The sequence below is a fragment of the Balaenoptera ricei genome, chromosome 2, assembly GCF_028023285.1.
Source record: "Balaenoptera ricei isolate mBalRic1 chromosome 2, mBalRic1.hap2, whole genome shotgun sequence".
In the NCBI taxonomy this organism is placed as follows: domain Eukaryota; kingdom Metazoa; phylum Chordata; class Mammalia; order Artiodactyla; family Balaenopteridae; genus Balaenoptera; species Balaenoptera ricei.
This window is the reverse complement of record NC_082640.1, coordinates 72,044,020-72,467,108: the sequence shown is the minus strand read 5'-3', so window position 1 is coordinate 72,467,108 and position 423,089 is coordinate 72,044,020. Positions and strand designations below refer to the sequence as shown.

Sequence of the window (423,089 nt, the reverse complement as noted above, 5' to 3'; positions counted from 1 at the left end):
TTTCAGTCACTGGAAATGTTCCATTCGCCTCAGGGCACACTGTGGTCTCTTGAAGTGTCAGCTGGTCAACACAGCCTTCTTCAGAACTAACCCAGAACACCTAGTTCCCCTGGGCCAGCTGTTCCACCCCTCCTCACACCTGGAGGGCACCAGCCATCTGCCAGCCGAGAGGCCACAGGGACTGGGGCCCTGTATGGGATTGGCACAGATGCTTGGCTTCGGGCTGCTAGGTGTCAAAGTCATCCTCAAAGGATGAACATCTTCAAAGGCTCCTCTCTGCCCACTGCCTGGCCCTGTGCTTCCTGAGGGATTTGGGAACCCCAGTGGGTGCCTTCAAACCCCAGAGAGATGGGCTGAAGGGGGACCCAGTCAACAGGGCTTTATATAATCTGGATGAGAAGGAGGGGGGAGGAGCAGCCTATAAGTAGGATGGAGTCCTGGATTCCCAGGACTTTACAGAACGTAGACCCCTGTAGGGGAAGTATCATGTCTGTCCTGTTCATTGTTCTAACCCTGGCATCTAGAACAGTCCTAGGCATATAGTGGGAGCCCAATAAATATCGGTTCACTGACCGACTTGCAGCCCATGGAGGTTGGCTGCCGAGCTATCCCCACTCAGGGGCAGTGCCCTTTGCAAAGATGGAAAGAAGCAAGTGTGACCATTTCTTACATTTCCAGAAATGAAGGACAAGGCAGGCAACAGTACAGGACAGATGAGAGCATGTTTAAAATGACGCAAAGCAAAGTTTCCATCCATTTCCTGAAAGGTCTCCCACAGTTATCAAGCTGAAGAAATGAGCACTAGGAGTCAGGAAGTCTGGGCTTTCATCAGACATTTTCGCAAATTTGCTGTGTGAAGCAGAACTAGTCACTTCCTCTCTCTCGGCTTCAATTTCCTCTTCAGTACAATGCAGTGGTTGGGCCAGACAAGTTCCAAAAGGCTTACCCTTTGGTCAAGATTGGAAACGCAAGGCTGGGTTTGTCAAAGCCATTCACTGCCCTCTTTCCTAGCAGGAGGGCAGCCGCTTACTTGCTACCACATTTTACTTCCTCGGAGCGCCCAGGAGCCCTTGTTCTAGAACATTCCCTGCTGATCTATGTGACCAGCCACAGCCATGACCCAGGGGCCCTGAACGCAGTTAGCAGTTCTCAGCCTCGGCTATCCTCCAGAGGCTGGAGGGTGGCACGGAGCTGGATCCTCCTGAGAACTGGGACGTCCAAGAACTACAAGGCAACGGCAGAGCTTTCTTCAACAAGCTTGCAGGCCGCTCCATTTCTGGCTGGAAGCTTTTCTGAAACTGGACTGCCTTTCTGTTTCTGTGGGGCCATTTTGCCCTGGATCATTCACTGGATGAGGGCCGCTGGGCCCACTCTCTCACACAATGTGCTTAAAACTTGCTGCTGACAAAGGGAAAGAATGCCTCCCCTTCTCCCCGTACCCTTTCCTTTCCACCCTTACTTTCTTCCCCTCTTTCCTTCCTGGCACACTTTCCCTCACTCACCTTCCAAAACTGCTCTCCCTTTCTTCCCACCTCTTCCCATGTACTTTCTCAGCCTTGGTGCCTCACCCTGACCCTTTTTACTTCTGGCTTCCAAGGGTCTTCTCTTGGGTTTCTGATCAGCACCACCATTCTTTTGGCCTGGAAAGCAGGGCCCAGATTTCTATGTTGTCAAAGTTCTCTTGCCATCTTCACTCAAGGGTCCAGGTAATCCATCTTTTTTTTCCTCTCCTTTCTCCCTGTGGGTCCCTCTTTGACCTTCTCCAACCACATTTTCATAAAGCCCCCTGCCCATATCTTGGCCATCGTTGGCAGGTGTATTAGTTCTCTAGAGATGCCTCAACAAAGAAGCACAGTCTGGGTGGCTTAAACAACAGAGATTTATTTTCTCATAGTTCTGGAGGCCAGAAGTCTGAGATTGAGTCTTGGCAGGGTTGGCTTCTTCTGAGGCCTCTTTCTTTAGCTTGTAGATGGTCGCTTTCTCACTGTCTCTTCATATGGTCCTGTGTGTCCCATCTCTCTTCTTATAAGGACACCAGTCATACTGGATTAGGGTCCACCTCAGTGACCTCATTTTACCTTAATTACCTCTTTAAAGACCTGTCTCCAAGTACTCAGTGGTACCAGAGGTTGGGAGACACAACTCAGTCCACACCAGCAGGGGTGACTGTTGTCGTAGCGGAGGGAGCACAGGCATTATATGCTGGTATCTGGGCTGATTTTCTTGGGCTGCACTCCTTTAGGGAAGGATGTAGGCACCCTGCAGTCCAGAGGGGGGTGGTTCAGTATGACCCTCGGAGGTGCAATCCACTCAGCACCCCAGGTGCTACCCGACAGTCACAGGCACCTGAGCTAAAGAAAATCAGATCAGGAGAGTCCTAAAAGAAGCCGAGCATCAGGTAAACCAGAAGTTTAATAAAAGTGAAAAAAATTACAACACAGTTGGCTGAAAATGGGCTGCTTTGGAAGGTTTGATATGTTGGCCAGCATGACACGTGGACTCCATGTGGGTTCTGGGAGGTCACAGGATTGGTCCCTCACACCCCAAGATTCACTTCACTCCTTATCTTGTTCCCACGGGCGAGGCCTCTGTCTTCCTGGTGTAAGTTTTGACCAGGCTGGTTCTGAACTCCCTCGTCCTGTGAGGAAAGCTGCCTGAATCTGATCTTCACCCATGATGATGATGGTCATCTGCATCATTTTCTTACGTCCACATCCCCATCCCAGGTTCTGAGGTTGGCAGCAGGTGAAAGCCCATTTTGTGGAGGATTAAGAGCTTTGGGAATGCTGGCGTCCCCTGCATGCCCAGGAGGTGACAGCCACAGCTCCCAGGGTCTCCTCGCTCCGCCGCAAATGCTTCTGAATCCTGCATGCCCATCTCTCTTGCAAAGTGCTCAGGGATGCAGAATGCCTGGGTGCTGGCGACAAGCGGGGTCCAAGAGTCTGCACAGAAAGGAGCCCTGCGGGGCCCAGGCCTCCCTGGTGGCCACCTTGAGCCTGGCCGGTTAGGAGGTACTGCTCCTCCTCCGGGGGTGGAGGGCTTTCCTTTTGGCGATGTCCTCCTCCGTGTCACTCTCACAATTCCTCTGGAAGAGAGAAAAAAAGAGAGACCCAGGGCAAGAGGGTCAGAAGGTGCCAGGAATGGGGTCGTGCTGGGCAACCTGAGCTGATACACCTGGGTCACGGGCCTGTAAACCAGGGAGACGGACATTGAGGGGAAGCCTGTTGCTCTGTCCGGAGACCAGGGGTGGGTGGGATGGGGGTGGGGAGGGACCTGAAATGGGGTCAGACCAACTGCCTTGAGGCCGCCTTCCCAGGAGGAAGGAATACAGCCAGAGAAGAGCATCTAGGGGAAATCGGGTACCAGAAGAGGCCAAATTATAATAATAATGAAAATTGTATCTGGTGTCCTTTGTGGCCGCCACATAGTCAAGACAACTTGGATAGCTGGTCTGTGGGCTGGTGGGTCTCCTGAACTCAGCCTAGAGGGAATGGGGGAGGGATAGCCACAGGGATCTCCCCAAACTCTGACGGCCACCTCACCCCCTCTTCTTTGACTGGCTTAAGCTGCACCTTTAGCCAGCCCTGCCATGTAGTCTTTCCAGGGAAATGGCTTCCGTGCTGCATTTTTATGAAAGAGAAAAAGAGTAAAGTGCAGTCCATCAGCTCCTACATGGTTAAGCCAGAGTGGAGCAGCTACCCTGGTGGTCACCGTGCCTTTTTCATTCACGCCACATGCATCTAATTAAATTATTAAAACTATTAAACAAAGTCCTAATTCAGAAAGACTTAATGCAAGTCATAAAAAAAAAATCTATTGTCAGATGTTCAATTTTAATGCTTCCTAAACAAAAGGACGTATCTTCTTTCCTTTTCTTTTCTTTTCTTTTTTTTTTTTTAGGGAAAATGCCTTTTGGAAAACTGAATAATAGATGTCTGGAACCCATTCCTTTTTTTTTTTTTTTTTAATTCTTTGGCCACGCCATGGAGCACGGAGGGATCTTAATTCCCTGACCAGGGATCGAACCCGGGCCCCCTGCAGTGGAAGCGCACAGTCCTAACCACGGGACCACCAGGGAAGTCCCCTGGGACTCATTCCTTTTCCACATGTAGGGTGAGCCATTGAGCTGATATCAGGTGCTGACTGTTTGAGTAAAAAGAGGACTATTTTAAATGTTTGCACAAGGACAAAAATTAGGAAAGAGTTTTATACGCTTTTTAATTACTCTCTCTTCCTCTTTCCCAATGGCCAGCACTGTATCAGGGCAACTCGGCCTGAAAGGCATGCCCGCTGTCAGCCATGTGCCTATCCAGGGCCCTCTCTCCTTCCTCTGGCCTGACCCAGCTGGAAATGCAAGGTCAAGATCAACTTTAGCCAAATACATCCTGGACCAAGCCCAGCTATAACAATAAAAATAACTCAAGCTCTGCTGAATAGAAACTTTTTAGCATGAGTCAGAGCCATACAATACAAAACAAAGCTGGAGAACAGTCTGCTTGTGATTAACAGGGATTTTCAGAGGGAGCAAGTCCAGTCCCCTTTTACGGCAGATGAGGAAGGCAGCCAGAGAAGGGACATGGCTTGGCCAAAGCCACACAGTTGTTTTGGGTCTCTGGAGCCATAAATCCTCAAGTTCCGGACAAGAGTGAGAATCAAGAAGAGCTCAGGCTGGTGGAGGGAGCACAGGGGCTGTGCCAGGTCCTGCGATGCAGCCTAAGTGCTGTGCGCCCCGAGGCTGCCCAGGGCTGACAGCCCATTCACCTCAGGCTGCCACCTTCCAGCCTCTTCCTGAGCAGGCAGTCACCTTCTGTCCTGACCTGTGCCATCCTAGACACTCCTGGGGCCCTCACCACACTCAGTGAGCAGTGCGGAGGGTCTGTCAGGGAACCTCGACCAGCTGCAATACTAACACTGCATTTCGTAGCACCAGCGCTGCATTTTACAGTCTACAAGAGGATTTTAAACAACAATAATAGCTGCTAATAAATATTGAGCACTTAAAATGCCAGGCTCTAAGAATATGTCATCATTTAATCCTCATGACTACCTTGTGAGGTAGGAACTATTGTTAACCCCATTTTACAAATGATGACATTTTGGCACAGAGAGGTTAAGTAATTTCCTCAAGGTCACACAGTAAGTGGAAGATTTGAATCCTAGCAGTCTGCCTCCAGAGGCCATGCTCTTGACTACTATATTACATTGTAAGTCTCTCATTTTAGATGTACGTAAAACTGCAACAAGCTAATCAAATATAAGATATCATCTAAATATTATTGTTTTTATTATTATTGGCAATCTAAAGCAAAACAGAAACGGAAAAATCGGCAAATGAATGTAAAGCTTTCATTCTAAAGCAGATCATTGGGTTGTCAGGAATTGATTTTGGATTGCCCCCGGTAGTCTCATTGTCCAGTGTTCCCACGGTCCCTGGCAGGCTACAGGTCCTCAGGGGAAGCCTGGGGCTGTGGAGTGGCAACAGCAGTCCCTTTGAAAGCCCACCAGGAAAGGATTCAAGGTCCTCCAGAGGCTCATGCTGCCCCCTTGGAGCGCCCCCTCCCAGCACTACCCCAGTGGTCCCCCCTAACACAGATCACAGTGCAGAGCCTGCCAGAAACAGTTAAGCCCCACCTCCTCTCCCCGCCCCCCTCCCCCCAGCTCCAGGCCACACCCAGAATTCCACCCAATCAGGGCACTGCATTTACCCACCAGGTCCTCGTTCTGCCTCATCTGCACCTTCTTCATCAGGGAGCGGGTGAGGTGGTTACAGAAGGAGACGATGCTGAAGGAGAGCTGAGGGAGGGAGAGGAGAGGAGAGGAACCGCCAGGTGAGAATGTGCACCGAGACCCTGGAGGGAAGCAGGAGCCCACCTGGGCCCCCCGCCCCCACCCCTAAGCCCTGACCCACCTTCCACCGCCTGCGGACATACTGCTTCTTGAAGTTCTCCAGGTTGACCAGGGACTCCCTGCGCACCAGGGCTTGCTGGTTGTCCACAGGCTGGGAGACAAAGCAGAGCATGGCGGCTGACGCTGGGCTTCGGACGGCAGCAGGACCCCTGACCACACGCCATCCTTAGCCTGACCCCGGGACCTCGCTGCTGGGCAGGGCATGCAGAGGAACCTCACGCTGAGGGCAACGGCTCCAGAAGTCTCAGCTGTTCCGGAGGTGCCCCCGGCACCCCTGCGCTATTATTACCGCAGGCAGATGTGCACGCTGGCTGGGCTGGACGCTCAGCCCCTACCTCTCCGAAGGGGAAGAGCAGGAGGCAGGCAGGTCCTTCAACCATGGGTCACTCTGGGGAAGGGTTATCGTACAGCAGCCCAGGATGCCCACTGTGCACTGGGCCAGTTCTGGGCCTAGCAAAACGGATGCCTCAGACGGGGCATTAGTACTCCATTCAAAAATAAATGTAAGGAAATAGGGGCTTTGATGGGGGTCGAGAGGAGATGGGATGTGTAGTTGCCTTTCACTGCTTGGCAGTCAAGGCTTAGCTTAAACCCTAACTTCTCCAAGAAACCTGGCATGGCTTCTCTGAGCCTCAGTTTTCTCATCTGTAATATGGGGATAATAAATAACATTGTGTCACAGGGTTGTTTAGGATTAAGTAAATGTGGGATGTAAAGTGCTTAGCTTAGAGCTGCTCAATAAATAGTAATATATTATTGATAGCCTTCCTGTCTTCTCCATTCCATCTTTTTATAAATTATTTTATTTTTATAATAGCTTTATTGCGATGTAATTGATATACAAAACAAACTGGACGTATTTAATGGACTCCAATGTGAGGAGTCCATTCCCTCATGAATTCCTGCCTCTTCATAAAACAAGGTTTTCCTAGATTGAGAAATCAAGAGATGGGTTTCAGGGGTTCTGTGAACCTCCTGAAATGGTCTGCAAATTTTAGTGCATAAACTTGTACATGAATGTTCATAGCAGCATTATTCATAATAGACAAAAAGTGGACAGGACCTAAATGCGCATCAACTGATGAATGGACAAACAAAATGTGGTATATCCATTCAATGGAAGAACTGAATGGAAAATCCATTCATGGAAAGAATGAAGTACTAATACATAGTACAACATGGATAAACCTTGAAAACAGTATAATAAGTGAAAGATGCCAGACACAAGAGGCCACATATTGTATGATTCTAATTACATAAAATGTCCAGAATAGGCAAATCCACAGAGACAGAAAGATTAGTAGTTGCCAGGGCTGGAAAGAGGGGAGAATGGGGAATGACTATCTATGAAAGGGTGTGAAGTTTCTTTCTGGGGTGATGAAAATGTCCTGGAATTAGATAGTAATGATGGTTGTATAACCTTGTGAATATACTGAAAAGCACTGAATTGTACATTTTCAAATGGTGAATTTTATAGTATGTGAATTATAGCTCAATAAAAAAAAAAACTTAGTGTATAGGTACAGACATACATTTCCTCTGAGAAGAGTCAATAGCTTCCAACGATTCTTAAAGGACTCCGTGACCTCAAGGGAATGAACTGCCCGGGGCGATCCCCACCCAGCTCTATTTTTCTCTCTGCTCTGACAGCCTCCTCACAGCAGTGCCTCCTCTGGCACCTCAGTGACCGCTGAGTGAGGTCACTCATTGATTCCTGATGCTGGCCCTGTCTCCTAACCACACTGCAAGCACACCTCCATCCATGCCTGTTTATTTTTCATCATGGCGCCAGGTGCCAGTGGAAGCCAGTGCATATGGCCGGCCCACACTGCTCTGGACCTGCCATCTTCTGGCAGGAGGCCCTTTCCCTGTTTACCCAATCTCCCTCCTCCAGGACGGCCTCTGTGTGTTTCAAAGCCCAATTCAAACATGACCTCTTCCAGGATAACTTCCAAGAAACACTGTCTCTCCCTCCCAGCATGACCAAAACATGTGTGCTCCTTTATTACACTTAGCACCTCTCTCGGGCAGCTCTGCAGTGGAGTGAGCCCACCAGTGAACAACAGCAGGAAGAATTTCCTTCATGTTTTTGTCAATGTTTCCTCACTACCCACTCCTGATCCAGAGCACGAGACAGTGGGCGCTGAAGAGCTGTACGGATACACTGTTCCCCTGAGCTGCTGCAGAATCAAACCAGAACGAAGTCCCAGGACCTACCCATTCCCACCGGTGAGAGGCCCAGGCACCTGGATCAGCCCAGCCGTGAGACCACAGAAGGGTGTCATGACCCCATGACTCCCCACAGCTCTGCCTGGGAATCAGCAAGGTGAGAGGCAGAGTCCTGGGGAGGTCAGGGAGCAGGGAGGAGAGTGCACGCAACCTTGACACAGAGGGGAGACGAGAGAGCCAGGGGCTACTATTCACTCCCCCAAAATGGGACACGGTGGTTTGGGCCAAAGAGTGCAGGAGGGGAGAGAGGAGGAAAAGGAGGAAGGCAGAGAGGAGAGAGAAGAGAAAAGGATGGGGGCTCTGAGGGGACCATCAGGCCATGCCCTGCTCTCCCAGCTCTTTCCTTAACCACCTCTCATCTCCTCCGCAAGCCCAGCCCTGGGTTTAGGTCCCACCTGGAAGAGAGATGCAAAAGAGGGCAGAGGGCAACTGATCTGTGCTGAGCCGGCCTTTTCCTGGCATCAAAACCTTCCAGCAGGGCTTCCCTGGTGGCGCAGTGGTTGAGAATCTGCCTGCTAATGCAGGGGACAAGGGTTCGAGCCCTGGTCTGGGAGGATCCCACATGCCGCGGAGCAACTGGGCCCGTGCGCCGCAACTACTGAGCCTGCGCTCCGCAACAAGAGAGGCCACGATAGTGAGAGGCCCGTGCACCCCGATGAAGAGTGGCCCCCGCTTGCCGCAGCTAGAGAAAGCCCTCGCGCAGAAACGAAGACCCAACACAGCCATAAATAAATAAATAAATTGAAAAGCAGGATTTGATAAAATATAATGTAATTTAGAAAAAAAAATAAAATAAAAAAATAAAACGTTCCAGCAGCTTCTGGGCACTCTCAATAGAACCCAACAAGCTCACCAAGAACCCCAAGGCCTGTATCACCTGGGTCCTTCTGTAACCTGACTTTCTCCCCATCTCCTTCCTGTCCCTGTGGCTTTCATTGCATGGGTCTGCTTGCTGGTCCAGGAACCCAAGGTCTCCGGGTCTTACTGTATTTACTTTGTCATTTTGTTCAGGTCTTCGCTCAAATGTCACCTCCTCAGGAGGCCTTCCTTGACCACCCTATATAAAATAGCACCCAGCTGCCCCATGCAACTCACTGTGCCTCTGCCCCAGTTCTTCATAGCACCTGTCACTACCTGACATTTTATTCCATATTTATTCATTTGTTGTTAATTCCACTTCCCCATACCTCTCAGCAACTAGTTTCTCCTTCCCAAGGTGACTGGCATCCTGCCTTCCCAGCCCACAGAACATTTCTACCTCTAACTTCACAAATGTCTGCAATTCACCTTCGAGTCGAACCCTTGCAAGGGACACTCTTGCACTTCACTTGGAGAGTTTGATGAGCTGGAATTAGTAGACTTTGGGAGTGAAGGGACCTCTTTTTGTCTACTTACTGATTGGCACCCTTGCGAGGAGAGAGATGGCTAAACCCCACGTATGGAAGGTTGACAGGCAGGCTAGGGGAATCCTGTGAGAATCCCATCTTCCAACTGGTCCAGCAGTGCCAGCCACTGAGCAGAGATGCCCAACTAAAATATCACATCGGACCATTCCCAGAGGCCGTTCATGGGAGGTGATGCAGTTACTTCTAGGGCCCTGTCTATATGCTACACAAAACAGCATGAACTCTGAGGAAGAGGCCATAAACCTGTCAGGCTGGCCTTTCCCAATCAATGGGCCTTGTTGGTTGCTAAGAGGCTCACCAAGCACTGACACTGTCATCTAGGCATGAAGGCAGAGAGACATAAATTCTGCAGTGAAATCAGTTCCCAGAAGGAATGTGGCACCAACACTTTGGATTAAATTCAGGGTGTGAGGGGCAACAGAGTTTGTTCCGCCTTCTCCTGACCCTCCCCTTTCTGCAAACAAACAATGCCCACCTTCTAGCCTTGTGGTCCTTCAGTGATACCAGAGACTGTGGGCGATTTTGACCAGGCTCCTAGGAGCACGTTTGGTGTCTCAGAAAAATGTTGGGAAGGGAGAAAAGAAGACAGAACGCTGTGGCTAAAGTCAGGTTTTGTTCACGCAGATGCAAGTGTCTTTGAAAAAGTCCATCGGGGAGAGCGAGGCAGCACCAACATCCACAGAGCAGGGAGATGAAGCAGCAGCCATCCTCCCAGGCATAAAGACAGACCCTGGCTTTCCAGAAGAGGCACTCCAAAGACTTTGTCTAAATACCAGGCCTCCATAAAAAGAAACGAAATTGAGTTATTTGTAGTGAGGTGGATGGACCTAGAGTCTGTCATACAGAGTGAAGTAAGTCAGAAAGAGGAAAACAAATACCGTATGCTAACGCATATATATGGAATCTAAAAAAAAATGGTACTGATGAACCTAGTTGCAGGGCAGGAATAAAGAGGTAGACATAGAAAATGGACTTGAGGACATGGGGTGGGAGGGCGAAGCTGGGGTGAAGTGAGAGTAGCATCGACATATATACACTACCGAATGTAAAATAGTTGGCTGGTGGGAAGCAGCAGCACAGCACAGGGAGATGGGCTCGGTGCTATGCGGTGACCCAGAGGGGTGGGATAGGGAGGATGGGAGGGAGACGCAAGAGGGAGGGGGTATGCCGACATGTGTATGCATATGGCTGATTCACTTTGTTGGGCAACAGAAACTAACACAGTATTGTGAAGCAATTATACTCCAATAAAGATCTATTAAAAAAATAAAATAAAATCATAAATAAATGAATACCAGGCCTCCTCTACAAACTGCCAACAGTTTGCAACTTTTCGAACCTCCATCTGAGTCACTACTCCAGCCCCATCCTCCACTGAATGCCATGGACACCTGAGCACCCACTTTCCTCTCCTGCCCAGGAGTGTCTCTCTGAGCCTCGCTCCTTCATCTCCCTTAGTGGCATCTCTCTGTAGGTGGCATCTCCACTTCTTCCTTTTGCTGGCTGTTTTGCTGGCTGGAGCCTGGGCCCTGCTGGCCTTACCTCCCTGTTTAACCAGGAAAGGAGCACGTGAGGCTTATAGGGGCCTGAGTCTCCACCTCCTTATGCATGGGTGGGGAGAGCTGCAGAGAGGCTGTGTTCCTGCAGGTTGTCCCTACATTGAACAAGCCAATGGAAAGAGGTAAGAATGTCCCTTTCCTTGCCTGACCCGGCCTTACTTTTCTGAGTTAGGTCTCAGCATGCATACACTCTTCACTTTTAATCTTCTCTCCGGGACCTTCAGTTTTCTGAGCAAGTTTTCATCCCCAGGAAAAGCTTCAAAAGCTCTCCCTCCTGTACTGAAGAGACTTGAGAGACATAACATCCCACTGCCACGTGTGGTCTGTGTTTGGATCCTGATTTGAACAAACCGAGTATAACAGGACACCCTTAAGAAAAGCAGGGGCATGTGACTCCAGAATGTGTATCCAGATGATAATAAGTAATTATTCTTGATTTTGTCAGGTGTGATAATGGCACAGTGGTCATAGTAAAAAGAAACTCCCTATCAGAGATTCCTGCTGAAGAATTTATGAGGTAAGTCAGTCTGAAGTTTGCTTTAAATTACTTCAAAGCTGGGTAATAGGTATGTGGAATTCACTCTGCCATTCTCAATATTTTGTGCAAGTTTTGAAAATCCCCCATAATAAAAAGTTAAAAACAGAAAGTCTCCCTCTTTTAAATCTCTGTAATCTCTTCACCTTTAATCTCCATTTGACAGCTCCAGGTTCCTGACACCAAGCTGGGCTCATCCCCAGCCCTCCAAATTCTGCCTGGTACCTTCCCCACAAGGCTACAGCTTGGAGGGGAGTGTTGGGGGCAAGACCTCCCCCCCGAGAATGTTTCTGCCCTCTGCCACCCCTCTTACCCTTCCTCAGTCAGAGTTCGTCTCCCTCCTGTTTTCTGGAATATTAGGTACCCCTGTTTTCTCACTCACCATGGCCTTCCTCACCTCCCAGTTGGTTGGGGCCCCATCTGTCCCAGACACTGAGTCTTTTATTCAGGGGTTGTCTTGTCCTTATCTGTCACCTCCCTCCAGAGCCAGAGCACAGTCAGTGTTTGTTCAATGAACTGGCCTCTTCTGCTCCTCAAATATGCCCACTGCTGGGTCTCCTCTCCAGGCAAAGAATCTTCTCCACCGGCCAAGAGTTTCACAGACAAAGCAGAAAAGGCCATTCAGTTCCACAGACATGTACAGAGGCTGCCAGTGGAGGTGGGACCTGAGCACCCAGCCCCCTCCCACCAGGGCCCACAGCACCGCCTGATGGAGTGAGGTGGGAAGTCGCCACCTTCAAGATCACCTGGAGAGGTGGGTGGGTGGTACGGGGAAGGGGTTCACAGAGGAGACTCCGGCTTCTCCTACCATTATTACTCTGCTCCATCCCTTCACTGCCAGCATTCTGCATCTGCAGAATCACCGGTTACCACGTTATCACGCCATCTCCACCCTTCCCCACGCAAAAGGGTAATCGTGTGCAGCATGCCTCTGCCTCAGAGCAGGGACAGACTGCTGCCTTCTCCAGGCGCCGACTCTCCAGCCTCCTTGGGAATCGCTATTCAGGAAGATGTCACACGCTCACCCTGCCCTCCCCAGGATGGCATTTGCCCAGAGCACAGAGGCTGACCTTTCATTCACAGCCTGGTGAATGAAAGGATCCTCTGTGACGGTAGATGGGCCGGCCCACAGAGCGGCGCCCCCCAGGTCTTCGTCCGTCTAGGTACCAACGAAACACCCCATCCCGTCACCATCGGCCCTGCCCTGCCCTGTCCTTGATGTCTCTGTTAAAATGCCAGCTGTGGGCGTGTGGGGAGGAATCCAGCAGGTCCTCTGGCTGGGCATTCCACAGGCTTCCTTGGGCTCCCCTTGGCATCAGGTTCTGCTGCCAAAGGGTGATGGGAGTTGGACCAGCCAGGTGACAGAGGAAGGTCACAATCTCCTCTGATTTCCCTGAAAGACTTGGGGGGCATTTTTCACTTCACTTCACTTTGTCTTTGGAAACTCTTAGTACATAAAAGAGTCTGTTCATAAAACATCTAAATGACAAGTCGTTACCCACGACTGGACGTGAACACAGAGAAGATGATTCCACTACTGTGAGGAAAACCACTTAGGGTTCTGACCCCAGCTCTGGGGCTGACTAGCTGGGGGACTCTAGACAAATCCTGTCCTGTAAAATCCTATAAAAAGAGGGTGTCAGGTAGCTCACGTCTGAGGACCCCCCAGTATGGACAGTGTGAAGCTGATGCCAGGATTCTAAAATAACCACTTCTCTCTCCCTTTTCCCAGTCTCCCTAATTCAAATCATCATCCACATCTTACTACTTTATTGCATTTTATTTCGACCTTCACAAGAAAGTTTGCCCTGAGTTGCTCAATCAGGGGCTTCCTTTCCTTAGGAAACCTGTTGACTTGTCCAAAGGGACCTTTAATCTTTGCAGTGCCTTATGCCAAATGGGTACATCATGTCCTATAACAGGGCAGGAAAGTTCTTGGAGAGCTCGTAGATGGGTCTTTTGTATCAGTTCTTCCAGACAGGGTTTAGGGAACAGGGCTTTGCCATCTTCCATGGATTCCAAGATGCACATTTTTGGATCTCTGAAATCAGGACTTAACTCCCAAACAATGGCATCGTATCCTTACTGTCGGTCTGAAGTGAAGGCAGGTGTTCCGGAAGATGACCACACTGATTCTGCCAGCCATTGGGGCCACCCAGCCTCAAACCGTTTGACGTTAGATTCTCTGCTCGAGGTTCTTTTTCTTTGTTGTTGTTGTTGTTTTGTTTATTCACTTGTTTTGAGGTTCTTTTGGATCCCACTGATCGTGCAAATGCAGAAAGCAAACCTGCACGAGTACCACGGACCTGGGACTCCTATTCTCAGTGGAGGATTTTTCCATCCCTCTACCCAGTGTCAAGGTTGAGACACACACGTTCCCTTGCCTCCCCTTCCTGCCTGGTGGCTTTATTTCCCATCTACCCTTTCCGTGAGGGTGTCCCAGCTTTGTATGTGGAGTCTCCTATTGGACTTCCCGTCTTGGGCTTTTTTTTTCTTTATTTTGGGGTCATAAAATAATGATGCATTTACATTTGATGAAAATATGCTTTCTTAGAGTTGATGAAAAAAGTTTCTGTTACAAATATTATATATGATATTTGAAGTGATCCAGCATGCAAATAGAATTAGAGGTAGGATTTTAAAGAAATGGGATCACAGTCTCATGCCTCATCCTAAACCACTCCCCATCTGTGCTGCTCACTGGGCGTCCCTGCCCCCGCCAGCACATCGGGCCGTTGATTGCCTGGCACCCATCATGGCTCCCCATGACTCTTGGGATGAAGGCAGAGCTCTTTAATACGGCAAAGCCCTGCTGGTCCTGTCTTAGCTCCAGCCACATCCACACCATACTCTATTCTCTCCCCTCCAGCTTTCTTTCTGTCTGAGCAATTTCAGCTCCCAGGCCCCCTCCCAGCACAGAGCCCTGGCATGACAGCTCTGTGGGAGCACTACCTTCTCCCTGGTTTGCTTAGCTGATCTCAGCTCCAGCATCACCACCTCAGGGATGCCTTCCCTGCCTAGATCATCCCCCACTGCAGGCTCCTGCAGTGCTGCATCCTTCTCTCTCATTGCATAGGTCCCAGCTGCAGTTCTACCTTTGTAGAATGTTCTTGATGAATGTTCGAATCCGTTACTGGACTGCAAACTTCGTGAAGGCAGGAAACATGCCTGTTTTCACTCAACATTGTATCCCTGGGGCCAGGCTGAATACCTGGCAGTAGATAGGTGCTTAAAAATTCTTTGTGAGCGCATAGATGGAAGCGTCTAGGTGTAACCTGCCCCACAGCAGAGAGTAAACTCTTGGAGACTAGGGCAGTTAGGGGAAGCAGAAGGAGCAACAGACATCATCAGAAGGTCTCCACTTTGGCCACTATTGTGACCTTGGGCAAATCACATCCTCTCTGTTTCCTCAGCTCCAAATTGGGAATAACACCTACCCCACCTATCTGACAGGGGGGTTTTGTGAGTCTGTGAAGGCACTTTGAAATGATATGATCTGTTCCCTCACCCCCAAGCTTCTAGCACAGCACTGGGCCCACACTCCACACTCTTTCTCTGTGACTAGTTGGCTGGCCCCTCCTCCGGGAAAAGGGAGACAAGATGATCCAGTCCTCAGGGAGGGGTGCGCATGGCTTGAGGTCAGGAAGGGAGCACTGAGCCTTGGGCTCCCCAATCTTAATGTCCACCCTCTTCAGACCTTAGGGACATGAGAAAAGGAACCTGCTTGTTGAGTCCTTTCTGGCCTTCATTCCCAACACGAGATTGGAGCCCTTAGCCAGAGGCGGGAAGTGGAGAAGGGCGAGATGCTGCCCCTTCCCTCCTATTCTGCAGGTGATCTTCAGACAGGGACACAGCTGGATGGGAACGATAAACTGCGCGCCTTCTAGGACACACTTCTTAGGACAATTGCCTGAAGGTATAAGGCTTCCACCTGACTTGGCAAAATACATGAAAATGCTTACTTTACCGCTGGGATCTGAACTTTAATATTAACGTGGATTTTTACAGTAAAGCCTATTTCTTCCCATATACTTCATCTTAGAGTCGGGCATCCTGGGTTTCTGTTTCATCTGTACCAACTAGCTATGAATGAACCTAAGTCATTTTCCCTCTCGAGGTCAATTTCCTCTTCAGTTACATGGAAATGACAGTAACAACAATCATAATACCACCTATCTTCCTGTCTCACAGGTTCCTTTAAGGATCAAAGCCATAAATGCTTGGTAAGTGAAAAGTCAATATAAATGAAAAGTAATCTTTTCTCTGTGCATTCAGAATCCCTCCTTCAGCAGCAGGAAAGCACCAAGCCAATTGACTATTATCCCTAGTTAACTAGAATGTTACCCAAGACCTGCAATCTATAAGGCGGGAAGCAAGATGTGAACAAATCCATTATCACGAATCAGTTATCAAGTATCTCTCCAGGGCCAGCCGTCCTCCCTCTGTAGGAGGGTACACTGAGGGGTGTTCATCCTCAATCGTTTTAACAGCTTAGCTGCCCTGCCAGCCACCCTCCCAGAAAACCAGGCTGGTGAGAGGAGGTACAGAACGGATAACTAGCTAGCCCCTCCGTGATTCTGGATTGTGGGAAGGGGGTGGAAGGCTATGCTACAGACACACACCCCTGCAGGAGAATTCTAGTCGATGCCCCGGCAGGGCAGTTGGGAACGGGCTTCAGCAAACCATCCAGGATGCATTACTGACTCGATTCTGGTGCTCAGAGCTTCAAGCTGGCCTAGACATCCTTACTGCGTGATCTGTTGAGCAGCTCCCCTAGGCACTCACTGGAGTCCTGGCAACACACGGAGCTGGGGCTGTCCACGCTCCCACTCTCCAGCTGGAAGCCGCCCACCAGTTCCTGGAGCCACTGTAAGTCTGCCAAGAGCTCCTGCCCCAGGGCTTCAAACTGTGCTTGCAGATGGTCCAGTTTCCTGGCTGTGCTCCTGAGGCGGGACCCCGTGGCCCGGATGTCCTCTCGCAGGAGCTTCTTCGAGGACTGTACTTTGCGGAACTCGTACCTGAGCTGGGACAGGTCGTGCTGGGCTCTCTCACTCTCCTCCCGGTACCAAGCCTCCTTCTCATTGTAGATGGAGACCAAGGTCTCCACATCGTCCTGGATGGTGTCACGGGCCCCCGCCAGGGCCCGGCATCCCTGGTCCATCCGAGCCACGTCCTCAACCACACAGGCAAAACGCTCGAAGTTGACATAGGTGTTGTCGGGGGGCATGCTTGAGTGGCATTTGAGGGTGTACTCTCTCAGGCGCTCAGTCTTCAGCTGGGCGGGCTCTGCCTTGCGCTGTTCAGGGGTTCTGATCACTCCTTTGGACTAGGGGGTGTTTAGACAGAAGGGCCAGAGTTACTTGGACGTCTGCTCCAAGGGCAGGTCCAAGGTGCAGGCAGACGGCACACAAGCAGCCTCTTTGCATTCACTGCATGCGCCAGGCTACGGGCGGACCAGGGCGGAACGATCACCCACACAGACCGTAAGAAAGGTCAGGTCGAGGAGGACGGGCGCTGCCTGCACACTCATTTCAGGGCAGGGTGGTCCACGGCCATTAGAGAGGGTCTCCACACGCATAGCATTTAAGGGTGCTCGCACAGACAAGCAGGCTAGAGCCAGGATTCTGCAGGCATCCACTCAAGGGCGGAAGCATACAAGGCCATGGCTGATGGGGGGAAGCTGGGGGCTTCTCTCCCTCATGGCCAGTGGGCTCCCTGGGCCTTGGCAACACTCGGCAAGCTGAGCTAGGAGGCAGCCCACCAGACTCCCTAGCTCTGTGGTCTGGGCCCAAACCTGGAGGGCCCCTGGCCTTCCCCATCCTTCAACAAGCAGATGAACCTGGCCTTCTCCAGAGCGCTCCAGCCCTCCCTGCCCTCCATCTCCCGTGGGCCTCTGCCCCTTCTCATCTGCACCCTCAGATCATCCTCGCCAGCTCTCCCATTTAACAATTTCAGTGAATGGGAAGTCTGGTGACATCCCTGGGAGCACACATCTCATCAGTCAGCAGAACTAGGGCCAGAATCCCACTCTCCTGATTCCTATCCTGCCAAAGTGCTTTTCACTGGCACTTTACTGTGCCTAGACTGCAAGGCCCTCTGAAAACCCAGCAGCTGGAAGCCCAGTTACAAGGCGGGTTAGGCAGGGAGTCACCTTTGTGTCCCCACCCTCCCCAGAGAGAATGGAACCGCCCTGAGGAGTGGCTACCTCTCTCTCCCAGCAGGCCTCCCCCTCAGAGCCCCACTCCCTGAAGTCTCCAGGGGCCTGAGGAAGCCAGTGACCTGTTTGAGTGTCACCCTTTACTCAGAACTTCAAAAGTCAGAAACAAGGACCCCTGGTTACAAAGTTGAGGTTTTTTAACTGTCATTGATCTCTCTCTACAACTGAGGAGTCCTGATTTCTGCCTTGAGAATGACAGTGACATGTCCTCTGACAAAGAACCCTTTGTAAGATGGGCCCAAAGAACAAGGAGTTCAACTGACATTTGTGAAGGTTTCATTTCATAAGTCACCTGAACACGTGAAATAGAAACTTAAACTTGTAGACCTATTTGAACAAGCCCAGACCCTTGGAAGCCCCCCAACTAGCTTTTGTCCGTGCTTGAGGGTCAGTGTTTCAAGCAAAGGCCTTTCCATAGGTCTCCTGCATCTGGCCGCCCCAGGCAGCCCTGGCGACAGAGCAGGGACCTGCTCACTGGAACTCATCACTGTGCCCTTACCGTGATCCAGGGGTGTCTGAGAGCCTCTTGGATCGTGAGCCGTTTCCTGCAACGAGGATCAGAAAACAGTGACGATTCATGAGAAGCTGAGGGCAACAGTCTCCATTCTCACTCTTCTTAGACCTCCTTTTTGGCATTCTTCAACCACTGCCATCAAACTAGAATAATAAGGGATGCAGAGGTGGCTGCATTCTCTGCATTCCAGAGTAAGTGGTCCAGGAAGACACCTCAATAAAATGACATCACATAAACCCTCATCTTTGGTCCCAGAGTTGAAGGGGCCAACACCACACAATGGAAGAGTCACAAATGCTCTCCACTGCAAAACCTTTGGTCTCTGTTTTTCTGTTTGCCTCCCAGATCCACTCTGCCCTTCCCTGCTCTGTACCCACGTACGGTGATCCCACCTAGCACTGATCTTCAATAGGGAAATCGGGCCCCTGCACTTTAGAGGACCCCGCTCTGCCTCTCTCTAAAATCTGTGGGACCAAGAGGATATGGTCTTCTAAAGTCTGTGGACCTTACCCCTGCCTCATCTAGGCCGTGCTCTGGGCACCCAGCACCCTACAAGTCCTTGCCCATCTCCTTCTTTGATCGCACAGCCACGGGGCTCACCCTGGGCCCTGCAGAAGGTGTGGCATTAGCAGGTCTCCTATTTTCCCACTGTTCTGACCCCTCTGGGCCCACTTCCGCCCACTCCCATCCTGAACTGACTTGAAAACCCTGCCACTTTCCTTTTTGAATCCTAGTTCCAGGTGGCTTTGGGACAGACTGCAAAAGATAATGAGCCCTAGAGAAACCCAGGCTGACTTATACACACACACACACACACACACACACACAGAGTTATTTGCATTTCAGCAGGAAAAGAAACCAGAAGGACTTGAGGAAACAAGATGAATGCCAAGTCTTGACCAGTCCACACTCCTCAGCACCTGCCCAGATTAGACCACAATGGTCGATGATAGCCCATGGCAAAGCAGGGACAGACGGACACGTCTTTGGGAGAGGTGGCAGGAGAGGGTCAGTATCTGAGAAGCCAGTGCCCTTCTCTGTCCTCTTACCGGGTCTCTTTAACCAGAAGCTTCCGAATGAAGTCCTTGGCCAGCTCGCTGGTCTGGCTGAAGAACTCCTCATCAAAGTTGTAACTCACTGCTGTGATATTTGCCAGTGTGTCCTGCTTCGTGTCTCCCAGAAAAGGGGATGCTCCACTGAGGCTGGGCACACAGAGAGGAAGTAGATGAAAGCGGGGGTGACGGACTCAGGGAACCCTGACTCGTACCGCTGCGTGGGCATGGGAGGCTCCCCGCAACGCTGCTGCCCCCTCTGGGGGGGGCCAGTGAGCAACTTTTCAAATGAGTCCAATTCAATACACTTTATGGAGCCCCTGTGACAGAGGGAAGTACCTGTGATACAGAGAAACCGTGTCTTCAAGGGACTCGAAAGAGGAGGGGAGACAAACAGAGAGCCCTGGCTCTTCATAATCCCCAGCAGAGCACAGAATAAAATAGAAGGCCAGACAAAGGGCTGGGGGAGCACAGGACAGAGGGGAGGTCCAGAGCAGGCTTCATGGGAGAGCTGACATTTGCATCAGTTGTGTCCTGAAGAATGAAGAGTTTGTCAGCAGTCACAGAAGGAGTTGGAGGGTCTTCTAGGCTAAGGGAGCAGCTTGAGCAAAGCCTGAGAGGTGTGGCAATAGATGGGCCGTTGGGGACCGGAAGGGTGAGTGATGTTCCCCTGCAGGGTTTGTGGGGAATGTGTTGTTCAAATAGTGACTCCTGAATCTACTGTCTCCTGACGCATATTCCAGATGTGCCATTGTCCCAGAGGTCCCTGTGCCCTACCCTAACCCTCCACGCGCTCCCTGCCTTGATTAATGATGTCACTTCATGAACGTACCCAAGCTAGAAACACAGCAGTCATCTTTGACTCTTCCTCCCATTCCCTCACCACTTCTATTGGTTCCATTTCCTAAATATCTCTTAAAGGTCATCCCTACCTCCACTGACACTTCCTTGGGATAGTGAAAGCAAGGTACCCTGGAAAAAAATCTGATATTTCAATCCTGGATTTGAATCCCAGCTCTGCCACTCATGTATGAACCTAGGAAAGTTACTCAACCTCTCTGAGCTGCAGTTTCCTCATCTGTAAACTGAAGAAAATAAAAGTCTCCACCTCACATGACTGTTGTGAATAAATATATATAAAATGTTGAAGAATAAATATATATAGACTGTTCCGTGCAATCCTGGCCCATACTAAGAACTCTGGAATTTATGGCCATTATTATTGTCATTGTTAGCACACAAAGAACCCTCTATGACTCCCTGTTTTCTATAGAATCACATCTAAACTGCTGAGCAAGGCATCAGAAGTTGGTCCACACGCTCCATATATTTCACCACACTTACCAAGCTCACTGCTCCCTTCCTCGGCTGGGACAGCCCTTCCTTCCCTTTCCACCAGGAGAATTCACCTCATTCCTTCTAGCCCAGTTCAAATCAATCTCTCTCACTTCTCTGTCTCCCCCTCCCCCTCTCCCATTCAACCTTCTGCAGGCCCAGCAAACCAGTGGCTCTTCCATCTGTGTCTCACAAAGCCATGTTCATACCTAAAGGATAACCTTGGTCCCACTGGGTAAGAGTTCGCCATCCGGTGTCTCCCACACACACAGGGAGCTCCAGGCAAGTGGGACAGATTCTCCTTCACGTAGTATCCTGAGTGCCTGGCACAGTGCCCGCCATGGAGCAGGCAGTCAATAACCTGTACGGAATTCAATGAGCTCCAAGAAGATTGTGTGCCCTGGAGACACTGGAATTCCATACTCTTTTAATATGGAAACCAGAGTTCTGAAGATATCAAGGTGTCAAGAGTCAACATCTGAATACTCTGGCTCTAATCTGGAACTATACAGCAATGCAGCAAATTCTCTCTCTCTGCAAATTCCTCCTTCAGATTCCTCCAGGGCTTTTAAAAAATACTGATGCCCAGACCCCACTCCTAGCGATTCTGATTTCATAGATCTGGAGGGGGGTCTGGGCCACAGTAGATATTGAAAGGTCTGATGTGCAGCCAGGGTTGAGACCCTCTGCTGCAGCTCGGGGGACAGGATGGGCGGGGCGGGGGGGGTTGTCTACCACATCGCACAGAGCTCCCAGTCCAAGGGGAGTCAGAGGGATGCTTTACAGGGAGGTTGAGAGAATTGAGTGCTGGTGCCCCATCCTTCATCCCCTCTGGCTGTGGGCTGCCTCTTACCCAGAGTGCCATAAAAATACCATTTTCCAGGAGTGCTGTGAGAGGAAACAGTTGGGAAGTACTGATGAAATGAACACCAACTGATCAGCCGTGTCTGTGTCTGAGCAGTGCCGGGAAGTTTGCACGTCGGCTTATTTAACCCTCACAACACACCCGTGGCAGGAAGTTTGTGATTCCTACTTTTCTGATGAGAAAAACAGGCCCAGAGATTAAGTCTCTGACCCAGGCCACAGAGATGGAAAGTGACAGGTCCACTACCGGATGCAGGAAATCTCTGCTTAAGCACTTAATACTTCAGAGACAGGAAAGAGAGACTCTGGGGAAAAGGGAAGAGAGAGAATGTGAGAGCAAAAGGGATCTCGAGAGAGGCAGGGGAAAAGGCAGAGAAAGAAGAGGCAGGGTCAGGAAGGGCATGGCAGCTTGAGGGCTGTCCCCAAGGCTTCGGAGTGAAAACTGACATTTTCACAGGAAACCTGGGTCTGGGGGAGGCTGAGCGGTGGATCCCCGACCACAGGAGGGATGCAGACACAGGATGGAGGGCTGCAGGCTGCTCTCCTGGGTTCCTGCCCAACCCCAAGCCCAGGGTCAAATGTATGAAATGGAGCTGAGAGCACTTAGCCTCAGGTTTGCTGTGTGGCTCTAACACATCTGGTCACGGTGGGCACTCAGGAAATGTCAGTCTGTCTGTCTGCCTGCCCCCTCTCATCCCTCCCGCTCCCCCTGGATCTGAGCCGGGTCAGAGCCCCGGGATCAGTAATACTCACAGGATGTAGGTGATGACGCCGATGCTCCTGTAAAACAAAGGTCAGGTCAGGGCTGCGTGGCTGTCGGCGCAGACCAGCGAAGGACTCCCCACACAGTTCTGAGGGCGCTTGCACAGCAGCCCCTGGATGCCATCTCAAGTCCCACGCCCCTCCCCACTCCGCTCTTCAGCAGCAGCCTGGGACTTGTTTGGAGTCATCAAGCTCTGGACGTTGAGCCCAAGGACCCAGGTTCAAGATCAGACCCCTGCACATGCAGGCTGCGATGATCACCTCTGAGCCTCTTTCTCCTCTTAAAATGAGGATAATGATAACTACCTCACAGGACCACTGGGAGGATTTTAGAAAACCATGTGATCAAGCTGCTTAGCCAACTGTAAAGCATGGTTCACATGAAATAAGCCCCATCTGTGCAGAGAATCCATCACTGCAGTTATCCCCCCGGCCCAGCACAGCACCTAGAACATAAGAGGCTCCCGGTGATCACTTGCTTGACTGATGGAATGAGCTACTGTCACTACCATCTTTATCGTGGCTGCAGCAGGCCTCGGGTGAGCCTACACCTCCAGCCTCACCTCTCCCCTTGTTCTCTGCCTCGGCCGTGTGCTAACTGGCCGCAGGTCCAGCACACCCAGAGCAGCCAGAGGCTCTGAAAGGTCAGTGTGAAGGAAGAGGTTTTCACGGTCAAGGGGGATGTCAGCCAGAGCCGTGGTCTGGGCCACCTGGGCGGCCTGTACAACTTACCACATGTCAGCCTCCAGGCCCAGGGGCTCATAGTTCACAATTTCTGGAGCTGAAAGAAACCATGTTGAAGAATCAGCAGGGGTATGAAAATGAGAAGAGATGATCGTAAGGAATTTTAGGGAATTGGGTGCCAAATGTCTCCATCCTGAATCCTCACTAAGGAAAATCAGAGAGGCAGATGGGGTTAATCTGGGTCTAAGGATTTTGAGGAAGGGAGTTGCCTTTTATCCTGATAGTGAGGAAGACGGGACAAAGGGACTCCTGGAAAAGGAAGAGGAGGGTGGGGAGAGGAAGATGCGGGAGGGGACAATGGGGCCTAGAACAAAGCCTGCTTTAGAACTCTCTGCTGGAAACCAGTCAGGTCAGCGCTGGAAGGTGATGGAGGAGAAAAGGAGGCAGAGAGGGAATCCACACTCCTCTGAGTCTGTCTGAAAGAGGGCAACTCCCACCTGAGGAGCAGGAGGACATTCTGGTGGCCACTGAGGTGAGGAGCCTGAGGTGCCCGAGGGGCATCCAGAGGAAGATGTCCAGGAACAGGCTGGGAATTGCAGGTGGGGGTGGGGTGGACCAGAGCCATCACACAGGCGGAAACAGGAGCCGTGCGAATGCTGCCATGACCAGGAGAAGGTGCAGAGTCTAGGAAAGAAGACTCTACCTGGGACAGAAGAGGACCAAATGGTGCCTGGTGATCAAGCCCATAAGCCCCGGAAAGCAAGTGTTGAATTTCACACTCACTGCAGTGCCCAGAGAGTGCTGAGTGTGGGCAGTGGAGATAAGGGTGCAGACGTCTCTTTAAAAAAGCTTGGTGATGAACTAGAGAAGAAAGAGAGGATGATAACTAGAGAAGGGAGAGGGATTGAGACTTTTTAACCACGAATGGAAAAAGGTGGGGAGGGGCTTCCCTGGTGGCGCAGTGGTTGAGAGTCTGCCTGCTAATGCGGGGGACACGGGTTCGAGCCCTGGTCTGGGAGGTTCCCACATGCCGCAGAGCAACTGGGCCCGTGAGCCACAACTGCTGAGCCTGCGCGTCTGGAGCCTGTGCTCCGCAACGGGAGAGGCCGCGATAGTGAGAGGCCTGCGCACCGCAATGAAGAGTGGCCCCCACTTGCCGCAACTGGAGAAAGCCCTCGCACAGAAACGAAGACCCAACACAGCCGAAAATAAATAAATAATAATTAAAAAAAAAAGAAAGAAAGAAAAAGGTGGGGAGTGGGAAAGGCTAAGTTTGTTCATCTAGAATAATATCAAAACCTCTGCATCTATAGGATGTGCCCCCCATCCCACCCTCCCAGATGCAGGGAACCACTCTCCTGGCTTACTTTTCAGCTTCCTAAAAATGATGCCATACTGCATGTGATCCCCACTCAACATGATGCTTCTAGCATTCACTGAATGTTCATCCATGGTTTTTCATCTTCACTGCTATATAATAGTCCATTGTGTGACTATAGATCATCTTCTAGTCATTCTCTTGGTGATCATTTGGATGGTTTCCACTTCTTTTATTCTTTTATTATATTATTATCTTTTATTGGAAAAACATTGTTATGAAATTTTTTGTACCTGTCTCCTGAGACCCACATGAAAGACTTTCTCTAGGACAGTGATATTCAAAGTGCAGTCTGCAGGCAAACAGTCTGCAGACTGTCACTGGTCCTGACAAGATATGTACAGAAATTGACAGTAAGCATTTAGAGACTTGCATAGCAATTTGACATTGCTGGGACACTCAAACTGTGATCACTTTTCTAGGAATTTATTTTTATTGTATCTTACTGAACAAGCAGTCCAGGATAGACTTTTTTTTCAAGTGGTTCACCATAGAGAGTTTGAGGAGCACAACTCACTTTCTTTTTTTTTTTTTTTTTTAAATGGTTTGTGAAGTTTTGTGCTGGAGATTTTTCTTTTTTTTTTTTTAATTTTATTTATTTATTTATTTATTTATGGCTGTGTTGGGTCTTCGTTTCTGTGCGAGGGCTTTCTCTAGTTGCAGCAAGTGGGGGCCACTCTTCATCGCGGTGCGCGGGCCTCTCACTATCGCAGCCTCTCTTGTTGCGGAGCACAAGCTCCAGATGCGCAGGCTCAGTAATTGTGGCTCACGGGCCCAGTTGCTCCGCAGCATGTGGGATCTTCCTAGACCAGGGCTCGAACCCGTGTCCCCTGCATTGGCAGGCAGATTCTCAACCACTGCGTCACCAGGGAAGCCCACAACTCACTTTCTAGTGCTCATCTGCTCGATATACATACACACTCATTTCTGTCCTTCAGGTGCTTTTGTTTGTCCATTTTCATCTGTGTTTTTCATCTTTTCTTGTCTTTTTTTTTAAATCGCTTTTTGTTAGTGTTCTTGTTTTTTTCCCCAACTTCTATTTTTGTAATGGCTACCCCTGAGACTTTACTATGAATATCAAATAAATTCTAACATAAATCAATATTTTGACCCTCCTCTAACAATACAAGAAACTTAGAACACTAATTTCAAGTACTCTGTCCTAGCTAACATTATTTTCTTCAGTTTCTAGTTCTTTTTTTCAATCCTACAATTAAAGCTTCATCATTACCATCATCATTATCATTATTTAGGAAAGAAAATAATTATATTTGCCTAATGTTTTACTGATTTCTTTGCTCCTATTACTGCTTGCATTGAGAACTCCCTTCAGAGTCATCTTCCTTAATTCAGAAATACATCTTTTAGCAGTTCCACTAATGAAGGTCTACTGGAGGTTAACTGTTTTTATTGTTTTGTCTTTTTTGTTGTTGTTCTTTTTTGTTTTTGCTTTTTTTCTGAATCTCTTACCTTCATTCTTGAAATATAGTTTCTCCACAGTTATGGGGTTTTTATTTTTCCTCAGCTCTTTGGAGATTATATTCTATTGGACATTGGTTTCCATTGTTGTTTTGAGAAGTATGCTGTCAGTCCAGTTATTGATTTTTGTTTTTTGTAGGTAACCTGTCTTTTCTCTCTGGCTGATTTTTAAGATCGTCTCTTTGTATCTGGTGCCCTGTACTTTAACTATAATGTGTCTAGGTATAGAGTTTTTTTCTGATTGATATACATTGTCCTTTCTGTATCTGGGGATGCATGTTTTTACATTAGTTCTGAAAATCCTCAGCCGTTCTATTCAGATATTGCTCCTGTATTGTCTTTATTCCCTCACCCAGGAATCCAAATAGACCTATGTTAGGCTTCTTATTTTAAACTTATTTCACTTATCCTCTCTTTAATATTTCTATATCTTTGTCATTCTGTGGTATTCTAGCTGATTTTTTCCAGCTCAGTCTTCCAATTCTTTAATTCTCTCCTCAGCTGTGTATAACCTGCTGTTTGCCCCATCCACTGAGTTTTAAATCTCAATAAGTATATACTGAATTTCTTAAAGTTCTATCTGGTTCTTTTAAAAATTTGCCTGGTCATTTTTGAGTCTCTTGTTGCCTGCTCATTCTTATGAGTCTACCTGTTATTTCTATATACATTCCATTTATTTTATAGTCAACATCTGATAATTTTAATATCCTACATCCTTGAACATCTAAATCTTGCTAGTCTCTGATAAATGCTGATATGTATACTTGCCTTTAGGAGAGGTCCTCCTATTGAATATTCTTATTGCTCACAGCTCCAGCTCTATGTTCATTTCACTCGATTTTCAAGGTAGGACAGGTGATGCTGAAGGAGTTACTACACTTAAAGATTTATCTTACTTCCTATGAGTCCAGAATTGCATGAAAAATAATATTTTTCTCAAGCATCCAGTTTTATAGTGAGAGGACCTTTTGGAAGACCTGGTCCACCACACTCCCAGAAGCTGACACTTCTTAACCCTGGTCTCAGGTTAAAATTTCAAAGAATGGTGGGAATAGGGAAGAGTGGCTATAACCTGTGTTCAGAGATCTTGGGAAAAGGAAGTCATCATAATTTGGTCAGGGGCTTAGAGAAACCACCCTATATATCTGTAAGGTGCAAATAAGACCAGTTCTGGGCTGGAGCTGTGTCACACTGGCTCACAAGAGTCAACTGTGTGCATCTTTGCCCAACTCTGAATTCAGTGACAACATGTTGGTAGGTTGAAATTGGCAGATGCTATTCAACCTAATTAGAGTTGTATTCTGTTTTGTGTTGAGACCTGGTTGTTAGACATTTACCAGTATACCACTGGGAAAAACCCTCCACAGTCTGGCTCCGCCCATCAATATCCCACTGACACTGCCAGCCCGTGTAAACCCTCTGATCCATCTAGAGTGGGCAGTGAATGGTCCCTGATAAATGCACTCATTCTGGCCCTTCACCCCTGCTGTGGTACCTCTGAACCCAGGACGTGCACCTCCTCTACCCTGGTTCCTTCCCGACCCCCCTTAGATCCTCCCACATCCACAGCGCCAGCACTTTGTCCCTCACTGACTCAAGGCCAGGACTGATCCTACTGACCTTGTGAGAGTGGATATCTTGTCTGAACAGTCTTTCAGAGCTGTCTATATCACTCCCTTTACACTTAACCACATCCTGTCTCGTGTCACCTTTTCCAGGACTGCCCTGAATTTCTACTTGAACCATTTATTATCATTCAACACTTGCTATGAACTTAAATAAACATGCATTTTTACCACATATGTGAATGGCGGGCAGCAACTGCTATCTTGGATGAAGTTTGAGACTAGACACCTGCACCCCAGGTTCAAGTTGGCCCTGCCACCAACTCACTGTGTGACCCTGGGTGTGCCAGTCTGAGTGTGGCTTCTTACCGTCACTGTGTCCCCAGTACCTAATATCTGTCATTTAGTAAGTGGAGAATAACCATTGGTTGACCTTAAGTCAAATCCCCTAGCTCTCCGAGTCCACATTTAAACTAGATCAGGTGATCTGAAAACATCCTTTCAGCACTCTTATTTGATGGTTTGATGTCTTGTTTCCAAAACTAAATTGTACGCTCCTTGAAGGCAAGGTCTTCTTATAGATACAACGTGGTCTAATGGAAAGAGCACAGGCTTTGATGTTGGATGTATCTGTTTTTGAATCTCTGCTCTACCACCTACCGGTTGTTTTGCCTTAAACAAGGCACTTGATGGAGAAGACATTTTAAGCCTGCTTCATTAGATCCTATAAGGATTAATTTAGACAATGTCTGTAGAGCACCAGGCATAGTGCCTGGCACACAGCAAGGTTTCCCTGTCAGGGGGTCTGTGGGGCCTCTGCAGTTTCATTCCACAGTGGCTGCAGAGCTGGTATGTGTGGCCTGAAAATCTATCAGGGTGGATGTTCTGACGCATCCCGTCTTCCTTTTTGATTAGACTGTGGTCAGAAGTTTGAGCTCCCAGGCTTTGAGGAGACCATTCCCTCCCTCCATCTCTAAGACCACTCCAACTCCCAAAGCAGAGAGGTGTTGGTTCTGAACTCTCATTCCTTTCCCCTCTGCAAAGCTGTTTCTTTATGACCATCCCCCCTCCCCCCAACCTGTGGTGCAAGTCCCACCAGGCCTGGGCCAAGGCTGAGAGCCACAGAGGGAAGACAGAGCCACCAGGGCTCTGCTGGAGCTGGGCCTCCTGTGCGTGAATGAAGGCCAGGCACACAGGAGAGGCAAGCAGGTGAATCTGGCATCTGGCAGATGATTTCCCTTCTGTTTTTCAGGAAATCAAAAGCTACTCCAGAAAAGGTTGAGTTTGTGGGAATGCAAGAGGGCGAGGTAATTTTAAATGTTCATAATCTCTTCTAAGAGCAGGCAGTGGAGCCAGCTCTGGGAGGATTTAACTCTGCAAAGGCCTCTAGCCCCACCTGGCCTCTCACTGCCCCACTGGGCGCTCAAAGCCAGCACCTGGACCCTCATCCAGAGGCCAATGAGACATTTCCTTCTCCACCCATTAGATTTCTAGGGGGTCTCCAAGGCATCATCTCTCAGCCCACAGGCCACAGCCCCAGACGCAGGGTTTGCTACTGGGATTTCTCTACCTCTTGATCCCAGATTCTCAGTTGGGAGAGAAACAGGCCTAAAACTCACCAACAAATTCTGGCGTCCCAAAAATGTTCTTAAATTCAACTCCATCTTCTATTTCATGAGCCAGGCCAAAGTCAATCAGCTTGATGTGTGGAATGGGAATATTCTTGTCCAACAACATAATGTTTTCTGGCTGGAGAACAAAAAAAGAGAAGAAAAGGGATAAAAGAAAAGATGGTAATTAAAGCCCTATTTTATGTTTTTGCTTTGGTTTTGGGGTGGGGTTTGGTGTTCTTTTTTGGGACACCAAAACCGCGTAAACACTTTCTTGTTTTTGTGTCCTCAGTCTTCTCCTGTGAACTCAAAAACAGCCACAACGCCAAGGGCAAGGCCTGGGTTTTACCAAACCTGCTGCTGACAGCAGAACCAGACTCTGGCTTTAATCCTGTTTCTGTCTCTGAACGGCAGATCCCTTTAATGCAGTGCCTCTGTTTCCCCATCTGTCAAATGGGGCCAGGGAGATACTTGCAGCGTTTCCTGTAAACAAAACCACTGCCTCTCTGGGTGTATGTGGGTGGGGAGGGGCACTGCAACGTAGCCTCACTTTACACATGGCTTACTGACCTCCATCTTCCTGACCACCTCTTTCCCCCGGCCAGTCAGCTTCCTGTGGACAACACCCCCCTCCTCTAGACTAACAGTGTGGCTCACACTTCTCTACGATTAACTAACATTGGCCCTCGGTGGGACACAGGAAAAAAACACCTAATTTCCAGGGAAAATACCAGCTGCCCAGACGATTCCCAGCCCAGTAAAACAGCTGCCAGATCTAACACAATAATGGGGGGGTGTGTAGGTGGGGGGACAGCCCTGCCCTGGCCTCACTCAGCCCAGGCTCCCAGTGACGCTAGAACAGGATCCTGAGCCCAGCCTTCTCACTCCCACCCAACCACTCAGGGCACTCAGTGGGTGAGCAGTCCCTCTGATTCATCTTCTTTCCTCTTGCTCCTCACCAGGACCATCCTAGATCCCATTCGAAATGGAATGCCTTGAAAACACACATCTACACAAAAACCGGTACACAAATGTTCACAGTAGCATATTCATAATAGTCCCAAAGTGGAAGCAACGCAAATATCCATCAACTGATGAGTAGGTAAACAAAATGTGGTACATCCATACAGTGGAATACTATTCAGCCATAAAAAGGAATGAAGGCGGAGAAAAAAATAAAAAGGAATGACGTACTGATACATGCTACACCGTGGATGAACCTTGAAAACATGGTGCTAAGTGAAAGATCAGTCACCAAAAACTGCAGATTATACGATTGCATTTATATAAGATATCCAGAATAGGCAAATCCACAGAAACAGAGTAGATAAGGAGTTGCCTAGGACTAGGGGATTGGGGAGTGACTGCTAATAGGTACGGGGTTTCTTTTGGGGGTGATGAAAATGTTTTAAAATTGATTGCAGTGTTAGTTGTACAACTTTGTAAATTGTAGACTTTAAATGGGTGAATTACATGCTAGGTGACATATAAATCTCAATAAGCGGTTTTAAATCAATAGATAAGTAAATAAATAAGTGTTTAAGAAAACTGAATGTCCCTGTTTCTCAAAGTACTGGAGAATTTCCCACCTTGCACTTTTGCTCTCATCATCTGCTCTACCTGGAAAGCCTCTGCTCAATCTCTGCCCACTGAAATCCTAGCCAGGCTTCAAAGGCTAACTCAGTCCACCTCTTCCTTGAAACCTTTCCTCAGCAGCACTGAGTCTTCTCCCCCCACCCACAGACGTGAACCCTCCCTCCCCCGGGGCCCCTTCATGCTCATTGGAACCTTTCTGCTATGACAGTTGTCACACTCTCTCTTGTCCGACAGTCCTCGATGTCTGTCCTCGATGCCCTACTGGACCCTCAGCTGGAGGGAGGATTCAGGTCTTTGCATCTCCGCCCCCGCAGCGCAGAGCTCAGAGGCGGGCAGGTGGAGGGTGGCCCTAAAAGTTGGCTGAACTGATTCTGAATCTGCGTTGAAGACACCCCAGGTGTCCCCATCCCGAACTTCCCGGCTCCCTGGTCTCTGTGACCTCACTTCACAGTGGCTGGAAACTTTCACTCAAGTGAGTTGGATGAGGAATCCCTCCTTTTTTTTTCCTTTTTTAAAAAAACAATATAATATGTTTCCTTTTGCATTTTAAAAGTGTGTTTATTCTTTTCCCCCTCTGGAGATTTCTCTCAGCTTATTTTGAAAATGTGTCAAAGTCCTTTCCCAAGGCAGGGCAACTCCTTACACTCTGCAGAAAGGAGAGTGAGGGCAGGGGGAGGTCAGGACACAGGATGCAGGCTGGGGGCCCCCTCCAGTGCCCTGACCCGGCCCTCCGGTGGCTGCCCAGGGACCCCAAGCATCCTGGCACCCCGTGTGGTGAGCTGCACCCTCCCCACTGCCCACCATCTCCTGAGCAGGGGGCTTCTCCTCCCTCCATTCCACCATGTTCCTCAGCCACCTTTTGGGAACTTCTCTCTTCCTGGGAACGGCCCTGAGGCTTCTCCCTGGGGCTGAGGGGCCCGGCCCGGGTCCTCCTGACCACCACCCAAAACCTGCTGAACAGGGCTGGGAGCTGCAGTGGACAGAGGCAGACACACTAGCCCTGGTGGTCCCCAGGACTGGGGGGCAGTAGGGACGGGGGGCAGGGACCCCACAGGAAGGAAGGAGGAACAATTGGAGGCAGGATTCTCCCAGGCATTCCTGGAGAATCCCTGGGAGAATCCCAGGAGATTCTCCCTAAGAAGTGAGAAACGTCCTTGCCTCGCATCCTCTCACCTCGGTGGCCCACAGTCCAGGGGAAACAGCCTCTCCACTGGCTTGTGAGAACCTCCGTGCAAGGCCACGTTTTCTCACCTGAGTCTCATCTGTCCCCTGCCCCGCCCCAAGAACCTATCACACAGCAGGTGACTGCTCCCCTGCGTGGGCCACTCTCCCTGCACTGTCCCTACCCCCAACCTGGCTAATTCCTATTCACATTTCAGCAAAAATAGTACCTCCTCCAGAAAGCCACCCCTGCTCCCCACACCCGCCACTTCCCCAGTTCCCATCAAACCTTGCACTTCCCCTATTTCAGTGCTTTTCCCACTGCCTCGAGCTTGTCAGTTTACTGACCTGTCTGCCCCACCGGGCTAAGAGCTTCCTGAGGGTTTAACTCCTATCAACTACCCAAAGGTTAGCATAGAGCCTGACATCCACCAGGTGCTCAGTAAATGTTCCCCGAGTGAAGACAGGCGCCATTTAGTAAATCCCTACAATGTGCAGGTCCAGTGCTAACCAGGCACATGACATACTTTATACCTCACTGACCCTCTCACTACCTTATACGGTGGGTGTTTATCATTCCTCTTTCTTAGGAAAAGAAACCAAAACTGAGAAAATACTGACTCATGGACCAGGGAGTTTAACCTCTACTTGTCCGACTCCAAAGCCTGTGCTCCTAACCACTAGACTAAATGGTCCCCCTTCCCTGCTTCTCGAGGGTCCTGGGACTCTATCCCAGGAAGAAGTGGGAATGCAGCTTGGGCCTAGCAGCCTGGGGCAAATTCGCACCCTGGCTCAGGCACAGCTATTTTCTTGCCCCGACACCTGTTTCCCATCCCAGGATGCCTTTCTTCCTGTGATGCTTTCACCCTGGTGAGCAGCCCAAGCCCCGCCCTTGGCCTGGCCCTTGTGCTGTGTCCAGAGACCCAGAAAGAAGTGTCAGGACCTCCTGGGCTGAACCTCCTCATTTCAGTGAGGAAACAGAGGTCCTGTCAAAGAGAGTCCCAAGATAGGTCTGCATAAAGTGATGGGGGTCTAGGGGTTTCAGGCTGGGAGGTGGCCCCAGTACAGCAGGAATGCTCTGCTAGGTGGCGGAGACCTGGGTCCTTGTCCCCACCTCACTCACTACTCGCAAGTTGGATCATTTGGACCAGATGCACCTTCAGCTCAGACCAGCCCTGACTGGGAGTACACAGAGGTCACAGGCTCCCTGCCACCAATGCTTCCTACTCCCTGCCCAGGCTACCAAGGAGATTCTAGGCTGGCCAGGGGATCTGGACCCCATATCTGCAGCTTCTCCGACTTTCAGCAAGGCTTCCTTCTTGCTATCCCAACCTCCAGTAATAATCTGATGAGGCAAGGAAGCAAGGCAGGGACTGACATTTACTGTACATCTACCAAGGCAGGCATTGCGCTAGTGCTCTACGTCATCCTTGCAGCCACCCTGAGTGGTAGGTACTATTATCAACCCCATTCCACAGATGAGGAAACAGAGGCCTAGAATGATAAAGCATGTACCCAAGGTCCAACAGCTCATAATGGCAGAGTCAGGATGAGCTTCCCGGGAAGTCCAGCTCCTGCTCTCTCCACCACAGCACCCTATTTGGTTAAATATCTTCAGTGGTCCTCCTGACAACCAGAGAAAGTCCAAATGCCCTGCCTGATAGTTGAGGCATCTGAGCCTCTGCACTTTCCAGCCTCACTGCCCATCACTTGCCTGCACCTGTCCTATATCCCCTCAGGATGAGCATTACCAGGCCCAGGACGACATCTCTATTCCATCCTTTACTCTGGCTCTTCCTCTTGCCTAGAATGCCCTTCCTACTCTTTCTCACACTTTCAGAGCCTATCCCCTATCTCTGCCTCCTTTTATTCCCTTGCTTTTCAATGAAGCAGCCCCTGACCTTGTGCTCTAACCCCCTCAGCACCGAACATGCTTACGAGTGAGTGGTCCTAGTTGCAGGCTGTCTCTCGTATCGTGATGCAGCTTTCCGGGGTGGTAGCCTCCTTGGGAAAATTTCTATCAGTTTTAAGGTTCCTGGCATCCCCTATGGTGTCTTGCATCCTGCATGTTTCATAACAATTTGCCGATGTGAACTGAAGGAATTGGGGGCTAGTGGCTCTTCCGTTTCTGCACCATGGAGGCCCTTGACCACTAGGGGCGCCCGAGAGCACGCCTCCCCACAGCGCTGGTATAGGGCTGCCATCAGGAGGGAAAAGGGACTCAGGGAGGGTCTGAAGGGTGGTCTGAGGGCAGCAAAGAGGCAGTTCCCCCAAGGGTTTGGTCTAAGCTTCTTTGCTTTCCCGCTCCCCAAACAGGGTAGGGTGGTGGAAAAGAGCCCAGGCCTGGGTATTGGGAAATTCCAATTTCAACTCCACCACCCAAGGCTGTGTGAGCTTAAGCAGGCTACTTCCTCTCTCTGGGCCTCTGTCTCCCAACTCCAAAATAGACCCTGGATGATAGCCAAAGCCTCTTCAATCTCTAGGCCCTGTAGCTGCCAGGTGGCCCATCCTCCAAGCTGGCTGGGCCAATTCCCACTCCTCTGGGCCCCAAGGCAGGACCCGCAAAGCCTCAGGTCTCCTGGTTCCAGGGCAGGAAGGAAAAGCAGACTGCCAAGCCAGACTGCCCTTGGGATAGTGCGAGCCCATCCACACTCCCTCACTCCTGTCATTCTCCTCCAGCTTTATTTACTTCAACCAAATACTTCACCCACACACCTGACGTCACCTCCAAAGCACGGCTGGAGGAAGGGATCACGTTTCCATAGATGCTGCCACTGCCGAGCCCAGGGCCCAGGGCGTAGCCACCAGGAGGTGAAATTTTCCCCACCTGTTAAAATAAAGCCACCAGCTCAGCCCATCAGGCAGACAGCTGTGGGCCAATGTGCCCTTTAGCAGCCCAGTGGATCTGGCCTGAGGCACCTACTATGGTGCCATCTGGAAGCTGATCCTCCAGGGGGGACCCTTGTCGGGTGATCCCTACTGGCCTGGTACAGCATGTCTAAGAGTCTCTGCAGGACGAAGGCAGCCTCAGGGGATCTATCAAGTAAGGTGCCAAAGACCAGAGCTTAGAGTCAGGCCTGGGTTCAAATTCCACCTCTACCTCTCACAGTGAAACCTGGGCAAAGTCATTGGACCTCTTGGAGGCTTGGTTTCCCCATCTGCAAAATGGGAACACCTACCAAGGCATACAGTGTTCTGAGAATTCAGGGAGATGGTCCATGTAAGGAGCGGTGCCCAAGGAGATTTCAGAGCAGGGTGGCTATGTTTGCTCTCTCCTTTCAGGGATGCAGCAGTGACAACAGTCATTCCTGGGAACTTTACTGAATCCCTGCTGAATCTGAAGAACATGCCCTTCGCAGACCTGCCTCCTCCCCCACTCATCTTCTGCTTCCCTCCCCCCATCCTGTTTCACCCCCAGACTCACAATGTTGGGGCTGCAAGGGACCTCAGAGACCGTTTAGTCCCTTCATGCTGCAGAGCTGCCCAGAGAAGTCAAGAAACTGCCAAGGATACCAAGCAAAGAGCAGAGCCCAAGTCTGCTGACCCTCAGCCCAGTGCCCTCTCCAGGTGCCTGCATGGCCTGCCCATCACCAGGTGAGGCTGCTCAGCTCAGCAGAGCTGGGGCCCAGCCAGGTCTGTGCTATGGGGACAAGGAAGCTGTCTAAGAACCTTCCCTGGAAATGTCAAGCACAGTCCCAGGTTATTCAGCAAGTGCTGGGCAACCTGAGAAAGCAGGGCTGCATGCTGCCAGGCCTCTGTGGGTAGGTTTCCATGGTGCTGCAGCAAATTCCCCCTCGCCACCCCCCAGCACACTGTAGATGAGACCACAGGCAGCCCTTCCCCACCAGGCTCCAGTGTGGCCCGGGCCCAACATCCACCTTCATCGACATTCAAGGCCCTCCCACCTCTGGACAGCACACCCTCTGCTACATGCCAGCGGACCTTCATCACCCCCACCCCAACCTGCAGTTCACTCTGCTGGAATGCCTTCCTGACAAGCTTCCTCCCCTCTCACCACCCAGCTCCAACACTTCCCCACTGGAACATCTTCTGTGACGCCCCCTCCCTGCCAATACACACAGCTAGTTGTTTCTACCCAAGGGCCTGCAAGGTACACGGACATACCTCTGACAGAGAATCAACTGCACTACAACTACTCCCTTACATGTCCTCTCCCCACTAAGCTGAGGCCCCACAGAGGAGGACAGGGGCTTTGCCTCTCTTTTCCATCCCTCGCACCCAAGAGGGGCTGCAATGTAGTAGGTGCTCAGGAATGGTTTACCAGGTAAAGGAATGAAAGAATCGGTGCAGTCATATGTGCGTCTCTTGCACAACCTGCTTTTAGGGAGTCAACATAGATAATGACTAAGAGCCTTAGAACCTGGGTTCGAATCCCAGTTTTGCCATTTACCAGCAGTCTGACACCAGGCAAGTTACTTAACCTCTCTCAGCCACAGGCTTCTCACTTGTAAATTAGGAGTAACAATAAAACCTACCTCAAGAGCGTTACTAAGAGGATCAAACAAGGCATATAAAGTGGCCTGTAGCCGTTGTCATCATCTCCGTGCTTATTTTCCTGATCTTGCCGCTCCTTTCCAGAGGTCTTATCATCTGCGTATTGAACTCTTACCCATCTTTCCAGGCCCAGTCAAAATGCTATCTTCTCCAGGAAGCATCATCTGAATACCCAGCCCAGCCCTCCTTCCTTCTCCCAGCTCCACACTCGTGCAGCAATCTTGACCTGCAGCACCAAGCACTGCCAAGACCTTTATGTGTTAGTCTTGCCTCCCCCACTAGACTGCACACTTGCTGAGGGCAGGGCCTGCTCTTCCTGTGATCCCAAAGGCACCCAATCTGAAGTTTCATGCATAGCAAAACCTACAGCACTCAGTTTACGAAGCGTTTACACACCTCTTATTTGATTCTCACTGAGGCAGGTACTGTCATCACCCCATTTTACAGATGAAGAAGTCAAGGCTCAGAGAGGTTAAACGCTTGCCCAAGATGCCTTAAATGCTTGCCCAAGATGCCTGTGTGCTCTCCCCTCTCCCATGTTGCCTCGCTTCCTCTAGCTGATGTAAGGGTGCCCACTTAGATCACCCCTGCCGGCTGGCAAAGTTGGCATTTCCATCTCGGCTCTGGTAACTCACCAGCTTGCTGATCCAGTTCCATGTTTTTTTTTTCTTTTTTTTTTTTTTTTTTTAACTGATGCGTTCCTCTTTTTTTTTTTGGCTGCATCAGGTCTTAGTTGTGGCACATGGGATCTTCGTTGCGGTGCGCAAGCTCCAGAATGCTTGGGCTCTTCGTTGCGGCGTGGGTTTCTCTCTAGTTTCAGCACTCTGTAGTTGTGGCGCACCAGCTCCACAGCACGTGGGCTCTGTAGTTTGCGGCATGCAGGCTCTCTAGTTGAGGCGCACAGGCTTAGTTGCCCCGCAGCATGTGGGATCTTAGTTCCCTGACCAGGGATCGAACCCTTGTAACCTGCATTGGAAGGTGGATTCTTAACCACTGGACCACCAGGGAAGTCCCTCCAGCTCCATGTTTTTCCTAGAAAACACACATCTTAGGGAAGGGCCCCAACCCAGTTGCACTGAATTTGTTAAACCACAGCTTCTGGACATTCACTCGCGGCCTGCTCCTCTATGGGAGGCTGCTGCATGGTTCTAGAAGCCCTGCCTGGTAAAGTCAGAGAAAACCACTACCTACTGTCTCTGTGCTCTTATTGGGTAGAGGGAGGGAAGTAAAAATTCACTTACAAGGCCATTCTAGGACCACTGGATTTCAGCCTTGGGCCAATCAGCAATGCTGGCTCTCTGGTCTGTGCCACACGACAACCAGCATTTGCCTTGCGCTCTCCCCACACATCACCTTATTCTTCACAGCTGCCACGCTGTGGATGGCCGGAGCCTCCATTTAACCAGTGAGGAACCTGGGCCTGAATCCAGGCATTCTGAGCCCCAAGCTGTGCTTTGGGGCCCATCTGAGCTAGTTACCCATTGGAATCCCCTGGGGACTGTGTTAAAAATACCAAAGCAATTAAATCAACCCACCAGGAGTGAGGCTCCAGAATTGGTTTTCTAAAGCAAGCTCTGCAAGAAAGTCAAAATCATACAGTGCCCAGTGTTTGGGGAACCAGCACTAAAGAGGGCCCTCTCATTGGACAGACTTGAGTTTTTTTAATAAATAAATTAACTTATTTATTTATTTGTTTATTTATTTACTTTTGGCTGAGTTGGGTCTTCCTTGCTGCGCGCAGGCTTTCTCTAGTTGCAGTGAGCGGGGGCTACTCTTCGTTGTGGTGCTCAGGCTTCTCATCGCGGTGGCTTCTCTTGTTGTGGAGCACGGGCTCTAGGCGCGCGGGATTCAGTAGTTGTGGCGTGTGGGCTCAGTAGTTGTGGCACGTGGGCTCAGTAGTTGTGGCACACGGGATTAGTTGCTCCGCAGCATGTGGGATCTTCCTGGACCAGGGCTCGAACCTGTGTTCCCTGCATTGGCAGGTGGATTCTTAACCACTGCGCCACCAGGGAAGTCCCCAGACTTGGGCTGAACCCTACTTCTGCCCCAGGCTAGCTGTGTGACCTCGGCAAGTCATTCACCTCTCTGATCCTTGGCCCCTCATCTACAAAACGGGAATGTTAACATGGCAAAGGGTCTGAGGAGGCACAAGAAAACCTAGGAGCCTTTGAGCAACCTCCCCTTTCTATAAAATGGCCATGACCATGGAACCTCCCTCATAGGGTCGTCATGTGGATAAAAGGAGTAAACACATGCAGAGCACTCAGAGAAGAGCCTGCACATTTACTACAGCCCTCAATAAATGTTGGCTGCCATTATTATTGTTACACCACTGCTGCCACCACCACAGCCGGCCTGCAGGTAGCACTGTCCTGAAATGCTTTCACCAACAGAGTCTCAGAGAGCCGGGGGTGGGCTAACGTTGATGTCTACCGGCTCATGAGAGCCTGCTGTTAAACTTGCAGGAATGTTGTAAGCCAGTTGTTAAACTGAGCTATGTAAGAATATTATTTTAATATTAAAAATTAAATTATAGAAACTTATATTCAATTAAATTATATTTAAAATACTTAAAACTTACTACTTCCAGGACTTCCTTGGTGGCACAGTGGATAAGACTACACGCTCCCAATGCAGGGGGCCTGGGGTTCGATCCCTGGTCAGGGAACTAGATCCCACATGTATGCCACAACTAAGGAGCCTGCCTGCCGCAACTAAGACCCCACGCAACCAAATAAATAAATAATTTTTAAAAAACTTATTACTTCCTAATTTTTATTAGGAAGTATAAATTTTTATTTCTATTACATTTTATTTCTTTATTTCTATTATATTTTATTATCTTCTATGTTCTTGAGGTTACTTAATGCCTTTTATCTCTGCATGGGGGACATACTTCATCATGGTATGTTACTGCACCCCTCTTCCTAGCTCTAGTCAGTGTCATCAAGTTGGTGCCTTGAAATTGGCCACAGTGGGTGTATTTACACCACAGAAATCAGCAGACACTACAAATCAGGACTTGATTTCTTGATCCTAGACTTAGGAAGTTCTACAGAAAATCACTTAACAGAGATTAAACTTATAAGGGTGTCGTGTCTACAGCCATTATTTTGTGCTAGCAGAGAAAATTGAAGAAATATCTTCCAATATTCAGAAACCATTATCCAGTTCAGCAAAGAAGTCACTCATGTCATTGGCAAACGAGTAAAGTTTCAACACACGTCTTCATTGCTTCATTTTCACCTTACTTGTTAACATAAACAAAAATATCAATGAACAATCCTGTTGCAACTACACTCATTTGTCTATTGCATCCATAGGTTGGCTATTGATACAAGAGGTCAGCAAAAAACAAGGAAAGTGTTCTATGAGAATCAATTTATTTTTGTGAAATTTACAAAATAAAAGTATTATATATTTTATTACTTGTAAATTATGTTATAAGCCTTAATATCAGTAGACTTTATAATAATTTAGTGTGTGTGTACATATATTTGTTTATTGGAGATCCAGCTACTACCAGAACACCACTGCACAGAATCTGAGTAGACTAAGTTACTGTCTGTGCTTCCCAGATGAGGAAACTGAGGATCAGAGAAGTTAAGTAACTTATTCAAGGCCACATGACTAAGAAGTGGTGCAGCTAGGTTTTCACCCAGGTTTTTTCATGCCAAGATACCTTTCCACCACCCTTTACCACTTCCAGAATCAGGTTCTTTCACTTCTACTGAGATCAGCTGCATGGGGAGGGCTAATGGTAGAGAAGTGAATGGAACCTAAAAGGTACTATTTGAACACATGATACTTCAGTGGAGTCCAGGCCTGGGCAGGGGTCCAGAGTGGAGGACTGTGGGCAGCTGGAAGTAGCAAAGAGACTCTGAGCACCTAATGGTGATGGCAAAGGTAATAAGGACAAAAGAGGAGGAGGGAACTGCTTTTTTGTCTGTGTTTCCTCATCTGTAAAATAGGGATCATGATATTTACTCCAAGCCATATCAACCTCACACAGCGTCCTGCCACGTTGGGAATCTGCCCAGCCTGCTGGTAGGAAAGCACCACCTTATTCATTACCCCTTTGGGTGCTTCCTTGCCCACCTCCCTTTCTGAATCACTTTGGAGGAAAGAGAGGAATAGGGAGAAATATGGCCTCATAGGGAGGCTAGTTAAAATTCAGCCAGCACTTGTAAGGAGTCTTAGAGTTTACAGGGACCTTTCAGAAACACTGATCTCTCCCTGGCCCCTCACTCCATTCCTGGGTGAGGAAGTGAGGGGCAATATTATCTCCACTTTCAAGGCCAGGAAAGGTCAGAGCCATGACCTCCCCAACCTTACCTAGCAGAGGTGAGACTTCAATGCAGGCTTGACCCACAATCTTCTCCTCTTTCCACTTCCCATGTGGCCTCCTGCTGTATCTCATAAAAAGCAGCTTGTTGGTTTAATGCTCCCCATTTACACATTTACTGTTATATTTCAACTCTTTCAATTATGGCTCTCCATAGTTTAGTTTTTGCCACATTTTGTTCCTTCCCTCAACCATTTAGGAGCTCTGTGTCCTCATTTCACTTCTCCTCGGGTCACCCTAGGGTGGCCCTGCAGTAGTTGATGAAGCAGCCAGGATGCATCCCTAGGGCTCTGGGCCCCCACGCTGATGCACGGGGCTGAGATGAAGAGCCCACGGGGCACATACTGAGGCTGGGGCACAAGCTAAGCTTTGGGTATGAGGAACAGGAAACAGGGTCCACCCTCAGAACATGCCAAGAGGGTAAGGAAATCAGAAAGACTTGTATAAAAGCCTCAACAGCAAAGTAAATCACTACAGAGCCCATGTGGCCTGCTTGGGTTAGAATGTAGAGTGAAAAAAGCAGGAAAGAAAACTGTAGAAGTAGTATAGTTATAACACCTTAACACACACACACGCACGCACGCACACACATACACACACACCCTGTTTATAAAAAGCTGGAGAAAATATAACAAATGTTAATAATGATTATTTTGCAGTAGAGAGTCTATACATAACTTCTTTGTATGTTTCTGTATTTTGTTACTTTTTATAATAGCATAAAAGACCATTGACTTCATTTTTTAAGAAAAGTTTAAGGGGTACCTTCGGTTCATCTCTTTCCCACAGTCTTATCATTACCTCCAACTGGCCTACTCTCTCCCATCCACTCTCTCTCCACTGCCAGAAGAATTTTCTTTCTAAATAAGAAATAGAATAATGTTTCTCTACCAGTTAAAGGTCTTCCACAAATTACTGTTAATTTTCTTAAGTGTGATAATGGTACTGTGGGTTGGTAGGAGACTGAACTTAATCTTGAGAGATGCTTATTGAAGTGTTTAGAGTGAAGTGTCACGATAGCTACAATTTTCTTTCCAATTATACCATAATTTTAATAAATACATACACTTTAATACTTATTTTTAAATTTTTATTAGATACTATTTTTAATTTTAAAAATCACACATATGCACATGTGTGTGTGTGTGTGTGTGTATATATATAAAATGCTTTTTATATAAATGTAAATTTTTTTTTTCTTTTTTAAAGACAGAAAGAGGTAAAGAAAATGTGGCCAAATGTTGAATGCAGGAGGAGGGCATAATGGTGTTCATTGTATTGTTCTTCTAATTTTTTCAGACATTTTGAAATGTTTTCATAATAAAAAATGTTGAGGGGTAAAAGTCTTCTATGGCTCTGACTGCCTATACAAACTTCTGCCCTAAACTTTTACAATCTCACCCGAACCTATCTTGACAGTCAAAACTACCAAGTCTCACCTCTATTACATGCTCCAAGGTTTTAGTATGGAAATCATCTCATTCTTATAAGATCTACTTTCAAATGCATGCACATTTTATAGCAATTAATAGAATACAAATTAATTTTTTAAGTATGAGGAATAACCTATTAGAAAGAAAAACTAAGGTAACCAGATGAGAAATTAACTGTGCAAAGGATAAATTTATGGCACAGTATAAACCTTCGGATTAACTATGCCTAAAAGGCATGATGCAAGCAAGTAAGAAATCCATACTGTTAGAATCTGGTGAAATAAAAACTGGTGATACTCAGCTGTGCTTAGTGTCTCCTCACTGGCTAAGTTCAAGTACCAGCCCTATCATTTAGTACCTGTGTGGTCTTGGACAAGTAATTTAACCTCTCTGAATCTCAATTGCTTTATGTGTAAAAAAGTGACAATACCTTGTACCTCAGTGGGTGGCTGTGAGGATCAAATGAGAGAAGAGATGTATAAGCATGCTGTATTCTAGAAAGTACAATGTACATTTAAAGTATTATTAGTATCATTCTTATGAAAGCTTGATGAGCAGACCCCATCGCATCATGAACATACAAACAACTCAAAGGATGATCAGGACACAGAGGAATTTGGATTTTTGGAGTATCTTGCTCAGGAATTCACTCTTCTTAACACTGTTTACATAAAAGTCCCTTCAGAGTTCCGGGTTCCTGGCTTGCATACAGTTTCATTCAATTCTCATGGTGTGTTCTTTTTGCTTAAAATACCAGTCAGACGTGAGGGTCACCTTCCATTTCTGAATTCTCAAGTTGGATTTGGGGAAGGTAGGGGAGACACACCCATACTCAGAGGGGAAACTCCCAAATCCAAAACAAACAGAAAACCACAAAAAAACACCCTCTACAAGGCCTTTGTGTGGGATCACGTACTAGGGTAAGGTCCCTGGGTGGTGCTGAGCCCCATTTCCTGGTATCCATCCTCCAGATGGCACACTGAATGATACCCAGGATGAGGGGCAGTCAGTCGCAGTGTCACGTCCATTTATGTAAACACAGGGCAACATCATCTACCTGCACCCCCTCTACCTACCCACACCAGCGGGCCTGTCTGTGGTGAATTTACACCACACACTAGGATGGTATTCATTTTGCTGAGGCAGAGAGGTTACCCCTTGGAAGTGAGTGTTTCTTAATGAGAGTCATGGGTAGGTTTTATTTTAGATGGCCTCGGCACCAGTCTCACTGCGGCCATCTCCCCATAGATGGTGGACCCTTGGAAGGCAGGTACCATACCTTATTGATGCTTGTCACTCTACCCCCTGGTGTACAATAGTCCCTCAATAAATGCCACATCACTGAATTGAAATCTGCCTGCCACCTCTTTTGCATTTTCCAGATGATATCCATGCATGCATTTGTCTTACTAAGCCATTCATTCCTTCATTCACTCATTCATTCAACAATGAGTAACTCATGTGTCAGGCACTGCGCTAGAGACAAGAGCAGAAAGTGATGCCCGGTGATAAATGCTGTCAGTGGAAGTCTATACAAGGGGCAAGATAAGCAGGGAAGCAGGTTGGTTCTCAGTTATGCTTTGGCAGGCATGGGAGAGGCTTGCTTACCCGAGGAAATAGCATTTCTGCTGGGCCTGGAGGATGAGCAGGAAGTCCATAGGCAGAGAAAAGGAAGACTAGCAGCTTCCTGGATTTGAACAGCATGAACACAGAGAAGAGGGGCCAGGACATGTATCTCTCATCCTGGTGCCTGGGGCTAGTGTTTTGGAGTGGGGAAAGGTAGATGAGGCCAGAATCAGGGCTCAGGCAGTTTAAGAAAGACCTGAATGCCATGCTGAGATGGGGTTCTTTTATCCTATGGGTGACAAGGATCTGTCACAGATTTCTGGGCAACAGCATGCCGTGATCTGTTTTAACCAAGGCTGCTTATTGTACATTAATTTTTCCATTCATCTGCTCTCTGCCACAAGGTTGGGAGTGTGTCATAAGCAGGGATAGAGCCTTACCATTCCAGCACAATGGCTGACACAGGAGGAGAGGTCATTCCTATTCCAAAGGCAGGCCAGAGAACTGATCCTCCTCCAACACCTGCTCCTTCCAGCTGGAAGGTGAGCATGGAGAACAGGTCATGAGCAGAGGCGTGGAGATAACAATGGTGGCTGTGCTCATGGGGCAGCCAAGCGAGCCTGACTCACTTGGCAAGGAGTAACAGAATACAAGAGGAGGGGGAAGCAGAGGTCCCTCGTGGAGAAGGAAAATCAGGAAGAGAAATGTTATTCATATAAAATGAATTTTATATGGTGGGAAACAACATGGAACCAAGAAGTCCCCTCTAAGCTACCAGCTGGACCTTCTGCATGATCCCTCCAGCTGGCAGGAAGTTCCAGCCAAGGGGAACACATACCCACATTCTGGCTCCAGGAAGCGTCTAGTCAATCATGAGGTAATCCAACTGAGTTCCAGCTACTCATCACTTCTGAAGTTGCCCAGCTGGGCCTGGGCCAAGGGACCCACGGGTAGGGGAGTCAGCGGGCTTCTTGCCCATGCCCCTCTAAGGATACAAGGCAGGGCAGGGGTCAGCAGTATCCTCAACCTACCTGCATCCAGGGGAAACCCAGACTGTCTCCAGGTTGTGCAAAATGTCCAGATTGAGCCCAGGAGCCAGACAAGATCGCCCACCAGCAGGCCCACCTAGCAACCAATCTCAGTTCTCTGCTGGGCAATTTAGAATTGCACTAGCAGACTTCGTTTTCCTAGTCTATCAGGGCCCAAAACACTGTAACAGGAGGTGTGTTTTCTTTTCCTCTGTTCTGGGAAGGGAAATAACAATACCAGCTACTATTACAGAGGACTTATCTGGTATCCAGAACTTAATGCTGCTTCTCTCTCATTTTTACAACTCTAACAGGTAAGCATTATCATTTGTGTTAAAGCTGAAAAACGGAGGTTCAGTTGTTTCCTGGTACACGGTAGAGTGAGGGTGAAACCCTGACCGGGCTATAACTCCCCCACCTCAGCAAGCTGCCAGAGAAGCCAACCGTACAGCATGAACGTGCTCTAGTCATCGGGGCCTGTGGACTCCACACGCCTGCCTCTACCAGCCCCATGAGAGAAAAGACAAAGGAGGCCATTCTGAGGCCAGCCTCCTGGAGCCAGCAAAGGCATAGAAAATAAGTCAACTACCCATAGCATTATCAGGAAGGAGGCACACGTGCGATCCAGGTAGCCCGTTTCCTGCTTGGTGTATTAATACCCTGAGGTCCAAAGCCCTGCCCAGGCCACACACTCCTCAGTGACCCTGACTTTCACCCCGTGACACCTGAGCGAGACTCTGCAAGATGTCTCCTATTGGAGGAATTCAAAATACTGTGACAATCTGGCCTAAGGAGGGGAGACTCACAGCAGGTCGCCCCACGGGGCACAGTAAGAGCTGGGGTGGGATCCCTGTACGGGACGTGAGCCCACACCTTGATGCAGCCTCTGAGACCACAAGACACCATACCCTCTCTGGGCCAGCCCTGCCAGCCAGAGCTTGGGTGTCGTCCTGGACTCTGCCCTCCCCCTCATCTCCCCCATCTAATTAGGCACCTGATCAATCCTCAGAGCAACCTCTATAGAAGGTCTTGACTCCACCCCCTCCTCAAATTAGTTTGGCACTTGCCACATCCCACCCAGATTACCGTCCCCATGTCCCCATGCTATCCGTGCTCCCAGCCGGAGAGCTCTTTCTGAAAGACACATCTGCTCGCCTCACCTCCCTGCTCATCTGGCCCATATCTCTCAGTGTAAAGTTCAACCGCCTTGGCTTAGCTCCCATGGCCCGTGTCTGCCTCCTGCTCTCCTCCTGGCTTCTCCATTCAGCACATTCACCCTTTGCCTGTACTATCCTGAACGCACTGTGCTATTTCAGGACCATGTACCTGCTGGCCTCACTTCCTTAGAAGGCTCTTCCCCTCTGATAACTCCTGGCAGTCCTTCAAAACTCAATCCAAATACCACCTCTTCCAGGAAGCCCCCTCTCGGATACCCCAGTCTGGCTTAGATGGCTTCTCATTTAGACTCCCAGCCCCCCAGTACTTCCCTCTATCACAGCACTTAAGAGTTGTTGATCTCTCTTTTATGATTCCTGCACAAGTTCCTGGAAAAGAGGAACTAAGCTCAAACAAGGCCTCAGTTGATTTTGTACCTGTAGCAACACGCAGGCACCCAGCACAATGCTTGAAACACAACAGGAATTTCTGGATAGAAAAATCAGTGGGTCGGACTTCCCTGGTGGCGCAGTGGTTAGGAATGCGCCTGTCAATACAGGGGACACGGGCTCGATCCCTGTTCTGGGAAGATCCCACATGCCGCGGAGCAACTAAGCCCGTGCGCCACAACTACTGAGCCTGCGCTCTAGAGCCCGCGAGCCACAACTACTGAAGCCTGCGCACCTAGAGCCTGTGCTCCGCAACAAGAAAAGCCACCGCAATGAGAAGCCCGCGCACCACAACGAAGAGTAGCCCCCGCTCACTGCGACTAGAGAAAGCCCGCAAGCAGCAACAAAGACCCAATGCAGCCAAAAAAAGAAAGAAAAAAAAAAAATCAGTGGGTCTCCTCCTCAATAAACGGGTCCCTCTGATTACAGGTTGGGGGATCTTGATGCTTCAGGTGACTGTAAAGGCTCATCAGCCTACGCAGCTGAGCTCAGCTACTATGGGAACTGATCCTTCTACTCTGACCACACTCTTCCTGTGTGCAGTCCTGTGTGGTCACAGTGAACTTTCTCGACCCTGAATACCAGTTACCACAAACGATCAATGGCCCCTGGAATCAGTTTTATGGCCACAGTAAGGGGCGGGTGGGGGAGTGCAGCCAGTGGTCACTGGGCTCTAAGATTTATAACCTCTGGTCAAAGGATGCTGGACGCTGTGCTGGGTCCAGAGAGCCAGGCAACCTCAGCAGTATTCATCTGAATGCGTCTAGCTCTGCCCGCTCAGGAGTTAGCTCTTGGTTACTGAAAAGTTCAGTCTTGTGAAATGGGTTTGGTTTCAAGTTTCCTGTCATTGGCTTACTTATTTAAAAACTACACCCTATGTATTCCCTGAAAGAGATAAGGTGTCAGTGGTCTGATTCAGAAGCTTCTTGCCATCAGCCCCTATGTGAAGAAAACCTTACCTGAGAAATGAAACTCAGGAGGGGGACACTCCCGTGGCATCATTTCCTTCCCAGGAGCTCAGAGTTTTCAACTGTAAGATGAGGGAGGAAGGCCTAGTGGGCGCTGACCCCTCCTGGCAATGACATTGGGAGAGACTGGGCCCATTCTTCCTAACCTGATTCTTTTCCCTTTCCCCCCCACCCCACTGACCTTGAGATCAAAGTGAGCAATTTTCTTGGCATGAAGGTAGTTCACCCCTTCCAGGATCTGCTTAATGAAGCTGGTGGCCTCCTCCTCACTCAGGGACTCCTTCTGGGCCAGGAAGTCGAAGAGTTCTCCTCCGGACACTCTGCAAGACACCAGTAAGGAGGGCCCAGGCCCAGTCAGCCCTGTGTGTCCTGAGCCCAAGCCCATGCGTGCAACCCCTGACCCTGTCCCCAGGCACCGTGCTTAGCAGAATCCCCTCACTCATCTCTGGGGCTCTATCCAGTCAGCACAGGGACTGACTTTCCTTCTATTTCTACTTGCTGTGTTCCTCCCTTTGGATCACAAGGGCAGGAACCACCCTTAGGGTGTCACCAGAAGGGTCTCTGCTCACACTCTAGGCCCAGGTCCCTTGTTACCCTAGGTGCTACCCCTCCCCAACACATGACTCAAGTGACAGAGGACAGAAACAAGTGCTGTGGGATGACAAAGAGGAACATATGCTGGGCCAGAAGCTGGAGACTTAGGTTCCAGTCCGGCCCTGCTACTGGCTTTGGACAGCTCACTCCCCTGCCCCCTCCAGGCAGGCCTCAGTTTCCTCACCTGCAAAATGAGCAGACTGATCAAGATGGCTCCCAAAGCCCCTTTCTTTCATCTTATAAAAGATGACCTCTTCAAAGACATGTCCCTAACTTAAACATCAAGACCCATTAATTATATTCATCTCTAAAAACTCTAAAATACTGCTTTTGTCCTCACATTCTACCCTCCTGCACCCTATGGTTGATGTGGCAGGAATAGAGAGACCCATGGAGCAAAAAGACTAGTTTCCAGTTTTATCTGAATTGGGGATTTATGGTTGCCAGATAAAATGGGAGATTTTTGTTTGCTAAATCTGGCAGTCCTACTGGGCTTGTTTGGCCTCTGACAGATGCTGGAGTATCCAGCCGACACGTGCTTCTCTGGAGCTGCAACAGAGCCAAGGGTCACCCCAGGAAAAGATCTCAGGAAGGGATCTGGGCCAGAGAGTCCAGGAACTCAGGACCACCTGGAAAACTTGTTTAAAATGCAGGTTTCCGGGTCCTACCACAGACCCTACCAAATTAGATTCTCTAGCAGCAAGGCCTCAGAACCTGTATTTTTGTAATAACAGCAACATAGTAATGGTAATTAATATTCACTGAATACTTACTCTGTGCATAATGTATACTTTTTGTACATTATCTCATTTAATCATCACAATACCCTATGAGCTAAAGTACAATACTATTAGTTTCCTATTTCACAGTTGAAGAGACAGAGGCTCAGAGAGGTTAAGTCACTTGCCCAAGGTCAAACAGCCTGTAAGTGGTAGAATCAGGATTCAAACCCAGGCAGAATGACTCTCAACCACTATATCACAGAGTGTCCTCAGATGATTTTCATATGGCCAGAATGGCTTCTGTCCCAGTTTTGGGACTCATTCACTCCCTGCCACCTAATCCATCCTAAATAAAGAGCCTCAAAATCTTTTTTCCTTTCTTTAAAAGTGTCCAGAAGCATACATGGACCCACTCATCAATCTTAGCATCATGAAAAACAGAACAACTGAACACAATGTCATACAATAGGAAGTACACAGCAACACCTACAAAGTACTGCAACTTAAAAAACTGAACCTAAATCTGCTTAAGCCTCTTGTTCAGTGCTATTGACAGAACTCTGCAGTGATGGAAATATTCTCTCTATATGCTGTCCAATATAGCAGCCACTAGTCACATATGGCTAGTGAGGATTTGAAATACAGCTAGTGCAACTGAGGAACTGACTTTTAAATTTTAATTCATTTTAATTCAAAAACTGAAGTGGTGTAAAATATTCTCCTTTAAATACAACTTTATTTTTTTGGCAGGATTGCACTCTAACCATTGCATTGCAAATGAACTGAAATGTGCTGTAAGTGTAAGATACACACTGGGTTTTGAAGACATAGGATGAGAAAAAGAATGTAAACTATCTCATTAATGAGTTTTACAGTGATCACATGTTCAAATGATAATATTTTGTATATATTGAGTTAAATAAAAAATATTATTAAAACTAATTTACCTAGTTCTTTTTACTTCTTATTCAATACGGCTGCTGGAAAATCTGGCATTTCCATTACATATGTGGTTTGCACTATATTTCTACTGAACATCACCAATAGGAAGGGTATCTTGTTTAGGTCTAACTATAGGTTTCAGGAAATACAGGACATAGAGGAACAAGTTAACCAACACCATGAGGAAGGGATAACCAGACTGTGAGACAATCAACAGAAACCAGACTATGAGACAATCAACAGGACAAATGACCTAGTCCTCTCAACAAATCAATGGCATCAAAAAAGGGAGGGAGGGCTTCCCTGGTGGCACAGTGGTTAAGAATCCGCCTGCCAATGCAGGGGACATGGGTTCGATCCCTGATCCGGGAAGATCCTACATGCCATGGAGCAACTAAGCCCATGCGCCACAACTACTGAGCCTGCACTCTAGAGCCCGCGAGCCACAACTACTGAAACCCGCAAGCCTAGAGCCCGTGCTCCGCAACAAGAGAAGCCACCGCAATAAGAAGCCTGTGCACTGCAACGAAGAGTAGCCTCCGCTCGCCACAACTAGAGAAAGCCTGTGCGCAGCAACAAAGACACAACTCAGCCAAAAATAAATAAATAAATAAATAAATAAATAAATAAATAAATAATTTTAAAAGGGAGGGAAGGAGAACTGCCATAGAATAAGATACATGGGAGACAAAAGAACCAGACACAGCATGTGGACTTCCCTCATTTGGATGCTAATTCAAATAAAACAACCGTAAGAAGGTATCTTTGGGTCCATCAGGAATATCACTATGGACTGGAGTGTAGACAGCCTCGGTGGTCTGGGGCCTGGCTGGCTGGATAATTCTGTCAGGTGTGATAAGTCCATGGTGGCTGCATTTTAAAAACTGCAGTCAATGAGAGATGCATACTAAAGTGTTTGTATGTAAAATGACACGATGTCTGAGGTTTGCTTTAAAGTACTGCAGCAAACAAACAGATGGAGTGGGGGAAGTAGGATTTGATGTAAAACAAGACTGGCAAAATGGTGATAATGTGAAGCTGGGGGATGTGCCTATGAGGGTTCTTACATCCTTCTCTCTACTTCTGTATATGTTTGAAATCCTCCATAATAAGAGGCTAACAGTAAACTTCTAGGGAAGCAAACTCCTCGCTCTCCCTCAGTGACCCCTGCACAGAAACCATCATCACTTGGAAGTTCTTCCCTAACAGATGAGGAAACCAAGCCCAGAGGAGGGGAAGTGGCCATGCAAGGTCTCCTAGCAAGAGAGTGCATGGTCAAGACCATGACCAAGTCCCAGACCCCAGTCCAATACCATGCACCATATCACTGTTGGGGGTGGTAGTGTTGGAAGAGGGCTTGGTTTTGAGTTTATTTAGAGTTCGCCACCTGTGTGATGTGCTTCCCCAAGCATTCTCTCACTTGAGACTCACATCCGTCCTGAGGGGTAGATGGAACTTCTGTCCTGGTTTCCCAGACAAGGAAACTGGGGCCCCAAGAGAGCAGTGACTTGCCCAAGGTGACACAGCTAGTAAGTGGCAGAACCAGGATTTAGATCCAGATCTTCTCAATCCCGGTGCACCACGTGTTCCTCTCACCACACTCTACCCATACTATAAAGCTCGAGTTGCTGATGCAAAAAAGAAAACCCAAAGCCACCCCAAGCCCTAGGCTGTCATCTGCCATCCCTGTCCAGCTGCATCCGTGCCCTCACACACTGGGCTGTCACTGTCTGGCTGGCTCTCTCCCCAGCTAGATTACCTTTGCTTCCACAGCACCTTGTGCAAGACATTCAAGAGAAGGTGGGCGAATAAAAAAAAACAAAGGAAAGAAGTAAGACATTTAAAATATCAACATGGCACAGAATATTCTGTATCATACAGAAGTGAAGTCTTGGCATTTGCAAGAGACCTGTCGGGAGCCTTCTGCAAATGTTCAAATCCACAGTGTCGGGCTTCCCTGGTGGCGCAGTGGTTGAGAATCTGCCTGCCAATGCAGGGCACACGGGTTCGAGCCCTGGTCTGGGAAGATCCCACATGCCGCGGAGCAACTAGGCCCGTGAGCCACAACTACTGAGCCTGCGCGTCTGGAGCCTGTGCTCCGCAACGAGAGAGGCCGCGATAGTGAGAGGCCCGCGCGCCGCGATGAAGAGTGGCCCCCACTCGCCGCAACTGGAGAAAGCCCTCGCACAGAAACGAAGACCCAACACAGCCATAAATAAATAAATAATTTAAAAAATAATAATAATTAAAAAAAAAAAAAAAATCCACAGTGTCACTCAGGAACACAAGGACCTAGCCCAGTCCTTGTTTTTATACTTCCAGCCTTGCTGGGTCGTGCAAGGCTGTGACCTCGGGCATATCCTGCCCTTCCTACCTTAAACAGAACGCTGAGTAAATGTAAAAGAACTTCATGATAATGTGGATGTGTTCTGTCACCCAAAATTACTGATGTAAAGGCCCAGGCAGGGTGAGGACTTTGGGAGACAGTAATCAGCTGTTCTGTTTGAAGGTGTGATCTGGGCAGGAGACGGAGTGAGACATGATCTCCTTTGGATGAAGAGGGGAACAGCCATGGTGACCCTTAGAATCGTCCCCAAAGACTTGGAAAGGTGGGAGGCTGATGAGCCTGCCGGGTATCTGTCCCAGCCCTGGACCCCCAGGCCAGGGACCCTCACATCAATCCTCAGGCACCTGTTCTCAAGGCCATCAAGGAGCCTGGGTTTTGTTTCTACCCCCAAACCTAGTTTCTCCCAAGGGCTTCTCAGCCCCAAGATCTCTGCCATGAAGTCATCCCCACTCCACCCAAGTTTCTCTCCTCTCACACCCCTAAACAATTTGACTTAAAGAGGAAAAGCAAAACCTAACAGCCAGCCTCTGCCCTCCTCCAGCGTCCCCAGGACCAGTCACCTTCCTGCTAATCTGACCCTTGCCTCCTTCCTCCTTGCAGTTTGATCTGGCTGCTAGAAACGCTTTTCAGAACTCTTTCAAAAGCAACCAACCATTTTTGGGAGTTGAGTGCTCAAATGACCTGTGTAGGCAGTGATTTGGGAAGGATGCTGCCAGAGCTGTTGGGGCCCAGAAAGCTGGACTCAATTCAAGGCCTGGGAAGCATTGCCGCCACCTTGGAGCGCTCTGTCAGGCCCTGCTCTGGTATGCTCCCGCCGCTGTATTGCTTTCCACAGCTTGGAGTCAGGGAGGCCCCAGAGAGGTCAGGGGCCTGGGATGGGAGGGCTGCCCAACCCTCCCAGGGCAGACCTACATTTTTCAGAGCCAGCTCCACATGTGGCATGAGTTAATCCATTGAGAGTTTGAAAATATTCGTTACCCCCTACAGAAGTCAACTTACATGGACAACTATATCCTTCCCAACCCTGCCATCACCAGTCCTGACGAGAGGCAGCTGCTGCATAGGCGATCATGGACAGGGTAGTAACAGCTGAAGGGGACTTAAATCAGGGTTGGGAATGTCCTCTGAGCACTGGCTACTTCAGCTGAAGCAGGAGGAAGCCCTGCCCTAGACAACAGTGCTGAGAGGTAGATCCATCCACAAACACTGCAAATATCAACTGAGCAGGTGGGCTCTGACACCCGTGTTTAAGTACCAGGCAAACCCACTAGCCTAGTAGGGCACAGTGAGGACCAGGAGGCCAAAGGCTCCTAAGCAGCCCAACAGAGGTCACCAAGTCCAAACATAAAAGCCCATGAAAAGCCCTTCTCTCCTGGAAGGTCCTCCTCTCAGACCCTGGTCACACAAGATTGAGGCACTGTCTTAGCAATCCCTAGCTCCATAGCCAGGCACCTTGAGACAATGAGGCAGCTTGAAAGTAAAGGAGGAGACAGAGAAACTACGAACAGACAGAACTTCACAAACACAGCAGCTCACAGGAGCACCAGTGTGACAACTGATGTCATGGGCGGTGACAGCTCACAAGAAGAGGGCATGTAACTCTTGGTTAGCCATGAAGCCTGAGGGGAGAAACAGGGACATCTCAAGAGCATCCCAGACCCCAACTCCTGGGGTTCTACAAACAGGGAGTAACAGACAACTTCCCCAGCAATGACAGAAATGCCAATTAAAATGACAGAAAAGTATCATAACTGTAAAAGACAATAATGAACACTGCTTTAAAACAAATGACCCAGGGCTGGCAAGGGTGCAGGCAGAAAGAAACACTCCCATGTTGCACGTGGTACTGGTTAACCTGTCCTATGAAAGTGAGGATACCAAGAGCCCTAAAAATGTCAGCCCGATTGCCCCATTCCTGAGGATCTGTCTAAAAAAATTAATCCAAAAGAAAAGGGGAAAAACACAGGAAGAAAGTTGTTTTATGGCAGTAAAATATGCAATGGTTAAAAGCTGGAAATTAAAACACCAAATGTCCAACAACAGGGAGACACGGGTATGTAATTTAATGAAACATGATATAGTCAGTTAAAAGGGAAAGAGCTATTCATGGCATTATGTTAACTGGGGGAAAAGTAGAGCAGGAAATTGTACAAGTACAATGATTGTATGCAAATCGATAAAGACTGAGAGGAACCACAGGGAAACAAATAGCTGTGTTTGGGTGGTAGGCATATGAATGTAATTTCTTTTCAGTTGCTGTAAAGTTTTGACAACAGACTTTTAAAGAACTGGCCTGGCTTTCCCAGCAAAGGTGGGCTTGTCACTCTCTGCTGGAAACCAGTGCTAACCCTTAGCCTTGGGGCTTGCCACACCTCGGGCCATCCACATGGCTGGCTACATCTGTGGGAACCCACCAGGCTTGTCTGAGTGAGGCAGGTGTATACACTGACTGGTCCAACTGGCTAAGAGGTCCCTGGGAGAAACACAGAGGACACAGGGAGTTAGAGGAGAGGAGAGCATGGGTAATTCTATGCACTTAAACATTGAGATGGATAATTTAAGAATCCAATGCAAAAGTATGCAAATGCCCATCTGCTACATAAATCTATAGGCTGACAACACCAGAGCATAGTTCTCAAATTAGAATGGTCTCAAATGTCAGGTGGTCCACCCAACCCACAGGCAGGTTAAGGATGGCTGCCTGCTTTGTAGATGAGAGCTGAAGCTCAGAGGGGTGAGGTGACTTGCCCCAAGTCACAAAGTCAGGGATTGCTGAGACAAATGCTGCCACTCCTCTGCTAACTGGCAGATGCCTCACGCCTCTGAGGCTCAGAACATTCTTGACACCCGGTCTTGCTGCTTGACTAGACACAGCCATTTCAACTTGTGCCACAGCCCAACTCAAACTCTACTAACCGCCGGAGGCCCACCTCCACCTCCCCAATCCATGGGGGGCATCTCCAGGAGGGACACGAGTTGGCCAACCAACTCCTGGAGTCGTGGTGTCACCCATCCAAATTCCACCAGACTGTGAAGGATTCCCCTGCAGGGCCAGCCCAAGGCCATCCCACCTCAAGCTCATAGCTATCTGCACAAGCAGCGTGGACCCAGTCCTGGCCCCGCCACTTCCTGGTTGTAGGATCTTGTAAATGACCCGGCCTCTCAGTGTTCTTGTCTGTAACATGGAGGTAATAAGAGTCTCCATGGGATAGGATTGTTAAGAGGATTAAATGAGGTAACAGGCATTCTCAGCAAAGTGAATACAAAGTCCTCTTGGCGGAAGTGGGACACTACCCTCAACACAGCTTCTGTGAAGACTGAACAAGAAAACACGAAGGACCTAGCAAACGCTTGGCTTACAGCAGAGCTCTCTAAGTAATAGGTACTATGATAATAATAAAGGCATCAAACACAGCACAAAGGCAGGGAGGTTGTCCCAGGAAAGGGCTGAGAAGGGCTTTGCAGAGCCTGGAGGATGTTTGTTCTTCCCTTCCTCGTCGAACAGACTCTCCCTGACAGCCCCCTGCTCCCCCTTCCACCCTCTGCCCCCTCATCCTCCCACGTGCTCACCAGCCAGGAAGGGACCCCAGCGCTCCCCACTTCTTCCCTCTGATCCCCAGGGTCCAGTGAAAGTCAGACCTAGACCCTCGCCCTCAGTCCCTGCTGCACAGCAAGCCCGGGTTCAGGAGGTGGATGGGGTAAATGAGGGAAACCACTTCCCACTGACTTCATCTCCTCCAGGTCGGGCTTCTGTCAGGTTGTTGCTCCCTCTGGGGCCTGCGGCTGGAGCTCCGCCCCACCCCCCACCCCCGCCCTGCTGCCCCGCCCCCCCAGTCCCAGGCACCCACTCACAGCTCGAGGATGAGCACCACGTCGGTGCGGTTCTCGAAGACGTCGTGCAGCGTGATGACGTTGGGATGCAGCACCTGCCGCAGGATGCTCACCTCCCGCTCGATCTCCTCCCGGCACACACCCCGCCGGCTGGCTTGTCTCTGCCGCTTCTTGATGAACTTGGCTGCGTACTCCAGCCCCGTGCTCTTCTCTCGGCACTTCTTCACGATGGCGAACTGGCCGCTGTGGGGACACAGACCCACACAAAGAGGGCATCACTGTGGTTACTGGGGAAGTGACCTGCTTGTCACCCCTAGGCCACAGTAACTCAGAGTCATTCTTCCAGGGCAGGACAAATCATGCCACCAGCCAGCATCCCCACCTGGCCATCAACCAGTGACTGAGACAGAGTAAGTACTGGGCTTCCCTTCTGCTCATATGAACCCTCTACCTTTTACTAGGAAGGAATGTTGGTATTGTCATTCCCAGTGTACAGAGGGGAACACTGAGGCCCTGAAAGGCTATTGGTTTGATCTGGATGACACAGCCTCATCGTTCCAAAGCCTCAGCTAGAACCCCTGTCTTGTATCTACCGGATGAAATCACGATGTCCAGAGGTTTATACTACTTAATGAAAAGATTTTTAAGGAAAAGCAGGACTTTCCTGGCGGTCCAGTGGTTAAGACTCCACGCTCCCACTGCAGGGGGCACAGGTTTGGCCGGGGAACTAAGATCCCACATGCTGTGAGGTGTGGCATAAATAAATAAATAATAAATAAAATAAAAAGCAAAAATGGTCAGCATGGTCAAAATACTAACAGTAACAATCATCTGTTTGGGCCTCTCTTATCTGGAAGCAAGTACAAATTCATCTATTTGGAATTGTGAGGGGACAAAGCACCTCTATAGTCTCATGTTTGTACCTTTGTTTCCAACCCCTCCCAACAAATAAAAATCTCAATTACCTGACATGAGCCAGGTAGTCAGACAATCAGGGGACAGAGCTAATATGAGGATGATGCCCTTAAAGACGAGGCCAGAGGCTATGCCAGCCGGGTTCAGGGGGATCCTGGTGGAGGTGAGGGTGGGGCGGAGGCAGCCTAACGTTGTTAGTAAGCAGAGTGGGTGTTCGTCACGGTGAGAAGACTGATAGGACCACAGAATTGTAAAACGTTAGGAAACTGAGGCACAGGAGACATCAAGTGACTCACCTGAGGTCATCACACAGTTAATGGCAAAGCCAGGCCCCAGGGCCGAGTGCCCAGCCCACTGTTCACAAAGCCGCTAAGATAGTTAAAGGAGTCAAGATGATGCTTAGTGCCCTTCAGGGCTGGGCCTGAAAATCCTTCACTCCAGGGACCTAGACAACAATCATGAAATGCTGTCCTTGCCAGAGTGGCAGGTGGCCCTAGGCCAGCATCCCTGAGTGCTCCAGGGGCAGCCCCCCCAACACACACACACACACACACACACACACACACACACACACAGGGAAGGGCAGCGGCCTCCTGTTTCACCATCTCAGTCCAGGCAATCGGTGGGGGCCACTCGAAGTCCCTGGTGACTGCCCGGTGGCCACCTTCCTGTGGGCCTTCCCACTCCCCTTCCACCAGTGCCCCATGTTTTCTTGCCAACCACAATACCCACTGCTTGAGACAGAACTCAGAAAATTTTAAGGTTCAGCTTAATGGCTAAACAAGGGGCCATGAGACTCCACACTTGGGAGGTACTCTCTTAGTGGCTCTGGGGTAAAAGTTACACACAAGTGCTCTGGATATTTGCCTCAGCCTCAGAAAACAGCATCACATCTGAACCACTCCATTACTAGAATAATCCTTAGTGAGACAGCCTTCAAAATAAACCCAAGTGATTAAAAAAAAAAAGTCAAGTAGAGCAAGTAAGGAATAGATATGCCAACACTTAAATAGCATTCTATGGCAACCACCTTAGAGATGTTGCCAACCACATGTTCATGTATCTCTCCATCCCCTCATCCCCCAATCACCCAGTGCTACCTGAGCATCTACTCTGTGCCAGGCTCTGAGCTGCACAGTTAAGGGGCAGGGACCAAAGGCACAGACATCAGACACAGATGGAGCTCTGGGGAGGGAGAGGGCCCTGGCTGCTGGGCTGGGCTGGGAAGCCTTTGTGGAGCCAAATGTCTATCACACTGTCTGCTAACTCTAAACTATTAGAGTTAACTCAGCTTTTTATGCCCCAAATATTGGCTCTGGGCTGTCTACACACTAGGGGTTGACACAGGTGGAGTGAAGCCAAGCTTCCCAAAGTCAGAGGGAACACATTCAGTGAGATCTCTGGTCACTGGGAGCTGCTTTGGGCCTTGGGACATCAGGTTGCTTAGTGAGTGCCACCAAACACTGGACAAAGCCTCCAGTCCCAGGCAGCTGTAAGTCTCTGGTTCAGGATGGCCACACTCCTTTCTTCTCTCTCTGATACCTCAAGGGGCCTGGCGTTGGCAGCCCTGAGGGATGGGAAAACCAAAGCTTAAGGATTTTAAGCGATTTGTTTAAGTTTACAGAGCACAGAGGTGGAGGCACAGGGATTTTATAAGGCAGAGCTAAATATTTCAGGTTACCTTGACAAAGCTTTCCCTTTTCCTGTGAGGGAAACGGAGGCATTTTTCTGTATCACATGCCTGAAAAATTCCTCAAACTCTCAAAAAGCAAATGAGTGTTTGCTCTTCCTGGTTGAGTGTTCTCTCTGTGAGAGCAGCTGCGGCGATGAGAGGTGACCGGGGGGTCAGGCCTAACACGAGCAGGCGTCTTCCTCCAGCCAAAAGGAAGTATTCTGAGAGTGCATGACTAACACAGAGCCAAACACCAAGTAACGTCACTCATCTTCCCTCTCTTCACGGGACAGCGGTCCTCTACTCAACCTGCCCTGGGGAGCCTCAAGGAGAGCCAAGGCCACTTGCTGGTTTTCCCCTCTCCTTGAGCTGGTACTGGGAAGTGTGCAGAATATGCTCCACGAGGCCAGCCCTGGGGCAGGGAGGCCTTGGGCAGGGATAGCAGCCTTCCGGGTCAGACAGGCCTGGCCTCAGGAAACTTACGCTGCCTGGCTATCTGCTCTGAGCAGCAGTTTCCTCATCTGTAAAATGGGAACTGTGATTCCCTACCAGGGAATTGTGAAGACTGGAAATATGTCATGCCGACCCACAGGCAGCTCCAGTAAACAGTGACTATTACGTCTTATTAGTTAGTTGCTCATATGAAGGCAGAAGTCACTGATCTACATGGTCTGCAATGTGTGGCCAGGGCATCAGTGTGATTTTAACACATCCCCACCCCACCCCCTGACGATTCCAGTGCACAACCAGATATGGGGATATCTTTGTTCTAAGCAATTAACCAACTCTTTTCATCCTTAGAGCAGTGGTTCTCAACCCTGGCTGCATGCTGGAATCACCAGGGGAATTTTTTTTTTGGCCACACTGCACGGCATGTGGGATCTCAGTTCCCCAACCAGAGATCGAACCCGCGCCCCCGGAAGTGGAAGCGCAGAGTCTTAACCACTGGGCCACCAGGGAAGTCCCGGGGAATTTTAAAATTACTGCTGCCTGGGTCCTACCTCCAGAGATTCTGATCTCCAGGGTCTGGGTTGCAGCCTGGGAATCAAGATATTTAAAAGCTTTCCGGGTGACCGTGATGTGCAGTCCAAGCTGAGAAACACCAACTTACAACAGTCTTCTGATTATCTCCATTTTCTAGATGAAAAAAGTACACCACTGTTACTCATATTATTCCTTGCCCTCTTCAGTACTGATATATTACCCTCTCCCTTAGTTCTTTGATCTGACCATTAGAAGGAGGATGGGAGGGGAGAAAAGGATGGGAGGGGAGAAAAGTAAGCTGGGGGAGTATCATCTCTTCCACCAGGACAGTTTTTGCTTGATTTGCAAATCAAGGCAGAAGACCACCCCGGGCTCTGGGAAATAACAGGAATGGAAGTTTGCAGTTGGGCACCCCCTGGTCACTGTACCCACAGCAGATGCACGAAAGCCAGACCTGAGGTGGCTTCGGCACGCCCCCCAGAAGACCCAAGGGCAGGTGGAAGCGGTGATGGTGATGAGCCCTTGTCTGCCCATCAGGAAGGCTCTGAAGCCAGAAATTCAGGCCCTGGGATGCAGAAGTCGCTCAGCTAGGCTACGGGGCAAGGGGTGGACAGCGAAAGCCCCTCTAGGTTAGGACGGAGCCACCCAGGGTATATCCCGGGAGGGAGCAGAGAGGAGCCATCCGACCATAAGGGAAGTGATTGCCAACACTAATTCAAAAATTATGGGAATGCCGAAACACTGATGTACATAGGCAGAGCACGCATATTCCTATTCCCGCCTCCCTAGCAAGAGTCAGTTCCTAACCTGAATGCAGCAAAGGGAGGGTAGTCCGGAGGTCCAATTCCTGGTCCCCGTGACCTGCCACCAAAGCTTCGTGGGCTTGGACAAGGAGCTGCCTTCTCAGTTGTTTCCCTCCAGCTGCCACCGGAGGTCTCACCTCAGAAAGCTTCCTGTCAGAAAGCTCCTAAGAGCCCATGACAACTCCGAACAGAAATGAAGCTTTCCCTTCACTCTCCAAATTCCATCTCTGGGTTGATGTCTGGAGACTTGGGTTCTGGTCAGGGCCCGTCCACTAACTGGTCATAACCCTGGGCAGCCTGTTCAACTCCCTGGGCCTCAGGGTCCTCCTTTGTCAAATGTGGATGTCCACCTCACAGGGCTGTTGGGGAAATCATGAGATAACACCTGACAAAGGACTTAACTATCCAGCACAGTAGAAAAGCAGGAGGCGGGGGTGGGTGCAATGCTGAGCCCGAGGCTGGCTTGCAAAAGTCACGTAGGAGAGTTTCCAAGAAGGACAGTGAATCCGCAAGACACAGAAACTACCTTCCCTGATCCTGCCAGCTGCTCTCCTGCAAGTATGTCAGGAACACGCCCCTCTTCCCAGGCAGAGGGCCCAGCCCCTCACTCACTCAGTGCCCCGGGAGAACAAAGCAGGCTGCGTGAAGATCAGCGTCACAGTCACAGACAGAACTCGGCAGGGCCCAGGGTGGCACCCCATGAGGGTCTCCTGTTGTCTGCCCAGGAATCAGATGAGCAGTAAACCTAGACTGGCTTCTCAGAACTCAAAAATAGTGTTGCTGTCTCCAACACCAGCTCCTAAGCTTCATGGAAGAGCCTGGCTCAATTACCATTGAATTCTTCACCGCCAAAGAAGAATAATCTGGGCGTGACCCAAATCTCACACCCTGAGATAGATTTTGTATAGCAATGTGGACATCCCAGCATTTACATCCAGCTTTTCTCTCTGCAAGCTAACTGTATTTTTATTCTCTCTTTTAATATTTGCAGGTACCATTCTTAGCTCCATTTTACAGATCAGAAAATGGAGGCTTAGGGAGGTTAAGTGACTAGGTAGTTGGGCCAGGTAGCAGGCCCTGATAGCAGGGTTAGAACATAGAGTCAGGTCAACTGACTCTAGCTTCAGTGAGACTCTCAAGGTAACTAGCCAGCAGTGATGTACCAAACAGTGAGGAGGGGGCCCACCCCAGAATGGCGGAGCATTTTATCACTGACAGTATTGAGAATTGCCAGTGCATGATGATAATAAAAAGTAGACTAATTTTTATTCAGTTTTATCATTGGTTTTGAATTCTCCAAAGACAATGCACCCCTCATGGCCGGCATTGAGGCAAGACCACTCCCACTGCCCACCCACTCCCACCAGGTTGGCTATGGCCAACTAGACTTGTTCTGGCAACTCCCAGGGGCTGACTGCCAAAGGTGTTTTGTAAGGGTTACGGATAGAGTGGGTCTAACTCATTCTCATCCTCAGTCAACTCTGAAGTGTCCATGAACTTAGTAACTTGCCCCAAAGTCCCCAGTTGGTCAAGGCTGAGATGAGGCAGAGCTGTACTGAACGCAGATCCCCCCAGGGAGGAGATGCCATGGGAGGTAAAAGGTAACAAATGGGAAGTGCTCCAAGTCAGAGGGATGTGGGGACCAGGGTCCTCCTCCCGCTTCCCCCAAGCAATCACTGCAGTTCCTCTTCCCACACTCCAGAACAATGAGCCACGATTCCTCTGGAATTAGCCTGCAAGTTTGCAGGACCACTGGGCGGGGACGATGCTTAGAAGCTTCCAGTCATGGCCACCCCAGCTGCAGCCCAGCAGGCGGGGGAATGGGACATTCGGCCAACATGTGTCAAATGTGTGGGCAAGAGGAGCTCAAATCTACAGTCCGCAGGAACCACATCAGCCTGATCCCAGAGGACCCACACCCCAATCCCAGGGCAATAGCCTGTCTGAGGATGGTGTCGCTGGCCCCCTTCCCATTCCTCTGCCTGGTCAGGCTTGACTGACCCTGCCTCTTAACCCCCTCCCCCTTCCAACACATCCCATATCTAGCCAGCCACTTCTGATTCCCATGAACAAGATCTTTCTCCCACTGCCTTAGTAACCAACTTGCTTCTGGTCTCCTATACCCAAGTCCAAGATTTACAGTCAAAAGACCCAGGTTTTATCTCCAGCTCTGTAACTGTGACTCTGAGCCTCAGTTTCCTTGTGTGTAACACAGACGTAAGAATATCCCAATCTTACCAGGTTATAATGAGAAAGAAATGAGACAAGTACGTAAAAGCACTAAGTAAACTATAATTCTCTGTGAATGTGAATTATTCTTTCTTTCCATCCACTGGATCGCCATATCTGGATCCTGGTCTCCGTTTTCCAGTCCCAGCCTTGAACCTGATTCAGCCCCTGTGAACCCCATCCACAGATCCCAGCTTAAAAACAGATAGTGCTAGAGAGAACTGGGGCCGCTGAAAGGCAGGGTCCCCAGGTGGTGCCAGGATCCAGGAAGACAGAAAACACTTCGGGACGCAGTCACCCAAGGTCAGGGCAAACAAGGGACCAGACATCCAGGAAGCCAAAAAAGGGTGAAGAAATACAAGGGTGCCAGAAGTGGGAAGTAGCAAGTCAAGATTCCAGGCCAGAGAGATGAGGGTAAGGAGCAAAAATTTACCAAAAGCCAGGTGGGCAGTACTTCAGGAGCTAGGTGGGCAAGCGAGGAGCGAGAGGCACGTGGGATCAGCAGGTAGCACGTGGAGACTGGAGCAGACAGAAACATCAGCACAAGACCTGCAAACACAAGAGCGCCCAGAGCCGTTCACATGGCCTTTTCTCCCAGCTAGTGAGCCAAACCCACTGTCTAACGAACCCACTTCTCCTCTCTGACCGTGTTGCCCATACCTTTCTAGTCTCCTGATTATGATTTTAAAATTTATTTGAGGTATGGAACCTTCTCTCCAATAAATCTTGCACAGAAGCCCAATATGCAAAACAGATAAAAAGCAGTACTTCTGGGACTTCCCTGGTGGGGCAGTGGTTAAGAATCCACCTGCCAATGCAGGAGACATGAGTTTGAGCCCTGGTCCGGGAAGATCCCACATGCCGCAGAGCAACTAAGGCCATGCGCCACAACTACTGAGCCTGCTCCCTAGAGCCCATGAGCCACAACTACTGAAGCCCACGTGACTACAGCCCGTGCTCCGCAACAAGAGAAGCCACCTCAATGAGAAGCCCACGCACCGCAATGAAGAGTAGCTCCTGCTTACCGCAACTAGAGTAAAGCCAGCACACAGCAACAAAGACCCAACGCAGCCAAAAATAGATATAAAAAATAAATAAATAAATTTATTTTTTAAAAAAATGGGGGCTTCCCTGGTGGCGCAGTTGTTGAGAATCTGCCTGCCAATGCAGAGGACACGGGTTCGAGCCCTGGTCTGGGAAGATCCCACATGCCACGGAGCAACTAGGCCCGTGAGCCACAATTACTGAGCCTGCGCGTCTGGAGCCTGTGCTCCGCAACAAGAGAGGCCGCGATAATGAGAGGCCAGCGCACCGCGATGAAGAGTGGCCCCCACTTGCCACAACTAGAGAAAGCCCTCGCACAGAAACGAAGACCCAACACAACCATAAATAAATAAATAAATTAATTAATTAATTAAAAAAAAAAAAAGGAGTACTTCTTTTTGGGGGAGAGGCACTCAGAAGTCACCTACTCAGAGCCCACCCACATGATGCCTAAAGGGGCTTCATGGAACCCCTAGGGCTCCAGGGAACACAACTTGAGAAGTACACTCTACAGCATGGAAGCATGCTCACTGATAATCCCAAAGCAATTGCAAACTGTAAGAAAAAAGAAAAAGAAAAGGAGAAATAGAAAACACTGATGAAATAATTCTCAAAATTATTATCTAGTCTTTTAAGAAGTTACTCTGACCAAGGCAAACTCAGGGTCACCAGTAAGCAATACATGTAGGATAAGCATCAGGAACCAGAAGTTTCCAGGGAGCTGAACCCTGACCTACAAATGGCCCCTGTCCAAGCAGTCACAGGTGTCTGCCTGTGCTGGCCAGTGGCAGCTGCTTTCACATCTTAGCTCATTCAATTCCCTGTCCCTCAGACTAACTTCCTTCCTCTGACACTTTTTTGGGGGGAGGGGGGGCAGAAAAAATTCCTAAAGCACAAAAAGGGAGGACTCGTTGAGCAGAGCCAAGTCAGGCTATGATTACCTTTTGGAATCTATTTTTAAGTCTAAGCACACTTTGATGCTGTTGTCAAATGAACATGAGCCCACAAGTCCAAGGCCTGAAATAAATTAGGCTCAGTTTAAGTTGGACTTGGCTATTCAGAGAAAGGTTTTCACTGAAAATACAGCTCAGTGTCCTCTGGTATTTCCCTTTGTTTAGAGTCTAGATTCTAGACACTGACATGAGGTAGGTTACTATGGTTTGAAGTGTTAGCCTTGGAGGGTACTACCCACCACTCACCATCCACCCACCTGTCATCTCATCCCCTAACTACCCACCCACCCATCCACCTAACTGTCCATTCACCAATCCATCCATTCACTAATGTACTCCTCCATCCCTCATGTATGGATCAGTGTCCTAAGTGCTACAAACAAGACGTACCCCACAACTTGAAGGGCTCACAGTCAACTGGGGAGATCAAACACTCATGGAAAAAGAAATATGGCATGGATGTGTAGAAATAGCTGTCTCAGAGTCAACTGCGTGGGAAACAGTAAGTGCTGCAGCAGTTCAACAGAGGGAGAAAGTATCAGCCAAGGGGAGTCAGGGGAAGCCTTAAGGAGCAGGTGGGATTTGAACCAGGGGCAACAGTGTACTATCAGGCCATTCAAGATGGCTGTTCTCTTGCTCTCTGGACATCCCCTGCTCGACCAGTCCCTGCCTCACTGCACCTACTCACATAACTGACCTTCCCTCTTAATCATAGAGCCTAATCAATCAATGCCTACATACTTGCCCCCGGCCCCAGCTGGTGATTGTTCTAATCTTTAGATCAGAACATCTTGACCAAGATAGCTTATGAAAGGGGCAATGAGGGGCATGCGCCTCTCTTGGTTTCCCTGATAACCGATGAGCCAACCTGATGTCAATTCCCTCTATAACTGTAACCTCACTCTCCACCCAGGAGTGAAGACTTGCTGCCCTGTCCTGCCCGCCATCTGCTGCACATGGTGAAGTGTCGCTCCAGGACCTTGCTTCAGACACGTAAGATCCCCCCAACCATTAAACCACTGATGTCTCTGTTGCTGACTCCGGGCTCTTTCTTCGGTCTGGAGGCTGGGCAAGTACAGGGCCTGCAGGCCCGCGGGGTATAGCCCAACAGGCAGAAAAAGCTGGATGCAGACAGGCAAAGGGGAGTCAGCTAGCCACAGCTGGAGAAGCAGGGAGTGATACACAGATGCTTTATTCTGGGCAGGCCCCAACTCACCACCTCTCTACCTCACTTCCTCCCCGTCAAGTGGCCACTTTCTTGAGGAAGTACATCAAGAAGCTGAACTTGCCCTTTCCTCTCCTCTTTGTGCGGGTGGAGGGAAAGGAAGACAAGTGGCCGGCAGCCAATGATGTTCGCCTGTAGGGCTCCCTTCTCATCACCCAAGTTCCTGACAATCAGATGTACCTTTGATTAATGAAAGAACTTCAGCAGAACAGGTCAACTTGCTTGATCCCAGAAATGCCAGCCAGTTGGCCTTCACAGCCTGGGTGGAGCCCAGGAGGCTGGACCATAACAGATGTGACCTTTTGCATGAGCTCATGCTACAGAGCAAGAAAGGGACTACAACAGGAAGACAGAAAAATCCAGGCTGGTCGAGGTTCTGTTATTACTGTGTGGGGACAGAGTCCTCCCTCATAAAATGGTGAAGTGAACAGTTTATCTTCTATAAAACCTCCCTCCCAACTTGCCAGACCACTCTAGTGCCAAGAGTTCTGTACCCAGCCTCTCTCCTGTGAACTCTGGACCTCCCCATGGTCCACATCCCCTGGGATCCTTTCCATAATTTACCCATAATTCACACTGAGTGATATGGGATGCAAAGGGTTAACCTGCCCTCAGTGCAAAGTAACACATTCACATTTTAGCAGCATCCTTGACCAAGAGGGGCTTTAACAGTGGCACGTTTAGGCACACGTTGGGCAAGTGAAGGAACTAACTGGAGATAAAAAGGTCTTTCCTGGGCTTCCCTGGTGGCGCAGTGGTTAAGAATCTGCCTGCCAATGCAGGGGACACGGGTTCAAGCCCTGGTCCGGGAAGATCCCACATGCCGCAGAGCAACTGAGCCTGTGCGCCCCAACTACTGAGCCTGTGTGCTCTACAGCCCGCAAGCCACAACTACTGAGCCTGCGTACCACAACTACTGAAGTCCGTGTGCCACAACTACTGAAGCCCGCGTGCCTAGAGCCCATGCTCCGCAACAAGAGGAGCCACCCCAGCGAGAAGCCTGTGCACCGCAACAAAGAGTAGCCCCTGCTCATCGCAACTAGAGAAAGGCCACGCGCAGCAACGAAGATCCAACACAGCCAAAAATAAATAAACAAAATAAATAAATTTATTTTAAAAAAAAAAGGTCTTTCCTAAAATTCATGCCAAAAAGGTGGCCCTGAAGAGGACTGACTACATGTATCTGCATATGTGAATGCGGATGTGCAAAAATCGCAACCAATTATTTCTTGTCAATTCTCTTCTGTCCACCTGGATCTTAATGTTCAAGGGATTCTTGCTGCAACATCTTCACTGATATACACAACTCTTAGCCATCTAGGGTGGATGCTCTCTGTTCCTCGGGATTTCTGTGAGTTTTTGATCCCAGGTTTGCTTCCTCACCATTACTTGACAATGCCTCAGATCACCTCTCCCAAACTCAGGGCTGGGGATGGGGAAAACCACGTTGTGGGCAGAGCACAGGGTTTGGACTCCCGGCTCTATCACCAATTTCCAAGTCCCCTTCTCTCTCATGGCCTCAGTTTACTCATCAGAAAAATGGTGAGTTGGACCAAGATGTCTCTCTCAGGTCCCCACCCCCATCCCAGCTCACCCTCTTAGGATTCCCTGATGCAGGTCAGTGTGTCACATGCATCTATCAGTCTGAGACACACAGGATGATTTCTGGGTTTCCTGCTGCACAGGGTCCAGCCACAGGTTCAAGCTACTGAGATTTGTCAGTCCCATTTTAACCAACTAAATTTCCAAAGAGAGAGTGGGATCAGGGCTTTAGGCAAGAAGAACAGATCTCAGGCACTCTCAGAAAGATGCCTCTGTACCATCTTCACATCCAGCAAAATGCTGAACACACCAAATGGCAGAGATACCTCCATGACAAATGACCGAGGCATTCACCTTAACCAGCAACCAGCCCATAAGAGCCTGGGGAGAAAGAACTGTCCTACTCATCTCACAGGGCCCACTGAACACTGAGAACAAAGCAGGTATTCCGTCAGTGTAGAAAGGAAGAGCTAAACTGAGGCAGCAGGGGGACTTCCCTGGTGGTCCAGTGGTAAAGAATCTGCCTTCCAATGCAGGGGATGAGGTTTCGATCCCTGGTCAGGAACTAAGATCCCACATGCCGCGGGGCAACTAAGCCCACACGCCACAACTACTGAGCTCGTGCGCCTCAGTGAGAAAGCCCACGTGACGCAAACTACAGAGCCCATGCGCCCTGGTGCCCGAGCGCCACAACTAGAGAGAAGCCCATGCGCCACAACGAAGAGCCTGCACCGCAACGAAAGATCCGACGTGCCGCAACTGAGAGACCTGATGCAGCCAAAAAAATAAAATAAAATAAAATAAAATAAACTGAGGCAGCAGGAAGTGAGGTGCAGACCTGTCACTCACAGCCAGCTCTCCATGCAGCTGGAGCACGTCACTGGCAGACTCTCTGGGAAAAGAACACGTTCTTGATATTTGTTTATTACAAAAGGAGCATGTTCATTATTTTTAAAAAGCACAAAGAGGAAGCTTCCTGAGATAACCATTGTTATCATTTTGGTGGCTGCTCTCTTGGACTTTTTTTCAGCACATATTACAGTCCTTTTTAAAAAAGACTGTTCATTTTTTTAATGGAACTGGGATGATACCATATGTACTATTTTGGAAACTGCTTTAAAATTTTTTTCTACTTAATAATAGATCATGAACATTTACTCACGTCATTAAAAATTATTTTACTACCTGATTTTAAATAATATGCCACCATACAAATAAAGCATGGTTTTTAGAGCAAACTCTTAATTTTGGACATTTATATTACTTCTAATTGTTAATATAATTAATAAGACTGTTTCAGATACCCTTATATATAAGTCTTTGTGTACATCCCTGATTATTTTTTCTGAAGGTAAATTCCAGAGAGTAGAACCCTTAGTCAAACGTTATGTACATTTTTAAGGTTTTTGATAACTTGACAAATTATCTTCTGGAAAGAATGTCCCAGTAATACTCCCAGCAGCCCTAAATATCAAAATCCCCTGCTCCTCACCCCACACACATTTCACCAAATACTGGCTCACTGTGTTTTTCAGCTTTACCATTTTCCTACTTGAAAGATGATATCTCATTGTTTTCACTTGAATTAAATTTATTAACTTGTAGTCGATTACAAGTAAGAATGAACATCTTTTCCTGTGTTTGTTGGTAAGCTGAACTGCCTTATATATGCCTCGCTTATTTTTCCACTGGGATGTTTGCCTTTTTCTTATTGCTTGTAAAAGCTCTTTACATATTTGTGACATGAACCCTTTGCCGTGTATGTTGCAAATATTTGCCCTAATTGTATCGTCCACAAAGGAGCTTTAGGTCTTCTGTAGCATCCGATGGTGTTAACCAGTTTTTTTCTTACCTCTCTCTCCTTCTGCCTGTTACTAAGCTGTGACTTCGGGGCACACTGAAGGGAAGTGCCTTATGCCTTGTAACCTTGTTGGTCACCTAGGCACTCAATCCAAGCGATACCTTCAAACTCACCGCACAGGCAACCTCTCATCCCCCACACCTGGCTCTTTCCTCAGAGTTAGCCCACTCTTCCTCCTGGCGATGTCCCTCCTACTGGTTGATTGCAGAAAAGGATGGCATCAGAGGGTGAGCAGGTCCTGCTACAGAGTGGGCCTGGTGTCCCCAAGGTGGGCCACAGCTGCTGGAGTGACTGGCACAACAAACCCCCTTTAGGGATGCAGCGTATCTCCCCTGCCCCCAAATTATCCATGATGTTGTTTAGTGTCCTTTGTAACAGGCTGCAGCAGGAAATGGCTTTCTTTCAGAAATTAGTACCATGAAGATGTCTGTCTACCCTGAAAAACTGATACCCTTGTTCATTTCAGATAATGAAAATGACGTAATCTATCTTATTTCCCTTTCGTCGTCTTGGTGGTCAGTGACAATAGCGATAGTGGCCCAGATCTCGGGTGTATTTCCTTCCTCCTTCCTTCGCACCAGTGGTTCTCAAATTTGAGGGTGTAACAGAATCAGCTGGGGAGATTGGTAAAAATGCAGGCACTCACGCGATAGTGAGAGGCCCGCGCACCGCGATGAAGAGTGGCCCCTGCTTGCCGCAACTGGAGAAAGCCCTCGCACAGAAACTAAGACCCAACACAGCCATTAATTAATTAATTAATTAATTAATTAAAAAAAAAAAAAGCACATGGCTTTAAAAAAAAAAAAAAATGCAGGCACTCAGGCCTTACCACAGAATTGATAAATCACAATCTTTCAGAAGTCAAGCGTCTTTTGATGTTCCACCTTTATTTTCAAATTCTGTGTGCCTCACGCTGTACGTTGCCTCAGGTTCTTGTCATACACGGGCAGGAGGAAATAACTGTAAGTTGTTCTGTGTTGCCGTCACTGTGGCACGGAGAAAGATAGGGAGCTGCTGAGCACGCCTGCAAAGGCAGAACCTGGTCCATTTCACAGATGGCTAGTGGAGGCCCCAAACGGTTAAAGGGCCAAGGCGGGACCACCCACATAGCCATTTACAGTCCATCCCAATGGACAAGTTGATCGACTGCAGAGCAGAAGGCATTTCCCATAGGAATAAAATGGTGCCACTCCCATCCCCCACGGGCCCCATGCTCACAGGCAGCCCATTCCCTCATCCCCACCCTCAAAGGGATCTGACTTTAGGGCTTCCCTGGTGGCGCAGTGGTTGAGAATATGCCTGCCAATGCAGAGGACACGGGTTCGAGCCCTGGTCTGGGAAGATCCCACGTGCCACGGTGCAACTGGGCCCGTGAGCCACAACTACTGAGCCTGCGCGTCTGGAGCCTGTGCTCCGCAACAAGAGAGGCCGCGATGGTGAGAGGCCCGCGCACCGCGATGAAGAGTGGCCCCCGCTTGCCGCGACTGGAGAAAGCCCTCGCACAGAAACGAAGACCCAACACAGCCAAAAATAAAAATAAATAAATAAATAAAAATTTTAAAAAAAGGATCTGACTTTAGATCCACATCCATCCTCCCTATGCCCACAACCCTAGAGGGTGGGGCAAGGTAGAGGGAACAGGTCCAAGTCCTCTTAGAAGCAGCTTTCTGTTCAAAATCTCCCCCCACCCAGCCCTGTCTCCCCAGCAGAAGCCAGAGCCTCTGTTGGGCAGGCGGCTCTGAGTTGCAGCCGTGCCATCTCCGCTGTCATCACCAGCCCCAATTAGCAGCTACCAGGCGCCCTCGGGGCTGCCACTCCTTCCAGGTTCCTCTAACTCTGCCCTAAGTCATTACAGGATCTGACATGTTTCTTTCAAGCCTAACTGTCAGGACACCGGGAAGGTTATGTGTCACATCCAACATGATCTGTTTTTCCTCTGTCTACCCAAACTGCAAGTCTAGAATAGAGCCCGGCCTCTAACATGGCCTCTTCCCTCTAGAAGCCCACCTGCCAGGCCTCCCTCACCAGCTGCCTCAGGGTGGCCTTGACCTCGCCCACATGGCCCATGCTGGAGTCACAGAGGGGCAGAGGTTAACCAGAAGAGCTCTGAAGGTGCAGGGGGCTCGGATCTGGGAGAGACGCCAGGATAACACCAACCCAGTTCTGTTACTAGCAGGCTCTGGACACTTGGGTGAGTTTCTTAACTTTTCTGTGCCTCTGTTCCTTCATCAGCACATGGGGATGACAACCACCTCATAGGTTGTGATGCACATTAACTGCACTGATAAACATGATTTTAGTTTTAGCTCCCCGGGCTTCAGTTTCCTCACCTGTAAAATGAAAATAATACACTTAACTTGCAGGACTGTTGAGAAATTTTAATTAGAGAAATGTGAGAACACAGCACAAAGCCCAGGATATCCTTGGTGCTCATTGAATGGTTTCTGAAAAGTGGAGGAGGAATAAATCAGACGGTGAATATCACGGTTCAGAGCAGATGTTTTCACCCTGGCTTGCAGGCTGCCCCTTCTTGCCCTTCAGTATCCCAGAAATCACCTCCTCCCTCAACAAAACAGGGGCCACCCGGGGCCCAGACTGGCCAGAGAGGCACACTCCTGCCTCGTCTCGAGAGCTGGCAGGTCCCGGCCTTCCCTCCAGAGCAGAGTGTCTCAACACATCAGGGCCCAGGACAGCCAGGGGACGGACTGTGTCCCTCGGCCCTCCCGTCACCCCACCGTGCCCTCCAGGGCAGGGACACTGCAGGGTCTCCTGCCAGAGGCTGGCTCTGGATGGCAAGGCTCATTTACACACAGAGAAGGGTCCCCACATACGCTGAGCTCTCTGCCTGGGTCCCTGGGTCTCTTCTGGGTGGGCCACTGCTGGAGCGGACCCAGCGGAAGTGTGAGGAAGCCCAGCCGCGAGCAGCTGAGGTTGCCTTGACCGTAACAGGCGTCCTCCGTGTGCATGACTTGGCGTCCGGCACAGCCCTTACTGCCCGGGGGAATTCTGTCTACTTGCCTGAATCCCACGCTCCACCCTCTCCACCCTCAGCGCCCCAGGGCTGTAAACACCTGAGAGGCAGGGATGGCTCTGTCTTGCCCACTGCTGTGCTTTTGGCACCTAGAAGCGCTCAGTAAGTATGAGCTGAATACAGGAGTCTTTCGTGTAGTGTAGGCACTGGGAACACAAAGACGAACAAGATGCAGTTCCTCATTCACATAAGAACCAGCAAGTATTTGCAGAAGGCACCCCCAGAAACCTCTTTTCTAAACTAAACATTCGGTATATCTTCTCTCCCATGCTCTTTGAAGGCAGAGCTGCTTTGTGGAACCTCTCTTTACCCGTAGGACACCCAAGCTGTCACAGAGTACACAGTAGGCACTTTGACACAGACTAAACTCAGCTCGGGAGCGCTGCCCGTCCACTCTGCTGGAAACCTGCCCAGTCACTCTCTGTTCTGTAAGGAATTTTCCCTTGGATCCCAGAGGCGAGTAAGACACAGAGTAACTTGGTCACAGTTTCCCTTCCCCTAGAGCCCAGAAATTACCTGCCCAAGCTGGGGCTGGGAGTTAGGACGACCCACAGGCTGGGTGTCAGACCCAAGCTTTTCTAGGGCACAGTGGGGACTGGGAAGGACGGTGCTGCCCCACAGCTTCCACCAGCTGCTTCTCACAGAACAGTGGGGTCAAACCGCAGGGGAGAGGAAGGACCCTTTTCACAGTTGAGAAAACACGCAGAGCTTGCCCAGGGTCACAGAGCAGCTTACAGCACAGCAGCCAGAGACCCCAGGTCTCTCAACACCTATTCTGTGTCTTTCTACTACGGCAAGGAGTTCCAAATTTTTTCTAGCAGTAAAACTCTTTTTCTTTTCATTATTTATTTATTTATTTATATTAATTAATTAATTAATTAATTTTATTTTTGGCTGCGTTGGGTCCTCGTTGCTGTGTGTGGGCTTTCTCTAGTTGCGGCAAGCGGGGGCTACTCTTCGTTGTGGTGCGTGGGCTTCTCATCGCAGTGGCTTCTCTTTGTTGGGGAGCACAGGCTCTAGGCGCACGGGCTTCAGTGGTTGTGGCACTCAGGCTCAGTAGTTGTGGCACACGGGCTGTAGAGCGCAGGCTTCAGTAGTTGTGGCCCACGGGCTTAGTTGCTCCGTGGCATGTGGGATCTTCCCGGACCAGGGCTCGAACCCGTGTCCCCTGAATTGGCAGGCGGATTCTTAACCACCACGCCACCAGGGAAGCCCTCATTATTTATTCTTAAAAATCTTCAACAAAGGACTACACACAAACATGGATAAATAAAAATGAAGTTGCACAGAAGGCCGTAGAGTGGAATCAAGAGCCCCCTGCCCCATTCCTCTCGTGCCCCAGCTCTGCTCACCCGAGGCAATCGCTTTTAAGCCTTCTCATGTTTAAGATCACTGTTTTTCAAATAAATCTTACACAGAAGTTTAAAGTACAAAACAGATCAAAGGGGAACAACGCAAAGCACTGCTTGATTACTATATACACACACAGACATGCGTGACAGCCCCTAAGTCTGCACCACAGGACTCGATGTGAAAACCACACCACTACAAACTTCCCCTTACGTCACAGCCTCCTGCTTTTACTGGCAGCCTGCTGTGGAGGTAGAGGGAAGCTTTCCCCCTGAACGGACACACCTATACCAGGTACACCTAGATTTTGTCCCCATAGCTCTTCCCACACCCAGATTCATGAGGTATCACCACCTACAGCAAAAGAGACCTCTACAAAGCCTCAGGTCTCCCTAGGGCTTAGGCTCTGTCCGCCTGGAGAGGGAGAAGTGGGGAGAAATCCATGTGTGTCACAGCTCACAAAAACTCAAAAAACTTATGGATAGTTGGATTAGCAGTCATGTATACCTTAATAGGAATTAGTCGGATTAGACTGCTTTCCTACCAAGTGGCAGAATTCAACTATGCCTGGGTGGTGGGGGGATTTCCCTGGTGGTCCAGTGGTTAAGAATCCGCGTTCCAGTGCCGGGGAGGTGGGTTCGATCCCTGATTGGGGAACTAAGATCCTACATGCCACGGGGCAACTAAGCCCGCGCGCCACAACTAGACAGCCCACACGTTGCAACTAAAGCCCGCACACCGCAACGAAGACCCAGCATAGCCAAAACAAAAAACAAACCAACAAAAAAACTATGCTGGGGGGAAAAAGAAAATTTTGATGTAGTAGAAGAAGAGATAATGTTGGGGTGAGGAGAACTGAGGTACTTAGATGCAGAACAAGACGGGCCCTGCAGGGGAGGTCTTTGGGGCGCTAGAGGGCAGCAGGAGGGCACCCAGCATCGGTAAGCTGGCAAAAAAGGGGGTGGGAGCACCCTCTGACTGCTTACTCCTCAGTCCTTCCCTTCTTCGAAACACTTAAGTCAACACTCTTCAACCACCTCCACTACTGGCAAAAAAAAAAAGTTCTGGTCTGCACTGGATTCTGCTGTGCTGTCCCATCAGACGCTGGAGGTGGGAACTGGCTCATTCTGCTGTCTCTAGATCACGGGGAAATGCAGCTTGCCACCGAGAGAGGACAGTTACTATACATGATGGGGCAATCTCCTTCCTTCCTCTTCCTCCCTGCAAGCACTCACAATGCACGTTTCCTCCCTCCAAAATTCAGAGCAAATGCACAGCCCAGGAAAATAATAGCCTCTTCCAGGTGGGGATGGGAAGGAAGTGGGGGCACTGAGTTGCAACCACAGCTCCCAACACAACCTTCCTGGAACTCTCCCTCCTGGGGCCCAGGGCTGCACCTCCTCTCCTCTCTTCATCTCTGGACCTTGTACCCCCAAGAACATTGCCCCTCCAAGTGTGGGCCTTGGACCAGCAGCATTGATTTCACCTGGGAGTTTGGCAGAAAAGCAGAAGCTCAGATCCCACCCCAGCACTACTGATTCAGAATCTACCTGTGAACATGACTCCCTGGTGATTCATGTACATATTAGTTTGAGAAGTGCTGTTTAAGAAAATACTACAGCAAACCACTACTTAATGGAATCCTGGGTACCCCAAAATTCCCTCCAAATCCTCTTTGGTCCTGGTCCTTCTTGCTGGAAGTCTGGACCTATGGGACTGTTTTCATACCTTGGAAAAGGCAATATAACGAGCAGACACAAATGAATAAAAATATGTTGAACGACTCCTTCCGTGAATAATAAGTTACGCTTGAAGTAGCATTATGACTTACAAAGTGGTTTTATGTGAGTTCTCTTATTTCATGCTCACCAAATCCCTAGGAGGCCCTTGGGGACAGGTATTACTGACCTCCTGTTACAGAGGAGAAGCCAAGCTCAGGGGCCTCGGAGAGATTGGCACAAACAGCCTCCAACGTGGCACTTAGGGTCCACATCTTGGGGACACGTTGCAGCTCGACATGGATTAACCACAGTGTTTGGAGAAAAGGATAATCTGATTTTTTAAATGTTTAGTAACAGAGTTCATCAGAAATACCTTTTTAATTTCGGCCTTCTTGTCGGAAACATGAATCAGCTTTACCTCCCCTAAAAGTGAACAATATCCTGTATATGTGCTTTGATCAAATATGTTTTTGAAGATTAACAGATCTTTAAAGGTCTTAAAGTTCTCTTATTTATCACTGTGTCTTCCAGAGCATCTACCACAGTAATTTGTACATAACTGTCAACAAATGTTTTTGAATGAATGAACTGACAGATGACCAACTGGCAGATTTATCAGAACACATCTTCTCTCTCACTGGAGAGGCCTGGAAACTGAGCTGTGGGTATGAGAAATTGGGGTTCTACATCTAAAAAACAAACTAGACTCCTGATGTCATCTTGTTTTGTTTTAATCTGCCTACTGAAAAGGTCACGCATACACACATACACAATTCCATTCAACAGAGGATTAGAGTTAACCGAAGTTTCATAGAGTGAGACCACAATCTGTCTGATTGTCTCACATGGTTCACAGTCTGGCAAAGAAGGCAATTCCAAGGAAGGAGTTTCAGAGCTCTTTCCAGAATTGACAGGATCCTTGGAAGATTCTCCAAGTTATTTAAAAAGAACAGCAACAAATCACTCATTATTTTGTAGTCATATCTTGGTCTACTTACAAAGAGTTTTCACTATTTTTTTAATCAAAGTATAATTAATTTACGATGCTGTCTTAGTTTCAAGTGTACAGCAAAGTGATTCAGTTATACATATATATACATATATACTCTTTTTCAGATTCTTTTCCATTATAGGCTTTTATAAGATATTGAGTATAGTTCCCTGTGCTATACAGTAGGTCCTTGTTGTTTACCTATTCATTTTTTATTTCTTTATAAAGTATGTGTTTTGGGGTTTTAAAAAATTTATTATATTATTTATTTATTTACTTTATTTATTTTTGGCTGCGTCGGGTCTTAGTTGCGGCACGTAGGATCTTCGTTGAGGCATGCGGGATATTTCGTTGCGGCGCGTGGGCTCTTCGTTGTGGTGTGCAGGCTTCTCACTAGTTGTAGCTTGCGGGTTTTCTCTTCCCTAGTTGTGGCACACAGGCTGCAGGGTGCGTGGGCTCTGTAGGTTTGCAGCACGTGGGCTCTAGTTGAGGCGCGTGAGCTCAGTAGTTGTGGTGCATGGGCTTAGTTGCCCTGCGGCATGTGGGGTCTTAGTTCCCTGACCAGGGATCGAACCCACATTCCCTGCATTGTAAGGCGGATTCTTTACCACTGGACCACCAGGGAATTTCCTACCTATTTTATATATAGTAGTGTGTATATATATTAATCCCAAACTATTAATTTATAACCCCCCCTTCCGCTATCCTCTTTGGTAACCATAAGTTTGTTTTCTATGTCTGTGAGTCTATTTCTGTTTTGTAAATAAGTTCATTTGTATCATTTTTTAGATTCCACATAGAAGTGATATCATATGGTATTTGTCTTTGTCTGGCTTACTTCACTTAGCATGATAATCTCTAGGTCCATCCATGTTGCTGCAAATGGCATTATTTCATTCTTTTTGATGGCTGAGTAATATTCCACTGTATATATATCTACCACATCTTCTTTATCCATTCATCTGTCGATGGACATTTAGGTTGCTTCCATGTCTTGGCTGTTGTAAATAGTGCTGCTATGAACACTTGGGTGCATGTATCTTTTCAAATTAGAGTTTTCTCCAGATATATACCCAGGAGTGGGATTGCAGGATCATATGGTAACTCTATTCTTAGTTTTTTAAGAATTTTCACTATTTTAAAAAATAATAATTTCTTTCTATATTCTAGGCACAATTCTAAGATGCATTAATGTGCTCAGTACTCTTACCAACCCTATAAGGGAGGTATTATTACTGCCCCCTGTTTACAGATGAAGCTACTGGAACACAGAGAGGAGAAACAATTTTCCAATCATACAGCCAGAAAGGGGCAAAGCTGGAATTTGAACCCAAGGGGACTGGCTCCAGAGCTTTACTCTTAACCTTGACCGCCTCATCAAGAGTGGAGTGAAACTGGTGGGAGACTGATTCAGGGGCCTGGGGAGAGATGATGAGATAGAAAGTCAGGATCTTGTTTACTTATAAAGTCAAGCAGGGTCAAGTTTGACCCATCGTTGAACATCACCAGAGTTTGCTGGGAACTTGGCCATGAGAGAGAAATCAACCTGAGTTTCTACTTACTATTTGTTCCATCCAAAGCAAGGTCATCAGCTGACACCTGGATGCTCCTTCCTCCCTCAGTCACAGGTGGTTGTTGACTTTTAAGATAGGCCTGCACAGGCAGGGCCCCCATCCTGGGCCCCTGGAGTCACTCATCTACTGCTAGGATGTGTGATCTCAGGAGTCAGATGACCTGGGATCAGTACCAACTCCCTCAAAATAGCTGTCATGTTTGGATAAGTCATAAACTCTCCCAGCCTCAGCTTCCTCTCTGTTAAATGAGGGTAATCCCTGCCTATGTGAGGCTACTGTGAGGCCCAAAGTTGATGATGAAAGTGAACACACTTTGTAAACTGCAAAAAGCCACACAAACACAGGGACTAGGTATGAGCTCCATCGGTCGCACACATATACATAGGAGGCAGCTATTTAGTAAGAGTTGAGGGGACCTTTGTCCCTTCCCACGTCATATCTCTAAAGTGTCATTCCTGGGACTTCCCGGCTGGCGCAGTGGTTAAAAATCCACCTGCCAATGCAGGGGACATGGGTTCGATCCCTGCTCCGGGAAGACCCCACATGCCACGGAGCAACTAAGCCCATGAGCCACAACTACCGAGCCTGCGCTCTAGAGCCCGCGACCCACAACTACTGCACCCACATGCCACAACTACTGAAGCCCATGAGCCTAGAGCCCGTGCTCCGGAACAAGAGAAGCCACCGCAATGAGAAGCCCGTGCACCGCAACGAAGAGTAGCCCCTGCTGGCCACAACTAGAGAAAGCCCGTGTGCAGCAACGAAGATCCAACACAGTCAAAAATAAATTAAAAAAAAAAAATTAAAGGGTTTCCCTGGTGGCGCAGTGGTTAAGAATCCGCCTGCCAAGGCAGGGGACACGGTTCGAGCCCTGGTCCAGGAAGATCCCACATGCCGCGGAGCAACTAAGCCCACACGCCACAACTGCTGAGCGAGCCTGTGCTCTGGAGCCCACAAGGCACAACTACTGAAGCCCGTGCGCCCAGAGTCCATGCTCCGCAACAAGAGAAGCCACCGCAATGAGAAGCCCACGCACCACAACGAAGAGTAGCCCCCGCTCTCCGCAACTAGAGAAAGCCTACATGCAGCAACGAACACCCAATGCAGCCAAAAATAAATTTAAAAAAATATAAATTATATTAAATTTAAAAAAATAAAAGACAAGGACTCTTTTTTAAAAACTATAGCCATAGTATTTATTGTGCTTTAAAAAAATAAAAATAATTCTTTAATATCATCATCTAGTTGGTGCTAATATTTCCCCTATTGTGTCATAAAGGTTGTTTACAGTTTGTTTCACCAAATCAAAATCCAAATAAGGCCCATACATTGCAATTGATTGATAATGTTTCTTAAGTCTGTTTTAATCTATAGGTTCCTCTCCTTCTCTCCCTCTCTCTCTTTTTCTCACAATTCATTTATTGAAAATAATAGAGAGATCTTTTGACCTAGAGTTTCCCACAGAGGGGAATTTGCTGATTGCGTCCCCCATAGTGTTGTTTAACATGTTCTGTTGTGCCCTGTATATCCTGTAAATATATAGTTGGATGGAGAGGCTTAATCAGATTCAAGTTTGAGTTTCTGGCAAAACTCCTCAGGTGGTGCTTCCATCAGGAGGTACACGCACTCTGGCTGCCTCTCTCTTGGTGATATTAGCAGCTTCTAATGATCAATGCCTAGATTCATTAATTCAATAGGGGGTTCTTTTTTTTTTTAAATTATCATCATCAAACATGACTTGCCTCATGCTGATACCTTTGCCTGGATGGGACAACTTTGTTTAGACCAGTAGAGTGTTGAGGATTTTGATCTCCTTAGTGGGAAACAGACTTTCCAAGCTGTTACTGCTGCATGTGCATGGGGTGGGGGGGTGGGGGTCTCTGCTAGGCCTCACTAGAATCTGCTGCCTGGTTTGGCAGTGGGCTTTCTCACAGGCCCTGGGACCCACACGCAAGTGCACTGAGCACGTGCACAACCGCCTCCTGAGTCAGCCAGGGACATGACCCAAGGATCCCTGACTCTGAGAGCCGCACCCTCCCTCCCACCCTCCAAGCAGCCACAGGTTGTTATTCGGCCTCACATTCCTGGCTTCAGGGCCCAAATCAGTGACGACTTCTCTTTCCTTCCTCATTTGAAACATTAATTCCATCTCCTCCCATAGCTCCTTTTAGATTAGCTCTTCAAAACACTCTTACCTAATCCTCTAGCACTTAGGTGAGTAAGGAGAGAGACTAGCAGAGCCCCGCCCTCCAGGCTGGGAAACTGAGCCCAGAGAGCTCGGCTGGTCTACCTGCTGTCCTGCTCTGGCCCAAAGCCTGCACTTAGGGGTGCAAGATCTTGCCTTTCATGGGACAGACACATCTTCTAAGTCCAATACCCACCGCTGAGGGATCTTCCTACCTGTGGTGCTAGAGAAGCCAGGAGGCTCTGAACAAGGCAGGTATCCAGCCAGCTCATAGCAAATCATCCTGCCTAGATTTTAGCAGCAATTGCAAACATTTTGTTCTGTTCTCAGGCTATAGTGTATGAGGCCATATGTTTTGATCATGGGGTTTGTAAATACAGTCACCACAGATATTGGAAACAAGAACAGAAACATTATCCTCCCTTGACCTAAATCCTAGCTGCCGGCCCAGGAATACAAGTGCAGCTCAGGGAAGATGTGCAGGTGCTGGAGAAGATGGAGAAAGGGAAGCCTGGAACAACCCAGAAGGTGGGAGGACAGCCGTGTGCCCTCCCAAGACGGGAACGTGCGTGAACCAACGTGCCCAGAGTATCTCATGCTCGAGGCCAACAGAAAACACTGGGAGACAGGTGGCCAAGGTGGGGGAGGGAGGGGAAAAAAATAAGAAACCATCTAATCCACAAAAGAGGGAAATGAACACAAGCACTGGGTGCAGGAGTAGAACAAGACCCAACACACGTAAATCTCAGCCGCACGGGCAGAACCAGCCTGCCCAGCACTGCTCTGCTCGTGCCGTCTCCTGGCACCCCATCATGCCCACGAGGGCTTCAGGACCAACCTGCACCGAGTGGTCCCACCCCAGCACACCGGTCTCCCAGCTTCCCCAGGCCAGCCCTGACTCCTCTGCTGCCACAGTGGCACCTGCCACCAAGGTCTGTCCCCACTTGAATCTGACACACGTAGCTTTTGCCTGTTTACCAAAAAATAGGCCAGAGTCAGAGAATCAGCCCTTGCCATCAGAGGACACAGCCCTCCAGGCTGACTGGTCAGACAGCAGGAGACACCAAAATAATCTCTCCTCCTATTATATCCTGGACTTTACAATATCTGTCAGCCCCTGTCTCCCCCCCGCCCAACTAAAGATGCACAGTTCCAGCACCTGTATCAGGACCCTCAAGAGAAGCCACAAGCCCCCCAGAGCATGACAGAGCCAACCACAGAAAGTTGTCTGAGATCCCCAGCACACAATAAAACTCGGCAAAGCTCGTGGAACTGTGGAAATAAAGGGAACTTCTCACCATCACCCTCACTTTACAGATGGGGAAGGCGAGGTCCAGCCAAGGGAATGGACCTGCCTGAGTCCTCTACTCTCCCAGGCAGTGACAGAGCCAGGGCCAGACAGGTTTCCTGACAGGCATCCCTATTCTCTCTCCCCTCCCCTCCACCCCACCTCATATTTCAGACAGCTCAGCCTTGGCGCCTACATGGCAGCTGGGAGAGGAGAGAGCCAAGTCCAGATTACATCAATCTCGCAGGGAGCCAAGAAGGAAGTGGCGACTATTCTTCCCTCCCGCCCACAGGTAGCTCAGCTCCAGAAAGCCACTGAATATGCAGGGAGGCTTGAACCTCACTCAGAAAAACCTCCACCAGCTACAGAGAAGGGGGAAAGTTACAAGACAGTAGCGGGTCCAACCTCACTTCACCATGCTCGCCCCCACACAACCCTTTCTGTATAAGATCCTCTCAGCCTGTAATCTGGCCCCCTCAGTTTCCAGTGCCCCTAAATCTTCCCTCCACTCTCCTATCACGGCAACCTGTCCCCTGCCCAAGATGTCCATCTCCTCCTACTCCAGCCAGGCTTTCCATCCTTGAAGGCCCCCTCCTCCAGGAAGCCTTCTCTGCCTCCTGAAGGGGCTGCCTCCTCTGATCTCCCAGCCCTGGAGTAAGTTAGCATCAGGAAGGAAGGCAAAGGTACCTTCCTAAAGGGTGTGGGCTTACTCAGCACGGGGTTTCTTCGTAACTCAGGGGGGCAGCTCTCCGACAGTTCTCCCAGCAGTTACCTAATTTCTGTAGTTTGACTGCTACGATGAAAAAGGGACCAAGAGTCCTATATTTTGGCACATCAAACAACTTGGGGCATGCAACAGTGTTTGATAGATGTCAGTTAGCACTGCATATCAAGAACCACACAACGTAAGGGATTTCCCTGATGGCGCAGTGGTTAAGAATCCACCTGCCAATGCAGGGGACACGGGTTCGATCCCTGCTCTGGGAAGATCCCACATGCCATGGAGCAACTAAGCCCGTGTGCCACAACTACTGAGCCTGCGCTCTAGAGCCGGAGCACCAAAACTACTGAGACTGCGCACCACAACTACTGAAGCCTGCGCACCTAGAGCCCATGCTCTGCAACAAGAGAAGCCACCGCAATGAGAATCCCACGCACCGCAACGAAGAGTATCCCCCGCTCGCCGCAACTAGAGAAAGCCTGCGCACAGCAACGAAGACTCAACGCAGCCAAAAATAAATAAATAAATTAATTAATTAATTTTTAAAATGTTTAAAGAACCACACAACCTAAATGTCCATCAACTGATACATGGATAAATAAAAGGTGCTATATCCATACAATGGAATATTATTTGGCGACTCAAAGGAATGAAGTAGATACATGTTACAACACAGAGCCTTGAAAACATTATGCTAAATGAAAGAAGCCAGTTGTAAAATACCACATAAATATAATTCCATTCATATAAAATGACCAGAATAGGCAAACCCATAAAGACAAAATTCACAAACTAGTGGTTACCTAGGGTTGGGGGGTGTTGGGGGAAACGGGGAATGACTGTTAGTGGGCATGGGGTTTCTTCTTGGCGGTAATGAAATGTTCTTAAATTGACGGTGGTGATGATGAACAACTCTGGGAATAGAGTAAAAGCCATTGAATTGTACACTATAAATGGATGAATTGCATGGTCAGTGAATTATATCTCTACGTAGAGAGGTAAAAAGAGAACCATAAACATACTCACTCACGTGCTTCTACTGGGTCATATCAACTGTGCCTAACTGTGTAGGTCCTTTATGAAAGGTCCTTTATGGGCCCTGAGTCATATCTCAACACCCTGCACAGTCAGTATTATCACAGAGCAGAAAGTTGAGCCTCAGGGAGTTGAAGCCACACAGCTAACTAGCCACAGATCTGGAACTTAAAATCAGATTATTCTGAGTCCAAGTGCAGGGTTCTTTGGGAATGTAGCCAATGGAGAGACTTCAAAAGAGAGAGCACAGCTCCATAGACAAGGAAAAGCTGGAAACAAGCTAAAAATCTTCCACTAAGGAACTGGGTGGTAATTAGCTGTTCCGGTTGCAATGGAAGATGACACAAACATTAAGATGATAAACAGGAGAATCAGGTGGGACATGTTTATAAAATAATGATACGGGAACATACGCAGATGGTATACGTACAGTTTGATTACAGTTTTCATTTTGTTTAAACACACTTGTGTGGCCAAAAAATAGTAGAGAACACAGAGGCAAAAATGTGCTAGGATGATGAATAGTTAAGTGAAAACCTCCCTTTCAAAACTTCCTGTGTTGTTTAACAGTAGAAGAGAGAGAGAGAGAAAATAAACACTCAAATGGACACCCCCAACCAGCGCAGCAGAACACTGTGTGAAATAAAATTCATATTTTATGGCAAGACAAGAAAACTTAAAGCATAAAAAATTTTCTCTGCCCTTTGGCCCCTCTCTCCCCTCTAGTGTGCAGTGTGTATCCGCATTATGCATTGACCAAACCTCCCCCATCAACAGGAATACCTGCTCAACCATAAAGAGCAACATTCTCCCAGCAACAAGACAACTCCTTAAAAGATAACATTCCTTCTTGATCTTATAAGGGGCCACACTGACACTTAGATCTGGATTGTGTGAACTGTCAATAATACGTCATTGATGTACAGCTCTCTGTCTCAAAAAACTTATGTAACTGTATTTTGATTTCTAATGGGTGCAAGAGTTCTTAGAGCTTTCTGAGATGCTCTTCCCAGGTTATAATCCTCAATCTGGCTCAAATAAAATTTTCCATTTCTTTCTTAGATCCACTGATTACTTTTTCATCAACAACTGTAATTATCCAATCAGGGGTGAACTGGGAGGCGGGTTGGTCAGCAGTTTCTACCACACGTCACTGGGCTACAGGGTCACCAAGAACATGACAGGCAACGGTGAGGAAAGGGCAGGAACCTCTTCTTAGTCTGCAAACGTAAGACCTCCTCTTTGTCAAAAGGAGCACAGGAAAGTCGGCCAGAATTTATTGTCACTCCTGATCTTTCCTTAGAAATGTTCTTCAAACGTATGGACACCAAGGGGGGAAAGCAGTGAGAGGTGGTGGTGGTGGGATGAATTGGGAGATTGGAATTGACATATATACACTAATATGTATAAAATAGATAACTAATGAGAACCTGCTGGGGCATCCCTGGTGGCACAGTGGTTAAGAATCCACCTGCCAGTGCAGGGGACATGGGTTCGAGCCCTGGTCCGGGAAGATCCCACATGCCGCGGAGCAACTAAGCCTGCGAGCCACAACTACTGAGCCCAAGTGCCACAACTACTGAAGCCTGCACACCTAGAGCCCATGCTCCACAACAAGAGAAGCCACCGCAGTGAGAAGTCCACGCACTGCAACAAAGAGCAGCCCCTGCTCACCGCAACTAGAAGAAAGCCCGCGCGCAGCAACAAAAACTCAACGCAGCCAAAAATAAATAAATAGAATAAAATAAAATGAAACATTATGAAAAATTTTAAAAAAGGAACCTGCTGTATAAAAATAAGTAATATAAAATTCAAAAAAAAAAAAAAGAAATGTTCTTTGTGTCCTGGACATGAGGCTTTCCTCTGTTTCCACCTCTGGTGCACACCTCCATCATAGCATTCAGCACATTTTACTGAAATTCTCTCTTTGTATATTCCTCTTCCTCACTAAACCGTGAGATCCTCCAGCAGAGCCTGTAATCACCCATCCTTGTACCCCCAGGTACCTAATACAATGCTGGACCCCCTGTAGGGCTGCAGTACATATTTTGTGAATGAAATTGACTAGACTCTCTTCATACCCACCCCCCTCTAGAGCTAGGCTTTTACAGATGAATACACTTAGCACAACCTCCTGGTCAGCATTCGTGCCCACAGTCCTCCACCTACATTCCCAGTCGACCCCACACATCCCCGAGTCCATCTTCCTGAAACACTTATATCATCACATTCTCTTCTGCTCAAGACCTGTCTTCCCTTCCTGTCAAGGCTGGGCGCCTTGGCCAGGTCCCAGGGCCCTTGTACTCTGGCTTCCCAGCAGGGACAACCCAACACACACATTCCCACCTCGGGGCTTCTCCTGTTTGCCCGTTTGCCTATTCTGAGATACCTTCTGCCTACTCAAATCCTACCTCTGCTTAAGTTCAAGTTCTAACTCCTCCTGGAAGCTTCCCTGACCATGCCAACCCCCAGGGATCCTCGCCTCTGAATGTGTCAGCTTACAAAGTTGAGTACACAAAAAGACAGTTATCTCTTTGTACCCTTTTCTTTCCAGTGTTTGTGCTTTTCTCACCCGCAAACTAGATTAATCTTCTTAAGGGCAGGGCAATATCTTACACTTCATCAGTGTGACCCACCACACCCACTGTAAAACCGGCACATTGTAGAAGCTCAAGACTTACTGGTGGTTAGGTCTGAAAATCTGAAACACAGACATGGTTAGTAATGACAAAACTGTTTTCCGAGTGGTACAGAGGCTGGTTCTAGGTGGGGCACAGTTGGGGCATAGGTAGGAGGGTCTGTAAAAGGGGGTTAGAAATGTAAATCTGTGCCACTGAAAATTAAGCTGAGTTCTCTTTAGCACCTAAAGGTATAGACCAGTGCTTTTCAAAGTATGCCCCCCAAACCAGCAGCATAAGCATCATCCGGGAACTTGTTAGAAATGCAAATTCTCAGGCCCTACCCCAGATTTCCTGAATCAAAACGCTGGGGATGGGGTCCAACATCTATGGTTTAACAAGCCCTCTAGGGGAACTCCAATATCCACTAACATTTGAGAATCACTAGCATAAACACACAAGAGTATTATCTTGGTATACCAGAAAGTTCCCTCCACCTTTAAGGACTGCCTATGGACATAATTTTTAACTCGTGTCTTCCTGTTTATTATTACTACTACTACTACTACTACTACTACTACTACTACTACTACTACTACTACTACTACCACCACCAAAATTAAAAAGTGTAGTTAGGAAAATTGGCAGAGTACTAAGCAGTTGGCAACTGTTGTGTTATTAGTATTACTACTAGTACTAACAACAGTTATCAACTGCTTAGTACTCTCTGCTCATCTTCCTAACTACAGTTTTCAGGAGCCAGAGGTTGAGTGGAGGATAAAATCTATGAGTCATGGGGTACAGGCATTCTTGACCCTTTCAGTATGACAATGTTCCCCACTTGGCTCTCAGTCTTAAACCAGTGGTTTCTCATCACTCCTAACCACAGAGGCCACCTTCAGGCAAAGGCTCTGCCTGCCTGCCTTCTCAATCATCTTTATTTTCAGTTTGTACTTTAAGCATTCTCATCTCCTACAGGAGGTCTCTAATATGTATAAAATAGATAACTAGTGAAAACCTGCTGTATAGCACAGGGAACTCCATTTCGCTGTACCGTAGAAACTAACACAACATTGTAAAACAACTATACCCCAGTTAAAAAAAGAAAGAAAAGAAAGTGTCCTCAGGATAAATGAGGCAGGTTGAAGTGGAAGAAACATAGGAGGAGGTCTGGTTCTAATTATAGCTTTGCACCCTCAGCTGTGTGACCATGGGCAGCTAGTCACCTCCCATCTGTGCACCCCCTTTTCCCTACCTGTAAAGTTAGAGAGTGAAGATGATCTCAAAAATTCCACCTACAAACATTCAAGTGTTTAGGAGAAAAATAACATTACAGCCTTATGGACACTTGAAGTCAGGGCTGTGGATGATGGAAATATCCAGTGAGCACTGTCCAATGCAGTAGCCACTAGTCACATGTGAATCCTGAGCACTTGAAAGGTGGCTACCATGACTGAGCAACCTATTGTAACTTTATTTAATTTTAATTACTTTACGTTTAAACTTAAGTAGTCCCACGTGGCCGCTGGCTACTGCATTGCACAGAGCAGCTCTAAGTGAATTCATGAAATGCAAGCCCTTTAGAACGAAGTGAAAAGAAAAACACTAACTTCATCTTCCAGCTTTAAAACGCTTGCATTTTTTTAAAATTTAATTTTTTTTAATACAGCAGGTTCTTATTATTTATCTATTTTATACATATTAGTGCATATATGTCAATCCCAATCTCCCAATTCATCCCACCACCCCCCGGCTTTACCCCCTTGGTGTCCATACGTTTGTTCTCTACATCTGTGTCTCTATTTCTGCCTTGCAAACAGGTTCATCTGTACCATTTTTCTAGATTCCACATATATGCATTAATATACGATATTTGTTTTTCTCTCTCTGACTTACTTCACGTTGTATGACAATCTCTAGGTCCATCCACGTCTCTAGAAATGACCCAATTTCGTTCCTTTTTATGGCTGAGTAATATTCCATTGTATATATGTACCACATCTTCTTTATCCATTCGTCTGTCAATGGACATTTAGGTTGCTTCCATGTCCTGGCTATTGTAAACAGTGCTGCAATGAACATTGGGGTGCATGTGTCTCTTTGAATTATGGTTTTCTCTGGGTATATGCCCAGGAGTGGGATTGCTGGGTCACATGGTAATTCTATCTTTAGTTTTTTAAAGCATCTCCATACTGTTCTCCATAGTGGCTGTATCAATTTACATTCCCACCAACAGTGCAAGAGGGTTCCCTTTTCTCCACACCATCTCCAGCATTTGTTGTTTGTAGATTTTTTGATGATGGATAGTCTGACTGGTGTCAGGTGATACCTCATTGTAGTCTTGATTTGCATTTCTCTAATAATTAGTGATGTTGAGCATCTTTTCATGTGCCTCTTGGTCATTTGTATGTCTTCCTTAGAGAAATGTCTATTTAGGTCTTCTGCCCATTTTTTGATTGGGTTGTTTGTAAAATACTTTCATTTAAATGGCAGGAACTCTGAGCACTCCTTGAAGTAGTCCCAGGAAGCAGAGTCCCTCTTCCTGAGTCCTCATCCCAGCCTTGCTACCAGCCAGCTTTGTGGGGAGCTGGGACTCCCTTCATCAACCTTAGCTCAGTCTTACCTCTCTGTGCCCCAGTTCCTTCTGTAAAGTGCAAACCAGCCACTCTGACTTCCTCACGCAATTGTGAGGACACATGGCAAAGCTGTACCTCAAGGAACTTAAAAGTGCCAGCCTTTTTCACAGCAAAGGTAACCATCAACAAAACAAAAAGCCTACGGAATGGGAGAAAATACCTGCAAATGATTTGACTGATAAGGAGTTAACATCCAAAATACATAAAAAGCTCATACAACTCTCTCTCTCTCTCTCTATATATATATATATACACCTATTAAAAATGGGCAAAAGGCCTGAATAGACATTTTTCAGTTGGCCAACAGGTAAATGAAAAGATGCTCAACACTGCTAATCACCAAAGAAATGCAAATCAAAGCCACAGTGAGATATCACCTCACACCTGTCAGAATGACTAGCATCAAAAAGTCTATAAATAACAAATGTTGGTGAGGATGTGGAGAAAAGGGAACGCTCATATACTGTTGGTGGGAATGTAAACTGGTGCGGCCACTATGGAGAACAGTATGGAGGGTCTTCAAAAAACTAAAAACAGAACTACAGATCCAGCAATTCTACTCCTAGGTATATATACAATGAAAACAGAAACACTAATTCGAAAAGTTACATGCACCCCAAAGTTCATAGCAGCATTATTTATAATAGCCAATACATAGAAGCAACCTATGTGTCCATTGACAGATGAACAGATAAAGAAGATGTGGTACATATATACAATGGAATATTACTCAGCCATAAAAAAGAATGAAATAATACCATTTGTAGCAACATGGATGGACCTAGAGATTATCATATTAATTGAAGTCAGACAGAGGAATACAAATATCATATGATATCACTTATATGTGGAATCTTAAAAAATGATACAAAGGAACTTATTTACAAAACAGAAACAAACTTACAGACATAGAAAACAAATTTATGGTTACCAAAGGGGAAGGTGGGGAGGGATAAATTAGGAGTTTGGAATTAACAGATATACAAACTACTATATATAAAATAGATAAACAAGAAGGTTCTACTGCATAGCACAAGGAACTATATTCAATATCCTGTAATAAACTATAATGGAAAAGAATTTGAAAAAGAATATATATATACACACACACATATATATAACTGAATCATTTTGCTGCACACCAGAAACTAACACAACATTGTAAGTCAACTATACTTCAATAAAATAAAATAAAATACAAAAAAAATGAAATTTTGCCATTTGCAAAAACATGGATGGACTTGGAGGGTATTAATGCTTAGTGAAATAAGTCAGACAGAGAAAGACAAATATTGTATGCTATCACTTATATATGGAATCTAAAAAATAAAACAAACAAGTGAATATAACGAAACAGAAAGAGACTCACAGACATAGAGAACAAACTAGTGGTCACCACTGAGGAGAGGGAAGGGAGAAGGGATAAAATAGGAATAGGGGATTAAGAGGTACAAACTACTATGTATAAAAGAAATAAGCTACAAGAATATATTGTACAGCACAGGGAATATAGCCAATATTTATAATAACTTTAAATTGAGTATAATCTAAAAAATATTGAATCACTATGTTATACACCTGAAACTAATATAGTACTATAAATCAACTATACGTCAGTTAAGAAAGAAAAATGTCAGCAAACACATGTTACTGTCATCACCCAGCACTGCTGTAGTGACCTTCCTGAAGCCTCAGTAAATGGCCCTTTAACCACTGGGAGGCTGAGGAGAGGGTACTGATACCGTGGTCGGGGGCAAGTGTAAGGGAGAAAGTTTCAGGCAGCCAAAAATTCAAACACTCATCAAACATTCGACAAAATATTCTACATGGCTTACGTGCATTCATTAAATGTGAATTCCACTTTCCAGAATTTATCTAACAATTATACTGGTATGAGTGTGGCACTGGAGTTTGTCTTTTTTACTGCAGAATCCTCAGTGTCTAGAACCATACTTGGCAGATAGAAGGTGAGTAAATGAGGTATGCAGATGTATATACAAGGATGCGCATTGTAGTAACAACCTCAATGTCACCGGTTAAATTCATTATGGTCCATCCATAGTTGGTCTATACAGCTGTTAAAAGGAACATCTCACACACACACATACACACACACACACACGGATCTGGGAAAATGCACAAGATTAAAAAATCAAATTGCAGAACAACATCCTGATCCCATCTACATGTACAGTCTGATCCAATCTACATTTAAAAAAATACAGAACGTGCATATGTATGGCTGTGTATGCACAGACAGTTTCTGGAAGGATATATGGAAACTTAATAATGGTCCCTTCTGAGGCCTGGGGCTAGAAAGATTCAGGAGGATGGGGGAGGAAACTTTTCAGTGCACTATTTGATTTTTTTTTTTATCCACTAGTTTTCTTTTTCAACTATTAAAGTTAACCTGATCATGTCACCTGGCCGATAAATATATTCCCCAAGGAAATGAGAGGGCAGTGTTTACAGTGCAGTGTAATTGGGGAAAACAGGATATAAATTATATCTCCGGTGTCATCATAATGGCAAACAGACAAAAAGAAAGCACGGAAGCAAAACCATTTTTAGACCCTATAAGGCCTGAGGCCCCTGCCACCCCTACCCCCAGACGATCCACAAGGTGGCAACCAAATCACTGAGGAGCCAAATCACTTCCACGGCCAGAGTGCAGGAAGCAGTCACAGTGACACTGCAAACGTCCTGCAGAGTGAGACAGGTCCTACCCTTCATTCTGAGGGAATACAGAGTGGAGTGAGCCCGCCTTAACTCTGCCTCAGGGCTGAGACCTTGTTCTTCCTTGTTCTTCCTTGCCGAGATTTTAGCCATTAAGTGAGTCTGTGTGATCTTGAAAGGCAGAAACTGGCAGCTTAAAGGACACTAGGTGCCTTTAAGACTTAGTAATTGGGAAGAAACGTGAAACCAGGCATAGGGCTTCCCAGCAGCTGAGATGTCTCTGATTTCCTTGCAGCAGCTCTATGGAAGCATATCCCTTAAGAAAACAGAAGTGTCCGCTGGGAAAAGGGGCAAGAAAAAGTAAAGAACCTAAGGGCTGGAAGGCCTTGAGATAGCAGCTAGCCCAGCGCCTGCATTGCTAGGAAAGGAACTGAGGCCCAGATAAGGATGCATTCCTTCCAAAACAACTGCAGACCCAGGAAGGGGGGCGCTGTTGAGTGACCAGAGTTATAAGTTTCCTGGCGGCAGCTGGGAAAGCAAGCTAGGTTTGAGAAATAATCCATTCTGGAAAAATACAGTTGGCTGCACATGACATGGAAGCCACAGGAAACAAAGGTCCAGTCCCTGTAAGTGTTCCAACCTCACATGAATAAATCATGATACCATCGTGAGCGGGTAGAGATCTCCCGCCTCAGGACTAATTAGTCATTGCACTTAACAAATCCCAGCCTTCTTTGGGTGTGACTGGCAGCTTTGCCAGAAAGAAAGACCTTCCAGCCAGGGTTCTGAGCCGGAGGCTTGGCTGCCTGAGTCCTCCCTGGAGGTGCAGTGACTCCGGTCAAGTGTTCATTTACTTCATTTTCCTCTAACCAAGGGCTCCAAGATGGCCTTCCCGCATCCCAGAGCACCTGACCCTTGGGAAGTGGGGTTATCTTCAAGACTGCTTACAGAGAAAAGTGTGATCCATCCTGCAGTCTGGTGTTCTAGTACTACCTGAGGAGACAGCAGTGCTGCGGGCAGAGGTGGAGGAATGAGTATCTCCGACCCTCCCTCAGGCATGGGGAAAAACTTCCTGCCGTATCACACACCATCCTTCAGAGACCTGAGGGCTGTTGGGACAATCATCCAATGTTCAACCTAAAAGGGAGCTTTGAGAGTACTTAACAGTCCAACACTCTGGTTTCCAGAGGAAGAAATGAAAACACAGGAAGTGAGTGACTTGTTCAAAGCCACCAGATAATTTAGGAACAAATCACCCCCTCCTGGGTTTTCATTTCTTCTTCTGGAAAACCCGTGTTGGATTATTAAATACTCTCGAAGGTCCCTTTCAGGTTGAACACTGTGTGATTGTCCCAACAGCTCTCAGGTCTCTGAAGGAGACTTCAGGTCCTGGGTGAGGCCAGGAGCCCAAAACACTTTCCTACGCCAGGTGAGCAGCCAATGGTATTTACCAATAGGTACTGAATATTTACCAAAGACCACAGGCAAGGTACCACGGGGGAGCTGACGTCTAACTGAAAAAACAGATCTGATCCCTCAGAAAAGTCAATACCATTAAATAAAAACAAGATGTGCCACCTTTGAGGAAGGAGAGAGAAATTACCAGACAAGCAAGGGCATGGAGAAAAGAAACGTCCTAAGAGGAGGTAGGCAGGAAAGGATGAGGTGATGTGGGCAGAAGAGCAGAGCAGGTCCCTGCAGGGTGGTGAGGTGGCAAGAGGGGGCACCACATGGTCAGGGACCTGTGCCAGCTGCGGTCTGGCAGGAGACCATAGCCTGGCTGACCCATGGGGCCCTGCCCTGCCAAGGACACCCTCTCGCCTGCCTGTGCCATGCAGGACAAGGACAGCACGTCCCAGGTGGGAATTACCACTCCGAAGTTCAAAAGCAGCTAACCCCAGGGCTCTATGAGCTCTTTTTTTTTTTTTCCCAAGTTAAATGCATTTTATCTTTAAAAAGTCCATTCGCAAAATTGAATGATTATTTCAAGCTGCACAGCAGCTAATGACTACTGCATGGCAGTGAAAATGAAGTGCACAGTAGCTCAGATAAAGGTCCTCATAAGGATGCTCCTTTTAGCCATGAGCTTGAACTGGAATTTTGTTTTTTAAGAGTTGATAAGCCTGTAGTAGCACACTACTCCCTGGCAGTAATCAAAACCTTCTGCCACTGCCATAGCTACTGCTGCTGCTGGAACCACCATTGCCACCTTGGTTTCGGGGCTTGGCAAAGTATGGGCCTCCACCACCATAGGGGCCAGAACTTCTGCCTCCAAAGTTTCCTCCTTTCATGGGTTCAAAATTTGAAGATTGATTGTTGTAACTGCCACCACTTCAAGTGTAGCTTCCACCACTTCCAAAATTGCTTCCATCATTACCAAATCCATTATAGCCATCCCCACTGCCACCATAGCCACCACCACCATGGCTGCCACCAAAGCCACCTCGACCACTGAAGTCTCCTCCACGACCAAAGCTGTCACTCCCACCAAAACCACCTCCGTGACCACCACCAAAGTTTCCAGAACCACTTCGACCTCTTTGGCTGGATGAAGCACTAGCCATCTCTTGCTGAGATAGGGCTTTCCTTACTTCACAGTTGTGGCCATTCACAGTGTGGTATTTCAGAATGACAATCTTGTCTACAGAGTCATGGTCATCAAAGGTTACGAAAGCAAAGTCTCTCTTTTTGCCACTGCCTCGGTCAGTCATGATTTCAATCACTTCAATTTTCCCGTACTGTTCAAAATAATCTCTTAGGTGATGTTCTTCAGTGTCTCCTTTAATGCCACCAACAAAAATCTTTTTCACCGTTAAGTGGGCACCAGGTCTTTGAGAATCTTCTCTTGAGACGGCCCTCTTTGGTTCCACAACTCTCCCATCCGCCTTGTGTGGCCCTGCATTCATGGCCACATCCACCTCCTCCACAGTGGCATACGTGACAAACCCGAAGCCTCTGGAGCGCTTGGTGTTTGGATCCCTCGTTACCACACAATCTGTGAGCGTTCCCCACTGCTCAGAACGGCTCCTCAGACTCTCATCGGTTGTTTCAAAGCTCAAACCTCCAAGGAAGAGCTTCCGCAGCTGTTCAGGCTCTTTGGGTGACTCTGACTTAGACATGACGGCAGTGGAGGTGGGGGAGACGTCAATGATGCTTACTCAGTGGCGTCCATGGGCAGAAAGGCTCTATGAGCTCTTAATAGGGGGTCCTCCCACTGCTGGTCCACGGGGGACCAAGACCCACTTGACCATAAGGCCCAGGGGGCTGCTTGAGGAGGAATGGCAGCTGCATTGGCACAGGGCCCAGCCTTCAGTGATGGCACTGACCCCAGAGGTCTCAGGCAGCTCCAGGAGGAAAAAGGGGTGGCAGGTGTCACAGGTCAAAGAGTGGCCCCTCAAAAAAGATATGTCCATGTCCTAATCCCCAGAACCTGTGAATGTGACCTTCTGTGGAAAAGGGGTCTTTGGGGATGTCATGTACTTAGGATCTTGAGATGAGATCACCCTGGATTACCTGAGAGGGCCCTAAATCCAATAACAGTTTTCCTTATAAGAATGAGGCAAAGGGGGCTTCCCTGGTGGTGCAATGGTTAAGAATCCACCTGCCAATGCAGGGGACATGGGTTCAAGCCCTGGTCTGGGAAGATCCCACATGCCGCGAAGCAACTAAGCCCATGCGCCACAACTACTGAGCCTGCGCTCTAGAGCCCGTGAACCACAACTACCGAAGCCCATGCACCTAGAGCCCTTGCTCTGCAACAAGAGAAGCCACTGCAATGAGAAGCCTGTGTGTAGCAACGAAGACCCAAAACAGCCAAAAATAAATAAATAAATTAATTTAATTAATTAAAAAAAAAGAATGAGGCAGAGGGAGATTAGACAGAAGAGGAGGACACACAGAGACACACGGGGGAGAAGGGAATGTGAAGACAGAGGGAGAGATTGGAGTGATGCATCTACAAGCCAAGGAATGCCAAGGACAAGCAGGAACCACCAGAATCTAGGTGAGAGGCAAGGAACCCATCCTCCCTCACAGCCTCCAGAAGGAACCAACTCTATCAACACCTTGATTTCAGACTTTTGGTCTCCACATCTGTGAGAGAATATATGTCTGTTGTTTTAAATCACCTGGTTTGAGGTAATTTATTATGGCAGCCCTGGGAAATTAATACAGTAGGGAAGAGGGATGGGGAAGCAGGCTGGCGGTTTCAGGAGTTCTGGGAAAAGATGTCACTCATCTTTGTGTAACAGGGTCGTAAGACCTGTGGCAGTGGGACCTTCCCAGCAGTGTATCCGAGGGGGACAAAACAACCTCTGGCTTCTGAGGACTTCAAGCCAGCTGGATGGAGGAGCCATGAAGAGGATGCCTACCCCACCTTGCCCCGTCCTGCTCTCCCATCAGGCACAGCTGCCACCAGCGGGGCTCACAGCCTCTTAAAGATTCTCTAACCAGAGCTGTGGTCCTGTCTGCCCACCCAAGGCCCCTCCACACCTCACCCTCTTTATCCATGAGTTTCCCAAAAGTAACAGGCACCATCCTTCTCCAGCAAGCTTCTCACAGCTCATTTTCATAGAGAGGCAGAGTAGTTCAGGGGAAAGTGTGCTGGCTTTGGAGTCAAACAGACCTGACTTTTAATCCCAGGGTGACTTGGGATAAAGTCACTGACCTCTCTGAGTCTCAGTTTTCCCATCTGTAAAGTGGGGTAACTAGGACAATTAGATATAGTGCAGGTAAAATGTCTATGATCTGCTACACAACAGGAGCACAATAAATGATAGCAATTGTCATCACCATTATTTACATGACTAACAGAGTTTTTCTGGAACATTGGCCTGAGCCTGCCTTGTCCTCATTGCTGTGGTGGATACAAAGAGATCTACAACCTGGGGGCTGTCCTCCAGGGCCCTCACTCAGCAGAGAGTTGCTGAGTACCTGCTGTGTTCCCGCTTCTTACTCGCCTTCATATCCTTCCTTCACCAGTCACTAGCTGTGACCTCAGTCCCCTATGTACCTCCCATAGGGATGCAATACATATTTGTTTTGTGAATAAGGAATAAATGGTGTTGAGTGAGTCACCCAACCTCTTGAAATGTCAGTTTTCTCATCTGTAAAATGGGGCTAACAGCAGCTACCCACCCTGCTGCCTCACAGGGCAACTGTACAGACCAAATAGAAACAGCAGCCATAGAAGGCCACAGAGGCAAAGCCTACACAAAGCCCCAAATTGCACCTTGAAGGTTGTCTCATCTTCTACAGCGGCTGGCTCTGCTGGGCCCGGGACAGTCTTGGGTTGCTTGCATCTCCCTGTGCCCAGGGAGCCTGCATTCCAGCACAATGGCAGGTCCACATCATAAACTGGATGCAAACCTCCCTGCCTTTCCTGGTCTGGAGTCAGAAAACCTTGGTTCAACTTCTGATGCTGCCTCTTCCTAGCTGTGTGACCAGGTCACTTAACGTCTCTGAGTCCTCATTTTCTCTTCTGTAAAATAGGGTTAATTGTCCCTGCCTATCTAGAAATGTAGCCACAAGAATTGAATGAGATAATGTATGTGAATGTTCTTCATAAACTGTAAAGTTCTATACAAATGTAGGTGATTATTACAATTATCATTATTATGTCAAAAAACAGATACTCACATTGGTGTGAGCCTCAGAGAAACCCAGACTCCTGGGCCAGAAGGAGAATACAGATGCCACTGCTCCTTTCAATTTTGGTAACTTTGAAGCCTTCTCCATCAAATTTCAAAATCCTATATGGTTTTGCCAGGAAACCAAATATGTTCTAGCCACAACTCTGGAGAACCACAAGATAAGCCATTTCCATAACGGGTGCTGCTGGGCTTCAATCAACTCAGCTGCTTGGGACAAAAACATAGTTTTTTAAAAACACCACATACCACAATTCAGTCCCTCCCCCAAAACTCACATCCTTTCTCCTAAGAAAACAAAATAAGTGGAAACCAACTTTAACCGATGAACTCCAACTCTGAGGCATTCATTCTCAGAAGGCAAGCCTTCCCGGGTGAAGGGGGCAGACGAAGCATTCTCCAGGTAGGTTACAGTAGCGAGATTTCCAGAGGAGCTGGGCGAGGAAGTGAGGCTCTTGGCCAGTCCCAAGGGCTGTGAGGACAGGATCTTTGGGCCCAAAGAGGCCATTGGTCAGACTCAGAAATTAGCTCTAGCAAGCCAGCTAAAAAGCTAAACCACCATGAGACTCTTTTACTGGTTGTTTTAATTAACCAGGTACAAAGTAGGCCTACAGATCAATTTCTCCTCCTCCACAGGCCCTGACTGTGCAGCCCCAAACTCCAACTGCCCAGCCCCAAACTCCAACTGCCCCCCAACAAATGACCTCCCCCATCACACAAGGGATGATGAGGATGAAGGGCCCTTTGGACTGGCCAGAAGGAACCTCAAAGAAGGCTCACCTGTCCCATGGTCCTTGTGGCCCCAATGGCCCCACTGGGTGGCCCCAGGGCCAAGGAGGGCAGATGGACCCAGTCCTGGGGTCAGGGCTGGCACACAAGGATGCTACCTGTAGCTACTCGCCGATGATTTACGCTTGGGACTGCGTCTTCCTCCAAAGACCCTCAGTCCTGGATGGAGACTGCATGCATCTTGTTAGCTCAGGCTCCCTTTGCAGGTGTCTGTGCTCTCCTGTAAAACCCTAAATTGCTCGAGAGGCAGCCTGGCAGGGTGGGACGAGCAAATGCTTTGCAGTCAGGCAGATGTGGGTTTGAATCCAGAGCCTGCCGCTGATGGACTCTGAAGTTTTGGGAGGTGACTCTCCTAGCCTTGCTTTCCTCATCCCTAAAAGGTAGCCAATGCCTATCACACAAAGTTTTGTAAGGATTAGTAATATGTGGAAGGTTCCTGGCATATGGTTGGTGCTTAATCAGTGATAATTATTATTATTAATATAATGGCACTCCCACCCCTGCCCTCCAAATTCTAAGGCCTAGTCCCTCCTCCATACCTGGCTCCTGCTACCTTACCAGAACCACTGGAACCACTTACCAGAGTGCCCTGTGCTCAGACCTGCCCAGCTCTGGGCCAAGCCGGGCCTGGTCACTGTACAATACAGGGCTGGCAAACAGAAAGCACTCAAAGCAGTGTTTGTTTACATAGAAAAAAAAAAATCCTGCTATCTCAAGTGATTGGAATTTTTTCCCACCACATTCTGCTTTCATGGGTACAAATCAATACATAAACATGCTTAGATCAGGGTTTATTCTGAAGAGTACCTTCTCTCATATGGACTTTTCTCGTTTTTTGAGAGCTACGTTACCCTACAACGTCCAGTAGGCAAAACACAAAGATCTGAGGTACTTAGAAGATTCTGAAAGTTCCTTCAGACTCTTCAAAGAAGGGTATTTTATTTCTAATACATTACCTTTTTCTGATTGTAAGTAATGTGATTGTTGCAGACAGTGTGAAAAATAGGTTTTAATTACGGGCAATTTCACCATCTCTAGAGAATGTCACAGTGAATGTTTTGGTGTATTTCCTTACAGTCTTTTTTCTCTATCCTTCAAGAATGTAAGTATCCATTCATTTAAAAATGAACGATGAACCAGCAGGCCAGCCTATGCCAACGGGACAGCAGCTGTGGATCAGCCGTGAAGGTTCCCCTGTCCTATTTTCAGCTCTCCCCAATCCTAAACAACGTATTTGTCAATGATACGCCCACAGATTGCGTAACTACGTCTTGTCTTATCAGGGCTTGGTGAACTTCTGCCCCTTGAGTGAGTTAACACAGTCATCTCTGCTTTCCATTTTCGTGCCACAGAGTCAATATTTACTAGCCGTGTTGCTAAAACAGGCCTTGGGCACAGCCTCGATGCCAAGCATCCCTGTCTAATCTCAGCAACAGCAGTCTCAGTGGCACCGGAGGCTTTACTGTGCCATGGCCCTTGGTGACTCCTGCCCTGGGGAGTAGGTGGCCTCTGACCCAGCGAGGATGCTTCACATGATCATAAAGTCACAGGAGGCTAGTGCTGGAAGCCACTTAAACATTAGAGATGGGAAACCGAGATCCCCTGGGGAGGGAAAGGATTTGCCTAAGCACATGCAGCTGCAGAACCAAAGCCAGGACGCCTTTACTCCCACTCCAGCTCTCGCTGCACGGTCTTGCTGAATGCATCGACATGGAGAAAGAGCTGGGGTGGCAGTGGGGGACAGAACCCATTTCATCAGGACTGGAAACTGGGCAAGTGCTGCTCTAAGATGGTCAGTTTCACGGAGGGGTCTTCCCAAGACTGCCCTGGTCTCTTACAGTGATGATTCAGGTGATCCCATGGCCTCATCGATTCTCTTGCCTCTTGCTAGAATTCACTCATTCATTCACTCGTTCATCTGTTCGTATGACAAAGCTTTATGGAGCCCAGTCATGGGACGGCCTTACTTGCTTCAACAAAGCAGTGTCACTTGGCCCACCTTTTCTGGAAGGATCTCTCTGCAGCTGTCAAAAGAGACAGACACTAAATAACAAGGTCAGGTCCTACTGTATAGCATAGGGAACTATATTCAATATCCTGTAATAAACCATAATGCAAAAGAATAAGAAAAAGAATATGTTATATATATATGTATAACTGAATCAGTTTCCTGTACACCAGAAACTAACACAACATTATAAATCAACTATACTTTAATTTAAAAGAAGAGAAACAGACAGACCCATCACGTAGCCCCAAGGAAGTCTGAGGCTTAAAGGAGTGAAATGTAGGAGAATCACGTTTTGGGGGTAGATCTCTGACAGCAGGCCTCTGAAGAAAGTCCCTACTCTTAAGAGTACCTCAGGTACTAACAGGAACAAGTCAAAAGCGAAAGGGTAGGTGACTTGGTGTGATATCAAATACCTGTAGTGTTTCTGTGGAGTAGTAGAAAGAGGAAGCACCAGGAGCGAGGAGACCTGCAATCAGGTTCCACTTGCACCACCAAAATGCTCCATGACCCAGAAAGGGAAAGTGTCTTGCCCAAAGTCACAAAGCATATTGACAGCTAAAGTGGGACTTGAATCAAGTTCTTTAAGTCCATGGCTGATGGCTCAGATGCCACAGATGAATCTTTGCATTTCTCTTATCCTCAGACAGCCCCAAGAAAGCCAAAATCATGACCTGGAACTTCCACGGCATCTCCTCAGTTGAGATTGGTCGTTGCCCACAAGGGGAAGCTCTGGCATCTTCTCTATCTGGGACTAGATACCCCTTTGGGGTTCGCAGAACCAGGCTCAGCCAATTCCTGGAAAAGCAGGAGCAGGACAGAGGCCACTAGGCTAACACCAGTGCAGGAAGAAGCTGTGATGTGCGGCAATTCTGGCACATGGAAGGGGAGAACAAGTGAGCATTCTGTACAGCTGCTGGGATGTCAAACAGCTCTGCACACTTGGCCTGTTCCCCTGCTCCACCCCCTCCAGGCAAGGAAACAAAGAAGGTCGTGTGAACAGGGCTGTGATGAAAATAATGCCACTGCATTTCTACCTTCTCCTGGTCTTAGAAACACAAACTCAAGCCCTCGGGGGCTCAGTGCTGGCTGAGTACAATTTATGGTTACACCAGCCCCTGTGTTTGTTGAGCACCTACTATGGATCCAGCTCTATGCTAGAGGTGGTGGGAACACTAAGAATGGTAAACCTTGGCCTCTGCCTACAAGGGGCTCACAGTTTGACTCAGAATACAGAATGAACCTCCAGGAAACCTTCTGCTTCAGAACAATTATGTATGAGGCAGAGATTGTAAGGGCTATGGATGCTGGAAGCTGGATAGATGGCTGAAGCTGGGGGAAATACCCACGGGAAGGCTTCAGAAGGATAGGAGGGATTTTCACTGGACTTGAGGGCTGAGTACAACTAGTAGAAGAAAGGAAGGAAGATGAGAGAGAAGGTGCTCAGAAGGAGGAAAAGAACATGTCATGAAAAGGCTTGGATGTGGAATCTAAAAAATGACACAAATGAACTTATTTACAAAACAGAAACAGACTCACAGACTTAGAAAACAAACTTATGGTTACCAAAGGGGAAAGGTGGAGGTTGGGATTAACATAAACACACTACTAAACATAAAAGAGATAACTAATAAGGACCTGTTGTATAGCACAGGGAACTCTACTCAATACTCTGCAATGACCTATATGGGAAAAGAATCTAAAAAAGAGTGGATATATGTATATGTAAAACTGATTCACTTTTCTGTACACCTGAAACTAACACAACATTGTAAATCAACTATACTCCAATAAAATTTTTTTTTAAAAAGGGTTGGACAGTGCAGCTGGAGTGAGAAAGGTTAGGAAGTATAGAGAGGTAAGTTTGGACAGGTAGAGTGGGCAAAGTAATGGGCTAAGTTAGCCACATTCTTCAGTTTAATCTGCCAGCCACTTATTCCTGACTCTGTATCAGACAAACTATAGGGAAGATGTGGCTTAGACAGTAGCCTTGAAGCACCTACCCTGCAAAGAGGAAACTAAGGTGGCAACAAAAAGGGAAGGTAAACACATTAGAGACATACTCCTATGGGCCTAGAGTACACCATCCAAATGCTGGTTAACATCAGCAAGGGTCAGCTAATCTTGGCAATGCTATAGGCTTTTGGGCAATCTCGCAGAGAGAAAAGAAGTGTACAACACTGTTATTGTTAAATGAGCACCTGCAGTTATTAACATTTGAATAGTTTTAAGTTTTGAGAAGCCCGCGCACCGAAGAGTAGCCCCCGCTCGCTGCAACTAGAGAAAGCAACGAAGACCCAACGCAGCCAAAAATAAATAAATTAATTAATTAACAATAAATTAATAAATGTAATCTAAAAAAAAAGAAAAGGGTCATGGGAGGTGGCCCAGTGAGGACAATGACCATGACAAATGACTCTTTCCAAACCCCCCGGGGTATCTGCCAGAATTTTTCTGGCAAAGAGATGGGAGACTCACTGCAGGAACCAGTGTGAGTCCTCACCATCAGTTTACCTTCCCTCTTAGGGGCTGCCATCCTGACTTGCTAATCTTTCTACAAGGGTTTACTGAGACCTTTCTTTCTGTGTGAGGGATACAAGTCAGTGAAGCCTCCATCCCTCCCTTGAGAAGCTTCCAGGTCCTCATCCCCTCACATTCTTTACAGCGATTCACTCCTCACTGGGCCACCTCCCATGACCCTTTCCTTTTTTTAAAAAATTAATTAATTAATTATTTTTTGGCTGCATTGGGTCTTCGTTGCTGCGCATGGGCTTTCTCTAGTTGCGGCGAGCAGGGGCTACTCTTCGTTGTGGTGCACGGGCTTCTCATTGCGGTGGCTTCTCTTGTTGTGGAGCATAGGCTCTAGGCATGCGGGCTTCAGTAGTTGTGGCATGTGGGCTCGGTAGTTGTGGCTTGTGGGCTCTAGAGCGCAGGCTCAGTAGTTGTGGCACACAGGCTTAGTTGCTCCATGTGCCACCAGGGAAGTCCCCCATGAGCTTTTCCCCATTCAATCCCATTAACCTTTCTTCCAGCTTAAAACCAGTATGAAGTCCAAACTCCTGAGCATGAAATACTTAAAAAGCAATTTGTTCTATATGACATAAGAAATACATGTTTAAAGTTTTTTTTTAGAAAATACAGAGAGTATAAGTAAAAGACAATTAAATCAACCATAGTCCTAACTTCCCCTCATCCTTCCCACCTCCCCTCACTGTGATCAATACCAACACTAGTAAAACTTTAATGGCAGCTTAGACTTTTGTCCATCCCCTCCTTGCTACTCCAGGCTCACGCACTGCTTCCCTATCAGAACACGTCATCCAGTTTCTGGGGGACCCGCCCTCACAAACACACCTTCCATTTTCCTGTCTATTTGGGAGGCTCAAGTCCATCTATTCCTAGAATGCCCACACTCACTGCTCAGCCTATTCAAATCCCACCCATCCTTCAGTGCCTCACTTAGCTTTCACCTCCCAAAACCTTTTCTGACTGTGCCAGTCCATGGAGGTAGCCACGTTCTGAACCAGTATCACATAGATTGTCTGGAATGTTCTTTTGGCTGCACTATGTTCTGACAGCTCTTGAATTGCTGCCGAGCATGATACTCTCAATGGGCTGTTTTGGTTATTTGTTTGTTTGTTTATGTGCCCCTGCAACTTCTCTATAAGCTCCTAGAAGGTATAAACTATATCTCTGCACTCACTCCCCTCTCCACCCCTCCCTATGCCCATCAAAGCATCTCCTACCCAATAGATGTTTGATGGGTATTTCATAGAATCATGACATTTTAGAGCTGAGGGGGGAAATGGGACTGAGAACCAGAGAGGAAGAGAAACTTGATTAAGGTCACAGTGCAAAGCCAGAATAGAGACCCTGGGAGCCAACTGAAACCAGAACTCATTCGAGCATTTACTGTGTACCTACTATGTGCCTATCACTGGGTAAGGCACTGGGAGATAAAAGAGAATGACCTCCAGATCCTATGATCGGAAAGCTCACTGGACTGCAAGCTGCTTTAGGGTAGCTTTTTGTTAAGGGGCGATGCCAGAGACGGCGGGAACAGACTCAAAGGCAAATAATGATGACTAGGGAATCCACAACATGCTGTAGGAATGTAGAACAGGTGCACCCAACCCTGCCTGCAGTCAACATGCCTGCAGTAGTCAGGACAGGCCTCTGTAAGGAAGCAGAACTTGGGCATGGGTAGAACTGGAGCAGGGCTCCAGGCATGGGTGAGACACAGATAACACAGGGAAGGCATGCTACCTAGGCTCTTTGGGGAAAAGGCGATCACTGGAAGGATACACACAGGAAGAGAAAGCCGCAAAGGAATTAGCTCGTGGAATCACTGCATCTTCTGTGGCAGCCCCATTCCCTCCTCACTGTGAATCAAGTCTCAGAGAGAGGCCATCTAATTGGCTTTTAGCTAATATATCACTGGTCCTAGTGGGCAGAGCTTTTTCAGCCCAGCCATCTCATAGGATACCAAATAGCCAATGAATGGGTCACTCTTGGGTCAAGTGACCATCCCTGTTCCAATCAGGGGCCACCCCTGCACAAGAGCCAGCCCAGCTCCACTCTATGGGGCAGGGGGCTGTGAGGGGCTCAGGGCGGAAGAGGAAAGAGGGTAGTTTTAGCAAGAAAGGAATACTGGGTATGACAGACACCATGCACAAGTGGAGGGTTAGGTGGGAATCCCGTCAGGGGTCTTTGTGAGCGAAGACAAAGAGGTAAAATTAACATGGCCCACTGCGATAGAGGATAATAAAGAGATTTGCTCAATCAGGGAAGGAAGGAGTAAACCAACAGCTCTGGGAGCTTACTTTGTGTCTCAAGTACCATTTTGAAGAAGTGATCTTGGATCCAGGTGTATAGTCTACACAAATTGGGACACTTTAAAAAATATGGATGCCAGAGCCCCACCCCAGACCTTGTAAATCTGAATCCCTGGCATGTATACATGTGTGTTTGTTTTAAACCTCCTCTGTGATTCATATGTACTACCCAAGATGACAATCACTGTGCTACATGTTTCGGTCATAATCTCACTCAATCCTCTAGAGTCAGGAGAGATGGAGGATCAAATCTTGGCCTGATAAGGTAGGTGGTATGTTCTCAATTTCACAGATGAGAAAACCAAGGCTCAGAGAGGTGAAGTAACTTACCCAAGGTAACACAGGCAGTGAGTAGTAAAACTGGGATTCGTACCTAGGTTTAATACCTGAGCCTGAGAGACAAATTCTTGACTGTGTATTGGAGAGGGGTGGATCAGCTGCCCCAGAGATGGTCCAGCCGCAGAACTTCCTGGATGGTAACAACACTGGGAACCAGGGGGATTGGGGTGGCGGTTGGCGGAGCCAAACAGGCTTAGCCAGGGCCTGGCAGCGCTTCCTGGCCAGCAGAAAGCTGAAATCTCAGAGGCATGTGTGGACCCCAGGAAGGCTCTTACATCAGGGCTCAGCTGAAACGTCAGAAAGAATTTCACAATTCCAAACTCTGGAAACACTGCTGACTTAGCTGGGTCCAAAGGTGTCTTATACAATCTCTTTCTCTAAGAAATCTTTTCAAGATTGCTACTTGGACCTGTGTTTACAAACCCCTGTGGACACACAGCCTTATCTCCACTCCATCTGGCCGCCCTGCTCTCAAGAGTAGGGCTGGGTCATTGTGCCTCTGTTTCCGTATCTGTAAAATGGGGACGGTGACTTCCTACCTGCCCACCTACCCCAATGTGGAGGCTCATGATCAAATGAGGTAACAGAGGAGAAGCAGCCCAACCCGCTCCTCCTTATGAGCTCTTCAAAACAACTGACCGCTGGGCTTTTAGCATCACCTTGTCCATATCTGCAACCGTTTGCTGGGTACTTCCCACATGCCAGGCTACGCCCCTTACATCTGTGCTAGGAATGGGAAAAGAATCACTTTGAAAGCTGCTCAGAACTGTTACTGGTAATAAGGAAGGCAAAAGACTCCGAAATGGGGTGGAGGTGGGGTGGGGGAATGGTCAGAGACGGCTTTTTGCATGGGAAAAACTTTAAAGGACCTTTGGTTCTGGAAAAGAGAGGCCCAGGGTCCTTTCAGGGAGAGGCTGTAACAAGGACCTAAACTTCCTATATGTGAAAGAATAGGGCGTCTCTTTGGGGAGGTAAGTGTAAGGATGGTAGCAGATCTCGGGCCTGGGGAGGGGTCCTGGAAGGCCCCAGCATCATGGCAGATGGCAGGAGTCAGAGGAGTGGAGGTATCTATTACCCCACTTTAAGTTGTTTCCTTCTCTGTGCAGAAATTCCTCTCACTACCCGAAACTCAGTTTATCCTGCAAGCAGCCTCAGTGGCAAGGGAGGCACTCAGAAACGGGCCTGAGTCCGTGCCTGAGACAGGGTCACAAGAGGGTGTGCTGCCTTGTCTCGAAGGAGAAAGAGGTCCTTGAGTCCAAGGACCTAAGACATCAAGGAGGATGTGAGCACTCCCTGGGGAGACCCAGAAATGCTCAGTCAGGAACAGGACTTCCTGTTGCCCTGGAATGGAATGCTCATTATTCTTATTCGGACATTAAAGGAGGGGACCCCAGAAGGCTGGAAAACAACCCTGTGAGAAATGGGACCATCTTAGCACAAAGAAACAGAGCCTGTGAGCGTGAAGCTGCCCCAGGTCCAGCGGCTCACAGTAGCAGAGCCAGGATCACACCTGGGCCCGGTGGCTGCAGCACCCAGAGCAGTCACCACCAGGCTAGGGCTCATCAGCCTGCTGCCCCGAGCCCGTCCTCCTGCTGGGGCCCTCGGCTGCCTTTCCCCCTCTGCCCTGTCTCCTCCAAAACACCAGTAGGAGCGTTTGCCTCCCAGGACCGTACTGCAGCCCCTGAGCAGCCAAGTTCTCCTCTTCAGCTGGTGGGCCCTGGGCCCAGGGTGCCAAATAAACCTCACCCCCAGGAGGGAAAGATAATTCATCACCCTCCAGGCCCTGTGGCCAGGCCACCAAAGACCAGCAGCTCAGGATTCAAGATGAGGGTTCTGAGGTCTCAGGCTTAGATGCAGGCAGCCAGGGGGTGGGCGTGGGCAGGGGAGCAGTGTCAGCCGTGGAAATGGATTAGACAAGGACAACCGGGCTCTCAGCAGATTCCTCAATAAACCACTAAACAGTAGTATCCACCTCCTCCCCTGTTCTCTGGAGGGGAGCCCAGGGTCACAGGCAGAAAGAAAAATCTTGGGCAGCTTGGTGCCCCCCACCCCCCACGAAGAGCACTGGACCAGGGGTCAGAAGTCATGGGTTTAAATCCCGGCTCTGACACTTCCCTCGGCAAGTTAGTTAAGTTCTCCAAGCTTCAGCTTCCTTATCTGCAAAGTGGGAGAAACACCGGCCACCCCGTAGGGCTGCAAGAGGACTAAACTAGGTAGCAGCCCGTGACCAATGCAGGGCCAGGTTTAGAGAGGATGCACAATCCCTAATACCCAGACCTCCCTTCCCGTCTTCCACCCCAGCACTCCCTGCAGGACAGGACAGACTGACATGGACAGTGGTTCTGAAACTGGGCTTCTCGGAGGTTCCTCACAGGCTGTGAGACGGAGGGCAGGGAAGGAGCGCAGCTGGACCGCTGCTCACCTCTTCTTCCTCCTTTTCCATAACTGCACCTCACTTTGATCTGTTTCTACCCTGTCCCCCACCCCAGAATAAGTCACTTTTTTAAAGTTTTGCTGCTTAACTAGTAAACCATACTGGAGTAGACACACTTTTTCCACAAAGAGTCGGATGGTAAATATTTTAGGCATTGAGAGCCAAGAAGTAAAATCCAGGATATTATTATTTATTATTATTATTATTATTATTATTATTATTATTTTTGGCCCTGCACCATGTGGAATCCCAGTTCCCCGACCCAGGATCGAACCCGAACCTCCTGCACCGGAAGCGCAGAGTAGGTACTTACATAACAAAGGAGAAAACTAAATTTCCACAAAATTTTAACTGATGAAGCTCAAAATATAATAAGAATTGCATTTGTCTTATTCTGCTTTGTTTGTTTTTTGTAATACAGGTCTGCCATAAGAAGAATGGAATTGCAGGGACAGGTAACAGTTTGCTTAATTGGGGTCCAAAGTTAGTGTTCCAACCATCTAATCTATTGCAACTGGTCATCTATAAAACCCATTCCTTCGGTGTTTGTGACCACCTAGAGGGGTGGGAAAAGGAGGATGGGAGGGAGGCTCAAGAGGGAGGGGATATGGGGATATATGTATACGTATAGCTGATTCACTTTGTTATACAGTAGAAACTAACACAACATTGTAAAGCAATTATACTCCAATAAAGTTAAAAAAAACACACACACACACACTTTGTAAAAAAAAAAAAAAAAAAAAAAATTCTTAGCTCCAGGGCCATTGAAAGTAGGTGGCAGGCTGGATTTGACTGTAGGGCTATAGTTTCCCATCCCTTGCACTAGACAATGTCGGAGCCCTTGCAGGTTAAAGTTCTTGGGCTTTAAAGCCTGTTGAAGGCTGCTCTGGGGGCTAGAGCAATCTCCAGGAGAGAGACTCTGAAGGCTGCAGCAACTCCTCTGTGGGAGGCTCTGGAGGGCCTCACATGACCTCCCACCTGCACTGCCAGAGCCCTGGTGCTTTACTGCAGCTGAGGTGATGGGCACCTAAGGTCCTAACTCCTACCACTGGCCGCGGCTCTTAACCCTCACCTTGGTCTTCCCAGCAAGGGAGAATACAGGGAAACCAAGCTCTCTCCTTCGCCCTCAAAACACACTTCTCCTCAAGCACCCCCTCTCCCAATAGCACCTCACAGAAAATTTACAGAACCATTCCAAGGAATTCCCTGGTGGTCCAGTGGTTAGGACTCTGGGCTTTCACTGCTGAGGGCCCAGGTTCAATCCCTGGTCTGGGAACTAAAATCCCACAAGCCACATGTGGCGTGGCCAAAAAAAAAAAAACAAAACACTCCAGCCAGCTTCTAAAAGTAGAGACAAAGAAGTGGAACCCTTTGCTGGAATTCTGGGGCCCCCCAAAGACCTTGAATCCCCTCTACCTCTCGGGGGAGGAAGGCAACACCATCAGTCTACAGGAAGACCTCTGCCTCTAGTCCTGACGGGGCCTCATTTTCATCACTTATAAAATGGGAATGATTATACTTGCCTTACCTGCCTGTGTTGCTATCAGAACTTCAAAATATCTATGAAAATGAAATAGAAACACCATGAAAAAAGGTAAAGTAGCACAGAGAACAAGATTTGGAATTAAGGGAGAAGCACAGAAGACTTCAACCACTTTAAATTTCTCCACAGTGAAAACATTAAGGTATCTTTACAAAACTCTTAAACTACACAAAAATACACAAAAATAACGAAAGGGTATTGGCAAAGCCATAAGGAAATAAGCACATGCTGGTGACCTGGTAAACTGGTTCAGTATTTCCAGTTTCAACCATTACACAAATCAGCCATAACCTCTGACCTTGTATTCCACCTCTGGGAATACACTGGCAGAAATAATGCAGAGAGAGGAAATTAACAAATACGTTCACAGAAACACTTATTTTTAGTAGTGAGAAACAATAGGGAAAGTTTAGTAAATTGGGGATGTTTATATAGCAGATTATTATGAAGTTAATGAAAACATATGGAGTGTATCTATTTGTTTTAAAAGGCCAGTATTCTTCAAAAATATCTTGTCATGAAAGTCAAAGGAAGGCTGAGGAACTGTTTCAGATTAAAGGAGACTAAAGATACATGACAAGGAGATGCAATATATGATCTTCACTGGATCCTGTTTAGCAGGGAGAAAAACTGCTAGTTGGCGGACTTCCCTGGTGGCGCAGTGGTTAAGACTCCAAGCTCCCAATGCAGGGGGCCCAGGTTCAATCCCTGGTCAGGGAAGTAGATCCCACATGCATGCTGCAACTAAGAGTTCGCGTGCTGCAACTAAGGAGCCCGCCTGCTGCAACTAAGACCTGGCACAACTAAATAAATAAATAAAATATTTTAAATAAATATATAAATAAAAAACACTAGCTGGGGAGTGGGAGGTACAAACAGTTGGGTGTAAGATAGGCTACAACGATGTATTATACAACACGGGGAACATATCCAATATTTTGTAATAACTGTAAATGGAGTTTAACCTTTTAAAATTGTATAAAATTAAAAAAAAATTTTTTTTAAAGAACACTAATGGGAAAATTGACAAAATTGGAACAAGAATGATAGCTTAGATAAAAATATTGTATCACAGATTGCCAACAGACACATGAAAGAATGCTCAACATCATTAATCATTAGAGAAATGCAAATCAAAATTACAATGAGGTATCATCTCACACGGGTCAGAATGGCCATCATCAAAAAATCTAGAAACAATAAATGCTGGAGAGGGTGTGGAGAAAAGGCAACACTCTTGCACTGTTGGTGGGAATGTAAATTGATACAGCCACTATGGAGAACAGTATGGAGGTTCCTTAAAAAACTAAAAATAGAACTACCATACGACCCAGCAATCCCACTACTGGGCATATACCCTGAGAAAACCATAATACAAAAAGAGTCATGTACCACAATGTTCATTGCAGCTCTATTTACAATAGCCAGGACATGAAAGCAACCTAAGTGTCCATCATCGGATGAATGGATAAAGAAGATGTGGCACATATATACAATGGAATATTACTCAGCCATAAAAAGAAATGAAATGGAGGTATTTGTAATGAGGTGGATGGAGTTAGAGTCTGTCATACAGAGTGAAGTAAGTCAGAAAGAGAAAAACAAATACAGTATGCTAACACATATATGTGGAATCTAAGGAAAAAAAAAAAAAAGGTCATGAAGAACCTAGTGGCAAGATGGGAATAAAGACACAGACCTACTAGAGAATGGACTTGAGGATATGGGGAGGGGGAGGGGTGAGATGTGACAGGGTGAGAGAGTGTCATGGACATATATACACTACCAAACGTAAAATAGACAGCTAGTGGGAAGCAGCCGCATAGCACAGGGAGATCAGCTCGGTGCTTTGTGACCACCTAGAGGGGTGGGATAGGGAGGGTGGGAGGGAGGGAGATGCAAGAGGGAAGAGATATGGGAACATATGTATATGTATAACTGATTCACTTCGTCATAGAGCAGAAACTGACACACCATTGTAAAGCAATTATACTTCAATAAAGATGTTTAAAAAAAAATATTGTATCAGAGTGAAAGGTCCTGAATTTGAAAGTTGTACTGTGGTTATGAAAGAGAACGCCCGTGTCCCTAGGAGATGCATAATGAAGCATTGAGGATAAAGAGGCATAATGTCCGCAACCAACTCCCAAATGGCTCGGAAACAATAATAGGTAAGTAGGTAGGTAGATAGGTAGATAGACAGACTAAAAGAAAGAAGGGAAGGAAAGGAGAAACTGAAGGAAGGAAAAAGAGGGAAGAAAGGCAGGAGGAGAAGGAGACAGCGGGGAAGGAGGGAGAGAGCAAGAGATGAGGTGACAAAATGTTAAAACCTGGTATGTGGATAAAGGATATACAGGAATTCTGTTATTCTGAAAATGTTTCTATTAAATTTGAAATTATTTTGAAACAAAAATATTTTTAGGTTATACGGACTCTGGATACATGGAAAGGTATACATAAAACAATGTTGAGTCAAAAAACAACACAATGCAAAATGTACACGCTGGCGATATATAAGTAGAAAGGAAAGTGTGTCCCGTAGATACAGGTATATAATGGTTTCAGTTATCCTCACATAGGACCTCCCTCTCGCTCTTACAATTTTCATAATGCAAACTGAGCTCAATGAGACCGCTACCTCGGGGCAAGCGGTTTGCACCATGTGCCAGCTTCTGACTGAAGCACGTGCAATGAAGCCACTTTGTTTGAGTGGCTTTGTGCTTTGTTTGCCTGACAATGGGTGATAAAGGCGCCTCCCTCCTTCCTCCAGGGCCTCTGTCATCCAGGGCCCCTGCAGTCGCCTGTCCTGCTGGCAGCCCCCTCCCTTCAACCCTCTCCACGCTCCCTCTTGCCCGAGCCCGGGCCTGCTGCTTCTCAGTCTTTGGCAGAGCCCTGACCTTGAGGTGGGAATGTGCCATCTCCAGGATTAGACCGCAAGGAGCCGCCCCACACAGCTTCCTCCACTGAACGACTGGCACATGTTTGGGGGTCCCCCTATTAGCTTGTGGCCTGTTCCAACATCTCATTTCATTAGCTTTCGAGGAGAGTACCCCTGTGCCACAACTGAGCCCTAATATCTTCTAGGGTAAGGCCTGAGCCCTAAGTCTCCTCTATCCATCACAGTGCCCAGCACACAGTGGGTGCCTGGGAAGAGTCTCTGGAATGTGACAATGAGTACAGACGTGCACTTACACATCCACACGTGCTCACTCACATTTTGGAAACCACTGGCTTGTCTGGGGCGCAGCTGTGGCCCAAAAGACTTCCTTGCCACTAACACCAAGCTGAGGGCTTCCTGGGCCCAGCACAGACAAGCTCGGTGTTAGTGGTAAGAAAGCTTTTTTGGCATGAGTGACCAGCCGCCACTGTAGAACTTCTCTGAGCCTCAGTTTTCACAACTGTGAAGTGGGAATGTGATCCAGCTCATATTGTTCTGGAAGATGGGAAGTCCTCGGCACAGATACTGACATGAGGGCGGAAGATTCTTAACTTAGGTCGGTCACTTTCACTTTCCCAGCAGCAGGAAATATAAGGCATGTGTGTGATCAGACAAGCACAAGAATCCCAGCCCAGGGAGGCAAACAGGGCTCTGGCTAGAGAAGTTTCTGGCTTTTATTTCTGACTTTCTCTGAGATTTGCTGTGTTGCATGAAGTGGAATTTCCCACTTGCCTTCTCCTTGATAAGGTAGGTGGTCTGTATTTCTTGAGCCAGTTACCTAACATTTTGGAGACTGAATTTCTTCATGTGTAAAATGGGAATAGCAGCTGCTTCACAAGGTGCTACCAGGATTAAATACAATAATGTGTGTCCACTATTATATATAAAATAAACAACAAGGACCTACTGTATAGCACAGGGAACTATATTCAATATCTTATAATAACCTATAATGGAAAAGAATCTGAAAAAGTATATACATATATATATATAACTAAAATCACTTTCCTGTATACCTGAAACTAACACAACATTATAAATCAACTATACTTCAATAAAAAAAAAAAAAAAAAGAGTAATGGGGACTTCCCTGGCGGTCCAGTGGTTAAGACTCCGCATTTCCACTGCAGGGAGCCTGGGTTCGATCCCTGGTTGGGGAACTAAGATCCTGCATGCTGCGTGGAGCAGCCAAAAAGAAAAAAAAAAAAGAGTAAGAAGAAAAAAATAATATGTGTCCAGGAAATGGAGTGTGTTTTGTTTCTCACTTTGTGTTTGGGGAATCCTGGACCTTCGTGCATTCCAAGGCCTATGGGAGCTGGGGGCGTGGCTGAGCTTTTGGAACCAAGGCAGGTTCCAAACAGCTCTGCAGTTAACTGTGGTGTCTGTGGGAGTTGAGCGCTTATCAAGCGTAAAAGGCCTGGGCTGGACGCTATAGGGGTTGTGGCAGGGTGGAGGGTGTGGGGGGGAGGCGGATAGGGGCAGAAAATGAATGGATAAAAGATAAAGTATGCAGGATCCCAGCATGGAGGACCCTGGGTGCAGCAGGGAAGATGACCAGGTTAACCTTCTGTGTAACATGAGGTATGATGACATTAGCACTTAACAGAGGTGTGGGTCCAGAATAAGAGGTAATACAGTCCATAGAGGGGGTGTGGTAGAGGGGGTAGGTGTAGAGGGAGTGGATCATGGCAGGCTTTGCCAGGAGAGATGGCATTTGATCCTGACCTTGAGGGAAAAGTTTAATTTTTCCAAGAGTGAGAGAAGAGAGAGAGCAAAGAGAAGTCACAGAAGATTTGGAGACCTCTGGCCTCTGTCCCAGTGCTGCCGTGATGCTCAAAATAGGAGAGCAGTTGCGGACCTGCCTTCAAAGAGTTGACAGCCCAGCACAAACCAACGTGAGATAGGCCTAATCTCATCACCGGTCATCCCAGGGCCTGGGCATTGCTCCTGCTCCCCTTGGTCTATGCAACCTGCCCCCAGGAGCTTAGCACTTGGGGGAATGTTAACTCTGAGCACATGCAGGCCTCAACCAGACACAAAAGAGGAGAGGATGTGTGGGCGTGAGAAACAGCCATGTACAGATTAGAAGGTAAGGCTCAGAAATAAAAACAGTTGCTGGGTTAAAGCTGCTAATCTTTTGTTGGCTTAAACTGTCTTCTTAAATGTTTTATTTAAAAAAAAAAACAAAAAACTTTCATCCAAAGTAAGTCTCATAGATCTATATACTGTAAAAAGATATTCAGTGTATTTCATTAAGTGAGAAAATCAAGTTGTAGATTGTTCTGGTCGTATGATCCCATCTGGGTCTACATTCACACTTGCTTTACTTAGACTAAGTTCTGAAAGGCAACAGAAGACAATTATCATCAAAGTCTACCTGTGGATGTGAGACTTAGAGGGAGGACAGAGGGAGTTCTACTCTAACTTTTCATTAAGTTTATGATATATGCCATGCATTACTTGCACAATAAAAAAAATTTTTTTAATTTAAAAAGAAATAATAAAACCCCTTTCGCCTCCGAGTTCATCTTGGAAACGCTTTTTCCCAAGGACAGAGACAGGTAAATCCAAACACCTATTATTATTGTTTTCTATAGAGCTTTGTGGCTAGACTGGGCTATAGAACCCAGCCTGGGTACACCTGAGCTCTACACATTTCCTGGAGGTTTTTGTTTCTCTCCCAAAAGAAGTTGCTCTGGCTAAGTTGCATGTGTGGTGGGTGATCTTAACCACAGAGGACCCCATTGGGAGACTCAGGTCTGGCAGGCAGCTGTCCCAAGGAATTCCTCAGCCTGTTTAGGAAGGGTGAGGCTTGAGAGCAGTGGCTCCTTCCACGGCCCAAGGCTCCTGTCCCTATAAAAGGGGATTCTGCAGGTTAAGTGCCTAGCAGTGTGCCTTGCACATGAGAGCCTCCTGTACGTAGCAGGGCTTCTGGCCGCTGTCTTCACCAGGGGAGCTGGGGAGGTTATGATGGGATGTGTGGGGTAATGAATGGTGAGATAGGCTCCCTGAGAGAGGTGAGGGCTGTGGATAAAAGTTGAATTTACATATAGAGAGGTTTTCCTCTGTTTGTTTAAACCAGCACAGTGTAGTTGAAAAGCTTCTTTAAGTTTCAGCTCCTGTATTGCTGGCTCTGTGACTTTGGACAAATCACCTCCCCTCTCTGGGCCTCACTTTTCTTGTCTATAAAATGGAGATCTGGACTAAATTCTTGTTGAGATCCAGTTCAACCGTAACATTTTATGATTTTATGTTCATCTAATAATTTAAAAATCTAAGTGAAGTAATGTAAGTATAGGAAAGAAGAAACCACTGATCATTATACGCTGCTTACACGGGTTCGAGCCCTGGTCTGGGAGGATCCCACATGCCGCGGAGCAACTGGGCCCGTGAGCCACAACTACTGAGCCTGCGCGTCTGGAGCCTGTGCTCCGCAACAAGGGGGGCCGCGGTAGTGAGGGGCCTGCGCACCGCGATGAGGAGTGGCCCCCGCTTGCCGCAACTGGAGAAGGCCCTCGCACGGAAACGGGGACCCAACGCAGCCAAAAATAAATAAATAAATAAATTATTATACGCTGCTTACATTAAATTACCTTGTACCCTTAGACATACAGTAGTCATCATTGGGCCTATCCACCAACACCCTTCCCCAGGGAACATCTATCCTTCCCAAATGCTCACCTTTCTGACTCTGACCCTGCTACCCTACCATCAAGGTCAAAGAAAAAAGACTACCCTACCATATATTCTCCCCCACTCCCCAAAAGCAGTCAAATTAAAGAGAAAAATAAGTTTGTGCTTTGTGGGTCCTTATGGTGTGGTGGCCGGAGCCCTAGAGTAGGAGTCAGACCACCAGTGTCCATCCTGGTCTAGCACCTGTTCACCGTGTGACCTTGGACAAGCCACTTCCCCTCTCTGGTCTTAGCCTCATCTATAAAAGGAGGGGTTAGATGGGTTTCTCTTTATGAGCCTTGCTCTGCCCTACAGTGGCTACCCAGGCTGGGAGGGGCCAGAAGCGGCAGGCCAGCATTTCTCCAACTGTTCCCAGAAACAGCCGATAACCTCCAGCATCCCCAGCAGGCTGGTGCCGAAATGTGAGCCAGAAAATCAGGTGAGATGCGCAGGGCCAGGTGGGCCCCAGGTGGGCCCCAGCCGTGCCCAAGACTCTCAGGCCAGGGCATGATGTCCACATGCAAAGCTGGATTCTGCAGCTTTTCTCACAGATGTTCTCTTATTTGTAGGATAAGGACATACAAGGCCTCCAAAGGCATCAGAAACATGCCCTTCAGGGACCAGACCAGGGCAGGGAGTAGACTTAAAGATTCCTTGTTTGTTAATGTATAGTTTTAGTTCAGATACAATATACCTGCAAGAAAATGTACATATACAAGTATGGCTTAATGTATTTTCAGGAAATGAACACATCAGTGAAACAGGCATCCAGATCAAGAAACAGAATACCTGTCCCCCAGAAATCCCTCTCATGCCCCCTTTCAGTCACTAGTCCCTCAAGAATAACCACTATTCTGATTTCTAGCACCAGGGATTCATTTTGCCTGTCTTGAATTTGACACAAATGGAATTATACCATATGGGCTCTTTTGAATCTGGCTTCCTTCGTTCAGCATGATGTTTGCGTGAGCTCCATCTGTCATTACAGGTAAAAAAATGAAAAGTGACTCTCACTCATTTTCATTTTTGCATAGTAAGGACTTAATGAGGAGCTAAAGTCAATGAGACAGCCCTGAGTCTAGGTGAGGGTGCTCACAGAGAGCCGAGGAAGCGGGTTTACGTAAAGCTCCTCCCAGACATAAGAACAACCCCTCCTGCTGTTCCTCCTGCAGAGACCCACACTGTCCTCCTGGGAGGCTCTAGAAGTGGGAGACGGGGCCTTGACACCCAAACTTACTTCAAAGGCCAGAAGCTCTTGTTCACTGAACACTTGCCCTGCGCCCAGCTCTGTGAGGGACTCAGACTCAGCATCCCATTTAATCCCCACAACCACGAGGTAGCTACTGTTATTATTCCTATCTTACAGGTAAAAAAAAAAAACTCAGGCTCAGAGAGGTCAAGTAAGTTGTCCTAAGGTTGCACAGCTAGGAAAGGGACCCAGACCTCAAACTGTGTGTCCCCAAAAGCCAAATCTCTCCACCAGTCTGTGTTGGCAGAGATCTCGCAGGCTGGGTCTGGCCTCTAGCTATATATCCCACCTCATCTAGCACTGCTTGCCCCCAGCTCACGTTCCACGGCCACACTGGCCTCCTGCCAGCAGCTCAGGTCCCAGGGTCTCCCCACCTCGGGGCCCGCATCCATGCTGCTTCCCCTGCCTGCGCATTTACCCTCAGCCACTTCCTCGGAGCAGCTCCCCCAGCCACCCAGGGCAAACTACATCCCCTATTCTCTCTAAGAGCATCCCGCTCCCTCCTTTCACAGCCCATCACACACTCTATAGTGACTTGTCCTTTTGTGATCCCTCAATCACTTGTTCCGTGTCTTTCTCCACCAATGGAACACAAGCTGCAAGAGGACAGGAACGTCGATTTTGTTCGTCGCTGCCTCGGACAACGCCTGGCACGAGGTACACCCGCAATAGTGTGTTACGTGTAGAAGAGAGGAGGAGAGACAGATATCACTGCCCCTTCTGAAGCCCAGCAGTCATCTGAAGGCAGCTCTAGTTCCAGCCTGTTTATGGCCCCTGGCAAGACCCTTCCCCTCTCTGAGCCTCAGTTTCCTCAACTGTCCGACGAGGGTCTTGGAAGAAAGACCTCTAAAGGCCTTCCAGCTCACCGGACCTCTAGACCAGCGGTCCCCAACTTTTTGGCACCAGGGACCGTTTTCGTGGAAGACGATTTTTCCACGGACGGGGAGGGGGGATGGCTCAGGCAGTAATGAGAGCGATGGGGGGGCAGCAGATGAAGCTTCGCTCTCTTGCCTGCTGCTCACCTCCTGCTGTGCGGCCCGGTTCCTAACAGGCTGTGGACCAGTACCAGGGGTTGGGGACCCCTGCTCTAGACCACAAATCCTAGGATGACAAGCCATTCCCAAGGCCTCAGGCCTTTGCTGCCTCTTACTCGCCCTATGTCCAGCCAGCACCTTAGAACCTTAGAAAAGTTGCAGGTGCCGGGGGGCGGGCGGGAGGTTCCTCCAAGGCTCCCCAGGCTGTGAGGCACCTGGGGCCTTCACACCCTGTTGTAGATGGAGGACCCCAGAGCATGAGGTCTCTGCCGGTTCTAATAGCTCTGAGATATGGAATGGGGGAGAGACAGGACTAAGAAGGAATAACAGATGAATTCCACGGGAAACGACTACTTCCTTCTTCAGAGCCCAACCCCCCCCATTCCTGACTTCTCAGCTCTCAGCCCACCCGACAGAGTCCATTCCAACGCTGCCCTCGTTATGCGCACAGCTGCCCCTACAGCCAAGCTGGAGCTCCAGGAGGGCAAAGACTCCCCGTGTCATGCTCACCTCTGTACCCAGAGCACTTAGCACAGACCCTTACACACAGGACATGGCCAACATGGGCCCATCGAATTAAAAGTCACTGGCAGGGCCTGCCAAGGTCTGTGGCTAAGGGTGCCACTTTGCCCCCGGCATCACCAAGTTCAGGAGAAGCACCGGAGGCGAAGAGAACCTCGCACTCAGAGGCAGAGTCCAGCTGACCACCCTCCAGCCTCTTCCCAGCCCTTCCCAGGCCCCGGACTGCCAGTGGCAATGGCCCAGACAGAAGGCTGAGGAATCTCCCCCTCTGGGACACTCTGGGACTCTGCAGACACTTGCTTCTTGACCCATCCAGTCAAGCAGGACAAGCACTCCCCAAACTTGAAGAAACTGCACTTTCTTTTTTCTGGCCTCACCACGTGGCTTGCAGGATCTTAGTTCTTAGTTCCCTGACCAGGGATTGAACCCGGCCCGGCAGTGAAAGCACCGAGTCCTAACCACTGGACCACCAGGGAATTCCCATAACTGCACTTGCCATTCTTCTCTGAGTAAGGCTCCTCTGGCTTTGAAGTTCTTTCTAGTTTTTCTTTAAAAATAAAAGTACCCAGTGACCCAACTTCTAGTTATCTATCTTAAGGAAACAATCAAAAACAGGATCAGAAATTTCTGTTAAGGGATGTTCACTATAGCTTTAGCAATGAAAATTTTAAAAAATAAATGGAAACTGCATATTTTTAACAGTAGGGGAAATGGCTGAATAATTGAGGCATGCATATACAAGGGAATATAAAATTGCATTTAAAATATTTAATGACATGAGCAAACCTGTATGATACATTAAGATGTAATATTTAAAACTGTATTAAAACACTAACCTATAAATTCAGTGTGCTTAAAATAAAAGGAAATAAATATATACATATATTTGCAAAAAATAAACAAAAGAGAAGAAAAGAAAGTAAGAGAATCAGTCCTGACACAGGAGCTCTTTAAAGGGAAAGGCTCCCATTGTGCATCATGGATACAGTGAAGGCCCTGAACCCCCAGATTTTTATTCTGCTGGGTGTGTGGAGGGGTTGGGCTGGGTGTACTGCAAGTATGTGTGAGTGTGCAAGAACCGTGTGCACCGGAGAGAGCATGACAGGTGTGCAGGTACAGACTGGACTGGCCAGACGTTGGCCATGTCACTTGCTGGCTGAGCAACTTAGGGCAACTTGCTTAAACTCTCTGGACCACAGTTTCCTCAAGAAAAATAAGAGTAAAAATAATTCCCATTTCATGAATTGCTGTGAGACTCAAACTCCAAGACTGGTGTTCTGTAATCATTAAAATACCACCTAGATACTAGCAGTTGTTACAAATGAGAAGCAAGAAGAGAGCTTCAGAAAATCTTCATTTCTCTCCAGACAGTAACTATTTTCAGATCTGAGTTTACTCCTGTCTGTGTTGTGGGTTTAGCAAACCTGAAAATGCACCCAATAACTCAGATCGGAGGAACCTTCACAACTAGGCTCGTGTGGCTTGTCACTCAATCTAAAGCCATTTTCAGGAGGATGATTTCACCTCCCACTCAGGCTCTGAGCTTACAGAACAAAATCCTGAGAGCTGTGGAGGGACTTCCCTGGTGGTCCAGTAGTTAAGACTCCATGCTCCCAATGCAGGGGGCCCGGGTTCCATCCCTGGTCAGGGAACTAGATCCCACATGCTGCAACTAAGAGCCCACGTGCCGCAACTAAGACCTGGCACAGTTAAATAAATAAATAAACATTAAAAAAAAAAAACCTGGGAGCCGTGGAGAATCCCAAGTGGGATTCGGAGAAGAAAACCAACAGGTCATATCTCAGTCCAGAGCCTGGGGAGGATTTTGGGAGCAAAGGAACAGATATGACAAGAATCATTGAGATTCGCCGTTAACTGTCAGCCAGGTTATACTGAAAACACGGAACTCAGCAATTCTAGTCCCTTCTGCTGGCAAGTCTTCATTTCCAGAGAGATGATTACTTGCAGAGGCACCCGTGAAGATGAATAAACCTCAGGACTGTTTTTAAAGCTTCCCACGAGTGCTGTGACAAGCCCATGACCTACAAGATCTACTGACCAGCACACCTCTCACAGCCACTTACCTCCCCAGCTCCTCCCCGATGTCATAGAAGTCCTCCACCTTCTGCTGCTTGAATGTCTCCATGTTTGGGCTCCTCATTGAGGCCTGGAGCGTACAGCCCTGAAACATGAAAAAACCTGAGCTTAGGACAGACGTGTCAATTGGTAGCAGCCTGAATCTAGGCCCAAAAGTAATTGGCTGCGTGGGAGCTAATAACTTAAGGATAACCCACAGCCCTCGTTCCTCAAGAACAGCCTTGATCAAGCCTTTCCTCACCTGTGACCAATGATGTACGATTCTTATTTGATTTATATTAATCACGTTTGTTAAGGAGAGAAAAATAGCCCTCCTCACTTCTTCAGATCTGCTCTGAACAAGTTCAGAGAAACAGGGCCATGGGCAACTTCGGCAATTTGTTCTCATGAAATTCAGGTCTACTGAGAAAAGAGGGAGCTGTGATGCAGGAAAAACAGAACTCGTTTTTGAGTCAGAAGTTCCAGGTTCAAGTCCCACAGTTGCCTACGTCATTTAAACTGCAGAGTCTTAACTTCCTCATCTGTAAAAGGGATTAGTACTGTAAACACCACTGCAAATCAGGATATTAATTTTATAAACTACAAAATGCAGTAGAGAGGTAAGGGATGTGCATGACCTCAGCTCCTACAGGCGCTGTGCCACCCAATTTGGAGTCTGAACTGATTTCAAACTCTCTCACTCATCACCCTAAGGGAAAGATGGCTGGGAGTGGTGTGACAAATTACAGTAGGCACCAGGAGTTAGGAGCCTGAGGTTCTAGTTGCAATTTTGCCCACAACTAGCTCTATGGCCTCATCTCTTGTCAGAGGAAGGAGGCTGTTTCCTCATCTGTAAAATGGAGCTAACTCTGCCTACCCAGGGCACCTTAGTGAGAACCACAGGACTATTCTGAACCACGCAGAGCACTCACCACTCCACCAGAAGAGACTGTCTGCATCCTCCCTTGGGATCCTCCTGCCCTAAGGAGCTCACCCATTCCTGGGACAGCCACATGCCACCCTGGACAGCACCCCGAAGGCAGGGCCCAGGACACAGCCTGCACATCACAAAGATAAAACCAGCTACCTGTGGATGCATCTTTCAAGAGTCATTAGCAAAAGCCTCTCAGAGCTCATTTTGGCTAGTGCTGGCAGCTTTTCTTCTGCCTGGCAATCAGATACCAACCACGGCCGGGCCCCATGAGCCCCAAAAGACTGTTTTCACCAGGCTGGGTGGAGGCACCATTACATAAGGGCACGTCTCATCAGTGCCAAGTGGCTGAAGCTGTTCTAACTCTCAGGTGATGTATACATTTCACCCTCTTTCCTCCACCTCTGCCCCCTACAAACCAGAGCTCTGGTACCAACATGCCACCTGCCTCCCTCCCTTCCATCGAGTCACACACATCCCTGAAGACCTCCAGGCAGAGCTGGCCTGGCTGGCTCACAGGCCTTACTCTCAGGGCCGCCTGCCAACCTCCTGCCTGTGCATCACACATCCTCCTCCCTGCTTGGTCCTCACTCCATGCTCAGCCAGGGCCTGGCAAGCATGGAATCCTGAGAAAAGCAGGCTCCAGGGTCCCCGGTTCTAGGCTAATCTGGGTGTATATTAGCCATGTGACCCATAGCACATTGGCACCCTCTCTGGGATTCAATCCCCCTCCTCTGTAAACTGGGGTGATCACGTCTATATCACATACTTCACACATCCATGTGAGGACCCATTGTGATAAGGACATAAACTGCTGGGCAAATAAGAACGATGATTATTATTGTTACTTGACTCACTCCAGCCCATTGTTTGTGTTTCTGCTTCCCACAGCCATTGAGACACCAAGTCTGTTCCCTTCTGAGGAAAAGGTACTGGGATCCTCCTGGCAAGTTTGCCTTGATCAGAATCAGAAGTTTGGCCCCCTTCGCCCCCACCCCCCCCATTCCTGGCAAACCTCCCGAGACTAGCACTGAGGGGGGCAGGACTGCTATCTATCATCTTCTTTTTGCTGAAAAAATACTTCCAAATAAACCATTTGGGTCAGATCCTGGGGGTGGAGGTGAGAGTAGCTACTAATTTCCCACAGCTAGATGGAAGCAGAAAACTCCAAAAAAATTCTGTTGGCAGATACCCTGAGAATGGTCCCAGGAACAGCTATGATCCTCCATTCGGCAAGAGGCCCGCTGCATTCGCTATCAGGAGCTGAGCTGGATTTGAAGAAGCCCCACCTCCCCAGAAAACAATGAGCCCCCGCCTTGTGCTCCACATCCTGAGTGACCAGAACTTGGGGGCCAGGGGAGCCCCCTAAGCTCAAACTAGGCCCACCAGTTTGGCCCCAACTCACCATTTCAGCATAGCCCCCTCCCCCATAAATCCTATATTACAGGCGAAAGTAGACCTTTCCCATTCCCCCAAAACTTTCACCCCTGCCACGCCCCAGCTCAAGTTGGGCCCTCTTCAGGGGGTTAGGGGGGGCACCTGGAGAGCCCTCCTAGCAAAACTGTTCCCTTCCCACAAAGCCAGGCTCAAATGCTACCATCTCTATGAGCCTCCATGACCCTTTTTCTTGCCAAAACAGAATAAAACTCTCTACCTCTTTAAATTCCCAAAGAGGGCTCTTCACACATTTTTAGGGTTAGAGCTTATCACGTTCTGCCTTATTTCATAATCTATGTCAATGTGTAACCCAGAGGGAGAGAGTGCAGGTTCCACAGGCACACAGGCCTGGGTTCATATCCCAGCTCTGCTACTTACTAGCAAACAGCACAAGACAACTTTTCTGAGCTTCAAATTACTTACATAGAAAATGAGTCTAGACAATGCCTAGTGTTAGTGAATATTTGGAGAACTCTCAAAACTGCTAGGGAGAGTATTCACTGGGACTACTTTGGAAAACTATTGGGCAGTTTCTATGGACATACCTAAGAGAAACGCATGCAGATGTTTTCCAAAATGGTCCACATTAGAACGTTCACAGCAGCACTATCAGTAATAACTAAAAATTGGAAACAACCAAATGGCCATCAACAGAAGAATGGATAAATACATTGAGTTATACCCATACAATGAAATTATTATACAACAATGAGAAAAAGTGAACTACTGCTCCCTGCAACAATGTGGATGAAACTCACAAACATAATGTTGAATGAAAAAAACCAGACACAAAAGACTATAGACTGTGTGATTCCCTTTAGGTAAAACAAATCTGTGGTGCTAGAAGTCATAATAGTGGTTACGCCTGGGTCAGGGGTTGTACCTGGAAGGGGACACAAGGAGGTTTCTGGGTGCTGGCAATGCTGTTTCTTGATGGTATGTACACTTATTTTGTATGCAATCAAAATTTTACAAAATTAAACCATGAGTCTAATATCTACTGGACAAATGAGATAACATATGTAAAGTGTTTTTAATAGTCCTTGGATGGTTCCAACAAATGTGAGTTCCTTCCCTCCTGCCTATTGTCTTGGAGCCTCACGAGGGCAGGAGCTGTGACATTCTCACCTCTGTCCCCTTGTGGTAGCTGGTACACAGCAGGCACTCCATGAATGTTGGCTGATTTAAATTTAGTGCCCCAGCTGTCTTTCTCAAGGCTGCTGCTCAGAAAGCTCATCAGGTAAAAGCAGTTGATAACAACTCAAAGCCCCTTCATAACATCTCTCCCGAAGATGAATTTGCATTTTACCAGTTTAGAAACATGAAACTAAAGGGAAGACATTCTGAGGTGGAATTACAGTCACCAACTAGGACCCAGAGAAGGACCCAGAGATACAGGCACCTTTCTGGCCCTGAAAAGATGAAACCACATGGCAGAGGGCACAGCTACAACTTTTGGCCAGGGGCACAGGCCATCGGCTCCAGACATTCCATGGTTGAGGCCCATCTTAATGCGTACATTTCTCTTAATGGAATCTCTAGAATTCACATTCCTGCCCCCAACCCTAATACTAGGCAACACTTCTGAAAGGTTAACACAGATTTCCTAAAACCTCACAAAAAGTGATCTCTAAGAACATCTAGGGGATTTTTAGACTCTGCTCAGGAGCCGCCAGCATGAGGAAGGGGAGCCAGAGAAGTTCCACTTTATCTACACTATATGTTGGGGTTCTGTGTAAGAATTCATGGGTGGGAGGAGTCTGAAAACCACTGCTGTCTGGTCAAACCCACTTGTTTTACAAGAGGAGGAAACTGAGGTCCAGATGGGGGAAAGGACTTACTAAAAGTCACACAGCTAGCCCACTCCAGCTGCTCTTCCCCCAGCTTCCACTGACAGTACCCTCAACCCTCCAATGGTGGCACGAGGGTTATGAAGTCGGTGGCCTCCTGAGGGACAACCTGGGAAGAGGCCTCCAGGGCTGGAGAATCATCCCATAAGGAACTTTCAACCCTACTAAGCCCCTCCCCCATGGGCCCCAGCTCACCCTGCTGAACTCTCAGAGATCCTCACCCAGTGCAAGTCTGTGAAATGGGACCATGATTGCCCCCTTACACCCCACCCCCATCACATTCAGGAGGAGGCTGCCAACAGAAGGGAGGGGCATCCAGCATTACAGTGTCCCTCCATGCATTGGAGGCTTTGACCCACCCTGATCTCTGATGAGGAAGCTGGGCTCAGAGAAGATCAGCCACCTGCCTAAGCTGACATGAGAAAACTGTCTTCCTGGTAAAGGACCAGCTCCCCTGGGCAGCCTGCTTGGTCATCCCCCACATCTAACAACTAGGGAGGCCCTAGGGAGAGGGTCAGGGTCAGTTCAGGTCTTCTTCCTGCCAGTGGGAAACTCATCCCAGGCCAGCACACACCCACTCAAATCCACACACCCCTGCACCCCCTGCCCAAGCCTCTCCCAAAGCTGCCGAACGGGGCCACTTCAGGTGCTAAAAACACATCTTGGGAGATGGGTGGTTTGGGGAAGAACAGGACTCCGGAGGAAATCGTGAAGAGGCCAACGTACCAGTACCCCTCAGTCACCAGGGCTCTCCCAGGAATACCTTACCCAGAGGCAGCTGAGAAATACAATGTCAGAAACCACAGCAGCGGCCCCCAGCTGCCCCCCACCGGATTCTTGAGTACAAGGTGTCGGGGGCCACCCGCCCCCAGCAACCTTCCCACCTGCCAGTGAGGCAGCAGCTATGCGTCCTCTCTTCCAGTGTACACTCCTAACCTACCACCTGCCTGGCCTCAGCGCTTACGGCTCTGGGCCTCCTCTCCCTCCCAAAGTGAGAAGACTAATTTCCACCTTGCAGAGTTACAGTGAGGCTCAGGCAGACCCACACATGCCATGAAACATCCACAATGCCTGAACCATAGTCGGGTAAACCGTTGACAACATCCTCCTATGCTGGGGTCGAAACCCCAGCCTGCCGCAGAGCAACTGGCTGCCCCGCTGCCCACCCTAACTCTGCCCCAGCCCAGGCTCGCGACTGGGACCACAGCTTCATTCTGCCACAGAGAAAGCCGACGCGGTACGCAGCAGCCTCCTCTCCTCGCATCACCTCTTCGCACGAGGGCGAGAAGGAGGTATGCGAAGCAGATGATGCTGAAAAGGTCTGGGCCCTCTCCTCCCGTAAATCTGGGGCCCTCCCCCGCGTCAAGGGGTCCTAACCTGAGGGAAGTCTGTCTCCCATATTCCCTAGGCGCCAGGTCTGCCCGCCGCTCCCAGCCGGTTCCTCGGGTCAAAGTGCCAGACTTCGGAGCGAGCCCTAGGGGCCCAGCGGGCAGTCCCTGAGGTCCAGGGCCGGCCAGAGCACCCAAGGCGAAGACCGGCCATACCCGGGGGCGGCGTCAGGGACCGGGCCGCTGACTTGCCCCGGAGCAATTTGCCCCCGCTAGCCCCAGCCCCGAGCCGCGCGCCCTGTCCCGCCCGTCGAGCCCGCAGACGGGCGCTACTCACGGCGGGAGGCTGCGCGGCGCCGGGCGTGGAGGCGCGGTAGGCACGGGGAGCGCAGCCGGCCGCGCTGCTGTCTGCTCGGCTCGGCTCCCTGCGCGGTGGGCGCCCGCCTGCCCGCAGAGCCGCGGAGGAGCCGAGAGGGCGGGGCGGCCGGTCCCGTCCCAGGCGCCGGCTGGAGGCGCACCCGGAGGCCCGAGACGGCGCTCGGAGCGCCCCCTACCGGGAGTCCCCTCAGGACAGCCCCCGGGTGAGGGCCGAGACTGCCAGGTCGGAGCGGGCACCTCCTGGGCCCTGAGGTTCCCAGGAGAGGGGGCGAGAGCCAGTGGAAAGACCTGGCGTCTTCACGGGCTCTGCCGCTTACATGATGTGGGGCCTTGGACAAGTCTGCTAACCTCTCCAAGCCTAATCTGGAAACTGATTTAAACGAGCTGATACGCTTGATATAGCCTGGCATGATCACTCAGAAAGTGGTATCTCCTTGTCCCCCGCTTCCACTGTGAAAGAGGAAGTCCCACCAGGGAATATGCCCCTTCCTCCCTCCCAGAGTGCTCCGACAACGGACAGATTCTTCTGGAAACTTCACCATCCACGGTTCACAGTTTTGTTTTTCGGTTTTTGGTTTTTTTGGCAGCGCCACGCGGCATGTGGGATCTTAGTTCCCTGACCAGGGATTGAACCCGCACCCCCTGCAGTGGAAGTGCGGAGTCTTAACCACTGGACTTCCGGGGAAGTCCCCCAGGGAACCATCCTGATCTCTCTGTGCCTCATTATCCCCATGGATTGTTGTGAGGGGTAGGGACACTCCCCTCCTCACCACCCCACCCCATCCCCATATCCCCACCCGCACTTGGGAGCAGCCTGGCTTGCGTGCCCCCAGCCCTGCCTGGCACGTTGGTGAAGACTCACATCACCATCAAGGCTTCCCTAATGAAAGACTTAGGAGTGGAGCGCTCCTCTCTTCCTTCTGCCAAAAATCCCGGGAGGAAAAAGGAATGAGAGTGGAGGGGGTGGTGGAAGGACATGGAAACAGAATGTAAGTCAAGTTCAGTGGTCTTATTTCAAGACAAGAGGCTGTTTAGGGAGAATAAATGAAGGCCCCTTCCCAGAGCCTCCATCCCTAATTCATCCAGGGCACTCCTCAAGACAGTCCGAGAGGAAAGGGTGATAGGTTCAGAGTCCTACATTTGGTTCAAAGCTCTGCTCTGCCGTTCCCGGTGTGGGTATAGTCTTGAGCATGGCATCTGACCTTATTCTTCATCAGTAAAGTAGGTAAACACTCCTTACAACATCTAATGGAGCTATTGTGGGACTAAAATGAGACAGAATGTGTAAGATGCACCTGGAGGACCTCTACCTGTGTGAGCAACCCCCCGTCCCCTCTTTAGCCTTTCCCGACACTGGGGTACTGAAATGTACAGGTCAACCAGCCCTCTCCCACTCCCCAGCTGACTGGTGCTTCAGAGTCTGTGACAGCCTCTAGAAAGATCCCGGTGCTTCCTTGTTCATAAACTTGACAACATTCCAGGGCAGTGCAGGCTTTGAGCCACCTCTCCCAAGAGCACCAGGCTACCTTGAGTAGAGTAATATCCAAGACCAGAGGTGGCTCTCCAAGTCAGTGGCCACAGGAGGACAACCACTGGTGAGGTTTCACCAGCATAAGGAGGCCCTTCATCCTCAGACCATCCTCAAACCTCCTCCCCCATTTCTAGTTATCTATTGCTGTGTAACAAACCACCCCAGCCTTGTGGCATGAAACAATTTTGTTAGGCTCATGCCTTGAGGGTCAGAAACACAGAGAGTGCACGGCACGTATGGCTTATCTCTGCTCCACGATGTCTGGGGCTTCAAATGGGGAGACTTCAGTGGGTGGGAGTGACTTGAATGGCTGGGGGGCTGGAATCATCTGAAGCCTTCTTCCTTCACACGGCCGGTGCCTGTGCTATGATGAATCCAAGGCTGGGCTCAGGCGAGACTGCGGAGCACCTACATGTAGCCTCTCCATCCCTTCCCCCTCTGAGTCTCATGCTTAGTACCTAATTTGCCCAAGGCAAAAAGGACGTTCTTGAATTTGACACATGGCAAACTAGTCAGAGAATGTCTCAGCTGGAAGTTGTACTGTCAGTCATCCCATCCAGCCTGGTTATTTTTCAGATAAGGAAACTGAGGCTCAAAGAAGAGAAGTGACTTGCTCAAGGTCACACATCTGGTGAGGGGCAGAGCTAGGATTAGAGCCAGGCCCCCTCCCCATTTGCAGTTTGGTGCTCTTTCCACTCTACTTGCCAAATGCAATGCCTAGGGAGGTACCATCTGGAAATGCATTTTATGCTTGGGGTGGAGTGAGTTCATCAGAACCTCACCTGAGAGCAGTAACAGGCTACTGAGCACTGAACATGGGACCAAGGTGGCAGTGGGCAGGGAAGGGAAAACCCTGAGGGTGGTGGCAGCAAGGACACCTACTCCAGAATGAAGTCAGGAGGAGGTCCAGGTATTAAGAGCTAAGAATTATCTCAGCCTCAGTTCCTGCGTGGTTCCAAATGCCTCACCTGGCATTTAAGGCTCCGACCTGCATTTCCCCACTGTGTACGCACATCCTCTTCCCTCTTGTGTGTGCACATCCAGCTCTCTTGCCAGCTTGGATTATTGGCTGTTCCTGCCTCCATACTTTTGTTTAAGCCATTCCATCACCACCCCCTCATCCCATCCTACAAAATCCAAACCATCCCTCAAGGGCCCTCTCAGGTGACATATCTTCCATGGAAATTTCCCCGATCTGCCCTCTGGATGCCTTTCTCCCCTGAACCCTACCACTCTTGGTTTGTACCTAATTGGCATTCCCCTTCCTCTATTTTAGTTGTAATTAGTGTCCAGTTCTCTTTTCCTCAAGGGCAAGGACAACGCTTTGTTCATCTTTGTGCCCATACAATGCCTGACATCCCCAACCCAGTAAAGCCTGTTAAATTGAATTACTAGAATGTAAATGTCACAAGGTAAGGGACCATAACTGTCTTGTTTTCTATTGTCCCCCAAGGGCACCCAAGTCCCTGGCACTTAATCATATGTCGGATGGAGAGATGTATAATTAAAGTTAATAACTGCCACATATTACCTTCCAGGAGTTCTCAGCCCTGAATGCACATCAGAATCACACTGGGAGTGTTTTAAAATCCTAATGCTCAGACTGCACCCCACACCAATTACATCAGAGCCTCTGGGAGTGGGAGCTGGGCTTCAGCAGTGGTTAAAACTCCCCAGGTGGTTCCAATGTATAGGCTGAGAACCACTTTGTTCATGTCCCAGAGACCTGGGGAAACGAAAGCCTCCTCCATCAACCCACCAAACCACAGATACATCTGAGCACCTGCTTTGTGCAAGACACTCCCCCGGCCTGTGAGACTGGTGAGTCACAGGAGCCTGAAGCTTCCACAGGATGAGAAGACAAGCCCACGGGGAAGATGTAACCATGGGGGGCACTAAAGGGCAATGAAAGTGATGATATCCTAAGGCACACTTTGGTGCCTGGCAAGTTTACAGAGCCTACCAACCTGCTGATGAGGAGACAGAGCCAGGACTGAGATGCTGCCTGTGTGGGCTGGGGCAACCGCCACTGGGGTTGGCATAGCGGATGCACGGTGCGAGGACTAAATGCAGGGACTCCGATGCCGGATGCCTACGGTAGATCCCAACGAGCAACCTACTGTGTGATCCCGGGCAACCTTCTCGGGTTTTCGTTGTTTTGTTTTTCGGTTTTTGGGTTTTTTTGGCAGCGCCACGCGGCATGTGGGATCTTAGTTCCCTGACCAGGGATTGAACTGGCACCCCCTGCAGTGGAAGTGTGGAGTCTTAACCACTGGACTGCCGGGGAAGTCCCCCAGGGAACCATCTTGACCTCTCTGTGCCTCATTATCCCCATGGGTTGTTGTGACCATTCCATTAGTTACGGATATGTGTGCACTTGGATCAGTGTCTGGCCCATAAGTGCTCAATGAGTATTGCTATGTTTATTGTTCCTTAAATGTCTGGTGTGAGCTCCCCTAGAGAAGGAAATGGATCTTACTCATCTTTACACACCACCCATCCCCAGCCTGGCCCTGAGCAGGTCCAGAACAAGTCGAATGAAGACTGGACTGCCGGCTGCTTGACAGTGGGTCCAGTGCTGACAGCTTTCTTATGCTATCAGGACAGGCTAGGAGAGGACACAGCCGGTTCCTCCCCAGCTGGCTAGCCCCCTGGGTAGAAGGCAGGCAGAAAGCCTCCTCCTCCCAATGGTGGCCAGTGGCCTGGTTCCTCAGTCCTTCCCAGCCCTATGCACCCTGCCCTGTGCCCTCTGCTCTCCCACGCCGAGCCAGGCAGGGTCAGGGTGTGGGGCAGACTTGGCCGCCCTTCCTGCTTCCTCCCTCAGGAGGCCCGCTGGCTCTTGCAAACAGAGGTGGCTGCTTCCACCTCTAGCCTGGCTGGACTCAGCAAGGCCTTGACCCCACCATAAGGATAAGGCAGGGGAGGGGAGGAGAGATTGAAATGGGCTGCGGCATGGGAGGCCTTGCCTTTCCCTGGAAGCCCTGGACAATGGGGATTTCCTGGGCACAAGCGCGCACCCATTGATTCTGCAAACATTCAAGGGCACCCCCTGGGGCTAGGTGCTGGTAGAGGGAGAATAGGCTTAATGCCTGGTCAAGTGTCAGGTCTACTCCAGCAGGCATCATGAGGCGCCTAAGGGAAGGAGAGCCTTGACTCAAACGTGAAAGAAGAGGACCAGGAGAGTAGGAGGTGGGGCGAGGGAAGGACGGCACATTAGGTGGGAGCAGCTGTGTGTACAAAGGGCTTAAGGTATGAAACCACCTACCATTTACTGCCTCAACTCCCACCTGAGCCAGAGCAGGGGTCACGTGGTGGGATCATGATCCAGGCACATGCTGTCTCCTTCTGTTTAGGCAGAGGTTGGTGACACGGGCACTGGGTGCTTGGCCAGGGACCCCAAACAATGCCCACTTTTAGGGCTATGAATTCCACTATCTCCTTCTCTAAGCTCAGGAATGAGACAGGCCTATTTATATTCCTGTTCAGCCACTTTCTGGGCAAGTCACTTTTCCCTCTGAGCCTCAGTTACCTCATCTGTAAAATGGGAATAATTACACCTTTCTCTCAGGACCAGACAAAATACTTGAGAAAGCACTGGCACAAATGGCAGCTTCCCTCCCAAAACAGATGGTTGCCAGGACTTCCCTGGTGGTCCAGTGGTTAAGACTCCGCGCTTCCACTGCAGGGGGCGCAGGTTCTATCCCTGGTCAGGAAACTAAGATCCCACATGCTGCGCAGTGTGGCCAAAACAAAACAGATGGTTCCCTCTCTCAAGACAGTCTGTCACCTGTGTCCTATCTCTCCAGCCACGTTGTTCCTGCTTCTGTCTCTGAAATACTTTCTTCCTTTCCCCTCCATTTATCCAAGGCTCAGCTCAATTCCAGCCTCATTCATTTTTCAAACATTTCCTGGTGCACATCCTGGGCCAGGCCCTGAGAGAAATGAGGCACAGGCCCTGCCCTCCAGGGGCCTCAAAGCCAAGTAGAGGAGATATCCTGGGAATAAATGCCAGAATCCCATGTTCTGGGGCAAGCCAGACAGAGCCCCAAGGGTGCCCAGAGGTGCCTGAATGCCTGGGGGGCAGGGTAGAGAGGCCTCTCTAAGGAGAGAACTCTTCCTAGACGGCACAGTCACATCTGCTGAGCTGAAGCTAGGATTTCACTTCCCTGTGTTTGTTAACAAGCCCTGCCCTCCTTCTCCACATCCTTCTCCTGTCATCCTTCTCTTTGCTGGTAATGTGGTCGGACCCATCAGAGGCCTGTGGTAGATCCATGAGTGACGAATGGGAGGAAAGCATTTCTTCCCCACCTTCCTCTGAAGAGGAACTTCAGGGCCAGACCTGGTCAGTCCGCCGGTGTCTCCTTCCACACATCTGGCGGATCCCTGACCTCCGTGTAGCTGGCCTTCCTACCCCGCGGCACGTCATTGGATATTAAAACCATTGAGTGGGACTTCCCTGGTGGCCTGGTGGTTAAGACTCTGTGCTTCCACTGCAGGGGGCACAGGTTTTACCCCTGGTCAGGGAACTAAAATCCCAAAAGCCACATGGCATGGCCAAAAAAAAAAAAAAACCAAACAAACAAAACCCTCCCAAAAAACAAAAAGGAAAACAAAAGCACTGATTGAAACATTGTTGGAGAACAGGATGCTCACAGGGTCTCTAAGTATCTCCTCACAGACTTACTCATTAATGACAAAGAGGAAAGGGTACTTTCACAACAGAGGAATCTGGCAGATAGCACCTTAATAAAAAGTCCACATTTAACATCAGTAAAAATGGAACAAGAAAGATATAACATCATCTATGTGGTACTCCTGCCAAAAATGTAGAGGCTGAAACTAATCATGAGGAAACAATCAGACAAATCCAGACTGAGAGACATTCTGCAAAACAACTCACCTGGACTCTTTAAAAATATCAGCGCCATGAAAAAAAAACAGGACTGTTCTACATTAAAGGGGGCTGAAGAGACATAGCAACTCAGGGCAATGTGTGATGAGTGATTGGATCCTGGATTTTAAAAACGTTAAAAGGGACATGATTGGACAATTGTGGAAATCTGAATATGTTTGTTTTATTACATAATCATATCAGCGCTACGTTTTCTGAGTGGGAGGATTATATTGTGGTTATGCAGGAGAATGTCCTTCCTCTTGGGTCATGCATGTTGAGGTGTTTTGGGGAGAAATAGCATTATGTTTGTAACTGTTCTTCAAATGGTTCAGCAAAAAGAGTACGTATATGTGTAGAGTGGGGGAAAGCTGAACAGTTGATAAATCTAGGTGAATTCTTCTTGCAACTTCTCTGTAAGTTTGAAATTTTTCAAAATCAAAAGTTGGGGAAAGTAAAACATAATATTTATTATGGTAATTAGCAGAAAAACTAAAACTAAAAATTGTTCAGAGTAGTTGTCATTGGGGAGTAACTCTGGAGTGGGTGGAAAGGGAGACTTCTAGTTTTCATTTTATATTTTTTGAACTTTTTTTTGGTTTTGCTGTTTCTATATTGCTTCTATGATCAAAGAAAACTAGGTTAATCGACAAAATATGTACAACAGAGGCTGCTCTGAGAATAGCATGCTTGTATCCGTGGAGGTCTCTTCATTCCAGAGAAGAATTAATAAATATTGTGTTTAGTACCCATTAATGTTCATTAAGCCTTTAGACCTACTAATGAGTGCTGAGGTTCTTAGAACTCAGTCAGTCTTCCTCAGCCTCATTTCTACTCAGCAATAGCACTTATTAAAGGGCATTGTATTCTTTTCTTAAATCTTGCTAAAAGAAAAAAATATTGAAAGACAACCCACAGAATGGGAGAAAATATTTGCAAATGAAGTGACCAACAAGAGATTAATCTCCAAAATGTACAAACAACTCATCCAGCTGTATATCAAAAAAACAAACAACCCAATCAAAAAATGGGCAGGGAACTTCCCTGGTGGTCCAGTGGGTAAGACTCCACGCTTCCAATGCAGGGGGCCTGGGTTCGACCCCTGGTCAGGGAACTAGATCCCAAATGCATGCCGTAACTAAGACCTGGTGCAACCTAAATAAATAAATAATAAATAAATAAGTAAATAAGTAAATAAATAAATAAATAAATTTTTTTTTAAAAAGGGGCAGAAGATCTAAATAGACATTTCTCCAAAGACATACAGATGGCTAAAAAGCACATGACAAGATGCTCAACATCGCTAATTATTAGGAAAATGCAAATCAAAACTACAATGAGGTACCAACCTCACACCGGTCAGAATGGCCATTGTTAAAAAGTCTACAAATAACAAATGCTGGAGAGGGTGTGGAGAAAAGGGAACCCTCTTACACTGTTGGTGGGAAAGTAAGTTGGTGCAGCCACTATGGAAAACCAAATGGAATAGCCTCAGAAAACTAAAATAGAACTACCGTATGATCCAGCAATCCCACTCCTGGGCATATACCCAGAGAAAACCATAATTCGAAAAGTTGCATGCACCCCAATGTTCATTGCAGCACTATTTACAATAGCCAAGACATGGAAGCAACCTAAATGTCCATCGACAGAGGAATGGATAAAGAAGATGTGGTACAGGGGGCTTCCCTGGTGGCACAGTGGTTGAGAATCTGCCTGCTAATGCAGGGGATGCGGGTTCGAGCCCTGGTCTGGGAAGATCCCACATGCCGCAGAGCAACTAGACCCGTGAGCCACAACTACTGAGCCTGTGCGTCTGGAGCTTGTGCTCCGCAACAAGAGAGGCCACGATAGTGAGAGGCCCGTGCACCGCGATGAAGAATGGCCCCCGCTTGCCACAACTAGAGAAAGCCCTCGCACAGAAACGAAGACCTGACACAGCCAAAAATAAATAAATTAATTAATTTTTAAAATAAATAAATAAATAAATAAATAAAAAAGAAGATGTGCTATATATATACAATGGAATATTACTCAGCAATAAAAGAGAATGAAATAATACCATTTGCAGCAACATTGATGGACTTAGAGATTATCATACTAAGTGAAGTAAGTCAGACAGAGAAAGACAAATATTACATGATATCACTTATATGTGGACTCTTAAAAAAAAGATACAAATGAACTTATTTACAAAACAGAAACAGACTTCGAAAACAAACTTATGGTTACCAAAGGGGAAATGTTAGGGGGAGGGATAAATTAGGAGTTTAGGATTAACATATACACACTACTATGTATAAAATATGTAATCAACAAGGACCAACTGTATAGTACAGGGAACTCCACTCAATATTCTGCAATAACCTATATGGGAAAAGAATCTGAAAAAGAATGGATATATGTGTATGTATAACTGAACCACTTTGCCGTACACCTGAAACTAACACAACATTGTAAATCAACTATACTCCAATATAAAATAAAATAATTACATTTTACAAAAGAAAAAATTTTGCTGAGAGTAAACATCACTAATGTGGAGACATATGAAGATGTAAATATCCTTCAGAAAAGGATGAAAATGACAAAATGAATAGAATCATACCTTGATTTTTATGTCCTATTTTTTTTTTTTTACCAGTTCTTTGTCAATCTACCCAGCCCCTATTTTAGTCTACAAAATATTTAAGGAACCTAGGAAGTTTCACATTCTATTCTATCTTTCAATTCATTTAAATCAGTGCAGAGAAATGACTTGGCTGAATCAAACGCTGACTATCGGTCAACCTTAATTGGAAACCAGGCCACTTTTCATATATCCTAACCACATAGTCTTGATTCTGATTCTCCCATGCTATGTGAGTGTGGACAGGTCACTCAACATCTCCTGGCCTCCATTTTCTTACCTATAAAATCGGATAGTAGGATTAGATTAACACGGAATTGGCCCCCATGATCCCTGATAGTAGCCATGTATTCCACTTGGAGAAATGAAGGTCCAGCAAAGCTCTGCAACTTGGTAAGATTCACCCTTTGAGGCAACCTTGAGCTTGGCACACGTATTCATTTTATATTCTGACTCATCTGAACAGACCTCACCTTAATGTAGCCAAGGAACACAATGTGACAGCTTCAGGAATCCAGCAACAAGGAAACTCAGCTGATGTGACGCAGTTTAGTTCAATTAGCTTAATCAGAACAACAATGACAAAGACCTAAGAACCATAACATTCCTTTAAAAAAAGAGAACAACTAATAAGCTTTCCTAAAGGGTCATAATCATTTTTAATTCTGCATGAATCAACGGATTAGCGACTGTGGACCAAGCTCAATATTAATCACTCCTGTGGTCGTTAATGATGTAAATGAATCCTTGGAAGCTCCAGAAAGCCAGCATCCACTGTGGTGGGTGGAAATTTAAAACCAGAAGGTACCTTAGAGATTATCTAACACCTCATTTAATAGAAGGAAGAAGGAGGCCAAAAGAGGGGAAGTGACTTTTACCCAAGTTTACACTTGTTCGGGGCGGGGCCAGGATTAAAGTTCAGGCCTCCTGACCCCTAGGCCGGTGGGCATTCCTCATAGGAAATGCCAAAGACCGAGGCCCTTGGTAAAGCTGAATCCCCTCATTATGACCAAGGTGAGCCTGAAATAATTCAACAAGAAAACACTGTGGGAGATAAAGGGAGCATCTAAAGAAGATACAAAATATTAGAAAACACATTCATGACAACCAAGAATATGAACAGTGTGCTACAGAACTAGCCCCCAGGAGTTTGGATAAAATCAAAGGAAACTTCCCCAAAGGGGAAAATACATTTTTATTTTATTTATCTCCCACCTTAATATATATATATATTTTTTCAGACTTCCCTGGTGTGCAGTGGTTAAGAATCCACCTGCCAATGCAGGAGACATGGGTTCGAGCCCTGGTCCGGGAAGATCCCACATGCTGCGGAGCAACTAGGCAGAAATTGAGACACAGATGTAGAGAACAAACGTATGGACACCAAGGGGGGAAAGTGGCGGGGGGGTGGGGATGGTGGTGTGATGAATTGGGAGATTGGGATTGACATGTATTCACTGATGTGTATAAAATGGATGACTAATGAAAAAAAACCGCAAACCATATATGGTTTTTATACAATTTAATAAATAAAAACTCTGATTTGTAAAGGAAGATTATACAGCTTTTGAGGACATGGGTTGGAATACTTTTTAAATGTAATTAATCTAAAATAAGCCAGGCAGAAGAAGACAAATACTGCATAGAATCACTTATACGTGAAATCTGGAAAAAAAAAAAAGTCGAAGGCTAGAAACAGAGCAGAAAAGTGGTTGCCAGGGCAGGGGGTGGGGGAAATAAGGAGAGGTTGGTAACAGGGTACAAAGTTTCAGTTATAAGATGAATAAGGTCTGAGGATCTAACGAAAAACATGGTGACTGTAGTGATAACACTGTATTGTATAATTGAAATTTGCTGAAAGAGTAGAACTTAAACGTTCTTACCTCCCCCCAAAAAGGATAAATACGTGAGGTGATGGATGTGTTAATTAACGAGATGGGTGGGATCCTTTCACAATGTACACATACATCAAATCACCACGATGTACGTTTTAAACGTCTTGTAATTTTATGTCAATTATACCTCAATAAAGCTGAAATAATAGGTCAAAAAATAATAATAATACCCAATATTAATTAGTGCAGGACAGGGACACAAACCCCCGTTCTTGGTGAGATATTAATTGGTACAATTTCTTCAGAAGGCAATTCAGCAACCAATATGTGTCAAAAGTGTCAAAATTACCATAACCTTTGGCATAGTAATTCCACATCCGAGAAAGGCTTCTGTGATCATCACCCGTCAGAACAAAGGCGCAGACTGCAATGCCCCCAGTGTGATGCAGCTCAGTCAGAGTGGTGGTGAGTGTGCCCTGAGGGCGCCCCTAGGCAGATCCCTGGCGGGGGCAGAGAACACCCAGGACAGCTGACATCAGGGCTCTTCAAGAATTCTCGCTCTTCAACGACCAACCGGAAACCTGGAAGCCCATGCTTTGCTGCCATCTAGTGCTTCCCAAGTAACTGTACCCAGCCAGGGAGGAAAATTGTCGCCTCCATCAAGTAACTTAGCACCAAGGGGCTTTCTCTTCTTTTTTTGTGGCCTGCGGGATCTTAGCTCCCCAACCAGGAATTGAACCCGGGCCACGGTAGTGAAAGTGTCGAGTCCTAACCACTGGACCACCAGGGAATTCTCTCTCTCCTCTATTTTTATTTAACAAACACTAATAAAGCATTTACTGTGTTCCAGGCATTGTGCTCAGAACTTACAAGCATTCCCTCTTAATCCTCACACCAGTCCTATGAAATATCATCCTCATTTTACAGATGAGGTAACTAAGGTACAGAGAGGTTAGGTAACTGGGCCAAGGTCACACAGTGGCTAAGTTCACGATTAGAACAAGGTGGCATGTTGGCAGCAGGGCCTGTGCTCTGAACCACCTCCATTGTGAGGGTCAAAGCTCTGTGTGATACTAATAGCCCTTAGAGAGAACTTTATAGCCCACACAGCAACTGCTATCCTCCCCCTTCCCCTAGCTCATCTCTCCCAAACAAGTTCACACAGGGACTGAGTTCACCTCTGCCCTATAGGCAGCCTAACCTGAGTCAAAGACAACCACTGGCCCAGGCGAGATCCAGTGGGTTTTTTAACATTTTAATTATAAAATATTTTATATATTAAAAAAGATGTAAAAAATAACAGATATTCAGCACCCACCTGCAGCTTAAAAAATAGTGTTTCTAGTAGTGCTGTGTCAGTGATGAGGTTCATCCCTCACGGTTCACTGGCTTGTTTTCTGTCGTTGTATCAACACATGAGAGACACCAACTGGGCTATGAATGCAAGGCCACTATTACAGCAATCCTTCCCCTTCCTAATAGATAGTCCTCCCCTAATTACAGTTAACTGTATCCTGCTGGAGACATCTGCGGTTTGTGTCACACAGCAGTTGCTCCACAGTGGAGCTGAGAAAGCTTCTGATTGCTTAAGTACATAGTGACTCCCAACCAAGGCTGTGAACCCCTGGGCTCTGAGGAGTTCTTAAAGGAATGGGAGCCCAAGGGTTCAGCTAGCATGATTTAGAGACCAGGATTACTTACTCCTTAGCAAATCCATGAAAGTGCTGGAATCACTTGCAAAGTTTCATGTGAGTGCCTTTTTCCTCTAGCAAAAGGGTCCATTCCATGTCTTTTATAAAATTTTTAAAGAGGTCTGAGACCTTCCAAAAAGGTTAAGAATCATTCCTACAGATCAGGAGCTGGCAAATGACCCACAGGCCAAATTCAGCCCAATGCTTGCTTTTGTACAACCCACAAGCTAAGGATGGTTTTTATATTTTTAAGTGATTGAAAAAAATCAAAAGAAGAATATTTCACGACGTAAAAATTATAAGAAATTCAACTCTGTGTCCATAAATAAAGTTTTATTGGAACACAGCTATACTCATTTACATATTGTCATGGCTGCTTTTTGTGCTACAAAAGCAGGGTTGAATAGTTGCAACAGAGATGCAACGCTTGAAATTTTACTATCTGGCCCTTCTCTGAAAAAATTTGCTGACCCTGCCAGCAAACACATTTTGTGAATTTATGGATCTCTAGTTTTCACTTGTATGTAGATGCTGTTGTGTACAAATTTGTACAAAGTACAAATTCATTTAAATATAATATTAATGTAGTGGACATTAGTCATCAGACTACATTAACCCTCTTGATGTATTTGAGCAATTCCTACCATGTAAGTCTTGCTGGGAGATAGACGGACTCCTCATACAGGCCAGATACTCCTTTCTCCTGCCTCCCTGGCAGCCAGGACATGGACATGGGACTTGGGATCAGTCCATTAGAGACCCCATCTAGGACTTTGCAGCTGGAGTGAGTCACACAAAATAGCAGGGATAGAAGAGATATCATTCTGACAGTAGCAGAGAGTACAGTAGTTACAGCTAACTTCGAAGAGCAGCAGGGCCAGCAGGATGGGGGTGCCTGCAGCAGTGACCCATTTCTGGTTGTACCATCACTGCTTTCCTCACCAGACAGTCCCTTAAGGGACGATTTTGTCTTTGGTTCTGGTTGACCAGCCTCCACGTCTGCCTGGCTAGGACAAACTCAGACACTAGATGGGACAGCCTGCATCACTCACTGCCTGCAGGGACGAGGGGGCTGAAGGCAGAGGTTCGTAAGCGTGAACTGAAGGAGGACAGACAGTGGCTGATCCATCTTTGTATCCTTAGCACCTAAGTGCCTGATATTTAAAAAGTGCTCACTAGGACTTCCCTGGTGCAGTGGTTAAGAATCCGCCTGCCAATGCAGGGGACACGGGTTCAATCCCTGGTCTGGGAAGATCCCACATGCCACGGAGCAACTAAGCCCATGCGCTTCAACTCCTGAGCCTGCTCTCTAGAGCCCACGAGCCACAACTATTGAGCCCATGTGCCGCAACTACTGAAGCCCGTGTGCTTAGAGCCCGTGCCCTGCAACAAGAGAAGCCACCACAATGAGAAGCCCGTGCACCACAATGAAGAATAGCCCCTGCTCGCCGCAACTAGAGGAAGCCCGTGTGCAGCAACAAAGACCCAACGCAGCCATAAATAAATAAATAAACAAAAAAAAACAAACAAAAAAGTGCTCACTAAATATCTGTTGGTGAGAGCGCCAGTGAGTAAGTGCTTGAGTTGGTAAGAGCATACACTAGGGACCTCTGACTTCAGTCAACTCCAGCCACCTGAAACTGGCAATGAGAGTTTCATGTATCAGGGTCTCATTAGAAGATATAAAGACAGCCCTACTCTTTAAGCCCTAGATAAGGCTCCAGGGATGAGAAACGGTCAGTACTTGGGGATCAATGTGTATTTGACCCTGGTTTGTGAGCCTCAGAGCCCACTCAGATGATGCTTGTCATATCTTTTAGAGGCAGACAGCTGGTCAAAAAGCATTTGCGTGTGCGCGTGTGCACGTGTGCACTGGGTGGGAGAATATGGGACAGAGTGTTCACCAGGTACTATTAGCTCTTGCCCTGGATGGCAGACTTCCATGAAGCAGGAAACTTAGGGCTGGTCCTAAGGACCTTTCCAGTGGATTTGTAATTTAGAAAGAAGTGATTACAATGATGACTAAAAATCGGCAATATTTTATTACTTCTGGATCTATTTATGTACGCTAGATAACCAATTTTTAAAGATCTGGGAAGAAAGAGAGGAGCCATTGAGAACTTTCACAGCAAAAGATTGAGAATCGACAGTGACACTGCCACAAAGCTGATGCTCCGATGCCACAATGTTAGTGGTTTTTCTCAAGAGAGGAAGATCACGGGGATGAAGCTCTGCTGGGATATTCCCACAGTGCAGAGCCTCAGCAGAAGCCAAGATGGTTTTGGGTTTTTTAAAATTTATTTATTTTTGGCTGTGTTGGGTCTTCGTTGCTGCGCGTGGGCTTTCTCTAGTTGCGGCAAGCGGGGGCTTCTCTTCGTTGTGGTGCGCAGGCTTCTCATTGTGGTGGCTTCTCTTGTTGTGGAGCACGGGCTCTGGGTGCGTGGGCTTCAGTAGTTGTGGCACGTCGGCTTAGTAGTTGTGGTACGCGGGCTCTAGAGGGCAGGCTCAGTAGTTGTGGCACCCGGGCTCAGCTGCTCCGCGGCATGTGGGATCTTCCTGGACCAGGGCTTGAACCCATGTTCCCTGCATTGGCAGGAGGATTCTTAACCACTGCGCCACCAGGGAAGCCCCCAAGATGGTTTTAATAGGACTTCTATAACCAGTATGTTGTGTAAGAATTGATTTTATTTTTGTCCCCCACTAATCCTTCGAAACTTTGTTGAGAAGGCATGATCTTCCTCTGCCCATGGGTGAAGACTTGGGCAGACACATGATTTCTGTCAGATTAAGTCATCTTGTCACTTTTAACCATACAATCTCATTGCACTGAATTATCTAGTCACATCTAATAGTTAGAACTACAAACTTGGCATCAACTCTTTCCTAACTTGAGCTTGCTTCAGGCTTGAAACCTCCAGCGGAGCCATGGGATGGGGTCCTCTGCTCTCTCTTCTTTCCCCCTCTTCAACTTCGCCACTGTGGGAGCTGAGGGAGGGAGGAGCACCAGAGATGGGACAGTTCTTACTTAGCTGCTTGGCTTTGTGCTCTCTCTGCCTGACGATTAGAGCTGTCTCTTTCTCTTAGGTTGGCACTTTCGTACGCTTACCAGGCGTTCCCGCTGTGCCCCTTGACCCTGGGAGAAGCATCTCCATCCTGGCTGCTCACTTGCTGTCTTCTCTGCTCAGTCCCTGGGTACCAGGCAGTACACCTCCAGACCCTTTCTCTGAGGTCTCCTTGGCCCTGCTGATGGTTTGTTGAACAATGTCAAATATGACCCCACAGCATGGTCCACGAGAAACATTTGTGCATCCCAGGGCTCTGTCATCAAGGTAGTTAGCCTTGCCTTTCTCTCACCCTCTAGACTTCCTGGACAGGAGTCAGGCCCCAGCCTTCAGCCCACTTCTGCTTGCTTTCTCAGGCCTGAGTCAGGCACCACTTTTCTGGGTCTCCCAACTGCAGAGGACACATTTCCAAACTCTCTGAGTTGTCCCCTTGAAATTCCCCTCAGCAGATAGTGGTAGGAGGTGTCATTTCCTCACCCTTTCACCAAGATGGGGGTTGGAACTCAGCATAGCAACAGTTTTAACCAAAGAAATCTCTTCATCAATCTTCTTACCAAATCCTCTCTGTTCTCTCAAAACTCATATTCTTGAAGTGGATAAAGGGGTTCAAGAGCCATGGAACAAGTTCTCATGTTTTCCCCCTAGAATCCTCAATTAAATTTGAGGCAGAAGAGTGCTATTCTAACAACTTGTGTATTAGTTACTTACTGCTACATGGCAAATTACATCAAAACTTAGTGGTGTAAACAATAAACATTTATTATCACTCACAGCTTCTCTGCATCAGGAATTAGGGAGTGGCTTCTGGCTCAGGGTCTAGTGAGGTTCCAGTCAAGATGTCAGCCTGACTGAGGCTGCAGAATGGCTTCCAACGTGGTTCCCTCACATGGTATGCAAGTTGGTTCTCGTTGTTGGTGGAAGGCCTCAATTCCTCTCCATGTGGAATTGTCCACAGGGCTGTCTGAGTGTTCTTAGGACATGGCAGCTGGATTCCTGCAGAACGAGCAACTCAAGTGATCACAAGGTGAAAGCAGTAACAACTCTTACGATCTAGCCTCAGAAATCACACACTGTCACCTCTGATTCTTTTTTAGTCATGGCAACTAGTTCTGGTTCGATATGGAAGGAAACTACAAGGGCACGAATATCAGGAATCAAGGATCATTGGGGGGGGGGGCACCTCGGAAGCTTCCTAACATACCCTGTTACACTTCAAATGACCACTGTCCCCTAAAACAAACTGAACAAAGTACAAGTAAAGAAGAACCCATTAATTTAGATGGTTTAATCAAAATTTCTTTGGGGACTTCTTGATCTTCAAAACTATATATGTCACCTGGCCCTCTTCACATTTGTTCCTTATCTATAAATGGGTCCAGGACTCTTCTTGAAGGAAGTCGGGGCCCAGGCCTGATATTAAGGGTTCTTTTTGGTTCTCCTATCTCTGATTCTACATGATAATCAGAAAATAAAGCTTTGGACATATCTTTTAGTGTTAACATTTACACTAAAATTTACAATTAAATAAAAACATTCTAAGGTGTGTACAAGAATCACCTCTGTTTTATTTATTTACAGAGTAATGATTTAAACTGAATATATTTGGGCACAGTAAGTATTTGATGTGAAAAGCAGTTGTATCAGAATGGGCATCAGAAAAATAGCAACTCATCTGACACATAATTACTAGAAAATATTTTTCTGTCTGATCATTTAAGTGTTACAAATCCTGAGAATGTTAAACACTGAACAAACTAGGTACTACCTTATAATTAAATCTTGCTTGGAAATCATCCTTTAAAAAAATGCACTGAGGTACAAATCACCTACGTATTAAACATGAGTCTTTTACATTTTACAAAGAGTTTAAACAAATATATCAAATGATTCCAGTTCAGTGGCTCTTAAAACAGCTATTAGTCAGGTTCAAGGACACACTGTTCCACGATTTCCCGTAAGTTGGGGTTCTCCATCGCAGCTGCCACTCGCTCTTTGTCATTTATCTGCTTGTTGACTGCAAGACACACAGGCAAAAGTTAGCAGGACTACGTCAATACACAGCAACAGACAGTATTTTTATTAGCTTGTTAAAATAGAATTTAACTCCTTGAGAACTTAACGCAGGTTTTGGCTAATTATTCATAAGTTTCGAAAGGGAGACTTAAAGAGAAAAAAATCCCCTGTAATCCCACTTTTGCTTTTCCTAAATCCCACCTCCATTATTTTTAAGTGGCTGCCACTTTATTTCTCTCTGTAGGCTAGAGATCCTTTATACAAAAAAGCTTCTCTACTCCCATTTTAATACATTAACCCAGGAAGACAACACCTACCCCAAGATTCCCTAAAGCTTTACTTGCTGGACCTTTGATTTCAATTTCAAGTACACAGCTCTCTATCCTGCCACCAAAGAAAAGAATCAAGCTCTCTTTAGAGCTTATAATTCAAAGTTCCTAGAGCTGGATATTCTTCACAGATGTGTGGCCATTGGCCTAAACCAGTCAATATCCACAGGGCTTAACTCTAGTTCACCCAGAGTCCCACTAAAAAATTATTTTCTTCTCAAGGAAAAGCTAAGAGCTGATTTTGTTCTTTTTTGAAAATGACCCAATAGATACTTGGCTGGCAGAATAACATAATACCCAAGATAAAGTACTACATGAAGCTGTTTTCTAATAATGGTTCAAAATTCACTTACTATCTTCCTCTGTTGAGTGGGTTCCTTCAGAAATGTAGATTTCCAACTAGGAAAAAAATACATTAAAAGCAAAACATTTAGAGCATTCTAAGATAAGTGAGGTGGAATGTACAATGGACTCAAGAGTCTAGGGATGAAAGCCCAAATCCTGTTTCCAACATCAAAGACTTGGGACAAATCTTCACATTCTTCTCTAAAATGAAGGCTGAAGTTAGTAGGATTTTTTATTTTGGTCATATGGGGAAGGCCCGCAGTGGGTATTCCCATTCATTATTTTTTTATGAATACAAACCTACAATTTTATACAAGTGAGATCTCATACATGTTTTACTCAACAATATCTATCCCCTGCACTCTACCTCTTCCTCCCAAATCAGTATCTAAACTTTCTCCCTGCCCCACCCTACAAGAAAGCCACATTAATAATCTAGTGTACTTTCTTCCATATTTTTCTCTATACCCACATAATTTAACCGATTTCACACACACACACACACACACACACACACACACACACACACACACCCCAAGGCTGGAAGTTTCTTTTTATTGTGTACTTTACAAAAATGGGATCACAAAATATAGTTTTCAGTATCCTCCTTTTCTCATCTACTATTATCTTGATAAATTTATTCTCAAGTACAATACTGGTTAAGCTATCTCTCCTGGTCCTGCTGCACTCACTCCCTTAAACTAGCTAACCTCCAAGAACCAGAGCTTTTGAGGCAAACCCACAAAATTATTGCAAATCTTGTGGTAAATAAATCATGCTATATGATAAAGATATGTCTATTTTTCAGGGAACATTGGAGCATGTGATCTAATTCGCATATACTTATTTACTACTGAGATAAATGTTTTCATGAGGGGGAAAAATCATCACCTATTATGGCTATAAGAGACCCTAGAGACCATTTAGTCCAGTCTTCTTTAAAAGACAAAATACCATATACATTCCCCCAGTGGCATAACACTAACTCTTATTCTAAACAACAAAGGAAGTGGTATAAAATCACTCTATACTCATTTACTTTGGCTTAAAATTATGCACGACTCATTATTCTGAAAAATGGTAAATAAAGGGGAAGAGTCAAGCATTTACCCTGCTATTCCTATGCGAACTATACCTCAGGGTAACCAAACAGTTGGTTTGGTCCACAGAAGATTCTAAATTTGAGAGGTTTCTTGTGGCCCTTTTTAAGGGGTTCTTAATTGGTTTTAAATTTTTGGATGAATATTGTCACCCATCAGGGAAATGCAAATCAAAACCACAGTTAGATATCACTTCACACATTCTAGTGATGGCTATAATGAAAACAAGAGATTATCATAATAAGTGTTGGCAAGGATGTGGAGAAATCAGAACCCCCATATGCGCTGGTGGGAATGTAAAAGGGTGAAGTGGCTATGGAAAGCAGTCTGGAAGTTCCTCAAAAGGTTAAACATCGAGTTACCATAGAATCCAGGAAGAAAAGAAATGGAAAACATATGCCCTCGGTGGAAAAGAAATGAAAACACATGCCCACACAAACACTTGCACACAAAGGTTTATAGCAGCATTATTCATCAAAGACAAAAAATGGAAACAACCCAAATGTCTACCAAATTATAAAACAAATAAATACAATGTGATATCTACACAAAAGAACAGTACAAGGCAAGGCAAAGAATGAAATACTGATACATGTTATGATATGAATGAATTCTGAAAATATTATTCTAAGTGAAAGAAGCCAGTCTTAAAAGACCACAAATTATATGATTCCATTTAAATGAAACACCCAGAATAGGCAAATCTATAGAGACAAAAGTACATTAGTGGTTGCCTAGGGATGGGAGAGGGTTTAGGAGAAATGGGGAATGACTGCTAATTGGTATGGGTTTTGTTTTTTTGTTTGTTTGTTTGTTTTGTTTGTTTTGTTTGTTTGTTTGATTTTTTTAAACATGGTATGGGTTTTTTACTGGGATGATGCAAATGTTCCAAAATTGATAGTAGCGATGGCTGCACAATTTTGTGAATATACCAAAAACTATTAAATTCTATACTTTAAATAGGTGGTTGTATGATATGTGAATCAAATCTCAACAAAGCTATTATAAAACAACAACAAAAAACACATTCCTTACCTTATGTTTAAACGGTAAACACCGCTGAAGTTTAACTCTTAAGCACAGCCCTGCGGAGGAAAAACAAAGCCCCAATTATGTCTTCTTATTGGTTCTTGAAAAAGCATACAGCTGTGTCTAGGTGTCTCTATACAAAACAGCAGCTGAAAAGAGCTTAGGCTCAATCCATTGTAGGCCTCCTTTGAGCCTGGCACCTTTAGCTAGCAACTTTAATATTGATACATCTTACGAATTCCTCATGATAATCCAGTGAGCTAGGTATTGTCAATCCCATTCTACAAATTATGAAACCAAGGTCACAATGTAACTTACCCAAGATCAAAGAGCTAGTAAAATGACAGAGTTGGGACTGGAACCCGAAACCACTGCAAAATGCGGGTCCTTTCTGCTGTATCAATTTGCCTTCCATCAAAGGCCAATTCACTCAATAAACTTTATTGAATGCCTGCAACAGGTCAGGCCACACAAAAACTTAAAACCAAGTAAGAGCCACTTAAAAAGGACCACAAGCAATCTCTCAAATTTGGAATCCTCTGTGCCTGTAGGGTACAAATAGAGTCGTTTCCCTAAAACAAGCTCCTCTGAAGTTCAGTTTATCACCCCAATACCAAGTCACAGTTCAATAATTTTTTTTTCCAGTTGAGACTTCCAAGAGAGATTAAAAGTCAGCTTGGAACAGAGCCTCAGTGCCAATGTTTCACTTCTCCCCCACCATAAAATAAGGCATACAATTTTAACTAAGTCTACACCTCTAGACAGAGAAGATAAACCAAACTGCTCTTATTACGAAGAGAAAGTGTTTCAGTAACGAGTTTTTGAAAAATAGGGTCAGAATGAATCTCTAGTTTCCTGGCTTTGCAGGTTTTTATTTAGAGCAATTTATTTCCTCTCCCAACTAATATCAATACATAAGGGCTTGTTATGTTATAAGGAACATCTTCTTAGTATTTTGGTTTGATTAAAAATAAACAACAATAACAAAACCCCAAACATAACACAGCAAAACATAATTGTTAGACTACCTATCTTTCGGGGAGGTATGAAATTAATTTGCTTGTGGTTTTCTAAAGTACCACTAGGTTTTCTAACAGAATCATCTGAAAAATTGCAGAGAAGGAAAAAGAATTAGATGAGCTACAATGAGATTGGGCCTACCTTAGAGTCTACAACACAGTAATTCCATAATAAATATTAGGGAATTCTAAAGAAAATATATAATTTCCTTAAGAAGGGTCTCCCTTAAAAAAAAAAAAAAGAAGAAGAAGGGTCTCCCTTTAGAGTATCTAACTGCCTTAAAGCGTATCTGGAGCGTTGTGCTTCCTCTCCTCCCACATTGTCTCCTTAATTTGTTTCTTGAGCATCCTCATGTGTTCTAGTCACTGTTGGTAGGTATTTTACCCATAAATAAAAACAATAATTGTTTTTATTATTTAAAAAAATAATAATAATTGTTTTACAATTCACAAGCACTTTCTTGAATATCAGTATCCTCAAGATAGGCAGTATAGCATAACTGAGATAGATAATTTGGGTTCAAAAGTGGCTCCACTACACACTAGCTGTGTGACCCCAGGGAAGTAACTTAACCTCTCTGAACTTCAGTTTCCTTATCTGTTATACAAGTATTATAAGAGTACCACTATATATAAGGTTGTTACGCATGAGGAGTAAACATAGTTATGCTTAAAACAGTAGTTGACGCATAATAAGTATCCAGTAAATGTTAGCTATTACTATTTTATCATTTTCAGTTTACAGCCAGGAACCAAGATAAGTGATTTGTTCCACATCACATAGCTAACATGTGGCAGAGCTAGAAGCTAAATCTAGACTCGAAATCCTATGCCCTTCATATCCTGCCTTCAGCCATTCTTGTTTAAGTCAACAGAAAAGATTATCAAGTGGTTTTTCTGCCCTACCCACTCACCTGCTTTGAGTCTTCCTTGTCTTTGGAATTATATACCAGGGTAAGTGAGTAGGTGACAACCTAAGCAGTCAGGGTGGAACTCTGACTCAGGTGCCTTTCTCTGCTTAGTACTACCTGCTCATAGGAAATGCCTCCTAATGCATCAGCCAGAAAGAGGACTCCCTTCATCGAGTTTTCCAGTCATGTTGCTTGAACACGATTACTATGATACACTACCATACAACCTTCTCAAAAGCCAATGGTCTTGGGCTTCCCTGGTGGCGCAGTGGTTAAGAACTCACCTGCCAATGCAGGGGACACGGGTTCGAGCCCTGGTCCGGGAAGATTCCACACGCCACGGAGCAACTAAGCCCGTGCGCCACAACTACTGAGCCTGCGCTCTAGAACCCACAAGCGACAACTACTGATCCCACGTGCCACAACTACTGAAGCCCACGCACCTAGAGCCCGTGCTCCACAACAAGAGAAGCCATCACAATGAGAAGCCCATGCACCGCAACAAAGAGTAGCCCCTGCTCACCACAACTAGAGAAAGCCCGCGCACAGCAACAAAAAGACCCAATGCAACCAAAAATAAGTAATAAATTAATTAATTAATTAAAAAAAAAGCCAATGGTCTTAAATGAAACCCATATCAAAAGGGCCAAAAAAGTGACAAAACCTCTGTCAAGAGGTGTACAGATCTGAAATATCAACCATAATCTAATCTTGACACCTTTACAGTTATTTTTATTTCATGTGCTCTCTCAATCTTTGTCCACGTAAACACAGTTTTTTAAAATAAGTGCAATCATAATGCAAATTCAATTTATCATTCAAGCTTTTTCATCCACTCTCACACAGATACTTTGATTCCTTGATTATATTCATCATTTTCAATAGAAATAAGAAATGCCATTATTTTTATATCATTTCAGTATTAATCGATACTATACTTTCTTCCAGGATTTATTATCATAAATTTACTATATATGTTTTGTACATGCTACTATTTTCTCCTAGGGTATTATTTCCTTAATTCCTGGGTCAAAGAGTATGAACTTTTTTTTTTGGGGGGGGGAGGGCTACTTTTTTTTTTTTTTTTTGGCTATACCACACGGCTTGCGGGATCTTAGTTCCCTGACCAGGGATTGAACCCGTGCCCTTGGCAGTGAAAGTGCAGAGTCCTAATCACTGGACCACCAGGGAATTCCCAGTGACTTGCTAATATTTACCCAGAGACTTAAAAATATTTCTACCATATGACCCAATAATTCCACTTACAGAAATTTATCCTGAAGCAATAACTAGAGATTAATAAAAATATTTATGTATAAAGTTGTTCATCATAGTATTATTTATAATTGTAGGAGGCTAGAAGTAGGCTAAATGGTTACAAAAATGATGACCATATAATTATATGACCATATAATTAAAGAATAATATTTAAGGAGAACTAAAAAACATTTCTCATCTACTTCATGCTTTCTATTACTTAACCCTTACAACTCAGTAGTTACCATTATTATCACTATTTTACAGATAAGGAAATAGGCTCAGAAAGGTTAAGTAACTTGACCAAGACCACAAAGTGACAGAGCTGACAGAGCTGGAATTTTAGCCTAGAGCACATATTCTAATGACAACTTTTTTTTATTTTCTTCTTTATACTTTTGTGGAATTTCAAAATTATTGCGAACAAACATGTTACTTTTATAATTTAAGAAACACAATATAAATATTACTTTTTGAAACCTGTTTTTGATATCTGTTGATTCAGAAACTGTCCAATGATGAAAAATAAATATGCATTCAAGAATGCTTTTTCTAGTATTGGAATTTTATAACCACAATAGTATCTATGGATTCACAGACGGTCTAGTCCCTCAAGATGTGCCCCATATGCTGGAAACCACTACTTGAGGGATCCTAGGTCCAACAAGCGAGAAGAGAAAGACAACTCACAACGATAGTAGAAACAATAATAAAATATTTACCTTTCCAATCCTTTTTATAAATTTGTCTATTTTTAAATAGGCAATATATTCTCAACGTTCAAAAGCTTAAAAATATAAAAAGGTATAAGGTCTCCCTGCCACCCTATCCCCCACCTGACCGGTTCCCACCATCACTAATGCCCACCCCCATCTTAGCTATTCACTTCTTATGTTTTCTTTATAGATATGCAATCAAATATAAATGTATATTTTTGCTTTTCTTTACACAAATGTAGCAATATTATACTTGCTTTTATTTCCTAACAGTATGTCATAGAGATCTTTCCATATTAGTATATGGAGAGCTTCTTCATTCTTTTTTATAGCTGCATAGTATTCCATTGTTAATATACACCATCACTGATTATTTAATTGGTTCCCTACTGATCAAGATTTGGTTTGAAATAAACTTTCTTTGCCTTCTTTTTAACAAAGTATATATTCAAAGATATCTACTGTATATCTCACTGCTAACTAATCTAAAATATTGGGAATGCAACCTCTCAAAAAGAAAACTACCTGAAAAAATACCCTTCCACCAGGACTTCTGCCCATGCTACATAGAAGCCAAGAGAGCAGCTAAAAGGAGAAGATGGTGAGGGCAGCAGTGCTAGTCTGACAACACCCATTCCGATCTCCAGAACTGAGGAGAGGAGCTGGCCCACACGCAGGCTCCATTAATTGTAGAGAAGCAGCATGGTATAGCTAAAGGAAAAACACACTTAAAGTCAGGAGACCTGGAATTGAGCCTCAGCTTCATCATTTCCTGCCTACATGATGCTGAGCAAGTCCCTTATACTCTCTGAGCCTCAGGTTCCTCATCTGTAAAATGAAGATAATATTGACTCTCTCATACGCTAATTGTGAGAACTACAGAAAATATTCTGTAAACCATAAAGTATGATACATGATGCTAATTGTCACTGTGGGTCAGTATCAGCTAGAATAATTCAGAATTAATATATAAATATCTTTATCTAAAACCTTACCAATAAGAGTCGCCAAAGAGCAATGAGGTACTGTTGGCGTGAACCTGATAATAACCAAATAGTCTTCTTCATTTATCTCCTGAACCTCCACACAACTTTCCGTTACCACTTCCAGTTCTTCTAAAGTATTGGGTTTCTCTGGGTCCCGGATAGTTCGAATCAAATCTAAAGAAACATCAGAGAAAAGGTCTTATGTTAAAACATGAATATTCTAAATAGAAACAATTTTGCCAGTCCTAATCCAAACACTGACTTCTTTTTGTTTGAGCAAATACTATAGCCACTCCCCAGGTTTCTGACAGAAATTTCCACTACTAGTGTCCTTTTGAGAAAACCATTTTCTTGGATTATTACTACCTCATGTCCAGTTTCTTGGATCCAACCTTGCAGATAGAATACATGAATGGGGAAAGTGTCATAGAAGTTCAAGGGAAAAAATAACTTAGTTTGGGAGAATGCAGTATCGGGATTTATGGAAATGGAATCTGAATCAAGCCTTTAAAAATAGGTAACATTTTGGGGAATTTCCTGGCGGTCCAGTGGTTAGGACTCCACGCTTCCACTGCAGGGGCCCAGGTTTGATCCTTGATCAGGGAACTAAGATCCAGCAAGCCGTACTGCGCGGCCAAAAAAAACCCACAACAAACAAAAAACAAAAACAAAAAAATGGGTAACATTTCAATATTTGCCATTTAAGGTGAAGGAAAGTAAAGAACAAGTTTAGTTTGCATGGAACTCAGCATAAGGGAAGAAGTTATTAAGAGTTTAGGCCAGCCCATTAAGGGTCTTTTAGAGTCAGCTACAGGCAATAGGACGTCCTCAAGAGGTTCTGAACAAGGGAGTGACATGGACAGCATTACACTGGCAGCTGGTAGACTCAGAACTAAAGAGCAGAGCCAGGGATACCAGCTGAAAAATCTGGGCCTAAAACAGGGACATGACCATAGCAATAGAGAGGAGGGGAAAGACGAAGAAGTAATTTCAGAGGCAGAATCAACAGAATCTGACAACTATTTGGATGTAGAAGACAAGGAAAGGAAGAAAAGGAAGATGACTAAGATTGTAAATCTAAGAGCCTGTGAGAACAAAGATAGAATGGAAAAAAAAAAAGAAGAGAGAACAACGGAAGAAATTTGGGTGGGAGCTGAGATAAACAGGTTAAATCTTATATATAATCATTCTGAGGTGCTTAAGGGGCAAACCAACGGAACATTTCAGCAAACACTGAACTGTGGCATAAGGTTTAAGAGAACCAAGGCTAGAGTGGCTGTTGAACTCATGGGATTCACAAAGAACAATGAGTAGAACCGTAGTTTTCAACCTTGGCTGAACAGTGGAATCACTAGGAATGTTTCAAAACAAAAACAAAAGCTGGTGTCTGAGCCCTACCAGGGATTCTGATTTAATTGATTCACAGTAAGACCTGGGCATTGAGACTTAGAAAAATTCTTCAGGCTATTCTTTTTTTTTTTTTTAACATCTTTATTGGAGTATAATTGCTTTACAATGGTGTGTTAGTTTCTGCTTTATTCTTCAGGCTATTCTTATGTGCAGTCCAGTTGGAGAATCACAAATGTAAAGGGAAAGAGAACCAAGTATAGATCTGTAGGAAGCACCTAATTTGGGGATCAGTAGGAGGAAGAAAAGCAAAACGCAGCATAAAAGGGAAGAGGGGATGGTTAACAAAATCAAATGCTGCAGAAAAGGGCCTTCCCTAGTGGCACAGTGGTTAAGAATCCACCTGCCGATGCAGGGGACACAGGTTCGATCCCTAGTCTGGGAAGATCCCACATGCTGTGGAGCAACTAAGCCCGTGCACCACAACTCCTGAGCCTGCGCTCTAGAGCCCACGAGCCGCAACTACTCAGCCCATGTGCCACAACTACTGAAGCCCGTTCACCTAGAGCCTATGCTCCGCAACAAGAGAAGCCACCGCAATGAGAAGCCCGCGCACCACAACGAAGAGTTGCCCCCACTCGCCACAACTAGAGAATGCCCGCATGCAGCAACGAAGACCCAACACAGCCAAAAATAAACTAAAAAAAAAAAGCTGCAGAAAAATGCAGGTTAACGAAAGCTAAAGCAGGTCTCAGAAGGTCACCTGTAAGAAAGCACTTTCAGCAGAGAGGTAAAGGCAGAGGCCAGCTTGCAAAAGGGGAAGTGAGAAGGAACTGCAAATGTAATCCTAGGGCTTTGACAGGGAAGGAGGGAAGAGCAAAAGGAGGACAGTGCGTTTAGAAAAATCTAGAACAATGCCAAGGATAAGGGAAACTTGAATATGTTTTGTAGCCCAAGGGGAAGGATCAAATAGAGGAAGGAAAAAAAAAATAGAGGAAGAGACACTGAAATTTCAAGGAGGGGAGGGGAGGAGGCTGGTAAAATAAGCAGAAAGGAATAAGACCAAAGATGTGGGAGGCTGGGTTGGCAGTGGAGAGGAAAAGATTTCCTTCTTACCCTGAGGTTGTAGAAAAAGATGGAAAAGGAGAATGATAAGAGAAATAGTGAGGTAGAAAAAAGCAGAGGGAGTTCACATGGGATGGGCTTGATGTTCTCAAGCCTGAGGTTTTGTTCTATTACTCACAGCACCCCTGTAATCAGAAATCCAGCTGGGAAAAACAAATCAATTAAACTCTATCTTCTCCCCAGCAACTCCTGAGCTTATCACTTGATTAGAAAAGGGAGGCAGGAAAAAGAGGCTTCACAAAGCTGTGAAACACGGGGCTCAGGGAAACAGGTTTTTTTGAAAAGGAATTTTTTCCCCTTCATCCTAGGCCTTTTCCCTGTAAGGCTCATATATACAAGCTGCATTATATTGTTTATATGTTAAATAACTCTGAAATTAAATCTCACGCCTTATTCAACTTCTCTACTTTTCTAGTGCTTTGCATTTATTTCTTTAGAAAGAAAGCAATGTTGCTCTCCTCACATTGCTCCCTTGACTAAAATTCTTCTACTGGCTCTGCACTGATATTAAATTCTTCATTTATATTTAAATCTTCAGGATCCAATTCCAACCTGGTATGTAAAACAATTTTTGACCACACCTCCCTCCACCTTTAACCACAAACCCTACCTGTACAATGAAGATGGTTCCAGGGGTTGAATAGAGAATATAAGTGTGTGTGCATATATGTATAATATATATTATACATATATAACTCACTGTGTGTGTATTTTTTTTTGCACTCCAGGCTTGGGTGTGTTAAAGAACTATAAGTTCAAGGCCGGGCTCTTGGGGACCTCTGCCTACTGCTTTGTGGAGATCATTCTACTCACACTTGTCACCTGACTGGGTTTAAGTCCTGCCCCTAGCAAGAGGTAAACCAGATTAACTCTGAAGGTCTTTAACATCCCTGGCTTCTTTCTACGGGTCTATAATCCTTACCTGCATTATCTGTATTCTTGTGGTTATACTTTTACCCTCCGTCAGCAGGAATCTTTGAACGCTCGTTAGATCCAGTCGTTTTAGTTTTCAAAAACAATACTAATAAGTCCAAAAAAGGCAAATCATAAAGCAATTATGAAGTGATGAAAAGCGCACTAAGTTTGGAATCAGAAGACAACAGTTTTGGTTTTTGCTGTTTCTTTACTGGCAGAGTGGCCTCCAGGTAGTTGTTTAACCACTCTAAACCTTCATTTCCTCATCTGTACAATGAAGATGGTTCCAGGGGTTGAAGAGAGAATATGTGTGCGTGTGCATATATATAATATACATTATACATATATATAACTCAATGTGTGTGTATTCTTTTTTGCACTCCAGGCTTTGGGTGTGTTAAAGAACTATAAGTTCAAGGCCGGGCTCTCGGGGACCTCTGCCTATGGCCTCTGCAGCAGAAGAGGGTGGCTGTGACCTTGGGCCAGTCCCCAACTCGGCAGTCACCCAGCAGTACCCTCGGCGGCGGAAGGAGTGTGTGTCCAGGGGCTAGGAAGGAAGGAGGCTCAAGTAGGGCTATCAGGCCAGCTTTGTTTCCTAACCAAGCACCCTAGACGCTTGCTCTGCCCATAAATCTTGAGATGGCCACTAGAACGTGGGGGCAGACAAGGGAAATGAAGCGTTTGAGACCTCCAGGCTCGGCTTGCCCCGGGTTTAGCAAGAGCCTGGGTCCTAGAAAGACCCACAAGCCCGCGTGACTTAGGACTCCGGAGAAAAAGCTTCCTACGCTCCCGGACGAGATCTGGCAAAAACCCGAGTCTCCACTCCTACCCCTCAGGTGAGGCCCTCGTTACCCCCGCCTCCACGTAAATCACCAAATGTTGCCCTGGGTAAAGTTAATTACCATAAACTTCTAGCGCTTTCTCTTCCATGATCCGGGGCTGCCGGGCAGCTCCCCGCTCAAAGAGGCCCGACAGCCACAGGACTCTGCTCAGCGTCCAGGAGAGCAGTCCGGACACCCGCTCCATCCTTACACTCCGCCATCCCTGGCGACTGTCCCACCCGAGCCACCGTCTCTCAGCAGCGAGCCTCGCGACTTATCAACTTCCTGGTCTTCAAACGGGCCAAGACAAGCCTAAAGGTCCAGGGCAGCAGAGAATAGGCGGGACCGGACGGAGTATCGCGAAGGACCTAGCTAAGGGAGCCGCGAGAACTACAAGCCCCAGCATGCTTTGCTCGGTTTCGGCGGAACAAGAGAAAAAAATTCCTAGAGGCCCATGAGGAGCGTTGCGTGCTGGGACGTATGCGCGTTTTCTTTGGAAGACGGCGAGCTGCAATATGGGACATGTAGTCTCCAATGGTGGGCGGGGGCAGGTAACGGTCTGTTAACCGCCGTTAATTGCCTCACTCAGCGTCTGGATAAGCTAAAGATGAAACCCTGAAGAGGTAGGGGAAAGGAGATCTTGATTTCTAGTGCTGGAGGAGCGTCTGCACGGTGACTCCCTACTATTATGTCTCCGAGGGGGCCGCTTCCAGCCAAAGTTTTCTTAGGTCCTAGTCAGGCCGGAAGTGAGTTTCCGTTGCGGTTAAACGGGATGTCTTTGGAGCCTAGTAAGGATGGTTAGGCGTGGCGGGAGGAGGGGTTCCTTTTTGTTTTCTCATCTCATAGAGACTCAGGCTAGCACAGCTCCCCACTACGGGCTGAGTATTTCTGCCAATCGCCTTCAAGATAACTTAGAACGAGAGAGCTTTCCGTATGTCCAGTGTGTCCAATAGTGACATTGGAGGTCGCCATCCTAAAACGAATGTCTTAAGCCCTAAGGTTTGGTGGCTGTGATGGATGCCAGTAACAAGGTTGATGATGTTAATTTTAATTTTATCCATCCATCCCTACAGTCAAATCTCAAACCTTTATTCGATACTTAACTTGCCAGACTTGGTCTATAGACGCCAAGGATACGAAGATAGGACACGGCCCTTACCCTCAAGCAGCTCACAGACCTGTGAGGGAGCCAACCCCTGATGTTGAGGAATTTGCAGTTACAAACAAACGAAACCTTTTGTCAAAGTTGATGACAAGTTTCGTACCATCTCTATTTTATTTTTTAATAAATTTATTAATTTTATTTGTGTTTGGCTGCATTGGGTCTTCGTTGCTGCGCAGGCTTTCTCTAGTTGCGGTGAGCGGAGGCTACTCTTCGTCGCGGTGCACAGGCTTCTCATCGTCGTGGCTTCTCTTCCTGCGGAGCACGGGCTCTAGGCACGCGGGCTTCAGTAGTTGTAGCATGCGGGCTGAGTAGTTGCGGCTCGCGGGCTCTAGAGCACAGGCTCAGTAGTTGTGGTGCACAGGCTTAGTTACTCTGCAGCATGTGGGATCTTCCCGGACCAGGGCTCGAACCCGTGTCCCCTGCATTGGCAGGCGGATTTGTAATCACTGTGCCACCAGGGAAGCTCTCATACCATGTCTATTGAGAGGAAAGTAAGGATTATCTTGCTGAATTATCCCATGATAATATATCCCATTTATCTTTTTTTTTTAATAGATCTTTATTGGAGTATAATCGCTTCACAATACCATGTTAGTTTCTGTTGCACAACAAAGCGAATCAGCCATATGCATACACATGTCCCCATATCCCCTCCCTCTTGAGCCTCCCTCCCATCCTTCTTATCCCACCCCTCTAGGTCATCGCAAAGCACCAAGCCGATCTCCCGGTGCTATGCTGCTGCTTCCCAGCAACCAACTGTTTAACATTCGGTAGTGTATATGTCAATGCTACTCTCACTTCGCCCCAGCTTCGCCCTCCCACCCCATGTCATCAAGTCCATTCTCTATGTCTACTTCTTTATTCCTGCCCTGCAACTAGGTTCATCAGTACCTTTTTTTTTTTTTTTTTTTTAGATTCCATATATATGTGTTAGCATACGGTATTTGTTTTTCTCTTTCTGACTTACATCACTCTGTATGACAGACTCTAGGTCCATCCACCTCACTACAAATAACTCAATTTTGTTTCTTTTTATGGCTGAGTAATATTCCTCCCATTTATCTTTAAACTCTTGTCTAGGTGATTTAGATTTTAGGCCCACCAGACAACCAGTGAATAATTTAGGTCCCAGGAAAATTTCGTTCAGAGTTTAATAATTCCCCTGCCATCTGTTCCGCTCCACTTACTCCACAGCAATTGAGAGGATAATTCTAACTTCCTTGTGATCAAATTTAGGACACTGAAGTCTCACCTCCTCTTTGAGGCCTCCCGAATTCTCCAAACAGAATTGATGATCTCTTTTGCTATGCTCCCACAGCACATTATAGCACTGTTCACTTACATGCCCATCTCCCTCAAGCGCTTAGTGGGCCAGAAGCGTCTTTATTTCTATATCTCAAACGCATAGCAGGGTGCCAGGCACGCAGTAGATGCTCAATATATATTTCTTGAATGAATTAACTAAATGTTGTCGAAAGAATGAATAGCAAAACTTTACTGTATCTGTTCAGAGACCTCAATCAAAAATATTGGTTGAGGACTTCCCTGGTGGCGCAGTAGTTAAGAATCCGCCTGCCAATGCAGGGGACTTGGGTTTGAGCCCTGGCCCATTCAGATCCCACATGCTGCGGAGGAACTAAGCCTGTGCACCACAACTACTGAGCCTGCGCTCTAGAGCCCACGAGCCACAACTACTGAGACCGCGCGCCACAACTACTGAAGCCCATGCACCTGGAGCCCGTGCTCCTCAAGAGAAGCCACCTCATTGAGAAGCCCACGCACCACAACAAAGGGTAGCCCCTCGCTCGCGGCAACTAGAGAAAGCCTGCGCACAGCGACGAAGACCCAATGAAACCAACAATTAAAAATATAAATAGGGCTCCCTGGTGGCGCAGTGGTTGAGAATCTGCCTGCCAATGCAGGGGACACGGGTTCGAGCCCTGGTCTGGGAAGATCCCACATGCCGCGGAGCGACTAGGCCCGTGAGCCACAATTGCTGAGCCTGCGCGTCTGGAGCCTGTGCTCAACAAGAGAGGCCGCGACAGTGAGAGGCCCGCGCACCGCGATGAAGAGTGGCCCCCGCTCGCCGCAACTAGAGAAAGCCCTCGCACAGAAACGAAGACCCAACACAGCCATAAATAAATAAATAAATAAAATTAAAAATATATATATAAATAATTTTTTGAAAATATTTATTGAATCTCTATGTAGCACTGTGCTTGGCATGGGTTGGTGGCACGAAGAGGTTTTCAGACTCGCTTCTTCATCTCCTTAAGAAGCCCGGTAGATAAAGCTATCTAGAGCACAAAGAGCCGTTAACAACATGCACGTCCCCTAGCGCCTCCTTTTCTGTCCCTCTGCCCCGTAAGTTAAGAGCTCAGCCCCGAGACCCAGGGTTTGGATTGGCTGCGCAGGAGCCCCGGGTCGTCCCGTCCCGCCCCCAGCGTGTAGGCCCCGCCCCGCACGCCCCGCGGGACTGGTAGCGGCCATCCATCTCCGAGCCGCTGGAGCGCTTTGCTCGCGGCACTACCTCTTTATAAAGTTGTTGTTGCGGCTTCCGCCGTGGGTGGAGGAAGATGGCGTCGGGGGGTGGTGGCTGTAGCGCTTCGGGAAGACTTCCTCCGCCCTTCCCCGTCCTGGAGCCGGAGTCCGAGGGAGCGGTCGGGGGGTCAGAACCAGAGGCCGGGGACAGCGACACCGAGGGCGAGGATATTTTCACCGGCGCCGCGGAGGCCGTGAGTTCGCACCCTTCGGGGCAGGTGGGCGGGCGCCCCCAAAGGAAAGCGAGGCTAAGCGAGGGTTGGGGAGGCTGGGCAGAGTGGGCCCGGCGAGACCTTACGTTGGTGACAGTAGTCGTGGCTTGGGTTCTAGATGAGCACCGAGACGTAGGGCCCGGCTTCTCCGCCCCTGGGCGGACGGTGAGGAGTGAGGGATGTGGTGGCTTCTCAGCTGAGATCCCTGACAGCGAAGAGCCGCCGAGGCGGGCATTTGGCCCTGCCTTGCGGCCCCACGGCCCCACGGGGCTGGTTTGCTGGTGGTTTCCTGCCGGGCTGATTTAATAGATCAAGATAAGGGGGTGGGATGCAGACTTTCCTTTACCTCGCCTTACTGTTCCAAGGATGAATAACGTTATCTGGAGTTGCTCAGGATAGTGACCTGCCCACAAATCCTTTCGTTAGCTCCATCCTTACCGGTGATTACTAAAGGCCCTTTCTGGATCTTAGTCTAGGAGAGTTAAGTTGACTCCTTTGATCTCTAGGAAAATCCTGCCAGATGTCGGTTGCAAAAAAGGTCCTGCCAGATAAACCACTACGTAGATCGAAAGCTTTGTCCCTTTTTTTTGTGCCTAAGTACCTCAGTGGGAGCAAATCTGTAAATGAGAGGAGGAAATGGTGTTTCCCATAGTAATATCCGGGTTTCTTATAAGAGTTAGGTATTGAAAAAAACTCATCTTTATATGTGGAATGTGGAAATCAATAATCAGTTCTGGAACCAATGGAGATGTTTTGGGCTGTTTTATAAGAATACTGACTCATACCATTTGGTACAGTTAGTTCCAGGTTGAAAACTTCTTCAGTGCTAGCAGTGAATTTATGTATTTTTCTATCTTGGTTAATGCTTAGCTTCATAGTAGCTACTCAGTATATGAGTGACTAAATAAAACAGCTTTAAATTCTTTATGCAAGCATGTGTCTGAAAAAGTTTGAGGCTTCTCTCATTTAAGTCAGAAAAAGGTTAAGTTTCTTGGCAACGTCTTCTGTGATAATCATTAGATTTTTCCGTGTACTGTATTTAGGAATTAAGTCCATAATCCCAGCTCAAAAAGTATTTGCTGATGCTAATATAACAGCTCAGACTGTCAAATGAAGTCTCTGTTATTCTGAGAAATAACTCTTGCTGCTAATTTAGTTCTGTATCCCATTTAAAACAAATATTTTGTCTATTCCTTTAGTAATTCCCTCATAAGCCATGCAGAACAGCGACTGTTGATAACTGCTGAGATGGTAGATAGTCAGACTGAACATCTGAAAACAGAGACTCTGGCTCTGAAAGCAATTGGTCACATAGGTAAATGATGATTTATTTTTCAAAAAGGACCCTGGAAGGATAATTGTTATTTTCTAAAGTTCTCTAAGTAAGTTCAAGAGGCTGTGATTTGATTGGTCTCACCAGATTACTTCCCAGAGGCATCCATACTTGTCTCCTAAAATAGTGAAAATACTTTGCCTAATTTCCATCTAAAGGGAGGAGGAGGGGGTCAGAATGAACTTGTTCTACCACAGAAAGCCAAATTATTTTTATTTAGATTTTGATCCAGGAAAATTGAGTTGCTGAGGGAACTAAAATGCCACCTGTAAGCCATTTTTTAGCAGCCTGTCCTGATGTTAATCTTCAGAAAGCCAAGACCCCAAGATTCCTCACTAGTTAGGCTGTGAATTTTTTGTTAAATAGTCATTAATATAAATTATATTACAATAAATGCTTTAGTTGTGAGCCAGTGTGAGAAGATGGATTGCAGTGCTTCTGTATGTTAAGGAACAAGATTGAAGAATAAAGTAATTAAGAAAGTGGGCTTTGAAGCCTGGTTTAAATCCAGGCTCTGTTACTTGCTGGCTTAACCTTGGGCAGGGTACTTATTTACTCTGTACAGTTTCCTCACCTGTAAAATGTGAATAGTAGTAGTATTTACCTCCACCATTATTGTGAGGATTAAATTAGAATACCTGTAAAACACTTAGAACAGTTGAGCATTTTGTAAACTAGAATTACTCAAAGAATCAAAAAACCCACACAATCTAATAATGAATTAGAAAAGTTTAATTAATTAATCCTAAAAATGGTTAATATAATTTACCAAAATCAAACTGGTAATAAGATTGATTTGATTAAAAGCCATCAAAGTAGGCACTTAATGACTTCAGTAGCATCCTACTGATTTAAGTTTATCTTCATACTGGGTTTTGTTGCATGTTGGAGGCAAAGAGAGGAGCATTAAAGAATTGAGAAGCTGAGGCATATAAAGTTTAAAACTCATTTTTGGTATGCATGTAATTTCCTGGACATTGATGTAACAGCTGCTGCTGTTAATCATCCCATCTGCTCTCTTTTAGAGCCCAAGAGGCTTTGTTAATATGGTAATAAAAATATAATTTGATTTCTAATGGAAGGAGCAGCCCCTGATATGCATTTTAGGATCTACAAACCAATTATTTGAATGGGATAGACTGGAGTTAAAAGAATTATTAAAACAAATCTGAAATCATTGCCTTAAGCCTGAAAACCAGCTTGTGGAAGGTCTGGTTCTTAAGAATACTCAAGACCTTATCTTCTTTATGCCTCTTACTTTGTGGACCTATGAATAAAAAGGTCTAAAATTTTAAATATATTATCTGAATCTTTGATTGGACCTGAATCCAGATATGTATCTATTTAGTTAAAACTTTCTTAGTTCTAGGATAGGATTAATTTTTCCCTTAGTAAAAAGAGAGACTAAATTGGAGCCCCTTTTTGGTTCTTCTAATTCTTAAAATTGTTATGTTAAGAAGACTAAATAGCATACATGTTTTTACATCTCATTTGAGCTCACTGGTCTTATTTGCATACTTCTGAACCGGAAAGATAAAATTGAAGCAAGTTCTTTATCTGCCTTCCCAGAAGCTCTTATATGCCCATCTCTTTTTAGCAGTATGCCAGGACCACCATTAGATTTGCCCTCTGAATAAAAGGAGAACTGTGGTGGCCTTTCTCATGCTGAGAAAAAGGAGGGAAACATAGATTAATGATATCTTGGTTCAGGTTTTGGCCAAACTTGGTAACTTCTTCATTTGATGATATACCAATTAGATTTTTTTTTTCTCATCACTCTTATTCTTAAATTGAAACCCTCGTAATTAGAGAAATGGCCAGAAAAAAAGAATAGGATAAAGACAAAATAGCAGGGGACTTGAAAATGAAAAGTCATATGTTGAAAAAATTGTCTTTGGCTAATCAAGACTTATTTACATATTTCCACTGGTGTTAAAGAACAATATCACTAGCCTTTATTGGTAGTCAAAAGTCAAGGATAGCAATTGGCTTCTGATTGACAATGTTTTATGGACTATAGGGAATTATATAAACATAAGTTATATATTAACATTTAGACAGAAAAGGACATGGTATTTTTAGAATCCAGTCCTACATCTATGATCAATATAACATGTATCCTGAGGGGGAAACAAATCAGCTTTTTTTTAATTGTGGTATAAAACACACAACAAAATTTATCATCATAACCATTTTAAATTGTACAGTTCAGTAGTGCTAAGTATACTCACATTTGTGTGAAACAGATCTCCTGCATTAAATAACAACTCCTCTTATCCCCCTCCCCTGGGCCCCTGGTAACCACCGTTCTACTTTCTCTTTCTGTGAATTTGACTGCTTTAGATAACCTCATAAAGTGGACTCATACAGTATTTGTCTTTTTTGTGACTGGTTTATTTCACTTAGCACAGTATCCTCAAGATTCAGCCATGTTGTAGCATGTATCATAATTTCCTTCCTTTTTAAGGCTGAATAATATTCCATCAGATGTATATACCACATTTCGTTTATCCATACATCCTTCAGTGGACATTTGGGTTACTTCTACCTTTTGGCTCTATGAGTAGTGCTGCTATGGGTATGCAAATATCTCTTTGAGACCCTGCTTTCAACTCTTTTGGATATATACTCGGAAGTGGGATTGCTGGATCATAAGGTAGTTCTATTTTTAAGTTTTTGAGGAACCTCCATACTGTTTTCCATAGCAGTTGCACCATTTTACAATGTTATCTCAGCTCTTTTTTAAGACCAGTTTATTTCCTTTTGAGTGCTTATAGGATAACTTTTTTAGATCTGGATATTAGTTGGTAATTTCATTAAAAGCTCTAAGGAAATTGATAGTTTAACTGGCTAAGATTTTAATTCTCTGTTCTGCAAAATGTGTGGTTGCTATTCCCAAAGGTATAACATGTCCTCAGTAAGTTTCTTGATACTGTCCTTTCTCTGTTCCTAATCAGACTTCTTTTTTTTTTTTAAATAAATTTATTTATTTATTTATTTATGGCTGTGTTGGCTCTTCGTTGCTGCGCATGGGCTTTCTCTAGTTGCGGCGAGCGGGGGCTACTCTTTGTTGCAGTGTGCAGGCTTTTCATTGCGGTGGCTTCTCTTGTAGTGGAGCACGGGCTGTAAGCGCACGGGCTCAGTAGTTGTGGCTCACGGGCTTAGCTGCTCCGCGGCATGTGGGATCTTCCTGGACCAGGGCTTGAACCCGTGTCCCCTGAATTGGCAGGCAGATTCTTAACCACTGCACCACCAGGGAAGTCCCCTAATCAGACTTCTTAAAGTTAATCTATACAACAGTATTTTTAAACAGATTTAATACTTAGTTTCTTTAGTTAATGGTATAGTCATTTACAACTAATATTAGTAAATAGTCATGGGTAACTGTCTGTCTAGTTTGTAGTATTTTCTATAGGCATATTGTCTCAAACACTTGTTTTTGGAGCTAACATCACATCAGGTGGTCAGATCTGATCAAAAGATCAGAAGTTGAAATTACACATTTTTCACACAGGTCTGATACAGATGTTCTTGGAAAAGTCATTAACTGGTGTTTTGTCTAAAGATTCATTTTAATGCTCAGCTCAAATTGTAAACTTCTAATAAGTTTAGATTTTCCTGAAGTACATAGACTCATTGGTTTCTTCATCATAGACTTTTACTAGCAGTTAACCTAGCTTTCAAGGTTATGAAGGAGGAGCTAACAAAAGTAGTTACAAAACACTTTTGGAGAAAGGAGCATGAGAGAAGACTTTTAAAGATGACTAATAAGGGGCTTCCCTGGTGGCGCAGTGGTTGAGAGTCTGCCTGCCGATGCAGAGGACACGGGTTCGAGCCCTGGTCTGGGAAGATCCCACATGCCACGGAGCAACTAGGCCCGTGAGCCGCAGTTACTGAGCCTGCGCGTCTGGAGCTTGTGCTCACAACAGGAGAGGCCGCGATAGTGAGAGGCCCGCGCGCCGCGATGAAGAGTGGCCCCCACTTGCCGTAACTGGAGAAAGCCCTCGCACAGAAACGAAGACCCAACACAGCCATAAATAAATAAATAAATAAATAAATAAATGGATCATCACGTTTAAAAAAAAAAAGTGAAAAGTTGATTTAAAAAAAAAAAAAAAGATGACTAATAAGAACCCAACTTAAAATGTATTTAAAATAAGAGTTGGGGGGGCTTCCCTGTGGCACAGTGGTCAAGAATCTGCCTGCCAATGCAGGGGACACGGGTTCGAGCCCTGGTCTGGGAAGATCCCACATGCCGCGGAGCAACTAAGCCCGTGCGCCACAACTACTGAGCCTGTGCTTTAGAGCCCTCAAGCCACAACTATTGAGCCCACGCGCCACAACTACTGAAACCCGCTTGCCTAGAGCCCATGCACTGCAATGAAGAGTAGCCCCCGCTCACCGCAACTAGAGAAAACCCGCACGCAGCAACGAAGACCCAACGCAGCCAAAATAATAAATAAATAAAAATGAAATAAAATTAGAGTTTGGGGCTTATGAGAGAAGCAACTAAGGTTGTGATCCGACCTCTAGGTTCTGTAGGGAGTTGCTGCCCCTTTACTTACTCAGATGTCAGGGTAACTCTAATGACTTGGCCACTTGCGATTCGTTTGGCTGGGAGAAGGCAGAGGAAAAAGAACACTCTAATTTCTCTCCCTTGGTCCTCAGATCTTCTCAGCACTCTTCAATAACTGCTGTCATAAATAAATCATGAGTAGTTGATAGTTACTAGAGCAAGTAGCCATAAGTATCTCATCTCCAGGAAAAGCCTGTTGCTCAACTTCGTCTGGCTTATTCTTTTGCTTAGTCAGATGGACAGCTGGGGCTTCATTTTGCTTTCAGAGCAGATTTGAACTGGGTTTGTTTTGCTTTTTCAATTTAGAAGCTAATGCACCATTAGTACTCTGATCCTTCTTCAGTTCCAGGCCCTTCCAAGTTATATTAGTTTGAGACCCCAAAAATTTGGTATGGAAGTTACACCAGAGGATTCAGTAGAATGTCTGTAGCTAAATTTTGGTAGATCATGGATGACCTTTCACTTTGAGGTCTCTACTGCACTTGCTCATGGTTTTCCTTTACTAGCTCAGTGGTCAGTTTCAGGCTCATTTTCCCCACCCTTCTAGCTCCCCCTTTTCCATTTTCATTAGTCCTAGAGGAACTAGCTCAGAGGTTCTCTACCTTTTTTGTGTCATGGACCCATTAGCAGTCCAGGGAAGTCTGTGGACCCATTCTCAGAATAATGTTCTTAAATGTATAAAATACATAATATTACAAAGGAAACCAATTACTGAAATGTAATTATCAAAACATTAAAACAATTTTATGTTATATGCTTTTTAAAAAAATGCTTTAAATAATATCTAGGGATAGGTCTAATAACTACCGTGATTTTTAAATTGAGATGAGCATAAATGATATTTTAAGGTCTGTAATAACTGTAATATCAAATAAAAATATCTAATTTTTATTAGCTATGTCTCAGGTACTGCTGCTACTCATGGTTTGTTGCCTGTCTTTATAATTGAAGAAAATGCTGAATTTCAGTTAGAGGTTAGTGAAAAGTAAATTGTAATTTTATTTCCATTTAAATTCATAAGCCCAATTCTCAATTCTGTGGTTCATGGACCCCACATAAGAATCCCTACTTTAACTCCTTAAGTTATGAGAGGGGGTAATATTGTGAAATCATTTGGGTTAGTTAGGTATTCACCCAGTTTGTAGAGTAAGATGTACCAAATCCAGTGGACACTTAATGTCCATTCTCCTAAGCACAGAAACTTTTAGTGCATCTGTGCCATTTTTGAAACATGGTGTGGGAGAGGAGTCACTGCCTGCGGTAGGCAGAATGACTTCCCCCTCCAGCATATCCACTCCTATTCCCGGAACCTGTGAAGGTCTCAGGTTACAAAGCGAAGGGTAAACTTGAAGTTGGGATTAAGGTTGCTGCTAATCAGCTGACCTTAAAGTAGGGAAATTATCCTGGATGATCTGAGTAGGCCCAGTGTAACCGCAAGGATCCTTTAAAAATGGAAGAGACAGAGAGTCACTACCTTCAGAAGAAAGGCACAGAGAGATGTAACATTGTTGGCTTTGAAGATGGAGGAAGTGGGCCATGAGCCAAGGAATGTAGGCAGCTTCTAGAAGTTAGAAAGAGCAAGGAAACAGATTCTCCCCTAGAACCTCCAGAAAGGAGTGCAGCCCTGATGATACCTCGATTTTAGCTCAGTGAGACCTGTATTGACTTCTACAGAACTATAAGTTAATAAATTTCCATTGTTTAATCTGTTAAATTTGTGATAATTTGTCACAGCCATGATAGAAAACTAATACACTGCCCCACTTAGCTCATTTCTCCCCAGAAGTAAAGGTGGCAAAAGGAGCAGTATTTCATGCCAGGGTCTTCCAGTGTGAATTTTTTTTTCTTTTTTTTTTTTTTTGGCTGCGTTGGGTCTTTGTTGCTGTGCGCGGGCTTTCTCTAGTTGCGGCAAGCAGGGGCTACTCCGTTGCGGTGCGTGGGCTTCTCATTGCGGTGGCTTCTCTTGTTGTGGAGCACGGGCTCTAGGCGCGCAGGCTTCAATAGTTGTGGCACGCGGGCTTAGTTGCTCCACGGCATGTGCCATCTTCCCAGACCAGGGCTCAAACTCGTGTCCCCTGCATTGGCAGGCAGATTCTTAACCACTGCGCCACCAGGGAAGCCCTACCAGGGTAATTTTTAAAGACTTCGTGACTGCCGTTTTATCATCTGGGTATAACTTCTGGGGTTGACTTATTCCTAATTGTCCTTTCCTTGTCATACAATTCCGTAGCTCCATCTTGCCTTAACTAAATTATCCTAATTTCCCATTGGAAAATGAGTATGTACCCAGTTTTCCAGAAGCACTGTTACTTGAGCTTTTTATTTGGATTCATCCTCTAAATGCAGTTGAGAATTTCAATTGTACTACCCTTCTGAGGTCCCTTGAACATAATGCAAAGATTCTGCCTGGAGCAAAGAGCAATTGAGCAACATGAGGAAGAATCACAACTGGTTAACCTAAACGGAAGATACCCAGAATCACAGCAGTACTTTTCAGTACTGAATGGCTGTGTCAGCTCTGGGGGACAGGAAGCCCACATCTGTCCTTCCCTGAGCTAAGAAAATTTCATTAGTAGCCTGAGCCTCATGGTTTGAAGCCAGTAATTGGCAAGGAATACCTGTTTGCTCTTAACACAATTGCTGTCTTGCTGGCATATCTTTCTAGTGACTCTCTGAGAATTAGGATTAGGCTGTCTGAGTGCTCTTGTAATTATAAACAGAAGCACAAGAACCCAGAGAATACTGTTCCTCTGAGCCCTTCCTTAGACAGCCAAAATGATTGAAGACACATCGACATATGGACCGGTGGTGAGCACTGAAGATGCAGTTGCCTATAGAATTCAGACTTAAGGAGGAATAAGAAGGAGAGAGCATCATATGTCATGGTCGTACGCTCTGACACTACAGATATAAAACAACTATATTTTTTAAAAAGGAAAGGGAATGGGGATAACATTTGCAAAAAAATGTTTACCTCTTTTCAGTAATCATAGTAGTTGGAGATAGTATCAGCATTGTTATCCTGAGACTGTAATGTGGGATAAATCAAGTGAATACTTATGAGACAGTCTAATCCTATCATCCGCTGTGTTCTTGAGAATCAGAATTCTTATATGAAAGAAAGGAGACTTGAGATTTGTAGTCTGGATATTTGAATGGAAAATGTCAGTATGAACACATGAAACATTTAGAAAACAAATGTGTGTGTCTATATCTATCTACTGAAAAGCTCTAGAAACACTGATGAACCCAGGTACCTCTGAATACCCCTAGTGCTCAGATCGTGGTCTTGAAATACTACTCCAAGAAACCAGGGCTTCTTGTTCTCGTAGAACAGGCTGATTTCAGGTGTGAGGTAGGAAACGTACAAAAAGAGCCTGGACAATCTTGTCATTACAGGTAACAAGGAAGCTGTCAAAGACTACAGGGTCACGTCAAAAATACTCAGAGCCAACTTGAAGAGGTTCCCACTGGCCAAAGATGGAATGATTTGAGCTTAAGTAATGATAATAACGACCATGAATTGCAACACAAAATATATATGAATTGTAAAACACTATGGAAGTTTCTTAAGAAACTAAAAATGGAACTACCATATGACCCAGCAATTCTACCTGGGTGTATATCCATAAAACACTAATTTGAAAAGATAATGCACCCCAATGTTCGTAGCAGCATTATTTACCATTGCCAAGATATGCAAACAACCTAAGTGTCCATCAGCAGATGAAGGGATTAAGATGTGGTGAAAAAAAAAAAATACACACACACACACACACACACACACACACACAATGGAATACTACTCAGTCATAAAAAAAATGAAAATTTGTCATTTGCAACAATAGGAATGGACTTGGAGGGTATTATACTAAGTGAAATATGTCAGACAGAGAAAGATGAAAGACAAATACTGTATGATATCACTTATATGTGGAATCTGAAAAATACAGCAAACTAGTGAATATAACAAAAAAAGAAGCAGACTCACAGATATAGAGAACAAACTAGTGGTTACCAGTAGGGAGAGGGAAGGGAGAGGGGTAATATAGGGATAGGGAATTAAGAGGTACAAAGTACTATGTATAAAATAAATTACAAGGATATATTGTATAACACAGGGAATATAGCCAATATTTTATAATAACTATAAATGGAGTATAACCTTTAAAAATTGTTAATCACTGTTCTGTACACCTGTAACTTATACAATATTGTACATTAACTATACTTCAATAAAAAATAAATTTAAAAAATTTCATCACAGAAAATAGTTTTATCTATTGCCTAGAAATTTAGCCCCCTTCAGAGTTTTGTGACTTACTATTAAGAGATTTTTAAAATATGGATTATAAAGCAAGCCTTATTTTTAGTATTGATTTTGTCACTCTGTAATCAGTGTGCCTCTGCCCCCAAAAATGAGTCCTTCCTAAAATTTAAACTGTTGCTTCAAAATTAGCTTTTTAATATAAATCATTCTTTAATACTGATGAAAATTAGTCTTTTAACCTTGGGCATGGCATATGAAATATGTCATGTTTTAATGCCAGGTGGCTATTTATTTTGATGAGAAGTAAGCTATTATTATAAACTCTAGTCTCATGAAAGACTTGTTTTCTATTAACAGTCCTGTATAAATGTTGGATACCATGAACAGGGTTTCATTTCTTCTTATCCTTAAAAATAGTTCTGCTCAGCTTCTCTTGCATTTGATTTTAAGTAAAACTTGAGAATATGCCTCAAAGGACAACTGTGTGCTGGGTATTCTTCAGCCTAAAGAAATAGGCCAGTGCCAATCCAAATCAGTCAATTGAAAATAAATTTGCTAAGATCAAAAATAAAACAAAGAGAAAAAAGATAAAATTGGGGGCGTGGGTACTATACAATATGCCAGAGAGAGAGTTAAAATACTTATGTAAGAGAAGTGTACATCTAAGTAATGCTAACTTAGCATAGAAAAATGGGCAAAGGACATCAAAACACATCACAGGGATTCAGATGGCCAGTAAACATGTGGGAACAAGATAACTTATAACTAGTTAACCTACAAAGATTTTTTAGAGAGAGAGAGAATGCTTAATGTTGCTATGGGAGTGTGGGGTGGGGGCCTGGGGGTGGATGCAAATTGTGATCTTTCTGGAAGGGAGCTTAGTAGAGCCTTTGAAAATTTCGTTGAATAATTCTGCTTAAGAATCTATCCCAAGGAAATAATCAGATGTAGACTTATATATAGGGATAGACATCACCATATTTTTTGTGATGATAAAAATAAAAACCTGGAAACTGTCTAAATGCCCATCATTAGGGAAATGACTATGTTGTCGTATACCCATATGATAGAGAGTTAAGTCACTAAAAGTGGGATTTTTGTACAACCTTAATGACATGAAAAACCTGCTCAGATGGCAAAGGGGGCAAAAACAGAATACAAAGTTTTATGTACATAGATTAATTTTATAAAAGAACTACTGAGGAAAAATGAGAATAGTAAATACAGTAATCAGTCTAACTATGTTCAGCTTTCCTAGAACTCAGCCTTGAGTGGTTTTTGGAATGGAGTCCCAGAGTATATTTGAGGAGCAGTTTTCTATTCTCAAAGGTAGTTGTTACCTAGCTTACTAAGGGTGCACAAGCTTTTGTTTTCATCACAGTTCTAGTCAAGCAACGTATGGTTTGGGCTTGAAGGGGATCTGGTAGAGGAAGAATGACAAGTAGTTGTGCTCTAGTTGTCACCACAGTATCCCATCCATCTGGGTCTGTCTTTTCTGATTAGTATAGGGAAAGACAGACTGCTATTCTTTTTTTTTTTTGATTGAAGTATAGTTGATTTACAATGTTGTGTTCGTTTCTCATGTATAGCAACTTGATTCAGTTATATGTGTGTGTGTGTGTGTGTGTGTGTGTGTTTGGTTATATATGTGTATATTTTTTTTCATGTTCTTTTCCATTATGGTTTATTACAAGATATTGAATATAGTTCCCTGTGCTATATAGTAGGACCTTGTTGTTTATCTATTTTATATATAGTAGTTTGTATCTGCTAATCCCAAACTCCTAATTTATCCCTTCCCCATCCCCTTTCCCCTTTGGTAACCTTAAGTTTGTTTTCTGTGTCTGTGAATCTGTTTCTGTTTTGTAAATAAGTTCATTTGTATCATATTTTAGATTCCACATATAAGTGATATTATATTTGTCTTTTTATGTCTAGCTTCACTTAGTATGATAATCTCTAGGTCCATGCAATATGGCTTAGTATTCATTGTATATATATACCGCATCTGCTTTATCCATTCATCTATCAGTGGACATTTAGGTTGCTTCCATGTCTTGGCTATTGTAAATAGTGCTGCTGTGAACATTGGGGTGTGTGTATCTTTTCGAATTAGAGTTTTCTCTGGGTATATGCCCAGGAGTGGGATTGCTGGATCATATGGCAACTCTACTTTCAGTTTTTTAATGAACCTCAATACTGTTTTCCATAGTGGCTGCACCAATTTACATTCCCACCAACAGTGTAAGAGGGTTCCCTTTTCTCCACAGCCTCTACAGCATTTGTTATTTGTAGGCTTTTTAATGACGGCCCTTCTGACCTGTGTGAGGCAATACCTCATTGTAGTTTTGACTTGCATTTCTCTAATAATTAGCGATGTTGAGCGTCTTTTCGTGTGCCTGTTGATCATCTGTATGTCTTCTTTGGAGAAATGTTTATTTAGGTCTTCTGCCCATTCTTTGATTGGGTTGTTTGGTTTTTTGTTATTGAGTTGTATGAACTGTTTGTATATTTTGGAAATTAAGCCCTTGTCGGTCTCATCGTTTACAAATATTTTCTCCCAGACAGACTGCTATTCTAGCATTGCTCCAGAAAATTTTCTTAATCTTTAAACTTCCAAGTTTAGGTGATAAAACAGAAATGGAAAAGTGGCTTTATTCATCTTCGTATCACAAGAATGGGTTCTTCCCGGTGTTGTTAAAAATGGGTAAATTCTAACCTGTTCTTTTCCTGTTGCTTTAGTCTCTCTGGTGAGCTACTAGTAAATTACATTTATATACATATATTCTTAATGTATCTGAGTTTTAATCTCTCTTAGATCTCCATCTAGAGGCGACTGATATTAGTGGGAACTGAATTAAAAGACATCAGATGGCTTTTTATGAGATCCCCTATACTGTACAAGAGCACAAGAGCATGTATAGGATGGACGTGTGTATGTAAGAAAGTAGTTGGCAATTTAAGAGGCAAAAGGGAAGTGTAGGGTTTGGTTTTGCCCTATTATTTGTCGTCTGTGTCTCGGCAGTGATTTTTTTTTTTTTTTTGGTTGTTTTTTAAGATTGTGGAAGCAACTAGAAGACAGGATCACTGTCTCTAACAGAATTGGTAACATTTAAGCATATACAACTAAAAACTCATTAAATTTTTTTTTTTTTTTTGGGCAGCTCATTAAATTTTATTAGCATAGAAAATTTCGTTGTTTGCTAGTATAAATCTACATATTGGTAACAGTTTCTTTCCCTGAGGGTGGCACCAGTACTTGGATGGAGCTGTTTGCATGACAGATTCAAAGTACCCAATAAATCTGTCATTTCACTTTGTTCTGTTGGGTCAGAAAGGGCCTGTTTCCAAGGAGCAAACACCCTCAGATTTGTTAAGGAAATGTTTCATAAAAGATTCCTTAAGTCAGGTCTTTTAACTGATTTGGCCTTGGGGTCTGACTTCAAAACCCTTTAATATGACACCATGGCTTTTGAAGCCAGATTCTCAGCTTTCTGTTCGTTTTCTACACAATTCAGCTTTGTTCACTCTGGTACCGGTCTGGGGCCTCACCCCACCCTTGCTTGCGGAGGATCACTGAGCTTTTGATAAAGGCCATGGACTGAGTGTATTTTCACCATGTGCCCATAGGCTAAGCATGGCTGTTTTTTCTTCTGCTAGCCTGACACGAGTCTGGTTGAAAATTGTGTCTCTATAAGTTAAGGATGAAAAGATAAGTTATATTTACAAACAACATTAAAGTGTCATACCTTCCTTTGCCCATCAGGAGGGTCGGTAATATCCACACAACTGGGCTTCAGTGAATGGTTCAGCCAAGGCCACAAAATAAGTCAGGATCAGAGCTTGAATTATGGTCTCCAGTGTGGTGTCCTGGACACAAGAATGTGCCCTGTCAGCATTTGAAAGAATAAAGGTCATTAACTGAGGAGAAATGCATTTGGACAGGTTCTTTTGAAAATTATCTTTGTATACACATACCCATGTTGGCATCATGTGCTTTGGGGTAGGGCATTTCAGCAGGGTTATAGTGTTAGAAATTAACCCTAAAATGGGTGAGTTTATTTTAGCTCCATGATCACTCAGGCCACACTTACATCACTAATAATGATTTGCTGCTTATTAAACTGGCTGACTAGTGATCCTGTCTTCCCCTAAACACCTGGGGGAGCAACTGAGGGGTGCATCAAAGTCACTTTCTAGGTTGGTTTGTTTTTTGGTGATTTTTTTTGGCCGTGTGGAGCAGCATGGAGGATCTTAGTTCCCTAACCAGGGATCGAACCCGTGTCCCCTGCAGTGGAAGCGCAGGGTCTTAACCACTGGGCCGCCAGGGAAGTCCTCTAGGTTTGTTTTTAATGGTACAATTTTATTCAGAGTATTCAGAGTATTTCTTTGTTTTCAGAGTAAGCCACAGTCTCCAAAGAGAATTGCTTCCCTTCTTCCCATCAACAGTGGCTCCAAAGAAAATGGGATCCATGAGGAACAAGACCAAGAGCCACAGGATCTCTTTGCAGGCAAGTACGGACTCAAAACTTAAGCTAGGAATCTTCTAAGTTGCTGAGTTAAAGTAAAAAGCTATATGTATATGAGAAACACAACTCTACGTAAGATACTATTGTGGAGGATTCCAAAACATAATAAAAGGCAGTACCTGCCATCACGATTCTTACAGGTTTAAGGAGTAAAACATAAATATACAGTTATTTAAGAATGTGAGTTAGGGCTTCCCTGGTGGCGCAGTGGTTGAGAATCTGCCTGCCAATGCAGGGGACACAGGTTCGAGCCCTGGTTTGGGAAGATCCCACATGCCGCGGAGCAACTAGGCCCGTGAGCCACAACTACTGAGCCTGCGCGTCTGGAGCTTGTGCTCCGCAGCAAGAGAGGCCATGACAGTGAGAGGCCCGCACACCGCGATGAAGAGTGGCCCCCACTTGCCACAACTTGAGAAAGCCCACGGACAGAAACGAAGACCCAACACAGCCAAAAATAAAAATAATAAATAAATAAATAATAATTAAAAAAAAAAAAAAAGAATGTGAGTTAGACAAATTGTTAAACAATAATATAAATGTGGCCAGAGGACTGATAGAAATATTAGGTCACAGGAGCTCAGAGGGGTCTGAGGTGAGACTAAAGCAGTGGTTTTAGACTTTTATGACCAAGACTCATAGTAAGAAATACATTTTGTGTCATAATCTAAAATATTTATGTACTTGTATAAAACTAAAAGTTTTATTAAATGACTTGCCCTTACTACCCTGCATACAATCTGAAATTTTCTATTGTTTCTCTTTTTTTAAAATGCTGTTTGTAACACACTGAATCACTGTCACAATTCCCCAGTGAACAACAACCTGCTGTTTGAAAAACACTAGTATAGAACAGAGTTTCTCAGTCTTGGCACTATTAACATTTTGGGCCCAATAATTTTTTGTTAAGAGGGACTGCTCTGTACTCAACAAAAGGTGGTCCTTCCCCTGCACCACCCCCAAAGACATTCAAAGACATTTGGCAATGGTTGGAGACATTTCTGTGTGTCACACCTGGCAGTGCTGCCGGTATCTGCTGAGTAGAGGCCATGGATGCTGCTAAACACCCCACAGTACACAGACAGCCCCTCACCAAAAAGAATTATCCAGCCCAAAATGTCAGTAGTGCCCTCATGGATAAGCTCTGCTCTAGAGTGATCTTGTAAGACTTCTTGGAAGAAGCAGGATTTATGTAGGAAAAAGAGAAAGGGTGCAAATGGTTAGGCAGGAAGTATATGGTGTGTTTGAGGGACAGTCAGTAAACTCAGTGGGCCAAAACAGGGGCTTCTTAGAGGTGCCATGGAAGATAAGTCTGGAAATGTTGTTTAGGAGGATTTTAGATATCAGTAATAATTAGAATTTGAATTTTCATCCTAGTGCCAATTAAGAGCCGTTGGTATTTCTGAGTAAGGAAAGTGATATGGGCAAAGTGAGGAAAGACTGACCTGGTAGAATTATTATATAAAACGGATTGCAGTGGACAAAGACTGGAGATGTCAGAAGGCAATCACAATTAGTTCAAGAATGAAATGGTAAAGACCAAAAATCAGGTAATGGAAATAGGAAAAGAAAGGTGAAAACTTTTCAAAAACTGAAATCAACAAAATCTGGTGTTGGTGATTGGATATAACAGGTGTCCAAAAATAAGGATAGAAGACAGTCAAAAGTTTCAAGCCCAAGGATTAGGAAGAAAGTGGTACCATTTTGAGAACTACATACTACAGAAGAAACTAACTTTGAGTTGGAGGGTGGGGAGAGTGAGTTTGGGTTTTAGATATTTTAAATTTTAAATGTGGGGATCAGCTTCCTAGAGGTGGTAATTGAAACTGCCATGTGAATGAGACCCTCAAAGGAGAGAATGATAAGGAAGGGAAGAGATGAGAGGGTGGACTTGGGAAGGGAATATCTTGGGAGGACTCTCACATTTGAACTCAGTGCAAAATTAAGACATGACAAGGGAAGAAGAGGTTAGAAGAAGGAATATAAAGATTTCAAATATTTTCCAATTCCTTTCCTCTCTGAAACTTAAGTGCCCACTGTTCATTCTGCTAATGTTTACATTTTGGGTAAAATTTCTGGAGGAGAAATGCAAATAATGAATCATCTAGTTATATGGCAGACTGCAAAGAAGGTTTTTCTATCTTTGGGAACTTAACATTTATATGATTTGCCCTTTAAGAAGACCTGAAATCTTGGTGTGACTGAGTTACGCCCATGGTTGGGTTTTACGTATGAACATGTAGAAGATCTTTATTAGGGACATATTTATTGCTGATGAAGGTTCTGATTTACTTCGTTCCCCAACTGTTTTCATAAGCAGCCAATGCCTGCCTCATTACTAAGAAAGGAACATAAGATATCTAGAGAAAGGAATGCCTACAGTGGTACATTTAGTTTAGAACTCGAGTAGTTTCTCAGATATTTCAGTTATTGACTGTGGACATTTAAATGTTCTGATACTTTCTACATGATTAGTTTAGTGATGGTCAGAATCTCTGTGATGGAGTCCAGTGGCTCTTCCATTACTCTTATCAAGAGTACAAAGAAAAAAGCATTTTTGATGTAAGTTTTGTCACATTTGTCACAGGACTCTCAATAAAAACTGCACAGCTCTTCAAAAGGCTTTTAGTAGCACTCTAATAAGCCAAAGGTTTTAAATGTTTAGCTAAATTCCTGTTTAGCTAAACAGTTAGCTAAATTCCTGTTTCATTTTCAATCACATTTATTGGATTGGATAACTTAATTATTTATGTGGTGCCTGCATGATATGAATATCTTAAACATACTTTAGCTGGTTGCTTGCTTCAAAGAATCCTATCACCCTAGCATGTTCATCATGCATACTTTTTGTGTGGTTTGTACTCCTACAGTAAGGCTGGATTATATTACCACCTCTCTTTTCCTGATGAGGAAAAGAATCCTGATAGGATTCTGACAGTCTGGCAACCTTGTTTATAGACATGATTAACTTTTAATGATAATAACATTGATCTAGGACCTGGTTATGCCTTATAGACCCCTCTCTCTGGTTTCATTTTAGCTCCAAAAGAAAGTCTAGAAAAGAAAAAGAAACAGTTCTCTTTGAATTCCCTAAGGTTAGAATTGAATACTTACTGATCAGGCCAAACCCTAATGGATATTTATATTTTTCTTTATTAAAAAGAAAAAAAAATCTCAGTTAATTATGTTTTGAACTTCTAGCTCCATTGCTCCAAGTTGAGAGTGCATTCTTATTATTTGCCTAAGAAATTTTCATGCCTAAAAATGGTACATAATGCTCTTTTAAAAGTCCCCTCCCTAGAACACTTAGGGAATGAGTTGTTCTGTTCAACTGAGATTTTCCTAGACAAAGACAGCTCTTCAGCACTTTTTTTTTTAACTTTTGATTAGAAAGATTTTCAGATATTGCAATATCTTTTTATCCCCCTTGGACAGCGTATATTAAACATAACTTAATCTTTGCAAGATGATCTAAAACTGTAATTGTGAACATTCTTAAACTGGTAAAACAACAGTGTCATCCTCAGATGTGGCAAACAGTACTTTTTCCCCAGTGTTACTGCATTTGTATCTTAGGTCCATTTTTTCTAGCTTACAGTTTTTCTGACTCTTCTTTCATTATAAAATATCAACTATTTTTAGATGCCACAGTGGAGCTATCCCTGGACAGCACACAAAATAATCAGAAGAAGGTGCCAGCCAAAACACTCATTTCTCTTCCTCCGCAGGAGGCCACAAATTCTTCTAAGGCCCAGCCAAGCTATGAGGAGGTGAGAATTTGTGCTGTTGGTCTTCTTTTGGATGTTTAGGACTGTGCTGCGAGTCTGAAGTTCAGTTGAGTTTGAACCTTGAGATAACATTTATGACTCTTGAAGAAGACTCATGGTTAATGGACAGCCAAAATCCAATAAAGGACTCTTTCCTGGGCAGAGTATCTGTTACCCAGAAGATGGCACAGAGGCTTTCAATGGTCATTAATGATATTTAGTGTCCGAAGCTCCCATATTCAAGAGTATAGTGTCTCCTCATTCCCTCCTTAGCCTGACAGAGGCAAGTCTTCCAAAACCTAGTAATTATTCGTTATGATCAAAATAATGTTTTAAGAGAATAGATGTAACAAAGACCTTCGCGCAAGCTCCAACTTAAAGTAGTGGAAGTTGCTTCATCAGGATTGTTGGGAATGGACAGAGCTGAACATTGATGTGTAGAAGGATATATCTATATCTAATATATGTTATTATATTGATGTAATGTTAATGCAGAGTAAAATTAATATAGCCTTTTTTGGGGTATCTCACGATTTGTCTTCTCTTTAAAAGCTAGAGGAAGAAGAACAGGAAGACCAATTTGACTTGACAGTTGGTATAACTGATCCTGAGAAGATAGGTAAGTGTACTTGGGACTCCCTGTGATGTTAGGATATGGCTGTGGAAAGCACAGTTAGCTAATTTCTTAATGGTTACCTCCAGAGCTGAACTAGCTAGTGTGAAGTACTTCATCATTATCTTTCCTATGAAACTATGCCCCTTGCTATGCTTCCAAGGCCAGAAACAGTAGTTACCAGTACTTATTTAGGCCTTTTCTGGCTTAAGAAAGAAAAATCAGAAAATCAAATATTATTCGAATCCCTTTTTAAAAACCCAAAATTGGCTTCTCCCACAGAGTTGTTGACACCATTTTATTCCCTCTTGAGATCATAAATTCCATTTAAGCACCCTAAAAACACATGTTTTAAAATCTTGGGATGCTGGATTTATTTTTCCCTCAAGAAATTTGGATTTCTTATTACATATCTTTTTACTATGTACTCTTGATATTCTAATAAAGTGGGGAAATCTGCATCTCTCTTTCATAGGTAAAGATTAAAGAACCCAGGTTGAATTTTGATCAAATTGAAATTAGATTTTCAAAAAGCACAATACTTAACTTTGACCAGAATGTGGATTTTTAGGATAGCCTTCCTGTGTCCCAAGCTTGTGAGACCTTTTAGTGAGCGGAGAGCAACAGGCCTCGACTTTCCTTGTTCCAGGTATAGTCCCTAAGAGAAGAGGCTGCACAGAGCTTTTTCCTCCTATTAAGTAGGGGTGATATTTGTATGGTTAAGAGGAAAAATGTGATTTCCAATCCTTTGTCTATTCTGAACTAGGAACAAGGATTTTTAAAATCTAATTAGACTTTATGCCAAAATGGTTTATCGTTAAACTGTAGAGTTTTACTTTTCCTAGACTGGTGCACTGGTAGGATGTTTATGAGCATCTTATACAATTCCCTCATCCACCAGTAGAGGAAATTGAGAACCAATAAATGAAATGTAGCTTTCCTGTCAGGTCATAATGTATGGCCTGTGGTAGAACCTGGACCAGAACTTTGGATTACATGTTTAGGATTCTCTCTTGCCTCTCTAATATTTATGAATATTCTATATGCACATTGATTTTAGGCTAGTTATTAGCTCCTTTAAATCCTTGGTAGAATAAAATAAATTATAAGTAAATAAAACTAATTGTTTTAACATTTAAAAGTCATGATGTTTGTACCAGGAGAGGGAGGGAGTGTGTTAGTTTCCTAGGACTTCTGTAACAAGGTACCACAAACGGGTGGCTTAAAACAACAGAAATTTATTCTCTCAGAGTTCTGAAGGCCAGAAGTCTTAAGTCATGGTGTTGGTGAGGCCATGCTTCCTCTGAAGGCACTAGAGCAGGACTGTTCCGTGCCTCTCCTCTAGCATTTGGAGCCTCAGGCATTCCTTGACTTATAGATGAATCACTCCAATCTCTGCCTTCATTGTCGCATGGCATTCTCCCTGGTGTCTTCACATCATCTTCCCTTTATGTGTGTCTGTCTCTGTCCAAAGGTCCCTTTTTATGTAGACACCAGTCATATTGAATTAAGGCCCACCCTACTGACCCCATTTTCACTTGATTTCTTCTATAAAGACCCTGTTTTCAAATCAGGTCACATTCTGAGGTACCATGGGTTAGGATTTTCAACATATCTTTTTTAGGGGGACACAGTTCAACGCGTAACAGTAATTTAAACATCCCATGGATCCGATTTATTTAAACACAAATCACTTTTGGTGGTAAACCTTCATCCCCTTGCACCATAGTAGATTCTTAGTCATGTCGATGCCAAGAAACCAGCTACTTAAAGCATTTTCATGCTTCAAGATTCATATTGATCTTTATAACAGCACCTTCTGTTTGTGTGGGCTGTTTACTCAACATGAGCTTCTCATTCCCACACACATCTAAATAAATTAGAATCTCACTACCAAGATATTGCTTTTTAGAGCCTTGGTAATTTGCATATGTCATTTTCAACTTCCTGAAATTATTTAGGAAATTAACAAATTTAAAACTGCTGCATTTCTGGGACATTTCCATATCTTAATAAGCTCTGGACATGAAAGTATGTCTCTTTTCTTACACATTGCCTCAATAAAAACAGCTGATAAGCAGGCAGAGTGTCTGAAGATCCTACTTCGCTACTGTGTTTTTATGTATGTTTGCACTTAGTCATTCCTAATTGCAGGCACTAAATTATGGAATTGACCTTTTGAACATTTGACCATGACTATGCAACTGTGAATGAAAATTTGAAAGTTTATAAAGTAAATTTAGATTTTTTTCCTTTTATCAGTGGTAAGCATCCTTAGTAGTATTAGGCAATATAGTTTAAGTGGTTTAGAAGAGAAGTAACAGTGGTAATCAATATAAAGTAATTTCTAAAACTTAACTTATAGTTTCTGGGTTTTTTTGTTTGTTTTTTAACATCTTTATTGCAGTATAATTGCTTTACAATGGTGTGTTAGTTTCTGCTTTATAACAAAGTGAATCAGTTATATATATACATATGTTCCCATATCTCTTCCCTCTTGCGTCTCCCTCCCTCCCACCCTCCCTAGCCCACCCCTCTAGGTGGTCACAAAGCACCGAGCTGATCTCCCTGTGCTATGCGGCTGCTTCCCACTAGCTATCTATTTTACATTTGGTAGTGTATATGTGTCCATGCCACTCTCTCACTTTGTCACAGCTTACCCTTCCCCCTCCCCATATCCTCATGTCCATTCTCTAGTAGGTCTGTGTCACATTGCTCTTTTGGTAGGACTTGGATAGATGGAGAAAGCAAGCCCTCTCTTCCTGTACAGTCTCCAACTTCTCTGTGTAATTTATAAAAGCAGTTATTCCCAGCCATCTCAGTGAACCCAAGTTGTAATATGTGACCCTGCGGGTCTAGAACTGCACGTTCCTACCCTGGGCCCTTACCCCAGGACCAGTTCAGAGGCTTTGGCAGCTAGTAATTGTTGACCTACGTTTTCCTGGTTGGTGTGGGGAAGAATCAGGGGGTGGGGAGGAAGGGAATGAAACCAGCCTAACGTGCCAGAGCCCAGCACTGGAGTTATGTCTGTCTCGAGTCCAATGTGTGTCTTTTCACTGCTCAGGGAGTCAATGGTGCCTTTATGTCCCTAAGTGGTTGAGGTCAGGACACTACCACAGAGAAAAACAATTGCTTGAATCCCAAATTATTTAACAGTCAAAGCCTTTTTCAGAAAAATAATTCCTCCAGGAAAGAGAGATTTGTGTGACATCAGGCAGTCGAAGTGTCTTCCTGCCAGGCCCTTTGCTCTGGGTGAACATGCTAGATGAGAGGGGTCAGTGTCCCCCAGCACCAGTGGAGGGACCGGCGCAGTACTTCTGAAAGAGCAAATGGAGCCCAGAGCTAGCTTAGGGTAGAACTTCTTGTTTCCTTTTACATCATTTGCTTCCTTCTCCTCCTCCTGCTTTATACAGCAAGAGAATTGTTTGGATTTAGACAGATGTGTGTAACTAGCCCAAATATTGGCATGGTAACAAGCGATGGATTGTCAGTATCCAGTGCTGCTTTGTGGAGGGTATAAATAGAGCCTGGCTTTGGAACAGGAGGCTGACTCTCTTGTCTGACTTAAACTGGGGCCCAGCCAGCATCCATGGGGGCATGATATGCGCCACAGAGGCCCTGAGACAAAGTAGGAACTGGATTATAGGATAGTATATAAAGCTTAGAGATGAAACAGATATCCCTTCTTGTACACAGCTCCTGTGGCTGGCTTATGATTCCTGGTTAAATGTTAGCAAGATTAGTTCTGCTTTGGTTTACAGAATAATCCTCTCCTGCTTTCTTGTTCTCCCCACAGGGGATGGTATGAATGCCTATGTGGCCTACAAAGTTACAACACAGGTGAGTCCAAGTGACCCTGCTGATGACCACCGTAATAGACTTGGGTGCTCATACCCAAAAGGTCATCATTCAGATTATTTCTGGGTATTTCTTTAGTTTCTTTGTCAACATCTTCCTTCAAGTTTACTCAAGATGGAACAAGTCTGCATCCCCTTGGTAATCTCATCTGAGCCTTTCCACTTTTCTTCCAGAGAGCTAACACTTCAGTGTGAAACTTTGTAAGTTTTATTAAGACATGTGGTGTATCTGATATAGCACCATCCCTCTTAAGAGCTATGTGGCTTAGAGCTAGTTTGGCGGATCACCCCAAACTGTATCACCTGTTTTAAAATCATCAGTTCTTCTGAGGTTTCCTATGTGGAACTTCTTTTAATGCTTTCCCTAACCTTTTGCCCCTCGGGTCTGGTCTTCCTTTTTTATATAATATTAATGCATACAAAACTTACACGTTGTTGTATGCAGGTTATGAAGCATAAAAAATGAAGCCCCGAACCTACCACCAGTCTTAAGATGAGTACCATTGAATCTACCTGCGTGTTTCTCCCTCTCCTATCCCCTGCCTCACACCTTAGAGGCGACCACTCTCCTGAGTTGTCTCTCATTTCCTTTATTAAAAAGTCTTCCCATATGTATCTCTAAACAATGTACTGTTTTGCTTTTTTTTTTTCAGTTTCATTAAAATGGTATCATGCTGAAAATAGTGCTTTCTTTACTACCATTGTTCCTCAGACCCATCCATGTTGTGTGTAGCTGTAGTTAATTAGTCCATTTTGTGATTATAGCATAATACATTCATGTTCCTGTTGTGAATATTTGGCATGTTTCCAGTTTTTGTAATTATGAGCTGTGAACATACTTGCACATGTCTCCTGGTGTACACATAAGAAGAGTTTCTTTTGGGTATATACTCAGGAATAGTTCCCCTGGGTCATAGGTAATGCAAATGTTGAAGAAAAGGAATACAAACTGCTTTTTAAAGTCCTTGTATCAGTTTATACTTCCATCAGCAATATGTAAAAGTTCCCATTGACACACTTCTCTGCCAGCAGTTGGCAAGGCCCCACCTCCTTAAATTTTGCCTGTCTGGTGAGTATTAAATGATCTCTCAATATGATGTAGGCCTAGTCTTTTTTACTAGAAGTTTTCTTTATATTATCTCTCTACTACTTGTTGACCTGCCCCTGTGTTCTAGATCCTGTGACACTTTAGAGGTTAAAGTGTCTACAGTGTAGACATTTTGTCTGATCCTCCCCCTTAGGGGCATTGGTTACTCTGTCTTTTCTTCCGTTTGGCTGCTTTAATTCCAGCAGGTAATACCCTTAATAAGTCAGTGCAGGATGACTGGGTTAATAGATGACCATAGAATTCTAGCTTTAAACTAGATTGCAACATCTCTTTCCTTAGAGCAAGAGCCCTTAACCTGCAAATAAAACCGCATTTGAACTTAATTAGTTGCCTTTGTAATCCAATGTATGTTATTTTATGCACTTAAAATCATTATTCTGAGAAGGGCTCCGTAGATTCCCAGACAGCCAGAGGGGATTATAGCTCAAAAAACAAACAAACAAACAAGAGTAAGAATCTCAGAGAAAGTTATTTACCAAGTGGCTAAAGGATAGGGATCTGGGAAGAAGACTCCCTTGATGTCAGCTGGATGACTTTCAAGATACTCATTCATACCCTATTTAAAATGAGATCGCCTTGTGTTTTTTCTGTCCCCAAGACCAGCTTACCAATGTTCAGAAGTAAACAGTTTGCAGTGAAAAGAAGATTTAGTGACTTTCTGGGTCTTTATGAGAAGCTTTCAGAGAAACACTCCCAGAATGGCTTTATCGTCCCTCCTCCCCCAGAGAAGAGCCTAATAGGTAAGCCTGTTGTCTTTAATTCTACTTAGATTCTTTCCTTTGCATTCTTTCTGCAATATACTTTCTACTTAGTATATGAGACTACTTTTAATAACAATGTAGACTCTTGCAGTTAGAAAAGAAGTATTTCTGGGACTTCCCTGGTGGCACAGTGGTTAAAAATCCGCCTGCCAATGCAGGGGACACTGGTTCGATCCCTGGTCTGGGAAGATCCCACATGCCGTGGAGCAGCTAAGCCTGTGTGCCACAACTACTGAGCCTGCGCTCTAGAGCCCGCGAGCCACAATACTAAAGCCCACACGCCCTAGAGCCTGTGCTCTGCAACAAGAGAAACCACCACAATGAGAAGCCCATGCAGTGCAACGAAGAGTAGCCCCCGCTCACCACAACTAGAGAAAGCCTGCGCGCAGCAATGAAGACCCAATGCAGCCAAAAATTAATTAATTAAAATAAAAAGTACTTCCAGCATTTTCCTATAAATTACACGTGGTCTAGAGAAATAGCATGTTTTGACATGGTCTCTGTCTTTGAGTGCAATAGGAGGCTCTGGTTTTAGCTTCTACAGTTGTGTGTGTGTGTGTGTTTGTGTTGGTATCCTGGAGTCTTCAATGACTGCTGTTCCTTCCAGATTGAAATGTACTAACTGAATGAGGAGATGGGGCAAGGAATCTTCCCATTACCATCAATTGATGTCTGTTAATCTTTACTCAGAGTCCCGTGGCCCCCTTTTAGAAAACATGCTCTGGAAATCCCAGAGTGTAGAACCTTCAACACTTTAAGACTAGTTTAAAAATTGACTGTCATGTAAAGAACCTTTTGTTCATGCCTGCTCGTGACATAGACGTGGACTTTGGTTGTATTTTGTAGAGCTGTCCTCATTGTCTTCCTCCTGTGGGCTTTTTTTTACAGCCTTATGCTTTTCATGATGATATATGGGGGTTTTTTTTGCTTTTTAAATTCTGTTCCAGGAATGACAAAAGTAAAAGTTGGGAAGGAAGATTCTTCTTCTGCAGAATTTCTTGAAAAACGGAGGGCTGCTCTAGAAAGGTAAGTACCATAAAACTATTTTCTTGAATACCATGAGAACAAATGAGAAGCTGAAACTGAGACTTAATTACGATGAGATATTTGCTGGAGTTAGTAGTGATGAAACTTGAGTGAATTAAAGATTCCCACCTCCATATTATCTCTAACCTTTCCTAAGTCTCTTTCCTTCCCACCTCAGGAACAGAACATCTTCTTTTCTTTCCTGACCTTGAGTGAGCAATCAAATTCTCCTTCTTCAACAGTCAAACATGAATGGCTCTGAGGTCTCTTTCTGAGCAGTTATTTTTCTTCCCTTTTTGGAAATGTGAAGAATATGAACTTGAATGTGCTTGTACTTAAGTGCCTTATCCGAGGACATTTTAAAGTAATGAGAGACATTGTACCCCTGCCAGCACTGTATGATACCCCAAACCTTGTGAGGCCAGGTCAGCTAACCAGATAACTCCTTACCCCGTAGGTACCTTCAGAGGATTGTGAATCATCCTACCATGTTACAGGACCCTGATGTCAGGGAGTTCTTGGAAAAAGAAGAGGTTAGTATTGTACAAACTGAATTTCACAATTCATATGTGCCCCTGTGAAAAGAAACTAGTTCATTCAACAAATATTTGAGCACCCATATATAGCCTAGTCTCAGACTACATCCTAGTTTGTAAGCGCCCAAAAGTGACAAGTATTCTTCAGCCTCTGAAATAAAAGAAGCTCTGCCTGCAGTCAAAAGTAACTGGTTGTAGAGGTCAAACTGCAATCTAGTTTTGTCTTTGTCTTATTAGATCAACACAGTGATCTGTTGGGCAGGTCCTTGGACTGTCTTTCATAGGTTACTACTTGGCTCAAATTGGATGCTTATTTTGTGCCAGGAGCTGAGGGGTTTTAGTTCAAAACCAGTTACCACAGAGCACAGAACTGCCAGCATATAGCAAAAGTGTTGATTCAAGTGGACAGTCTTTTTAACAGGCTATGCTTAGGCTATTCATGATTGTGAAAAACTAGAGACAGCTCAGTTGCTAATAATTGGAGAATTAAGTGTACTATATCAATACAACAAATACTTAATTCTCATCATAAACAGAATATACAGAAATTCATTGGAAGCATACATTTAAAGAATTATGAGGGAGAGGAATAAATTAGGTGTATGAGATTAACAGATATATACTACTATATATAAAATAGATAAACAACAGGATTTACTGTATAACACAGGGAACTATATTCAGTATCTTGTAATAACCTATCATGGAAAAGAATCTGGAAAAAAAATATAACTGAATCACTTTGCTGTACACCTGAAACTAACACAATACTGTAAATCAACTGTACTTCAATTTAAAAAAAGAATTATAAAAAGTGAAACATGAAACAGCATATAAATACAGCTGAAGAAATATGTTAGTCATTAAGGATCAAAAGAAACACTGGAATAAAACAATGTTATAAACGTAAAATAGATAGCTAGTGGGAAGCAACTGCACAGCACAGGGAGATCAGCTCCGTGCTTTGTGACCACCTAGAGGGGTGGGATAGGGAGGGAGATGCAAGAGGAAAGAGATATGGGAATATATGTATATGTATGACTGATTCACTTTGTTATAAAGCAGAAACTAACACACCATTGTAAAGCAATTATACTCCAATAAAGATGTTAAAAAAAAATGTTATATCTCATAGGAAAGAAAACTAGAAGGAAATAAGTGACAGGGTAGGACTGTTGTATTTATTTTTTTCATTTTGTTTTTATTTTTACATTATTCTTTAATTTGCATATCATATGTATTACTCTAATTAAGAAAATGGTACTAAGTATATGGGTTCCCCTCCCCAAAAATGAACTTTTTTAATTAAAAATTCTCTGTCTAATGCGCTGAGTCTTTTCTCTCCTCTGGGATTCCTAAATCCACTTTTCCTTTTCACGCCCTCACCCTTGCTTGGCACCCCTGGAGCAGGGTTTCTCTCCAGTGGCCCTGCTGACGTCTGGGCTGGATCACCCTTTGTTGTGGAGGCTGTCCTGCGCGTTGTAGGGTTAGCAGCATCCCTGGCCTCACCCACTAGATGCCCGTACCCTCCTCCACCTCCCTGTCCCCAGTTTTATTTTTTTATTTTATTATTATTTTTTTATAAATTTATTTATTTTATTTATTTATTTTTGGCTGCGTTGGGTCTTCGTTGTTGCATGCTGACTTTTTCCAGTTGCAGCGAGCGGGGGCTACTCTTCATTGTGGTGCCTGGACTTCTCATTGCGGTGGCTTCTCTCGTTGCGGAGCACGGGCTCTAGGCATGCGGGCTCAGTACTTGTGGTGCGCGGGCTCTAGAGCACAGGCTCAGTAGTTGTGGCTCACGGGCCCAGTTGCTCCGCGGCATCTGGGATCTTCCCGGACCAGGGCTCGAACCCGTGTCCCCTGCATTGGCAGGTGGATTCTTAACCACTGCGCTGCCAGGGAAGTCCCCCCTGCCCCCAGTTTTAATAAGCAAAATTATCCCCAGACATGGCCAAATGTCCCTTAGGGGGCAAAATGGCCCTGAGTTGAGAACCAGTGCCTCAAGAGTCCTGGGCACTAAAATCTAATTGTTCAGCGTGGTATACTATATACACTATGGATTCTTCAGCATCCCTTTCATGCCTTCGGAAAGGAGTGGGAAGACTGAACTAGTCAAATTGTTTCTAAGTATTCGACATGCTTGACTTAACTAGATTGTCCCTAAAAGTAGCCTCAATCTGAATAAATTATGTTCTTGTCCTTGGACCTTTTGTTCACTGAGGAAAATCCAAATGGAATTGCAGCACGACTTCAAAGTGTCTCAAGATTTTAAGTCTAGCTGTGTGCAGAGTATGCATCCAAAAGAACTTCTGACTTTTAACAAAAGCGTGTTTGGTATTTAAGCAGTTCATGCCTAGGTGGGCAGACAGTCTCGACGTGAGGTCACCTGGCCACGTAACACACTCTGCTTTCTTTCCACACACAATATCAGAAGCTGAAAATTTTGCTGATTCTATTTAATGTGGTCCTTTGATTTTTTTTTTCTCTCTACATGCTAGTTATGGATTTGTCTAACTGCCTTTGAAAATAACAAGCTACAGTTCAAATAATTTGTTTGGCAAGTTTTGGGCATGCCATCTGATGGATACTAATTCTTCTGAACCTAAAATAGGGGCAGCAGATAACTTGCCACCCTGCCTTCTTGGTCTTGTAGCTGCCACGCGCCGTGGGTACCCAGACATTCAGTGGTGCTGGTCTCCTCAAGATGTTCAACAAAGCCACAGATGCAGTGAGCAAAATGACCATCAAGATGAATGAATCAGACATTGTGAGTAGCCCTGTGCCTCTCAGCTTTCCCTACCCCCTCAGGCTTATGGGTCAGAAGCCTTGAGGAGTCCTGAAATTTCTGAGATTAGAGACTTTCTTTTTATGATAATTCAGTCCCTTTAAAAAACAAACGAACAAAAAACTGCTAAGGAAAGACTGCTCTACACCTGTATGAGTAGCCTCCTTTAAAGCTCTGGGCCTGTGTGTTTCAGTGGTTTGAGGAGAAGCTCCAGGAGGTAGAGTGTGAGGAACAGCGCTTACGGAAACTGCATGCCGTTGTAGAAACTCTAGTCAACCACAGGAAAGGTAACAAACCTCCGAAATGCACTTGGAACTGGGGGAAACTGATGTCTCCAGTGAGCTGGAGATGGGAGGGTATGCTGTTCCCAAGCCTCTCAGCCATTCAAGTTGAAATTCTCAGCCCACCTGGTCTTTGATGTTCTTATCGAAAAGATATGCCCTGCATCTCCTGGCAAGAAACATGACTCCACCACTGAGGACATTGTACTCTTTACCTGGGAGAGGTACAGGGAAGCCATCCCAGTTACAGCTTGACCTGGGATGTAGGCTTCTGTTGGTGGCATTTGAGTTGGTGGCTTATATCCAAAATGATGTTACATGCCTTAGCTACATGGTCCAACGAGCAATATGTAAATGCGGGAAACCATATGTCTCTTAACCCTTCTTCACCTTTCTTTGGTGAGATTTACTTAAGAGCTAGTGAAATTTGCCAAGTTTGAATGCTTTCCTTTTCTGCCTTAAACATGCTGATAATCAGAACTCTAAACAGGCAGAAAACCATTAGAATGAGGGCAATGTAAGGGTTGGCAGAATATGACCCAGCCCATGGGCCGTATCTGGCCATGGGCCTATTGCTCTGGGCTGGGAATGGTTTTTACATTTTTAAAGAGATGGGGAGGGGGGCGGGGAGAGTGAACCAAAGCTTAAAATACAACAGAAAGTTGTCCTGCTCTGGGGCATGCAAAACTATGCAGTGTGCATACACTCACTCTTGCAGAAGGCTGCTTACCACAAGCGCTAACGTAAAAATCAGAATCATGCCATTGGCCTGTTTTTATTAACTGGCCCCTGGTTCTCCAGGAATATTGGAGCTGCTTCTTCCAAGTAAGCCTAACCTAGGGAAACTAAGGACAGCAGTTACCTCTCCCTGCTCACATGACCGAGCTGCATTGCTCTCACTTTCTGAATACAGTTGGCTGTGGTGTAAGTGACTAGGTTGCAGAGCCCACAGTTGCCAGACATGCGGGGGCCAGCATTGCTAAGGCATCCATTGCAGTGCCGGCCGACTTGTCCCTTTTCCTTGGGAGATCAGAGGCCTCTGCTGTCTTCCTCCTTCCAGAGCTAGCGCTGAACACATCGCAGTTTGCAAAGAGTCTCGCCATGCTCGGGAGCTCCGAAGACAACACAGCATTGTCACGGGCACTCTCCCAGCTGGCTGAGGTGGAAGAAAAGATCGAGCAGCTCCACCAGGAACAGGCCAACAATGACTTCTTCCTCCTTGCTGAGCTCCTGAGTGACTATATTCGCCTCCTGGCCATAGTCCGCGTAAGCTTCTCATTCCTTTCCTCTTTCTCCTCCACTTGATTTAATTTGTCTTTTCCTTTGCTCTTCCCGTTCCCAAGATGGTTTCATCCATTATAGCTCGAAATAATTTTTTCTACTCTCAAAAGAGGAGGTGTCTTGTGAACCAAAAAGTCCATTAAACTCTTAGTTATCACTGAGTCACATTGAGGCCCACAGCCAGTTTCTTAAATGAATTTGGAGAAAAGACCACTCTTGAATTTCCAAGTAGGGCCCTCCTTATTGTTGAAGCTGGACAGTATCCTCTATGCTCCTTTCTTCAAGCAAGGCTTATTACAGACCTGTGGTCTTGGCCCCCTGGAGCAGTGACTTCCTCAGTCCTTTGGTCTTTGCCTCCTTAACAGTAAGCGGTGGCTTTGCCCTGGTAAGAGCTCTTGCTGGCTTCCACTTGTCCCTCCAATGTGGGCAGTCAGGTAACTACACAGAACTGGCTTGGCGCTGCCTGGAGGAGTGTGGCCAGGGGGCCGAGAGAGCTTGTCACCAGAGCCCTCTGTGAGCTTTGCTGACCACACCGGTAGCAACACTGCAGCCTGCCCCTCAGGTCGAGCACCTCACCTTCTCTTCTGGTGACCAGGGCACTCTGGTTTCCCCTGACCTTTCAGAGTGGCCAAGGAAGCTTCACCGGGCAGTGATATTAGCTCTCACATGGCCTCCCTGAGACAGAGGAAAGAGCCAAGAGGGAGCCTGGCGCCTGCCCTAAAAGGGCCTGAGTCTGCCCGATCCAGGTTGGGACCAGAATGTATGAGCCTCTGAGTTGGAACAGAGCCACCCGCACTCCCCGTCCCCAACCTCGCCCTCGCCAGAGAGCTCCTGTATTGTCAAGAGCCAGGCTGCACCCAGGGCTCTCATTTCCTCCGCGGTAGAGGTGCTTAGTATAGCCTGTGAGATTGCTCATTGTCCTCTCCCCTTGCTCTTTGGTTTGCTGCTAACTCCAGAGTGATAAGAGGCTGAAAAAATAACCTGCTTGGGAATTCTTGGAACTGGTCAGACTACTTAGACTGGAGAGCCGTCCCAGGGAAGGGTTCTCTCTGGGGAAGCTTTCAGAGAGCAGTATTGTTTGGGGTCTCTGGAGAGCTCAGCACTTGGATATGACCTTCAAGCCAGGTGAGCCTGTATGGACAGGGGTGAGGGAGGCCTAGCTGGGGCAGCTCGCCTTAGAGCACAGAACTGCAAGCTGGTCTTTTTTCAGAGACCCCTCACCTGCCCTCCTCGTAATCATGAGCTAGCCGTGGGATTGGAGAGATGAACAGATGTTTCTTTTCTGCTGAACCTGCAGCTGTACCACAGTTAGCCCAGGGGGTTAGGTTGGATTTGAGGTCACCCTTTACCTAATCCTTTGACATCCAGCTGTTTAGAAATTGAGGCGAGCAGCAGTGACAATGCAGGGGAAGGTAACTTTGGTGTCATTTCAGTCCCTAAGGCTCAAGTCTTGGCAAAGGCCTGCACTAAGGAGGCCTAGAGAACATCCAGGGAACGCGTAGGGAAGGGAGCAAAGGAGCAGGGCTGCGAGGCTGCCCCAGACACAGGTCTTTCGTCCAGGCCTCTTGAAGCCTACAGAGCCAGTGGTGGTGCAGGGTAGTTTTGTTAGGCCAAACAGCTGTCCTCTGGAAATGCTGATTGTGGTCAAGGAACTAGAAACATGGAAAACCAGCAAGTGGACTTTGGAGAGCTTCTTGGGGGCCTTGATAGCCTAGAACAGTTGAATGTATGGATGAGATGAAAGCAGCGTGTCCCTGTGGTAGGTTTAAGTGTTTATGTAAAGATCTGTTAAGCTGGGCAGGGGTGGGGAGATCTGTTAAGCTAACCCTGTATATTGTTTGGGTATCGTTTAAAGGTTGCTTCCTTAGGTTGGCCTTCCCTAATGTATCTCCCAGGCTAAGCTAGGTCCCCAGTTTTATTACAGTACTGTGCTTGTTTTCTCTGTACTCTGCATACTTATAATTACTTATTGGCAATTAGTAATACAGTGTCAGCCTTTCCTGTTAGATTACAAGCTCCATGAAAGCAGGCCCCTGTGTTTCATTCCCCATTGTACTCTTAGCTCCTGGCACATGGCAGACACTCAGGGAAAGTGTGTAGACTCATGAACTGACTGATCTGAGAGAGGCAGTTCAAAAGCCATAGGACTGGGCACCGGCATCAGGCCACCTACTGTGCTCCCAGCCATCCAGCCTTGGGAGTAGCATGAAGCAGCATGGCGCTGGCCCACTGGATCCTTGCAGAGGAGTCTTACCCAAGCTTGTGCTTTTGGATGTTAAACTTCCAGCTGGGCACTAACACGTGGCTGCAGAACCTGCCCTTGCTGGGTCCTTCCCTAGCGCAGCTGCTGGGAGAGCCCCCCGAGGCAGAGCCAGCAGAGCTCCTGAAGGGCTGGTTGTGCTCTTCCCCAACCTCCACCTTCACAGGCCGCCTTTGACCAGCGCATGAAGATGTGGCAGCGCTGGCAGGATGCTCAAGCCACACTGCAGAAGAAGCGGGAGGCTGAGGCTCGGCTGCTGTGGGCCAACAAGCCTGACAAGCTGCAACAGGCCAAGGATGAGATCGTAGAGGTGAGGCCCCCGAGGCAGCCCAGCAGGGGTGTTCTGCTGGTTCCTGCATGAGCCTGGGTCCCATCCCAGATGCTTAGAACCCCACAGCAGGCAAGAGAACTGATTGAGTCTAAAGGACAGCTGCTGGGGAAGCCTCTGAGAATGATCCAGGCTTACCCTGAGACCTGGCCCTCCTTCTCCTTTCCTGTTCCACTCAAACTTGCCAAATTAGACTCTCTGCAGGAGCAGTCCTGGCTGGGTCTTTGAAAAGCTCCAAGATGATTCAGATGTGCCCCCCCGGTGAGAACTAAATTCAGTTCTCTGGGGCTCCCAGCTTTGCTGGCGAGTACCTAAACCAGAGCCTCTGGGGTACCAGAGCTTTCTTAGGAACCAGGCTTGGCCTGAGGCACACGGCATCTCTTTCCCAGCCAGCCCGAAAGATGGCCTTCTACTGGACTCTGGCTTACGTGCTGAATCTCCATATCTAATCTTACCCAGAGGGACAGACAAATGCCAATTGAGGTCTCAGATACAGAATTTCTATTCAAAGGTAAAGACTTAATACCATAATGTATTAAGTGATCCTTTCTTTCCTTTTCTTCCCAGTGGGAGTCTCGGGTGACTCAGTACGAAAGGGACTTTGAAAGGATTTCAACTGTGGTCCGAAAAGAAGTGATACGGTTTGAGGTGAGATAGAAGATCCTACTTCTCACAAGTGTGCAGTGCCTGGTTTAGTAACATTGTTGGTTTTATCCAAGTCTCTATTAGGTAGGGAGACAGATGGCGGTGCCAGTGACTTGGCAGCTATTGTGAACAGGCGTGGCCTTCTGTGTGTGTGTGTGTGTGTGTGTGTGTGTGTTCATGTTCGTGTGTTTGTTCCTGAGGCAAAGTGGCTGTCCTACACTTGTTGCTGGACCAGAGCAGTTAGACACAAAACAAAGCTTGCAGCTGTCATAAACCCTCTACTCCCCTTCCCCACCCTGCCACCATTCAAGAAAACCTTGCAAGAGGCTATTTGGCTGGAAATTATAGCCAACCCAGCTGCTGCCTCTACTTTCTGAGGCTGTGCTCAGCCTTGGTCAGCAAAAAACATCAGCACCCTATCAAGAGGGGAAGGAGCAACTGTCTGGATGGTCAGTGTAGAATCCTGTCTCCTTTAGAAAGAGAAATCCAAGGACTTCAAAAACCACGTGATCAAGTACCTTGAGACACTCCTGTATTCACAGCAGCAGGTATGTAACTTATGCATGGCTTTCATCCTCTCCTGCTTGCTCCGAAGGCCAGCTGCCTACTTGTGGCTTTGGTGACAGGATGATCTGGCCCTGCTTCAGAGGGGCTGGGCCCTGCTTAATCAATACTTGAAAGTAGGTCCTGGTTCTCTAACGTGGTGCATCCAGTAGGGTCTCTTGCTAGGCAGGATTGCCCTAATCCTACGATGAGTTAGTTTTTAAGAACAAACCCCAACTCTCCTCTCCCTGTAACCCCGTGATACCCCCTAACCCTCTTGAGGCTGAGGCCCCGATCAATATGTGAAACAGTGGCCCCCTGTGAGGAGCTGACTGAGCTGAGCCAAGCTGTGGCCCCCAGGGGGTACTTCCTCCAGGGTAGAACCAGGACTGTCTTCAGATATTGCCCTTGCACTTGATGCTTCCCTCAGTCTAGAGAGGTAAGGGCAGTGTGGCTGGCTGGCCAATCTGTCCCAAGGTCTGCTGTCAGCGAAGCCATTTCCTCAGTTTGGCCTTAGCCCAGGCCTCCCTGTGGGTGGCTGAGGCACTTGGGAGAGTGCCCTGGCACTGTGCTTGTTCCCCTTCCAGGCTCAGGCTCTGCCACTAAATGGGGGCACTTGCTTACTGACCCCACTTCTTTGCAGCTGGCAAAGTACTGGGAAGCCTTCCTTCCTGAGGCAAAGGCCATCTCCTAATGGACCAAGGACACCAGAGCCCACCTGCCTGACGCTGCCTTTTTATACACTGTCCTCCTCCACCTCTGCTGGACCCCAGTGATGCATCCTGCCTAGCCTGGACTTCACCCCTTCCTCCCTGCCCCCATGGCCAAGCTGTCCCCAGTCACTCTAACCGGTCCTTCATTTAGCTTCCATATATATTTTCTTACCTGAGAGAATAGTTTCTTGCTTTAAGCAAAAAACCTATACTAGGTGGTGGAATTATGGGATAGGGGTGGAGTATTGATATAAATATATAAATACAAATGTATATTTTTCAGGATGTGGTTAGGAACTGGGAATAACATTTTCTGTTACTCCTGATGGTACCATGAGAAGATTATGTAATAAAATACTTTAAAATCGGGTCACATGACTCAGAATGGTGGTGCTTTTTGCTTTAGGCCGGGGAGCAGTTGGGAAGCAGGTCTGGAATACTCCTAACCAAGAAGTGCCCAGGTATAGCCAGGTATAGTTACTTCCTCTCCGCAGGAGTTCACAAGCTTCTGCTCCTGCTTCCCTATGGAACTGGAATTTCCTTTTCTCTGTCTACCTCAGCTACCTGTTCTGAGGGTCTCAATCTATTTAAGTCTTACTCCTACTTCTTTAGGGAAGGAGTTTTAAACACATCTCTTATAATAAGAGGGACAAAAGCAATTCTCCTGCAGAGAGGAGGCCAGCTTTCACTTTTATTCCTGCCCTGTTTCCCTCAGCTGCCCAGGGTTCTCTGAGAGTCTTGCTTTCTGATCGCAAAGCCTTGCGTTCTGAACATCTTTTTGCCGCCCATCAAAGCATGTCCTCAGTAGACTGGTCCATGTTAAAAATGTGAAGAACTGATAAGGACTTAGCACTTTATCCCACTGACAACAGAACCAGGCACTCTGCCTCTAGACAAAGTCATCCCAGAATTCCTACACCTTCTGAGTTCCAAGAAGCTTCACTGTCTGTGCCCAGGAGGGAGCATGCCGGCAAGAGGCCCGAGTGTGGTCAGCACAAGCCGAGGGCGTTCAAAGGGGTCTCTGTGCTGGCCTGGCCAGGGAGGCCCGGTCTTGGATGCACCCCTGCCGGGCTTCCCCTCAGCTGTCCGCAGCCGCTAAGCTCGCTGGTCAGAGCAGACTGTGAAGCTGCTCTGTGGGACAGGCTGGCAGGCTGCCTGCGCGCGGGAACCTCCCCACTCCCACCCTACCAGCTGCAGAGATGCCCGGCTCTGTCAGTTCTTGTGGGGGCAATGTCAACCTTAGGGGAGGGCAGCATGAGGCAGGAGCCGGCAGTAAACAGCAAGCAGCGCTCATCTCCAGTCCTCCAGCCTGACGGGGAGTGCCAGTGCCGGCAAGTACGTTTTCAATATGTGGATTTTTTTTTTTTTTTTTAGAAAAAGTCACTCAGTCTCTCCCTCCCTGCTAATATCCTTTTTTTTTTTTAACATCTTTATTGGAGTATAACTGCTTTACGATGGTGTGTGTGTTTCTGCTGTATAACAGAGTGAATCAGCTTCCCCTGATATCCTTATTACCACCTTTGATTTTCATCCTTCCAGTCTTACTTATGTGCTTGCTCTGCTTAGTTGTAATAATATACACATAAAATATTTTGTATCCTGGTTTTATCATTCAACACTGTATAAGTTATAAGCATTTTTTCTATTTTGTTATCTATCTTCACAGACTTTATTTGTAAGGCTGTGTAATTTTAAGGCTTCCATAGAGTGACTGTACCATAATTCTGACTCATCCCTTGCTGTTGGATTCCTGGTTGGTTCGGTAACCTTTAAAATTTTAATATGGTTTTAAACTTACAGAAAAGTTACAGGAATATCACAAAGAACTCCCATATATCCTTTACTCACATTTACCAAGTGTTTACATTCTTACCCCATTTGCTTTATGACTTATGATTTGCCTTATCTGCATTTACATGTTGTATTTTCTGAATCATTTGAGAGTAAGTTGCAGGCATTGTACCCCTTTACCCCAGAACTTCAGTATGCCTTTCCTTAAGAATAAGGACGTCCTCTCATAATTTGTAACCATAACCACTTATCAAAAACGGGAAGTATAACACTGATAAAATACTGTTATCTAACACATGCTCTCTATTTAAATTGTGTCAGCTGTCCCAGTAATGTCCTTCCTTCATAGTGATTCCTGGTGCAGGATCATGTGTTACATTTAGTTGTGACACATGATTACATGTGTCTCTTTTAATCCAGACTTCTTGAGCCTTTCCTTGCCTTTTATTACCTTGGCATTTTTGAAGAATACAGTCAGGTATTTTGTAGAATGTTCCTCAACTTGGATTGGTCTCATGGTTCCACATGACTAGATTAGGTTTTTGTATGTTGGGCAAGAACATCACAGAAGTGACATGTCCTCAGTGCATCTTAAGTTGGCATGTGATGTTAGTTGGTCCCATTAATGCTGACATTAACTCTGATCGCTTGGTTAAACTGATGTCAGCCAGGTTTCCTTTTTTAAATTTACTCTTTTCCCCTTTGTAATTAACAAGTTATTTGTGGGGAGATACTTTGATATCCTGTAAATATTTTGTTCCTCATCCAGTGTGATTTTCTAACTCCATAGTTTCTTCTACATTTATTGTTTGGCATTCTACTTCTAAAGAACAGCATTTTTCCTCCCTATTTATTAATGTACTTGTTTATAAGTACTGATCAATGGATTCCTGTTTACTCAAAGTTGCAAGCCATTGCTTTAATTTGTTTTGATTCTCAAACTGTCCCAGATTTCTAGCAGGCTCCTGTTTCTTTTTAACATATCCCCTTCATTTTTTTTTTTTTTTTTTAACACTCTTACTTTCTGGCTTAACAGGATGTTTCAGGCTTATCTTGTATCTTCCCTGCCCCAACCCTGGAATCAGCCATTTCTCCAGGGAATCTTGATTCCTTTTAATGGAGAATGATATTTAGAAACCAAGATCTGGGTGCTGAGTATGCCCATTGCTACTGGAATGTCATTGCTTCTAGGCTCTTGGCAGACAGAGCAAGGAAATAGCTATAGATAAAAATATATGGTAATATTGAGAGAGATGGAGATAGATGATATAAAGAATTAGATATTAAAAATCATGAATCCACACTGATTTTTTCAGTCTAGCCCCATAAAGTTTATTCTTATCTTCTCCCTTTCCATATTTGTAACTCTTTCTCCAAACTAAATTTTAAAACTTTCTCCTTGCTTTGTTATGTTCCATCCAGTGATCATCTTGATTTAAGTCTGTTTTTATTATTTCCTTGGGATGGGCTCCCTTGTGGTTTCAGAACTTCCTCCTCGGCCTCCTATCCCGAGGCTGATAGGGCCAGCTGTCTTTGGGGCCTGTGCATTTCTGTGCAGAGCTTGCAGACATGGAAATTAAGAAGGCCAATAGCAGGTTAAGTGTACTGGGCTGTATTGCGGTGGGGGGGATAGTGCCACAAAGATGGAGTCATTCTACCTGGGGACTCAGGAGAAAGAAACTGGAGAAGAGGATGCTTGAGCTGTCTTAAAGGTGAAGAGGTGTTTGCTTCTTCTGCTGGGACCATTCTGCCTCCCTGTGTCGTGTAGTGGGAGGTGGGCACATGTAGGGAAATGCAAGTGGTTCGATGTGGGCAGAGTTAAGTTAGTGGATGGCCCACGGAGAGTGACGAGCAAGAGCCGGATCACACAGTACCTGTGACCTGTGGGGCACTTTGAACATTATCCTGCAAATGTGGGGAGCTCCTGGAGGGACTTAAGCAGGAAATAACATGGTCACATTTGTGATGTAGACATATCAGAAGGTACGAGACTGGAGGCAAGGAGAGCCTGCCAGAGTGCTGAGGAGGGCCGTAGTAATGGTGCTGGAGCTCAGAGAGAGGTGGAGGAGGTGGCGAAGAACCACTGTGGTCTGGTCACTGATCTGATGAGAGGCCCGAGGAAGAGTGTGGTAGTTGGCATGACCCGCCAGCTTCTGGCTTGGATTTCAGGGTAGACGGTGAAGCCTTTCATGACATAGGTAATACAGGAGGCCAAATGGGTTTGGAGCAGATGGGCAGGAAAGCAGTGGGGACAGCAAGTGCTGACCGTGTCAGAGGCTCCTCTAAATGGAAAGGGAGGACTGAGCTGAGAGGTGCAGGAGATCCAGAGTGAAAGCTGGCTTTGTTTTATTGAAAGGTGGGTCAGACCTAGCATGTTAATAAAATTCAGAGGAGATAAAGGGACTAGCCATCAGCCCTGTCTGGGAGTAAATGCAAAAATGCACAGAGCAGGGGGCCTCGCTGCTGGGTGTGGCTGGGGAAGAATTAAAATGTTCTCAGATAGGAATATCTAGTTTACCTATTTTGAGTCAAGTGGTTTAGAGAAGAGGTGTGGAGATGAGTCTTACTTCTCCTGCTTCCCCTTGGGTTATTTCCCCCATGAATCTCTGGGCTCTGGAGTCCTGAAGGTGAGGGCTTAGAGCTGGAGGGACCCCAACGAGGATGAGTAGTCAGTGACAGAACAAATGCAAGAAGTAGAAATGATCGGAAGCGTCACACGTAGATATTTGTAACATTAAGCTCTTTCCAGATGCTTTTCATTGTGAATGCACCTGTAGCTGAGAACGCTAAAGAAAATAAAGAATGCCTGTGCAGCTCAAATTCTTAAAAGCATGAGAAGATAATGGAAATCTAAAGATGGGGCCATGCACTGGTTGAGGAGGGAACATGGTGATGGAAGGAGTGTCCTTTGCTGAGCGTGCTTAGGGCCCACATGGGATTGAAGACCATGGATTCTGAGGGACGGCAGGCCCTAAGGTGGTGGGATTTTCCCCACCAGTTCCAGCAGCCTAGGGGTTGGGAGGAGGGGAAGGGGAAGAGAATGGTGATCCCTCCTGCAGCAAGGAAGGACACACCTTTGCTGCAGTTGCCACATGACTGAACCGGACACCCTGTCTTCAGAGTCACTGGCTAAGATTCTCAGCTCCACATTGGGGAAGAGGCAGGCCTGAGCTCAGAGTTAGAAATGCACTAGAACAGCTTATCCCTGTCTTCTGGCCCCGGGGTTGGTGTGACATCTGCCAATGTCTTGTGATACCACTTGTGTGGTTTAGTGTTGGCTCTCTCTGCCAAACAATAAAAATTCTGTAATATTTGATTTGGGCCTTAGAGTATCAATAGGAGCTCAACTGCTACAAGGGATAGGTTGAGAGGAGGCAGGTGACTGAAGCACAGAAAGCAATTTAAGGCGTAAAAAAAAATTAGACAATAAACTCTCCAAAGTGGAACATCTTTATCACCCCATGCCCTGAAAAGATCTGGGCTTAAAATAGGTGCCAAATATCAATAGATAACTGTTGAGTGATCTCCAGTTGTAGGCTCTGCCACCTGGCCTTCACAGCCTTCTGTGAGAGGACCCCAGCTCGCCTTTTCCTGTTTATCTCCTAGTCCTTCACAACAGTGCGCATACCTCATGGAAACGGATTCCACATATGCTCCTTCCTTCCTCACTTCTGTGTGGCCTAAGAAGCCTTTATTAATATTGGGCTGTGTTACTGAAGCACCCTATCTCAGCCCCCATCCCTCCCTTCAGTCTCAGAATTACACCTGTCTGAAACAGCCAGCCTTCAGTATTGTGGATAAGAGTGTGAATAAATAGAGATGAGGGCATTGGTTAATGTGTCAGAACATTCACTGGGGATTCCCATAGACACCTCTAGAAACCAAGTCCATGAAGAAGACTATGCAAAGAGGCCCATCATAGCATTGTTTATAGTTGTAAAATTTGAAATCAATCTAAATGTACAGCAGGAAGGGATTAAATGAATTATGGTACATAGTTAGATATTATACAGTCATTGAAGATGATATATAGCTATATTTATTGACAAGAAAAACTCATTTTTGAATGAAAGTAGGTTATAGAATTACATGTATGATATGGTCTGCATTTATATAAAATTATAATTATATATATATGGGAAGGATGTTGATCGAATTGTTAACTATGGTTGCCTCTAGGGATGGAATTTTGCATTATTTAAAATTTTTATACTATTTGATATTGCTTGGAATTTCTGTGTATTACTTTTATAATCATAAACATTAAATAAAGCTATTTTCATTATGGGAAAACAATCCACTGCATCCTTTGAGGCCTACTTTATATGTACATCTCTGGGAAGCTTTCTTTGATCTACTCTTCACCCGCCTCCGACCCACACTGGAGTGGGAGCCCTGCCTCCTTTATAGCTCTTGGCATGGCACTTCGTCATCCTCTTAAACCTCTGGTCTTTCTCGCTTGTGTTTGTAATGTTATCTCATTAGCCTCCTTGGCTCTGAACTCCTTAAGATGATGGACTGTGTTCCTACTCATCTAGGTGCCCTCCTCCACTTCCAAAGGCAGCCTAAGGGGGAAGCGACTGCCCTTCAGCTGTGGAGATTACTGTTTTACGAGCCTATGGGCCCAGATCTTGGGGTTTTTCACAAGATCCAGAAATCAGGCCTGATTTGGGGTTCAGTAGGCTTTGCTCTGGTTGGCAGGATCGGTGCTCAGTGCCCTAGGTGGGGCCTGCAAGCGGGGAGGTGATAGCCACTTGCCCCACTGCTTGCCCCAGAAAGGCCTCCCCCCTTTGCCTTTGTCTGTTGTGGAAATGCCCCTCTGGCTCTGATGACCAGACCTCGGGGGCAGAAATCCCCACAGCCCCACCACCGAGGCCGCTCAGAGGAAGCCAGCTGCTCAGCCTCTGGGTCCAGAAAAAACCCCAAAGAAAAACCCTGTCCAAACTGAGACAGGACCTTTCCCTAAGGGGATGTGACGATTGTTTCCAAATGACTGCCCCCTCCTAGCTTCAGAGCTCTCAGCTTCCTCTTCAGTTATGAGTGACGGAGATGCTGGCCACAGGGGCCCAGGAGCAGGTCTGCCCTCGGGAACATGAGCAGCCTCACCAGAAAAAGATAATGAGGCACGTGACAGCCAGGAACACATGCAGGGCGGCGTCCAGACCGCCCCGATAGTCCCATCCCACCCCGGGACCTAATAACCAAGAGCTGCCATGCGTTCAACACCTACCTACCCTGTGCCAGTGGGCTCAGGGCTTTGAAACTCATCCAGCACCACGGCTCTGCCAGGTGGGCGTCATTATCTACATTAAAAGACTGAAGCTTAGAGACTAAGCAGCTTGCCCAAGGTCGCACCACAGAGCTAAGACTTGAACTCAGTCTGCTTGACTCGGCTTGTCTGCACCCCCATATCCCATACGATCCAGTCGGGGATGGACAAGGAGGACCTAGACACTAACCCACTAAGTTGTTTTCTCAAAGACCTGAACAAATCCGTGCAGCAGGCCTGTCAAGGAGAAGCTGCCCACCTGACCTTGTAGGCATTTGAGCTTCTCTCACCCTGTGAGATACTCTCCCCAGATGTGCTCAGTGTGTGGCAGGAGCAGAATCTGGAGACAGAGAACAGCTTGGGTGAGTAGCTGGGGACCATTAATGGCAGAGAGTAAAAACTCGACTTGCTGCGAAACCCCAGACAGTATCCAGGGCTAGAGCGGGTGGAGGTGCATCTCCATTCCAGACCTGGAGGCCTGGGCTGTGGGCCCCCCAGCTTCCCTGTCGTCCTTAGTTCTTAGTCCCACAGCTTCCTTCATGATAAACTCCTGTGACTTGAGGGTACCTGAGCATGTCTTTATTCCTTGAACCCCGGTGCGGGCGCACCAGAGGGGCAATCGGTTGGTGCCCTGACATACCACCCTAAGGGATGTTAGGAGTTGTCGTAGCGCCAGAAAAATCTCCCCAGGAAGCTGCTGCCTCGAAACCGGGTGGCTGGAGTGGTCTCCGCAGCTCCCCCTGCTCTGTCCCTGCATCATGTTGTCTGAAGCAGCTGAGCTGCCTCTGTCTTCTGGGCAAGAGGCAGGGGGCTCCTAGGATTGACACTGCTGGCTGGAGCCTACCTGTGCCTTGAGAAGCCAGGCACCAGTCTAACGGGGTCAGACTTTGCTCTCAGGGCTCAGGCAGGACGTGCTTGTCAGAGGTGCCTTCCTAACACAACCCTTTCCACAGCCCACTTCTCCTTTTCTCACACCTCAGTTTCCTCATCTATAAAATGATGAATTTCGACTAGCTCAGTAATTTAAAATGTTGTAGCAGCAGAACTAATTTTTGAGACATCTGCACCAAAGTCCAATATTCACAACATAAAATTTTTTATTTGATTATTATTATTTCAAATTTATAAGATGTACTTATTAAGCAGTTAGTAAGTGCTCTGAGGCTGTTAGGATGAACAGGACGGTTGCTGATTTACACCAACCTCTGCTTCTAATTCATTCTCTTACCTGTTTTTGGTTGCACAATATTGAGAAAATCAGGAAAAGCCTGATCACAGAGTTAGTACTTGGAGTAACTAATGTTTGTTTGTTTGTTTGTTTTTAAGCTAACCTTGCAACCTCAGGATACTGAAAAAGGAATAGAAGAATTTGCTTTTGTTGTTTCAGAGATGAATCATTAACAGTATATTGGATGGACCATATGTAATTGGCAAAACCCCACAGTTTTGGCCTGCAAAAACAGCGAATTGGTATAATTCAGTCGAATAAGAATAGCTAATGTTTATTTCTTGTGTGCCAGGCCCCATGCCAAACACTTTGGAAGCATGATGTCACTTAGTCTACACACAACTCCCCGTGGTACAGGTAAGGACGCGAGGCACGGGGCGTTGTCAAAGGTTGCCCTGGCCACCAGAACCGCCTCCTCCACCCCCCACCCCAGCAGTCCAGGCCCAGCCTTGCCCCGGGTTGCTGGGGTTCCAGGTCAGTCCGCCTCCGCCCGCCCGCGGGGAGGGGAAAGCATCCAGCCTCTGTGCCCAGCGGCGCCCCCCCTGCCCGCCCGCGGCCCAGGAACTGTTTGTTTTCTTAACGGGGTTAACCAAACCTCCGGAGCAGCATCGGCCGCCCAGTAGAAGCCGAGCCCGTGAAAGGCGCTTTGTGTGAGGTCAGTGGAAGGCGAGGGCCGAGCCAGGGCGGAGACGCGGTCCAACCCACCTGCGCGCCGGCGACCAGGCGGCCGGGGAGAGGGGGTGTGTCGGGGGGGGGGACACCTCTGCCCCCAGCCCTTCCTGCCCTCTGCTCGGTCCTTGATCCTCATCTCCAGGCTCCACGTCTGTACAGTGGGGCGAGAATGGCCCCCCTCCCTGGCGGGGCTGGTGTGGGCATCAAGAGACAGGTGTTCACGATGTGGCCCCCAGCCAGGAGCATGAGCATCACCAGCGACCTTGTGGAAAACGCGCTGGGTCAGACTCCACGCCAGGCGAATGCATTCGGAAAATCCCGGTTAGGGCCGTATAATCTGAGACTGGAACTTAGATCAGTGTTCACATACTGACAGGGCCAACGTTTAAAGTATACAGAAAACAAACTTTTCCTTTGACTGTAATAACTGCTTTGGAGTGTACATCATGTCACGTGTTCCTCTTTACAGGAAAATAGTCTCCATAAGTTGTTTTATCTCCCCAAAGACATAAATGTCTCCAGGTCAAGGATCTTGTTTTTCTTCATTTGGATCTTCACTCAGGTCTGAATGAAATGCTGTGGAATAAGGAGCTGCAGGTTTACTACCAAATGTTTTACGAGTCAGGTGCATCAAATCTCCCTCTGTAAATGGGGATGAAAATCCACTGATTTGAGACTTCTCAGGAACAGCTGAAAATCAAATAAGTGAATGAGGTGGATGATGGTCTGCAGAGAGAGAGAGAGAGAGAGAGAGAGAGAGATAAGAGTCTAACTCTGAAGGTAGGAAGAGGAATTCTGTTGTTATTCCTCTGCAGGCCTTCCTGTAATCCTTCAGCAACCCTGCTCCCTTCCTGCCTCTTTCCCAGGCCTTCCCTCCTCTCCCTAGCGTTTTCCCAACATCCCCCTCCCCCATTAATTCATACAGTCTCTCAATCAACAATGCTTCTTTTGAGCATCTACTACATGCTTGGCACCATGGTGGCAAACCCCTGACAAGAGACCATGTCCCTGGCTCACTAGTACTGAGTCTGGGGGCTGAGTTGGGGACACCAGGGAGAAACAATAAACAAACAGTAACAGTAATATTGGAATGAGTGCAGAGACAAGGTGCTATGATAGGATGGTCAGGAAGGAAAGTGTCTTTGAGAAGGTGAGTTTTAGGCTAAGAATTAGAAGTTTTAGGCAAAGCCCACCAGGTGAAGAGTCAGGAAAAAGTGTTGCAGGGAGGGATTCCCTGGTGGCGCAGTGGTTAAGAATCCACCTGCCAATGTAGGGGACACGGGTTTGATCCCTGGTCCGGGAAGATCCCACATGCCGCAGAGCAACTAAGCCCGTGTGCCACAACTACTGAGCCTGTGCTCTGGGGCCCACGAGCCACAACTACTGAGCCCATGCACCACAACTACTGAAGCCCACGTGCCTGGAGCCCATGCTCCACAGCAAGAGAAGCCACCGCAATGAGAAGCCTGCGCACGGCAACGGAAAGTAGCCCCCGCTCGCCGCAACTAGAGAAAGCCCGCACGCAGCAATGAAGACCCAATGCAGCCAAAAATAAATAAATAAAATTTAAAAATTAAAAAAAAAAACCAAACCTTCTAAAAAAAAAAAAGTGTTTCAGGGAGATGAAACAGTGAGTATAAATGTCCTGAGGCAAAAAGAGTTCGTTAGGTTTGAAGAACTGGAAGAATGTCGCTGTGGCTGGAGCCCCATGCATGAGAGGGGAGGAGAGAAAATGAGAGATGGGCTGGGTCATTTAGAGCTGTGTAGACTGTGGTGGGGAGGGCAGGTTTTGTTTTATGCACAACGTGAAGCCTTTGGACGGTTTTAAGCAGATGCCTTGACGGTCTGTGCTACTAGGTAGAGAGTAGACCTTGTGTGAGGGAGAGAGGCAAGGAAAAACAAGAGAGATCCATTAGAAGATGTGGCAGTGTTCTGGGTGGTAGGAATAGAGACAGAGGGCAGACCTTCATTAGGATGGGTGACCAAGAAGTTTAGAGGTTTGAGGGTCCTAGAAGAGGACTCCCTGAACAGCAGACAAGGAGAGCAGGGCCCCTGACTGATGGGGCCCTAGAGAACAAGGGAGGTAATGAAACACCAGCACTTCTCCTCATGGTGGATTGTTTCCCTTCCAGGAGGTTTCAGCTTCCTGATTCTGAGGCCCCTGTGAGATGGAATTTGGTGGGGGGAAAGTGTGGAACATAGTATTGGTGAGACCTGCTTGCCCCCTTATGGGGTCATCCTCTCAGCCTCTCTCTGGGGGCAGAGCTGGGAATGGGGAGTTTCTGCTCCAGCTCCGAAACACCTCTGCACTAGCAAGGAGGGAGGGAGTCAGTGGTCCCCCAACCCCAGCTCCTACGACAGGTTCTCTGCTTGCTCCTTCCCACCATCAAGCTTTCTGCTGGGGTGAGCTCTGGGAGGCAGGGGCCTCGCCTTCCTCCACTGCCCCCCAAGACTACTATCTGGGGAGGAGTCAGTGGAGTGGAGGCTTGTGCTGAATGGGAAAGCTCCCTTATACGGGTGGGGGAAGAGCGCTGAGAGGTGGGAGCAGAATCCTCTCCTCGCACAGGAGGTGAGAGAGTTCTGGATTAAATCCCGCCACAGACCCAGAAAGACTCTGCCAGAAGAGTGGGCAAGGGCAGCCTAGTGCCACCTCCCACAGTCTCTCTTCCCCATCCATTGCCCTGCATACCAACATCACCCACCTGTGTCTCCAGGATGAGCCCACAAACTGCTATTGTTCTAATACCTACTCTGCTGAGGGTTTAGCAGGGATTATCTCACTCAGTTTTCGTACACTCTCCTGAAGGAGGCATATTATCTCAATTTTGCAGATGAGCACAGATCTACACAGTTGGGGAAACACAAGCTGTCTGACCACTGAAGCAGAGCCTCTGTCCCTACACTGCCTCTCCTCCGCCTGATGAAGGTTTGGGCTGAAAGATGACTGAAATGGAGGAATGGATTTTAAAAATGAATGAATGGGGACTTCCCTGGTGGTCCAATGGTTAAGAATCCGTCTTCCAGTGCAGGGGAGGTGGGTTTGATCCCTGGTCTGGGAACTAAGATCCCACGGGCCGCGGGGCAACTAAGCCCGCACTCCACAACTAGAGAGCCCGTGTGCAGCAACTAATGAGCCCGTGCGCTCTGGAGCCCACGCGCCACAACTAGAGAGAAGCCCACGCGCTGCAACAAAGAGCCTGCCTGCCGCAAATAAGACCAGATGCAGCCAAATAAATAAATAAATATTTTTTTAAAAGATGAATGAATGGGGCCTACGAATGCTGGGGGAAGGGGGACATCAAAGCCAGAGTGCGTCCAAGCTTTACCCCAGGCCGCGCTCCCAGGGTCCACGTTGAAGGTGGAGGGAAGGAGATGGGGGTGCAGCCTGGTCCTGGGCAAGGGTGTGAGGAACTCAAGGAACGTCCCTGGTTGATCTGGGCCCAGCCTCCCTCCTTGCCCAGCGCCCACAGGGGCTTACAGTCCTTAGCAGGCGCTCAAATAAGAGCAGGTGAAATTTGGCTCTCCCGCATTCCTGTCAATCACTGGGGACTCGGTGAATGTGGACACGTTGACAAACAGATGGCTCTCTGCCGAAGGGTCTCCACGCACTGCGGCCCCACTAGCCTCAGTGGGCGGCGCCCGCCTTGCGCCATCTGGTTACAGCCTAATCAGCCCCTTGCAGGACCCGGCGGCGCTGGGGAACGCCCGGGGCGGGGCCAACGTGGGGGCGAGGCTCGCAGGCACGAGGAGGCGGGGCCGGCGCCGCCGCGGTCTCTGGTCAGAGCGCGGAGAGTTCGGCTGCCAGTGGCGCGTGGATGCTGGAAGTTCGCATCCCGTCGGTGGGGCCCGAGGCCGAGGGGACCCGGCAGAGCCCCGAGAAAGGCCACATGGTGAGTGGGGGCAGTGGATGGGAAGGGGCGCGGGGACCCGCCGGATTTCCCTGCGTCGAATGCTCGGGGTCCGAGCGCGGCGGCCCAGGCCGTCTGGGGACACCCTGCCGAGGGTCTCTGGGCCGCTCTGACTTGCCAGCCCCTCCGACGGCGGTCCCGGCTCCTGAGGGACTGACTGCACGGAGCAGAGTCCCCAAGTGTGTGGGGACTTGGGAGGGTCCCTGGAGAGCAGCGCTCCCTGGCGCTCCCAGGCCGCTTTGTGCCTCTGAGGGCGGAGGGTGGGCGCGTCGCCGGGAGCCGGTCCTGCTGCACCCACCCGCCGGGCCTCACGCGCACCCGGCTGCCCTCCCGCGCCCGCCAGGTGTTCCGAGTGGAGGTGCTGTGCCACGGGCGCAGACACACCGTGCAGAGGCGCTACAGCGAGTTCCACGCGCTGCACAAACGGGTGAGGCTGCGCCCACCACCGACAGACAGACCCCGGCCCGGCTCCTTCCCAAGCCCTGAGAGGCAGGCAGACGAGCTGGCGGGCCCCAGCCTCTGCCACCCCCATTACCGGGCCCTAGAGAGCTCAGGTCGTGGGCACAGACCTCCCTGCGGGCTGCGGAATGGGCGCGAATGGGCAGGTCCCCACGTGCTGCCCGTGCGCCTGCGCGGCCGGTCTGGCGTCGGGCGTCTTGGGGGCGGACGGGGGTGTTGGGGGCTCCTCTCGCCCTTGTCCCAACCACTACTCACCACGCGGGCGTGTCTCAGGGTACAGCCTGAAGTTTGGGGGTGTGGGTGGCAGGGAGGACTGGGGAGGGCTCTTGGCTAGGATGAAGTGAGCTTGAGGGCTCAGTGGGGATGCTGTGATCGCACCGCGGTAACCTCCTGGCAGATCAAGAAACTGTCCAAAGTGCCCGACTTCCCCTCGAAACGCCTGCCCAACTGGAGGACCAGAGGACTGGAGCAGCGGCGGCAGAGCTTGGAGGCCTATATCCAGGTGTGCGTGGGTCTCACTCTGTTGCCTCTCAGCCTGCTGGACCAGAGGTGTGACACTGGCAGAGAGGTGCGGGGGCATGGGGTGAGGGAGACCTACATTTTGGCCATGTTCTAGTACTTCATCCCTCTCTGAATTGGTAGGATTGAGTGAGGTAACCAGGAGGCAGGTAGTCCCTGCCCTGTTAAATGAAGGCTAGCTCTCTTTTCCTCCAGGGTGAGATCCTGTGCTGCCCTCATGATAAGGGTGGAGAACCTTCCCCCCCTCTCCCACACGGAGGCCAGGCTGGCTTCATGGGCCAATCTGTGTAGTCACCCAGGGCCAGTGCTCAGAAGGGCCCTAGCTTGGTTTAATGCTCTGCTTTGGCTGTCTTGAATATCATTTTGGAAGGGCCCACACGTTTTCATTTTGCACCAGGCTCTGCGTATTACACAGCTGAATCTGATTACAGGTTGCCTCTCTTCTCTTCTCCAGGGAATCCTATACTTGAACCAGGATGTGCCCAAGGAACTACTGGAATTCCTGAGTCTTCGCCACTTGCCCATAGTCCCCAAGGCCAGCAGCTGGGGGTGAGCATCCCTAGAGGCGCTTGGCATGAGAGGGGCCCCAGTGTTGTGGGGACAGGGGCTCTCTGCAGCCAGCAGGTTAGGAAAGGTTTTAGAGGCCAAGCCCCTTTCCTTCTTGTATCTGCCAGGCCCTAGCCTGGTTCTTCCTCTTTGAGACACAACCTCCCCGGTAGGCTTTCTTGACCCCGGTGGAGGGGCTGTTTTCTGAAGAGCCTTGGCTACCTCAGCTGCCTCCGGAGCTGAGTTTGTTACAAATAGAAGCAGCAGTCCCCTGGGAGGTGAAATTCTGGGCTTCCGCATCTCCACCCCTGCCACACGCTCCCCCCCCCGGGCATCCCCCAGGCAGCTCACAGCCTCTCTCTTCTTTTCAGCACCCTGGGGGAGTTCCTGCCAGGCAACAGCAGGCAAGTCAAAGTCCCTGTCTGCACTGGGTCCCTGCTGCCCCCTCGTGGCCATATGCCAGGGCCTGAAGTCTCTGGCCTGTCCCCGTGGTCCAGGTTTTCACGTTGTTGCCTCCTGAGCCCACTTCCCACTTTTCCTCTGTGGGTCCTTGGTGATCTCAGTCCTTAGTCTCCACCCAATCTGAGACTTTTCTCTGTTTCCCCCTCCACTGTTCATGACCCCTTTTCTTCCTAGCTCACAGCTGTACCACCGGCCTGTTATCAGCTTCTGCATGGATCCTTATATTTGCATCCCATCCCCAGGTGAGGAGGTGCCTCTGACCCATAATCCACATTTAGGGCCCAGGTACCAGGGTGGGAGTGAGGGTGAACTTGATATTTCTCAGCTCCCAGGACCCCTAGGCAGCATCTCCCTCCTACTGCCCTCCTTTGGGGCCACACCTCCCTGCTGTTCCTGTGCCCATGTAGCCTGCTTTGTATTTTCCTCCAGGGAGTAGACATGGTGAAATGAGCTTGGCTCCCCTCGTCTCCATTCCTTACCAGCCTAGCTTTACCAAGATGTGAACAGAATGGGAGCTGGGAATGCCAAGGCCCCATTTGAGGTGGCCAGCTGCTACCTGCTGCCTTGGCAGGGACCCCGGTTCTCAGGGAACAGGGGGTGCTGAGCCTATGAGCAGGAGCTCAGGGAGCTGCAGGCCTGCAGCCAGGCCCACCCCACCTCCTCTTGCCTTGAAGCCCCCACCCCTTACTCCTGTTTTCCTTCCGTCCTAGAGCCTCTGCCCAACGTGGTGGTGAATGGTGTGCTCCAGGGCCTCTATGGCTTCAGCGCCAGCACAGCTAAAGCCCAGCCAGAGGCTGCCTGTCACCCTGCTCCAGTGCCACCAATGCCCTGACCAGTCCAGAGGGCTTTAGGCCACCTGCCAGGACAGTCATGTACCTCAGTCCTATGAAAGGGACATGGGCTGGGTCAGCCTTGGCCTGGACCCAGGACTCACCACCCTCCACCCCTCCAGGCTCAGAACTCAGCTGCACTGGTATCTGAGGTGGTAGAATCCTGCACTCCTAGAGCCCAGGGGCCAAGGTAGGGACAACAGAGGATAGGGAATAAAGGGAGAGGGAGAATTCCTTTAGAATGTTCATAGCCCACCACTTTGGAGGTGGGCTATGAAAAGGTGCAGGTGTATTCCTTTACCTACATCAGGAGAAAGGTGGGGCGGGGCAGGGACATGCAAAGGCTGAGGCACAGTGGCTAGCCAAGTTCAGAAGCAAGGGGCAAAAACTCCTGCTTGACATTTTGTGTGTAGCACATTTTTTTGTGAATGTTCAGATCTGTTTCCCCCTGCCCTCCCAGACTTGTGTGGCCAGTTGGAAATGTCTGGTTTGTGTTCATCTCTCCCTCATTTCTGGAGCATTTCTGGAGGGAAAGGGTTCAGGCCGGAACCCAAGGAGGGGGCAGGCACCACTGCCACAGGAGCCCCAGACAAGCTGGCACTGGACTTGGGGTTGGGGGGTGCCGCAGGCCACAGAACCCAGCCCATACGCAGATTATAAAAAAAAAAAACACCTTTTTTTTAATCGGTCAGTGTTGGTAGGAGTTTGTTACAAAACTGGGCCCGCGGGCCCGCGGAATGTGAGGGGAGGGGTCCACTCCATCAGACGCCAGCACTAGGGCCAGTGCAGCATGGAGCCCTGTGGCGGGCTGTCTTCACCCCCGGGAGGGCAACAGGGCCACACAGACAGTCGCTCAAAGAGAAGAGGTCCCTGGGGCCCTACTCCTTGGCGATGGCGAAGGGCTTCTCCACTTCGATCTTGCCACAGTCTGCGATCGTCACGTCCTTCAGAGGCCTGTCCCGACCGTCTGTCTTGGTGCTCTCCACCTTACGCACTACATCCTGGGGAGGAAGGCAGAGTGTCAGGCGGTCTGCTGGTCGAGGGAGACGGGCCCCAGCGTGCGGCCGCAAGGGGTGAAACCCGCACGTGACCTGTACAAACCATGAGGCACCAAAATCCTAAGGGCCTTGTGGCCGGGCGCCAGCCCAGGGCAAGGAACCCAGCTTTGACAACAGGAGGATGCAGTAGTTTCGATCCTCTGAAGTATGACCCAGGCTGGGCTAGGGGTGAGGGCTGGGGGGAGGCTGGGGAGAGGGTGCCAAGTGGCTTCTCCGGGACAGCGTGTTCGGCTGGGTCCTGTACAACCGACGGTGGTGCCAGGACATGCCTGCCTGAGTGACGGGATGGAGGGTCCTCAATTGTGCAGCCTCACCGAGACCTCCTGGCCGGCCTCTGCCTTGGGCCTGGAGGGATTTAGAACTTGGAGGCAGGACTTCCCTGGCGGCCCAGTGGTTAAGACTCTGGGCTTCCGCGACAGGAGGCATGGGTTCGATCCCTGGTCAGGGAACTAAGATCCCACACGCTAGACAGCGTGACCAAAAAAAAAACAAAAAAGAACTCGGGGGCATAGAGAGAGAGGCTGTTTAGTCTCAATTCCCCCCAGGTTTGTAGAAATAAACACTGGTCAGAATCTGTACATTCCCTTCTGGGAAAGGGATAAAATATATGGATCCCCTGCCCTGGGGTCTGTGTCAGATCCCTGGTCAGGGTTGCCCAGGGTTAGTCCCTCCCCCGCAAACTTACCATGCCCTCTAGAACTTTGCCGAACACGACATGCTTGCCATCTAACCAGGCTGTCTTGACCGTCGTGATGAAGAACTGGGAGCCGTTGGTGTCTTTGCCTGCGTTGGCCATGCTTACCCAGCCGGGGCCATAGTGTTTCAGCTTGAAGTTCTCATCAGGGAAGCGTTCGCCGTAGATGCTCTTCCCTGGGAAGAAAGAGTAGGTCGGGGGAGCTGGGGGAGCCCCAACGAAGCGGATCTTTGGGGCGAGGATTCCAGAGGCTGAACTTGTCCCCCGTGCCAGGCCAGGCTCCAGTGGAGTACAAGGACGTACGAGCTGTTCCCTTCCTACCCTCGGGCCCTGGAGCCAAACCATGCTGACAGCCCAAGTGGGGCATGAGGCCGGGGTGATTTAGTGCATAGCTCACACGATGATTACTTTGAGAATATAATTTTATGACTTTCAAATAAGGCACATATTAAAAACTACCTTGGCTGTGGCCTGAGAGGCCTGCCATGGGGACTTTAGTGGAGGGAGGTGCTGTGCAGGGTGCAGGGGAGGTAAGAACCCTCCAGAAAAGGAGGACTGCTGTGGCTGACCAGCTTTTCTTCCTAAGAGCACAAAAGATACTGAGGACACTCCAAAGCAGGAAGAGAGATGAGTGGGGAGGGGCAGGGAGAAGCAAAAGACAGGGGCCGCCATTTGAGTTCTGGAAAGTCAAGAGCCTCTTATCAACGCATGAACCCAAATAAAAGGTGGCTCCGAGTGTGTGTACTGTGTCTGTCTGTGGAGGGTCTGGGGCCAGCGTACAAGATAGTGGAGCCGAGAGAGGATCTCTACCCCATTCCAGAGATCCTAACCTAAGTTCCCAAGGCTGGTTCCAGGAGAAATACTGCACCCTTCTTTGTCCCTGTCCTCTCCTAGAGATTTACACTGTGCACTAGAGGCCCCAAGAAACCCAGCAACAAAGAAGTAATTTTCATTTTGTTCTACCCATCACCTTTCAAACTTATTTGCATACGAAACCTTTTTTCCTCCTCGATTCACGTATTTTCATCCTGTGGTTCCTGCGGAGTGGAACCAGGTTGGGAAGCTGTCCTAGACTGATGCTAAGGAGGTATTTCTGATTGTACAGTAAGTGGGAAGTCTGAAAATGACCGGGCCAGGAAGGACTCAACCAGACAGATAAGGAGATTGGGGAGCCTCTTTACATCAGTTTTATATTACTTGTTCTACTTCACCAGGAGATCATGGTGCTGTGACTTGGGGTGTTTTCTAACAGCATGACAAGGAAGACTTGTTCCCCCTTCCTATCAAAGACAGAATAGTTTTGGAGGGGAGTAGTGGGACCAAAAAAAGCAATTTTTATTTGTAATGTGAAATGTGAAAATAAAACTGTCAACTCTTTTAGTTTTTTTTTTTTTTTAAAAAGAGAATTCCCATGTGACAATCCTCTTTGTACATCTCAGTGAACTGCAGGGTTTCAACTACTGCTGCTATCCAGAAAATCCCCAAATCTATATCCTTAGCTCCAATTGCTTTCCCAAGATACAAGGAGTCCCAAACTTAAATGGATAGTGAAGGTTTTAAACTCAACATACTTTGTCAGCTTTCTCTCCAGACTTCGGTTATTCTTTTGACATTTGTTTCCTCCGCACGTTGTCAATGTTGTCCTCACCCCCATCACGGATTCATCCTTTTTCCCATTCCTGCTATCCCCGCTGCAATCACGGCTAATGCTCAGAGTGGGAACAGTGTGCCAGAGGGCTGGTGCAAGCATGTGAAACATAAAAAACCCACCCTATGAGGCAGGAGCTAAGAGCCCCATTTCAAAGATGAAGAAACTGAGGTACAGAGGTTAAAGGTACCCCAGCTGGGAAGTAGCAGAGCTGGAATTCAAACCAAGGTGGTCTGGCTCTCGAATCTCTGCTCTTACCCACTAGGTATCCTCCCTGGGTTCAGGCCCACATCGCCCGACGCAGGGGCAGCTGCACCAACGCCCCTGCCAGTCTGCTTCTCCTGTGTCCATGTCCTGAATCTGCCACATTATTATCCCTCAAACTCCTTTGCGATCACAGGCCTTGCTTCCATTCAAGTCTTCAGCGGATCCTCACTCCGTGGAGGACAAAGCCCTGGGTCCCTAGCCTGGCCGCGGCCCGCCACTCTGGGCTCCCGGTGGGAGCTTCACTTCCAACCTCCTGACCCCACCTTTGGCCAAGCTCCTGCCGCAGACCAGACCTGAGCTCACGCCTTAACCCTGCCTCTTCCCTGCCCATTCAAATTCTCCCCAGCCAGATCTGTCACCGCTCAAATCTGTCCTCACGTTTACGAGACCATTTCCTGATCACCTTGGCGCAAAGTGAGTCCTTTACTTGTCAGCACTTTGACGACGGCTGACTTTACTTACCACTCGCTGGGCACTACGCACTCAACATCTCACCTCACCCTCCCAGCACCCACAACACTTACCACTTACTCTACAGAAGAGGAAACTGAGGTTCAGAGGACTCACTTGCCTGAGGTCACAAAGTAAGAAGGTGGCAGACACCCAACTGTGTGACTCCATGATTACAGTGCTTTTGTATCACGTCTGCTTTGTCTTTGTCGTCCAGCTAGCTATGACTTACATCTTGTATTATGTCCCCTTCATAGTGTTTTCTCTTTTTTCCCACCTCGACGACAAACCACTTGAGGACAGAGCCCGAGCCCTAAAAGCTGTGTAACAGCCCATTTGTGACTCTTCAGGTATTGGAAGTGAAAGGGAGTTGCTGTCCCACTGGTTTTTGCATCCTCAGCACCCACCACAGAGCCTGGCCCAGTAAATACTGATCGGTGGGGTGAGCTGCAGCTGCGGTCTAAAGGAACAGCAGGCTGTGCACCCAAGTGTGGTGAGACCTGTTGGTTAGTCCAGGCTGTCTGTCTGTTCTACTGTAAAAGTAGCGCAGGTGGGACTGGCAGCTCTTGCCAAGTGGTCTCTGGGGGGAGACCGCCAAGTAAAGCAATTTCTCCCACCCTTGCTGGGGCTTCCAAGGCCGCCCACACAAGCTTTGCATGCCTGACCTAGAATCACCTACAGGTGTTTCACTTTGCTCCCCTCCCCGCAGGGTGTACTGCGAGGCAAGTCACCGAGGCTGTAGGCCTGGGTCAGCTGGTCTGCCAGCTGCGCAAGATTCTCTTATGTCCACCTGAAACCCATTCCTCCCTCTCCTTTGTACTGGGTTCCCTGGCCCTCCCACCTTGGGGGCTGCACTGACAGACCCCTCTGCCCAGAGGATTTGAGGTTACCTCCAGTGCCATCTCCCCGAGTGAAGTCTCCACCCTGGATCATGAAGTCCTTGATCACACGATGGAATTTGCTGTCTTTGTAGCCAAATCCTTTCTAGAAAAAGGGATGAGAAGGTGAGGAGGTGGCATGAGGCACCAGGCAGACATTAAATAGGCCCTGCAGGAACCCAGCCCACAACAACTGCTCACAGAAGAGAAACCTCTGCTGGCAGATTCATCCTTCAACGTGCCACCGGGTGACCAGTTATCAAAGGCCAGGCCTGGAGCACACAGATCCAGGAAAGGCTATAAGACCGCACATTTCCTCTGCCTTTATACAATTCTACTTCATACACAATGCCTCCACCTTTCCCCTCTCGTTTTTTCCTAATCTAATCATAGGAAGAGAAGAAAACTGACCGAAAAAAAAAAAAAAAAAAAAGTTACCTGCTGACCCAATGGGAAGTTGGAATGCAGACTTTCTTAAATGGGGCATTCATTTCCTTAAAACCTGGAAAGCTCTGGGCCCCTCACTCTGGTGCAGAGACCACAAACTAGTTTCCCTGGATGTTTTCTCTGGTTACTGCAATGTCTCAAAGATGAAAAATTTTCTCAAAAAAAGAAAAAAAAATTCTAATTCTGGATTTAGTTTAAAAAAACTCAGAAGGGCTTCCCTGGTGGCGCAGTGGTTGAGAATCATCTGCCTGCTAATGCAGGGGACACGGGTTCGAGCCCTGCTCTGGGAAGATCCCATATGCCGCGGAGCAACTAGGTCCGTGAGCCGCAATTACTGAGCCTGCGCGTCTGGAGCCTGTGCTCCGCAACAAGAGAGGCCGCGACAGTGAGAGGCCCGTGCACCGCAAAGAAGAGTGGCCTCCACTTGCCACAACTGGAGAAAGCCCTCGCACAGAAACGAAGACCCAACACAGCCAAAAATAAATAAATAAATAAATAATAAATAAATAAATAACTCAGAAGATACGATAATATGATAACACTGGGTTCCCAGTGCCAGAGGGCACAGCTGGTACTCCGTGACGGCCACTGCTATGGGTGGGCCACGCTCTGCAGTTCAGTTTGCCGCCAGCCCTACTTGCCAACTCCGCTGCCTGTGAGCTTGGCTACCTCCGCTCTAGCCACTTACCTCTCCTGTAGCCAAGGCCACAAAATTATCCACAGTTTTTGGAACAGTTTTTCCAAACAGACCGATGACCACCCGACCTATATCTTCATCTCCAATTCGCAAGTCAAAGTACACCTGAGGAAAAAGACCATTTCAAACTGAGCCTCTTAAAAGGGTCCTTCCAAGGGAACTGAGGGCCCAAGAAGCTACCCGGAGGATGGGAAAGAAAACAGACCCATATTTTAAGAGCAGTGTTTCTGAATCTGATTTTGGTGGCGACAAAAACCCCATGAGAATCTAATGAAAGCTCCATATGTTTGTTTACACTCTCCTTAGACTACAGGAGAACAACCTTTGCTCTAAATAAATAATGGGCCCAGATTCTAAAACTTAACATCAAAACACCATAAAGACGGGAGCCTAAGCACACCACTCAGGTGTAAACTATTACATTGCTGTGCTCTGTATGTGAAATGGCTAAAATCTGGCCTACGTAGAGAAAAGACTGGCAATTTGGCAGACGTGATTTTTCACCATTTCCTCAGCACTGTGGGGTATCTGCAAATAGACGGCTCTGAGTCTGCAATGCCGGCCCCAGCTGGGCATCCTGGGCGCCAACGCCTGGGTCTGGGCTGGGCTCTTGGGGAGGATCAGGGTCATTCTCCGGTCTGAATGGGGGAGGACGGCCCAGGCGCCAAGAGGTCACGACAGGGAAACTAGGGAGGGGCAGAGCCAAAGCCGAGGACGCCCAGGCCCGAGCTCCGGGACCCGAAATGCCTCGGACATGTGTGACCAGAAGCGCCAAGGCCGGAACCCAGGCGGCGGAGGGCAGGCCTCGCCAGGCAGGTCTGGAGACGGGAGGCTGAACCTTAGCAGTGACTTTGGGCCCCTTCTTCTTCTCATCTGCAGCAGAAGGTCCAGGCAGCAGCAGGAAGAGGACGGAGCCCACGATGAGGGCGGCGACGAAGAGCACCTTCATGTTCCGCTCCGAGAGGCGCAGCATCCACCGGGCGAAGCTAGCGCGGCCCGGGCTGCGGACGCTGGAAGAGGGTGGGGGCGCGGCGACGTGGGCCCGGCGCCTCCACCGAGTGCAGCCGGGGGGAACCGGGGCTCCTGGAGGCCTCCTAGGGGGAGGCAGGCCCCATTTCCCCCTCTGGTTGGGCGCCAGATGGTAGCTCCCCCTGGGGGGCGGAGCCCGGCTCGCCGACTGGGCGGGCGAAGACGCGGGCTCGTGGGTGGCTGCCACGTTACTGCGGCCTCATTGGCTTCACAGCTCGCCGACGCCCAAACAGGAAGGGGATCAGCGGAAGGCGGCGCCCCCTCCAAGAGCCCCGGATTGGGCTTCTGGAGAGGCTACCAGCCCAAGCGAAGAGACCCCGTGGCCCGCCGTGCCTTTGCGGAAGTCGTTTGGCAGGTGGTGACCGGGGCTGTAGGTTAGGAAGTCCGTGGATGGGGCAGAAGACACTTGTCGTTGTCCGTATTGGGCCAGTCAAGGGTTAGTCACACCGAATTGGGTTTAAATGTGACAGCCTCCAAAAACTCAGGGCAGTTTATGCCTACCCAGAGTATAACCTTATACAGCTCCTTCTGTTTTTCTTGCAAAACGTGCTTCAAAACCCAGTTCCTTTTGACTTAATCCCTGTCGCTGTCCTACCTTTTTTTCTCTCCCTGCTCTAATCTTACTGTGCTTACTGCTGTATGAGTCAACGCACACTATTGTATACTCTGGTTCTTAACTTCCTTTCTTTACCTGTTTTCCCAAGCAACTACATTTTAAAATTTTTATTTATTTTGGTGTGAAACGGACTGTGTTGCTCTTACTTTGTATACAGCTCCCCCAGCTGCTGCAGGGCTAAGTGCTCAACAAATGCCGTCACGTTAGCACTGAGGTGGGAAATAATATCTGCAAGGGTCTGAGGTTGAGTCCCTCTTTTCTAGAAACCTCCAGGAAGGTCAGGAGTAGTCGTCAGATGCGCCCCCAGCAGTATTTCAGGGCTCCAAAGACGCTTGTTCCCAACAGTCTGCAACATATATACTTCAGTACTGGGAGTCTTGCACACACACACCCCCAAAATTACCACTGACATCTTTCTAAAGCTCGGAACCATGACATTATTAAATGTCTTTAATTTTCAAAGATTAACTCTACAGAAATTCCCGATCTTCACAGCCCAGATTGTAGGTAGACGTGGCTCCATTTCTATAGTCGAACTTGGCAATTTGGTCTCTATATAAGGTGCCGACCTGAGTTTGAGGTTATACATGGCCACTGACATTACCTTGTCCTTCCTTACACTGAGGTCACTGCAGGCGGACTGCAGAGCTTCCACAGTTCTCTCAAATAAATACAAATAACATTTGCTGTTTCTAATTCTCACACCTCAATCCAGACCACCTCTCAATGAGGTGGAGGTTCTTCTAGGTAAAACTGTTACACTGAGAAAGACGATCTTTCAACCCCCTCTTCCTCCCCTCCTTCATTTTTTGGGTCTATTAAGCCTCTTTCCCCACTCGCTGGTCTCACACTGCCCACACTGAGAAAATTGTTTACCAAGCTATGTTTTCAAAGTAGCCTTCTCCACATGAGGAACTAATGCTAAAACATCATAAATGCAACCTTCTTCCCACCTCCCCCCCCACCTTTGAAAAAAAATAAGCTTGACGGATACAGTGCTCTCAATATGAAGTTTTTCTCTCATGATGATTTTTTAAAAAAATATTTGGCTGTGCCGGGTCTTAGTTGCAGCATGCAGGATCTTCAGTTGTGGCATGCGAACTCTTAGTTGCAGTACGTGGGATCTAGTTCCCTGACCAGGGATCGAACCCAGGCCCCCTGCATTGGGAGCGCAGAGTCTTAGCCACTGAACCACGAGGGAAGTCCCTCTCATGCTGATCTTAAACGTGTTTTTTACTAGTGAAAGAAATCGTTAAGTAGCAATTGAGTAGTAACAGAAAAAAAATTGGAACCAATCAGGGTCAGACTGGCAGTTGTTTTGTGCCATATATGCACATCATAGTTATACCTTCTGTCTGTATAGATGTTCTTCATTAGTAGAGCAGAATTACAAAGCTGCCATTTCATAGCTGTTCCAGAGCAGATCCTAACTTCCTGGTGTTCTAGCACCTAAGAACCACAGGGATACAGGAATTAGTATGTGAGTGATGAATGTCCAAATTCTGCCAGAAATATTTATTTATTGTTTTTTATTTTATTTATTTTATTTTTGGCTGTGTTGGGTCTTCGTTGCTGCACGCGAGCTTTCTCTAATTGCGGCGAGCAGGGGCTACTCTTTGTTGCATTGCGGGGGCTTCTCGTTGTGGTGGCTTTTCTTGTTGCGGAGCACGGGCTCTAGATGCGCAGGCTTCAGTTGTTGTGGCATGCCAGCTTCAGTAGTTGTGGCTTGCAGGCTCTAGAGCGCAGGCTCAGTAGTTGTGGCGCACAGGCTCAGTTGCTCCGCAGCATGTGGGATCTTCCCGGACCAGGGCTCGAACCCCTGTCCCCTGCATTGGCAGGCAGATTCTTAACCACTGCGCCACCAGGGAAGCCCCAGAAATATTTATTTTTAAAGTGACCCACAGGAGAGGGCAATGTTCAACCCAAAAGAATGATGCAAGAATGCCAAAGTATCAGGCATTATTTTCATTCCTGGATCCTTGTAACTAAGAGTCCTAGCCAGATTCTTCATTACAAATGAACCAGGAGAGTTTAAAAGCAGACAAACCAACCAACCAAACAAGCAAAATTAGCCAAGAAAGGTAAGACATTTTATTTTACATACAAAAAGGGTGCAAACTGAGTCCTTTCCTCCCCAGATTGGAGAAGAGGTATACTTAAAGATCACATTTGTGTTTTCCATGGTGCCCTAGGAAATGGGCTACTCTGAGATAATATCAAGACCCATTTCCATTTACTCCAAAGAAGGCTACTTCCTCTGCAGAGGAGTTTCTACTTAATGGTTTACAAATCTCTCTCCTGGAGGAACCGTTTCAAATACACTTGAAATTGACATTCATGTTTAAAAATACTACAAGTTTCATTTTCACAGCTGAGCTTTGCAGACCAGTGCCAGGGTTTATGGAACAAAATTACGTATCTAAAATAAAAGGTTTTAAAAAAAGGCATTTAACAATAATCAGACACATCACGCATCAATTAAAACTGATTTCCACAGCTGATTTATACATTATCTAGTCTTAAAAAATTGCAGTCAACATCCCAACATCTTTTAAAAAGTACAATGGGCAAAGATTAAAGAAACAGACAAAATAATAATATAATAAATTAGAGCATGTAATACATCCAATGGGAATTGATGAATGAACATTATTTTCCATTGGGGGGGCTTACAATATTTTTGGTTTCATCTTTTTTTCTGCTGTTTACTCTTCTGCTTGATAAATGGGGCTCATTCCCAGAGCCAGCTTGCTGCCACACCAATTTAAGAAACTCACTTGTTTCTTGTTTACTTCCGAGAATATTCAGGAACACATGGTCCCAGCAACCTGGGCTGCGAGGTTTTTTTTCTTCAGGTGGGCTGTGAGTCTTTATGGAAGTGAAATGCATACAGATGAGTGCTGGCACGCACGTGCACACACAGACACACACACGCACGCATACAAATGCAACCACACACACCCATCTGTAGATACAGTCCCCCGTAACCCCCCGCCAAAGAAATGGCTCATCTTCCTGAGACATTCCTAACAGATTGATAAGCCTCTTAAAAAAGCTTTCGGTTAAGGGCTGGCCTGGGATTTGGTCTGGAGCTCATGAAGAGGAACACTGAAAGTGTCTCACCTGCTCTGAAAGAGGGGACTTGCGGGGAAGGGGCAGTCAGGATAGCTGTCCTCTTGTGTGTGTTACTGGGACGACTGCACCGCATCCCCATTTCTTACCATGGATAACCCTCTGCTTTGAAGGTGGCGATGGCACTGGAAAGACGATTGTGAGAAGTAAAAAAAGAAGAGTAACAAAATAAATTCTGTCCACAGAACTGAGGTTTCTTTATAACACTGAGTTTGGTAATCAAACTAGAAATATATGGAGTACACGTTCACTTTTTCCTTTGTAATACAAGCTGAGCTACAAACAAACTCTGGAGTGGACTTCCTGGTCGCTTTTTGAGGAAATATGTCAACTACTACTGTCTATATCCAGGGAACCTACTTACTATTTTGAATACAATGGAGAAGCCTATTCTTTTGCACTCAGTCCACCTGCAAAAGGAATTAGGAAAAACATTTTTAAGACTGCTTAATTGATCAAAGACTTCCAAGATTCCTTATTTGTGGCTAAAACACTGCTTAAAACTCTGCAAACCCTCAAAAGAGCCATGGTTTCCTCTTTTTCTTATTCAGAAACAAAATCACTCCCCTCCCCCATCAAAAACAAACACAAACAAACACCCAAGAAAAAAACCACAGGCATCCCATTTTGATTCCTACCCACCCATCATGGGGAAGACTGGAAGTCACTGCCCATCAACCTCTAGATGGGACCTTCCTGGAGCCCTGAAGTTGGCAAAAGCAAGAACCCCCGAGACAAGTACCTGCTGCTCAGGCCAATCCAGATGGGGTGCCAAGTTATCCTGGCTCCCTAAGGGTTTCTGGAATTCATCTGCCCACCTTGGGGCAATGGTGGATTGGTGGCAGTGGCCTGACAAAGGCAATGTTGGCTGTATGACAATGCAAGCTCCCGATCTGAGAAATTCTAGCCCTAACATGGCTCTGACACTGGAGACAATGTTGTCAGGGCAATTCACTGGGAATGAAAACTAGTTTAAATATGAAAATGGAAGAGGTGACTGCGACACACGAGGCATGCAGACTTGGGAGAGATGCATCAGAAGAAAGATCAAGTTCCTTAGAGGAGATCCTTCCTAGGCTGCCATGGAAGTACTTATTTTTGAAAAATGCAGGCCATGCTGCTCACTGCGAGGGGGAGCAGGTTGTCTCTTTTGCATAAAAAAAAGTTAAGGCTATGATCTTTAGTAACCACTCTGACATAACCTTACCCTCACTCATTTCTGACAACAGAAGTGGTTACTAACACTGAGAACCAACACTGAATATGTACCCCCAATGTACATTTCCAGTGAACCAGGTTGGAAGGTACTTTAGAGGCGATGGACACCTCTTCTGGCTAATGGCAGGGGCTGTTTCTATGAACTTGGAGTTCACTGAGAATGAATAGGCAATCAACACTTCTACTGGAAAACTCAGGATCCTGCTGTCTTCCGTCGCCCTGTATCCCAAAATAAAATGGGGCTTTAATTGGAGGCCAACCTCATCACCTGACTTTGTACCTTCCTAGACCGTTTCCTCCTAGACAGACCCAAAATGGCAGGAGTATGTTAATTAAGGCAGACGTGAAAGCATGCTGCTGCTGGCACACTCTGCACATCCTTGCAGAGCAGTCTGGAGTGAAATCACTGGGAAACGCCAAGGGATGCACAGCAAGTAATCAACCCTTATTGCACAGACACAGCCATGCTCTGGTCACAAGGGAAGGACCCTTTACGTCTTGGTGGATTCCTGCCCTGCTTGCCTCAGTCTGCTCAGGATGCAATGCCTGAAGGACTGCAGGGCTTGGGAGAACCCCTAATGTTGTTAGTGCTTAATGCTAACTCAGCAACTGCATCATTCCTGAAGAAAAAGATCCCTAGGTATCATGGTTATGGAGTGAAGGAAGCTCAAAGACTACAGAGTAAGTGGAATTGGGTGGGCGGTAGGTGGAGGGAGTGCCCAAACCCGAGGCCCTGGCTGAGGAATATAGCTACTCCACGACAGCCAACGGGGCTGAGGAGGGAGGCCTGATGGGATGTGCTGATGGGGATGAAACTGATGGCCAAATTACTCCTTAGGTATCCTTCTTAAAAAGAAAAAAAAAAAAAATTTTTTTTTCTTTTTTAAAGGAAGATCACAGTAGACTCTCTCGGGGGTCTGGAACCACCCTGGAGTACCAATGGCCCTGGGAGGATCACCATTACTGTGCATGCCAGAAGGACTTGGGCTCTTCACCTTTGTTATGAAAAATCAAGTATCTACTAAGAGATCTGAGGGGGGCAGAGAGTGAGAATAGCGCATTAGGAAGAACCCCACAACTGCTCAGATTCAATCCCGCAATAGCGAGCCTTTAAAACAAAGACCCTGAAAAAGTCACAAACCCAGCTGCAAGAGGGCTCGCCCTGCAGCCAAGCTGGTAACTGCCTTGGCTTTTTTGTGGAAGTGGGGAGGCACTTAGTGGAGTAAGGGGTGCCAGGGATGCTCCGGACTTTGCCACCATTTCCTCTTGCCCTCCCATGAGAAGCAAGGCTTTTTCTACACAGGGATGTGGAGGTTAAAGATTCTATACGGGAAATTAGAGTTACCCAAATTGAGAAGAGTTACCCAAATGCCAACTGAGAAACTATGTAAGTTTCAGTGACAGTACCTTAACCACCAGCTAATGTCAAGGAAGCAAATCCCAATATTCAAAATTCTTGTGGGGAAGCGGTGTGACCCTGCATCTCCCAGCCATTCTGTTCTGTTTATAGGAAATTTTCTTTTAAAGAAATGAAAGATTACAATCTTTATATAAGCTAGGCAAGTTTGAAGCCAGTGAAGTGATATTTCCTAGCCAAGGACCAGTGGAACACAGGTGAAGCCCAGTAACTCCGATCGACGCTACCGCTGCTATCTCTGCTCCATGTAAGACACATCAAGGGACTCGTCAGAAAATACCAACTACCAGAAAGTATGTCTGCATCCCCCAGTCCAAAAGACAGCCTTACATCTCAAGCCAGAGGCAATGATTTCCGTGTTCCCAAAACCCCAAGACTAAGTCACCAGCCACTGGTCCTCCATGGTTAGCTCTCTCTACCCCCAGATACAAGACCTCGTTCTCTGACGTGATTAATCCTTTCTCCTCGATCACATCTGGAATGAGAAGTCACTGTTTGGATAAGTCGCTCATCTCAAATGAAAATCAAGCATGAGAAGTTCTATTAACTCCATACATTGGTGACTTTTCAAGCAGTGAATGAGGAACCAAGACCCTTCATGGCAGCATGTCTGGACGTGGAGAGTGTACCAGGGAGAACAGGCTCTAGATGCGTGGCCATCTCATCTAGAAGGAGTCTAAGTCCAAGTGAGAAGGTAATTTCACACCTTTCATTTCAGTCTCCTTTCCCCAGGAATTTTCCAGCACTAACCAATCTTACCCTCCTGTTCACTATAGCCCCATACACTGAGGCCTAAGCCTGCGGCTATGGACCTGCTGGAAGAAGATTTGCAGGTACTTGGTTTCTGATAAGGCAGGCCAGCCCAAATGCTGTAACTCAGCTATTGGGGCAAACAGTACACACCAATGTTATTTCCTGGCCCTATGATGAGCCAAATCCTGAGGTTCCTCTGGCAGTTGGAAGGCAGGACCACTTTCCTCCTTCTTGTCCACTAGTGGCAATACGGTGGTGGCTGTTTCATCACTAATTTTGTCCCCCAAGTCACTAAGGAAGTCACATGGCTATCTAGTTGGAAGTCCCTGGCAGTGGAGGAAACAGATATTTCAGATTTTTTTTGTTAAGCATCTCCTTCTCTGGGATGAACTGTCTCCCGTCACAGTCTGGCTTGGCTGGCTCATCCCATGTGCTGGAGAGCTAGGTTGTCCAAACTGCAGGCTGATGAGGTCAAGAGGCTCTGGCAAGGACATTCTTCAGCAGCTGAGAAGACAAATGAAAATTCAAGTATGTTTCCTTGCCAACCTGAGAGTTCACTCAGAATGACACAGAGTTTGGCTTCTTCTCTTCTGGGTGCTGCAGACCCAACTCTTTCCATTGAGAATGTCCTCTGGACCCATGTTCTCTCTGAATGGCTTGGCTGGCCCCATCCCCCTCAAAACAGAAAAAAAAGTAAAACTCCCAATATAACCAGACACAATATGCATCTGCCATGTTTTTTGTTTAAAAAAAAATAAAATAAAAGTGCAATAAAGTCAGTATTTTTTGTCCTTTGCTCAGAACAATTTGCAATGTTCTACTGCTGTCTGGAGAACAGAGTTCGCTTGTCAAGAAAGCTAAGAAAGCCAACACACAGGGACAGTAGACTGCAGATTTCTCACAGCTTGTGTCCTACAGTGTAACTTCACAAGAGGGAAGGAGGGAGTAACCTGCACCCCGTGGCCAGCTCGGGATGGAGGCTGCACAGGCACAGAGGAAGAGGGAGCCACACTGCCAGACACACCTGGTGGGCGGAGAAGGTTCTTCTCCAGCCTTGGCCTGCATCTCCCTCCTACCTTCTTGGCCGCACCCCCAGCCTCTCAAGCTCCTTCAGCAGACAAAGCCTTCAGCTCATTAGCTTTTATGCTGGAGAGGGTTGAGGGTGGGGCAAGAACCAGGAGCAAGTAAACTAAGGGGAGGGGAGAGAATAGTAGTCCTTGAGTTTTTGTGAATGACACCTTCACTGTAAACAATAGGAAGGAGAGTCAACCAGGCAGCCCCAAGGGTAAGCAGTAGAGGACCAGTGGCTCTGGGACCTGCTCAGAGCCTCAGGCAGGTAGGGGCGGCCACTGACCCACTGGGCCCTGGCTGCCCGCACTGGCTCCTTCTGGGGGCATCTGTTTTTCTTCTTTTTGGTTTGGATCTCCACCCTCCCCCACAGAGGAGTCTCTTCCAATGAGAAATGGCAGGAGCTGCGGGTGCAATCGAGTCAGAGTCCCCAGGGCCTGAGGACTCCTGGGAGGCACGGGTCACTTGTGGCGCTGAGCAGTCTTCTTCCTTTTCCTCTTAAAGAAGCAGCAGCACCTGGAGCACAAGGAAGACCACAAGTCAGTGCGGGAGGCCCGCAGCTGCCAACAGATTTCTGCCAGCCTCCGCTTATTGCAGGGGTGGAACTTCCCCCAGCACCCGCCCACAGGGTCGCCCGCCATCTACAGCGCACATACTGGAGGCAGTGGGCAGTGTCTGCCAGGAAAGCCAAAGGAGAGAGCTGCTTTATTCCAAGCCTAATCATCAAAGTGCTGCAGGCTAGGCAGCAGGGCGGAAGCAGGCATTTTTGGAAGAAGGATGAAGAAGGCTTATTTCCCAGTCTAACACCCCAACCTGAAAGTCTCATCCTCCTTTATACCGAACCAAGGCTGGGGGTCCTCAGGGCTGCATGAGAAGAGCCTGCACTGTTTGCCCCTTGATACAGAGGACAAAATTATTTAATGCAACTTCGGAGGTCAGTGGGTATGGAGGCCAAACTAAGGCAAACAAACGCCAAGAAAAGTATGATGTTTGGAACTCTAGGAGGCTCTCACGATGCTACCAATGAAGGATTAAGGATTCTCTCTAATCTCATCCCGGCCCCCAGCCAGCTACCTGGCGTAGGCAGGAGAAGCCCTGACCCTAATAACTGTGTGAGCCCAGATCTTTTAACTGAAATCAGCACAGCCTACTCTTCATTTGGAGAGGATCAATGCCACAGTTGATCACCAGGAAGCATCGGGTTGCAGGGTCCTCCTCAACTTAGCTTCCCGAGGCTGCTGCTGTGCCAGACTGGGTTCAAGGACTGATCCTGCTTAGGGTGGGGCTGGGGCCTGATGCCTTCAACGGCCACAGCTCTGCCACAGCCTTTAGCTTGGGTACCCGCTCCGTACTGCTGTCTTTGGAACAGGAAGCCCCTCTTGCTCAGGCAGCGACTATTCCAGAAGGGGGTGATGAGGGCTGTGGCATGGCTGGTGCAAAAGATATGTCCTTTCCAGGAAGCTGACACATGGGAAATGAGAACGTGAGGGGCAGAAAGTGGCGGATGGGTCAAAGGTGCCATGTGATGGAGGGGAGTAAACTGGAAGTGTCACTCAGACTTGCTGGATCCTTGAAAGGAAAGCTTTTCTCAGAAACTATCTTTGGGTCTTTTGCCTAATCCTTCTGGGTTTAATGTCAAAAATATTCATACAGAAATAAAGAGCTGTTGCTTACTTCCGCATACCCCTAAGTCCTCCACTGTAGCTAAGATTCCCCCTTTTTTAGTCAGACCCCTTTGTATTCCCACACCCGATGGACTAGTTATCAAAAATTTGGAGAAAGTGTCTTCTTAGAATGCAGAAATAGATGTTTACACAGACAAAATGATGGGCTTTAACCATAACTGAATGAATTAAACATGGAGATATTGGAAATAGGAGCTCCTTAAGAGAGTCTTAAAAAAGATTTTCTAAGAGTATAATGACATATGTGATGTACTATTAATGGGTGTCAATATAGTCACTAAACAAAGTGTCCTTTGTATTTAGAGGCTGAATAAATTCTTTTAAATAAAAATGACCAGCACTTTTGATTGTTTTCAGTCCTTAAGGGAATCCCTGGGGAAGGATTTTAAAAAAAGGTCATTTTTTTGTACATATGCTTTAGAAAACAGACATTTTTTCAAGCTGAATGTCCAGAAATTATTAAATAAGGTGAATTAAATCTCATGGGAGTACCAGTACTTCAATAGAGCTAGCTACCTGTTCCCTGTTAACCATGATTTTCAGAGGGATCACTAACATTTAAGTCACTTTTTATTCTTATGCCTTTTGGAGGATGCTAAGATGATGATTTTGTGTTTTTAAGTTAAGAACAATCATTAAAAAGTTTGAAATACTGTTTTGGTCCGTTTCAAATGATACAATTTCTCTTTTACCTCCTCCAAGGCAAGTCATAAGAATTAATATCTACTTATAAGCATATCATAACCTGATGTGCAAAGCTGAATTCACCTGACTGGAGGAGAGTGTGAGCTGTGGCTTAGAGCCTTAATTTTTGCTAGTTACTGTAGTTAAAACTTCAGGAGTAGCAGAAGCTTTTAATAATTCTACCCACGAGGAAACGGGCTCCACAATCAACTCTTTGGTTTCTGTGGTGACTACCAGCAATAGGACCTGTTAAACTTGGTCAGATCCCAGACCAAGCCCACTGACTGACTCCATACAGATGTCTTACTCTCAGAAGAGACTGAAGGCAAGTGATGAACTCTTCTTGTGTCTCAGGTTTCCTTCCAGCTGATTCTTTGATTGGCTCTCCCTTCAGCTATTCCTTTACTATGCTTCTCTGCTGTACCTGTACATTCTTCCCTTGCTCTAATGCCTTGTTTAAGCCCCACAGTATCCATCAAGTCTTCCTGAACCATCCCTGTCAACACTGACCTCTCAAGGGACAATACCATAAAAGTGTCCTTTCAAGCATGCATGTCTTATCTCTCCAGGTAGATTGTATCTAAGCTCTTTGGGGAAGGCCTTGAGACCCCCTAGAGTTCCAAGCACAGAGTGGATGAGCACAAAGTAGGCCCTGTATTTGCAGTCAGGATCATGTGACTGACATCCCACAGGAAAAAACAGACCACAATGATGTCAGATTACACAGACACATGTTTGCTAAATAAATAGGCCAAATGTCCTCCTTGATACTGTAATACTATAAATTCTACCTCCATAAAACCCAATTGTTATCTTCAATACATCTCTGTCCCTTGGGAAACCCTGTAGGCAACTTGGCTTAGACAGTTAGGGTACAGAAACCGGTGCCCAACTCAGTTACTGAAGACCAATAGAAACAAGGTAGTCACAGAGGCCAGCAGACTGTTATCACCACACGCAATATTATCCCACACGTGTAGTGTAGGAGATTCTGGCTCCAGACCACAGCAGACCAATCAGCTCACGAGCACCTGGAGCTCACAGGCAATGCCCAGGAAGCGAGACGGGGAGGGCACTGCCTTACAGTGAGAACACGCCCCGCCCAACGTGGAGCCGCCAGGGCTTCCCCTTCAAGACCCGCATGCTGCCCCAAAAGTGCATTCAAGGGACCTTCTCCAGGAGTGGGAGAGAGACTCCAGTGTCTCACAAGCCAAGTCGGCCCTTGGCCCACTATATGCTCTTATAAGAAGGGAAAAGAAAAGAAAAGGAAAAAAAAAAAGACAATAAGTGAAAAACAAACAAAAAATTCAAAACAACAACAACAACAACAAAATGTCCATCTCTCCCCCAAGAAGCAGCTTATTTGGAGATACTCATATTCTACATATGGAAGAACCAGCTGAACCAAAAAGAAAAGTCACAGATTTTTCCAAAGCTGCTAATTTTAAGGTTAGAGACCGAGCCACAGAATGTGAGATTATCTGGCGACAACTGTCCTTGGAGTTGTGAGGAATAATTAGATTCTGATTATACAACTGGTACAGTAATCTGGTCTTCTTACCTCTGTCCCTCTCTGCCTGATAATATCTAGCCGTATTAATTTGAGAAAAAATTCACTCAGCTAAAAATGAAGAGACAATTTTGGATACTGTGGGATATTGTTCTGACAGGAGGAGGCTGCAATGTGGTGGGTTTGGAAGGAAAAAAGGAACAGATTAATTGCTGGGTACAGGCCTGCCCATCCCCACCTTGTGGATCTAGTTCCCCAGTCTGGGTGGGTATGGCACAAGGTGGCATACGGGAGCCATTGAGTGTTCCTAAGGCATTTTGTTTGGCTTTGCCGATCCCAACCTAGCCTGGTCCGCTCCCCTAGCATGTGGACCGGAGAGAGGGACTCACCACAGGTTGAGCATTTTCAGGCAGCTACAGAGTGTGTAAAGAGAAAAACACAGAAAGGAAGAGAGAGAAAGAGAGATATTAGTCCACAGAGGTGAGATGGAAGCGACTCCCTGTGAGCCATGCAAACATGCAGTATGTGTCTGTGTTTAGTTTCTTCCTCTGTCAAGGCAGGGTGAGTAGGCCCAGGCCACTTGGTCCCCACACTAAAGTGGAGGGGGCAGGTGCCTGATAGAAGCATCGAGGTGGGAGCTGGATCTCAGTGAGGGCTAAGGCAAAACAGAAAGAGTTGGTGGGAGCCCCAAGAGTGGGCTTTCCTGGGCAACTTCCAGGAAGGCAGCAGGACAAAGAGCATATGATCCTGCCTGTAAGAATTCAATCGGGCACCAAGGCCAAACCATTTTGGTTCCCACATGAAGTCTTACCGTGCAATTTGTTAAGCTAACCTCCCAAATATTCTGAGGGAAAGAGAAGTCCCTAGCCTTTCTATAAGACCAACATGCCTGACCAAAGCAGCCAGCAGTTAGCTCTTCCTCTAGAGGGGAAAACAAGCTTAAGAGACACTTTATCTTATTAGGAGGTGACAATCGAGGAGGGTCACTGCTCGGATTAAGGTGTAACTGCCAGAAAAAGGCCTAAATCCCATTCTTGTTAATTCTCAGAGAAAATGAGGTCCATGCTTGCTAAGTTGTAGCTAAGGTCAGTGGATAATCAAAAATTCCTGCGTTCTTACCGTAACAAAAATCAGCCAAAAAGCTTTGCCTTGCCTCACTACCCTTCCAATCACCCTTAAACAAGGACATGTGTCCTATATCTAGAGAAAAGGGTAAGTTAGATGTTTATTTTGTTTACAGAACAAAAAACGAGACCCTGTTATTTCTCTCCTCCTTTACACAAAACAAGCTGGCTGAGGAACCCAAAATCAAAAGCTGGGAAGTGAAGGTTTCCACACTGTTTCCCCAGTACTCTAGCTGAATCTTAATGTAGGCAACAGCCCCCTTTTTTCCACAAGCAGGCTGCATGGACAAACGGCATCACAGCTGTGTGCAATGAGGAGTTGCGTGGGATGATGCCCTGTGCTTCTCTAGCTGTGACTTCTTCCTGTGAAAGTGATCAAGCAGATGGACACATGGCTCCCCCGCCCCCAACCAATACATAGACGGCCAAGAGGAAAAACACATGGCTGTGCCCTGACAGTTCCCCGGACAACATGGATTGGTAGCTCATGAAATCACTGGGGGAAATGCCACACAAAACGTCCTAAGCCATGAGCTTCTGGATGACATTTGGTCAAATACGATTGCTCCCCTCTGGTTTCCACATCTTTCAGAAGGCTCAAACCTGGCACAGTGGTCTTTGCTAAATGGGGAGACTTTAAATTCTCTTTACATCTAGAATTTAGATTATACCAGAACAGAACACACCAGATTGAAACCTGTGTGTGTGAATGGTCCCCTACCTTATACACAGAACACAACACCACACTCACATACACAATTAGTGTACACATTTACCAAAATGAAATGAGATAAATGGGTTCAAAGATAATTCTGTATAGGGCATACTGTAAGACTAATAAAGCCCATTCAATCCTGGTATTCAAAGTATAGTATGAAATCCAGAGCTCAACTTCTGGCCTTCAAAGTAATAGCTGCAACGGTGAACTGGGAGTGAGGTGGGGATGGGAACGGGCGCAGCCATCTTTCAAGCCCAGACAATGTTTGGATCAGACCACAAACGTTGCCATCAGACCCAGTACAGTGGTTCCCAACCTCAGCGACATATTTGAATCACTGGAACTTTACAAACTCCTGATGCTCAGGCCACATCCGTGATAAGTTAAACCAGAATCTCTGGAGCCAGGATTCAGGCATTTGTATTTTCTAACATGCCCCAGGAGACTCCAAAGGGCAGCCAAGGTTGAGAACTCAGAGGGTAGGAGTACCACACTGTTTATTTGGGAGAATGAAGTTTTGTCATGGAAACTGAAAAACTGTGAGCACCATTAAAACTTCCAAAGCCCCTGAGAATAGGCAGCATGTTTCCTTTTACTAAAAATGGTCTCCTCCTGGCACTGACCCCCACTCCCTTGTCCTCCTTATGTATTCGGGCCTTACACTAACCAGGAGAGGAGCATCTGAAGCTGCCTGCAGTCAGTAGGGACTCAACAAGAGACAGTCCAAGTCACCCTTGGTTGCTTTTTATCTACTGGGTAGGAATCCTCAAGTCCTGGCTTTTAAAGGAAAGGACCTCTTGAAAGAAAAGTGAGCTCATCAAATAGATGGGCAGCAGAGCAGAGGAGTGGGCAGGGGGACAACCATGAAAAGGTGTATCCGGAAGAACGCAGATCTTGACTAGCCTCTTACTACCTTTTACTGAGGCATAAGCATGTTCTGGTTTGGACTTAGGCTAGTTGGGGGTTCAAGAGATCACTTAAGGCACAATATCACTATAAATATGTTGCCTGCTTCTGAAAACAAGATACTGGGATAGCCTGGATGTTCGCAAAGGGTTTATAAGAAAAGGCATCCATATCAGGGGTGGCAGTGGTTACTGATTTGTGAAGGACTTCTCTCTCCCTACCTCATGTTGCCTTGGAGTTTAAATCTGGACCTGAATTTGGGATGGGGCAAAAAGGGAAAGAAGTGATAGAAATGCTGCTTTTGCAGCAGAATCAGCAGTTATTTCACCTTCTACCCCATTTTCTAAGAGTTTAAACACAGACCATGCAGAGAGCACCAAGGGGCTGGTGGTATGGGCAGGGCAAGACACTAACATGCAAGAGAAGCAGAAAAGGGAGTGGGGTAACCTCCTCACCCTCTTGGGATGAGTGTGATTTCCTCTCCATCCCAAGACTCTTTCATTCAACAGGTGCAGAGACTATTTTTCTTGACTGACTTATCTTGAGTCTCTCTGAATTCAGAATCATTTAAGTGAGAACAAAAGGGCTCTGAGACCCTTGTCTAGGACTATAGATGCAAAGTGGTTAGCCAAGAACCAGAAATCAAATGCTGTTCAGCATGGCCCATGGTTTAGACAAGCAGATTCTTCTCTGTGTCCCTTAGGGAGCAAGAGGCTCCAGGGCCCCAAGAGGCTCAGGACTGCTATCTGCTGTAGCTCTCATACCATGATTCTTTTAGTTCACTATGTCTTTTCATCCACGTGGACTAAAAATGTGACTGTCCTCTCAGAAATCACAGCTAAAGAAGGGCAGCAGCAGCCTTAAGGTACCATGCAAAAAATAAAATGGTCAAAGGAAGAAAGCTGTGGGCACAAGCATGAGGTATCCAGTCTGAAATGAGCAGCACACGACAGGAAGAGACAGAGAAAAGGTTTTTCAACCTATAACTCAAGAGCCCCCTTGAAAGATGAACGTACTTCGCTTCCTCCACTACCTCCACCTCGGCGTGAGCTGTGATCGGTGCGTTGGAGTGGGCTCCCGTGGGGTCATCGACATTCAGCTCTCCGTTGGTTGAGCTAACCACCTGAAACAGAAGGACAGAGTGTGACGGACACCACGGCAATCGGAGCCTCGTGCCAGTGCGGCAGAGGGTCCCTAGCGGAGACCTGGTCTCCAGCTTCGGTAGCAGCCAGGCAGTGTTTGGGATGTTTGTTTTCCTGGGTTGGGGGGCTAAATGTCCTCACTTAGGGAATGTTCCCAGACCCATATCATGTGAGAGCACAAAACTCAATGAGTTAATTACATAATGATGATAACTTCCATACTGAATGCCTACTCTGTGTTAGGAACTCTGCTACATTGTGGTGTGTGTGTGTGTGTGTGTGTGTATCAATTTAATCCTCACAAATATCGTATAAACTTTTTGGTCATATTACTGTCTTTAATTCTATTCCTCTCAGTTTATTATGCTATAATTATATACAGACTCAGTGATGATGTTAAAAAAAATTCTAACAAGGAAATCAATAGTGAGCATCAAAAACTATAAGCAATCACACTTTCCTTCAGAAATTTCTTCATGGCTTTGGACCATCGGTTTGAAGTTACTCAACTAAGACTGCCACATCCTCTCTGGTGAGACGGCAGACAGTAAGGAAACACTTTCCCTTGGAAGACCAGTCTTATTTCAACAACCTTTATTCCAGGTTCAGTGTCATCCCATTTCTCACTGACGGTCCCCGAATTGTAACTGAAGGCTCTCACTCCTGTCATCTGGTTAGGTGGAACCGATCAGGCTTCTCTTGCTTGTGCAGCTGCTTCTGTCACCTGGTTTCATTTCCAGCACATGATTCCTGTTTATGTGGGTGCTGGGAAGTGGGAAAAGGGACCCCGCTGGACAAACCACTCTGCTGTTAAAGACCTTGGCTGAAACATGGGAGAGAACCACAAAATAGGATAAATGGTTCAGATACCACACGCCCTCGGGTAAGTAACTTTTCATCTATATGAGACTGCTGCTTACAGACTGATGTGAGAATTATACAAGAAAATGCATGAGACAGTGTGTGGTACAACAGCTGGTGCACAGTAATGGAGGCAGCACAGCGCAGTAGATGAGAAATGGGCTCTGGATTTACTCAGCCCTGGCTCTGAGCCCTAGCTCCACCACTTACTTGCTGTGGGTCCTTGGGCAAGATCTCACTCTTTCTGTGCCTGAGCTTCCTAATCTGTAAAATGGGCAAACAATGCTTCTTACCTAACTGGGTTACTGTGCAGACCATCCACAGAAAGTGCTTAGCCCAGTGCCATGGTCCATGGTAATGGCTCAATAAACGTTCAGAGTACTGTTATTCTCCCTCCATAAATGTTTACTCTTATCTCCCTCTAGATCTGGGGTCCTCATTAGCAGTTAATTTGCAAAACTTTCCTGCACACTTATAAAGAGGAAGGTGGAAGGAAATGTTTAGTATAAGGAGTCTTTGAGGAAAGGGTAGACAAGGTGAATACTACTTACCAGAAGTCTATGCCCAACATTATTTCTAAACCAGAACTATTTATTACTCTTATTAATTATACAAGCTTTAAAAAAATTAAAACAATGCTGTACAGTTAGTCAAGGAAACATACAATATTAAACTTGGACTTAACCCATAGGAGACCCAAGTTTCTGCTAGTGATCAAATATAGCATCTCTGATCAATGGAACAACCTAACCTTATTTATCTCCTGACAGGATATAATGAATACTACATAACATTATCTATATAGTATTCTTGCCAAACAAAAAAGTTTTATCTGAATCTAAGTATGATGGAAAAAAACAGACAAATCCAAAATGCAGGACATTCTATATGACAACAAGCCTGGATTCTTCAAAAAAGAAATGCCTCAAAAATCTTTTTTTTTTTTTTTTAAACACAGAGGTGACTGTTATAGATTAAAAGAGATTAAGAGACTAAGAGGTTGAAAAAGACAAGAGGCATAGCAACCGAATACAATGCAAGAACCCTGATTAGATCCTGAACACTATAAAATTAATTTTGGAGACAATTGGGGGAAATGTGGTATGACTGTACATTAGCTATTATGGAATTATTAATTTTCTTAGATATGACAATGGTGTTGTTGGTTACATGAGAGAATGGCTTCATTCTTAGGAGATGCAGGCTGAAGTATTTTGGGATAAAATGTACTTACAAATAGTTTAGAAAACACCCCCCTCTCGAGTTAAGGCAAATATGGCAAAAATCAATCATTTGTTAATCTAGGTTAAGGATACACACAGGCTCACTGCACCCCCCCACCCCAGCCCTTTGCTGTAGATTTTAAAATTTCAAAATGAAAAGTTGGGAGAAAACAAGCAAAAATGAAAAGTTGAGGAGATAATGTTTACAGACTGGAGAAACCACAGCCTGTCATGCTAATGTTGTCCTGTTAATTTCCTCAGCCTATATATGCTTCTTGTGGGCACATTCTGGCTGCACACTAGTGATAATGCTGGTAAATTCATTCTGTGAGCACAAGGGTTAAAGGAGAAATCACAGTAAGTTTTTTAGTAAACAATTCAGGAACTAGACAAGATGTTAAATAAAATGTCTTGGCCTCTACTGACGTGAACAAAGCGACAGTAGGCATCACCACTGTGAATTACTTGGTGACTCTGGGTCACAGCACGTGCTTACAGTGTTTCGCATGTCTCATACTCTCTAATTTCTCCTTACTATGTTGCCGCTTGACCCACAAGCAATGTCCTTGAGCAATCTAAGGAAGAAGAGGTTATCCCCATTTTACAGACTAGACATCTTGTCTGTATCCATGAGTATCTGGTCTCAAACAAATCAGGCACAAATGGTAACCTTACCACCAGTTGTCTAACCTTAAACTTAACTGCACCTAGAATATACTTGGGAATCAATGGCAACTAATCTGGGTCTCTAGAGCATCCACTTAATTATTTCAGGTTGAAGGTACAGTTCGTCAAACCACTGAACAGTTGCCTAGATGTGCAGTGGAACAAACACCTAGTGTAGGTGACCCAAGAGCTGGATTCCAGGCCTAGCTCTACCATCAACATTCTCTTTGAGCCCTGGTTTCTAATTCTGTAAGATTAGGCCGATAACCACCTTGGTCCTATTTACCTTATAATTACTACGGTAGTTAAATAGAATGATGTTTAGGAAAGCAGTTTGAAAAACCGTAAAGAACCTAACAAATGTAACAAATTATTAGTATTTGAAACTATCATTTTTATACTTTTCCATTGATTATTTTAGAATAACTTAATTTAAAAGTAAGCGTTATTTGTATATCTGGAATACTGACAATTTATTTTGCTGCAATCACTATTAATATTAATTTCACATTCCTCTGGCTATATCACACAAGACCAAAGTAATTAACACAGGATTATTCATGAAAGAGACTAAGGTGAAGTACTATTTTGAACTTTAGCCCTTAATATTGGTAACATCCCTTTTAAGAGTCTCAGAGATTTGAGTTATTAGCCCCATTTTTCAAAATGTTACCATGAAGAAAAATCAGAGCTGTGTACCAAAGGAAGCAGTACTTTAGCTGCTAATCAACATTTCAATGCTACTTCTCACAACTAATGCATTTGGTAATTCTCTACTTCAGCTTCCCTATCTATAAAACTGTAATAACACTAACCTTAATAAGAGTTGTAAATAATTATAAGTTATAAAGATTTGAGCAAAGTAAATATTAGCTAAACGTTAAATGTCATTCTTAAGTCTTATGCCCTTATATTTCCTACATGTTTTAATTCAAACAATTTTAGAGTCATCTTTTTGATAGAGAAAAATATTCTGTCTTTTTTAATTTAGGCCTTCCACATGTGGAAGATCTGTGGAAATACTGCAAGGATGAGAACCGTAGGGGACCTGCCCATTAAACAGGTTGAAATGGGAGTGTCCATGCGCCTTATCAGAGCAAACTCTTCTCATCCTGGCATTCTGCCCACCCTACCATGGCCATGGTGTCTTCAGGTCATCCAGTTAGGCCAACCACGGTTCAACCACATTAACTTTAGCAAGTGAGACAACTCAAAAATATATGGGCATCTGTTGTGCTAGAAAGATACTGCTGATTTGGTTTGCAAAAAGCACAGCCTTTACGAGTTTACAAAAATTGGGGCTAAAATCAAAGAGACAGATATAGTGAGGAGCAGCAGAGCTTAACATAATATTAGGGAAATGGCACAACTACCTGTCCCCTATCCAAGTGTCAAGGAAGCTGGCAGAACTTAGTTCTACCAGGGAATTGAAGGAGGTTGTATTTTTCAAAAGTGCTGCCAGAAACTCTAGTTGACTCCAATTCTAATCTAAAGACAACTAGTCACAGTGGACAGCAGGAAACATTGTCCAAATAAGCACTCCCATGTTCTAGGAACACAAATCTAGTAAACTGTCCAGACATGCCTGACTCAGGCGTTTCCCTTTTGAAGTTATTATTTATCTTTGTTTTATTTTCTAATTACAAAGCAAGCATGTTTGTTGTAAAAAATAAATTAGAATATTAAAAAAGACAGCATAAAAAGTGCAAGTTTCCAGTGACATCATCACGTGGAAGTGTCTAGTGGGAAATCTGGTAAATGTTCCTTGAGAATAAGGGTATGCAAAGTATTTATTTACATAAAAGGACAAGTAGTGAATATTTTAGGCTTTGTGGGGTATGGAGTCTGTGTCCAAACTACACAACTCTGCCACTGCAGCATGAAAGCAGACACAGACAGTATGTAAACAAATGAGTGTGGTTGTGTTCTAATAAAACTTTATTTACAAAAACAGGCAGAGGGTGGGATTTGGTCCACTGGTTGTGTTTTCCCACCCCTACTCTATATTCTTTTTTTTCCTCTGCATACACTAATGTATATGTGTGTTTATGTGTGTGTGTATTCTCTCTGACATATATATTTTTTCATACATATGTGAAAATAAAAACAGGGCCAAATTTTACACACTGCTGGACCACTTGCTTTTTCCACAATATATCTTGGCCATTTTCCGTGACATCCAGAGATCTATCTCTCTCCATGGTATGGAAGTGTTATATCTGTTTAGTTAATGCTGAACTGAGATGTTCTGTAAGTGTAAAATACACACTAGATTTCAAAGACTTAGTAAAAAAAAAAGGTTAAATATCACAAATATTTTTAATAGTGACTATATGTTGAACTATTTTAGATATACTGGGTTAAATATATTATTAAGGTTAGTTCCACTTGTTTCTTTTTATTTTTTAATGTGATTACTAGACAATTTTAAATTACAGATGAGACTCATTTCTTTTAACAGCATTGTTCTAGAACATGTATCTTTAGGATCTGTGCATTTTTGAGGGGTATTTATCTGAAACTGGATTCACTGGATCAAAAAGTGTAGATACTTAAGATTCTAACAGGGATTGCCAAATTACCCTCCATAATAGTGATAACTCACATTTCAACAGTAGTAGATGGATTGGCTATTATTAAACAAACAAATTTTTGCAAATGAGATAATTAGAAACTGATATGTGTGCATATATATGTTTATATATATATTTTTAATTGTTAGGTTTTATTTTTATCAGTTATATAAGCACACTGTGTAAAAGAATCAAATATTTCTACAAGGATTCTTAGGAAAAACAATAATTTCTTTCCTACACTCCACCATTTCCCCTTCCTTTATAGCTGATTCCTTTGTTTTTTGCTTCCGTATCTCTGAATAACATGCATCTTGATTTGTCACTTTTAGGCAGTATATTCACCTTTTCCATCTTTCTATTCTGCCATTAAAGTTTATACTGTAATTCAGATTAGATCAATCCTTAGCATTTATATTATGACTATTAAAAGCTATTTACGGCTATGTCATGGAGTATACCATGGTTATCCTTCCTTCCTTGTGTAATTTCTTGTTTTCCATGGAGTTAATGATCTTTTTTTAAAAAATATTTATTTATTTATTGATTGATTGACTGATTGATTGATTGATTGCTATGTTGGGTCTTTGTTTCTGTGCTAGGGCTTTCTCTAGTTGCAGCAAGCGGGGGCCACTCTTCATCGCGGTGCACGGGCCTCTCACCATCGTGGCCTCTCTTGTTGCGGAGCACAGGCTCCAGACACGCAGGCTCAGCAGTTGTGGCTCACAGGCCCAGTCGCTCCGCGGCATGTGGGATCCTCCCAGACCAGGGCTCGAACCCGTGTCCCCTGCATTAGCAGGCAGATTCTCAACCACTGCGCCACCAGGGAAGCCCATGATCTTTTAAAATTTATTTTTACTTAGCTTTTTGTAAATTTTTTGCTAATCACTAATTCTAACCAAACTCTGTCATTTATCTACTTTCAAGATATTCTGACATATCAGTATCCTAGTCATTTCATCATTTTGGTAAAATTGCTCTCAAGGCCTCCTGACCAGCTCTGTTTGGGACAGGCTGTCCTCTTCTACTGGAGTACAACTGTCATCCTGGGACCTTCTATCTTTACCATTATATCAATATTGCTTCTTTCCTACGCTGGATCTCTTGTTTCCTGGATCCAATATTTACTCTTTTCTTGGTTTCTTCACTCATTTTCATAGCTCACATCCTCCTACAGCTTCATAAGGGTGCATGAGATGTAAAATTCCTGAGACCACAGACTTCTGAAAATGTCTTTATTCTATATTCCAACCAGATTGACAGTTTGAATGAGTACAGAATTCTAGGTTGGAAATAATTTTCCCTCAGAAGTTTTGAAGGTATTGTTCATTGCCTTCTAGCTTCCAGCATTGCCATTCAGAAATCTGAAGCTATACTAAGTTCTGATCCTTTATTTGCATGTGACTGTTTTCTCTTTCTGGAAGCTTGAAGGATCTTCTCTTTGTCTTCAGTGTTTTGGAATTTCACAATGATATACTTTGGTGTGGTTCCACTATCCATTAAGCTGGGCACTTAGGGGGCCCTGTTGATCTGGAAACAAGTCTTTATGAGTTCTGGGAAATTATTTCGTTAACGAGTTCCTCCCCTCCACTTTCTCTGTTCTCTCTCTGGAACTCCCATTATTTAGAAATTGGACCTTCCAGACTCTCCTTAAATCTTACGTTGTTTTCTACTATTTTTTTTTAATTAAAAAAAATTATTTACTTACTTACTTATTTATTTTTTATTTTTGACCGCATTGGGTCTTAGTTGTGGCATGTGGGATCTTCACTGAGGCATGCGGGATCTTCTGTTGCGGCACGCGGGCTTCTCTCTAGTTGTGGCGTGCGGGTTTTTCTTTCTCTAGTTGTGGTGCGCAGGCTCCAGGGTGTGTGGGCTCTCTAGTTGTGGCCCGCAGATTCCAGAGCATGTGGGCTCTGTAGATTGCGGCACACAGGTTCTCTAGTTGAGTTGCGCGAGCTCAGTAGTTGTGGCATATGGGCTTAGTTGCCCTGGCACGTGGGATCTTAGTTTCCTGAACAGGGATCGAACCCACATCCCCTGCACTGTAAGATGGATTCTTTACCACTGGACCACCAGGGAAGTCCCTGTTTTCTACTATTTTTCTCTCTCTTTGCTCTACTTTCTGGGAGACTTCCTTACAACTTTATCTTCCAAACTACTGAGTTTTATTATTATTTTTTTAATTGTCAAAATTTTTATTTAGAAATGAATTTGAAATAACATTTCTTCCATGCCATGTGTAAATTATTAATAAAGTTGTGATGAAATACATTGGTTACGACTTGATAATTTTAGCTGTGGATTTCTAATCTGAGGAATGTATGTAGCATTCAACTGATGCACTAGTAATTATTCCTGGTCTTAAATTGCTCTATAAGCAGCAACTGTTTCAAACATCAACAGGAAGAATATAACCAGTATCATTATTTTTTGCTCATATAACATAAGAAAACTACTGAATTTATTATCAGTTTGTTTAGCCTGTATTCATCAGAGCACACATGTTAATATATGTAGAACTTGAGAACATGAATATTTCTTATGAAAAGAAAAATAAAACACTCAAACTATTGAGTTTTAAATTTTTGTTTACTATGTTTTTAATTTTGGAGAGCTATTTTTTTGTTTGTGTGTTTGCTCTTAGAATGTTCCTTTTAAAGGTAGCATGCTGTCCTTGCTTCACAGTTGCAATATCTTCTATCTCTGAGGTTTTTAATAACAAGGTATTTTTTTGTTGCTGTTATTGCTTGTTTTGGTCTCTATCTTATTAAAGGCTTTGCTCAGAAGTCTGATAATCCCTGAGTGTTTGCTCATATTTAAAAGTGGAAGAATGTAAAGTTAACTGGCACTGTGAGTACAGGGGTGGGACTTTTAAGTACGGATCTCACTGCAGAATGATCTGGCTGGGCCATTTCATTAGGGAAACCCTGTTGTCAGTAGGCTCAGATGTTTTCTTTGGGGCTGGTTAGATTCCCCAGAGCCGACTCAATCTCCTGCCTGCAAGGTACATACTTGACTATCAGCATTCTGAAGTACTAAATGGGGAAAGCAGGCAGTCAGTATGCACACATTCATTTAATCTCCCCTTTTCCAGTATGGTATTCTGTCCCCAAATGTGCCTTGTATCTCCTAATCCAGAGACCCTCTTTTTTGCCCTCTCCAAAGAATAACTCTTTGGTCTTTGCTGGAAAGGAGGAGAACATCTAGGGATCTCCGGTTTCTCAAACAGACTTTAAACCAATCTTTATTTTAGCACATGCCCCTCCACACCCACCTCCCCCTTATAGAAGGCCAATTTCTGAGGCTTTTGGGGATTCCCCAGTATAAATAGGCTCTCAAGCTTTCCCCTGTGTTGGTTCAGAATCTGGTTTTCTCGGGACTCCTAAGTCATTTAATAATTGCCCATCTGCTATCCAGCTTCTAACAGCCGATTGCTGTGGCCTCCTCTTCTGTTTTCTCCATTCTTATATGGATTTATACCTTTAAAAAAAAATCTCCTTATCATTTTTTTAGTGTTGTTTCAGGAGTGGGTGTGTTTAATCCATCATTTTTACCTATGAGATGTTCCTATGAGATCATTTTTGGTTTAGAGGACAAAGCTGTCTCCTAACTTCCTGTGAATAACACAATCTTCAGTGAGTCACTCCATGTAAAGGCATATCCTAAACAATCAGCTTATCAAGATGCATTTCTGTGTGAAAAAGGCTTGCCTATTCCTTTATAAGAATTTACATTTGGTAGCTCTGGGTTCACCTGTGTGCCCCAACTGGTGGTGTCACTTACCAGTATGAGAAAAATATTCAGGTTAAGATTATTAAAATAGTGACATATATGAAAAGTTAAGAGATGCAAGGTGTTCTTAAGTACAAGAGAGAATAGAGATTCGAAATAGTCCAAATGAAATCAGAAATAATTCTCTAAGACCACACTTATTCCAGGGAGAAAAAAAGAAGTAGCCCAACTTCTTGGGTTCCCACTCATAAACGGTTGAGTTGGACCAATGAACAATCTCACCTTATGTACTAGGGCATATATCATCATGGAATGAGCTACATATGCAGTCCTCTATCCCCAAAATACTTATTTTAAATATTTCTTTGCAGTTCCCAGACTTGACACTAAGAGACTTCTACCCTGAAATTATTTTATGGTCTATCATGAGTGGATCAAGGTTGTAGGATTAGTTTAACCAGGAATCAGTATCAGAAGTCATATAGATATTTCTTAGTCAATGACAACAACCCAGAATCATCTGAACAAGTGAGTCTTACAAGTCCACCTAGGTAGAAAATCAGCACAGAGATATTCAGTTCACTATAAAAGCAGCTCAGCCTTGCTGTAAGTTTCCATTCTAAAGGAACTTGGGTTTTAGAAACAAGCCAACATTCTACCAGCCAAGCTGGGAGGGCCAGGAAAAGGCAATAAAGGCCATAAGTACCTGCACTGATCCCCCATGGCGGTCTGCAGCCAAGTGAGACGTCAGGTACGAGGTATTGGTCTGCCGGCTGGGCTGGACTTCCCACTCTCCTCGGCGCTCTGACGATGCAGTCTGCTCAGGCATTAGGAAGCATGAGAGCAAGATATGGAAGGAAAGGTGAAGCAACAGCAAGCAATATCAAAATCAAGTACATTAGTGTCCCTAAGGGTTTTGTTTTTGTTTTTGATTTTGAACAACTGCTGCAAGGCACTGAGAAAAAGATAGCTTGGCTACATTCATTTCAGCCTAATGAGCCAACACATAACTGTCTCTAGCATACCATCCTCGCCTAGACACAGAAAAACAATAATCACCAAAAGAGGAGGTTAAAAAAAAAAAAAACTATCAAAAGCTGGAATCACCTTTTAGCTTCCATATTAGTAAAATTTCAGTAGCCACTAAGCAGACCAAATTCAGAAAGTTAGGATTGTTGGACAAAGGAATAATCATACTTACAAATCATTTCACTAATTATCTATCTAAATAGACAGTAGTCAATATAGAAAATTCACAGCATTAGGAATCAAGGTAATAAGCCTTTTCCTTGAATAGGGAGCCCACTACCCTCAACATAAACTTCCAGAAGACTTTCAACTAAGATAAAACGAGCAGTAGCTGGAATATGCTTTCTTATCTAAAAGGATGAACAAAGTATCTCTTCAAAAGCAGGTTCACAGGTCAAGAATATGAAAAGATGGGGGAAAATAAGGCTACAATGTTTCTCAGATTCCTCTAGCTAACAGCCTCTAGCCTGGAATTAGAAAAAGTTTAGATAAGACTACTACGAACTATTTTCTTCTAGAAAGCAAAAGGCAGATCTTTTCCCAGCAAAAGGAGGGCTTTCAATTCAAAACCTCGTTGGGTTCTGCGTTCACCTTTGCTGTCATTCAGGCTCTCTTCATTCCTTCTTTACCTGTTTTTTTAGATCTCACACTATTCTGATCTTGCTCCTATGTGATATTTGTTCTGAAGAATCTGTTTAGGTGCCGCTTCCCCTGTGCCAGATGGCTGAGCAGGTGTTAGCATCATGATGCTCAGCTGTAACAGTCCTAAGGTTCTACAAAAATGAAAAATGAGGTGTTGGAGAGGCAGCAATGAGGGATTAGTAAGTCAAATTTTAACTGCTGCTGATATAAACAGCAGCAGGGGTTGGGACGTGATATTGCTGCTCTGCACGAAAACCAGTAAGGATGCTATAAATATTAGAAATGTTCACAGCTATAAATGTTGTATTTTATAAAAAGGAAAAGGAAGACCGAAGTAGTAGTGATTTGAGACTCCATTTCACTCACCCCCTTCTGTAACTCATTGACAAGAGTTGTTTAAAGCTCATCTATAAATCATCAAAAAGGCTTTTCCCATTTAAAAAAAGTGTTGTACACCAGCTACAACTTACTCAACTTCTTTAAGTAATGGAATATGAGGTGACATGGGAAACAGCACTATAAAAGATCCTGGCCATGTTTTCTGATATTCCTCAGGGAATGAGCATATTCTGTAAGAAGGCAACTATATTAACTTGCTTGCTATATATACTCTCACAAAAGAGGAGTTTAGTTTTATACTGCTAGTCACATTTGAGAGAATCAAAGCTACTCAAAATATCTCCCCACCCCAATTAATTCTGCTGAGAAGTTCAGAAGTTCAGTTCAGAAGTTCAAAAAATTTCATTTTTCCAAAATAAGACTGTGGTTTATAACATAATCATAACTATTTTATAAACCAATATCCATATCTCAGAGCACTTAATCTCATTTATTCTCACTACTGGAGATTTGAGAATATATCTGTTCTTCTAATATTATAAGTAATATCTATAACTAATATCTATTAGTGATAGCCTCTTCAGTTCTCTCTAGGACTTTATGAGTTTTTTGTAGTATTTAAGTAGACTGTTTAAGCTCCTAAACTACTATATAGAATTGTCTGTTCTCAAAAAATTTAAATGCTTAAAAAATATCCAGACATTTATAAGTCATTTAGTGCTGTTTTGAGTTCCATGATACATGTTCAGTGCAATTACTTCTCTCATGAACACTCTGTTTTGCATTTGTTTTTAGGGCAGATGATACGTATGTAAAACACTCATATGCTTTCAAGCTTAACAAAACCCTGGACAGCTGGATCAGCTATTATTTCTAGTTTTACTGAAATACATCTCAGAAGTCTGACTTGATGCTACTGTCTGATTCCCTGGGCTGTGTACTTGTTTATATTCATTCTAGCTAAATAGGAAATTTGTTGGAATAATTAACATTTTTGTCTAAATGAAAATAGCAAGACATTTTTTCAAAGGCCCAGAAGTTACACTCCATCTCCATCCTCAAAGCAATGTTTTTTTATCTTTTGAGGAGAGAAAAACAATGCTAGCATTCCAGATTGCTTCATAAATGCTTCCACTGTGACAAGTGAAGAACACATGGCACCATTCTACTGCTCTCCAACGCCTTCTGTATCCACTGAAAGCAACAAAACCAAGGGACAGACCTGAACCTGGGGTTGTTGGTTTATTACTTTGGGAACTACTTTCACCATAATACTAAACTCTATGGCTATTCTTTTCTGGAATTTAAGGGCCTGGACTGGTATCTAGAGGTTGATGTAGTAGAAGTGTTCATCTGCCAGTTTTAGAAAGCAACTGAGTGCCTAGAAACTAAATGAAACCAAGGAATGTTCACAACTACAGAATTCTGCTAGTCTACCTGTTCCAGAAAGGTACTCTAGGCAATGCTGTATACACAGAGGTTATGATTAGGCATAATCAGCACAGGAGCCAGTTATACCAAGCAAACCAGCAGAGGAGATCGGCATGTAAACCCTTCATTCTTAAAAATCATTCATGCAACGTTGTCTATCTAAAAAGCAATCAGGAGCGTCCATGGGTAGAAGAGTCATTCAACAAAACCAATCTCTCTGCATTACTTGAAAGGCAAAGGTCCAAATGGAGTGTGTAAATCCCCAAAGGCAGGAGCAGGAATCTCAAGTAGTGGGAACTCCTTGGGATAATGCTTTAAAATCTTCAGTTGTGATTGCATCACCTGCGTGGAAATGCTTAGTTTACTATCTAGTAGGTGAACGTGGAAATAAAAAAAGCAGCAACCTAGCAGAACATAAATCAAAGGCAAAGCTACAAAAAATAGTTAAGGGAAAACATAGAAGCCTAGTGTAAAAAGTCAAAACCACCACATGTGCCTAGGGCAGAGGAAGCAAGTCTCTCCCAGCAATCATTTGGCAGCGATTCACAGACAGACAGTGGGGAGAACGACACTAACAGGAGGGCAAGAAAATACAGTCTGAAAACACCTCAGATAACCACTTCCATCTATGGCTTGAAAATTATCTCAAATTTTTATTGGAGATCAAGCTACTTTTCTGAAGCAGAAGGCAGGCAAATATCTTCCTCCTGTTGTAACAAACAAGTCACCAAATCCTACTCTTTATGTAAAGTTATTTTGAAAAATTAATTTTGATTGCATCTATAAAATGGATTTTATCCATTTTACTTCATGGCTCTTAGAATATTTTAAAAGTTGCCATCTATACAGAACATTTTGGCCTCTCATGTCAGTCTTCTAGGCCTTATTATATAATTACAGTCTTCAACTGTAATTAACAAGAATAGAGACTGAATAATACCAAAAGGTTAGTAATAAATACACTCGATTACATTCTGTCTTACCACACTTCCAAGATTAAACAAAATTTTAATATAGTATATTAAGTATACTATATTATGTGTTAGACCTCAGGTATGAAATGAAAAAAAGTTGGTAAAGTTATTAAAGTGTATACTTTAACAAAATCAAAAACTTCTCCATTAAGCTCATGAAATAGAACCAATTTTCCTCTGTCAGACAGGGATTGTTACATGCAGTCTGTCAGGTGTACCAATAGTGAGTTCCTGTTTTCTACAGACTTGATCAAATATCAGCGATATTTGAAAATCACTGATAAGAACCTGGAAGGATTATTTCCAAGCCCAATACTATATAGGCCCACAGAGACAGCAGCATCAATTCTGTGAAGCTCTGAAAAAAAATCACAGGAACCATCCTAGAGGTTTGAAATTCTCTACTCAAATCTTGCCCTATTCTTCCTCAAAATGGCATAAGACACCTCCTCTATGGAATGATGATTTATCTAGGTAAGATTACTCTGGAATCATCCTCCTACAAAGAGGTGCCTCAGAACACAGGGTATATGCTGATATACAAAATACTGAACAATGCATACAGACAGAAGAAAACTTTTAATATGGAATAGAGAATTAGGAGCAGAGGTGAGCAGCAAAGACTAGGTCACAGAGTGGGAGCAGCTAAGAAAAGGATTGTACTTCAGTTTTGCACTTGCTTGTTGCAATATCCCCCTTGGAATTAAGGTCCCAGAAATGAGGAGGGACAGCTCATTCTGCACTGAGCTCTGTGCTGGAGCGGGGCAGGGTGTGTGTGCAATCTCCACACCTGAGCTCCTGCTAGACAGCAGGCAGCAAGTCAGGAAATCACACACGGGTCAGAAGTAGGCAAGTGATCGCTGAGCAAACTCATCTGCTCCTTAAACTAGCGAACTCTGAACCTTGCTGAAAACAAAGAAGTACTCTGTAAAAGGAAGGGAATGGAGAATTGATCAGCTTTTCTTTTTTTTTTTTTTTAAGGCTACTGGACTTAAATCTAATCCCTTGGAGTCTAGACACAAACAGAATAAATCTGAACTACTCTTTTACTGGGGCATATCTTCTTCAGAACTCAATATGACATTCTTTCCCTTAAACATATGCTGGTCCTATAAAAATGAATAAGTAATATTTGAGGATTCAATATTATCAGGGGTAGGATACCATGTCTGGTAGAATTTAATAATTCTCGATGACCAATATGACGCTTTCCAACCTCAAAACAGATCTGTCCTCCCTAACCTTTTAGGCCAAGTACCCCTTCTTCAAATGCCCACAGAAAATCTACCAAATAAAAGGGGTCTATGGGAGAAAAGAGAAACTAACAAAACTGCTGAACCACAGTAGTATATATTTGTGTAGCATCTACCTGAGTAAGGACTGTCACAAGCTAGAGGTTCTGAAAGGAAGTGTGCTGCTGCATGCACATGCTAATCAATGCAATATGCTATATTTATATATATATATAAATTTTTATATATTTTGCTATATTTATATATGCTATATTTATATATGTATATAAATTTTTATATATTTTGCTATATTTATATATGCTATATTTATATATATTTTGTTGCATGTCGAACAAACACACTGCATAAGACCTTCGACAGTACTGTACTTTAATATGAGCTATCTGGATAGTGGCAGGACTTACTTCCTGATCGAATTTGATCAGCGAATGCAAGGGAAGCTTTGCTGGGTAGAAATAGGAAGAACCAGTAAAGTTTTCATCGTCTTCCTGATGAATGGTAATGCAGAATTCTTTAAGAGGAACCTGAGTCATGGCAAGATTGACCATCTTTGGAACTGGGAAAGGACAAATACCAAGGGTAAAATGACAGAAAAGACTAACCCGTTGGGATCCTTTTGAGTGGATCTAGCTTTTAGGAACATTTATTCTACCCAAACTCATGACTGAATTACAGTTCTCTAGCTGGGTAAATTAATGTTCAAAGAAATTGTTCTTAAGCACCTGGTATTAATATACCAGACAGATTCAATATAGGTGAGTTTAAATGCAGTTCTCTGGCCACCATGTTTGGGCTCTAGTACTGTATCTAGGAACCAAATGATACTCAATTCAATGCAGTATTCAATTCAGTATGCTGGTCAGTCGACCAGCAAAGCAAATTTTCCCTGAAAAATCCCACCGTGATGGAGGAGAACTAATACAATCTCCTGAACTTGCTTTGCAGCAAGAGCCTGCTGTGTTTTTTCAAACCCTTCCCCTTGAGCAGACAATCTAGCCCTACTCTGGCTGCCAAACAAGGCAGGATGGCTCTTTGTGGAAATAGAAAAAACAAGTAGGAAGAAAAGTTTAAAATTTACTTTTCTTGGAAGGTTAAATAAAAATCTATATTTTAAACAAATATCTGATTTCATCTAAACTCCTCATTTGACAGATTCATTCATTCATCATTCAAACTATTATTTACTGAGTGCCTACTATTCCAGACATTCTTTCAGGGTTAGGGATACAGCAGTGAACAAAACAACAAAAATCTCTGCCCTTACAAGGCTTACATTTGTGGAAGCTGAGGCCCCCAAAAGCTTAAGTGTCCTGCAGCCTAAGGCTTGGGATCAGCTAAAACCAAGTTCTGAGCTCCTCATCCTTCTCCTACTCTAAGTATATAACTAAACAAAGACTGTTAATCCCAGGCTCACTCCTCTATCACACAATTGATGGGCAGATTTACTCAGAATAAGTAGGCGCTTCAAGCATTATCGTCAATGTCATCTCCAAAGATCTCTCAGGTTTTCTTTTGAGAGCCATCCTCTGCTTGCCAGCCGTCTTCAGCTGAAGCGCACAGCAACAGCTTTGACCCATCCTTCTCCCTCAACCCTGCCGTACATGTGAGCTCCCAATTCTGATAGATTATATCCCTGTATCATTTTTCAATTTTATTTCATTCTCACCACTACAGTCCATATGCACCCCCTTTACCTCTCAAGGGAACTCACTGTCTTATTGGTCTCCATGCTGGCTGCCAGGCTATTACCACCTTCTATGCTGAAAGATTTCTAAAGCAAAGTTTTGATCTTATCACCCCTCTGTTCAAATACCTTTAGTACCTATTCCCTACTGAAATTAAGTACTAACTCTTCAGTAGCCCAGCATTTCAGGAGCTTTATTGAACGGCTCCAACCTATTTCCCTAGCCTTGTCTCCTTTATTCACAGAATATATTTTAGCAAAATGGAACTAGATAATTTGTTGTTGCTCATATTTCCTTTTTGCTTGGACTGTCTCTTTCATTTCCACCCAATTCTTCCAAGAGCATTTCAAATGCAGCTTCTTTCATGAAATTCTTTGTCATGCTCAGATTAGATGAAAAGTCTCCTTCCAATCCCTAAAGATTGTGATTTGCTTATCTGTTCTGCCTTGTGTTATTAAGTTATCTGGCTACCTGGCTTATCTGCTTGTCAGTTCTTTGAGGACAAGGACTCCCTACTTATCTTGGTATCTCCAGGACATACTTTCACATAGCAAGTCCTTAGCTAGATTTACCGAGTCAAAATTGCTGAAGAAAGGTTAGCTGTCCCTAAACTTAATACCTTACAATCTCTCTCAAGGAGAGATTTTAGTTTCTTCTTTGGTTGATTTCAAAACTTGTAAAGAATTAATCTTAAAAAAAAAAAAAAAAAAGCATAAGGAAAAAACCCTGAAGATGGAACCAAAGCAATGAGACCACAGACTAAGACACAGTGTAAAGGCTGAAAAGACACTAGAAATCCATTTACCCACAGTGCACAGTGCAGAAAGAATTCTACCCAGTTAGAATTCAGAATCCTGCTGGAAAGGAGGTATAAAATATGCACTGATGTGGGGAATTTCAATCCCTTAGCAGCCATAGGATACTAAAAACCCTAAAAGAAAAAAAAAAAAAAATCAAACACGCTTTCAAGACTCAACTCTTCAAAGAGAAGCTTACTGCCTTGTAGATGAGATTTCCTAATTACATACCTGGGTTTAATGACTTTTCACTTGAAAGTACACTGAAATTCACTGTACTTTTACTCAGATACTAGGTATGACCTCATTTTCCACCCTGGAAATCTAGGTTTTCAACCATCACTTTCCCCATACCTTTAAAATTCATTCAAAACAGCAACATTGATTATGAATTCACTGAAGCAGAAAAGACAAGGGAAACTAAAGGAAACACATATTTTAGTTTTCAAATATTCTAAAAATATTTGAATATTTATTCAAATAAATATTGAATTATTTGAATAAATAGTCAATATTTATGATGGGCAGGTATGTTATGATTTCACTGACTACTTAAATTATTTTTTTATTTCTTTCATACCTTTACTATTTAAATGTATATTTCATTATAAGGTAACATAACTCCATTATAGAATAGTTTGGAAAAATATTACCCACAATACTACAACTTCCAACACTACTTCTGTTAATATTTTGGCATTATCTCCTCCCATTGACTTTCTCATTTTCCCTTCCCCTTCAGGAAAATCATGAGGTATTTCTAATTTTGTATTGTGATTTCTTTACTATACAACCATAAACATTTTCAGGTTGCTACAAGTTTTCCTAAATATTATTTTAAGTGGCTAGATAATATTCCACTGAATAAATGCGTTACAATTCATTTTATTATAACCTAGTTTATTTGATAAAAGATTTGAGCGGATCCATAACCATTCCCTTATAATTGGATAGGTGGATCATTTCTAAAACTTTGCTAGAAATGGCACTGTGACAGTTTAATGCACATAAGTAAATCTGTATCTTGGATTGTTTTATTGTGATTATTTTATTATGATTCCAAGAAGTAAAATTATTCTATCAGAGAGGATTGTAACTTTATCAAATTACTTTCTAGAGAATTTGTAACAATTTGCAAAGTCAAGAGCAATGCATGAGAATGTCATTTGAACTGTGCACTCTACACTTTTTAAAAGGTGGGTAGGGGAGAACGACAGCATAAGTCAACAGTACTCTGCTGTCAAATCACAAGTCAGTCAAAATAGAATCATTAGCCAAGTACTCTGATTAAAGTATGTAACTCTGGACCCAATTAGGGGTCACAGTTTGCTAAACCCCATCTTTTTGCCTACCTACTCTCTCTTTTGTCTGCTCTCTAATACACAGATTTCCTTCCTTCACACATTTTTTTCTTACCCAACATGCCACACATACATGCCGAAAGTATGTACTCACTGGTGAGTCTATCTATATTTGTGTACACACTTTACTGTATGTATGTGTGTGTATATACCTAAATATACTACTTTTTTGTTTGTTTTTGTTTTAGAGGGGGCACCTGGATTCTATATTCTATTTTTAACCTATGTACTTTCACATGTACATCTGTGAGATAAGTGTTTTTTGCCTTTTATTGTAAAAATGTCTGTGAATATAAAACAGTGAGGTCAGGGATGAGGGGGAACAAGCTAATTTGATATGATTATGTGTGTGTGTGTGTTATCTGTTTATTATTCTTTGCTTCTTTATCTATTGAGGTACTCATTTTCCTCTCAGCAATATATAGGGTAATAAGGATTAAAACTGTCATATTTACTTCCCAATCAGTTACCCCTTTCTTTAAACGTTGTCAAATGTGTTGCTTTTTTTTTTTTTTTTGGCAGGGGCGGGGGTGGTGTTTGCCTCCTCTGTCTTGAGGCTGAGAGAAGCCTCTCATCCAAACCACTGGTTTCCCAAACCATGAACATTGAAGGATGGATGACACGGCCTTCTCTGGAATGGTCTAAAGCAAAGCTGAATCTTCACTACAGGTCCAGATCCTGGCCAGCTATAAAGTTAACCTGGCTATAGGGACAGAGGTGGGGTGGAGATGCCAGTTCATGCCTACGTCAGCTGGAAGTCCAAATTACCCACCCTTCTTAATCAGCAAGGAAAAACCAGCATGGGTGAGAGCTCTACTCTGGACTGCAGATGAGACCCAAAGTGGGCTACCCTGTCCATCCAGTGTGTCTTTGGGCCTGTGGCAGACTGTCCCTTTCGGCCAACAGATTTTGACAGGCCCAGCTTCTCTAGAGTGGATGCTTCATGTAAGACACCTGGCCACATCTCAGTGCTATTACACAACCCTGAGGGATGCTGGAATGCCACACCACAACAGTAACGCTAAGCCCTTTGTCTTTAATTTCAGTATATACGCTTAAGTGGAGAAGCTGAAGAATTTGGATTTTAATATTAGCCATGAAGAAGGGGGATTTCTGAAACAATGAAGGTTCAACACATACCTGGTTTCGTAGAGGCTGTTGTGATGGCCGATCCCTGTGTGTGTGGCTTTCTCGAGTTATTGCAGATGCACCAGAATCTACATGAACTGACCCTACTGGAGTAGGCTGGAAAAATATGTAACAAAAAGTCAAATGGGGAAAACAGGTTCAACTTAATGTCTCCGCAAAGGACAGCATCATTCTAATTCTAACAGAGCAGTAGTAATTATTATTACTGTTATTATTACACCAAGGCCAGTTTCAAGTCTTCTTGCCTTTTCAGTTTGCTTATCTGCAAAAGGGAGACAGTTTGGTCCTCAATAGTTCATTGGAGAGTAGCTTGCCTTCGAAAAGAAAAATAATATCCTACAGTGATGACTGTTAGTATGCTCTAAGGCCCTGTGAACCCAAGGCCAGAAGAGCAAATTCAGAAGTTTCCTCTGGTGCTGGGCTCCACCCGACGGAAATCAAGTCCCTTAACAGCTTATGTAGCACCAGCTCCTGGATCATTCAAAGAAAACTTCTTAAAAACTGACTTAAATTCTGATATCTTAGGACACAGTGGTCATAATCTTAAAAACACAGTTAGTAAGAGTAACTCCTTTATTACTCTAGTGAGAGTGACCCCTGGCATCACCCTGAAAAGACTGGCAAATGGAACGTCTACAGTCAAAGGAATGTTGTGGTTTTTTTTCCCCATAGATTTAAGCAGAAAGTCTGGCAAGGGGTGAGACAGTGCTGGTCTGAGGTGAGGAGGTTAAAAAGAAGATACTTACAATAGGCCTCCCGACCCAATCATAGGCGTAGTCAAAGGCGTAGCCTTTCCTTTCAAAGAGGTCTGTGAAGAGCGTCCGTAAATACTCATAGTCAGGTTTTTCAAAGAAGTCTAATCGCCTGACATATCGCAGGTAGGTTGCCATCTCCTCTGTTAGGAAAGAGGTTAAAGGCCATGCTCATTAGCTGAATGCTTCTCATGGGGAGAAGCTTTGGGCCAGGCAAGGAATATCTGTACAGACTATTTGACACTGATGTTTTCTTTATGGACCAAATCAAAGTGATAAAACCTATCTTGATTTAAATAACAACAAAAGGAAACGTAAATTTTCTGGAGAGTATCTAGAAATACTAAGATATGGTCTCCACCTCCTTCAAAGCTTCAGTCACACTGGCTGGAGTGTCCTTTCAGCATCCTACCTGGAAAGTTTTCACAGAGAACTTCAATGGGAGTATTCCTTTTGGTGTCACCAATTTTTTGATATCTTTCTTTTAATGTATCAGCCTGTAGAGAAGAAAGAGAGAAAGTTAGTTGGAAAGAGGTGTTAAGTATGGGAGGTCCAATATGTTTCAGGACATAATGACTGTTTCACTCAAACTGGCAGGATTTGTTAGACAGTCTCAATTTTTTTCTAATACTAACAAACAAGAAATGTAGTAGAGATGATATATTTAGATATGTACAAAACATCTGTTCTGGGAAGTTTTACTTGCAAATACATTTAGTAGTCTCAGATAAACACCACCAAATGTAATGAGATGAGAGGCTAAGATAAGAAAATAAATTCAAAATTATAACAGCTTAGTACTGACCCATGGCCACTAGGGTTCAAGAGTTATTCAACCTTCTCATTCTTAGATCAGCTCTAGATAAGATTAAAAACACTGCTAATCCAAATGGGGGCAAACAGACAGATGGCTCCACAATATATATATTGTGAAGCTGAATAGAAAAAGAACAAGATGTAAAAAAACTGCCTTTCTAAGAACCTGCTGTATAAAAAATAAATATATAAAATTAAATTAAAACAAAAACAAAAACAAAAAACAACTGCCTTTCCACAATGTGCTTCCAGAGGGAAAAATGTTAACTATGATACAGGCATGGCTAACAGACAGGTTTGCTATTTGTCAGTGGCTCAAAGTAGCCAAGTCTGGTTTGCTCAAGACTGTAGACAGAGGGCTCCTGGAGCTTGGACCAATAATGTGGTCTCAAGGGATTCTCATGAGGCTCTGTCTAGCCTGCAGCACCTGGCTTTAAGCAATTATGTTTTGAAGTATACTGGAGGAGGTTTAAATCTACAACTACCACTAAAAGGATTCATGAATCATGAGAAAGTTTCAAGCAATTAGTAATATACAAATGCATTATTTGGCTGTATGATGAGCAAACAGGATGTGAAACTCTATTTGACAGCTGTCAGTATCAATGAGAAGGTATATGTGACTAGGAGAAGACCATGGAGGAGATGTTAGGAGAGGAATTTAACGGGAAAGAAATAAAATCTTCCCAAAGGGAAGGGATAAAAGCCTCACTTTTCAGGACAATGTCCAAGAAAGCACAGCAAAACGAATCATTCTGCCCTTCGGGAGGGAGGGGGTGTAGTAGTACCCAAAGCTACCGATTAAGTTTCCTTCCATACTAACATGTTGAAATAAATCACAACTCAAAAATGTCTTGCATATAACTATCTAATGGGACTTAGAATGGGTTAGAAGCTCACCATTTCCTAGTCTAACCGCCAGAGGCACAGAGTAATCATTACAATGGTTGTAACTATAACTAATAGTTAACTTCGACACAAATGCACTGTATTGACACTTACCTAAGGAAGGCTATTTAAACTACACATTTCACAAGGAACAGCTATTTTATGCATAGGCATTTATTCAATTAAACACTTGAACAGCAATGTTAAACCTGGATTTTCGTTTTAGTTCAGGTGGGTCTTTAGCCTATATAGGAAGAACAAATATTTCCCAGTTCCCCTTAGGGGCACACCTAGTCCTGCTGGCCTTGCTGGTAAAATGTGTAGCAGCTGCTATCATCAATTTGTTCCAGAAATTCCCCAACACACTGGGAACAATATGCCTGCTACATAATGTTAGTGAAGGAGGAATACTGACACAGAGAGAAAAGCAGCACTGCCAAGGCTGGGAGGGAATGAGGGAAGAGATTATGGAAAACTCGAAAATAAGGAAGAAGGATCAGAAGGGGAAGAAGACAAACGTGGGCAAAACAGAGCTTCCAAAGCCCAGGTGAGCATTTACATTATAGACTAATGTCGTTCCTGCCTGTCATCCCTGTAGCCAATCTTCCCTTTTGTGCTTCCTACAGACATCAAGTCAGCAACCCCTTCATTATCAACTGAGTATTTAAACAAAGCCCTCCACTGAGCACTTCCAAGGATACCTTGAGTCCTTGCCAGGGCAGGCTGCCTCGAAGGAAATACATGAACATATGGCCTAGGGCTTCCAAATCATCCCGCCGGCTTTGCTCTAAAAAGGAAGACAGATGACACGTTATGTTTGCAGTTATTAAATCAGAAAGGGGTTCAAAACCAAGTAATCCCTTCAGAAACCCGTCTGCTCTGGAAAGGCTCTGCTTACTAATTCTTTGTATATCTAAATCAGGGATAGTACTTTAGATCAAAACCAAAAACAACGTGTACTTCCTTTGCCTAGATCTGCTACTGGCGAGTAAATATCAAGTGAAAAGAGCAAATCCTAAACTAAAATCAAGTCCAAATCACTAACTGGTGAGTAACCACCCCTCACTCTATGCCGTCACCTTCCTGAAAGTAAGATAATTTAAACAAAATGTTATTTCTAGTACATGGGCTACAATTACTCTTTGGGTACCATCACGAAAAGTGAGCAGCAGATTGAGTAGCTGAGGCTGTTAAGAGAGTCCATTCTGGCTCGGCCCGCAAAGACACAAGCTGCAGAATGCCTAGCATACACGCCTAGTGCTTTTTATTCATCATAAAAATTAACGCTTAAAATTTAGTTTAATGTAAGCAAACATCAGGGCACAATCCTCAGCTCCATTCCATTTGTACCGTGTCCCATAGCCACCTTAAGAAAAATTTAAAGTTTATTACTAAGGTGCCCTTTGTGGGCACATAAAACAGTATCCCTGCATTCAGAGAGCTTATCATGTAAAACAAGTTGCTGGATTTTTCTCTCTTTTCTTTAAATTGGGAAGATAAGGATGGTAAGGAACTGCAGAATCGTTAATAAAAAATTGTAACTACATCTCAGAAAACATCTTATACATTCTTTGGCTGTCAGACAATAGAAGTAGTACATTCTTCCATTTTTAATTGCCAATTACAATTTATCTCAGACAATTCATGTGTTTATTTTTCAGAATCGAGTTCTGGGCTTTATCAAAAGAAATGACAGATGCAAGAATAAGGGGCTATCTTAAACTTGGTTTTGTCTTCTTTGTGCAGAAAGTAAAACCTAACAGAGTCAGGGAGGCAGGGAAAGGTACTCAGGTAATCCAAAATATAAAAGCACAACACGTTTAACTGCTGCCTCCAATTACAGGAAATTTGCATGAAAAAGAGTGCATAGTACTCTACAGGGCAGATGAAGAAAGAAAAGGCAACTTTCTAAATTGTACTTTGAAGGAGGTTTTTGAAAATGAGGTCACTAACGGGAAGGGGCGGCACCCTGACAAGAGACATAAATAACAAAGTTGAGCTGATACACAGCAATTGAAATAATCTTAAAAAGAATGAAACAAAACAGCAAGGCCATCAGAAACTTTTGACTACAAGGCTTGCCTGAAGTTTGCAATAAATTTCATATGTAACTGAAAACAAAAAGAGATTTTGTTAACAGAATTTAAAGAAACAGATTTTGTTAACAGACAAAAACAGATTTTGTTAACAGAACCTAAAGATACACCAAAAAAGAAAGAACAAGCAGGGTGAGTTGAGGCCTCCCACAAAGCAGGGCAGATAGAGAAACCACACCCTGCAGGTTCTCACACTATATCACACCTACTCATCGCCTCTCCATTTTTATATCCACTTCCTGTAAGGAGGCCCCTTGGTAATAAATAATTCAGGGGACAAATGGTTGTACTTTAGACAGTTGAGCACTAGAGGGCGAAACTCTCCACATTTTCAATGACTGATCAGCCCTACAGAAATAAGCCCAGCTTCTCTTCACAGCAAAGCCGTTATAAAATGAGATTTTTTAAAAAATCAAAAACCAAAAAATATAATAAACACATTTAAACTCACTGGAATAAGTAATAAAGTAACTTTTCAAATACTTAAAACCACAAAAAAAAGCTGTGGAATATGGGATAACAGGAAAAATAATGGTTCCTGAGTCAGGTTATCTAGGTCTTGGTCTGTCCTTTCTATTAATTTATTAATCCACGCCAAATTAAGCATGGCCAAGTCACCTTTTGGGCTTCGATTTCCTCATCTGAAAAAAAAGTGGTTGATTTATTTTTTTATTTTTTATTTTTTTTATTTTTTATTTTTTATTTATTTATTTATTTATTTATTTATTTATTATTTATGGCTGTGTTGGGTCTTCGTTTCTGTGCGAGGGCTTTCTCCAGTTGCGGCAAGTGGGGGCCACTCTTCATCGCGGTGCGCGGACCTCTCACTATCGCGGCCTCTCTGTTGCGGAGCACAGGCTCCAGGTGCGCAGGCTCAGCAATTGTGGCTCACGGGCCTAGTCGCTCCGCGGCATGTGGGATCTTCCCAGACCAGGGCTCGAACCCGTGTCCTCTGCATTAGCAGGCAGATTCTCAACCACTGCGCCACCAGGGAAGCCCCAAAGTGGTTGATTTAGATACTCTGAAAAGTCATTTTCCATTTCTAAAATTCTAAAATAATCTACAATAATTTAAATATTAAAGGCCTTTCAAAAAAAAATGAGAGTGAAAATCAGAGCCATGCTTTATTTCCACATTTCTTTGAACACTCCACATTCATTCAATTTAGGATTTCAATTCAGTATTTCCCTTGTTTTTTTCATGCAGGATATTTCATTTTCAAAGAAGAAAGGTTTCAATACCAGTGAGACCAGGAGGACACAAAATTCTTCCATACCATAAAGGCTTGCTTTTCAACCAATCAGAAAGATGTGCTTGGTTTACTTGCATCACATCCCTGATTTTAGGTCAAATATATTTTGTTGAAGGAAAGGGGCCAGGTGACCCAGTGTCCTCACCCTAACTTCAAACATTAAGGAATACAAAATGGGCAGACTTAATCAGTGGGAAGGTGGCTAATCTAATGTAGTAAATATCAGGTTTAGGGGGCTGCTTCCCTTGTTTTCTGCCCTCACAAAATTAATAGGCAATTCTTTCCAGGTCATTTGAAGATACACTTCCCTTTTTCTTCATTACAACATAAAGGATGCAACACATCTGAAAACCAATAGGATTAGGGTTCCTACAGAAACCTCTCTGGGTTTGAGACCATGGCCAGAGTTTAAAGGGCATATGACAACCACCTATATGTATTCTCTGTAATAGGGACATTATAGACAAATATGGTGACAGGTTGGATCTGACATGAAGAAAACTCTGGAACTCAGGAAGTCCACGCATGGAGATACACTCATAAGTTCCAGCAGAAATGGCTACATCAAGAGATAAAGGAACCCAGTCTGATGACAGTAGATGCTTAAAACATATTTTGTTGAATAAATGATAACTACCATTATAGAGTCTTTACTATCATCAAGCACTATGCTAAACAGTTTATATGCATTATCTCACAGAACCCTATGGTATAAGGTACTATTACCATATGTCTTTCAGGGTAGATGAGATAACTGATGCTGATGAAGGAAGGTTACTGGACCACATAGGTTTAAGGGAAAAAGCCAGAATTTACATCCCTTTTTCTTAACTATTACACTGTACCTTATACAAACAACACGGATATGCATCTTTTGTCTGCTCTTGCCTTTCCTGACAAGAATAATAAAATCAGAACACAAATGCTGAGCCCAGGAGGCAGGCATTAGAACAACTTCTAGACTCTGTCAGTTAAACCAAACAATCATGACTTTACTATGTACCACACACTCTATCTCCTCGTAAAAAGGAAGGAAGAAGGGAATTCTGAGCACTATGCAAGAGACCCATGTTACATATATTATTACCCATTCAACCTGCAAAACATCCTTGTGAAATATTACTCTATTTTTACAGGTAAGTTTCAGGGAGATTAAGTAACTTGTCCAAAGTGACACCAGTAATAAGTGCCAGAGAACCTTCCAGCCTAATTTTAAACTATTATGTTTAGTTAAGTGACAATATCCATGTGGTTACCGAAAAAATCCTGACAGCATTCATTTCAACTCGGGTTGTATCATACCACTTTGTAATGTCATTTTTACTCTTCACTAATACTAGAATCCTCATCTGAATATCTGAGCAGTTTACTCGAAGAGGCAACTTTATAGCTATTTACATTAGCTTTAATGTACTATTGTGTAAAATACTTATTGTGTAAACTGTTTGTTAATATTTAAATACCTTACATAATTAGCTACGTCTAGGAGTCTAATATTCTGTTTATATGTCTACTCTCTAGGGTGGTGATTTTCGAACATATCTTTTCAATCACCTTAGAACCTTTTCTTCAAATAGAATCTTCCATGAAAGCCCAATATATAAAACAGATAAAAAGGGAAGCTTTCCTGGAGAAGCTGGCAAGGGCCCAGGGCCCTACCTACTGGGCCTTCTCACTGTTCCTTAGGCTTCCCTCGCAAATACTCTCCCCTGGACTAGTCCCTCTAACAAGTGAGACTACAGCTTTTAGCAATATTTATGCAAATTGTCTATCCTGAGTAAAATTCAAGACTCATGGAAAAGCAAATATATTTTCACTGAATAAGACACAGGCTTTTCCCTGAAAAATGAGTCACGAAACTATGCACAGAGAACAGAAGGCTAGTCCATGTTTTAGTGAAGCACTCTTCCTCAAAGCAGATATCAGCCTGATGTCCTTTTCAGGTCATATATGGGGCCATTTGTATGTAAATATCAAACTCATCACTAAACTTACTAAAATGTTATCACCTTAATTCAATAATTCAAGTACCACACTCTGAGAAACTAAGCATTTGGAAACAAAGAATGAAAAATCCTTAAGTTGTCAACAGGATACTTAGGAAAGTCACTCACTAACTTACCATCTTAATTTCTCAAGTACAAAAATCACTTACCCTGTGAAGCAATAAGAATCACAAGTTGTAATGCACAATGGGTACAAAAGTGTTTTGGGAACAAAAAGGTGTTTTAACAACCTGCCCCTTTCATGGAGCTGAAAATAAACACACCTTTGCCAAGATGCGTGTTGATGGACATGTATCTTGCAGTTCCAGTTAAACTTTTGTGCTCCCTATAAGGTATATGCTTTTTGGTTTCCGGGTCAATGTATTCCTTGGCCAGTCCAAAGTCTATAATGTGTATAACATGCTCTTTCTTATTGCCTTGTCGGCCAATCAGGAAGTTCTCTGGCTTGACATCTCGGTAAATGAGATTCTTTGAGTGCACGTATTCCATTCGGGAAAGCTAAAAGAGAGAAAAACAATGATAGAAATACTACTCTAAAGAAGTTTACTGTAAAAATACATCAAAATGTTTTCTTTTATCAGCCCAAAGCTTTGAAATTAAAAGAAAACTCATTTCTTCACCACCCAGAGCCACTTTACTCTTGCAAACCAGAATATATTTTCTGATACAAATACATATATGACAAATATCAAGATAAAAGAGAGAAGGATAGGGACTTCCTTGGTGGTGCAGCGGTTAAGACTCCATGCTCCCAATGCAGGGGGCCTGGGTTCAATCCCTGGTCAGGGAACTAGATCCCACATGCATGCCTCAACTAAGAGTTCGCATGCCACAACTAAGGAGCCCGCCTGCCACAACTAAGACCCTGCGCAGCCAAATAAATAAAAATAAAAAAATAAAAAAAAAGAGAGAAGGATAGTACAGTTCATCTAAAATGATAATACACAGTTTTACTTCATTATGCAACAATTTTCAAATGATGAATAGAGTTAGTGTTTTTATGTTACTTCAGAAAGTAAGCATTTGAGAGGCAAGAATTACTCCCAGGCAGGAAATCAGAATATGTTGGTGGCCTTTGAAGACAGGTGCCACTGCCACATTCACCTCCTGCCCACACCTTCCTATACTCTGTCTCTTTTGTTGCATAAATAAGGGAAGTGAGGCCCAGAGAAGTTAATACTGGACTGATATCACAGAGCTAACTAACAGCAGAGGTAGGAGTATAGGTTTTATGAGAAAGTAAACATAGCCCAAAATAATAATCATAAAATTATTCAAATTTCATTAAGTTCATTTCTATCTTCAAAGCTTTTCTACTTAGTATAGAAAGGGAAGCTTGAGCATTTGAATTTTTGACTCAAAAGTCAAGATCAATTTTCTAACATTTCCAAGTCTTTAAAGTGGGTGAGACCATCACCATTTCAGGCCAATAAAGACATCCTTCTGCTTAGGGGATGACAAAGTTCTCAAAGGAACTGTCTTAACTGTTCCTTAAACTGGTACTGGTGTGTAATTTGGTAGGAGCTGAGAAAGCTGCCTCTTCAGCTGTCTCAGTCTCTGTGAGAAGTAGAGGCAAGAGAACTAAGGCAGGTTCTTGGTCACACAACTTTGGAATCTGATTTTAGGGCAGTGGGTTACATCTCCAATCTTTTCTTGGATGCAATGGTAAGGAGAGAGAGAGGACATGACAAAATTTTACAGTCATGTGTTTAAAACCTATAAATAAAACAACAAAGAAGTTACTTGCATTTGTACAATTTTTCCTAATCATCCTCTTTCTCTCTAAATAAATTTCCACTTCAGTCAAGGTCAGAGTATTGCTCCAAGGTGCAAATTCTTAAAATAGAGCAAACGGCAAATGCAGTGCAACTTCTCTGGATTAACACTTTTTGCCCCAGCCAGCTTCCTAGAATGCCACCAAGCCGGTAAGTATGCATTCACTAGGTGTCACTACAGCTGGTAAATCACCAACAGGGACACAAGGATGTGGCTGGGAGACCCGCCCCGCCTATCCTTCTGCAGAATGGCAATGCCAACTTACCAACTGAATGGCTATCATTAACACAGTCTTCAAAGTAAAAGTTCGGTCACAGAGGTCAAACAAGTCCTCCAAGCTAGGGCCAAGAAGCTCCAACACCATGGCATTGTATTTCCCACATGGTCCAAAGTAATACACCTGTGGGAGACCTTCACCTGAAAGCAGAGGGAAAATAGGGTGCAGAGTGAGGGACACAAAAACCAAAATATGAGATAGCTGCAACAGCACTAAGTAGATAAAAAGGAAATATAATTTGTGAGATTTTTGTTTTCTTTCATAGTCCCTACTGGAGAACTCAAACTGAGCACAACAGCTTCAAAGGGAACTAGTAATGTGTGGGAAAGGCTAAGCCATTGCACAATATGTTCAAATAAGCAGTTATTTAATACCAGAGTGCCAAAGGCATTTCCACTGCTATGTAAGACAGAGAATGGTCCCTGATCCACTGCTGGATCGGAGTGTAAACTATTCTCCCCCAAGGATGCCCAAAAGCGCACTAGCATAAAAGGTTCAAAAGATGGCTCATGAGCTCAAAGGCCAGGCTAACACACCTTGTTGCATTAGCTGGTTTCATTTGCACTCCCTATGCTTACTACCAAAGCCACAAGGAGATGGAACTGTTTCCAACTGTTGCTCTGAGGAGAGCTCAGACTGAAGGGCTGAGGTCACAGAGGATACAGCCTGGTCCTTTTCTCATAGGGAGTCTCTGTAGTTTCCTGTTTCCTAACAGTTGGAGCCAAGTCAACAGACTGGGTTTGGTTACTGATAAGTAATTATGAAAGGAAAAGGAATAAAAATACAAGGCTGGGTTTTCCCCAGATTTGAAATTCATAGTTATAAGAAGCCAAAATCTAGACTTTCTCACCTACGTGGCAACTTGTGAATGAATTTCCTCCTTAAAGTGTATTGTAAATATGAGGCACTCAATAAATACGTGCTAAATGGCACCATGTGAACTGTGGGTATGAATGAGACTACAGAACTTTTAAAAATCTGGTCTTACAGAGTGAGAACACTTCCATCTTAATACACTTATGTGCACCACAGTCTACAGTTGTACACGCTGCAGATTACTTGCTTGCTCCTGCCTGTAAGTTTTTTAGACAACAAAATTCTCTCCATCTTCGCATTTTATTTGTACAGATAGGGTACAGGCAGAGGTAATTATATCTACTGTAATCTGAATGTTTGTGTCCCTCCAAAATTCGCATGTTGAAAACCTAATGCCCAGTGTGATGGTTTTAAGAGGTGTGTGCCTTTGGGAGGTGAGATCATGAGGGCAGGGCCTTCATGAATGGGATTAACGCCCTTAAAAGAGAGACCCCACAGAGCTCCCTAGCCCCTTCAGCCATGTGAGGACACAGTAGGAAGTCAGCAGTCTGCAACCCAGACAAGGGCCTTCACCAGAACCTGACCATGCTGGTATCAAGATCTTGGACTTCCAGCCTCTGGAACTGTGAGAAATAAATTTCTGTGTTTATAAGCCACTCAGTCTGTAGTATTTTGTTACAACAGCCCAACTGGATTAAGACAATGTCTAATACTTAGAACTTTAACCCAATGTGCCCATCCTTCTCTCTATCACAGGTCTTGTATATCTGGAATCGGTATGATTCATTGCTATGATATGTTTATTTCATGTGCTGCAATAGTCTATCATATTCCATCTAAATACTAAACAATTTCTTTCTTAGTGTTTAATAGGCTCATTCCTGTCTCATACCATTTCATATAGTATACTCTGCTCCTGCTAGCTCCATAAATATCCAATGAATCGTCCTTGTGGTTGTTTTGATTCTCCCTATCTCCAAAAGGAAACCGAGTTTAATTTATCTTTTTTCTCCTGTTGTTTTGAAGAACTCCTTCTTCAGTTCATTCAAAATATATAAAACCTAACAGCTGTTCCCAATGAGTTCTACTGAGAAATCCAAAGCAGAACAGTACCATAGAGATTTATTGCTTTTATTAATCAGACACATGGTAGATTGTAGTTTGGAGATCTTTAAAATTTTATATCCTATATAATAGTTTTCGATGTGACTAAAATTTGATTTTCCTAATATAAAAATTATACTCTTCAAAACAGGTGTGGCAGATCTGTTGGTTACCTGCTCAATATCCATTCCCTCCTTCTTTCTTAACAACAAAATTTCTAATTATTGTGAATAGCAACTCGCCCAGTTATAACTTTCCAGTCTCCCTCGATAATAGGAACGACCAGTGAGATGGAAGCAGAAATTGTTGGATAGGGTGGTTCTAGGAAAGTTCTTTCAAGGGAGCTGACTCAAAAAAAAAAAAAAAAATAAGGGAGCCGGCTCAAGTTGGAGGTATGCCCCTTTGAGATGACCGAAGCTCCAGAAGCCATCTAGAACCATTAGATACTTTGAAGATTTAAGATAGTACCAAGATGGATGGAGCAAAATTAGAAGAACCCATCCCTGACAGCTATGAAGCAACCACACTAATGTTGGGCTGCCCTTCCCTCTGGACTATTTTAATCCAAAAGAAAAATCTATCTGGGACTTCCCTGGTGGTCCAGTGGGTAAGACTCTGGGCTCCCAATGCAGGGGGCCCGGGTTCGATCCCTGGTCGGGGAACTAGATCCCGCATGCATGCCACAACTAAGAGTCTGCATGCCACAACTAAAGATCCCATGTGCCGCAACTAAGACCCAGTGCAGCCAAAATAAATAATAAATAAATATGAAAAACATATATATCTCATGTAGCTTTAAAAAAAAAAAGAAAAATCAATCTCTAACTGACTGAACTACTGTTATTTGGATTTTTTTTAACAACCAAATCTAATCCTAATTAATAAACATACTATTCCTTTACTTGGTTAAATTGCAAATCTAGGCACAATATCCTCCTTCTGAAGTACAAGCTAAAAGTCAGACCTGTGTAGAAATATAATATTGGCATAATTTTCTAGCCCTGCTGCCAATACTTAAGGATCAGCTTAAAAATAAGACAGATGATCATCTTGTTCTTGACAATCTTCAGTACCAAATCTAGGCATCTCTTGTCAGAAATTTCCATGTTTACAAGGAAGTCACAAAAGCTTTCTGGGTGATGTCTATAATTTCTAACTGTGAGTAATGTCACTCGTAACTCCTGCCTAGTAACTTCAAAGATGTGAGGAGTTCATACTGGCTGCAGTATTGCTCCTTTTATTAAATACTCTGAACCTCACAATACCCTGTGGGGCTTTGGGATGCTCAAGACAACTTCTAGATTACTGAGTGGCCTTGAAGCTTTTCTCAAAGATGGACTAAGTCCAAGATGCTAGTGTAGAAACAGCTCAAGTCAGAGTCATGGATTTGGTTCTGCTACCAACTCTGAAAATTCTTTCACCTCTTTGCTCTTTTTCATCTGTAAAGAGGAGGGGTTTAGACTGGTTCTCTTTTATTTTTTTATGTTTTATTTTTTGGCCACGCCGCGCGGCATGTGGGACCTTAGTTCCCTGACCAGGGATCGAACCCTCAACCCCCACAGTGGAAGCGTGGAGTCTTAACCACTGGATTGCCAGGGAAGTCCCTAGACTGGTTCTCTTTTAAATCCAAAATTCTGATTATAGCTAGGATCTCCTTCTAGCTACCTTCTAGGTTCCTCTTTGTAAAGCCATAGCACCAGTATGAATGAAACCTGTCTCCATGTTATACAGAATATGCGTGGTACAAATTCAAATGTAGCCTGTAGTGGTAACTGGTAGTGGTACTCAATTGAAAGTGTGTCTACTAGAAATATCTCTAAAACTTTAGAAAACAGATACAGTGACTTCACTTCAAACCTACCAAACCAGAATTTCTTTTTTTTTTTTTAAACCAGAATTTCTAGTAGTGGATGTAAGCATAGCTCCACAGGTGATTCAGAAGTGCAACCTAGAGGGTAGAAATAAAGGGCATTGCTTTGCTTTATGGCTAATATATTATGAAGACTCAGAAAACACTGACAGACTAATCGCTTTCAGAAGTTCTCTCACATCAGAACAACTGGACTCAACACCTATTGAAAGGAATCATTTTAAGGCTATTTGAAAGACCTGTCTGTTGAGAGTTTCTTAGGTATTACAGAAAATGTGCTGCTGAGTATAGAAGTTTCTTTGGGAGATGTGGCCTTAATTTATTAGAACTGTCTGTACAGATAGAGATGCCCACACAAGTTCCAATCTGTGTCTGGTTTCACACATGACTGCCCCAAAACTGGCCAGTGCTGGTGGTGAACGACACAGACACAGGCCCACTAGGAAAGTTTGCCTCTTTGGTCAGAGATTACTGTACAGTAATGATTTATCACCTGGGCTGTATTTAAATGAGAAATCCTGTATATTATGTTTCACACTACTTTTGCAGAGCCATCGCTAATCCATTGTTTAAGAAATTTTAAATTAATCCACATTATGGTGGAATTCCTTTAATAAGACTGGGGATGAGGGCAAAGCCTTAAATACAATAAACATGTGGAAAACAAGGTACTTCCTGCAAATAATTTTGAGGTAAAGGGAATGACGTGGGGGAAGTAGGCAATGTAGATATGCACTGAACTCTTTGATCCATGGTATTTCAGAAACTAAGGTACTGTTATAATCTCTCCTCTGCTCTGAAAATAAAAGCACTTAGTTAAGGTCTCCCTCCTAAATTGGTCAACTGCATAAAAGCTTGAAAATTAAAGAAGTAGATTTCAAATTCTCCTCTTCTGAAGGATTTCCAACAGATTTCATTATATTACCTTTAGCCACAGGTTAAATCTCTCATAAACCAAAACTGCAAGGTTATATACACACTGTACAAGTTACAGTGTATATTTTCACAGGGAACTATGAAACAGCTTTTCCATCCATCAATAACATACTCTTATAACTCCTGCTGGACATATGGCCCACACATATATCAAGTTGCACAGAACAGGAAGTGAGATGTATAACACTACAGCTAATTTTCAGTCTGTCATAAATTTAACTTGGGTTAAACACACCAAATCAAGGGTAACAGCTTCTTTATCATCTAAGCTGTTACCTAAAAAGATTCCATAATGTATTATGAACAGTAGCTACTCTAAGTAGAGATATTTTTAAATACACATCAGGCTGAGAACTGAAATAGAACCACCTTGAAGCTTTTGGTAATTTAATCACATTATTGCCTAATAATTAGCCTTTCATTCTTTTTGAAAAACTAAATTACCTAGATGTGAAGCAAATTCAAATAAGTCCCATACCTACATTAATACCCAGATGTAAAAAAATAACATCATATAAATATTTCTATGAAAAAATAAGTATATGCTGATGATGACTGTCTTCTAAAGTCAGGGCTGGAAAAAACCTTTAAGGACATAATGGCCTCGGCAATTCCCTACTTTTATTTATACAGTTTGTTTTTTAATTTTTAAAGAAAAGAGGATAGTTTTTCTCCAAAGTTAAGCTGTCCTTGGTCCCATCAATGGTAGCGGCTTTTAGCACAGCTACTGAATGTTCCTTAGTGTTTATGAGAGGTCAGGGAATTACTGACACACAGGGAATTATCACCAGGGGTAATAATAATAATATTAAATAAGTCCACTTAACAAGAAAGCAGAAAGAATAGGCAGACTAACATGATAATATTCTATAGGAAGAAGTGAAAGGGGGAAATGAAAGCATAGGCTTTAAAACTCAGAAAATATAAAAACAATGCATTATTACAAAAATATGAGACAATACATGTGTTTGTTTCTCTTTTAAAAAAAGAACAGAATCCCTCTCATTTCTTTGACTCTGAAAAAAATGCCTTTTTACAATATGAACCAGTTCAACATATGAATCTACTTAAACTGCTGATTTAATAACAGAAAGAGCTAGACCCAAAATTAAAGAATCAGGACTACTTTGCCTTACCTATAATGAAAAATGTTTTACAACTGTCTTGATCACTGGCCTCTTGGGAACTGGAATATCATCAGACATATGCTCCTAACATGAGCTCAAATTTGTATGGTGGGAGAAGAGAAGGTGAGGAAAGGCAGAGCAGAGGAATAATCTCACATTTCTGAGCCAGAGAAATTGAGCTTTTACAGTTTACATACACACATAATTACAAAGGCCTTAAGCCTCAAAGCAGGTTCAAAGTTTTGTTTATCCAAAGGAGTCAGGAAAGAAAGTCCAAGATAGGACAGATTTCTTCTGCAGCAGATAGCATCAAAGATAAAAAATGTTTTAAAAGTGTGTTGTGTATTGGGGGTGGGATTGAAGGGTAGGGGATCCTTTCTCTTCCCCAAAAGACTAACTCAGCTCAGAACTGGTAAATTTATGGGATAAAAAAAAAACCTCCCAATCTCTGAAATTTTACCACTTTGTCCCTGTGATTAAGTTATATAGACAGGGTTTCCCTGGTGGTGCAGTGGTTAAGAATCCACCTGCCAATGCAGGGGATACGGGTTCGAGCCCTGGCCCGGGAAGATCCCACATGCCGCGGAGCAACTAAGCCCATGCGCCACAACTACTGAGCCTGAGCTCTAGAGCCCGCGAGCCACAACTACTGAGTCCACGTGCCACAACTACTGAAGCCTGCGTGCCTAGAGCCCGTGCTCCACAACAAGAGAAGCCACGACAATGAGAAGCCTGCACACCGGAACAAAGAGTAGCCCCCGCTCACCACAACTAGAGAAAGCCTGCACACAGCAACGAAGACCCAACACAGCCAAGAAAAAAAAAAAAAAGTTATATAGACAGACTATCTACTGAGCTTCAAAAGCTGAGAGATGATCAATTCTTCTTAACACACACCTGAACAATAACAACTAAAAAGAAAGTTTTAGCTGGCATTTAGAAGGAATAAGAAGAAAAAAAATGAGATTATTCAAAGTACAGTGAACCTCTTCCTGACAATCCTGCCTCACTCCCATTACACTTTCTTTGTCCATGTATCTGCCTTCCCTATGAACTAAGAGAAGGTTGTTTGAAGGCAGTGACTACTATGTGTTAATTATGTTTGTATATTGCTGCCTAGCACCAGTCCAAGCACATGGTAGATAAGGGCAGAATAAGTACTAAGTAAATAAATAAATACAATTCAGTGAAACTGACTTGAGTTTTCTATTTGGAACACACAATATTTAAACCTCAAAATGCTAAAATACACAGAGCAAAATGAATTAATCAGATTTTAAATGTGTGGGAATGCTAACATAATTGATATTTCTGAGTAGTTCTTATTTGGATTTCATGGGAATCATATTTAAGAAGTTCTGTTGGGCAAGCCACCAATATGAAGATTCCAAGTAATTCAGAGTTGTAGTATTTCTACATGGACTTTCTTCTGTGTATTTTCTTCCATAATGGTTGTATATGGTATGTGCAGTTATGTCTTTGCTGTTCCCACATGCAGGTGAACTATGTAGAATTATTCATTTTAGTGAACAGCACTGAAAAACATACACACAAACAAATGTAAACGTCTTCCTATCTCTCAATAAAGCACCTGCCCATCCAAATAGATTAAATGACCAATGAAATTAGCCATCTAAGTTGTCTAATGTGCAAAGGAAGTCTGATGACATCTTCTTATCCTTTTCTTCTCCCACTCCATTTTTAGACACATTCTTTATTTTGGTCCTAACTTGGAATTATATGGTCTTTTCTTTACATACATAGCCCTTTTCCATCTCACTTCAATCTCACAGTCATCTTATGAACAAAAAAGGGAAAATACTAATGACTCCATTTTACATATGAGATAGAGACCCTGAGAGACACTGTGACCTTTCCTAGCTGACAGGGTGCCCAAGTAACACAACCAGACCTCTCAACTCCAGATTCACTGCTCACTTCGCTATACTAAGCTGCCAACATTCTCCGCCTTCGTTCTTCTTCCCTTTCATTCATGTGGTTGCCAAAGTTATTCTCTGTGCTCCCTACCCCACTTCTTCCAAACCACATGCCTTTTTGGTTAACATTATCCTTCCAGGATATAAATCCACCACCCTACTACACAGGCAGATTAATCTGGTTAATCTGTCCTACCCACCTCCTTGGTTCCCAATATTTATTTTTGGCTGCGATGGGTCTTCGTTGCTGCCCACGGGCTTTCTCTAGCTGCGGCGAGCAGGGGCTACTCTTCATTGTGGTGCGCGGGCTTCTTATAGCGGTGGCTTCTCTTGTTGCAGAGCACGGGCTCTAGGTCCAACAGCTTCAGTAGTTGTGGCACATGGGCTGGTAGTTGTGGCTCACGGGCTCTAGAGAGCAGGCTCAGTAGTTGTGGCATTCGGGCTTAACTGCTCCGCGGCATGTGGGATCTTCCCGGACCAGAGCTCGAACCTGTGTCCTCTGAATTGGCAGGTGGATTCTTAACCACTGCGCCACCAGGGAAGTCCCGATATTTTTATATCAGTTACCTGAATACTATTTTACAGTTTTTGCATCATCTGTCCATCTCTCCATAGATTTCATTTTTTAATTAATTAATTTATTATTTATTTAATTAATTTTATTTTTGGCTGCGTTGGGTCTTCATTGCTGTGCACGGGTTTTCTCTAGTTGCAGCGAGCAGGGGCTACTCTTCGTTGTGTGTGCAGGATTCTCATGGCAGTAGCTTCTCTTGTTGTGGAGCATGGGCTCTAGGTGCCGCAGGCTTCAGTAGTTGTGGTGCACGGGCTCAGCAGTTGTGGCTCACGGGTTGTAAAGCACAGGCTCAGTAGTTGTGGCGCACGGGCTTCGTTGCTCCGCGGCATGTGGGATCTTCCTGGACCAGGGCTCGAACCCATGTCCCCTGCATTGGCAGGCGGATTCTTAACCACTGTGCCACCAGGGAAGTCCATCTCTATAGTTCTTGATTTGTCAATTCCAGTTCTTTATCTGGAATGGGGGCCACCTGGGACATTAGTTTTTTAAATTATAAATGTGATATATACTAATTTTAACTAAATACAATAGCAAACCAAAAACAGTACAGAAACATATGAATAAAAAGTATTCATATCCATAATAGATGATACACATACACATAATTAAAAATACTTTCCTGCAACTTCATTTGTAATTTAATATGATATAATGGACATTTTTCCTTGTCAACACATGTATGCACATCATTCACTTTAAAAGTTACATCATATCTCCCCCTATGATGTATCACATTTAAGTTTTCCTGTACTGACGGACATTTAGGTTGTATCCGTATATTTGTTATTAGAAATAGACATTATAGTGAACAGCTATTGCTTTCACCTGACATGCATCCTTTTCTTCCTTCTTCTGATAACATCTTACTCTTCCAGCAGGAAAGCACCATTCCTTCACTGTTACTACATGTGGTTAAAGTGGGGTCAAGCCATTTCCCACTGCCACCCCAAGGATATGACTCAAGCCAGATTAATTAGAGGATTCTATCCTCCTGCCCTGGGGAACTGGGTCAAGGATAGGAGCTTGAACTATGTCAGTACAATGAGAGTCAACTCTGGGCCTTTTTGAAACTATAGAGAAGGAGGAGCAATTTTCGACCCCCTCGATCACTAAACTGGAAGGAGCTTAGCCTGAAGCTACCAGAGACAACCACATGAGAACAGGTAGACTACTTATCTGAGAATGAAACCAACACAGAGAAAGCAGAGCTGAGAGAAGCAGACAGACAAGTATACCACAAACCTGAGGACCAAGGACAATGCTGGTCCTGGATCTGGCTGGCCTGAGGTGAGAATCCTGGACTTCTCAGTCCTGTGAGCCAAGAAATTCTCTCCCGCCCCACCACTCCCTCCATTAAGTGAGCTTGAACGCTATCATTTGAAAATGGAACGTGTCTAGACAGATATGCATACAATACTGCAGAAATATCCTTGTGCCTACATTTTGGGGCATGAATACAAATCTATCTTGAGGGTAGATTCCTTGAAGAGGAAATGCTGAGTCAAGGGTCATGCACATTTAACATTTTAGTATATGTTCCCACGTTGCCAGTTCTAAATCCTCTTTGGTCCCTGGTCTGTTTCCAGTGCTGGGCCTCTTTTCACGTTTAGTACTACCGTCCTATTACTTAAGTATCCAGGCCCATAGAGTATTTAAAAACGTTTTCAGAAGCTGCCTTGACTCATTCTTCCCAAAGCCCCAGCACTAGGTTATCTCCTCTCTTACACGTAGCCAGCAGCAGCATGTTTGGAGGAGTCTCCTAGGTTTTTGTCAAAATTATCATTGATATTTCAAAGTCAGGAGAATCCTTCCTCCCCCATTATTTGTTCAACACTACAATAAGAAATTTCCACTCAAAGCATACTTGCATCACAAAAGTCTATTGGCCATAAACTGCTTTACAGTTTATGAAGTATTTTTATATAGGCCTTCCCATTTAATCCTAACAAGTACATACAGGAATTACTATTCTCATTTTATGGATAATTCATTTGAAGTGATTTGCTCAGGTCATACACTGAGTGGTATAGCCAAGACCTAAAACCCCACTTCCGCCTCCAAGTTTCAGGCTCTTTTTTTTTTGCCCGTGCTGTGCAGCATGTGGGATCTTAGTTCCCCCACTAGGGATTGAACCCTGCGCCCCCTCCGTTGGAAGCACAGAGTCTTAACCACTGGACCGCCAGGGAAGTCCCCTAGGCTCTTTTACTATACCACATACACCTATCTGCACCCTGAAGTCCACGGACATCTACAGTGGCAGCGAGGACTACTGGGTCACATTACTTTCATAGGAGATTAACCAATTTAATAAAGATTCAGTAAAACGTAGTCTGTGTACGAACCTAAGGGTCAATCACAAGATATTCATGATGTTGATAGGTTATGAACTCAAGTAATAAAGAAAGAGTAATTTTTTCCTTACAAAAAGCACAGGTAAGACTCTATCAGGAGTGCATTAGTAGTATTTTTCTAATACAAGTACCAATCTTTAAATTAAACCTAATAAATTAAACATATCATTAGGAATTCAGAGGGCAACCTGGCATATGTTTAGATTAATACAGAAAGTATAAAAAGCAGATAAGCATATGTTTTCATTAACTTTGGACCCATTTAACAAATTTTTCCCAGAAGTCTCCTGATTGAAAAAACAAACCCACTAAAGCATACAGTCTAATCATAGCACAGAAGCAGAGTGTCCCCTATTACTGAACTCTCTTAATACTTAATACCCTTCCTTGAGCATCAAAATAGCCATGGAAGAGTAAAGTACCAAGTGTCACGCTCATTTTCTGAATGGGAAAGTAGAGGTTAACTGGCTTGCCACAGAACCGGTCAATGGAACAGATGCTACAGCCTGCCATTCTTTCCTCATTTTAGCCTTCACCCAAACACCTCTCCAGTCAGAACAGATGTGACCTGGTGGAACATTTGAGATGACCTTATAATTTTGGTCACTGAGGAGGCATGAAGACTTCCAAGGAGGCAAAGTGAACTTACTTATCTTGCTGATTTTCACTTAATCTAAGGAATAAGTGCTGCAATGTCCCTGCTTCCAGTTTCAAACTCATTTAAGTTTAAAATGTCTGGTAGTCAGTTTGTCCATTCATCAAACATCACAAGTGAGAATAGAGTGCCAAGGGAACAATAAAGAGAAGCATATAACCTTGACTGAAGGGACTGGGGACGGCTTCGCAGAGAGCGGGGGTTATAGGCTGAGTCTTGAAGGATGGTTAAGAGCCGATTAGGTTGGAGTGTGGGGAGAGGGAATAATCTTGCAGGCTGAGGGACCAGCAAGCATATAGGTAGCTCAAAGCACAGTGGCAAAAGCAGGGTAAGAGCTCTCGAAAATTAGAAAAACTAAGACTATTTTACTCTCACCTGGAGTTTCTTTAAATTCTGAACCACCTACTAGTTAAGCAGATGTCTCTAAAAATTATGGCAAAGGCCATTAACAAAGTTGAAAAGGCAGAGATATCTGAGTAAATAAAAAGAAGATCAAAAGAATGAAGAAAAGGAAAAATAAGGATTTTATCTGAGTATTATACACCCATATTGCCTTAGTACATCTTTAATAACAGAACTAAGTATACACTAGGACCCTAGCATTGCCTTATAACAGCGCTAATAGAAATATAATGCAAGCCATGAATGAGAACCATGGATTTAATCTAAAATTTTCTAGAAGTCACATTTTAAAAGTAAAAAGAAACAGGTAAAATTAAGTTTAATAACAGATTTTATTTAACTCATATCTAAAATATCATCACCTCAACATGTAATCAATTTAAAAATTATTGAGATTGCAAAGCAGAAACAGAGTCACAGATGTAGAAAACAAACTTATGGTTACCAAAGAGGAAAGGGGGGATGAATTGGAAGATTGGGATTGACATATATACACTACTATATATGTAATAGATAACTAATGAAAAACTACTGTATAGCACAGGGAACTCTACTCAATGCTCTGTGGTGACCTAAATGGGAAGGATATCTAAAAAAGAGTGGATATGTGTATATGTATAACTGATTCACTTTGCTGTACAGCAGGAATTAACACAACATTGTAAAGCAACTATACTTCAATAAGAATTTAAAAGAAATTATTGAGATATTTTACATCCCTTTTTGGGATACTAAATCTTTGAAATTCAGTGTGTATTTTAAATTTATTTTTATTTTATTTATATTTGGCTGCATTGGGTCTTTGTTGCTGCACGCGGTCTTTCTCTAGGTGCGGTGAGCGAGGGTTACTCTTTGTTGCAGTGCGCGGGCTTCTCATTGTGGTGGCTTCACAGGCTCTATGCACACAGGCTTCAGTAGTTGCAGCTCGCGGGCTCTAGAGCACAGGCTCAGTAGTTGTGGAGCACGGGCTTAGTTGCTCCGCAGCATGTGGGATCGTCCTGGACCAGGGCTCGAACCCGTGCCCCTGCGTTGGCAGGTGGACTCGTAACCACTGCGCCACCAGGGAAGCCCCCAGTGTGTATTTTATACTTAGAGCACATTCGGATTAGCCACATTTCACGTGCTCAGTAGTCATATGCGGCTAGTGGTTCAGCTCTGTAAGGAGTTGTGAAAGATATAAGTGAGGCTGACTTACATACAATAATGGAGCAGACAAGAGGTTCTGTACTTAGCAATCTGTATGATCCTGACCAAGAAGCTTTCTCCAGCCCACAACCCTCTCCTTCCTCTGAAACTCTCTAGAACTGCTGATTCTGCTTACCTGGAGCCAATCACAGGTTGTCTCCCTTTTAGAATGTAAGTTAGTGGGGGCTTCCCTGGTGGCACAGTGGTTAAGAATCTGCCTGCCAATGCAGGGGACACAGGTTTGAGCCCTGGTCCAGGAAGATCCCACGTGCTGCAGAGCAACTGAGCCCGTGTGCCACAACTACTGAGCCTGAGCTCTAGAGCCCATGAACCACAACTACTGAGACCGCGTGCCACAACTACTGAAGCCCGTGCACCTATAGCCCGTGCTCCGCAACAAGAGAAGCCACGGCAATGAGAAGCCCACGCACTGCAACAAAGAGTAGGCCCCGCTCGCCGCGACTAGAGAAAGCCTGCGCGCAGCAACGAAGACCCAACACAGTCGAAAATAAAAAGTAAATAAATATAGAATGTAAGTTAGGGGCAATGCCTACTCTTATTCACCACTGTATCCCCAGGGCTTTAGCTTAGACCAGTACTTAACCCAAGTGGGATGCTCAGTGAACACCTCTTTAATAAATGTATGAACAGACACATACCTGCCTCTGGGCCTTAGCTTATTTTATTCTTGTAAAGCTTTCTTTACCCTTCTATTTGAACATGTTCAAGTAAATTATACCTCCTTTTGAAAGTTCAGCCCCATAGCTACCACCCTCTTTAAAAAGCCTTCCCTGTTTCCCATTATTAGAAACCATTTTTCCCTTCAGAACTTCCATATAATTTTATAGGTAACTTAAAAAAATAACATTCCACACATTCTGTGTGCGTTATAGTTACTTACATACCTTAGTGAGCTCCTTGAGAGTAGTACAACAATGTCTTACAAAAAACATTACGAAAGCTCAATAAACATTACATTTTCCTTCCAATGCGCAGTGACCATGTTATTTATAACTCTGTGGCCCTCAAATTACTCACCGTAGTGCTATGGACACAGCTGATGCTGAGTTCTTGCTAGTGAAAACTTCATCTCCTTGCGCTATGACTAAAGTAATTATTAGTAAGAGACTCTACAGGTTGGTAAGAAAAGATGAATTAAAGCAATATGAAGCATAAAGAAAGAGGAAAATGGAGAGAAAAGTTAAAAGTGTGTCAGACTGTTGAAAGCACAAAAGAGTGCAGAGGTGTACAGAGCTGACAAACTCTTCTTTTAAGTGGGTGGAATATAAAGCACTTACTTAGAAGTCGTTGAAAGATGAAAATATTGGTCACAAATGTTAAAACTTGATCTTTTTGTTGGTTTTTGTCTTAAGTATGCATATAGATACATTATATTCTACAAATACAAAAGGGCTTAGCTAGCAACTGGATTATCATTTTGATAATGGATGTGAGGCGTTATCTATCTTCATGTACTCTGTTACTGGAACTTAAGGAAAATATTCTCTCTCACAATGACACTGAGAGACACTGGAAAGGAATTCACTGAGTTTTAATACAAGACAGCAGATACAGGCTTTCACCTTCTCATAACGCATAGGAATAATTCACTTCAACGACTCATGTCTTTCATTCCATAGAACTCCATAGCTTTGGGGATGCTAAATGCTACCTTCTCTCTTAATGATTAACCTTGACAAACTATGAGTTAAGGAGGGGGAGTGACTGAGGGCTGTGGTCAGTCCTATGATGGTCACTGAGACTTCTGCCTCTGCCCTCCTTCAAAAGGCATTCTCTAAGGGCAGCCACTAAGCTATTCTTAATGTCTGAAGAATGGCTTTGAGGACATAGAAGGAAGAGAAACATGCAGGTACATAGTAAGAGAGATGTGAGTAAAGACAGAAAAGTAAAGTATGATCAAGAATTAAAGGGAGAAAATGACATCAGAAACTTTAGGGTCTGTGCAAACTTATAAGCAAGCTTCCTCTGACAGGCTTTGGTGCTTGACCTTTTCTAAACCTTTGCCTGCATAAGCACTATAATAGTTTTCTGGAACTAATCACCACACTCCAGCCCAGGCCACATACATATAAGTTACTTGGGTCTATTTTTGGAACTCTGCCTTCTATTTTTCATGAAGATCCTTAAAAGAAGTCAAAATCCAAATAACAAATTCTGCCTTCACACTGAGCAAATATCTCTAGCAGTTCTGTACTTTGCAAAACAATGCACTGAAAAGGTGTCAGTACTTTGTGTAACTGTGAGGTGCATGCAGGCCACACAATTTCTATAATAAACTCACAAGTCCCTATTTGCAATTAAAGGAATTATTGGCCCAACAAATCTTCACCAGCCAAGTATCTAAAATAGAAGTGGTGCTTTTTTTTTTGGCAAGAGAGAGGAATAAATTTTATGTACATAATTAAAGGTAATTACTCTCTATGCCTCATGTGACTTAGAGCTATTTGAGAGTTTTAAGGAGCAGAGAAGGGCCACAAGGGTTTGGCTCTAACAGATAAGCAAGTCTCTCACAGCATTACATATGAACTTTTATGCTTATATTTCACGATACTGTAGAGTACATTGTTAGCCGTAACATGAGAAATGTCCCAATGCTCGAAACTATGGAAAATAACACAAAGAACACACAACCATAGAATTTATCCTAGTCCAGAAGTGTACTGAGTGTTGGGCTTCAGAAATATCTGTTCCTATTTATGGCTAACTACTGTAGCTAGCTAATAAAGGTTAAAAGTCATGACGTTTTGTCCTTGGAAGAACGGAAAGGAATTCATAGTGCTATCACGACTAAATTAGCTCCATCAAAGACCAGCAAACTAGTACGGGGTATGACAATTATGCCTTTCCAAGCCCAGTAAATGAAACAATCCTTTCTATTTTGGCTTCACAAAGTTTTTGCTACAGATTGGATTTACGCTGTAACATCAATAGAAGCATTTAAATGTCCTTTTAAAATGTTTTCTGGACAAGGTAGGTAGATTTGGAAATGTACACACATGCACACACACTCTTTAAGAGGAAAAGATGAAAAGCACAACACACTTTCCCTTGTCTGAAGTTTGCTCCATATACTGTAAGACAGAGTTTTTTTTGTTTTTTGTTTTTTTTAATTTATTTGGCTGCGTTGGGTCTTCGCTGCTGTGCGCGAGCTTTCTCTAGTTGTGGCGAGCGGGGGCTACTCTTCGTTGCAGTGCGTGGGCTTTTCATTGCGGTGGCTTCTCTTGTTGCGGAGCACGGGCTCTAGGCGTGTGGGCTTCAGTAGTTGTGGCGCACGGGCTTAGCTGCTCCGCAGCATGTGGGATCTTCCCGGAGCAGGGCTCGAACCCGTGTCCCCTGCATTGGCAGGCAGATTCTTAACCACTGCGCCACCAGAGAAGTCCCCCAGAGATTTTTTTAAGATTGAAGTATAGTTGATTTACAATGTTGTGTTAATTTTGGCTGTACAGCAAAGTGATTCAGTTATACATATACATACATTCTTTTTATATTCTTTTCTGTTATGGTTTATAGGATATTGAATATAGTTCCCTGTGCTATACAGTACGACCTTGTGTTTATCCATCCTATACAAACTAGTTTGCATCTTCTAATCCCAAACTCCCAATCCATCCCTCCCCCACACCCCCTCCCCCTTGGCAGCCACAAGTCTATTCTCTATGTCTGTGAGTCTGTTTCAAGACGGAGATGGTTTTCATATACCTGTCACGGGCTCTTGCTACTGACTCACCAATTCAAGCACACTTTCATATTTAGGTTCTTCTCTCTGAGAGGAACAATAGTGACCCTGGTGCTGCTCCTTCTGCAAAGTATATCCAAATATACTCCTCATCCTTTACCCAGTGGACAGGACTTTAACTTTTTTGTTTGTTTTTAATATGAGGCTTCTGCTGTTGCCCTGATGTTTATTTATTTCAAATATGCCACTCATGCTGAAAGGAGCAGGTCCTTCAAAGGGTGAAAGTTTGGCAGAAATGGCTTTAAATTCATCATTCCAGACCCTTCTAAGTATGAGAAGCTCTGTCTCTCTTAACACAGGCCCAAAGCAGATTTTTCTCTTAAGATTATTCTTTTCCAACAAGCGTATGATAAGTACAATAAACACAGGCACAATCAGCAATGAAAGAGGGAGTTCTTTTTCTGGGAGTACTCACTGCCCTTTGCCAGGACATCACACGGTGGTTGTTTTCAGGCTCTACTCCCCACTTTGAGAATCTCAAGATGCTGAACTGTCTTAAGGCAAAATGTTTTGCTTTCTAGCAACGGTTACATGAAGAGAAAGAAAAGTATGGTCTGTGAGTCCACCATTTTCTTGTCACACTGTCAACTGTCTTCTCCCAGTTCTTAAGCCACATTCTTAGAGAACGTGCTCTATGCTGAGTGGTGGAGTCCATGTGATCCTGCGCACCCTCATCACGGCATTGGGACCAGAACTGGAAGGCTGTTCCAAGCTAAGTCAGCTGGTCTCTTTCCTAGGAACTTGCATTTTTTTTGGCCACGACGTGCGGCATGCGGGATCTTAGTTCCCCGACCATGGATCAAATCTGTGCCCTCTGCATTGGAAGCGTGGAGTCTTAACCACTGGACCACCAGGGAAGTCCTGGAGCTTGCAACTGAGATACAGGACTCCAGTCAATCTCTGCTGGTGCTTAAATGGAGAAGGGCTGCATAAAAGGCTTTCTTCCACCAAATGTTAAGGAGAAGCAGAGAAGGCTGGTAACACATAGCAAATGAAGAGGGCTAACAGAAGCCAAGGCATAAAATTTTATGACCCTAAGCAGAAGGAGGGTCAAATACAGTGTCAGAGTCCAGAAGAGTTAGACAGAAAGCCAGGGACAAAGGGCAGTTGTTTTGGTTCCTAGAGGCTTTCTAAGTGCTTTGTTCCAATCCCTAGTGAGACCTGTATATTTCCTTCCTTGGTTCCATGATATGTCCCTATGATTTTTCAGTAAATTCTCCTTTAGAATCATAGCTAATTGGAATAGATTCTGTTATTTGTAATCAAATGGTGTTTACCAATACACACACATAACTGTCCCTCTTCCTCTTCTTTAACCATCACTTCCTAAACACTATGTGCAAGACACTACACTAGATGCTTTAGGGAGAGAAGAAAAAAAAAAGATAAGTAAGACACAGACTCTCTCCTTAGGGAGCTTACAGATAGAAAACAGAGAGGCAAACAGCTAACATAGTACTAGGTCAAGTCTTTCATAAAAATTAGGAAAAAGAAGGAAGAGTGAGACATGGAATGGCGTAAGCATCAAATCCACTTACTTAAATTTAATGACATATGCTTGGCCAAAAAAAAGTTTAAGAAATAAAAAAAACTACCATATTTTGAAGATGCATACCTTAGTACATAAATTCTGCAGCACTGTATATACTAAACATCCATACCATGCATATTTACTGAGTATGATCATATACACAAATCCAGTTAGACTACACTCTATACGCCATGGGCAATTTGAGAGATTTTTCAAGGCTGACTCTGATTATGTGTGATTTTCACCTGTGTGCTAACTTTAGCTCCTGACCTCAAATGTGACTACACTGTGTTTAACAGTTGGTTTCCTTAGAAAAACTGTCACCCTTGAAATCCTAGCATTTTATTTATTTATTTATTTATTGGCTGCGTTGGATCTTCGTTGCTGCATGCGGGCTTTCTCTAGTTGCAGTGAGCGGGGGCTACTCTTCATTGCGGTGCGGGGCCTTCTCATTGCGGTGGCTTCTCTTGTTGCGGAGCACGGGCTCTAGGCTCGCGGTATTTAGCAGTTGTGGCTCGCAGGCTCAGTAGTTGTGGCTTGTGGGCTCTAGAGTGCAGGCTCAGTAGATGTGGAGCATGGGCTTAGTTGCTCCACGGCATGTGGGATCTTCCTGGACCAGGGATTGAACCTGTGTCCCCTGCGTTGGCAGGTGGATTCTTAACCACTGAGCCCCAGGGAAGTCCCGAAATCCTAGAATTTTAAATAAGATACCTATAAACTAGTATATAGGTGTGAGATATGATCTGTGACAGCTGGTGGTGGTCTAGATATTGACTGATTATTAGGTTATCCCAGCAGCTAACTGAACTGAAATACGGTGTTCTGAGAATTATCTTAGGATTTTGAACAAAGCCTCTATACTCAAATTAGGCTACGAAGCTCCTGTAGTTGATGGTGCCTCAATATAGGAGACATGACAAACATAGATGGGCCCCAGCAACTTATTCTCTAACATTTTTTATTATATGCCTAGAAATGTTTTCAATATCTTCAATATTTCAACTGTTTTCCAATCATAATATTCAACTTGACATTTAACTCATTCTATCCCTTTAGCATCTCATCTCTCAAATCCATATTGGATAATAAAGCTAAAAGAACCTCAGCACTGTGTGAAACTTACACCTTCCCATTTGATAAACAGACCCCCATCTTATATTTAAATCAGAAAATTTTTTAATGAAAATATATACATAAAAAGACTAAGGGGGACTTCCCTGGAGGTGCAGTGGTTAAGAATCCTCCTGCCAATTCAGGGGACATGGGTTCGAGCCCTGGTCCTGGAAGACCCCATATGCCGCGGAGCAACTAAGCCCGTGTGCCACAACTACTGAGCCAGCGCTCTTGAGCCCGCGAGCCACAACTACTAAGCCCACGTGCCATGACTACTGAAGCCCACATACCTAGAGCCCATGCTCTGCAACAGGTGAAGCCACCGCAATGAGAAGCCCGTGCACTGCAACAAAGAGTAGCCCCCGCTCGCCACAACTAGAGAAAGCTCACGCACAGCAATGAAGACCCAACACAGCCAAAAATAAATTAAAAAAAAAAAAAAAAAAAGACTAAGGAAGTACACGTGAGAATAGTAGTTTTGAGTAGAGAGATTAAATCTTTCTATTATATATTTTTCTAAACCTTCAATGATATTAATTTTCTCTATAACTTAACAAAATAATTTTTTAAGTGAAAAAAAATTTTCCTTTGGGCAAGCTGCACACAGTTGTAAATTCCTTCTTTAAAGTTACTCTCTTTTGGGACTTCCCTGGTGGTCCAGTGGTTAAGACTCCGTGCTCCCAATGCAGGGGGCCTGGGTTCGATCCTGGTCAGGGAACTAGATCCCACACGCATGCTGCAATGAAGATTCCACATGCTGCAACTAAGACCCAGCACAGCCAAATAAATATATTTTTTTAAAAAGTTACTCTCTTTTTTAGGTAGCATAGTAAGAGATCTATAGTCCTATCTTTTCTGAACTATAACTGTTGAGAGTAGAGCCAAGCAAAAAGTTGACAAATTATGACAACTGTTTCAATGTGATTGTGTCCAAATAATTTTCTACCTGCTGATGGGCCATTTATGTATGAAGATGTGCACTACTACAGCCATTATATTCATGAGAACCACACATAATTCCTACTTTCAAAGGGCTTAAATTCCACAACTTTTGCCAGGCAGTTCTTGGATGCTCTAAGTTTGTAGGTAATAGTGAATATACATGTCTCTGACTGTACACCAAATCCCTGTAGAAAAAATTTGGAGGACTTCGTTCTAATATCTTGAATTATTCATTAGTATCTCTATTCTGCTTCCTTAATACAGTTAATCAAGAATTGCTAGCATAAGCAAATAAAGAAGACGCTGAGATCTTGAAGAGGAGAGTGTACACATAAAAGAAAGAAGCTGCCACTTAACTTGGTGATCTCACTGCCAGTGAAATCCTGCTGGAAGAGTTTATATACTGAGATTTCATCAATTTGACATTTGTTGAGTCTCTTCTTTGGATTAAGTGATATGCAAATAATACTATAATGAATAAAAGATGCTTCTCACCCTTAAAAAGCTCACAACCCAGGGAACCCTCCTACATTGTTGGTGGGAATGTAAATTGGTGCAGCCACTATGGAAGACAGTATGGAGGTTCCTCAAAAAATCTAAAAATAGAGTTGCCATATGATCCAGCAATCCCACTCCTGGGCATATATCTGTAGAAATCTATAATTCGAAAAGATATATGCACCCTAATGTTCACTGCAGCACTATTTACAATAGCCAAGACATGGAAACAACCTAAATGTCCATCAACAGATGAATGAATAAAGAAGATGTGGTGCATATATACAATGGAATACTACTCTGCCATAAAAAAGAATGAAATAATGCCATTTGTGGCAACATGAATGGACCTAGAGATGATCATACTATGCGAAGTAAGTCAGAAAGAGAAAGACAAACACCATATGATATCAATTATATGTGGAAGCTAAAATATGACACAAATTAATTTATCTATGAACAGAAACAGACTCACAGACATAGAGAACATACTTGTGGTTGCCTAGGGGGAGGAGGGTAAGGGAGGGATGGATTGGGAGTTTGGGATTAGCAGATGTAAACTATAATATATAGAATAAACAACAAGGTCCTACTGTATAGCACAAGGAATTATATTCAATATCCTGTAATAAACCATAATAGAAAAGAATATGAAAAAGAATGTATAACTGAATCACTTTGCTGTACAGCAGAAATTAACACACATTGTAAACCAACTATACTTCAATAAAATAAATGGAAAAAAAAGTGCTCACAATCCAGCAGCATATTACACTGTGAAAAGTCCACAGAATGAGGGATATGGCTCTCTCTCTGTAAGTTCTCTCATTACAGCGCCTCAAGGGTAGAATGTGGACTTTCCTGGTGGCTCAGTGGTTAAGAATCTGCTTGCCAATGCAGAGGCATGGGTTCAAGTCCTGGTTCGGGAAGATCCCACATGCTGCAGAGCAACTAAGCCCGTGTGCCACAACTACTGAGCCTGCGCTCTAGAGCCCACGAGCCACAACTACTGAGCCCATGCGCTTAGAGCCCGTGCTCCACAACAAGAGAAGCCCTGCACCACAACGAGAGTAGCCCCCGTTCGCCGCAACTAGAGAAAGCCCGTGCGCAGCAACGAAGACCCAATGCAGCCATAAATAAATAAATAAATTTATTTTTTAGAAAAGGGTGGAATATATATAAGGAATAAGGAAGTATTCCTTGTGGTAATTCTTTTTTTTTTTTGGCTGCACCACTCAGCATGCAGGATAGTTCCCCCACCAGGGACTGAACCGTGTCCCTTGCATTGGAAGCACGGAGTCTTAACCCCTGGACCACCAGGGAAGTCTCGAGGTAATTCTTATGTTATGCAAACTGAGCTAAGTGATAAAAAAGAATAAGGAGGGCTTCCCTGGTGGCGCAGTGGTTGGGAGTCCGCCTGCCAATGCAGGGGACACGGGTTCGAGCCCTGGTCCGGGAGGATCCCACGTGCCGCGGAGCAGCTAGGCCCATGCGCCACTACTACAGAGGCCGACGTGCCTGGAGCCCGTGCTCCGCAACAGGAGAGGCCACGGCAGTGAGGGGCCCGCGCGCCGCAGCGAAGAGTAGCCCCCGTTTGCAAAAGCCCGCCCACAGCAACGAAGATCCAGCGCAGCCAAGAATAAATAAATTAATTAATTTAATTAAAAAAAAAAAAGAATAAGGAGTTTTGGTCGCTGCCATGTTAGAGCAGAGACCAGCAAACTATATAGTCTTTAGGTCAAATCTGGCCCACCTACTTTTGCATGATTAGAGAACTAAGAATTGTTTCTACATTTTTAAATATTTGAAAAAAATTTGAAGAAGAATACTTCATAAGTGAAAATTACATGAAATTCAAATTTCAGTGTCCATGAATAAACCTTTATTGGAATATAGCTCATTTGTTTACAAACTGTTTATGGCTATGTTTGTGCTACAAGGACAACAAGAGCTGAATATAGATAACACAAGTTGAATAGTTACAACAGAGACAAGTGGCCCACCAAGCCTAAAATATTTACTATCTGTTCCTTTACACTGTCTGGCTTCCTAAGAAATCTCACCTTCTACACTGGAGGCAGGAGGCAGCCCAACCATCTGTATCTTTCATTTTGGGGGGCAATGACATTCACTAACATTCCCACAGACCACTGTAATAAACCTTACTTGTGATGTTTCAGTAGTTCATCACTAGTAAGACCACTTCCTTTGAGAATTCAGAGATGAATCCAGTTATGATAAGGACCAAATACTAATGAATCCTTTGGCCTGGTCCTTGCATAGTGGTTTCAGTTCCATTTTACAAAACAGAAATAGGTATGACAATTGGATTTTTTTTTTCTGGGGTTCTTTTCCAGGTAGTACAAGATGGCTGTGGCCAAGTGTCGCCTCTAAACTGGCACGAAAGGCTGTGGAGTTGTAGAAGCAAAAGTGGTCATTCTCACCAAGCAGGCTCATAACTGTATTTCAACACGACCACATTCAGCTCCTCTGAAAGAAACAAACATCTCCCTCAAGATCACAGATGTGATGGGTTCACCACAGCAGAATTCTGCTCTATTAAGTCAGAGAAAGGACTGGGAAATATTAAGTCACTATTGTTTGAGAATCCATCAAAAATTCTTCAAAAATGAAACTGTTATCTCTTCATTCTGATATTTTTCAAAGCTATAAGAAATGTAAATAGGATATTTCCATTTCTACAGGAAAGTTAGATCTTTGGTTTCAATGTAAAACAATACTGCCTTGTGTTTATATAGCACTTTTTCCTTAAGGATTCAAGGCCTTTACAGACATTACCTCATTCATCCCTAGAAGGTCTGCAAACTCAATAAAAAAGAGGAAGTTTCCCGTTACATGAATAAGGAAACTGAGGCATAGCAGGGGCACAAGGTTAACAGTAAGTCACAGAAAAACAGTGGGAAAATTTGGGCTAAACTTTTCTCCTTGCTCCCATTCTTGGCTGTCTCCACTTATGCACACTGCCTATAATTAGAGATGGCAAGTGTCTAAATCTCTAGCTCTCAAAATGTAATTTCAAGACTGCCCATTTAAACTAATTAAGATTGGTTTTCCCTGAATTTAGTGGTATATGTCTCCTCTCTCTGTAATATCTCTGGCAGAGAGACTTCTGAAAAACTTATATATGGCAAGAAAGAATCCAGATTTCACTTTCTTTTACCAAGTTCACTATTTCATCCTTTCTTCTCTTGTTACGAAAACTTTCTGCCCAACTGGAGACGAAAACGTTTCTTCTCAATTCCTTAAAGTACTCCTAACTATTGAACATCTAAGCTGACCCATGTTGTTTGTAACTACTCTTGTTGTATGATTCACTTCTATTTTCAGTAAAATCCCCATCTTTCCAGCATCTCTTCACATGTTCTTATTTTTTATTTTCCTCTGTACTGCTTCCTGTGTTTGCCCAGCCTATTTATAATGTACTCCTAAGGAAGTCCACAACACTATAGGACAGTTTTGCCAATATCACACTTTCTCATGATTTTCTTCAGATTTATGCTTTATTTCTCTGTTGAAGTAGAACCATGTTCCTGTTAATTTAACAGTTGCCTAGATTCAAAGCTCTTTTTCTGGTACCAACCTGTACCTCCTATCTTTTTTCATGACATATAAAACCATTCCTTCCCAGAAACTTCAAAATTGCAGAGTATGAATACTTCTTTTAAAAATTTTATTGGTGTATAGTTGATTTACAATGTTGTGTTAGTTTCAGGTGTACAGCAGAGTGATTCAGTTATACATATACATGTATTCTTTCTTTTTCAGATTCTTTTCCCATATAGGTTATTACGGAATATGAATACTTTCTTAATTCATAGCATAAAGGTTTCAGTGGGTGAAAATGGCTTGGGTGGGGTAGCTCTGAGCTCCTCAGTTGCACACATGGCACAAGTATTCAACCAAAATGATTAATTTACTTTGGAAAGAAATGTTTCAAAACCTAGATCACCCAAGGCCATAAAAGATTTTGGAGGTAACAAAGGCATGAAATTTGGGGGCACCATATGAAACAGGAAATCCTACTGTTTCACTGGGGGAAAGTTCTGGGGCTTTGCAGCAATTAACACTTTTACAACTATCTTCCACTATTCTATTACAATTAGGCAAGGGATAATGGGTAGAAGGTGCCAGGCATCTGGCCTCTGCTCGGTATACACATAAGACAGAAATCTGTACGAAAACATGGGACAAACACATTCCTAGCTCAGGTTTTCCTATTGTGTGACCCTGGGTAAAGTAAGTTACTAAACTTTGCTGTGCTCAAAATGGGAAAAATGAAATAACCATATAAAGTACCTAGTGGGCACTTAAGTTCACTTGCTTTCTCTTTCCAATGAGATTTTGCCTGGGCTTTGTTACACTGTGAAATTTCATTAAGTATCTTATTGTCTTTTTAATTTTTAAGATTTTATTTATTTATTTATTGGCCTTGCCATGAGGCTTGCAGGAGTTCCCTGACCAGGGATATAACCCGTACCTCCTGTAGTGGAAGTGTGGAGTCCTAACCACTGGACCGCCAGGGAATTCCCTTTTGCTGTCTTTAATTTGAGGATTACCATCTCCTTTACAAGAAAGCCAAAGCAGAATAGTCATTAGCAGATTAGAATAGCTGCTGAAAAGCCAGGACATGGCAGCTCAGGCTTAGATTGTCTATGATATGATATTTATTCCCAGAGCCCCTGAGAATTTTTCCCAGGCAGGTTGCTGGGTGGAAGTGGAATTAAATGTTTAACCAGAGCACGATGAGTTCCTCTACTACCTTTAGGATCTCTCAATACAATTAAGAAGGCTCCAGAAGCAAAGAGGTCATTGTACTATCTGTTTATATTATAAATTAGGCCTTTCCAAATGCCAAGTGAAGTGATGGGAATTTACCATAACCTACCCTACTACTTTTACTAAAAATGTCAAAGCTATTGTTCAAAACCACTGTTCCTAAGAAACAGCTAACTCGGAGAACAGTAACAGAAGGCAACTTTATTGCTCCTTCTGGCTAAGTCAGAGGCCTCCACCAGACTTTATCACTTGCACTCTCACTTCTGCCTCTAGAATCCTATTTTCTTGCCATTTGCCTACTCACCCCTCCCCCCATCTTCTTTGATTTGCTCCTGCTCTTGCTGACTCATTCCCTCTCCCTTCCTCCCTCTCTCTCCTGCCACTTCAGCTGCGTGCTTGGTTCTGGTTTATTCATCTTTTACTTAATTACCAAACATATACTGACCCCTATTACGTGACCAGTCCCTATCTAGCTATGAACCTTCATGCTCCTACTGTCCCTCTCTTATGTTTAGGCCTCCTCTCTGTTGAGGCCACTGGTTTTGCCTATCTCTGCCCCAAACCTGTCATCCACATGTCCTGTTCCTGTGTGTTAGGACATAAGCAAAAGTGGGAGGTGTGCTGGATAAAAGATTTGTTGGCTGGGAAATTTAAAAACTGACAATGTATATACTCTCCTAAGTAAAAGGACACTCAGAGCATAGGGAAACCTAAAAACATTCCCATAACAGGAAAATAAGTTTGAGACTTATCCATGGTGACTATAATACAATTAACCCAACACTGATCACTGAAGAAAATGATAAGAAAATAAGAAAGATGGTTATAACTCACTGGGTGCTTTCATCTGCTGAATGCAAGGCTTACAGTCTTTAATTACCATGATTAAATACTGTTCTTTCTTGTGAAGCTGGCCCATTGTACCAAACAAATACTGAAGCTACCAGGAGGGCAAGCCAGCCCCAGGGAAGCCAGAGTCAATCTTTAAGTCCCTTATTTCTAATCTTGTGTACTCAGAACAACCTATACAAAGTTACATCTGAAAAGAAAAGTATAATTGCGCTCAGTGCCAAAGCCCTTTGTACTGTGAAAAATCAAAACAACGATATAAGAGAAAATGAAGCAAAAATAAGACAAAACTGAATAATGTATTTGGTTTAGTCACTGGAGAAAACCTAAAACTTTGATGTTCCAACAGTGAGGAAAAGAATAATATAATAATTTTTCATAGTCATTACATATAGTTGCAGAGTTCACATTTTAAAAATACTGTTTTTCTTTGTAATAAATTTGGAAATTCTCCAGCAATATCAGGCTCAATAACTGAACCATAATTTGCAAATAAAAATCTACCCCACCCGCACACATCCAAGTATGTGAAAATAGTAGATAATGTTCCCATTTGGAGTCACTGACTACTGGGTGTCCACTTTGCCAGGCTTATATTTATGACGTAATTAACTTAGAAAAATAAGTTTATGTCTTCTGAGACTGAGTAAGGCCCCAAGGATAAATATCTGCACCAGGATGTTTTTTGCATGGTAACATGGTCTTTAAAGTTTTTAATACAATCTCAGTGTTCAAATAGGTCTTAAAAAGTCACGTATTCTAACTTTCTACCCAGTGCACAAATCTCCCTTATAACATCCAGAATGCATAACTGTTTAACTTCTGCCTGAAAACTGCCCTCCTGCTAAGAGACAGGAAATCCTATTGCATAAGACAGCTTATTCCAGTTCACAATTTGGTTTTTTTCTTCCTACAAGAAGGTGTTTGGAAAGAAAGGAAACACAATATTGCACCACTTTATCATCATTTGTTGACCTTATGCCTGAAACTGTTAACACATGGCTCCAGATAAATGGGGACAGAAACAGGTTGCTTGGTGATGGAAGAGGTAAGAGAGAAACCATAAATCCACTGCTGCAGTCTTTTAAAAAATTAGCTATTATAATAACAACAACAATACAATAATAATACATGATCAGGGCAAAAAATACAACCAACATGAAAGGATTAAAGTGCAAACCTAAAGACTGCTTCCCATTTCTAATCATTCTCTTCAAAGATAATCATTAACTTTTTAATATATCCATTCAGATATTTTCTGTGCTCATGCGGACATATCTGTATTATATACGTTTTTCTTGTATTACAGAAATATAATCATGCTATACTGTTTTGCAAAACCTTTTACTTAAAAAATATACTGGGGCATCTTTCCATGTTAGTACACAGGGCTCTACTTTCTTTTTAATAGTTAATTCCATGGTATAAATATATCACCATTTATTTACCCAGATCCATATTGATGACATTTAGATTACTTTCACACTGTTTTAATTGTTATACAAAGTCAAACTTATCTTACTGAAATTTCTTTCTATAATTTTTGCTCTGGAATTCTTTGGAATAAACTTAATCTATCATTTAATAGATCTTTAAACATTTGAAAATCACCATCGTATCATATGGGGAGTAAATGGCAGAACATATGAAAGAAAAGTTTTGAGTTATACACTCAGGTATCAGAAATCAATAGGAGAAATGCTTTCTTCAAATAAAAACAAGCTAAAAGTCTGACAGCACAAAATGCATGCCTAAATTATGGTCTACAAAGCTGACAGGATATTATACAATGATTAGAAACATGTATCTAATGCAGCATCAAGACAAATGTTACAATGTTCAGTGAATGAAGACATGCAATTGCATGTGAACTGAGATTAACTATGAAATATGTCTGCATATGAAAAAGAGAAATATTCAAATAAAATGTGGCTGAGTTAGGGTGATAAGAACATGGACCACCACCTCCTTTCAAAATATCCTTTAATATTTCATAATTTGGTTTCTACAATAAATGAAAAAGGAAAAAAATGGTAGCTTTTAGGAAGACCAAAGTCCTCAATTTCAAGACTCTCAAGGCCCTCCTCTTTCTTCCCTGATTATCTTAGAGATAACCTTCATAGTAAATAATCAGGTCTTGAAATTCTTGATGGCAAAGTTACAATCAGCAAAGAAAGCTTGAACTGTGACTGTTCACTGTAGAACACGATGGTATAGAAGGGAAGAAGTTAGAGATCAAACAAGGAAAAGAAGGGACAATCAGGAAGAGCTCCACCTTAAACCATGTTCACAATCAGCCAGTACTACCATTTTTGTTCTATCTACACATGAGTAGAGAACTGGTATGAATTTCCAGATCATACAGTCAGGGCAACGTAGGGGTCAAAAAGCAAGGTAATGAATAAGACTTTTGTACTTAAGGAAAAAATGGTCATATTCTCAAGCCAACACAGAAGTTCTTATTTTAGGAATTTAAAGTCTCAAGCTCTGGTCACAATAACTATACCAGTGTCCTTTAAATTCATAATCACTCATTTCTCCCCCCAAATTTCATCCATTTATTTTGTAAGTACTGATTAATTCCTTGAACAAACCTAAGTCACAATGGGCTTTTTTTTCTTTTTAAGTATTCCTCGTCATGATACCCAAATAGCTTGCAAATCTTCAGCCTGTGCTGAATAATGACAGACAAAGCACCCGTGAGTAAAACCAATGATTGGATAATTTTGGTTTGTGTGCTTTCAGCGTGAAAGGTTGTTTATTTACAGTGCCACAACATCACCTTGGTTCTGAAGAGAAGGGCATGTGTGCTCTAGCTGCTCATACATTAACTACTGATGAGTAACATTTGCAGCTGGGAACTTCACTCTAGAAAAATAGGAAGAGAAATGCTTGTGCCTGTAACTTAGGAACAAGCTCTAGTGTTCATGCTCACATTTATAGGGAGACATGGTGAAATCTTGTCTACTTTGTCAACTGATCTACTTTCAGAATAAATTTCCTGGCCTCTCGCCTTCTGAGACGGCCCACACTCTGTGGAGTGTGTTTCTCCCAGGGCCATTCTCGCCTTTTGAGACGGACCACATTCTGTCTACGGAATGTGTATCTCTCTAAACAAATCCACTTCTTACCTATCGTAAATAAATAAATAAATAATTTCCCTTTTTTAGCCATCCCCAGGGAATATTTTTCTTAATAACTTGGTAAAAATCTAAAACGCATGCTTATCAAATCTTCCTAAGTTCCTTCTGTCACCAGAATTCTTCCCAGCTTCCTATTATGTGAAAGAACTATGTAGGGTCCTGAGATACATTTGAGACACCAGGGTGAAGAAGGCACAAGCCTGTTCTTAAGGAGCTTATAGTAGTCTTAGGGAAGGGGCAGGGGGGATATGCAGTTATAATTAAAAAACAGTCAATATGTAATCATCAGTAACAGAATTCGGATTGAAAAGCATCCCAATACTTAGTAATAATGGGATAAAATAAGATGACACTTAGGAGGTTCAGGTGATCAAAATCAATTATATAACCAGAAAAATTCAGAAAGCCTTGGTTGATGGCAGCTTATGTAAAAAAGACATAAAGGTTTCAACTGAGTAGAACTCCATAAATGCATAAAAGTCAACTATGTAAAATGGCTGTTAAAATAGCTCACCTAAATTAATAGAACTATTGTGTCTAGATCAAGGAAGATAATAATCCCACTGTCTCCAAATCCAGAGTTATTGGCGCTGTTTTATGAGGCTCATTTAAGAGGAACATCACAAAACCAGGAGTGTGTGCGTGTGTACATTCATGCTTCCTAGTGGAACAATGACAGTGAAGTACCTGTTAATCACATAATGCAAAAAACTGAAGGAATTGAAGACACGTAGCTTAAAAGAAGACTTGCAGGTGAGCAGTGGAGGGGCAGCATATAACAGCTGAGATGAACGCATTTGAGCTGTCTGCAAGAACTCATGTTAGGTTCAATGAAAGACAAATGCTCATCCTGGCCTCCCTAGGTTTTGACTATGGCTGATTATTGCCATGGTCAGGGTATAAGATGACTTGAATAACACCCAGTGGCTCTTATATAATTGTATATATTTTAGGAAGTGAAACTCAAATTCCTTCAATAATGGTACTTGAAATAGAAACTATGTTTCAGTCATTCACAAAAAACTGTCACATTGAAGAAGCATAAAGCAGAGGAATGTCTATTAATGTCAAATAATTAAACTAGCACTGAAGGATTTCATCTTCTGCAAAAGGAATCCTATGGGTTCAACCTCCTTAGGGTTGGTAACATTTGTTCAGTCAATATATTTTTCTGTAAGCCAGTAAGATATTTCAGAAATTTGACCTTTTTGGCAAAAAACAGGAATTTTTTAAAAATTATAAACTTAATTTTTAAAAAATCCTCAGAGGTCATAGGTTATTACAATCATATAGATAGGTCTTCCAAATTAATGAGAACAATAGATAAAGTGACAGTGTTAACGTATTTCAGAAGATATATTTTAGTAGTATGTCTTTAAAATGGATATATAGTCTCAATGTGGTAAAAACAGCTTGAAAATTACCAACACCTCCTCCTTTCTTTCTGTATACACAAAGGAATGAAAAGAGAATGAATAAACTACCAAAAAGCAAAAACCATACCATGTGTATTTCAGGTGGATGAAAGCATTCACAGGTTGGTTTGTGGGCAGGCATGGTAGCACAGACCCCTAATCAACTCAACTGCCCTTCTAGATGCCAGAGAGTAAGTAGCTTTTTAGTTGACTATGTGTATTTACCTATCCAGCAAGTAGGGGAGATACATGGTCTGGCAAAAAGGGTAGACAAGAAAATTTACATGTGTTAGGGCTTCCAGCTAAGCTATATGCTGAATAAATGGAGGAAACATTGACTTACCTGCACTGCCGAGCTGTTTATAAAACCTGTACTCTAAATGAAGCTGTGGAGCACGTGATTTTATTGGTTCCTGAAACCCAAGAAGAGAAATTGTGATCAGATTTAGACAGTTTTTTCATTCCTAGGTTTTCAGAGTAAACCAGGGCTAAGACCACTTAATATTTTAGAGATGATATTCATATATAATAGCATTTTCTTACCACAATTTCTCTTTGAAAGCACATCTAGGGGAAGATGAAGCTGAATTATATACAATCCCTGCCATGGATATTTAAATAAAAATACTCTGTATGAGACATCACTCAAGGATAGCTCTCTCACCATGAAGTATTCTTCTGAAATATATTCTCCTAGGAAACCAGGTGCCAAATCTTTTAATTAAATACCAGCAAGTATTTCCTTCTTGTTTTATTATGAATTTTGGGTAGTAAATGGTTTTATTATTTATAGAAAAATGATATATGCTCAGGAAAAAAATTTCATACACACAAAAATTAGAAAGAAAGTAAAAATAACCTGAGATCCTATCATTTAAAAGAAAAGCACTATTAACATTTTGGTGAATGTTCTTCCAAATATTGATTTATACATGTATTTATATATAATATAGACTCAAAAACGTATTTTAAATAAATGAGAGCATACTATATTTGGTGTTCTATGTCTTTAAATTCAACATGTGATGATGACATCATTCCATAGCAGTAAGTAAAACTATATATTATTGTGTGTGTGTGTGTGTGTGTGTGTACATACACACAAACCTTAACTTTTGGACATTTGAACTGTTTTCAGTTTTCAATATTATGAATAAAGCTGTAGGAACAGTGTTACGTATATTTATTTTTACGCTTTAGAGAATTAAAGACTGTAAATGCAACTAAGATATGTAACTTGTAACTTTAGTTAATACAGTGTTCAAGTTTTTAAAAATAGAGTTTTCTAAAGAGCCCAAAGATAAAGCAGCCATACTACCACACTTTGCTCTATACCAAACTTCAAGAATTGGCTGGCTAATCATTCTGAATTGACAGTATATCAGGCAACTAGTTAACAAGAAAATCAAACATTACCCTGAAAGATACATCTGTGTATCCATTAGGATGGCTAATATCAAAAACACAGAAAATAGCAAGTGTTGGTAAGGATGTGGAGAAATTGGAACCCTTGTGCACTGCTGGTGGGAATGTAAAATGGTGCAGCTACTGTGGAAAACAGTACAGCAATTTCTCAAAAAATTAAATATAGAAGTACCACATGATCCAGCAATTCCACTTCTGGATATACACCTAAAAGAACTGAAAACTCAGACTCAAAATGGTATTCGTAGACCCATGTTTGTTGCAATATAATTCGCAATAGTCAAAAGGTGGAGGCGACCCAAGTATCTATCAACAAATGGATGGATAAATAAAATGTGGTTACATTTTGTTCCATATGTGTGATGGCATATTATTTAGCCATAAAAAGGAAGGACATTCTGACACATGCTACAAAATGTATGAACCTTGGCGATGGTATGTTAAGTGAAATAAGCCAGACCCAAAAGGACAAACACTGCATGCTTCTACTTATATTAGGTACCTAGAATAGTCAAATTCATAGACAGAAAGCTGAATGGTGGTTGCCAGGAGCTGGGGGGAGAGGGGAATGCTGTTGGTGTTTAATGAGTACAGAATTTTAGTTGAGGAAGGTGAAAAAAAGTTATAGAGATGGATGATAGTGATGGGTGCACACCCATGTGAATGTACTTAATGCCACCGAACTGTACAACTAAATAAAAATGGTTAAAATGGTAAATTCGAGAATCAATTCCTTATCAGATATATGATTTTCAAATATTTTCTCCCATTCCATGGGTTATCTTTTCACTCTGTTCAGAGTCCTCTGATGCACAGAAGTTTTTGATAAAGTCCAACCTATCTATCTTTTCTTACTTGTGCTTTTTTGTGTTATATCCAAGAGATCACTGCCAAATCTAACGTTATGAAGCTTTTCCCGTAAGTTTTCTTCTAAGAGATTTATAGTTTTGGCTCTTATGTTTAGGCCTTTGACCCATTTTGAGTTAATTTTTGTGTATGATGTAAAGGGTCTCACTTCACTGCATGTGGATCTCCAGTTTTCCCAACACCATTTGTTGAAAAAAACTGTCCTCTCCCCATTGAATGGTTACTTGTCTTATTTTTAATATAGGCTCAAAGGAAGGACAGTCTCACAGCTTCCCTTATTAATTCATGCTGGTGTTTAACAAGTTTCATGGTTTAGAAGGTCTTTATATGTAACTGCAATCTCCACTTACTGAAACTTTAGCCTATTTCTCTTATATCCTCAATAACAAAGACAAAACAGCTCCCGAATAACCTGTGAATACTATAACAGCTATCTTCAAATAACAAAGCTATTCAGTCATTTCTTAAACTTCCTTTATTCAGGCAAAGTAATTTCAATTTTTTTTTTTTTTTTTTTTTTTTTTTTTGTTAATTTTATAGCTACTTTATTTATTTATTTATTTATTTTTGGCTGTGTTGGGTCTTCGGTTCGTGCGAGGGCTTTCTCTAGTTGCGGCAAGTGGGGGCCACTCTTCATCGCGGTGCTTTCCTCACTGGTCCTATTTTTTAGTTATTTGATCACCCCTGAAGGCTCTTCCTGAGCCCACTTGAAGTTTTCTGCATTTTTCTTAAAATATAGAATCCATAAATCACAGAATTCAGAACTTTCCTTGACGTTATCTAGTCTACACCTTTGCTTCTAGGAAGGTTTTACCTAAATCAATTCAGGTAGGCTGGAATACTTCAAAGCCCTAAGGAGCTCTATGAAAGAACTCATATCCTTCTCTGATTGCAAAATCAGCAAGCATCAGAGGTGGCCTTCAAGTTACTCAAGATTCTTGTAGTCCAAAAAAATGTATTTAAGACTATACTGTAGAGTCACTTCCTTATTCATTTATCTCTTCAGCTACACAGTCTCTATTCGGGTTTTAGATCTTCTAATATACCACCATCAAAGCAGCCAATTTCAGAATCTGTCTTTTAGCAAAATCATTAATAATTCACAAGAAACCAAAAGAGACAGTGATGACAAATTGATATGGAACCAGAGCTTGATCTAAACACTAGAAAGAGGAGTGTTCTTTCTGCAGAAACAGTCTTGAATTCTGACAAACCACAAGGGTCAATGAATTTTAAAAAACACAGGTCCTTCTTCAAACCTAATACCTTCAAACTTCATACTGGAAACATTAATAGGAAATATTCAATCTGATCTTGGGTAAATAAGTTAACAGATTAAAAAAAGCAATATCTCTTTAGAGTTATAGGGCTGAAGGTGGGTGTACACATCACATATATTCAGACATGAGGGGCTTTTTATCACAGACGGAAGGACTTACATCCTTCAGCCAACCCCTTCAGCACGTAGTCGTAGACTGCTCAACCAACTGGAGCTTCAAGTGCTCTTCTGAAAGCACTATGAATAAAGGACACTGCAAACAATCTATAAGATTGTAAAAGGCAGTAGGATTAGCAGCATGGAGAGAAAACTTTTTAAACAACTGTTAGAAAACCTCTGTTAAAAAGACCCCCAGAAACCTGGATGATAGGGGTAAAGGAGGGGTTCATCACACTAGTTTGTTTACACTGTATCTGATTTTTAAAAAAATGTTCCTAGAAATCCAAGAAACAAGAGTCCACAATGAAGATCTAAACAAAGTAGAACTGAAACACTACCAGCAAGGGCTTCCTTGTATTTCTGTGCCAGATGCTGATTACATTTCCATAGAGGGCTGGCTATTTGCCAGAATCATGGGTATTCTGGAACACACATGCCTGCCTGAAATCCTAAACTGACAGCAGTAGTCCTTGTAGGACTGTAATGCTGAAGGCAAATTTTGCTGTTACAGTGAAAAGAGCTCAATCACTGCCATCATATCTCCCACAGAGAATACAGCCCCACAGCAAGAGAGGAGGCCCATAGACAAGATTGTTATCCTCTAAAAAGCCTTTATTTAAGGTTTATTTGAAAGGGAAATGAGGTACTGAGGCACACCATACTAGATGACATGAAGTCCATCTACCTTTAACTCTTGGCCATACAAAGAATAAAACTTTAATAAAATGTAAGTGAAATGCAATGGTCAGTCATGTCAATAATGTTATGCAACCTTATCTAAACAGGTGGACTAGTATGAACCTGGAAAGAGAAATCTAGATAGAATGAGTTGCCCGTAACAGAAAGCCTCAGAAGAAGTCTTGATAAATAAGGGGACAATTACAAATATACAGTATTGAGGCAACATTTTAAAGTGTTTTAGGGGCTGCTTCTCCCTATTACTAGTCCCAAAGAATCAAAATTATTCCAACTTACCAAAACAATAAAACAGAAAAAGTAAAAAAGAGATGAACTAGATAACACTTTCACAGAATAATCAAATTCCCATAAATAAAAATATACAGTTAATGCTTTGATATTCAAGCTGAGAAAAATATTTGGTCTGCATTGTTACATGCATTGTCTCTCTTCCTGCTCCCATTTCTCCAACAAAAGTTCCAAGTCAGCAAACAAAACACTTGGTTCCCAAGGAGCTACCTGCTCTAAGACCTGCTCCCTGTCCACCTCTTTGTAGAGAAACTAATCTGATGCCTGTCAGTTCTTCACAGGACAACTCTAACTCCTCCAGAGACAAGCTTAATGAGAGGAAAGGACCAGCCACAGAGCAGGTGTGGATGTGGTAGGGGCAATTCATTAGAAAAGAACAGCAATTACCACAAGATACTTCCTTCAACTATTAACGCCTCTGCCTTCCAACTAATAAAGCCCAAAACTACCTTCGGATCCTGGGAAATGTACTAGGATTTATTAGGAGGACAATATTTATACAGTTTCATAGAAACTAGTTATATAGAGCATTTCATATGGCTAGAAATGGTTTTTCATCAATCTTAAATATAAGATAAAGAACTGTTTCTTCTAAAACTATTCATCCTTAAAAATAATAGAATTATTCTTTTTTAACAGGATGTTATTTTCAGTGACTAGGTTAGTTATTCATAAGATTAGCACTGACAAAACGAATTGAACTCTTTGCTTCAAATCTGACCACATAATGTGTTTTTCACGTTTGACAGCTTTTTAAGGCAATGATTAGATGATCACATTCGAAAGTATATTAATAAATACCTTACATTTTTTAAATGGATCAGTCATATTCAAGAATAAGAAAATGATAAAAAAAATAGCACTGTGAAAGGTACAAAGTTTACAGCAGTTACTAGGGGGTTTTTTTTTCCTTCCAGTTATGTTTTATTAACTTTTTTTGATTTATTATTGCTAACACTATAGTTATCATCTTCTAACTATATAGTGTTTTACAGTATACAGTGATTCATCACTGTAACACTATATATGTTTGAAGGAAATGACTATGTGGGACCATACGCAAGGAAAAATAACATTAGTATTTTTGTGAATGCTTACAATCATTTCCTGTAAAAAGCTATGTGAAGGGTGAGAGCACTAAAACATAATTACCACAAATACAGATTCTACTCACCAGTTTGATAGCTACATATTCATTGGTGTAGAGATTTTTACCTAGGGGAAAAGCAGAATGTATATGTTTTAGTGACATTTATTCTGGGAAATGCAAAGCAAAATCTTAGCTTACAGGGTCATGAGAAAGGTCACATTCCCAACGCTGTTCACATATATGAAACATGATTTGTAAGTGAAAAGCCAAACAGAGATAATGAGACCCAGCAAGACAAGAACAAAAACAGCTTGAGAATTTGAAAATTTAAGTTAGACATGAGAATCTTTTATTTTAAAGAAAACAAATCTTGGGGACTTCCCTGGTGGTCCAGTAGTTAAGACTCCACGCTCCCAGTGCAGGGGGCCAGGGTTCCATCCCTGGTCAGGGAACTTGATCCTGCATGCATACCTCAACTAAGAAGTCCGCATGCCACAACTAAGAGCCCACACGTGGCAACAAAGATCCCACATGCCACAACTAAGACCTGGCGCAGCCAAATAAATAAATAAATATTAAAAAAAAAGAAAGAAAGAAAAGAAAACAAATCTCTTTGTCACACACACATTTTGTTATTTAATATTTCCCAACTATTGAGCTATGAGGCAACCCAAGAAGAAGAAATGCCAGAATTACAAAGATAGAGAGATTTTAACTCTTGGCACAAAAAACACAAACCCTCATTTTTCTAACTCACTGACAAGTAAGGCTTTTTTATTTTTTGTCATGGTATTTAGTATCAACTTTAGTTGGCATAAAGGACAGTGTGAAATAAAACCAATTATTGGCCTACTCCTTTTGGAAAACTCATCTACTGTCTCTAAGTAAATGATTCTCAAAGCTGTTTTGACTCTTCACCAGAACTCAAGCTCTACATCTTCACCTATGTGCAGAAACAGCTCTCCACCCGGACAACACTTAACTCAAAGTTCTTCCTGCAGTTGTAACCCTTTTTCCTCTCAACTTCTCTACTTATAGAAATGGAATCAATATTCTTCTGCACTAGACACTTAGAGTCAGAACTTGGGGTGAGTATAAGAGCAACAACCATCAGTTAGTGAGCCCACACTACATGCTGGGTACTTAGCTACCTTTACCTCTTCAACTCCATTGGTCCTTGAAGGCTAATTTTAATTCCTTGTGAGTGCTTAGTATAGACCATATAGCTCAGCCACTGCACTGGACTTCACATTGCTTCTTATATATTTGTCCTATCTTAGTCAGCTGGACTATAAATATCTTGAGAGTAGCGATTTTATTTAATGGATCTATCAATGCCCCATGGTGCTTAAGACCATGTTCTGCACATCTCAGACACTCAAAACCTTGACTGATTAAAAGTTATAAGTAAGTATAGTATGACTACTTTTTAAATAATACATGGAGGTAAAGGTTATATATACACATAAACGTACATATACATATGTACATAGCTGAATATATATACATGGAAAAGGATACAGAAAGATGTACATTAAGGTATCAAGATGACTGTTTCTAATTTTCATATAAAATAGGTTGTTTTGATAATGAAAAAAAAAACAAACCCTGCATTTTGGGAACACAAGGCTGCTTGTAATATTGGTTATTTTTAACAAGCTCTAGACAATAGATGGCCATTATACTTTTAATACAGTTAAAATTACACCGTTATACTTTTAATACTGTTATCAGTTTTCCCAGTACTTTTATGTGGAGAAGAGTACACTAATTTAGGAATAACTTTTGTCTGCAAACATTAATAGAGAGGATTCACAGGTTGCCAGACAAACACCTAAGACGTTATAAGATGAATAACTTCTTTTTTAAAAGGAGCAAAAGTAGAAAATAGCCATTTTTTTCCTCTATATATTAATTGCATTAAGTTCTAAAAGTTAATTTGTGTTTCTGATTAATGTTCCCACCAAAATCATTTTAAAAAATATATTTGATGAAATTGTGAAAAGGATACCAACAACCGGGAGAGGACGAGATGAGGTAGCAACAGCCAGCTCCCAGGCAGATTAAAACTCCAACTTGGCCACAGACTTCTTCCACGCCATAGGATGCTGCATAAAGATTTTTCAGGAAAGCCCTTCCTGGCACTGTTATTGTGACCTAAAACCTATTTTAGCAAAGGGCTGACCCTAAAAACTTATTACTGCTTAGAGGAAAGTGGTCAAGTTTAAAACTGTAAATGTGTTTGGGGAGGGGGATGTCTTTCCAAATTGGACACCCCCACTAGTTTTAGCAGTAAGAATTACTGTGGGGTAGGGAAGTAGGGGCACCGAAATTCACCCCTTACTCATTTAGAGTACAATATGACTTCCCTGTTAAAGAATTAAATTAATTTTTGAAGTATACCCTTAAAGTAACAGATCTTTAATTCAAATAGATTACAACTTTTAAAGTGAATTGAGATAGTGGTATCAGTGTAAGTCTAGTAATCAATCTGGATTCTGATCTGTGAGCAAGAAAAGAGAGAAGGCAATGACAGGAGTCTCAGAAAGGATGTACTTTTCTTTCTTTCTCCCACCACCTCCCCACAGGGTGTGAAAAAATGAGCAGAATTTTAACAGTTGAAGAAGGGAGAAAAAGACATCTCAGGGAGAAGAAACTGTATGAGCAAAACAATAAAAATGAGAAAACAGACGATTTAGGCAGAGAATGGGTGATGGTCTTGGGGTAGATGGACCATAAGTTGCACCATGAAGATCAGGAAGGGGTAGGGATGGGCAAGGAGTGGTTAGGGCAGCAAAAGAAACTAGAAAAGTTAAGGGTGAGTCCACACTAGGAAAGTCCTCAATGCCATCTTAAAGCTTAAAATGAATGGTTTCTGAGTAGGGTAGTGACATGATCAGATCTCTGATTTAGAATAACTATACCTCCTTTGTAAAGAGGTATAAAAGATTAACCAGAAAAATAAGACACCAGAGGTAAGGGAAAGTATTTGGGTATTTAATACCCCTCATATGCAAACATCAGACACCTAAGATGAGCAACACTCAGTTCTCACCCTTCAGAGACTGTATTCTAGATCCTCACACAAGACCCTGCACATGGTGCCTCAAAGTCTGATAAATAAATCACGTAAAGTGATAAGTGTTAAAAAAAGAAATATGAACAAGTCAGTAGATGACTTAGATGAGGGAGGGTAAAGCATCTGGGCACAAATGGCACTTGAGGTGAGCCTTTGAGGACGAACAGGAGAGGATAAAGAGCATTTCTTATAAAAATACTAATTTGAACATTGAGGTGGAGAAATGATAGAAAATGCAGAGAATGTGATAAAGTATGAGTGGACCAATATGAAAGGAGCACAAAGTATATGGGGGAAAATGGTGAGAAATGAAACCAGAAAAATCCATACGAACAGAGTATGAATAACCTTGAAAGCCAGCTTCTTACACTGAAGTAAATACTTTTTCTAAATCCTCACTTTTTTTGAAGATTTGGGGGAATCTTTTTTTTTTTTTTTTATAGTAAAACAAACTTGCTATATTATAGAAATCGTGCAGGGACTTCCCTGGTGGCGCAGTGGTTAAGAATGCGCCTGCCAATGCAGGGGGCATGGGTTTGAGCCGTGGTCTGGGAGGATTCCACGTGCCACGGAGCAATTGGGCCCGTGAGCCACAACTACTGAGCCCACGTGCCACAACTGCTGAAGCCTGCGCGCCTAGAGCCTGTGCTCCGCAATGGGAGAGGCCACTGCAATGAGAGGCCCATGCACCACAGCGAAGGCCCACACGCAGCAACGAGGACCCAACGCAGCCAAAAAAAAAAGAAAGAAAGAAAGAAAGAAAGAAATCCTGCATAGTTTTCTTTTGGAAGAAAAACAAACAAACAAACAACCAAACAAGAGTTCAAAGAAATCCCAGGCACTTATGCATCTGCTTATTCCAGAGTCTAGGAGGCCTCACCAATCAGAGGGGAACCTTTTCCTCATTTTCCTGTGTTCAGCTGGGCGGCCCAGTTTTCACAGCTCAGTTTACTTTCAACAGTGTGACCTTTACATCTCCTGCGAAGGTGGGAAAGAGTAGCTGCCAGGCGATGCCAGGGAAGGAGGGGATTTAGCGATGCAACTGCTCCATATATATATATGTATATACTTGCAACTAATCTTCCTGTTTTTAGCGCCTTCTGCATCCCAACTTTTTGAAATTCCTACTGTCTCCAATTCTTGAACTTATTGATATCTGGTGTATTCTATGTTACAAACTGGCCTACCTGTTAAATCATTCAGCTTTCTCTGGACTGCTAAATTAGTTCCACTTAACTGCTTTCCAGCTTCCAGAATTTTGTTAAAATTTCTCACCTGTTTTTATCTTCTCTCTCTCTTTTTGGTTCCTGGTGGTTCTTATGCCTTTAAAAAAATTCCCTTTTCTAAATATACACTATAAAACTGAGGCAGTGGACTTCCCTGGTGGTGCGGTGGCTAAGAATCCACCTGCCAATGCAGGGGACACAGGTTCGAGCCCTGGGCCAGGAAGATCCCACATGCCATGGAACAACTAAGCCCATGCGCCACAACTACTGAGCCTGCGCTCTAGAGCCCACAAGCCACAACTACTGAGAAGCCCGCGCACCACAACAAAGAGTCGCCCCCGCTCACTGCAACTAGAGAAAGCTCACGCACAGCAACGAAGACCCAATACAGTCAAAAATAATAAAGTAATTAATTTAAAAAAATAAAATAAAACTGAGGCAGCACTCAGTTTCATCAACTTATACATATATTATAATTAGTTATTCATGCATCTTTTTATCTCCACTAGGCAGTGAATTTCCTAAGGACAAGAATGTTCCACTCATCTTTTTATCCCTAACAACCAACATAGTATCTGATATATAGTAGGTAACAGATGCTTGCTGAAGTGAACCAAATTGACTTGATATACAGAGAAGGTTCTTCTGAGAAAGTTTTAGGGCAATTAAAAAAGAAATTTAGTTTAGAATCAGATTATGGATAATCCTAAATGCGAATACAGGAGTTTTGACTTCATTATTCAGCTTGTGAAATCACCAAAGATATTTGTGCTAAGAGGAAACGTATAGTGGTGCAAGTTGTATTTTAAAAATATTAATCTGGTCCCAATGTATAAAATAAAAGAGACAAGAATACCTACGAAGAAAATGAATAGGAAGTTTTTATAGTAGAATATTTAAAGAATAACATCTATCACACGGTGTGGTTATGAGGATTACATGAGTTAGAATATGTGAAAGTACTTTGTAAACTGCAATGTCCTAGATAAATCTAATTTTTATGACTTCTATTATCACTGCAGGTATGATGCAATAATTCCTGGAAGATAACTTTAAAAAACAGGATTTATAATCAAGGCATTTAGAAGAAAAAGCTAACAACCTTTGGATTACATACAAACATGAGGGAAAAGGAAAATAGAAGGGTTAAAGTTGATGCTCTTAATTAGAGGAAAACAGAAAGAAAACCAGGAGAGTAGGCAACAATCATTTCACTCTACCATGATGCCTTCCTCCAAGTTCTCACTAAACCTAAAAGCAGCAGAGAAATTATGAAATGCCTCTCAGCTTCAATTTTTGTACCTGTATAAAAGAATATAAACACAGAAGCATAATGACACAGCTTATGTAACACCAAACATGACAGCTTATGTAACACCAAACATGATACATTATAGAATGCTAGCTTGCTTTTGTTTGCTTACTTTCTCTGCTTATTTCAAAACAAGCTGAACACATGTCACCCTCTTAAAAAGCAATTATCTTTATTCCTAAGAGGCCCTGGAGGTGACTAGATAATTCTCCTGAGCTATGCATCATTCAAATGAATTCCTTTGCCAGGGGACATCATTAAGACTGAAGAGGTCACGGGAATTCCCTGGCGGTCCAGTGGTTAGGACTCCACGCTTTCACTGTTATGGCCTGGGTTCAATCCCTGGTCAGGGAACTAAGATCCCACAAGCCATGCGGTGTGGCCAAAAAAAAAAAAAAAAAAGACTAAGAAGTCAATACAAAACACAGCCAAGTGGAAGGCTAGACAAACACTAAGCCACTATTCTCAGTGATACACAAAAATTTTGCTCTGGAAGAATTTAATTACAAAGATAGAGGGTTACAATCCTGCCCATTTAAAATGAATGACTGCTTCAGCTTACAAAAAATTATATATATATATTAATGATATATCAATAACTGTGAGAAAGGAAGTTTACCGAACAGAAAAATACCATTGATGAGGTGGCATAATTCCAAACACTCAAAGCTTTTAGTTGATGTACAAAATCCACAATGCTTCCCAAGGTCACTTCCTGGCTATGGGTTCTTTTATTGTTAATGTAAAAGAAACTGCATTACATAGTAGATTTGGGAGCTTTACATCCAAACTCAGCCCTTTTGAAGCAGCAGTCTTAGATGTGAAGCTACCCATAAAATCCACTGCGTGAAGACTTCCTGTTTCAGTAAGTCGCCTACAGAGACCACATTTATGGTAAGCTTCATCAGACAAAGCACTATTTCAAAGAACCAGCAGGTGTCAGTTCTCAGAGTCATGCTGATAAAGGAACATACAAGCCTCAGGTTCCCAGTTTAGTTAGATCTCCAGCTGTCAGATTTCTTGCCATAAAGTGAAAGTAGTACATTTATAAATTACTACCTAGAACTTCTTACAAAAAAAAAAAATCCAGCCAAATGAATGTAAGGCAATTAGTAGTTAAAACAAGAAACCGATCTATGGTTCAAGATGGCGGAGCAGAAGGACATGCTCTCACTCCCTCTTGAGAGAGCACTGGAATCATAACTAACTGCTGAACAATCATTGAAAGGAAGACACTGGAACTCACCAAAAAAGATACCCCACATCCAAAGACAAAGGAGAAGCCACAATGAGAGGGTAGGAGGGGCACAATCACAATAAAATCAAATCCCATAACTGCTGGGTGGGTGACTCACAAACTGGAGAACACTCATACCGCACAAGTCCACCCACTGGAATGAAGGTTCTGAGCCCCACGTCAGGCTTCCGAACCTGGGTGTCTGGCAACGGGAGGAGGAATTCCTAGAGAATCAGACTTTGAAGGCTAGTGGGATTTGATTACAGGAATTCGACAGGACTGGGGGAAACAAAGACTCCACTCTTGGAGGGCACACACAAAGTAGTGTGCTCATCGGGACCCAGGGGAAGAGGCAGTGACCCCATAGGAGACTGAACTAGACCTACCAGCTAGTGTTGGAGGGTCTCCTGCAGAGGTGGGGGGTGGCTGTGGCTCACCATGAGGACAAGGACACTGGCAGCAGAAGTTCTGGGAAGTACTCCTTGGCATGAGCCCTCCCAGAGTCCACCATTAGCCCCACCAAAGAGCCTGGGTAGGCTCCAGTGTTGGGTCACCTCAGGCCAAACAACGAACAGGAAGGGAACCCAGCCCCATCCATTAGCAGACAAGTGGATTAAAGTTTTACTGAGCTCTGCCCACCAGAGCAACAGTCAGCTCTACCCACCACCAGTCCCTCCCATCAGGAAACTTGCACAAGCCTCATAGACAGCCTCATCCACCAGAGGGCAGCCAGCAGAAGCAAGAAGAACTACAATCTTGCAGCCTGTGGAAAAAAAACCACATTCACTGAAAGAGAGACAAGATGAAAAGGCAGAAGGCTACGTACCAGATGAAGGAACAAGATAAAACCCCAGAAAAACAACTAAATGAAATGGAGATAGGCAACCTTCCAGAAACAGAATTCAGAATAATGATAGTGAAGATGATCCAGGACCTCGGAAAAAGAATGAAGGCAAAGATCGAGAAGATGCAAGAAATGTTTAACAAAGATCTACAAGAATTAAAGAACAAACAAACAGAGATGAACAACACAATCACTGAAATGAAAAATACACTAGAAGGAATCAATAGCAGAATAACTGAGGCAGAAGAACAGATAAGTGACCTGAAGACAGAATGGTGGAATTCACTGCTGCAGAAAAAGGAATGAAAAGAAACGAAGACAGCCTAAGAGACCTCTGGGACAACATTAAACACAACAACATTCACATTATAGGGGTCCCTGAAGGAGAATAGAGAGAGAAAGGACCAGAGAAAATATTTGAAGAGATTATAGTCGAAAACTTCCCTAACATGGGAAAGGAAATAGCCATCCAAGTCCAGGAAGCGCAGAGAGCCTCATACAGGATAAACCCAAGGAAAAACACACCGAGAAACACAGTAATCAAATTGGCAAAAATTAAAAACAAAGAACAATTATTGAAAGCAACAAGGGAAAAACGACAAATAACATACAAGGGAACTCCCATAAGGTTAACAGCTGTTTTCTCAGCAGAAACTCTACAAGCCAGAAGGGAGTGGCATGACATATTTAAAGTGATGAAAGGGAAGAACCTACAACCAAGATTACTCTACCCGGCAAGGATCTCATTCAGATTCGATGGAGAAATCAAAAGCTTTACAGACAAGCAAAAGCTAAGAGAATTCAGCACCACCAAACCAGCTCTACAACAAATGCTAAAGGAACTTCTCTAAGTGGGAAACACAAGAGAAGAAAAGGACCTGAAAAAACAAACCCATAACAATTAAGAAAATGGTACTAGGAACATACATATAGATAATTACCTTAAACGTGAATGGATTAAATGCTCCAACCAAAAGACACAGGCTTGCTGAATGGATACAAAAACAAGACCCACATATATGCTGTCTACAAGAGACCCACTTCAGACCTAGGGACACATACAGACAGAAAGTGAGGGGATAGAAAAAGATATTCCATGCAAATGGAAATCAGAAGAAAGCTGGAGTAGCAATACTCATATCAGATAAAATAGACTTTAAAATAAAGAATGTTACAAAAGACAAGGAAGGACACTATATAATGATCAAGGGATCAGTCCAACAAGAAGATATAATAATTATAAATATATATGCACCCAACATAGGAGCACCTCTAAACATAAGGCAACTGCTAACAGCTATAAAAGAGGAAATCGACAGTAACACAATAATAGTGGGGGACTTTTAACACCTCACTTACACCAATGGACAGATCATCCAAACAGAATATTAATAAGGAAACACAAGCTTTAAATGACACAATAGACCAGATAGATTTAATAGATATTTATAGGACATTCCATCCAAAAACAGCAGATTACACTTTCTTCTCAAGTGCGCACAGAACATTCTCCAGGATAGATCACGTCTTGGGTCACAAATCAAGCCTCAGTCAATTTAAGAAAATTGAAATCATATCAAGCATCTTTTCTGACCACAACGCTATGAGATTAAAAATCAATTACAGGGAAAAAAATGTAAAAAACACAAACACATGGAGGCTAAACAATATGTTACTAAATAACCAAGAGATCACTGAAGAAATCAAAGAGGAAATCAAAAAATACCTAGAGACACATGACAACGAAAACACGACGATCCAAAACCTATAGGATGCTGCAAAATCAGCTCTAAGAGGGAAGTTTATAGCAACACAAGCCTACCTCAAGAAACAAGAAAAATCTCAAATAAACAATCTAACGTTACACCTAAAGGAACTAGAGAAAGAAGAACAAACAAAACCCAAAGTTAGTAGAAGGAAAGAAATCATAAAGATCAGAGCAGAAAAAAATGAAATAGAAACAAAGAAAACAATAGCAAAGATCAATAAAACTAAAAGCTGGTTCTTTGAGAAGATAGACAAAATTGATAAACCGTTAGCCAGACTCATCAAGAAAAAGAGGAAGAGGACTCAAATCAACAAAATTAGAAATGAAAAAGGAGAAGTTACAACAGACACCGCAGAAATACAAAGCATCCTAAGAGACTACTACAAGCAACTCTATGCCAATGAAATGGACAACCTGGAAGAAATGGACAAGTTCTTAGAAAGGTATAACCTTCCAAGAATGAACCAGGAAGAAACAGAAAATATGAACAGACCAATCACAAGTAATGAAATTGAAACTGTGATTAAAAATCTTCCAACAAACAAAAGTCCAGGACCAGATGGCTTCACAGGTGACTTCTATCAAACATTTAGAGGAGAGCTAACACCCATCCTTCTCAAACTCTTCCAAAGAATTGCAGAGGAAGGAACACTCCCAAACTCATTCTATGAGGCCACCATCACCCTGATACCAAAACCAGACAAAGACACTACAAAAAAAGAAAATTACAGACCAATATCACTGATGAATATAGATGCAAAAATCCTCAACAAAATACTAGCAAACAGAATCCAACAGCACATTAAAAGGATCATACACCATGATCAAGTGGGATTTATCCCAGGGATGCAAGGATTCTTCAACATATGCAAATCAATCAATGTGATACACCATATTAACAAGCTGAAGAATAAAAACCATATGATCATCTCAATAGATGCAGAAAAAGCTTCTGACAAAATTCAACACCCATTTATGACAAAAACGCTCCAGATAGTGGGCATAGAGGGAACCTACCTCAAAATAATAAAGGTCATATACGACAAACCCACAGCAAACATCATTCTCAATGGTAAAAAACTGAAAGCATTTCCTCTAAGATCAGGAACAAGACAAGGATGTCCACTCTCACCACTATTATTCAACATAGTTTTGAAAGTCCTAGCCACGGCAATCAGAGAAGAAAATAGAAATAAAAAGGAATGCAAATTGGAAAAGAAAAAGTAAAACTGTCACTGTTTGCAGATGACATGATACTATACATAGAGAATCCTAAAGATGCCACCAGAAAACTACTAGAGCTAATCAATGAATTTGGTAAAGTTGCTGGATATAACATTAATGCACAGAAATCTCTTGCATTCCTATACACTAATGATGAAAAATCTGAAAGAGAAATTAAGGAAACACTCCCATTTACCATTGCAACAAAAAGAATAAAATACCTAGGAATAAACCCACCTAGGGAGACAAAAGACCTGTATGTAGAAAACTGTAAGACACTGATGAAAGAAATTAAAGATGATACCAACAGATGGAGAGATATACCATGTTCTTGGATTGGAAGAATCAGTATTGTGAAAATGACTATACTATCCAAAGCAATCTACAGATTCAATGCAATCCCTATCAAATTACCAATGGCATTTTTTACAGAACTAGAACAAAAAATCTTAAAATTTGTATGGAGAAACAAAAGACCCCGAATAGCCAAAGCAGTCTGGAGGGAAAAAAACGGAGCTGGAGGAATCAGACTCCCTGACTTCAGACTATACTACAAAGCTACAGTAATCAAGACAATATGGTACTGGCACAAAAACAGAAATACAGATCAATGGAACAGGATAGAAAGCCCAGAGATAAACCCACACACCTATGGTCAACTAATCTATGACAAAGGAGGCAAGGATATACAATGGAGAAAAGACAGTCTCTTCAATAAGTGGTGCTGGGAAAACTGGACAGCTACATGTGAAAAATGAAATTAGAACACCCCCTAATACTATACACAAAAATAAACTCAAAATGGATTAGAGACTTAAATATAAGTCCAGACACTATAAAACTCTTAGAGGAAAACACAGGAAGAACACTCTTTGACACAAATCACAGCAAGATCTTTTTTGATCCACCTTCTAGAGTAATGGAAATAAAAACAAAAATAAACAAATGGGACCTACTGAAACTTAAAAGCTTTTGCACAGCAAAGGAAACCATAAACAAGACAAAAGGCAACCCTCAGAATTGGAGAAAATATTTGGAAATGAATCAACGGACAAAGGATTAATCTCCAAAATATATAAACAGCTCATGCAGCTCAATATTAAAAAACAAACAACCCAATCCAAAATTGGGCAGAAGACCTAAATAGACATTTCTCCAAAGAAGACATACAGATCGCCAAAAAGCACATGAAAAAGCTGCTCAACGTCACTAATCATTAGAGAAATGCAAATCAAAACTACAATGAGGTATCACCTCACACCAGTTAGAATGGGCATCATCAGAAAATCTACAAACAATAAATGCTGGAGAGGGTGTGGAGAAAAGGGAACCCTCTTGCACTGTTGGTGGGAATGTAAATTGATACAGCCACTATGGAGAACAGTATGGAGCTTCCTTAAAAAACTAAAAATAGAATTACCATATGACTCAGCAATCCCACTACTGGGCATATACCCAGATAAAACCATAATTCAAAAAGACACATGCACCCCAATGTTCACTGCAGCACTATTTACAATAGCCAGGTCACGGAAGCAACCTAAATGCCCATCGACAGACGAATGGATAAAGAAGATGTGGTACGTATATACAATGGAATATTACTCAGCCATAAAAAGGAACGAAATTGGGTCATTTGTAGAGACGTGGATGAATCTAGAGACTGTCATACAGAGTGAAGTAAGTCAGAAAGAGAAAAACAAATATCGTATATTAACGTGTATATGTGGAACCTAGAAAAATGGTACAGATGAACCGGTTTGCAGGGCAGAAATTGAGACACAGATGAAGAGAACAAACGTATGGACACCAAGGGGGGAAAGCGGAGGCAGGGGTGGTGGTGGTGGTGGGATGAATTGGGAGATTGGGATTGACATGTATACACTAATATGTATAAAATGGATAACTAATAAGAACCTGCTGTATACAAAAATAAAGAAAATAAAATTCAAAGAAAAACAAACAAAAACCAAGAAACCACTTTTATGTAACTCAGATTGTTTACCATGTCTATTTAAGGCAAAGAGGCTGGCCTACTGCCTTCACCACCCAGATAGCATCTCTTTAAGTAGGCAGCATGCTCAAGGGTAAGAAGATAATAAACACTACAACTTTAAAGAAAGAAGCCAGAGGTTTTTTTCATTTTTACTAACTTAATTCTACTAGTTTATTAGTACACTATGCAGAAAGATTTCCGAAATGGTTAATAGTTAACAGCAATGATAATTCCTTCTTGTGCTAAGTTTTTTGAAGGAATTACTTATCAATACCAGTAAGTAGTTTATTATAAAAAATCTTATTAAATCTTGCTTAACACCACTGGTAGTGGTATAGAGCATGTTTACTATTAATATGTAAGACATATCTGTTTTAGACAATGTTAAAATGTTTTCTAAACTGCAGAACATGATCGATTAAGGAGTGTGAAATAGGTAAATTCAGTGGGTCCTGACCAACACATTCTTTAAGGAAAAGTAGTATAAAATTTAAAAGAGTATATCACATTTAGTAAAGTGTATTATTTCATAAAACTTTTGCTTCAGACATACACAAATATTAAATTCTGTATATACTGGATCACAATATAATATGTATTTTTTTAGTGTGAGTCATGGTGAAAAAAATAAAAGCCATTAATAAAAACCTTCTGAAAAGCAATTTCAATTATTTCATTTTGAGATGAAAAGCTCAGGTCAGTGACAACTAGCTCCTATGACTTTCCTAAACTGTTAAACATAATAGTCTGTTCTAATCAATCTGTTAGAAAAATCCTCATTTTCAGCTGAAAGTCTGGAGTGAGACTGAGCAGAGTGAGGAAGAAGAGGGTGGATGATGTCATTGATAAATGAGGCCAAAGAAGGACCTGTACTCCATTTCAAGAGGGTGACCTATGAAGTACTTACAGAGGCAATGCTTTAAGCAAGTGTGTAAAACTTTCTACATTATAGTGGTGAGGAAAAAAAAAACAAACAAAGCTGGAATGAATCACTCCAGAAAGCATGATACTCTACAGCAGAAAAATAACGAAGTACTTTAGTTTTTTAAAATGTTATTATTCAAAATCTCACTTATGCAATGATTCCCCGATGTAACCTCACCCAATTTCAATAACGAAATGATTTTGAAGCAAATCCCAGATGTTATATTATTTCATCAGTAAATATTTCATTACAGATCTTTAATAGATTTGAAGTATTCTTTAGAGCAGATGGATTACTTGCTATTTGAAGACTTGCCACATAAATGTGAAAAATTAAAAGACCAAATGGACATCTGCGGATACTGAAAAAGTTATAGTACCTAGTCGACATTTCAGCCATTCAGGAAGAAAAGTCCAAATGGTCCTTTGAAAATGCAAAAGGGTTGAAAGTGAAAAAAGCACAATTATGAACAATTATGTTAAAGGTAAAACAATTGATTCTAGAAGAACTAAAACTATGGATTGTCAATGACTTGAACCTGATCATCAGGCAAAAATGGTCCAATATTTCATTAATATTTTCCTGCCAAGAAAAATACAACCTCCATTCTAAGTGATAATGCAAGTTTTAAGAAGAAAGAAATACATTAATGAAGTTGCAGGAGTAGAAAAGTATGCACGTTTAAAATTAGGCATTCAACTAATGTACAAATTGGAGAAGCCACAGTACCTGAAAACTTCACAGTACCTGAAAACTTCACAAATCCCAGTGATGCACTCATGTCCATTTCTTTCTCATTGTAATGAAGGTACTTACATTAAAAGCAATGTTAACTTACTGTGTTTTTTTTAAAGTCTTGCTTTACTGTTAATTATTTGGACAATTTCCTGGAGTCTGGCATATAATTTTTCAGCTTTGTTTAGAGCCAGTGATTGTGAAGTAGCTCCTCCTGAGGAACAGTGGAAAGCTGTGCGAGGGTCACTAACACATACTGCTAACATCTAAAACCAAATTTTAATCCTCTTGCACAAATGATACCCCCTAAAATTTTTTTTACGTTTATTCTTTTTAATTGAGGCATAATTAACATGAAGTAAAGTGCACATATGTAAAATGTATAATTCAGTGAATTTTTACATATCCATACATATACCTATGTAACCATCCAGGGAGAGAACATTTTCAGCTCTCCAATAGGCTTTCTTGTGCCTCTTCCAAATCAATAACCCTCATTTACCACTACCCAAAGTTACCTGTTCTGTTTAATTGCAAGAAATTAGTTTTCCCTATTTTGAACATCTATTAATGGAAATATACAGTAACCACTCTTTTGTGTCTGGCTTCTTTTGCTCAACATTATGTTTGAGACTCATCCATTTTGTTGCATGTATTAATAGCTCATTCTTTTCCTTTTTTTAAAAAAATTGGGGCGGGGTAGTTCATGTTTATTAGTCTGCGTAATGACTTAGATGTTCTGTTTGAACATTCTCGAACACATTTTTTAGTGCACATAGATATGCATTTTCCTGGGCACATACCCTGGGTCATATAGAGTATTCACATGTAGAAATAACTAAAATGTCCATCATCTGATGAATAGATAAAACAAAATGTGGTATATCCATACAATGCACGAAGAAGTGACCTGCCTCCAATGAAGTGATCCACAATAAGAAAGCACAAGGCTTCCTACGGCAGAGGACCATGTTGTTAGTAATAAAAAAAAAATAGAGGTCTCAGTGTGTTCAAGTCTTTTCTTTTTGAGTAAGGACAACAAAATTGTCAAATCCACTTTGCATTCCATCTAGTAGCATATTGGGACATAAAAGACAGTCCTCCTCAGGAAGAAGTCTTTGGAAAGTATAAGTTGAGCTGATATCATAAACTACTCTCACTGGCCACCAAGGAAAACCAAAGCAAAAAGGTAGTCACCCTATTCAGGATTACCTTTCCTCATTTTTTAATCTTATTTTGGAACTGCTGTTTCTTCCTCCACAACAAAACTTTAATATCTTAAGCTAAACATTAAGAAGCTACCAACTTAATTCCACTCACAATAGCCAAGAGGTGGAAGCAACCCAAATGTTCATCAATGGATGAATGGAGAATGGATGGATAAAAAAAGTGTGGTATATACATACAATAGAATATTATTCAGCCTTAAAAAGAAATTCTGTCATGTGCTACAACGTTGGTGAACCCTGAAGACATTACGTTAAAGAAATAAGCCAGTCAGAAAAAGGCAAATACTATATAATTCCACTTTAATGAGGCATCTAAAGTAGTCAAATTCATAGAACAGAAAGTAGAATGGTGGTTACCAGGGGCTGTAGGGAGAGGGAAAACGGGATTTTGTTTAATGGGTATAGAGTTTCAGTTGGGGAAGATGAAAAAAATTTCTGGAGAACTGTTTCACAACAATATGAATATACTAAACCCTACTAAACTGTACACTTAAAAATGGTCAAGATGGTAAATTTTATGTTGTTAAAAAAATGAATTTGGGCATCCCTTTCAGACCCACAAATGCCATTTCTAGGAAAATAAGAAATCGCAAGACTTACCTTGTCAGTAATAATAACTATTATCATTTTGAGCAGGGTCACTCCCAATTTGTAATGGGAGAACATGGTCTTTGGAGAGACCACATCAAGATATTATAATAAATGGGTTTGTACTTAAGAAGAAGAAGAAGAAACTAACTTAATTCCAAATAAAGTATAAGTAACTGAAAGCTTAATTCAATGGACTTGCTAAACTCTAATTTGTAGAATTTACGCAATGTAGTATTTTTTAGTAAAACTTTTGCTGCTCTAGGGGCTGGAACTGAAAAGTTCTTAACCTACAACCATCAGATTCTCATTTAAAGTCAAAAAATCTTTCCATGTGGGTAATAAGAATAAACATCAAAGCAGCACTGTCTGTACTGAAAACTGCATTTCTTTAGATTACCTTAAAAACCTTGCAGGAAAAAAAAAAATCTCTCTTGGTTATTAAAGTGATTATGAAGCAGTGAAACAGATATGCATAATAATACAAAATCATGATTTACAAAGTATAACTTAAGACTGACCACAAATGAAATAACAGTTTTATCTCTAATCAATAATTTATTGAAAAATAAAAAAATGTTCAAAATGTGATGAGATTTGAAACTTTCCCTAGTTTAATTCTAAAAATAGTTTCGCAAGAGGGAAAAATCATTTCAACCTATACTAAGTGATTACACTACTTAATTCTAACATGAAGTTACATAATCATATTTGTAAGTCTGCATATTAATTTTGACTAAGCCTATGTACATTTTTTGGTAACGGCTTTTGAGATGTAATTCACATAGCATACAATTTACCCACTTAAAGTGTACAATTCACTGGGTTTTAGTATGTTCTCAGAATCATGCAACTGTCACATCAATCAATTTTAGAATATTTCTATCACCTCAAACCCCCCCTAAAATAAAATAAACCCCATACTCTTTAGCTATTACCCACCCACCAGTCGTCCTGTCCCTCTCTCACCTCCAAACACCAGTCCTTAAGCAATCATGAATATACTTTCTGTCTCAATAGTTTCTGTGAGTCAATAGATTCACCTATTATGGATGTTTCATACAAATGGAATCACATAATATATGGTCTTTTTTAACTGGCTTCTCTCATTTAGCATAATGTTCATCAATAGCATGTATTTTTATTCCTGGATTCATTTGTTCATTCATGGCCAAATAATACCACATTTTGTTTACCTATTAATCAGGTGGTGGACATTTGGTTTATTTCCACCTTTTAGCTATGAACAATGCCGCTATGAACATTCACGTATAGGTTTTTGTGTGAATAATGTTTTCATTTCTCTTGGGTATGTGCCTAAGAGTGGAATTGCAGGAAGAAATGGTAACTCTTATGTTTAACTTTCTGAGGAACTGCAAAACTGTTTTCCAAAGTGGCTGTACCATTTTACATACCCCTCAGCAGCATGTGAGGTCTCTGATTTCTGCACATCCTCACCAGTCAACACTTATTATCTGTTCGATTCCAGCCACCCTAGTAGGTATAATGTGGGATCTCATTGTGATTTTGATTTGCATTTCCCCAATGACTACTGATGTTGAGCATCATTTCATGTGCTTAATGGCCATTCCTATGTCATCTCTGGAGAAATGTCTATTCAAATCCTTTGCCCATTTTAAAATCGGGTTATTTGGGGACTTCCTTGGCGGTCCAGTGGTTAAGAATCCTTGCTTCCACTGCAGGGGGCACAGGGTCAATCCCTGGTTGGGGAGCTAAGATCCCGCATACCACGTGGTGTGGCCAAAAAAAAAAAAGAATAAAAGTAAAATTGGGTTATTTGTCTTTTTATTGTTAAGTTCTAAGAGTTCTTTATATACTTGAAATACTAGTCCCTTATTAGATATGATTTGCAAATATTTTCTCCCATTATATGGATTGTTTTCTTACTTTTTTTCAGGATGTCCTTTGCAGCACAAAGAATTTCATTTTGATGAAATCCAATTTATCTGTTTTTTCTTTTGCTATTTGTGCTTTTGGTATCATGTCTAAGAGTCCACTGCCAAACTGAGGATCTGAAGATTTACCCTTATGTTTTCTTCTAAGAGTTTTACAGTTTGGGCTATTACATTTAGTTCTTCGATACATTTTGGGTTAACTTTTGTATAGTATGAGGTAAAGGCTGAAATTCAATCTTTTGTATGTGAACATGCAGTTGTCCTAGCACCATTTGTTGAAAAAATTATCCTCTCCCCACTGAATAGTCTTGGCACACTAGTAGAAAAGCAATGGACCATAGATTCATATCTGGATTCTCAATTCTATTCCGTTGACCTATATGTCTATTCTAATGCCAGTACCACAGTGTCTTGATTACTGTTGCTTTGTAGTAAGTTTTAAAATCAAAAAGTGCGAGTCATCCAACTTTGTTCTTCTTTTTCAATATTGTTTTGGTTCTTCTGGGTCCCTCGCAACTCCATATGAATTTTAGGATCAGCTTGTCAATTTCTGCAAAAAAGCCAGCTGGGATTCTAACAGGGGTTGTGTTGAATCTGTAAATCAATTTGGGGAGTACTACATCTTAACAATATTAAGTCTGATCCCTGAATGTGAATGTTTTTCCAGGTATTTAGGTCTTCTTCTTCTTCCTTTTTTTTTTTTTTTTTAATTTACAATGCTGTGTTTCATTTCTGCTGTATAGCAAAGTTACTCAGTTATATATATATATATATATTCTTTTTTTTATATTCTTTTCCATTATGGTTTATCATAGGATATTGAATATAGTTCCCTGTGCTATACAGTAGGACCTTGTTATTTATCTAGGTCTTCTTTAATTCCTTTCCAAAATGTTTTGTAGTTTTCAGAGTATAAATTTTACATTCATTTTGTTAAATTTATTCTCTTTTGATACTATTGTAAATGGAACTGCTTTCTTAATTTCATTTTTGGATTAAACATAGATACTTTTGTATAATAATGATTCAGACCTCTTCTTTCATTATCCATTCTCAGAAGCATACTGCCTTTTCTTTTTCTTTTTTTTTTTTTGGCCAAGCCGTGCAGTTGCGGGATCTTAGTTCCCTGATTAGGGATCGAACCTGGGCCCCTGGCAGTGGAAGTGTGGAGTCCTAACCACTGGAACGCCAGGGAATTCCCCATACTGTCTTTTAATTAGAAAAGTATTAGTATCTCTTAAATCTCAAGTAGGGAACTCTTTTATATAAATAAATTTTTCAGAAAAGTGAAGTGACACTCTTTCAATTAAAGTTAAAAAGTAAAATCATTTACAAGGGAAATGTTTCTAAAGCTTCATGTTTCATAAAGAGAATATCAGGTGTTCACTCTGGCAGCATACTATTTACTAAAATTGATAGAGATTAGCATGCCCCCCACCCCCGTGCAAGGATGACATGCAAATTCATGAAGCATTACATTTTTTTACAAACTTGAAGTTATGAAATAGATAAGTCACAGGGGATGCTATGTACAGCATGATGACTAAAGTTAATAATGCTGTACTGCATATCTGAAAGTTACTAAGAGAAGAAATCTTACAAGTTCTCATCACAAGAAAAATAAATTTTGTAAATATGTGTGGTGATGGTTGTTAACTAGACTTACTGTGGTGATCATTTTGCAATATATACAAATAATGAATCATTACATGTACACCTGAAACTAATATAATGTTATACGTCAATTACACCTCAATAAAAACGTTTCCATGAATATCTGATTTTTTTTCCTTGATGAGTCTACTCAAGATGAGTAATAATTATATTACCCCACTTGAGCAAACACCCTTAAAGGTTAATCCAGTATATAAGGCTATTCTGCCCAGACTGCTCTGCTTTGTGACTTTGTTACCTTCCTTGCTATCAGTCTATCAGTGATCACTTCTTGATACATGTAATTCCCTCTTCCTTCTGTGTTTGTACTCTATGGAAGATTAAGAAAACTAATAAGCTTGTTAGAAATGCATATAAAATAAGAACACAAAGGCTTTAAGAAAAAGACTGAAGGTCTGAAGCACAGGAACTTCTGGATACACAGATGCTAAGATATCTATTTTGACTGCTAAGAAATTTTTTATTTTTATCGTTGTTTTGGTTTGCTAGTCCTCAGCTTTGATGCAGAGAGCTGGAGCTTATTAAGAAAAATGATACCATGTACAGTTTTACTATAACATGGATAAAAATTTCAACAAATGTAATTTATAATTCTAATTTACAGTAATGTTAATTTATATTCTATACAAATTTTTGTGAAAAAATGCTACATTTAGCCTTGTCTATTCTGAAGTGAGTATTTTAGAGTATAATAAAACTGTAGAAAAATAATTACACTTTCATCACTGATGTGTAAATTTTCTGCCCTATATAAAACTAATTTATCTAGCAAGCTAGAGAGGATAATGTGTTATAGTTCTAATAATAACCTATCTTCATGAACATGTTTATTGTGTTATTTACTTATAATAATAATAAAAGCTAGAAGAAAACGAAGCCCAATTATATGGTAACGGTTGTGGTAATCCACTTGAAGAAACAGAATAGCCATTAAACTTATAATTATGAAAGTCACATATAGGAATTTAGTAAATAAAAAAGGCAGACTCTCAAAGCATAGCCAACTTCATTTATACCAAAGTACATATATATGTATATGCATGTATATATAGACATATATGCATTTACACACAACTGAACAAAGAGCTGCTCTAATTTTCTGTAATGTTACAATTCTGTCTACAAAAACAAAACCCAAACAAACAAAAACAAAACAAGCTTCATGAATTGGAATTACCATTAACTTCTCTATAGGCTGGGTGCTCAAATCCAAACAATCTATTATTTAGATTAATCTATCTCTGAAGTAGTTTATAACATAAAGTAGAAAAAGGAACATGCCAATCTCAAAAAAAAAAAAATGTTAACTTTTAGTTTCACAGTACAGACATTAGCCTAAACTACCTACAAGAGCCCTTTAATCAAAGAAACACTTGGAATTACTTAAATCACGAGGCATTTACTGTTTCAGCTTTCTATCATCCAGACAAACTGGAGAACTCCCCTACTATCCTTTAATATCAGCACCACTAGATAAAAAAAGACTGCTCTGTGTTTTTTAACAATACAGAAAAATTAAATACAGAAAAATGATACCTTTTGTGGGAAGGGGCAGTGAGATCAGAAGTTCTAATTAATTTATGATCTATGCGGAGGGGCGGGGTACGGGGGTGGAAAACATGACATGCAATTCCTTCCAAGTTTTTTTTGTTTGTGTTTTTTTTTTTTAACTGCCTACAAGACAAAGTCCAAAATCTGTATCGTGGCCCACAGCTAGTCAAGAACAGACTCTGCTCACATCTCTACCCTCATTTCCCACTGTACCTTAGTCAAATAAAAAGCTAAGGGTAGAATAAAGAACAGTGTTTATAATCTCCTCCACTTTGATTTTACTCTAAATTTAAAATCTATACTTTGCAAAATTAAAAATAATAAAATATTAATTATTAATCAATTAGCCAACGTTTTCCCTCCTTACCTCCCAGAAAATCCCTGAAGATTAAAGTTGGTCCAACATAGAAACTAGATAGTGATACTTAGAGAAAAGATAATTGGCTATCATTTTATACTTTATATTTCTTTTCTTGGTAATAGGTATAATTATACTGAATGTAAATGATTATCACCTTTGGAATTAAAAATTACTTCTTATGTCCTTTTAAACCTTTTTTTTCCCTAGCATGTAGTATTTCAACTGCACACTTAACCAATAAGTAGGGAAACTACATGATATATAATAGAAATATCTGTCTAGGATGTCCCAGACCTGGGCTCTAGTTCCAACTCTGTGGCAAGCTAGTTTATTTTACCTTGACTAAGTTGTTTAATTTCTAATTTCTTTCATTTTTAAAATGATGAAGTTTGGACTAGACAATGCCAAAGTTCCTTAGAGGTCCAAAACTTAAGAAAGATCTTATCTATTAAATCAGTCTAAGTTACCATGAGCTTTTTGGGGGCAAATCCCACTCCTGTCTCATAGTAAACTCTCAGCCATCTTTTTCATATAAGTGTTGCCAATCTAGTTGTCAGACTTGAAATTGTAGAGTAGGATTCCTGACTCATGGTCAGGTCTTTTGTTCAACTCACTGCTTTTTCGATTTAATGTTGAATCTTGATTCTGTTAACCAGTCACTGTATTAGCTGGCCCATCTCAAACACTGTGTTATGTGAGGATTTCATTACTATGTCCTTCAAAGATCTCCATCCAATTCACGGTTGAACTGAACGGAACCAAAATACAGAGCTCTACTGTTCAGCATCAGTGATGGCAATGATCCAATCCTCTTTGGTGAGGTGGTTAAAACAACTACAAATCTCAACTATCTTCTCAGCCAACTCATATTTCTAAACGTGTTACTAGACTATCACAAAAGTCTGTCAAATAAATGCCTTGCTGAATAAAAATATATGATACATAGAGACATCTGGTTTAACATGGCAGAGAAAATGTAGGCATTGCACTCTATTCCTTTCCAAAAGCCCAAGGAAATGACAAAAGGAAGAAAACAGAACAAGTAAAATAGGTGGGAAAAAAGCAGACTAGAGATGTCAACATTTTGGAAGATGGGCTCCATTTTCTTTGGTAAGAGCTTTGCCATTTTCTGGAAGAGTATGGCCATAAGTTCAGACAGTTTTCTCCTTAGGATGCATGATCATCACATAAATATTGATTCTGAACTCTCTTCATAATTAAATCCTTAATCGTCCTAGTTTTGTACTCCTGCTGAACAATTCCAAACTGGTTTAGCAATCCTGAAAATTTTACTGTTAAGTTCTCCTGATTAACTAGCCAAGATGTCAATGCATAATCCTGAAAGTACCATATCTGTGAAACTTCTAAAGTTACCATATTAACATGACACAGTCTGTGCGTCAGTGAATGTGGTTAAAACTATTTGCTCCTACCATTTTTTGGTGGATTATGCTACTGACAAAAAGAATTCTTCCTCAACATCTGTTAAAGCTGTTTAACCTCAGCAAACTGTGCTTGAGTTAGAACCAACAGGATGCAATTCCAAAAGAAATTTAAACTACAATACTATTAGGAACAATAACTTTATATTCATTTGTAGTTTTCCAAGAAAGTTAAAATACATTATTTCTGGGATCATAATTTAAATTGAATCCCTCCACAACATACTGCAGAAAACAAATGATATAATTCGTTACATATCTATGAAGCAGGAACCTAAGTATCCCCTTCTGAGGGGGAGAAAAATATGTTTTGTCAGTCTTACAACTTACTACAAAACATACACAAATGTACACACATACATATCTCCAAAGAGGTAAAGTACATGGGACAAAATATTAACAACTGGTAAATCTAGGTGTTATTATGGATCCTCACCATCCTATCCTTTTTAGTTTTTTGTAAAATTTTGAAATTTTCCTTCATACAAGTTGGGAAAAAATAAAACAAAAATTTAAACAATGTTTTGTATTATGTATACAAACCAAGTGCTCACTATCTGTCAATCAGTCTTAGGTGATTATACACATTATCTAAATTTTATCTCTACAACAAATCTGTAAGATAGATATTATTATTACCTTCCTCTTACGGAGGAAAAAAAATGAAACTTGGAGAGGAAATCTGACTCAGGGCTCTTACTTTTAACCACTTGAGGCAGAAAGTAATGACACAACTTCTAAAACTTGTTTTCAGTTTGTTCCATCCACAAACCCCCAACATTTGCAAACTTACAGGGAAACTTTAACAACGTTATAAAAGCACAATACAGTAGCCCCTTACTCTCTGTGGAGGACTGGTTCCAGGACCCCCATGGACACCGAAGTCTGTGGCTGCGGACGCTCAAGGTCCCTTTACAAAATGGCGTATTATTTGCATATAACCTAGGAACATCCTCTGTATACTAGATCTAGATCCCTAGATTACTTATAACACCTAGTACAGTGTAAATGCTAGGTAAATAATTGTAAATACAATGTAAATCCTATGTGAAGAGTCACCTGTAACAGGGCAAATTTAAGTTTTGCTTTTTGGAACTTTAAGGGACTATTTTTCCCCAGGTATTTTCCACCCCTGGCTGCTTGAACCCAGAGATGAAGAACCTGTGGATATGGAGGGCCAACTGCATATCAGTTTTTCTGTTTTGCTGACTGGCTTGATTTTTGGCTGATATAGATTGAGTTTCATTTTTTCAAAATGCTAAGATTTCCTATGAAACTATTAATAAAAAAGTAAACATTTGATTTTACAATGCTTTCACTTTCAACTAGAGAAGAAACACTTTTAAATCTTATTTTATCTTAAGCCTATATTCTTTCAGATGAATGCTTTTCAAAAAAATTTAACACAATAGACCCATACCTTTTAAACAAAATCTTACCGAAAACTCAATATAAAGGTAACAGAGAGAGTCCTGCCTGCTCACTTTTCCTTTCCCATTCTCTTGAAGTAGGAAATCAAGGGCTCCAAGACTTTGTGGGATGTAATATGAAACCAACTGCTTTATATAATATGCAACTGTAAACTGTTAATTATCACAACTGCCAAAAACAGAACTGGCTGGTAAGAGCTGAAGTTACAAGTTCCAATTTAAGTTCATTAGTGATAGTTAAGTAATTCAGATATGGAAAGAACAATATGCAGAGAAGTTGTCATGTACACTCTACTTTAGTCATAGAAATAAGTGTCTTATTTTAGAAGCAAGGGAGGAATGTGTCACAGGACAAGCTGATACCCTTAGACAATTTACCTTTGTCAGAAACATCCTTCGGTTCTAATGTACTTTTACATATTTCACCAGATACCAAAGATGGAATAGAACAAAAAGGTCAATTCTTTGTGCCTCCATTTTCTTATTTGTAAGTAAAAACATTCTCTAACAAGATACTATTTCACAAAGACAGTATAAAAATTACTAATAAAATTTATATGCAAGACTGTTTAGTCTAAAGGGTCTCCCATAAACATAGGTACATACCTATTAGGATATGAAATCACCTATCTACTTATTCTTGCAACTAAGAAGGAAAAAAAAGCTGCTACTTGTAGACTAGGGATACATATTTTCTAAATTATGGAGGAATAGAATCATTTTTATCTTAATGTTTACATGATTCTTTCCAGGCCTGATTCAACAGGAGACTCAAAACTTTAATTAAAAAAAAAAAAAAAAAAAAAGGCCTCAAAATATTCCCCATGCTTCACAATTAATAAAAAACAACCTGCAGATCTGTTTCCACTCCATCGTGTCCTCCTACCTTTTATCCACGATCATCCTTCATCAATCTTCCTTTCTCAAATCTTCAAAATTCCCCTTTCTATTGAGGCAATATACATAGGTAAGACTCCACAGAAATAATCTTTCCATTGAAAAATATACAAAGGCCACAAACAAGCAACTCTTAAAAGAAGAAATATAAATAAATGTGTAAAGATGTTTAACTTCACCCATGAACACATACACATTTAACAAGATACCATTTTCCCCTATCAGACTAGCATAGATGAAAAGATTCTCAATAATGTTCAAGGTTTTCGAAGGAGAGACACAAACACACACACACACACAGGCTCACACAGAAAGTAAAGGAAAACCATCTTTCTGGAGGGCAAATTGACAATGTGTAACAAAATCACAAATATGTATGTATCTTTGACACAGAAAGTACACTTCCAGAATTTATCCTAAGAAAATAATCAACCAAGTTTGGACTACAAGGATGTATTTATTACAAGTATCTACAAGGATGTTCAGATAGTATTATTTATAATTAAAAAACAGAAATAATTTATATGTGTATTAAGACTAGCTAATAAATTTCTAAATATAGACATGAAAAATGATCTATATTTAAGCTGAAACAATAGAAGTTCATGCTGTATTAAGTGATAAAAGCAAGTTTACAGCACAGTTTGATTGCATTTCTAAAATATGTCCTGATACATATTTTTTATTCTGGAAAATTAAATTAATTAAACAAAATTAGTGATTATCTTTGGAGATACTTTTAAGAAAAATTTTTAAAAAATTTTGGGCAACAGCATGTTTGCTTTTTAAAAACATTCCTTTAAAGGATATGTTTATTGCTATTTTTCCCCTGGTTACAAAATACATGTATTCATTAAAAAAAACAAAGAACGAAAAGGAAGGAAAAAAGGAATCATCTCAGAAATATATAAACAGAAGTCAAAGACCAAAGGCTATAATAATCAGCTTCTCCTGTTTAGCCTTAGGGCACAGGCTGTGCTTAACACCCCACCCCTCTAGAAACTCTTGTCTTGACTTTTCGACTTCTCTAGTCCTGAGGCTCTTCCTCTCCCAGCATCCCTTAAATGCACCCTCTTTCTCTCCTCACTCACACGAGCTCCACAAGCATCATATCACCGATGGTTGCATGCTCATTAACACCTACATGGTAATGATTTCTTAATCCCTGTCTGAAGTCTAATTTTTCTAAGTCTCAGAGTCACATTTCTGCATATGTGGTACACAATCCTCAAAGTCAATATATTCTCAAAGTCTAACTTACTTGCCTTCCCCATCGCCTACTCTAGTCCCGTGTTCCCTAGCTCTATTAAAGGTTTCCTCATTCACTTGGTCTTCCCAAGCTGGCAAAATAACTGGTAACCAAATCCTGCCTATAGTCTACTTCTGAAATTTCTCCCTAATTCATCCCTTCCTCTGCATCTCACTGCCATTTTCAGAGATAAGGCAGGCCTGGCCACTTCATTATATGCCATACACAGTAAAAAGGAATTAAGAATACAAATAAATATGAGAATATTAATAAAGCAAATTACTACCATCAAGCATATCTTGAGGTAGAGAGATGGAGGAACATGACACAATGTGACAAGTACAATTAGAACAAAAATCCACACGATGTCAACCTCTTTACTATCTGATCTAATCTTATACTGGGAATTATCTTTCTAGAATACAAACCAGATAATGTCACTCTTCTGTTGTAAAACCCTTGATGATTCTACTCCACTGCCTACAGGATAAAGTCCAAATGCTTTAATACCAAGCAAACACTTCACAATCTGCTCCCAACGTATCTAATAGCCTCATCTATTACTCTTCTTTCACTTCACACCCCATAACCCAGCCGTGTGTAACTAGTTGCTGCTCTGACAATATGCTAAACCATTTTACAACACCTAGTGTTTGTGCATCCGGCTGTTGGAGAGTCCTCCTTCCTTGTGCTCACCGGTGAAGTCCTGTACTACTCTCAATCAAACCATGCTCCTCTGTGAAACCTTCATTAACCTTCTCTGCCAGTGTAGTTTTTATACAGTCTATTACAATACTTATCACTTTATGTTGTAATTTGTTTTTCTTTTTCTGTCATTAGACTGTGAGATTCTTTTTTTTTAAATTGTAGTTGATTTATAATATTGTGTTTGTTTCAGGTATACAGCGAAGTGATTCAGTTATACATACACATATATATTTTTCAGATTCTTTTCCTTTATAGGTTATTACAAGATACTGCCTACAGTTCCCTGTGCTATACAGTAGGCCCTTGTTGGTTATCTATTTTATACATAGTGGTGTGTATCTGTCAACCCCATACTCCTGATTTATCTCCCCACCACCTGACACTGTGAGATTCTTAAGGACATCTTGTTATTCTTTGTATCCTTCCCAAGTCTAGCAAGACAGTAAATATTCAAGAAGGGTTTGTTAAATGGATGATGAGGTGGAAACAGATTTAGAGAGAGCCAAAATACACTAATCATCCCTTTTTTTTTTTGGCTCTCTGTCTGGAATTCAGAAGTCTATCGAAGCAGTAATGCCACTACGTACCACGACCCCCACATACCAGGAACCCAAAGGAGGCCATGTGTTTTTTTTCTCCCCCCTTCCTACTCATCTGGCTATCTATCCATCCATCCCACAAATAACATCAGCAAACAATACAGAGAGAATCCCTGCCCTCCAAGGGGCTTATATTGGCGTAAGGAGAGACAATTAACAGGTAAACAAATATATAAAATAATGTCAGACAGTGATCAATGAGATGAATAAAACAAAGCAGTTTGATGAGACAGAATGTGGTTAGGGGAGTAATGTGCTATTTTAAATGGAGGTGGGAAAGAAGTCACAGAAGGTTTCTCTGAGACAGTAACATGAAAGTTGAGGCCCAAGGGATGAGAAGCAACCAGCGAAGCAAAATTTTGAAGAAAGAATTCTTCAAGCAGAAGGAATTGTAGGTGCAAAAGCTCTGAGGCACAAATGCACTTGGCTATTTGAGGGACAGAAGAAAGCACAGCGTTGTAATGGTAGCCTGGGTGGAGGCCTATCTGCTCCTGCCTTGAGTTTGGAATTTTCCAGTTTTCACCTTCTGTTGTCTGCACAATCTTCTACTTACTAATACCATAGCAAGAGGACAATGGAATGGGGTATACAGCACACCCTATTGTCAGGAGACGTCAAATGATTCTGAAAGTTACTTTTCTGGTTTCTGTTGATAAAAAGTACTCCTAGATACAATGCCCTAACAATAACGGTCCCAGGGCTAATGAAAACCTCATTAGCACACAAGAATAAAACCACTTGAAAAGAGAGAAAAGTTCTTTCTACTGACTACAATGCAAGTCAAAATGGGACCCATCATAATCACCCTAGATTCGTTACAGGAAATAAAACACAACACTTTACCACTCTGAAAATATACATGAGCTATCCTTCTACCTGAATAGATTTTTCCATTCCTGTGTAAACGTAATGATCATATAATACAAATCTAGACTTAAGTAATTAAATAAAATACATTTGCAGTTTTCATTGACCAGGGTTTTTCTTCATCTTTATAGAAATTAAACAATTTTATGATGTTTTGAGAAAGCATGAATTTATATGCATTATAAACTGCCTCTCAGTAATTTTGTGGATGTTTATGTCATAATCTATTTAATTCAAGTACTACTGTTATGTTAGAGCAAAGTCAATCCATTATATAAATGTATAGTCACAAAACTAGCTACTAAAGCAACTCAGTAGTTGGTAGGAACTCAAGCAGTGTGAAATTACACATCTTACTCCTATTTTCAGTAGCATCTGCTGGCTTTGCTAACCAGAACGTGAACACATCACTAAATATAAAAGCCTTTCATTATCCTAGTCAGGTCTTAAAATTCCAGGCTCCCAGCCTTCTAGTGGTAAAAATAAATGCATTCTCAGCATCCCTAGATTCAATTCTGCACCCAGTGATCTCTGGCTAGTACAGTGATGTTTCCCTGAATCTCTCTATGCGGGGGATGAGAGGTAAGATTTTTTCGATCTCCTTTTGAAAAATCATCAGAAGTAGCAGAGGTAATCAAAAATAATCATCTTATGCTCCCACGCTCCCACTTCCTCAAAGGGCAAAGCCTCTTACAATGGGTCTTCATAATACTACAGTCTCAACAGCTATGAACAATAAGAAAACACTTTAGCTTAAAAAAGGACCTTGTCACAATCTGCAAGTTGATGACCAACTTCACATATTCACAAGATCCTTCATTTTCTCTTCCCCATTCACCTAGGGAGGGCCATAAAAAGTTTCTAAATACCCAATGTACCTTCTTCCCAATTTCACATCTTCAAACTGGTTGATGTTATCATTATTCATCATCTCACTCATAAACTAATACTTGAAATAAAAAATCCTTTCCTTGGTTGGGAAATAAAAATTGCAAAGTTTCTCCCTGGAGTTCTAGCTCAATCCTGATGTTGGGACTTCCAGGAAGGAATGCAAACATGGTATCAGCTGGAAAACCTCTCTAAATACTGATGTTATCTCCTTGCAGACTAAGTATGGGTATTACTAAGTATTGACTCTTCCCTTACTAAGGGTAGATTCTGAATTAAAACAAGGCCTTAATCCCTTCTCAAAGTGTGGTTCAAGGACCAACAGCATCTTAATCAACTGGGAGTTTGTTAAAAAGACAGTATACAGGGCTCTACTCTCCAACCAACTAAATCAGAATCTTCGTTTTACTGATATCTGTATGCAGATCTCCCTACATCACAAAATCTCAGAACTGGTGGAAAATCTAAAATCCTATCACACACAAAGAGGGATGAACCTTGGATAACAATTACACCTGATAATGACTATAGTCTCCTTCACAAATTCTTCAGTTCTTTTAACAATAGGTCCTCATTACAAGAACTTCTCATAAAATTATAAACTGCTGGTCTTGAAACCCACCAAAGCTTATTATAGCTGCTGTTGTTCTTGTTAGTCTAAGCCAATAATATAACCAAGTTCTTACCTAATCTGAGCTCTCCGAAGTTCCCACACCCTATCTTCTTGCCAACCCTGAAGTTGGGTCCCACCATAAGAACCCCAGAGGATGTTGAGGAGCCAGATGGTCGGGAACAGTGTCCACTCCTTTGTGCCATGGGTTTAGTTGTCCGTTGTCTTTCATCCTTTTCCCTACTAGGATGGTCCATGATCCTACACGACAGAGTCTCTGCACAGGTCTCCTTAATTTGTATACCTCTCTTCAATACAAAAGTACGTCCGAATAAACTGGAGTTAGAGTAAGGTAAGGAGTTCTTTTGGCACCATGTTTACGTTTCTAATTTATCTCCAGGAGATGAAAAACCATTGATTAGTTCTGGTAGGACACGTAGTCTGTAGGTCTCAAGCATAGGAGGATATTGTGTAACCTAGGTAAAAAATCAAGAAAGCATACAGTTAAAAATTATATTTTAAAACAAAATTAAGAGAGTTACCACTAATTAGAATGGACTCTATCCAAACTGAGCAAAGTGGACAGCTTCCTGAAATGGATTTTGGTTTTACATCCTCCAACAGTTTAGCCATCTGGACTAGTAATTCATCTGGTAACACAGGCTCAGTAGGCTACAGACCAGGGCAGCTAATGGAACACAGAACCCTTTAACATAAAATGCTTTCTTCTAGTGTTGTACATATGACTCAAAAGAAAGCTATTTGTTGGCTTTTTCATCACTGGCTAACAAAGATATGGTGGGGTTCAGCCAAGTTAAATAAACTGAGGGCAATTAAAAGCTCTTCCCCTTAATTTGGACAGAACCTATCAGAAATAAGCTACTCACTACTCACTGTCCCCCTCCTCCATCCCCACCATTTATCAAGCACTGACAGCAATCACGAAATCCAAAGCAAGTTACGGATTGACACAGACTACTTCTATGAAGGCCTTTCCAAAACCCTAGTGGTACAAAGTAGTCCTAGACTAAAGGTTTGGAAAGCTCAACTTTTGGTCTAGTTTTCATTGTGGGCTGAGTACACAATGACAGAGTGCCTGAAGCGGGTCCTTTGCACAACCTCAAAGTGAGAATAAATCTGAAGAACAAAAAATCTTAAACAAAACTCATCCCTACCAGAATTCTCCAGTTTCTCAATTTAGGACTAAGCCCAAGACAAAGTTTGCAATGAGATAATTTTGATGCTATTTTTGATAATCTAGGTGAGTATACTTAACAAAAAAATATTCTGTTACCACCAATCACAGACTAAACACATACTTTTGTTTCACTTTCACTGAAGATTTCCCTTAAAATTTTAAGGAAGAAGAGAATTAGAACTGCTTGGTTATTATTGCGTGTATACAAGAAAGCAAATATGTCTAGACTGTAAGCTTCTTACGGACACCTTTAATTCCCTAGTACAGGAACAGGCACATACGTGTGAGCTGAATGTACAAATGGGCACATAATCCAAGAACATACTCTGTTTACTTCATTATAGTAGTTAACTGTTTACTTTCATCTTTTCTGTCTGCTTTCTTTGCATTACTAAAACTGCATAATGACTTTAGGCTTCCGTAAAGCTAATCATCATTAAAATACATTTCCCTGAATTCAGGAAATAATACATCTACATTCAAAATGTAGAGTAAATTCAAATGCAGAGTAAATTCAAAATTTACTCTGTTAAAGTAAAAAATCAGGGTGGTAAGAATACGTCAGTAATTACTGGATTTCCTACAAGAACAACATTATGAATTTATATTTCTGCTCACTCTTTCTCTTATTATAATTTCATCTAATATCCTTCAATTATCTTTGTTGTCTACACAAAGTCCCTCAAACAATATGAGTAAAGAAAGAGAAATAGGGAATTCCCTGGCGGTCCAGTGGTTGGGACTCCGTGCTTTCACTGCCAAGGGTGCGGGTTCAATCCCTGGTCAGGGAACAAAGATCCCGCAATACACGCAGTGCGCCGCCCCCCCCCCAACTCCAGAAAAAAAAGAGAGAGAGAGAGAAATAAAATTTAAGATATTTTATTTAGATAGTCCATCTTAACAGGGTCGTGTGTCTATAGATGATAAACTGTCAGGCTATACTTTCTTCCTTTATATCACACATTTTTTTGAGAACAGGTAAAGGGGTGTCTTAGCCTATCCAGACAATTTTGAGCACTGAACTAACTCCTAAAGTTTCATCAGTTATCACTAGTATAATAGTCTCATTTATAAGATTTGAAAAACTGTACTACCTTGTCTATTGCTCTTCATATTTTTCATTGTGTTCACTTCTTTCCTAACAAATGGATGTTATTTTTATAATGTTTGTCATTAGCTTTCTCCATTGCACTTAGACTCATGTAACATTAGGTTCAGTAATCACTCACAGCCCTCATATCCATGTATACTTGCAGGTATGTATTCAAAAAACATACAGTAGTACTTGCCAGGTTAGAAAACTGCAGAAAGCCAACAACCGTATTCAGCTGGGAAAAGGGTGTTTCTTTTTTTTTTAAACATCTGCTTGTAGATTAGAACAATCATTTTACTTCCCGCAAACATGGCAAACACACTTATCAATGTTGGAATCTATTCATGAGACATTAGCACGATTTAACCTGTAACTATGAAAGATGAAAAATATTCAATACTACTTTATGTGGCACCTCTCATTAGAGAAATCAAATTGAATGATTAAATTTTTAAAAATCCTATTTCTTTATCACCACTCGCTGCTCAAAACTATTTCCTACTTCCCAATTACAAACTCTTTAGCTTGTCACTTGAGTCCCTTCAATATCAACTCCCTATTTAAATTCATGTATTAAAGCTACTACATAAAGCAAAGGAACATCCGCCCTTAGCTCTTATACCTAGAATGGTCTCTTAAGTCTTCTGTCTTATTTAAGGCCTGACTCATATCTTACATCCTTTGTGAAACCTTTTATAACCAATTCATCATTAATGCTTGGAGCACCACTGTCTATACCACCATTTGCTACCTACCATATATCAGATTATATTGATATGTATTCTAATATTCAATTTGATTATAAGCCCTTGAAGTTAGGGATCCTGTCACATCTCTTTTAGTTTCTTGCATATAACTGGTACTTAATAAATACTGAGTAATAATTATAATCTTGAATAATAGAAGACAGATTCCTAGCAACATAACCTAATATTTATACAAAATAATATGTAAAAGTAAGGAGAACCCTAATTAACCCTAAGAACTCCTAGAATTCATCTAGCAAGAAGCTGGTATTATTTCATTTAAATTCATTAGTGTTAAGACATAGGCTAGTTAGAATTTCCATTTCACAAGGATATTAAATGGTTTATTTACAGTTACTAGCAAATAACATATGAAAAAGTTAGCTCAAGAATCAGGTCAAATGGAATACCCAAGGTAAGCATTATGTTATACTTTAACCTTATTTTTAAAAAATGGCTTCTAAGGACAGCAGTAAAAGATAAACTAAATGTTTATATTATTTCTCCTCTTTTTTTTTTAACAGTAGAAGGAGAAAGGAGAGAAATTATATAAATGCAATAAGTAGATGTTTGTTTTTCTGGTGAATAAACTATTCAGCAATCACTTGGATCTCATTAAACATGTTAATGTTACAATGCATATGTATTTGAATTTTTAGAGTCATACCAGCAAGTTTCTTAAAAAGCCTAATTCTAGTAGTTTCTACCACTTTAGGCATGCTTGAATTAGAGAAAAGGTATTTTAAAAATATGACAGGGACTTCCCTGGTGGTCCAGTGGGTAAGACTCTACGCTCCTAATTCAGGGGGCCCAGGTTCGATCCTTGGTCGGAGAACTAGATCCGGCATGCATGCCACAACTAAGAGCTCCATGCTGCAACTAAGAAGTCCGCATGCCACAACTGAAGATCCTGCGTGCTGCAACTAAGAGTCCATAGGCCGCAACTAAGAAGTCTGCATGCCACAACTAAAGATCCCACATGCTGCAACGAAGATCCCACATGCCACAACTAAGAAGCCCACAAGCCACAACTAAGAGCCCGCATGCCGCAACTAAAAGATCCCACATGCTGCAACTAAGACCCGGGGCAGTCAAAATAAATAAATATTAAAAATAAATAGGGCTTCCCTGGTGGCGCAGTGGTTGAGTCTGCCTGCCAATGCAGGGGACACGGGTTCGAGCCCTGGTCTGGGAAGATCCCACATGCCGCGGAGCAACTAGGCCCGTGAGCCACAGTTGCTGAGCCTGCGCGTCTGGAGCCTGTGCTCCGCAACAAGAGAGGCCACGATAATGAGAGGCCCGTGCACCGCGATGAAGAGTGGCCCCCACTTGCTGCAAATAGAGAAAGCCCTTGCACAGAGGCGAAGACCCAACACAGCCATAAATAAAAAGAAAGAAAGAAATATGCTTGTACTTTGCAGATTTGAATAAATAAATAAATAAATAAATAAATAAATAAATAAATAAAGTATGGCGCTCCACATATTCTTTGCAATCAAAAGTTTTAGGAACCAGTTTTACCCTCCCCAGCAGCCATCAGTCTATCAATCAGGCTCCACTTAGTGAATAAAAACAGATTTATACATATGGCTTTCCTAATTGGGAAATTTTAAGAGCTCTCAAGCAGATTAAAGAATTACTGCTAATAGTAAAATCAAGAAATCCAATTCATCAAATTGTAGATGGGGAACTGATGCCAAATCTGCCTGGTTTACTGTTAGAGTTGAAGAATATGGCTATCTTTAGCAGTGGTCAATGAAAAGTTTTCCTTCCTAGACCGTCCTAGAAGATATCTCATAGCATTCTGTCACATAGAAACAGGAGAAATTTATTTTATATATATATATATATTTTTTCATTTTTGCCACGCCACGTGGCTTGCAGGATTCTCAGTTCCCTGACCAGGGATTAGAACCTGGGCCACGGCAGTGAGAGTGCCAAATCCTAACCAGTAGACCACCAGGGAACACCCTAAAATGGGAGAAATTTATGTTTCCAATATCTACCACCCTGAGCCAACACATAAAAAAATTAGGTCAAAACCAAGAGTTCCTCTGGCCCAAAGTCACTCTCTGTAAGGCAGCAATGGCTGCTTTGTGGGAGAGAGAGGCGTGGTTTTCCATTATAAATGAAATTACTAAAGTAAATTTGTTGTTTTACGTAAAAGTATTTTGAGAAGTTGCGTGAAGACTAAAAAAAATTAAGTCATATTATAAAATCATCAAAAAAATATTTAAGACTTCCCTGGTGGCACGGAGGTTAAGAATCTGCCTGCCAATGCAGGGGATGTGGGTTCAAGCCCTGGTCCAGGAGGATCCCACATGCCACAGAGCAACTAAGCCCGTGCGCCACAACTATTGACCCTGCGGTCTAGAGCCAGCAAGTCACAACTACTGAAGCCCGCGCACCTAGAGCCCATGCTCCGCAACAAGAGAAGCCACTGCAATGAGAAGCCCGTGCACTGCAATGAAGAGTAGCCTCCGCTCACCGCAACTAGAGAAAGCCTGCGCACAGCAACGAAGACCCAACGTAGCCAAAAAAGATTAAAGAATTACAGTTGTGAATCTGTCTGCTAAGTGAAAATAAATCAGTGATTTACAGTTTTTTATTTCAGATTCTCATATACTGGCATTGTCCAAAACGAGGAACATAAATATTTAAATTTTAAAGTCAAAACACACTCAGCCTTTGTTGATAGTCATGACAAGAGATTGTCAAGCTTATAAATCTCTCTCTTCTGATATAACTTATGATGAAATTCTTTATGGATGTAGGACTGCTGGGTCATATGGTAAGGGTATGTTTAAAAAAGAATCTCCAAAGTGACCAGACTCTCTCTTCTACTATCCCTTCATTACTACATGCTGGCCTTGGTCCTAATGCTTGTAGCCTCCTGGTCACAAGTTTCAGCTTTAGGTATCACTTCCCATACCAGTGGAAAACAGAAATGAAAGGGCAAGAGCAAGACCTTCTCATCATGCATCTCTTTTTTGGTAAAGAAGAAAATTCTTTGTAGAGCCCCCAGCAAAATTCCCCTTATGTTGAGTTGCCAACAAACAGTGTCTGCAACAATAGCTGAAATTCCCACTGTAAGCTCCTCAAAGAATGAGATCAAAGCCTAATTTGAACATAGGATAAATTTCAAGGGTAGTATCACACCCAAAGAAAGTATTCAGTAAACATTCAGCAAAAATGATATCTGCACATCTGAATGTGCTTGCATGTGTGCTAAAAAGAACTATCAAAAATTACAGGACAATTTGTAAAAGTATAATACAATTTAAGTACACACAAAATGCTCATACTCATTTTAACTTTTTTTAAAAATGGACACAATAAGAACCTCACTTTAATTAACCTAACAAATGATCAGAATCTATTTATCTTAGCTAAAATATATTATGGGAGTGCTATTACTAAAGGGAAGAAAAATGTTTACAGATTCTGGTTTGGGGTTGTGTGTGTGTGTGTGTGTGTGTGTGTGTGTGTGTGTGTGTGTTTTCGGGAGAAGGAAGGATTTATTACTTGCAGCAAGTAAAAAGAACACTGGAGGTCTTTCCCAAAGACGTGTCTCGGTTCTGGTGTTATTAATCTTTCCTTTTTCCACAAATTCCAATTCTTAATTTCTCCCATTCTTACTATTCCAACCCTCACTGCTCAATCTATTCCCATCTGATAATTATGTTTTCCAATTTTATTGCTATACTACTGACATGTAATATTGTATGTTTAAGGTATAGAACGTGATGATTGGATACAGGTATTTATTACGAAACGATTACCAGAATAAGTTAACATCCATCACCAGAGAGATTCAATTTTTTCCTTTTAAATCAGAACTTTTAGGATCTACTCTCTTAGCAACTTTGAAATATACAGCACAGTATTGTTAACTATAGATCCAATGCTGTACTCACCCACAGAAATTATTTATCTTATAACTGGAAGCTTGTACCTTTTAATCACCTTCACCCATGTTGCACCCCCCTTCCCTATCCCCCAACTCCCACCTCTGGCTACACCAATCTGTTCTCCTTTTCTATGAATTTGATTTTTACAGACTCCACAGATAAGTGAGATCATACAGTATTTGTATTTATCTGTTTGACTTATTTCACTAAGCATAATAAGTATCCTCAAGGTGCATCCACATTATTGCAAATGGCAGGATTTCCTTCATTTTTATGGCTGAATAATATTATTCTGTATGTCTGTCTTGGGGGGGGTGGTTATTCATTTATCTGTTGACACTTAGGTTGTTTCCATGTCTTGGCTATTGTAAATTATGCTGCCAAGAACATGGGGGTGCAGATATCTCTTCAAGAAAATGATTTCCTTTCCTTTGGATATATACCCAGCAGTGGAACCTCCATACTGTTTTCCATAGTGGCTATACCAATTTACATTCCCACCAACAGCACACAAGGGTTCCCTTTTCTCCACATCCTTGCCAACACTTATCTCTTGTGTTTCTGATGACAGTCATTATAACAGGTGTGAGGTGATATCACATTGTGGTTTTGACTTGCATTTCCCTGATGATTACTGATATTGAGCACCTTTTCATGTACCTGTTGGCCACTGTATGTCTCCTTTGAAAAAATGTCTATTCAGTTACTCTGCCCATTTTAAAGACTGATTTTTTTCCCTACTGAGTTGTATGAGATTTTTAATATATTTTTGACATTAATCCCTTACCAGATATATGATTTGCAAATATTTTCTCCCATTCTGTAGGTTGACTCTTCATTTTATTGATGGTTCTCTTTGCTGTGCAGCAGCTTTTTAGTTTAACATAATCCCACTTGTTTATTTTTGCTTTTGTTGCATTTGCTTTAGGTGTCAAATCCAAAATCACTGCCAAGGACATGGAAGCAACTTAAGTGTCCATCAACAGATGAATGGATAAAGAAGATGTGGCACATATATAAAATGGAATATTACTCAGCCATAAAAAGGAATGAAACTGAGTTATTTGTAGTGAGGTGGACGGACCTAGAGACTGTCATTCAGAGTGAAGTAAGTCAGAAAGAGAAAAACAAATACCATATGCTAACACATATATATGGAATCTAAAAAAAAAAAAATGGTCACGAAGAGCCTAGGGGCAAGATGGGAATAAAGATGCAGACCTACTAGAGAATGGACTTGAGGATATGGGGAGGGGGAAGCGTAAGGTGGGACAAAGTGAGAGAGTGGCATGGACATATATACACTACCAAATGTAAAATAGATAGCTAGTGGGAAGCAGCCACATAGCACAGGGAAATCAGTTAGGTGCTTTATGACCACATAGAGGGGTGGGATAGGGAGGGTGGGAGGGAGGGAGACGCAAGAGGGAAGAGATATGGGGACATATGTATATGTATAACTGATTCACTTTGTTATAAAGCAGAAACTAACACACCATTGTAAAGCAATTGTATTCCAATAAAGATGTTAAACAAACAAACAAACAAACAAAAAAACCAAAATCATTCCAAGACCAATGTTAAGGTGCTTACGCCCTATGTTTCCTTCTAGGAGTTTTATGGTTTCAGGTCTTACATTCAATTCTGTAATCCATTTTGAATTGTTTTCTGTATATGATATAAGACAGAGGTCCAGTTTTCCCACTACCATTTACTGAAAAGACTATCCTTTCTCCATTGTATATTCTCAGCTCCCTTGTTGGAAGTTGACCATATATGCATGGGTTTACTTCTGGGATCTCTATCCGTGTCTTTGATCTATGTGTCTGTTTTTATACCAATACCACCATACTGTTTTGATCACTATAACTTTGTATCATAATTTGAAGTCAGAAAATGTGATAGCTACAGTTTCATTGTTTTTTCTCAAGACTGCTTTGGCTCTTTGGGGTCTTTTGTGTTCCATACAAATTTTGGGATCGATTTTTCTCTTTCTGTGAAAAATGCTCTTGGAATTTGGTAAGGATTGCACTGAATCTGTAAATTATTTTAGGTAGTATGAACAATTTAACAATATTAATTCTTCCAATTCATGAGTACAGAATATCTTTCCATTTATTTGTCTCTCCCTCAATTTCTTTCATGAATGTCTTATAGTTTTCAGTGTACAGATCTTTCACTTCATTGATTAAATTTATTCCTAGGTATTTTATTATTTTTGATGCAATTGTAAATGGGATTTTAAAAATTCCTCAGATAGTTCATTATTAGTGTATAGAAACCCAACAGATTTTTGCATATTGATTTTGCATCCTGGAACTTTAATGAATTTGTCTATTAGTTCCAACAGTTTCCAATTTGGAAGCCTTTGGGAGTTCCCTGGTGGCCTAGTGGTTAGGATTCTGGGCTTTCGCTGCTGTGGCCTGGGTTCAATCCCTGGTCAGGGAACTGAGATCCTGCAAGCCACTCAGTGTGGCCAAAAAAAAAGGAAGCCTTTTATTTCTTTTTCTTGCCTAATTGCTCTGGCTAGGACTTCTAATACTATGCTGATTTCTCTTTTGATTTCTTCTTTGACCCACTGATTGTTCAGTAGCATGTTGTTTAAGATATTTCTGAATTTTCCAGTTGTCTTCTTGTAATTGATTTCTAGTTTCATACCATTGTGGTCAGAAAAGATGCTTAATATGATTTCAATCTTCTTAAATTTATTAACGTTTGTTTTGTGGCTGAACATATGATCTATCCTGGAGAATGTTCCATGTACAATTAATAAGAATGTGTATTCTGCTGTTGTTGGATGGAATGTTGTGTTAATGTCCATTAAGTCTATCTGATCTAATGTGTACTTTAAGTCCAATGTTTCCTTACTGATTTTCTGTCTGGACGATCTATCCATTGTTGAAAGTGGGAGTACTGAAGTCCCCTACTATTACTGTGTTGCTGTCCATTTTTCCCTTCAGGTCTGTTAATACTTATTGGCATGACGTGGAGATACTGTAGGTTCAGTTCCAGATCAACACAATTGAGTAAATATTGCAATAAAGCAAGTCACACAAATTTTTTGATTTCCCAGTGCCTATAAAAGTTATGTTTACACTACATTGTAGGTTATTAAGTGTGCAACAGCATTAGGTTAAAAATAAAAAATAATACACACCCACACACAATGCATATACCTTAATTTAAAAGTAATGCTTTTGGAAAAATGGCACCTGTATACCTGCTCGACACAGGGTTGCCACAAACCTTCAATTTGTAAAAACAAAACAAAACAAAACAAAAAAACAGTATTTGTGAAGCACAATGAAGTGAAGTACAATAAAACAAGGAATGCCTGTACTTTATATATTTAGGAGCTCTTATGTTGGGTGCACATTTATAAAAGTTACCTCCTGTTGGATTGACAACATTATCATTATATAATGGCCTTGTTTCTTATTACAGACTTTGTCTTAAAGTCTGTTTTGTCTGATATAAGCATAGATACCACTGTTTTCTTTGGTTTCCATTTGCATTGAATATCTCTTTCCATCTCTTCACTTTCAATCTGTGTGTGTCTTAAAAGAAGAAGTGTCTCTTGAAGGCAGCACATAGTTGGATCCTTGTTTTTTTAATCCGTTAAGCCACTCTGTGTCTTTTGACTGGAGAATTTAGTCCATTTATATTTAAAGTAACTACTGATAGGTATGGACTTACTACTACCCTTTCGTTAATTGTTTTCTGGATATTTTGTAATTTCTTTGTTCCTTTCTCATTCTCTTTACCTCTTTGTGTTTCTATTATAGGTTTTAGCCTTGTGGTAGCAATGAGGCTTATATAAAGCATTTTATATTTATAGCAGTCTTTTAAGCTGATAACAACTTAAGTTAAAATGCATACTAAAACTCTATATTTTTACTCACCTCCCCTTTCAATTTTTATGTTTTCGATACCACAATTTACATCTCTTTCCCTTGTGTATCCATTACCAAATTACTGTACAGCTATTTTCACTACTTTTCCTTTTTTAAAAAAACTTATTTAATTTATTTTTGGCTGCATTGGGTCTCTGTTGCTGCGTGCGGGCTTTCTCTAGTTGTGGTGAGCAGGGGCTACTCTTCGTTGCGGTGCACGGGCTTCTCATTGCGGTGGCTTCTCTTGTTGCAGAGCATGGGCTCTATGCACCCGGGCTTCAGGAGTTGTGGCTCACGGGCTCTGGAGTGCAGGCTCAGTAGTTGTGGCACACAGGCTTAGTTGCTCCGTGGCATGTGGGATCTTCCCGGACCAGGGTTCGAACCCATGTCCCCTGCATTGGCAGGCAGATTCTTAACCACTGCGCCACCAGGGAAGCCCCTACTTTTCTTTTTTAACCTTCCTACTAGATTTATAAGAGATTTACTCACCATTACAACATTAGAGTATTCTGATTTAAATACATATTTACTGTTACCAATGAGATTTATACTTCCATATGTTTTCCTGTTACTAATTAGCATCTTTTAATTTCAGCTTGAAGCAGTTGCTTTAACATTTCTTCTAAGGCTAGTCTATTGGTGATGAACTCCTTTAAGTTTCTGCTTGTCTGGAAAACTCTCTCTCTCCTTCAATTCTAAAGGACTCCTGAACTTGCTGAGCATGTAGCTTTATGACCATTATTTCCAACTCTTTATCAGGTAAATCACTTATCTGTATTTCATTCAGGTCTGTTTCTGGAGTTTTATCTTGTTCTTTTGTTTGGCAAATATTCCTCTGTTTCCTTGACTCTCTGTGTTGGTTTCACAGCATTATTAGGTAAAACAGAAACCTTTCCCAATATCGATGGAGCAGTCTCCTGTAGGAGATGAACCTTATTGTTCAACCAGGCCCTATCCCCTAGTTGTCTCTCAAATCTTTGTGATTGTCCAAGCCACCTTCTTTGGTCTCTGGTTCCTACTAGTTGAGGGTGTGCCGAGACCTGCCAGTGTCCCTAAGAGGGGATCTCAGTCAGCACCTAGATGCAGGCTGACTAGAAGCTGGACCCTCAGTAGCAGCTTTTAAAGTACACAAGTAGATCTTTCAGGGAGAGACTGGGGACTGGGCTTTTTAGTCTGCTCCCTCTGAACTAAGCTCTGGGGGGATAGTTAGGTAAAAACTGTTTCTTTGTTACAGTTCCCTGGGACCCGTGAATGCAAGAGATGAAGAGGTGCATCCTCTAAGAGGCAGCCACAAAAGCCAGGGCACCAGATGAGTGTACAGCTCATGCCAGAGAGACACCAGTGACATGGAGTGGACCAGAAGGAGAATGTGGAAGTGGTACCCGCCAGCCTCTCAGGTCTCCATGGAGAACTGTGGTCCGTCCCTAGATGAGTGCTAAATTAGAAGCTTGACCCTTATGCAGCAGCTTTTAGAGTATGCAAATAATCCTCTTTCAGGGAAAGACTGGGAGATGAGCATTTCTGTCTTCTGCCTCTCCACTTAATTCTGGGGGGATAACCATGGTAAGGACCTGTTAAGAACAATTTCTCTGTCTGCTATACTCTTCAGGGTCCCACAGATACAAGTCCCACTGGCTTTCAGAACTGTTTTGGGGACCCATCCCTCCGGTGGAAGACTTAAATGTTGGGGTGCTACATGTTGGGTCCAAACCCTTCACTCCTCAGAAGCTGGGGGCTGTAAGTTCTCTCCTGATTGTGTGTCACTGTGCTGGGGATGGGTTTTATGGAAAGAGTATGTCTCAGTTTTTCCTATCCATTTTGACGTGGGTTTTTTCCTCATTCACCCAATGTGCAGGAGTTACTCATCTAGTTTCTGGATTCCTTTCAGAGGGAATTCTTCTGTCCACAGCTGTAAGATTTGGTGTGTTCATGGGAGGAGGTAAGTTCAGGAGCCTCCTATGTTACCATCTTGGAGTGGAACCAAGGCCAAGCCCATCTGACAATTTTCAGTCCTTCAGTACCTCACAATTTTTCACATCTCCCCACTTAGAAAAAAATTTTACTACCATTTTAAAAACATACTCTCAGCCAGTTATTTTGTGAGCATCGACAAACTGATTCTAATGTTTATATGGAAAGGTAAAAGACCCAGGATAGCCAACATACTATTTAAAGAGAAGAACAAAGTAAAACAACAGACACTACTCAATTTCAAGACTTATTATAAAGCTATAATAATCAATAATCAGTGTGGTATCAGCCAAAAAAAAAAAAATGACAAATAGATCAATGGAACAGAACAGAAAGCCCAAAACCATACCCACACAAATACAGTCAAACTGATCTTTGACAAAGGAGCAAAGGCAATTCAGTGCAGGGCTATCTTTTCAACAAATAGTGCTACATGCATTCAACAAATGGATACTACATGCAAAGAAGTGAATCTAGACACAGATCTTACACCTGTCACAAAAATTAACTCAAAATGAATCACAGATCCAAACACAAAACTATAAAACTACTAGAAGATACTACAGAAGAATATCTAAGTTACCTTGGGTTTGGCAATGATTTCTTAGATACGCCACTAAAAGTGCAATCCATGAAAAAGAAGACTGGTAAGTTGGACTTAATAAAAATTAAAAACTTATGCTCTTCAAAGTCACTGTTTAGAGAATGAAAAGACAAGCTACAGACTGGGAGAAATATTCACAAAACGCATATCTGAAAAAGGACTATTATCCAAAATACACAAAAAACTCTTAAAACTGAACAATAAGAAACAACCCAATTCAAAAATGGGCAAGTGCATCATCAAAAAATCTAGAAACAATAAATGCTGGAGAGGGTGTGGAGAAAAGGGAACCCTCTTGCACTGTTGGTGGGAATGTAAATTGATACAGCCACTATGGAGAACAGTATGGAGGTTCCTTAAAAAACTAAAAATAGAACTACCATATGACCCAGCAATCCCACTACTGGGCATATACCCTGAGAAAACCATAATTCAAAAAGATTCATGTACCAAAATGTTCATTGCAGCTCTATTCACAATAGCCAGGACATGGAAGCAACCTAAGTGTCCATCATCGGATGAATGGATAAAGAAGATGTGGCACATATATACAATGGAATATTACTCAGCCATAAAAGGAAATGAAATGGAGGTATTTGTAATGAGGTGGATGGAGTTAGAGTCTGTCATACAGAGTGAAGTAAGTCAGAAAGAGAAAAACAAATACAGTATGCTAACACATATATATGGAATCTAAGGGAAAAAAAAAAAAAAAAGGTCATGAAGAACCTAGTGGCAAGACGGGAATAAAGACACAGACCTACTAGAGAATGGACTTGAGGATATGGGGAGGGGGAGGGGTGAGACGTGACAGGGTGAGAGAGTGTCATGGACATATATACACTATCAAATGTAAAATAGACAGCTAGTGGGAAGCAGCCGCATAGCACAGGGAGATCAGCTCGGTGCTTTGTGACCACCTAGAGGGGTGGGATAGGGAGGGTGGGAGGGAGGGAGATGCAAGAGGGAAGAGATATGGGAACATATGTATATGTATAACTGATTCACTTTGTTATAAAGCAGAAACTAACACACCACTGTAAAGCAATTATACTCCAATAAAGATGTTTAAAAAAAAAAAAAATGGGCAAATGATTAACAGTTACTACCCCAAAGATATACAGATCACAAATGAGCATATGAAAAAATGCTCAACATCATACACCATTACGGAATTATCTCATAGCAAATTAAAATGAGATATCACTACACACCTATTAGAATGATGGAAGCCCAAAACACTGACAACACCAGACGCTGGTGAGGATTCCACTGCCAGTGGGAATGCAAAATGGTATAGCCACTTTGGAAGATAGTTTGGCAGCTTCTTACAAAACTAAACATACTCTTACTATATGATCCGGCAATCCTAGGTCTTTATTCAAATGAGCTGACAACTTAAATCCATACAAAAACCTTCACGTGAATGTTTACAACAGCTTTATTTGAAATCTCCAAAAACTGGAAGCAATCAAGATGTCCTTCAATAGCTGAATGGATAAACAGACTGTGGTATAACCATGAAATGGAATATTATTCAGTGATAGAAAGAAATGAGGGGCTTCCTGGTGGCGCAGTGGTTAAGAATCCGCCTGCCAATCCAGGGGACACGGGTTCGAGCCCTGGTCCAGGAAGATCCCACATGCTGCGGAGCAACTAAGCCCGTGCACCACAACTACTGAGCCTGCGCTCTAGAGCCCGCGAGCCACAACTACTGAGCCCGTGTGCCACAACTACCGAAGCCCATGCACCTAGAGCCCGTGCTCCACAACAAGAGAAGCCACCGCAATGAGAAGCCCACACACTGCAACTAAGAGTAGCTCCCGCTCACCACAACTAGCGAAAGCCCGCGCATAGCAACGAAGACCCAACACAGCCAAAAATAAATAAATAAAATAAATTTATTAAAAAAAAAAAAAAAGAAATGAGGTATCAAACCACAAAAGGACATAGAGGAAACTTAAATGCATATTGCTAAGTGAAGGAAGCCCATCTGAAAAGGCTACATACATTCCAACTATGACATTCTGGAAAAGGAAAAACTATGGAGACTTTTAAAAAAATCAGTAGTTGTCAAGGATTAATGGGATGGAGGGATGAACAGGTGAAGCACAGAGGATTTTCAGTGCAGTAAAAATACTCTGTATGATACTGTAATGATAGATACATGTCATTATGTCGTTGTCAAAACCCATATTAATACACAACACAAGGATTAGACCCTAATGTAAACTATGGATTTTAGTTAATAAAAATATATCAATATTGACTAATCAAGTATAAAAGTTGTATGTGTATCACACTAATGCAAGGGAGAAATACTTATTAACAGGAAAAGTGGGAGAGGGTGTTGTTGTGAGGGAGTATATAGAAATTCTCTGCACTTTCTGTTCAATTTTTCTGTAAACCTAAAACTATTCCTAAAAATCTAAAAACAGTCTATAAAATAGTAATAATTCCATCTAAAATAGCATCAAGAAACTAAAAGTACTTATGAATATGTTTTATAAAATATGTAAAATCTCTATGCTCAAAAGTACAATATACTGCAGAAATAAATCAAAGATCTAAATAAATGGAAAGGGGCTTCCCTGGTGGCGCAGTAGTTAAGAATCTACCTGCCAATGCAGGGGACACGGGTTTGAGCCCTGGTCCGGGAAGATCCCACATGCAGCCGAGCAACTAGGCCTGTGCACAACTACTGAGCCTGCGCTCTGGAGCCCGTGAGCCACAACTACTGAGCCCATGCGCTTAGAGCCCGTGCTCCGCAACCAGAGAAGCCACCACAATGAGAAGACCGCACACTGCAACGAAGAGTAGCCCCCACCAGCCACAACTAGAGAAAACCCGCGCACAGCAACGAAGACCCGATGCAGCCAAAAATAAAGTAATAAATAAATAAAATTTTTTTTTAAATGGAGAGATAAACTGTGTTTATAGATTGGAAGACTCAAGATTGTTGTGATGTCAACTTTCCCCAAACTGACAGATTTAATGCAATCCATATAAAAGTCATTATGGAATTTTTATAGGAATTAAGAAGCTGATTAAAAAGTATTTATGGAAAAGAAAATGACTTGGAATAGCCAAATCAATCTTTTAAATACACACACACACACACACACACACACACACACACACACACACACGCAACACATGAGGACAAATATGGTATGATTCCACTCATATTGAGATGTATAGAGTTGTCAAAATCACAGAAACAGAAAGTAAAATAGTGGTTCCAGGGACTGGGGGGGAAGGGAGAATAGGGAGTTGTTGTTTGCTGGGTATAGAGCTTCATTTCTGCAAGATGAAAATGAGAGATGTGTTCCACAACAATGTGAATATAGTTAACACTATTGAACTATACACTTAAAAATGGGTAAGAGGGTAAATTTTGTATTACGTTGTTTTTACACCACAATTTAAAAAAATTTAAATTTGGAAGACACACTTTAAACCTACAATCATTAAGACATATGTTTATTCAAAATATAAAGTTCAACAACAGGCAAAGTTAATCTATGATGCGAGGAACCAGAAGTGTTTGACTATAGGAAAGTGGAAATTAAAAGGGGACACTAGGAGACTTTCTTGGCTGTTGAATGTCCACAGGCATATACATTTATCAAAACTCATCAAAGTGTTCATCCAAGATCTGTGTATTTCATTACATGTAACTCAATTTTAAATGCATAGGACCATGGAGTGGGAAAGAAACAAGGGACCCAGTAGTGTCAGACCCTGAAAAGGGTGATGAGCCCAGCATGGAGGTCCTAGGTCCTCGCCCAGCATGGAAATTACAACTCAGAATGGTACGTTGGAGCACAGGCAGGGTGAAGATGGCATCCATGTGGAAGAGGGAGTCTGACACGGAGTATCAGAACCCAAGTGAAATGAGGAGTGAGTGGAGGTGGCAAGGGGAGGTCACTTACATATAGGCATATTGATCAAATAAGTAAACATATTGAGAACAATGATAGTCAGGTTTTTCACTGTAATAGAAAAGAATTACAAAAGTGGAAAGGGAGGGACTTTCCTGGTGGTCCAGTGGTAAAGAATCCACCTTCCAGCGCAGCAGACTTGGGTTTGATCCCTGGTCAGGGAACTAAGCTCCCACATGCCACAGGGCAACTCAGCCCACGTGCCACAACTACTGAGCTCACGTGCCTCAACGAGAGAGCCGGCGAGCCGCAAACTACAGAGCCCACTCGCTCTGGAGCCCGTATGCCAAACTAGAGAAGAGAAAACCCGCACTCCACAACTAGAGAGAAGCCCATGTGTCGCAACGAAGAGTCCGCGCGTTGCAACGAAAGATCCTGCATGCCTCAACGAAGATCCCATGTGCTGCAACTAAGACCCGATGCAGCCAAATAAATAAACAAACAAACAAAGGTAAAAAACTAGAATGAACTGGGTGGTGTTGGACTGGCACTGGAAGTATCAGTGTAAACTCATGATCTTATATATACGCATGTATACATGACAAATAAATACGGCAATAAAATAATTATGAGCTCTATCCACTAACAGGGCCTGGGAGGAACAACACCCAATAGCATTGAGCACATCTGTCACCCAGATCTTGGTTTTAAAAACCATTCTCAAGGAACCAGAGTTCCTCAGAAATAGCTGATTCCAGAGCTGAGGCAGTAGAGTACAAGATGAGCCTAGAACATCAAAGTAAGAAAGTGATCAGTGAATGATGGGGACATGTCAAAAGGACATAGGAACTAACTCACAGGGATTCCTACTGGCCAACTGTGAACATCAAAATAAATGAAAGTAAAAGATTATAGTCCACTGAATAAACCAGTAAACCAGGAATTTACACAGATATAACTAATAAATTGAAAGTCTGATTAGGAATGGGATATTTACTTAGTCTGAAAGTACCTCTTCCTAAAATATTTAGCATAATTCTGAAATTATGAAGTGGATCCTTTTGCTATAAAGGACATTATTGGTACAACTTATAAAACTTAAATGGCGTTGAAAGATTAGATATACTCCAATAATATAAGAAATAAAACCAAAACAGTGGGGCTTATAGGGAATCTTGTCAGCAATGTACTCTCAAATGGTTGAGGAAAAAAATGTTCTTTCTACTATACTTCCCAAAAAGGCACAGAAAACTATGTCTACTTAATCTATACTATTTCTTTTAAATGTTGTTTCTTTATTGTAGATCTGTGGCAATCACTGGATCCTACAACTGAAGAAGTAAATTAAAATGAAATGAATGTCTTTGTTTCACATTTTTAGAAGAGCTGCCCATTCTTCAAGTAAAAATAAGTAAAGAAGTTGAAGTAAACACAGGGACACTTTATTTGTCTCTAGCTCTCTCACTCATTTACTCCCATTATACTTGTTCTGTGATTTCATCAACCTCTGGGGACCCTCAATTCTCTAGCAGTCCCTTCTAGTCTTCACTTTCTTCTCCAGCCTGCTTAGATTCCGCCATCTGTTACTTTAATGACTATCATGCCAAAGTCCCTGTCCTATGTGAATCTAACTATTGGGCTTCTCTGTACCCAAACCTGGGCTCTGCTGAGCACTGATAGAGAAAAATGTCACAACTAATATCACTATAAATATGTGGTTTCTTAATTCAGTGGAACCCTGAACCAAGCTAAACAGTCCTTCTGCTATCTGTTTCCTTATGTGTAGCATATGATCTACGTCATGCAGAAAATAGAAGTCACATCCACTACTGGAAGAAGAATGGGTTGGCACATTAGTGGAGGATAATTACACTATTTAAAAATTTAAATTTACACACATATTGCCTTCAAATAAATCCAGTGTGGTCAATTTTCCCCTGAACATTGGATCAGATTGCTATTTTTTTAGTTGAGTGCCAGATGAAGTTTTAATGCATTCTAGGGCTATGAGAAATGGTTATCTTCAAACAATAAAATTACATTCCTTTTTGTAAGATCCACATACATTGAGAGCCTTATAAATGTAGTATGAGGAAACAAGATTCACTTCTCTAATTTGTTGCACCCTCAGCTATTTCTTTATTGAATGTAATGTTAGGTGGGGATGGGCTTCACTATTTTATTTACTTATTTATTTAGCTAAGGGCATAAAGTTTATGTGTATGTGATATGAGTCTCTTATATATTTTAGTACAGTTTTCATGAATTTCTGTACTTATTTATGGATTGTTGAAATGGTATTTAAGAGTCAAAGGAATTGCAACTAAATTTTATTTAAATTTTTATTTTTTACTATTTAATTAATTAATTTATTTATTTATTTATTTATTTATTTTGGCTGCATTGGGTCTTCACTGCAGTGCGCGGGCTTCTCATTGTGGTGGATTCTCTTGTTGCGGAGCACAAGCTCTAGGCGTGTGGGCTTCAGTGGCTGCAGCATGCGGGCTCAGTAGTTGCGGCACGCAAGTCCTAGAGTGCATGGGCTTCAGTAGTTGCGGTGTGTGGGCTCAGCAGTTGTGGCTCATGGGCTTAGTTGCTCTGTGGCATGTGGGATCTTCCCGGACCAGGGATAAAACCCATGTCCCCTGCAATGGCAGGCGGATTCTTAACTGCTATGCCACCAGGGAAGTCCAGATCTTGTGTTTTTAATGGTAAGGATTTGAACATATTTAATGCTCATTGTAGGAAGTCAGCAGAGAGAAAGAGGATAAAGTTATAGGAGAAAGAGATAATACAGTAAAATTTATATAAGTGATTTGCCTTGGACAGGAGGGCCACCTCTCCTATATGAGACAGAAAGAAGGTGAAGTAAAGACAGGTAGCTTTACGGGCATGTTTTGTTGGTTTGGTGTTAGAAAATCAAGGGAATTTTCATCATAAGGTTTTTTCTTTCTATTAACTGGCAAGATAGAAATTTTAATAATTAAAGTAGTAGTTGCTTATTTTAAATTATTTAGAATGCAGAAGTATAAAATAGAAATTTAAAATTCCATTCTTTGCCCTTTAATTCTGTTCCTCTGAGATTACCTGGTGTTCAGTTTCTTATGTATCCTGTTGGATTTCTTTTTAAGTACACACAAACTATATTCACATTAGAGACTGCAAAAGGATTTTAACTTTTTAAAAAAGTATTTATTTATTGGGCCTTCCCTGGTGGTGCAGTGGTTAAGAATCCGCCTGCCAATGCAGGGGACACGGGTTCAAGCCCTGGTCTGGGAAGATCCTACATGCTGCGGAGCAACTAAGCCTGTGCACCACAACTACTGAGCCTACGCTCTAGAGCCTGCGAGCCACAACTACTAAGCCCGTGCGCCACAACTACTGAGCCCGCGTGCCACAACTACTGAAGCCTGCGTGCCTACAGCCCGTGCTCCACAACAAGAGAAGCCACCACAAGGAGAAGCCCGCGCACCGCAACGAAGAGTAGCCCCCACTCGCTGCAACTAGAGAAAGCCCGCGCGCAGCAACGAAGACCCAACACAGCCAAAAATAAATAAATAAACAAATTTATTAAAAAAAAAAAAAACCCCACAAGATCTAACACCCATCCCTTGATCACTATTTCCTGTCTGGCAGCCATTCTCTCTCTCCCCACAGACCCTTCACAACCAAACTGCAAGAGCTGCCCTCACTCACTGTTTCTATTTCCTCATTCCTGAACTTGCCGCAATAGGGTTTTTAATCCCATCCCTCCAAACCACTGACATCTTTCTCCTCCCTCAGGTAACCACATCCTTGAGACCAAATCCAAGAAACACTTCTCAGTCCTTATCTTCTTGTTCTCCTGACACTGGCAACCTTTTGCTCTTAAAATATTCTTTCCCCTCTGGATTCATGCTGTCACTCTGTCCAGATTTTCCTGTCTCTCACTGCTCCTTCTTCCTCAGCCTGTCCCTAAATTGCTTCATTTCCTCCCAATACTGGCCCAAGCCTATCTCTCTTCTCACTCAAAACCACTCCCATGGCTTCTAGTCATTTGACAAATATTTAGTAAGTGCCCATTATGTAAAAGACGCTGTTCCCAGGCACTGCTGTATTGTTCTAAGCATCCCTATCACGTGTTCATTTACGTGCTGATGAGTCTTAATTTGTATTTCCCCCTAACACCTTTCTCCTGCAGTTGAGATCTATATACTCCTTCAGTTGAGATATGTATACTCAATTTTTCTACCTCAACATAGAAAATTCAGACACCTCAATTTCAATAGTCCCAATTGAACTCATCTTCTCTTGGCTCCCACTTCTCCCACCACCCCTCTGTCCCCAAGAAAACCTCAACCTACTTTCTTCTCTTGGGTTCTTACCTCAATGAACACTACAACTAACCATCTACCCAGTGACCTAAACAAGACACAGAGAAACTGTCAATTTTAGCTCTTAAAGAACACTCAAATCTATAAGCTTCTCTTAGTCTTCATTAGTGTCACTCTGGAAAAGAAACCATTCTCCCACAGGGATGAAACAATCTCTTAACTGACCTTGCTTCCAGGTTTCTCCTCTCAACTCCCTTACCTCTCCATACCAAGTGTGTAGCACCGTAGCCAGAGGGAACTTTCAAAAATGCAAGTCTGATCATGTCATCCTCCAACTCAAAGGTCTTCAATAGCCTCCCAATGCCCTTTGGGAAGGCTTACAGTCCTTCCTGACCTGGCACTTGCTTACCTCTACAGCTTCATTTCAGTTAATCATTCCCTTATGTTATGTGCTAATGAACACCAAACTCACTTCATTTTCACCAAAGGACCCTTGGCCTGGACCCGCCTTGTATCTCTGCTCCTTACTTAACTCATGCTCCTCTTTAGCTTTTACTTTAAATGCCTCTCTCTCTGGAAAACTTTTCCTTTGACTCGATTCTGTGTTTTGGGCTCCTCTTATATACTCTTTTAACATCCACAAGTAGCACTAACCACAGTGACTGTAACTGCTTCTTCACTTGTCTAGTAGCTCTGTGAAGGTAGGAACTGTGTCATCACCATTTTATTCATAGGGCTTGGCATAGTAGGTTCTCAAATATTTAATAAATAAAGGAATACATAAATGAATAAATGAGTTCTCAATCTTGGTTTTCAACCAAAGAACAGATTGAACAGGTTGATCTAAGAGATCATAATTCCTGACATCATTCTGAAGAGAGAAAATTATAATAATCCCAAGTACCATGACAACTATATCCTATCTTAATTATATGCAATGTGTTATTGTAGAAAAGGCACAGGCCATTAGAAAACTATGACCCAAATTTTTACCCATCTTAGATGGTATATGACGGCATCAGAAAATAAAAACTTATGACCAAGACACTGGTATTGTTTTAAATCCAATTCTAAGTATTGTCATCTGGGAGCTTCTCTGGCATTATCACTAGTATTATCCTATGTATTTTTCTAAGCCATGCAAAAACAGCCTATTTAACATAGATACACAGTTGGTGAAGTAGAAGACCAAAGCCAGAAATCTGCATTTTTATTCTCAGCCTTGACACCAATTTACCTCCCTCCATTTGATTCACCTTCTACCAAAAAAAGGGATATTCCTGAAACTTACCATATCTTTTACTGGAGAAAAAAATATTTAAATTGGTTTTAAAGGAAAAAGGAAAGACGAGAAAAGTAAAGAAAAATAAAAGAAAGAAAAGGAGAGGAAAGCAGAGGAGAGGAAGGAAAAGAAAAGTATATACAGGGGACTTACAACTTCCAGTTTCACATGTAAAGAGCTTAGAAGTCACCACTCTAACAGGTAAAAAAACTGAAGGAACTGAAAAATCAACAGTTCTTGGATCCAGGAGGCGAGAACATAGGGCAAACCACTGATGCCAAGATTGGAGAGAGACAGGTGAAAACAGGGAATCACAGCTTACTGGAGTAGACTCAGAATACTCGGCAGGAACCAGTGCCGGGGTAGGAAAACCTGAACTGTAACTGACAAATTTCTGGAGGCTCAGTGTGGACATCTCTAAGAGTTAAAAGTTCCAGGGGACACTATCATAGGAGGGACAATTTTGTGACATTTGCCTCCAAGAGCTCAACCAGGTTCCCACAGCAAATATCAGAGAAAAAAAATTCCCCTTGAGCTTCCAGCCGGGGGAGGGGAAAATGAACTATTCTGAAATATTCCAGAGGACTCTTTTTTTTTTTAATTTAATTTTATTAATTTTATTTATTTTTTAATTTATTTATTTTATTTATATATTTTTATTTTTTTGGCTGTGTTGGGTCTTCGTTGCTGCATGGGGGCCTTCTCTAGTTGCAGCGAGCGGGGACTACTCTTCGTTGCGGTGCGCAGGCTTCTTACTGAGGTGGCTTCTCGTTGTGGAGCATGGGCTCTAGGTGCGAGGGCTTCAGTAGTTGTGGCACGTGGGCTGGTAGTTGTGGCTCGCGGGCTCTAGGGCACAGGCTCAGTAGTTGTGGCGCATGGGCTTAGTTGCTCCACGGCATGTGGGATCTTCCTGGACCAGGGCTCAAACCCGTGCCCCCTGCATTGGCAGGCAGATTCTTAACCACTGCGCCACTAGGGAAGCCCAGGACTCTGTTTTTAAGGAGACCTGCCCTCTGGAGAAAATAGTTAATCACAGCCTAAGCTGCTGGGGTATTTGTCAGAGCCTAACTGACCTGGGAGAAGGGAACTACTCAACTCCAGTCCCCTCTAGCCTTCTACATGATAGAAGGGAAATACCAAACTCCAAACCACTCTCGCCATCCTGTCCCACCTAAGCAGGGAGAAGAAAACTGAGACACACTTGTGAAGCTCACAGTTCAGAGGAATAGGCTCACTAAAAGACTCACACTTAATCAAACGACTACAGAATGTTTCCCCTCCCCTTACACCTTACCACGTTATTACTAAGGCCTATTTACAGCAGTTTCTTTTACCAGGTACATCATGTCTGGCTATCCAGGAAAAATTACAAGGCATGCTAAAAGGCAAAAAACACAATTTGAAGAGACAGAGCAAGTACCAGAACCAGACATGGCAAGAATGATGGAATTATCAGGCTAGGAATTTAAAACAACTATTATTAATAGGCTAAGGGCTCTAATGTCCTTCAGAAGTTGAATGGATAAATAAGCTGTGGCACCTCAAGATAATGGAATATTATTCAACATTAAAAAGAAATGAGCTATCAAGCTACAAAAAGACACAGAAGAAACTTAAATGCATATTAGTCAGTGAAAGAAGCTAATCTGAAAATGCTACATACTGTATGATTCCAACTATGTGACATTCTGGAAAAGGCAAAACTATGGAGACAGTAAAAAAAAAGATCAGTAGTTACCAGGGGGAAGGGTAGGGGATGAATACATGGAGCACAGATGATTTTCAGGGCAGTGAAACTACTCTGTATGATACTATAACAGTGGATACATGTCATTACACATTTGTCCAAATCCATGTAACGTACAGCACGGAAAAAAATCCCCTTGTGCTTCCAGCAGGAGAAGGAAAAAATAAACTATTTTGAAATACACCAGATGCTTAAACTATAGGCTTAAACTATAGGCTTTGGATAATTATGATGTGTCATTGTAGGTTCCTCAATTGTAACAACGGTACCACTCTGATGAAGGATATTGATAATGGGGGAGGCTATGCATGTGTGGAGGCAGGGGGTATATGGTAAATCTTTGTACCTTCCTCTTAATTTTGCCATGAACCTAAAACTGCTCTAAGAAATGAAGTCTTAAAAAAAAAAAGGGAATTCCCTGGCGGACCAGTGGTTAGGGCTTGGTGCTTTCACTGCCAGGACATGGGTTTGATCCCTGGTCGGGGAACTAAGATCCCGCAAGCCGAGCAGCGTGGCCAAAGGAAAAAAAAAAAAAAAAAAGATACACAGATATGTTTTAAAATATTATTTCTAATAAAAGAATCTTAAGGAATTATGGCAATTACTGAAGGAGTCTGCACCATTTCCAGTTGTCAAAAAGGAAAAGTACAAGCACATATATTTATTCAAAGTGGAGTTCTTAATTCAACCAAACATTTAGTGAGTGTCTCCTATGTTGCCTAAAACTACGATAGTCACTGAGGATATAACAGTGAACTCAACATATATATAGTTCTTGTGCTCGCAGAGCTTAGAGTCTACAGGGGGCATCACAAACAACCACATGAATAAAAGAACTACAAATCTGGGCCATGTTACAAAGAAAACAAAGACCTGCTGAAGATAATGGGAAGTCAAAAGGGAGAGTTTAGAAAGAGGGTGATTAAGGCCTTTACTAGAAGCTACATTTAAATAGTGTCCTCAAGGATGAGAAGGAGCCAACCATGTCAAGAGCTGGGAACAGAGCCTCCAGAAAGAGAAAAGGGCTGTAGCGAAAGGTTCTTGGTAAAAGAAGACCAGCAAGGCAGGGGATTACAGGTGAAGAGGTAGCAGGAGTCCATTATTCAAGATTTTATAGGTCGCAATACTGCAATGAGAAGCCATTTAAGCATTTAAAAGAGGGGAGTGACATTTATATTTAAAGGGATTTAGGGGGCTTCCCTGGTGGCGCAGTGGTTGAGAATCTGCCTGCTAATGCAGGGGACACGGGTTCGAGCCCTGGTCTGGGAAGATCCCACATGCCGCGGAGCAGCTAGGCCCGTGAGCCACAACTACTGAGCCTGCGCATCTGGAGCCTGTGCTCCGCAACAAGAGAGGCCGCGATAGTGAGAGGCCCGCGCACCGCGATGAAGAGTGGCCCCCGCTTGCCGCAGCTAGAGAAAGCCCTCACACAGAAACGAAGACCCAACACAGCCAAATAAATAAATAAATAATTAATTAAAGGTGCTAATAAAAAAAAAAAAAAAAAAAAAGGGATTTAGGTTTATAAAAGACATTTACATTTTTAAAATGACTGACTCTGGGTGCTATGTGACCTATTCAGTGAAGTTAACCTGGACTTAAATATTCCTTGCCATAGACAAGGAAACTGAAGCTCACAGAGTTCATATTCACTGACTAGGTCACACAGTCAAGGCCAGCCACATGCCCAAAGCCTGCACTCTCTCCCATCTGCCACCCTTACCAAAGGATGCTGCACTCACTTACTCACCCATTCAGCCCCATTGAGTCAAAAGTGCACTGGCCTCACAACTGTCCTCCTGAAACAATAAAACACAGAAGTGTGTGGTGATTTTTAAGTATGCCCACAAATTTTTTTGCTAGGGAGCCAGCCTAACTCTCCCTCCCTTGAGTGACTTAAAATTTCTTCTATTTCCCACACTGATGTTCTTCATCACTTAATACTATATCTATGCCCTCTTTTTGTGGCAAAATTTCTCCGTGGGATTTGGGTTTTCTTTTTCTTAACAGCTTCACGGATGAGAATTCCCTGGCGGTCCAGTGGTTAGGACTTGGAGCTTTCACTGCCGTGGCCTGGGTTCAATCCCTGGTTGGGAAACTAACATCCTGCAAGCCTCGCGGTGCGGCCAAAAAAAAAAAAAAAAAAGTAAAACAGCTTCATTGAGATGTAATTCACATACCATACAATTCATCTATTTAAAGCATATCTCTGTTTTAAAAATAATTTTTGAACTGAGAGATATCAAAATGGATCTATCTTTAGCCTATAATTAGTGGCTACAATTGATTTTTCTTGAGTTTGTTTACCTGATAAATACTTATCAGTTTCTCTAATTGGTTCATTTATTTCACTACCTGACAGGGATGGACAGGGAACTAGGGCTTAAGCAACTGCTATACAGCTGAGGAAAAGATCTTATAAGACTATTTCTCCTGCCTTGGCCCTCACCTCTAAATCTTGTTCATGTCAATTTGGTGGAGACTTCTTCATGTAGAAGTAAGCCAATTGTGATATTAAAAGCTTTTATCAGAGAGGAGGGAAAAAATGTATTTATATAAATATTTTTACAAATAATATGAATAAATTATATATAGTTTCTTTATGACTTTGCTGTTGTGGCCTTAAGACACAATGAACCATGTACCTAACTTTCTTCCTCCTGTGATATATTAGTAAGGGTTTTCAAATGTCATGTGGTTCTGACAATAGTGTATTATCCTCTTGGAAAGGATAATTTCAGCTGAATTTCTTTCAATCTGATCCAAAGTATATTGTTTCTGGAAGACAGTCCTTTAAATCTATGGCATTAAATTAGGTCTGTTATCTGTTTTCATCACCCTGATGAAGTTTTCTACATTATTTTTGCTTTAGTATTATTTTTTGTTATTGCTAATTCACTATACTCTATTTTTTTGGCGGGGGGGAAGGGATGGTTAAGGTTGAGGGTTAATGGGTATAAACCTACATTTATAATATCTTATTTCCTGGAGAACTATTTACTTTGAACAAATGTTCAAATGTACTATGAAGGTGGATAAAATCTGGTTTTAGCCAGATAGTCACCCATTAGACTTTGAGTTTACTAACTTCTTGCTACTTCATAAAATTTGTCACGTTCAATTTTCTTGTCAAATTATATTGATATATACCTTTCAAGTATTACTGAAATACATCTACTCTCCAAGGATAAAAAACTGATATCCCTGAGAATATTTAAAACAAATATACCACCATTTTTTTACAAAAATGTTTTGAGTAGCACTTTTAGAATTGGCCTCTCGAGGTGATTACTTTAAGAAAGCAATACTTGTTTGGATTTTAAACTATTGTAAGTTTTTTTCAAAGTTAGCTTAATTTATCATGCTTACCTCCTTGTATTCATGTTATAGGAATATATAAAATATAACACCTTTCCCTTGAATGAATAAAAATCATAAAAGGAAAATACTGCTTGTCTAAAGACTTAAAAAAAAACCAAACACAACAAAACTGTAAGCCATGGCCTAAGTAGACCAGGGCTTTTTACGAGTCTCAAGATAATTCCACTGAAACAGGCACAAAACAAACACATTGATGCAGAAAGTGCAATGCTGGACTGGATATCTAATGTAAAGAGTGATGACTACTGCAAAGGCGTATGGTGGTTAAGTGAATAGTGGGCATCCCATCTAAAGCACAGCTACCTCTCAGCTCCTGCTGAGTCTTGCCATATAAGAATACAGGTCCAATGTTGCCAGCTCTGATTTTTCATGAGTTGCTAAACACTGAAATTACAATAAAATATCCCATAATGTGTGAGATACCAGTTTGTAGCCTCTGGTATAAAATTGTTAAAATGAAACACAGCTTTTAAAGCCTTCAGCTTAAATAATCTATGTTGCCTAAAACAAGGAGAACTCACAAAACAAGAAAAAAGTACCATGTTTAACTAAAAAGTACCTTGTTCACTCTAGCAACAAAAACAAGACTAAATATGAAAAGTGAGAGGCTGAAATAACGACAGTGCTTTCAACAGAGAAGTTCAGAATATTATAGTATCATTAATTAGACAAATTTAATTCATTTCCATTTCTTATTCAAGGCAAAATTCCCATTTCTTAATTTCAGATCTAAATGAGAAGAATATAATGTATTATTCTAAGGAAATGAGCAGCATTCAAAATAAAGTTATTCCACATTAGATAATGCAAACATTTATATGACGAACAGATGGGTTTATAAAGGAAAAAGTCTACGACACATCAAATAAAATTACCGTAAGTCCCTTGTCTGATGACACATATAGCTATCTCTGGTACTGAGCTAGGTTAAGGCCACAGACACTGCAAATTTCATTTCAAAGCACCTAGTCAAAGACTTAACACTAATATTGGTAAAGTATTTTCATTATAAAATAATCATATCATTAAAATTCCCTTGAGCAAGAAAAACAGCCAATAGGATGGGGAAGAAGGAGGGGGAGTTGGGGTTGTAATGATGCTATACATAAAGCCTGAATTCTCTTCCTGTATTTCCCCTAACTTATTGATAAGCCATATAAGGCAGTAACAGGTCTCACAGGAGTGCCTGCTGGGCTCTAAGTAGATCTTATGTAACATTTCATTGTATTTTTATTCCATTTTCTCACCTTAATTACCCTAAGTAGTAAACATTTTTGTGTAACATGTTTTTCTCCTCTCGTGGATGGAGCATAAAGGCTTATAACATGAATGTTCCCATATTTCGGATTTCTCTTTCTCAGTTTTATGCATCAAGTAGCCACAAAGAAATCTGTTTTGTTTGTTTTTTTTCCTCCCAAAGGTGCCAACATCTAAGTCTTTTTCATCTCAGTCACGTACTATACTCTCACATGATACATCAAGTTTTTAAACTCAGTTACTCTCAGGTTTAAGATAGGGCTCCACTCTAATCACAGCAATATAAAATGCATTACACTTTTATCTTCTTGCTTTTGTCATGAATGAATCTTCACTGCTCCACTGTATTTATCTGTAACTTTGAAGAACTGCTGTTGAAAATCTGCAATGGCATTATATACAAATACTATCCTATTTTTATTCAACTTTTGTCCACTCTCAAAGAATTGTTTGTTAATCACTGGCTAAACAAATAAGCAACTTCACCCTTCTGATTAGAATGTTTAAAGTTATATTTGCTCCTCTCTTTTCCTTCAAAGGGCCTTTATCTGCTTATTCTCTCATTTTATAGCTTACGTGGTAATGCAAAAGGAAGATTCCATCTCGTACTTTTAATACATAGCCACTCTTTCCCCATCGATTTTATCATTCTCTGCATACACTTCATAGAACATAATGAAAAACTCGAAAAGGTTCACATCTGTCACACTGCAGAACAGTGACAACTATAACATCTAAAATTTACTGGGCCCTTAATGTGCCAGACACTCTTCAAGTGCTTTAAATGCATATTAATTCATTAATTCTTCCACAACCTATGAGATAGTAATATTTTCTACTATCATCCTCATTTCACAGATGAGGAAACCAAGTAAGGTGTCTAAGATCACAAAACTAGAAAGCAGTGGAGCTAGGATATCTGACATCCTCACTCAAGAGCCCGTGACCACTGTGCTTTTATAAACACCATACTGATTACCAAACCCTATACGAAGAGATGGGTATGGTTGCCCTAAGACAGCATACTGTTGTAGGCTGAGATTATAAATGAACCCTATCCAAATTCTTCAGTGGTTCTTAACATTCATCGCTAACTTGCAACAAATGCAGATTATCGCAAGGATTATTGCAAATTTATTCTTTTAGGAAATATGACCACATTTTCATGTATAAATACATGGGAGTTTTGTCAAGAGGATGCTGCTGAATTAATGTGTAAGGTAAATTTTATTTTTATACAGCCCAGTGCTCTGTAATGTCTTAGGCAGGGTAACTTTTGAACATATAAAAGTATCTGAACCATAAGAACTTGATTAATACAAAATTTAATACAAAACCCCTTTGGGCCTTCCAATTTTTGCGATATCTGGAACAGTGGACACTTTTTCCTGTAATCATCCTCTACAGCTAAGTTGTAATAAAATACAAGTATTTATTTTAAGGATAATGGAACAACATAAATTCAAGTGGTCTTCAATAATATTTTACCTTCACTGGGATATGGCTCTAGTTACGTTATATAACTCAGAAGCAGCACAGCACAAGAGGCTATTTGAATTCTGTAATTGTATATGTTTAGCCTTAAGCTTCATCTTTCATTATTTTCAGTAAGGAAAGATAACGGAATTCCACTAACTGGAGGAGGTCAAAGTGGGGAGTTCAAGCCTAAAAGACAATTCACACAACTTGACAGCTATTAGCATTACATTATTCTCACATTACTGAGGTGGGTTACCTCAGACCAAGAAAAACTCTACAGTCCTAAAATCACAGAAGATTATCTAACCATTTGTATGAAAAATTAATTAACATTGGGGAGCACTAGACTCACAACTATTTTAAATAAAGGTTTCTAAAGCTCCATAATTACAGCTACCTTTAACTATCATAACTTTAGGGTTTAGTTCATAGCTCTGAATTTTTTACAGTAATAAGAGCATCTTTTGACTGCCTACTGCATACTAGGTACTATACAAGACACTTCACCTGGGTTATCATATTTAACAACTATCCTATGGGATAGGTGTTATTATTCTCACTTTACGCATGGGAGAAATAAAGTTTAGAGATGTTAACTAATTTGCCTAACATTACTACAGCTAAGAAATGGCACAGAAAGACCTAAATAGACATTTTTCCAAAGAAGACATACAGATGGCCAACAGGCACATGAAAAGATGTTCAATATCACTAATTATTAGAGAAATGCAAATCAAAACTACACTGAGGTATCATCTCACACCAGTCAGAATTGCCATCATCAAAAAGTCTACAAATAATATAGGAATTCCAACCACTGCGGAGGGCCCGAGTTCAATCCCTGGTCAGGGAACTAGGATCCCACAAGCTGTGGGGTGTGGCCAAAAAAAAAAAAAAAAGCCTACAAATAATAAATGTTGGAGAGGGTATGGAGAAAAGGGAACCCGCCTACACTGTTGGTGGGAATGTAAATTGGTGCCACCACTATGGAGAACAGTATGGAGGTTCCTTAAAAAACTAAGAGTTACCATGTGATTCACCAATCTTACTCCTGGGCATATATCTGGAAAAGACAAAAACTCTAATTCGAAAAGATACATACACCCCACTGTTACAGCAGCACTATTTACAACAGTCAAGACATGGAAGCAACCTAAATGTCCATCGACAGATGAATGGATAAAGAAGACATGATATATGTACACACACACACACACACACACACACACACACACACACACACACACACACACAAATGGAATATTACACAGCCATGAAAAAGAATGAAATAACGCCACTTGCACCAGCATGGCTAGACCTAGAGATTATCATACTAAGTGAAGTAAGCCAGACGGAGGAAGACAAATATCATATATCACTCACATGTGGAATCTAAAAAAAGATACAAACGAACTTATTTACAACACAGAAATAGACTCACAGACATAGAAAACAAACTACGGTTACCAAAGGAGAAAGAGGGGGGAGGGATAATTTAGGAGTTTGGGATAAACAGACACACTACTGTATATAAAATAGATAAACAACAAGGACCACAAGGACCTACTGTATAGCACAGGGAACTACTTTCAATATCTTGTAATAACCTGGGACTTTCCTGGTGGTCCAGTGGTTAAGACTCCACACTTCTAATGCAGGGGGCGCGGTTTTGGTCCCTGGTTGGGGAACTAAGATCCCACATGCCGTGTGGCATGGCCAAAAAATAAAAACAAAACAAAACAGTATCTTGTAATAACCTGTAATGGGAAAGAATCTGAAAAAGAATATACATATATATATAACTGAATCACTTTGCTGTACACTTGAAAGTAACACAACTTTGTAAATCAACTATAATTCTATTTAAAAAAAAAAAAAAGTAAATGGCAGAGAGAGAACTTAAACTCAGATTTGCCTGATTCCAAAGCTCTCACCCACACCATATCATATCTCATCATATCACATCACACCTCACCTCATTCACATGAAAGAAAACAGCTGCACCTTGGTTTTCAGTTAATTTTACTGTGTTTTAAGATACAGATTGCAAAAGGAAAGTACTTTCAATGTCATAAAAAAGATTATACTTTTATGCTTAATTTTGAAAACATGTAAAACTTATCAGCTGATAAACATGTTGACTTATACGCATTAAAATCAGTTCATCTGATAAACACAACTTATACTAATTTACCAAACTTTTAAATCTTAATATAAGACTTCCCTGGTGGCGCAGTGCTTAAGAATCCGCCTGCCAGTGCAGGAGACATGGGATCGAGCCCTGGCCCAGGAAGGTCCCACATGCCACGAGGCAACTAAGCCCATGAGCCACAACTACTGAGCCTGCGCTCTAGAGCCCACAAGCCACAACTACTGAGCCCCTGTGCCACAACTACTGACGCCCGCATGCCTAGAGCCCGTGCTCCACAACAAGAGAAGCCAATGCAAAGAGAAGCCCACACACTGCAATGAAGAGTAGCCCCCACTCGCTGTGACGAGAGAAAGCCCGCACGCAGCAACGAAGACCCAACGCAGCCAAAAATAAATAAATAAAATAAATTTATATTAAAAAAAATAAATCTTAATATAATAGCTATTATAGGACCAGGAAATTCATCTTTATTTTCAGAGATTACATACTCAGCTTAAACATGAGCTAAAGTTACTTAGGAAGAAGGAATAAAGAAATCCTAGCATGTACATCTCAGGAGTAAAACACAAGGAGTACTATTTTCTAAGAGCATCTCATTCAAGTAGCTGGAAAGAGACACTTTTAACTTAAAACTAAGGCAATGATATCAACAAGGGCTGAGCTACTGAAATCTTTTATCTACTGTAACAGATGACAGCATGACGTTTACCAAAAAGCTGATTCCTACAATTACCTGGTTTTCTCTAGCTTAAGGTAAACCTAGAGATCACAATATTATTTCCCTCTGTGGTTTCCCTAATGATACTTCCAGAAGTGTTAATACAGAGATTTAGATTATTGACTTATTTTACAAGAATTGCTTTGTTAAGACAATCTACAAAGAAAACAAACATTTGTTTCAAATACTTCTATCTACTACTATTTTAGAACACACCCTGTATGAGAAGTATAAACCAGCAGAGGCTAATAGAAAAAATATCTTTCAGTATCTGGTGAAAGGATTTTCTTTTTCTATCACACTAAAACTTTTTTCAAGCCAAGTTATGGTAAAAAACAAAAACATAATAATTTTCACTGAGCCGATTAGCTTTTCTTTTGTTCAAGAAACATAAACACTAAAACTGTCACAATGAAGCCAGTAATGAAGAGCCACAAACACCTCTCATTGGCATAAAGTCACAAAGGTCCTGAATCGTCATTTTTCTTGCAATTATTTATTTATTTTTTAAAATAAGGGCTTTGATAAGTGCAGTTTAGTAACACAGGAACAATAAGCATAAGAGGCCACAGAACACCAATAGGCAGCCTTGATGACAGTCCCAAATAATTATCGGATTGAGTTCTTTCCATTGACTGCCTCACCCCTATCTACCTTCCAAAGAGCTAGTATGTTTCCTCCATAAATATTTACTTCGTGGTTGAATTTTTAAGCTTTAAAGTAACTTTTCATCTAATTATCACTGTATAAAAAACACCCTATCACAAGCTAAGTAGTAGAGAGTCCCTCCAATATTGATGGGGGAAATGAGAATTTCAACCTTTTCAGTTGATCAAGGGAATATCAGATTGTCACACCAACTATATTCTGATTTGAGTTCTTCCAGTGTAGAGAGTCAGCTTACTCCTGCTGTTTCCTGTCTTGTTTTACTTACTTCATTTCAAAACCTTAAGGATAGGGACAAAATAAAACCTGCCTGTAAGCTCCTTCAATGGAGGAGCAAATCTTTCTTGTTTGTCATTGTACTCACAGTGCCAACATTGAACTGAACACAGGGTAGTTGCTCAATAAGTTTATGACACGTAAATGAATAATAATATCCTTAGTTCATACATTCATTTGTTGCTACACCAATTAATTGTGGCTATTTTTTACCTGTCTACTAAACTAGACTGTGGAACTCTATGGAACCAGGAACTGCTGTCTTACGTACCTGCAGTGTCAAGCACTGTGCCAAAACAGAGTAGAATGAATAAATGTTTAACTGAATTGACTATTTCCAATTAACTGAAATTTACTTAATAAGTACCCTCAATTTACTAGATCCTTTCCTTCCATTTCACTATTCTAATTACAAAGAAATTATAAAACAACAAAAATCACAACTTACACAAAATCCATCAACAGCACTCTACACACTTCCTTTTTTTCTTCCTTTCTTTCTTATTTAAGGCCAGGAAGTCTACTGGAATCAGCATAAATGCAACCTGCACTCAGTACTTATCTGAATATGCTTCTTATAGAAAGTAAAACATTTATAATAGCCACAGGTTCTATTGACATAGAAAGAGCCCATTCTATTCCCTACAATATTAAGGATATCAGTTTTGTATTTTTAAATGATCAAGAAAAAAAGAACGACCATAATACAAGTCTAGTTACCCTAATATACTGTAAGCCTCTTAAGAGCAAAAACCCATTTCTTCTTCATCATGTCCCATAGTACTTTAAGCATAGTAAATGTTCAAAATAAAACAACTTTTGAAAAGTTTAGAAGTTCTTCATAATCTTCAATTAAACAGAAGTCAATCCTGCTGCCTAAATCCAGGCATTCTAGGCTTTCTCTGTTCTAATCGATTGAACTTTTACTAATCTGTGTTATAAGAGTTTTAAAGGAAAAACATTATATGAAATTATGAGCTTCAGAATTTATACAACTAGCTATTCGAACAGCTAAAACAATAAATCAATCATTGGTTTAATTCCCTCCTTTTAGCCCCTTCTCCCATCACAAGACAGGTCATCCCTCTATCACAGGAAATCAAAGGGAAAATTAATTAGATAATTAATTTCCCAAGGGAAAATAACTAGTGAGAAGCAAAGTTTCACAGAAATTTTCAATTTGTGATCTATGATGCTTTCAGAAGACATGTAAGGGTCTTATGAAAATACTTTTTCTGACTGATGAATAATTAATTAAAATAATTATGTCCCTCACTCAATTACCACATTGAATTAAGAACAATGTTTACATGTCCCTGTAATAGTAACTTAAAACTTCTTACACACACAATTTAAAATAGGTGAAATTATTATTATTATTCATATAAATACTGCCTCATCTTTTCCTATGCTTCTTGGGGCAAGAGCTAATAATCTGAAGTTCTTCCTTTATAAAAACTCTACATTTATAGGAAATTATACTTTGAATAGGATTTATCCAGGGTCTATGAAAGAGTGGTCCAGTTCTCCTTATGGTCAGTGTCAAGGAGCATGCAGAAGCTAGTTGGGATATGTGTTGTAGTCTGTACTTACAACAAAAAGAGTAAGACAGTCTGTACTTGAACAAAAAGATCTGTTCAACTGCAATGGAAATTATCACATTTCCCTCATTTAATACTGTATCTTGAACTAAACAGCCATAAATACTTTCAACAGAACAGAAGATATCAGATAAAAGATGAGACTAAAAACAAAATTTCTTTTCAGGTTTAGTTGAGGAAAGAATTCCAGAATGGCTAATAAGTAGAACAGATACTGCGGAAACTGAATGACCAAAGCTACCCTCTTCATTTTGTGGATGTGCCAAAAAAAAGGTGTAAAGCATGTTGCCTTACGATCTCTGACTTAAAAAGACATTCCTATACAAAACTCTACTAAATAGCTGACTATTAGGTATTGGATATGGCATATATGCCTTAATTGATACATTTTAAAAATAATTTTTCAAGATGAAAACAGAAGCTTAAGAATAATTGATACAGATATAACAAACTAGAAAATATCTATAACCAATGAACTTGTTAGTGAGGGTACTTAACTGACTCCTGTCCTATGGAAAATCATCTAGTCAAGTCACCCAAAAAAGATTTTTTCTTTTTTAAATTAATTAATTAATTTATTTATTTTTGGCTATGTTGTATCTTCATTTCTGTGCGAGGGCTTTCTCTAGTTGTGGCAAGCGGGGGCCACTCTTCATCGCGGTGCGCAGGCCTCTCACTATCGCGGCCTCTCTTGTTGCGGAGCACAGGCTCCAGACGCGCAGGCTCAGTAGTCGTGGCTCACGGGCCCAGTTGCTCCACGGCATGTGGGATCTTCCCAGACCAGGGCTCGAACCCGTATGCCCTGCATTAGCAGGCAGATTCTCAACCACTGCGCCACCAGGGAAGCCCCCCACCCAAAAATTTTAATTGGGGAGATGATCAACAATCCGTACAACTTGGATTCACTAGACAAAATTTTCCTATACATATACACACACACACACACACACACACACACATCTTTGTTATATACTTGCTGTTTTCTGATTATTTTTTCTAATAAGCATGTGTTTCTATAATCAGAACTCACAGAAAAGTATTATACAAAGTAAAAAGTGAAACCTCACCACCAAAGATTTCTGATAAGTTCTTTCCAATCATGTACTAACATTTTTGTTTGCTTTTTATTATAGCAAAATAAACATAATACCATTTAAACCATATGTAAATATACAACTCATAGGCATTGAATATATTCACAATGTTGTGTTGCCATCATCACTATCTATATCCAAAACTTTTTTATCACCCTCAACATAAACTCTGAATACATTAAACAATAATTCCCTCTCCTCCCACTCCCCCCACCGGCCCCTGTCATCAACCCCTGGTAACCTCCATTCCACCTTCTGTCTCTATGAATTTGCCCATTCAAGGTACCTCATATAAGTGGAATCATACAATATTTGTCCTTCTGTGTCTGACTTATTTCACGAAGCATAATGTTTTCAAGGTCCATCCATGTTATAGTATGTGTCAGAGTTTCCTTCCTTTTTAAGACTAAATAATATTCCATTTTATGTATGTACCACTTTTGTTTATCCATTTATTTGTCAATGAACACTTACTTGGTTTGCTTCCACCTTTTGGCTACTATGACTAATGCTGCTATGAACATTAATGTACAAATATCTGTTCAAGACACTGATGTCAATTCTTCTGGATATACACCTAGGAGTGAATTACTGGGTCATATGGTAGTTCTATTTTGAACCGTTTGAGAAACCACCAAACTGTTTTCCACAGCAGCTATACTATTTTATATTCCCACCAACAATGCAAAAGGTTTCCAATTTCTTCACATCCTCACCAACACTTGTTATTTTGTTTTTTTGATAACAGCCATACTAATGGGTATGAAGTATCTCATTGTGGTTTTAATTTACATTTCCCTAATGACTAACAATTTTAAGCATCTTTTCATGTGCTTATTTGTGTATCTTCTTTGGAGGAATGTCTATTCAAGTTCTTTACTCATTTTTGAATTGGGATTTTTGGTTGTTGTTGAGTTTTAGGAGTTATATAAATATTCTACATATGAACCCCTTATCAGATATATGACTTGCAACTTTTTTTTCCCATTTTGTAGGTCATCTTTTCACTTTCTTGATAGTATCCATTGATGCACAAAGTTCTTAATTTTGATGAAGCCCAATTTATCTGTTTTTTCTTTTGTTGCTTATTGATGTCATATCTATAAAATTGTTGCCAAATCCAATATCATGAAGCTTTTCCCCAATGCACTCTTCTAAGAGTTTTATAGTTTTAGCTCTCAACTTTAGGTCTTTGATCCATTTTTAGTTAATTTTTGTGTATAGTGTAAGTAAGGGTTCAACTTCATTCTTTTGTGTATGTATATCAAGTTTTCCCATCATCATTTGTTGAAAAGATAGTCCTTTCCCCATCAAATGGTCTCAGCACCCTTGTTAAAAATCAATTAACCATATAACATTGTTTAACATGTACAGTTTTTGAAGTGAAATAAAGAAATGGGAGGGACTTCCCTGGCAGTTCAGTGGTTAAGACTCCGTGTTTCCATTGCAGGGGTGCAGGTTCCATCCCTGGTCGGGGAATTAAGATTCTACATGCCATACAGCAAGGAAGGGGAGGGGAGGGAAGAGGAGGGGAGGGAAGAAAGAAGGAAGGAAGAAAGGGAGGAAGGAAGGGGGGGGAGAGAGACAGAGGGAGAGAGAGAGAGAGAGAGAGAGAGAGAAAGAGAGAGAGAAAGAAAGAGAGAAAGAAAAGAAAGAGAGAAAGAGAGAAAGAAAGAAAGAAAGAAAGAAGGAAGGAAGGAAGGAAGGAAATGGGATAATACTACACAAAGCAGGGACTTCCCTGGTGGTGCAGCGGTTAAGACTCCACATTCCCAATGCAGGGAGCCTGGGTTCGATCACTCGTCCGGGAACTAGATCCCACATGCATGCTGCAACTAAGAGTTTGCATGCCACAGCTAAGGAGCCCGCCTGCTGCAACTAAGACCCAATGCAACCAAATAAATAAATAAATATTAAAAAAAAATTACTATACAAACCAAAAGTTTCAGAGCTTTGGTGTTTTTTTGTTTTTGGTAACTTAATATATCTTGGACTTGTTTCCTGTCAGTATATTTCATTTTTTTCTTTTTAACGGTCACAGAGTATCTATGCGTATTTCAAAGAAAATCTCTATAACAATTCTGAATACGATTACATAGTTTACTGAAAACCAGTATCTGAAATTAAATTAGTAGTGTGAATCTGTAAACTGATTAACAGGTTAACGAATCTTAATTTCCACTTTGTACTTGCACTGCTATTAAAATCAGACCTGTTAATTAAGATTAAGCCTACAGCACCTAAAACTTGAAGTTGAATAAAGGTTAGAAGGCTGAAATATCCATAGCACATGATAAGTTTGTGTCAGCAAGACTCTGACATATTTTCCTAGTTTTGAAAGAAAACAGGATTGAATAGGACAAAGTTTAACTCAAACTTCTAGCTGTACTCATCTATTTTTGTTAATTCACACCAATATCACTAAAGAGGATTAGACGACAGAATATGGTAAGCCCCCAGACTCCATTCTCCAAGAGCTGCTGCTACAGCTAGTGTAATCTAGTTTACATCTAGAATCAAGTGTGACTATGGTGGAAAGGATACTTTGATCAAATACAGTCTTCACTAATTCATTAAACATCACTACGCAAAACAAATGCAGACCAATCTCAAACCCACTTACTAGGTCCCTACCCTTTTTATTTGAGTATTTTCTTTGAACCCCTTATTGCTACAAAACACTGGTTCTCAGTTGTGGCTGCACAGCAGAATCGCTAGTAAAATATAAAACTACACAAAACCAGAACCCATGCCTCTTGATATCCTGATTTAATAAGGTTTTAATAAAATATCCTGCTATTTTTTAAATACGCAGCTAGAGAATCATTACTCTAATATTTGTTATCAACATTTTTCTAAGTGTGGTTCAAAAATTCCACGCCTTTGCTATTCTTTATAAAAACAAATATTTTTGGCCCCCAACTCCTGACCCGCTTAATTTAGAATCTTGGTGCAAGGCTCATAGGTCTGCATTTTAATAAGCTCCCCAGATGATTCTTTTGCACTGAAGTTAGAAAATCACTGTGATAGAAAAGTACTGAAAATTTTACTTAGTGTATATACACATCTCTAAAGTGTGTGATGGCTTCTGTAATGTGTCAACTTAGCTAGGATAAAAAGTTTTCTCAGAAACGTTTCCCTTTTTCTCCTCCCTTGTGGTTGAGCCACAAAAGACATTTTCATCCAGGATCTGGAGAGTGGAAGTGAAGCAGCAGACATTTTGGTTTTTACACTCAGAATGCCGGGCTAGGTGCTTTTACTGCTTTCACACATCTTGTCACTTATCTGCTAGCTCACTCTGTTGGTGTATGGAAGCAGCCCAGGTCTACAATGACTCCACCTTCCTTTGGATCCACCTTCAGCTTCTCTTTCTCTTGGGCCAAGTACGCGTTAGCTCCTTAAGTAAGAATGCCTAGCTTCTCCTGCAGGATAACTACATCAGCAAGCTTGAAGGCAGTGGCAACTGATAAGCATTCTAGTCTGCCTTTGTCAGTTCTAGCTTGCGCTCATGGCTTCCAACTTCTCATCTTCTCTTACCAACTACCTGCCTGTGAACTTCAAGCTCTAGCTACAGACTCAAAGCTTTACAGACTGTTTGACCAGCTCCCACAATTGTACAGTCAAATCCCTTAATAACATACAATATATCCTAGTAATTCTGCTTTCAGACTGATACAATGAATTAAGGAAAAACCACTGGCCTAATTCTTTATTTTGTCCTTATTAAATCCATTGCAATAGTCCATTTCTCATTTCACCATCTTTATTCCTGTACCCTTATGTTCCAGCAAATGACATGAAATGGCAGGAAGACAAAAGGAACGAACCTTTCCAAACTCAGGTTACCTTCCCAAAGTGTATTTAACTGTATATTTCTGAATATACAATGTATAATTTTTTTAAACACTGTGTTATACATAGTCTTAGATAAATTTCCATAATTGTTTCTTCCTACATAACACAATCAAAATACGGATGGCAAGAGCCCATTTATTTATTAACAAGTATTTATTGACTGCTTTTTATATACCAGGTACAAAGACTCTGGGGATACAAACACAAAACATAACTCTTAATGCTTTTAAAAGAGCATGATTAGGATTCTTACAGATGTGCAAAAGGTATTTGTGAGTATAAGGAAGCATAGACAAGAGACATCTGACAACTTTGTGGTTAAAAATACTTCCAAGAAGAAAGAGATTTAAACCGGGGGGCTGCTGAAAAAAAGTATAAGATGGGAAAAGAAAAGTATCGATAGTTGCAGGAAAATAATAGCAGGTACAAAGGATCGGAGTCAAGGTAAGTAGTCTCTACAGTGGTTCTCAAAGCATGGTCCTTAGGTGAGTATCATCAACATCACCTGGGAATTTGTTAAAAATGGAAAATTTGAAGCCCCACCCAGTTGCACTAAATTAGAAATTCTGGAGGGAGGGCCCAGCAAGCTGTGTTTTAACAAACCGTCCAGATGATTCTGATATACGCTAAAGTTTTAGAACCACTGATCTAGTCTGATGAGGGAGTTGTAATTAGTTTATTAAGGTTAAAGCAAAGGAAACATGAAGGGACAGTACTGCCTGCTGACAGCTGTCAAAGGTCAAACTGCACAAGGCTATGTATGCTAATGTTAAACCACTGACAGTTTTCAATTTCTGAGGCTCTTCTCCTCTCTTAACTACCACTGCCCTCAATAAACTAGAAAATGCACATTCTTTTCAAGCTCTCACAGAATATTTATGAAACTTGAATATGTTCTATGCCTTTAGGGGGGCCATTATTCAGCTTCCCACAGGTGTACTTCAGACCTTTTCAGTCCTTCTCCTGTGTCTTACTGATATTTTCTCTTTTCTCTCCCTGTACAGCATTCCTAATTATTTCTTCAGATCTATCTCCCACTTCACTAATTCTCTTTTCAAGTCAATATGCTGTTAAACCTGCCCTTCAATTTATGATTTTAATTATTTTATTTTTTGTTTCTAGATTCTAATTATTTTGGACAATCCCTTGTTCCTGAGTCATACTTTCATTTCTCCCATTTGTTTCTTCAGATATATTAAGCACATTTGGCTGGGGGGTAGGCAGATAAAGGCTTGTTTTTTATTGAATGAGTGATCTATGTAATTGCCAAGGCCACTATGTACACAGAAGAGTGGGAGAACTTTATTTCTTGGTCTCTTCCTCCTTGGACAGAGTCTTTTTTTTGGCCACACTGCTTGGCATGTGGGAGTTTAGTTCCCCCACCAGGGATTGAACCTGCGCCCCCTGCATTGCAAGCACGGAGTCTGAAGCCCTGGACCGCCAGGGAAGTCCCTGGACAGAGTCTTGATGATTTCCTCCTTCCTGGCCTGAAGCCACTCTTCACAGTGCTTGCAGTGCTTCCTTGATCTTAAACCTCAGGCCTCAGCCTGGTCCGCCAGAAGTTTCTTGCAAACTTTGTCTGCCTTCAGCTTGTGGATATGTTCCATGAGAATCTGCGTGTTTTTAAACATGTTACCCTTCACTTTCATGTACAGGCTGTGATACATGTGGTGGTCAATCTTCTTAGAGTCACTGTATCTTTTGAGCAGGCAGCGCAGAATTCTCATCCTCCTCATCCAGGTTACCTTCTTGGGCATTCAAGCATTGGCAGTACCCTTTCGCTTACCGATGCCTATATGCCTGCCCTTTGGCGGGCCAAGGTGCTTTTCCAGCATCAAGCCCTGTAAGGGACAGTCACAGGCTTCCGGATGATCAGCCCATGTTTGATCAGCTTCCGGATCTGCTGACGGGAGTTGGCATTGCCAATTTTGTTAATCTCATTGGGGTCCAACCAGACCTTCTTTTTGCCACAGCAGAGGACACTGGAGGCAAACCTCTTCTGAAACCTGAGCATACTCATGGCTGCGGCCACAGTGGCAAAAGGAAAGCACATTTATTTATTTATTTGTTTTTAATTAATTAGTTAATTTTTTCTTAATTTTGGGCTGTGTTGGGTCTTCGTTGCGGCATGCGAGATCTTTCGTTGCGGCACCACGGGCTTCTCTCTAGTTGTGGCGTGCAGGTTTTCTCTCTCTAGTTGAGGCATGCAGGCTCAGTAGTTGTGGCACACGGGCTTAGTTGCCCCGCGGCATGTGGGATCTTAGTTCCCTGATCAGGGATCGAACCCATGTCCCCTGAATTGGAAGATGGATTCTTTACCACTGGACCACCAGGGAAGTCCCAGCACATTTATTTTTATATTCAGTATCCAGTAAGATAATACCTGAAACCTTTGTGAGTCTGATTTTGGTATTTTGTTTTGCTCATGGTGACCATTTCCTCATATGCTTTGTGGTTTTTTACAGGAGCTCAAGCTCTCTGGATTAATATCTTTGGCAGTTCTTTGAGGACTTCGAGAGGATGTTCCTCTAAAAGGGATTTGAATTCACTTCTGTCTTTGTCTGGGCATAATACCAAGTAAACTGTAATCATTCAAAACGAATCTCAGCTTAAAGATTTTTTTTTTTTTTGAAAACACACAGGTAGTGGGGTCCTAAACCTCTATGAGGACATATTTCTAATTATAAATATTCAGGAAAAACCTCGTTCTCCCTCTATGCATAGCTAACGCTAAGAAGGATAAGTTTTCTGACTCTCTTTGCTAGGGTCATTTTTTTTTTTCTCTATCTCCTTTTCCCATTGGGGATATAGCCTTTTGTGGGTTCTGGTTTTAGGAAGGTAGATCTCTAGCCTGACTCCCTAATGCATAGCTTCTATTCTTGTCTCCTGAGTTTCATGAGTACCTCTTAAAAACTGACTACACAAGTTATCAAGCGGGCTTCCCTGGTGGTGCAGTGGTTAAGAATCCGCCTGCCAATGCAGGGGACACGGGTTTGAGCCCTGGTCCGGGAAGATCCCACATGCCACGGAGCAACTAAGCCCACGCGCCGCAACTACTGAGCCTGCACTCTAAAGTCCGCAAGCCACAACTACTGAGCCTGTGTGCCACAACTCCTGAAGCCCACGCACCTAGAGCCCGTGCTCCGCCATAAGAGAAGCCACCGCAATAAGAAGGCTGCGCACTGCAGAGAAGAGTAGCTGCCGCTCACTGCAACTAGAGAAAGCCAGCACACAGCAACGAAGATCCAAAGCAGCCAAAAATTAATTAATTAATTAATTAAATTTTAAATATATATATATATATATATTTAAAAAAAAGTCATCAGGAACTAGCAGATGCCCTAGGGCAACAATAATTAAGTGCTTGCAAACACCTCTGCATTTGGGCTCTCTTTTTGTTTCTTATCTTAGTTTTTTTGTCAGCTCAACCATGTTTTTATTAAGCTTTTTTAAAAAAATAAATCCAGGGACTTCCATGGTTGTCCAGCTCTTAAGACTTGGTGCTCCCAATGCCAGGGGCCCAGGTTCCATCCCTGGTCAGGGAACTGGATCCCGCATGCCACAACTAAAAGATCCCACATAACGCAATTAAAAAGATCCCACGTGCTGCAACTAAGACCTGGCAAAGCCAAATAAATAAAATTTTAAAATAAATAAATAAATCCATCATTTGTACACGTTTAATAGTAGGAAAATTTTTTCTTTTAAAGATAGTTTCCTACGTCACTGGAAATAAAGTATAATAAATGTACACACCTATTATTAACTGATAATAAATGTAAGATACTGTTACACTAGGGTTCTAAAATTACTTCATTTCCTGATTCTTCTCTTTCACCCTTTCAAAGTTCCTTCCTAAGGGGTGTCCTTTACCAAACAACTATAAGGAAGTATTACCTTCCAGTCTTTGCCACCCATCTCCAAGATCCCTAAAACGTTCCCAATATCCCTAATTTTTAAAATATGGCTTCATAGACTATAAATATGTATTTATGACATTATTACTAAATAACAAAATTATATTTTTAGTCAAACACAAGTGCAAGAATGGAAAATAAATGATCTGTTAGGATGATGACGTTTTCACTTTCTTTTTATTTTAAATTATTTTCATTACATTACTTATGCAACAAAATGAATACCATCATCCTTGGTTGAAAAATTATTCATACAAATATGCTACTTATCTCTTGTCAGCCATTCTCTCATGTAGTTGTTTCAGAATGTTGGTAAATTTCAATGCGCAGCCAAATTTAAGAGTCATCCTAAAGTCTGCCATGCTGCAGTTTTAATTTCAAAGGTATAGAAACACATCCCACTCTTTGTGGCTTTCAGAAATCAGCCAGAAGTGTATTTTATGATCAAAACCAATGCAGTCCCATTATCGCAAACTGTCAATGAAGGGAATCAGGCTGAAACCACTAACCACTAAATGACTACTATCTCAAGGCACCGTCTCTGTAAAGAAGGAAGTTAGGATAATTTCACAAACCCAAGGGTAGGGAAAACACATGGACTCATAAAAGGTTTCAATGATAAAGCAATGAAGAAAGAATTAAGGGAAATAGTAACCGCTGACTATGCCTTAATTTCTTTATTGGTAAAATAAGAATGACCAACACAGAAAAACAACATTGATCAGAGATGTGGGGCAACCCACAGAGTGCTCTTTCCCCTTATCCTTTTTCTCCCCATAAAACAGCTTCAAAGCAGGAGGAGGAGGTAACTAGGTAAGGAAAATTAGTAGACAAAGACAACCATAACCTGTTGAGGGACCTCTCCTCATACCCACCCAGAGGGCCAATGACTTTCTCCTGTTCTTCTTGCACCCCCACACAAAACAAACAGAATCCTGAAAAAAAAAAACTTGAATTTGTTCTGGCTTGTTTGTGAGTTTATATTTATTACTATTGTAGACAGACCCAGAAATTTCTCCTTTCCTTCCTGTGACTCCTTATGAATTCACAAAAATCCATTAAGTCTTCTGGGTCTATTTGCAGCAGTAGTAGTCTCTGGTAAATAGCCCCTTAATTGAAACCCAGTGAAAACACCACAAAGATAGTGCTTGAGAGAAGTAGAGGAGGAAATAGCCTCCCACGGCCTCAAAGGAGAAAAAGTGCTGTTAACTCTGTATTAAACACCATTATACCAAAATAAGAGATATACATATGGATTTCACTTGGAAACAGTAAAAGCAGTGAGTAAGAAGAGTGTTTCTTCTTTAAACCCAAGAAAGGCATAATGAGAAAAGAAACAATTGGTAGGCCCACTACAAAGAAGCAAACAAAACAACACCCAAAAATCCGTATTTTAGCTTTGCTTTGTAAAGTATTTAACTCTCCTCTAGTAACTTGCTCAGAAGCCAAACGTACACACACCCACAGGATTCCCATGAGCCTGGGCCAAATTCAATTATCAAGACAGTGTAGTGAAATTATTTTAGAATAATTTTGTACATTTGGCTACATAAAAGTCTGTCTCTAAAACAATGTTTTATAATTCTAGAACAGGAAAAATGCTGTTACTCAAAAGATAACTGGGTTTCACTTGCCGCTCTTCCTTTTATACCACCTGTTAATAATCAAAAATCATTTTTATCAGTTATAGAAAATCTCTACTCTTAAAAACTAAAGGACAATATCTAGAATATTTACAAAATGCCTAGGGAAAACTAACACAACATTGTAAAGCAATTATACTCCAATAAAGATGTTAAAAAAAAAAAGCCTAGGGAGAATGTGACATTAAAATATAAAATGAAAAACTTCCTTTTAATGAATATTCCAAGAATAAAATTATTAGCCTATTTATCTTGAAAGTAATTTTCTCCTTCCCAACTATCACTCATACTTACCTAACATTTCTACTCTTTTTCATAATTAGCCTTTATCTTGTTCCACCTTCTAATCTACTCATGCCTCTACCAACCACAATTCTGTCTAACCAAATACTTCTAAAAATAAGTATATCCAGTTATATATGCCAAACTGTACCTGTGCACAGATATAAATCTCTTTAAGCATAATAACCCCTCATTAGTCTAATGATTAGGAAATTATGTCTTGAATAGATGAATTTGCTAGAGAATTGAAGTTTATCCTTTTAAACCCTAAAACTAAGATTGAGATATACATACTTTAGGGACTTCCCTGGTGGTTCAGTGGTTAAGAGTTTGCCTTCCAATGCAAGGGATACGGATTCGATCCCTGTTTGGGAAACTAAGATCCCAAATGCCGCGAGGCAACTAAGCCCATGCGCCGCAACTACGGAACCTGTGCACTCTGGAGCCCTTGTGCCACAGCTAGAGAGAAGCCTGCACGCTACAACAAAGAGCCCACACGCTGAAACAAAGAACGCCACAATGAAGGATCCTGCATGCCACAAGGAAGATCCCGCGTGCCGCAGCTAAGACCCGATGCAGCCAAATAAATAAATTAAAAAAAAATAAAATCTTTTTATTTTATTTATGAAAAAAAAGTTTTAAAAAAGACATATATACTTTATACTTAAATAAAAGCCACTATAAAAATAACTTAATCAATGGTCAATATGGAAAAAAATGAGATATAAATATTGGAAAAGACGAGAAGAAAGGAAGAAATAATAATTTTAGAGCATGAATTCCTAGGACAGCCAAACACAAGACATGTGAATTTAACCTTTTTGATGACTGAGAACACCACTGTATTTTTCTATGAAAAATCATGTCACCCAGGGGGCTTCCCTGGTGGCGCAGTGGTTGAGAATCTGCCTGCCAATGCAGGGGACACGGGTTCGAGCCCTGGTCTGGGAAGATCCCACATGCCACGGAGCAACTAGGCCCGTGAGCCACAATTACTGAGCCTGCGCGTCTGGAGCCTGTGCTCCGCAACAAGAGAGGCCGCGATAATGAGAGGCCTGTGCACCGCGATGAAGAGTGGCCCCCACTTGCCACAACTAGAGAAAGCCCTCGCACAGAAACGAAGACCCAACACAGCCATAAATAAATAAATAAATAAATAAATAAATAAAATTAAAAACTTTAAAAAAAAAAGGGAATTTTAAAAAAATTAAAACAAAAAAATTATGTCACCCAGCCCTAATGAAGTATGTAAGGCCAAATGCTGCTATACTAAATGGCTCCAGGGTACTAAGTTTTAATACTATATTTCCTTCTCTTTCTTACGGTTGTTGGTGTGTTCAGCTCTAGCAGCACCTTCCTCCACTTATGTGTAATGCACCTCCTTTAATCTGCTATGAGCTACAACCAAACCTGTTAGTAAAGTTAGGTGACTTAGTAAAGTCAGGTGACTATGTTCCTAGAAGCTTCAGAAGTATACTTTTAAGAAAAGTACATGAGTTTTAGGACTCAGACTTTAAGAATACAGACTTTCTAGCCTACACTCAAGTTCTCAGCTATGTACATAAAGAAGTTTCTAGGGAAATAAAACCACAAGAGTTTCTATGGGCATAAAACTATGGTTAGATAAAGGACCACTTCATTTCATAATTAGGTCAAATGGAGCAGATCCAGGAGCAGTGCTAAAGACATGTGATTTGTATAATGAAAATCATAAATGCTCTTTAATTCATAAGAGATTGCCTCACGTTTCAGAAAGGGCAGACTAGTTTGAAGATCAGCCCAAATAATGTCTTCCTTAACTTATGAATTGTAATAATTTTAAAACATTAAAGAAAAAAAGAAATGCTATTTATTGCTTTCAAATACACAAATCAAGTTAACAAAAAACAATGTCTAATTAGGAGTTCTTTGAGTACATTCCTAATACAAACAAATAGGAAGAATCTGTAATTAACATGTCAAATATAAATGTCTCTCAAGCAATTTGCTCTGTTAGGTTGGCCACTGCCTCTATGACTCTGATTCCACCAAACTATTTCTTTTTTTTTTATAATTAATATTTATTGAGCATTTATTAGGTGCTCAATAAATAGTTCTAAAGCTTTACATGCATCATGCACTCTTTTTTTTTTTTTAATTTTATTTTATTTATTTATTTTGGGCTGCTTTGGGTCTTCGTTGCTGCGCACAGGCTTTCTCTAGTTGCAGTGAGCAGGGGCTACTCTTTGTTGTGGCACATGGGTTTCTCATTGCGGTGGCTTCTCTTGTTGTGGAGCATGGGCTCTAGGCGCACGGGCTTCAGTAGTTGTGGCATGCGGGCTCAGCAGTTGTGGCCCGTGGGCTCTAGAGCGCAAGCTCAGTAGTTGTGGCACACGGGCTTAGTTGCTCCGCAGCGTGTGGGATCTTCCCGGACCAGGGCTTGAACCTGTGTCCCCTGCATTGGCAGGCGGATTCTTAACCACTGAGCCATCAGGGAAGCCCCAAACTATTTCTTAGCAAACTATATTTTCCATAGATGATTTTCAGCCATGGGTGAAAAAGATTCTTAGTAGCTGTAACCCAACAATTTTCTGAGCCTCAAAATAGTTAACGCCACATCAAAACTCAAAGTGGACTCATCAGCAGACGCTACAAAGCCTTACACACATGACAATGCAAACTAGAAAAAGCACGTCCTTTGAAATTTTCATTGCCTTCTAACATTTCAGAAATTAAAACAGTATTGATGTGGCTCAAACTTATTTTTACATAAATTTTATTTACTTCTACTTTTTACTTTACAGTTAGTTAACAAATACATATGATACCCAAAAGCTACACAGCACTTCATACGTATTATACATATGAAGTACACATTAGAGATGTTATACAAAAATAACATTTTTCATCTATGAAATTGGTAAAGATGAAAGAAAATCGTGATGTCCCACATTAGGCAAGTCCAGAGGAATAAACTCTCATGCCTTGCTGAGGGGACTGTACCACCTCTCCAAAAGACTACCTGGTAAAATATTCATTTATTGAATCTTAGGGAATAAATAATAATGTTCATTAATTAAACCCTAAGGAAAGAAGTTTCCTAAGGAAATAAACAAAATATTTCAGAATTTATAGCAGCAAATATCTGAAATAACCTAGAAACCAACAATAGAAGTGTAGTTAAATAATTTGTGTGTTTTACAGCCATTAACTATCTGATGACATGGAACAATTTTCTCAACATTAAGTGAAAAAAGAATACTAAACTGTATTATTTAAAATACAGGGACTTCCCTGGTGGTCCAGTGGTAAAGAATCCGCCTTCCAAAGCAGGGGAGGCAGGTTCAATCCCTGGTCAGGGAACCAAGATCCAACATGCCGCAGGGCAACTGAGCCCGCGAGCCCCAACTACAGAGTCCATGCGCCCTGGAGCCCGCACACCACACCCAGAGAAGAGAAAACCCGCACGCCACAACTAGAGAAAAGCCCACGCGTCGCAAGGAAAGATCCTGCGTGCCTCAATGAAGATCCCATGTGCCGCAACTAAGACCCAACACAGCCAAAAATAAATAAGTAAATAATAAATAAATCTTTTTTAAAAATATGTATATATTATACATGTATCTCTCTGTCTCATATAATCACAGAACAAAATGGAAAGAAAATTTACCTGCTAATAATGATTACTCTCTAGGAAGTATTATATGTGGTTTTATTTTGTTCTTTATAACTTTGCTACACTGTTCAAAATTTTTGAAAAACTCTTCACATATGAAATAATCACATAAATTATTTGAAAAGAGAAATCAAACCAAACACCTTGTCCAAAATGTTGTGACAAAATACTGAGATACTGCTTTAAAAAAAAAAGTTTTTAAACAGGAAAATAATAGTTCATACTGTAGTTAATAACAAGAGAACTGAAAAAATGTTAGCATATAGAAAGAAACACAATTTAAAGGATTACCTACCAAACTGCCAAATTTCTAAATCAAGATAAAATTACAAGCACTTACACTTTGTTAAAATTTGCAAAACATTACTTTTTATAATGAATATTTTACCTCTGTAAATAGCTTATGATAATAGAAAGTCTTCCTAACACTGTTTAAACCAAAAATGACACTTGCAAGGAAACAACCAAGAGTTTAATTAAACTGCCATCATAAAAACAAGTAGTCACTGCTTAAAAGTAGACATTATGTCAAATTAATCATACTTTATCTTTTATGCCTTATAATACTGTGATTGAACTTCACTGGATTTAGAATGTTATAAAACTAGCAATCATATGTATGCTAAAGTTATACATACTGTAGTCCTAGAAAAATTAAAGTTCCATAGTGTCATGCTCCCCAGTAGAGGTAATTTGATTATTTAAAAACCAAAACTTTTGTGCACAGCATACATGACACCTTACTGGGCAAACCAGAGACTATTCTCAAGTCAAATAGAGGTCTGAACTCTCTGGTCACTTTACTCAAAGCCAAAATTAAATTCTCCCAACTCTGTAATTAGTCATCATGGACCTAGGATTTTATAACAATGTGGAGAATCAATATAATTGTTATACTAAGGATTAAGTGGACTCAGTGTTTAGCTCCCTCAAATGAAAAATACTTGATCCTGCATTACCAACTCAAAACCTTAATATATTTCAGTAGCACAACAAAACCAAAGGCATAACCCTCGTGAACAGGGAAGAATGTCTCATGTAGAGGAACTAAATGGAAGAATTGAACTAAGGGCTAAAAATTCTGAATTCTAATCACAGATAAGCCAGTGACCCAAGCCAACACTTACCTCAACTTTTTCAACCACAAGTTGAAACTTATTCAAAAATAAGTCATACAATGTTTGGGAAAAAAAAAAGAATTAAACCTTAAACTTTTTAACCAAGAAAAAGAATTCATTGTCCTAACCTGGTCCACACATAGATAAACCCCATGGCCCTGAAATCAGTACTGGTAAGTGTGGCAACTTAGAAAGACTTAAAGTATGTTTAGCAACTGGGAGGTGGCATTTTAATACCTTAAGCTTAATCATAGCTGAGTGCATAAAGAGGTTTATGCTGCCAGTACTGTCCTAACAAGAAGGATACAGCACAGCCTTGCCTACAAAATGATTAAAAATGTGCAGTTCAAGAAAAAATGATTAACTATAGATTAACTATATATACAATAGAAGTATAAATTGTTATTTATTTACTATTATCACATATTAATTAAAATACTAAATCAAATTATATCTATGTTAAATACACAAGTACAGTTCAAAGGTATTAAAATGTAGATATACGTTGTGAAATATAATCTGTATTTAATCATTCTCAAATATTTCTACATTATATACTTAGCACTTTCTTTAACAATATTAGTCCTTACTGCCTTCATTCATCATCTTGGTTATGTGCCTGTTTTTTGGATCCCAGCATTTTTATCTTTTATTATCTGCAAAAGCAGTATTACTGACATTCTTCATTTGGTAAGTTAAAACTAAGATGAAATTGTTCCCAATTTTTTAAACTTAACACTGGGTAAAGTTAATGATAAGAAAAATGATGAAACTGGTTAACAGCAAAATTTGGGAATTACTATATAAAAAAAAGCTTGCAGGGGGTGGGAAGGCAGGGAGGATGGAACTTTGCAAATGGAAATATGGCAGATTACTCAAACAGCCTGCCTCCTAAAAACTGAAAGTGCTAAATTAAAAGCAACAAGTCAGGTATTTTTCAGCTTGAAAAGTTTTTTATTTATTTCTATCTTACATCTTATACCCATTTCTCTCCTAAGTATTTTCACACTTGCCTTTAAGTCCTTAAACTTTTTTAAATAATTGTTTTTAAAGTCTTGGTGTACTAATTCTATCATTTCAGCATTTCTAGGTCTATTTCTATAGACTTATTTTTCTCTTAGCTATGGATGACATTTTCCTACTTATTTGCATGTCTAATTAACACAAATTTCAGGATAATGATTCCTTCTAGGTCAGAAAAAGGAAAGGGCACATAGAAACTTCTAAGATACCAGTAGTGTTCTATTTCTTTAATGGAGTGATGGGTACACAGTGTTCACTTTTAGTCTTTAAACCATATGTGAATCTTTATACATATGCTGTACTTCTTGAAAAAAATACTGTAAAAACTTAACTTTGATGCTTTGAAAAGATACAGTAGGAAGAAAAAGGAGGGCAGCAGGGGAAGGACATCATCAAAAAGGGCAAAGCAGGGAACTCCAGGGCTTCACCCACTGCACATACACATACACACATACACACACACACACACACACAGGCTGGAAAAAATGATCAGAATCAACTTTTGCAGAACTCTGGAATCTAATAAAAATTACAACAACCAAGAAGGCTTGGCAAAGAAAGAAGCTGCTACACTGCAGTAAGAGAGCACTGTGGTGTTTCTAACTGCCTACCAACCATCCCCCACTCCCCAGTTCAGAAGGGGCAGTAAGGATGGCAGCTGCACTCCTGGTGCAGGACAACAGTGCCAAGGGGGCAATACAAACCTTAGTCTCAAAGAACTGTGGCTGAATGCAATGACCTGACTGGCAACTTCCTCAAAAACTGGCACAAGAAAGTGCTTTTGTTTTGCCTGACTTGGAGCACTCCCAGGGCAAGCAGCCTAGGATAGGGGAAAACAGGCAGGATAATAACGCATATATAGAACTAAAAGCCTGGGAAGGAAGACATTGAGAAAGGAGATACGTGGGGAGAAATGGGCTTTGTAAACTCTCATATATAATGAGGAATCTAGACGGCCACACATATGCCCAGAGCTGAACACATGCACAGAAAAAGGCCTAGAAGACCTTAAACTTTTACCTTTAGCTGACCTTTAGGCTCCACACAAACAGGAGGTAAAAGCTAAGGCAGGGTTGTAAACAGCCCGGCTAAGCACTGGAGTACCCAAACACAGAACCACCCAGCCAAAAGTAGAGTATTTTTTTCTTTTTCTTTATTTTATACTTTTCTGGTCTCCAGGTGTTCAAGGAAACTGGGAAAAACTCTAGTTGACTGCTAAGGTAATGGAACACAGACTTCAATAATCACACATGACAAAGCATATATACCTAACAAAAATAATTTAGAAAAGACACTAAACAAACAACAATGAAACTAATTGTAACAACCCACAACAAGCAGCAACAAAAAACCCAGAGAAGGGTAGGAATCTGATGTCTAGAGTCAACACATAATATTCAAAATGTCCAGTTTTCAACAAAAGATTATGTGGCATGCAAAGAAACAAGAAAGTATAAACCATTCACAGGAAAAAAAAAGAATACAGAAACTGTCCCTGAGGAAGCCCAGGCAAAGGAAACCACAAAGAACTAAAAGGAAACCAAGAAAACAGTTATCTCATTAAGTAGAGAATATCAATAAGGAAACAGGAATTATAAAAAGGAATCAGACACTGAGTTAGCATCTCTTCACTACTAGGGCACCTGCTGGTCACTGGTGGGGGACCCTGACACCCAAGGAGAATGGAGGAACCACCAAGTGAGCCGGTAGGACATGGGGGGACTGAGGGGGAGGAGAAGTGGAGGCCAGACAGGATCAGCACCCCTGAGGCCGGGGAGATCAGGAGAGGCAGGCAGGAGAGGCAGGTGGGAGGAGCAAGAGAGGAGAGAAGGGCATTTGCCCCACCCACTAGAGCCCAAAAAGCCTGCTGGGCTCCCAGGTGAGGTCCCCTGCCCTCTGAGACCAGGGGTGGGGGGCACGCCTGGGCCCCTTCTGTTCTGTTGAGCCTAAGCCCCACCCTCCACAGTCCTCAGGGCCTTTTCCAGCCCTGTGGGTCCTAAGCATAGGCCCCAACCACTGCCCAAACCTCCCCCTTGCTTAGGCCCCGCCCTCCACAGCCAAGGCCTCCCCCCGTTCTTTTTCCTCTTTCCCCTACTCCTCTTTTTTACTATTGTGGTACTGTTGTACCTTCCGGTTGTTGATTCATCTATATTTTTATATTCTTTCTAACATATCTGTTAGTTTCCCAGTCTAATTTTATTTTTTACTTTGTTATCATTCTCACTCTCTCTTTTTTTTTTTTTTTTTTTTGCGACCCCACGTGGCTTGCAGGATCTTGGTTCATGAGCTGCGGGTCAGGCCGAAGCTCCTGTGGTGGGAGCTCTGAGTCTGAACCACTGGACTGACAGAGAATCTCAGACCCCAGGGAATATTCATCGGAGTGAGTTCTCATGGAGGTCCTCATCTCAGCACCAAGACCCAGCTCTACCCAACAGCCTACAAATTCCAGGGCTGGAAGCCTCAGGCCAAACAACCAGTAAGACAGGAACACAATCCCACTCATAAAAAAAAAAAAAGAGAGAGAGAGACAGCCAAATAATATGTCACAGATGAAGGAGCAAGGTAAAAACCTACAAGACCAAATAAATGAAGAGGAAATAAGCAATCTACCTGAAAAAGAATTCAGAGTAATGATAGCAAAGATGATCCAGAATCTCAGAAATAAAATGGAGGCACAGATTGAGAAAATACAAGAAATGTTTAACAAAGATCTAGAAGAACTAAAGAACAAACAAACAGAGATGAACAACACAATAACTGAAATGAAAAATACACTAGAAGCAATCAATAACAGAATAACTGAGGCAGAAGAACGAGTAAGTAAGCTGGAAGACAAAATGGTGGAAATAACTGCTGAGGAGCAGAATAAAGAAAAAAGAGTGAAAAACAAGACAATCTCAGAGACCTCTGGGATAACACAAAACGCACCAACATTCGAATAAAAAGGGTCCCAGAAAACGAAGACAAAAAGAAAGGGTCTGAGAAAATGTTTGAAGAGATTATAGTGGAAAACTTCCCTAACATGGGAAAGGAAATAGTCATGCAAGTCCAGGAAGCACAGAGAGTCCCATACAGGATAAACCCTAGGAAAAACACACCAAGACACATATTAATTAAACTAACAAAAACTAAATTCAAAGAAAAATTATTCAAAACAGCAAGGGAAAACCAAAAAATAACATACAAAGAATCCCCATAAGGTTATCAGCTGCTTTTTCAGTGGAAACTCTGCAGGCCAGAAGGGAGTGGCAGAATATACTTAAAAGTGATGAAAGAGAAAAACCTACAACCAAGATTACTCTACCCAGCAAGGATCTCATTCAGATTCGATGGAGAAGTCAAAAGCTTTCCAAACATGCAAAAGCTAAGAGAATTCAGCACCACCAAACCAGCTTTACAACAAATGCTAGGGAAACTTCTCTAAGCAGGAAACACAAGAGAAGGAAAAGACCCACAAAAACAAACCCAAAACAACTAAGAAAATCATAATAGGAACATACATATCAATAATAACCTTGAATGTAAATGGATTAAATGCCCCAACCAAAAGACACAGACTGGCTGAATGGATACAAAAACAAGACACATATATATGCTGTCTACAAGAGACCCACTTCAGACTTAGGGGCACATAAAGACTGAAAGTGAAGGGATGGAAAAAGATATTCTATGCAGATGGAAATCAAAAGAAAGCTGGAGTAGCAATACTCATATCAGATAAAATAGACTTTAAAATAAAGAATGTTACAAGAGATAAAGAGGGACACTACATAATGATCAAAAGATCAATCCAAGAAGATATAACAATTATAAATGTTTATTCACCCAACATAGGAGCACATCCATATATAAGGCAAATGCTAACAACCATGAAAGGAGAAATCGAATAATAGTAGGGGACTTTAACACCCCACTTACACCAATGGACAGATCATCCAAACAGAAAATTAATAAAGAAACACAAGCTTTCAATGACACAAGAGACCAGATAGATCTAATTAATATTTATAGAACACTTCACCCCAAAGTGGGAGAATACACTTTCTTCTCAAGTGCACGTGGAACATTCTCCAGGATAGATCACATCTTGGGTCACAAATCAAGCCTTGAAAATTGAAGAAAACTGAAATCGTATCAAGTATCTTTTCTGACCACAAGGCTATGAGATTGGAAATCAATTACAGGAAAAAAACTGTAAAAACACAAATACATGGAGGCTAAACAGTGTGCTACTAAATAACCAAGAGATCACTGAAGAAATCAAAGAAGAAATAAAAAAATACATAGAAAAAAATGACAATGAAAACACGACAACCCAAAACCTATGCGATGCAGCAAAAGCAGTTCTAAGAGGGAAGTTTATAGCAATTCAATCTCACCTCAAGAAACAAGAAAAATCTCACATAAACAATCTAACCATACACTTAAAACAACTAGAGAAAGAAGAACAAAGAAAACCCAAAGTCAGTAGAAGGAAAGAAATCATAAAGATCACAGTAGAAATAAATGAAATAGAAACAAAGAAAACAATAGCAAAGATCAATAAAACTAAAACCTGGTTCTTTGAGAAGATAAACAAAATTGATAAACCCTTAGCCAGACTCAACAGAAAAAAAGGGACAGGATGCAAATCAATAAAATTAGAAATGAAAAAGGAGAAATCACAACTGACATCGAAGAAATACAAAGGATTATAAGAGACCACTATAAACAACTATATGCCAATAAAATGGACAACCATGAAGAAATGGACAAATTCTTGGAAAGGTATAACCTTCCAAGACCGAACGAGTAAGAAATAGAAAATATAAACAGACCTATCACAAGTAATGAAATTGAACCATAATTAAAAATCTTCCAACAAAAGTTCAGGACAAGATGGCTTCACAGGCGAATTCTACCAAACATTTAGAGAAGAGCTAACACCCATCCTTCTCAAACTCTTCCAAAAAATTGCAGAGGGGGAAACACTCCCAAATTCATTCTATGAACCAACCATCACCCTGATACGAAAACCAGACAAAGATATCACAAAAAAAGAAAATTAGAGACCAATATCACTGATGAACATAGATGCAAAAATCCTAAACAAAATACTAGCAAACAGAATCCAACAGCACATTAAAAGGATCATACACCATGATCAAGTGGGATTTATCAAGGGGATGCAAGGATTCTTCAATATACCTAAATCAATCAATGTGATACACCACATTAACAAATTAAGGATTAAAAACCATATGATCATCTCAATAAATGCAGAAAAAGCTTTTCACAAAATTCAACACCCATTTATGATTAAAAACTCTCCAGAAAATGAGCACAGAGGGAACCTACCTCAACATAATAAAGGCCATATATGACAAACACACAGCAAGCATCATACTCAATGGTGAAAAACTGAAAGCATTTCCACTAAGATCAGGAACAAGACAAGGATGTCCACTCTCGCCACTATTATTCAACATAGCTTTGGAAGTCCTAGCCACGGCAATCAGAGAAGAAAAAGAAATAAAAGGAATACAAATTGGAAAAGAAGAAGTAAAACTGTCACTGTTAGGGCTTCCCTGGTGGCGCAATGGTTGAGCGTCAGCTTGCCAATGCAGGGGATGCGGGTTCGAGCCCTGCTCTGGGAAGATCCCACATGCCGCGGAGCAACTAGGCCCGTGAGCCACAACTACTGAGCTCTGCGCGTCTGGAGCCTGTGCTCTGCAACAACAGAGGCCGTGATAGTGAGAGGCCTGCGCACCGCGATGAAGAGTGGCCCCCACTTGCCGCAACTAGAGAAAGCCCTTGCACAGAAACGAAGACCCAACACAGCTAAAAATAAATAAATAATAAAAATAAAGGAATTCTTTAAAAAAAAATAGATTAAAAATAAAAAGTTAACTAAATGGGTTCAACAGCAGATTTGAGCACGAAAAACAAGGAATCGACAAACCTGAAGATAAGTGAATTTAAATTATTCAGTCTGAGGAATAGGAAATGAGTGAAGAAAAATGAACACAGCCTAAGGAGTCTGCAAAACACCATCAAGCAAACCACCATAATGGATAATGGGAGTCTCAGAGGGAGAGGAGAGAAAGAGATAGAAATTATATTTGAAGAAATAATGGCTACAAACTTCCCAAATTTTATGAACATGAATCTTCATATCCAAGCAGCTCAACTAACTCCAAACAGCACGAACTAAAAGAGATCAACACCAGGACACATTATAGTCAATCTAATGAGACACAAAGAACCCTGAAAGCAGCAAGACAGAAGGGACTTATCACCTACAAGTGATCCTACATAAGATTAACGGCCAATTTCTCAACCAAGAATTCTACATCCAGCAAAATTTTTCTTCAGAAATGAAAGAAAAACTAAGACATTCCCAGATAAACAAAACCTGAGGGTGTTTGTGACTAGTAGACCTGCTCTATAAGGACTCTGAAAAAGAGTTCTTTAGATTGAAATGAGAGGACACTGGATAGTAATTCAAAGTCACACAGAGAAATAAAGAACAAGAGTAAAGATAGCGGGGACTTCCCTGGTGGCACGGTGGTTAAGAATCCGCCTGCCAATGCAGGGGACATGGGTTCAATCCCTGGTCCAGGAAGATGCCACATGCCACGGAGCAACTAAGCCTGTGCACCACAACTCCTCAGCCTGCACTCTAGAGCCCGTGACCCACAAGTACTGAAGCCCGCGCGCCTAGAGCCCGTGCTCTGCAACAAGAGAAGCCACCACAATGAGAAGCCCATGAACTGCAACAAAGAGTAGCTCCCGCTCACTGCAACTAGAGAAAGCCTGTGTGTGGCAACAAAGACCCAGTGCAGCCAAAAATAAATAAAATAAAATAATTGTTTAAAAAAAAGAGTAAAGGGATTCCCTGGTGGCGCAGTGGTTGAGAATCTGCCTGCCAACGCAGGGGACACGGCTTCGAGCCCTGGTCTGGGAGGATCCCACATAACGCGGAGCAACTAGGTCCGTGAGCCACAATTACTGAGCCTGCGCGTCTGGAGCCTGTGCTCCGCAACGGAAGAGGTCGCAATAATGAGAGGCCCGCGCACCGCAATGAAGAGTCGCCCTCACTTGCCGCAACTAGAGAAAGCCCTTGCACAGAAACGAAGACCCAACACAGCCATAAATAAATAAATAAATAAAAATAAATAAAAAAATAAAAAAAGAGTAAAGATAGCTACATAAGTACATATACAAGCCAGTATTATTGCATTAATGATTTGTACCTCCCCTTTTTCTGGCTTACGTGATTTCAAATAAGAAAGCATAATAACTATATGTTTAAAACTAAATATCTGTGTTAATAGGAACACAAGGTATAAAGATACAATATCTAACAATAACAAAATAGGGTGCAGGGGGAACAGAGCTGTACAGGAGGAAAGTTTTTGTGTACTACTAAAACTAAAGCTGCTATTAGTTCAAACTTGATTGTTAAGATGTTAATTGTAATCCCCAGAGTAACACGAAGAAAATAACTTCAAAATATACAGAAAAAGAAAGAAAAGAAAAAACAGTACACTAGAAAAAATCAACTACAGCTGACCCTTAAACACAGGTTTGAACTGCACAGGTCCACTTATACATGGATTTTTTTTCACCACATACACACAGTACTATACAATCCATGGCTGGTTGACTCTGCAGATGCAGAACTGCGGATATGTAGGTCTGACTGCAGGACTTGAGCATCTGCTGATTTTGGTAATCAAAGGCAGGTCCTAGAACCAATCACCTGCAGACACTGAGGGATGACTGTAATCACAAAAGAAGGCAGTGATGAAGGAACTGAGAAACAAAAAAGATATAAGACAAATAGAAAACAAATAGGTAAATAGCAGAACCAAGTCCCAACTTATAAGTTACTTTAAATGTAAATGAATTAAATTTTCCAATTAAATGGCAGAGACTGGTATAATAGATTAAAGCCAATCCAACTAAATGCTATCTACACACTTAATTTATATCAAACGATACAATAGCTTAAAAGTAAAAGGATGAAAAAAGGCAGTCCATGCAAATAGTACCCAAAAGAGGAATGAGGTGGCTATACTAACATCAGACAAAATAAGAGTTTAAGACAAAAGTGTTACAAAAGACAAATTGTTGCAATGACAAAAGGGTCAATCCATCAAGAAGACATAGCAATTACAAACATAAATACACCTAATAACAAAGTCACAAAATAATATGAAGCAAAACCTGACAGAACTGGAGAGAGAAACTGACATTTCTACAATAACAGAGTTCAAAACTTCACTTTCAATAATGGAAAAAACAAGCAGACAACAGATCAATAAGGAAACAGAGTATTTGCAAAGCAATATAAACCAACTAGTCCTAACAGACATATACAGAACATCCCACTGAACAAACAGTGGAATACATATTTTCTCAGGTGTACATGGAACATTCTCCAGGAGAGATGTTAGGCCACAAGTCTCCATAAATTTTATTTTATTTTTTTTAAAGATTTATTTACTATTTGCTTATTTATTTTTATTTATTTTTGGCTGCATTGGGTCTCAGTTGCAGCGTGCGGGATCTTCATTGAGGTATGTGGGATCTTTCATTGCGGTGCGTGGGCTCTTGGTTGCGGCATGTGGGCTTTCTCTTCTCTAGTTGTGGCGCGCAGGCTCCAGAGGGCATGGGCTCTGTAGTTTGTGGCATGCGGGCTCTCTAGTTGAGACACGTGAGCTCAGTAGTTGTGGTGCATGGGCTTAGTTGTGCCGCGGCATGTGGGATCTTAGTTCCCTGACCAGGGATCGAACCCTTTGTCCCCTGCATTGTAAGGCGAATTCTTTACCACTGGACCACCAGGGAAGTCCACATAAATTTTAAAAGACTGAAATCATACAAAGTATTTTTTATGATAACAGAATGAAACTAGATATTAACAGAAGAAAAACTAGAAAATTCACAAATACGTAAAAATTGAACAACATACTCTTTCTTTTTTTAAAATTTAATTTAATTTTCTTATTGAAGTACACTTGATTTACAATGTTGTGTTAGTTTCGGATGTATAGTGAAGTGATTCAGTTATATATGTATATATATATGTACGTATGTATGCATGTGCACGTATACATACATACAGATATATATATACTTTTTCAGATTCTTTTCCCTCATAAGTTATTACAAAATAGTGAGTATAGTTCTCTGTGCTATACAGTAGGTCCTTGTTGGTTATCTATTTTATATATAGTAATGCTTATATGTTAATCCCAAACTCCTAATTTATCCCTCTCCCCTTTCCCCTTTGGTAACCATAAGTTTGTTTTCTATGTCTGTGGGTATTTCTGTTATGTATATAAGTTCTTTTGTATCTTTTTTTTTTTTAAGTCCACATATAAGTGATTATCATAGGATATTTGTCTTTCTCTGTCTGGTTTATGCAATTAGTATGATACTCTCTAGGTCCATCCATGTTGCTGCAAACGGAATTAATTCATTCTGGCAAATGGCTGAGTAATATTCCATTGCATGAGTGTATATATATATATTATATACATACACATAATATATATGTTTTTTATATATATACACCAAATCTTCTTTATCCATTCATATGCTGATGGACATTTAGGTGGCTTCCATGTTTTGGCTACAGTAAATAATGCTGCAATGAACATTAGGGTGCAAGTATCTCTTCAAATTATGGTTTTCTACAGATATATGCCCAAGAGTGGGATTGCAGCAGCATATGGTAGCTCTATTTTTAGTTTTTTAAGGAATCTCCATACTTAAACAACATACTCTTAAACAACAAATGGTTCAAAGAAAAAATCACAATGGAAATTAGAAAATGCCTTGAGACAAATTAAAATGAAAACACAACATACTGAAACTTATGTGATATACAGAAAGCAGTGCTAAGAGGTAAATTTATAGGTATAAATGCATATATTAAACAACAAGAAAGACCCCAAATCGGTATCCTAAGTTTACACCTTAAAGAAGTAGAAAAAGAAGAGCAAGCTAAATCCAAAGCAAACAGAAAGAATGAAATAATAGATTAGACTGGAGATAAAAGAGAATTAAAAAAAAAAAAAAAGATAGAATCAACAAAACCAGAAGCTGATTCTTTGAAAATATGAACACAATTGAAAAACCTTTAGCTAAACTAAAAAAAAGAAAGAAAGAAAAGACTCAAATTACTAAAAAATCCAGAGATGAAACTGGGGACAATTCTATGGACCTTAAAAATAAAAAGGATTATAAGTGAATACTATAAACAACTATACACCAAAAAGTAAGATAACCTAGATGAAACGTACATGGTTCTATAAACAGACAAGGTACCAAAACTGACTCCAGAAGAAAAGGAAAATCTGCAGCAAGAGACTGAATCAACAATCAGCTTCCACCAGGGAATTTCCTGGAGGTCCAGTGATTAAGACTCTGTGCTTTCACTGCTGAGGGCCTGGGTTCGGCCCCTGGTCCGGGAACTAAGATCCCACAAGCTGCGTGGCACAGCACGTAAGAAAAAAAACAAACAAAACACTTCCCCCAAAAGAAAAGCCCAGGACCACATGGCTTCACTGGTAAATTCTACCAAACATTTAAAGAATAATCATCAATCCTTCTCAAACTCTCCCAAAATCCAGAATAGGATAGAACCCTCCCTAACTCACTGTGTGATGCTAGCATTACCTCAATACCAAAACCAGGTAAAAACATTCAAGAAAATTATAAACCAATATCCCTTACAAATACAGATACAAAAATCCTCAACAAAATACTAGCAAATCTAATCCAACAGCATATTAAGAGGATTACACATTATGAGAAACTGAGATTTACCCCAGGTGGGTCAATAATGAAGACCTATCAATATAATACACCACATTAATAGAATGAAGGAGAAAAACCATATGAACATCTCTATTGATGCAAAAAAAGCATTTGACAAAATCCAACACTCTACCATGATAAAAAATATTCAAACTAGGAATAGAAAAGAAATCCTTGGGACTTCCCTGGTGGTCAGTGGCTAAGAATCCGCCTCCAATGTAGGGGACACGGGTTCGATCCCTGGTCAGGGAACTAAGATCCCACATGCTGCGGGGCAACTAAGCCCAACTAAGCCCGCACATTGCAGTTACTGAGCCTGCGTGCTCTGGAGCCCGCGTGCCATGGCTGGAGAGAAGTGTCACAACTAGAGAAGCCCGAGCGCCACAACGAAGATCCCGTGCATCCAACGAAGATCCCGCGCACCACAACTAAGACCCAAAGCAACCCAAAAAAAAGAAAAGAAATCCTTCATCGTGATAAAATGACTTTTATTGAGAACCCACAGTTAACAAACTCAATGGTGAAAGACTGAAAGCTTTCCCCCCTGAGAACAGGAACAAGACGAAGATGCTCTTGTTTGACACTTCCATTCAACACTGTACTGGAAGTTCTAGCCAAAGCAGTTAGGCAAAAAAAAAAAAAAAAAGCCATCCAAATTGGAAAGGAAAGAATAAAATTATCTCTATTCACAGATAATATAATCCTACATATGGAAAACCAAAAGAATACACACACACAAATTATTAGAGCTAATAAATTCAGCACAAAAATCAGTTGTATCTTACACACAAACAATGAACAATCTGAAAATGAAATTAAGAAAACAATTCCATTTATAATAGCATCAAAAAACATACTTAGGAATAAATTTATCTAAGGAGGTATAAGAATTGTACACTGAAAACTGGAAAAAATTGCTGAAAGAAATTAAAGACCAAAACAAATAAAAAGATATCCAAGGGTTAGGAGACTTAATATTGTTAAGATAGGAATACAACTCAAAGCAACCTACAGATTTAATACAATTCCTGTCAAAATTCCAATGGCCATGGGGAGGGTGAGAGGGAAGCTCAAAAGGGAGGGGATATATGCATACATATAGCTGATTCACTTCCTTGTACAGTAAAACTAACACAACATTGTAAAACAATTATAATCCAATAAAGATGTTAAAAAAAATTCCAATGGCCATTTTTGCAGAAAAGGAAAACCTGTTCCTAAAATTCATAAAAAGATTACCATTTTCTGCTCTGACATGTAAAGAGCACGGAAGTCACTGTTCCTGTCCTCACAAGAAAACCGAAAAACAAAAACTCTTCTTAGCTCCATCAGAGAATTCAGGTCGCAGGGTAAATCACTGCCCTGAAAACTGGAGAGAGGAGGACAGGGAAAATCCCAATTTACTGGAAGCAAAAGCCCAGGAGTATAAGCTGTTGTTGGCAACATTATTTCTTTTTCATAAACTCTATAAGCAAGGAGAGGATGAAATATTTGAAGTATTAAAAAAAAACAAAACCTAGAATTCTGGATCCAATAAAATTATCTTTCAGTAGAGGAGAAGTAAAGAATTTGTCAGACAAACAAAAACAGAGGGAATTTATCATCAGCAGATCTGCCTTGCAAGAAATGTCTAAAGAAGTTCTTTAGAGAGAAGAAAGATGACATAGGTCAAAAACTATATAAAGAGCACTAGAGAGGAATAAATGAAGGTAGAACAAAAATTCTTTTTCTTAATTGATCTAACAGATAAGTATAGGTTCAAAATAATAATAGTAACAATGTATTAAGTGATTACACTTTATGGATAAGTGAATGAATCACAGAAATGTTTTAAGGGAAAGGAGGGAGGAATTGGATATCCTGTTACAAGGTACCTGCATAAACCATGAAACAGTACAGTGTTATTTGGAAGTAGGCCTAGATTAGTTATAAATGTATAAAAGCAAACCATAGAGTAACCACTAATATTTTTAAATTAATATGCAATTGCAAGGGACAACAAATAGCCAAAATCCAATCTTGGAAAACCTTGAAAAATAAAACCTTGAAAAACAAAACAAGATACCACTTATACCCACTAGGATGGCTATAATTACACACACACAGACACACTATAACAAATTTTGGTGAAGATGTAGAGAAATTAGAACGCTTGAAAGTTGCTGGTGAGAATGTAATTGTCACACTTCCTAATATAAGACCTAAATATAAGTAAGAGCTAAAACTATAAAACTCTTAGAAGATATACAAATGGCTAATAAGCACACGAAAAGATGCTCAACATCACTGGTCATTGGGAAAATGCAAATCAAAAACCACAAGACACCTCATCACGCCTACCAGCATGGCTATAATCAAAAAATGGAAAATAAGTGTTGGTGAGGATGTGGAGAAACCGGAATCCTGCTTATGCACTGCTTATGGGGATGTATTTAAAACAACTCAGGGAATTCCCTGGTGGTCCAGTGGTTAGTACTCTGCACTTTCACTGCCTAGGGCATGGGTTCGATCCCTGGTCAGGGAACTAAGATCCTGCAAGTGGCATGGCACAGCCAAAAGAAAAGAAAACCAACCTCAGCAGTTGTAGAAAACAGTAGGTAGATTCCTCAAAAGAACTAAACATAGGGACTTCCCTGGTGGTCCAGTGGTTAAGAATCCACCTTCCAATGCAGGGGACTTGGGTTCAATCCCTGGTCAAGGAACTAAGATCTCACATGCTAACTGAGCCCAGTGCCCCAGAGCCCACACGCCACAACTAGAGAGCCCTCGTGCCCCAACTACTGAGCCCACAAGCTCTGGAGCCCACGTGCCACAACTAGAGAGAAGCCCGTGTGCTACAACTAGAGAAGCCTGCACGCCACAATGAAAGATCCTGCATGCCACAACGAAGATCCCGCGTGCCACAACTAAGACCCAATGCAGCCAAATAAATTTTTAGAAAGAAAAAGAAAAAGAACTAAACATAGAATTACCATTTGATCCAGCAATTCCACTTCTGGATATGTACCCAAAAGAAGTGAAAGCAAGGACCTGAACGGATATTTCAAACGTGTTCCACATCGTTTCAGTTAGGGAAAATAAAAAAGTTTGGAGATAGTGGTGATGGTTGCACAACAATGTGAATGTACTTAATGTCATAGAACTGTACACTTAAAAATGGTTAAAATGGGGAAATTCATGTTACACATATTTTACTACAATTTTTCTTTAAAGCAAGGAAAGGTAGAAAAGGAACCATTATATGAATCTGTGCACTAATCACTTAGGAAATATGACAGATTGAGGAGGAGCTCCATTTAATGAATAATTATTTAATGAATAATTTAAGTAATGAATAATTACGTAAAATGTGAAATCTAACCAATCATAAACAAATAAAATGGAAACTCTCTACAAAAAAAAAAAAATTGGCAAAGGACTTGCATAGACATTTCACCAAAAAAGATACACAAATGTCCAATAGGCACTAGAAAATACACTCAACATCATTAGCCATTAGGGAAATGCAAATCAAAATCATAGTGAGATATCACTTATAGCCACTAGGATGGCTATAATTAAAAAATAAATAGGGGGGACTTCCCTGGCGGTCCAGTGGTTAAAACTCCGTGCTTCCACCGCAGGGGGCATGGGTTTGATCCCTGTGAGGGAACTAAGATCCCCGATTGCTGCAGCACAGACAAAAAATGAAAATTAAAAAATAATAAATAAATAGGGAATTCCCTGGCAGTTCAACGTGGTCCCAGGTTCAATCCCTAGTCAGGGAACTAAGATCCTGCAAGCTGCACAGCGAGGCCTAAAGAAGTAAATAAATAAATAAATAACAAATTTCGGAGGATATAGAGAAATTAGAACCCTTGGACATTGTTGATGAGAATGTAAAACGGTGCAGTCACTGTAAAACAGGTGGTGGTTCCTCAAAAAATAAAAAGTAGGATTACCATATGACCCAGCAATTCCATTCCTAGATACATATACCAAAGAACTGAAAACAGGTATTCATACAAAAACTTGTATCTCAACATTCATAGGAGCACTATTCACAATAACCAAAAGATAGAAACAACCAAAAATGTCCATCAACTGATGAAGGAATAAACAAATGTGGTATATCCATACAATGGAATATCATTCAGCCATAAAAAGAAATGAAGTGCTGATACATGCTACAACATGGATGGACCTAGAAAATGTTATGCTAAGTGAAAGAAGCAGACACAAAAGGTCACACATATGATTCCATTTGTATGAAATACCCAAAATAGGTAAATCCATAGAGATAGAAAGCAGATTAGTGTTTACCAGCAGCTGTGGAGAGAGAGGAACGGGGAGTAACTGCTTAACAGGTTTGGGATTTTTCCTTTGGGGATGATGAAATGTTTTGAAACTAGATAAAGGTTATGGTTGCACAATACTGTGAATGTAGCAAATGCCACCAAATTGTGCGCTTTAAAATGGCTGATTTTATATTATGTCAATTTTATCTCAATGAATAAGAGGGTGCTAGAACAGAACTGATAATATCTTATGAAAACAATTACCCAAACATGTTATTTTACTATTTGCTGCTTCCCAACTAAAACAAAATAGCACTTAAATATTTCTTAAACTGTCTTAAGATGTTCCTGACCTTTTTCTAAATCACAATATCTCTCTAGAGAGGGAAGAGTGGTATTACAGAAAGCTTCTCAGGCATAATTGACTCAAAGACTTATTTACTCTAAAATCTAAAAGATATTTTTTAAAAGATGGGTGAGGTTTTAAACTCACTCACCATGAGCAAAAAGGCCAAACAAAACTCAGAAACTCAGCTATCCCAAGTTACTTTAAACTTTTTACGTAAAAAGCACAATACAAAAATTTCCATTGATTACTTCTCACGATCACTTTTACAATATAGTTTCGAATGGGCTAAATGACTTGCCCTGGTACCCACTGTAAGCACTATTTCCCTTCTGACAGTCACTTTCCCCTTGCTCTCTGTCACCTAGGGCTGAAACTTTTGAGTCTTCCTTATCTCTTGGTCTCTAGTTACTATGAGCTGTTTCTTCAAGAGACTTTTGAGGTAGAAGTACTTGAGCTTGACATCTGTGTCTCCCACTTATCAACAGTGTGAAAGTTGGAGGTAACCTTCCTTTCTTTGCCTCACTTCCTGATCTGTATAATGGGAATAACAGCCACACCTCAGTGGCTTGCTGTGAGAATGAGATAATGTATACAAAGCACTTAGCAAACTCCCGTTATATAAACACTAAACAAACTGCCATCACTATTATTACTGTTCTGTGTTTTCACTAATATTTCCCTAGAACAGGCCCTCCCTGCTGCTAGATTATATCCACTAGATTATGTCTGCACCTCCTCAACTGGCTTCCTTCATTCCTCTTTCAGTAGTCCAAAGGATTCTGCACATCATAAACAGATTTACCTTGTACATACAAATACATCCTGTTACTCCCCAGCTTAAAAAACCTTCATTGGGTCCATACTTATTACGACATCAAATCTAACATTCTCTGCCTTTCATTATCCTCTGTTAACAGCTGTTCTCAAACTTTAGTGTACATCAGAATCATCTGGATTGCTTGTTAAAAACATATTGTTGGAACCCACCTCTGGAGTTTCCAATTCAGTAAGTCTGGAGCAGAGCCTCAGAATTTGCTTTGTAATAAACTTCCAGGTGATTCTGATGCTGTTGGTTGAGGAACCACACTTTGAGAAGTGAGAAGTACTGCTTAAAATATGACCCCCCTCTGCCTCCTTAATCTTATTTCTCCCTACTCCCTAACCAGTACATACGACTTTCATTAGTTTTAACCAATTCTTAACCAATTCTCCCTCCCTGCGTTAACTTTGCTGCCCCAAAAGACTTTCTTGCTTGCCCAAATCATAACCATCCTTTAAGCTTGCACATTACAATCATCTTGGGAAGGCTTTTAAAAACTATGGATGGGGGAATTCCCTGGCAGTTCAGTGGTCAGGACAAGGGCACAGGTTCAGTCTCTGGCCAGGGAACTAAGATCCCACAAACTGTGGCACGCCACCCCCTCCCACCCACCCCCCAAAACAAAACAAAACAAATAAAACTGTGGATGCCCCACACCTGAGATTCTGATTCAACTGATCCTGGGACAAGTTTCCCCAAGTGATTCTAATAAGCAGCCAAAGATGAGATCCACTACTTTACCTTCAATCTCCTTCTGATCAGAATTATGAACGCTCACTAAATTCCTACAGTGTTACCAGATTATATCATCAAGTTTGCACTTAGTTACATATCAAACTGTTACTCTCTTTCATTTTAAATTAATTCTCACACTTGATCAATGATCACATCTTTAATTTCTATATTACTACAGTACTAGTATGGTGATAATACACAGTAGGAACTCAGTGTTTATTTCCTCACTGACTGTGGATTCAAATTGGAATTCAAAGCTTTAAGTATTTCTACTCTATCCAATTCAGGAAACTATACTCCTTCTTTTATAGTCTGCAACAAACTCATTTTGTTACTGAGTCATTTAACTCCTTCCTTCCCCAATAAATAAATTAGAAAAAAATACTAATGTATCAAAATGCTGTGGAGAATAATAAAATGATTAACAGAATCATAATGGCTTCAGAGTTGCTTCCTTAGAGCAAATAGCCTTTTCTAAATCCATTAAAGACTGTTTCAAAACAGTTAAAGAGAATCAAAGCACACATATTTAAAGATGCTGAAGCTCTGAATAGTTGTATGATTGGTTTTCTCAACAGATGTGCATCCTTCAAGCCCTGAATTCACCAGATGCATATTAAATTAATCTGTACTTTCAGTTTTATATAACACTCCACTCTAGTTTTATAAATATACCACCACATAAAGCAGAATTCCATTGTTGCTTTATGACATTAAATATTAACAGATTACCTCCACTGTGCAAAGAAAAAATACATTAAGATTCATTTTAGGGACTTCCCTGGTGGCGTAGTGGTTAAGAATCCACCTGCCAATGCAGGGGACATGCGTTCAAGCCCTGGTCCGGGAAGATCCCACATGCCGCGGAGCAACTAAGCCCGTGCACCACAACTACTGAGCCCACGTGCCACAACTACTGAAGCCCATGCTCCTAGAGCCTGTGCTCCACAACAAGAGAAGCCACCGCAATGAGAAGCACGTGCACCGCAACAAAGAGTAGCCCCCACGCGCAGCTACGAAGACCCAACATAACCAAAAACAAATAAATAAAATATATATAAACTTATTTTAAAAAATTAACAGATTATCTCCACTGTGCAAAGAAAAAATACATTAATATTCATTTTAGGGACTTCCCTGGGGGCACAGTGGTTAAGAATCTACCTGCCAATGCAGGGGACACAGGTTTGATCCCCGGTCCAGGAAGATCCCACATGCCACGGAGCAACTAAGCCTGTGTGCCACAACTACTGAGCCCGTGTGCCACAACTACTGAAGCCCACACGCCTACAGCCTGTGTTCCATGCCAAGAGAAGCCACCACAATGAGAAGCCCATGCACTGCAAGGAAGAGTAGCCCCCGCAACTAGAGAAAGCCCATGTGCAGCAATGACGACCCAACACAGCCAAAAATAAATGATTTTTTTAAAAAAGATTCATTTTAATACAGCCAAATATGTGCTTGCTAAATATAGGCTATAATATCTTCATTATTTCTGAATTGGCTGATTTCTATCTAGAATGTGAAAAATAACAAATTTGCTCTTAACTAAAGATCCAGTGACATCTGGTATTTAAAGATATACTAACTCAACGCTTCAGAAATTAACCAGGATTTCAACTAAATACCTGAATTCTAATACTGTAGAAGTTTAACTGTCTACTTAAATTTCCTGGAAATTTTACGTCTTATACAATCATCATTTCTTCATTAACTAAAGAGAACGAATTAGTGTATTATATATGTCAGGAGACCTGGGTTCCAGTGTGACTCATTAGCTATACAATCTAGATCAAGTCTCTTAGTCTCTCTGCACTGAAGTAGTCTCAGCTGTAAAATGAGACAGTCTAACTAGACCATTTCCATGTTTTCTTTTACTTTATGATTCCATAATCTATGAAACTCAAGAAACATAAGCACTAACCAGATGGATCCCATTAAAGACAAAGTGAGCTTATGTATTGATTGATTTGGAGAGCAGCTATCTTTGGAAAACCTAAGTGCTTTCACACAAACACATTGTTCCTCGTGTCTGTTTTTATTTAACCAGGTGAAAAAGCAAACAAAATCCATCAAACATGGAGTTATTAAACGTTTTTTGCATCATACTATAGATGACTGGAATATTTGGATGTCACAATACCAATTAAGTTAACATGTTTAGAAAATAGAAGCTGTCCTAGAAATCCAGACAGGACAATTTTAAAGCCAACTGAAAGAGGCTGCTAACAATTACTACTCAGGCTATGTGAGAAACAGTGCCTCAGGACAGCGTTTTATTGCTTTTAAAATAGATACTTCCACTCTGACTCCAAATTGGAAATATCAGGCAACTACAGCAGTATCCATGATATCTCTTCCTACTCAAACTTTGCCAGCTCAAGTTTCTGGACGGCCTTCAACAAATGTAACAGGAAGAAGCAAATACTGGAGATGGCAGCCAAGAAATCTGTATAGCTGAAACCTGCACAACTATAAAATGTAAGTGGCAAAGGACCTTAACTTTAGTGACAGTTCAAAAATCCTGAATTTAGATCTATCAAGCCCCTTTACCACCTACAACTGTCATGTGAACAGTACCACATTTAACTCACACTTCCTAATGCCCAATTACATATCTCAAAGAATTAAAGCACCTGTCAATTAACACCTAATGACCTAGTATCAATCTATTTGAAAGGGAAACTCGAGACTCTGAACAATGCTTCCAATTACATCTCAGAATGTCAGAAAAATCTCTTTTCAAAACGACCCCCAGGAATTATTTCATACATTTAGTTTCTAAAAAAGAAAAAAATACTCAAGGGTTGGGGTGTGAGGGAGGGATAAACTGGCAGAGCACAGAGGACTTTTAGGGCATTGAAAATACTCTGCATACTAAAAGGATGAATAATTGTTACTGTACATTTTTCCAAACCCATAGTAAGTACAGTACAAAGAATGAATCCTAAATTAAACTACAGACTTTGGGAAATTATGATGTGTCCATGTAGGTTCATCAATTATAACAAATGTACCGCTTGGGTAGGGGATATTGATAATGGGGGAGGCTATGCATGTGTGGGAACAGAGGCTATATGGGAAATCTCTGCACCTTACTCTCAGTATTACTGTGAACCTAAAACTGCTCTAGAAAGTAAAGTCGTTTAAAAAATACCACATTAACATTTTTAGAATAGAAAACATCTTAATAAAACAATTGGGCAGGGACTTCCCTGGTGGTGCAGTGGTTAAGAATCCCCTTTGGCAGGGGACACGGGTTTGATCCCTGGTCTGGGAAGATCCCACATACCATGGAGCAACTAAGTCTGTGCACCACAACTACTGAGCCTGCGCTCAAGAGCCCGCGAGCTGCAACTACTGAATCCGCATGCCTAGGGCCCATGCTCCACAACAGGAGAAGCCACCGCAATGAGAAGCCCATGCACTGCGACAAAGAGTAGCCCCCCTCGCCACAACTAGAGAAAGCCCGTGCACAGCAACAAAGACCCAATACAGCCAAAAATAAATAATAAATAAATAAATAAAATTTAAAAAACAAACAAAACAACTGGACATCCTTGTGCAATAATATGCATATAGACACAGTCCTTAAACCTTCTACAAAAACTCAAATGGGGCTTCCCTGGTGGCACAGTGGTTAAGAATCCACCTGCCAATGCAGGGGACACGTATTCGATCCCTGGTCCGGGAAGATCCCACATGCCGCGGAGCAACTAGGCCCGTGCACCACAACTACTGAGTCTGCGCTCTAAAGCTGCGAGAGCCACAATTACTGAGCCCGCGTGCCACAACTACTGAAGCCCTCACGCCTAGAGCCTGTGCTCCTCAACAAGAGAAGCCACCGCAACGAAGAGTAGCCCCCGCTCTCTGCAAATAGAGAAAGCCCACGCACAGCAACGAAGACCCAATGCAGCCAGATAAATAAATAAATAAATATTTTAAAAAAAAGAAACTCAAATGGATCTTAGAACTCAGTGTAAAATGCAAAACTATAAAAATTCTCAAAGACGGCATAGGAGAAAATCTATGTGCCCTTGGGTTTGGCAATAAGTTGATACAACACCAAAAGCATGCACAATGAAAGAAAAACTTGTAAAGCTGGACTTTATTAAAACTAAAAACTTTCATACTATTAAAGACACTGCTAAGAGAATAAAAAGACAAGCCACAGATTGGAAAAACGTATTTGCCAAAAATATAACTGATAAAGGATTCCTATCCAAAATATACAATGAACACTTAAAACCCAACAATAAGAAACAATTTAACAATGGGCAAAAAGACCTGAACAGGCATCTCACCAAAGAATATATATAGATGGCAAACAAGCATATAAAAAGGCAGTTCAACACTGTATGGCATTAGGAAATTACAAATTAAAACACCTATTAGAAAGGCTCAAGTATAAAAAACTGACTATATCAAACTCTAGCAAGTACTCAGAGCAACAGGAACACTTATTCATTGGTGATGGGAATGCATATTGGTATAACCACTTTGAAAGACAGTTTCACAGTTTCATACAAAATTAAACATAGTCTTATCATACAACCCAGCAATCACACTTGTTATTTACCCAAAGGAGCTGAAAGCTTATGTACACACAAAACTCTGCACATGCCCACCCCCCCAAAAAAATGGAAGCAACCAAGATGTCCTTCCATAGCTGAGAGGATAAACAAACTGTGTTACATCCATATAATACAAAATTATTCAGCAATAAACGGACGGGAGCTAGGAGACTGGTTCAAGACGGCGGAGTAGAAGGACATGCACTCACTACCTCTTGAGAGAGCACTGGAATCACAACTAACTGCTGAACAATCATCGACAGGAAGACACTGGAACTCACCAAAAAAGATACCCACATCCAAAGACAAAGGAGAAGCCATAATGAGACAGTAGGAGGGGCACAATCACAATAAAATCAAATCCCATAACTACTGGGTGGGAGACTCACAAACTGGAGAACACTTATACCACAGAAGTCCACAGAAGTCCACTGGAGTGAAGGTTTTGAGCCCCACGTCAGGCTTCTCAACCTGAGGTTCCAGCAACGGGAGGAGGAATTCCTAGAGAACCAGACTTTGAAGGCTAGTGGGATTTGATTGCAGGACTTTGACAGGACTGGGGGAAAGAGAGACTCCACTCTTGGAGGGCACACACAAAGAAGTGTGCGCATCGGGACCCAGGGGAAGGAGTAGTGACCCCATAGGAGACTGAACCAGACCTACCTGCTAGTATTGGAGGTTCTCCTGCAGAGGCAGGCGGTAGCTGTGGCTCACCATGGGACAAGGACGCTGGCAGCAGAAGTTCTGGAAAGTACTCCTTGGTGTGAGCCCTCCTAGAGTCCACCATTAACCACACCAAAGAGCCAGGTAGGCTCCAGTGTTGGGTCACCTCAGGTCAAACAACCAACAGGGAGGGAACCCAGCCTCACCCATCAGCAGACAAGCAGATAAAAGTTTTACTGAGCTCTGCCCACCAGAGCAACAACCAGTTCTACCCACCAGTCCTTCCCATGAGAAAGCTTGCACAAGCCTCTTAGATAGTCTCATCCACCAGAGGGTAGACAGCAGAAGCAAAAAGAACTACAATTCTGCAGCCTGTGGAAGGAAAATCCCATTCACAGAAAGATACACAAGATGAAAAGGCACAGGACTTTGTACCAGATGAAGGAACAAGATAAAACCCGCAGAAAAACAACTAAATGAAGTGGAGATAGGCAACCTTCCAGAAAAAGAATTCAGGATAACTATAGTGAAGATGATCCAGGACCTCGGAAAAAGAATGGAGGCAAAGATCGAGAAGACGCAAGAAATGTTTAACATACACCTAGAAGAATTAAAGAACAAACAGAGATGAACAATACAATCACTGAAATGAAAAATACACTAGAAGGAATCAACAGCAGAATAACTGAGGCAGAAGAACGGATAAATGACCTGGAAGAGAGAACGGTGCAATTCACTGCCACGGAACAGAATAAAGAAAAAAGAATGAAAAGAAATGAAGACAGCCTAAGAGACCTCTGGGACAACATTAAACACAACAACATTCACATTATAGGGGTTCCAGAAGGAGAAGAGAGAGAGAAAGGACCTGAGAAAATATCTGAAGAGATTATAGTCTAAAACTTCCCTAACATGGGAAAGGAAATAGCCATCCAAGTCCAGGAAGCACAGAGAGTCCCATGCAGGAGAAACCCAAGGAGAAACACACTGAGACACATAGTGATCAAACTAACAAATATTAAAGACAAAGAAAAATTACTGCAAGCAACAAAGGAAAACCAACAAATAACATAAGGGAACTCCCATAAGGTTAACAGCTGATTTCTCAGCAGAAACTCTACAAGCCAGAAGGGAGTGGCACGATATAGTTAAAGTGATGAAAGGGAAGAACCTACAAACAAGATTACTCTACCCAGCAAGGATCTCATTCAGATTCGATGGAGAAATCAAAAGCTTTACAGACAAGCAAAAGCTAAGAGAATTCAGCACCACCAAACCAGCTCTACAACAAATGCTAAAGGAACTTATCTAAGTGGGAAACACAAGAGAAGAAAAGGACCTGCAAAAACAAACCCATAACAATTAAGAAAATGGTACTAGGAACATACCTATCGATAATTACCTTAAACGTGAATGGATTAAATGCTCCAACCAAAAGACACAGGCTTGCTGAATGGATACAAAAACAAGACCCATATATATGCTGTCTACAAGAGACCCACTTCAGACCTAGGGACACATACAGACTGAAAGTGAGGGGATGGAAAAAAATATTCCATGCAAAAGGAAATCAAAAGAAAGCTGGAGTAACAATACTCATATCAGATAAAATAGACTTTAAAATAAAGCATGTTACAAGAGACAAGGAAGGACACTACATAATGATCAAGGGATCAATCCAAGAAGAAGACATAACAATTATAAATATATATGTACCCAACACAGGAGCACCTCAATACATAAGGCAACTGCTAACAGCTATAGAAGAGGAAATCAACAGTAACACAATAATAGTGGGGGACCTTAACACTCACTTACACCAATGGACAAATCATCCAAACAGAAAATTAATAAGGAAACACAAGCTTTAAATGACACAATAGACTAGATAGATTTAACTGGTATTTATAGGACATTCCATCCAAAAACAGATTACACTTTCTTCTCAAGTGCACACGGAACATTCTCCAGGATAGATCACATCTTGGGTCACAAATCAGGCCTCAGTAAATTTAAGAAAACTGAAATCATATCAAGCATCTTTTCTGACCACAGCGCTACGAGATTAGAAATCAATTACAGGGGAAAAAAACGTAAAAACCACAAACACATGGAGGCTAAACAATATGTTACTAAATAACCAAGAGATCACTGAATAAATCAAAGAGCAAATCAAAAATACCTAGAGACAAATTACAATGAAAACACAATGATCCAAAACCTATGGGATGCAGCAAAAGCAGTTCTAAGAGGGAAGTTTATAGCAATACAAGCCTACCTCAAGAAACAAGAAAAATCTCAAATAAACAATCTAACCTTACACCTAAAGGAACTAGAGAAAGAAGAACAAACAAAACCCAAAATTAGTAGAAGGAAAGAAATCATAAAGATCAGAGCAGAAATAAATGAAATAGAAACAAAGAAAACAATAGCAAAGATCAATAAAACTAAAAGCTGGTTCTTTGAGAAGATAAACAAAATTGATAAACCTTTAGCCAGATTGATCAAGAAAAAGAGGGAGAGGACTCAAATCAATAAAATTAGAAATGAAAAAGAAGTTACAACGGACACCACAGAAATACAAAGCATCCTAAGAGACTACTACAAGCAACTCTATGCCAATAAAATGGACAACCTGGAAGAAATGGACAAATTCATAGAAAGGTATAACCTTCCAAGACTGAACCAGGAAGAAATAGAGAATATGAACAGACCAATCACAAGTAATGAAATTGAAACTGTGATTAAAAATCTTCCAACAAACAAAAGTCCAGGACCAAATGGCTTCACAGGTGAATTCTATCAAACATTTAGAGAAGAGCTAACAACCATCCTTCTCAAACTCTTCCAAAAACTTGCAGAGGAAGGAACACTCCTAAACTCATTCTATGAGGCCACCATCACCCTGGTACCAAAACCAGACAAAGATACTACAAAAAAAGAAAATTACAGACCAATATCACTGATGAATATAGATACAAAAATCCTCAACAAAATACTAGCAAACAGAATCCAACAACACATTAAAAGGATCATACACCATGATCAAGTGGGATTTATCTCAGGGATGCAAGGATTCTTCAGTATATGCAAATCAATCAATGTGATACACCATATTAACAAATTGAAGGAGAAAAACCATATGATCATCTCAGTAGATGCAGAAAAAACTTTTGACAAAATTCAACACCCATTTATGATAAAAACTCTCCAGATAGTGGGCATAGAGGGAACCTACCTCAATATAATAAAGGTCATATATGACAAGCCCACAGCAAACATCATTCTCAATGGTGAAAAACTGAAAGCATTTCCTCTAAGACCAGGAACGAGACAAGGATGTCCACTCTCGCCACTATTATTCAACACAGTTTTGGAAGTCCTAGCCACGACAATCAGAGAAGAAAAAGAAATAAAAGGAATACAAATTGGAAAAGAAGAAGTAAAACTGTCACTGTTTGCAGATGACATGATACTATACATAGAGAATCCTAAAGATGCCACCAGAAAATTACTAGAGCTAATCAATGAATTTGGTAAAGTTGCAGGATACAGAATTAATGCACAGAAATCTCTTGCATTCCTATACACTAACGACGAAAGATCAGAAAGAGAAATTAAGGAAACAATCCTATTCACCACTGCAACAAAAATAATAAAATACCTAGGAATAAACCTACCTAGGGAGACAAAAGACCTGTATGCAGAAAACTATAAGACACTGATGAAAGAAATTAAAGATGATAACAACAGATGGAGAGATATACCATGTTCTTGGAGTGGAAGAATCAACATTGTGAAAATGACTATACTACCCAAAGCAATCTACAGATTCAGTGCAATCCCTATGAAACTACCAGTGGCATTTTTCTGAAGAACTAGAACAAAAAAATCTTAAAACTTGTATGGAGAAACAAAAGACCCCGAATAGCCAAAGCAGTCTTGAGGGAAAAAAACAGAGCTGGAGGAATCAGACCTCCTGACTTCAGACTATACTACAAAGCTACAGTAATCAAGACAATATGGTACTGGCACAAAAACATAAATACAGATCAATGGAACAGGATAGAAGGCCCAGAGATACACACACAAACCTATGGTCAACTAATCTATGACAAAGGAGGCAAGGATATACAAAGGAGAAAAGACAGTCTCTTCAGTAAGTGGTGCTGGGAAAAGTGGACAGCTACATGTAAAAGAATGAAACTAGAACACGCCCTAACACCATACACAAAAATAAACTCAAAATGGATTAGAGACCTAAATGCAAGACTGGACACTATAAAACTCTTAGAGGAAAACATACGAAGAACACTCTTTGACATAAATCAAGGCAAGATCTTTTTTGACCCACCTCCTAGAGTAATGGAAGTAAAAAGAAAAATAAACAAATGGGACCTAATGAAACTTAAAAGCTTTTGCAAAGCAAAGGAAACTACAAAAAAGACGAAAAGATAACCCTCAGAATGGGAGAAAATATTTGCAAACATATCAACAGACACAGGTTTAATCTCCAAAATATATAAACAGTTCATGCAGCTCAATATTAAAAAAAACAAACAACGCAATCGAAAAATGGGCAGAAGACCTAAACAGACACTTCTCCAAGGAAGACATACAGATGGCCAGGAAGCACATGAAAAGCTCCTCAACATCACTAATTATTAGAGAAATGCAAATCAAAACTACAATGAGCTATAACCTCACACCAGTTAGAATGGTCATTTGTAGAGATGTGGATGGATCTAGAGACCGTCATACAGAGTGAAGTAAGTCAGAAAGAGAAAAACAAATATCGTATACTAACGCACATATGTGGAACCTAGAAAAATGGTACAGATGAACTGGTTTGCAGGACAGAAATAGAGACACAGATGTAGAGAACAAACGTATGGACACCAACGGGGGAAAGTGGTGGGGGAGGGGGAGGTGGTGGTATGAATTGGGAGACTGGGATTGACATATATACACTAATACATATAAAGTAGATAACTAATAAGAACTTGCTATATAAAACATAAAATAAAATTCAAAAATTCAAAAAAAAAAAAAAAGGACAGGAGCTATCAAGCCACAATAAGACATGGAGGAACTTTAAATGCATATTACTAAGTAAAAGAAACCAGCCTAAAAAAAAGCTACAGGGACTTCCCTGATGGCGCAGTGGTTAAGAATCCAGCTGCCAACGCAAGGAACACGGGTTCGATCCCTAGTCCAGAAAGATCCCACATGCCGCGGAGCAACTAAGCTGCGTGCCGCAACCATTGAAGCCCGAGCGCTGCAACCACTGAAGCCTGAGCGCTGCAACAAGAGAAGCCAGTGCAATAAGAAGCCCGTGCATTGCAACGAACACCCAACGCAGCCAAAAAGAAACAAACAAACAAAAAAGCTACATACGGACTTCCCTGGTGGTGCAGTGGTTAAGAATCTGCCTGCCGACGCAGGGGATATGGGTTCGAGCCCTGGTCCGGGAAGATCCCACATGCCGCAGAGCAACTAAGCCCGTGCGCCACAACTACTGAGCCTGTGCTCTAGAGCCTGCAAGCCACAGCTGCTAAGCCCACGTGCCACAACTACTGAAGCCTGTGCCTGGAGCCCATGCTCCGCAACAAGAGAAGCCACTGCAATGAGAAGCCCACACACAACGAAGAGTAGCCCCCGCTCTCCGCAACTAGAGAAAGCCCGTGTGCAGCAACGAAGATCCAACACAGCCAAAAATTAATTAATTAATTAATTAATTTTTTAAAAAGCTACATACTATATGATTCCAACTATATGAAGTTTCGGAAAAGGCAAACTATAGAGACAGTGAAAAGGTCAGTGTTTGTCAGGAATTCTGGAGGAAAAAGAGGAGGGATGAATAGGTAAAATGGGATTTTTTTCCGGTGGTAAAACTATTCTGTATGTAACTGTAATGGTGGATACATGTTATTATGCATTTGTTATAACCCACAGAACCGTAGAACACAAAGAGTGAACCTAATGAAAACTATGGATAATAATAATGTATCAATATTGGTTCATTAATCGGAACTAATGTACCACACTAATGCAAGATGTTAATAATGGGGGAGGGACTTGCCTGGTGGCGCAGTGGTTAAGAATCCGCCTGCCAATGCAGGAGACACGGGTTTCAGCCCTGGTCCACAAGATCCCACATGCTGCGGAGCAACTAACCCATGTGCCACAACTACTGAGCCTGCGCTCTAGAGCCTGCGAGCCGCAACTACTGAGCCCACATGCCACAGCTACTGAAGCCCACACGCTCTAGGGCCTGTGTTCCACAACAGGAGAAGCCACTTCAGGGAGAAGCCTGCGCACCGCAACTACGAGTAGCCCCCACTGGCCACAACTAGAGAAAGCCCACACACAGCAACGAAGACCCAATGCAGCCAAAAATAAATAAATAAAATAAATAAATGTTTTTTAAAAATGGGGGAAAATGGGGTGGAACTGGTTGGGAATTAAGTGAATATGGAGAGAGATAGAACTCTCTATCTGCTCAATTTTTTTGTAAATCTAAAACTGTTCAAAAAAAGTCTTAATTTTTTTAAAAAAAATTGGGCACCCACAATCTCAAAGAGTACCTATTGCTACTTTAAACTACAGAAATCCTAGCAAAGTTGGAAAAAAAAACCTAATAAAATCAAATTTGAATAAGCATTTAAATAAATTTAAATGAAAAGAAATTAACTTTTTCTTTTTTTTTTTGGCCGCGCGGTGCAGCTTGCGGGATCTTCCTCAACCAGGGATCGAACCCGGGCCCCCACAGTGAAAGCAAGAAAGTGCCAAGTCCTAACCACTGGACTGCCAGGGAATTCCTGAAAAGAAATTAACTTCAATCTCCTTGCCTTTTTATTGGCTTGGTCATATCTCTGCTCACTAGCACATACATCAGAGAGTGATCTCTAGGAAAGAGAGAAGAAATCCAGCTGGGAAACTGCTTCACCACAGTTATGGTTAGCAATTTAGCCTGAAGAACTGAAATTTGGTAATCATCATGGACACTCAAGCGTGCGCGCACACACACACAGACACACAGACACACACACACACACACACAAAACTTAAAACATTTTCACATCATTCATTGATGCCAACAGACAAAGTAAAGTGTATTTATAAATCTATCAAGATGGATGTAATGTGTGATACTCTCATTCAGAAGCCCAAAAGTCCTCAATACCTCTTTTTCTAGGTTAAAGAATTAGAATGTGAAAACTACAGAAATCAATGTGGTCCAGTGTTGCTGTTTCTTAGAAAATTTATGTGGCATTTTGATGGAGACATCAAACTGTAGCATTTTGATAGGCTTACCCAGCACCCAGAGGTGTTACACCAAGTTCTCTTTGACAGCAAGGGCAATGGTTACCTGTTCACTCAGCTTCTCTGGCCAAGACAAAATCCAAGAGAATTCCCCTTTCCCCAGTATGTCTATGCCTCCATTATGATGGGTGAGCAATTATTAAAGAACAATTCCCATCCCTGACACCCCAGCCCCTGCCATAACTGCACTGCCTACTTGGAGCTTCTGGATGAGGAACAGACTACAAGGGCAGTTTATCTGTCTCCCCCCTTCACCAGAACATTCCTACTGCAGACACAGCATGGCTCTCTTCTATCCAGAAGACTCTCTCTTCAGATCATTTCTGCGATACCATACCAGTTTTACTTTACAGTTTTTCAGAGATGCCTGGGTCTTTCTGGTCCATGCTAAGTGCCCGACTACTGTAACCTGAACTAGACACATTCTTTTCCAGCTCAGTAAATCCAAAAGCCTGTCCTCAGGATTATTAAAGATTCAAACTGAAAAGTGACAAGTATGTGCCCTATGAACTGTATGGTATCACTTAGATGAAAACTATAGCAATTGGCATAAGGTAAGGCAAAACACTACTCAAAGAATAAGTTTAAGTGGATTCATCAGTAAATAAAAAAAAAACGACAACAGAAACTTCTCTTCTGGTTGTAATATCAGAGGAAAAAAAGGATTTATTCTATATCTCTATAATCCATTTTTTAGCAACTTCCACCAATAAGTGGACTGTGGTAAGCACTAATGGCAAGAATGGTTTATTAAGCAAATGACGACGAAGATGTATGAAGCTATCTCATGTTCGGATAGTTTGAAATAACAATTACTTTTAACCAATGTCTGTGATCCTTCTTTGTAACTCAATATAAAATGCAACTTCTTTTAGTTACAGGTTCACCGATATAGCTGAAATTATATAACCTAAATCTACTGAGGGTTTTTATGTAAAAAAAAACCCAATCTGACAAATTCAAAGCCACAAAACATGAAGGGGTGAGGGAACAGGAATCTGAAGCAGATGGCATCTCTCTAATTTTTTTTCCCCGAGTCCATCTTGAACACAGTCCCAATAATGTCAAAATCCAATTTAGCTCTCCAAATAAGTAACCTACAAAACATAAAATGCTAATTCTGAAGTAAATTCATTCTTTTTTTTTTTCTTCCCAGCTTCTCAAAGTTTCTATATTAGGCAGAAATGAGTAGAGACAAGTTAGATGTTAAATAGAGAAAAACTATCGTTCCACAAATTCTTAAGTTCTTTCATGAAAATCTACCTCCACTTATTCGAAGCCATTGAAGCAGTTTCTATCAAGATTGGTGGTAATAAAATCTGTCTATGATATCAGCCTTTTTTTCTGGATACAATGATTATTTATCTTTATTAGAGAGCAAATCATAGTCCAAAAAGAAATAAGCTCTAAAATAGAAACAAGCTCTGGAAGAATACTCATTTGGTTTGAGGAGAGCACTGCCTGGCATTTTTTAAACATTTCCACAGTAACTCACTCCTGATTTGGCAGCACCAATAAAGTTAACTGTACTTTGTTCATTGTATATTCTAGTATGGTATACAAACCTTCCCAATCTCTCCTAAAGTTTTCTGAGATCATCCAAGACATAGACATTAAAGGAAGGTTTAGTCATTTTTAGATTTCCTGACCAGCAAATTCCATAACTGACAATTGCAAAGATCTGTGGAATGGCCACAAACTTTGTTTAAGTGGAAAAGGTCATTGAGAAAAGCATTATCTGTAACAGTCTCTATTATTGCCCACATTTTAAATATACCTTTTTACAGCCAGTATCCTAACTCTTATACCAAAATGAATTATTTATTAAAGTCTTATGAGAAGATAAGGAAAAAAATGGGAACTTCTCATGGCTTTACCAAAGCAAGATAATATCGTCTCAACTTTAAGATTCGAAAGATACTGAAAAATAATGATCCAGGAAAACGCAGTTAAATGCTTACATATACACTAAAGACTTTACAGTGTAAAGAAAAGCCACTTAGAAAGTTGAATAACCTTACAAACCATGTAGTAAAAACATAATTAGAGGGCTTCCCTGGTGGCGCAGTGGTTGAGAATCTGCCTGCCAATGCAGGGGGCACGGGTTCAAGCCCTGGTCTGGGAAGACCCCACATGCCGCGGAGCAACTAGGCCCGTGAGCCACAACTACTGACCCTGCACATCTGGAGCCTGTGCTCCGCAACAACAGAGGCCGCAATATTGAGAGGCCCGCGCACCGCGATGAGGAGTGGCCCCCGCTTGCCACAACTAGAGAAAGCCCTCGCACAGAAACGAAGACCCAACACAGCCAAAAATAAATTAATAAATAAATAAAATTTAAAAAAAAAAACAAAAAAACATAATTAGATACCTTATTAATAATTTTAAATATATTCATCCATTTATCAATTTGACCAATATTTATTTGGTGCCTGTTATGTAGCTGCAGTGGTGGATAAAATTTAAAATAGTATTTCTACCTCAAGAAGCATGCAACATAGCTGGACAGTTTTATTTTTTTAAAAAAAGTTCAACTCTGTTTAAGAGAGACACGAAGAAGAAATATATTTGAAAATTTCTCTCGAAATTATGGAAAACCTGTAAACTTCTCTAAAAAGTGATACTGAATTACAAACTTTATAACCACTTTTCTCACACAAAAAAACGATTACTAAAGCAAGTTATTTGATTTTTATCTTTTGAGTATAAAGTACATTAAAAAATTAACAATTAAAAATTACTGGGAATTCCCTGGTTGTCCAGTAGTTAAGACTTGGCACGTTCACTGAGGGGGCCCGGGTTCGATCCCTGGTCAGGGAACTAAGATCCCGCAAGCCACGCAGTGTGGCCCCCCGCAAAAAAAAGAAAAAAAAAATTTACTAACTTCAAGTTACATCAAAAAGCAAACTACATCAGCTGAAAATCTGACATATAATAGGTTACAAATAACTGTATTGTTTTAAATCTACAAAACAAATGAATATAAAGACTTCATGTGAGCTTCCCCCGTGGCGCAGTGGTTAGGAATCTGCCTGCCAATGCGGGGGACAAGGGTTCAATCACTGTTCCGGGAAGATCCCACATGCTGTGGATCAGCTAAGCCCATGCACCACAACTAGTGAGCCCACGTGCCACAACTACTGAAGCCCGCATGCCTAAAGCCCGTGCTCCACAACAAGAGAAGCCACCTCAATGAGAAGCCCACGCACCGCAACTTAGAGTAGCTCCCACTCGCTGCAACTAGAGAAAGCCTGCGCACAGCAACGAAGAGCCAATGCAGCCAAAAATAAATAAATAAATAAAATAAATAAATTTATTAAAAAAAAAAGTGATTAGCCTGGTACCTAACCAAAAAAAAAAAAAAGACTTCATGTTTCTGAGATATATTTCTATATCATCATCACAAATGATTTAAAGGCAGAAATTCATTCCATTTGCATTTATTTTACAGATTATACATATAAAAATTCTGTAAGTTTTGCTAATAGTTTAAATCTAATTAAGATGAGTCATGCTACTTGTGTTGATTTTATTCTTAAAATTACAACTACTTTCTTCTATTTTATGCCCCAATTTTAATTCTCTCCAGACATGTGATGTTAATTAAGATTTATATACATTACTTTTTAAATGTTTTTCTTACCAATCCATACTACACACATCACAAATCTGAGAAAAACCTTTGAAACATTATTGGTCATTTCAGTTAATGCACATATTCTGCTTTATTTTTAAGAGTTTTAAGAAACTACTGATATCTGAATTTCATGCTACTTATGATCAATTTCTAGAAACTACTGAAAGTCCTGTTGTATATATATGTTTTGGAATATTATCCAGTTCTGTTCCTATCTCAAACCTCACTCCACAAAACTGGGCTACCTTGACTGTGTAAGATTATTAATAATTCATCTTTCAACTGGAAGGTGCTTCCATTTAAAGTGGACTGTTATTTAGATACATTACCCCCCCCCTTACAATACTGATTAGAATTTTAACTCGTGTTACTTAAGAAACTGAATCTCTGGTAGGTTCCATGACTTGCCCAAGGTCAACAACTAGCCAGTGGCAGTCCGAGTTCAATCCCAGATTTACCTAACCTCAAAACCAATACTTGCACTTGACCACAATTATCTCCTTAAAAGATTATGAGACAGGCTCAAAAGCAGGGAATCTTGTCTATCCGAAGGTTCACGCAACTATTCTGAGACACTGATAACCACACAGTACCTACAATTCAGTCACTGATTGAAATATAAATTAAGAGGATCTGTGTGCTTCATTTAAACTAGGTCAAGCTTACTGGCAGGTAAGAAAGATGTTGGAAAAGGCTTGCCTCAACACGTCTCGCCTAGACCTCTGTATCTTTACGGTTCCCCCAGTCTGTTTTTTAAAAACACGCATATCTACCAAATAAGGCTATGCCAGACCAGCTTACAGTTTGCTGGTTTCCAGAACTGCACTTTTCTAAAATAATTTAGACCAGACTTAATATTGAGCTGGGAGACTTGGTTGAATATGTCAATCTGGCACTTTCCAAACATTCGAAGTATCATTTGGGGCCACAAACCCAGTTCCACCCTCTTTCTTTTACGCTGTGATGCCTACCCACTTGGGGAGGGGGCTACCGCTCCTGTAGGACACTGGGGCAAGAGACCAGTAAAGGAAGAAGTGGGGGAAGCGCACGGAAGTTGGGAGGAGGGAGGTCTCCTTACCCACTCTTCTGCCCTAGCTCTGCCAAGGGCGGCTCCCCGCGGTGCCCAGCCGACTCACAACCCCCGAAGCCGGGCTCTGTCCCAGAGGGGTGGGCAGAAGAAGCAGGCAATGGAAGTATGGGATTGCCCCATCCACCCCGCCGAGGTCCATGCTCTCCTGGACCCAGAGGATGCTCCCTCTTTCAGAGCTAAACCTCCAGGTGGCAAACTCCCCGTCCACACCGGCCAAAGTCTTCTGCATCTGAGAGGGCGCCTCCTCCGCAACCTCAACACGGCCACCCGAAACTCTCCGCCAGCCGTCATCCCCAGCCCTTCCCTTCCACCCCCGCAACCCGCCAGGGGCACACACACCGGCCTGCGCCCCACCCAGGATCTCCGCGCTCCCCTCCCCGACCCGGAGAAGGGGCCCCCACCACCCCCCAGATACACACACACATCCTCAAGCTCCAGCCTCCCGGACCCCGTCGAAGCCGGAGAGAGTACCTGGCAGTGCTCCGGAGTACAGATGGGGCGGGCGCAGCCCCCTCCCGGAGGCGCCGAGTGCTTCTCTACCCACCCGCAGCTTTGGCTTCTCCCGTTCCCAGGAAAGGGAGGGAGGAGAGGTGCGGGAGGGGAGGGGGAAGACGAAGAGCCGAGGTGCCTCAGAAGCCGAACCGGAACCTCTAGCGCTGGCCCCACCCTCGGCCCGGCGCAGAGCACCCTGGCGCTCCCGATAGGACTAACTGAAAGCAGGCAGTGAGAAATAGACACCACCACTTCCGGGTCATCCCCCCTACCGTCCCTCCTTAGCAACCGCGTGGGGTTGCTAAGCGGAAGTGCCTTCAAAGACAACTACCCCCATTACTTATGGGACTAACAGGAGGTAGCTGGGAGCGTGTACTCCTCTTTGGCAACACACTCTTACCTTCTGCTCCTGGTCTTGGGCTGAGCACGGGCTTCGCTGCCAAAGTCACGAAGCCAATCCTGCTTTTCCCTTCACCTGTACTCCCCTTACCAGACCCCAGCCACTATTTACTCCTGTTCCCTCCCGCCTTGAATCCCGGGCGGACCTATTGGCTCCTGTTAAGGCTCTCAGTCCCTCGTGAGAGTTACTTTCTGGCGGTTTAGCAAGCATCTCCCTCTTGTGGATTTTCAGTTGTGTTTCTACTGAGCTTTTAAAGTCTCCTCCAATGTTATGAAACCTTTTTCATGCACTTCGTTCTCCTGTGATAGCCCCTGAAACCGAATGGTGAGAAAGTTTGTCTTCACCCATCTCTTTTGTAAGGATTGCACATGCTTGTGTATGATCTGGCAAAAATTAATCCTTAAAAGAAAAAACAATGAGAAAAGGCCAAAGGAAGCCGGTGATCAAGCTTGGGAAGGAGGAAGACATTTAATCCTCCACTCAGAATAAACTTTCAATCCTATACTGTGGACAGGGAAAGTTAATAAGAGACCTCATTTTTTCTTGTGTTGGGGTGATCTGAGCTTGAAAAATACTGGCAAAACCACTGCTTGGAGCAAAAGCCAGCAACATAATTAATCCTCTTTCTAGAAAAATGACCTATATTATTATGGCAGTTAAATATTCAGAGAAATGTAGTACGGCATTCAGAGAAAAATGAGTAAAAATCTTGGCTTAACTTTCCTATCTTGAATAGGTCTGCTTAAAAGCAATAAAGCTTAATAGTAGCTCCTGAATTTGTTCTCTAGTCCATGGCAGTGAATGTCTTTTTTTTTTTTTCAGTGAATGTCTTTGCAACTGCTGACTATTGGTCATAATAATTTGGTCATGATAATTTTATTGGTCATGATAACCTCTTACTCACCGATATTGGACTGTTGTCCACCTAGCTGGGGCAGAGGAAATGACTTTTGGTAATTTCAAAGAAACAGCAGGTCTGTTGGTTTCCTGTACATGTGACACAGCATTAAATTGATTCACCAAGAGAGTCAGTTCAGCAAAACCTTTAGGAAATCACTTCAGGTTCAAATGTCACTAGTAGATTGTTAAAGAAGTCTAAAACATTTCCACCCTTGCCATGGACATGCATACATGTGGGAGTATACACACACAAAATTCAAATGGAATCTGAGCACATCCAGTCAGTAATTGTTCTTTAAAAAAAACCTGGCTGTACTTGACAAGTGATAAATCTGTTACCATGACAAAATAGAGCTTGGTATTTCAATTGGCAACAGGTTTAAATATTTAAAATTTTTTAATTAGAAAAGTAAAATAATGAGCCCAATGAGCAACAACTTATCTAAAACTATGCTGGGGCTTCCCTGGAGGCCAGTGGTTAAGAATCCGCCTGCCAAGGCAGGGGACACAGGTTCAAGCCCTGGTCTGGGAAGATCCCACATGCCACAGAGCAACTAAGCCCGTGCACCACAACTGCTGAGCCTCTGCTCTAGAGCCCGCGAGCCACAACTACTGAGCCCACGTGCCACAACTACTGAAGCCCACGTGCCTAGAGCCCGTGCTCCACAACAAGAGAAGCCACTGCAACGAGAAGCCCATGCACCGCAACGAGTAGCCCCTGCTCGCGGCTACTAAAGAAAGCCCACGGGCAGCAACAAAGACCCAACGCCAAAAATAAATAAATAAATAAATTTATAAAAAATAAATAAATAAATAAATTTATAAAAAATAAATATAACTATGGTGGACGTAGATGTCTTTAAAAAATTAAAAACATGAATACGGTAAATCTGTTCTATAGAAAGAAATGTTTTATTGGATAAAAATAGTTAAGATCAAATGTGGTAGTTTAAGCCAATACAAAAATGCAAATTCCTATGCATCATTCATTTTTCCTGTTGTCTGAAGAAATATGACTTATAATAGCATACAACAGCATTTATTTAGATCCTCTCTTCCTACAGTTTTTAAAAAATTATTACTGAGTCACTTTTGTATAGGTGTATGAATATCTGGCTTAATTCCTAAATGATCACGACGTGTATAATTCCATCACTTTTAACATACTCATTACTTGGAGACCTCTAAAGATGTATAGCACAGGTACATACATTTTATTGTACACTGAAAACATATACATTTTATTGTAAGTAAATCAACCTAAAATGTTGATAAATGTTTAAAAATTCAAATAAATAAATAAATATGTATATAGCACAATCCACACCTAAAACTAGCTATGTGGGTTTAACTATGCTTTTAGGATTTTGTGAGCAGTATCACAGGAATCCATATACTTTTTTTTAAAACGTATGGCTCCCATACTTTAAATAGGATAGTGACCTACAGGAAATGAGGTTTAGGTGCCAGAAATCCCTTGATATAGAATTTAAGAAGGAAACAGAGAGGTAAGCATTAGAATAGATTTATTATGTGAAATCAGATAACCCACCAGCTGATTACTCCCTGGGAGGCCCAGAGATAACTCCATTTACTTAAGCAATAAAAATACACTAGTAAGGAGAGGGGCAATGGCTGCACTGAGAAGTGTAGTGGTGACTGTCCTCTATAGATTAGGATTAATAATAGAAGATGCTGTTATGGATCTGGGTTCACTAATATCAGTGGGGATGGTAGGACTCTGGGAGAGCAGAGGCAAAATGGTGACACATAACATTGAGGCAAGGTGGATGGATTACTGTCATAGGCAATAAGGCTGGGGTGGAAACAAGAGGGCCTTGAAACTCAGGGAACTGTTGCAATAGCTAATAATCCAACATATTCCTAGAAATGAAATAGAAGGGCAGCCAAAAAAGAACTACTTGACTTATATCAAAAGCTGGTGAATTCCATTACAGCAGTGGAAAATCATGATCTCTCACCTAGTTTCCAAATTTGTGCCATTTTGAAACCCATCTATTGAAGGAGAGACTGGGCTTTCTTGAGGTAGGATCTTACAATGATAGAAGAATATGTATTAAATATTCTCTAAAACCTTAAAAAAAATAAAATAAAAAATAAAATAAAATTATTACCCAAATCAACCTTTTATTTTATTTTTTAAATTTTATTTATTTATTTATTTTGGCCACACCACGCGACATGTGGGATCTTAGTTCCCCGACCAGGGATCAAACCAGCGCCCCCTGCATTGGAAGTGTGAAGTCTTAACCACTGGACCGCTAGGGAAGTCCCCAGGAATCCATATTCTTTTTTTGTTTGTTTGTTCGTTTCTTGTTTTTTTTAATTTATTTTTATTTTTGGCTGCATTGGGTCTTTGTTGCTGCGTGCGGGCTTTCTCTAGTTGCAGCAAGAGGGGACTACTCTTCATTGCGGTGTGTGGGCTTCTCATTGCAGTGGCTTCTCTTTGTTGCGGAGCAAGGGCTCTCGGCGCGTGGGCTTCACTATTTGTGGCACTCGGGCTCCGTAGTTGCGGCTTGCGGGCTCTAGAGCACAGGCTCAGTAGTTGTGGCGCACGGGATTAGTTGCTCCGCGGCATGTAGGATCCTCCCCAACCAGGGCTCAAACCCGAGTCCCCTGCATTGGCAGGCGGATTCTTTACCACTGGCCACCAGGGAAGTCCCCAATGAATATTCTTAATATGAACCATAATTAAGACAGTGCTCTCAAATCTATGCTAGATCTCAAATAGCCTTCAAGGTCAATATAGTACCTTCATTCTTCAAATCAATATAGGACCTCTAGCCTTTTTTCTCAATCTCTTGAAAGCTTTTTGTCATTTTTCAATTGTCTCTTGTAATCATTTAAGAAAGAATTAGGTTGTATAACGTTTATTTTTGGGAAACCCAATACTCTGTTAATAATTATTACTTAAAAATTCAAATATTCTTAGAGTTCCATTGGCATCTCCAAATACAAAAGACAAAACAGACAAACATAAAAGATACCAAAATCAATGAATACTTGGGATCAGTTAGAAGAAATATAGCCAGATTTACTTTTTATCTGTCTAAGCAATATACAACACACAAGGCATGGCCCCTTGTACAAGGGACTTAGAGAAACTCACTTAGGATACATGTGACATAAACAACATAATGTTTAGCCTTAGGAAGAGAAGGCTAAAGATGTAACAGCTATCTTTAAATAATTGAAGGTTGTCATGTGGAAGGAGTAACTTGTTCTATGTTATTTCAAGGACAGAACCAAGAAGAGGAGGAGGGGAGTTAAGAAAAAAATCAAATTTTTAACTTGTAGCACTTTCGATTGCCGTCCAGCTAATAAAATAGTCCATCTAATGAAAAGCTATAGCTGGCTTGGGTTGAACAAGGTAGCTTCTAACACTCCTCCCAGTTTTGATTCAGTGACAATCTTTCCTACCTCCATAGGCTATCCTCAAAGGTAAAAGGAACCATTTTAACAATGTTGGTTGGACCAAGGTCCAGCTGAATCTTCAATTTTTCCAAAAGTGAGTTAGCGTGAAGAATTTTAAGTACGGTGAGATTTATAAGCAGTGTATATATACATATGGGAAAAGTTCAGTTAGTTTAGGCTTTATTTTCTGCTTTTTAGAAAAATGACAAGTATTTGTCATCTCATAAATAACTCTGGGCATACTTTATAATTTTCACTATAGTATTATCTTCCTTTGTGAAACTATGTAAACACAAAATTCATATGATCCTCACGAATTCCATTAGCATTCAAAAATTCCATAAAAGTAGCTTTAATCATTGTTTGCTCCAGAATTGAACACTAACATTAATTATTTGAATAATCCATTCAAAAATGAAAACCAGGTTAACTTTGTGAAGGGTACAAAATTAAAACTTACTTTATATTTTTAATGTATAAACTTTATTTTTTGATTCAATTTCAATGTAAATGGGGAGTCTGTACTTCTCTTATGTTTAGAAGAGGCTAAATTGACAATCTACATTTTAAAAAACCTTTGACAAGGAAACAGATTACATGGGACCTCTGCCTAATAAAGTTAGACATCACCAAGTATTATATATTTTGAAAGGATTGTATTTGAAAAGACTGTAGGTTCTTTAGGTCAAATTTTTTGGAAACAATTACATACCAAAATTAGACTTCATTGGACACACCACCATAAAGTTTCTCTC

General features: G+C 42.8%; 6 protein-coding genes and 2 pseudogenes across 19 annotated transcripts; 2 read left to right on the top strand and 6 right to left on the bottom strand.

Moving 5' to 3' along the window:
• Positions 1–703: 703 nt before the first annotated feature.
• DAPK2 (death associated protein kinase 2) lies at positions 704–125,750 on the bottom strand. Of its 5 annotated transcripts, XM_059913060.1 has the most exons (12): positions 125,488–125,745; positions 119,901–119,998; positions 55,770–55,991; positions 47,494–47,632; positions 29,106–29,235; positions 23,113–23,161; positions 22,372–22,398; positions 19,417–19,569; positions 18,353–18,398; positions 5,909–5,998; positions 5,710–5,793; positions 704–3,085 (listed from the first exon to the last, which is right to left on the bottom strand). In XM_059913060.1, the coding sequence occupies exons 2-12, from the start codon at positions 119,975–119,977 to the stop codon at positions 3,005–3,007; spliced, it is 1,098 nt and encodes a 365-aa protein (XP_059769043.1). In that variant the 5' UTR covers positions 119,978–119,998; positions 125,488–125,745; the 3' UTR covers positions 704–3,004. The 5 variants fall into 5 exon arrangements, 4 of the variants coding, with proteins under 4 accessions (XP_059769043.1, XP_059769044.1, XP_059769041.1 ...); XM_059913061.1 differs by lacking the exon at positions 19,417–19,569 and having other exon boundaries at positions 125,488–125,747; XR_009500811.1 differs by lacking the exons at positions 704–3,085; positions 5,710–5,793 and adding an exon at positions 16,259–16,962 and having other exon boundaries at positions 5,911–5,998; positions 125,488–125,749.
• LOC132360430 (heterogeneous nuclear ribonucleoprotein A1-like) lies at positions 92,810–93,921 on the bottom strand (annotated as a pseudogene).
• A 16,443-nt stretch (positions 125,751–142,193) lies between the features above and the next one.
• Positions 142,194–155,723, bottom strand: CIAO2A (cytosolic iron-sulfur assembly component 2A). 2 transcript variants are annotated; one of them, XM_059913057.1, is made up of 5 exons: positions 155,450–155,723; positions 151,170–151,334; positions 146,278–146,327; positions 144,151–144,196; positions 142,194–142,448 (listed from the first exon to the last, which is right to left on the bottom strand). In XM_059913057.1, exons 1-5 carry the CDS (start codon positions 155,571–155,573, stop codon positions 142,246–142,248), a joined length of 588 nt encoding a protein of 195 aa, XP_059769040.1. In that variant the 5' UTR covers positions 155,574–155,723; the 3' UTR covers positions 142,194–142,245. The 2 variants fall into 2 exon arrangements, with proteins under 2 accessions (XP_059769040.1, XP_059769039.1); XM_059913056.1 differs by having other exon boundaries at positions 142,194–143,469; positions 155,450–155,717.
• A 3,348-nt stretch (positions 155,724–159,071) lies between these two features.
• SNX1 (sorting nexin 1) lies at positions 159,072–194,868 on the top strand. Of its 2 annotated transcripts, none has more exons than XM_059913055.1 (15): positions 159,072–159,268; positions 173,865–173,976; positions 177,634–177,761; positions 178,311–178,377; positions 182,168–182,211; positions 183,935–184,076; positions 185,045–185,123; positions 185,581–185,656; positions 188,316–188,429; positions 188,641–188,734; positions 189,789–189,994; positions 192,436–192,579; positions 193,165–193,245; positions 193,702–193,790; positions 194,429–194,868. In XM_059913055.1, the coding sequence occupies exons 1-14, from the start codon at positions 159,110–159,112 to the stop codon at positions 193,750–193,752; spliced, it is 1,497 nt and encodes a 498-aa protein (XP_059769038.1). In that variant the 5' UTR covers positions 159,072–159,109; the 3' UTR covers positions 193,753–193,790; positions 194,429–194,868. The 2 variants fall into 2 exon arrangements, with proteins under 2 accessions (XP_059769038.1, XP_059769037.1); XM_059913054.1 differs by having other exon boundaries at positions 159,073–159,268; positions 193,719–193,790.
• Positions 194,869–207,244: 12,376 nt separating this feature from the next.
• Positions 207,245–210,866, top strand: SNX22 (sorting nexin 22). Of its 2 annotated transcripts, XM_059913051.1 has the most exons (6): positions 207,245–207,348; positions 208,223–208,327; positions 208,799–208,893; positions 209,262–209,294; positions 209,527–209,594; positions 210,063–210,866. In XM_059913051.1, exons 1-6 carry the CDS (start codon positions 207,274–207,276, stop codon positions 210,182–210,184), a joined length of 498 nt encoding a protein of 165 aa, XP_059769034.1. In that variant the 5' UTR covers positions 207,245–207,273; the 3' UTR covers positions 210,185–210,866. The 2 variants fall into 2 exon arrangements, with proteins under 2 accessions (XP_059769034.1, XP_059769035.1); XM_059913052.1 differs by lacking the exons at positions 209,262–209,294; positions 209,527–209,594 and adding an exon at positions 207,710–207,793.
• PPIB (peptidylprolyl isomerase B) lies at positions 210,837–217,437 on the bottom strand. The gene is made up of 5 exons (XM_059913050.1): positions 217,160–217,437; positions 216,313–216,426; positions 215,190–215,283; positions 211,926–212,110; positions 210,837–211,183 (listed from the first exon to the last, which is right to left on the bottom strand). The coding sequence occupies exons 1-5, from the start codon at positions 217,292–217,294 to the stop codon at positions 211,061–211,063; spliced, it is 651 nt and encodes a 216-aa protein (XP_059769033.1). The 5' UTR covers positions 217,295–217,437; the 3' UTR covers positions 210,837–211,060.
• A 2,566-nt stretch (positions 217,438–220,003) lies between these two features.
• On the bottom strand, positions 220,004–417,743 carry CSNK1G1 (casein kinase 1 gamma 1). 7 transcript variants are annotated; one of them, XR_009500810.1, is made up of 14 exons: positions 417,579–417,743; positions 330,145–330,544; positions 299,798–299,838; positions 294,250–294,319; positions 262,893–263,044; positions 261,115–261,349; positions 256,199–256,284; positions 254,206–254,290; positions 253,788–253,936; positions 253,033–253,137; positions 243,088–243,198; positions 233,198–233,304; positions 221,090–226,070; positions 220,004–220,834 (listed from the first exon to the last, which is right to left on the bottom strand). XR_009500810.1 is itself a non-coding variant. In XM_059913043.1 (13 exons), the coding sequence occupies exons 2-13, from the start codon at positions 330,323–330,325 to the stop codon at positions 226,016–226,018; spliced, it is 1,377 nt and encodes a 458-aa protein (XP_059769026.1). In that variant the 5' UTR covers positions 330,326–330,544; positions 417,579–417,743; the 3' UTR covers positions 220,004–226,015. The 7 variants fall into 7 exon arrangements, 6 of the variants coding, with proteins under 6 accessions (XP_059769026.1, XP_059769029.1, XP_059769030.1 ...); XM_059913043.1 differs by having other exon boundaries at positions 220,004–226,070; XM_059913045.1 differs by lacking the exons at positions 220,004–220,834; positions 221,090–226,070 and adding an exon at positions 246,049–246,164 and having other exon boundaries at positions 233,218–233,304.
• On the bottom strand, positions 372,725–373,214 carry LOC132360429 (large ribosomal subunit protein eL19-like; annotated as a pseudogene).
• Positions 417,744–423,089: the final 5,346 nt, after the last annotated feature.

Excerpts from the sequence above, each read along its gene's own strand:
- DAPK2 (XM_059913058.1), bottom strand. The coding sequence starts at position 119,977 with ATGAGGAGCCCAAACATGGAGACATTCAAGCAGCAGAAGGTGGAGGAC. Across the intron at positions 29,236-47,493 it reads TTGCTCACTTTGATCTCAAG|CCAGAAAACATTATGTTGTT; the intron begins GTCAGTGGGGTG and ends TTTGTTCTCCAG. Across the intron at positions 23,162-29,105 it reads TGGGACGCCAGAATTTGTTG|CTCCAGAAATTGTGAACTAT; the intron begins GTGAGTTTTAGG and ends GGTTTCTTTCAG.
- CIAO2A (XM_059913057.1), bottom strand. The coding sequence starts at position 155,573 with ATGGAGCGGGTGTCCGGACTGCTCTCCTGGACGCTGAGCAGAGTCCTG. Across the intron at positions 146,328-151,169 it reads CTCTTTGGCGACTCTTATTG|GGCTGTGCTTAAGAGTTAAA; the intron begins GTAAGGTTTTAG and ends TTTCCTCCGCAG. Across the intron at positions 142,449-144,150 it reads CCACTCAACAGAGGAAGATA|GAATCCAGCTGCCATGTCCT; the intron begins GTAAGTGAATTT and ends CTCGTTCTGCAG.
- SNX1 (XM_059913054.1), top strand. The coding sequence starts at position 159,110 with ATGGCGTCGGGGGGTGGTGGCTGTAGCGCTTCGGGAAGACTTCCTCCG. Across the intron at positions 184,077-185,044 it reads CCCAGAGAAGAGCCTAATAG|GAATGACAAAAGTAAAAGTT; the intron begins GTAAGCCTGTTG and ends ATTCTGTTCCAG. Across the intron at positions 188,430-188,640 it reads AGATGAATGAATCAGACATT|TGGTTTGAGGAGAAGCTCCA; the intron begins GTGAGTAGCCCT and ends TGTGTGTTTCAG.
- SNX22 (XM_059913051.1), top strand. The coding sequence starts at position 207,274 with ATGCTGGAAGTTCGCATCCCGTCGGTGGGGCCCGAGGCCGAGGGGACC. Across the intron at positions 207,349-208,222 it reads GCCCCGAGAAAGGCCACATG|ATCAAGAAACTGTCCAAAGT; the intron begins GTGAGTGGGGGC and ends ACCTCCTGGCAG. Across the intron at positions 208,894-209,261 it reads CCCAAGGCCAGCAGCTGGGG|CACCCTGGGGGAGTTCCTGC; the intron begins GTGAGCATCCCT and ends TCTTCTTTTCAG.
- PPIB (XM_059913050.1), bottom strand. The coding sequence starts at position 217,294 with ATGCTGCGCCTCTCGGAGCGGAACATGAAGGTGCTCTTCGTCGCCGCC. Across the intron at positions 216,427-217,159 it reads GGCCCAAAGTCACTGCTAAG|GTGTACTTTGACTTGCGAAT; the intron begins GTTCAGCCTCCC and ends CTTTTTCCTCAG. Across the intron at positions 211,184-211,925 it reads GCAAAGTTCTAGAGGGCATG|GATGTAGTGCGTAAGGTGGA; the intron begins GTAAGTTTGCGG and ends CTTCCTCCCCAG.
- CSNK1G1 (XM_059913043.1), bottom strand. The coding sequence starts at position 330,325 with ATGGACCATCCTAGTAGGGAAAAGGATGAAAGACAACGGACAACTAAA. Across the intron at positions 294,320-299,797 it reads AATATGTAGCTATCAAACTG|GAACCAATAAAATCACGTGC; the intron begins GTGAGTAGAATC and ends CTTGGGTTTCAG. Across the intron at positions 243,199-253,032 it reads AACAGCCTCTACGAAACCAG|ACTGCATCGTCAGAGCGCCG; the intron begins GTATGTGTTGAA and ends ATGCCTGAGCAG.